Source organism: Orcinus orca, chromosome 7 (genome assembly GCF_937001465.1).
Source record: "Orcinus orca chromosome 7, mOrcOrc1.1, whole genome shotgun sequence".
In the NCBI taxonomy this organism is placed as follows: domain Eukaryota; kingdom Metazoa; phylum Chordata; class Mammalia; order Artiodactyla; family Delphinidae; genus Orcinus; species Orcinus orca.
The window spans coordinates 58,629,488-59,202,366 of record NC_064565.1 but is presented as its reverse complement, the minus strand read 5'-3'; the positions used below and the strand labels follow the sequence as shown (position 1 = coordinate 59,202,366).

General features: G+C 41.0%; 3 protein-coding genes, 2 long non-coding RNA genes, 1 other non-coding gene and 1 pseudogene across 20 annotated transcripts; 1 reads left to right on the top strand and 6 right to left on the bottom strand.

Annotated features, from left to right (window-relative positions):
- Nucleotides 1-9,907: 9,907 nt before the first annotated feature.
- Nucleotides 9,908-40,339, bottom strand: ERICH2 (glutamate rich 2). 10 transcript variants are annotated; one of them, XM_033423550.2, is made up of 10 exons: nt 40,031-40,338; nt 29,514-29,544; nt 29,257-29,305; nt 28,992-29,028; nt 26,758-26,838; nt 23,488-23,556; nt 20,588-20,775; nt 17,129-17,186; nt 10,753-10,824; nt 9,908-10,106 (listed from the first exon to the last, which is right to left on the bottom strand). In XM_033423550.2, exons 7-10 carry the CDS (start codon nt 20,768-20,770, stop codon nt 9,985-9,987), a joined length of 435 nt encoding a protein of 144 aa, XP_033279441.1. In that variant the 5' UTR covers nt 20,771-20,775; nt 23,488-23,556; nt 26,758-26,838; nt 28,992-29,028; nt 29,257-29,305; nt 29,514-29,544; nt 40,031-40,338; the 3' UTR covers nt 9,908-9,984. The 10 variants fall into 10 exon arrangements, with proteins under 10 accessions (XP_033279441.1, XP_033279446.1, XP_033279445.1 ...); XM_033423555.2 differs by lacking the exon at nt 23,488-23,556 and having other exon boundaries at nt 26,758-26,853; XM_033423554.2 differs by lacking the exon at nt 23,488-23,556.
- A 1,731-nt stretch (nt 40,340-42,070) lies between these two features.
- LOC125965001 (uncharacterized) lies at nt 42,071-55,656 on the bottom strand. The gene is made up of 3 exons (XR_007478418.1): nt 54,017-55,656; nt 43,184-43,268; nt 42,071-42,380 (listed from the first exon to the last, which is right to left on the bottom strand). It is a non-coding gene; the product is annotated as an uncharacterized LOC125965001 (long non-coding RNA).
- Nucleotides 55,657-56,184: 528 nt separating this feature from the next.
- On the bottom strand, nt 56,185-79,095 carry SP5 (Sp5 transcription factor). Of its 6 annotated transcripts, none has more exons than XR_007478403.1 (3): nt 77,633-78,208; nt 73,487-76,933; nt 56,185-58,188 (listed from the first exon to the last, which is right to left on the bottom strand). XR_007478403.1 is itself a non-coding variant. In XM_049712282.1 (3 exons), exons 2-3 carry the CDS (start codon nt 77,681-77,683, stop codon nt 75,788-75,790), a joined length of 1,197 nt encoding a protein of 398 aa, XP_049568239.1. In that variant the 5' UTR covers nt 77,684-78,036; nt 78,384-79,095; the 3' UTR covers nt 71,096-75,787. The 6 variants fall into 6 exon arrangements, 4 of the variants coding, with proteins under 4 accessions (XP_049568239.1, XP_049568238.1, XP_049568240.1 ...); XM_049712282.1 differs by lacking the exon at nt 56,185-58,188 and adding an exon at nt 78,384-79,095 and having other exon boundaries at nt 71,096-76,933; nt 77,633-78,036; XR_007478404.1 differs by lacking the exons at nt 73,487-76,933; nt 77,633-78,208 and adding an exon at nt 58,283-58,803.
- Nucleotides 79,096-134,679: 55,584 nt separating this feature from the next.
- MYO3B (myosin IIIB) lies at nt 134,680-541,806 on the bottom strand. The gene is made up of 35 exons (XM_004267283.2): nt 541,731-541,806; nt 517,417-517,600; nt 516,548-516,682; nt 505,321-505,425; nt 504,989-505,088; nt 502,370-502,446; nt 482,930-483,075; nt 413,141-413,206; nt 359,957-360,112; nt 348,323-348,419; nt 347,244-347,360; nt 346,646-346,750; nt 344,163-344,246; nt 342,918-343,120; nt 338,187-338,285; nt 337,751-337,865; nt 330,686-330,812; nt 329,675-329,885; nt 328,726-328,873; nt 327,190-327,343; nt 325,890-325,978; nt 324,000-324,129; nt 294,721-294,800; nt 287,407-287,484; nt 285,011-285,216; nt 262,664-262,775; nt 261,569-261,731; nt 260,157-260,237; nt 247,187-247,288; nt 242,835-242,937; nt 216,190-216,250; nt 215,161-215,260; nt 137,601-137,707; nt 137,180-137,226; nt 134,680-135,484 (listed from the first exon to the last, which is right to left on the bottom strand). Coding segments are annotated over exons 1-35 (4,029 nt in total). The 5' UTR covers nt 541,733-541,806; the 3' UTR covers nt 134,680-135,345.
- LOC117200521 (U6 spliceosomal RNA) lies at nt 214,700-214,806 on the bottom strand. Its single transcript, XR_004482115.1, has one exon. It is a non-coding gene; the product is annotated as a U6 spliceosomal RNA (small nuclear RNA).
- Nucleotides 216,903-223,134, top strand: LOC125965004 (uncharacterized). The gene is made up of 2 exons (XR_007478421.1): nt 216,903-216,980; nt 222,963-223,134. It is a non-coding gene; the product is annotated as an uncharacterized LOC125965004 (long non-coding RNA).
- Nucleotides 405,682-405,835, bottom strand: LOC105747875 (60S ribosomal protein L39-like; annotated as a pseudogene).
- Nucleotides 541,807-572,879: the final 31,073 nt, after the last annotated feature.

The window sequence follows — 572,879 nt, the reverse complement described above, 5'->3', positions numbered from 1 at the left end:
GTGTACTAACTGGTTAAGATTCTATGAAGATCAGCATTTCTGTCTCAGACATTTCTTTTCTGAACTTAATGACCTATTTATTTACTTATTAGTATTGATCCTCATCAGAAGCTTCCAGCACACCAAAAAGTGTACTAAGGCCTGCTAATATGCCTCACGTACAATAGGCAATTCGTGAATGTTGCGCTATATCCTCCCTTCCTTGTGTAAACTTTTCTGTTCCTAAGGTCAGTTTTACTTTAACTTTTTTTTTAGTCTTTTTTTAAATTGAAGTATAGTTGATTTATAATGTTGTGCCAGTCTCTGCTGTACAGCAAAGTGACTCCGTTATACACATGTATACATTCTTTTTTAATATTCTTTTCCATTATGGTTTTCCATTATGGTTTATCCCAGAAGATTAGTTATAGTTCACTGTGCTATACAGTAACACCTTGTTGTTTATCCTTTCTTTTTAAGTTTCTTTTTTTTTAAAAAAGTACATTTCTTCCTTTAAATTAATATATGATTGTTAAAGTCTGTGACTTTATAATGAACTAAAATGAAATAACCTCATCACTCATACACAACCATAGTGAACATTTTCATTAATTTTTCCCCCAGATTTCATCCTGCTCTATTAGAGGCTTAATTTAAAAGTTTTTAGTATTGAACAGTTATTTGTACACACATGTTCACAGCAACATTATTCTCAATAGCCAAAAGGTGGAAGCAATCTAACTGCCCATCAGTGGATGAATGGATACACAAAGTGAGATATACATACACAATGGAATATTATTTAGCCATAAGAAGGGATGAGGTATTGAAACATGCTAGGGCATAGATGAACCTTGAAGACATTATGCTGAGTAAAATACTCCAGTCACAAAAGGATAAATACTGGAGGATTCCACTTACTTGTGGTACCTAGGTCAAATTCATAGGCAGAAAGTAGAACAGTGGTTGCCAAGGACTGAGGGTAGAGGGAAATGGGAAGTTATTGTTTAATGGGTACGAAGTTTTGGTTTGAGAAAATGGAAGAAGTTCTTGAGGTGGATGGTGGTGATGATTTCACAATATGAATGTGCTAAGTGTTACTGAACTGTGTGCTTAAAAATGGTTAAATGGTAAATTGTATATTTTAACACAATAAAAAGCTTTTAGTTATAAAAGTGACACATGCCTATGATAAAAAAAATTAAAATGTATACATTGAAAAGTAAAGCTTTTCTTACCTACCTCCCCTCCTCACTTGCACAACCCAGAGATAAACATTCTAGCCAGTTTCATATTTCTACTTTTGACATACCTGCACTTGTAACTGGCATAAGGATCCGCCAATTCCTCTTCCTTGGCTTTGAGTGGCCATGACCCTTGGGGACCTGACGGTACCCTAAAGAGTCCAGTTAGGCTTACAGTCTTAGAGGATGTTATTGGTGTCATTATGCTTGCTACGCTGTGGCAGATACATACAGTAGGATGCTCTCAGCTGCAAAGTAATAGAAAATCAGAAACAAACTGGCTTAAACAGTAAGAAAATTTATTGTCTTACGTAGGATATTCAGAGGTAGGGCAGGCACTAAACCAGAGATGACTGTCAATAAAAATGTCATCAAGGACCAGTTTCTTCTTTTCTCTCCTCCGCTGTCCTTAGCATTGGCTTCAGCATAAAGCTTCCCATGGTTCTAAGATGCTGCAAGTACGCATGAGGGCTCTATGCTTTCTTGTCTCATGTTTTATTAGCTGAGACTGGCTGAGTTCTGTCCATGTCTAGTAATAACTAGTAGTAAAGGGATATTGGTCTAAGGGTACAAAGTTTCAATTATGTAAGGTGAATAAGCTCTGGAGATCTAAGGTACAGCATGGTAACGATAGTTAACATACTTATTGTATACACAAGCCTACCTCATTTTTATTGCATTTCACAGATACTGCGTTTTTTTTTACAAATTGGAGGTTTGTGGCAACCCTGGGTCAAGCAAGTCTATTGGGGCCATTTTTCCAATAGCATTTGCTCACTTTTGTCTCTGTGTCACATTTTGATAATTTTTGCATATTTCGAACTCCACCAGCTAAAAGATTATGACTTGCTGAAGGCTCAGATGATGGTTAGCATTTTTTAGCAATAAAGTATTTTAAATTAAGGTATGCATATTATTTTTTTAGACATAATGTTACTGCACATTTAATAGATTACAATATAGTGTAAACATAACTTTCATATGCACTGGGAAACCAAAAACTTCATGTGCCTCACTTTAATGTGATACTAGCTTTATTGTGGTGGTCTGGAACTGAACCCGAAATATCTCTGAGGTATGCCTGTACTTGAAATTTGCTAAGAGGATAGATCTTAAATCTTCTCAACACACAACCACAGGTCACTATGTAGAGGTGATGGATATGTTAATTCGCTTGATTGTGGTGGTCATTTCACAATGTATATGTGTATCAAGTTGTTCACCCTAAATATATATAAAAATATAATTTTTATGTCAATGACATTTCAAAGCTGTTACAAACAAACAAACTAGTAGCAAGTGGGATGGGAGTACCAAGATTAGCTTAGACTTATCACCTAGGTTGAAAAGGCTGGAGGGGGAATCGACCAGTGTCTGCTATAGGCTGTCTCCTGGTTCAGAAGGGTGCATTATGAACAAGGCTATGCAAGTCCATCTCATCTCCCAGTGCTTTACTTAACAAGCCTCTCCAACTTCTGCACACACACAGCCCCACCCCGCACTGTAACATACCCCAAGTCAGCTGGGTAGTTTATTAGGAAAGCCAATCAGAGAGACCTTTGTCCTCCTTAGCGTGGCCTTGGAGGCTACATCTTACTTGCCTCTTGTGAAGTCTCAATACTGCACAATATAGGACACTTGCCCAGAACTGCAAAACATTTCCAGTGGATCCAGGCTTTCCTTCACATCTGGCACATGAGCTCTGGTCAAGTGCTTCCCACCCACCTCTCCTGCTTGTCCAACATCAATATTCCAGGCAAAATACCAAAATTACATATACCTTGCATGTAATTAACCAAGGGTATAGTTAAAGGGAAAAAACACACTTCGATTAAAGAGAATGTAGGTTATCACCTTGCTTAATATACAGTTGACCCTTGAACATCATGGGGGTTAGTGGTGCTAATCCTCCGTGCCGTTGAAAATCTGAGTATAGCTTATAGTTGGCCCTCAGTAACCGCCGTTCGGCATCTGTGGTTTGGCATCCGTGAATTCAACCAACTGTGGACCGTATAGTACTGTAGTATTTACTACTGAGAAAAGTTCACGTATAGTGGGCCCGCACAGTTCAAATCTGCGTTGTTCAAGGGTCAACCATATAAAGAAATGAAGGGTAACTGAAGGCTATATGAGGAGCACAAAAGAGAGGCAATTCTGATTCCACGTTTGGACTGCTGGAGCGTGGTCCAGATGGAACCAACTGCCACTCACTGAGGTTATGTTATATACATTCTCTAAGGTATTAGATGGTCTTTACTTAATAAATCACTCCCCTTTCTTCAATCTGCTCCTCTCTACTGGAACCTTAGGGAGGGAAGTACAGTGAAGGGTAGGGCATTAGAGTAAAATGATCTGGATTTGGAATACCTTATGCTCTTCCTTTCTAACCCGGGCCCTGTGAACGGCTCTGAAAGAAGCGTGGTGAGAAGGACAAGGGCCGTTCTGCCAACAATAAGGTAGCGACCAGAGAATACACCATCTCCATTCACAAGCACATCCATGGAGTGGGTTTTGAGAAACACACCCCTTGGGCACTCATAGAGATTCGGAAATTTGCCACAGAGGAGATGCGAATTCCAGATATGCTCATTGACGCCAGGCTCAGCAAAGCTGTCTGGGCTGAAGGAATAAGGAATGTCCCATACTGTATCCATGTGTGACTGTCCAGAAAATGTAATGAGGATGAAGATTCACCAAACAAGCTCTATACATTGGTCACCTATGTATCTGTCACCACTTCCAAAAATCTACATTCAGTCGGTGTGGATGAGAACTGACCTGTGATTGACAAAGTTATAAAACCATCAAAAACAAATGACCTGGATTTGAATCTGCCAATTCCCAGGTTTATGATCTTTAGAAAGTTACTCTCAATCTTTCCTAGGTCTCAATTTCTTCACACATAAATGGGGGTAATAACATCTACCCCCATGCAGGTGTTATGAAGACTAAAAATATTAACATATGGAATTAACATATAACATTACCATACGGAATTAACATATGGTACAGTGCCTAACACATAATAGGCTATCAGTACATATGACTATCATCCTTCCTACCAAACATGCTCATCTTAAATATTTAAAAAATAATACTCCTTTTGCCTTATGTCCTCCACAACACTTAATCATTTTTCTTACCTTCAATGTCAAACTCCTTATTTTTGTTTTCCTCACTCCAATTCACTCAAACTCACTGAAATACGGCTCTCCTTCCTCCCCCAGCCAACTGACACTGCTCTCCCTAATGTCACCAACCACCTCTTTGTTGCCGTCCAATCACACTTTTTAGTTCTTACCTTACTTGTCCCCTCTATAACTTCTGGCCAAGTAGATCTTCCCAGATCTTGAAACTCTTTTCTGGATTTCTGTACTCAGAGGTCAGTTAGGATGCTTTTGGCAGCAGGTAAAAGAAACCTCAATCCAAACTGGTTTAAACAATAAGAAAGTTTATCTCACTTAACAGTAAGCTCAAATAGAGGGCTGGCTCCAGAGCAATGGATACCATGATTGAACATCACCAGGAACCTAGGTTCTTTTTGCTTTACTGTCCACAACATCCTAAGATTAGTTCCTCTCATGATCACAAAATGGCTGCCAACAGTAAGTAGCGCAGCATATGCTTCCTGGTTCCCAACCAGAGGAATGGAGGAACCTCTCCTCCCAATCATGAAATAAAGTCCTTGATCTGACTGGGCCAATGGAGGTCACATGTCCACTTTTGGAACCATAATAGTCACCAGAGAAATGCCATACACTGATTGGCTGAGGGTATCTTTTCTGAGTCCCATGCCTATGTGTGTGTGGAGTGAATATCTGAACAGAATCAGGAGTCTCTTAGCAAAGAAGCAGGGAGGGACGATGCTAAGCAGGCGACCAATGGTATCTACTATATTCGCTTTCCTGGTTTTCCTCTTGGCTATTCTTCTCAGTTTCTCTTTTGTGCATTTTTCTTTCCTGGACTACCACTTAAATGTTGTTTATCATTTAAGATAATTCTACTTTCAGTCCTCTTCTATTCAGACTACACTTTCTCTGTGGGCTACCAATGCCTTACCTTTATTACTATCTTGAATTAAAGAGATATCTCTGTTATGTGTTATCTCGCTGAGTCTAAGCTCCTAAGACTCCTAAATAAGGTGTATATCATCAGCCAAAGTGTCTCTTCCAAGCTCCATACCATAAATTCCAAAACAACTAACACACAATATTACCTATGGCCAGCAGAATAATCCCCCCACCTCCCAAAGATGTCTATGTCTTAATCCCCAGCACCCATAAATATGTTAGGTTATGTGGCAAGGGACAATTAGGGCTACAGATGTAATTAAGGTTGCTAATCAGCTGACATTAAGATAGGGAAGATTACCCTGGACTCTCCAGATGGACCCAAAGTAATTACAAGCCTTTAAGGTAGAAGAGGGAGGAAGGGTGTTGAGAATTTAGCTGAACTATTTCATAATATTGTTGCCTTGGCATTCATTTTGAGTGGCTAAGTGGCCTACAGGGGCCTTGAACTGACACTAGCCTCTCCCTCAAGTGCATGCCCAGATAACAGCCCATGTACTAGACAATAGCCTGCAGATTCACAAGTAAGTATAAATCCCAGATATGACTTTCCCAGTGCCCCTGGTGATAAATAGTCTCTCGTGCTTCCCAGCTCCTTCCCCTGTGCACCCCACTTAGATAAGACCTCCACAGAGGTTACCAAAACTCTGCTCTTTTTAGTTTGAATCCACCAATCTGGACTTAGCCTAGGAACCCCAAAAGCACTCAGTTGTAGACCCTAAGTAAGACATGTACCCAGGGTCCTGCTGCCCACTCTCTCCTGCACCTTGACACCCCCCACCCCGTGGCCCCTTTGACGTATGCCATGTACCTCCTCTAGGACCCATGAGTAATAAATTTCTCTATTTCACTTTCCCTTGTGGTCTACTTAACAAATGCTAATTTCACAAAAATCACAACAAGGGAGAGAGGGCTAGAGAGATGGCAATGTGAAAAGGCATCAGTCAGACAGTGCTGGTTTTGAACACGGAAGAATGGGGCCCTGAGCCAAGGAATGCAGGAGGGCTCTAGAAGCTGGAAAAAAAAGGCAAGGAAACATTCCCTCTAGCGCCTCCAGAAAGAATGGAGCCTTGCTGATACCTTGGTTTTCGCCAAGTGAGATCCATTTTGGATTTCTGACCTCCAGAACTGTAAGATAATCAATTTGTACTGTTTTAAGCCACTAAGTTGCTTTAATTTGTTACAGCATAGAAAACAATATACTTCCTATATTCAACCTGTGTAAGTGAACCACCATATTCTCCAGCAAATCTGCTTTTCTTTCTGTGCTCCTTTTTCAGGTGATATCACCACTATCATGCATCCAGTTACCCAGTTGGGAGTCATCCTTGACCTCTACCTCTCCCCACATTTAATTCATCACTAATTTCTGTCTGTTCTTTCTACCTCTAAAATAACATCTTTGTTCCACTGCATCTCTGCTACTACCTCTTTCAGGCTACAGTACTGAACTGCTAGAATTATGTAACAGCAGAGTTTTGTATTCCACTCCAGTCTGTTCTCTATACTTTCATATATTTAAAAATGGAGATCCATAGGAAGAAATACATTTCACATCAAGATCTAGGACACACACACACTCTGAATGAAAAGTTTCACAAAACCATAATTCCCATATACTCTTTTGCAATGTGTGCTATTTTCTATTCTATGTATTTAAATAAAAAAAAAAACTCAGCTATTGGTGACTCACTACAGTGATTTCATATCTGACCAATGGATCATGACCTGTAGTTTGAGAACATATTTTTCTACCTGGCTACTAGAATGCTCTTTCTAAAATACAATCATCATTTTCCTTAAAATCTCTCAATGGCCTCCCACTACTTTAAGGATAAAGTTCAAACTTTAACACAGCTTGTAAGATCCACCATTTCCCAGCCTCTTTATGAACACAGCTTCATCTGTCTCAGCTCTAACTGGTTCATTTTCATTTTGCGATCCAACCATACCTGTTTACTTTCTGGACTCAGAATGTATCTACTGATAGAATGCTCTTCCCCACATCCTCTTCTTGTAGCTAATTCCCCCTCATTCTACCTTCTCAGCTTAGACTCCACTTCCCTCTGAATGCTTTCCCTGGACACCTGGCCCAGGTTAGGTACCTAAGGGTGTATGCTCCCTTAGCACCCTGGACTTCCTATCACCCTGCATTTCAACTGTGCCAGTGTTCTTTAAGAGCAGGTATACTTGGTAGGCCTTCAGTAAATATTGATTGAATAAATGAAACTATTTTGGTGGGTTCCCATCTTAAGTCCATTGAGTGGACATTTTGTACATTTGCAAATAGTTGAATATTTGGATTCTTTCCCACCACTGTAACGTTCTGAAGAAGGCAAAGGTCTGGAACTGAACTGTCTATATAGATACTTGTTTGCTGATTCATTAAACAGTTTCTACAGTTTAGCTCCGTGTGAAGCAGCACAGAACACGGGTTCAAGATTCACTAGATCTCTCATACTGAAACATGACCTAGCATCTCGTAGTCTTAATTTCCTCATCTGAATTTCCACTACCCCAGTCAATATTTACCCTTGGATATGCCCAGCATCCCAAATTCAATTTGTGTAACTGATGGGGACAATATAATAGCTTGCTCATAGGACTGAGAAGCCAGTGAGTTAAATAATATAAAATACTTACATAAAACAATAAAAAATACTTTGCAGATTATGTTTAGCTATTAGATTTTATATTTAGCTACCACATACAGACACACATGCCTATGTCAGGTTACGCCAACACCCTAAATTACACTGATTAAGGAGTTCAAGTAGGGTACTTCCCTGGCAGTCCAGTGGTTAAGACCTCGTCTTCCAATGCAGGGGGTGCGGGTTTGATCCCTGGTCAAGGAGCTAAGATCCCACATGCCTCACGGCCAAAAAAACAAAACATAAAACAGAAGCAATATTGTAACAAATTCAATGAAGACTTTAAAAATGGTCCACATCAAATTAAAAAAACTTAAAAAAACAAAACCAAAAGGAGTGCAAGTAGGATGAAGAATACGGATAAAGGGTACATACCCATAAATATGGATTATCCCACATGATCCAACCTCACGAACACTTAGATGTAGCTATAATACGGTCTGTAATATCATGGTCTTTTATTCAGAGTTTTTCCCTCAGAACTTGCCTGTTCCTTTAAAAGAAAACTAAAGTTTCACTAGTGTAACTAATTTAGCCTGCAATATCAGTTTTAGAGTATTTAATGACCTTCTTATGGGGAGGGCTCCAAAATCAGGTAAGTGACATCAGCTTGACATACGATGGTTTTCCTATGGTAGGAAGGAATAACAAACACCCCACAAATGAAAAGAACAAGTGGTTCTTGCGGTCTCCATCAGCCAGCCCTTCAGTGCTATCTGACTATTTATGTAACTAGATGATTATACATACCTGTCTTCATTTCTTTCAGATACTCCTATAAAATGGTGTAGCCTAATTCCTCCCTCTGAATGTTAGCACGCTACAAAATGCCTAAAGAATGAATTATGCTTTAAGCATTTTGGATATGACATGATACTCTGCTGATATAAGAATATAAATTCAAACTGCCTAACCCCAAATTAGATTGGCACACTCAAAACAAATTACTTAGGAATATTTTTCTCATTTTTACATCAGTTACCTTACAACCTAATTTGAAGGTGGTGGAAATTCATCAAGGAATACAGAATCAGCAAAATAATGTAGATTGATACATAAATAGTATAATAAAGTCTTATAAATATTTTATGAAAGAATATAAACATTGTCATTAACTTTCATCTCATTCATTCACTTGGTATACACATCCCGTTATTTTCCAGGCACTTGTCCAGTTGCTAGGGATATAACAGTGAAAAGACAAAGTCCTGCTTATGGAGGTTACATTTTCTGACAAGAAGGGAGAAGATAAAAAGAATAAATTAGGGGAGGGATAAATTGGAAGTTTGGGATTGAAATATATATACACACTGCTATATTTAAAATAGATAACCAACAAGGATCTACTGTACAGCACAGGGAACTCTACTCAACATCCTGTAATAATATAAATGGGAAAAGAATTTGAAAAAGAATAGGTATATGTATAACTGAATCACTTTGCTTTACACCTGAAACTAACACAACATTGTAAATCAACTATACTCCAAAATAAAATAAAATAAAATAAAACCTTAATAAAAAAGAATAATTAAATAAGAACTTCAGGTACTGATATGTGCTATAAAGAACATGAAACAAATGATATAAAATGCCTAAAGTAGTGGACATGGGAGGGGCTTGGAGTATGGATTCTGGAGCCATAATGTCCGTATGCAAATCTAGGCTCTACCGATCAACAGGTATATGATACTGGGCAAATGACTCACCCTCTCTGGGCCTCAGTTTTCTCATCTGTTGAATGGGGATGATAATAGTGCTAACCTCATAGGTTTGTTGGATTCAACAAATTAATGTATATAGAACAGCACCTGGCACATAGTTAGTGCTATGTGTTTTCAATGATTACTTCCCTCTCTGAGTAGCTCACCTTGAGCTAAAATCTAAATATTAAGAAGTAGCTCAAACTAATATGGATAAATTAAAAGAACTCTGTACCAAATAAAGAACAGTTAGACTGAAATGCAGCTCTCTTCTTTATATTTCCATAGTATACAGTAATGAACATACATGAAGATTAAACTATAGCAGCAACTGTCATCACCCATCTTCACATTCATCAGAGCTTTCTTCACTTGGATCCTCACTGCTCTCCCCTTCACTCTCACCACTACTGTCCTCTTCACTCTCTTCATCATCTTCCTCCAGATTTTGAGCTTTCTCTGCCACAGAAAGGGAAAGACTTGCTTTAAATGTTTCTTAGTATTTCTACCCTCAAAAAATCACAATTCTCCTTGTTTTCCCCGCCACTAAGAAATACATATTTTTGGAATGTGAGAACTGAGCTGAAGTTTGCTAACTGCATGTAGGGTCAAAGCAGTAGTACAAAGAAGAACATATTCTTACTGGCATAAAGATGTTCGTGGATTTAAAATAAATTTAATACACTGGTCTATAAAAATATTTTTTACTACCGTCAACTTAATTCTTACTTAAATAGAATAAGAGTAAAGCGAGATTCAGGGTGATTTAGAGGGTACTGGCTTTGCTTGGAACTGTGGGATAATCCCTTTAGTGCCTGGCACAATTAGCAGGTTCTGTTCCCTCTGAGGACTCTGTCAGTGCCCAACACCTTGTGCCCAGGGAGCCTGCTTTGCTTGGGCAGTTCCACCCCACAGAGGAAAGGGAGTCATCTTGACCATCCACAGAGGACAAGCCGGTTTCACGAAACCATCCAAGACAACCATTTAGCCTTTTCTTAACCACTTCATGAGGATGTACTTTGCCAATCTCCTGGGGCAATGGATTTTTAAATAGTGACTGCTCATAGTTCTATGAGAAAGAAGTAATTTCAATTTTTAAATTTACCCATCAGCAGCATTTCTTCAATAAGTGAGGAAAACTCCTTGGCCTCAGGATTTTCTGGTTCATAGATTAGGACTGAAAATGGACAACAGAATGCATATTATTAGTGTTTGAAGTGTTTCAGCAAACAGCCTCTTCAGAATGAGACTGAAACTGTCAATGAGAGTAAGTGAAAATGCACAAAGCAAAACCACCAACAATTATACCATGGGTATATCTAAGCGCAAATAGAGAAAATGTTCTACTTATCTTAGGTGCTTTGTAAGGGAAATACTCCTCATTCTAGTTTCTACCTCCTGTCCAAAGAAGGAAATCTCTATCACTATGAGGCTTCCCTCATGGGCCTGTAGCCAAAGTGTTTCTTGACTATAAGCATTCCCCAAACAAGGTGCAACTCCCGCAAAACATGGAGACTTTATTAATGACACCCTAGTCATCACCTACTTAACAGCACCCTCACCTCTTCATCAGACCCATTGTTTTTAAGTGCTATTTATTCCTTTTTGCTGATCCTTTATGTGAATGTGTCATCTTTCCTTTGGACCATATCAATAGATTTCTTTTTAGGCCTGTTAGTATGTTACCAATGTCCTAGAGCCCAGAAAGATTTACACCTTTTGTTTCAGAGTTTTCTAGGCTAGTTTATTTATTTTTTCAGATCTTGCTCTACAGATCTCTCTCTCTGCCTTCTTCCTACCTGCCTTGAGGTGTATTCATAATTCTGCACCATCCATTTAAATGTTGTGACTCCTGCGTAATATCTTGATGGCCCCCAGGGGGCACTGAAACATCAAGCGTGCTATTTGCCTGGCTAACAGTGAGACAGAGAATTGTGGATGGTTCACTTAGGCCCCAATGGCTCAGAGGGCCTCACCCCATATGGCTTTCATCCTGACACACTAAACCAAGGTCTTTATTTCCCAATTCCTAATATATAACAATGTACCATCAATCTGGGTTAGCATGAATGTGCACCTGCTCAGAACATGCTTTTAAGGCTTCTAGGGGTATTTATACATCTTCTAAGGCTTCTGATAAAAGTGACTGTTTGTACATTTTAACTTAGACTAAAATAATTTAGCAGTCTAAATCTTTCTCTGAGGCTAAGCCTCTTTCTAGAGCAGAGTTTCTCCAACTTGCTCCTTGAGATACTAGTTTCTTAAGATGTTAATATGCATTTGGGAAACTAGGCTAATGAAGTTAATCAGGTAAAGCTTATAGTAAGGAGTAACTGCAGGATTTTACATAGCCATTAATATGCTCATAACTACTATGGATCTTACAGAGAGGAGAATGTGGTTTCCCCAATTTATTATCCCCATGGAATCCTTTTTTGGTGGAACACTTACTAAGAAATCTTGAACTAATATTCCTTGGAACACAGCTTAGAAAGTTTCATGTTGGAGTTAGGATTATTCCATGGGAGTGGAGCATGGCATCAGCTATTCTCAGCGTTTAACAAAAAATGCTGGCAATTGTCAGAGTGACGGAAAGGTATCTGCTTTGAAGCTTAGCCCTGCAATATCCATCCTAGGTGATAAATAAAAAACGCTTTGACAGGCTAGTAGGGTTTGTAAAAAGGCAAGAGAAGCCCTTAGCACATGCAGTTGATGTTCTGGGAGTTGTTTCCCAACCGGGGCCCATAAGCAGAGGCCGGTATGGACCCTGAAGAAAGACTGTCAGATGTGAACCCTGGCTCTGCCACTGTCTAGCTGGGTCACCTTGGTGAAAGCATTTAATGCCTCTGTACCTCAGTTCCCTTATCTGTAATAATACTATTGACCACATCAGGCTGTTCTGATGAATCAAACAGATAATATGGATAAAGATAAATACTTAGTTTAGTCCTTGGTGCATGGTAGGTGCTGAATAAATGTTGATTATTAGTTTTCCTGGAGTGGTTCTGGGCCTGGAGAAAGGCTTGGTTCCCTCCTAAGTGTGCAGTGGATGCCTCCTTCTGGCTGAAGGGCTGGGGCAGGGAGCTGGGGATTCTGCTGCCCACGGAGCTCTAAGGCCCTCAGACAGGAGGCTATGCTAGGGTACACAGACTGTTGGTCTTGTTCACTGTTGCAGCCCTAAGAGAGTACCTGACACAGAGGTGGAGCCTTCAAAACATTAAAAAAAAAAAAAAAAAAAAAAAGGAATAAATGAATATAGACAACTGAATAGGAAGCAGTCCTTTTATGCCTTGATAAAATTATACTCTAGGCTAATAAGAAAGGGTGATTTATTTTACTCAAAAATAAATAGAGGGCTTCCGTGGTGGCACAGTGGTTGAGAGTCCGCCTGCCGATGCAGGGGACACGGGTTCGTGCCCTGGTCCGGGAGGATCCCACATGCCACGGAACGGCTGGGCCCGTGAGCCATGGCTGCTGAGCCTGCGCGTCCAGAGCCTGTGCCCCGCAACGGGAGAGGCCACAACAGTGAGAGGCCCGCGTACCGCAATAAATAAATAAATAAATAAATAAATAGAAAACTTTATAGGAACTTTCTTTTCTGCAGATACATCTGTATTTGTGTTAGACCCATGATGATGAGAACCATTTTGGTTTTCAGGCCATTATTTTTAAACATTTACAATTATTATAATTGACAGAGTAAGCCTTCAAGGCTTAAAAGTTATTTTTGTAGAATCTCGGGCTGCCTGTGAGCAGAAGTGTTGGCACCCTGAGATGACTGGGCTGCAGGTAAAGAGACCAAGAAATGGGAAGACTGACAGAAAATCTCACAGTCAATCATGAGACTTGGGACTCTTGACTTGCAGTCTCATTTAAAAACCACTTTTCCAAGGCTTCACCAACAACTTTTTTAGAAGGCAGGATAAAAAGAAAAGAACCCATTTGCACCTGGGATGCAGGATGGGAAGCCCTGCAGCCAAGTGAAGATACAAATGATTATACGGTGATTGGTTATTCAAGAGAGTGGATTTGTAAAACATTTCTGCAGGGACAAAGATGCACTATTTCATATAAACTAGTTGCCTTAGATACAAATAAAAAATATATTAGTCAACTTATAGGAGCCATTTCAATCTGATTGATTCATAAAAGCATCTCTTTTCCAAGTCTCTGCCTACTTAACCAGAAATATAAGCTTATTAGTCAAATGAGGAAATGGAAATATAGCAAGAAATCATAGGCTCTCAAGCCAGACCTGGGATCTAATCCTAGCTTTACCACTGGGTAGCTGTGTGACTTTGGGTGAATTAGTTCTCCTTGCTAGCCTCACTTTGCTCATCTGTAAAATGAGGTTAATCATATCTGTCTCATTGAATTGCTGTAAGAATTAAACAATGTATGTTTAATGTTCCCATAGTAGGTGTTCAATATATACATATATAAATACATAAAAATGTAAATACACAATCTATGTTTACATGCATAACTTTATAAATATATACATAGAGAAAGGTGGAGTGTTTCATGGAAGAGCTAGAAGATGGGGGGAAAAAGAAAGAGACAAAAGAATATCTATGCTGGAGAGAACAGACTTGTGGTTGCCAAGCTGGGGGGATGAGGGAGGGACGGGTTGGGAGTTTGGGGTTAGTAGATGCAAACTATTATATATAGAGTGGATAAACAACAAGTGCCTACTGTATAGCATAGGGAACTATATTAAATATCCTGTGATAAACTATAATGGAAAAGAATATGAAAAAGAATGTATATATATATGTATGACTGAATCACTTTGCTGTATAGTAGAAATTAACACAACATTGTAAATCAACTATCCTTCAAAACAATTTTTAGAAAAAGAATATCTATGCTGTAGGAATTTACATATAATATTTTAGGGTCCATGCCAGATGAAAAAAATTTGTTTTGTCTGTTGCTCTGAACACAGAGAGGGACTTTGGGTAAGCCCTCAGCCAAGCGTTCCTATTTGCATCAAAGAACTAGCACTTCCTTCTCCCTGGAACAGTCTGTCTACAACTCTCTGTTCTTCCTTGAACTTGCCTGGCTTTGCAAAACCGGGGCCTCCCTAATTTTCACATCCTTGCCTGGCAATCTGCCTCAGGGGCAGCCAATCTTACTTTGCACACCCCTGCTCTCTACGCCCATTCTCGGGGCCTTTTTGCTCACATTTCCCATCAGCCTCTTCTTCCTCTTGGGAGCAGCTCTTTCCCATCTGGCTCCCTGGATCATGGTGCCTGCCTTAGGGCACTCCATAGCTTCTTTTCCTAGAGTTTAGTCCTTAGTTTTAGAGGCACCACTATTTGCCATGGACGGAAGAGAGTAAACAGCATTACTGGATGAGTCAGTAAGAGTGCAAACCACGTCTGATATCAACCCCAAAAGGGTTTAGAGCATGTGTGCTCTGAGTTCTGCTTTCTCTCCAGCTCCCAGCATAATGTCTGGTACAGAGTTAGTGCTCAATATTTATTGGTTGGAAGGAAGGGAGTGAGTTTTTAAAGGAATATAACCCCATTAAGATATATCAGTTTGAACTTTTTCATCCCCATTGACCTGGCCCTTAATGCACGTGCACTGGTATGTCAGGTCCATAAGCATTATACTGAGCACCTGCTGTTTACAGTTTGGGCTAACAGCCAAAACTTACTGACAGATGTGGTGATATCAGTGTCTATATTTTGTAAGCTTTAGCCAGAGGTTTTTCTAAAATGATTGATGAATATATAAATATAATATAATATGTAAATTTTCCTACAATTAGGCTCCACAAGAAAAACTCAAGAGAACTGGGAGCTAGAGCTACAAAATCACTCCCTTCTATACCAGCCACACAGAGAAGAAAAGTAGTTGAGGGAAAAGGAGGCTGGGGTTCCAGTTCTGGCTGTGTCACTTGCTCCCTGAGCAGGACTACACAGCTGCTTAACCTCTCTCTGCTTCAGTTTCACTATTTATAAAAACAGAGGATTGGACATGATTCTCTCTCTAAGGATTCTTTCTGATTGGAAATTCTGTTTGTGGGCCACCAGAAACAGTTTTGATTGAAATATTTTATTCGATGGCTCTAAAGGTCAAAAATGCTTAAAAGGATTAAACAAGGCAAATTATTTTGGATATAAAATAGGTAGTGTTAAAGCATTCAAAAAACCCATTTTAAAAATTAGCCAATGATTTAAGAAGTTCTGTATCCACAGTGGGGACTCTGTGAGGCAAGGGAGAGTAGACCCCATGTCCCTACACTACATTTTCACTAAAAGATTTTAACCATAAGACAGGTCTACAATAGTTAATATTTCAAGTCCATTATTAATAAAGTTTAATTGTAGAGTTGCCATTTTCTCCTTTAAAATAACTAAGACTAATGAAGTAAGAGAAAAAGGATAGGATAAATTAACTCAAAAACAGGTCAATAGAAGATATCCAAACTGAAGCATAGAAATAGAAAGAAATGGAAAAAACAGAGCTGAGTATAAGATACACGTGGGACACCATGAAAAAAAAGTCTAATTTATGTGTAATTGGAGACCCAGGAAGAGAAGAGAGAGAATATGGCAGAGGCAATCTTTGAAGGTTAATGGCCAAGAAATCCTCAAATAAATACAAAGAAAACCACCACCATTTTGAACGTCAAGTCAAACCACTAAAACCCAAAGACAGAAAAATAAGGTAGTTCATATCATTCCTCTACTCAAAAGTGTCCAGTGGTTTCCCACCTCACTCAGAGAAAAAGCCAAGGTCCTTAAGCTGCGAAAGGTTATGCAATCTGCACAACCCCTGTAAGCTGTAAGCTCTCCGACCTCATCTCCTATCATACTTTCCCTGGCTTATTCTCAACACATTTGCTATTAGTCCTGCCTGGAACACACTTCCTCCAGATGACAGGACTCACTTCCTCAACTTCTTCAGGTGTTTGCTCTAGTCTTCCAGTGAGGCCTTCCTAGACCATCCTACTTAAAACTGCTTTGCCTCCCTCCCAGCATTTTCTACTCCTTCTTCCCTGCTTTATTTTTCTCCATAGCACCTATCATCTGTGACACACTAGTTACAGATAAATTTATCTGTCTGAAACTAGATATAAATGTGGGATCATTATCTGTCCAGTGCCTAGAACAGTGCCTGGCACACGTAGGTACTCAAATATTTGTGGAATAATTGCCTGTTAAGTAAGGCTTTCTGCACTACACAACACTTCTTTGAATCTAAAGGCACAATGCTACCAACCTGTTATCATGAGGCTAAGGGTTTTGACTTATTTTTTAATGGTGTAATTAGTCTCTGTCATTTTATCCCACTCAAAGTTACTCTAGAAGTCTAAATTAGTCCTTATACCAATTTTTACTATCAAGGATTCACTGAGACACTATCAGAGAATTCATTAGATGTATGATAATCAGACCATCTTATATATTATGGAATGTATTTGGAAACAGAGAAGATTGGAAAAAGGAAAAGTATTTTGTACTTACTCTTCTGACATAATTTTTTTGCCAAATGGTAGTCTTGGCCCATTTCTGATCTCAGGAACTGGAAAACATTCAGAAATTCTTCAGCTACGTAGTTTCACAGAGAATTTAAATGTCAATTATAAACTCCCTAGAAAATATTCCATTAATGATTAACTATTTTGCTTTTAACTTTTACTTGTTTTTCCAGGGCTGAGTCTGTAATCAGTCAGTTAATGAGGACTATTTAAGGACTATTTAAGGCCACACAGAATAAGTATGATACCTCTGCTTTGCTGCAGCCACACAGTGTACACACTACTGAACAATTTGAGAATATGTAGGTTGATTCAACTGGCATAGACTCTGAAGACTTTAATCACCTTAATATCCCTTTGGTTCAGATACAGCTTTTATTTGTGAACTTAATCCATAATTACACGACAATACTTAGTAAAAAAATATAGATTTACAATTATGTATATTCAATATTTTCCAGTATTGATTGCCCTTATACCATCTAGTTTTGCTTTTACTATTTTTATTGTAGTTTTTTTACTACAAAGTAATATTTGTATGCATATTTGTATGTATATTTTTGTAGGTAGGAAATTTAAATGCTAAATAAACACATTCTGTCCCCAATTTAATAGCATTAAATAGCATTTTTACCATTTAGAGATGTTTATTTTTAACATCTCCATGAACATCATTTTAGTATTTTTTCCATAAATGAACACATATATATTTACAAAAACTAGGATTATTCAGTAACTTTTAAAAAATACACCACATTTCATGGTCATTTTCTCCCCATGGAATTAAATATTCTTGTTTATTTTTTTTACTTACTTAGGCTCCACAATTTACTGATCTTCTATTATTAGTTATTTAGACACCTTCCATTAAAAAAAGAAGCCTACACTCAGATAATTATTCTTGCTTGTGTGTCACATATTCTGAACCATTTGCAGGCATACTAGGTTTACGCTGCAAGAGATAGGGACATGAAGTAATATTAAAGAGTCTTTGGCTGGTATTGATCTGCATATGAGTATGAAGAAACTGAGGCTGGAGAAAGAATCACTAGAATGAGCAGATGGAATACTCACTGGACCTCACACAGGGCTGAGAAGAACTCATGTTCTCTCCAGCCAGAGTGGAAGGTCCTCTTAATACAGAGAGCACTGGGAAGAGTCCTCATAAGGGGACTTAAGGGGCCTTAGTAGTGTCCCTACACTGTAAAGGTTGCCCTGGATCTTCCCAACAAAGTTAAAAACCAAAACTCAAAAGGAGAAACCTATTTCCAAGTAACTCAACTGTCCCAGATCAAAGTCCAACAACAAAAGTTTGTATCCAAGAGCATAAAATTTACAACATGTAGGATTTGGTAAAAAATTACCAGGCATGCAAAGATGCAGGAAAATATGACCTATAAGCAGGAGAAAACTTAATCAATAGAAACTGACCTAGAGTTGACAGAGGTGATAGCATAGCAGAGAAACATGTTAAAATAGCCATTATAAATATATGCCATATGCTCAAAAGTAGAGAAAATCTGAACATGATGAGGTGAGAAATGATAGTTACAAAAATATTTAAAGAAAGCTTCTAGAGATGATAAACAGGATACCTAAAATGAATAATATATATGCATATATATGGGGCTAGGGAGGGAGAGGGAGAGAAGGAGGGAAATGGACTTAACAGCAGATTATAACTGCAAAGAAAAGATCATGAACTTGAACAAAGAGCATTAGAAGTTTCTAAAATAAAATACATAGAGGGACTTCCCTGGTGGTCCAGTGGTAAAGAATCTGCCTTCCAATGTAGGGGACATGGGTTCGATCCCTGGTTAGGGAACTATGATCCCACATAGTTGCTGTGGGACAACTAAGCCTGCACACCACAATTAGAGAGCCCATGTGCCACAACTAAGACCCAGTGTAGCCAAAAATAAATAATTTTTTAAATATATAGAAAAAAACATGAAAAAAAGGGAACATCAGTGATGATATTGGGTGATCTGACATATGTATAATTGTAGCCCAGATGAAGAGAGGGAGGGCAGAGATCAGAAAAAACATTTGAAGACTTAATAACTGAACATTTTCCAAACCTGGTGAAAACTATAAACTCATAGGTCCAAGAATCTCAATGAACAGAAGAAATAGGTCACATCAAGGCATATCATAATCAAATTGCCAAAACTAATACATATGAAAAAAATTTGAAAGATGGTAAAAAAGACATATACATGTAAATAAAAATAAGAATAACAGCAGACATCCTGTCTAAAGCTATGCAAAATGTGAGAGAATGGAGCAACCTTTCAAAGTACTGAAAGAAACATGGCCCCCCACCATAGAATCTCCAGCTATCAAATCCTTTAAAAATAAAGGTGAAATTAAGACTTTTCAGGCAAACAAAAGCTGAGAGAATTCATTTCCAGCAGAACTGCATTATAAGAAATAGTAAGGGAAGCTGTTCAGGTAAAAGGAAAATAATATCAGGTAGAAATTTGGATCTACACAGAGCTATGTAGAACTCCAGAAATGCCTTCCAAAAGAAGATATTTTCCATTAAGAAAATCTCTTTAAAAGATAGCTAACCATCTAAAACAAAAAGAACAATGTATTGTGGGGCTTATAACACATGTACAAGTAAAACACATGACAACAAAAATACAAAGGATGAGAAGGGAGAAATGAAAATGTACTGTTATGAAGTTCTTATGATATACATGAAGTTGTGTAATATTAATTAAAGGTAGACTGTGACACCACAACAAGTGAGGTACAACTGTTTTGTTCTCCATAGAATTATCCGTAAACGTTTATGTACAATTTTCGCATGTGACGTTTCAGGCTTCAATGCCTTTGCCAATGCTGTTTCCTATGCCAGGAACACCTCCTTGATATGTTTACCAGATGAATTCCTACACATCCCTCTTCAAGTTTCTAAGATTCCATTCATGTCTCTTCCTCTAAAAATCCTTCCTTTACCCATTTCTCCTGCTTCTTTTCTCAATTAGTCACTCAGTCCTCCCAGTTCCCAGAGAACTTTCCAAACACCTCTACTAGCACATATTTCCTTTTATTATAAATTGCATTATATACATAATATGTGCCTGTTAGTTCTCAAGGGTAAGGTCATGTCTTTCTTATTTATCTCTAAATATCCCAAGTAACTAGCATGGTACCCAGTAAGTAAAAAGTTTTCCTTAAAGTAGTCCTTGAAGAGTCTTATGCCCAAACTTCTCTTATTCCTGCTTCTGCCTTTACCAGAATACTTTGAGTCACTTCTAGAATCTTCACTCACCTCTACCCTGGTGAAAGTAGTAAGAAAGATGAGTAACGAGGTAAGCATCTGTGTGTGGGCAAGGATATTTTGACCATTTTTTTTAGTCTGCAAGACAATATACTATTCAGCTATTTTAATATTTTTAAGTTTCTTGAGTTATAACATATGAGTAAAACTTACTTCTGTCATTAACTCTAATGGGGCATGAGTATCCTTATTAGGGTTACTGTCTTCCTCATTATCTTCATCATTGGTATCATCCTCACCATCATCATCTGTTGATTCAGACAACTTGTCATCAGTATCCTCAGGGGAATATTCATTATTTTTCTCCTGCTCTGTAATGACTACATTTTTGCTCATTTCACCTAGAAAAGAATACATATAATTTAATCAATAAATATTGAAATGTATTCAAAAATTTAAAATGGTCACTCCTAAATTATAATGTAGCAAGTGTACATGTTTACTACATGTCCTCCTGTTCTGGATTTTTTTTCATGACTAAACAGCACTGCAATAAATTTACCTGATTTCCATTTCCAAAAAAGGTAATAAAACTGCTAAGTGAAACAGGAAAAAACCCAAACCGATAATCCTGAGCTGATGTTAGTGTTGTTTGGTGCTTGAAATTGTAATAAATGGAAAACGGTTTTGTTTATAAAGAATATAATAACTTCCAGAAAAAAAGAAATTAATGCTATTCTATCCACAGAAATACTTTTCTTAAATTTTTCTTATAGGAATGTAAATGCAAAATAAAGAGCTTGGAAAGTAAAAGTAAGACTATAGAGGTTGAAAAGTAATTCTTCTTAGGCAAGTAGTCACGCTTGGATACTTGAGAATAAAGTTCTCTCTCTCTGTATACACACACACACACACACACACACACACACACACACACAGATTAGGAAGAGATACATGTGAAGTGTTCCAGATATAACCAGAAGTTACATAACATTATTAATGATTTTTCTTAATGTCAAGTCACAGTACCTATGACCAAACATAGATGACTGAAAAATAAAAAAATAAGCACTACTCTGACTACCTATTCAGTGCCCAGCACTATGTTGAGCCCTAGGAACACAAAAATGAACAGTCATTGACCTCAGCGTGCTCACACTCTAACTGGGGAGTCAGAAACATAATGGATAATTATAAAAGAGTATGGCAGTAAGTGATAAAGATGTGTACTAGGTACATGGGAGACCAAAGGAGAGCCCCATCCTGGTCTGAGTGGATCAGTTTTTCCAAGGAGAGGGGACAGCATGAACCAGTGAAAAAAGAATGTGTGTGGAGCTACAAGCACTTTGTTGTTGCGTATGGGTCAAAATTGAGGCTGAAATGGTGACAGATGTAGCCAGAGGGGTACAAGCTGGATAATGGAGTCTTGTGGGCCTTGGAGTTAGAACTTTATCCTAAGAATGAAGGATTTAAAAGTAGGGAAACAAAGTAGTCATGAAAGATTTAAGTAGGGAAACAAGTATGATCAATTCTGAATTTCTGCAGGAATACCTGGATACCAGGGTGGAACGTGTATTTGAAGGCAGACAGAAAAAAAAAAAAAAAAAAGAGCAGGGAGAGAGGTGGTTAGAGGTGTCTTTAAAAAGTCCAGGTGAAAGAGATGGATGACAGGGCATTGTTAAAATAGGGATTGAGAGGAGGAGATATATTAGAGAAATATTTAAGAGGTAAAACCTCCATGGCACAAGCTATTGAAACATTTTCCAAATTTCAGTAATATACTATCTTCATCCATTTTGCCATATGAGAGTATCACCTATACTATTTACTTAATTTTTTTTAAATTTACTTTTTTAACTTAGAAATTTTGCCAGATCATAAATATTATCATCCACAAAACTGATGGAGGTACTAATAAAAGTAAGATATAATAATCACAGCAAATATTATACGCCATTACTCTTCTGAATACTACATATATTAACTCATTTAATTCTCTCACCATCTCAATGAGGTGTGTCCTATTTTTATCCCATTCATAGATGAAACTGAGAGACAGACAGGTTAAATAACTTGCCCAACTTCACACCACTAATTAAGGTAGATCTGGGAGTCATTTTGGCTCTGGAGTCCATATTCTTAACCAGGTCTTATATTATTTTTTTCTAATACACATTAAAATATACTACTATTAAAGTAATTTAAAAAAATTTACCCTCTGTTTCCTAAAATTATCTCTTTGGGAAACACTACTGAGTTTGCCCAGTTTTTTGGCTCTACAGATGAATTTCAGTTTCAACCTTAACTTGTGCTACATCATCCCCTTCTTGTAAGACTTTGAGTGTCTGGGAAGTCTTGAGGTGTCTTCTTTGATGGGAGTGTGGCCATGAGCTACTCTAAATAATGTAGAAACACTGGTGTTAGAAAGAAGAAAATGAGGAAATCTAGGAAAGGTTGAGAGAAGACAATGTTAAGAAAAAGCAGGCCAAAAAAAGAAAAAGCTGGGAAAACTCCTCACTCTAAGCAAAAGGTACTATCTATCCTCAAAAGGGATAACAAGTCCTTCCAAGAGTGGGATGCCTGGGCTATTCAGTCTATCTACCTGTTTCCTTTACAGTCTCCGTCGGCTCATAACCACTCTAATCTTCCAGTGTGTACCCAGCCTGTTCACCGACTCATCACACTGGTGTCATCAGGGATGGTCATAATAGGGAATTAAGAACTTTATGTGATGTCACAGGAACTCATTCAATTCACAAACACTGAGTATCATGAGAAAGGTTTCCTGATCCCTAGATCTAAGATAGTTCTCCCTCCTCCAGGTGCCATTTATTTATATATGGCTGTCTTATTTGTGTTTATTATTAGTGTTTAATAGTTGGCTATCTATGTGAACTCCATAAGGGCAAGGATCTTGGCCATTTGCTAACTATTATATCCACAGCTTCTAAACAAGTGCCTGGCACTCAGTAAACCATTGTTGAATAGGCGGAACTTGTTCATGCTTTCACAGGTATTTCAATTCATTCTAAAATTGAATACCCTATCATTATCATTTTATGTAATGTATACCCATGGATCCCACCTGACTGCATATCAGAATCATCCGGTACCTGAGTCTGAAAAATTACTGATTCCCACAACCCGCTCCAGACCTACGAGTTGTCAACATCCTAAAGGTCCTAGAGAAGGAGGGCTGAATTAGAAGCTACAGTTACTCAAATAAAACAAATATTATTACCTGTGCTTTCTTTTAAGAAGGAAGATGACCATATCTTAGACTGTAGATTTGTTTCTATATCTTTATTTTCAATAGTCTTTGGAGATACTCACTCTAAATTCTTTAAAGAAACTTTACTTTCAATATTTTTTGAAGAGACTTCCTTACTAAATGTTAAAGTAGATAGTGAAAAAACACTTTTCTAGGTCACAATTCTGTTTAAGGTTCTATATGGGTTCATACACACATTTAATATAAACACACAATATAATACACCAACAATAAATAGCTAAAATGCAATATCTTCTTTGTGGAAAAGCATTAAAAATAAGTTTTACTAATGATTAAAATTCTATTTCTATTGGGCATTTGCCATTGTGTAATGATTCTTAGAATCTTTTCAGAGTTAACATAGAGTATATAAGCAATCCATAACCTGAATGTTCCTGGCATATCATTGTGATATGATGGAATAAAACTATTTAAGGAATACTAGCCTTCAGGTTTTTTTTTTTCAAGTTTGTAAGTCAGTTCTTACCGTTGCTAAATGCTATGCTTGGGACTTCCCTGGTGGCACAGTGGTTAAGAATCCGCCTGCCAATGCAGGGAACAAGGGTTCGATCCCTCATCTGAAAAGATCCTACATGCTGTGGAGTAACTAAGCCCATGCACCACAACTACTGAGCCCGTGTGCCACAACTACTGAAGCCCGCGTGTCTAGAGCCCGTGCTCCGCAACGAGAAGCCACTGCAATGAGAAGCATGCGCACCACAACGAAGAGTAGACCCCCTTGTCACAATTAGAGAAAGCCCACATGCAGCAACGAAGACCCAACGTAGCCATAAATAAATAAATTTAAATTAAAAAAAATAAATGCTATGCTTATGGAGTCCAACACTAATATTAACCCCTGGTCATAATACAAAGTAGCCTGCTTTTTCATTAAATGGCTGAGATAAAAATGGGTTAATTTTCTCTTTTAGCCTTCAAGCCTGATACCTCTTGTCAACAGATAACACACTGAGACAGACGAGTCTTGTGTGGTGCACTCTGTTTACAAAGACAGGCACCCATGCTGGTGGAAAAATAACCCCAATTTCGTTTTTTGTATCTCCTTTAATGTGATTCTTTTAACATGTCTCCTTTACTGAGTTTAAAAAATTCAACTTTTAGTTTTCATGGAAAGATATAAAAAGATGTAAAGTGTTATTATTTTTTCCCCTAAGTTATAGTAGCTCTGTTTTATCCCTATCGAAATGTGAATCTAGAACATTAGTAGTAAAGTTAGTGATTTGTACAGTGCTTTAGCAAGTATGCTGAACAGCTTGTTATATTCTTAATACTACGGGAGGGAATGGAATCTTCACTTCCCCAGTATATGCTGCTAAAGCAAAACCCCACTCTGTTGATGAAAAATACAAAGCAAAGATGATTTACATTTCTACCTCTGCCCTCCTTGATTTTCTAATTGTGAAAGAGAGCATCCAAGAAGAAACCCTACACATGAAAAGTTGAGAAGTCACTTAAGTATCCAGTTTCTAGCATGGTTAGAGTCCTATTATGCCAAAGGTCACCACAAGTAATTACTAGAATTCATACGCTCTAATATCTAATCTAGATAAAAGGACGACTTCACTGCCTTTTCCCAGCCACGAATTACAGTATTTCATTGAATCTAAGATACCATTTTTTCTTCCTCTTTTTTTTTTAATATTGAACTATAGTTGATTTACAATGTTGTGTTAGTTTCAGGTGTACAGCAAAGTGATTCAGATACATATATATACACACACATATATATATGTATCTTTTTCAGATTCTTTTCCTTTATAGGTTATTATAAGATATTGAATATAGTTCCCTGTGCTATACAGTACGACCTTGTTGTTTATCTATTTTATATATAGTAGTGTGTATCTGTTAATTCCATATTCCTAATTTATCCCTCCCCACTTTTCCCCTTTGGTGACCATAAATTTGTTTTCTAGGTTTGTGAGTCTGTCTCTGTTTTGTAAATAAGTTTATTTGTATTATTTTTTAGATTCCACATATAAGTGATGTCATATAATATTTGTCTTTCTATGTCTGACTTACTTCACTTATTATGATAATCTCTAGGTCCATCCAAAGATATCACCTATTTATTATAAGACATTTGTCACCTATTTATTATAAGACATACTGACATATTATATTACACATTATAAGGCATATTATAAGACATTAAGAAAGAAAAAGTATTGTCAAGTAGAGATGTTAAAATATGTATGCTTCAGAATCTATGAAATATGGTACTTATATATTCACTAAGTTATATCACTAAAGAAGGGAATTTAGCTAGTCTAGTTCTGGATATTTGAATAATTTGAAATGCCTTTAATAATCTTAATGTCCTAACATGGAGGAAGCCAACATACTCAATGACCTGAAGATAAATAGGATATTACTATTTGAGAAGCAGTGAACATGCCATAAAAATACATATGAGAAGTGACCAAATCATCATTTTAACAGTAAAATGTGAATTCCTTTTCTGCTCACTTTCTGATATAAAGTCTATCTTGTATACAGTCTCAAAGAAGCAGAGGACCAAACTCCAACCTGCTCTTCAACTATCATCTGTTGACTTCATTTGAGAAAGTGACATTACTTATGATACCAATGCTTCTAACCATTTAACAAAAATAGATAACCAGCATACTCTAAAATATATTTTCTTTAAATACAATTACAATTGAGGAAAAATTCAAACTTTTACTTTGGAAGATGGGAAGTATTTACTTTAGTATCTACTAAGGTTAGAGAGTTAGTCAAGTTAGATATCCCACTGGAACATATTTACACCAGAGGGTGGATAACCTAGGTTTTAGAATTAATTAGTATGTTAAGCACACTAGGCATATTTATGAAATATCCCCAGATTTCTATTGGAATTAATAATTTTTTAAAGTTTATATTTTAAACTTTGTTTTAAAATGATTTACATTTATCAAACATGAGGGACTTCCCTGGCAGTCCAGTGGTTAAGACTCTGCACTTCCACTGCAGGGGACAAGGGTTCGATCCCTGGTCAGGGAGCTAAGATCCCTCATGCCGCGAGGTGTGGTCAAAACAAAAACCCAAAAAAACCAGGAGCCTAAAAACAAAATTAATTAAAACTTACTTTTCTGAGACTGTCTTCGCTACATTTAGAGAGACTTGTGTTGGTGAGGTATAAAGTTTGCTTGCCAATGTTGGTCTGCATCTAAAGAGGCATTTACTTAAAGTGTAAAAATGGGAGTAAAAAATAATGTGTCATACATTTTAGAAAAGATAAAATATACGATTATGGAATAACCGATAGATGCAATTTTTTCAAACTCCAAGAGTTGAGTGCTGTGGGTTTGCTTTACCCATTTTCCCCTCACATCTTTATGTGTACTTGAAAGCCTGACGAAAAACCAACAGATCAAAGGTCCAAGATCTATAACACTTTGTCCAGCATTAAAAACATACTTTACTTTTACTGCTGAAAACAGTTTGTTAATTAAGTGCCATTTTTTGGGTAGACAAAATCTTTGACAGAGAGGATCCATGAGGAAAAACGGAAATGAATTATTTGGGCTTTGTGTACAGAGAAGTTTGAAACTCCTGGTTTATAAAGTTCACACACTCCTTGTGGCTCTGATTAGAATGAAGAATCAATCAGCAGATTAAAGCAAAGAACTGGTGGGAAAAGAAAATTTCTAGTTTTCCCTAATCCAACCTGGATAGGACCTTTTGGGAAATTCCCCTTGCCTGTCAGACTATGGAGCCAGAAGCGGGGTGGAGAGTGGAATGTAAAGCTATACTGAGAAAATCCATCAACTCTGTAGGTCAGTCACACTGTTCCTCTAGTAAAGGTCCCCCATGATTTTCTGTTTTCCTACTTGATCTTTTTTTTTCCCAGGACTGGCTCTGTTTACCTTCACCTCTGGGTGGAGTACCTGAGGTAACAAAGCCATGCACCTGTGAAGCTTACTGGCTACCTACCTATCTCTCTGTCCCTCACTCCAAACAACAACCAAACCAAACCCAAACCTAAACTCTTCTCTGCAAGTGAAGGGAACATGATCATACTGCCCTTGCAAAAAGCAGTTTGATAAACAGATGCAATTATTAATGAGATCAAGAGAACAGGCCGTCACTCTGCTTTTCTATTTCGGCCCAGACTGCATTTGATTTACCCCTGGGTTTTAACTACCTCAGGATGTGGGTTACCCCTTGCTCCAGTTCCAACACTGCTTATCACAGCCTATGAACATTGGGGTTCATAGACATGATAGAATGTATTTTCACTAATGACTACTAACTCCCATTAGTATTACTGAAAGTTATATCCTATTTCCCTCAAAGACTACTAAAATTTTCTTAGATTTTTAATTTAAAGATATTCAACCATGTAATAGGATATATAATTACATCCAGATTAATATACTTAATGGGGCATTTAGTTTTTTCTGGTTGTCTATAACATTTAATCTGAAATAAGCACAGAGTCTGTCATTGATCTGTAATACATTACCTTCTCTTTAGTATAAAAATACATCTTTAATATATAATTTACAACAAAAGTCAAGGTGGACCCTAATTTTAATTTTTAGCTTTGACAGTATGAAAATTGAAATATATGTTGCATAAGGTATAATTTTTCCCAGCCAATAATATTCAGAATAATTCAAAATAGTATCAATTTGAATAGAATCCCACTAGAATGGCACCTGCCAATTTATCAATAATTGATCCCCATGAATGTGTTTTACAATCAACTTTCAAAGTGTAATTTTTCATGGAATAAATGAATTTTTTTTAAGGGGAGAGGAGATGATCGTATCAGGAAGGGCTCTGATGAATTATCAGAATCAGTGCCTTGAACAAAGCAGGTACTTAATATTTAGCTACCAAATTGAAACTGGACTATGATTCTTTTTTTAATATCAATCTCTTCAACTAGATAGGGTGATTATTTTCCTAATTTAGTAGTAATGGTTCTTCTCATAGTAAACAAAGAATCTGTTTGATTTTAAGGTAAGTATTCCTTTAAAATGATATTCTCAAAGAAGAGAGCAAGTATCAAAGTGAAACAGGAATGAGCGATGAAAGTTATATAAGTAAAATACAGAATACTTGCTGTTTAAGCATTTAAAAAGTAGGTTTGAATATTATCTATACCCCTACATTTTTATCAAAATTCAGTTTTCATTTTAAATGTCCTCTTATCTAAGTAACAATTGCTTTGACTGAAGCAAAAGCTAAGTGCTAATCCATGCATTTCTGGACTTTCAAATTTAATTGGGTGACAAATGATTGCATTATCTAGTTCTAATTGCTTAAAAGGCATGTGATAGATCAGATGCACAACCAGAGACATCTTCTTACTCTGACATTGCTCCATTTGGTTCAATCATCACTTTTTCTGAAAGAAAAGAAAAAAAATCAACCCAGTATTTTATCAGTAGTGATGTGCTTAATAGAAATTCCTGACTGGCAAATATTTAGGCATTGTTTGAGTGACAGACAGTATAATAAAGGATTTAATTGCTAAGTCTTTCAACCACACTCAACTATTCCTGTAGACTATCTTCTTAATATTTAGGACAAAAGGGTGGCCAAACATATTCTTTTTAAGTAATAAATCATTTACCCTTTGGATCAAACACTAGCAATTGGCCATTCTGTCCTTATTTTGGTGCCTAAAAGAGAAGCAGAAATAAAAACTAGCATTATCAGTATTATTTTAGTTTGAGGTATTTGAAGTAATTTATTCATAACCTTTATATGAACATTTCTATTATCTAGGCTAAAATGTAATTTTATACTAAAGCCAATTGTTCCAAAACTATATAAACTGATGGTAAAATAGAACTAAAGCGTTCTAAAAACTAGTTTATATACTATTACCTTTACAGCTTCTGTCTTGTCTAGATGATTCCTGCAAGAAACCAAAATATTTACTTCTTTAAACACTTGTATAAATTTAGAATATAAATAAAATAGAACGCAGAACTCGGTCTGTCAGCAGGGTAGTAAGCATGTATTTTGGTTTTGTTTTTAGTATCATTACTTTCATCCTAAGTGAAAAACATCATTCTTCTGGTTTATGAAATGAGATTTTAAAAAAGCCTAGAGAAATTAATGCTTCCCCTTTTCCCCGTTCACCTTGGAGTTTACGTAAAAAGAGCTATTGGAAAAAATTTTGCATGTTAGAAAAGTGATGTATTAAATTAGCCTCTAATTCTCTGTTACCTTTTTGGGTAACTTGGACCCTAGATCTGGATCCAAATACAATACAGCAGGTTGAGGTGCCCCTTTCCTACTGAGCTGACCCCCAGAAACCATAAGTTCAGTGTGGCGTATGTTTACAACACTGCTTTTCCCTCCCACTTTAACAAAGTAAAACAACACATAAACCAAACTACCTGCCACATTCTAGTTCATCCGTGTTATTAAAAACACCTTTACAGAGTATATATTAGCCAGAACTAGAAGTTTTTCCATGATATTTCAAGATAGTATTTTTAATAAAATATTATTTCAACAAATGCATTTAGAAATTAACCTTTTTCTCCAAAGATGCATTTAAAAATATAATTCTTACCTTATAAGTTCCCTTATGAGTTTATTAATACTTACAATGTTTTCTCTTTGAATGTGTCCCTTTTTAAAGTTAGTCTATATAGACTGATTTTCCTATAACTTAGCCCTTTATATACCTGGATAAATTTCATTCTAATTGTAAAGAGAAAAATCAACTTTTAAGGGTTTTTTTTTATGTATGAGAGATGCCACACTTAAATTTTTCATAAGCAATAATTCACTTGCCTCTCCTCCCCTAACACTTGTCCCCATATCACAAACCAGGCTTTAAAAATTATAAGTAGTAATACCTAGGGATTTCTGGAATATAAAATTCAGGACCAAAACTGTAGACAATAAAAGAGAAGCTTCATTTATTTGCATTAAGTTTTTCTCTTTTTAAATGTGTCTCCCTCACACTGATTTGCACTCTGGAATAAAGTAGTAGTGCACAAACTTTTGCCTTAGGCTTTGTTTTCTGGGGAACCCTGATCAAGCCAGACATTATATATGTATTAATTTGATTATCCCTCTGAGAAGCTCACAGAGAGCTAAAGTCCATCAGAAAAACAAGGCATCTTTTTGGGAAAAACAGTTGTAGAAGACCAAACTCTAGGATAAATAAAAGATTTTACTCCTGATTCTCTACAGCAGTGGAGCTCAGAAGCCGAAACAATGCAATAATGAACCAAATAAGATCTTAACAGAAGAAATCTAAGATGGCCTCTCCTGAGAGGTACTTACATACCACAGATGCCCACATTCTGTGGGTACCCGTATGTCTGGGTCTCCCCTTTATATTTAGAGATTTCCTTTCCGTTCTAGCTCTAGGGTCTTTATGGATTGCTACATTCTACCCTTTACCTGGATGAAACATCAGTGCATAAAATTCTCCTCCCATTTTTACCTAGTAAAGAAAAACCTAGGATGAGCAGATCCCAGCCCTTGATGGAAACCCAGTCTCTGCTAGGCCTAGCTTTAGCTTTATCATTACCTACCTCCTTTCATAATCTCCTTTCATAAAACTGAATTCTTTGGGAGGCAGTACGGAGTAATACTCAAGAGCTGGGGCTCTTCAGAAATAAACCCACACACCTAAGGTAAATTAATCTACGACAAAGGAGGCAAGAATATATTATGGAGAAAAGACAGTCTCTTCAGCAAGTGGTGTTGGGAAAGCTGGAGAGCTGCATGTAAATCAATGACACTAGAACCCTTCCTCACACCATATACAAAAAGAAACTCAAACTGGTTTAAAGACCTAAATTTAAGACATGACACCAAAAACTCCTGAAAGAGAACATAGGCAAAATATTCTCGGACATAAATCACAGCAGTGTTTTCTAAGGTCAGTCTCCCAAGGCAAAAGAAATAAAAGCAAAAATAAACAAATGGGACCTAATCAAACTTAAAAGCTTTTGCACAGCGAAGGAAATCATAAACAAAACAAAAAGACAACCTACAGAATGGGAGAAAATATTTGCAAACAATGCAACCAACAAGGGATTAATTTCCAAAATATACGACAGCTTGTACAACTCAATATTTAAAAAAACCAAACAACGTGGGAATTCCCTGGTGGTCCAGTGGTTAGGACTCTGCACTCTCACTGCCGAGGGCCTGGTTCAATCCCTGGTTGGGGAACTAAGATCCCCCAATCTGTGAGGCATGGCCCAAAAACAAAAACAAATAAACAACCCAATCCAAAAATAGGCAGAAGACCTAAATAGACATTTCTCCAAAGAAGACATACAGATGGCCAACGGGCACATGAAAAGATGCTCAGCATCGCTAATTATTAGAGAAATGCAAATCAAAACCACAATGAGGTATCACCTCACACTGGTCAGAATGGCTATCATGAAAAAATCTACAAATAATAAATGCTGGAGAGGGTGTAGAGAAAAGGGAACTCTCCTACACTGTTGGTGGGAATGTAAGTTGGTGCAGGCACTATGGAGAACAGTATGGAGGTTCCTTAAGAAAACTATAAATAGAACTACCATATGATCCAGCTAATCCCACTCCTGGGCATATACCCTGAGAAAACTCTAATTCAAAAAAGATACATGCACCTCAATGTTCATAGCAGCACTATTTACAACAGCCAAGACATGGAAACAGCCTAAATGTCCATCAACAGATGAATGGATAAAAAAGATGTGGTATATGTATATTTACATATAATATATATAACATAAATATATAATATTCCATCATATATATATGATGGGATACTATTACTCAGCCATAAAAAAGAATGAAATAATGCCATTTGAAGCAACATGGATGGACCTAGAGATAATCATACTAAGTCAGTCAGAGAAAGACAAACATCATATGATATCACTTATATGTGGAATCTAAAAACATGATATAAATGAACTCATTTACAAAACAGAAACAGACTCACAGATACAGAAAACAAATTTATGGTTATCAAAGGGGAAAGTAGGAAAAGGAATAAATTAGGAGTTTGGGATTAGCAGATACAAACTACTATATATAAAATAGAAAAACAATAAGATCCTACTCTAGAGCATAGGGAACTACATTCAATAACTTGTAATAAGCCATAATGGAAAAGAATATGAAAAAGAATACATATATGTATGTATGTGCATATACATATATATACACATATATATATATTTGAATCACTTTGCTGTACACCAGAAACTAACACAACATTGTAAATCAACTATATTTCAATTTAAAAAAAAAAGAAAAGATCTGTGCTCTTGAGTAAAGAACTCATCCCAGTTCTGCCACTTCCCATGTAAGCTTGGGTAAGTTAATTTCTGTAGGCCTCAGTCCCTCTGTCTGTAAATCAGGGATCACAATGGTGCCAACTTCATTGGATCATTATAAGGATTAAATAAGATGATCTGGGTAAAGAGTTTAGCACAGTGCCCGGCACATAGGAGGGACATGGTAGAAACAACTTGATGTTTTATCCAAACGAAAAACTGGGACGTTGCCCTATGGGGCTGATTAAGATTGCTTAGGGAAACAAAAAGGAGGCTTTACTGCAATTGAGACAAGCAAACTAGCTCTAAGGACCTTTAATTAATTAATTAATCACATAAGCCCTAAAGTAATGATACTTGCTTAGAAAGATCACTGACTCCAGGGAAAAAAGAGAGTAATTGAGAACACAGGTACAGTTAAAGCAGAGACTGATAATTGGTCAGAAATAGGTATGGCCATTGCACAACTATGTATTTTTCAAATGAGTATTAATAGCAAAAAAATCTCTCTGAAAGGAAATGTTTTCATAAAAGAAACTGATAATATTGGTTGACTGGGGAGGAAATAGAGATAGCTGCAGGACTGGGGTGGGAGGGAGTTTTTTTACTTTACATCCATTGTACCTCTTGAACTTCAAATAAAATAAATGTATTATCTATTTAAAAAATACGATGTAAAATTTGCAATATCGTTTGTATCCACCTCTTTGTTTATCCACCTCTTACAGGCATGTGAGCTGTTATGTTGGCCTTGTGCTACTTCAATTCTCTTCTCCACCCAGTGGTACCTGTTCAAATTGGAGTCATGGTTTCCAGAAAGAACAGTATGTAAGTGCACACCTTGTAGATTCATAACTACTGATTATGGTTAATGTTAACAACACAACATTCATTTAATCAGCACTTCGACTCCCTATCAAATACACCCTCTGCCTTTTGGAACATGGGCAGACTCTCCTGATGTCTTTCAACAATCCGGGTGGTAATAGGAACAACACAGTTAGCTAACTCCTAACTTTCATGTAGTATTCAATGTCTATTTAAAACAAACGTTTGATGAGCACCTAGTATGTATCAGATATGTCTGTGATAAGCTCTGGGGATACAAGAGAAGCTCAGAATTTTACAGGGGAAACAAAGTACTAACTTCCTATATATATGGGACAGACCAAGCTTCAAAGTAATATACTAAATGCTTCCCTCTAGGGGCTCCAATGTAATTTTCCATACTGCCCAAACAGGATCAGTCAAATCCCTTCTTTTTTTTTTTTCGGTACGCGGGCCTCTCACTGTTGTGGCCTCTCCCATTGCAGAGCACAGGCTCTGGATGCGCAGGCTCAGTGGCCATGGCTCACGGGCCTAGCCGCTCCACGGCATGTGGGATCTTCCAGGACCGGGGCACGAACCCCTGTCCCCTGCATCGGCAGGCGGACTCTCAACCACTGCGCCACCAGGGAAGTCCCTCAAATCCCTTCTTTTTTGAGCTCATGGACTGAAGATACCCAAGGAGAGTCAGAAGGCATTGGAGGCAGAATTGGAAACATAGAGGGAGAGAGTCCAGTCAACAGAACTGTCCCTGAACAACCTTCAAGTTCCAGAATCCAGTTCTGAGGCCTATTCTCTGGGTTTGCTATATTCCGCCACGTATTGTAATTTCTACAAATATCCCTAGAATAAGGTATTGTCTGCCTATAGCTCATCCCCCCTTATGTGGTTGACAGATCCATCCCCCTTGAACACAAGAGCAGTGCTGTCCTAGCACAGACCCATCATGGTAATTCATAAGCTAACACAGTGACTGAACCAAGGATTGAGCCTGTGATCCAAGCTAAGTTCACCACACCTTTTTCTGAGGCTTTTCTAAGTGGAACTGTCACAAAGGTAAGAGAATATGAGAGTAGAGCTTTCAACTGCTACGGTTCTAGGTTTCAGGAAGAAAGTGGCCTGAGTGAAACAGAATATACAGGAGAATCAGAGATGAGATGAAGAGATGAGGTAGAGAGAAGGACAGGGACGGAGGAGGGGTGGAGTGTGTGTGGGGGGCAGAGACAGACAGACACAGACACATTCCTGATGGTATTTGAGTTCCTGTTTCCAGATCAACCTCTGCCTTTACCATGGGCCAACTGATTTCTCTTTTTGCCCAAACAAGCTGGAGTTTTGTCATCTGAAACCAAGAGACCTTGACTAATACAGCTCCTACTCCTTGAAACCAAAAGAAGCTAACATACCTGCTGTCATGTAATAAGAGCTACAACACTGGAATTAACACAGACCATGGGAGCACAGAGTGAGAAGTGATCAGTTCTACCTGCAATGGGGCAACACTGAGTCAGGCTTCACAATGAAGGTGGCATTTATTTAACCAAGTCAAGATCAAGTCAGTAGATGGGAAGAGTACTCCTGCCATGTGTTAGAGAATGGCAGTAGAGATAGCCTCTCCTGGTGGTAAGTCGTTCCACCACTCTGTAGTTATCTGTCTACATATTGCTTATGTGCATCTCCTTGATAGATTCTTTTCCTTTACCTGCTTCTTGTATGTGGGATCAAATTTTAAAAGTTATTGCCATGTGCTAAATATTTTAACCAGTAGGCAATGGAAAGCAAACCAGGCTCTGAATAACAATCATATGATTAGATCTATCTTAGAAAAGAAATTCTGTGGAGGGTAAACCCAAGAGAGAATGGGAGTTGGAGAGACCAGTTAAGAGGCTATTACAACAGCCCAGAGCAGGGGTTGGCAAACTATCACCTATGGGCCAAATATGACTCTCTGCCTACCCTTATAAATGAAACTTATGGGAACACAGGCATGCTCATTTGTTTGTACATTGTCATGGGAACTTTCAAGCTACAGTGGCAGACTTGAAATGTTTCGACAAAGACTGTATGACCTGCAAAGCCTAAAATACTTATTATTTGGCCCTTTACAGAAAAAGTCTGTCAAACCCTAGTCTAGGGAAAAATGATGATGCACAAAGCCAGGAAGGTACACTTGGAACAAAAAGAGAGGTGAAACTGAGACTCAGTGGACATAGAAGGGAGAACAAAAGAGTTTGATGGTTCCAGCTTGGATGACCAGGATAAGGACCAGAAGAGGAGCACACTCTGGGGGATAATGAGTTTGTTTTCGGAAATTCTGAGTTGAAGGTGCCTGGAGGTCAACTGAAATCAAGTGTTCTATTGAAAAGAGAGTTAGAACTCAAGAGAAAAGACGATGTATGGGATAACTGTGAGAAAGTGGGGATGGATGGCACGACCTATGTAGAAGAAGAAAAGGCCAAGCATAGAATCCTGGTAGAGGAAAAGAATCCGTTAAGGAAATGCACATATACAATATGTGCATTTCCTTGCACAGAGAGGTGGAATGAATGCACCACCAGGCCAGAAGTTTCTGGAGAGCAGAAACTGGCTGTTACCCATGAGTGTGGGTGCTACACCACTTTAAAGGTACTCAGATATTCACTGATTGAATAAAACCATTGGAATGATATAAAGTAATTTAATTGGTTTTAGAATGCTCTTATAATTTTTAAAAAAGGCCCATAGAATTGGGGGGGATAATTCTAAGAAAAGAGCTATGGAAAAGCAGATATAGATTTATTTTAAGAAAAAAAGTACTGAAAGACTTACATAGAAAGATGGGTAGTATTAATCAGAAGATGAGTGTATTTAGATATTAGATAAGTATAAAAATGTACATGACAAATGATTTGAAAAGGAATAATTATGTGATTACATGTTTGAAAAATTCTGTGTATTATGTAAATAAAAATGTACTTCGGGGTTCAGGTCACAGCAGGGTGCGGGGTCATCATGGGCTCCTTTCTAAAAGAAAGGTCTTGCTTCTTAGCTTCTTAGCCGTGTGAGCCTGGACTCTTGGTTGCAAGTTACAGAAACCATGCTCAAGGTAGCTCAGGCACAAAACGGGATGCCCTGGCTCACAGAATCCATGAGTTGAATACCCAAGCTGCGTGGAAGTCAGGACACAGTGGCTACAGCTGTGTTCAAGGAGAGGGTGGGGCTTAGGTGGGGACAGGGCTTAGGTGGGGGCTTTCCCTTGTTCACCTCCGCTTCTCCCCACCTGGGTCTCATTCTTCTCTCTCATTGCAGACAGATTTTTCCATAAGTAATGCAAAACATGGCTCCCAGCAATTCTTAAGTTTTATGTGATAGGGTTCTAGCTTTTAAGGAAAAATTGCCTCTCTCAAAAACCAAAACCCCAGGGAAGAGGGGTTAGTTAGTTCAGCTAGTTTTTTTGGCTACAAAGAACAGATAAATTCAAGCCATTAAAAAAAAAACAAAAAACTCTAGTACCTAATCCACTCCATGTCACACAAACTGGTGCTCAATAAATATCTGTTAAATGAATGGAACAGGAAGGAAGGCAACAAGAAAGCAAAGGGAAAAGTACACATTAAACTAGAGTTTTGCTGTCCAACATGGTAGCCACACACCATGTGTGGCAATTGAGCACCTGAAACATGATTAGTTCAATTTGAGATATGCACACCAGATTACAAAGACTTGGTACCAAAAAAAGAATGTAAAACATCTCATATCCCTACTCTTCAGGTAAGTGTTCACTAACCAGCACCCAATAGGGCCAAATAGGTTTTATTTGGATTCTATAAAGCTTCAGAAAACTGATTTATAAAATGAGTTACCAATATTTAAAATTCAGATTTCACAAAATTCTCATTTTAGGTTTCTCTTATAACACTGAAAGATATATTGTTTCATCCCACATGTGCAATTATTTTATCCTTTTGTGCTATTTGTTTTTATAAGCTACTTTTTATTCTAATAGGCAAAGAATGATTTAATAAGTAGGCAGCTACATGCTCAGGCCCTGAAATTGTGGTGAGGAGAGACAGAGATGATTACGCACCATCCTCCATCCTAGAGGAGCTTAGTGGGGAAACATAATAGGACAGGCAGAGGGCAATATTTCATTGTATAGTCTCAAATGTGTATAAAATGGTTTCAGTGATCATCTATCAGTTACATTCATAATTAAAAATGACTATCTGTAAATTTTATATATTTCCTTTACAGCAGAATGTAGTGCAAGGAGCTCAGACTCTGGAGTCTGACTGCCTATGTTCAAATCCCAGCAAACTGTGTGATCTTGAGCAAGTTCCTTAATCCCTCTATGATTCACTTTCCTAAAGTGTAAAATGAGAATAAAAATACTGATAGGGACAGAGTGATTAAATAGGGACAGAGTGATTAAATAGTTAATCCCCCAGGGGACTGCAAGTAAAGAAAAAAGTATGCGAGACCCCTGTAAGTTAATGATCAGTCAAGAAGGCAGGTTTGCTTAACAACAAAACCATGCGACAGAAGCCTGAGACAAGCCCCAAGACAATAAAACAATAGTGGAATGAGACCCACATCCTGCCCAGTGACCTCAGTAAGTTAATGATTCTTAGGACACACTCTTCTGCGTGCATAAAAAACAAACATATAAGGAAAAGGTGACATTATACTGAAACTTGAGATGATTTACCATATTTTAGTATATGTTACCACCTTTTTGCTCATTTCCATTGCACCATGAGAGTCTCAGTTTGACCATGCAGGGATAAGAAAACCCCCCCGCCCAACATGGAGGAGGAACTGATGATGGAAGCATAATGTCTACTCAAGAATGAGGAAGAAGAGGGGCTCCCCCTTCCCCACTTTTCCTTTGATTACAAAACTGTAGCTCACTTAGTTCTGGGCACAGCACCCTCTCGCCTGCCCTCCTGTAAGCCTCATGGGCGTCCTGTTCTAATAAATCACTTCTTATCTACCACTTTGCCTCTCGCTAAATTCTTTCTTCATGGAGACAAAGCACCAGAGCTCCTTGGAGCCCCCCCAAACGCCACCTAGTGGTTTCAATACTACCTGCCTTACAGAGTTACTGTGAGGGTTAATATAAATAGCTAATAATAAATAACAGTAGCACCTATCTCCTACTACAATGATAATCACTCCAACTCTTCCTATTACTATTGTTATTATTACCTACAGCCTAGCAAGGACAGTGCGGAAGATGAACTCTGACTAAGGAAGTCCGTTCTAAGTGCATAATTGGGCCTGGCTTGGGCAATGAAGGGGGAGAAAACATTGAAGACTGAGCTCAAATGGTGGTGCTGAATGCGTGTGGTGGTGAGGTAGGAAGCTCTGGAATTCTGGAGTGGTGCAGTGGAATCCTACAAAGGTGTTGGATTCAGCTTGGGTAAACTCTTAACACTTAAAGAGCAGTGTGCTATTGTTTTCCTGAGATTTAAAAAAACAAAACTTCAACTAGAAAAAAAAAATTTAACAAGGTGGACTTGGTGATCATTGTACTTGGTTTTTAGGAGAATAAAACAAATCAAAAGACATTTTCAGTGTCTTTTTCAGATTTATTTTTAAAAAGCAACTTCCAGGGTCTCTTGGGGGTCATAACAGATTCCTCCAATTCACCTATGCCCTCTGGGAAGTCAGACGATAAATTTATAGTGATGCTATGTGTTAACTAAAATGCTATAGGGGCACTGTGTAGAGTAGTTTGAGTAGTCAAAAGACCCCAGGATCTTGATTTTAGAAATCTCAAGTCAATTTCGTTATCTCACAGAAGGCTGAGACTAGACCTTAGAAGTGATCCGCTGTCCAAGCCCCTCATTTTACAGAAGATAAAAACAAGGCCCGGGGAGGTTAAATGATTTGTTCAAATTCCACAGAAATTTTTTATGGCAAGTCGACTAGGGAGTAATGACGTGTTAACTACAGCCAGCTGAGTGCTCGCTCCTATTGGCCATTAAGAAGTTTCAAAAAAAAAAGTAAGAAAAGAAAAGGGGGGTGGTGGTGCCTGCGGACAGAGGGAAGTAGCCGGAAGCCCTTGGATGGAAGAACGTGGCTATTTTCATTGTTTTTTTTGGGGGGGGGTGGAGGAGTTGGCGCGTGCGACTCGGCAGCTCAGAGAATGGTGGTGTAGACACGTCTGTCAAAACTGCCCAGTTATCACACCCACCCAGACACAAATATCCCTTTCTCAGTGCCCGACTGTAGCCAGAGGAGGAAGCCAATTACGAGCTGCACCTCCGGCCGCGCGGAACCTACCTCCTCGCGCGCTGCCTCGGCTGCGTTGGGGCGCCAGAGCCTGAACCTGGAGTAGGCAGAGAAGTTTGCGAGCTCAGGCGCCGGGCTTGGGGGAGTCCGAGGTGAGGACTGGGTCAGGCTGCTCTCCTGGATGATGAGGGCGACCGTGGTCGAATAAGCGCCTGTTACTCGCCTGTGGCCCTCTCACGCCGACCAGCTTTGAAGGGTTGACACAGAAAGCTAGCCCAGCTCCTGGTCGGCTTGGTGTTGGGAGCTAGGAGCCATAGACGCCGCGTCGCCATGGAGACGAGACTGCGCGCGCCGGGAGACTAGGAAGCTGCGTAGGGGCGAGGGGGAAGGGGCGGGGCGAGCCTGGGGTAGGGTTGAGGGGGCGGGGCGGGGCGGGGCGGGGGCGGAGCATGATCCGGGAGTCTAGGAAGGTACGCCCCCAGTGACCCGTGGCCAGTAGAGGTCGGCGGTTGGGTTCCTACCGTGCAGAGAATTGACTGCATGCACCGTCGGACACACTCACTTGAGAGTCCGCATGTGCACCAGTTACTCTGAAAAGGGCAGAATGGAGGGGGATTGGAATTTCGTTGTCCATACCTGATCTTATTCATGGCGGGGAGACGGGAAAAGGCAGGGCGGATTCGTTGGTGTTTTAAACCTAACCTATGGAGTAAAAGATGTCTTGAGTTGGGAGAGAGGGTTGTCCGTGGATGTGGATGAACCCTGCAGGACTTGTTCCCCCAACCTTAGGTCGCTCTGAAAAGATTATGGGTTTCCTGGAGGGCTCTGGACGTGTTTCCCCACAGATCAGATTCAAATGATTAGAACCAGGGACCCTCCCCTCCCACTAGCGGGGGATATGAAATTGACATTGGCCAATGGAAGGTTTTACTGCTTAAATAAGTGGTTTGGTCACAGAAGAGGGTGGAGAGCATTTCTATTAGAAAATTCTAATTGTCCCTCAAGCTTGGCTTCTAGAAAGGAATTGGTTTTCTCCACTTTGGATGCAGGGAGTCACCAGGGTCGATTTGTTGCTAGGCACCGTGCTTTGAAGGAAGCCCACTTTCTGGAATCAAATCTGGATGCGAATTTCACTAAATAGCTATATGAGGTATAATCGCTCTTTAACCTCTTAGGTGCCCTCTGGGAATATGAACTTTGGTAGATGGTTGTCAGACTCAAATGACATAAAGTATATAAAGTTCTGACATATAGAGATGCTTAAAAAATGGTGAATTTTATAATTATATTTTAATAAAATGGAACCAGGTGGACCATTTCAGGAACCAAGGGTATACGGAGATTCTGTTATTTTAAAATTCTCCTGGGATTTCCCTGGTGGCACAGTGGTTAAAGAATCTGCCTGCCAGGGCAGGGGACACGGGTTTGATCCCTGGTCCGGCAACGGAGCAACTGGGCCCCTGCGCCAAAACTGCTGAGCCCGCACACCTACAGCCGGAGCTCCGCAACAAGAGAAGCCACCGCAATGAGAGGCCCGTGCACCGCAACAAAGAGTAGCCCCCTCTTGCGGCAACTAGAGAAAGCCTGAGCGCAGCAGCGAAGACCCAACGCAGCCAAAAATAAATAAATTAAAAAAAAATTCTCTTAATCATCTGTTCCCATTCACTCTAAATCTCCTTGGAGCCCTGGATGGTAGGAAAGAGGCAAAGGGAAAAAGCCAGAATGGAAGTTTCAGCATGGATGTTTTTTTAGAGCGCTCAGTGAAATCCTTGACAAATACATCCCTAGCTTGATAAGGACATAGCAAACTACTACCTCCTCTGTTATAGGAACACCCTTATATCTTAAGTTTGACTGAAGACTTTTTGTTCAATAAAGGCCAAGGAAAATTCATTATATTTCTTGATCAATACCTTTTAAAACATTCGTTTTGATGAATTTGCTTACTGTTGATAAATGGGTAATGTCTGACAATTCCCATTGTCCTGCTCCAAGGAAATGTAAGAAACCCCAAATCTAACTGATTAAACTTCCTCTTCACCCCTCTTTCCTGCAACAGAAGAGCTCAAGCCCATTTGTAGAATGTAGTGATTTCATTATTTATTTATTTATTTATTTTTGGCTGCATTGGGTCTTCGTTGCTGTGCGTGGGCTTTCTCTAGTTGCGGTGAGCAGGGTCTACTCTTCGTTGTGGTATGCGGGCTTCTCATTGCGGTGGCTTCTCTTGTTGCGGAGCATGGGCTCTAGAGCACAGGCTCAGTAGTTGTGGTGCACGGGCTTAGTTGCTCCGCGGCATGTGGGATCTTCCTGGACCAGGGCTCGAACCCGTGTCCCCTGCATTGGAAGGCGAATTCTTAACCACTGCGCCACCAGGGAAGCCCTCATTATTTATTTATTGTTCCTGAAAGAAGGGACAAAAATGGTTTAATGACCTTGGAGAATAAAAATATTTTCTCCACATGGAGAAGTGGTTAAAGAGATATGGTTTCCATTTTGGGCCAGGGTCTTCAAGTGCAAAGTGGGGATGATAAGACTACTTGCTCAGAACATGAACTGAGAGAAAATAAGCCCCTGACACAGAGCCTGGCACATGACAATTGATCAATAATGCTTAGCTATTATGATTACTTTTACTATAATATTATGTATGTGAATAAAAGTCTCTGCATCCAGGGTAGCTGTCAGGATTAAACATCATTAGGTAAAGTGCCTGGCCCAGGGCCTATTTAAACTCATGTTGGTTATTTTATTTCTCTCTGATGAAAAAACATTATTCTTTTGTTTTTTTAAAAATTTTGTATATACATGAGATGATGTTCACTAACTTATTGTGGTAATCATTTCATGATGTATGTAAGTCAAATCATTATGCTGTACACCTTAAACTTATACAGTGCTGTATGTCAGTTATATCTCAATAAAACTGGAAGATTAAAAAAAAATTATGAGAGAAGGGGAGATGTCCCTGCCCCTCAATATTCTGTGGTTAATGTCACCACTGGTGTATAATTTCTATCAGTTGTGGGCTTCTATGTCACTGTTCCTCAAACACTGAGTGACTTTGGCCACTTCTGGGGCCCTAGACCTTTGGATGCTTTGGAGCTTTACACCTGTAGGCAGAGGACTAAGCAATGTGGACATAAGTGGTGTATTTTATAGTGAATAAAAGGATGGCAAGCTTAAAAAAAGAAAGAATTTACCTACCTCTGTAACTTTTGTACAGAAGTTATTTTTGGTGTTATACTCAAACGTAGAGCACAACTTAGCTCTGGCTGGTGCATTCAGGCCGCTGAATAAATTACGAAAGTATGTATCTAGTGAGAGTTTATTCTAACAAAGTGAAGGGGAAGAGCCAAACACACTTATAAAAATGTTGAATCACCCCACGACAACTATCTTAAACTCACAATTTTTAATGGTTAATTTTTTTGTTTTGTTTTGTTTTTTTGTTTTTGCGGTACACGGGCCTCTCACTGTTGTGGCCTCTCCCTTTGCGGGGCACAGGCTCCGGACGCGCAGGCTCAGTGGTCATGGCTCACGGGCCTAGCTGTTCCGCGGCATGTGGGATCTTCCCAGACAGGGGCACGAACCCGTGTCCCCTGCATCGGCAGGCAGACTCTCAACCACTGCGCCACCAGGGAAGCCCAATGGTTAATTTTTTTTTATCACAGACCTAATTGTTAGCAGAGCATCATAAAAAATGTTTAACATTTAGTGTTTTTCTGATTATAAAAGTAGTACATGCTCATGACAGACAGCTTGCAAGATGAAGAGAAACAAAGAAAACAATAAAAACCACCTTAGTCAATAATTTTATTTTTCCTTCTAGTCTTTTTGTGTGCATGTGTATATTTACTTTATAAAACTTGTATTAGATAGCGTACACGTTGTTAGCATCCCTCTTTGCTTAACATTCTCTCCAATGTCTTAATACGTCCCCAATGTCTTTAATAAGTTTTCAAAAACATTTTTAGTGGCTATACATTATATAGTATGTATAAACCACAATTTATCCATAATTTATTCAACCAGTCTCCAATTCGGAAATTTCTGACTCCTCTCCGGTATTTCCTTCTTTCAAGAATATTTATTGAGTGCTTATTTTATATTAGACACTACGCTAGGCATAAGATTTAAGTGGTGAACAGTAACTATAAAAATAAGGTTTTGGGGCTTCCCTGGTGGCACAGTGGTTGAGAATCCGCCTGCCGTTGCAGGGGACACGGGTTCGTGCCCCGGTCCGGGAAGATCCCACATGCCGCGGAGCAGCTGGGCCAGAGCCTGTGCTCCGCAACGGGAGAGGCCACAACAGTCAGAGGCCCATGTACCGCAAAAAAAAAAAAAAAAAAAAAAGGTTTTGATGACATCTTTGTAAATAAATCTTTAATGGCATCTTTCATTCTTGGACTGAATTCCTAGGATTATGAAAACATAACTTCAAAAAGCAAGTTTCCAGCTTCAAAGGCAAACTTAAGGAATAAAATTCTGAACTGTAAAATATTAACTTTTTGGAAAATTACCAACAACAGAATTAATATTTATTTTGTGCAAAGTGTGAACTTACCCAGAAGATGCTTTCTCGTTAGTGTCTGTGAAACATCAAGGGTATTTGAAGTGTATTGACTTTGGCTTTTCCCTCTAATTCTTTGCAGGATTTGCAGGTTTTCTCAATAGTGTGAGATCGTTTGAAGTATATGTAAATTGCCCTGCTTCCTCCTCTCACAGTTAAAATGTTAACTATTTCCAGCTTTCCTCTTGTAAACATAAGGCTTTTCTACATTTCTTTCATTTACCTTCCTGTGTGAAACATTTTGTATCTTTACACTTTTTAACCTAAAGGCAGACTTCTTTTTTCTAAACCCAAGTTATAACATATACATTCTTATAAGACACTAGATTTAACATATTCTGTAGTTAATTTTGGCCAAGAAACATCATGTAAGTTAACCAATGCATTTAGGGAATTTCATAGTAGAGGTTATTAAAGGTAATAATCCCCCCCAAACACACACACACACACACACACACACACACACACACACACACATCCTACTATTCTTTGACGACTAAATGTTCATATATAAGGTTGAACCCTATGAAATTGCCATTTGTGAATGAAAAATGGTCAACCAACTTCATATGGTTCTGTCTATATAAATATTTCATTAACTAGTTTATAATTTTTCTGCTTTCTCCAAATAGTTAACTTCCTGATTACCATACTAAGGATACTAAGGATATCCTTTATTATTGTACAAGATTATGTTTGCTTTGACTTTCATAAATGTTGGAATCTAGTCAGGAGAGTACCATAAAATGTTTGTTAATTATTGCAGAGACAGTAGAGGGAGCCTGGAGCCAAAACGTTGTTATTTTAAGTCTTGTGTAAATGATAACTGTCTTCCAATTCTTGATGTGTGGATGAATTTAAATATTAGGATATATGTGAAATAGCAATCTTTTTCTTTTTTAAAGGTTAGTTGTACTTAATCATTTCAATAAGATGGGAAGGGGAAGGTTGGCCACCAGTTCAGGCTAGACCCCATCAGAGTTCACAGTGGAACCAACCTGAACCCCACTGTTCTCTGCTCTTCTCTGAGTCATGCTGAAGACAGCACGTGGCCACACTGACAAATTTGTGCTCCACAGATTTCCCTCTTTCAACCCATAAGGTGGATCACCCCATTTCCATGGGCATTATGTCCTGATTCTTCTTCGTCTTTTTTTTTTTTTTTTTCAGTTTAGCCACGCAGCGAGGCATGCGGAATCTTAGTTCCCAGGCCAGGGATGGAACCCGTGCCCGCTGCAGTGGAAACACGGAGAAACACGGAGTACTAACAACTGGACCGGCAGGGAAGTCCCTCCTGATTCTTCTTTATTCCATCAGAACTTCGAAATATGTTATTACCTCCAATTGTGTGTCTTAATTTAAGGTGATTGTAGTTTAGTTGATTGTTTCCTCCAGACATATAAGGAGGCACTTTGATCCTGTCTTCAACTCACATCCTTCTGGGAAGGTTTGTAATAAATGACCAATCCTTTCACAGAGTGGGAAACTTCATTAGCCTTAATTAACGACATTGTCTCTTGCTGACCTGTCCTTGACCATCTTTATCCTCAGTCCAATCTTTTGTTAATTCCACACCCTACCCTGCTGTTACAGAAAGGTCCCCAAGGCAGTTGGTGGTGACACCACTCTTCTTCACTGTGGGTAGTCTACAGAGGGCTCCAAGTCCCTGAGGTAACATGAGTCCCTAAATCTAGAGGTAAGATGAAGTCCCGCTCTACTGTAAAAACCTTACAGGAATCCACAGAATTTAGATAGAACCAATTTGCTGTGGCAGGGTTTCCTAACTGGTGTTAAGGGGAAATTCTTTCGATGTGTTAATAACAACCAGAGAAAAAAGTATTCTCCAGGAAAACAGTTTGTTTACCAGGGTGGGGATTTTTGTTTTTTTGGTTTGTTTTTATTTTTGTTTTCCTTAATGTAGGGAGTCTCAGAGGAAGACTTTGTCAGTCTAATATACTTTGTCAGTCTCTCAGAGGGAGATTTCAAATGTATAGCCTTTCTCAAATTTGTTTTACTAGGAAATTTCACTTCTTTTCTTAGCGTCATTTGGGAATTCTTAGAATACTAGATACTTCCTTTGTGATTTGGAAGATAGCTCCAAGTGAGAAAAATGCCCTGTCTCTCCCCAACTCAATCAGGAGTCAGCTAACCTAAAATTCTAATGGAAAAAGCAAACAAATCTGGGAATTTTATAAGAGGAAGGGTGATATTGTAAAAACTAAGTACAAGTAGAAGAATTGTTCATGAAAGCTGGAAAAGTGCATGTTGGAAAAAATATCCCGTTAGAGTGTAACCCTCTTTTTTTTTTAACTACTTCTTTCCTCTCAATTAATAAACAAGCTTAAGTCAAATAGCCTTAAAACAAACTAAAATAAATAAAAACCAAGACACTTGGCCCTTGGAAGTTCCCTATTTCCCTCTCCTCTCTGTGCGAGTCTCCTTACCCATCGGCGTCCATCTTCTAATTTTCAGTCACTGCCCAGCATTGCCGAAACTGCTCTGGTAAACAGTGCCAGCTTCAATGGGCGGGGACCTTCTGGTTCCTGCCTTACTGGAACAGAGGCTGCATTTGACACAGTTACTTCTCACTACTTTCTGAAACTCTAATCTTTTAGCTTTCATACACATCTTTCTCTCAGTTCTCCTAATTCATGGGCTTCTTTGTAGTGTTTCCTGCCAGTGTGGACCCTCTAAAAACCTTGGTGCGCCCCAAGATCCCACGCCACATCATCTCCCTGGGGATTCAGCCACACTAATGGCTCTATCACCTACGTGCTGACTAGCCTTAAACTTTCCACTGGGGGCTTCCCTGGTGGCACATTGGTTAAGAATCCGCCTGCCAATGCAGGGGACATGGGTTCGAACCCTGGTCCAGGAAGATCCCACATGCTGAGGAGCAACTAAGCCCGTGTGCACCACAACTACTGAGCCTGAGCTCTAGAGCCTCCGAGCCACAACTACTGAGCCTGCATGCCACAGCTACTGAAGCCCTTGCGCCTAGAACCCGTGCTCCGCAACAAGAGAAGCCACCACATGAGAAGCCCACGCACCGCAACGAAGAGTAGCCCCTGCTCGCTGCAACTAGAGAAAGTCTGCGCGCAGCAAGGAACACCCAACGCAGCCAAAAAAAAAAAAAAAAAAAAGAATCAACTCAAAGGCTACTTTAAATAAAAAACAAACAAAAACTTTCCACTGGGCTTCAGGCTCATATAATCTAACTATGTGCTGGACAGACGCACTTAAATATCCCATTGGCATCTCAAACTCTGTCTAAACCTGAACTTATTAATTTTCCCTCTGCCCTAAATGTCAGAGTCACCATGACATCCCTGTCATTAAATCCATCAGGAATTTTTCATTTCATCTTATTTGACCTTTCAGCCATATTTGACACTGTTAATACTCCCTTATTCACAAAACACCTCTTGGTTTCTGTGGGTCTATTCCTTGTTGCTGTGACACTATACCTTCCTGATTTTCATCCTATCTCTCTAGCTACCACTTTTTTTTCTTTGGGCCAGGTTTTGTTTCTCTACCTGAAATTTAAATATTAGAATTTCTTGACTCTCTCCTGGGCTCCTGCATCAGTGAGTGATCTATTGCTGCATAACCTCAAAATTTTGTGGCGTAAACCTAGCAGATATTTTATTTGTTCATGATTCTGTGGGTCAGCAAATTGGGTCTGGCTTGGCTGAGGGGTTCTGCTGCTCTTGCCTGTGGTCACTCAGGCAGCAAAAGTCATCTAATAGCAAATTGAGGCCTGGCTGATCGAACATGAACTTATGAACATGCGCGGTGGTTAGCGACGGCTGCTGGCTGAACCTCCCTCTCATTGTCACTTATGCTTAAGAAGGCTCATCTAGGCTTCTTAACGTGGCAGGCTCAAGGGCAAGAGTGGAAGCTGAAGGCATCTTGATATCTAGGGTCTGAGTCCCCCAACATTACTTTCCCTGTTTTCTGTTGGTCCAAGCAAGTCACAACACTGGTCCAGCTTTAAGAGATCTGGAGAAATAAAGTCTACCTCTTCATAGGATGCAAAATCATGTTGTAAAGAGTCATGCAAACCAGGATGAGAGGAATGTGTGGGCTTTTTTTTACACTATACTACAACCCCCTTCTTACTGTGCATTACAATCTTACTCTGTATTCATTTCCTAACAGAGCTCATACATTCATCTGGCTCATTACCCATGGATAACACCATCAACAACTCGCTAATATATGTGTCCTTCCAGACCTTACCTCTGAACGTGTATAGCATGTTCATCCTTAACCTCTTCACTTGGATATAACAATAATACTTCAAGCTCATTAGCTCTAAAAATATAGTAATGATCTTCCTCCAGAAATGTTGTCCTACTTCAGTGTTTACTATCTTAGTGAGTATAACCATCAGCAAGAAGCCTGGACAAATAACTCTTTTTTTTTTTTTTTTTTTTTTTGCGGTACGGGGGCCTCTCACTGTTGTGTCCTCTCCCGTTGCGGAGCACAGGCTCCGGACGCGCAGGCTCAGCGGCCATGGCTTACGGGCCCAGCTGCTCCGTGGCATGTGGGATCTTCCCGGACCAGGGCGCAAACCTGTGTCCCCTGCATGGGCAGGCGGACTGTCAACCACTGCGCCACCAGGGAAGCCCCAAATACCTCTTTTTTATTTCCCATTTCTAGTCCATAACTGAGTTAAGTCATGTCATCGTGAATAATTCTCCACGCCATGTGCTTTTCTCTATGTCTACTTCTACCACTTTAGACCAAACTACCAGCACCCCTTACTTGAATTACTGCAACATTCTCCTAAGGTCACTATAACTACTCTTATCTCCTCCACCAAATCCATTCTCCAAGAGCCGGAGTGATCTTTTAAAATGTGATTTGAGAACGTTTTGCTCAAGATGACAAACTACACACATATTTATCACCTCTTCCTGCCAACACCTTTATAAAGATCATATAAAAATAGAAAACGTCTAAATCCACAACAAAGAGAATGGGGGTAGACAGACTGGTCTTAGAGAGTATGATGAGGCAGGAGCTGAAGTCTATTGAAGAATGTACTAGATTCTGCTACAGAATCTAGTAGTGCATTGTGATTACATTTTCTTTCTTGAACAGTCTTTTTATTTTTGTCTTTCTTTCTGTTTTTTTTTCCTTTCTGTTGTTCATTGTCTGCCTGTATCATATCTTTAAATTCTCAAAACTACATGCTTGGTTAAATCCACATCCCTGGTTAAATCCAGTTCTCTACCTTCTTCCTCTCTGTATCAGCTCAACCGACTGTGGCTAATGGAAAACACATGACTAGTTTCACTTTAAATTCATTATGGTTAACCACAAGGGGGTGGTCAATGCTGCCCTACCATCATGCCACATGCCACATGTCCATCTGCTCTCCCTCTCCTGCACCAGTGGTCTTCAAACTGTGGTTGCTTTCAAGAAGAGAATAGTTAAGGGAATGGGCTCCTGGATGCTCAACATCTGTCTGGACTCTTTCCTAAAAAGTTTCTGCTTCTCCTCTCACATTACAAAATAAAGGCATACCTCTCAACCACCTTAAACCTCAGAGGTGGCCCCCATGCTGTACATGCCTCCTGGGCCAAGCCAAAGGGCAGTTATTTTTCATGATGGAGCAAGTTGTCATAAACATGTTGGATTGTCTGTCTTCCTCTGTTCTAAGTATATTTCAGTTAAAGGGAAACCAGCATTAGAAATAGGGTATTTTGGCCCACACTGATATGTTTTCAGTGTAATATATCATTGAGTGGAGTGGTGGAAGTGATGACAGGTTTTGTTGAAAGACCTAGTCTCCTCCACCCCTGGGACTATTGTCAAGATCCTAGAGCATTCTTGGGGGGAGTTCAGGAGAACAAAGAGGATTGGTGAAAAATACTGAATGCTAAAAATGGCTTTTAAGATGTATTTAGTATTGGCAAATCTTTTTAGCTATTCTTAGTATTCATCCTTAGGGCCATGCCATTAGCTAGAAAGAATTTGAACAGCAAATCAGTGTAAGTTAATAACACTGATTCTTTACAGTGTAACTGGAATGATTTCTGGGACTACTAATTTTTAGTAGATGCATTAGATAAAAGCTACAGATAAAACTTTTATGTGATTTCCTCCAGATTGGGTGTATATTATTAAATAATGTAGTTAGTACCTATTTTATTAAATCATATCGTGAAGTATTTATTTCAATTACAGTTAATCCTCATCTTCTAAAGTGTTAAATATTGTCTACCTCCTATTAAAATAATGGTTGCTAGATTCAAATTTTTTTTTTCCTAGCTGGCTATACATTTCAATTTTGTTAAACAAATAGAAAAATCTAATTATGATGTCTAATTAAATGAATGGAGTTGTTTCTAATTTTTATTTGAAATTTTAATTAAATTATTCTCAAAAACAGAATGTTAGAGATCAATATATGCACATAAATATAAATGCTATTATTTAAATAAACAATAACAAGATAGTTAGCAATGACAATTAGAAGTGATTAATAGTAGGAATAATTAAACAAATATATGTAGAAAAATATAACAATATTTTAATAGTTCTCCTTTGATATAGCAACTTATTTTATCTTTTAAAAATACTCTATATTGGATATTTAAATTTTGTAGGCTATGTTATTGTATATTCTTAAGATCTATAAACATATTTTAAAAGGAGAATATAAATACAAAGTACTAATTAAACAGATATTATCTGTATTTAATAAAAAATAACAATGACATGTTTTCTTCTGTTTCATGATGTAGTAGGTTATTTTATTTTTTTATTTGTTTATTTATTTTTATAAATTTATTTATTTATTTTTGGCTGTGTTGGGCCTTCGTTGCTGTGCACTGGCTTTTCTCTAGTTGTGGTGAGTGGGGGCTACTCTTCGTTGCGGTGCGCGGGCTTCTCATTGCGGGGGCTTCTCTTGTGGAGCACGGGCTCTAGGCGCGCGGGCTCCAGTAGTTGCGGCACATGGGCTTAGCTGCTCTGTGCCATGTGGTATCTTCCCAGACCAGGGCTCGAACCTGTGTCCCCTGCATTGGCAGGCAGATTCTTAACCACTGCATCACCGGGGAAGTCCTATAGTAGGTTATTCTTAATCTTTCTATTTTCTTTTCCAGTAATATTTCTATGAACTGCCTACCCCCTTTAAGACATCCATTTTTCCTTTTATGTAGTGGTAAAACTGAATACAGTCAAATGTAAATTTTTTTTGACTTGCAGCTCTGCTATTATCAAGTCCATATTATAGAAGTTTATAGACTGAATAGAACTTGCCAAGATTTACATTTGCACTCTCTGCTGAATCTGCAGACAGATAAACTCTAGCTTTTATTTGGACAAGATATCAACAATATTTTGTGTTTTCTACAGTTTTATTAAAATCTTCATAAAAATCAAGAAAATGATTTGAAACTCCATTTTCAAATTAAAATACCTAAGAGTGGGTACACATTTTTTTGTTGCTGTTATTTGACTCATTTCTATATATTGTAGAAAGCATGATCATAGGTAAGATTTGACAGAATGAGTTCTGCACCATAAGGGGCTGTACTGGATTGAACAGTGTCCCCCCAGAAGTCATGTCCACCTGGAACCTGTGAATGTGACCTTATTTGGAAATAGGGTCAAGTTAAAAGGAGGTCATACTGGAATAAGGTGGGCCCTCAATCCAATATGACTGGTGTTCTTGTAAGAAGGAAATTTGCACACGCGCGCACACACACACACACACACACACACACACACACACACACAGGGAACATGGCCACGGGGAGATGGGGGCAGAAACTGGAGTGATGAACCTAGAAGCCAAGGAGTCCCAAGGAGTGCCAGAGCCGCCAGAAACTAGGAGAGAGGCTCAAAACAGATTCTTCCCTAGAACCTCAGAGGCAGCATGGCCCTGCTAACAGCTTGATTTTGGACTTCTAGTCTCCAGAACTGTAAGGATTAATTTTTTGCTTGTTTGTTTTAAACCACCTGGTTTGCACTACATTGCTGTGGCAGCCCTAGCAACTTAATACAGAGGCCGATGTACCTGTTCTCAAATTTCCCCACAGGGCATTTTTAGTTCCAACCTGTGAATCAGTATATGGTACTCTACTCAGTTCCACAGTGCCACAAAGGGAGTGATACAATCATGCGTGTTGGTCGTGTGGTTAGCCCAAATTAATTCTGTGCTCACTATTTTCAACTGAACAGTGGTGTTTCTTTGGGAGACCACAAAACCGTTTGATTAATTTAGAGGTATTTCCCTGTCTAATCCCAGACTTGTGAAATTCATTCTCCGTATGTGTCTTCACAGTCTCCTCCTCTGCCATGTCCAATACAAAATTATTTTCTGCATATTGTACAGCACGCTCAGGTTCAGCTCTTTTCTTCCCTAATCCAGCTGTATGTGTCCTTCCTTCTATCATTAAAACACCCCAGTCTGGGACTTTCCTGGTCGTCCAGTGTTAAGACTCCACAGGGGCACTTCCACCACAGCGGCCCAGGTTCCACCCCTAGTCAGGAACAAGGATCCCAAAGGCTGCACGGAATGGGCAAAATTTAAAAAGCAAAAAGCAAAAACAAACAAAAAAACCCAATCCATTTAGGCTCCTGTTTCAGTGATATCTGGGTCATGCCTGTGATATCACAGTAGTTCCCATCTTCATGATCTGAACTTTCAGAAAACATTGTCACAATATTCACATTAAAAATTAACCTAGGAATAAAGACACAGACCTACTAGAGAATGGACTTGAGGATATGGGGAGGGGGAAGGGTAAGCTGTGACAAAGTGAGAGAGTGGCATGGACATATATACACTACCAAACGTAAAATAGATAGCTAATGGGGAGCAGCCACATAGCACAGGGAGATCAGCTCGGTGCTTTGTGACCACCTAGAGGGGTGAGATAAGGGAGGGTGGGAGGGAGGGAGACGCAAGAGGGAAGAGATATGGGAACATATGTATATGTATAACTGATTCACTTTGTAATAAAGCAGAAACTAACAACAACAAAGAAATTAACCTAGGGCTTCCCTGGTGGCGCAGTGGTTGCGAGTCCGCCTGCCGATGCAGGGGACACGGGTTCGTGCCCCGGTCCGGGAAGATCCCACATGCCGTGCAGCGGCTGGGCCCGTGAGCCATGGCCGCTGAGCCTGCGCGTCCAGAGCCTGTGCTCCGCAACGGGAGAGGCCGCAACAGTGAGAGGCCCGCGTACTGCAAAAAAAAAAATTAACCTAGCACTATCTCTGCAATAGGAGAGTGGCTCCATTTTGATGTTTGACAGCCAAGAGCTTTAGACCTTATCCCTTCATCTCCCCGACAGCCCTATGTCTGGGCAAGCTGCTAAGAAAGCCTGAGCGCTCTCTCCTTTGGTGCTGGCGGAGATTCAAGCCACACAAGTCCCTGCTCGTACTGGGAACCCTCACCCCCCCATCCCCTCACCACAATAAAATCCCCAAGCCAGTATGTCTCCTACCTCAGCTCTCTCAAGGCATTCTGGACCTGCTTGAGAGGCCTGCCCTGCCCTTCTCAGGGACCTCAGTGGTGTAAATATTCAATCTTTCCATAGCCTCTTGGTGTGTGCATCAGTAACAACATCCGGACCCAATTTCGGGGTGGGGATCTATCCTGATTATTCAAGGTGGCCTCTATAATCTTAATTCAAAGCACAACAGTTAATTCATAGGCCAGGTCAGACTTGGACTGTTAACGCCATGATCACACACACTTATGTTGCACACCTAACTCACATCACTGGAAGTGAGGCAACAATGGGTGACCCATTATTGTGAACTGCAAATCGTGGTTGCCAACATCAGTGGTGAGGCGAAAAATCAGTGAGTGATGGTAACGACTGGACAGATAGTTCATGCTGTATCCATTTGACACTAAAAACAGCCCTGCTTTCAGTCCTTATATTTTTGGCCACTGTACGGGTATTGTACTACCCCTACTCCTCAATTCTTCACCCATCACTGAAACCCAGAACTTTTCGCATCCTTGGGAGGGGCTTCCCAGGACACAAGACTTTCAGTGCTAAAACTGGGATTATTACAATGAGAGACCTTAAACAAGCACTGTTTGGTTAACCCCCATTGAATTCCTGACCAACAGAAACCATGAGACATGATAATTAATTCTTGTTTTTTTTAAGCCACTAAGTTTTGTGGTGATTTGTTATGCAGTAATAGAGAACTGAAACAGCAACTCAAACTGCCTAAGTTGGGTCCCTGATCTTTTCCCTTAAACCTGTTCTTCCCAGTCTTCCCTTCTACTTATATGACAGCTCCTTTCTTCCAGTTGCTCAGTTCAAAACCTTTATAGTCATTCTTGGCTCTATTTTTTCCCTCTCACATCCAACTATTCACTAATCATGTTGGTTCTACCTTCCAGATATATCCAGATTCTGACCACTTCTCCTATCCTTCACTGCTACAACCCTACTTCAAGCCACTGTCATCTCTTGCTTAGATTATTTCAGTTATCTCCTAACTAGTTTCCCTGCTTCCTCCCTTGCCCCCTTCAGCCTCTTTCCGACACAATATCCAGAGTGGTCCTGTTAAAATGTACATTAAATTGTGTCACTCTATTGTTCAAAATTCTCTCAAGGTTTCCCATCTCTCCTATAATAAAAGTCAAAGTCCTTGCTATGACTTACACAGTCCTGCACTCTCTGCTCCCCATTACTTCTTTCTTTGTTCCTCTCTAAGTCTCCCTCTTGGTCAGTCTGCTCCAGCCACATGAGCTTCCTTGCTCTTGTTCGAACACAGTAAGCACATTCATGTCTTAGGGCTATTGTACTTTCTGTCCCCTTTGCCTAGAATGCTGTTCCCTTTGCCTAGAATGCTGTTCCCTTTGCCTAGATGGTTGTTTGTTTTGCTGCCTTGTTTTCTGGAGGCTACATTCTCAGTGAGGCCTTCCCTGCTCAGAACACCTAAAATTGCAACCCCCAGCCTGAGTCTTCCTATTCTCCTTCCTTGCTTTACTTTCCTCGCAGTACTTTTCATTATCTGTCATACCATACATTCTATATATTTACCTTGTTAATTGTTTGTCTCCTCCACTGACATGAAAGTTCTGAGAGGGCAAGGATTTGTCTGTTTTGTTCATTGTGTTATCCCTAGAGCCTAGAGAACAGTGCCTGAGACACAGCAAACTCTCAGGAAACTTATTGTTCAAAGAACAGTCATCATAGTATATGCACCGTATATACTATACATAGTATATACATGCATTGATTTTCAAATATAGAATCAGCACTTAGGAAGATAACAGAAGACAATCGTGATTACAGAACAGAATGCAAGTGCTGTCAACCTTAAGGATGTTAAAGTATGATGCAGCGGTTTAGGGATGGAAGGAAGAGGAGAAGTACAGAGAAGGAAGGGATGCCAGTATCTCCATCCTGCAAAATATCAGAGCCAAGAGATACTCTCTCTGGTGGTTGCAAAAAGAAGTATAGTTATAAGCACAAAATCGAAAGTTAGAAGCATAACTAACAGAACTAAGAACAATGAGTTGACTACAGGAACATGGGAGAGAGATGCGAGTGGTGATCTTAAGTCACAGCTGTAAGGCAACAGATAATATTGGCAATATCTATCTTGGCCTGATTTCCCTAGAAAACAGAGCTTGAGGCAAAGCTTAAGGGCTTATGCTTTATTAGGAGGTACAACCCCAGTTCTGTGAGAGTTAGGGAGGAAGACAGGTGGAGAAGATCCGGCAGCAAGTACAAGGTGCTGAGTTACTGCACTGGCCACTGCTTCATAAAATGCCATGAATAACCAGAGCTGGTTCCTCAGCAGGTGACCACTCAGTCACAAAGGACCTCTTTGGACAGGCTGGATGGAAATATTGTGCCCAGAACAATCCATCAGAGGGAAAAAGGAAGAGAAAACATATCTCCCATCTGTCTCTGCCTTCTCTCTTCCACTGGTCAAAATTTGCTGCCCGGAGAGTTTACTCTCCCACGCATGCAAGTTGTGTCACTCGGACCCTGTAGTAGCCACTGGGGAAGTAGATCTGGGCATGTGGCCTGATGGCCTCCTGCAGTGGAAACAGAAACTCAGACTTAGTTGGTGACCATTGGGATGGCCTGGGTGGAGTGAGCTGGGAGACTGGGAGAAAGGTAAGGTTGAGGAAATCTGAGTAAGCACGTATGATATATCTGATATAATGACCAAATCTGATAAATCAAGAGACACAGATATAAGCATTTTTTGGAGATAAGAAGGAAACTATTAGAAGAATAAAACCAGAAGAGATTTAAAGTGGTTCCCTCTGGAGTGGAGAGCAGAATGTTGCTTATTATTATGATTAGCTCTCTGGACAATTTTTTTAATGCATGAATTACATTGTAAACATTATTTTTTAAAAGCTCACAAACTAGGTTTTATCATTCCCTCTTCCCAAATTCTTCAATGACGCCCCATTGCTTGTAGGATAGTTAAACATGTTGAACAAAGTATTTCCAAAGGAAACATTAGCTCTCAGATACTGCCAATTAATATTCTTGATATCTGTATCATCTAAATCTGTTCTATTATAAATGTACTATTCAAATGCCAGTGATTTTGTACTAACCCTGCCACAGGTACAGTATTTAAAGGAAAAATGTGCAATTGCCCATGCTGAGTTTTGGAAGTTTCAGTTTTGAACTAAAGTCCCTGACTCTCAGGGGCCTGCAGGCCTCTCCGGCTCACTGTAAACTATTCCCTCTTGCTTTCTGCTCAAGCCATATTGGTCACCTTTCTGTTTCGTGGACCCCCCCACTCTTCCACCTCAGGGCTTTTGCACCAGAATGCTCTCTTTACTACCCATGAGCCCCCTCCCCATCCCATCTCTCAACATACCAACTCCAGTCTTTATACTGAGCTTCAGGTTCCACATATCACCTACACGATATTTGCCAACTCAAGATGTAATGCTTACCATATTATTTTACCTTAAATTGATAGCTTTGTTAAACTTAAAAACTTTCACTTTACAAGGAAACTTTACCTGCCAACAGCAATGGAAAACAAATATCACCTGTCATAAATTGCAAAACTGTAAAATAAATACATAACAAGGACAATAATAATACTGGGTTGGCCAAAAGGTTCATTTGGGTTTTTCCATAAGATGTTATGAAAAACCCAAGTGAACTTTTTGGCCAATGCTATATCTCTCTGTATCACTAGTGGTCCATGTAACATGCTTTGCAACACCCTAGTTTAGTTACCTGACATTTTTCTCATTTTTCAGTTATAAGTTTAAATATTCTTTTTTTTTCCCCCCAGGGAAATCTCTCATTCCCTAACAGGACCAAGCTCCTGTGTTGTGCACTTACACAGCTCCTGGGCCATTGCTGTATAATGCTTATGAACTTAGAGCACCTGTGGTTATGTACTTGTGGAATTATTTTTAAATGTCTGCCTCTCCCACTGGGCTTAAACTTCATGAGAACAGGATGTGTGTTCATTTTGCTCATCTCACATCTCCTCCGTATATTTCCAATGTGGAACCCATTTGTTAACGCTTTAAAAAGACTCATGGAATGAATAAATGAATACCTGTATGAATGAGATTATCACCTGACATCAACCAACTTCCTTTGTTTTGTTTCCATGCCCACCAATCCATCTTCTGAGTGTCTTCAAATTCTTTCTGAAAGGAAGCAGAGTAAAAATAAGTAATGTAGGAGTGAAGGAGTAGAGGGATGCCAGGAAGAGGGTGGCCTGGAGTGGCAAATTAGAGTTACCAAAAATGGCTGCAACAGTATCTCCTATCCCATGTGTCCTTGTGCAGAGGGACTTTGTCACTCTCCCTTTAAGAGTTGAGCCTGGGGGCTTCCCTGGTGGCGCAGTAGTTGAGAGTCTGCCTGCCGATGCAGGAGACACGGGTTCGTGCCGCAGTCCGGGAGGATCCCACATGCCGCGGAGCGGCTGGGCCCGTGAGCCATGGCCGCTGAGCCTGTGCGTCCGGAGCCTGTGCTCCGCAACGGGAGAGGCCACAGCAGTGAGAGGTCCGCGAACCGCAAAAAAAAAAAAGAGTTGAGCCTGATTCCCTCCCCTTGAATCTAGGTCAGGCTGAGTGACTCACTTAACCAACACATGTGACTTCCAAGGCAGGTCAGAAAAGGCTTGTAGCTTCCACCTGTCTCTCTCAGAACACTCACTGCCTGGCTGCGCGTCTCAGGACACTCCCTCACAAAGCTCAGCCAATGGTTGTGAAGAGCTGAGAAGAGCCTAAGCCAATGGTTGCCATCCCCACCTGAGCCCAATCTTCAAGTCACCTCAGCTCAGGCATCAGGATGTGTGAATGAGGCAGCCTCCTGGTGGGTCCTTCCTCAGCCACTAAGTTTTCACAGCTGAGGCCCCAGATGTTGTGGATCAGAGACAAGCCATTCTTATTACCCCTGTCGGAATTCCTGACCCACAGAATCTGTGAGCATAATAAGATGACTGTCGTTTTATGCCACTAAGTTTTGGGGTGGTTTTTACACAACAATAGATAACGAGAATAGAGTTTGGTACCCGGACATGGGATTCTCCCATAACAAAACCCCAAACCATAACCCATTAGCTTTTGACTGGGAAGCAGGAAATGTGGAAATAAAGGAAGACCAACCAAATGAGAACAAGCAAAGGCTATCTATTCAAAACTTGCTATAGCAAGGGAGTCAGCCACCATCACTTGCGTTTTGGCAGACACTCAAAGGCAAGCAGAGGAGTGGGACAGTTTTACAGTGGAAAGAAGGGGAAGACTTCAAATATGCCCTGGTCGGAGGCTGTTGGCATGGGGATACTATAAGCAGACTGACTAGAAGTGGGAAATCCTATCTGATTGGTTAGAATGAATATTTGGCTTTCTCTGGTTGGTCCTAAGTTGGAAACGGGGACAAAAATTAGGGAAGCAGTTGGTTATTAATTAAGTCCTGGTCATTTGGGGCCAATTTTTACAGGAGCTATTGTTTTGTTTCCTAGATTGTTGCTAGAGATAGCTGTCTGATTTCCTAGTCTGTCTTATAGTAGGTTGGCTTTCTGGGCTGCTTACTGTAGATCATAGGTTAGTCTCCTAGGCTGGCTGCTGCAGACTGTGGGTGAGAGTTCCACTTTTATATATTATCTGGCCATCATCTGTTTGTATATTCAGTTTCTCAAGGTCAAATGGCGTTAGAAGTTAGCGAAACCTGGATGGACCTTGAGAAGACTGTCAGTGAAAGCTAGAGGGACAAAGAGGAAATTATTGTTGGAAGGTGGAAAAAAGATGACTTTGCTAAGTTGCAGCAAAATGTTTAGCAACACCATCACCTGTGGTAACATGAAAAATAGAAACTATACTAAGTGAACTAGTGGATTTGCCTAAGGAGGTTTCCTGACAGAAAGCTGAAAGGGTCAACTGGTTTCTTTTAGTTACTGATGACAAAATATGGCTATGTTCAATTTTGCAGTAACATTTAGAAGAAGTATAGCGAGCTCAAGTCAGTCTTTCCAATCCGCAAAGCATCCTCAAAGTAAGAAAGGCCCTCAGTGCAAAGGTTGAATCAAGGGTTTGATTAGGAAGACACGGTCTCAGAGTAAAGAGGAGGCCAACGATGTGACTTTAAATACTTTTTTTAAGACCTCAGAAAGATTTAAGATGGTGCCTCATGAACCATTTCAGACAGATAGATAATAGGCCTTTAAAGTATCTTAAGACTAGAAGACTCGTCTCTTTGGTTCACAAGTCTTCAGACTGCAAGGAACTTCAGTGAAGGGGCTGTGCCTGAGAAAGGCACTGAGAAACCTCATCAGCATTGGACCCGACTAGATACCAAGATCTTGGAATTTGAATTGATGCAGACTTTGAAGACTTTGGGGATGAGACTTTGGGGATCTCGAGGGAGGGATGAGGCAATGTATTCGGGAGCCATGTGAACCGTCATTACCAGAGTGCAGACTGGGGCAGATCATACTTTTCCAAAGATGGCAGCAATGATGGTTCTTTTGCAGCGTGAACTTGCTGATCTGGAGTCTACTTTGCCTTCCCTCGAATCTAGGCTAGCCTTGGTGATTTGCTTGTAACCAACAAAATATGGTAGAATTGTCACTAAGTGACTTCTAAAGCTAGGTCTGAGAAGGTCAAGTAGCTTCTGCCTGTTCTGGAAGGCTCACTATTGGGATGATCAATCTCAAGACATTCCTTCTGGGAACCCAGCTGCTATGTTTTGTGAAACCCAGGTCACATGGGGAGGCCACGAATAGGTGCTCCGGTGGACGGAGTACTCAGCTCAGACTTCACGTCATTGTAGCTCAGGGACCAGACATGTCAGTGAAGCATCCAGGTGATTCTAACTCCTAGGCATTCAAGTTACCTCCAACGGAGTCATTCTCAGAAGAGAGACCCAAGACTGTGAGACAAACTACCCCCACTGCGTCCTGGGTGAATTCCTGTCCCCCAAACTATGTGAGCATAATACAATGGTTGTTATTTTATGGCATTAAATGTCGAGGGGGTTCTACTTAGCAATGGATAAACCAGAATACCTGGCTATCTATACAAGCGTTCATAAGAATCATACCATGTTCAAGCAGGAAAGGACCTCAAGATATCATCCAGTCCTACTCCTTCCATTTTCAGATAAAGAAATTGACCCTCACAGAATTACAGGACTTGCCTAAAGTCATGCCATTAGTTAGTAGCAGACCAAGAGTCTGAACTCCTCTTCCATTGCAGTACAGATGAATCCATTATACAGTGCAGTCACCTATGAACTGGAACAGAAACAGCTACTCCTCACGAAAGTTCCACCTCTCTGGAGGGAAAAGGTCTTGACTTTGGGTAAACCTTTCAGCTGAAGCTCCCCATAGGGCCTGTCTAAGGAGTCAGCCCTCTGCCTGGGTCACATTACTAGCCTGGCCAACTTGTTTCTTCCTTTCTCAATCTTCCCTGGTCTCTTTCCCCCTCCTCCCCCTGGCTTCTCCCACTCCACTATTTTCTTCCATTTTCCTTTTTCAGCACTATGTATTGAAACCTTGTGTATCAATGAATGGTTATACTTGTAGTTCATGCGGTCCAGCCTCATACAGGAGTGGAAGGGATCATCAACCAGCTGGTTAGTGGTTATCAGAGGAGCTCAGAATATGGAACAGAAGGAGAACATCTCATCTACGAGACTCCTGAAGCATCTCATCTGTCACCAGGGGTGCTAAGGAATTACATCTGGAAACCCCTTAAGCTCCCTCCCATTAATAGAGGAGGAAACTGATCTCAGAGAAGTGAAGTGATTTGTCTGTGATCATACAAGTCTTGGTGCCTCTGTGTGGATCTCAGGACTAAAATCCCCCCAAATCAAAATGGGCAGTTGTATTTTTCCCCTTAAAGATCTTATCTGTGGCAGTTTAATATTAAAGTCACTGGTATTCAAAGAGTAGACTTTCAAATCACAAATTTAGACTTTATAGATAGAAATCACTTTATTTGTGATTTCAAATCACAAATTTAGACTTTATAGATAGCGGCTTTAAACTGTAGGTTTAATGGAGCACATGTATCTTCTCAAGAGTCGTACTTTAGATGGATACAAAGGGAGGAAAATATAAATGAGGACACACTTTATGGAGGAAAAGAAATAGGCCTTGTGAAGAAACTCCGATTTTTAAAGACTGAGCTGGGAAGGTATTTGGGGTTGTCTAAACTAAACCCAAGTGTAGAGGTTGGCAATTAACCCTGCTCCAATGAGGAGCTGGGACGTAAAATGAAATCATTAAGTTTAAACGTAGTAAAATTGTTGGTTTTGGCTCTATGTTTCTGTTTTTGCCTGTTTTCTAGAAAGTTTTCACATTTCTAGGAAGGAGAGAGGAGTAATTAAACAACACACAGATGGAAGGACTGGAGCACAAAGAGGTGAAATTATGTGATCAAGTCAAGCACTGGCCCATTTAAATCACAGCCCTGCTTTTGGATTATGAACCCTTTTAGAATGTAACTAAGTTTTGTATCCACTGTCCAGAAGAAAAAGTACATCAAGAACTTGGCAAGAAAGAAAAGAAAGAAAGAAAGAAAGAACTTGGCATACAATGCCCATTCATGGACTCCATGTCCATCAATCTCTCCACCAAATATACACACAAATGTAAATACAGACAACAGAATACCATAAAGCAGTTAAAACGATGAACTTCACCTTCTATGTTTTGAAATGGAAAAAGGAACATCACTGAAAGGGTTCAAGGAGTAGACCGTAGTTGTATATAAGTATCAATAGTATAATCCTGTTTATATAAAAGCAAATATTTATATTATCCATATAGCAATAGTAGCAGCCTTTTTTTTTTTACTGAGTGCTTATTCTAAGTTATTTAACCTATATTATCAAATTTAATCCCCTCCAACAACCCTATATATTAGCTACTATTTTTATACCCATTTTGTCAATGAGGAAACCGAGCCTTCGGGAGTTAAGTGGTTTGCCTGAAATCGTATAGCTAGGTATGGTACAGGCAGTTTACAAACCCAGGAGGAGACACACACATACACACACACTCAAGCTAGAAGCCACATGAGGTTAGGAACCATCTCCAGCATATTCAGCATCAAGGACAGGGCCGGGAACAGTGCAGGAGATCAATAAAGATGTGTTGGTTATTTATGAAGGGAAAGGATAAAGTGCCCCTTTTATTTTCTGCTTTATGTGTTTTTTATTTATTTGGATTTTTATGATGGGTATGTTGGTGGAACACTGTTAGTGTTCAACAGATACCCATGTGCATCTCTATATTTTCCATCCACCACGCATATAGGTGTGTTCACGGGACTCATTCTCACCAAAGGGTAGTAGGTGGAAATAATTTGTCTCCTTCAGTCTGAGGCAGTTATGAGACAAGGACTACTGGGGGCCATTCTTCAGGCTGGAGACCGTGAATTATCCAGCAATGTGGCTGAGACTCAGTTTCCCTGCGCGATCTTGTAGGGTAAATGAAGATGAATTTCAAGTTGTTGTTCTATTTTATGATTCCCTGAATTATCTTATTTGTTGGTTTATTTGTTTATTGTGTCTTTAATGCCCTACTAGAATGTCAGTCTCCTGAGAGCAAAAAACTGGTCTGTTCTGTTCACTGCTGTATCCCCAGGCTCATGTGACTGCCACATGAGAAATTCCCATAAATAGTGTAATAAATGAATCACTGAATGACTGAAGTCCTCTGGGTACCTGAGCATGGGCAAAGCTGGAAAGCAGTGATAGAGTTTTCCATAGCAGCATCCTAAGAGGATACCCTTTTGGGGGTGAGAACTCATTTTGAGGACTCCAGCAGACATAGCCTAGGAGGAGCTGGAAAGGTGACACATTGTGACATCTTTTAAAGCGATGTAATTCACAGCTGCCACAGGAAGACTCAGCAGGAGCACTGCTAATACCTGCCTCTGGAAGCACTGTGTGATCCACCAGTTAGGATACTGGTTTAGTTACTGTAACAGATAGCAGATAACAATGGCCTAAACAAGATGGTTTATTTCTCTCTTAGATAGAAGTCCAGCTGGTAGGCAGCCCAGGAAAGTTGGGCTACTCTGCTTCAAGTGATGGTCTGGGGACTCCTATTCCTTCTGTTTTATTTTTCCAAGATCTTCCAGAGTGTTGGCCTTATCTACATGATTGAACTGGATGCCCACCACAATATATGCATTCCAGCCTCAGAAAGGGGGGTAAAAAAGAAGGGGAGGGCATGCAACTTTCTTTTACGGATGTCACTCAGAAGTGGCATATATCACACAGGCTCACAGCCCACTGGTGGGAACTTAGTCATATGGCTATACCTAACTACAAGGGAGGCTGCCATATGTAGTCTCTAGATGGACAGCCATATGCCTCCCTAAAATTTGGGGATTACTATTACAATAAGGAAGAAAGGAAAGATGGATGCTGGGGGACAGTCTCTCACGAGTGAGGAAGCATCATAGCTGATGCTGAGAAACTCTTTGTCCAAACCTTTATGGTCTATATAACATGACTCCATTATTTTTATTGTTTTTGACAAGCTGTGTCACAAGGTGTGATACTCATCCTCTAAAATGGCCTCCCAAGATTCCCACCTCCTGGTATTCGAATCCTTGTGTAATCTTCTCTTGAGTAACCTTCTTCAAGTGAGTAGCATGTTGATAGGCTGTCACTTCTGTGAATAGATTACAAAAGATGTACTTCCATCTTTCTTTATTTAAAAAAAAAATTATTTTATTTATTTATTTTTGGCTACTTTGTTGCTGTATGCGGCTTTCTCTAGATGCAGCGAGCCAGGGCTACTTTTTGTTGTGGTGCACGGGCTTCTCATTGCGGTGGCTTCTCTTGTTGTGGAGAACGGGCTCTAGGCACACGGGCTCAGTAGCTGTGGCTCACGGGCTCTAGAGCACAGGCTCAGTGGTTGTGGCACACAGGCTTAGTTGCCCTGCGGCATGTGGGATCTTCCCGGACCAGGGCTCGAACCCGTGTCCCCTGCACTGGCAGGTGGATTCTTAACCACTGCGCCACCAGCTTCCATCTTTCTAGTAGACTTTATTGCCTTCCCAGTTTGCATGTTGATGAAGCAAGTGGCCATGTTGGAGAGACCCATATATCAAGAAACTGTGGGTGGTCTCCAGACTGCAGCCAACAAAGAACTGAGGTCCTCAGTCCAACAGCCCACAGAGAACCAAGTCCTGCCAACAACCACTTAAGTTTGGACAAATATCCTTCACTGGTCAAGCCTTCAGATGAGACCCCAGTCCTGGCCATCACCTTGATTGCAGCCTTATAAATGTCCCTAAGCAGAGGTTACAGCTAAGCTCTGCCTAGACTCCTGGTGCACAGAATCTGTGAGATAATAAACATATGCTGTTTTAAGCCTTTAAGTTTGTGGTATTTTTTATGCAACAAAAGATAACAAATACAGAGGAATCTTTGCTGAGACAGTTGCTAAGAGCTCTGGATCCAGACTTTCTTACAACTTTTTTACCTGTTCCTTCTGAAATATGGTCCTTCCACGTCCCCAGATCTATCTGATGGACAGATAGATCTGTCCATCACATGACACACACCCATACCATTATCAGCTCTTTTCCATCAGAGAGGTTCTCTTTTTCTCCTCAGCTCTGGCTTCTTCTACCCCCTGCCCTTCTGGTCTTTGCTTTTTTTTTTTTGCCTTTGAATGGTCACTTAACAATCTTCTAAATGAGTTTACATTTTGATAACATAGGAAGATTGTGGTGGGGGGATGTCTTTAAAAGCTGAAGCAATGAGACTTAGGCGTGCAAGGGAATGACTGTTAAGGCATTGGGAAGCTGAGATTGCCTCAGAGAAGGCAACAGGCCAAGGATACTGGGAAGTGTAGAGGGAGCCAGTTAGCAGCTTCCTAGGACCACCACCTTACCTCCACCCAAACAGCTAAGGGTAGAAAGGGATCCTGGTCTTGATCCCTGAGTCTTCTCCCGCTGTTCATGATCCTTAACTATCACTCCCTTTTCTAGGCTGCTGGGTTTCTACTGAGTGTACTTACTCTTTAATGTATCATAGATACATTAGATAATGGTTGTTTCATTTGATTAAGCATGCCCTCAGTTGTCTCCTCTGTTAAATGAGAAGGTCAAACTGGATGATTTTAAAGGTCTTCTCCAACTCCAACCTGTTAAATTCTATTTCTATGAATCCTGGTTGGGGAGATTTATCTGGTCATAGAGAGCTCCCTTGATCTTTCAGGGTTCTGGGGGAACTCCTTGGGGATATGCCATAGTCATCATCAACATAGATTTTTGTTGTTATCCACTAAGTGTCCTCCTAAAGTACCCCCAAATCAATGATGGATAGTTTAGATTTGGAGGCAGAGGTTCATTCACTGGAAAAAATTTTGGAGCTATTCTCATTGATGTTACAAGTTTCCCTGGTACTGGTAATTCCCAGCATCCTTCTATAATTGCAAAGGTCAGAAATAAAATGTTTTTCAAAGAAATGTTACAAAATCATGCTCTGGTTTGAGAAACAGCCCTGAGATGCACCTTGAGCAAGAAAGATTTGGTGGAGGAGAGGGTTGGGCTGAGGAGGACAGCAGTGAAACTAGAGGAATTGAAGACCCCGGGTTTAGATAAATATCTACAACTTCCTAAGTTTGGGCCTCTACGAAGAAGCCCTAGGACTCTGCACTTCCCTATCAGTAGTTTTAAAAGCCCTTTTTTTTTTTTTTTTTTTAGCAAAACAAAGGCTTGAAGCAACTGTGCTTGTGTTTTAGAAGTGCCATCCTTGTATTTCTGCAGCACTGAGTGTACATGTAGTTTTCACTCTTAGTGGTAGAGTTTATACATGCCCTAAGATAATTAGCTATTCATCATCCAATGACACTAAAAATCCAAACTGCTCAGTTAGCTGAGCACTCCTTTGAAGAAAACAGATGTTGTTAAAAGTCACTGTTCCACTTTCTTGGGAAAATTCCACTAACATAAAATATGATTGATGATTCAAAAATGTAAATCTTCTATGTGTATTAAATACTACTATAAAAGGACAGTTGTCTACATAATTTAGAAGATGCACAGAAGAATCACTCTGTAATTAAGACTATTGCTGTCTTCTCATCAGGAGTTAGAAGGTTCTCAATTGGGTCTCTTGACTGGGTGAGGGATTTCAGCCAAGTGACCTGTCCATTCTCTATGTCCCCAGAATAGCTTATGAGAAATGCGTTAGGCTTGAATTTGCTTATTTTCCATAGGTTAATCTTATGCATTATAAAAGGTACCATTTCCTAGACCAGTGGTTCTCAAACCTTAGTGTGCATCAGAATCACTTGCAGGGCTTATTAAAACACAGATTGCTGGGCCCCTTTCCAGAGTTTCTGATTTAGTAACTTGGAACTGGACCCAAGAATCTGCGTTTCTAACAAGTTCCCAAGTGATGCTAACGCTGCTGGTTTAGGGACCACACTGTCTTGAACTCTCAGCTCCATGTAAAAACCTAAAAGGATTCTGAAGGCTGCAGGTGGAGTCTGTGGACTGTTGTTTCTGAAGACAGAAATATTTATGGCATAAAATAGTTTAACATTGTTTTACCTGAAGTCATTTCTCTTTCCTTTTTGTTATAATAGGAATTTCGTTACTGGGTTTTTAGTTAGGCCTTGTCTTACCTTCATTTGTGTATATGTCTTAACTCCTTTATGACTGTGAGCTCTTTGCATTGTGTTCATCTTCCAATCCTCAATGTACCTTACATCTTGTAAACTCAAATAAATGTTTGGTGCCTTGAATTTAGTTATGTATACATGTTTTGAATTTGTTTTGCCTGAGTTTTCTGCATCTAATAATTATAAATAACAAATACTGAATTAAGTATGCAGCTCACGTATTAATTATATATATCAACTTGACTGACTTCGAGGGTACGGGGAAAGAATGGTTTCCTTAAACTTAGCTAGGCCACAGTTTGTAAATCTAAATGATTACACCTATATAACTACTGAAAAGTCACCTATACTTTTCCATCCTGTCATTGTACTGTGAAATTTCCATACATAAAAACAGGACTTGGTGATGTGCATCATGGTACAGCATTTACAAAGACTGACATCCCCAGAAGTGTTCTTTTCAAAAACCAATATTAAGATCATGTGACTACCTTCTGATATTACTTCTAGAGAGGCTGACTGATTTATCCCAAATTACTCTGCTGCTCTTTAATACCTTTAACTATTTAAGAATAAACTATATTTTCCCAAACTGGATTTCTGAAATCAGATGCCAGAATGCCAGGAATATCCATACAACTGTTGCATTTTTAGTAGCTTTAATAAAATGTATTTGGATTTTTTGATGTACAGATTTTAGATTTGAAGCATTTCAGCTTTGGAAGAGACCATAAAGATCCTCCAAGTCCAACTCAGTCAAGGGCTGCATCTCCCCTACAGCCTCTACTCATACTCAGCTTTGGTTTAAGGAAGACAAAAACAACCTGGGGTGAGGGAGGCACTTTCCCGGGGTCCATTCTAACTTTGAGAAAGTGATCAAGCCTTTTCCTTCAGCTCCTACCCAATGGCCCTATTTCCACCCCTTTAGGAACATCCTGTCTAAACAGGATCTTCCAAATGTCTGTTATTCCCCATGGTCATGTTATTCCCTCTGATCTGTTTCCCTTTTCACTACTTCTAGACCTCTGTGCTACAGAAGCAAGGGGGCAGCTTCCAGCTACTAGCTACTCAGGGCACACAGACTTGCTATTGACAAACCTGAATCATGATTGATGAAGGGAGTGCTTTCTCCTTAGAAAACTTTAGCAACTTTCTACTCCAAACCCAGTCTTGGTACAAAATCTGTTACCAAAATGACTTTCTTGGCAGTTGTCTGAGGTATGGAGAGATGACATGAACTTCACCAAGGATCAAACAGAGGAGAATAAAGGCTTTGAGAGAAAAAGAAACCTCCATCAAATATAATAACCTTAACAAGGAATAAAAATAGATAAATGCTTATAGGTCTTAGTTCACATTCCCTTCATTAAAACCTTAGCTCGATAAATAAAGGGCTATGTTTACAGATTTAGGTCATCTACTTCTTTTGTATGCTTTTTACTAATTAAAATCTATCCAACCTGGTATTACCTCACACCATAATTCTCTACCATATTTTACAATTTTACTCTCAATTGTCATGGAAATATTTTTTCCATGACAACTGAAAGTAAAATGATGTTCAGAAATCCACAGTAAACAGCAGTCATATAATGCGTAAATAAAACATGATTTGAATCTATAAATAGAACTCTAAATTGAACTCACTCACATGTAAAATTTAGACCAAGGAATATGTGTCTGTTAAACATACAACAGGTTTTAAATAATTGGAGTTTAGAATCCTGTCAAGTCCTGCATTATAGGGAGCAAAATAAAATAATGGGCATAGATACATCAAGAAAAGGAAGAGACACACACAACACAAAACGAGTTTCCATGCTAGAGATGAACACGAATATGTCGAAGACGTGGCATCCACAAGTAAAGAGACATACAGAATACAAGAATAAAACTTACAAAGACAGAAATAAGAGAAATAAGCTTTCATGGTACCTTACATAGAGTTTCAGGAAACTGTCACCAAACACTTTTCAAATTAAGACACATTTTCCCAACCATAAGCATAAATGAGGATTTAGCTTTGATACTTGCCTTGTGAATTGGATGAAATTAAGCTAAGGGCCAGATGTTTTTCATCCGTGTTTTAGATTATGCTAAACACAAAATCATTAGAAAGCATCCATGTGACTGAATGGCTTAACATTGTATTAACAAATCAGGTGATATCTAGACACTGCCTTAGACCTCAGAAAATTTTAGTGTATTTTTGATGTTAGGGTTTTGGCAACTAATGAAAAAAAATTAAATAGTTTTCCTATAAAACAAACTTCCATTTTATAATGGGCAAACCAAATCTTCATAATGCTGAAACAACTTTTTGAGAAGTGAAAGCTGCAGACTTTTATATACAGGCATCCCTGACTTATGATAGATTGACATAGAATTTTTTGATTTTATGATGGTGTGAAAGTGATACACACTCAGTAGAAACCAAACTTCAAATTTTGGTCTTTTCCTGGGCTAGCGATATGCTGTAGGGTATTCCTGTGATGCTGGACAGGGCAGCGAGCCACAGCTCCCAGAGAGCCACGCCACCACCAAGGTAAACAACCGAAACACAATCATCCTGTACCTATATAACCACTCTGTTGTTCACTTTCAGTATAATATTCAATAAATTACACGAGATAGTCAACACCTTATTATAAAATAGGTTTTGTGTTAGATTTTGCCCAACTGTAGGCTAATGTAAGTGCTCTGAGCATGTTTATGGTAGGCTAGGCCAAGCTATGATGCTCGGTAGGTGAGGCGTATAACGCATTTTCAACTTCGGTATTTTCAACTCACGATGAGTTAATTGGGAGGTAACCTCATCATTAGTCAAGGAAGATCTGTATCAAACTAGGAACTGATTTATTTCCCCTGAATTGAATTTTGGTATTAGGTAGACAACCAAAATATATTAGTTAATATAGTTTATTATGTGTTGTGCAGAAACTACTGCAGTTCACATGCATGGGGTGAATTACGAATTAAGTGTCAAATACCCCATTGAGGATTATGCTTCAACATAATCACTAAAGACATGGATGGAGAAGTATATAAAGTCTAGAAAGGGAAGTCATCAAAACGTCAGCATGAAAATGAATACTATATCAATCATCACATGCAAATCTTCAATTGGTAATAAACTATAACAGTAAAACAACTGTGAAACTATCAAAAAAAATTATGAAGGTCCATAGCTGTTTGATTACATCTTTGCTGAACAGTATCACTTACTCATTTTAGGAAGTAACATTATGTAAGTTATTTTACAATGTCCATAAATTAACTTGAAACATTGCTGATTCTTTAAAAACAATCAAGGGAGGAGGAACTGACACAAAGATCTTTATGCAAAAATGTGTCAAGTCTGAACACCAGAGAAAAATATACTGTTTACATATATATATATATACACACATATATATGTGTGTGTGTATATATATATATATATATATATATATATATACACATTTTTTTTTTTTAAATTTTTGGCTGCGTTGGGTCTTCGTTGCCATGCACAGGCTTTCTCTAGTTGCAGCGAGCGGGAGCTACTCTTCCTTTCGGTGTGCGGGCTTCTCACAGCGGTGGCTTCTCTTGTTGCAGAGCATAGGCTCCAAGCGCACGGGTTTCAGTAGTTGTGGCACATGGGCTCAGTAGTTGTGGCTCGCGGGCTCCAGAGCACAGGCTCAGCAGCTGTGGCACACGTGCCCAGTTGCTCCGCGGCATGTGGGATCCTCCTGGACCAGGGATTGAACCCGTGTCCTCTGCATTAACAGGCGGATTCCTAACCACTGCGCAACCAGGAAAGTCCCTGTTTATATATATTGAATGCCACATGAATCAGGTTACAATTATACTGGCCCAATACTGAAACCTGTCATTTTGGTGTATTAATCTAAATATATGTCTCATTACCAACATACATCTTTCTATCTAGATGTTTTCCTTATTTGTTCCTAGTTTATCAAACTATGTTGGCACATGTCCTCATGTCAAAGCTGCCCTTGGTTTCATACTCTTTTAAGTTCCCCTCTACCATGCAAACCAGAGGAAGGAAATGATATTTCATAGAACATTAGTATGACTTGTTTTGAGTGGCCCTCAATTTGGGACATTAGCAAAGCATAATCACATTTACTAGAAAACAAAGCTTGAGGTTTGAATCTGATTCCACAACAGATGATTTCCCAGTGAGATAATGTCAATTTACCACAACTTGTCATTATTTAATGTGGTTAGCTAACACAAGTAAAAGTGGTTTGCAATTTTAGAGCCCTAAACAACTTAGTAGGTGTTCACGTTAGTGTGAAGATATAGCTACCGCTAAAGGTTCTGTGAAAGTCTCACAGCAGAACCAAAACAGATGGGAAACACTGAAGATGCTGCTTTAAACTGAATATCTAAAACCCAATAGTATTAAAATAGAAATGGAGTGAAATTGGGGTGAAAAACTGCCTTTTCTACAAATACTGTTTCATGTAGGTTTCTGCCAGAAGCAATCTCATCAATGTTAATTTTTTAAATAGGCATGTGTTGTCTGATTGACTTAAGGGAAAATAAGTTAAAACAACATACACAACATAGTTATAAGATTTAAACTCTAACTGAAACTAGAAAAGACTTATTTAACACGATGGTGAATAATGTAGCTGTATTTTCTTTAACATAATTTACTTTCATTCATTACCAAAACTATTCCAAATTAGTGGTCAGCAAAGGACAAATTTGTACAATTTTCCCTTGAGAAAAGCAGAAAACTATACAGTGTTGTTAATAAGTTCAGAAACATATAATTCCAAATTACCTAAATTACTGATAACTCAATTTCTCTATGTTTCCAAGTTTTTGGTCAAATGGTTCATTTATCAATTGTGTTAAACAATGTAATCATATCACACTTACTTTAGAATTTTCTAAAATATGACACTTTGCATTATATTTGCATGCTACTAAAACAGTTGCTTAAAAACCAAAATGTCTATTGACATTTGAGGCCATCATTAACACAGTTTCTTCAATTGGTTTTTAACTCAATTGAATTTGGTTCTGGGGTTCTTAAGTAAAGCCTTGAATTCAGTTGGTGGATTAAACTTTCTTTTTTGATGATGGCAAAATTCCAAATAAAAAATAAATTTCAGTTTACATTTAAAAGTAATTTGCTTCTGAACTTCTTTTAATTTGAATGTCATTAAAATTAAATTAAATGTGCTTAATTTACATCATTTATGCATCTATTTCTTGGATACTGATTTATTTTATAATAATTTTTTAAAGTTATAAATGGATAATACCATAGTAGGTTGCAGTTTTATGAACCAAATAAAGCATGCAGCAGCAGTTCACATTTTAAAAGCTTACAGAATCTAATACATTTCTTCATTGTCAAACTTGTATTTCTGAGCATTTATTAGCTTATTTTTCAGTATAAACATGAAATGTTTTCCTACACTTGGATAATAATATCACATTATTGTGACTTCCTGGCTTCTATTTGGATAATGGCATAAATATTTTTTCTAAAGTAATTGGAACACAGATTTGCACTGACAATAAGGAACAGTCTTTAGTCTAGAGTCTATACTTTTACCAAACTTTTAAAATTTGCAGGTTCAATTACCTAAAAACTAAGAAAGTGATTTGTCATCAAATGACTTCATTCTGCTTTTTAAAATTATAAATATTGTATTTTTAGATAAATTCCATATATTTTATCTTTCTCTTAACCACCACAAAGTTATAGGAAAACTATCTTAAACACCTTATCTGTTTAGATACAAAATTTCATACATCTTACCTATTTTCTCTCTTAACAACAAAGTTAAAGTTATAAGGAAATTTTATCTTCCACACTTCACCTGTTTGGATGCTAAATGATCGTAGCTGTCAATAATAGCTAGTAGAGTCACTTCAAAATTGCCAGTTTTCTTTCTCTACCAAGGGCATTTTCTTTCACGTGAGAGAATCGTTTCAAATTTTCCAAAGAAAGCCCTTGGTCTTTTCACTCTCTAACAAGGACTCCTCTTTCCCTGTCATCTGCCAAAAAACCTTTTCTGGCTCTGAAGTCAATCCCAGGGCATGGTTCAGATGTGAGAGTTTCTGCAACTCTTCATAGAAATTATTCTCAACAATCTTGATGTTGATTAATATTACACATTTAAATGCATATTAATGTTACTGTGTAGCAACTGTCTTATTGCTATTGCTTGCAAAACTGTCACAGCCTTGAGAATTTAGCCAGCCCAAACTGCCCTTTCCAGGTAAAGAACCCTAAAGACTCACATTCCATTTTGTCATTCAATAGTTCCAAAATCTCTAATGAGAGTAACAGGTTCTAAGGCATAGTCCCACAATGATTTTAGTAGTTACCACCTTGTCCCAAGTTACAAAGTAAAAATGCTATTTCTTAGGAGTATAAAAGTAATTTTCATCTCAACTATGTTGCTGGTTGAGTTTTACTTAATACAGTAAGTCTCAAGCACAACCCTCCTGGTTTTTAAGAACTTACCCTTCAGTTTGACTTCAAACGAAAGGCAAGGTAACAGCAGTGTGTAAACTGTGAAATCCTATCAATTTATATACTTCTACTACCATGAAAAAATTATTCAGTTCGATTGAAATTTGGCATTAATGATGCCAGCCAGTTTAACATAGTAACAAAATTGAGAACAACTTCTTTTCTTTGCTAGTTCTAAATCAGAAGATTAAGGTTTTGGTTTCAGGTTAAAAACTCACATATTAGAAAACATCCAGGAGTCAGCCGAGTTGAAAAAACACTTGTGAACTTCACATTTAAAACTTCACATTTTAGAGACAGGTGAGAAACCTAGATATGAGTATTCCTGGCTCCTCCCTGAGAAAATCTTAGTCTACTGCAGTGATTGAAAAAATAAAGTCCCAAGACACAAAATGGAACTAAACTTCCAGGCCTAAACAGAAATCCCTAAGAGGCTATTGTGAAACAAGACTGGTAAGATTGCCACAGCAAGAGGATTAAGAAGAAAACAAGACAAGGTTGTGTATCATGACGGGGCTGAAATACAGGAGAGCCGCTTCTTTCCCAAGCAAAGACCAACCTGAACAAGGGCCCCTAGTTTCTCTGTAACTCTCCAAAATCTCATCTGTGAACAGATCCTCGAGATAGCAGTACCCCTACAGACAGCAGCATAGCCGGCTGCCAGGAGGAAGCGCAGCTCGCCTGTGACCTCTGAGAGTACCAACAAATGGAAAGCCACAGGCAATTCGCCAGATAAAAAGATCGTGTATTGTATGTGCAGCAGGTATCAACTTTTAAGAGAAGCCCGACAGTCTCTGGTCAAGTCCTAAGGCCGCGTGAGAAACTCAAGGTGGGACTGGAAAATCTTGCCCTAATCTCTTTACCACAAAACTGACCCTGCCCTCCTACTTTCTGCATCTTTGCACCCGACACACTTGCCCAGAACCTTCCAAACCAAAGAAGTCTCCGACAGAGGCAGCCTACAGGAGCCTTCAAATTCCCGGTGAAACCTGACAGCTTTGTAAAGCCTCCCGGAAGGAGAAAAGATCAAATGAGACCGGCTCAGCGGGGTCTTCCCGAGGTGACCCCGGAGTTAACGTATTTATTTTCACGCTGCAACTGCTGATTGCTTTACAGAGACATTTCATGCTGTAGCTCTGCATGGAGCTGAGGACAAAAGTAACATTTTAATTAATGTTATAATTATTATAATTATTCTTTAAGAAAGCTATTAAATAACCTGTACAAAGCCCGGCCCAGTCCTAGCAAAAAACACAGCACTATTTTAAATCTCTCAAGGTTCTTCCGCTTTGATTTCAGCAGCGTTTCCTATATACAAAGGTCAGCCCAGGGTAGTCCCCCCAAACTGTAGGTCTCTCAGATGGTGGGAATGGTTCAGAGCCTGAAACTGCTCTTTCGTGACACAGAGCTCTCAACCCTACCTCCCCTGCTCTTCCTGGGCACACGGTCCTTGTCCGCAGGCCGGCCAGGGAGCTGGAGACCTGGCATCGCTTTTGGGAGGCGGGCAAGCAGGAAGGGGCAAGTAAGTGCCTCAGTTGGGTCTCCTCTCGGCCGGCTGCCCACAGGCCACCGGAACCTCTCCGAAGAGGTGCTGGGTAGGGAGCCCGAGGCAGGAGAGGCATCGAGGCGCCCCCGGGTGGGCTTACAGGTCCCGCGGGTCCTCCCGCTTGACTCCGGCCTCTGCAACTTTGAGCTTCTTATTCTGGTGCGTCTTGACGTGCTTGGCGAGGTGGTCGCTGCGCATGAAGCGCTTGCCGCACTCGGGACAGGCGAAGCGCTTCTCGCCTGTGTGAGTCCTCAGGTGCCGCTGCAGCTCGTCCGAGCGCGTGAAGCTCTTGCCGCAGAAGAGCCAGTTGCACACGAAGGGCCGCTCGCCCGTGTGCCAGCGCAGGTGCGCCTTCAGGTGCGACGTCTTGCCGTACACCTTGCCGCAGCCTGGCACGTGGCACACGTGCTGCTTCTTCTTGCCCGGCTCTGCCTCCGGGGCGCCGCCCGCCGCCTGGCAGTTGGGGCAGCGGCAGCGACGGCACCTCCTGGCCGTGGCCGCCAGGGGGGCCTTGGTTTGCAGCAGCGCAGCGATCTGACTCTGGTATTGCGCGAAGTCCGACGGGCCCAACACCAGGCCCCGCTGCAGCGCGGCGGCGGCGGCGGCGGCCGCGGCGGCCGCTGAGGCCGGGAAGCGGGGCGCGTGGGGCCCCCCCGCACAGGCGCCGGAGAGGCTGCCCCCCGGAACCCCCGAGGTTCCCGGACCGGTGCCGGCCTGCGGGATACTCCACCACGGGAGGTCGTCGGGGGCCGAGTTGGGGGACAGCTGGCGGCACGTGGGCGGCGGAGGCGGCGGGGGCGGCGGCAGCAAGTTGGAGTAGCCGGGCGGCAGCGCGGCCTGGGCCGCGTAGGGCACGTAGGCGGGCGCGCAGCTGGCGGGCAGCGCCGCCATACTCGAGGGCAGCATCTTCACCGGTGAGAACTCGTAGGGGTACGAGGGGTCTGCAGGGGGTGTAAGCGGCAGCTCATGCGCCGCCCCGAAGGACGGCTGCAGGTGCGTTTTCTGCGGCGTCAGCCCCAGGCTGGGGTGCGGGGATGGCAGCGTGCCGGGCGAGTGCGCCGGCATGTCGGCGGTCCATGGGTGAAAGAGCCTGGAGGGCGAGCCCAGCGCGGGGTCGTAGGACACCTGCAGGAAGTCCGGGGGCGCCGTAGCGCCCGGCTGGCCAATCCGGCTACAGGTGGCGGCTAGCAGCGCCAGGGGCGAATGCTTGCCCAGGTCTGGGGAGGCGCTGGGGGTGCGGTCCTGCATAGGCGGCGGCACGGGAGGGCGGAGAACAGACAAAAGGTTAGCGCTCCAAGCGCGGTCTCCGGGCCGGCCCGCCACACCCACGCCGGCTATTATACCGCCGCCCCTCCCCCGTCCTGGGTGTCCCTCCTCCGCCACCGCACACCACGCACGCACCCACCAGTCCCGGGAAACTTTTGGTGCTTGCGCTACCTGGACGCGGAGCGCGGGAGCGCTTCCTGTGAAACTACTTGGTGCAAAGAGACGCCATCTAGCCTCAGAGGAAGGCAGGCACAAAGTGGGAGGGGAGAGAGATCCGACGGGCCACTCCCGGCTCCGCGGCCAGAAAGGGTCTGGAAACACCCACAGCCCGGATGCCCATCCGCCTTCCCTCCCATCTTTTAAGCTCTCATTTCCACGCTACTCCCGCGCTCCTCCTCCGCCCGCCCCAGGAGGGCCCAGCGGGGTGAGCTGGGACCAGTTCTCAGCCAGACGCGCACCTCCGAACAAGCCCTGGATACGCGCGTCCCTCCCCCAAAGGCCACACTCTTGACACCAGGGTTCAGTGGGAAGTTGGTGTGGGCACCCCTAGGTCTCACTCCATTGGTATCCACCGAGCGGGATTCCCTTTGAAATTCAGGGTGCACAGAATATCAGGAAAGATCCAGACATGACCCTTCCCACCTTTCCCTCGCCCCCTCCGAGCCCAGCCCTGACCTGGAGGAAGGCCTGCAGCGAGTCGTTCCGGAGGACGGCCACGGCGGCCATGGCTATGGCTTGCGGGCCGTTGGCTGAGGAGCAGGGCGCTGCTGAGGCATGGAGACCCGAAGGCGAGGACGAAGGGCCGCCTTAGCGTCCCTCCCGGGCGCCCTCTCTGCGCGCAGGGGCCCTCCCCGCCCGCGCCCCTCGCCGCAACCCGCTCGCTCGCCCCGCGAGCGGTCTGAGCGCTTCAGGCTCACCTCCAAGAATTTGATAAGGACTTTGCTGGGCCGCCAGCCAGTCAGAGGGAAGATTTATGGCTTTGAAGTTTGCCGCTACCCAATCATCAAAGAATAGCGGCTCTTTCAGAAGCGAAAGCAAATCCTTTGAATCCACAAAGCTCCTATGGTGTGTTTGTTGGTCTGGATAAAAGAACTGATTATTAGGGGGGATGGGAAGGGAGGAGATAAAGGCGGGACAATTAATGAAGTAATCACTATGTGGGAAATGTATATACACAAATAATTGGATTTTCCTGATCAAAGGGGGCCTTGCCGCCTGGAGACCCGCGCTTGGGTTGCTTGAGACACTCTATCCCCCTCTCCCGCCCCTCCCCCCGCTCCCTTGCAATTAAAGATTTGCGCCAAGGCAGCGCCCAAAGTGACAAAGTATCTTTGCTATCTCCAGAGAAATCTGCCTTCGGCTTCCAGGCGCGGGACTTGGAGACGGAGATGAGGGTAATTCTCTCCTCTCCGCCCCCGGTACTTACACACCCGGCACCCGGACAGCACAGGCACCGGCCCGAGCACGTCGTCAACCCGAGCACACCTTGGACCCGAGGGAATTCCTGGGGCTGAACGTGGCACGCCCTGCGCCCCGCCCGCCTCATGCTCCCCCTTCCTCCCCCAGCCCAGCCCCTGCGGAGCGGTGAGCAGCCCTGGGACCCGGGGCGGGGCCGGGCGGCCGCCCAGGGCGGCGGTGGGTGGCGCGCACGCTCCAGGGCCGCCCGCCCCTCTTGCGACGTTCCGGCTGGCGACCTGGAAGTTCTCGGGCCACAACTTTTGCAAATAGTGAGCCTGCGAAATACACCCGGGCTACGCTTACCCCCCAAGCTAAGCTTGGCGGGACACTCAGAGCAACTCGAGGGGGAAATGTTTGGTGTCTTGCTCTTCTCTCTCGGAGCAGGCAAGCTGACCGCTATTAAGCCCCACCGAAACCCACAGAGATGCTAGAAATCCCCACCCCGGCGCCAAGCCCGGCCAGGCAAGTGCGCACGCCTGCAAGCCGCACACACCTACAGGGAACTAACCGAAAAAAGTAAGGCGCGGTGGAGGAAGACCGTAGCTGTTCTTGTTGAGCAAACCACAGATAGTACGAGGGTGGCTCCCTAACCGGAAAGAAAAGTCAATAAAAACTGTTGTTCCCAGCACCTTTGTAAAGAAAAGAAATTTCTTCAGGCGCGGGCCGTGCTTCGCTGGGGTCAGGAAAACGCTCTCCAGAGTGTGGTCTCCCCAAACCCTCGCTGCCAGCCATGCCTGGCCCAGGAGGGACGGCAGGCCACCTGCCTTCCTCCGGCCCACGGCGCAAGACGCGTCCTGCAGGGGAGGTACGGACACCCAGATCTCCTCACCCGGGAGAGCAGGAGCGGCGTCTCAGTGTCCTCACCGCGCTGGAGGGCATTAGGGGCCGGGAATGGCCTCTGAGGCCTCCAGCCGGCGGCCACGCTCCGTGGAACGGCGCAGCAGAGTGGGCCGCCTGCGCTTGGCCAACCCCGCTCCACTTGCGGCGTCCGGGTACACCGCCTCCTCTCTGCGACGCGGCCGACCGGGCAGGGATCCTCTGAGACAACTCGCGCCCAGGCTTCCTGCGTATGGTCCTCCCGGGTACCGCACAGCAGCCGGGACTGACGTGGAGAGGTCGGATCAGGTGGTCCAACTCGCCGTGCGGTGCCAGCGGTTACCCCAACACCAAAAGGCTTCTGATTCGGAGTCCGGGCTGTGTATTGGTGCCCTCTGCACTCGCATTAGGGGTCAGGACACTATGCCACCAGGCCATTTCCCCACACCCAGGGCTGGCCAGCAAAATAGAAACATCTTGCTGAAGGCGAATGGGCCGAATGCAGCCCCAATACTATGCTTGAGCACTTCTCGAGTCCCGTCCTTGCACGCCCCTCTTCTCTGCAACAAGGTGTCACCCAGGAACGGTGAGCAGTGACTGCACAGCTTGGCCGACGCGGTCTGGCTCCTGAAGAGGAGGTCCGAGTGCTCTGGGAGCTAGGAATGAGAGGGGACTTAGTGTTTTGCTCCGGAGGCCCGGAAGACCTACACTTGTCCACACTGCGTCCAGAAAATCGATTACCCGCGAAGCCTGGGAGGGGAAGGAGCCCTTTCCTGCCTGCAAGTCAGAGGCCAGGAGTCCCATGGTGCACACACACACACACACACAGGCACCTGTCGGCACTGTCGAAGCGGGCCTGGTCCCTTAGTGAGTTTCCTCTCGGGCTCCTTTGGGTTCTTCGACCTCCACTGTCGGTGGTTGCAGGCCAGGCTGGGCCAAGCAGGCTAGGAGGCATTCTCGTTTGCCGAATCTGTTCACTATTTTAACAAAAAGGCAAGAGAAGCCAATTCACATCTCCATAGTTGTTATAGAAGAGAACTTTTTCTCCAAGATGCCCCGTTAGCCAATAAGCCACCATCAGTGGCCAGCAGGGAGAGAGTAGTGGGTTGGTGTTAAGAGCTCCAACTCTGAGAATCTGAAGGCCGATTTCTAGATGCCACTTTCTAGTTGATGACCTGGGCCAGCAACTTACACAACCGCTTTGTGCCTCGGTTTCCCAATTTGTAAAATGGGGGTTATAGCAATGCTCACCTTGTAGAGTCCTTGTAGGCTTAAAAGAGGTAAATACATTCAAAGTATTTAGGATTGTGCGGGTGCACGGTAGGCCCTCCCTTGACTGAAGTCCTGGCTCTGGGCCTCTCCTCCATTTGTGAACACCCGCCGGGATTCCAGCCCTCCCAGGCGCAAGCTGAAGTCTGGAGAGAGACTTTCACAAAGTGCTGTTTAGCCTCTCTCCCTTTGCACTCGGGGCTCCTGAAAAACTTATTCTTAATGAAGTACTGTTCGGAGCGTCCATTAAAAATGCAATGCCGGGAGATCAAAGTACAATATTTATTTTTGAAATTTGTTGCAATCACCAAGAGATACAGGTATTAAGGCCAAATGTCAGTTCCGTTACACAAAGCCCTGCGCCCGGGAAGAGCGTGTGGCTGCTCTGCCATAATGTAAAGAGACATCAAAGGCCAAGCGCTCTGCAAAAGTACGCAGCCGGGAGGAGGGAGTGAGCCCAGGAGGGCTGGGCGATCCCCAGACGGCGCGGGGGCTGCGGGGGCTTCGGGGGTGGGGTCAGTTCAAAGAGGTATCCGCTGGGGCGCGAGTTCGCAGGAGGGAAGATTTAATGGGCTTTTTTTGTTGGTGGGTGTGTTTGTGCACCGAGGACCCAGGAACTCCTCTGTGGTCCTCCAGCCCGAGGGCGGAGGCAGGGGGCGGGGGTGGGAAGCGGCGAATGGGGAGCAAACTTTAACCACGGCGAGGGGGGGCGGGGAGGCGGAATACCAGCCTCCCGGCGGCTGCTGGCGCAGTGGAGCCGTTCTCCTAGTAGCTCTCCGTGCAGCAGGGTTCCGAGGCTGAGAAGTTGGCCTCGCGGTTTCTTCGCGGGCAGGCAAGTGCTGACCAGGTGCTACCTGCGAGGAGAGGCGGGTAGGTGAACCCGCACAGGCATTAGCGTGATGGACTGACCTGGTGTGCGCGCTCCGGAATCTACTCCAGGAAAAAAAAAAGTGTTTACTGAGAGCTCTGGGGCTGCAACTTCGCGCCGAGCCTCGTACCTCGCCTCAGGCATTTTCTTGCAGCAACCAGGGACTCCTGCCCCTGGGGTCAATCCAACCGGTCTCCCATTTTCAGTTGATTTTTAAAAAATCTGTACATGATTTAGGTCATTTTGACAAATTCTTAATTCACCGGCTCTTTACAGCAAGGTGTTGCTTGACCTCCCAGTCTCGCCCCTTGTCTGCCAAAGCCTTAACCTTCCAAGATCGCGCATCCGCCTAGTTAATACAGTACCAGTCGTTGTTTTATTAAAGGTGCTGGGAGGGGAGGGGGCAGAATTTCCCTCGTGCTAGCAGAGCAGAGTCGCAGGAGGAGGCCGGTGCGTTTCTTCGGTCATCTACAACCAAGTATTCTTAGAGCAGTCACTCGGCAGCCTTTTGAAGGTATGCTAGAGCAGAAAGCTGCTATTGTTTTCAGCTCTCAACAGGGAAGAGATCAAACTTTGCCTCTTCAATTTGAAAGTTGTTTTTTTTTTTTTTTAAATAGTGGTGGGTGGGGGGGGGGGTGTTGCAATCGGACACACTCTTAACTGTGAGGGTTTGGAGCCATCTCACAGTTTAAACTGCAAACCAAATCACAGATGCCCTAATGCTTGCGCCTGAAACAGGGCCGGGATCGTTATTACAGCCGAGAGCATTTTGTAGCTGGGAATCTTTGGAAAACACTGGCTTGGCTTTGGAAAGTTTCAGTTAGAAACCTTGAGTTAACTTTAAGCTTACTCTTCAAATTTGGATCAGTATGTAATGGAGGAAGAAGTGGAATTCTAAATCTAGGAGGGATACTTTATCTCATCCAATTAGACTCCCCCACTTGACGGCAGAAGGAAACAATGTTCACATACATGTGTCATGCCTGTTCAGTGCTGTGAACTTCAGTAGCTATTCAATAGATGCTTATCGGTGTTGGGTGGTAGCGTAGAATTGGGTGTACCAGTGTTACCTGCATAGTGATTGGTGCTACGGAACACACAAATGCAGTAGGGACAGAGAGGAGAGCACTGGCAAAGGCTGGGGTAGTTAAGGGAGGTTTATCAGGGAGCTGGGGTTTGAAGAAGCCTTTAAGGACCTATGGAATTTTAATTGGGTTCATAGAAGGGAGGGGAAAGTACAGCAAGGAAGGAGAACTCCTCTTCAGGGAGGAGCTGAATAACCATGGAAGATGAAATTTTGCATCTTTGATTTGCTGGTATAAACTGGGTGGGGCTGTATTAGAAAATCAGAGAGAAGAGTTTGGCCGTGATGCTATATGTATTCAGTAGTAGGACTTTAGGCTCCTGAGCAGGTGAATTACATAAATTCATTTCTTAAATTTCCTTCTTTAGGAAGTTTGGCTTGCTGAGGGCTTGGAAGGATAAACATGGATGCAGATATCTCTGTGTGAGATGGTAAAGGCCTAATCTGGGAACTGGTGTGGTAGTGAAACAGTGACAGACATTTTAAAGGGAAAAACAACAAAACTTGATTAACAGGTTGGAATAAAAGATAAAACAAAGGGAATAATTAAAAAGATCCCTCTCTTGACAAATGGTGCGGGGACAACTGGATATCCACATGTAAAAGAATGATGTCAGACATTTTCCTTACAACATGCATAAAAATTAACTCTAAATGGATCATAGATCTAACTACAAGAGTTAAACTATAAAACTCATAGAAGAAAACATAGGAGTAAGGCCTTATGACCTTGGGTTAGGTAACGCCTTCTTAGATATACCGAAAGCACAAGTGGCAAAAGAAAAAATAGATTAATTGGACTTCATAAAAATTTAAAACTTTGTGCTTCAAAGGATACCATCAAAAAAGTGAAAACCCCCACAGAATGGGAGAAAATATTTGGAGATTATATATCTAATAAGAAACTTGTATCCATAATGTATAAAGAACTCTTGCAACTCAACAATTTTAACCCAATTTTTTAAAAAAAGCAAAGGATTTGAATAGACATTTCTCCAAAGTAGATATGCAAAAGGCAAATAAGCACATGAAAAGATGCTCAACATCATTAGCCATCACTGAAATACAAATAAAAACCAAATGAGGTCCTGGTTTACACCTACAACGATGGCTATGATGAAAAAGATAGTAAGTTTTGGCGAGGCGTGATAAAACTGAAACTCTCATGAACTGCTGGTAGGAATGTAAAATGGTGCAGCCACTTTGAAATACAATTTGGCAGTTCTCAAAATGTTAACCACATAGTTCTAATTCTACTCCTAAATATAGATCAAAGATAATTGAAAACATATGTCCACACAAAAACTTGTACGCATGTCATAGCAGCATTATTCGCAATAACCAAAAGGTAGAAGCAACCCAAATGTTCATCAACTGATGAATAGATACACAAAATGTGTTACATTTATACAATGGAATATTATTCAGCTGTAAAAATGTCTTAAGTACTGATACCTGTTACAATATGGATGAACTCTGAAAACATTATACTAAGTGGAAGAATCTAGTCACAAAAGATTACATATAGTATGTTTCCATTTATATGAAATGTCTAGAATAGACAAATCCAGAGACAGAAAGTAAATCAGTGGTTACCAGGCCCTGTGTGGAGGGGAGAATAGGAAATGATTGTTTGGGGACTTTGGTGGGGGTAAAATATTCTAAGATTTATTGTGGTGCTGGTTGTACAATTCTGTGACTATACTAACAACCACTGAATTGTGTACTTTAAATGGATGAATAGTGTGATGCCTGATTATATTTCAATAAAGTTAAAAATCAAAAGGAACTCAAAGTTTTAGCCTGTGAGGCAGCAAGAACGGTTCAATTGCTGACAAAGTGGGAGATTAAAGAAGACAGACAGATTGGAGTTAAGTGGAAGTCCTGAATTCAGTTTTGGGCCAAATTGAGTCTAAGATGTAGGCTGGATGTTCATGGGGAAATGCTTGCAGAAAGCTGGAAGTGTGGGGAGTGGGCAGTGCAAGCAAGCGATGGGGCTAGAGATAAGGACTTGTGAATTTGGGGGAAGTAGTAATGGTGGAATAAGTGAGCTCACTGAAGTGGGTGGAGGTCAAGCAGGTAGAGAAAAGCTACAGCAGAATTTGCAAGGAAACCCCAATTAGAAGATGAACAGAGGGAGAGGAACCATCAAAGCAGCCAAAGGATAAGGAGTCAAGAAAGGCCAGAGAAAACAAAAAAATGTCGAGGTGGGAGATGAGTAAGAACACTGGACATGACCAAGGGCATTGGAGGCGGGGTGAAGGGCTAGAGAAAGGGTAGGACGAAACAGAGAGTCTGTCTGATTTGGGAGGAAGCTTTGAGAATCCACTCTCAGAACTGAGGTGAGGACAGGAAGCGGATTAGTCTAAGCAGCAGCTGGATCAGATAGCAGGGTCAAGGCAAAAGCCTCATGTGTGTGTTTTAGGATGTGGTTAAAAGGAAATGTTAGAAAGAGGGGGCGGTTTTAGGTGGGGAGCCTAGAGACTGGGTGTTTGCAGTGGAGGTGTGAGGCCTTCCTTTGATGAACTGCAGAGAGAGGCAAGTGTAAACGGCAGGAGGGAACTTCTGATGGCGGGGCATGCCAAATGAAACTCAAGGGGGAAGCTCCTTATTTATTCATTTAAAAGTACAAGGTAGTAGCAACATGGCTGGACCTAGAGATTTTCATACTAAGTCAGACAGAAAAAGACAAATATCAATATAGCACTTATATGTGGAATCTAAAAAAAAATGATACAAATGAACTTACTTACAAAACAGAAACAGACTCACAGGCATAGAAAACAAAGTTATAGTTACCAAAGGGGAAAGGGGGCGGGGAGGGATAAATTAGGAGTTGGGATTAACAGATACACATTACTGTATATAAAATAGATAAACAAGGACCTAGTATATAGCACAAGGAACTACATTCACATCTTGTAATAACCTATAATAGAAAAGAATCTGAAAAAGAATATATATGTATGTATAATTGCTGTACACCTGAAACTAACACAATATTGTAAATCTTCAATTAAAAAAAAAGGTACAAGGTACAGTTTCAAGCTGAGAGTGAAGGCGGGGGTGGGGGGGGCGGGTCCCACATTAAAAGTGCAGCTGGAAACGGGTTACAGATCAGGCGATGCTTATACCTCCTTGTGCCAGGGCTTGTCCTGTGTGTTTTACTTGATTGCATTCAGGCCTCACACACTTAAGCCCTGCCTTCTAGTCCACTCTACCGGCATTTGGATTTCCTCAGACAAGAATGCAGCCCCTCTCCTTACCTTCCTTGTCTGGTAAGGAGAGGGGCAGTGCAAATGTCCTGCTCTGGGGGCTGTCATGTGGGGCAGGGGGAGAAGCCCTGGGGTGTTACCTGCCTCCCATGGGAGGGAGGTACCCACATAAACATGCTTTTTGGGGGGGGCATATAAAATTGCTTTCTCTGGGTTGTAGGCAAAAAAATTGCTTTCAACAGCACTACCATGGATATGAGTGATCTTTAGGTACAGACAAGGCCCGCTTACAAAAGACATATCCTAGAAAAGGTAGTACCAAGCTTCCTTTCTTAGTGGTGTTGGTGGTATAGTGGTGAGCTTAGCTGGCTTCCAAACTTCCTTTCTTAAGGATATCTTTTCCTATTTTAGTTTATCCATTAATATTCATGTTTTTAAATGACCCCGTGTTTGATTTGTGACAAGGATCACTTGATGCCAGAAGAAATAAAGGCACAGAGAAGTGTAAGGACTGAGGTCGTGGCAGGAGCCTGCAGAAGCTTAAGCTCATTCTGCAGCTCGTCTCCCATCTTTATTCCTCGGCACAGGGAGCCCAGTCTGCACTGAGTACAGAGGATGTGTGTGCAGCTGAGCTCAGGCACAGTTGGGGGGGTCCCGGAGATAAAGAAGATGTACCCTGCCCTTGGGTAGTCTGGAATCCAGTCCTGAGGACAAGAAAGCTCACAGGGGAGCCACAGTTTGGGTCACAGGACCACGGGGAGGTTACTGAGGGCAGGTGAAAGGACTGAGGCCCAAAGATGTGAGTGGCTTCCTGAGATCACACAACACAGTGGAAGAACTGAGTCGTGCCTACGTTATTTCTCCAGTGCCGATAGAAAACAGGACTATTGAAAGATTTTCCCTGACCTGTTACTCATTTGTGGGAGCATTTTTTCCCTTAAAAGAGGAGAAAGTGATAAATCTTTAAGCTACACAATAAATTTACACATAAATTTCTGGAAATGTGATCTGGAAATAGCAATAAGATGAAAACATACATTAATATAAAGGAAAATTACTTTGGATACAGGTCTAATAAAGATTCTGTCTGCATATCAAGAAATACAAATAAACTCTGTACCCTCCATTTTTAACCCTCTCAGTCCAGTCCCCCTGGATGGAGGGGGTTGTGGCCCAGAGGCTGGAAACAAGAGTGCTGATGAGGTGGTGGGTTTGCACCACGATCTCTCTGGTGTGCTGGTAGTGGTCTCTTGGTGGCCACGGCGTGTGCCCTGTCTGTGCACCAGGCACTTTCACTCACAGTGTGCTTATGTGACTGTGTCCTGTGGGTCACACTGTCATCACAGCAATACAAGGTCTCACCACATCTCTCACAACCCTATTTTATGGATGGGGGAATTGTTGCACAGAGGGTTTAAGTTATCTGCCCAAGATCCTGTTGCTGGAATTGGATCCAGGTAATGTTACTCCAGAGGGCAACCTTTGAACCCTCAGGATAGAGTGCCACCCTGAGCGAATGCAAGTCTTCCTATTATTAGAAAAACAATGTATGTGTCTATGGGTCTGCAGTGATGGTATTAAACAAGAAGCCTGGGTAATTTATTGGCCGCATTACAGGTTGTTTGTTATTTGCCTCATGGTTAAAATGTCAGACCTACATGAGACGTCTGCTCTCTGTTTTACCCAAGGAGAGAGACAAGTTGACCTCAAGGAGGATAGTATGGGTCTATGACCTTTTGTTTCATGGCTAGAGTACTCTTCTCTCCCCCTCACCCTCATCCCAAGCCACCAGGGGGCACACAGAATCAGCTATTTACCTTGGAAGGTTTAGGTCTCCAATTTTAAGGATATAAGAATGAGTCCGATAGCTTTAGGGGTCCAGCTGGGGACACACTAACACAAACATCAGGTCTCTGAATGTCCCCAATTCTGTTTAAAAGGTCAGCTCACCCATGGGCCTTTTGCTCTTGAGAAACAACACTCTTTCATGTGGGTTCTAGGATCATGGTTTGGTTTCAAGTAGGAACTGTTCTCTTTACCCTGGACCTTCCCCTGCAGAATCACTCAGACCTAGATGGTCCCTTTGGGGACTCTCACTGACCCTCCTCTCCATTTGCTGTCTTCTCTTGCTTTTGCCTTTTCATAGCTGCTCCCTGAAATCTTTCTCATTTATTATCTTTCTAAGATTCGCCTAGGTGGCCGCTGCACAAGGCTCTAAGACCTACAGCAGGATCCATACTTGTTTCTTGCTTACTGTATGGTCAGGGCTCAGTTAAGTGAGTCGAATTCACTGGACCTAGTTTAAGCATAAAGGGACTTATTCCAAGGTAGCCAGTGTCTTACAGATTGACAGGAGGGCTGAAAAAACAAAGTCTCAGCTGAGCTATTAGGGTGGACAAGGAAACCACTGCCTCTGCCAGGATCAGAAAGCTGTGGAATTAGAAAGCTGCCTGCCTACTGGGAAGCCACAGTAACACCTGCCCAGTTTCAGAATTATGCCACCTCTACTGTGGTCTGTACCTTGTCTCTTGACAACTGTGTATGTAGGGCTGTGACATTAGGACCTCTGTTACAACTGTCATAGAAAAAGCAAATGTACCAGAACTCTGCTTACTGGTAGAGACAGCAGAAACACAGTTCCTGCCTCACAATTGTTTACTTCTATCTTCCAAATTTGGTATGCTGCATCTGATTGGAATAATCTAAATCACAGATCTGGAACCCTAGCTGCAAGAGAGTCTGGAAAATATAGATTTTTTTTTTTTTTTTAACTTTCTGGCCTAGAAAGAGATTGGAGTAGCTACTAAGTGAACCAATTCAAATATTTGCTACATTTGCTGATTATGAGGTGGCTTCACTTTAATTCCTAGTCTACATTCCCAGGTTCTCACTTCTCCTTTAGGGAATTGCCCAGGGATTGATATTCTCTTCCATTTCATTATAAGCACTAATTTTGGTCCAGTCACTCTGGTCCCAGCTACAGTGGAGTTATGTCATTCAACCAATATTTGTTGAGTTCCTACCATGTGCACTCCCTTGACCATTTCCTAATCTCATGATTCCCGAATCCTTCTTCAGCTTTAACTTTGACCTTTCTCTAGAACTCCAGCCCTGAATTATTAACTGCCATTCTTGATATATCCTCAAGAATGTCCCGCCAGGGCTTCCCTGGTGGCGCAGTGGTTGAGAGTCCGCCTGCCGATGCAGGGGACACGGGTTCGTGCCCCAGTCCGGGAAGATCCCACATGCCACGGAGCGGCTGGGCCCGTGAGCCATGGCCGCTGGGCCTGTGTGTCCGGAGCCTGTGCTCCGCAACAGGAGAGGCCGCGGCAGTGAGAGGCCCGTGTACCACAAAAAAAAAAAAAGAATGTCCCGACAGATCTCCAAAATAAATATATCCCCAGGAAACAGCTCCTCTCCCCACTTTTCAAACCAACTCATCTTCCCAAGATTTCTGGTTGGTGATTTTTAAATTGAATCATGTCCAAACTCAACTGAGCTTCCTCCTTCTTTACTCTCCACTTCCATTACTGTAGTTGCATTTCCATGCTGTCATCTAATTCTTACTTCTTTCTTTTCCCACTTCCATTTTCCTGGTTGAAGCCTTCATTATCTTTCAACTCCCTTTTCATGGCCTTTGTGGCAGACCATACTTTCCAGAGATGATCCCAACAATATCTCTCATCCCACAACCTGACTGGCCTTAGTGACTCACTTATAACCAATAGGAGGCAGCAGAAGTGACTTCCAGGGCTAGGTCAATACAGTTCAAGTGGCTTTCACCTGGACTTCTTGGAGTGCTTGCTTTCCAGATGCTCCCCCTTGGAACATTCCCTCTTGGAACCCAGCATGAGAAGCCCAAGCTACATGAGAATCTGCCTAGAGGTGCTTTGGTCAACAGTCCCAGCTGAAGGAAGCCTTTGAGTCATCCCAGCCCAAGAGCCAACATGTCAGTGAAGAAGCCTGGGGGTGATTCCAGCCCCCAGATGTTTCAGTCATCCTAGCCGAGGTGCCAGACATCATGGAGCAGAGATGAGCCATCTTTTCTGTGCTCTGTCCAAATTCTTGACCCAGAAAGTCCATAAGTACAATGAAATGGCTGTGGTTTTATTCCACTAAGTGTAGGGTGGTTTGTTATACAGCCATAGGTAAACAGCCCTCAAATCCATATCGCACATTGTCTAATGATTACCTTGCTAAAACACCGAGCAGCTCATGTTTTTACCTTGCTCAAAAAACTGAAATGTCTCCCCACTGAATATGGAATTAATTGTATGTTTTCCGGGTTTGCGTCCAAGGTGCCCCATAGTTCTTAATCTTCCTACCTTAGATTCCACTTTCACTACCACCTTTCATTCCAGTCTTACCTGGCCGGGCCTGAAACGTTTTTACCTTGACGAACTTTCACAAGCATTGCTCTTTGCCTGGAATTTTCACTTTCTGTATGTATCAAACTCCTACCTATCCTTCTTAAGCCAGCTCAAATCTCACATCCCCTAAGACTATGCTGTCCAACATGGTAGCCAATAGCCACCCGTGGCTATTTACATGTAAAGTTAAATTGATTAAAGTGAAACTTCAGTTCCTCGGTCTTGCCACATTTCAGTGCTCAGCAGCTACATCCTTCTGAACGGCGCTACTCTAAGAAGCCTTCTTAGCCTTACCTTTTCCAATTAATCTCTCCTTCCCCACAGAACCTTAATCTGAAATTTTAGCAATTTTGATCTGAATGACATTTTGAAGGTCATATAATCCAATACCATAAAATTACAGATGTTTCTTGGCTTTCTACTCTTCTCGAGCATTGCTCTGTATATGGTAGGTGGGCTCAAACATTTCTTGAGTTGCAAGGAAGCAGCAGTGAACTTATCTGTACTAAGAGGTTTGGATTAAATGACCTCTTAGGACCTTTTCTAGTAAAATATTCAGCAAACAACATATCATATGTCTTTGACAATATGTAATCTCCCAGGAGAACTGTTTTTTCAAATCACAAATGATTTGGGAGGAGGGTCTCTTGGGAGGGGCATCTAGGTGTAGCCTTCTTTATTTCTCTCCAGCAGCTAACCATTCTAGGGATTTAATTATTTTGGAATGTGTGTGTGTGTTTTGTCTCAAAGGATGCCAATTTTCGCTCAGTCCTCATGACATCTTAGTCTACATGCCAACTCTACATCCCATCGAACAAGGAGGAATTTCCTTCACACAGTTTTCTCTGACAAAGGAGGCCATGGTACCAGCCAGTTACCAGATGGATGAAATTCTATTCAGTTAAAGAAAAGGTTTTTACCAGTCCCCAAGTTATTAAATTCATACAAATAAGACACATAAAACTAAGCTCTAAAATCATATACTATGTAATAGGACTACTTCATTGTGTGTGTGTGTGTGTGTGTGTGTGTGTGTGTAAGGGGGGGGAGAGAGAGAAATTTTAAGGTTAATCATCTAAATTTTCACTCATATAATAAAGCCTGATTATTAGGGATGTGGTAGATTCAGTGTGTTCAGGAACACAGCCTTCCACAAGCCCCATAAGAGAGAAGCTTTGACGATTTTATATATGACACTACGTGTTCGTGTTAGTAAGTATTGATTGTTATCATCTCCCTTCACTCATTATCACAGAGTAAAACTCCTATTAAACCTGGGGCATTTTTGAGGTTAATATTTACTTAATTTAAACATTCAGTTTTAACAATAAAACCTGGACTCTGTACCAGAAGCAGTTTTTCAGTTACTCAATAACATTACTTTTATCCGACAGTAATAAATGGGAATTTATTTACCTGTTTCTGGAATAGATGATGAAAATTAGCACATAGCTGCCTGTTGAATACCTCTGGGCTACTCTCCTAACTTAGCTGTCCCTTTAGAATAATTATGACTTCACCCATAATGACAATATTTTATGCTTGCTTAGGTAGGATGGGTTTTTAAGATGCAGAAAGCATTAATTTTTCTTGATAGTTTAGAGAGGTGCCCTCAGGTCTTAGCACGATTACGCAGCACTTGAGGGAGATGCCTTTGGGCCTCAGGCATCTCAGTGTGGCCCAGGGCAGGGAGGTAGCCCTCCCCCACTCCCATGTGCCTACTGAGGGGAGGGCAGCTTTGTCCTTCTGGATCAGGATGGCGCCTGGACTCCCATCCTAGCACCAGGGCAGGGTTTTAATAACTTTCCACATCATTTGCCCTAATGGTGGTATCACGCTTCAGGTATCAACAACTAAAGAATACGATGCCTTCAGTTTAAGTCTGAAAGGAAGAACTATATGCAATACCTGTGTAGTTTGTTCTCCATAAACCTAATTAACAATTGACAAAAATATATATAGCTCTGTTCTCTTGCCATAACATGAAGAGTTAACATCATTTTCTTCTAAAAGCGGTACAGGGAAACATGAAGTTCTTTAACCTTCTTATTGCGATTACAAGATAGTAAGAAGTCCAGCCCTCTGTGCATGCACACGGGCATAGCTGAGTGACCCTGGGCAAAGCTCTTGACCATTCTGGGCCTCATTTTCTTCACCTGTGTAATAAGGGACAATTTTTTATTTTTTGCTTCTGCTTTTCTTTCCAACACATAGTAATGTGTTTCCAACAGATAGTAATGACACTTATTTTTTTGGATATGTTAAATGTGAGGGTTTTAAAATAAACTTAAATTGGGCAAAAAATGCGTAACTAAAATTGACCATCTTAATCATTTTAAGTATACAGTTCAGTGGTGTTAAGTAGATTCACATTGTTGTGCAGCCAATCTTCAGAACGTTTTAATCTTGAAGAACTAAAACTCTATACCCATTAAACAACAACTCCCCATTTCCCCAGCCCTTGGCAACCATCATACTACTTTCTCTTTCTATGAGTTTGCCTACTCTAGTTATCTTATATAAGTGGAATCAAACAATATTTGTCTTTTTGTGACATAATATCCTCAAGTTTCATCCAGGTTGTTGCATGTGTCAGATTTCCTTCCTTTTTTAATCTGAAGCAATGACACTTTTTTTTTTTTAAAAAGTAACCTTGTTCCTAGGATCATAAAATTTTAGAGATAGGCCTTGAAATCCAATCTATTATTTTACTGATGTGGAAGCTGAGGCCCAGAGAAGTTAAGTGACTCATGCAGGGTCACCCAGCAGTTTCGTGTAGGAGTCTGGGCCAGAACTCTGGCTCTCAGGACTTCCAGCCCAAGTACTTTTTCTACTGTAGGGAATGAGGGGCTGCATTTCAGTACATTCTAAAAGAAGGGTTATGGGGTTTAAAATAGCATTAGGGGGCTTCCCTGGTGGCGCAGCAGTTGACAGTCCGCCTGCCGGTGCAGGGGACACGGGTTCGTGCCGCGGAGCGGCTGAGCCCGTGAGCCATGGCCGCTGAGCCTGCGCGTCCGGAGCCTGTGCTCCGCAACGGGAGAGGCCACAACAGTGAGAGGCCCACGTACCGCAAAAAATAAAAAAATAAAATAAAATAGCATTAGGTAGAAGGGAAAATAGCATCAGTTGTGCTGGAAAACAAGGTGTGCACCTGGGAATGTTGGGCAGAGCCAGGGGAAGACATTAGGGTCCGAGGAGGGGGTGGGAGAGGAGTAGGAGTAGGAAGACTGATGTGGGGAGAGGGCAGCGAACTGGGGGGAAGGGAGGGGTGGGGGGAGAGGGAAAGGAGGGAGAGGGGAGGGAAGGAGAAGAGCCAGATGGGAACTCAGTGATGATCTAAGACCCAGGCTTTGGAATAGGCTAGGGAATCCAACCTGCAAATATCTCTGCCCCAGAGCAGCCAAACCACATTGACTTCAGGCCCACTGCCTCCAATCAGCTAAGTTTAGTGAAAAATCATGGAGTGGTCTATTTTCCCCACAGCCACCTGTCCGTGGATGCTTCAAATACCTGAACATAGGACAAAGGCTTACAGTCTCTTAAACTGAAAATGCTTAGTTAGGGTAAGTTGACTGACACTCTGCCCACTAAACCAATCCCCTCAACAAGTGTAAGTGATTTTATCAGAAACTTTCTTGTTTGGGGCCAGAGAGTGAGCAGAACGGGTGGGTTGCTGGGATTGCTAAAAAGGTGGGTATTAATGCAGGAGACTGAAGGAAGGGGAAACCAGGAGTGGGGAGATCTGTGCATCTCTGCCTGTACTCGGCCTCAGTTGCCTGCGGTTGTCGTGGGCCTGGGCATTCGGAGGTAGATCTGCCTTGACCAGAACAATGACTATGGACCCAGAGGTTCACAGGATTTATGAAGATTTTACTTTTTCAACCCAGTTAATTCCTTTCACAAGGAAGCTCTGTCCCAGGTGATTCATAAAGAGCAGACCAGGCAACACGTACTCCATAATATCTATGTTTCCTAGATACCCAGAACGCATTCATGCACACCCTGGGAACTCTAATTGGATGTTCATTTATTTTGAGAGTCTTTGTTTTCCAAGAACTAATTCTTCAAAGACTTGCAGAAGAGAACAGAAGCCGCCACCTTTACAGTGGACACAATTTTCTTTCTCTCCCATGCTCCAACTCCTGGCTGGCTAGAAAGCTACCAGGCTCATTTCCATATCAAACAAAGGCAGGAAAATACTCCCCTGATCAACATAAAAAGACACATTACTGGAGATTGTCTAAGAACTTGTTTTTATGGCCAAAATTAGCAAATTATTCACAGTAATAGGTGAGTTGGATGACAATAGTGTTTAAGAGAACAAAGCCACTCATCAGGACTCCGACCCCAAATCCGCCCCACAGCCGGTCCCCAGCTGCCAGAACATCTCCGCGCACAGACAGCCAAGAGGCTATAAAAAAGAAAAAGAGGCAGCCAGGAAGTCTGCCACTTACCCAGATGCAGCTACCAGAAAATACATTCCAGGGCTCACTCCTGCAGCTGCTTAGAAGGCTCTGTGGGTGGCCACTGTGTTAACGTGGGAGCACACGTGGCTCCTATCTCACTAGGGGTCCCAGGGCAACCAGGGAACTTCAGACGCCCCATATCTGTTTCCTTTCTTGATCTGAAACTCTTTGGAGGTTTTGGAGACTTCCAGTGGAAACCTGAGCTGCCAGCTGCCAAGTATAAAGTGCTTGATTTCTTGACCTGCGCTTAATCAATACCAATTTAGTAACCCCTTGGAAAAGGTTAACGTCCGCCGGGTTGCAGGGTGGTGAAAACAGGCTTGGCACCTTTCTGTATGAGATCTGTCCCAGAGACAGTTTGTCACCTGGTAAATCAGTGTTGGCCATCTGGGACTCAGCGACCCTTCCTACGAGGTCGTGGTAAGAGATTAAATAGACAAGGCCTCGAAACTACCTGGGAGCTGAGGCCTCCAGAAAGCGAGGAAAGTCTTAAGGCAGGACTTGGGATCCAACTGTGGACACCTGGGCTAAGGCTTGCAGAGGCAAGAGCAAGGAGCTCAGCCAAAGAAGCAAATTGGGAATTGAATGCTGCTAATTGCTGATCATTCCCTCTGCTTTAGGCCATCCCTCCCTCAACTCATAACTCACGAGGATCTGTCTGGTATCCTCGCCTCTCAGGGACACATCCTCTGCCAGGTGACAGGAAGCGAATCTCATAAAATTCCTCTTACCTTCTTTTAGGACCTCTTGAAGATAATAGCTCAACTCAAAAGAGTGCCCCCAATCACAGGATTCCAGGCCCTGTCTCCGAGGTGTTCAACTCTGGCTGCAGGTGAGAATCATTTAGGGAAATTTTCATGATACTCAGGCCCCACCCGGACACATTAAATCAGAATCTGTGAGGCCCAGGCACTGGAATTTTAAAGAAAGGTTTTATTTCAAAAATAGGTACAGCTTCATAGGACATTGCAAAAACAGTGTAGAGATGCCCCGTGTATCCTTCATCCCATGATTACATAATACATAAAACCAGAAAACTGACACTGGTACAATGTGTGTGTATAGTTCTATGTCATTTTTTCACACGTCTAGGTTAGCGTGACCGCCACAACACTCAAGATACACAACTATTTCATCCTTGCAAGCCTCCTTCCTGCTACCCTTTACAGCCACACCTAGCTGCCACCCCTCGCCATCCTCAATGCCGGGGAACCACTGATCTCTTCTTCACCTCTCTAATTTTGTCATTTTGAGAATGTTACATAAATGGAATCATATAGTACTTGACTTTTTGAGATTGACTTTTTTCATTGGACATAATGCCCTTGCGTGCGAGCCGTTCAAGTTGCTGCACATATCAATAGTTTGTTCCTTTTTACTGCTGAGTACTGTTCCATTGTATGGCTATGACACAATTTACCCATTCACTTTTTGATTATTTCCAGTGTTTGATTATTACAAATAAGGCTGCTATAAACATTCATGTACAGGGTTTTGTGGGGATAAGTTTTCATTTCTTTGGAATACTTTTTTTTTTTTCCCGAAACTTCAGGTCATTCCAATAGAAAGCAGGGCTAAGAACTCTTAGACCAGGGGAAAGTGAAAAAGTAGCTACCACACGTCTCAAACATTTGCTACGTACTCTGTGTGACGCTGTGCTGTGAGGTAGGGGGTCTAGAAGAGTAATAAGAGCACAGGTGTTGGAGACAGACTGCCTGGGCTCAAATCCTGGCTCCACCACCTTGTAGCTTGACCTCTCCATGCCTCAGTATCTCATCTATGAAATGGGACAGCAACACCAACATCAGGGTACTGTTGTGAGCATGCAATGAATATTGCTATGGACTGCATGTCTGTGTACCCCCAAGTTCATATGTTGAAGCCCTAATGCCCAACGTGATGGTATTTGGAGGTGGGATCTTTAGGAGATAATTAGGTTTAGATGAGGTTGCGAGGGTGGAGCCCCATGATGGTCTCTGCTGTAAGACGGGACCAGAGAACCTGCTCTCCCCTTCTGTCTCTCTGTCACGTGAGGATGCAGCAAGACAGTATCCTTCTGCAAACCAGGAACACAGCTCTTCCCAGGAACAGAATCGGTCAGCACCTTGATCTTGGACTTGCCCAGCCTACAGAGCTGTGAAAAATGAATTTCTATTGTTTAAGCCACTTAGTCTATAGCAGCCCAAGCTATGACAAATACAATTCAAATATAATTCACGTAGAGGCTTAGGACACATTAATAGCTCAGTGAATGCTAGCACTTATTATTATTATAGTGGGACCTGAACTTAGGTCACGTCAGTTCCTGGCTTAAAACTCCTCAAGGACTATTAACGCCTCCCCTCAGATCCTACACGCAAGCCTTAGTGAACTTTGCAGCGATATCTTGCTGTGGACGTTTTACATGTGCTGCAAGCTGAGGTGAGAGCGGGTGGCACTTCCTCCTGAGAGCCCTCCCCCGGGGTCTGCCCCTCGCTGAGCTCCACAGCACGCCTGCTTATCTGTCTCTTATGACACTTGCTGCTGCATCTTGGAACTGCCTCCATCGTCTGTACACTGTGGGCTCCTTGGCGGCTCCTTGGCGTGCGTCCTGCTCACCAGTCAGTCTCCAGTGCCTGGCGTGGTGCCGGTCAGTAGGCTCCCATTAAATGTATGTTGAATGAGAGAACAAATGAATGAACCGAGGGTCCAGTTACTGTGTGTGGTGGGAAAGGACTTAGCCCCCAGTTAGCTCCCTAAGGAGGTCCTGCTCTCCTCCTTATTCAGGGTGGTCAAGGTCAGGGAAGCCTGGGCAGAAGGCAGAGCCTCAAGTTAGTTACTGACTCCTGTGCTGAGAGTTTCAGGGCTCTAACAGGTCATAGAGTGAGCCCTCAGAGTAAACATGACAGGCTGGAAGGATGCAGACAAGGGCACCAACACCAGCATCATGAAGACTGTCAGAGCAGGAAAAGCAGAACAAGCCAGGACTTAAAGTTAGAAGAGGCAAGTTCAAGCTATGTGACTTGGAGTAAATCAAATAACCTTTCAATGCCTGAGCTTATCTGTAAAATGAGGAAAATAATTGGTGTTATACCTTAGGCACTGATCCTGGAGCCAGACTGCCTGGGTGTGAATCCAGCTTTGCCACTTAATGCTTTGTGACCTTGGACACTTTACTTAACCTCTCTGTGCCTCATTTTCTCATCTGTACCAGGGGGATAATAATAGTACCTACCTTATAGGGTTATGATGATTAAAACAGTTCATAAATGTGAAGGGCTCAGAACAATGCACAAAATTAATGTTAATTAAAAATTTAAACATACATAAATAAATACAATGAGAATAAAGGATTGTTGTGAGATCAAATGAAAGGAAACCGAAGCCATGTTGCCTGTGATTCTGGCAAGGCTTCCTGAAAAAAGATTTTGTTTTCTATTTTGGTCTACATTCAAAATTCCACACTCTGATAAATATCCGGAAAGTAGTGAAGCTGTAGTGGGGAGCCGTTGGACACAACGGAACCTATCTGCTCAGGAGGGACCGGAAGTTGCTACCATCTGATGTCTGTCTTGCGACTGCATGAAAGGAGCTGGGGGTATAAGTCCAGCTCCTAGTGGACAGGTGTTTGAAACACAGAACCATCCTTATAATTGGCACCCTTGGTGAGTTCTCCACAGACGGGTGAGGATTAAGTCGAGGGGAGACCAAATTACTCTTCCACCTGGAGCTGGTGGCCCCAGCAGGCAAGGCTGAGGCTCAGTGACAGAGACTGGGCAACCAGAGTTAAATTCTTCGCTGTTGTGTTCTACACTCTGCTTTGCAGAGAAATCTCAAGTTTTGGCCCCCAGAGCAGTCAGTCCAACAACTTTCATAGACACTGTCCTATTCACATTATACTTCCATCTGGCCACAACTGTTTCAAAGAATTAGATGCATCTCTTTTATTATCAAAAGAATAATATAATTAATGCAAAGTTTTAGGCTTTGAATTCTGCTGTCAGAAATGAAGTAAAAAGAGCAGTGTCCTGGACATTGCCTTTTATTTAGAAGTTTTTATTTCAGTCAAAGAAAAGAGAATGCCAGGAAGGAAAGGAGTTTTGAAGTATCTGGTTCTCGTTTTCTGTTAGGAGTTCAGTTTTAGAGTACTGATTTTTACTGATATACAGAGATTTTCAGAACCTACGTGTATAGCCAAAATTAGCAACATAATAAGAAAAGATCTCCCTCTGAAATTTAAATAACATAAGCATGTATGAGATTATTGTATCTTTGGAAATCTCTCATACTACCAAGAAATTATTAGCCAATGTGATGAAATTGATGTTTCTCCTTGATCTCTCATCTGAACGTGTGACTGACACAGGATGAGCAGTATTCTAATTATTGGTGTTTTGCCTGCCCTGAGACAATGTCGTAAGGTCAGAGGATAATGGTGACATGAACATTGGAACCAGTCTTGAAGAATGAAGTATTTGTCAGTCGTGAGAAGACTGTGCTCAGCCAGCCTGACACAAGCAGTCCTGCCTTCTAGGAAAACATATCCCCGGGGAAGAGGGTAGTTGATGGAGCCGGTGTACCAGGCCATCTTAACTCCACACACTCTCCCTACAATAGCCCCTCTTTGGAGAGTGTGCCGCAGCTCAGACTCCTGGGCCCTACCCTCGGAGACTCTGATCAGTGAGCTTAGACTAGAGCTTGGGGCTCTGCAAGCACGGTGCTTGGCCTGCCACGGTTGTGATGAGCGTGGGTCTCGCCAGCACCTTGAGAAACGTGCTCACTGCTCCTCTGACCCACTGGCTTCATCCTCCCCAGTCATCTTAACTTGACCTTCTCAGAGTCTGCACAGTAGGTTTTCCTACTGACAATAAATTGGTATCCTGTTTGATAAACCTGTCTTCTACAAAATTAGGTGGACAGAGGTTTCACCGTGTCTAAAAGGCTAGGAGTTCAGCAGAGGTGCACTAGGGTGTGTGGCGCTGGGGGGCTGGGGCAGGAGGAGCTGGACCCTCCCTCTGTGCCTCATGGACTTCTGTGATTCCACAGGAAGGAAGTCAAGGGCTCTTGACTTAAAACATTCTGCAAATTATTGGGTTATATTTGTCAATCCTCCAGAGCCAGACCATCCCTTGATAAAGTGATTCAACTGAGCTGAGCTTGCAAAGATGAGGCTGTACCCCTTGATAAGTGGTGACCCCACAAAGCTGCAGGCCCCCATGAGGCTTGGTCTAAGTCATCTAGCTTTTCTCTCACAAAATTAATCCACTGTCTACTCTCACAGAGCCCCTCTTTCTGTATTTGTTGCAAATTCAAATGAAAACATAAAAATAAACGTCATTATCCATCATTTCATCCTCCTAGCATGTCTCTAGTCATCTTCATATCTATCACCTCCTGTGTTCCCATATATAATACATTGTTGAAACTATAATGTCCATCACATATACTTATCCTGCCAGTCTTGCTTAATATTTTACCATGTTTTCCCATCTTTCTCCATAATTAACACCATTTTAATTTTTAATAGTTGTGTAATAGTCCATTTTAATGATGTGTCATAAGTTTTAAATGATCTCAATAAAGAAATTTATAAGACCTTTCCTCTGGATGACTGATGGAGCATCCATCCCAAAAGCTTTTAACAGGAAACAGAACAGTTTAAAACAAGATTGGACAATGTTAAAAAGATTACACAGAAAAGCATTTTGCATTAGAGAATGAATTATTATTAGATTTTTTCAAGCATAAATAATACAAATTTCTAGTGAAGAAAAAAGAGCTAGTTACTTTCTTTCCTTAAACAATTCTTTCCTAAGAACAGTTATTAAATGTTCAATTCAGGACTTCCCTGCTGGCGCAGTGGTTTAGAGTCCGCCTGGCAATGCAGGGCACACGGGTTCGTGCCCCGGTCCGGGAAGATCCCACATGCCGTGCAGCGGCTGGGCCCGTGAGCCACGGCCGCTGAGTCTGCACATCCGGAGCCTGTGCTCCGCAATGGGAGAGGCCACAACAGTGAGAGGCCTGCTTACCACACACACAAAAAAATGTTCAATTCAGAAAGACAACCATTGACAACCGTCTAGGATATGTCTTTCTAATAATTTTCATGGCTACAGAGACCTATTTTAAAATAGAAAATAGTGTCGTTTTGCACTTTTTAAAAGTCAGGCTTCTTTTTCCATCTTTTTGAGCCATTTTAAAGACTATACTATATTATCCCATGGTATGGCTACACTATAATACACCTAATTAACACCTTAATATTGAATATTTAAATTGTTTCTAGTTCTTTTGTTATTATATACAATGCTGGGGAAAACAATGTTTTGCACGTATCTCAGACCATTCTCTCAGGATACATGCCTATGAGGAGTGAGGGTAAGCTGTCTTAAGGCTTTTGACATATACACTCAGGTTGCAGGCCAGGAAGTCCATGCTAATTTTTACTCTAACCAACAGAGCTTGAGAGTGCACATTGCCCAGTATTCTCACTAACACCGAGCACTTTAATCAAGGAAAAAAATTGCCATTCTGAAAGTAAAAGTAGTATTTTATTTGTAATCTGTTTTATTAGTAGAGTTTGCCCTCTTTTCCATAGGTATCAATTTGTATTCTTTTTTGTGAACTGCCTGTGCATGGCCGGTTTTCTTCATTTCTTTTTTGGGGTGTTTTTTGTTAATAGTTTGTGGGAGTTCATTATGGATCTTGAAAGCAAGACTACAACGTCTTGATTTCCATTGTATTCCTAGTGCATCATAACAGTCAATACGTATTCAATGAAAAAGTAGTAAGAATATTAGCCTTTATCATATATGCAACAGATGTTACTTCTAGCTTATATTTGAATGTTAATATTAAAAATATTATTGAAAATTACACACAACATAAAAATATTACCATTTTAACTATTTTTTAGAGTTTAGTGGCATTAAGTATATTCATATTGTTGTGCAATTATCATCATCATCCATCTCCAGAACTTTTTCATCTTCCCAAACTGACACTCTGTGCACATTAAACAGTAACTCCGCATTCTACCAGTGCAATTTAATTTATTGTATGGTGTCTTCGACGTGGACAGCCTTTAAATTTTTATGTAGTCAAATGCATTATTCTTTTTCCTTTAAGTTGCCTTTGATAATACGTTTAGAAAGGTCCCCCTTCCTAAAAACTATGGAAGCATTTGTATATATTTTCTCTTAGATTTTATAGTTTCTTTTTTTTTTCTTTCCTTCTTTTTCTACACTGAACTCTTTCTTTAATCTACCTAGAATTCTTTTTAAATAAAACACTAGTCAATAACTGTCGGGAGATAATTCTCCATGTGTCTCTTGTGTGGCTGCACGTCTTCTGAGCAGAGGCACTGACTGCCTTTGTTCTAAATTATGTTTTCAAGGATGTTTGCATACTGATCAGCCTGGGAAAATATGGACAGTGTCCCCTTAGGAGCAGAGAGTAGGTTGATAGGTTGTCCAATGTAATAAAGATAATGCCTCATTCAGGTCAGAGGTTAGGCAGGCTTACTGCCCATTACAAAAGAATAGAGTTCCTTAAGTTTGGGGTTCCTCTCTGTAATACACCCCACTGTATGTGCAAGTATCATCTGGCCCTCTTTGCATCGCCCTGTGGGAACTGGGGCTCAGGGAAGCAGTGCCAATGCTGATCCTCTGGCTATTGCTACTGCACTTTGTCTCTGACCCAGGAGTCTTGTGTCTTTTGCCAACATCCATGAAACTATGGCAGACTAACTTGTTAGTGTGCAAGTGAGTAAAAGTGTGAGAGCTTCACAGTTCTCGACAAAAACTGAAATTTCTTTTTTCCAAAAGTTTAATTAATTTTCCCAGCACCATTAATTGAATCATTTCTCCACTGATTTGAAATTTCAGCTTTATCATTAAGAAATACTTACATATAGTTGTGTTTATTTCGTGTTTTTCTTGTCTGCTGCATTTTTTAAATTTGTCCAATCTGGTGCCAGTAAAATTCTGTTATTTTTTGGAAATTTGACAGCATATTTTAAAATCCTCCTTTCTTCTTTATTTTCCTATTTCTTGTTTTCTTCTTTTTTTCCCTCCCTGTCACCTTCAGTTATTTTTCGTTTGTTTTTTATCGTTTTGTCCCAGATGAATGGTATCTATTTTGTTCACCATTCTATCTGGCACACAGCAAATATTTAATACATATCTTTTGAATGCTATTAATGAAACTGAGAACTATTTGTCAAGTATTTCATCCTTTTTGAATGTTTTTAATTATGTTAATTATAGCAATTAAACTGGAAATAATTTAATTTTTGTATGCACTTCTAATTTGTTAACTAATTTTTTAAACTGGTCCTTTAAGTGTTAAGAATTTAACTGTTACTGATTATACAATTTAGGAAAAGAATTTATCTTCTTAGAAAATGTCTACTAAAAACATAAAGAGTTCTTGCACTTTTTTTGAATTTCAGAGTTTCCTGGATATTTGGAGAATTCTGAAATTAATGACATTTCCTGACAATTCTAAGGAAACTTACGTCAATATTTATTTATTTATTACCTTTTAATGGGCTTTATTATTTCATCATTTCCAGCTTTTCATTAGAATAAAATTTTGCTTTTGTCTCTGCTAGGAATGTTACAGTTCAGTATCTCAGGAGAGATTTCTTAGAAAGAAAAATGATGTCAGAGCATTTATTTATGGGAGAGCATTAAGGAAGCAGCATAAATATGTGGGCTTAGTCCATGACAAGAACTGCTACTTGGGTGTCATGGCGATTATTCCTAGAGTTACTCCTTTTTCCGTGGGCTACCCTGCTGGTCGCTGCTGGGGCCATAGCCACTGCTGGTGATCTGCCCAGCAGCTGTGGAGGTGAGCTGGGCAGCCATGGCAGTGGGGGTCTAAGTCTAAGCAACCTCTGGATGCTTCCCTCGCCCATAGACAGGGATCCTAACTTTGTTAACCTAAAGACATTTAAAATGGCAACTAGTCCCAAATTTCGTGTTGTTCACCACTCCCATATCCCCTGTTGATTTGATGCTATTCAAAGAAAAATAAAAGTATAATACTCTCTAGAGAAACGGATGAATTTTTCAGCACTTGTAAAACCCATGAATGTCCTCATTCTTCTCTTGTATTCATGGGGAGCTACATTTCTACATTCTGGAAAAACTGGCAAATTGGTGTCAGTGTTTATATTGACTTTAGTACTTGTAAGTGACTTATAAGAAATAAAGGTAGTGAAATTTTGGAGGTAGGGGCTGGAATTAAATAATAAAATCTGCCTTCCAGTTATGAGATCAACCTAGTTTTCAGATGCAGTGTTAATGCTCCTGTTTCTATAAAGTAAATCTCCATTAAAACATTTTTTTTTGCCTACTTGTTTAGTCCCAATAATTTAGAAAAGCACTCTGTAATGTGTAAGGATGATGCATATAATTTCTGGATGATCACAGTTTAGTGAGGGCCTTATGATGTCTGTGTGAAACCAGTGACTGGAAAACAAAAATGATACAATGAAAAGCCAGAGGCTTTGCTAAGGATCTCTAGGAAGAACATGCAATTGCTTCTACCACTCGTCCTTGATGCTTTTCCATTGAAAGTGGAGGCCAAGTTCGTTCTCCCCCACATTTAATTGTCAAACTCATCTGCATCATTTAGACATGCTTTTTAGTTGGTGGAGGTCTTTATGGCATTTCTCTCACTCTTTATACAGTGAAGAACTTATGGGGTTATACAAGCTCTCAGAGTGCAGGAGTCTTTTGTATCTTGTTCACCTCAGGATCTCCAGCTCTTGGCACAATGCCTGGCCCATAGTAGGTGCTCATTAAAAATGTATTGACTGGGGCTTCCCTGGTGGCACAGTGGTTGAAAGTCCGCCTGCCGATGCAGGGGACACGGGTTCGTGCCCCGGTCCGGGAAGATCCCACGTGCCGCAGAGCGGCTGGGCCCGTGAGCCATGGCCGCTGAGCCTGTGTGTCCGGAGCCTGTGCTCCGCAACGGGAGAGGCCACAACAGTGAGAGGCCCGCGTACCGAAAAAAAAAAAAAAAAGTATTGACTGAATGGTGATCTGGCGTTACAGACTACAGAAAGTACCCTCTAGGTAAGAACTATAATTTATCTAGGGCATTTCACAAATCATGGTAATTGGGGAATTAGAAATGATATTCTGTTAATTTGGGTGGCTAGCTGGATAAGTGAACTTATTCTAGATGACTGAGCTAACTTGTTCCAGGTGGAATTATTCATTATTCCTTTCTCCATCACCTACCCCTGGCTAACTCTTTAGAAGCCATACATCACTAGTAGTCCTGCAAAGAGGCAAACTGGAAGCTAAGCAAAAGAGATTTACTAAATAAAATGAATGTTGCATATGCTTTGGGCATCTAAAAAGGTGTGTCTCGTTTCTCCTAATTTAATAAGAATTTATATTTTATTGTTGCAATTTATTTGAGACAAACACTCTAGGATCTATAACAGGCCTGTGGACAAAATAAAGCTTTGTCAAATGACAGTGCCTGTTGCTCAGCCAGGAATCATGGAAATTTGCAAAAAGAGTTGTGTTTGTGGCCAATCAGGGGAGACGCTTTATAAACAAACTCTCTCTCCCATAATTGAGAGTTGCTGTTTAGTGGGAAAAAAATGCCAATTTTACAAAATATATTAGGCAGGAAAGAAAATCTCTTAGGTTCTGTCCTGAAAATAACTTGACATGAACATTGTTCCCATTCCCTGTGGTCTGGAGCTGGTCTCTGTAATTTACCCGACATGATGGAGGATTCTATGCCATTTTAACTAATGATGTAAGTTGGAGGGTATTCACCCCTTTGTTCATTATGACAAAGTATTTACTGCCTATGAGTACTAACTTCTAATAAATGTTTAGTTTGCTTCTTTTTGCAATGCTGTGCATACTTGCCTTAAAGTGTTATTTGTCAATGAGCGTTAAACACAATAGCCAGGCAGCTCTTTTTGAAAGACCCCAAATAAAATCCCATATAAGGACCCAATCCTAGATAAAGATACCGATACAAAATACATTTTGCTGGTAGTTAGTCATCTAATTTGGCAGAGAGGAATTCGTTTTTGAACAAATTCCTTAAAAGATACAATGACAATAAGCTAGTTGATGAGATTTTTCCCCTTTAACTTTTCATAATGTTTCCAGGCTTTGCTACTTGGCAAAGACAATTTGGGACAGATTTCTTTATTTTCTCCTCTGGCCTAAAACAAAAAACCCCCACTTTCCAAACTGTTACCACCGAAGAGTTTATTAAATGGCTGAAAAAGACAGCTGGTCCCACCATCTGTTAAAATTTTTCAGGGGCCAAATAAAACAGGTTACACCTTTAGCCATGCCAAGTCTTGCAATACCCCCTTCCTCTCACAGCCTGGGGAGGGCTAATCTGAATTTCACGCTCTGATTTTGCTATTGCTAATGCCTGAGCTGCTTATGTGTGCTTCTCAGCGTTGCTTCTATTACCTCTCTTTTTTAGTTACCAAGCTATTCTCACATTTCAACCAAGCTTATTTGCAACCATTACCCTACACCTCTATAGTCTCTATAGTTACACCCAACAACTAGAAGAGAATCCACAGACACCTAATTTCTGACTTTTCAAGCAAAAGGGGAGAGCCAAAAGTATGTTTCTGTTGTTTTGCAACCATTTATAGCATTTCTATAAATGCTAATGGAGGTAATTCAGATTTTGGAACAAAGGCTTAGCTCATCACACATTGCAGGTGTGAGAGGGTTGAAACAAAAGAGATGCTAACCCTAATGGTATTTCTTGTCATTAACGATTCTTTGATGTTCACACTGGAGCCTCCCTTTTATCTTTTAGTTTTTCAGCCATCTTTGTTAACGCGCAGCTCAATTGAATCTTTTTTTTTCCCCTGGCCTTTAAAGACATCTGCAAAATGTTTATGCTAAGTTAGTTTCCACTGCATCTTTTAGTACCAAGGCAAAGTAAGATGAGATAAAGCTTGTGAGGTTATTATTAAAACATCAGTAAGTTTCTATCATTAAGCTGAAGGGGAAGATCAATAAAAAGGGAGCACTTAATGTTACTTTAATAAGGATGAGTTTCCTGTAACAGGACTTGGGATTAACTTTAGTATTACTGAAGTTGGCTTTACAATAAGGATGTTGCTGTGATGAGAGGAGTTTGACTTGCCTTTACCCAATTAAACACTTTGCAAATACTTTGAATGTACTTAATCTATTATTTCCTGTTTTATTGAAAGCTTTCATGATACGGCATATTTCAAGAATATTTGACTATGGCTTTTCCTTCCTTGTAGATCAGTCCCTGGCAGCCTGCCAAAGACCTTCTAAGGCAGGTTTGCCTCTGTCTGTCCTTCTGTCCATTTAGGATTGGGGGAGGGAGGAGGTGCAATGACAGGGAGTAGAAGTACAGCTTCAAGAAAAGTTTAACTCGCTTTGATGACAGCAAAGAGTAGGGAACAGTCAATGCTACATAATATACCCATAATATACTGTCCCAAGCTATTCAGCGGCAGGATCTGCAGCTAGACAGTGGGTGCTAAATAGAATCATATGTTTCATGCCAAGATTGTTTGACTGATCTTACTATTCATTTGTATATTTTGCATTGTTTTCAATAAAGCAGAAATGTTTATTAATTGCTTCTTAATTAATACAGCTTTTCCTTTAACTGCTGGAGGGGACAAAATGTTTAACTAGTTAACTGTTCAACCAGTATAAGTGCTGATCTGGACAGTTAATTTGTTTCCACTTGAGGACTCATTTTTGGCAAGTATTAATTTGCAGCCAGGTTAATACTACCGTTCATAGCTATAATAAATGTGGCAACTCCCTCAGCCTTTATATATAGTTCAGCCCCAAATGTCAAATGCTAGGGAGCAGATAATAAGAAAAGATAAAATACAAATTAATGTTAACAATGTATCTGTTTTATGATTTTCCTCTCATATTATTTAATAATTCTTAGCATTTATATGATGCTTTTCATCTTCAAAGCACTTTACAAATGTTAGCTAATTAATCACGAGGTAATGAGGCCTGGATAATAATGCTGCAGTAAATGTTCTCTAGCTCAGATTATAAAGTAAAAATGGAGATGTATGTATTCATACATTAAAAAAATAACATTAGGTGGTCTTAGAGATTTTTTTGAGTTCAATACTCAGGCAATTTATCTTCTATGTATAACTTACGTCTCTCTGTAAAAAATCTTGGGCAATTCAGATGCTCGTGAATTGTAAGGATTTTCCCACCTGGCAGGCGGTTGGCAAACTTTCTTTCATCTTAGCCTTGTCTGTCCTTATTCCTTGATCTCTCTCCTCTTACCCAATAACAGAGAAAGGTCTAAAGGGAAGGACATTCACTATTAGGAATTAGGGATAGACACCCATCTTGGTTTTCCCCAAATTTTTCATGTTCTTTCCCCAAATGTTTCCCATGTAGTTTTCAGTTTGTGGACTACATGGTAAAACACTTGTGCTATTTTACAGTGTTTAGTATAATGGCACTAGTGCAGGTATATTTCATTACTTTAGAATGGGTGTATATTTGTGCTGTGGACAGTCTGACTTTGTATAAGACCTAAATTATATAGCTTTTCAAAAGGAAAGCATACTTTATTCAATATAAAATATTACTGATATAAAATGGATTCCAGTAAGGAAAACTGTTACTAATAAAAGCACTGTAGTTCATAGCTGACTTACATTACAAACTAATAAACACACCGCTTTATAAGAACAGAGAATGAATTGCTGCACTCAGGCTCTGAGAACAGGTCTTATTTTCCTGAACCCTTAATTTGGAAAAGCCACTAACGTTAATAAGACTTCTTATTCATGAAGAAGATCTTGACAATTCAGAGGGAATTTTATTTGAACTACAGAAAGTCCTACATACTGTAAGTCAGGGAAAGTTAATTTAGTAAGCAGTTATCCTATATGTTAAAGGATTTCCCCTCTTCTTCCTATGAGTTATGGCAGGGAGCTATGTCTATACAGCCCACACAAACAACTGATAAATGGAGGTTTCAGTCTGGACCCTGTCCTCCTGAGACTTGGAGAACATGCTGATGCTATTTGGAAAAAGCCCAATGATGACTGGTGTGCCACAGACAATGTCCAGATGACGATAGAACTTTTTCACTTTTCAGTCTATTTCTGAAGTCCTGAAATCTAGCATCAGCCTGCATGCCTTCACAATAATAATAGATCACCAAAGAGAAGAATCAATTGCTTAGATACATTAAATCTGGTTCTATAAATGTCTTAGTGATATGGCCTCTTTACCAAAGTAGTACCTGCTGACAGAGTGCACATAAAATGTACCATTATCGTAGGACTGGTTTCCCCCAAAGAAATGAATTATACACTTAACTTGCCATGACATAACTTGGTCAACTGGAGCTTACAATACGATGATCAGGGAGAAGTGTTTCTATTATAAGTCATGACCTTGTCTCCAGCCTTTTATCCCTAAGGATACCCTTAGTGTGGTGTGTCATTACGATGGCTTCAGTCTTCAGATGGGGGTGGAGAGGTCAGGAAGGCCAAGAAACAAAATCAAGATTAATTTTTAACATCAGTGACACCTACTTCCCTCCGACTTCCTATTTGCAGGGGAAAAGAAGTGAATCCCAGTGAAAATGGGAACTGAACCAAGTGCTTTCATACTATTCCAATTAAATCTCTCAAACATTTCTTAACTAACTGATATTGCTTCTGTTGAGATGATCATTGCTACATATAACAAGAAACTAACCTGATCCAAGATGCATACATTTGTCTGCAGTTAGTTATTAAGGATATACTGCCAGAAATATACTGCTGAGGCCTTACAGAACTTCGGATTCTTGCAGTGTTTAATGAGAATTGTTTCCTGTTATATCTAGCTTGTATGTATAAATATTGGGGAAGAGATGTGAATTTGCTAGTAATTTTTAAAAAATTGCTAAGTCACCCAGACAGATTACACATATACAAACTAAAGATGTTTAGTTATAGAAGTAAGTAACTGGAAAGACCTAGTCTACTGAATATATGCTTCAGTGGTTTGATGGTTTTTGATGGCAGGATTCAAGAACACATCCAAATCTGGGAGTGAATGTAGGATGCTAGATTTCAGGACATAAAGTCTTGGGATTTCATGCTGGTTCAGGAAAAGCCAAGGAAGCCACTGATTGAGGGTCCTTGGAAACCCAGGCATCGGCCCCATGGAGAAGACCAGTGCCCTCACAGGACAGAGCAGGAAACTACAGTTTTGAAGGGATTCTTTCCCAGCTCCTTCCCTCTCTGGCCCCTTCGATCATGTTTTCTCCCCTTTTCTGAAGTTGCTTGGTGAGCCTTTAAGCATCCCATACTGTCCTCCTTCTTCCCATAGTCAACAATCAATAAGGCTCATATTCTATAGTCCAATTTATATATTAGAGTATTAATCACGCAACTTTAAAAAAAAGGGCAACAGAACCATTTTACTAAGTTTTTGGTCCAAGAATTTTTCACTAGGCTAAACCTATTTGATGTCCCCCAGAATGGTTGGAAAGTGGTTAGAAAAAAGTTTCCCCTCCATTTCTCTGAGTAACAGTCTAGAGCAGGGGTTGGCAAACTTTTTCTGTAAAGGGTAGATAGTAAATATTTTAGATTTTGTGGGCCATGAGGGTTTTGTCATGCTGACCTAACGCTACTGTTACGGTGTGAAAGCAGCAATGCACAACATGCAAATGAATGGGTGTGGCTGTACACCAATAAAACTATCTATAAATAGAGGCTATGGGCCACATACAGCCCATAGGCTATAGTATGTCAACCACTAGCCTTGAGAAATGCCATTTCCCTGCATGGCCACGGTTGGGAATAATTCTGCATATCAGTAGTTAAGAAAGTCCATATTATTTATTTTACTACCTGGATATTAAATACCAAATAGCTGAGGCAAAAGGCTGATGAGTTTTAGTCTTTGTTTTTTCAGTCTGAATGTTCTGTGAATGAAAGCAGAAGTGACTGTTAACCAAATATTGTGTGACATAGGAAGAGCATGCTATTTCTAACGAAAGCCTTTTGAAAATAAAGACAATGTGAATTTAGAGTTACATTTGTACAACGGTTGGACATTTGCCTGAGTTTTTTAGTTTAGGTTCTAACAGTCAGAACTACTGCCAATAGCTGTCTTTGCACAACATGCCCCAGACTTCTTACTGCCCGTCAGTCTCCAAAAAACTTGTTTTTCCTGGTTCCTTGTTTCAGCACCAACTCTCAGAAGTTAGCTCATCTGAGAAACTAATCACAACAGAAGTGTAGATTGTGACAATAGTTTAATGCACTCTTCTTTGGGATAAAAGATGGCTTAGGTGGTCTCCAAACAGAAGGCTCACCATCATTTTCCCCATTGGTTTGTTAATTTTCACCAAGAAATCAGGAATTTCTCTGCAAATCCCTGTGGAGGCTATTCCACACTGCCTCAAGACCTCCAGTAATTTCATATTTCATAAGCTAATAGTTGTCCGAAGGCTTCAAGTTTTTTCCCAACTCTGCCCCATTAAGCCCCACTGAACATTTCCACACCTTGGTTTCCTATGAAAATGCTACTAATGATGATGATAACATCTATCTAACAGGTTACTGTGAAGATTAAATGGAGTGTTAGGGCTTTGTAAAGCACAGGACTTGGCACATAATGGGTACTCAATACATGCCAGTTATATTATTCTCAGATAAAAATTATATGAAAGCATGAGCATATTTTATATTAAGCTGAGTTTTAGTTATCTGGCCCCAGGGAGATTGTCATTTAACTATCAGTTAATGGGCAGTGAAACGCAGGTTGCTTGGCTCCTGGAAAGAGCATGGTTTAGGACTCTGATACACCTAGATTTGCAGATAGCTCCTTCCTCCTAGCTCTCTGACCAGGGTCAGGTAAACGTAACCTTTCTGAGCTTTACGTTTATGCTTGTCACCTGCTTAACACAGCTGGTGTGAAGATTAGATAGGAGAATGCCAGTGAAATTGCATTAAATAAATGCATTAAATATTTAAATTTCAATAACGGCTTTAGATGTCCTCAGATTATATCTGTAAATGTCTGTTGAGTTCTTGCAAGGCATTATGTCTGGTATCAACATCTTACATTTTGGGAGAATTAAAGAAATATTTTTGGAAAGAAAAACATCTCTTTTCTAAGTAGGTTATTTGCTGTGTGTAGGAATGAGGCAGGTCCTAGATAGTATGACATCACTGGGAAGGCTGACAGTTTGGTACAGAAAGTACCAGAAAGTAGAATAAACTGACTTAGATTCTTGTCTCTACTGTTACTGACTCACTGTGTAACCCCTGAGCAAGTCACTGGACCTCTGCTCTGTCATCTGTAAAAAGAGTAGATTGGCCTAGGGATTTTCTAAGTCTTCTTACTGTTCCAAAATAGAACCTTTGTATATATAGGGCAGTGATATGTCATTTTTATGTCCACAGACCGGCAAGTGACATCCAACCATCCAATGTTGTCAAGGGAATGTTAATTAATAGAAATATTTTCTGTTTTTAACACTGTAGGGTGAGTGGCAGTCAAACTTCTATTGTTTTATTTTTGTTCCCCTCCTTTTGTTTTGAACTATACCTGGCCCAGTAAAACCACAAGCGTGTGTGAATGAAGAAGACATTCCTGTGTGACTTGAAAGACTAGCATTCTTGGCTTCCCTGGTGGCGCAATGGTTAAGAATCCGCCTGCCAATGCAGGGGACACGGATTCGACCCTGGTCCAGGAAGATCCCACATGCCGCGGAGCAACTAAGCCTGTGAGCCACAACTACTGAGCCTGCGCTCTAGCGCCCGAGAGCCACAACTACTGAAATCAGCATGCCTAGAGCCCGTGCTCCGCAACAAGAGAAGCCACTTCAATGAGAAACCTGCGCACTGCAACTAAGAGTAGCCCCCGCTCACTGCAACTAAAGAAAAGCCCGCATGCAGCAACAAAGACCCAACGCAGCCAAAAAAAAAAAAAAAGACTAGCATTCTTTGCTGCCATTGATCAAGGGGCTGGTTTGGAGAACAGTAAACATCAGAGGTTTACATAAGTGGGAAGCATTATACAAGTAAATAAATTAAGCATAGACTCTCCCCATGTATGGTTCATGTATGTCATGTGTAAATGCACAAAATCCTTCTCTATCTTTAACATAATTTGAGTACACTGAAAACCTGATTTGGCCGGGCACTTCAGTAAAAACAGCCAAACTGGTGTTTACACATAGACACAGTCTGAACTGATGACCAGGTCAGTCATTCAACCAGTTAGCCTGATCAATAACTAGTCTGACTTTATTGAGAGGTCCTCAATGGATCAAATGATCCTAACCACTCGGTATGATTAGACACAGTTCTATGAGCGAGACATGGATACAAATAAGAAAATATTTAAGAGGAAATATCTCAACATCCCTTTACATTTTCTACTTCACACAAATTTGACTTAGGAGGAAGACTAATGTAATTTAATAATAGCTATATAGAAAAGGGGCACCATATGTAATTTAAAAAAGAAGAAATCCCTAAACATTTATTTTAGGAAATAGTCTCTGAACTTTGAAATGTATATCTAAAATGATATCTATGATATAACAGTCTGTCTCTTGAAGGTTATGTTAACTGTCATCAGGGAGCTGGCAATAAATACCTTATGAAATCCCACAAAGCAACATTAGCAGTGTGAAAATACAACACACACAGCCCTGAACAAACTACCTTTCAATGATGGCTTTAATGTCCAGTGCAGTCCAGTTATTACAATGATTTTTTACTTTTGAACCTCATAAACATAAAAAGTTTAATCTCTCCTGTCTTCAGTCTAAACCTCGATCCTAATCCTTCTCTTCAGCCTCTGATTGTTTCCATCCTAAAAATCTGGACAATACTACAATCTCCTTGAATTACCTCTCCACCTTTTTCCTTCTTTTTCCTACTAAGTTTCTGGAGAAGTAGTCTGCAGCCACAGGAAACTAAAGTGACTGTCCCAAACATCCAGTTAATAAATTATAGGGAAGTTCCATTTCTTCTGCATGGGGTCATCTTTAATTTATCCCTCCCCATCCCTTCCTTTCCCACCCCCTACCACCCAATATGTAAATGACAGTTTTGCAAGAGGTATTGGTTTCATACCCGTTTCTATTACTCTTACTCAGGTCTTCATTGTCTTTTGCTGAACTACCATGTAAGTCTTCCAGCTGATCTCCTTGCCTCTCACTTCTCCTCTTCACTCTACTGCCAACAAGCTTTTGCCAAATCCTAGCTCTGTTCATGGCATTCCTCTGAAGAAAGTCCCCATTGGTTTCTTTTTTCCCAGGAGAGTACAGACTCCCTAGCACAGCATTCAAAGTCCTCCATAATCAATGTCTCCAGTTTTGCCTTTTATATATATTCTATGCTCTAATCAAGCCAGAACAGGACCTGAATTTTCCTGCTGCTTCAGATTGATGGAGCTCTTCTGGGACACTTTCGGTTGTTCAAGTTGCATAAGGGTGCTTGGGATGGGGAGGGAGGAGGTATTTTTTTCTAGTTCACACTAGGGGCTAGTAGCATCCCTTGAGTCTCACTTTATGGGATGCCAGTCTGTCCTACCTCTGCCCATCTCTGCTGTATCCACCATTCAAGATTCAGGATGAATACTGATTCCTTCATGAAGCATTCCTTTATGGTCCCTGCTCTGACCTTACTTACTCTGCCATTTCCTAGTAAATATTTATGCATATGTCACAACTTCCTTCCTATATTGTAAGCTCCTAGATCAGCGCAATGATAGCGTCTTAAAACGGTAATATCTGGCGGTTAGTCATGAGGTGTAGAACAAATCATTTATTTTTAATAATAGTTCAAATATTGAACTGTACACTTTAAAAGGGTGAATTGTACAGTATGTGAATTACATCTCAATAAAGCTGCTATAAAAATAAAAGTTCAAATACAAATATTTGTAAATGATTTAAAATCATTTAAATAATTTTAAGCAGGACAGGTTACAACATAGCAGATGAAGCATGCACACATTTTTATCTCCTATTTCTTGAGACCTCATTTAAATGGCAGTAAAGAAGAACAAAAAAGAATAAACTCAAAGTAATGATGAGAATGGAAGAGGGAATTATCAAGGGAAAAGATCTTAACATATTTCTGGAAGATGAAAAGTGGATAGAAGAAGGTATCTGCTTCCAGTCATAAAGGACTAAGTGATTCAAACTGCCTTTCTTTTGAGGCCAAATAGTAAGTTAGGACAAAATTTAAAATAAAACTGATAAGTCAGACAAAAGAAGACAAATACTGAAATATATCACTTATATATGGAATCTAAAAAATACAACAAACTAGTGAATACAACAAAAACAGAAGCAGACTCACAGATATAGAAAACAAACTAGTGGTTACCAGTGGGGAGAGGGAAGGGGCAATATAGGGATGGGGGAGTGGGAGGTACAAACTATTGGTTGTAAGATAGGCTCAAGGATATATTGTACAACACAGGGAATAGAGCCAATATTTTGTAATAACTGTAAATGGAATGTAACCTTTAAAAATTGTATAAGATTATTTTAAAAAATCAAAAAACTTAATAAAATAAAAATTAAAAAAAAATATACCTGACTGAAGGCACTCGAAAGCTAGCATGAGAGTGAATATATACTGAACCAAGGTCTAGGAGAGGACAGAAATTCCGAGAGGATACCTGAGCGCTAGGGGCAACTTTTCTTCTTCTGGACATTTGCCAATTCCAGAAGAGACAACTAAGGAGAAGCTGTTAGGCTGTGCAGTGCAGGGTCAAGCGGACAAAAGCTGGAGTCTTGAACACCTACCTCCACAACACACACACATACTCTGACTTGGGATTGCAAAGAGCTCCCCTCTAGCAGAGACGGAACCAGATGCAGACTGCTCTCACAGGGACTGCAGGTACGTTTCCAACCATCCCAGGCTCTGAAGTTGGAATAAAGTGGTCCTGATTTGTTCATGCCCCCCAGCAAATATTAGTTTTATGGAGGAAGACAATACTATCCTGGGCCTCAAATTACCTTTACAAATAATTTTGCAAATATAATTTCCAGCATGCAATAAATAATAACCAAGAGAGTAAGAAAACATGAATGAGAACCACATCATAGTAAAACTTCTGGAAACCACAGAGAGAGGAAAACTTAAAAGTGGTCACAGAAAAAGACAGATTACCTTCAAAGGAATAACAATTTGGCTTACAGCTGACCTTTCAACAGATACAATGAGGACCAGAAGATAAAGTGCTGCCTTTAAAGTTCCAAGAGAAAATAACTGCCAATATAGAATTCTACACTCATCAAAAATATCCTCCCAGAATTAAGGTGAAATGATGACATTTTCAGTTAAACAAAAACTTACAGCAGCAGACTCACATTGAAGGAAACACTCAAGAGTGCTATTTAGGCAGAAGGAAACAGATTCTAGAATAGAAGGTCAGAGATGTGGGAAGAAATGAAGAGAAATGAAAACAATAACAACATCCTGTGGGACATAAAATGTATATAAAATTGAGATACACCATAACAGTGGCAATATAATCAAGGAAGAATGTATATAATGTAGATAGATTGATAGATAGATAACTACAGATAGTGTTTTAAGGTCCTTGGATTCTTGAGTGATCTAAGAAGAGGGTATAAGTAGCACAGGTAATATTAGAGTTTGATAAGTCAAGGGTACACATTGTAATTTCTTGGGTAGCCACAAGAGAATGATAAAAGTGTGTGTATATACCTAGTAACATAGCCTCAAAATATATAAAGAAAAAATATACAAAAATAAAAGGAGAAATAGGCAAATTCATAATCATAGAGGGAGATTTTACAGACTTCTCTTAATAACTAACAGAAGAAGCAGTCAAAAAATCAGTAAGTATGGGGAAGATGACAATTATCAAACTTGAACTACTGTGCGTATATTGAAGGCTGTAGAATACACCTAATTTTAAAGCATATATGGAATATTTATAAAAGTTTTATCCAAAAAAATCATATGCTGGGCCATAAAGTCTCAACAAATCATACTGAATTAGTTCTCTGGCCATAACACAATTAAGCTAGGCTCAACAACAAAAAGAAGAGAAAATGCCTGTATGTTTAGTAATTAATAAATAAAATTCCAAAAATCTCATTAAAAAAGGCCGAAAAAAGGAATGAATGTTTGAAACATGTTTTGAGTCCAATAATAAAAAAAATACTTGTATGTTGCTGCTAATTTCATACTTAGAGGGAAATGATAGCTTAAATGAATGTATTAGACAGGAAGTCTTAAAATTCTAAGAAGTTAGGAAAAATAATGGCAAATTATATCAAAGAAAAGATAAAGTAAAGGAGTAAAAGTTAGTGAAATAGAAATCAAATAGGTAATAAAAAAGATGAACAAAATCAAAAGTTGTTTTCATTAAAAGACTAATGAAATTGACAAACCTGAAAAGACTAGTCAAGGAAAAAGAGAGAGAACACAAATTGTCACCATCACAAATGAAAAAGGGGACCTTACTACAGATTCTACAATATTAAAAATACCTTAAGGTATATTTTGAACAATACTAACCAAATTTGAAAATGTAGGAGAAATGGACAAATTCCTTGAAAAATGAAACTTACCAAAACTGACACAGGAAGAAATAGAAAATATGAATAGTCATGTTATTAAGGAAATTTAATCCATAATTAAAATTTTCCCCTTATAAAAAACTGCAGGCATGCACTTCCCTGGCGATCTAGTGGTTAAGACTCTGTGGATCCCTCAGTCTGGGAACTAAGATCCCACATGCCACGTGCTGTGGCCAAAAATTAAAAAAAAACAAAAACAAAAACAACAAAAAACTGCAGGCACAAATAGCTCCCTTAGTGAATTTAAAAAATTTTAAGAAGGAATTAATGTCATTCTTACACAAACTTTTCCTAAGAAAGACAAATTGGATATTATGAGAATAAAAGTTTTACATGCTAATTTTATCATGAGCATAGCTATAAAGATTTTTTAAAAATAACAAATCAAATGCAGCAATATGTAAAAGGATAATACAACATGATAGAGTTGTATATATTGTAAGAATGCAAGGTTTATTCACATTAGAAAACCAGTATAACTCACTAGTTAACAAAATAAAGGAGAAAAATCATAGGTTTCTCAAATCAACAGAAACACTCAGCCAACCCACAGGAGTTGTGAGAAATACGTGGTTGATTCCGGTGGTTTATAGTGCAGCAATAACTAACTGAAACAGGTAGTAAGTCAAGAAAAAACAAAGTATAAATATTGAAAAGGAAGAAAAAGTCTATAGTTATTTGCAGAGATTGTGTATGTAGAAAATCCAAAATTATCTACAGATACATTATTGGAATTAATGAGTAAATTTAGCAAAGTTGATGGATCTCAAGTGCAAAATATCAATTGCATTTCCATATAAGGACTATATCTTAGTCTGTTCAGTCTGCTATAACAGAATACCATAGACTGGGTGGCTTAAACAACAGAAATTTATCTCTTACAGTCCTGGAGGCTGGGAAATTCAAGATTAGGGTGCTGGCAGATACAGTGTCTGGTGAGAGCCTGCTTCCTGGTTGAGAGACAGCCATCTTTTCACTGTGTCCTTACAAGGCAGAAGAGGCAAGCAAGCTCTCTGGGGTATGTTTTACAAGGGCATTAATTCCATTCATGAGGGCTCCATCCTCATGACCTAATCACTTCTCAAAGGCACCACCACCAAATACCATCACACTGGGGCCTAGGTTTCAGCATATGAATTTTTTTTTGAAATTTCTTTTATTTTTAATACAGCAGGTTCTTATTAGTTATCTATTTTATACATATTAGTGTATATATGTCAATCCCAATCTCCCAATTCATCACACCACCCCACCACCCCGTTTTCCCCCCTTGGTGTCCATATGTTTGTTCTGTACATCTGTGTCTCTATTTCTGCCTTGCAGACCGGTACATCTGTACCATTTTTCTAGATTCCACATATATGCATTAATATATTTGTTTTTCTCTTTCTGACTTACTTCACTCTGTATGACAGTCTGTAGATCCATCCACGTCTCTACAAATGACCCAATTTTGTTCCTTTTTATGGCTGAGTAATATTCTATTGTATATATGTACCACATCTCCTTTATCCATTCGTCTGTCTATGGGCATCTAGGTTGCTTCCGTGACCTGGCTATTGTAAATAGTGCTGCAGTGAACATTGGGGTGCATGTGGCTTTTTGAATTATGGTTTTCTCTGGGTATATGCTGAGTAGTGGGATTACTGGCTCATACTGTAATTCTATTTTTAGTTTTTTAAGGAACCTCCATACTGTTCTGCATAGTGCCTGTATCAATTTACATTCCCAACAACAGTGCAAGAGGGTTTCCTTTTCGCCACACCCTCTCCAGCATTTGTTGTTTGTAGATTTTCTGATGATGCCCATTCTGATCAGTGGGAGGTGATACCTCATTGTAGTTTTGATTTGCATTTCTCTAATAATTAGTGATGTTGAGCACCTTTTCATGTGCCTCTTGGCCATCTGTATGTCTTCTTTGGAGAAATGTCTATTTAGGTCTTCTGCCCATTTTTGGATTGGGTTGTTTGTTTTTTTTAACAATGAGCTGCGTGAGCTGTTTATATATTTTGGAGAATAATCTTTTGTCTGTTGATTTGTTGGCAAATATTTTCTCTCATTCTGAGGGTTGTCTTTTCGTTTTATTTATAGTTTCCTTTGCTGTGCAAAAGCTTTTAAGTTTCATTAGGTCCCATTTGTTTATTTTCGTTTTTTTCCCATTACTCTAGGAGATGGGTCAAAAAAGATCTTGCTGTGATTTATGTTAAAGGGTGCTCTTCCTATGTTTTCCTCTAAGAGTTTTATAGTGTCCAGTCTTACATTTAGGTCTCTAATCCATTTTGAGTTTAATTTTGTGTATGGTGTTAGGGGGGGTTTTAATTTCATTCTTCTACATGTAGCTGTCCAGTTTTCCCAGCACCACTTATTGAAGAGATTGTCTTTTCTCCATTGTATATCCTTGCCTCCTTTGTTATAGATTAGTTGACCATAGGTGCATAGGTTTAGCTCTGGGCTTTCTATCCTGTTCCATTGATCTATATTTCTGTTTTTGTGCCAGTACCATATTGTCTTGATGACTGTGGCTTTGTAGTATAGTCTGAAGTCAGGGAGTCTGATTCCTCCAGCTCCGTTTTTTTCCCTCAAGACTGCTTTGGCTATTCAGGGTCTTTTGTGTCTCCATACAAATTTTAAGATTTTTTCTTCTAGTTCCGTAAAAAATGCCATTGGTAATTTTATAGGGATTGCACTGAATCTGTAGATTGCTTTGGGTAGTATAGTCATTTTCACAGTATTGATTCTTCCAATCTAAGAACATGGCATATCTCTCCATTTGTGTCATTTTGATTTTTTTCATCAGTGTCTTATAGTTTTCTGAGTACAGGTTTTTTACCTCCTTAGGTAGGTTTATTCCTAGGTATTTTATTCTTTTTGTTGCAATGGTGAATGGGATTGTTTCCTTAATTTCTCTTCTGATCTTTTGTTCTTAGTGTATAGGAATGAAAGATTTCTGTGCATTAATTTTGTATCCTGCAGCTTTACCAAATTCATTGATTAGCTCTAGTAGTTTTCTGGTGGCATCTTTAGGATTCTCTATGTATAGTATCATGTCATCTGCAAACAGTGACAGTTTTACTTCTTCTTTTCCAATTTGTATTACTTTTCTTTCTTTTTCTTCTCTGATTGCCATGGCTAGGACTTCCAAAACTGTTGAATAAGAGTGGCGAGAGTGGACATCCTTGTCTTGTTCCTGATCTGAGAGGAAATGTTTTCAGTTTTTTACCATTGAGAATGATGTTTGCTATGGGTTTGTCATATATGGCCTTTATTATGTTGAGGTAGGTTCCCTCTGTGCCCACTTTCTGGAGAGTTTTTATCACAAATGGGTGTTGAATTTTGTCAAAAGCTTTTTCTGCATCTATTTAGATGATCATATAGTTTTTAGTTTTCAATTTGTTAATATGGTGTATCACACTGATTGATTTACATATATTGAAGAATCCTTGCATCCCTGGGATAAATCCCACTTGGTCATGTGTATGATCCTTTTAATGTGTTGTTGGATTCTGTTTGCTACTATTTTGTTGAGGACTTTTGCATCTATATTCATCAGTGATATTGGTCTGTAATTTTATTTTTTTGTAGTATCTTTCTCTGGTTTTGGTATCAGGGTGATGGTGGCCTCATAGCATGAGTTTGGAAGTGTTCCTTCCTCTGCAATTTTTTGGAAGAGTTTCAGAGGGGTAGGTATTAACTCTCCTCTAAATGTTTGATGGAATTCACCTGTGAAGCCATCTGATCCTGGACTTTTGTTTCTTGGGATATTTTTAACCACTGTGTCAATTTCATTACTTGTGATTGGTCTGTTCATATTTTCTATTTCTTCCTGGTTTAGTCTTGGAAGCTTATATCTTTCTAAGAATTTGTGCATTTCTTCCAGGCTGTCCATTTTATTGGCATAGAGTTGCCTGTAGTAGTCTCTTAGGATGCTTTGTATTTCTGCAGTGTCCCTTGTAACTTCTCCTTTTTCATTTCTAATTTTATTGATTTGATTCCTCTCCCTCTTTTTCTTGATGAGTCTGGATAAAGATTTATCAATTTTGTTTATGTTCTCAAAGAACTAGCTTTTAGTTTTATTGATCTTTGCTATCGTTTCCTTCATTTCTTTTTCACTTATTTCTGTTCTGATCTTATGATTTCTTTTCTTCTACTAACTTTGGGTTTTGTTTGTTCTTTCTCTAGTTTCTTTAAGTGTAAGGTTAGATTGTTTATTTGAGATTTTTCTTGTTTCTTGAGGTGTGATAGGATTGCTATAAACTTCCCTCTTAGAACTGCTTTTGCTGCATCCCATAGGTTTTGGATCATTGTGTTTTCGTTGTCATTTGTCTCTAGGTATTTTTTAATTTCCTCTTTGATTTCTTCAGTGACCTCTTGGTTATTTAGTAACGTACTGTTTAGCCTCCATGTGTTTGTGTTTTTAACGTTTTTTTCCCTGTAGTTGATTTCTAATCTCATAGCACTGTGGTCGGAAAAGATGCTTGATATGATTTCAATTTTCTTAAATTTACTGAGCCTTGATTTGATGTGATCTATCCTGGAGAACGTTCCGTGTGCACTTGAGAAGAAAGTATAATCTGCTGTTTTTGGATGGAATGTCCTATAAATATCAATTAAATCTATCTGGTCTATTGTGTCATTTAAAGCTAGTGTTTCCATATTAATTTTCTGTCTGGATGATCTGTCCATTGGTGTAAGTGAGGTGTTAAAGTCCCCCACTATTATTGTGTTACTGTCAGTTTCCTGTTTTATAGCTGTTAGCAGTTGCCTTATGGATTGAGGTGCTCCTATGTTGGGTGCATATATATTTATAATTGTTATATCTTCTTCTTGGACTGATCCCTTGATCATTATGTAGTGTCCTTCCTTATCTCTTGTAACATTCTTTATTTTAAAGTCTATTTTATCTGATATGAGTACTGCTACTCCAGCTTTCTTTTGATTTCCATTTGCATGGAATATCTCTTTCCATCTCCTCCCTTTCAGTCTCTATGTGTCCCTAGGTCTGAAGGGGATTTCTTGTAGACAGCATATATATGGGTCTTGTTTTTGTTTCCATTCAGTGATCCTGTATCTTTTGGTTGGAGCATTTAATCCATTGACATTTAAGGTAATTATCGATATGTATGTTCCTATTACCATTTTCTTAATTGTTTTGGGTTTGTTTTTGTAGGTCCTTTTCTTCTCTTGTGTTTCCCACTTAGAGAAGTTCCTTTAGCATTTGTTGTAGAGCTGGTTTGGTGGTGCTGAATTCTCTTAGCTTTTGCTTGTCTGTAAAGCTTTCGATTTCTCCATCGAATATGAATGAGATCCTTGCCAGGTACAGTCATCTTGGTTGCAAGTTCTTCCCTTTCATCACTTTAAATATATCAGGCCACTCCCTTCTGGCTTGTAGAGTTTCTGCTGAGAAATCAGCTGTTAACCTATGGGAGTTCTTTGTATGTTATTTGTTGTTTTTCCCTTGTTGCTTTTAATAATTTGTCTTTAATTTTTATTGGTTTGATTACCATGTGTCTTGGTGTGCTTCTCTTTGGGTTTATCCTGCCTGGGACTCTCTGTGCTTCCTGGACTTGGGTGGCTATTTCCTTTCCCACGTTCGGGAAGTTTTCGACTATCATCTCTTCAAATATTTTCTTGGGTCCTTTCTCTCTCTCTTCTTCTGGGACCCCTATAATGCAAATGTTGGTGCGTTTAATGTTGTCCCAGAGGCCTCTTAGGCTGTCTTCATTTCTTTTCATTCTTTTTTCTTTATTCTGTTCCACAGCAGTGATTTCCACCATTCTGTCTTCCAGGTCACTTATCCATTCTTCTGCCTTAGTTATTCTGCTATTGATTCCTTCTAGTGTAGGTTTTTTTTTTTTTTTTTTTTGTGGTACATGGGCTTCTCACTTTTGTGGCCTCTCCCGTTGCAGAGCACAGGCTCCAGACGCACAGGCTTAGTGGCCATGGCTCATGGGCCTAGCCGCTCTGCGGCATGTGGGATCTTCCCAGACTGGGGCATGAAACTGTGTCCCCTGCATCGGCAGGTGGACTCTCAACCACTGCGCCACCAGGGAAGCCCCTCTAGTGTAGTTTTCATTTCAGTTATTGTATTGTTCATCTCTGTTTGTTTGTTCTTTAATTCTTCTAGGTGTTTGTTCTTTATTTCTTCTAGATCTTTGTTAAACATTTCTTGCATCTTCTCGATCTTTGCCTCCATTCTTTTTCTGAGGTCCTGGATCATCTTCATTATCATTACTCTGAATTCTTATTCTGGAAGGTTGCCTATCTCCATTTCATTTAGTTATGTTTCTGGGGTTTTATCTTGTTCCTTCATCTGGTACATAGTTCTCTGCCTTTTCATTTTGTCTATCTTTCTGTGAATGTGGTTTTCGTTCCACAGGCTACAGGACTGTAGCTCTTCTTGCTTCTGCTGTCTGCCCTCTGGTGCATGAGGCTATCTAAGAGGCTTGTGCAAGTTTCCTGATGGGAGGGACTGGTGGTGGGTAGAGTTGGCTGTTGCTCTGGTTGGCAGAGCTCAGTAAAACTTTAATCCTCTTGACTGCTGAAGGGTGGAGCTGAGTTCCCTCCCTGTTGGTTGTTTGGCCTGAGGTGACCCAGCACTGGAGGTTATGGGCTCTTTGGTAAGGCTAATGGTGGACTCAGGGAGGGTTCATGCCAAGGAGTAGTTCACAGAATTTCTGCTGCCAGTGTCCTTGTCCCCTCAGTGCGCCACAGCCACCTCCCACCTCTGTAGGAGATCCTCCAACACTAGCAGGTAGGTCTAGTTCAGTCTCCTGTGGGGTCACTGCTCCCCCCTGGGTCCTGATGCATACACTACTTTGTGTGTGCCTTCCAAGAGTGGAGTCTCTGTTTCCCCAGTGCTGTTGAAGTCCTGCAATCAAATATCGCTAGCCTTCAAAGTCTGATTCTCTGGGAATTCCCCCTCCCATTGCCAGACCCCAGGTTGGGAAGCCTGACGTGGGGCTCAGAACCTTCATTCCAGTGGGTGGACTTCTGTGGAATAATTGTTCTCCAGCATTTGAGTCACCCACCCAGTGGTTTTGGGATTTGATTTTATTCTGATTGCGCCCCTCCTTCTGTCTCATTGTGGCTTTTCCTTTGTCTTTGGATGTGGGGTGTCTTTTTTGGTGAGTTCCAGTGTCTTCCCGTAGACGACTGTTCAGCAGTTAGTTGTGATTCTGGTGCTCTTGCAAGAGGGAGTCAGCATACGAATTTTGTGGGGACATAGACATTTTGTCTATAGCAAGCAACTAATAGTTAGAAATTTTAAAAATAACATCAAATTATATATGGTACATAGGAATAAAACTAACAAAATATGTGTAAGATTTCTCACAGAAAATTATAAACCATTATTGAGAGAGGAGAAGAAATAACTAAATAAATAGAAGGATATACCATGTTCACAGATTAAAAAAATCCAATATTGTATTGTATCCATGATAATTCCTTCCAGATTGACTAATAGACTCAAGATGATTCCAAAGAAATCCCAACAGGTTTTTTTTTTTTTCCCTCTAGAAGTTGACTATTTAATTCTACAGTATGCAGAGGGCCCAAACTAATCACAGGTGTTTTGGAGAAGAGAAACAATGTTGGAAGATTTGCTCTGCTGTACACGAAGGCCTATTATAAAGGTATGGTATTTAAGGTAATGATAACAGATAGATCAATGGAACAGAATAGAGACTCTGGAAATAGGCCCATAAACACTTGATTTATGTAAATGGTAGTAGTTTAGAACAGTAGGAAAGGGATGGCCTTTTCATTAAATGGCGCTGAGACACTGAGTATCTATTATAGAAAACCTGAAAATTGACCCTTACTGCCCACCATTCACAAAGTCAATTCTGTGTGGGTTGAAGGTCTAAATGTGAGAGGCAAAACAATAACGCTTCCAGAAGGTAGTAAAGGCAAATATCTTTATGACCTTTGAGTACAAGTTTCTTAACAGGCTATAAAAAAGGACTAATCAAAAAGGAAAAGACTGGTAAGTTGTACTATGTTAAAATTATAAACTTTTTTTTTTTAAGCAAAAGTTAATTTAAGAGCAAGCCACCTAGTTAAGGAATTATTTGCAACACATGTAACTAACAATATATGATACATTTCTTCAAATTAAAAGACAAATTGTTAACCAGTTAAAAATGGACATGTAACAAAAGGAGATCTCTAAAATGGTCACTAAACACATACAAATGTGCTCAATATCATTATTAGTCAGCCACGTGTGAGCTATATTCACAGTGAGACTATATACCCATCAGAGTGCCTGTATGAAGAAGACTGATACTAGCAAGTGTTGGTGAGAATGCAGACCAATGGGAGCTCGCTTGTACCACTGGAGCGACTATAAATTGGTACATCACTTAGGAAAACAGTTTGGCATCATCTACTGAAGTGAAGGTATGTGTACCTTAGGACCCTGCAATTCTAATCCTAAGTATATAGCCAACAGAAATGCATGCAAATATATACTAAGACACATATACAACAATGTTGTAGTAGCAATTTGCAAAATAGCCCCATATTGGAAACAAGTCATATTTGTCTATCAAAAGCAGAATGGGTAAATCAATTATGGCATGTTCATATCCTGGAATACTACACAGCATGAAAATGAACTACATTTACATCCCACAACACAGATGAATCTCACAAATATAACACTGAATAAAAGGAACATGATCCCCCAAATTACATACTACATGATTCCACTTATATAAAGTTCCCCAAACCTACCTATAAGAGGTAAAACATAACTATAGTGTTTAGGGATACATGTAAGTGGTAAAACTATAAAGAAATCAAGGAAGTGTTCACCATAAAAATCATGAGAGTGCTTATCTATGAGAAGGCAGGTGGGGGAAGGAGCAACTGTAAGGGACATGAAGGAGGCAGTTGACAATGTTCTATTCTTGACTGTAGGAGTGGTTACATAGATACTCACTTTCTGATAACTTATTGAGCTGAGTCTTCTGATTTGTACACTTTTCTGTATTTGTATTATATTTAAAAATTAAGTTTAAAAAGTGGATGGAAGCATATGTGCAGATGAGCCAAAAGGGAGGAAGAAACAGCAGCTCAGAACATGAACACCAATGGTTGCAGTGAAGTTTTAAAAAATTGTTCTATTCTCATAATTATTTTTATTTTGTCCAGGGACCATTATTCTATTAGTCTTGACATTACCCTTCAGCCTGTTGGTTTTCTTCAGGTCAGCTATCCTCATAGAGATACTATCTAAAGTTAATGGCACAAAAAATAGGTGTTTAATTATATAATTCAAAGTTTAAAAGGTAATCGACAAAAATTTAAAAACAAAATTGTAAGCACTGGAAGAAATAAGACAGAGGGGTGAAGAAATTGAGATAAATGCACATCTTCCATAGGGGAGGAAAGTAGATATTGTCTAAAATGATGAATCAACAACAGAAGCAAATTATTCAGAGATATGATGGAAAGCATTAAAAGAATTAGAAATACTTTTAAAAAATGATTGCTTCTGCGAGAGGGACTAAGGAGCACAGAGAAGAAGACTGCTCTGAATGATTTGATTTTTGATTTGTTTTTGCCATGTTCATATTCCCTTGATAAATCTAGTAAGACATTTAAGAGATTCCATGTTGTATCATTCTAACCTACTGATTTAAGAACTGCTCTTTGAGTTTGTGGCATTATGACTTGTCAAAGAATAATATCTACAGTCTGTCTTCTCTGTGTTGTAGTTGATAATGAACACAATTTCTAAAGTATTTTTAGGAGGTATGGCATTACTGTGGCAATGACCAGTTATTATAGAGCTTCTGAATTATGATTTTATAATGGCTTTTATTTCCTTTTAAACTTTATAGATATATTTTAATTAGAAACAAGGCACACTTGTTTAATTAGAAACAATTGTACACTGACAAGTTGGAAGTTATGAACATTTATATTCAACAACTTGAGAAGCTAATATTATCAAATCAAACGTACATGAATTGATGAAAGTGAAATTCCCCAAACCACTCATATTACTAATAACTTTAAAAATCTATATATTCTAGATACTATATTTTAAACAATAAAATAAAATTCATTTGTGTTTCTCCTGCTCTACTTGCATACCTTATGAACATTACCTTTGGGGTGAAGATCTGGAAAAAAGATCAAGACTCATTTTTTATTTTTATTTTTGCGGTATGCGGGCCTCTCACTGTTGTGGCCTCTCCCGTGTGGAGCACAGGCTCCGGACGCGCAGGCTCAGCGGCCATGGCTCACGGGCCCAGCCGCTCCGTGGCATGTGGGATCTTCCCGGACCTGGGCACGAACCCGTGTCCCCTGCACTGGCAGGCGGACTCTCAACCACTGCGCCACCAGGGAAGCCCAAGACTCATTTTTTAAAAAGTAAAGTGTAACTACTGAATAATTAGCTCTATTTCTTTTTCTTGTAACATTAAAATTTCTGAGATCTTGAAATGCCTCATTTCACTACGTCTGTAAGATGCTTATTAGAACTCTCCCCTTGAAAGCTCTAGTAACAATTATTTTTCCTATTTCCTCAAGTTTATTTTTCTCAAAATCTGGGTACCCCCATGTGTACTATCTGCCAAATATTTTAAAGTAAGAAGATTTTTTTGGGGGGTGGGAGCTTTATTTATTTATTTTAAACATCTTTACTAGAGTATAATTGCTTTACAATGGTGTGTTAGCTTCTTCTGTTTAACAAAGTGAATCAGCTATACATATACATATATCCCCATATCTCCTCCCTCTTGCGTCTCCCTCCCACCCTCCCTATCCCACCACTCTAGGTGGTCACAAAGCACCAAGCTGATCTCCCTGTGCTATGCGGCTGCTTCCCACTAGCTATCTATTTTACCTTTGGTAGTGTATATATGTCCATGCCACTCTCTCACTTCGTCCCAGCTTACCTTTCCCCCTCCCCATGTCCTGAGGTCCATTCTCTACGTCTGTGTCTTTATTCCTGTCTGGCCCCTAGGTTCTTCAGTACCAATTTCTTTTTTTTTTTTTAGATTCTATATATACGTGTTAGCATATGGTATTTGTTTTTCTCTTTCTGACTTACTTCACCTGTTTGACAGACTCTAGATCCATCCACCTCACTACAAATAACTCAATTTCGTTTCTTTTTATGGCTGAGTAACATTCCATTGTATATATGTGCCACATCTTCTTTATCCATTCATCTGTTGATGGACACTTAGGTTGCTTCCATGTCCTGGCTATTGTAAATAGAGCTGCGGTGAACATTTTGGTACATGACTCTTTTTGAATTATGGTTTTCTCAGGGTATATGCCCAGTAGTGGGATTGCTGGGTCGGATGGTTGTTCTATTTTTAGTTTTCTGAGGAACCTCCATACTGCTCTCCATAGTGGCTGTATCAATTTACATTCCCACCAACAGTGCAAGAGGGTTCCCTTTTCTCCACACCTTCTCCAGCATTTACTGTTTGTAGATTTTTTGATAATGGCCATTCTGACTTGTGTGAGGTGATACCTCATTGTAGTTTTGATTAGCATTTCTCTAATTATTAGTGATGTTGAGCATCCTTTCATGAGTTTGTTGGCAATCTGTATATCTTCTTTGGAGAAAAGTCTATTTAGGTCTTCTGTCCATTTTTGGATTGGGTTGTTTGCTTTTTTGATACTTAGCTGCATGTATATTTTGGAGATTAATCCTTTCTCAGTTGCTTCATTTGCAAATATTTCCTCCTATTCTGAGGGTTGTCTTTTCGTCTTGTTTATGGTTTCCTTTGCTGTGCAAAAGCTTTTAAGCTTCATGAGTTCCCATTTGTTTATTTTTGGTTTTATTTCCATTTCTCTAGGAGGTGCGTCAAAAAGGATCTTGCTGTGATTTATGTCACAGAGTGTTCTGCCTATGTTTTCCTCTAAGAGTTTTATAGTGTCTGGCCTTACATTTAGGTCTTTAATCCACTTGGAGTTTATTTTTGTGTATGGTGTTAGGGAGTGTTCTAATTTCATTCTTTTACATGTAGTTGTTCAGTTTTCCCAGCAACACTTATTGAAGAGGCTGTCTTTTCTCCATTGTGTATTCTTGCCTCCTTTATCAAAGATAAGATGACCATATGTGCGTGGGTTTATCTCTGGGCTTTCTATCCTGATCTATATTTCTGTTTTTGTGCCAGTACCATACTGTCTTGATTACTGTAGCTTTGCAGTATAGTCTGAAGTCTGGGCGCCTGATTCCTCCAGCTCCGTTTTTCTTTCTTGAGATTGCTTTGGCTATTCGGAGTCTTTCATGTCTCCATACAAATTTTAAGATTTTTGTTCTGGTTCTGTAAAACATGCCACTGGTAATTTGCTAGGTATTGCACTGAATCTGTAGATTGCTTTGGGTAGTATAGTCATTTTCACAATATTGATTCTTCCAATCCAAGAACATGGTATATCTCTCCATCTGTTTGTATCATCCTTAATTTCTGTCTTCAGTGTCTTACAGTTTTCTACATAGAGGTCTTTTGTCCCCTTATGTAGGTTTATTCTTAGGTATTTTATTCTTTTTGTTGCAGTGGTAAATGGGAGTGTTTCTTTAATTTCTCTTCCAGATTTTTCATCATTAGTGTATAGGAATGCAAGAAATTTCTATGCATTAATTTTGTATCCTGCTACTTTACCAAATTCATTGATTAGCTCTAGTAGTTTTCTTGTAGCATCTTTAGGATTCTCTATGTATGATATCATGTCATCTGCAAGCAGTGACAGTTTTACTCCTTTTCTGATTTGGATTCCTTTTATTTCTTTTTCTTCTCTGATTGCTGTGGCTAAAACTTCCAAAACTGTTGAATAAAAGTGGTGAGAGTGGCAACCTTGTCTTGTTCCTGATCTTAGGTGAAATGGTTTCAGTTTTTCACCATTGAGAAGGATGTTGGCTGTGGGTTTGTCATATATGGCCTTTATCATTTTGAGGTAAGTTCTCTCTCTGCCCACTTTCTGGAGGGTTTTTATCATAAATGGGTGTTGAATTTTGTAGAAAGCTTTTTCTGCATCTATTGAGATGATCATATGGTTTTTCTCCTTCAGTCTGTTAATATGGTTATCATATTGATTGATTTGCATATATTGAAGAATCCTTGCATCCCTGGGATAAACCCCACTTGATCATGGTGTATGATCCTTTTAATGTGCTGTTGGATTCTGTTTGCTAGTATTTTGTTGAGGATTTTTGCATCTATGTTCATCAGTGATATTGGCCTGTAGTTTTCTTTCTTTGTGACATCTTTGTCTGGTTTTGGTATCAGGGTGATGGTGGCCTTGTAGAATGAGTTTGGGAGTGTTCCTCCCTCTGCTATATTTTGGAAGAGTTTGAGAAGGATAGGTGTTAGCTCTTCTCTAAATGTTTGATAGAATTCGCCTGTGAAGCCATCTGCTCCTGGGCTTTTGTTTGTTGGAAGATTTTTAATCACAGTTTCAATTTCAGTGCTTGTGATTGGTCTGTTTGTATTTTCTATTTATTCCTGGTTCAGTCTTGGAAGGTTGTGCTTTTCTAAGAATTTGTCCATTTCTTTCAGGTTGTCCATTTTATTGGCATAGAGTGGCTTGTAGTAATCTCTCATGATCCTTTGTATTTCTGCAGTGTCAGTTGTTACTTCTTTTTCATTTCTAATTCTATTGATTTGAGTCTTCTCCCTTTTTTTCTTGATGAGTCTGGCTAATGGTTTATCAATTTTGTTTATCTTCTCAAAGAACCAGCTTTTAGTTTTATTGATCTTTGCTATCGTTTCCTTCATTTCTTTTTCATTTATTTCTGATCTGATCTTTATAATTTCTTTCCTTCTGCTAACTTTGGGGTTTTTTTTTTGTTTTTCTTTCTCTAATTGCTTTAGGTGTAAGGTTAGGTTTTTTATTTGAGATGTTTCTTGTTTCTTGAGGTAGGATTGTATTGCTATAAACTTCCCTCTTAGAACTGTTTTTGCTGCATCCCATATGTTTTGGGTCGTTGTGTTTTCATTGTCATTTGCTTCTAGGAATTTTTTTATTTCCTTTTTGATTTCTTCAGTGATCTCTTGGTTATTTAGTAGTGTATTGTTTAGCCTCCATGTGTTTGTATTTTTTACAGATCTTTTCCTGTAATTGATATCTAGTCTCATAGCATTGTGGTAGTAAAAGATACTTGATATGATTTCTATTTTCTTAAATTTGCCAAGGCTTGATTTGTGACCCAAGATATGATCTATCCTGGAGAATGTTCCATAAGCACTTGAGAAGAAAGTGTAATCTGCTACTTCTGGAGGGAATGTCCTATAAATATCAATTAAGTCCATCTTGTTTAATGTATCATTTAAAGCTTATGTTTCCTTATTTATTTTCATTTTGGGTGATCTGTCTATTGGTGAAAGTGGGGTGTTAACGTCCCCTACTACTATTGTGTTACTGTCGATTTCCTGTTTTATGACTGTTAGCATTTGCCTTATGTATTGTGGTGCTCCTATGTTGGGTGCATAAATATTTACAATTGTTACATCTTTTTCTTGGATTGTCCCCTTGATCATTATGTAGTGTCCTTCTTTGTCTCTTTTAATAGTCTTTATTTTAAAATCTGTTTTGTCTGATATGAGAATTACTACTCCAGCTTTCTTTTGATATCCATTTACATGGAATATATTTTTCCATCTCCTCACTTTCAGTCTGTATGTGTCCCTAGTTCTGAAGTGGGTCTCTTGTAGACAGCATATATATGAGTTTTGTCTTTGTATCTATTCAGCCAGTATATGTCTTTTGGTTGGAGCATTTAATCCATTTACATTTAAGGTAGTTATCGAATGTATGTTCCTATTACCATTTTCTAAATTGTTTTGGATTTGTTATTGTAGGTCTTTTCTTTCTCTTGTGTTTCCTGCCTAGAGAAGTTCCTTTAGCATTTGTTGTAGAGCTGGTCTGGTGGTAGTGAATTCTCTTAGCTTTTGCTTGTTTGTAAAGGTTTTAATTTCTCTGTTGAATCTTAATGAGATCCTTGCTGGGTAAAGTAATCTTGGTTGTAGTTTTCTCCCTTTCATCACGTTAAATATGTCCTGCCACTCCCTTCTGGCTTGCAGAGTTTCTGCTGACAGATCAGCTGTTAACCTTATGGGGATTCCCTTGTATGTTAATTGCTGCTTTTCCCTTGCTGCTTTTAATATTGTTTCTTTGTGTTTAATTTTTGATAGTTTGATTAATATCTGTCTTGGTGTGTTTCTCCTTGGATTTATACTGTGTGGGACTCTGTACTTTCTGGACTTGATTGACTATTTTCTTACCCATATTAGGGAAGTTTTCAACTATAATCTCTTCAAATATCTTCTCAGTCCCTTTTTTTTTCTCTTCTTCTTCTGGGACCCCTATATTTCGAATGTTGGTGTGTATTTTGTTGTCCCAGAGGTCTCTGAGATTGTCCTCAATTCTTTTCATTCTTTTCTTTATTCTGCTCTGCAGTAGTTATTTCCACTATTTTATCTTCCAGGTCACTTATCTGTTCTTCTGCCTCAGTTATTCTGCTATTGATTCCTTCTAGAGAATTTTTAATTTCATTTATTGTGTTTTTCATCACTGTTTGTTTGCTCTTTAGGTCTTCTAGGTCCTTGTTAAACGTTTCTTGTATTTTCTCTATTCTATTTCCAAGATTTTGATCATCTTTATTGTCATTACTCTGAATTCTTTTTCAGGTAGATTGCCTATTTCCTCTTCATTTGTTTGGTCTGGTGGGTTTTTACCTTGCTCCTTCAACTGCTGTGTATTTCTCTGTCTTCTCATTTTGCTTAACTTACTGTGTTTGCAGTCCACTTTTCGCAGGTTGCAGGTTCGTAGTTTCCGTTGTTTTTGGTGTTTGCTCCCAGTGGGTAAAGTTGGTTTAGTGGGTTGTGTAGGCTTCCTGATGGAGGGGACTGGTGCCTGTGTTCTGGTGGATGATGGTGGATCTTGTATTTCTGGTGGGCAGGATTGTGTCTGGTGGTGTGTTTTGGGGTGTCTGTGAACTTATTATGATTTTATGCAGCCTCTCTGCTAATGGGTGGGGTTGTGTTCCTGTCTTGCTAGTTGTTTGGCATAGGGTGTCTAGCACTGTAGCTTGCTGGTCGTTGAGTGGAGGTGGGTCTTAGCATTGAGATGGAAATCCCTGGAAGAGCTTTCGCTGTTTGATATTATATGGAGCTGAGAGGTCTCTGGTGGACCAATGTCCTGAACTGGGCTCTCCCACCTCAGAGGCTCAGGCCTGACATCGGGCTAGAGCACCAAGACCATGTCAGCCACTCGGCTCAGAAGAAAAGGGAGAAAAAATAAAAGAAAGAAAGAAAGAAAAAATAAATAAATAAAGTTATTAAAATAGAAAAAAATTATTAAAAACAAAAACATTATAAAGTAATTTAAAAAAAGAGAGAAAGATCAACCAAACCAAAAAACAAATCCACCAATGATAACAAGTGCTAAAAACTATACAAAGAAAAAAAAAAAGGACATTCAGAACCCTAGGACAAATGGCAAAAGAAAAGCTATACAGACAAAATCACACAAAGAAGCATACACATACACACTCACAAAAAGAGAAAAAAGAAAAAATATATATATATATTTAAAAAAAAGGAAGAGAGCAACCAAATCAATAAACAAATCTACCAATGATAATAAGCTCTAAATACTAAACAAAGATAAACATAAAACCAAAACAAACTAGATGCAGAAAGCAAGCCCCAAGTCTACAGTTGCTCCCAAAGTCCACCTCCTCAATTTTGTGATGATTCTTTGTCTATTCAGGTGTTCCACAGATGCAGGGTACATCAAGTTGACTGTGGAGATTTAATCCACTGCTCCTGAGGCTGCTGGGAGAGATTTCCCTTTCTCTGCTTTGTTTGCACAGCTCCTGGGGTTCAGCTTTGGATTTGGCCCTGCCTCTGCATGTAGGTCACCTGAGGGTGCCTTTTGGGAAGTCTGAGGTCTTCTGCCAGCGTTCAGTATGTGTTCTGTAGGAGTTGTTCCACATGTAGATATAGTTTTGATGTATTTGTGGGGAGGAATTGATCTCCATGTCTTACTCCTCTGCCATCTTGAAGGCGCCCCGCGAGAAGGATGTTAAGAACATCTTTTCTAGAGAAAGGGTCTTGTTAGGTTTTCATATCACACAGCAATCTCTCACATATTGTTGTGCACAGAGTAGTTACTCAAAACACTTGTTGTATTGAATCACACTGAGTAATATAATATATGGTAAAACATCATTACAATAGGACTAGGCCAAACTTCATTGAAAAATCAGAGCTTATGGTGTAAGAAAAGTGATTAATAGTCTATCACATATAATTGAAAGTAACTTTCCTGTCAGATATGTTGTATAACTAAGTCTCTCCACTCACTCAAGGGTGGGCATTTACTGGATGTCCTCTCTGTGCAAGGCACCGTGCTAGGCTCTGTGCACAGAAAGGTGGACGAGACAAAATGCTTCCCTTGCAGCCACTCACAGCCTCATGGAGACAGCCAACCAGAGAATGGACAGTTACAAAACGATGTGACATGGACTCTGACAGGTCCAGATTTTCTTTCCATCTCTTTCCTTTCTTTTTACTGCCAAGTTGATGGGGGTGTCTTGGTAAGGTAGAATAAAGAGGCAAAGGCTTTATCAGGATAATAATTAGCAAGAGAGGGGTTCATTTGTCTTAAAGGAAGAACCTGAAAGATTCAGGCTCCCCTGAGCATGAAAAATTATCCTGGCCTCAGAGACCTTGAGTGTACTCCTCAAGGATGGGGGCACTCAGCAATGGAGCCCTGACCCTGGGGAGAGGCAGGATGGGGTAGAAAAGACCAGCAAAGGGGAAGGGGATGCAGTGTAGACGTGAGGAGGAAAGGGACTCCTGGATTTCCACAGGGGCGGATTCTGCATGGAATGACATGGTGGGAAAAATAAAGAAATACCATCAGTGTCCACACGTGAGACTGATACCCTCTTAGATGTTGGGGGCATGAATGATGGTTATTGCTGTAGTGGAGGTGTGCTCAGTGTCCCACAGGGACCCATGGGATGAGGAAAGGAGAGGTTGCCTAGGTCAGGCTACACAGCAGATGTGGGGAGGGTGACAGAGGTAGGAGAAAATGGTTTGAAATCTGAAAATTGTTCAGTAAGGCTCCAGAACAGACCACATGTCCATAGAAGCTGACCCCATTGCACGACTTTCTTATTAAATGACAATCAGTCAATTACCATGATTGTTCTTACCCTCAACAGACTTGGGGGGCAGGAAGTACAACTCAGTGCTGAGCAGAAGATGCTCCCTTTGAGGATGAAGAAAAAAAGAGAGGGTGGGCTGAGCTGTCTTCCTCGGGGATAGAGCCCACAGGTGACAGAGATTTGTAATAGTCATCTTCCCCATCAAGCACTTTGATTTGGCTGCAACAAAGGAAAGAGTTTCAGCAGAAAAAGAAAACAAGTGCAGCAGTCATCAATGGGGCAGCTTAAGTTGTGTGAATACTTGGAACAGGGTTGGGCCCCAACACTGAGTCGGGGGGGCAGCTTACGGTAGCTCAGGGTCCCCCAGCCCAGAGAACTGGTGTCTGATCCACAAAGCCTTTCACATCTAGGTCACACACTAATAATGGGCCCAATTTAGTGGTATCTGGAAATTGTAATCATATTGCAACTTAAATTATGTGAATTAACTTGTCTGGTTCCCTCTAGATGAGAAAGTTCCCTTCCTGATCTTTATTTCTCAGACTAGTACCAATTACCTACCTCACTCCTATTCTTTTTTTTTCTTTTACATCTGTACCTTTTTTTTTTTTAACATCTTTATTGGAGTATAATTGCTTTACAATGGTGTGTTAGTTTCTGCTTTATAACAAAGTGAATCAGTTATACATATACATACGTCCCCATATCTCTTCCCTCTTGCGTCTCCCTCCCTCCCACCCTCTCTATCCTACCCCTCTAGGTGCTCACAAAGCACCAAGCTGATCTCCCTGTGCTATGTGGCTGCTTCCCACTAGCTATCTATTTTACGTTTGGTAGTGTATATATGTCCATGTCATTCTCTTTGTCCCAGCTTACCCTTCGCCCTCCCTGTATCCTCAAGTCCATTCTCTAGTAGGTCTGCATCTTTACTCCCATCTTGCCCCTAGGCTCTTCATGAACATTTTTTTTTTTTTTAGATTCCATATATATGTGTTAGCATACGGTATTTGTTTTTCTCTTTCTGATTTACTTCACTCTGTATGACAGACTCTAGGTCCATCCACCTCACTACAAATAACTCAATTTCATTTCTTTTTATGGCTGAGTAATATTCCATTGTGTATATGTGCCACATCTTCTTTATCCATTCATCTGTTGATGGACACTTAGGTTGCTTCCATGTCCTGGCTATTGTAAATAGAGCTGCAGTGAACATTGGGGTACATGACTCTTTTTGAATTATGGTTTTCTCAGGGTATATGCCCAGTAGTGGGATTGCTGGGTTGTATGGTGGTTCTATTTTTAGCTTTTTAAGGAACCTCCATACTGTTCTCTATAGTGTCTGCATCAATTTACATTCCCACCAACAGTGCAAGAGGGTTGCCTTTTCTCCACACCCTCTCCAGCACTTATTGTTTGTAGATTTTTTGATGATGGCCATTCTGACCGGTCTCACTCCTATTCTTAATCGAGATGCTAACAAGCAAATCAGCCACAAACTCTGCAGTGTCCCTGGCTAACCATTGGGGGAAATTATCCTTTGTGTACCTTTAAGGCCCACAGGTAGGGGAACGTGGGGAAGCGGCCTATTTGCACTGCATGGAGTGCTCTGATTTGTGGGAGAGTTTTATACAGCCTGATACACGTCTCAAATTATGAGGACAGTACAATTTCCTGGGATAATTATGAAAAATAACACTTGCCTTTTGGTGGCAATTTCAGTCTTTTCAGACAGAATAGATTCAAGTTTTGTATACTTGCTACTGTGAAAAGTAGTTTCCAGTGTCAATAATAGTGGTGATATCCCCACTGCATATTTTTAGAAGCCTCTCTGGAAAGTTTTGCATTTTCTATAATATCACAAAGGACCCCTTCTGTTTACAGTTGCTTAGAACTAAGAAGACAGATATTTACCCAAGTTTTCTTGGCTTCCTCTTGCTCCCTTGATATTCTAGAGCTCCCTGTGGAGAGGGCCAAGAACACACAGTCAAAGGAAAGCAGCAAGTCGTTAATTTTTAATTCAAAGTGATTTTGTGTTGAATGCAAGCAGATGCTGATAATATCAGAAGTCACAGCATAATTTTTTTGATCAAAGGGCTCAAGTGAGCCTGATGAAGCATGCATCTTGCTCGTCTTTGATAAACCACATCAATTATTCACCGTGAAGGCAGACATCCTGACATGAAAGCAACAGATAAAGGGCCTAAGCACATGTTCAAGAGGAGAGTATAAGAGAGTGGGGGCGGGGCTGGAGGGGCTGGAACAGGTATTAATAACAGAATTATTAACTGGAAACAAAGCCAGTGAAACAGCTTTATGGCCACTTTGAACTCACATTTAACTGGTTATAGTACATGGTGTCCTCAGGACTACTCAACATTTTGGGCTGCTGACATCTTCGGTGAGGTGTTCGCTGCTTCTGTGCAAGACCGTTTTCTGAATCTGCAACAGGATAGCAAAACTTTACTGTAAAGCATCTGAGGTTTTGGAAAAACTGAGTGTAAAATCGCTCATCACATAAATGCACATAGCAGAAACTCTGTCCTGTTTTAACGGGCACGTTAGAGCTTTGCTAATATTAGGAGAAATATCATGCTAAACACACAAACACACACAGATTGCTAAGTGTAAACAAGGGCAGCTGTCGAGGACTTTGCCTACATCTTTCTTATCTGAGTCAGCAGTCAAGAGTGAAGGAAAGAAAATTGGTTTGTCCATGCTGGTGAAGTAGAGGTTGGTGGTCAGCCTTTGTAGAGTAGAGAATGCCCTCTTGGTGAGATAACTCAGTTAAGGCAATGAAGGCAATCTGGGGCAGTTTGCACCACATCCTACAGTGAGAGTTCAAAGACATCTGGAGCACACACACTCTTGGGTAGATGAGAAGCAAACCTTTTGGTGGGATACATTTTGGGGGGATACATTTTGGAGGGCAAATGGCTTGAGCTAGTATTTTCTGAAATGCTTTGAACAATACCACTGATCCATGCAGTCTCTGGAGGTAGTGTAAAGGAGAAGGGGAAAGGATGATTGCACGATTTCAGGGAGCAGCCTCTCCGTGTTAGCCCTGATTTTGGAACCCTGGACCAAGAGTGTACTAGAAATTAAGAAACCACAGGTCCAACAAAGTCATGATTTATTTCCCTTCCAAGCAGATGATTTTCATGAAATCTGCTGTCCTTTTGGCACTATATCTGAATCAGGATTCAGCAGTTCTAACTTCTTGCCAACACACACAAGCGTGCGCGCGTGCGCGTGCCTGCATGCACGCAAACACAGCCACCATAAAATATTGCTCATGAATGTCATGGTTTGGAGAAGACATATCACTTTCTTGGACCAAGGGTATACCATAAACTAATTATTTATAAAAAAGAGTTGGAGCTTTGTATTTGGAATCATAGCTTGATTTCATTAGAGATTCCTACTATACAAGGAAATTCTAGGGGAATTTTCTAAGTGAAGAATGACTCAGCAAGGACCACAATGAAGAGTGAATTATCAATTTCCTAAGTATGAAGCTTTGCGTCTTTTTTTTTTTTTTGAATTGGAACATATCTATGTTTGAACAAGACTGTTAGAACCATACAGGACTTTAGGAACCATCCATTCTAAATACCCATTTTTTCACAAAAGGAAAAAATGAATGACACACCCCAGTTCAAGTGGCAGAGCGGGGACCCAACCTTAGATCTCTTACCTCCTGTTCTGGCAGTTAAAAAAAAAACCTACAGCATATTGTCTTTCTTAATAAAAAAATTGTTTTAAAAAGTCAAATTTAGGGCTTCCCTGGTGGCGCAGTGGTTGAGAGTCCGCCTGCCCATGCAGGGGACACGGGTTCGTGCCCCGGTCCGGGAAGATCCCACATGCCGCGGAGCGGCTGGGCCCGTGAGCCACGGCCGCTGAGCCTGCGCGTCCGGAGCCTGTGCTCCGCAACGGGAGAGGCCACAACAGTGAGAGGCCCGCGTACGGCAAAAAAAAAAAAAAAAAAAAAAGTCAAATTTAAGTAAAAGTAAGCTCCATGAAAAAATATTAATTAGCATAGCCATATGATGGTGCTTGCAGAAGGTTCCAATAACCTTAACAGACATCCCTGTCCACATCTTCAGGAACTGTGCAGAGAACAGGATTCAAGCCTCTTGTACTGGCGTCATCCTCAGAGTACAAGGAATCCAGAATTGATAAGGGTACTTTCTGATAGTTCCAACATACCTACCTCCATACGCTTTATGAAGTTCATATTCTGTAATATGGTAGAACATAAGGTTGTGAGGTTCTTTTGTTATCTCCTCTGATTCATAGACTAATGAACAGAAACATCTAGAGTTAAGGTTGCCGGTGTGAGCATGCACTGGAGATCTGACATCTACTCCCTCTTAGACTTTCTACTATTACAGGAATTCCAAACTTGACAACTCAAAAGACTGATCTTAAATAGTTTTGGGGTTCAGCTGACGTTCAGCCCCATTCAGTCGGACTTTATGTAAAGTTTACAATTGATCAGAAGCTTTTATTTTATATTCTTAACTGGGAATGCTTACTATAAGACGTGGTTCTCAACTTTTGCTCTTGATGAACTTGCTGTTTCATAGGTGGGTGTTCTTTTCCTGATTCTTAGAAAGAATTCAGTTATTGGATTGAATTTTACCTATTTTAACATTTCCCATAAATTAAGACAAACTGTTGGTATCTGGTGGTATCTATACCATACTAGAATCTAATGTAAGCTGGTGTCTGATTTAGCATCAAAATTTTTTTTTTTTTGCGTTACGCGGGCCTCTCACTGTTGTGGCCTCTCCCGTTGCGGAGCACAGGCTCCGGACGCGCAGGCTCAGCGGCCATGGCTCACGGGCCCAGCCGCTCCGGGGCATGTGGGATCTTCTCGGACCGGGGCATGAACCCGCGTCCCCTGCATCGGCAGGCGGACTCTCAACCACTGCGCCACCAGGGAAGCCCTAGCATCAAATTTTAATTTTCATTACTTTAACTTTAACATCTCCATATTTCATGATGTTTTGCAAGAAGTGCCACAACTTCCAGGTGCTTTGCCATTGGAACAAATCTGAGTATCACTGATATATGATCGATCACAAGCAGCCAAATAAATAATTGGGAAATGAATCATTATTCAATTACTGCTGTTGGAACAACTGGATAGCAATATGCAAAAAATGTAACTTAAATATACACCTTATAAAACTTATTCTATATGTAAAGAACTTTGCTCAGTATTGTAGGGAAAACAACAAGGAAAAAGACAAGGTCCCTGCCTTCAGTCTAATAGAGGACCTTGAGTCTTAAGAGGTTAAGTGACTTGCCTAAGGCCATAGCTATTGCTGTTGGACTCAAATTAATTTTTTTTAATTCTAAATCTTTTACTTTTCTCAATATACTTCTTGATTCTCACCAGCCACAATAAATTCCAGATGAGCTATATAGTTAAACATTTTAAACATTCCCATAAAAACTTTAGAAGGAAATGAAATAGACTATATATCTTAAATGTGGAAGAAGATATTAGGGACAAGGATGGGTTCAATTATATTAAAGTGAAGTATTCTATATGATGGACAGTAACAAAACCTTAAGATGAAAGAAAGTGCAACAAAAGATAAAAACAAATTTAAAAATATAGACACAGAAGTCTATTATCCATAATGTGGAAAGGCTGAGGCAAGAGAAAGATGGAGAAATATTTATACATGTTGAAATGCAATTATGATATGAGATATTGAAAAACATTCAGCCACCTTGACAAAGAGCTTCAATTAAAGCAATTACTACTGTCTTTCTATTAATTAGGATAAATCAAAAAGTAAAAAGACAGTGTGAGAGAGGCCCCAGGTGCACAGATGAGTCCATAGGCTCCACTTCTCCTGAAGTTACCTGACAATAGATAACAAAAGCTAAGCAACTTGTTCCAAGGAACATGTCCCAACAAAGTAAACCAAAAGAGAAAAAAATACCATTTGTATGAAGATGGATATAATACTTTAACAGAAAAAAGCTAGAACAATACTTTCTTTAACAGAAAAAAGCTAGAAACATGATAAATATTTGATAATTGGGGACAAGTTAACTCTGAGATATAAATATGATGTCATACCATAAAGGCACCAATGAGGATAAATATGGGTATGATACTGATAGATGAAAATTCAAAGTTCAGAAAAAGAAGCAAATACAAAATAGCATATGGCACACTGATTAAATCTAAATATGTGTGCACTTTGAGAAGTTTGTCATGATTTTTTTCCCTTAAAGATTTAAAAATAAAAAACGAGGCATGTTGGACAAAAATTATGATTTCTTTCAATATATAAAGAAACTATAGGTAAGAAAGGCTAAATCTGTACGTGGCAGAGTGGAAGCTTAACCTCTGTCTTCTGGCTCTTGAGCCAGTTTGCTCATAGGAGATACAAAACAATAGGGTTACCTGGCACTTTCCTAGTTCATTTGACTAGTTTATGTAGATAAGCTGGGCAGTTCAAGTTTGAAGATATACATTAGAATATGAGTTATTACTTTGAAGACAATGATGTTCATATTCTGTAAGTAGCCAACTTCCATCTCACATAAATATTTGTTAAGCCAGGCCAAATTCTCCAGTTTGTAATACTCTGGGTGCTACCTACCTGTTGTGCTTTATAAAAGTATATCATATCATGGATACCAGCTTGAGCTTAACATAGGTTCTCTTTCCTTTCAGGAACCCCTGTACATTTCTTTTCCCCCTGCACTTTTTGATTTCATAGTTGAGACCTTGAATACACCCTTCTCTTCTGAGTTGTCACAGAGCTCTATAATAAACTGGAGAGGAATCTGTCAGAAAATGGAAGAAATATGGAGAGAGTTTCAAGAGCACCAGGAAATGCATACTCCTTATTCCCTAATTCCAGATCACTGTGTGGCGGCACAACTGGCCAAGTCCTTGGTGAGAGACAAATGGCTGAATTTAGTTGATAGCTTTGTTCCGTAACTTTAAACAACTGGTTTGGAAATTTAATATTTCAATTTTCTTTATTGAACATGCAGGTATATCCAAACTAGAGTTGCCAGATCAAATACAGGGTACCCAGTTAAATTTGAATTTCAGATAAACAACCAATACCTTCTGAGTGTAAGTATATATTCAGAACATACTTATATTAAAAAGTGATTGGTTGTTTATCTGAAGTTCAGATCTAGCCAGGTGTACTTTTTCACCCCTAAATCTGGCAACCCTAATTCAAACACAATTTTAGTTACAAATGAGGCTTTTTGTTCTCTCTCAGGGTCTCAGAGATGAAGAAGGAAATGACTTCCTTTACTCTATTTGACTTGCTGAGTTACAGCTATTTTGGCCACAAAGGCTCTTGCCTAACATTGTCCCCTAACACTTAGTTTCACTTTCCATCACCCATTACAGATGTGCCAGTTCTGGTAAATTTCCTAGCTGGGCTTGCAGCAGGGGAAGGACAACCACAGGGATGGCAGGATGGCACATGCAGCCCAAATATTCCCCGTCCTGGGTGGGACAGTATGGATTCCAGGTCCCTGAGGAGTGGACAGGCAGTGAGCAGGGTTCTTGGGAGGGGGCATACTGGGAGAGCCATAGTCTTTGCACCGTCCTTGAGGGCCTCTGCAGACAGGGATACTTTCTGAGCAGTATGACTGCTGATCTGATTGCCATTTTGTGGATGAGGCATTCCCAGCGTCACTTGCCAAGTAAAGCATCCCCCTGAGCCCTTGAGGCAAACACAGTGTTCAGCGTTCCAGATTTACAGATGGCAAATCCTGTACAGAGTTACGAGATACACCCTACTTAGGGTCATTTTCTTCACACTACAGTAGATGTTCAGCTTTTTAAAATACCAGTGCTCTGATCAGGACCTTGATAGATCTATCTATCGATCTCATATACATATACATATACATATATATATATATATAAACACATTTTATCTCCTTAGGTGGTTCTAATGTGCAGCCATGGCTGAGAGACAAGGTACTAGACCATCTTAAATCTTCCCTTCCCAATAACAACCACACTGGCAGAAAGTCTGCAATAATCTGCACTACCTTAAAAATGCAGTCTTTGGAAAATTATGGAATTATGAAATCTATGGAATTAGGGTTGCCAGATTTAGGGAAAAAAAAAAGGACACTGAGCTAGATTTGAATTTCAGATAAACAACCAGTGTGTTGTAAAGCATTTGCTCCTGATCTGCTGAGGCATGGGCTATGTCAGGGATGCTCAGAGCCTTGACAGGGAGTAGAAGGGGAGAAATTATGTCTGGTAGTTCAGAGATAATTCAATTTTAAGTTATGACATGGAGGATGATAACCTCTGTGGTTAGGCTCCTTGCTTTTATATCTAAGGGGTCTGAAGCCCAGGGAGCTTGGGGCCCTCTGCTGGTCTCCCCTCAGGGCCTAAGCCTTGGACTCAGGTCTTTTGATTCAAACCTCAAGGCCCAGGCCATGGCCTCTATGACAATGCTTTTTCTTTAAATGAGACGTTCTTATAAGTTTTCACCTTACCACATCTAACTTCGGGAGGGATGAAGGAATTCAGTAGGCTTTTGTAAAACACACACACACAACCAGAAAGAGAGATTTTCTCCTGGGGTGCATGTAATTCAGATCTTCCTTTCTAAGATGAAAGGAAAGCTACAAATTTTCCCAGTTGCCATGTTATGTCATGAACAATCTTCTTCAAAATTGCAAAATTGCTACAAAGAAAATATCCCTGAGTTAAATTAGTGCCTGTGGAAGATGGTGGAGTTATAAATTTTCTATATGGAATTCTCCCCTTATTAGTTAGGGAAGTGGTAATAACTTCTGCTAAAACGATTTCACAGCTCAGGTCCTGGCACACACTCAACAAACAATGAATGAATGAATGAATGAATGAATGGTTACTATTCATCATTCTTGTTAAGGTCTGTTGTATCTCTGTGGTCCACTCTTTATTTCTGTCAATTAGAATATCATTGCCAAGGACTTTCTTATCCTGGGACATCTCTGGGGAACCTTAGTCTACCAAGGAGGGCGATGAAATTGGCCTTTTAAAAACAAGGTTCATTAAGTATTTTTTTCTTAATATCCTTTCAATATTTTTTCTAGGAATATGTATTCACTTTTTTAGCCAGAAAAACCAAAATCAAAACTTAATCATTCATCTAATTTGTTACTACTTTTCCCCACACTTAACAATAAAGTCATAAATGTTTTCCCATGATTTAATCTACTTTAAAAATAGTATTATACTTCTAGAGTTACATTTTTTAAAGTAATGAATGAACATGATGTTCAAATAAGTTAAGCAGTGAAAAAAAAAAACCCCAATCCCATTCCCATAATAGTAGCAAATGATGGAACAAGTTTCTTATCTGTCTTCCAGTTTAGTCTAAATGGCATCATTTCTAATAGTTGCATGCTATTTCATTTTATGAATGAACCGTGATTAACTTATACAGTTTCCTGTTTTGGGCATGGAAGTTGTTTCCAATGTTTTTCTCTAATAAGCAATGCTGTGAGGAACATACTTACAGTTTGATCTTTGATAATTCACATTATTTTCTTAGGATAAATCCCTAGAAGTAGAATTACTGGCCGAAGACTATACATATTTTAAAAACTTAAAATTTTATTTCCAATTGCCTTCTAGGAAGTGGGTAGCAAAATATACTTCTACCACCTGTACCCGACATTACCTGTTTTTGAAGGCCTTCACCAGCATGGGTCAGCATCTTTAAGAAAAAGCCTGACAATTCAATAGGTGAAAAAATGGCACGTCATTTGTTCTGATTTGCATTTCATTGATTACTTGAGAGGGTAAGTGCCCTTCCTTTCCCCCTTCCCATGTTATTAGCCATTTGTGTTTCAGGATTCCTCTTGAGTTGGAAGCAGCAGCAAAGTTCAAAGGTCCTGGCTGGACCTAAAAAGGATGGAACTAGTTGCCTGTCTGGTGTGAAAGGATGAGAGGTCCCATTGGCTAGTAGGTGTAGAGATGCCCATTTTTCAAAATTACCATGTTGTGGGAAAGTATTTCTCAAACTTCTGCATTCATCTGCCACTTCAGTATTTTTTGCTATATTCGAGACACCTGTACTATTCTTTATTTAATATTTTAAAATCAGCCAATTTCTTTTTCTCTTAAATACATTTCTTTAAAAATGAAACTACTACTGTAAAGGGAAAACACGTGTCATTTGCCATAAATAGAAGTAAACCGTAAAGTAAATACAGTAAGAACAAAACAATATTCTCACAGCTGAGCTAGGTTCTGTTTCCCACAGAACATTCTGGGCTTCTTAAAGGTTTGTTGAAAAGACAGGTGAGTAAATGTGAGAGGAACGTAAGACATACTAACATCACTATGACTTTCTCCTTAACCTGAAGAATTTAAACTGAGGACTGTAAAAGGAGTAACTTTCTTCTACACAATTCAGTGTTATTTAAGGTCACATCCACACACCATGTAAAATCAACTTGCAGACCACCAGAGGTCCATGTCCCACACTTTGAGAAACATGAATGTTACAGAAGAAAAAAGAAGTCAGAAAAACCTGACTATGAATCCCATCTCTAGCACTTGTTAGAAGTCTGAACTCACTGATGATGATCACGCAAGTAAGGTTGTAGTGAGGATGACAGATAATGTATGGAAAGAGAAAGCATGGCACCCGAGGCAGAGCAGGTGCGCCTAAGGGGTTGTCGTGATTCTTGTTATATGAGAGTGATTCTCCGTCCTGGTTGTACATTAGTATCACCTGAAGGCCTTTTGAAAAACACTGACGCCTCAGCCTTATCCCTGGAGATCCTAATTCAGTTGGTTAGGGTTAGGTCTCTGGCATTTTTATTGTTTAAAAAATGACCCTCCCGGGCTTCCCTGGTGGCACAGTGGTTGGGAGTCCGCCTGCTGATGCAGGGGATACGGGTTCGTGCCCCGGTCTGGGAGGATCCCACATGCCGCGGAGCGGCTGGGCCCGTGAGCCATGGCCGCTGAGCCTGCGTGTCCGGAGCCTGTGCTCCGCAACGGGAGACGCCACAACAGTGAGAGGTCCGCGTACCGCAAAAAAAACAAAAAAACAAAAAAACCCTCCCCCTTTCAGATGATTTTAATTTGTAGCCAGGGTTGGAAAAACCAGATATTAACTCTTTCCTAAGAGCTTAGGTTGATTTTGCAGATTAGCTAGCTGCATCTTGAAAAGTTGGCCTAGGGTCAGAGAGGTTTTGAGATGGCAGAAGGAATTCTGGGAAGGGGAAGCATCTCCATTAGAGCTCCCGGCATCGTCAAGCATTTTCTTTGCACTGGAAGCTGCATCAAATGGCTTGAGCCCAAAGCAGACATTAATTTCCCTGGACACTGGGAAAATCATTTCTCTTATTCCAAGAGAACAGTTTTGCTGATCATGGAAACATGTCTGGTTTCCAGAGGTACGATGCTGCTAAGTGCTCTTCTCGAGGGTTCAGTATGAATGCATGACAAAGCTGAAAAGCCTTTTGGACCTAGTAAGACTCCTTTTAAAGCAAAACATAAAACTCAGGTGTCAGGAGATTTGAAACTAGACAAAAATGTTTAAAATGTGCAAGCTTAGAATCAGTTATACAGATTCTAATGGGTTGCTGTTGGTTTTCTTTTTGTTTTACTTTGCATAGTGGTCAGATTGTTTGTATCATGTCCCATCTCTCTGCTTTTAGGAGTTTTCTAACTGCTTATTTTGATGTCTCACAATATTCCTTTCCAGCCAGGTGTCTTCATGTGGGATGACTGACTTCCTCTGTACCCTCCCTGACAATGGCTCTTCTCTAACTTTGGTCCTGTGGGGGGGGGGGGGGGGGCAGGAATTAAGGCCAAAATGGCCACCCAAACTGTGCCCAGTGGGAAAACAGCATTAATTCAGCTTTTTCAAAAATGTCAACATAAAAAAAAAAAATCTAAGACCTGTATCTGATGCTTAGTGGACCCATGGCGCCAGGCAGCAGGCTGGGAGATATCATTTCTGGAGCTCCTAATGAGATGCAAATCACCTAGTGAACTCCTCGGGAGCTGGGAAACAATGTCCTAGGTAAAAGCAGATAAAAATGGAACAGAAGAATGTCTTTGAAGATTGGAACGACATTTTGAATGCTTGAGGATATGGGACACCAGATAGTGCTGGTTTTTACTATACTAATTGTGAATGGGTCTTTGATTCCTCGTGGCAGGGGATTCCGGGGTGTTCATCCCCAGCTCTGCCTGGCTCTCTAAATTGGGTACCTGGTTCCGGTACCTGCTGTTAGCGTGCAAAGGGCCGGTCAGCTGTAGCGACACCAGCACTGGACTTGGGGTCAGAAGGCCTGGGTGTAGTTCAAATTCTGGACCTTACTGGTATGTGACCTTGGGTGAATTGCTTAGCCCCCTGGGCTGCCATGTTTTATCTGTGAAACGGGGTTGGACTGATATAGTGATTTTTTCAAGAGGGTGGTGATGTGGGACATTACAGCTGTTCTTGCCTGGAGATTCTGAGCTGTTCTCCTAGGAGTCATGCTCCTTCCCAATGTGTGAGCAACTGTGTGCAGTGAAAGATGTACGTGATGGAGGTTTGTTGCATGAAACCAGTGTGAAAGCAGGTAAAGGGTGAGAACCATTAGTTGAGAGCCTCTTTAAGGTCCCTGCCAACTTTAAGATGCTGTGGCTGCAGATTTCCTGCCGCTTGGCCTCTTAGTACCTCATCTGCAAAATGGACATAAATGCTGTTGACCTTACTGGCTTGTTGGAATTTAAAGATGACCAAACAAAATGCATTCAGGGCTTCAGGGAGGAAAATTCTCCATAACTATACCAGAACTTTATTCTAACGCAATTCACTCATTTAAAAAGCAATGCTGCACCAGGTGGCCTTATCCGAACCCCTTTCTGGATCATTTGGTCACTGATGGACTAAAAGACCACATTTTAACCAGTTACTTAGTCTTTCCCCAGCTGTGAGCAAAAACTGCAATGTACCGGTTAATATCGTACAGCTGTACAAACACCCACCAAGGTTCATAAATTCTAAAATATTTTTACAGGTAGAGAGAGCAGTCGTTAGTATGGATGAGTTGGTTGGGGCGATTATACACACAAATGACTGGCAGGTGTGCGCGCACCTGTGGGCAACAGTAGAGAATGTGAATAACAGACGAAATGAAATCACAGGTATGACTTTTGTTTGCATTAAACTAATGAGATGCAAAAGTGAGATCAATGCAGTATTCGTGGTGAAAAAGTAGATCACTCTGGTGCTTTCAGTTTTAATCTCCAAAAAACCAATAAAATAGGAAGTGTCTGGGGGAAACAAAGTTAAATAGAAAATAATTACATTTGGGTTATTTTCCTATCTTGTGCTTCATGTTGGAAAAAAATTCCTTAGTTCACTGTAAATTAAATCTGGTTCAACTATCCAGTAAACATTTAAAGATTTATAAAAATAGTGAGACACAAAGCTCCCAGTTCTCTGCTCAGATCAAGAGTTTAGACTTTGGTTCTTTAGGGTCATATAGAATTATTTAATTTCTTTGCCTTGTTTTCTTACAATTTGATATGAGATTAATGAAAACCCTTTATGAAACCATACACAGAATAATGACCTCTCAAGCTCTCCACTTCCCTCTGTTCTCATTGAAGGTTATTTTGTCATGAGTAGGTCCGGAGAGATCTGAGTTTGAGTTTCTCCACTGGACTCAAGATCTTTCAACAAATTAATGTCATCAGCTTTCTTCCCTTTTAAATCCCCCTTCTCTGAGTCACCTGACCAGTATGTTGCAAAAAATACATTCCAGCATGTTGCAAAAAAACAAGCCAAGGGCTTCCCTGGTGGCGCAGTGGTTGAGAGTCCGCCTGCTGATGCAGGGGACACGGGTTTGTGCCCCAGTCCGGGAAGATCCCACATGTCGCGGAGCGGCTGGGCCCGTGAGCCACGGCCATTGAGCCTGCGCGTCCGGAGCCTGTGCTCCGCAACGGGAGAGGCCACAACAGTGAGAGGCCCACATACCGCAAAAAACAAACAAACAAAAAAAAAACAAGCCAAGCTTAACCAAAGTAAATACAGCTATTATCCGCATACCTGAAATGGGTATCTCCTGTGTTATACAGTGATTTAGGCCGAGACAAGGAAATTATCACCTTCACTCAGGTTTCTTTGTAGTGACTTTGTATACTGACACATACGATCTGCTCTGATCACTAAGTTCGACCAGACTAAAAGACAGTTCCAGTGCAATTTAATTTTAAGTTTCCAAACTAACATATTTCAGGGGATTCATATCAGTAGTCCTCAACTCTTGAACCCTACAGGAAATGCTCTTTCAGTGTTTGCTGGCTTAGTCAAATGAAATTTTAACGATCTGAAGCCTGGTAGCATTTATCTGACAACAGAGTGAAAATCATGTTAACAGGAGCTCTCCACTGGAGCAACCTTGGACATGCGTGATGGCGCCGGGAAACATGCCACCAGCTCTGGAAGGGCGGGAGTTCCTGGATGGCTTGGCACCTTCCCACTTCCAGCTCTCACTGCCTCTCACCCTGCGTGAGATGGGGACCCAGCAGGGAGGGGTTAAATGGGTTGAGGAGCCAGTCCAGCTGGGGGTCATTAGCAATCAAGAAGCAGCATTAAAAGGCAGCAGGAGACTAAGGGTCTCTGACAGGCTTGGCTCTGTGTACCATCTGGAAGGACAGAGGCTGTCAAAGCTGGATTTTTTAAAAAAAGGACTTCATGGAGACCCCTTTCTTGGAGATACAAACATGAACAGTGATGTCGTTTTCCAAGTGGGTCCTTCCTTTTTGAGAGTAGGTCCAGGTAGCCACATTTCCAGGTCAATCCCTGGCCATAATGGACCAGTCATTGGCACCTGAGGTGGGACCAGCCCAAGAAACTCTGACTAATGGTTTGCTAGTGGCTAGTGATCAGAACACCCATGCTGGATAATGAGGTACCAGCAATTGTGAAGCCTGAAGTGTGGGGCAGAGTTCATAGCAAATAACACATTTAACTGTAGTCTGTGCATTATAATCCAATCTGTGATGAAAAAGAGAAAACCTGACAGCTTTACTTAGGATATGCACAAGTTGATCATTCAAGCTGTAATTTTTGACACAATAAAAATTTAAAAACAAATCATGGCTCACTTCCTAAGGTCATTCTAAGGCAACCTGTACAAAGAGGTGGCAGATACAGGCAGTCACAGATGTCACAATTGCATCTACCTGTTCACTGACTCAGTTCACATTATTCATTAAGTTGCTTTTCTCTTCTTTTCAGACTTTTGGATCCCCCTCCCCCTTCACCTTATCTATAAATAAGAAAGAAAAAATGTTTAAAATACAGAATTTTATTTCTTTTGGTCATAGATTGTAGGCTTATAGAATAAAGAAGCCTCATAACATGATCTTTAAGATATATTACAATACTAATTTAGAACAAGCTGCTAATCTCTTTGTAAGAATCATTAATATTATAGTTGAATTTGCAGAGGAATTTGCATTCCAGCTCATTATTGTACGATTCTAACACTGGTCTTTGGTATACCTTTAAGTTCTGATAACAAAGCAGCCAGTGCAAGGAAGAGGACTCAGGGTTGTATTTGTTTTTTACATGGTGGATGTGCTCTTCTGGTATTGTTAAGAATGAATAGTAGCTAAAATTATCCTCACGGAGCTTTTGGCAAAGTTTACAGATGCCTGGGAAAGGGAAAAAGTGAAAAGGAAGATCTAAGACACTGTGGTCTCTCAGATTCAGGGTCACCAGAGTGGAGTGGAGGGCAGGTGACATTGCCTGCTGACCCAGGCAATAGACATCATTTGGAAAAGAAATCAAGGTGGTTAGCAGACCAGCAGAAACACAAGATTCTGAGAGTTGGGATTTGGATAATTTTTAGTAAACTTTGGACAAATTTACATCCATTAGTGGCTAGCCTGTCAGAAATCGTGGTGTTTTTATTTTATTTTATTTTTTTTTGGGTTTGCGGGCCTCTCACTGTTGTGGCCTCTCCCCTTGCGGAGCACAGGCTCCGGACGCGCAGGCTCAGAGGCCATGGCTCACGGGCCTAGCTGCTCCGCGGCATGTGGGATCCTCCCGGACCAGGGCATGAACCCATGTCCCCTGCATCGGCAGGCAGACTCTCAACCACTGCGCCACCAGGGAAGCCCAGAAATCGTGTTTTAATTAAAGGTCCAGTCACACAGAACAGAGCTTGTTTAAAAAGAGACATGCAAATACCCAGAGATAGAACATTGTGGATATAATGCATGGAGGAATCCTATCCTTAAAGTTCTGTATTTGGACTGGGCATATACCCTAAGAAAACCATAATTCAAAAAGAGTCATGTACCACAATGTTCACTGCAGCTCTATTTACAATAGCCAGGACATGGAAGCAACCTAAGTGTCCATTGACAGATGAATGGATAAAGAAGATGTAGCACATATATACAATGGAATATTACTCAGCCATAAAAAGAAACGAAATTGAGTTATTTGTAGTGAGGTGGATGGACCTAGAGACTGTCATACAGAGTGAAGTAAGTCAGAAAGAGAAAAACAAATACCATATGCTAACACATATATATGGAATCTAAAAAAAAAAAAAAAGGTTCTGAAGAACCTAGGGGCAGGACAGGAGTAAAGACGTAGACGTAGAGAATGGACTTGAGGACGCGGGGAGGGGAAAAGGTAAGCTGGGATGAAGTGAGAGAGTGGCATGGACATATATACACTACCAAATATAAAACAGCTACTAGGAAGCAGTCACATAGCACAGGGAGATCAGCTCAGTGCTTTGTGACCACCTAGAGGGCTGGGATAGGGAGGGTGGGAGGGAGATGCAAGAGGGAGGAGATATGGGGCTGTATGTATACATCTAGCTGATTCACTTTGTTATAAAGCAGAAACTAACACACCATTGTAAAGCAATTATACTCCAATAAAGATGTTAAAAATAAATAAATAATTTTTAAAAAAAAGAGAGGGCCAGGAAAGGAGGCTATAAAAATGTAAAAAAAAAAAAATAATAATGATAAAATAAAAATCTGTGATGCAAGAAAAAGAAAGTTCTGTAGTTCGGCTCATGCCGATTTTGACAGTTCTCATGGGAAGTTTTCTTAGGTAGGTGTGACTATCTATGTGAACATGACTTTTAAATAATGGAAACTGAGTACTGATTAGGGTTATGGGTTCCTGGGAATGGATATGAGAAGTTTCTTTTAAATAAATTGTTTGGTAAAAATATCCAACCTTGATGCAAACTTGCTGCCAATCTTATACTAAAACTTCACAAAAGATTTGTCTACTGATTACTACTGTTGTCTCTTTAGTGTGCCACCTTTTATTTATTTTATTGAATGCAACAGCAGAAGGCGTTTTGAGCTCTTATGCCTGTCCTCTCCCATCTCCAGGAATGGACTTCTCAGAGAGGAAATATTGAACTACTCCTGATTTCATTTCCAATCTGTAGAGTTCCCTTAGGCTCCACTGTGCCTGACGCTCCCATTTTGTGCAAATGGTGAAGTTTTGTTGCAATAAACATTATTCCAGGAGCTAGTTGTTGGACATTCCATTTTGTCAAATGACTCCGGCCCTTGCTATTTAAATGGATAAAGCAAAAAACCATAATCATTTAAGACATATGACTTGTTGATAGAATCTTTATTTAAACAAGTTTCCCCAATCATGGGTTAAATGTCCTGCTTCTAAGTGATGTTATGTAAGTTATTTTGAGGCACAGTGTTTTAGGTCAGCCAAATCTCTACTCCATGAGGATCTAGGTGATGCCTCATCTAATTGCCAACAGAGCTGACCTGCTAATTCTATCCATTCCAGAACATGGTTTGTTTGCAGTGCTGATGAATTTGCTATGCTGTTAGCTGGGGTTGATCTGTGAATCCTACATGAAGGTTAGTAAAGTCAAACTATGCTTATCCTGCCTCCCAAGCAGTAAAATAGACTCAGTGAATCTTTCTGACCTTCCAGATCTACAACTACTTGCTCCAGAGATTTTAGTCTCTTTTCTGTGATAGCATAGCTTTGAAGAGTATATTTCCGTCTTGTACTAGGTTCGCAATATATAAATTGCTCAATAATTAGAACTGGCATTTCACATCAAAATATGCAATTCAGATTCTATCTACTACCCAAATGCAAAATCCTCAAGAGGGCTGAGTTATGAAATTATTCAAACAGAGAAGTATTTTAAAAGTTCTCAACTGATAAAAAGTACTATACTCTGTTTCTTTCTCCTGGGTATGACTTAGTAATAGTAAGTATTAGGATATTTAATACAAATATGTTCCACGAACTAGAATAATACTTAAACATGTATAGGGAAATAAAAAGAAAGTGACTTTGAGAGAGCTACTATAGCTGTAAAAGGAACATCCATAGGTGCCTCAATTCTGCTATTCAAGACCCACAGGGAGTTTTTGTTCAGAACTTGATAGAAAACTACCGACAACCTGATGGAGGGTAGTCAATTTTGTCAACAGAGCTTAGACTTGTTGTGTAATCACAGAGATCTCTGCCTTGGCCTCCCCTTCTGAAAATAAGCTACATTCAGCAACTGAGCAGGATGAATATGATGGGAATAAAAGTTTCCAGGTGGATACTGGTTGTTTTGCCCTAATATCTCCTCCCCTCTGCTTTGGTAAAAGAGCTTCCTCTTTCCCGTGGGGAACACCTTCCAGGAATGTGGATGTGGCTGCCCTCCCCTCCTCTGCCTCTCCCCCAGACCAGGCTGAACACGCGGCCCAGGCCTGGCTGGTAGAGTCCCCCTTTCCCACCCATGGTGACTAGTTCAGGGGTGGACACACAAGCCACAGGGCTAGAGTTCCTCTAGGAGATCTGAGTGTGGACACTGGAGGAGAGAGAGCCCTTTGTCCTTTGGGATCTCAAGTTCTACGTAGTGGATACTGGCTCAGGGCTGGCAGTGGCCATTTTACCAACATTGAAAGTGGCAGCCCAAAAGGGGTAAGCAGTACTGAGAGAGAGAGGGAGAGACAGGGGCCTAATGACATTGTCTAAACCCTAACAAAGTGCATTATGGCCTAAGCTAGTATGAGATGGATTTCTGGTTCTTGGATCTAAATGAATTCTTGCATTGTCCTTACAGACGAGTAACTTACATAGTTATTGCCCTCCCTGCTAATCACCAGCATTGAGACTCCACACCTACACCTGGCATGGAGCCCACCAGGGTCCACTGTCAGCAACGCCTAAGTTTCTCAGATGGGTGTAGTCCATCACAGATTAGGTCATTAGGTCCTTCTGAGCCACTAAAAAGTTAATACATGGAGGTTCCTAAAAAATATCATGCTTGTTATTGAGCTGCAGCTCAATAACAAAAGAACAAACAACCCAATACAAAAATGGGCAGAAGACCTAAATAGACATTTCTCCAAAGAAGATATACAGAGTGCCAACAAACACATGAAAGAATGCTCAACATCATTAATCATTAGAGAAATGCAAATCAAAACTACAATGAGATATCATCTCACACCAGTCAGAATGTCCATCATCATAAAATCTAGAAACGATAAATGCTGGAGAGGGTGTGGAGAAAAGGGAACACTCTTGCACTGCTGGTGGGAATGTGAATTGGTACAGCCACTATGGAGAACAGTATGGAGGTTCCTTAAAAAACTACAAATAGAAGTACCATATGACCCAGCAATCCCACTACTGGGCATATACCCTGAGAAAACCATAATTCAAAAAGAGTCATGTACCCCAATGTTCATTGCAGCTCTATTTACAATAGCCCGGAGATGGAAACAACCTAAGTGTCCATCATTGGATGAATGGATAAAGAAGATGTGGCACATATATACAATGGAATATTACTCAGCCATAAAAAGAAACGAAATTGAGCTATTTGTAATGAGGTGGATAGACCTAGAGTCTGTCATACAGAGTGAAGTAAGTCAGAAAGAGAAAGACAAATACCGTATGCTAACACATATATACGGAATTTAAGAAAAAAAAATGTCATGAAGAACCTAGGGGTAAGACAGGAATAAAGACACAGACCTACTAGAGCATATGAGGATATGGGGAGGGGGAAGGGTGAGCTGTGACAAAGTGAGAGAGAGGCATGGACATATATACACTACCAAACGTAAGGTAGATAGCTAGTGGGAAGCAGCTGCATAGCACAGGGAGATCAGCTCGGTGCTTTGTGACCGCCTGGAGGGGTGGGAGGGAGGGAGACGCAAGAGGGAAGAGATATGGGAACATATGTATATGTATAAGTGATTCACTTTGTTATAAAGCAGAAACTAACACACCATTGTAAAGCAATTATACTCCAATAAAGATGTAAAAAAAATATATCATGCTTATTAAAAAAAATCATGCTTGTATGGGGGGTGTGTGTGTGTGTAGCATTTCGTGATTTTAATATTAGCTAGAAGTGAAACAAGATAAGTGTGCCAGTGTAATTTTTGAGACATCCATTTCTTATTAATGAAGTAAACAGAGGCATTTGTGAGGAAGCATGAGCAAGGAACTCAGCAAACACGTGGCCAATTTCCCACCTACATCAGACAAAACATGAAAGAGCAACTCTTAATTACAACCAAATATTAGCTCTGGCCCCTGGGAACTCATCATCCCATCTCAAGGTCTATATTTATGAAAATTTAAGCAATGTCTTAAAACATGTTAATTTGTTCTTTGTTTATTTCTTTCCCTGACAGATTAATTTATTCCAAGGGACTTTGGTTCTCAAGCCCTCATATATCGATCGGGTCCATGTACGACATAACTAACAGCCTGGGGAGGAGATTTTGGTGGAAAACAAAAGTCTTTCTTGTAGTTTTCCTTAGGTAATTAACTTTGTATTTGTGGGCCCTGGAATGCTTCCAGTTTTCTCTGGATTTGCATCCCTTGACTTTCAGATCAATGGTTAATTTCATGAGAGAGAGGCTGGGAGCATGGCGAGAGGGGGGAAGGGGGGAGAAAGGACTTCAGGCTCCAATGAGTCACTCAGAGCACATGGAGGCCATAAGAAAAGTTTTTTTTTTTTCCCCCCAAGAGCTTCTATGTAAAGAACATTTAGACGTTAATAAGAACCTGCAGTACTGGCGCTGGAGAAGGGAAGGTGAGGAGGCTGTGAGAAATGCTATTTATCATTTATGGACACTTCTCTCTGTGAGTTTTGCATCCCTCCATCTTATATGATCCCACTGGGAAGTCAAAGCAATGCTTACAAAGTGCCATCCTTTCAAAGTCTATTAATTGCTTATCAGTTATTTTGTAGTCCATGAACTGTACTGAGAAGGAACTTACACTCTATAAATTTTTATATCTTTTAGAAAGAAAAAGTACATAGCAAATAAGACATAGGATTAGCCCCACACCGTGTTCCATACCAACCTCATGCCTATAACTACAAGACTAACTTAGCAGAATAGAAAACCTCCAAAAATGCACCTGTTCCCAAAATTCAGGCAACTTCTTAAACATCCCTGGATTTTGTCTACAGGTTGTTTTAAAGGTACATGAGTTTTTAAAATTACATCAAAATCAGCAACCCCTAATGATATTATTTCCCCTTCACTAAACAAATCTTTCAAATCAGCAAGCAGAGAGATTTCTGTCACTCTTTGGAATTCCTGATTTCTATAAGCTTTGTGCCTTCTCCTAGAGCTTGTCATTAAATACAACAAACTTACATTATTATGTTTAAAATGCTAAATACAAGTCAGAACACTAAGGTAGATATTTTTACTATATAATATTGCTTTTACAAATGGGCTAAAGGGCATAAACCTAGTCCATTTTACAACTAGGACATATACTTGAAGTATAGGTACCTAGTATCAGGTGAAAGCAGTAATTGCTCAGGATTACTGTAATAGACTGTGTTACTTTTATACCAAATATTTCTATTGCCACCCCTAAAGTGCATCTCCCAGGAGAAAGACTCACATCCCCGCCCTGTTGAACTCAGGAGTGGTTGTGTGACTTTTTCAGGCCAGTGAGACACACAAAAGGATGTGTGTATTTCTAGGTAGACGCTAGAATGTGGTTCACCAAATCTCTGCTGCAACTACCAGCAATGATCTAGACAGAAACCACTACACCAGCCTGGGCCCTGGAGTGAAGATAACACACAGCAAAGGCACAGCCGAGCCATAGCGGCACAGTACGAGTGAGAAATGAGCCTTTGTGGTTGTGAACCACTAAGGTGTGGGAGTGTTTGTTTCTACAGCATAATCTAATCTATCCTGAAACAATAGCTTAAACCAGAGATAGACACTTTAATTAACTATTTATTAGCTGGCAGCTTATGAACTTGCCATTGGTAGTAACAAATGATCTAATGTGATTCAAATTATTATAATTGAGAAAAATTGGAATATAAATTTGTATTCATGAATGCTTTTCCTTCTGAGGTGTAACTGCTTATTAAGAGAAGAACATAATTATTACTTTTAGTTTCCTTTTATAAGGAACATCATAGCAGAGTTAGAAAATGGTGGCAATTTAAATACTCATTCCTAAAACCATAGCAGTATCAATGATCAACTGAGTGTCTTCCATGTGTCAGTTCCTAGGGATGCACTGGTAAGCAAGACAGGCATGATCCCTGCCTTCATGGGGATTTCATTCATTCTGGTGGTGGAGTTCAACTCTAAACAGGTAGATTATCGCAAAGGATCTTAAGTGCAAATAAGAAAACAAATAGGCTGTTTTAAGTCACAATTACATAGGAAAAGGGTGGTAGGAGATGATCCCTCTGAAAAGGTGACAGTTAAGATGAGGCCTAAAGAAGGACAAGAGCCAACCACGTGAAGAGAAGGTAAAAGTGGGGGTGGGGAGCATTCCAGGCTGAGCGAACAGCATATACAGACACCGTGTCTGTGTCCTCCAGGCAGATCAGATCTGACCAGGGTGGCTGGACTGTAGTGAGGAAAAGGACCATAACGTGAGATAAAGTTGGAGAAACAGGCTGTGGACAGATCATCCAGGGCTCTGATGGCCATGGAAGGAATTTGAATTTTAATTCAATGGGAAGCTACTGAAGGAGATGGGAAGAAAAAAGACATGAGACAGTTTATTTCTTTAACAAAGAGCATTTTCTCTGGCTGGAGTTCCATACGTGTGGAGGCACAAGTATGGAAGCAAGAAGACCAGTGAGGAAGCCACTGTAGGTCAGAGGTGATGGCTGTCTAGACCAGGTTGTAGTGGTGAAGAGGAAGAGATGGGGACAAAATCAAGATATATGTTGTAAGTCAAAACAAAAACAGAACTTGAAGGGCTGGATGTGGAAGGTGAGGAAAAGGGCATGACCAAGAATGACTTCCAGACTTCTGGCTTGGGTCCTTGAGTGCGTGCTATGCCATATACTGAAATAGGGAACACCCAGGGAAGACGGAGGTTTCTGAGGCTGTGGGGAAATCAAGGGTTCTGTTTTGGACACGTGACGCATGGGATGGCTGCGAAACATCTAAGCGGAGATGTCGAGTGGGAAGCATGTCTGCAATGCGGAGAAACAATCTGGGCTGGACATAGGAACTGAAGAGTCATCAACACATCAGTGGGGTTTCAGGTTTGGGGAATAAATGTAGATGGAGAAGAAAGAAGGTTTTTGGATGCCTGAGGAACCCCAGCATTTAGAGGTTTTAGTAGGAAGCAAAGAGTAGCCATGAGGTTGGGGCAAAGCCAGGAGGGTGCGTCTTCGCAGACACTAAGAAAAGGGAATGGTTTATGAAGGCTGAGAGAGGTGGAATAAGAAAAGGACAGAGAAGGTCCTCTGGACCCAGCAAACTGGAGGTGTCCAGCGACCCTGGAAGTGTGTTTCAGGAGAGTGATGAGCCCAAGGAGTTCTGTAGGGGAGGAAATACAGGCAATAGGTACAGTAAAAAATGTTTTAAAATTTGGGATTGACATAAACACACTACTATGTATAAAACAGATAACTAATAAGGACCTGCTGTATAGCACAGGGAACTCTACTCAATACTCTGTAATGACCTACATGGGAAAAGTATCTAAAAAAGAGTAGATAATATGTATATGTATAACTTTGATTCACTTTGATATGATTCACTTTGTTGTACACCTGAAACTAACACAACATTGTAAATCAACTATACTCTAATAAAATTTCTTTTTTAAAAAGTACATTTGCAAAATCTAAAACGGCAAAAAAAAAAATTGGCCAAGAAGTAGAAAAGTGAAGAAGGGTAAGGGAGGAGAGCCCAGAATTAACAGTATTTATTTTAAAAAGACTATGAAAAATCCTGGAAATGATTGAGTTTACCTGGAAGCTACCAGATTGTTTTCTTCCATCAGCAAAAATGTAGGCTTGAGAACTAGCTAACCAGTTAGAACCCTGCACATCTGCATGATGTGGCCAGTTTCTGAAACACTCTGTTCCGCAAGCATCGTCTCCTGTTCCACTTTCTTTTCCTATATTTATGGAAAATGCTGACCTAGCTGGTTTCTGTATCTCTTGGTACAGTTCACTTCCCTCTTAGCTTTAGGGTTATTAAACGAGAGTAAAATTTCATTATACATTTTAGTAAAAACAATGTTTAATTAATATTTTTAATTGAAAAATGTACGCATTTTAGGTATAGGAAAAAGACAAATAGCACAAAAGATTACAGAATGAATAAGAAGTCCTCCCCAGACCCCCAGTCCTTGCTCCAGAGGAAACCACTGGCATTACCGTATTGTGTGACATAGTCTATGCAGATACAATTCTAAAGCTATAGCTCCTATTGTTAGAGCAAAACCCAAACCCCCAAAGCCCCTGAGGTGTGGGCATATTTCTACACTCTGTGCCTTGCTTTCCTCATATTCCAATATAATATGGAGGCTGTTCCATAGGAATACATATGGATACAACTCATTCTTTTTTGTGGTTTCCTAGTATTACATTTTTATGGTTGTGCCATCATTTAATAAGTTTTCTGTTGATGAAGATGTAGGTTTTTATTAGCATCTTAAAACCATAAGATAAAGAATGTTTTTAAGTGATTACATAAGACCGTTGCCCAACAATACACAAAACTTTTGCCCAACGTTAATTAAACAGTTGTTATTCCCAATCCCAAAGAAGGTTAGACTGGGAATAACTGATATTTTTATAGTTTGTGATAAGAAAGATGGCTGGTATTTTGGTGACTTTTTCATTTATGACATCTGGGGATAACAGCAACCCCAGCCTTTAGGAATAATAAGCATAAGTCATAGGAATGATAAGGAAAAGAACAAATATGGAAAGTTTTAAGACATTTAGAAAAACAATCCTTTAGAATAAAGAAATAGTATATGGGCTATCAAATGGCTTATATAACAAGTATGTGGTGTTTTTTTTTTCTTTTCTTGGCTAATATGCTACAAGATTTTTTCAAAATGGCGAAGTTTTCTAAAGATGCTTTCTTTCAAACTTTATATTACATGGACAATTAGTATTTTCAATTTCAAACAATAATACTGCTTTTGCAGGGGGAGGGATAGATTGGGAGTTTGGGATTGACATGTACACTGTACTATATTTAAAATAGATAACCAGCAAGGACCTGTTGTACAGCACAGGGAACTCTGCTCAATATTCTGTAATAACCTAAATGGGAAAAGAATTTGAGAAAGAATAGATACATGTATATGTGTAATTGAATCACTTTGCTGTACACCTGAAATTCATACAACATTGTTAATCAACTATACTCCAATATAAAATAAAAATTTTAAAAAGAAAGAAAAAATTTTATACTGCTTATGTTTCAGTTAAATCTTGTTAGATGTTTTAGAAGAGTGTACCTAATAAACAAGAAGAAAAAAAGAAAAAAAGATACTGCTTTTATTTGGGGGAGATTTTTCATGGGCCTAATAAATGTATTATGGAAGCCAAGTGCTGACATGCCTTCCCCTAGTATCATCATTAATTAGGAAGGTGTGTTTCAGGGGTTAGGGGGGTGGAGATCTGTTTGGAAACACATAAAATAAAGTTTGGTTGTGAAGGTTTGGAAGTCAGTCTTAAAGATTTTGCCTTTTATCCTGTGAGTTGTGGAGAAACCTGAGGTTTCTGATCAGGAACATGACACAGTACAGTTGTCCCTCAGTGTCTGCTGGGGGATTGGTTCCAGGAAACCCCGTGGACACCAGAGTCCGTGGATGCTCAAGTCCCTGGTATAAAATGGCGTAGTACTGTTGCCTCTCCGTATCTGTGGGTTCCACACCCACAGATTCAATCAACCTGCAGATTCTGAGGGGAGGGCCGATTGTGAGTGGCAGTGGCACGTAGAATGAATTAGAGGAGGGGCAAAAGGGAGAATCAGAAAGAACACCGCAGGAGTCCACGCTGAGGTGAGGAAAACCTAGGCTAGGGTGAGAACAGCAGAAACAAAAAGTGAAAAGGACCTAAGAGTGAATCTTAACCCTTTTTCTCTGTCCCAACACCCTTGCGAAGTGAGACAGATCCCATTAATTAACAGCGATTCACTCTGCATTCAAAATTTTGTTATGAATGCAGGAGAAAGCCCAATTAAAAGGCTAAACCATTAAAGTGTGTCACAACAAATCATTAAAATGAATATAAACAAGGAAGTGAGTGTCTTCAGAGTGTTTTGTTGCTTACATTGAATGGGCTGCTTTTGCCTTCTTTGGTGCCTTCCATGAGCCATCATTGCTATAAGGTAGCGAGCGAGGCAAGACCTCCAAGAATGGAAGATATAGTCAGCAATGATGGTTGATTCACGAACTTAATCATCTGTGCTGGGTAAATTCTAGATAGCTGAAGAATAAACATTTTAAGGATATTTATATTAAATCTAAATGTTAAAAAAGTTTTAAAAATGATAAAAGATATGGGTGAATATATAATTAGGGGGTGGGAAAAATCTCTGGAAGCAGGAGACCAAAGACAGACACTCTAAAATATTGAGCTGACTACGTTAAAATGAGAAAGAAAAAAAAAACCTTTTGACAGTAAAGGTGCAAACAAAAACAGCAAAATAAATAAATAAATGGCAAACAAGAAAGTGTAAAAATATCTGTAACATCTATATTGAACAACAGATCACTGTGCCTAATGTATAAAGGGCTATTACAAATCTTTGAGAGGAAGAGATTTCCTACTCAGCGCTCTCTCTCTTCATAGAATATAGCAGACTGGACACACCTGAAATGCCTCTCCTTTGATAGAAAGACAGCCATAGTTACCCAGAGTATGGCCAAATGGATGCTCCCAGGGTTAACAGAATTATATACCTTAGTTTGATACAGCCCTTTCAGCTGTAAGGAAATAGAGGATGACTAAGAACATGACACGGGTGTGGGGAAGAAGGTCTTGTAGAGTGAAATGAAGACAGGATGTGTGGAAACACTAAAGAAGATAGCAGAGAAGTACTAAATCTATTTTTCAAGCAACACAATACTGAGAAGAATGTAAAAGCATCTAAAACAGAGAACCCAGCCTGCAGTAGGCACTTTATTCAAAGTGTACTGAATTTAAGCAAAGGCATGACATAACTAGAGGCAAAGAGGCAGAGATGAAGTAGGTCCTACCTTTAACAATAATTACAATAATAGCTAATTATATGATTATGGCTTACTAGGTACCAGATGCTTAGCTTAGCTCTGATATGGGTGATTTCATTTAATTCTCATAACAACCCCTGTAAGATTGGTACTATTACCCCTATTTAACAGATTTGGAAACTGAGACTCAGGAAACTGAAATGCTTTGCTCAGGTTCACATGACTAGAAAATGGCCAGGTGATAAAATTTTGACTCCAGAGCCCATGTTCTTACCACTACACTCTACTTCCTCATTGGCCATCTCTCATTAGCAGGGAGACCACATGTGGTCTGAATGGACCCAGGTCCTCAGCCTGTAGCCACAAACATGGTTCTTGGTAGAAGGGCTGTAGTTCTGAATTTCCACACAGGATGGCTGGATTCTCCAAGTGCCATGAAGCATCAGGCTAGGCTAGGAGACTGAGAGACTAAAAAATGGAAAAGCTGCCACAAAAGAAATGGTCTTTCTGGGCCTTCTACTTTCCAGTGACCAAACTGCACTCTGTTTATTCAGATGGAGGCAGACCCTGGTGCCAAGCACTGTACATTGAAAGGGAATTCGTTTGTGAGGTCCTTTGATGTCACATGCATCCCAGGAACACCCAGCTCAAACAGGGAGAGCTGCTTCATGTTTATGCCTCTAAATAAAACCATTTGAGTACACAGACCAAAGACCTGGTCCGGGAGCACTGCGTTTTCTCCAATAGGGTGATTCATTACTAATGTCTTCATTTTGGACACTGCAGTTGAATGTGAAGCCATATGCTTTAAATTAAAAGCACACTAAGCAAATCACAAGTTTCTCAAGATGGTGCTTAAAGTCTGTTTTGGCATCTGTTAGTTGCCAAAAGACCCATATGATCCTGTAATTAAACAACAAATATTTTCTGCAAAATCAATCACTTTAGCTGTCCCCAAATGCTATGATTACGTTTAAATGCTATGTTGAGAAACAAGTTGCACAACTAGATCTTTTTTAGAATTGTTTGTTCCCTACTCCAATACTGTTCTGATCTTTCTCTTAGCCATTTTATTCCAATTCATTATATTAGAATGCAAAGCTTTTTAGTTACCTGAGCAATAAACAGCAGAGCCCCAGAGCCGGAAACATTGGCAGCAGAACCACCACTAATAGATACTGTTATATCTACGTGGTCAGAAGATTCCTTCACCATGTGGTTGGTACCAGAATCAGCTATGGGTCTTGACTGCAGTCATCAGAAACCAACTGAGGTCATCTTAAGTAAAAAAGGGAATTCACTGGAAGGAAGTCAGGGACTCACAGAACTGATGGGGAGGTAGCCAACCCAGCCTGGACAACAGGTTGGATCCAGAGGCAGTCTGGAAAGCCAGGGAGTGGAAAGAAGCAAGGCCACTGCTATGCTGATGCTTCCACCTCCTCCCCACGTCTTTGCCTGGTTGGCTTAAGAGTCTGGGGGGCACCAGTTGGGCAGGGCCTCTTTTAAGGGCTGACCTGTAGTAGAAGTGGAGGTCGCCTGTACTTCCCACCTAGAGGGTGAGGAAATTCCCCCAGGAAGATGGGGTTGCTAAGAGCAAGGCAAGGTCAATGCTAGGCAGCCAAAGATTCTGGTACCACACTCCTAAAATGGAGACCATTTCCATTTTCAGGCCACGTTTTCCGACCTAAGCAGGAAAATGTGTGGATAGAAAACCAACTCTATGAGGGTCACAGAAGAGGTAAAGGTAGGATGCAGCACCTAATGAGCAGGCACTAGCAAGGGAAAGAGACTCCTTCCTGAAGGAATCGAGGCTTATTTCACAGGCTTGTGGCTGGTGAATGTGTGTTTAGAACAATGGCTTCTTAGGCCCACTTCAGCTGGGAGGTTGCCTTCTACAAAATGCATCGTTTCTTATCGCCTTAAAGGGCCTTCTCCGCCCTGGAGGCAGTGAGGTGGGCGGGATAGTGGTAGTTGAGGGGCAGAGGCGGGGAAAAAAGAACAGAAGAAGAGATGCTTATTTAAAATGGGTCGTTCTTCCGCCTGTGAATGTTATGGGTAAGAGAAAACATATAATCAGAATTAAGGAATTTCATGGCCAAATTAAGCCCAATTAGGAATGTGTGGTAATGCTTAGGTATGTGTAACAGCTAGAAACAGTGTTCTGCACGATTTACGTTGTACTCTGAGGCCCAGCTGAACTTAGGTAAAAGCAAGCTCGGATGAGGAGAGGCAGAGGGAGCCCCTGGGGCTGGGACCAGTCAACAGAGGGACCACCTAGGAGGTGAGACGTGAGGGGCTAAAGGGCCAGCTTTCTTTCAGGCCTGGTACCAGAAATGACAGCTTTTTTTGGGGAGAGGGGTTAAGGTAGGGATGCCCCTCAGAATGGTTGTGATGGGGCTTCTTATTTTCAGTATTCGAAAAAACCCGGCCAGCATCAAAGACAGGCTAATTAGAACTTCACATTTCTTTCCTTTTGGCCTGAAATGAACTCACTCAATGTAGTGCTGTTGACTTTATCATGCTGGTGGGTTAAGCCCTAATGGCAAACATTCCCATAATTAATAAAGTGAGGAAGTTAATTTTACTTAATAAACTGTGTGCTTGGAAGAAGATATAAATTTCAAAATAGGCACAAGAGAGAATAATAGAAGGTGTTAAAAGTGACAAGAAATGTTGGGAACACCTGGATTTGGGCATTTTGACTACAAAGGTCCCCACTAAAATGCAACCAGATTTAGGAAGAGTGGATTCATTAGGAATAGCGACTAGAAGCTTCATTCATTCATTAGACTAGCTGAGAAAGGGGGAAGAAGTGGTTGGGGTTAAGAGTAAGAAGGGAGGCCAATGAAGGCCCAGATGGTATGTCCTTTGGAGCTGGGAGACGCCCGAACGCCCTTAGAGCCCTTGGAGAGTAACAGTAAATGAGGAGAAGTGGGCCGTGTGGGGAGGAGGGGCAGGGCAGAGGTATAGGGCCAACAATGGCTTCTACCTCGTCATTCAGTCTTGCCTGTCTAAAGACTGGCAGCTCATCTCCCTGGTGGCCACGAGCTTCCCATCCCACCATCTGGCCATCTTCAGTCAAGGTGGTGGTGCAAGAACTACCGCCATTTTTTTGACCACCTCCTACACGCGAGGGGCTGGGCTGCCCAATTGGCATATATTATCTTTTCTCCTCCCCCCCACCTCTGCAAAATGGTGGCTGTGGTTCCTATTATACAGATGAAACTTAGGTTCTAGGCGGGTTAGTGACTTGCCCGAGATCCCAAGGCTCGTGGATGTCGGAGCCCGCGTCCCTCTCTTGCACAGGTGCTCTGGAGACGCGGGCGTGACCCTGGCCTTAGGGCGCCACACAACCCTCACGGCTGAGTCAGGTGCGGCCAGTGAAGCTTTAATGATCACCTTCTGTGCCTGGTACTGGGCTGCCTTCAGCAAGGGAGAGAGAAAAGTGACAGATGAAGGCGTGTAAGTGTAGCTGGGCACTGAAGGTGTGCGCTGGGCGAGAGCGCACAGGGAGGCGCGGGGGGCCGCGAGCGACAGAGCAAAGCGTGGGGAGCCCTGCGGGGAGGAAGCAGGGGCTGGAACACGGGGGGACTGCGGTGGTGAATGAGGGGCCGGGCTTGGGGCACAGTTTACCTCGACACATCCGCCGCTGGGTGGGCGTCGGGGGCTGCTCGGGACCGGCCGCCCTCAGGGAGATGATTCTGTAGCACAAAGGTAGCCATTTTGCTGTTTACTCCCGTGGTAAAATTCCCATTTGCTATTAGATAATGTGTTAAATGTCTGTTAGCTCAGGTGACAGGAGCCAGTTCAAACCTGTTCTCCTAGCACAGGAAACACAGGCTTACTGGACAGAACAGTCTGGGAGGAAGAGCTGGCTTCAGGTGTTCCAGGGGCTCACATCATGTAACCTGGAATTTCTCTCTCCTGCGGTCTCCTGTATGCCCACCGTCCTCCATTCCTTCTGTCCCTAAGCCCTGCTCCTCCCTAGGCATCGACCATGCTCCCTTTTACTTCATACAGCCTCTCTCCACCTGGTGGAGGTGGGAGAGTGACGGTGCTGGAGGATGTGATTTGGGGGAGGGAAGCAGCCATACATAAAACCTCAGGTGGGCCTAACTTGAGGCATTTCTCCCACTCTGTACCAATCACAGCAGCCGGGGGCGGGGCAATCAGGGATTCTGATAGACCAGGCCCGGGTCTCATTCCCAGAGGTTTGACCAGGAGTTGGCATAATTTGAGCGTCTCATCAGAACCGCAGGAAGTGTGTGTGTGTGGGGAGCAATTTCCCAAAGGAAGGCAGGTGACATGATCAGAAGTGGAGGAGAAGGAATGCTGACAACACTAATGAATATCACAGTGTACAAAATCAGAGCTCCATGAAATAATATGGACTCTCTATGAAAAACGGGCAGACGTCTCATGACATAGGAAAATCTTACAGATGCTCCTGACTAATGACTACCAGGGTGCACATCAGAGAGAATTGGAAACAAAACAGTGGAAAGCCAAGGCTGCATCGTGTTCAAGTATATGGAGCTCATTTATTTTAAGATGTGCAGTTCTCTTTTAATTATTTATGATACCTCACAGCATACTGTAAGTGGATCCCAGTATGTTTTGTGAGAATAATGACGTCGTAGGAGTAACAGACCTCACTCGGGTCTCTGTTCTCCAGCTTTTGCTAAGAACTGAGAGAGAGGCAGTGGAAGTTGATATTCAGATCTGTTTATCTGCTTGACGATGTATCTTTTCTGTGCTGATGTGTGCCAGGGGCCGTGGGCTTTGGAGTCAGTGGACTTAGGGAAACTGTGAACCTCAGTAAGCTACGCTGGGTCACTGAACCTCAGTTTTCTCCTTTGTAAAACGGAGGTGGTAAGACTCTCATTAAAAGTGGTGAGGAATTCGTTCATTACTATGTTCAAACAGTGATGTTTATTGAGCATCTAGCATGGCTGTGTGATGGGCACCAAGGATACAGCACTAAACAGCACGGACAGGATCCCTGCCATCAGTGAAGGAGACCAATGAAAGGATATGACATTCAAAAGACACCTGGCACAGAGCCTGGTACACAGTAAGTGCTCAGTAAGTGTGAATTGTCTTCCCTTTTCCTGCCAATCCACTCACTCATCCTGTCTTAATCTAAAAATGGTAGCAAATCTCTTAATTTCTCTGAGCCTCAATTTTCTCATGGGGTTAATTGAAGGGTTTGGAGAGATTTTCTGATGTTTCATCTTGCTTTAAAATTCTGTGAATCTTTGGCTCTCTTTCCTCTTCACCCAGGGCACAGAAAATGGGTTTATTAAAGGGAATGTCACTGGGGACTATCACTTGAATCCTGTCTTTAAAGGGCAGTTTTATTATTGTTGCCAACCTGGCCCCTAGACCATCAACCTGACCCCAATGTAAAGCTTGCAGAGATACTTCTACCCCACCCCATCTAAAACAGCCTCAGCAAGCAACTCTATCAACATAAAGGTGCCTATAAGAGTGATTTTACAATACCCATAAGAGGCAATGTGGTTATGATAAGGGCTTTCATTCAGATAGATTTGGCTGGAATCTCAGCAATTGAATGGGATTTTCGGACAAACGATTTAACCTCTTCATGCCTCATTTTCCATATGTGTAAATGGGAAGGAAAAAAACTGCTTCAACAGGGATATTGTGAGGATTGAACAAGATAATGTATGGGGGGTTGCCTGGTGTGGAGTGTATTAGTAAATGGAATATACTACCTTGACTTGAGAAGTGACTGCATGTTAATTGCAAAATGGTAGCTGTAAGGAACTCCTGCTGGAAAGTAAAGCACCTGGAGCTAGTTCTAGATTTGTATTATCAGGTTAATGTGTTTTAAGTGAGTTTAGGACATAACATTATTCTTTTAGCAGAAGGCTGGGGGAAGAGACATTAAGAAGGTTAACTAGGAAGTGTGATGCTCACCTATGAAACAAGAGGGTTGGACTAGGTGACCTTGAATATCCTTATAAATTCTAAAGTTCTAGGATTCCAGGCTTTGCTAAAAGTCTGTGAGGGAATTTGAGAAAAAGGAAAAAATATCTTTCATTCTACTCTACCTCACTCTCTCTTCCCACACTGGACCTGCTGACTGATGACTGTTAGCTGTCCTATGTTACCACCAACCTCTGTTGTCATTAACCTCACGTTTTCATAGAAAGCCCGTTTTGTCCAGTGAAATGTGAAAAGGTGCGGTTTACAACCCCATCATATCTTTGATTTTTAATACTTGATCTCAGCGAAAGTGGTTTGAACTCACTTAGCAAGATCATGAGAAACAATAGAGGCCCTATGTACCTTTAACACAGAGGCAAGAGTTCTAGGCCTCCTAGGAATGAGGTTAGTGTTTGTGAAGGTCTAAAACTGCAGGCACATATTGACACTGTACAAGCTCTTAAATCCACAGGAATCCGCTAGTGCTCAAAGGAGAGCAATCAGAAACCTAAATTAGTAATTGTGTCAATAGATTTTGCTAAGGAAAGAAAAAAATTAGCATGCCTCAGGCTATTGGAAAAAAAATTCCAAGCAGGGAGAAGAGGTAGTAAAATATCCAAAGGCCCAGCTTGATGATGTTCATTTTTAAATGTTGAGAGCAAGTGTGGTATTATGACCTTTTTCTTCTATCAGCCCCTTGTGGCAGGGCTCTGTGGCCTCTGAATATTGGGCCATAATCAATTTAATTTACTCAAGGATCCCGCAACAGAATCAAAAGTGTGAGGGATGGCGAGTGTGAAGAGAGTGGTTCAGCCGAGTGTTTTTCCCAGGAGCACCCTAGAGGCCCTGATGGAGAGAAGCCATTTGAATACTCCAGCCCCCATCCCAGGAGATTCTAAATTTGGTATCAAAGTGTAGCACCGCCCCTCCCACCCTTCCTTCCTGGGTTTAACAGAGAGCAGTGGACCATTTTTTTCCCTCCAAATTCAGCTAGATTTTCTTAGCTCAGTTCTATGTCTTGTCCTTCACAGAGATAAATATGCAGATGAGGAAAGATCTTTCAGGTAACTGGATTTTGTAGATTTAGAGAGATTTGAGGCAAACAAAACAAAACAAAAAGAAAAAACAAACAAAAAACTATTTAGTGCATGACTTCTGATAATGGAAAGGAAGATGTTTGAAAAAAAAAGTTTGAAGACAGTAGTCTTAGCTGGTGCGAGGAGAGGAGCATTTGGTTCCTGGTCTGCTCAGTGCCTGGCTCACTCATTACAGGTGGATTAAGAATAAAATATGTTAATATAGGGGCGGGGCCATAATGAGGAATTTCATTAGAGGTAAAACCAAAATATGGAAGAGTAATTCCATTTGTTTTCAAACAACTTAGGGTGCCAACTCTTATTCTCAAAGGAGAAAAGTTAGGATAGAACTTTTGAGGAAAAAACCCTATTTGAACCTTTGTCCTTTCATTCATAGGAAGCATTCACTCTCCTGTGCCTTTTGGTTGTTTTTAGAGAAAGTAACTGTACCAATAATTCTGTACTGGAAAGTAATTTCCTATATATATATATATAAACATATATGTATTTGTATATATGTATACTTATATATTTATGTATATATTATTTATATGTATATATAATATCTATAATGGAAATAATATATAATATATACATATGTGTATATGTATAGAGTGTGTCTATATATATAGGTATATATATAACAAACACTTTTGTCTCTGAGATCACTATAATTTGGACAGTGGTTGTGATAAAGGATATTAACTACAGGAAGTAAAACAAGTTTGAGGCATATTTTGACCAAGCTAATACAGACGTAAATCCTCTATGGTTTTGTGTTTGGGAATAGTTGTTTTCTTTCCTTTACCTGTGTTCGTGTCATTTCAGCAAAACAAAAACCCATGTCATGCACTGTTGCACAGGCAGGTGTGAAAAGTTATCTAAGCCTTTTCTGCTACAGTTGGTTGACTTTTCTTTATCGCAAAATGCCCCTCCCGAAAAGTGCTGAAATTCTTACTTTGTTGGCACTGGGCAGAGTTGGCAAAGCTGAAAACTAACATACCCATTTATTAAAAAAAATCTGAATTGACTTCCAAAGCTTTTACTTAAGCGTTGTTTATACAAACTGTTAAATATTTGGATAATCAGCTGTCAAAGTAGCAGTTCCTGGAAGAATTATTTTCTATGACGCTGCCAAAGTATCTGATTTTGACATCAAAATTAATTTCACAAAATTTTAGATTTAGTTTAAATCAAATTTAGACTTGATTCGGAGCCATCAATAATTAAATTTTATGAGCACACAGCAGAATCTCTGGTGCCTGGCAAAGTCTTCAGGGCCACTGAAACCGAAACTTCCACCATGTGACCTTTATTCAGGGGCAGCTCTACTTTTAAATTAAGAACTTTTCATCTCACAGAAAATGAAAAACAATGAGCAATTTCTTTGGGTCACGTATCTCTGTTGCCAGAAAAATAAAAGACATCGAATTTTTCAGTAACATATATAACAGGCACCATTTTTGCTTTTATGTAAAGTATCAATTCCACATGTAATTGCTGAAGATTTTCTAAATTAAGAACCCATGTGGTGAGCGGGTGCACACAAAAAGATAATCAGAAAAATCTCGGCATTAAAATATAGCCTGCAAGTAAAAACACATAAATCACTTTGGTGAGTCCCAGCCTGCTGTGAAAATGATGGCTCTCAGCCTCGTATTTCTGTTGAGTCTAGTACAAGGAACCAAAAATCCACTGGGCCTGTGAACTTTAGGTCACAAGGTAAAGGCAACTAAAACAAATAGCTACAGAGCACAAGTCAAAGACCAAACCCAAAGCAGCACGGAGATCTACTACTGGCTTATAATAGAGTCTGAGCTAGAAGGAGACCTGCATTCTAGTTTCTACTTTTCATTCCTCTGCTTAGTAAATTCACTTCACCAAGGGCGCTGCTTTCCCAAATAAGGATAATAAAACCTCTCCCTGTACCAACACTGTGTGACTTCTTGAAGTGATTTCCAACTCCAAGAGCTGTGACTTTGCTTATTTCCTTATTCAGTTGCTTGTTTAGAGACTGTTGCTAGTGAAGTCACAGGTGTAGGTTTTCTGATCACCTGGGTCTGTTCCGCTGTCCACAAATGGTGCCCCTGATGCCGGCTGGTCATCTCACAAATGTCACTGGGGGGCAAACCCGAGAGCACGCCTGTGCCCCAGGTGACCCTGTGTCCACTCCTGGAAAACCACGAAATGGTTTGCAAAAGTGGGGACGGCTCTGCAAGAGCTCAAGGCCCTACAGTGCAGTGGGGGGAGGGGCGGGAGGTAGGGAAGGTGAGCAGACCTCACAACTGTGCTGCTTCTTGCTGGTCCAGAGGAGCTTTTGGAGGTGAGTGAGGTATAAGAACTGATTGTTTTTTGGCCCCCCCTTAAAAGAAAGACATACTCAAGTGACTCCTGAAACTTTTCTTGGCTCAGAACACAAAGAATCACTAGGAGTAACACATTATTCGTCTGCGATGCATTATTCAGGCTAGTAGAAACATTTGCAACCTGAGGACATGCTGGAATTTATGTTTGAGACTTATTTATCAGGTTTCCTCTCTCTGCATGTCCCTGGAGCTGTAATTTTCAGCCTTGACTGCACATTAGAGTCATCTGAGGAACTTGAAAATAATCTTGATGGCCAGATCACACCCCGGAACAATTATATCAGAATCTCTGGAGGTGGGACCCAGGCAGCTCGATGTTTTTTAAAGCTCCCCTGGTGATTCCAATGGGGAATCACTTGGTCCCCTGGTGATTCTCAGCCAAGGTTGAGAAGTGCTGTATTAGAGGAATGACAGTTGCATGGACCCCGACTCAGGAACTGAGAAGGGTGGAAATGCTGTCAGTTATGCTGACTTGTTAAAAGCGTCCCAGATTTCTAGGGTAGCTACTTAGTGTCTGCTGAAAAGTTATTTCAGTTTTCCTCTTAAGGGTCAGAATCAAAGGCAGACAGCCTAAAAATAACTCATCAGCAGCTTGTTTGGCTGATGAAAATTGTGGAAGCTCTAAGTTGCTTTTTAACTTTAGCTTATTGCCTTCTTCCTTTGAAATACTTCAAGTATTAAGAATCACCTTACAGATCAATAAAAGGTCTTGTTCACCGTGTTAACAAGTGTGGGGCTTCCCTGGTGGCGCAGTGGTTGAGAGTCCACCTGCCGATGCAGGGGACAGGGGTGCGTGCCCCGGTCCGGGAAGATCCCACATGCCGCGGAGCGGCTGGGCCCATGAGCCATGGCCGCTGGGCCTGCACATCTGGAGCCTCTGCTCCGCAGTGGGAGAGGCCACAACAGTGAGAGGCCCACGTACCGCAAAAAAAAAAGACAAAACAAAAAACACAAGTGTGAAAGGTCCAAAACAACACCCTATGAGTATTCCCTAGTACTGACATAACTCTCTACCTAAAATTCAAGAAACACTTAAAGGGGAAAAAAAACCCCAGCAAAGGTTCTTGAAGAGAACTGTATTTCCTTAAAGGAATGACGAGTGATACATTTTCCACATTAATTTATATACACCCTTCATCTCCACAGGCTCAATTCATAAAAGTTATGCATAAATCATAGGAGAGATCATCAAATCAACCAGTTCACAGTGCTGACTAATTGGTAAATAAATACTTCATGAAAATGGTGAGGGGTCTACAGATTCTGTTTTTCTTTTAAAAACAAAACAAAACAAACAGAAAAAAGCTTTAGTTGTAGCTTTGGTAGAGATGACCACACCTCATCTACTTCGATTTTATAATACCTCCAAGTTTGTTGGAGGGAATTGTACAACAAAGATAGAGCCCCACAGGGTGACCACAGTCCTGGATGAAGAGTTTATAATCAAATGAAAAATTCAGATTTGTTTAATTAGCCAGATGCCTGGTAGCATGTACACAAGACATCCTAAATCTGGATGTTACCACATTTTCGTTTTGGTCTAGTTGTTTGTCACTGTGTGAACATAACTACAGACAGAGAAAAAGAAAACAAGACAGGCATAGGAGAGGATGAAAATAGATCTTTGCCAGGATAGACTAAAAACCAAAGAGACACTTTGTAAATTAGCTTGCTTTCTGAGGTTTAATTTTTTTTTATAAGGTTACTGCTATATGTGAAAATAACATCTTCAGAGAGAAAGACTTTTTTTCCCCTCACCGTGAGACCTGAGTCTGAGGTCAGGCTGTACTGCTTGCCCACTGTGTGACCTTCGGCAAGATACTAAATCTCTTTCCCCATCAGGGAAGAATAATGGTACCCACTTATAAAGACGTTGCCTTATTTAAGATATCGTGTGAAAAACATCTGAACCTGGTGTAGGCACAGGGGAAAATGCTCATGAAATATTTATTATTGTTGTTACTATGGGTGGACAAGCCTAGTACCCATCTTGATTTTTCTCACAGAAACTCAATTCTTACAGAAATGGATCCCTCAGAGCAAAGACCTAGATTCAGATGTAAATACAGATCAATGACTCTATATAAAATAAATGAAAATTTAGAAAAGTGATGCCTCCATCCTTGACCTGTCATCCCTGTTTCTCATGGAGACCTTGGATGTGGCCAAGGGAATGGTGAAAGCAAATTTAGAAGGGATACAATGTTCCTAGCAGCCAGTGGAGAAGGCTCAGCGAGAAAGGACCCGGCTGCTCACCGAGGGCCTCTGTCCACGGGGAAGCTGAGCTCTCCTCCATAGGGTCAGGATGCAGAGAAGACCAGAGGTGGAAGGAGACTTGGTCCCCGCTCTCAAGAATCTGTCAATCTGGTAGGGGAGACCAGAGTTAACTATACACACAAATATGCTCAAATGCTGAAATTCAAGCCCATTGAGTTCCATTAGGACCTGGGGGTGGTTTCTGCAGTGTGGTAGCAGTCCAGGGGCAGCGGGAGTGACAGGACTGGCCAGAGGGCCCGGGGCATGGTTGGGCCCCCAGTGCTCTGGCCAGGGCTAGTTTTGCATCTGCGGAGAGGGGTTGTGTCTCTTTGCCAAGCTGCAACATTCACTCTTTGAAGTGAGCTGTTGCAGAAAAGGGTCTGTCAACCTCCAGAGAGTAAGCTCAGGAGGGCATTCTGTGGGAGAGTGAAAGAAAAAGTCCCATTGTTCCTCTCCCCAGGGCCCCAAGAGATAAAAGCCACAAAGACAATTGTTTTTATTAATAAAAGGTGCAAATATTGAATGTCTGTTGCTGAGTACTTATTTCACTCTTCTGGGGGACCTTTAAGTCACAACTCCTGCTGGGATTTGTATTTTTTAAAGAAAAAGATGAGAGAGAAGTAGAGGAAGGAAAGGGGGGCAAAGAAGACAAAGGAGAATTGTGAGAAAAAGCAAGAAACTGTGAGAAACTGGAGAGTCCTCACTGGGTGCCATTTAGAGTGGGACTAGCCAGGGACGTGGTTACGCCAGCACGTCCCATACGCCAGCAATGGCCCCAGCAATTGGAGAATTGGTGATGAGGTCATCTTTCCTCAAAAACAGTGCTCTTCCCCCACGACTTGACTCCATCCCACACACATTTGCCCCAAAGCCTATATTGTTTCGTTTTCTTTCCTGAGTCTAAGAAATGAAGCAGCGGTTGTCCACCAAACTTCCTGTCTCCACCCTCAACCCTTCCCAAACTGCTTCTCTGAGTGACACAAAATCCCAGGAGCTCCGTTCCCTGCTTCCTGGGAATCTTCCAGACCTACTGGTGGTGTGTCTCTAGCCATCCCCAACTTCAATCTGCTTACAGTCCTAGAACTTCTTTCTCACAAAGTTACGTTACATGAAAGAGCCTTTCCTTTGCCCCTGCAAAAGTTTTTTTTTTTTTTTCTTCCTGAAAAGTGGTTAGAAGGTAGTTTATAAATCAACAGGCTGCCTTACAATTGTTGGCCTGTCCAACTTTGAGGTATATCTTACATTAGATTAAGATAATTGTTGACTTTTGGGTTGTTTTCACTTGTTAATAATGACATGTACCTTTCAGCTCCTTTACACTACATAATTTTTAATAGCTTCATGAAAATTGCCACAAAAGATTCTTGCGTGAAAAGATAGCTCATTAACATACGCCGTCATCAAAACCATGTTATTATTGTACCTCAAGTAAATATTAGCTTTTGTAGTAAATCAGATAGAGGTTAAGTTGCCTAGCCGTAACTGTGAGGGTTCAGCAAGAGCCAAGTTTGCAGAGAAGGCTTCAGCCCATTAGAAGTCCAAATGAGAGGCTGGCACGGCTTTAGGGGTCCCTCCCAATAATCCGCACCTGCAGCCCTTCCACAGCTACCTCAGTAAACACACAGTCTCAGAAGAAGCCATGGTACTACAGTGTAAACACAGCTTCAAAGCCAGTCTTCTAGCAGCTCTCCAACCAGGTTGCGGTCCCTAATAGCTGCCCCTGTGGGGATTCTGGAGCCAGCACTGGCTATAGCTATCAGAGAAGCAGTGTTTGGAGTTTCCTATTTACTGAGGAGATGCATAGACAGAAGGAAATCCAAGTGACTTTTGTATTAAATCATTTAACAAACATTAATTAAAATCTGCCAGTGAGCAAGGAGCCCTATTAAGGTACATGGAAAATGTCCCTAGTATAACATCCTGAATCCTTAGCCTGTTGACAAGACCCGCCCCTTGCCTCCCTCTCCAAGCTTATGGTACGCTATGCACCAGGTGGACTGAACTTCCTCCAGTCCTTCAAGTTCTGTGAATGTTCCCTGCTTTCTTTTTTCTCCCAGCTTTTTCATCATTCCATCTGCCTGGAACACACTTCCCGCTATTTCGTATGAGACTAATTATTTCTCATCCTTTAAATCGAAGCTTAGTTGTAACTTTTCTAGGGTAGTCTTCTCTGATCCTTGGGACTAGGCTTTGTTAATTTTCTATTTGCTCCCATAGCCTCCTGAACTTCCCCTTTCAAATAATCCCTTTCATGTTTATCACTGCTTAAATGTCTTTCTTCCCATCTGTAAATTTCATGAGGGGAAAGCGCTCTGTCTTCTTTGTAACTATGTGCCAATAGCCTAAAACTTCATGCCTAGCACATAAGTTGCTTCATGTTTATTGAATTATTTAATTGAATATAATGTCCCCTGCCTACAAGGACTCCTATAACAAGAGAGGGGAAAAAAGTAGATAAATGCCAGAGCACATGTGTGTGTGCCTATTTAAGTATACAATTAAAACCTGGCAACAGCAACAATGAAGAAAAAAACTCCAAACCAAGACCTGCCAGTTTCTGGTTCTCCTAATACTGAGTAATATCACATGAGTTTCAATTCCTACCTATGATCATTGCTACTGTGTCAAATATTCAGCCACTGCCCATGAGAATGAGTAAAAGGAACTCAATCTTGGAGTACCAAATCTTGTTCCTCTACAGCGCAAGCCTAAAATATATATATATATATATTTTTTTTTTTTTTTTCCCCCCACCCCAGGAACACAGCATTCAGTCTTTACCTAACTTTCCCTGCATAGGCAAGTTGTCTGGAGTATTGTGACTAATAGTGAGGTGACAGCACAGGGGCTCTGGCAGACCAAAAGCACCACAGTAAAAGAGCACCCAAGAACTCTGTCAGTCAGTGTTCTGCATATAAACCTCTGCAAAATATTTACATAAGTCACTGACTCCACAGAACCGTGCTAAGCTCTGAGGAAAAACTACAAAACTGCAGCGAATGCTATAAAGCATTAGCAAGTAAAATTCAGTAGTGTGTAAAAAATTACATTATGGTCAAATAGAATTCCAGGATTTCAAGGATGCCTCAATATTTTTAAAGTCTTAGTAATGTGTAATACCAACACAGCATACTACCTAGAAATTAAAGAAGAACTTTAGTTCTGTGGTTCATCTAAGTAGATACAGAAATAGCTTTTGACAAAATATGCCCTTAAGTATTATCAAACTAGGAACAGAAGATAATATACTTAATCTCATTAAATTAATTTATTTAAAACAGTAAAAATCATACTTAGTGGTGAAACTTTAGAGGCATTCTCATTAACGTCAGGAAAGAGTCATACTCATTAGTTCTGCTAATATCCAGTATTGTACTGAAGCTTCTAGACAACATGATGAGGCATGAAAAAAAGAAGGGTATCACTGGAAACGAAGAGAGAATTTTTTTCTCATCTGTAGCGATGTTATAGGCTATATAGGAAGCCTGAGACAATCTGTAAACTATTGAAACTAATAAGTGTCCAGCAAGTTCATATTCAGAATCAACATATAAAAATCAACAGTGTTTCAGTCCCATTTATAATAGTAACAGAAAATATAAGTGTGGTAGCCGACCTCCAAGATGGCCCCCAATGGGCCCCCCATTCCTGCCTTCCAGGTATTCCTGTGTAATCAATAGGATACCACAGAAATAACAATGTGTGACTTCCAAGGTTGAGTTGTATAAGATATTGTGGCTTCAACCCTTCTCTCTTGGATCACTTGTGGTCACCACGTCATGAGGACACTAAAGCAGCCCTAAAGAGAGGCCCACATGGTGAAGAAGTGAAGCCTCTTGACAACAACCAGAAAGGAACTGCGGCTTCCTTCCAATAGCCATCTTGGAAGCAGATCCTCCTCCAGCCCTAGTCAAGCCTTCAGATGACTGCAGCCCTGGCTGATATCCTGACTTAAATTTCATGAAAAATCCTGAACCAGAATCATACAGTTAAACTTCTTCTGAATTTCTGACCCTCAGAAACAGGTAAATAAGCTGAGATAGTAAATGTTTGTTGTTCTAAGTAACTAAGTTTTGGGGTAATCAGGCAACAATAGATAAATAAGTTTAACAAAAATTTAAAAAATTAATCTAAGGAAAGATATGAAAGGCTTATAGAAAAAGTATTTTAAAAAACATTATTGAATGACATAAAAGACAAACTGAATAGATACAATATTCTTTACTTGAGGACAGAAATTCTTTCCAATTTAAACTATATATTCTGGACAAAATCCCAACCTACTTCCTATGCAACTTGATGAGCTAATCCTAAAATTTACATGGATGGTCAGAAGAGCAAGAATATTCAAAAACAATTTGAAGAATAACACCAGGTGTGTGGAGGGGGATAAGCCTTGTCTACCAGCTATCAAAATTTATTACAAAGCTGTTATAATTAAGATGGTATGGTATTGGCACAAGAATAGACAAATAAACCAATGGAACAGAATACAAAGCCCAGAAACCGACTTGGAACCTTGATCGATGTGATAGGCAGAATAATGCCCAACCCCACCCACCCACCAAAAGATGCACACATTCCAGTTCTCAGAATTTGTGAATATGTTAGGTTACAATAGTAAAGGGGAATTAAGGGTACAGATGGAATTACAGTTGCTAATCAGCTGACCTGACTTTAGAATAGTGAGATTATCCTGGATTATCTGGGTGAGCACAATGTAATCACGAAAGTCTTTTAAAGTGGAAGTGGGAAGCAGAAGAGTCAGTGTCAGACAAATGGCACTGTGAGAAGGACGTGGCCTGGCATTGCTGATTTTTAAGATGGAGGAATGGGGTCGTGAGCCACAGAATGCAGAAGCCATGTAGAAGTTGGAAAGGCAAGGAAATGAATTCTCCCCTAGAACCTCTAGAAGGAATGAAGCTCTGCCTACACCTTGATTTCAGCCCAGCAGGACCCATTTTGGACTTCTGACCTCAAGAATTGTAAGATAATAAATTTGTGTTGTTTTAAGCTACCAAATTAGTGGTAATTTGTTACAGGAGCCATAGGAAATGAATATAATCTATGTTACAAGTCAGTAGGGAAAGAACATACTATTCCACCAATGGAGCGGGACCAACTGGTTATCCATATAGAAGAAAAGAAAATTAGTTCCCTCTCTCATGTTATATACAAAAATAAATTTGAGGTGGAGTGAGTACCTACATGTGAAAAGCAAAATAGTAAAACTTTTAAGAGACATAAAGTTTAATATTTTTATGAGCTTGGAGAGGAAAGATTTCTTAAACAAGGCACAAAAAGCACAAGCTATAAAGAAGAAATTAGTAAAACTATGTTAAAATTAAAATCATCTGCTCAGTAAAAGATACTATACATAAATACAGAAAACAAGACACAGACTAGGAGAATATATTTGCAGTGCATCTAAGGCACAAAAAATATCCATAATATAGAAATAATTCTTCCAAATCAATGAAAGAAAGACAACCCAATAGAAAAATAAATGAAGGGCATGAATATGCAGTTCATAAAAAAGAAATTCAGATACCCATTAACATATGAGAAAGTGCTTATCTTTATTATTAGCCAGAGACAAGCAAAGAAAGCCATACATCACTGTGTTTCTGACTGGAAAGTTGTTTTTCAAAATTTGAAAATTCTTAGGGTTGGTGAGGACATGGAGAAAAGGAAGGCTAACAGTCTTCTGGTATGAGTGCAAATTTGTACCTTATTTTTGGAGAGAAATTTGGCAGTATTCTGAACAGTAGATGTGCATCTTGTGTGACCCAGTAATTCCTATTTAGGAAGGGATACACCCTTGTACTTTTATATAAGAAGACATGCACAAGAACATCCATCGCAGCATCATTTGGAACACTGAAAACTCATGAACAACCTAAATGCCAATGAAAAACAAAATAGATGCTGTGCTGTTTCCATGAAATTAACAAAATACGTGTATCAACATGGATAAATATTGAAAACATTTTAAGAAAAAAATAAGCTTTCAGAGTGATAAATATATTCTGCATTTGTAAAGTTTAAAAAATATACTATTTATGCTTTTGTATATAGAAGCTTGTATAGGACCTGAAGCTTATATAGTTTGGGGGGGGCCTCATTAAGAAAAATTTTAAATATCAAATAGAATATAAAATTATGTACAAAATTGAATATTAATTTTGAATAAGAAAAACACAACAAATCATAAATTTTTAAAAGCTGACAAATACCATGAATAATAAAATCCAGAAAAACAATGTAATATTAACTATTCAGCACACCTCTATAATACAATCTTTTCTTATATTTGTTAGCTTCATTCTCTTTGACTTCAATTTTGTAATAAATTTCTCTACAGAGAGTGTTAAAAGACAATTCCATCCTTTTTCTAGTAAGGCTGATCAACAAATATAAGAAAAAAAGGATCCTTTAGAAAAGATTCTTTAAGCATCACAACTCTGTAACTTCTGTCCTTCTTGCACAGAATGGCTATTTGACCCTTCTGGGCAGGGCTCCCCAGGCAGCCTGGAGCATGGCCCCTGGGCAAGGAGCAGATTCTTCTCACAGGTTGAGGGGAATCAGAGGTGCAGGGAGATCTACCAGGGGCAGAAAATCTCTGGCAGCTGGGAGCTGGAAGGGTAGAGAGGTCATCCTGGCAGCCCCAGGGCCCCCACTCCAGGCCCAGAGAGGTCCCCCCATCCTTGGGTGGTGCTCCAGACTTCTACCTTGACAACTTCTGGGTCTTGGAGGAAGGGGTGGGAGTGGCTGCTCCTGAGCCTAAAATTCTTTAGTTTCAGGGTAAATTGGCTTCTGCCTTTTTTTTTTTTTTTTTTGCGGTACGCGGGCCTCTCCTGTTACGGAGCACAGGCTCTGGACGCGCAGGCTCAGTGGCCATGGCTCACGGCCCTGGCCACTACGCAGCATGTGGGATCTTCCCGGACCAGGGCATGAACCCGTGTCCCCTGCATCGGCAGGCGGACTCTCAACCACTGCGCCACCAGGGAAGACCAGGCTTCTGGCTATTTTTTTCAACCCTCTTAGGGTCCCTGGCTGGGTCTGAAAATTAGACTGACAAAGACAGATTAACAGGAGAAAAACAAATTTACTTAATATAAATTTTACATGACACGGGAGCCTTCATAAGGAAATGAAGACCCAAAGAAATGGTTAAACTTGAGTGTTTTTATGCTAGGTTTGCTGAAGAGTAGAAAGATGTGCTAGGACAAAGGTGAGCTAAGGGTAGTAAACTGGGGGAAACTTAGCAAGGTGTGTTTGATCAGATTCCTCTCTGTGTCCCTTCTCTTGGGAGACAAGGATGCTCCTTTCCTCTAGGCATAGGGAGGACACCTCTTATATGAGAGTTTCACAATGTGCTTTAGGGGAAGGGCAGAAAGTCCTTCCTGCACACGCCATTTCTCAAATTCCTTCAGCTTGAAATATTCAATATGGTGTCATATTTTGGGGTAGTGTGTCCTGAGCCCAGTCACTACACATTTAACAAAAAGTTAATAACATGTTAAGGAAAGAAATGAAAATTCAGAATAGTGATTACCGTAGGGATGAGAGAGGAAGGATAGGATTGGGAAAGGTTAAGAGGGGTTTCAACAGTATTTCAAATTAAAAAAAAAACGATGCAAACAGGGTGGGATATTAAGACTTCTTATGGGGGTGTTTTAGTACTATTTTTCTTCTTTTCTGGGTGTTTGAAATATTTTATTACTTTATATATAGGTATATAAAAACCAAAGCACTGACAATTGGGGTTGTAACTGGCAGTGCCCACTCTGTGCTCAAATGACTTGAAAAGGTCTTGTCCAAAGGAAGAACTATTTACAAATTACGGATCTTTAAATTAAGTGATACTGATTCTCCAGTTCTCTGCTTGTCATAGTTTCTCATTTTATTACACAACCAAGAAGCATATTTTATTGCTTTTATACGAATAGTTGCTTCTATAGTGATAAGCTCTACAAACATGCTGAGTAATTAAATGCAATCCATAAACTTTTTGTTGGCCAGGATTTAGGGACTAATTAGAATATGAATTTCTTAAAAATAATAACTTGTTCCCCATACTATGTAGAATTTCTGTAACAAAGTCATTTCTCTAAGAAAGTGCAAAGCTCTTTGGAGCTACTGCTGAAGATCCAAGCCTTCAGTAAGCTTTCCAGGCCCTCCATGTAATGCCACCATCAGCTGGGGACAACACAATTCCTGGGGGGGTCTGTTCACTTAGACCATAATATCTACTCTTTTAAAGCGAGTTTCGCAAGGGAACAATGTGAATATTTTAGCAGTTAGTTCAGAGAAATGAGTGCAGATTGTGGATAATACAGCAAATATGTTACTAACCTAGGATATTTAATATATTTTAAACAAAGTATAAATTATGTAAAATGCAAATTTTTAACAGTAATTAAGAGTGTTCACTGTATTTACCTTAGGATGCTTTTGAAATCCTTTAACAGAAAATATTTATTAACTTTCCAATACCCTCTCACAGGGAACTACTTTTTTTTTTTCGGTACGCGGGCCTCTCACTGTTATGGCCTCTTCCGTTGCGGAGCACAGGCTCCGTACACGCAGGCTCAGCGGCCATGGCTCACGGGCCCAGCCGCTCTGGGGCATGTGGGATCTTCCCAGACCGGGGCACGAACCCGTGTCCCCTGCATTGGCAGGCGGACTCTCAACCACTGCGCCACCAGGGAAGCCTGGGGGAACTACTTTTGATATTATTTATTTAAAACAAAGTACTTCATAGCAGCTCAGGAGAGGGTGAACCTTCAAATATAGAACAGCTGTTCTGTTTTTAAAGTCCAGGCTAGCCCTTAAAATTGTGCTTTAGCAAAACAGATCTAATTAAAATTAAGCTGCTTGGTACCTTTTTGTCCACCCCCTGACTCTTCCCCTGAAACAAACAATGTTGGGTCACCAGATATTATAGCCCTGAGAGAGCACAGCAACCTTGTGTGCATGAGAACCCACTTTCTCTCAGGCTGACAGCTTGGCTGTGTCTGGGGGAGGGCACACATACCTCCTACCTCTTCCTAATGAACCCTTGAGAATACCCCAAACAGGTATTGTTTATGCAACCTTGTTTAGAGAGGGTTTGGGCATAATATTCAATTTATCTCAGAAGTATTAAATGGGAAATACACACACACACACACACACACACACACACACACACACACACACACACACACACACACACACACACACACACACACACACACACACACACACACACAGGCATTCTCACTTACCCTGCAGTTGTAGAACACTTTGCAGTTAGAGCAAAATCTTTCCTTTTCACATTTAATATCTGGAAATGCTTGAGGTTTGAGGAAAACATTTTCATTAAGTGTTTGATGTTGTGAAGGAGCTCCAGGCAGTGGAAGACTGCTTTGGTTCACATTTCAGTAGCTCCTCAGGATTTGGGAAGAGGAGCTAATGAAATATTTCCCTATTTAAAGTCACAGGAAAAGGAATCTTCTAAAATTTAAGATATTCCATTTTAAAGTGCGCAGTAAGGGCTTCCCTGGTGGCGCAGTGTTTGAGAGTCCGCCTGCCGATGCAGGGGACATGGGTTCGTGCCCCGGTCCGGGAAGATCCCACATGCCGCGGAGCGGCTGGGCCCGTGAGCCATGGCCGCTGAGCCTGCGCGTCCGGAGCCTGTGCTCCACAACGGGAGAGGCCACAACAGTGAGAGGCCCGCATACCGCAAAAAAAAAAAAAAAAAACTATGTATAAAGTGCGCAGTAATGTAAAACACTATCCGAAAGCCATGACACTCCGAAGGGAAATTTGAGGAATTCATATCCTAGTAATCTTCAACCCAATACTGGTAAATGGGGTGCTGAGTCATAGGTTACTAGAACTTATTCGTTAAGTCCAGACTGAAGAAACCTAGCCTTCATGTGTGAGCTAGCAACATTAAAGTGAAAACAAAAAAAAGTTTAGTCTTCTGACACACTCCAGTTAGCCCATATCTAGCTATCTATTTACCAATACATTCAACCAGCATTTATTGACTGCCTCTCAGGTTACAGATGTTATAAAAGGCCCTACTAGAACAAGTTGGAGACTTTGCCCTCCAGGAGATTAAAGTCTAAGGTAAAAATATTTTTCCAGGGAGTAATAAATCAGAGATAATGGGTCCATTCTAGAACTTTTATTACTTCCTAAATAATTAAAATAGTTTGATATAGAATTTTTGCTTCTTATCCCCACAACTTTCACTTCTCCTGATTTGAACGTCTTGGTACCCAAGAGAGGAATGCTTCCACCTGGGGATATAACAGTGGTTCCATGAATTGGAAGATGAGGCTGCCACTTGGCATTTGGGGCTCCTTATGCCACTGAACCAACAGGTTACAGAAAGGGATTACTGAATGGAATGATCCTGATTGTCAGGGAGTTGGGACCACACAATGGGGCAAAGAGGACGCTGTCTGGAACTCAGGACCTTCTTTGGCCCTCTCAGTACTTCCATGTCCAACAGTAAAAGTTAATGGCAAACTAAAGCAAGCAGAAGTATGCAGAACCAGTGAAGATTCAGACCCTTCAGGAATGAGGTAAAGATCCTCAACAAGCTGAGAGTCTCAGCAAGCTGGTCCTCTTCCTCTTGGCTGAGAGATCACAGGTTAAGGAAATTATAAGCATCAACTCTGGCTTTGTGACCATTTCCTTTATAGTAACAAGGACTATAGCAGCTCTGTGTATTTTCTTCTTGACTTTCTTATGCACGAGTGTGTATGCACAAGCACACTAATTTCTTTTCTTTTCTTCTCGCCCTCATACTATTACTATTACTCTCAGTTCCACACTCTCTGATGGTAGGGATGGGACCTGCCAAATCACTTCTCCTTTGCTATATGACTTCCTATTAGGCTCTGCCAACGGGGGGCGCTAGAGGGAGACTGTGAGGCAGGGGAAGGTGGGACTTGCTTCTTTCTGTTTGCTTCTTGTTCCAATGAGCATCACTGCAGCCACAAAGCTTCATCCTGGCAGCACTGTTGATTCCAGCAGTCACAGTTAGTTCCAATGTACAGTGTGCCCACACACCAGAACTAGCCTCACGGCATCCCCTCAGACACCAACACCAGCTGGACAGTGGCCCTTCTCAGAGGTCTGAACTTCAGCTCTGGGAGGGCCCTCATCCAAGCCTAATTTCTAACAATCACATCTTTTGGTCCTCAAACTTTAGGAGTGGCAGCTGCTTCCTCAAGTTATTATCTCCAGGATACTGCAGGGTCTCCCCTTTTGCCTTTTCAGTTCTCTAATATAGGTTACCAACTAAAGAGTTCAATTCTCTCAGTTAAAATATCTGGTGTGGTTTCTGTCTCCTGACTGGACCTTGAATGATAAAATGAACACTGTTACCTCTCCAATATCCTTTCTACCCCTTCTACAATGCCTAGCAGTTGTATTTGGGAGAGACTGATCCTGCCCCTGACCCAGGGACAGGCTCTAATTGGTCTAAGCCGGGGCAACTTCATTCCCTTCCTTAGAGTAATTGGTGCATAACAACCCAGGCCTCAGCCAATGAGCTCACAGCCACAGGGATTGGTTAGGGGAAGTCCAGTCAAACTGTGGGACATGGAGGCTCTATCTCCATGGGAACAGGGTTTTATTTAAATGTAAAGTTTACAACTGCTGTGGCCATTTTGCCATCTTAAGAGAAACCAAACCAAGAGTGAAGCTAAACCAGGCAGGATGGCAGAGTCAAGGGAATTGCAAAGAACAGAGCCTGAAGTCCTGAGCAAGTCATGCCTCACGTACTCAGGACACTTCAATTAAGTGAGCCAGTAAATCCTCTTCATTGTTTCAGCTAGTTTGAGTTAGGTGTGCAGTTACTTGCCAGCAAAAGCCTGACAACGAAGTCATCTTGTAATTAAACATATGTGTGACTATAAAGGACCATGTGGGCTTATATTATGATATAGTTTTATATACATGCATTAAGCACTCACAGGGTATATAACCCATGTGAGGCGAGTACAGTAAATATTGAAGAATGGTAAGTCCTTCACCTTTGTTTGGGTCCTTCAACTAGAGTTACCCTTTATAACCTGTCTTCCTTCTTCACCTTAAAAATAACAAAAACTTTATCTGAATAGGAAAAGTTTTCTTGAGTCTGTTTTTTTTGTGGTCATCAGGACATGGGAACCTGTTTATTTTTAAATTTTTGGTTGGTATTTCTAATATTCTGGGGATATGAATTCAGAGCCATTAGAACACATACAAGTTCAAATGAATCACAACCCAGAAACTACTTTAACTTCCAACAGCTTCGCTTTCAGCTCCTCATGCTAGCATGTTGATGGGCCAATTGGGAGGAAAGGACCGGGGGTAGCCTGCTCTTATTTCTAGAAACCTGAAATCTTGACGCTCTCTCAGGGCCTGCCTCTGCTCTCCTTTTTTTTTTTTTTTTTTGCGGTACGCGGGCCTCTCACTGTTGTGGCCTCTCCCGTTGTGGAGCACAGGCTCCGGACGCGCAGGCTCAGCGGCCATGGCTCACGGGCCCAGCCGCTCCGCGGCATGTGGGATCTTCCCGGACCGGGGCACGAACCCATGTCCCCTGCATCGGCAGGCAGACTCTCAACCACTGCGCCACCAGGGAAGCCCTCTCCTTTTTTTTTTTCTTTGGCTGTGCCACGTGGCATGAAGGATCTTACTTCCCTGCGACTGAACCCCTGCTGCCTGCAGTGGAAGCTTGGAGTCCTAACCACTGAACTGCCAGGGAATTCCCTGCTCTCCTTCTTAAACATTCTTAAACACTGTCAAAGCCTCAGCCTCTGGCCTTTGACTCTTTAGTAAAGAGCAAAGGCACCAGTAATAAAAATTGCCTCTCTGCCACTGATTGCCATGTATCTTGAGCACGTTGTTAAGTTTTGGGAGTCTTCACTTCCTTTTGTAAAATAAAGGGTTGTACTATTCATACATCTCTAAAGACTCCTCTAGCCATGCGATTCTAGGGGGCACTGGGTACGGCAGAAAGGGGTTCTCCATTCAAAACCTGCCCCTGCCACCTACCGTTTGTTAAACTTGGACAAATTCTTTCTTTTAAAAAATAATGCTTATTTTTTTCTTTCTATTATTAAAGTATAATATATGTACTACAGAAAATATATTGGGCTTCCCTGGTGGCACAGTGGTTGAGAGTCCACCTGCCGATGCAGGGGACACGGGTTCGTGTCTCGGTCTGGGAAGAAACCACATGCCACAGAGCAGCTGGGCCTGTGAGCCATGGCCGCTGAGCCTGCGCGTCCGGAGCCTGTGCTCCGCAATGGGAGAGGCCACAACAGTGAGAGGCCTGCGTACCACAAAAAAAAAAAAGAAAGAAAGAAAGAAAAAAAAGAAAATATAGAATATATAGGCAAGTATATTAAGGAAAAAAATAAGGATCTCTTATAATTCTGCTACCCAGAGGTAATCAGCTATTTTAGGGTGTTTCTTTCAGTGATGTAAATCGGGTTGGCACACTCACCCTCGGGCCCACTGCTATTTTTGTATGGCCTGTGACCAAAGAATGGTTTTTACATTTTAAATAGTTGAAAAAAAAATCAAAAGAGTAATAATATTTTGTGGCTTGTGAAAATTATATGAAATTTACATTTAGGTGTCCATAAATAAAGTTTTATTGGAATACAGTCATGTTGATTAGCTTATGTACTGTCTATGCTGCTTTTACCCTACAACGACAGATATTATGGCCCACCAAACTTAAAATGCTTACTCTCTGGTTCAACACAGAAAATATTTGCCAACCCTTGATATAGATAAAATATAAATATGTGGGTATATGTAAACATATATGAAAAATTACATTATATATCTTATATTCTACTTTTTTTCTCTTAACACTTAAATACGAACACTTGATGGTAACTGTAAATATTCTTTGTCAACAAGATTTAATAGCTTCCTAATATTACATCATTTAAGATGTTGTTGGACATTTGGTTTATTAATATTTTTCACTTATAATTGCCACAAATATCTTTTATTATTTCCTAAAATTAAGGGAGATGACTAGCATAAACTATATGAATAGTTATAGTCTAAAAATGTTGTTTACACATCCATTATTCTTAGTGAGTGAGAATGCTTATCTCTGTATCCTCCGAGTAACCATCATTAAAGGAGAGAGAGGGGAGAGGAAGGGAGAGGACGAAGGGGAGAGAGAGAGAGGGAGGGAGGAGGAGGTTAAGACTGAGGTTGAGATTAGGTCCAGGTTCGTTTGCCTCTATGAGCATATTTCCTCTTCAATGATATGCTGGTAAGAGTTCTAGGGCCTAAAACGTTTGCTTTGAGGGTCAAAAAAGATGTGAAAGCACTTCGTAAACTGTTAAAGCAAAATCACTGTCTCATAATTATTATCATGATTCTATGAAAGCTACATATATGAACCAACCAGTAGTTCACCCCGAGGGTGGAAAAGCAACTCACCATAACTGTCCTTTTTATGAAAGAATAGGGTCTTTACAAAGAGTATTTTATCCCTGTGTTACATTCTTAAAATTAGATCCATGTGTTTCTTTTAATTAGTATTTGATACAGTATTAATATTCTTATTTATCTTCTGCATGCCATATGGATTAAATTCTCATTACCTTTGATCTTAATACTTTTAAAATATGTAAATCAGAAGACACCCTCTTTAAAGCAGCGTTTGCATCCCTGTCTATTATTGCCTCAGGCAAAAGGAAAATATCTGCATTGCAAAAAATTCCCCAAATTGTGTTCAAATCCTGAAAGCCATATATTACACTGGTCAATCTCAATAGATTAAATAATGGCCAATTGGAAATGAAGCCAATTAGAACTAAATATTGCTTAAACCTGACGAAGGTTAATGAGAGCCCACCATGTGTGCACATCAAGATGGTCACATTTATTTCAGGGACAAACTAGTTAAGGCTTTGTGAGTTACTTAACTTCAGTAAACAGAACACAATAAAGCTTTTCTGATTAACAAAGATACGCATGCTACATTAACTGCTTCAGTGTTCTGGGTGAAAGTCCTTTTCTTCGTGTTGAGCTATAGCAAGTCATTTCCCTTTCTTGGTCCTTAGTTTCTTCCTCCGTAAAATGGGGTGATTAGGCTGGTGAATTGTAAGGCATATTCCAGCTCTAAGCACTAATAAGAAGTAATAGCAGGAGTGTTATCTAACACATTTTAAAGGAACTTTAAACTTTACCGGGACTATAGTTACTAAGTAACTCAAGAAGGACTGGAGAGGAAAAAGTGCAACTATCGTTGACTGATGGAAATTAATCTTAAACAAGACCATTTATATATCCTTTTTATGACTACACAGTCTTTTAGAAGGTCTTTTTCTTTTCTTTAAAAAAAATGTATTGTGAAACAAATATTGGCATTATCTTTTCACCTCTTAACTTGAAATGTTCTTCTAGCTTATGCTGGGATAGTCTTTCCTTCCCTTTAGAGCTTATTCAATTAATGGTATAAAATACTTTTAGGGGAATTTTGTGTCAATCAAAGGTCCATAACCTGCACACCACTAAATGTCACAAATTATTCTTGCTCATTTCATAAGGTTAATTGCCTTTTGTCAGCTATTCCTTTTACTTTGGAAGATAAAGTTTCCCAGACTTCTAATGGAGTTGAGAGCCCTCCTTGGTTTGCAGGAGGGCTTATGTTCTTAAGCCCAGATGTAGTTCTTTCTGGAAGAATGCAATCATGTGTTCATTTTGAATTAATTGCCAAATAGCCAGTCTCTAGTTTCTTGGAATTTAACTGACAAACACCCTACATCCTACTAGTTATTAGGTAATGCAGTTTGATTCTCAATTCAGTCAAACTTTGCTGATACAGCATAGTCTACATACATACGCTATCTCCTAGAAGCAGTCTAATCTCCAGAATAACAAGTGTCTTCTATAGAGAGTGGCTCTGCTTTAGAGTTTCCAATCTAGCTGTATATATCTATATGCCTTTTTTTGGGAGCCCTATTATTGACTAGTAACACATTGAGACCAACTTCAAGGTACATACAGCTGAATATCAAATATGGAAGACTGGAGTTTATATGACAAATTACTGAAGGAATAAGGAATATCTAGAGGAAAACCACTCGTGACACAGGTTCTTTCTCATAATAGATTGGCATGGAAAAATGAGAACCAAGGATAGATTCACAACACATATTACATTGTGTATTTGTTTCCCCAATTTAGCCAAATATGTTTATAGATATTTATCTTTGTCAAAATTATTTCAAGAAGCATAGGCCCAGTGGAGCATCTGCTATATTGCACCTGGGGGTGTCTTGCATAAGTGGGTGCCAACCTTGACCATGAGGGTGGGGCCTGTGCCGTTGGTGGGTGGAGGAAATGCCAACCTTTTACAGCCTCCTCCACTTTTCTACCAACTGATCACCAATGTTTCAATTGTGTATTGAAAGACTAACCCTTGTTTCCCACTTATTTCTTTAGCACTATTTCATCATAACCTTAGCAGCTGCCATTGAGACTCACTGCCTTATAAAGTTATTGAAAAGGCATCACTTTTCTACAGTGTGTTCAGGAAAAGTACAAAGCGCAGAAACAAAGGAATCTCATTCCAGGTTCCTCTCTCCACTACTCCTCACCATACATCAGTCACCAGGGCCTGTACCTTCCACTTTTAGCCTCCGAATGGGAAGCATTCCATCTATCTCACTGCTGCAATGCAGGCCCTCCTCAACTCTTGCCTGGACTACAGTGACTGCCTCTCTGTTAATCTCATCTCTAGCTTTGACCCCATCCTATCTATTCTCCACAAGGTAGCCAGAGATAATTTTCAAAATGAGCATGTCATTCCTCTGCTTAATATCTTCAGTGGTCTTCCATAACTTTCAGGAGATGGCACTCTTCAGTTCAGCACACAAGGCCCTTCCTGATCTGATACCTACTTACCTCTACAGCTCATTTCCTACTTATTCCTCAGAGCTCAGCCTATGCTCCAAAACAACAAACTCCATCTGTTAGCCCTGAAGAACCATCTCAGGCTCATCTTCTCTTGGAACCTTCCCTTACTCCTAAGTGCAAGCTGAATGACCTAACACTGGGCTCCCATGTCAGCCTGTACATAACAACATAATAACAATTATCCCACCTGACAGCAGGTATAGAATCATATTCATCTTTCTATTTCTGTGGCTTGTATCAAAACAAATGATAAATGAGTGTATATTCAAGAAATGAACCAATCTTTTAGTTGCTCTTGCTCAAAAACATCCACCAACATCTCCAATTCCTTTAGAAGTCACTCCTTGCTAGATGAAAGCCAGCTAGTCTGATAAATTAAATCTATCTAAGTGTTAACTATCTTGAGAAACATAAGGTTATGTAAACAGCAGGCTTTTAGGAGGTAATCCTCAGTCAGCAAGGGAGATGTTATTGGTGAGTCTTTCAGGATGATCAGATAGACTCATTTATTTCACAAAGATCGAGTCCCGACTGTGTTCCGAGCACCACATTAGGGAACAATGATAGCGAGAGGCTTAAGGAGAAGGCTGTGAGAACTTCAAATTCCTGCCTATCACTTACAGATGGGTTGCTGGGGTGCTGCTAATTTGCAGAATAAATGTTTATACTGATGTCTGCAATAATTGAGAAACTGTCCAGAGATCTGCAAAACCACAGTGAAAAACTGCAAATAAAGAATCTAAAAACTAGGCCAGAATAAAACACAAATGATTATTTTCTTAAGGACCAGTAATCAGAAGGGTCACTTGCTAAATAAAATCAGCCCTGCCAGCCATACAACAGTAATTAAGGAAAACCACCAAAAAGCTGGGTTAGGTGTCTGCTACAGACTAGAAGTCTGTATCCGTCTCCCCACCCCCACTCCCAAATTCATATGTTGAAATCCTAATCCCTAGTGTGATAGTATTTGGAGGTAGAGCCTTTGGGAGGTGATGAGGAGCCCTCAGTGGGATTCTGCCCTTATTTTATTTTATTTTTTTCGGTACGCGGGCCTCTCACTGTTGTGGCCTCTCCCGTTACGGAGCACAGGCTCCGGACGCGCAGGCCCAGCAGCCATGGCTCAGGGGCCCAGCTGCTCCGCGGCATGTGGGATCCTCCCGGACCGGGGCACGAACCTGTGTCCCCTGCATCGGCAGGCGGACTCTCAACCACTGCACCACCAGAGAAGCCCCTGCCCTTATTAAAGAGACCCGGGAGAGGTCCCTTACCACTTCTGCCATGTGAGGACACCCAAAAGATCCTTGTCTATGAACCAGGAAGAGGGCCCTCACCAGATACTGAATCTGCCAGCACAGTGATCATGGACTTCTCAGCCTCCAGAACTGCGAGAAATAAATGTTTGTTGTTAAAGCCACCTAGCCTGTGGTATTTTTGTTACAGCAGCTGTAACAGACTGAGACAGTGTGCAATGACACTGAGTTGAATAATCAGTATACTGTGGAAGATGACAGAGCACAGTGGTCCACAGCCCAGGCTTTCCAGTGAGAAGAACCCACGTAGAATCCTGGCTCCTGGCTGTGTAAGTGTGTGCTAGGCACCTAACCTTTGGGAGCAGCAGTCTCCTCATCTGTGAAATGGAGAGATTCTGTTACTTTGTTCACAAAGATCCAATATAAAAAAAGATTAATTTTATCCAGAGTAGCCTAAGAAAAGGAGCTAAATTAAAAAGGAAGACTGAAAACCAATTGGACTCCAACCCTTCAAACCAATTTTTTAAATGCAGGTTTTCTTTCCTTTAAACACCATTTTCATGCTCCTGTTACAGCAGCTGGGAGAAGCTGGTTTTCTCTCCAAACTGGAAAACTCTTTTTCTTCAGCCAAGAACTTGTGTATGAGATCTAAACCTGATTTCACAACGTCTGAAACAATAGTTCTGGCAGCTCAGTACATTACTCTTGGCTCTTCCCCCCGGATCATACCAGGGTCTGAGTCTCCTTAATCCTCTTCCAAATTAGGTAAATTAGGTTTAGTCGGATGAAGCATTTACCAAATACTCTCGTCTTCAAATAATCCACACCACCTTATAATGAGGACACTTAAAAAGAGCCAGATCCTGCAGAAAAAAAAATTAGCAAAATATCCTGAATTCTAGAATTTAGGGAATAAAAGAGCAAAATATTTCCATGACTCTCAGTTTTCTATGGACCACAATTCAAAACTTGAAGCTTGAGAAGATAACCCAGTTTGGTTTTAGACAGTCTCTCTATCAAGGTCCCAGGAAGAAAATGACTCCTCTGCTTATGGGTTACAATTCAAGTGCAGCTTCACAGCTTCCAGTGAAATATCCTGCAGAGGCTGTTGGTGATTAAGCATGCGTCTTCTTATATATCAGTTTTTACCTAAGACATCAACCATGTTAGTGTGAGGAGAAGAATGTATTACTTGAATATTGCTGGAAGTTGTATTTTTTGGTGGGGAAACACTGACTTTAGCTAACTTTCGGAAAGATGGGTGAAGAGCTATCAGGAAAAGCTAAATACAGACAAAAGGGAAGCTAAATACAGACAAGGGGAAACAAAACTGGCATGCTAATGTTCCCTGGAATAATATTCAGGTCCCAGCTAATGGGAAAGTACAGGTATGATGATAAAGTGACATTCACAATTTTATGAATTTCTAGTATGTTAAGTTTTGGTTTTTTTTCTCTCCTCCAACTGCCCTCACCACCAAGGTTGAAAGGGAAAAATGACAGACTGGATGTCTAAAAATATATGTGGATATTAAATACCAACTTATCTAATAGGATACATATGCCACTGACTTCATTTTTGTAAGCCTCGTCCCTGGCCATCCAACTTTTCAACGAAACAGTTGCCTTAACCCAAGATCCAGCTGAAACCACTGTTGAGAGTCACTGTAATCTCACTGACAAGCAAACGCATTTTAGGGACAAAATCCTGTAACTTTGCAAACGTGGGGAGGCAGATTATGGAATACAAACCTGGGAGCTGGATGTTTCAAAGAGCTATGGTTCTCATCTCTTTATTGAGAACAAAAAGATACAAAGGCATACAACAGCTAAACCAATGCCATCTGTTTGGAAATCGTATTTTAAACACAAACAAAATCAAACGCTCCATATGCCATCACTCCTGAACATTTGCTAGAACGTTTCTGAGTATTTATTGTTAGAGTGTCAGTGTGGTCAAGTGAAGAAAGAAAAAAAGCCCGACGGGAAGTCCCCTGGACTCCCTCCAGGCCCGTTATCACCACGCATGTCATGTGTCCTTTTAGGGGACGCTGAACTCTTTCTGCCTGTTTATTCACTCATAAAATAATTTTACATGTCCCTTCTTTTAGACTTCAGGAGTTTTGCAAAGCAGGTTTTTAGCCTCCGCCAGGTCATGACACACATAGAAAAAGGGTACTATTCGTGTGGCACAACCCGGCGAGCCAGGCCAACAGAGGCACTCCGGTTGCCCAGTTTGGCCTGACTGCTTTGATACATTGGCACAAGCATAACTCCCCAACGACCCACCAGTGCACTGCAGCACATCACGAAGACCTATTGGAAAATGTATTTGCTTCTAGGTGATGTTAACACTATCACTTCTTTAAAAAGTTCCTAAACGGAATATGAAATTTTTATTTGAAAGCACATAAAAATGTGCATGACTCTTCATCACCCCACTCCTTAATCTCATCGAGCTTTCCGCAGTTTGGGTCTGTGTTAAGACTACTTAAGGCTCTACAAACACTTGTAGTTATTTCTGTTCCCCATAAGAAGCAGTAAAAGGTGTGGCTTTCCTCGCGGTGACATTCACTTTGTGAGTCTGGCTGAGGGTTGTTTTTTTTTCCATTGGACTTTCTGCCTGGAGGCATCTCAGCATCCTGAGATGAGCCACACAGCACGTCATTCCTTTCCAACTTTAGCCAAAGGACCCAAACAAAACATCTTACGCTGATCAGAAGTGAAGCTCAGTGATTTTCTTCTTTGCGGCTCTGATTCGATCTGTACCCTGTTAACTTTCTTAAACATTTCATTATGTGACTTTTTATATGAGCAAAGGAATGTCATACTTTCAGGTCCAAAGACAGCTTCAAACATTTCTATAAGTCCTTTTCTTTGAATCTCCTGCAATCTTCACTAGCATCACCTAAAATCTCTCAGTAGGGGAGAAATTTAACATTTTCAGTTGAGAAACTTAAAGAAATTTACAAAGATCTTATTGAAATTCTTATTGATTTCATTAACACTCATCTAGTTATCATTTTAATATTAGAATGACAGTTTCAGTAGAATATATTTTAATTATTATTACAAATATATAATAATAAGCTTAAAACTAAACATCAAGTTTATAACTGAAATCATTCCTTCTTCTTCCTGCATTGCATCATTTTATCTTTCCTCTTAGAAGGAATCTGTGGAAAGACAAGACAACACCCTCCTCATGACAATAAATGCAGTTCAAATTGTTTTAACTGAAGGTTGCTTGCAAAAATTCTATAACCGGTTTCCCACAGGCCACCGGGCTGAGTGTCTCATTTAAAAATACGACAATATTAAAGATTAGATGGTTGACAAACACCCGTGCTAAAGTTCTAAAGCTTTGAGTCTGTGACTCGGGCAGAGAAGGCTGCACTTCTTCATCAGGTCACTGCCCTCCTCTCAAACCTGGACTCAATCATGCCGAGATGTGAGGACCGCATGCACTCTACTAATCTTTCTGACTTACAGGAGGTACCAATAAGACAGCAGGATACTAATCAGAAACATTTGAGCTTCAGAATTATACTGAGAAGATTTACTTACTGAGAGTGAGACCCTCTTCAAAATGTCAACTCTATTCACACTTGGTGTATAATTTTTTAAAAACTGAGCTTTCTTTTGCCAGCCTCGTCTGATAACACCATAGATTTCAATACTTAGAATAAGTTTGGTGCAGATAACGTTAATAAATTAGTCAGGGGAAAATGCTGTGGAAAAAATTAGGATTTTCTTACCAGCCACTCATAACTTTCTCTGTAAAGTGGATAATAATATTTAGTTGCTGGGGTAAGCAGAACTTAGAAAAATTCAAATGATAGAGTTCTAGCCGTAATGCATATTCAAAATGAGACTAAAATGTAAGCTTTATTTTCTTTAATTGCCTATACAATTCACATGGTAAAAATTCTCAGGCATTACAATCAATAAAAAAATAATGCCACAGCCATTTTCTAAAACTCATTTTTCTTCTTAGACACCATGTTACATACCTAAGTTGAATTTTCTATCCAAAGTCTGTCTAACTGAGCGGCGTTACTTCATCCTTCCCTTTGTAACACAAACAGTTAAGAACAAGCCTCTTAACCTATTTTAGATGCTTTCTCACATTGAGTGATTTAAACATATTCTGTTGGGAATTGCTGAGAAAATAATGCAACTTGCAGAAGTTTCTAATTCGACATATTTTCATCATTAAAATCCAAGCTTATTTTAATGTGCTGTAACCTGCTGATATGAAGTTCAATATTTCAAGTTGTCTTCACTGATTACTGTAGCTAAATTCTTTTGCAACAAAGGTTGGGGGATTTTTCAGGTGTGTTATGGGAAAAGTGTTTGAGCAGAGGAGGAGAAAAGACTTGAAAGCAAGCTACACCTCCTTTCAGCAGGGCCTGAGACCATCTCTCCAGACTATGCAAATTTATCTAAAATGATTATGCTTGTCAATCAGATGACCCAGTTAATTTTTCTCTCACCCAAAGCACTGCATAAGCTAAATAAATCACAGAGCAACCTGATTTGGTCTACCTTGCCCCCTACAGACTTTTCCAAGGCTCACTACTAATCTCCTTCTCCGGTCTTGTTTGGAGACCACATTCATTTTCATAGCTAATTTGTACAAAAAAGACAAGAAAGGCAGACAAACAGAAAGAAATCTCATCCCTTAAAGTCTCCCACTGTTCTTGACAGATGGCTGTGCCCTATCTCCTAAGCTCTAGTCCCACAGCTACAAATGTTGACCAGAAATATTTAGAACACGAGACTAAAATGCAAGATACTCTTTGAGACAAAACCTATTTCCCCAAAAGTGTCTACCCATCTGAATTAACTTATCGTTTGGTAAACATTTATTAAGCACCTACTGTGTGCTAGATACCATGTCAAGCACTTCCCTGTTTGTTATCTACCAAAATTCACAGAGTGACCAAGAATGAACATCACTGGGTTCTTTTTATACTTCAATACAACTAGCCACAGAATAGTATATATTGCTTTCAATGTGCTTATCCAATTATGTACAGAGGATAAGTTTATGGAGCAGGTATTGCTGGGCCAAATGATATACTGGCAGATATGCCCTAAAAGAGGCTGTTGCCCTGCCACAAACTATACTATGAGTGCCCTTGCTTCCTCGTTTTCCTGACAGCCCAGGTATTATCTTTTTTTCATCATAGCCCATTTGATAAGTGAGAGAAATTTTCATTTCTCTTATTAAATTTTGAGGTTGAACATTTTTGCATATAGTCATAGGTCATTTGTATTTTTTCCTTTTATGAACGTCCCTTTAAAACTCTTGGTCAATTTCTTTCTGAAGGGGTGTTTGTTTGTTTGCCGAGCAGCAATGGAGTAGAGGGTATAAATCCTACTGTTAATACTAGGATGGGGGCTCCAGCCATTTCGGTTGGATATTAAAGGAAAGGGAGACCTAGAGAATTAAAATACTCAAGAAAAACTGCAGCAGAACCTTAGGCTAATGTGATAATAAAACCAATTCTCCTATGCTATCATAAATGCATTTATGTAATGTAATATAATTTTAATAGTTATATATTATTCCACAATATAGCGGTATCAAATTTATTTAGTTCTCTTAACTTTTTCTAGACTTTTTAAAAGGCAGATTATGAGTAAATTATTGGGATAAAGGATCTGACCATTTTTAAAAGTCCCTCAATATACACTGCAAAATATTTCTGCACAAAAATTGTTCCTTTATACTTCTACCAGCATGCTAACCAAGTGTGTCTTTTCCATTTCTCCCATTTCTAGACTCTGCCAGAAATAGTTTCATTTTGTTTGGACAAACTGTTTCAAAGACACACTTGAAAATCTGCCTTAGAATTTTATAGCCATCTCTTATAAGTGGCCTTTCTCTTTACTGCAGGCCTTGGTATTCCATGAAGAAAGATCGGAGGCTAAATCTGATCATTCAGGAGGGAATATTTGATTCATATGACTTGAAAATTCCCCAGATCAGAAACCAGCATGAAACTATGTCCTTTGAAACTATGTCCTTAGCATATGCACCTGAGATGATTGAATTGTCTTGGGTAGACAATATTAGTGTCTACTCAACACTCATTATTTCTTGCTTCTTTCCCAATAGAACACTTATATCATAGGGGCAACAACATGATCAACTTAAATGTTTTTTTTTAGGTTCTCCTGCAGATAAAGGAGGGCCATGAGATGTAAACAGAAGGCACTGCATAGGGCCTCTAGGAAAATCCTTTTAGTCCTTTCACAAAGAATGCAGCCACGATGGCTGGAGCTCCAGCAGCCATCTTGAGACCATGAAAAAAAAGCCAAGAGAATTGCAGAGGCGTGGCCTTGCCTGACATTCTTGATATCCTGAATCAATACCAAAAACTGCCTACCCTCTGGAGTTCTGGTGGCATGAGGAAAATGAACATTTATCTACTGAAGTCACTGTGTTCCAGTGTCTCTTATTTAAGCAGAGAACAATCCCTGACTAAGGCACTATTTTAAAAAATATATTCCAAAGAAGTATCTTTCATCTCTGTGAAAGAGAATGTGAATTTTTTATTAGGAACTGAAGTTATATTGGATCCTTTTAAATGGTGTAGCATTTCTTCCCAGTAGATCCATTCTCCCCCTATTTCTACCATGTTCTCTGACCCAAAAGCTGACCTATACGGAGGACTCTGGCTTCCCAGTGGCTTGGCCAATGAAGAGCCCTAGCAGGACATCAGAAGGAAGGAAGGAAGTGAGGAAAGAGAGATAAAACACTCTTATTTCACAGCTTCCTTCCTGTGTGGTTGTCTTGTATTGACTGTGTTCTTGACTGAAGGTCATCTCTCTTCTCAAGGCCCTTCTACTCACATGGATCTTTCCTTCTGGGTTCCAGATGCCATGACCTTTCCTTGTCTTTTAGGTGTATGTGCTAACAGCTCCAGTCTCATTAGCCCCCAGGGTACCATACTATCCTTACTATCCTTTATAGTTTCCTTATATCCTGCCCATAACCTTTTAAAATAATCCCTTTATTAAGCAATCCCCAATCTATCCTAATTTGAGTGTGCAATCTACTTCCTCCTGGGATTCTGTCTGATATATTTCTTGAACTTACTTACATAGAATCTTGTAAGTTTAGGGAATTCAGGCATGACTTGGTCCAACCTACTCATTTTTTAGTGATGGCTAACTGACTGCCTAAAACCAAGTCAAATACCTCATCTCTAGACATTCAGTCAAGTTTGTTTTGGTTATTTGGGGGTTTTATGAGGCTTTGTTATTGTTTTATCTGTATCTTGATTCTTCCTAAATTCTATCTAGTTATAATTCAGCCTTCAATGAAAGAAAAAAACCAAGCACGATTTTAAAACTCTTAAAATACAACATATGAGATTTCTGGGACCGTTAATACTTTTATAAAATTAGTGGCCTATGAAGTCGAAATAGGGTAACATCTAAGTTCAGACTGATATTAATGAGAAGCAGGAAGTAACTGCTTTCAAGGAGAGCAAAAATACTAATGTATGCTGTGCATAAAGTATCTGAGCATTTACAAGTGGCTCAGAAAATATTAGCCCCACTTTGCAGGGAATTCAAAGTAAAATGATTTTAACTCAATCTTTATGTTCCATCTTTCAGTCTAGAATTCTACTAAGAATTCTCCTTCTCTCTCTATTAAGTATGGAAAATTGAGCAATAGCTAAGTAATATATTTTTTTAAAGATTTTTTTTTGATATGGACCATTTTTAAAGTCTTTATTGAATTTGTTACAATACTGCTTCTGTTTCATGTTTTGTTTTTTTGGCCATGAGGCATGTGGGAGCTTACCTCCCTCACCAGGGATCGAACCTGCACCCCCTGCATTGGAAGGCAAAGTCTTAACCACTGGACTGCTAGGGAAGTCCCCTAAGTAATATTTTTTAATTAAATAAAGAGTTAAGGTGGGCTTCCCTGGTGGCGCAGTGGTTGAGAATCTGCCTGCTAATGCAGGGGACACGGGTTTGAGCCCTGGTCTGGGAGGATCCCACATGCCGCGGAGCAACTAGGCCCGTGAGCCACAACTACTGAGCCTGCGCATCTGGAGCCTGTGCTCCGCAACGAGAGGCCGCGACAGTGAGAGGCCCGCGCACCGCGATGAAGAGTGGCCCCACTTGCCACAACTAGAGAAAGCCCTCGCACAGAAATGAAGACCTAACACAGCAAAAATAAATAAATAAATTCCTAAACTCCTACCCCCAACATCTTAAAAAAAAAAAAGAAAAAAAAAGGAGTTAAGGTGATGGAGAAATAAACAGAGCTCAATGTTTTAGTCTTTTAGAGAATTCTGAGGTTTAAAAATTTTTTTTTTAAAGGGATCAGTTGTTTTGTTCTGTTTTATTTTAACGAAGAAGGAAAATACTATAGCAACCTACCTTGGCATTTTTGAGAACTACACCCCTATCTTTTTTGGATTGCATGCATGTCTTCTAGACCCAAGGCCTGAGATCCTGGCACAAAAATTTCCTAATGTGGCCATAGCTTTTAAGGGTTATTTGATGAATTATACTGTCAAAGGCCCCAAAGAGAAGTCTCACTGAGAAACCTATGACAATCTACAAATATCTGAAGAACTACCACGTGGAAAAGGAAGTAGCCTTTTTTTTTTTTATTGTTCTGTTACTGTGAAGCAAGAAGAAAAGCACTTCTATCAAGCTTTCTAACCATAAAATTGATAAGTCTTCAAAATTAGTCAGCTACTCTCACTGGTATAGAGATTATTAATGTGTGATGTAGACCCTTATGGAACCATGAAGATGTTCAGGAAGTCCTTGACATTATGCGCAAAATGGTGCAGTTGTGCATTTGTCCATTTTTCTGGGTTTAGGGGGCGTGGATTACATCAGCTTCTCAAAGGGGCTCAGGATATAAAAAAGTCTGCAAAAGAATGCATGAAATCAGCCTGCATGACCATTTGTCAGGAGTGCTAGAGAGAAGATAATCACTCTTAAGGTCAATATTTATAATTCAGTGGTTACAGATAATGTAAGCAAAACTTTTATGCAGTGTGTGTTCAATCCTCTAATCATTCAGCAATTATTTACAGGTTGTGCATCAAATAATTTGCTCAGCGTGGTGGGTTGGAGGGAGCATCTATTTTAACTCCCCCTTTATGGGGAGAGATAATGTGATGTACTTTTTTCCAGTGCTTTCCCACAGTGCTCCGTAGAAACTGCTACATGAAGTGGAGGCTCCATTAATAAGCTGAGTAAGGGGATGCAGTCTAGAACAAAGAATGGCAGCCCACACACATGAGAAGGGCCTGGACCCCAGACGGCAGCCCAAGTTGAAGATCAGAGGGCAGAGTGCAAGTGTGAGGCTGTGAGCTGGACTGCTCTGGGTGTGGATAAATATAGCAGTGAAGGGCAAACAGAACGGACACTTTGTAATTTGACCCTTGGAGATTTGGAGTGGATCCTTGGATGCTCTGTCCTCCACCCATACCCCAAACATTCAGACCCTGGGTAATGAGTTAGCATGCAAACTGTCCTTTTGGAGGACATCTCAGTTAAGAGCTGAAACAAGCTTAGAGCTCTTTGCACTTATCTGATTTCTGCACAAATGCAGAGTTTGGCATTTAAAGTTGGTGTGTGCCCACTGGGAGAGCCCAGCCATTGTGTGCTGGCATCAAAACTTCTCCTTTGAAATTAGGATAGTGTGTAAACTCATCCCTTAAGAGCTTTGTAGATCTCTTGCATTTGTTTCTGGGGCCTGTTTGAATTTGTTCTTTAAAAGAGGCTGCTTAGAGAAAATTCCTGGCACCAGTGTAATGAAAAGGGATATCATTAATTTCTTCCTTTAAAAAGGAAGTGCTCCTTTGGGACCACTGATCTTTGTGTATATTAGGTCAGACAAACCCAGCCTAATGTCTGGGTAGACTGGTTGTTCTAACTACCGACCGCCAAGCAGGCTTAACAGACCCTCTGCACAGCAGAGAAAGGAAATGGGGCTCTGAGTCGGTGGGAGCTCTAAATAGTCCTTATACCATTTAGGTGGATTACTGAAACATGACTCCTTCCCATTACACAAATTGCCACAGAAAATACCAACAAGTTAGTCCCACGCTTTTTAAATGTGGTGAAGTTCCAAGGTGATAAACTCTTAGGACTCATGGTGGCATCGAGAAAAAAACAAATGCAGTTTCTAGAAATCTTAGCACACTCCATAAGACTTGACAATTTGAATAGAAGGAAGGAAGGAGTTGTTAACTTGAAAATTAAGTGCTTTCAGAAGTGATTCTCATTTCAGGAGGGAGAAATGGCAGCGGCAGCAGCTAAACATTTATTAGGTGCTTTACATATGCCAGGCTCTATTCTCATGCATTAAGCCCATAATCTGGCGTCTTATTTTTGAAGGACAAAGTTCTGACCCAGAGTTCCCTCAAAGCTGCCAGAGTGTCTTCAACACACACACGTGCGCGCGTGCACGCACGCACACACACACACACATCCTAGGAACACAGATCACAGAGCAGGAAAGTTCAGTGTAATAAAAGGCTTAAGTACTAGCAAAGCAGTGGAAATATGGGCAAAATGTGGGAGTGGACAGGTTTGGGGTGGTGGGCAGAGCTCAGGAAGGCTTTGGTTTAGGATAGAGTACAGTGACTTGCAGGTGATCAGGAGATCGCTGTGGATTGTTCTGAGTTGGGAGAAAATCTGTGGACTCATTTAATATCAATTGTTTATCTTGAACTTCTCCCTCCTGTCATTATCCCAACTTCATATTCACAGTTTTATAAAAAATGTATCTGTTCCCTTTTTTAAATCACAAGTAATTTTAATCTAAATCCAGCAGCAGTCTGAGCTAAACAAAACACTTACACCTAATGCCAATAATCCCCCAGGCATGGCTTTATGTCCCTTATTTTGCTTTCCTGCCTTTGAGCCTAATCAGGATAGAGCCCATGACGTCCTAAACTCTGGCCAGGAACAAACAGTCAAATAACTTGAGTGTAATGTAGCAGACTTCAGAGTCTACAACTGAACATACAGCTAAGTGTTCAGCCCCTTAAGGTTTCTATTTTTCTCTGTTCCTCTGAAGAGCAAAGAGGAAAATACATTTAAGAGGCTAAAATGGCCATCCAAAGTACCATCAAGATTGATCTGGGGGCTTCCCTGGTGGCGCAGTGGTTGAGGGTCCGCCTGCCGATGCAGGGGACATGGGTTCGTGCCCCAGTCTGGGAGGATCCCACTTGCCGCGGAACGGCTGGGCCCGTGAGCCATGGCCGCTGAGCCTGCGCGTCCGGAGCCTGTGCTCCACAACGGGAGAGGCCACAAGAGCGAGAGGCCGGTGTACCGCAAAAAAAAAAAAGAATGATCTAGGCCCTAAGAGCTGGTCCAGAGGCATCACTTCCTTGATTTCTCCCTAGAACACAGCTTTGGGCTGGGTTCTAGCTCTGGGTTGACCAACTGGGACTCAGTTTTCTCATCTGTAAAATGAGACGGTTGAGCAAAAGGATCTCAACCAGATGCCCAGCGACACAAGAATGGATTCATAAAATGGGATACTGTACAGCATTGAAAACAAACACGTTAATCTTAAAATATTATGTTAAGAAAAAAAGAAGAAGTAAAAGCTAGAAACCAAAGAATATATACTGTGTGATTCCAGTTATACAAAGCTGAAAAGCAGGCCAAATGAAACTATGATATTTAGGATGCATACTTAGGGGGTGACCTCTAGGGAGGAGGAGGACAGTCAGCATCAGGAAAGGGTAGCAGAAGGCTCTGAGGTGCTGCAAGTTCTCTCTTCTGATCTCAGCTGTAATTGTGCAGGGACTTTAGAATAATTCATTATGCTGTCCATCTCTTTTTTAAACCTTTTTTTTTTTCTGTCAGCATGTTACATTTCAGAATTTAAAACTAGGTTAAAGACAAAACAACCACAATCTGATATCTCTCATGTGTGAGCTTTTCCTGGTGTGAAGAGGGAACAGGCAGAGGGCCAGAAACATCTTTCACTCTTTGCCTGGCTGGTTCTTGATTCCCCTTCAGTTCTCAGCTTTGGTGTCAGTCCACTGACCCTTCTCTGCTCCCATGAGACCACGAAGGTATTCCTGTCATAGAACAACTCCAGGGGTCACCAAGGCTCGATCTTACTAACACCCTGGCTGAAGGAGATTTGATTTTAGGTTTACTTATCCATTTCTCCCTAGGAATGTAAACCCACAGGGCAAGCCTGGATCTTGCTGCATTATATACCACCAGCACCCAATATAGCACCCACCACTTAATAACTGCTCAGTAAACATCAGCTGATTGAGTAACTGAATGAATGGGTAATAAAGGTACATTTCACTCTCTCCCAGCCCTCTTTGAACTTAAACCGACAATTTCTCTCTTGCTAAGTACAGTTTTTACTGGAAGCAGACAGCCCCAGAATCGTCCTGGTCATTCTAGGAGTTCTAGTTACTTAAAAGAGAGTCAAATAAAAATGAAAACAGAGAAAAATCTTACCATGGTTCTACAAACAGTTGTATAACCACAGTGTTTTCCCCCTCATTTAATTTTGGACTATGTTTCTCTTGCCTCCCTATAACACTTAGACTTGATTACATTTAATTTAGGGAACACACTCATGTCACGGTCCTCAAATATTCAATTACTGAACAACCAATCACCTTGTTCCTCTCAGGCTGTTTCCTTTTCTGGGAAAGGGAGTGGGTACTATACTAAGATGAGAGCCAGGTTTATTTAAAAACACTTTTCTCCCTGATTATATACATAAAAAATTCATTACTGCTCCACAAAACACACTGTTAAGAGAATGAAAAGACAAGCCCCAGACTGGGAGAAATATTTGCAAAACACGTATCTCACACAGGATCGGTATCCGAAATATGCAAAGAACTCTTAAACCCTCCAAATAAGAAAACGAACAACACAACTTAAAAACAGGCAAAAGATGTGAACAGACACTTCACCAAAGAAGTTATACAGATAGCAAATAAGCATATGAAAATATGCTCCACATCAGGGAAATACAAATTAAAACCACAATGAGGTACCACTGCACACCTATTAAAATGGCAAAAAGCCAGAACACTGACGACACCAAATGCTGGCGAGGATGAGGAACAACAGGAACTCTCGTTCATTGCTGGTGGGAATGCAAAATGGTGTAGTCATTTTGGAAGACAGTTGGGCAGTTTCTTATAAAACTAAACAGGTACTCATCATATTACCTAGCAATCACACATTTTGGTATTTACTCAAAGGAGTCGAAAACCTATGTCCACACAAAAAAGTTTATAACAGCTTTATTCATAATTGCCAAAACTTGGAAGCAACCAAGATGTCCTTCAGTAGGTGAACTGGTGAACAAATTGTGGTACGTCCATATAATAGATTATTTTCAGCAATTAAAAAGAAATAAACTATCAAACCATGTAAAGACATGGAGGAATCTAAAACGCATATTGCTAATGGAAAGAAGTCAATCTGAAAAGGCTATATACTGATGTATAATATGTGTGATTCCAACTTTATGACATTCTGGAAATGGCAAAACTATGAAGACAGTAAAAAAAAAAAAAAAGAAATCAGTGGTTGCCAGGAGCCTAAGGAAAAAGAGGAAGGGATGAACAGGTGGAGCACAGGGGATTGTTAGGCAAATAAAACTATTCTGTTTGACACCGCAATGATGGATACATGTCATTACATATTTGTCAAAACTCACAGACTGTACGACACAAAGAGTGAAACTTAATGTGAATTATGGACCTTGTTAATAATAATAGATCAATATTGGCTCATCATTGTGAACAAACAAGCCACACTAATGCAAGATATTAATAATAGGGGAAACTGGGGGGAGAGGGAGAGGTAAGGGAGTGTATGGGAACTCAATACTTTGCGCTCAGTTTTTCTAAAAACCCAAAACTATTAAAGAACAATATTAATTTAAAAAAAAACTCAAAAAATTTATTACTCCCAATCTTGGAAAACAAATAAAAGTAAAAAAGAAAAATCACTCCATGCCTACTACACAACTATGTTTCATTTTAAAGTTGAAAAGAATCCTTTAAAATGAAAGAAATGAGGCAGCCAAGGTTAACAGTCAATTTGTGCTGCTTCAAATACATCGAGTAAGAAAAGAATGTAAAAATAAAATTCCTCTCAGCACGTTTTACAGCCATGCCATCAACGTCCAATTCTGAAAGCCAAGCACCCTAACTTGACTCACACATGCCCCCACCCCTGCCCTGCGTTGTTTGGCAGCTACGCTCCTGACATCCTACGTCAATGCCAGAACCTAACTTGGCATCAGCAAAGAGGGCATCCTGACCTAATGCACTCAGGAAAGCACCTTAAAAGTTTCTGCTGAACCCTCCTCAGAAACGTTTGCAGTAACAATCTAAGCAGAAATAATGTCCCCAAACTATCCAACTTTGTAACAGGCTTTAATGAGCTGCAAGAATGAGAAAAGGCTGTCACAAGGCTGTCCCTGAGGTATGTGACCTTAAGAATTGTGGCTGACAAATGACCTCATGGCTTCTACCTACCAGCCCTCACAGTGGCAGCCACTTTCCCCTCCAGCCTCAACTCCTCCCGTGGAGTCCAAATCTCACTGACTCAGCTGGCTGAGGGGTGGATGCAGTGCTGACCTATGTGGACTGCATCCCTTCTTCCTTATCCTCCACACCCCCAAATTTCAGGGAAAATGCTTTGCCAAAAGGAATCTTTGCCTCTTGGTAGGTACCGTATACGGTTCCTGTAGAAAGCCACAATTTTGCACAGAAGCCTCAGCTGGCGTAAACGGCCATGACTGCAATTGACGACCCAAGCACTCTGCATTCTCCAAAATTACAAAATTAAGCAAGACACGGACAAGATCTAGTAAAATGAGGAAAGTCTTTTAAACAGAATAGGGAAGGTGTGTGATTAATATAAATGGGGCTATACGTGAGAAATTAAATTTGGGATCAGGAGAACTACAGTCTCTCCTCTTTCTCCTTCCATTCCTCTGCCCTCATGCCTTCAAGCCTCAAACCGTGCATTCCTTATGTTGGCCTTGCCTAAATTCTTTTGCAAAAAGCCAGGACACAAACACTATGGCAACGACATACGTATTAGAGGTACAAGCAAATATTCAGATCTGGTAGTGTTTTGAGCACTTTTGCCTTGCGGGAGGCTAGCAGAGGCAGTAGAGTTTATAAAATAGAAATATCTTTTAAAGGCAGTAATTTCTAATAATTTTAGAAATTGAGACACTTTTAAAAGTCTGGAACACTCCCCTCTTCCTCCTCTATAGCAAAGTTACAAGTAAATGAAACTTTGTTCTTGACAACTTCCTGAGAATTTAATGAGACCACTTGAGATAAATGTGGACACATATGTTACCAAACTTGCTTTGGAAAATAACAGCTGCAAAGACCCAGCCATTAGAATTGCATTTGTCTCTTAAGTGTCTTACTTCACTGCCAGGGCTGTGTTTGGCATACAGTAGGTGCTTGATAAGTGTCTGTTAAGTGAAAGAATAGAAAGCCATATATATAAAGTTCACTTTTTCTGATTCAATATAGTATCATAGAGATAGGGGATGTGGTTCTCAAAGGGCAGTTCCCCAAAGAGCAGCACCACATCACCTGGAAACATGATAGAAATACAAATCCCCCCTCTCCCATACCCCACCCAAAATCGGAAACTATGGAATGGGCCGGCAACTTGTGTTTTCACAAGTGCTCTAGGTGATACTGACATTTACTGAAGGTTGAGAATCACCGGCCTAAAAAAGATCCTTTAACAAAGAGGTGTATTTTTCTACCCTCCGCACTAAAGGTAAGAATTCTAGGCCTGTAATTCTTTTACCATCTCACTGAGAAAAGTCCTGAGACCGAGGCTTCATGATGAGGGTTGATGGTGAATTCCGTGGCACCCAGGCAAGAAGAAAAGAGGGATCAGCCGTATGGGAGCCAAAAAGAGCAGGGATTCGAAACACCAGAGATGACCCATATGTGAGGGCACAAGAGTGGCCTCTAAGCCTTGTGTGTGGCTTCCTGCCATGGCATTGGGCGCGGGACAGGGAGGCCCAGTAGCCTTGCCTCCATAGGGTCTGGCTTCCATGTGCTTTCCTGACAGGGATTATGTTGCCTTTGAGTCTCTGTTGTAGGAACACGCTCTCCCTGTCAAATGGGCGACATCTGAGCCCTTTATGATCACAGTGGCTGTGGTTTGGCAAGCTGCTTGTATCCCCTTCCAAACACAGGCAGCAGTGTGAGGTGATTCTGTAGCACAGATCCAAGGCTCAGTCTTGCCTGATACAGTGATCTAGTTAAAAAAATTAGTTCTCGGCCCAATCAAGTTCAACTTCCAGTTATTATTATAGGATGACCAACTTGTCCCAGTTTGCCTGGAACAGTTCCGAAAATCTACATCTTGGAAAACCTTCGGTCCTGGGAAAACTGAGATGTTTGGCCACCCTAAGGATTAAGAGTTCCAAGGATAAAATACAGACCAAGTTTGCTTTCTGATAGCTGAACTTCTGCCAAGATCAACAAAATTTAGTGATGAGCAGTGAGGAAGGTATAGGCAAATAACAAAGTAGATGGCATTAGAGAAGTAAGTGGGTAAAAGAAAGGGTGTGTGATTTGCTCAGCAAATCTGAAGAAAGATCTGAAACCAGATCACTAAAGCCCCAAATTAGACGCTCTGGCAGGGGCAGGGGGCTCCACCACACCCTGACACTGCACGCTGCCACTGTGACCCCCTTGGGAGGCTGGTACAATACCACCTGCTCCCCAGCTCCCTAAAAATGTACTAGGCGCCATCTTTAAAAAGCCATGTAGTTAAAGTTACTCTTAGCAAATGCAATGACTTTTTGACCTTCAAAAAAAATACAAATAATTTATACTACCTGTAGACGGGAAGATAACCAAGGGCAGGACTACCTCATGTAGGTGAGGTATCACAGGAAACCCAGGGGCAGGCAATGACGGTCCTTGAACAAGCAGGTCACAAACTTAAACTAAACTTGTGTATGTCACACTAAGAAAATACAGGGAAAGCACCTAGCATGTGCCCAAAGTCAATACTTACTACATCTGTGGCAGTTCCCTTTCTTTCATTCATTGGGATCTCCTCACATCTCCCACTCAGATCCCTTTTTCTAATTGATAAAATGCAGAAAAAAAAAATGCTTAAAACCTGTTTTTTTTTAGGCCACAACCAAGGAGAAAAAGAGAGAAGGTGGAAGGAAAGTATGTTACAAAAAATGAGCACATTAACAATAGCAGGAAACACCAGCTTAGTGTTGAGAGAGAAGAGAGTTAAAATAATTAGGCACATTAAGTAAAAATCATAATGGCTGAGGATCATTTAATGCACGGGTAGGTGGTCCCATTTCACAATGGTCTCCAAGGATCTCTGCGTTACAGCCAGTGTGACAACTGTTGTTAATAATCATGTCCCGAGACACTGAGAATAAGGAGAACTGTCCAGTACACTTAATATGAAAACGAGTTGTAGGTTTTAGAAAGTTTCAGCTGCCTGGAAATTGTAACTTACATAGAATATCTCATACATTGATAGTGTCTGTAGTCTATCCTCAACACAGTCGCTCCCAATTCACTGAGTTTATACCCTTGCTACTCAAAATGTGGACAGTGTCAGCAACACCTGGAAGCTCCTTAGCACTGAGGAATCTCAGGAGCCACCCAGACCTGCTGAATCAGAACCTTCATTTTAATCAGATCCCCAGGGTGTCTGTTAGGACCTGCATCAGTTGGCTTCTCACCCCCTATGATACTCTTCCTTGCTCTCAGCTCCAATCACCGGGGCTCCCTTCCACTCTTCACATTTTCCACGCACGCTCTCTCCTCAGGGCATCTGCCTCGGCTGTTTCCTTTACCTGTAATGCTCTTCTCTTAGATATCCACATGGTTAATTAGCTCACCACCTTCAAGGCTTCTCAGTGCAGCCCACCCTGACCACCCTATTAAAAGTAAACCGTCCTCCACACTTTGGCCACGCCCAACCTCTCTTGCTGTATTTTCTCCCCTATAATACTTTGCCTTTCTAACATCCCATACAACTGACTCACGGATTATGCTTATTGTTTATTGTCCCTCTGCTAAAATGTAGCATCATGAGGACAGGACTTTTTGACCGTGTCGTTCCCTGATGTATCACACATGCCCGGAACAGTGCTACTGAAGTGTGGTCTGCAGGCTGACTCTTGCTACTAGTCCCAACTATCAATAGATCACTAAAGAAATTTAGAGTAATTTAAGTTAGAGCAAGAAATTTTGAAAAGTTTAGATCAATTTGATACGGACACCACACCTACATGTGTGATTATTTACCTAGTAATTCATTTTTACTATATTTCACAAAAGTATCAGACTGTGCATATTGGAAATTAAAACACCCAACCCAAAACGGGTCTTTTAAAACTGTTTTGAGAGGCACTGGCCCAGGAAAGTTCCTGGCACTTAGTAAGTGTTAATAAATGTTTGCTGAATAAATAAATAGAAGAACAGATGGTTAAAGAATAAATTTTTGGGCTTCCCTGGTGGCGCAGTGGTTAAGAATCTGCCTGCCAATGCAGGGAACAAGGGTTCAAGCCCTGGTCCGGGAAGATCCCACATGCCGCGGAGCAGCTAAGCCCGTGCACCACAACTACTGAGCCTGCACTCTAGTGCCTGCGAATCACTACTACTGAAGCCTGCAAGCCTAGAAGCCTGTCCTCTACAAGAGAAGCCACCGCAATGAGAAGCCCACGCACCGCAACAAAGAGTAGCCCCCGCTCGCCGCGACTAGAGAAAGCCCGCGCGCAGCAAGGAAGACCCAACGCAGCCAAAAATAAATAAATAAAATAAATAAATAAATTTTAAAAAAGAGAAAATTTTTACATAGTAAAGCCAGATCAGGTCTGTATATATGCCTGTGAGTACAATTAAATAATTTCTGCTTGGATCAGTGGCAAAGTGATTTGTACTATGAACTTCCTGGATATACTGTGCTTTCCTCTCTCGTGTGAGGAATGAGTCGATCTCAAATGGATCAGTTAAGGACCTTCCTGAGATTCTCTGAGGGGCAGAAGACAGCTTTTGTCCAAGCCCCACATCTGCACTCTTTCGCCTGCCTGCTCTAAGCAGAGATGGCCTGATTAAGCAACTTTAGATTTACTCCCTGCCTCCCCCCACCCCCATATCCCCCAGACCCCTTTATGAAACAGTGAAGTTAGCACTCACGGCCAGATAGAAGGCAAAATCGTTGGATGTTGGTGTTTTCTTAAAACTGAAAAGGTCATAATATTCTCAGGCTTTCACAGAAACATGGATTGAAATAACGGGTCATTTAAGGCAAAGAATTAAATATAAAGGTACAACTGGCTAAAATGTCTCTTGCAGAATAAATATACTCTTAGTTTTGCAGCTTATCACCTTGAAAACATAAACAAAACTGGAAAACTTTTGTTGTTCAATCCATCTTTGTTGCCTTCTAAGGTCAGGAGGAAGCTGATTTATAAATGCTTTTTCCTGCCCAAGCCTTCCTTCCCTCTCGCCCTGCTCAGAACAACAACAGCAACAAAATGAAACGACTTGGATCTTTTTAACTTGTTCCACCGGTATGCTCTACCTATTTGGGGGTGCCTAAAAGATCTTTTATTTTGTTCCAGGATTATTAAAAATACGGTTTAAAACTTTCTCTGACTCATTTACTCAAGAGTTTCATTTCATTCTTTCTTCCACTATATTTCATCACAGCTTTGGATGCTCAAGAATTCAATTTGGGAACCTAGGCTAGGTTGCGAGGAGAGAATTCAGAAATGAAAAGATAGGACCCCAGAGAGTTTAAAATCTAGTAGATGCATAAAAATAACTGTAGGGCTTCCCTGGTGGCGCAGTGGTTGAGAGTCTGCCTGCTGATGCAGGGGACGCGGGTTCATGCCCCGGTCCGGGAAGATCCCACATGCCGCGGAGCGGCTGGGCCCGTGAGCCATGGCCGCTGAGCCTGCGCGTCCGGAGCCTGTGCTCCGCAACAGGAGAGGCCACAACAATGAGAGGCCCGCGTACCGCAAACAAACAAACAAACAAACAAACAAAAAACTGTAATACAAGGCAGAATGCAGTAAGTACTAAAGGAAAGTCAAAGGGCTCAGAGGAAGCCATTGTGGACTCTGAAGAACAGAGAGGACTCAGAATGAACAGTAAAGGAGGACAGGTGGGGCACAGGGAGCAGTATGAACAAAATCACAAAGGAGAGAAAGAACACACTGGGCATGCGTGGAGGATAGAGAGTAGTTTGGATATTCTGAAGCACAGAATAAGGGAGAGAGATCAGCAGACAATAGAGCTAGAAAGGAAGATTAGGACCAGAACAGAGACAGCCTTCTACGTCATGCCAAGAAGTCTAGAGATGATGCTGGAACAATGGGGAGCCACTGATGATTATAGTGGAAGAGAATGTTATGATCAGGGTATGCTTTAGAAAAGCTCCTCAGGTATCTATGCATGAGGGAAGTTGAAGGAGGAAAAGAATGGAAGCAGGAAGACCACTTAGGATACTGTTTACAAGAGTTTAAGGAGAAGTCATGGTAGTGGTGGCAGACCCAACAGAAAACCATCTAGATTGGAAGGAAGGAGCAACTGTGACAGGAAAGTGCATATGAACCATTTACAGCAAATCAGATGTGAAACTTATTAAAAAGTTTGACTTCTGGGGATACTTTTCTAAAGAGAGGGAAAGATGATTATAATCCAACAAGTCTCTTTAGTAGTTAATTAAAAATGCAATATATTTTTACTCCTCCTAAACTATACCACCAAAACTTAATGCCTTACAGTAAGAACTTTATTTCTCTACCCATTTTTTATACTTAATTTGCATTTATATAGTATCAATAGCAGTAAATACCACTGCAGCATCTGACACAATAATGTACCCTTTCTCTGAACCAGACAACATGCTGTGCCCTTTACTCCTATTAGCTTATTTAATCCTCAGTACAACCCTTTGGCTAGGAACTACCATTTCCCTATTTTACATGTGTACTTATTGAGGTAAGGAGTTGTTACATAGCTTTATTAACACTACACAAGAAAGCAGAGATTTGAATCCAGGCAGGTCTGACTCCAGAATCTGTGCCTTTGGCTACTCAACCATGCTTTAAAATTTTCTTTTTACTTGTATTTTAAAGTAGAATGCTAAAAGAGAACAAAGACCGGATGGGACACATGGAAAACAAATAGCAAGATGATAGATATAAACCAAAATACATCCACAATCTCATTAGATGTAAATGGTCTAAATATCCCAATTAAAAGGTAGAAATTGTCTGTCTGGATAGAGAAAAATGCCATCCAAATTCATGCATAATGGATTCTGTTCCACCCACGATGTTTTTCCTCGATTTTCTTTTTTGCACTACTCCTACCCATACCTCATGTGGCCTTATTCTTAAACACTATCTGGCTGTGGGGAAATTAGTCCATTGGACAGTTTTATCATTTTTGGCATATTCATTTAAAAGGTTCTGCTGTAATACATTAATCCTCTCTCATCTCTCTTGAAGAGTTTGCTTTGTATGAACTGAAGGTCCTAACACATTTATTACTCATTTCCCACTTCATATTGTACTACTTTGCCACTGAAAAACAGACTAAGAAGAAAATTTGAGAAACCTAAGAAACTACTGCATATTTCAGAAAAATAAATGAGGTCGACAGTAAGTGTAATATTAGTATTTTAAGTTGAAAAGATTTTTTCCTTTGGAATGAATCCACCTTGTGCTTAGTATTTCCTGGTTCATAAATATTTCTTATGATCATGCTTCTATTTTATCTTCCAGAAGTATTGATTATAGCCATACATATGGCCCCAAACTGACTTTTTACCATATTCTGTAGCGAATAATTTAGAAAAGGGGCCAAAAATTCTATTTTCCATAAAAGTGTGGCAAGATGTCTACATTCTTGCTGGAAGAACAGCCGTGTTGCCAAAAGGGCAGAACTTCTCTCTAAATCCATAGTCTTTACCAAGCCCTAGATTTTGACCCTGAACTGTCTGCTCCACTGAAAGCTGGTCAATTATTTATCTTTCCTTTAAGAAAATAAAGTTTTTTTAAACATATGGAATGCTTCACAAATTTGCGTGTCATCCTTGCGCAGGGGCCATGCTAATCTTCTCTATACTGTTCCAATTTTAGTATATGTGCTGCCTAAGCGAGCACTAGAAAATAAAGTTTTAAAGCAGTTTCCTAATTTGAGGTTCTTACAAGTAAAGGGAAAAGTATGGCCTTTGATATTCATTTTCTTCCTTCAAAAAAGTAAACTTCAGTGGCATAGGTGGGTGATAAACTGCTACTTTTAATGCAAGTTTTGTTTCCAGTCTTTATGGCTTCCCAAACCTGAACTTTCTGCTAACATTAGGTTATATTACTTACTTAGGTTATTACTTAGGTTATTACTTAGGTTATATTATATTACTATCTGCCTTCTACACAGTCCTGCCTAAACAACTCATTAAAAAGTACAAAAGCATGCAAATGGTAGAAACAGCTTGCAATGCAAAATGTTCTTCTTACCAGATTTTGCAGGGGCTCCCCTCGAGGGTCTCAGTCCTGGGCGATGTGGAGCAGCATGGCATGTCTGAGAAGACACAGCCTCAGTCCCAGAAACTGAGTGCTTCAGAAAGACCCAGTAAAAGAAACATTATTTTTATCCTCTGATGAGGCAGCCTTAGAACTTGGCTTCCATTTAACTAAGGGACCCTTAACCTCAATGGTACTAGGGAAAAATCTAAGTATATTGGGGTCATGTGGTTAGTTGCACGTGTCTTGCAGCAGAATTGAGTAGAGGTCCTCTCCTTGGGGCAATTACCTGCAAAGTCTCAACACCTTTTGCTTCATCCATTTATTTCTTCCTCTGAACAAGCCAACCTAGCCCCCTCTTAAATTAATTATAGTCCATATAGAAAACAGCTATGTGCTGATTTTCTCCTATACTAATTTTTATCCCTAAGAAAGAAAAAAGAAAACCTATAGGAAGGTATTAATCTACTTAACATTTCTAAGTATATCATCCAAAGGATTTTGTTTTTTAATCTTACATATGCTCAGCAGAGTTACTGGCAAAAACTGTACATTTTCTTCATTTCATCCTTTCAACATCAAATAGTAGGCAGTAAAAATTGGATCAGACTTCAAAGCCTGCTGTGGGCTCCAAGTCACAGAGAGACGCCTCCATTTCACATATTGAATTCGAGCAGGATATCAAAGTGCTACCAAAGAACCTCAGGTCCTTACTCAAAAAGAGGCTCTAACATCTGTAGAGAGTGGAGTGCACAGACAAATCACCTCAGGGAGCAGCTAGCATTTATTCTCAGCAGCAAATTCCCAGGCTTTTGATTCTCTCTTCACTGTACCTCCCTGTCTCTCTGCTGAACCAAAATTCTTTAGCAAGCTGGGCTTTTGTCTCAAAGCCTTCGAACTATCACTAACAGTTCATGTTTGGATGGCCTGACCAAGCCGCCATAGACAGGCACCACAACCATGGACTTGGATGAGTCTGTAATAAGGATACACAGTTACTTCAGAATCAAGATGTCCTTCTACCTTATTTGAATGTCCCGCGAAGACATCACACCCTTTTGAAGAACGCTGGGCTTGTGAATGCCTAAAAATAAAAATAATAATAATTTTTAGAAGGCCTGAAAATGATAATTAAAAAAAAAACTTAAAGAGGGTTGCTTTCCTCCAAAAATGGATCAGAAAATACTCTTTAATTAAGATTCCATTGTTTCCCATTCCAGTCCTTGGTTAGAAGGATATGGTCAACTTAAGGAAATGCATCCTACCAGGTGCTGCTCATACACCCACAGTCAGCCTGAGATGCTAAGACCCAAGAAACTGCCCCTTTTAAAGTTGTGTGATCCAATCTAGTTTACTATTGGCGTTCACAGACTTTACCAAGTAGCCAACCAAGTTGACGCGAGGGCTCTACTTCCCACCCAGCACATTAATCACGTTGTTAAATAATTCAAAATAGATCCTGTAGTCAAATAAGTTTGGGAAATGCTGAACTATACATAGTTTAAGAGGTTTCCTTACTGCAGAATGATCTTTCACAATCACAATATGAATTTATGGGTTTCTAAAGTAGGGTGTATGGGGGGAGAATTCAGTTTCCTAAACTACTGTGACCGAGAAATTTAAAAAGTGATAACCTATTAACATCTAGTAATGTTTCATGGAGCAAAGTTTGGAAAAATTAACTGTGCTGTGGCCCAATTTCCAGAAATTGGAACACACTGTATAAAAGTGTGATGGGGGCTTCCCTGGTGGCGCAGTGGTTGAGAGTCCGCGTGCCGATGCAGGGGACGCGGGTTCGTGCCCCGATCTGGGAAGTTCCCACATGCCGCAGAGTGGCTGGGCCCGTGAGCCATGGCCGCTGAGGCTGTGCATCCGGAGGCTGTGCTCCGCAACGGGAGAGGCCACAACAGTGAGAGGCCCGCGTACCGCAAAAAAAAAAAAAAAGTGTGATGATTATAACTCACTGTTCTATAAACAGACTCTTACAACTCCTCTCATATGGAACCCAGGAATGTGGAAAGCACTGACTAGGGGAAGGGAAGTCTGGATTCTAACTCCTGCCTCAAGATCCCTGATCTTCCTCTCTGGTCTCTCTGTCTCTGTCTCTCTTATACACACACATGCATGCATGCGCGCACGCACACACACACACACACACACACACACACATACACACTCACAATTGGGTAAATTTCTGTAGTATTCTGGGTTCTAGTTTTCCTCATCTATAAAATGAAGGGATTGAAATAAGTTATTCCTAAGGGCTCTTCTAGTTCCACATTTAAAATCTTATTCTTTATTTAAACTGACAATTTCATTTTTTGAATTTCTGTGAATGGTTCATTGGTATTACCTTCAAAATGCATCTATATAGATTATAAACAATATACCCATTTAAAAAATATCACATCAGTACCTGGGGAGAGGAGACTATGATGAACATAAATATATATTTATTTGTGTGTGTATAATTGTTTATCATATGTCTCCCACTATGAAATGTAAGTTCCAAGAAGGCGGGGACTAGGTCTGCTTTATTCTGTACTCTATATTAGCACCTAACCCTGTGCCTGGTACACTGTAAGTGCTCAATAAATATTTGACAACTTGAATGAATGAAAGGGCTAGTGGACCCCCAAAATATGTGCCATGAAGAATACCCTTTACATTAAAATTAAATTAAGTAGCATTTATATAGCCCTTCATATTTTAAAAAATGCTTTTATGTATCTAATAAGAATTTCACAACCATCTGAGCTAAGTGCTTTAACTGTCCCTATTATATAGCTGAATAAACTGTATTTCAGAGAGGGCAAGGGATCTGCCCAGGGATCATGGCACATACCTGGCAGAGCTAAGACACTGACCCCTGTTAGTTTGACTCCAAATCCTCTGCTCTTCCTCTGAACAATGACACCCCCCCTCTCCAATGCCCTTGGGTCTCTGTGCATTGGCCCAAGGAACTCATTCCTGCCAGCTTAGGCAGGTCTCAGTGGCAGTGGGACACCTATAGAACAGGTGGATTCAGTTCTTCTAGGAGTCCTGGTAGGCTCTGGAGAAAATCTAAGGAAGAGAGTTTAGCTGTTGAATTACCATGGGGTCTCCAATTTCTGCCTTTCCTGTACCTACAAGAAAATGAAACCTCTTAAGAACTCCTCTTGCTTGCATGGCTTTTCAGGTCCAAAGGTCAGTGCAGATACCCTCCAACAATACACTGGCAGTCGGCTCATGAGTTTGACTACCTTCTTATTCAAGCGTTTGGGAGAATCTAAGGCATCTCAATATAATTTTTACATGTGTTACATGGTTTTAAAGGGCGGAGGCAGGATGGGTAGTGTCCAAAGGCAAATAAATGAGAAAATACTTGACTAAACAAAGTTAGGCAGGTTTCTTTCCTAAGATGATTTCCAGAACCTTTAACTTAATAATATGCACAGTGAAACCTTAAGAGTGGGAGAGAACAGGCAGCATCCCCCAGACGTTATCCTAACAATGGAACCCTCCCCTGGAGCATGTCAGAGGCCCTGGTTCTTATAACATGCCTTAGAAAACACTAATCTGAGCAGCCCTTATTTGAAACAAGTTCCAATTTGCCTTTCAAAAAAGGGTTAAGTCAATTCTCTTCAAAAGTCTAACTGCCTCAACTCCTTTGCAGCAAATTTATCAGATATGTTGTCATTTGCCTCAGGGACTTGAGCCTGGCAACAAATGGATAATGCTTTTGCAAGCTGTCACCACCAAAATAAGGAAAAGCACAATGAGAAAATATCCAATGCTTATTGCCTGCACACATGCCACCAGGCCATGGGCAAAGCATGGATACATGGTTATCTCATCTAATACTTCCAACAACCATGTGGATTGGTTCTATTTTTATACCCGTTTTACAGGTGAGGAAATTAAGACTCAAGAAGCTAATGACTTGTTTCATGTCATAACTAGTAAATAGTGCAGCATAAAACCTGCCTACATAGAAAAGGAGACTCCAAGGGAAATTATTGATTCAGATATGAATTATCAGTTACTGATAAAACCTTAGACAAATGATTGATGGTGAATAGGACATTCATATGGTGCCAAAGTACCACCGTACAGATTCCTTCTATAGGTCACAAGGGGAGCAAGGGAACTGCATATGGGAGAAATCAGGTTACCATCTCAAACCAGTGCAAATCTTAGCACCACTAATGCCCAGACAATATTGTCTTGTGATGCGAGGCAATATGAAATATTTGACATCACCCAGGATATTTATATTTTTTCTTTTAGTCAAAACATTTAACTTTAATCTAATCAAAGCTTTAGATCTAACTTATAGTTTACCCCAAACACAAGGTATAGAGGGGAAAAGCTAGGACTGCAAAGAATCAAGCAGACAAATGTAGAAGGTGAGTTATTTTATGGAATAATTGGCTCATTCTCTTAACAAGTCAGTGCCATGAAAAAAGGGAGTATTGTATATTAATAGAGATTTAGGGAAATAACAAGTTGATGTAATGTCCTCGATTAGATCTTGGCTTGGACAAACAGGTGTAAAGGACAATTCTTAGAACAATTGGGAAATTCTGATTGGTATTAGATGATATTAAGGAATTATTCATTTTAAAGCATGATATTATTATTTTGAACCTGCAGGAGAAATTTTTTGAAATAACACTGTTCTCAGCCTCTGTAAGGAATCTGATGCTAAATGACAGAAGCAATACATTTGGTTATCAAAGGGTGGTGAATAGGAGGTAGTTGTCTCTCTAGAAACGATTCACTGCATATTTCTAGGGCTCCTGTAGCCTCTCAGAAGTCATGACTAAAGTCTTAAGCAGATTGCCTCCAGGGCTTGGCCACCCTGCTGCTTTACTGCAGTCACTGAATTGTGGGTTCTTGGGGAGACGAAAACTCTCCGTCACCACTGAAAACCCTTCTGCTGGGCCTCTGCCTGAAAAGCCCCCCAGACGAAAGTCACATTTAATTCCCTTTTCTTAACCCCCAATCCCAGTGCGACCGGATGAGAAGCAGGGGCAAGGCTGGCTCCTGAGCACACGGCTGCCAAGAATGCCCGAGCATCTCTCTTGTGCAGCAAAGATCCATGGGGCCAGCTGGCTTAGTCATGCTGGGCTGGCAGCACTAGGTGAAGTCACCTTGTTCCAAAACTGGGTCTCAGCTTTGCAGCCTCCTAAAGTCAGTCTGCCAGTTTGCTGAGGGGAAATGATGTTTTCGAGAGCTGAGTTGTACTAACCAAACTCAGAAGAGTCATATTTGAAAAGTAGAATGCCAGTGTGTGATTTTACAGTGAATACGATGATCTGGACTATACTTTCCCCCTCACTAGTTGGCTGATACACTCTGGAGACCAAATTACACATAAGAATGGAAACAAAGGAAGCAGGGTGCTCTTCCAGGATCTGACCAACCAGGCTGGTCTTGTAACTGGCCTTTTTCAAGTTTAGGGTTAGAATCAGTAACTTTTTTCTTGGACAGGAATAGAGACACGCTACCCTTTGACTCTCCATTTTCTAAACTTCATTTAAATTTCTTTGCACAGTTTTTATTAACTTTGATAAAATTTGCAAGATTGTGTGTTATCTTTTATCAATTATAATTTAGAATGGCTTCTAGACAAACTGAGAAATCCATTAGTCATCCACAAATGAAAGCCATTAGTCATTCACTTGCAAGCATAATCTAATTTCAAAACAGGATAGGTTGCAGCTTATTCACTGTGGATTGATTTTTCTTAGCTTCCCGCTGTGTCCAGATTTGGGAGTAGTTCTCATTGTAAACTCATGTCTTACTTGGTAGCCCTGGGAGAAAGGCTAATCAGCATAACCAAGCAAATTTGTTCCTGCCTCTTCAACAGCTCTGAAAAAAATCTTCTGTACATGGAGCTTTTAATACAAAGAGGTCATTTCTTTTTCCCAAGAATCAGCAGCCAATCCACCCTGCAAGAGGTATACTCAGACCAAGATATTTTAACACAGTAGGAGGCCCATGAATCTTGAGGGAGGCAGGTTTCAGACAAATAAGTCATACAACTTCCCTTCTGGAAGTTATTACCATGAAAGATAATAGAAAACATAAACACCTTTAGAAATGGTTTCAATAAGTTCAAGGTCTGAGGGTAAATTAAGACATTTAAGGGATGACATCAGAGAAGAGGACACTGACCTGTGTAAAAGATCCTGTGCTAACCTGAGTGCTAACAAGGTTTCTATATGAACTGGCCATAGGTTGAATTGGCAACTCAAGCATACTTACTTAGCTCTTATACGGAATCTGAATATTTTAAGGGTTGAGGGTATAACCGTGGAACAACACCCAGATCTGAATCTACCCACGCTGTCACTATGTATCAACTCTTTCCTGATTTATATCAGCTAGGTGTCATTGCATATTCTTCTTACTGCTTCTATTTATTTAAATAGCTTTGAAGGCACAGGAGATTGGAAGATAATGTTTTAAGAACACAGATTATTGTGTTAAGTTCGAAGGCACCCGAAGTGTATAAGTTAATGCATCTTTTATTACAAAAACTGAAAAGTTAGGATTTCTAGAATGCTTTGTTGTTTTCTATTCACCATCACCACCTAAGTATTTGTCAAGCACACACTAAATCTCCCCAGGGTTGTATTCATACTTCCGTGCTTTTACCTGCAATGTCATCTCCTGTCTTGCCCACCTGGCCACTGCATCCGTACCCTTTAGCTCAGGGGGTCGGCTGCTCTGAAGAGCCTTTCCTGTCCCATCCCCATCCTGGTCACCTCTTCCACTCGGGGCAGAGTTGGAGGCTCCTTGGTGTGTTCCCACAGTCTACTGAGCATAACCATACTGAAAACTTGGTTCTGTAACTGACTCATCTGGTACCACATCTTGACCAATTAAAAATGCAAATCATCTACCAAAGACAAGCGTCATCAAATTTTGATCAAGGGAGGGAAAGCAAAGAGCAAGTACCATAATTCACTTGGCTTTTGAGATATCACAGTTCTTCTTATTCCTGTGCTCATTGGTGTTATCTTTCCTTCTCTATTTTTTATTTGATGAAAATGCTCTAAACTCCCAAGAGGTCTGAATATTCACCAATCCCTAATCAATGAAAGTGTAGCAATATCTGACTTTCTCCCCAAAGTAAATGACTAAAAGAGCTGGTGGTAAAATGTTTCCCTTTTTTTTCCTCTGTCTGATTAAAGTTTTCTTCTGATTAAAAAATAATATATATTCACTGTTGTACTGTATAAAATACAAATATTCAAGGAGAAGAAAATAAAGTTCTGGGAGAATCTCTACACCCAGATATAATATCTTTCTGTATATGTTTTCAGATGCTTTTCTATGTATATAATATACATTTAAAAAATAATGGCTCATGATATATTTGTTTTAACTTAACTTTTGTATTATGAGCATCTTCCCATACATTTGTGTGGAATACAACATATGTAAGTGTGCACATATGTCATATTTATGGTTGTACAATATTACATTGGTTGATTATCATAAATGATTTAAGTAATCTCTTTTTTTGGATTTTTAAGTTGTTTCCAGTTTTATGATATTATAAATAATGGGTCATTAAAGATATGCGCATATAGTTATGAGTACCCAGCCAAATTTGACTAGGATAAATCTAAATTTAAGACTATTAGGTTAAAGGGTGAACAAATTTTCTGTTTTAAAGCTTTTGAATTGTATCATCAAATTCTCCCTTAAAAAGCAACAAAAATGGGGCTTCCCTGGTGGCGCAGTGGTTGAGAGTCCGCCTGCCGATGCAGGGGACACGGGTTCGTGCCCCGGTCCGGGAGGATCCCACATGCCGCGGAGCAGCTGGGCCCGTGAGCCATGGCCGCTGAGCCTGCGTGTCCGGAGCCTGTGCTCTGCAACGGGAGAGGCCACAACAGTGAGAGGCCCCCATATCGCAAAAAAAAAAAAAAAAAAAAAAAAAAAAAAAAAAAAACAAAAAGCAACAAAAATGAACACTCATGACCATAAAACTATGAAAGGACCCATTTGCCGTATCACTAACACTGGGTATTATCAGTCTTTTTAATCTTTGCTTACCTCTTTAGCCAAAAAAAAAAAAAGTGGTAACTCATGATTATTTTAATTGGCATTTCTTTATTTCTAAAGAGGGAAAACATTATTCCTGGGCTTTAATATATGGTATGAAGGAAATACAAAGAGTATAGGAGAAATGAAAGCAATAATCATGCAAAATAAGATCACCATCGCAGTAGGAAAAAAGGGAAACAAAGAGGAATGACGACAGCTTTTGTATTATTTTTTTCTCACTGGGTTTGGCTACTTGGTAACTTTTCTGTTTTGAGTGCAGAAACAGCATGTATCTGTTTCTGTATCTCACCCCAAGTCAGTGTCATTACTGAATGAGTTGAATGCAAGTTATACTGAAAGTTATGGATATTTCTTTGCTCTTGGACACAATTATTCTAAGTTTTAGAACATGGCTCAAGGAGAAATTCATCAAAAGGGCTCAAAAAGGCTGATAAATGTTTCATAATGCCATTGCTGTAAGTTAGCACTATTAGTTTATGTACTTATGCTAATTTCCCAAATCCCACTAAGCCCTTTAAATTTGATCATATTTGTTTGCCTCATTGTTTTTCCCCAACCATGAGCCCATACAGCCTTAATTTGCCACTTCTTGTATTCTCATTTCTTTTTTTTTTCTCCTTTGCTATTTTATTGCAGGCAGCTGTCACTGTGTAAAGTCTAAGGTAAGAGCCAAAGGCTTTTCTTCATTCTGCTGAGAATGCTTGCCTTATTGGAAAAAAAGGACACTCAATGGAGAGCCCTTCAAGTAACCTAAACTTAAAGTAACCCACAAAGCTTACTTCAGTTCTTTGCCAGCAACCAAGGGAGCCAAGAGAAAACCCGGCCTCAGGGCTGGGGATGCAATTAAGATGCAGTAGTAAGGAAGAGCACCGTGACCCAAAGGACTGCATGGCCATGGGCTGAGGGCCACAGCACAGCCAGAAGAGCTGACCATTCAATCCTCGCATCCACACTAGAAATGTAGATCCTACCAGGGTCTCCATTTCACAGCTGAAGCTTGGGCCGTTTGAGGAACCTGCCCAGGAGGTACCCAGATACACAGATACAAACCCAGATCCTGTGGACACAGAGCGTGTGCTCTCAGCCTCCAGTGCCATTTTGTTACTGGACTCTTCCAGATATTCACTCAATCATATTTAGGATCTTAATAAATGACACCGGGGGTGACAAACATTTAACTCTAGAAAACCTACCAGGAGGCAGATCAAGTTAAATCCAGAATAGGTCTGGAGGTAATCCTTAGCCCCTGACCTGCTGACCTTTTACTCACCTTATGTCTATGGACTAATATTAAGATTATACACATCTGTGCCACACTCAAGGCTCCAATTTGGTGGCAAGCCTTCTTGAGATTCTCTATGATTATAAGAACGGATATTACATTGTGCAATACAGGGTCCTCGACAGCCTCCCAGACATCACTCATTCATTCCACAAATAATTATTGAGCCCCTTTAATCTGTCTCCTACTGTTTTGGAGGATACAGCAGTGAACAGGAAATCTAAGATGCCTATGCTCATAAGAACCTACATTCTAGCAGGGAAGGTGTAGATAATAAATGAAAAAATAAGTAAATATGTTAGCATGTTCAACAGAAGTAAGGGCCAAAAAAGAAAATTAAAGCAGGGAAGGGGTATAGGAAGTGCTGGTGGCAGGCTCTGCCATTTTAGATGAAGTGGGTACGGTAGATGATATGTGAGTAAAGACCTTAGTAAATAAATGGGAATTGATGTCTTTGAATACGTTTTCAACTGAAAGCGCCTAACAGGTAAAAAACTTTATATGTTATGGCACATAGAGGTCAGAGGACTGATGTAAACACTTGGTAAAAGTTTAGCAACACACTTTATGATATATATATATATTCATGATATATACATACATATTCATGATATATTAGTTCCCAAGCACTTGGGCTAGTGTTGCCATATAAAATACAGGACACTCAGTTAAATGTGAATTCCAGGTACAAGGTGAATAGTTTTTTTAGCATAAAAATTTTCAAGTACTTCATGGAACATACTTATGCTAAAAAGAAATTTGTTGTTTATATAAAGTTCAAATTTCTGTGGGTATCCTGAATCTTCATTTGCCAAAAATGGCAACTCTAACTTGGGCAAATCAGCACCTCAGCTTCTGCATTGGCAAAATATGAATAAAAACTCTTGCCAGGGCTTCCCTGCTGGTGCAGTGGTTGAGAGTCTGCCTGCTAGTGCAGGGGACACGGGTTCGAGCCCTGGTCTGGGGGGAATCCCACATGCCACGGAGCGGCTGGGCCCGTGGGCCACAACTACTGAGCCTGCGCGTCTAGAGCCTGTGCTCCGCAACAAGAGAGGCCACGATAGTGGGGGGGGCCGCACACCGTGATGAAGGGTGGCCCCCGCTTGTCACAACTAGAGAAAGCCCTCGCACAGAAACGAAGACCCAACACAGCAAAAATAAATTAATTAATTAATAAACTGCTACCCCCAACATCTTCTTTAAAAAAAAAACCAAAAAGACTCTTGCCAAACTGGGGCAAAAAGACTAATTTGTCCTTTCTGGCAGAATAAAATGAAAATATAAGACAGGATTTTAAGAGGATTAAATCAAGAGGTATACATGGTCAGAATTTAGAAATAAAATGCACACTCAGCAAAGCGCTATACTTATTGCACTCTGAAAGACAAATCCCTGAACTTGGACACTTCAGGCTCGACAGGGTAGAGAAGGACAATGACAGGTATCTGGAGTGGCTTCCATTCTGTAACCTTTTCTCTCCTTTGGGCGGGGTCACAAGGTAACTTGTAGGTTGAGTTACAGTTTTAGCACTTTAAAGGATAGATTAGGCCAGGCATAGATTTGTGGAGGCAAAGGAAACTACATATATGTTACTACATATATTTTTCATGTTGTAAGCGGGGAAACTGAGGCCCAGAGGGGTGATAGGACTTGCCCAGGTGAGTGAGAGGAAGAGATGGGTCTAACATCCACGTTTCTTGGATGATGCTCTTGTCGCCAGTGCAGGCCCCAAAGATAATATTTAATCCAGTTTTCCCCCTTTAATTCTGAAAGCAGTGTTCATTTCGGGGAAAGAGAAGCAAGAAGCCCTGAAATGAAGTGCAGGATGAGCCTGGCACTAAGTGATGAGACCGGGGGCGTGACAGATGAGGGCGGGGGCGTGAGGGTAGAGGAGGAACACTTTAGGGAGTTTTGAAAAAATAAAGTGAAAAAGCCTGAACAAGATTGTGTGCAGCAGGTGCTGACCAGTCAGCGAGGTCACAGGGGAGAAGCTCGAGGACAGACCCTGAGCAGTGCCATGCTGATGTGGACAGACATGGAGGTGTGGATGGGGAGGGATCAGTTTCTAAAGAGAAAATGGCTGATGGACTGCGCTGTCTAAAGAAGGGAAGTAGCACTGTCTTACTTTTTTCATTTTAACATTTTATTTTGACCTAATTTCATTTTTATAGAAAAGATGCAAGAATAGTATAAGGAATTCTGTATCTTCCTCAGCAGGTTCTCCAAATATTAGCAATGTATACATTTGCTTTATCCTCTCTCTGTGTCTCTCTCTGTCTTTCTTGTTTTTTTGTGTGTTTTTTCGTTTTGTGGTACGCGGGCCTCTCACTGTTGTGGTCTCTCCCGTTGCGGAGCACAGGCTCCGGACGCACAGGCTCAGCGGCCATGGCTCACGGGCCCAGCTGCTCTGCGGCACGTGGGATCTTCCCGGACCAGGGCACGAACCCGTGTCCCCTGTATCGGCAGGTGGACTCTCAACCACTGCGCCACCAGGGAAGCCCTCTGTCTTTCTTTTGGTACATGTATACTGATATCCATACACACATACAAATACATAAAATTTTTTCTGAACCATTTGAGAGTCAGTTGCACCTGATACTCCTTTATCCCTAAATACTTCAATGTGTGTTTCTTAAAAGCAAGGGCATTCGCCTATATGACGATAGTGCAATGATCAAAGTCAGGAAATTAATGTTACTATAATGCTATTATCCAATGTATAGATTATATTCAGATTTTGCCTATTGTCTCAATGATGTCTTCTACAGAAAAAGAAAATTCTGGATCATACATTGCCTTCAGTTGTCGTGTTCCTTTAATCTCCTTTCACCTGGAACAGGTCCTCAGTCACCCTTTGCATCTGACTTTGAAGCCCACAGGTCAGTCAGTTTGGAAGAGGTCCCTTTGTTTGGTTTATCTGCTGTTTCCTCATAATTAAATCAGGTTATGCATATTTGGCAGGAAATCCACAGAAGTGATGTTGTGCTCTTCTCAGTGCGTCCTATCAGGAGGCACATGCTGTCAATTTGTCTGATTACTGGGGATGCTAACTTTCATCACTTGGTTAAGGTGGTGTCTGCCAGATTTCTTCCACTGACCTTTTGCAATTAATAAGCATCTTATGGAAATTTACTCTAAGACTATGCAAATAGCTTGTTACTCCCTAAGCTTTCACTACCAATTTTAGCATCCATTGAAGATTCCTGCCTGAAACAATGATTATTTTGGTAGCTGCCAAATGGTGATTTTATGCCTTCATCCTTCCTTTTACATTTATTATTTCACATCTTACTGCAAGGAAAAGCTTACTCTGTTTTTTTCTTCCTTCCTCCCCCACTTCCCTTCCTTCCTCTCTCTCTCCCTTCCTTCCTTTCTTCTTTCCTTCATTTCCTCCTTCCATCAATGTGGATTCATGAATTCTTACTGCATTCAATATTCTATTCTTTTATTATCATTATTTATTTTGATACTGAAATTGTCCTCAGCTTGGCACTTGCTTAATTTTAAAGGGTTGGGATTAACAGACTTCAAAATGAGGACTTTGGAAAGGAATGTATAATACTAGAGATTACGTAAAGAAAGGTGAACGCCTCCGAAAGAACAATAGTAACTCTCCCTATTACTACTATTCATGAGTGCTTTTTGTGTGTCAGATGAAATGCCGTGTGCTTTGTATGTGTTCTCTCATTTAACTTTCATGACCTGGTGAGGTAGTCATTATGGCATTTTTATCTTCCATTTAAAGACGAGGAAACAGAGGCTCTGAGAAAATAAGTAAGTTCATCAAGATCTTACCCTCAGTCGTAGCAGGTCTAGTGGAGTCCAGGGCCCCTGCTCTCAACCACCAGGCAACCCTACAAATAGGTGTGGAAACCTTCAGGAAAGGAAAAGGTCTTAGAAGCAAGGCTGCACTGTTACTGAGGGTAGCTGGACATTTGTTCCAGGATCTATAGTCATCTGAACTTTATGCATTTTTACAAATGGGGCATTTGGAAACTGCCTACAAGTCTGTCATTAGTCTAAAAACTTCCCTAACCTGCACTGTGTAAAGTATCCAACCCCGCCTAAAATCCAAGGAGGAAAGAATAAATAAAGTGCTCATTTGTGCCAATGTCAGCTGACACAGTTCGAGAAAGACATGAGTTGGCCAAGTCACCCAGGGAGGCATTCCCATGGGTCAAGACAAGTGAAAGCCAAATTCAGGCAGAGAAGAGAAAACTAAGGGAACAGTAGAGCAAGGATTCTTAAGAAATTAAGTATCTATTCATCTATGGAGATCCCAGGTGAAGACAGTGCTGTGGAGCCCGCCCCCCCCCCCCCAGGCTAACATACTAGATCCTTCTTCCTGCAACAATACCAGAACCTCTATCACCACCACACCACCACTTTTATTATCACATTTCAGATTCTATGCGAATGAGCTTGGGTGAAAGAAATATGGTGCATGCTAGTGAAACTAATTCAAACAACCATCCTGCCCTAGAGGAAAAAGCACAACTGAACCTGAGAATAACACCCTTACCCTCCCAGGAGGAACAAACTAAAAATAAAAGACAACAAGGTGCTTCCTGCCAGTCAGTAAATCCAATAAGAAGATGCCTCAACCTGGCACTGGGCAGTTAACAGTCAGCCCGACTCCCTCCACCGGAGAACGGCCATGTGGTTCTCAGAGCTGACAGCTGCCAAGCAGAACCCCTCAGATTAACCCATAGGTGGTGTTGAACCACTTCCCATTAAGATATTTGCAAAGCAAACAAAAATGATAGCCCCATTCTGAGTGCTGGGAGCCAGCCAGGAGCGAGAGCTGTTCTTGTTGACACAAAGAGCTCTCCAGGGAGGGTCTGGGCCAGAGCGCGGAAGGCCACTCCTGCCTGTGTCTCCAGACCGTGTTGATCTTAGGCCATTAGAATCTTGGTATCAGGGACTGTTTATTATCTAATTTCCCAATCACAGCAGTTGCTAGAGCTCTGTTTCACCAGAGCTCTCTATTCCTCTCTGTCTCCCTGACCTACACCATTCAGATGAAAAGAAAAAACTCAACTCTCCTCCTGTTATGTCTACTCATCAAGGAGACAAGTCTGAGAAGTTACTAAGATGCACACAGAGAGTGTGGCATTACCACTGTCAACAGCTTCTGTGGCAAACACTCATTCAGGTTCCTTCTGAATTTAAAGCGACCGGAGCTAATGGGAAATATGCTGGCATATTTGTGTCCTACAGGTAGGAGCAAACTGCTGTTTAGTTCACAAAATATACTTGGAACTGAAACACTAATATTTTTTCCTTCTAACCCAGAGAAGAAAATGAAATAAAAGTTAAAGAGGCTATGGACATGTGCAAAGTTAATCTTCTTTCAACCTGAAGGATTATAGTCTCAGTTTCTTTAAGTGTTCATAATGAAGTGCTTTCGTACAGAATTCATTTTTTACGCAAATATTGTTTCCTGCAATATTTTCAACGTGAGCAAGTTTTCTTTTCTCAAGTTTCTTTCCTCTCAAAATAGCCTCAAAATGAAAAGGTATTTTTGTCAAAAATTCATTCTGAGCTTAAATAGAGCAAAGGTCTTGATGAAGATACAAGCACAGTAGATACCAGAGATGTGCTGAATTTCTAGAATTTCCTACACTCACAAAAAGAGTAATGTAGGAAGGGAACAAGGGATGGCAAAATGGTCAGAAGAATTTGTCCAATTTTGTCATTACTGGAAATTGTCCTTTAGATTGGAAAGCAGAACTTTAGAGATAGAGGTATTAATTCTATAAGGAGAGAGATGAAGGAAGAGAGAAAAAGAAACAAGGAAAGACAGAAGGAAAGGGAGAGAGCTAAAGAGAGGTTGAGATTACTTTAGAAAAAGCAGAGGCATTAGCATACTAAAAATCGACTTTTTATAAATAAGAGAACTGCTTGACATTTACAGTATAAAGTTAGAAAGCAGTTTTTTAGACTATATCATTCAGTTTTAGATGATGTTTCTCCAAATAAAAGTAAATGTTGCTGGACCCAAGTTCTCCGTAAATGTGCAAGTTTTCCAGAGAGAAAGTGAATCCAACCCTGCAGGTCAACTTCGTAGAGCTCAAGCCATCATTTGCTGATGTCATCATCATTTGCTGATAGCAAACGTGTTTAGGACAGAGTAACATAAGCACAAAAGTCTGTCCACAGGTGATCACGTTAAAGACCTTGGTGGAGTGGTATAGAAACCTCAGCTGTGTATGAGACATGTTGGACATACTGGAAACCCGTTCTGACAGACTGTCCAAATCGTTTCTGGACATGCTCCATCTTTGAGGCACCAGACACCAAATCAGTGCCTTGAAGTAGGGATCTCATGTAGGGGTGGAGGTCGCCAGAGAACCCAAGTCAAACATGCGTCCTAACATCATTTCTGCTTAAGTTCACTATGTGCCGATTCCTGGCAACTGACCTTTAAGTTAAGGAATTAACCATAGACAGCTACCTGCCAATAACTGAGCTTTTAAAGAAAATACATAATTAAACATCTTCCCAAACTTGGGGCAGGCTTATTTTTGACTTAGGAAAGCAGATCCATTACAGAAAAACTACACAGTATTAATAGCATCCCCCCCTTCACTTACTTTGTTAACACTGTTGGAGTTTTGAGAAAGCCAGCTTCCCACCTTATCAAAAATTAATTATTGTGTTCAAGTCAAACCCAAGATAAATAGGAAGCATTTCTTGAGGACAAAGTAATAAAATTTAGTTTTGGACCCAACTGAAATAAAAATGCAAGAGCACATATTCCTTCATCCGTTCATTAATTACTTTTATTTTATGCCTATAACGGCCAAAGATTCTAGATTCTAGATTTGGTGAGTCATACAGAAATATGTGACAGGTAGTTTAAGCCCTGGAGTTTACTATGTTGTGTAGAATATAGTAATAACAGCTAATATTTTTTGTGTACTTACTACATGCGAGATAGTTCTCTAAAATTTTACTATGGCTTATTCTCACAACCGCCGTATCAGGTAAATACCAGTGTTAGAAATATGCTTAACTTGCCCAATGTCATTTAGCTAGTTGGACACAGACCTGGGCCTAGAAGAGAAGAAATTTGGCTCCAGAGTCTACAGCCTAAACTGTTTTCTTTACCTGCATGGAGCCCCAGTACACATAGGGCAGGAATCAGACTCAGATGCTGATGGGGTCAGGCCATGAATTAAGCAGGCCAGTGGGTTGGTGTCAATGGAAAACAGCCTCTCTTCAGTTCTAAGAGACTGCTGCTAGATACACCAACTTTTCAGGAGCCGTCAGAAATCTGAATTGTTATATGAAATATTTCTATTTTTATATGTTGGAAACTAATTGAGAATTTCAAAACTATTGTTCAGGCCAAATTAAATGTCTGCAGACCATATTCTACCCAGTGACTGTGGGTGTGCGTCTCTTGGCTTACAGAATAAAGTCCAAAACATTCATGCAGCTTTTAAGGCTTCCCAAATCCTGGCTCCCATCTACCTTATTCCCTATAGTAGTTCTCCCTGCATCACACCACTTCCACCCCATCCTCAGTCGTTATCCCACCGGACATCTCATCCTCCCCAGAATGCCCCCCACCACGTACATCCTGCCTCGGGGCCAGGGCCCACTCTATTCTGCCACCTGGGCTGCTCTTCTTTTGGCACTAGTCTGCTTCAAGGCCCTGCAGGAGGTGCCACATGGGTGAGACCTTGAAGGATGGTTAAATATCAACAGGTGAAGAAAGAACTGGCAAGGGATTTCTATTTAGAAGGAACAGCATTAACAGATATACAGAAATAGGAAAACAAAAGATGTTGAAAACCACCAAACACCTCCAAATATTTTAAAAGGCCTCTGGCCCTTGGAATCTGGTCCTATAAAGAAAACTCTAATTTCTGACATTCTGGACATCCACGGTCCTTCTAAAAGAGTCCTTTGCATAAGGATCACTGATGATTTAAGGTTTATTCAAACAGTCCAGATAAATATTTATGTATAGCCATAAGCAAATCCACAAGGAAAAATGTAATTCAAAACAGATGTTTCGTTAAAGCTCCTTTCAGCTGGTGATAAGGTTTCCGGCTTCAAAAAGGTTTTGAAAATAAAGTGACCAATTAATATTTTAAACTCTAAGAAGGCTCTAACAATCAAGGAAGCTCTGAAAGTTATCATTTGATGGTGTTGCCAGTGAAACCTGGCCATATTGACAAGGGTGAGTCTTGGGCCCAAAGTCAATCTCAGATTTATCCCTGAGATAAGAGCCAGGAACACAGGAAAATAAAATTCGGCTCTCAGTTTAAAGCTGAGAGTAAGTATTGTTCTAAAGTGTTGGAATCCTCAATGTTTATTTTAGTCCACAGCTCTAGAGCTAAACCAGAGGGGTCTTGACTCTTTATATCAGGATAGCTTTACAGGAACCTTTTAAATACTACTATCGCTACTATTATTCCTACTACTTCTATCACCATGAACAACAACTTGCCATCATCTTTAATTGGGCATTTATTATGTCTAGAACTGTGCTAGTTCCTTTGCATAGATTATATCTAATCTTTTTTTAAGCTCTAATCTCAGATAACTGATTTTTAAAAATTTTTTTCTCATTTTTTAAAAAATTAAATGATATTGGAGTATATCTGCTTTCCAATGTTGTGTTAGTTTCTGCTTAAAGCAAAGTGAATCTGCTATACATATACATATATCCACTCTTTCTTAGATTCCCTTCCCATCTAGGTTACCACAGAGCACTGAGTAGAGCTTCCTGTGCTACACAGTAGGTTCTCATTAGTTACCTATTTCATATATACTAGTGTATATATGTCAATCCCAATCTCCCAATTCATCCCACCCCCACCTTTCCCCCCTTGGTAACCATAAGTTTGTTCTCTACATCTGTGACTTTATTTCTGCTTTGCAAATAAGTTCATCTGTACCATTTTTCTAGATTCCGCATATAAGTGATATTATATGATACTTGTCTTTCTCTGACTTACTTCACTCTGTATGATAATCTCTAGGTCCATCCATGTCACTGCAAATGGCATTATTTTGATCCTTTTCTTGGCTGAGTAATATTCCATTGTGCATATATACCACATCTTCTTCTTCTTCTTTTTTTTTAATACCACATCTTCTTTATCCATTCCTCTGCTGATGGACATTTAGGTTGCTTCCGTGTCCTGGCTATTGTAAATAGTGCTGCAATGAACTTTGGGGTGCATGTGTCTTTTTGAATTATGGTTTTCTCAGGGTATATGCCCAGTAGTGGGATTGCTGGGTCATATGGTAGTTCTGTTTTTAGTTTTTTACGGAACCTCCATACTGTTCTCCATAGTGGCTGTATCAATTTACATTCCCACCAACAGTGTAAGAGGGTTCCCTTTTCTCCACACCTTCTCTAGCATTTACTACTTGTAGATTTTTTGATGATGGCCATTCTGACTGGTGTCAGGTGATACCTCATTGTAGTTTTGATTTGCATTTCTCTAGTAATTAGTGATGTTCAGCATCTTTTCATGTGTTTTTTGGCCATATGTATGCCTTCTTTGGAGAAATGTCTATTTAGATCTTCCACCGATTTTTTGATTGGGTTGTTTGTTTTTTTGGTATTGAGCTGCATGAGCTGCTTGTATATTTTGGAGATTAATCCTTTGTCTGTTGTTTCATTTGCAAATATTTTCTCCCATTCTGAGGGTTGTCTTTTCATTTTGTTTATGGTTTCCCTTGCTGTGCAAAAGCTTTTAAGTTTCATGAGGTCCCATTTGTTTATTTTTATTTTCATTATTCTAGGTGGTGGATCAAAAAATATCACTGTGATTTATGTCAACGAGTGTTCTGCCTATGTTTTCCTCTAAGAGTTTTATAGTGTCTGGCTTTACATTTAGGTCTTTAATCCATTTTGAGTTTATTTTTGTGTATGGTGTTAGGGAGTGCTCTAATTTCATTCTTTTACATGTTGCTGTCCAGTTTTCCCAGCACCGCTTATTGAAGAGACTGTCTTTTTTTTTTTTTTAACATTTTTATTGGAGTATAATTGCTTTACATTGTTGTGTTAGTTTCTGCTGTATAACAAAGTGAATCAGCTATACGTATACTTATATCCCCATATCCCCTCCCTCTTGCATCTCCCTCCCACCCTCCCTATCCCATCCCTCTAGGTGGTCACAAAGCACCGAGCTGATCTCCCTGCGCTATGCGGCTGCTTCCCACTAGCTATTTTACATTTGGTAGTGTATATATGTCAATGCCACTCTCTCACTTCATCCCAGCTTACCCTTCCCCCTCCCCATGTCCTTAAGTCCACTCTCTACGTGTGCAGAAGAGATTGTCTTTTCTCCATTGTATATTCTTGCCTCCTTTGTCACAGATTAGGTGACCACAGGTGTGTGGGTTTATCTCTGAACTTTCTATCCTGTTCCACTGATCTATATTTCTGTTTTTGTGCCAGTACCATACTGTCTTGATTACTGTAGCTTTTTAGTATAGTCTGAAGTCAGGGAGCCTGATTCCTCCAGCTCCATTCTTCTTTCTCAAGGTTACTTTGGCTATTTGGGGTCTTTTGTGTTTCCAAACAGATTAAAAAAATTTTTGTTCTAATTCTGTGAAAAATGCCAGTGGTAATTCGATAGGGATTGCACTGAATCCGTAGATTGCTTTGGGTAGTACAGTCATTTTCACAATATTGATTCCTCCAATCCAAGAACATGGTATACCTCTCCTTCTGTTTGTGTCATCTTTAATTTCTTTCATCAATATCTCATAGTTTTCTGAGTACAGGTCTTTTGCTTCCTTAGGTAGGTTTATTCCTAGATATTTTATTCTTTCTGACGTGATGGTAAATGGGATTGTTTCCTTAATCTCTCTTTCTGATCTTTCATTGTTAGTGTATAGGAATGCAAGAGATTTCTGTGTATTAATTTTGTATCCTGCTACTTTACCAAATTCATTGATGAGCTCCAGTAGTTTTCTGGTAGCATCTTTAGGATTTTCTATGTATGGTATCATGTCATCTGCAAACAGTGACAGTTTTACGTCTTCTTTTCCAATTTGTATTCCTTTTATTTCTTTTTCTTCTCTGATAGCTGCGGCTAGGACTTCCAAAACTATGTTGAAGAAAAGTGGTGACAGTGGACATCCTTGTCTTGTTTCTGATCTTAGAGGAAATGCTTTCAGCTTGTCCCATTGAGTATGATGTTAGCTGTAGGTTTGTCATGTATGGCCTTTATTATGTTGAGGTAGGTTCCCTCTAAGCCCACTTTCTGGAGAGTTTTTTATCATAAATGGGTGTTGAATTCTGTCAAAAGCTTTTTCTGCATCTACTGAGATGATCATACTGTTTTTATTCTTCAATTTGTTAATGTGGTGTATCATATTGATTGATTTGCATATATTGAAGAATCCCTGCATCTCTGGGATAAATCCCACTTCATCAGGGTGTATGATCCTTTTAATGTGTTGTTGGATTCAGTTTGCTACTATTTTGTTCAGGAGTTTTGCATCTATGTTTGTCAGTGATATTGGCCTGTAATTTTCTTTTTTTGTGTGCTATCTTTTTCTGATTTTGGTATCAGGGTGATGGTGGCCTCATAGAATGAGCTTGGGAGTATTCCTCCCTCCGCAATTTTTTGGAAGCGTTTCAGAAGGGTAGGTGTTAGTTCTTCTCTAAATGTTTGATAGAACTCACCTGTGAAGCCATCTGGTTGGTCCTGGACGTTTGTTTGTTGGGAGTTTTTTAATCACACTTTCAATTTCATTACTTGTGATCGGTCTGTTCATATTTTCTATTTCTTCCCGGTTCAGTCTCGGAAGGTTGTACCTTTCTAGGAATTTGTCCATTTCTTCTAGGTTGTCCATTTTATTGGCGTGTAGGCTGCTTGCAGTAGTCTCTTATGAGACTACAAAGGATCTTATGATCCTTTGTATTTCTATGGTGTCCATTGTAACTTTTCCTTTTTCATTTCTAATTTTATTGATTTGAGTCCTCTCCCTTTTTTTCTTGATAAGTCTGGCTAAAGGTTTATCAATTTTGTTTATCTTCTCAAAGAACCAGCTTTTAGTTTCATTGATCTTTGCTATTGTCTTCTTTGCCTCTATTTCATTTATTTTTGCTCTGATCTTTATGATTTCTTTCCTTCTACTAAGTCTGGGTTTTGTTTATTCTTCTTTCTCTAGTTGTTTTAGGTGTAAGGTTAGGTCGTTTATTTGAGATTTTTCTTGTTTCTTGAGGTAAGATTATATCTAATCTTTACAATTGTTCCCTTTTCCAGCCTAGGATACTGCTGTCAGAAAGATGAAGGAACTTGCCCAAGTCTCATAGCTTGTAAACAGTTAAACTAAGATTCAAACCCAGGTCTGTCACCTGATTTTCTACCAGAAGAAGGTAACACATAGCATCATAGGCATCTCATGAAAGAAGGCCACCACCCCTACCTCCTCTTACACCTGCTGCCCTTTCCCCTCTGGTGCCATAGGGGGTCCTCTAATGCTTTAGTGCACTAACTTGGTCACAGGGGTGGGAAATTTGCTGGAGGGCACTAGCCCCCTGAGGGAGTGAAATGAAAGTGGCAGGAAAAATTAGCATGGGAATTGAAGGGTGGGAGAGGAAACCTCCTCCGGATACTGATATGGAAAGAAAGGTTTTGTTTTGTTGAATCTTCTTAGCACTGCCACGTATTTCTACAATGACCCACCACACAGTCTGTCAAGATATGTGGCAATCTGTATTTCACAGCCCACAGGAAAATCTGGCCCACAGTCGGCCCTAACAGGGAGGCTGTTTCTCTGGCTCATCAATTCTGAGGTCAGCCTGACTGGCTCCAAGCCCTGGGGCCGCAAGGATGACACACGGGAGAAATATGTGCTCATTTTCCCCTCTTGCGAGGTGCCAGCTCCCCTTGAGCTGCCTGAGTCACGAAGGTTCCGATCCCTCTGAGTCTGAATCCTCACTGAAGTGGCCCAGGATGAAGCAGCTTCTCTGGGGGTGTGTGAAAGCTGCTGGGTAAAAACATCTGCACCAGTAAGATCAATCTCCTGCCTCCCTCATAGGGGCTTCTTTTTACACAACAACAGGCTAGCTGTGCTAAAGAATGTCAAAGAAAAGCCTTGTGAGAGCTTTGCCATACGCAGGCCAAATTAAATTAGGGGCTAAGGGGCGTAATCCTCACTATTGTACTTATCAGCATTAAAATGGAGGATTACCATCAAGGGAACAAAGGCCCCCCAACATAAAAGACTACTTCCGTTCTGTCATTCACTGTACACAGTTATGGGCTCACACAGGAAGTGGAGCAGAGAAGCACCAGGCCAACCACTGACTTCGACTTGCAACGTGAGGCTTCCTTCTCCCCAGCCAAGTGAGCCCTGCCCCACCATGCACCCATGGGAACACCTTTCCTGTGAGGCCAGTGGCTTTCTCCCAAGACTTGGTGCTGGAATCTTCTCCACCAATCACAGGGTAAGAGTTTGATGCTGATCAGAGTTTACTCCTTAACTGGCTGTGATTTAAGATGGGTACATATATACAATGGGATACTACTCAGCCACGAAAAGGAACGAAATTGGGTCATTTGTAGAGACGTGGATGAACATAGAGACAGTCATACAGAGTGAAGTAAGTCAGAAAGAGAAAAACAAATATTGTATATTGACGCATATATGTGGAATCTAGAAAAACGTACAGATGAACTGGTTTGCAAGGTAGAAATAGAGACACAGATGTAGGGAACAAACGTATGGACACCAAGGGGGGAAAGTGGTGGGCAGGGGGTGGTGGTTGTGGTGGGATGAATTGGGAGATTGGGATTGACATGTATACACTAATATGTATAAAACAGATAACTAATAAGAACCTGCTGTATAAAAAATAAAGGAAAAAAAAAAGTTTTGCTGCGATGACAGTTATAGAGAACACAGAATAGAAAAAGCCCTGGGCTAGGCATTTGGAACCCTAGAGAGGCAGCAGAATGTACTGGTTTTAAGTGTGGGCCCTGGAGTTAGAACACCTGTGTTCAAATCTTTACTCTGTCACTTTACTGACTAGGTGACAATGGCAAGTTCCTTGTACTCTCTAAATGTCAGAAATTATACTGGGTAACATCTTACTGAAAAACCTGAACAAACTTTTTGGCCAATCCAATATAATATGCACTTCTCCCATAGGGTTGTTGTGAGGATTAAAAAGAATCATGCATGTGAAACACTTAGCATAGTGCCCAGGAAGTTGTTAGCAAATACCAAATATTAGTTGTTATTATTGTTGGAGACAGAAGATCCAGATTCAAACCCCAGACCTGCCATTTACCCTCTGTGACACTGGGTGACCCCCGTGCTAGCTGACTGGGGCAGGAGTAGGTAAATCTGATGCCTCCAACCCAGCACTCACCTCTGGTCCAGCATTTGGGAGCTACTTGATTAGCCTTCCCGATGTTCAGTTTACTCATCAAGAACACCACCCAAAAGACCCGTGTGTGAGTTAGGTGAGATAATTGTGGGAAAGACGTGCCATCGCCATAAATGTTGGGTGACCTCAACACGTCCCTGTCGTACCATCCTCACAGTATTTCTTGTCATGTCTGGGTCTTCCTTATAAACTCTTCCTCTGATTTTGCCTTCCCTCCATCATTCCCCAGTACTTATCTGCTTCTATCACTACCCCTTCAGGACTGTTCTGGAAAACTTTGCTGGCTGCTTCTCCAACCCCTTTATTCTTTGAGTACTTTCTCTTGCAGCTGAAAATGCTCACTTTCCCAGCCTCCCTTGCAGCTCCCCTGTGGAGCCACCTCTGCAAATTCTGGCTGATGAGATGGGATGGGAATGTCCTGGGGACTTCTGGGAAAGGTCTCCCTCCTAACAAGAGAGAGATTCCTGAGGAGAGGCCCCTTTACATCCATCTCTTCTTTCCTGATTTGGACAATGCTATGTGAACAAGTGATACTTAGCACACTGCTTCAGCCACCTTGTGCCCCAAAGTGGGGGTATCACTGACGTGCTGAGATAGCAGAGCAAACAGATGGAAGGAGCCTGTGTCCACATCCCTGAGTGGCCAACCCAGCACTGGAACTTCTCTCTTTGGACCTCTTATCCTGAGGGATCCTTGAATCTATTGAGTTCTGTTACTTGCCGCTGAGAGCATCACCATTGGCATGACCCAGTTCTCTTCTCATTATGCTCTGCCTGCCCCCCCCCGCCCCCCAAGATTTCCTTCCTTTCAATCCCTGACTTGATCCATCCACAGGGCATTGAGGTGACTATCAAACACGGCGGGAAAAATGAGCCCCAAGCCCCCTGGGGCAGGGATGTCCTGAAACACTATCTGATGCGTTATTCTGGATCCTGTTGTTGCCACCACCACTTAAAGATTGAGGAGGAAGAACATTTCTTTCATAAAAATCTGAATTCTGAAGAGTGGTCTTGGAAGTCAGCTTGACTAACTTATTGAGACCCACTGCATGTACTGGAAATAGGAAGAATGAAGACTCAGCCCTCACCCTTGAGAAGCTGACCTAGCACATGGTCAACCACAACACCAGGCAAAAACAGGAAGAGCCACAGAGAGTGATACACCAAAGTGTGATCTGAGGACACAGTCTGTGAACGTTACCACTCACAATGCCGTAAGGGCTAGTACCAGAATGCAAATCAATTCAATTCATTACCAAGTATCTTGTTTCATTTGGCTGAGATTACGTGTGTGTGTGTGTGTGTGTGTGTGTGTGTGTGTGTGTGTTTGGGGGGGGGGTTGGTGACAAAACTTTCTTGATGAAGAAAGCAGTGGATTGATTTACATTTGGACACAGCTCATTATTCTGTTGTGAACCAGCATGTTGGGTAGTACTGTCATAAATGAACTGTGACGGTTCAAGGAGTGTTAGAGAGAATTAAGGTCTCTGTGGAAGAAAGGGATATGATGATGTATCTTGATGAAATAGGTAAGAACTGAACAGAAAGGAGTGGGAAGAGAGAACAGAAGTAGGTACACTGGTAGGAACAATATGAAGTCTGACTCCAGGTAGCCAGAGGGTGCATATAGGGTTATACAGGAGGTAAGTCTGGAGGACAAATTGGAGCGAGACAGGGAGGGGCTTGCAATAGCAGACTGAGGAGTCTGAACCTCTTTTGGTCTAAAATGGGAAGCCATTAATGTTCTTTCAAAAGTCAGAGTAGCTTTAGGACAATTGATCAGGTGTCAGAAATGAGAGCTGGTCTGGAAAGAGGAGCGAGTGGAGAGAGAGACAGAGATAGACGTAGGCCTGGGCCAGGGAAGGATGATAAGAAAGTGACTGGAATGGGGTTAAGTGAGAGGTAGGGATCAAAAATGAGCACCAGGTTTGAAGACCAGGTCACAAGAGAACACTGACAGAAGTGGCAAGGTCAGGTGAGCCGGAGGCGGTGCTTGGTGGACTTTTCTATTGAGGCTCTGGTATGTGGATCAGGAGTCCATGGGCAACAGGAGGTGGGTGTAGGAGTGTGGAGCTCAGAACAGAGATCTGATAATCACACTCACTCATCTGAGAGTTGGCACCAGAATACACTAGTGAGAGAGGATATCACCCAGGGGAGAAGTAGAGAAAGAAGACAGTCAAGGATTTAGAGAACTGTATACATTTCAAGGTGGGTGGAAGAGAAGAAGGATAAAGATGGAGTACATCTTGGAGAAAGAAGGTGAGGACCGCGGTGCTGTAGAAACCCACGGAAGAGTCTGGTCCAAGGAAAGCACAGCACATGGCACTGAGAGCTGTAGAGAGTGATGAATATGAGGCTCCTGTGACTGGGAGCTGAGCTTCCCAAGGATTGTTTGAGGGATGTGGTGAGGGCACAGATCATATTTCAGGTTTAGGGAGGGAGGGGTTGGTGAGGGAATGAGGCAACGTCTGAGGAAGTCTGATGGTCAAATAAGAAGAAGGAGCGACAGGGCCAAGGGCAGGCTTTTTGTTAGAATGGGGAGAGGAATCAGCAAAAGGGGAAGAGGCAGCAGAAAGAGAAGATGTGGCAGGAGGGGCTAGGCTACCTGATGAGGGCAGGGCCTGGAGGGCAGGGACACCACAGAGGGGTGAGCCAGGGAGGGAACCTAAGGTCTTTTGAGATGGGAGCAAAGGAAGAAAGGACAGCTGAACAGAAGCAGCGATTCTAAGGTGGAAGGAAGGGAAGTGGATGTTGCTCACAGCACTGTCCTGATATTCTGAGTAAAGCCTGTCATCAGCTGAGGTTGACGGCAGTCAGGCTGGGGCTGGAGCCATTTCCCAAACTGGTTCACTGACGTGCCCAAGATCAAAGAACTGGAAAATGCTAGCTTTAGGACCAGAACCCAAGTTCTGCAAAGTTCAGTGGTCTTTCTGCTGCAATGGAAATTCTAAACTTTGTTATTCTAATATGAGATGTTAGGTCTATACTATTTCATCAAGTACCCTTAAATAAGCTATTCTGACTATTTAGGAAAGGACAATCTGCCCTCCATATGCATGGGTTTCGCGCACATCCAAGGTTGGTTGAATTTGCGGTTGGGAAACCCACGGATATGGAGGGCAGACTCTACCGTGACATTTTATATATAAGGGACTTGAGCATCTGCAAGTTTTGGTGTCCATGGGGGCTCCTGGAACCAATGCCCGCGGCTACCGAGAGACAACTTCAGTCTACTTTGAAAGCAGCTCGAGCAGTTTGAGACCACTAGTGAAGGACTGAGAATTTAATTTGTCAAGTTTCAAAAATATTAATAAGATGTCTCAAAAAATTAAGAATTATTTTTAAAAGTTACAAATCAAGGCCACCTCTTTTTCCAGGTGAAAATATGCGAAGAACTTTCTAATGGCCTGCTTATTTCTCCAAAATCTTGGAGTAAACTTGTAATAAAAATGATACACCCTTTTTGCATTAGCTTAAGCCCACAGTTTTGTTTAACCTCAGGCCTACTGCCTTTTTAGGCTAGACAATTCTTTGCTGTGGAGGCCTGTCCTATGTACTGTAGGATGTATAGCAGCAGCCCTGGCCTCTACCCACTAGATGCCCTTAGCACAAGCCCCTCTGCGAAAAGTTGTGACAACCAGACATGTCCCCAGAAGGAGAGGGGGAGAGGGGCAAAACTGCCCCCAGGTGAGAACCACTGCTTTAACCTAATGAGGCCAAGCACAGGTTTCACCATGAGGAGAACCCACAAGAGAGGGTTGTAGTCAGGTTGCCCTGTGGAACAAAGACTTTTGCCCACAGAGTAATGACCTCTGACATGGAAGAATCTGATGGGCAACACTTTTTGGCTCCACTCTCTCCAACTCACCAAAAGAACACAGTGTAAGAAATACTGTTGTTTCATTATCCACTGGAATGAAATCTTATGGATAAGACTCACCGATCTTTCTCAGCGATAGCTGGAGAGTTGCTTGAAGTCTCTGCATGGCCATTGCTGGGTTCTGCTTGTGGACTGCTTTTACGATTGACAGAGCCCCTCAGAACTGAGAGAAAGCAAATGAGTACTTAGAGACTAAGGATAAACTCAGAAGTAGGCAGGGATTACTCTCCGCCGCACCTCTCTCCCCGTCCTCGTGCTGCTCTCTGACTTTCTGCAGCCTTTGTCTAGGACACCTCATCAAAACTGACCTGTTCTGTGATTACAGGCCTTGCTCAGTACTCGGTCCCAGCCAGCAAATTGGATAAAATGACTCATCTATAGGAAAACAAGCTACCTCTCTTTGACAACAGATATAAAGAGTGGGCAGGTTGGAAGCCCCAAGGTGAGGCAGATGGTGAAGGCAGCAGCACGCAGTAGCTGGAATGGTGCAGAGCTAGACAGAGTTAGGAGACCAGCCTCCATTCCCGGCTGGGCTGGGCAGGGCTGCCCGCTGATGAGGACAGTGGTCGAGAAACACTGTCATAACATGGCTAGGATTACGGTAACTAGGGAATCATTCCAGGAGGAACTCAGTTCTGTATTGTGATTGAGGACAGCTTACTGGTGAGTTTCTCAAGAGTCGGGGGTCACAAATACACTTCCTCCTTCCTGTGACCATGGCAGCATGACTGACTAATCATGGCCCCTCTCTCTTGAACTTTCATTCGGCTTCAAGTTCCTTTCAAACACAACGTTTCACATCAGTGGTTCTCAAAGTATGGACCCCACATCATCACGGCTAATCGAGAACACATCTCATGAAGCATCAACATCGCCTAGAGACTTGTTAGAAATGCAAATTCTTGGGTCCCAGCCCTGACCTAAGTGAACCAGAAAGTCCAGGGGTGGAGACTGGCAATATGTGTTTTTAACAAGCCCTTGAGGTAGTCAGGATCCATGTTGAAGTTTGGGAGACAGTGCTCCAGATCAACAATTCTTAATCCTAGCTGTACATTAGAATCACCCAGGAAGATTTTAAATATGCCTGAACCCAACTCCCAGAGATTCTGAAATTGATCTGGTGTGGGGTTGGCATCATTTTTTAAAAGCTCTCTAGATAATTTTAAAGTGTGGCCAAGGCTGAGAACCATAGTTCCATGTAGTCACTACCAATCCTTCAGGGTTGTAAAGAGACTCTACACTTATTTGCTATCCTTATTTCAGATCATCTAGAAACATCCAAACCAAAATACAACCAATGAAGATAATCTGTAAATTTACCAATTGTGACATATTGTGGAAGGTGCATAAAATATAAAAGGTTGATGTTATAATGATGAAACATATAACACAACAAAAATGGAGTACAGAAAAAGAAATACGGAAATCAATTGTTTTTTGTGTTGTCTATTCTGGAAAGAGTATGCTCTGATTCTACATTATTGGTTTGGTTTCTTAGGCATATTTATCTCTTGTGTAGAAGAAATGTAATGCTTTTTCACTATCAGTGGTAGATAAGACCATCTATTGTTGTTATTACTATTGCTATAAACACCAAAGGGATAAAGAGAAAATTTTATATGGAACATTATTACATTTTTATTATTATACACACACACACAAACATTATGACCAAACAGTGAAACAACAATATTAAAAGAAGGGGGAAAAAAAGGAGAAATCAAGAAAAAGAGCCTTTTAGAATTTCATGAGCTGATCCCCACCCCTGCCCCCCCGCCCCCACCTTCTCTTGATAGATGAACTCCTCTGGTTAGAGGACCAGGCAGGTTTCCTCTCCCGGAGATTCTAAAACATTGTTTGGCCCAAGCTCACTTGTAATACTGTGCTAAGCAGCATAAAATCAAGAACTGACATAAAAAAAAAAAAGAGAAGCTCACTTCAGGGGCACAAATATCTGTTTTCTTATTAAGAAGGAAAATCGACACAACTCATTTTTAACCTTGTTCTCTGGCCCAGTTCAGCAGCACCAAGGGCTACCACTCACTGATCAAACCCTAGATGGTCTTGCCATGTGGGAAGTTGAGGGTGCTATTGTCTGCACCTATTTTGAGATCCTCAGTATGAAAAGGAGCAATTCGGAGAAGAAGAAGCACAAGCAAAGCTAGGAAAGACCATCAACCCCTTTTGGTTTGGGGCTCTCCTTAGGAAGGTGCCCTTTCCACTACCAGGAAGAGAGAAGGCAGTAACACCTTTATTTGGGGCTTAGCAAAATGCCCCCAGTTACTTTGCCTGGGTTTCCAGTAACAACCCATAGAGTTTCTATTCGTGTAATTAAAGGGAAAACTCATTCCTTGTTTCTTATTCACTTGTACTTCAGTCATCAAAATATTGATTTTTTAGAGTTATTTGAAGTTTAAAAACCAAACAGAAACTTACAGAATATTCTTATTAAAGCTTAGATGAAGTCTGCCCCTCCATCTCCCAGCTCTGCCAGAAGAGCAGGGATAAGGATTTGGGTCAGAGTAAAGAGATAAACTTAAATAAGAAGGAAGTAATCATTATGTTGTACACCTGACACAAACATAATGTTGTAGGTCAATTATACCTCAATTTTAAAAGTTTTTCTTTTAATGAATAAAAAATAAGAAGGAGGTTGTCAAACCATTGAGTTCAAAGCAAAATCCTAAATTGTCAAACATTGTTAAATATGTCTGGTGACAGTTGGAATCACCTGGCATCTCTCTGGCAAATTAATTGTTAAACAAGGAGACTGGAGAAATGGAGATATGGAGAAAAACAGTAGAGTAAAATAGGGTGATTCATGCTAAGTGAGTAGATCAGGTTAAAGGAATCAGACCAATGACATGGCTGAGAAAACTAAATGATGAACTTCAATAGTTCACAAAATATCAGACATGAGGTATGTGCAGGTGTGACCACAGAGGCTCCTCCAGACATGGGTCTCCTGTCTTCAGGGAAGCATCCTTAAGTATTCTGGTTAAGTGGAATAAAGAAATACTGGGAGGGACTTCTCTGGAGGAGTTGAATCCTTCCAAAATCAGGCTGAACTCTAGAGCCATTCATACTTCCCAGGAAAATTGAGCCAATTCTCCACTGGACCATTTTGAAATAAGATGAAAAAGCATTTGACCATCAGGAGGAAAAAAAAAAAAAAGAAAGAAAACAACATAGCAGGTGTTGCAAACTCAAAATGCCTTTGGGGTCACTCAGGTAACACGAATATGTGTAGTGTCAGGCAGAGGATGGGGAGTAGTGGGGTTTGTGGTGAGCCAGAGGACGTACACCCCATCTGAAGACATTCGGGTTCAATGTTTTTGTAAAAAAACAAAACAAAAACTCTGTGTCTGGCCACACAAAACATACCTGCGTGCTGATTGCAACAGGAAGACTCCTATTTCTGACTTCTGCTAGGGAGAAAGGGTCTAGACTGCAGGTCTGTAACAGCTAGACAACCTTTTATGAAAATGAAAAGTGTCTCACCGTCTCCACCTCCATGACTCCTCAAGTCCAAGAAACACTGCTGCTGCTGGGGCACTCCCTTTCCTTTTTTTCCCACACCCTAACCTCCTTGCCCCCAGGTAAAGCTCCAGTTGTGTATTTTCTTGAAACCTAGGCTGGGCAGCAGATTCCAAAGGAGCTGGAAGTGCCCAGAGCCTCGTTACTGGGCCTGGTGGAGAAACTAACTACAAACTCTACCGTGAAATCCAGGGCAACTCAGCTTCTCTTTCCATACAATGCTAGCATTAGCGTTAAAGGTTATATTTTTAAAAATCGTAGCTTCTTCTTCAAGCGGAAGTCCAGAGAACTTCAAACTGAAAAATGGGAGGATTCTAATATTTTTTAAATGTTTGAAAACCACTGATTTAGTCCAATTCTCTCATTTTACAATGATGATAATTAAGGGAAGGCTTAGACCAGATAGCCAAGTTTTAACTTCTTGTCCACAGTGTTCCTTCCCCCCATGAATGTTCTCAATATGTTCCAGTGTCAGGACCATAGAAAGACCTTCCTGAGAAGCTAAACTTTCAGAAGGTCTTAAGGTAAATCAGAGAGAAACATGTCAGCGTCTGCTCTAAGAGGATGGGTGGAAGGGAGACAGCTGGTACAGAGAGCTGCAACTAGACCAGTTTCCCCAGTGAACAGGTAACTGGGCACCCAGGACAGCTGTGGAGGGAGGGCTTGAGCTTATCTCTGTCTACTCTCTCCCCTTCTGTGAAATCACCTTGCAGAGTCCCCTGCAAGGCTGCCCCTGAATTTAATCAGCTGTCACCTGTAGGAAAAAAAGAATGCCCGACAGAGAGTCCATATCAGGTGATCATTTCCAGCTCTGGAATCTTCTCTGGAGTGTCCACAAATACAGGACACCCATCCCAAACCTCTAAGGACCTCACCTTTGTGGTCGCCGGGCTCACTGCAGTCTTGAACCTGGGCAGTTCCCCTGGCGCCCCCTGCAACGGTGGGGTGTAGATCACAGCTTTGGTCTGAAGGGCTCCCTGTGGAATGAAACAAAACAGAATCTTCTCTAGGTTATGCCCTACACCTAGACGAATTACCAAAGTGGGAGATACAGTGTGGCTAGGGAAACCCACACTTTTCTTATGGTTTGAGGCTCTGAGGTGATGAATCTCACCCATGTTTAGTGTTACTTTGAAGATTTAATACAGTGTGGTTGTGAAAGGGCACAACTATAGGGAACAGGAGAATTAGTAACTGTCTTGGCTGGACTCCCTACTAGCTTGGAGACATTGGGTAGGTTGGGTAACCTCTCTGTCTCACTGATTGCGTTAGTCAAATAGGGAGCTGGGAGACAAATAGAGGTCATGCGTGTACTAGGCCAGGGCTCCTGGTTTGACAACTGGATGGCTTTCCTGTTGCCTTTCAGTTTCCACCTGAGAGTAAAAAGAGAGACAGGTCTCCTACTTCCCTCCAAACATCTGCTCTAGGGCAGGCCTCTTTTGTCATGCAGTCCTGTTCACTGACCTTTGTGGTCAATTACTCTGCCATGGAAAAAACAGGCTACACACAATTCTTAGTCGAGGAATGTCACCACTGCAGCTTTTCATCATCCAGTTTAGCTTACTTCGCGTTGATGAACACCTAAATACTTCTCTACCAAGACAGCTGATGGCTTGGGTGTAAAGGTGCTAAAGGGATGTTCCCGGCTGTCCCATGTCTTCTTCCATGCTCCACGACCCTCAAGGTCACAATGGGTTGAAGATGTCCCAACATCTCAGACCACCTCAAGTATCTGGAGAGACCAGGTCCTTTCCAACTGGATCCCTTGGCTTTAGAAGAAACCATCCTGGCAGCGGGGCCTCCTCTCCACAGAGGAGACCGTCTTCGGGCTCTTCCCTTAGGCATCAACCTAACTCTGTCCCGTCTCCCTTCTCCCTGGCCTGTGATCTAGACCCTGTTTTCTCTCTCGTCTGCACCTCCTCCTAACTCTGGCTGTTTCCAGTTCTGCTGACAGTGCTTCTAGATATGCCATAATAGAATATTTGGGATCTCTGATCTTTCTCCTTTTTTATTTCCTCAGATGTGGTTTTTTTCATGCCGTCTCTCTCCCTCTTTCTGGATGGCTCTCCTGCTTCAAGCATTGCTCTCCCACCCAGCCATGTCTCTCCATTCCTTTAAGGAGGCCCAGTAAACATTCCCGTGTTAACTAATGCCGGCTAACTCAGACTATACTTAAGGAGGCACACACAGGCCCTACCCTCATGGAGCTTGCATTCTGACACAGAGAGTGAGAATAAAAAGAGATATCTACCTGGAACCTCAGCATGTGTGACCTTACTTGGAAATAGGGTCTGTGCAGATGTAATTAGTTTAAAACGAGGCCCTACTGGATTAAGGTGGGTCTTAAATCCAGCGATTAGTATCCTTATAAGGAGGACACGTGAAGACACAGAAAGACACAGGGAGAATGCATGTGACAACAGAAGCTGAGAGTGAAGTGATGGGCCTAACAAGCCAAGGGATGCCAAGGATTGCCAGGACCCAGAAGGAGCTAGGAGAGGGGTATGGAAAGGCTTCTCCCTCAGAGCCTCCAGTGGAAACCCATCTCAGTGACACCTTGATTCTGGGTTTCTAGTCTCCTGAACTGTGAGAGAATAAATTTCCATTGTTTTAAACTACAAAGTTTGTGGTAATTTGTAGCCCTAGGAAACTACAATAATATGAGAAGGGGGAGCTGATGGATGTTAAAGGTTTAACTAGAAGAAAGAGGAGAAAAAGATCAAGTACGTGCATTCAGCTTGAACTGGCTAGCAAGGCGGGGATGGGGTGGTGGGAGAAAAACTAGGAACAGGAGCTAGGCAAATGGCCATTATTTGTATTTAACAAACACAAATGTATGAATTATGATGTTCCATCCATTGTCCTAAGCCCTTTATAAAAATTAACTCATTTAATCCTCATAGGAACTGTAAAAGACAGAGACCACTATTATTCCCATTTTACAGCTGAGGAAACTGAGGCACAGGGAGGTTAAATCATTTTCCCAAGAAAGTCACACACAGCTAGAGAATGGCAGACTCAGGGTTCAAACCTAAGCAGTTTTGCCCTAAAGTCTGAATTCCTAAATATCACAGGGTACAGCCCATTTATTTAAACATTTAAAAATGATTAACCTCCACTGTCCTATTTTTTAATTTACAAATGGAAATAAAATTCAGACTATTTCATTCACATGCCTGGGCCTTTAAGGGTCCCACAGATTAGCCACTGCAGAAGGAGGCTCTGGCCTCGTGTTTGATGACCCACCCAGAGGACAGACTCAGGCATTATTTCCAGCAGGGACACTGGGTAGGTTTCCTGGTTGGTGATCTAGGCTGGGTAAGCTTTCCTGCCTTCACCACGGACCTGGCAAAGGTGCCCACTGTACCTGGCAGAGAGGGCACATAAAGATGAGGCACAGAAGCCCAGCCTTCCCCTCCTCACCACTGCGGGCCAATGGCGCGAGGACCCTGTGGTTTCTGGCTGGAGTGACGGCTGGTCAGCAGCCATCTTATCAGAATTTAAAGAGGCCAACTTGTTGGAGGTCCAACAGGCAAATGCCACCAAAAGCAGCACAAAGTCGAATTCTTAAAGAATAGAATCTCATTGACACTTTTTTTTCCCCACTACAGCTGCATCAGAAACCCTGGCCTCCATTTCCACCACACAAAACAAGTCTAGTAATTTTAGGCCTATGAGAGCATTTTCCACTTTGATTCTTCACTACTTAATTCCAGTTATTATTCCGGTCAAACTTTGACAGAGTTCAAAGAAAGTCTTGTCTGGGAACTGCTTTCTCTAACTTGGAGGCTAAGGAGGGAGGCTTTCCCTCACCCTAGAGGTCAGTTTCTTGCTTATCCTGGAGCATCACTGAGGAATTTCTTTTCCATTCCAGCTTCTAGGGACAGCCTCTCTCTTCTCTCCCAACTCCCAGCAGCCTCAGGTTGGATTCATTTCTTATAATTTATGCTCTGCCTGTTTCCAAAAAGGACTTGGGGGGGAGCGTCATAGATCATTTGCTCCTGTGGCTGTGTTAGTTGGCTCTATCTTAGTACTCCTCTCAAGCCTGTGGTAGGCGTGTTGGTCTTGGTTCTATCTGAGACCGTCCCCCTTTGTTAAAAAGTGTGTATTTTTAGAGCAGTTTTAGGTTCACAGCAAAATTGAGGGGAAAGTACAGAGATCTCCTCTAACCCTCTGCCCCCATACATACACAGTCTCGCCATCATCAACATCCCCCATCAAGTGTACATTTGTTACGATCGATGAACCTACACTGACACATCATAAGTTCCCATAATTACCCAAATTGCACAGTTTACATTACAGCTCGCTCCTGGTGCTGTACATTCTATGAGTTTGGACAGAAGTATAATGACATGTGTCCATCATTATGGTACCATACAGAGTATTTTCACTGCCCTAAAAATCCTCTGTGTTCCGCCTATTCATCCCTTCCCACAGCTCCTCACCCCCTGACAACTATTGGTCTTTTTACTGTCTCCATAGTTTTGCCTTTTCCAGAATGTCATACGGTTGGGATCATACAGTATGTATCATTTTCAGGTTGGCTTCTTTCACTTAGTAATATGCATTTAAGATTACTTCATGTCTTTTGTGGCTTGATAGCTCACTTTTTTTCAGTGCTGGAAACTATCCCGTTGTATGGATGTGCCACGGTTTATCCATTCGCCTACAGAAGGACATCTTGGTCGCTTCCAAGTTTTGGCACTTAAGAGTAAAGCTGCCTGAATCTGTGCAGGTTTCTGTGTGGACACAAGTTTTCAACTCCTTTGGGAAAACACCAAGAAGAACGATTACTGGATCATACAGTAAGAGCATGTTTAGTTTTACAAGAAACCGCCACACTCTCTTCCAAAGTGGCTGCACCATTTTGCATTCCCACCAGCAATGAGTGAGAGTTCCTATTGCACCACATTCTCATCAGCACTTGGTGCTGTTGGTGTTCCAGACTTTGGCTATTCTAACAGGTAAACAGTGGTATCTCACCAATGTTTTAATTTGTATTTCCCTGATGATGTATGATGTGGAGCATCAGACTGTCTTCCTCTCTTCTGAAGGGAAAAAAAGCCAACATTTTTATGTTGTTTTTGTGACCACCCCCAAAGCGTCCAGCAGAGTGTTCTTTATAGACAGGATGTTCAGAATGTTTGGGGGGAAGGACAGCAGATCGGGAGTCAGGCAGTCTGAATTGCGGGAGGTTTCTTAGCCACAGTCTGTAAAATGGGATAAAACCCCTAACCTACCTCTCAGGGTTACTATGATAATTACAGGAATAAGGTTAGTGGAACTCCTTTGCATGAATGTATGAATTGTAAATTGCCATGCAAAAAGTATAAGATGTTATAAAAATAAGGATTTCTATTGGTTAATCAAGAAGGAAACAACCCTTACCTCTAGGATCATTCTGGCTTCTTATAAAACAAAGTTATTTACTTTCCTCTAAATTTTTCTTAAAAAGACAAATTTCTGAAAGTTTATAGTAGCTTTATTCATAATCACAGGAACTGGAAACAAGTGTCCTTTAGCTGGTAAATGGACACAACTGTGGTACATCCACAGACCAGAATTCAGCTCAGCAATGAAAAAGAACAAACTACTGATAAATGTAACAACACTGATGACTCTCAAAAGCATTATGAGAAGTGAAAGAAGCCAGGCTCAAATATCTACATACTGTATGACTCCATTTATATGACATTTTGGAACATGTAAAATTACAGGGACAGGAAAACCATTAGTGGTCACCAGAAGCTGGGGGTGGGGAAGGGATGGACAACAGAAGGGGCACGAGAGAACTTTTGGAAACGTTCCTTTTCTTGATTGTGGAGGGGGTTACCTGACTATATGTGTTCACCCAATTTTATCAAACTGAGTTTTACTCTGTATAAATTATACCTCAATAAATCTGACTTGCAAAAAGTCACCAGAATTTTTAAAAAATAAAAGGATAAGTCCTCCTTATCCTCAAACTGGATTGTTCCTGGACAGCAGGATGCAATTGCTTCTAACCCACGAGGAGGAGAGTCTGGTGAGGAAAGCCTTGCTGTTGACGAGGGACCCTTCACAATCGTTTGCATCACTGACCATAGCTGGTTTTGACACTAAGCACTTGGCTCAAAGTCTATGAAATTAGCAGGCTCTGGTCGCTTGTACATCTCACCCGTCACAACTTTATTGATGAGAATGGCTACCAGCTGTCACCTCTGCCTCTGCCTCTGTGCTGGGTGATTCAGACTTCATGGCCACAGCAAATCAAGCCGTGATCCTGCAATGGCTCTTCATGTTGGGGTTTGAACTCTTGGCCAAATGGCTGTCGCTCAGTTGTTATGTTGCCAATCACCCGTCACTGTGGGTTAAATGTGACAGGCTCACCAACATCTTCCAACTCTTCAGACATCTGAAAGGCGACTTGCTTTCCACGCCAGCAAATCTGGGTGATATTTAACTCCTGGATTTTAGAATTTCTGACTTCTGGAAGGAGGTGAGGAGGAGACTTGTTATTTTACAGAACAAGTTGCAGAAGGGCCTCAAACCCCTGAGTGGGAAAAATGATGTCAGGAGCACACCACCTAAGTCGGAACAATTTTGAGGTCACTGAAAAATGTATCCACACAAATGAACCAAGCTCTCAGGGTGATGGAGAGTAGCTCTTGATAAAAACAAAACCACCTGAAATCTTTCACATGCTATTGTTGTATTTTAATTTTTCCCTGTCAGATAAGCAAGACATAAGTTAAGATTTGGAAAATTCTCTTTTATAAAGGCTTTATTGTAACTATTTGAGATTTGACAGGTACTATTTTTTTCTTCTCCAAAAGTGAGAGAAATAGTTTCATCTTTTTGAAGTTATAACATTATTATTCTAATCATAGAAGAGTATTTCACAGACAATTTTTTTCCCCCTCAAGTTAAGTTCATACTTAGGAAGGGGGAACAGAGAGGAAACTAACACTTACTGAATACCTGCCACGTGCCGGGTCCCATGCAGGATGCTCTGTGTATATCATCTGCTATCATCTTCACAACAGTCCTGAGAATTAGACCTTAACGAGCCTCACTTTATAGCTAAGGAAACTAAGGCTCAGAAGTTAAGTAATTGCCCCCAAACCATATGACAAATGGTGGTATAGCCAGGATTTGAAGTCAGTAGTTCTGACTCCAAAGTCCACATGCTTAGGATGGTATATAAAACTCTCCCCAAAGTTTTGACTGGTACTCTATGTCCATGTGCCATATCCAAGATGGAAACCATCTAGTAGAGCATGTTCTACTAGGAAGAGCATTGGGTAAAGACTCAGAAGAGGGCTCTGATACCAGTCATTAGGCTCACGTAACACATAAGGGGAGACAACTTATGTAGCCTCTCTGTGCTTCTGTTTCATCTATTTAGGGGGAAACAGAATCTGCCTTTGTACACACAGGAGTCTTTTGAGGAAAAAAGCCTGATAATTCTTGCCATAGCACAGTTAATTTTTCCCCTGAATGTTTCTTTACTGTAACTTGGATAGAGCCCAATAACTAATAAGGGTTAGAAAACGTGATACCACATTTTATGATTCTATGTGAAAAAACATGAAAAGACATAAAGGCAACTCGAGTGTGTTTTTGACACCATTATTAATCAATTATTACCGATCATAAAGTTGTTGCTTGACTCAATGTTGAGGTGGTAAGGATACCATTTTGGGCACTGCCTTTTTGCAGCCAGATTCTAGAGCTCTACATGAGGTCCATAAAGGAGGAAGCGATTCCAAACTGAAGAGGTTCTATCCATGGGCTTGCTCTGAAATTTAATCTGCCAACTGCTGCGCCAAAGTTTCATCTTGAGCATTTCCATGCCATGTCAGTATGATATCGGGCACAAGTGGACGTCAAACCCACTTCGGCTTTGCAGCTTCTTCTCTGTGCATTAGATGAATAGTACCCTGCCCTTTGGGTGTTTAATTCTAACATAGGCAATACTTTGATTCCATAGCAAAGGACATGCCTTTGCATCACAGGTTATTTCATGGCAAGAATTCTACTGCTTGTGCCCCTTGAGGTTTGGCAGATCCCATTTCTCAACAGAAACCTTGAAGCTACGGCCAGGCCTCCTCTCCGCTATAAACCACTTTCTTGAAGCCATGCTTCTGGGGCTCTCTGTATGTCCTGACCCTGCTCACAGACAAGGCACATTTCCCCAAAGTAAATCACAATGCTTGTCCCCCCAAACACTTTCCCCTCCAAAACGTTATGCCTGCGGTTGTCAGACACCAGCCACAGACCTTTATCTACAGAGAGTTAGAGAAAGCCAGACAGTGCAAGTGGACTCAGCAGGACCCTTGTGTAAGCCTGAAGGGCACCCTGCCTTTGGTTAAGCAGAGCTTTAGGAGACAGTGGAGCTAGTGTGAGTTGACAGTTCACCTCAAGCTCAGATGCTCCAGTTAATTCTTTCCCCTAGATGCTGCTTTACTGTTGTGTGGAAATGGCCTAAAACACCAGAAAAGGATAAGCAGCTGGCTCCTGCCAAGAAGAGTTCACAATCTGTCTTCTCTCACATTTTGAGGGGTTATATTTTTTTGTGCAAGATGACCAGGAATCTTTCTAAGAGATAGAAACGGAGTGAGTAAAGAAACATTGGAATAGAGGTAGAATGACAAATAGAGATGCATAAAGGAGTGACAAAGGGCAGCTTGTTTTCCTTCTGTCTGTTCAAAGTGGACTTTTCTCTCGATGGTACATTCATTCGCTTGACTCTCCTCTACTGTTTGGCTTGTGATCAACAACCTGCTTATGCACAGATTCGACAGACTGAAAAATACCTACCTAGTTATTTTCACCTTCAAGAAGCATGGGCCATTCTCAGTGTATATCCTCAGCTATATTTTATAATGATTTTGACTCTTTGGAGTTTTACACAACTCCCTTCCGTTGAACGTTGACATAATATAGAGGACTTGATTATACAAACAGCATCCATTTGGGGAGAGAATGCTTTTTAGCCCTCTGTACTGAAGATGGAAAATTTGAGGCCCCAAATGAAATCCTATTGCTCATCTTGGTAGTAGCTCCAACATAAAGGAGGTAATTAAACAGTAGTTGAAAAAGTGAATGAAAGAAAGAAATTTCTGAATTTAAAATATAGTTGTCCTGCGCACCTAGGGGTATTTCTGGAAATCTCGTTCTAGGAAATTATTGTAACCACCTAGTCATTGCCAACCCACCAACAATGCTAAAGGAACCAGCCTTTCAAAGTTAGAAAAGACCAGGAGGAGGCCTTACCCTGAGAGAGACTGAAAAGTTCAGGCAGTTTTAAACACTAAAAACTTGGTTCCAACGTGAGGTAGGGGTCGGGTTTCTGTAAGAAGTTAACCTGGAGGAGGGGCAGAGCCTGTCTGGATTCTCTGCTTGCTTTCCTCTCTGGAAGCTGCATTTAAAGCAACTCTCATTGGCTGGAGTCACATGATGCGCTGCCCAGAGGTTCCAGCTGCAGCTGGTTTAAAACGCCTGCTCACAGGCTCAAGGAAGAGGCCCCCTCAGCCTCCGCACGGTTGAGGCTGCCGCTCCAAAAAGCACTCCCCCCAAAGGGCATCAGAGGGACAAACGGCCATAGATTTTAGTGCTGTTATCTCCTGGAGGACCGAGGAGGGGAGTAAGTAGGAAGCTGACCAGAGGACAGAGAGAAAAAGAAAATGACAATTTCCACAGCACTGAAGCAATTAGATGAAAAAGTGCTATCAACCAATGGGTTCTTCCTGCTCCAGGGGTGGCTGCGGGGGACAGGCGGGAAGGGACGCTGGAAAAGCCAGCTCCTCCTGGAAACACTCTTTGCAGTTCCTTCCCAGCCTCTAGGGCTCCACTGTCACCTACTTGAGGCTTTTCCCCTGTGACATGGGGAGCCCAGCACTTCGCTCTCGCTTAAAAAAAGATTTTGAATTAGAGGGGCAATTTTTTTAAAATTGTGCTTTCAAAAACTTAAAAGACTGAGACACTGTAGATATTTTTTTAAATTCCCTGCAGGTTGTTTGTTTTGATAGTATTTACTGAGGAAGGTATGCAATTTTAGTTGACAAAATCTAGTTATATCCACTTTCTGAAACTTAAGAATTCATTTAAAAAATAATAGATTAGTTAGATGACTAATAAGGACCTACTGTATAGCACAGAGAACTCTACTCAATACTGTCGAATGACCTATATGGGAAAAGAATCTAAAAAAGAGTGGATATATGTTTATGTATAACCGATTCACTTTGCTGTACACCTGAAACTAACACAACATTGTAAATCAACTGTACTCCAATAAAAATTAAAAAAAACAAACACTAGAAACTCAAAAAAAAAAACAGATTAGTGATGGGATGACATACAACTATTAGTTTTTACTTAGAATACCCCATGTATCTGAACACTAATAGGTGCTCAATTATTCTTCTGATTAAAAAAGTACATTTTTTTAATTCTTTGGTGTTTAAAGCAGTGTGTTTTCCTATGGTAAGAGCCTATTATCAGCATTAATCAATAATAAAAACACAATAAAGCATGCCACTTCTCACCAAGGTGACATTCAAAGTGGTTTCCCTCCCCGCCAAAAAAAGAAACTGATAAAGGATACTTTTGCCCAGATCCCCAGCTAGCTCTCTCCCTGCGACCCCACATCTCACAAAGGCCCTTTATTGCCAGCATAATGTTCTGCGCAAAGGAAACGTGTGCGCATGTGCCAGGCGTGTTTTTCCGTTTGTTTTCTCTTCCAGCATTGCTCCCTGGCTGGTGAACAGTTTCGGGCCCACAGAGATCTCGAGACCACCAGCTCATGTATTTGAAAGGCATCTGTTTATTTTGAAAATGCAAATGTGGCCTACCTCAAAGACTGACAGGCAAGAAAAGACCCACGGAGCAAAGGGAGAGGTTTCCAATCTGGAGCCCTGTCCCTCCCTGTATCACACCCAGATCACTAGCTGTCAGAACCACTTAACAAGCTCCAGGAATCTGAGTGAAGGGCCCACAATTCAGATGAGAAGGCTCATCTCTCCCAAGACTAGCTAGGCGGATCGTTCCTCACCTGCTTCAAAGTACTGATGAGGTCACTTCCAAAAGGACCCTGGGCCTTTGAGATGGCGGCTCCTAGGCCGAGGACTGCCTGGAGGAGGGCCCGTAACAGGGACACCGGCCTCCTAACAACAGCAGCCCGGTCCTGGGGACGGATTCCTGGAGAAAGCCCGGGAAGGTTAATACCTCGACTTTGATCTCTGTCAAGGCATACCAGCAAGAATTAATTTACATTTCAGATGAAAAAGGTTGACAGCATGAAAAGGCATCTTGTTTCTGGTATGTGAATGTGCCGTAATAGATCGGGAATTCTGAAAGGAAGTTCTGAGGAAGCTAAAGGGATAAGCCACGCGGCTGCTTTTATTGGGAAGGAGATGAAAGGAAAACAAATTTCAATATGTGCTGCTCTGTAGCAACATGTAGGCCAAATGCTTCCTAAATTTCAAGGGCTGTTCTTTTAAAACTATATAACATAGCTCAGCAACACGATTAAAAAAAAAAAAAAAGACTATCGGCCAGAACTTGAAATATAAACAAACACATAGCACAGAATCTAAATTTCAAATGAAATGATTTGTTGAAAAAAATAATAAATTACAGAATAACCTTAGAAAATATCCAGAAACGGTTGCGTTATGATAACATCCCTAAGCCACTTCTGCAGGCTTCAAAAGTAAGAGCACCCCTATGTTTGGGGCTTGTTCTACTTGAAATGTCTTAGTGGCACGAAGAAGAGCTTGGAATGAGAGGATTATGCTTTGGGAAGAGCACACCCCGAAACGGAGACTTTGGAATGAGTTGCTTTGCTTTTTAGATCAACACATTGCCTTTGACTCTAAAGATAAGGAAAACATTCTCAAGTAAAAGTAAACTGCCCGTAAAATTGCAAATGTTGTTACCCTATCTAAGTATCTTTACCACTAACACTGAACCAGCGCCTCAGTTCCTGTCCATGGTGTTGGCTGAAGGGCAAAGTGACGCTGCCTGCTTTTGCTCTGGCTGCCACACTCTCCTGCCAAGAGGGCAAGGTGGCGTGAGTACCACCCTCAATGACTACATGCCCGCCTAAGCCCCTGCGGACTCAGAAGCTCCCGATGCCACTTGATAAGCAGGAACGATGGCTGCCAGGCTAAGAAGGGGGGTGCTTGCAAGGCTAAACGAAAAAAAGAAACAACAAGAGGGAGCTCGTTAAAGAAATGTGTTCTCTGTGGTCCCATGAAACAAAAGTACCCTCCCATGGCACCTATCCCATAGGTGCTGCAGTGAAGAGATGAAATCCTGACTGTCCTGATGTGATGAGGCTGCCCACTCGTCTGTTCTTATGCAGTGTTCACTTGGCAATAACAGAGTGCAAACAGGGAGCTCTCTAAAGACGATTTTCAGAGAGAGAAAATTTGATTACGATCCCACACACTTTATTTATGATCAGTGGCTCAACAATATATAAGCTCAAAGTTTGTATCTGGAAATGTATGTTGGGCTTTGGGCCAAACGGCAAGATCAGTCCAGCATCCTCTCTTAATGGCGGGGGCAGGGGTGGGGAGTAGTGTGTGTGTGTGTGTGTGTGTGTGTGTGTGTGTGTGTGTGTGTGTGTGTGTGTGTGTGTGTGTGTGTGTGTGTTGGGCAGTGGGGAGGTAGAGAAAAAAATGCACTTTGAGTTGTCCTTCTTAAGCTGCAACTAGAATTGCATCCTTCTTCCTGATGCTTTGAAGTTGTAGAGCTTAGAATTCCTAGGGGATGGTGTTAAAAGTTACACATTTGGATTTAAATGACACCCCTTCCTCCCAGATATTTTTGTTTTGAATGAAGTCGTCAGGTCTTTACCGGGCCAGAGAGTTCTGAGGAGTGTCCCTGGAGCCAGGCTCTGGGCAGGGACCTCCTCGAAAAGGTTGCAGCTGTTTTATTTAAATGTTTGCTTCATGCGTGGCAGTATCTGAAACCCTCTCCCTCTCCCTGCTGCTGAGTCCACTGGACTGGCCACTTCTCTCTCGTTCTGTCTCCGATTTCTTGTGCTCTAGGAGCTCCTGGTGTGCTCTGTGGGTGTTTCTTCCAGAGCCTCAATTAGTCACATGCAGCTCCAAATGACAGAGGGAGCCGGGCCTCGCAGCCACCGCGGGTACTGCCATTTGCAGAAGAGCAGAATGACCTGGGAGCCAGGCACCAGAGCTCGAGGTGCTCAGGCAGCCACAAGCTGAGCCACAGTGCCCTCACCCTGTAGGGCCCAAAGGACTGCCTTAGCCCCATACAGGTCTGGGTGTGGGAAACTCAGTTAGCCAGGAAAGTCCCTGAGCTGTTCCTATCTCTGTGATACCAAGAGACTGGTCAAGCATATAATCAGACAATTCCAAGGTTGGAAGACGTCTTTTAGACCTTTTTAGCCAATGCTCTTGTTCACAGACGAGGGATGGGTGACTCCAAGAGGGAAAGGGATTTGTTCAGTCGGCAGTATGCAAAGTGGAATCTATCCAAACTGCCTGTGAACGAATTCTCACTCTGTCACTGACTAGCTGTATGATCGTGGACAAGTTACTTCACTTCTCTGTGCCTCATTTTCCCTCTCTTGTATCCCATAAACTTTGGAATACAAGGGTACCTACTTGGAGCATCCTTAGCCAAGTATGGCATGCAGCCAATTCTCACAATTATCACATGGGGGTGTGTGTGTGCATCAGAACAAGCGCTAGAACTCTCCCTCACTAGAACTCTTGACTCCTATTCCAGTGCTCCTGAATTTAACATTTCAGCTTTTTGAAACTCATATGAACTTAATCACAGAATATTTCCAAGTGGACACTATGAAAATGATGTTTTAATTACCTGCTTGAATACGAACAGCAGACTCTCTCCTTCTGTTGCTTATTTTCTTAAATTTCCTCCGAGCATCATATCCTCTCCAGGCTAAAAATATAAAACCATGTGCTAGGAATGACATTAATTTAAGAATGTGCCAGAGAATTGATATAAGCTGTTTTCCCTCCAATCTATTACCCCTCTCCTCCTCCCTCCTACTTTCTCACTGAACAAAATAAGCAGAGCTACGTGAGTGATGGTGGGGAAGAGGGGCCTCTCTGTACTCTCAGCTTGGCCTCCGAGATGCTTCTTGATAAGGAGTTATTTTGGTTCAGGCAGTGAGTTTCCAGAACCCTCTGGATTCCACTTATGAATCACTTGGGACCCCTATCTAGGTGAGGTGGGTCCCTGTCATTCCAATCCATGGAGGAAGCTCTGTCTTCAGGACTTGGGGGGTGGGAGAGGACTGCAATAGCCCAAACCACTCCATATTTTTTATTGGGAGGAAGGAATAAACATGAAAGTTGAAGGAGAGAAAAATAAATAATAATGATTAGTAGCATCACAGTTACATTTGGTGAGGGAGGACTATGTGCAGAACTGTGCTCAGGGAGGGAATGCATGTGATAGGAAGGGAAAAGGCACGGGAAATGGATGCAGAAACGAAGAGAAAGGAAAAGGGAACCTGGGGGCAGGGGGCGGGGTGTTAAGTTCTTCAGACAGAGAACCAGGGCACTGAGCCGCTACCAGGAGCATGACCAGCTCTCCTTTTTGTTCTCGCCCTGAGCACCACAGCTCTCCAGTCGCTGAGTGAGGTCATGAAGTCCGGAGGGGACATTATGATGCTGGGTTATGAGAACACAAAGGAATTCATCTACTGTGTTCAAGACCTGGGGCTTTCACAACCACTCGAGATAGCACAGGAACTCAAATGCCGTTTGTAGCACAAATGACACACGTGTGTGTAAAGAGGCACTGACTGGGCTGGGCGTATGACAGAGCCTAGTGATTTGTTCCCTTGGTTTACAAGCTGTCTGGGGTAGAAAAGCCTCATGGACGTGGCAGTAGCAATTCTGATGTTGAAAACCTGGTAATGGACCTGAAGTGTATATGATGCGGTTAATCTGGGAGCTGAGGCACACGTCTGTGTGATTTGGGTATTACATCCATCCACTGCTACCGCCTCTATCTTGCCTCAGGTAGGGATGGCTTGTTTGCTTACCTGGAGGTTAGGGACCATGGCGGTCTTGCTCACGGCTATATCCCCAGGACCTAGCACAAGGTTTGGCCTGCAGTAGATACTCGATAAATATTTGCTGAAGCCAGGAAGAAAGGAAAGAAGAAGGAAGGAACGGAGGGAGAAGAAGGAACCACCGAGAAAAGCAATAGGAGAGTGGCCTCAAGTACTTAATGAAATGCCAAGATTCAGGACCGTTTACCTGACTGGATGGCAACGGCCCCCTTCTCTCTCTTCTCTCTGACTCTTTTGTATCTCCTGGCTCCAAGCCACCCCTTGACATAGGCCTGCAGCACAGCCACTCTGCCTATGACTTCCCGCAGTAGCAAATTTAACTGCTCAACATGGTAGTACTTGAGAAAAACCTGAAATGAGACATCAGTTTTAGCATTACGTGGGGGCTCCCAAACAGAAATTCACTCTGCTCCAACATATTCTTAATGTAAATATTAAAAGCATCATCTAAATAAAGTTTACAGTGACTTGATTTATGCTAACATTACTGACTTCTTGGAAGCAAATACAATTCCCTTTCTAAGGTTGAGCCTATGTGGGACTATTGATATAAACAGACGATGAAGTTAAGAGGGTTTTGGGAGATCCTAAATGTTCTCCAGGCCAGCCTCAGTTTTGCCATGAGTTCCATTTTCTCAACTTGATCTCTTTCTCCACAGCTCTCTGATGGAGGTGCTAACCAACAAAACTGACCCTCGGCCAACAGAAGTTCAGAGGGATTGGGGCCTGGATGACCCACAGTGATCTAATTATTTCTGCTGAGGGGCAGCAGTGTTGCCATCCACACTCAGGCGAAGGCTGGCTTTGTAGGGCAATTCAGAACGGACCATAAAAACCTGGGAGCCTGCAGGGACATGATGTTCCCCTGAATGAAAAGCTAGACATGATGAGACTACTAATCAGAGTGGGCAGGAAATATCACGAGTCTAAAAAAAATGCACAAAACTATAAAAGATACTCATTGTCATTCGTATAATTTGTGTATTTGCCTGCGGTGCTGGAATAAGCAGCATTGAAAAAGGGACATTTAAAAATGAGCTCAAAGATCTCATTCTAGAAATGCTAAATGGTTCTCACTACATGCAGAACAGGAGGCAAACTCTCCTCCTCTGGTCACTGAGGTCCTGGGACTCCTGACCCAAGACCGGCAAAAATCACTGTTAGCTTGGGGTCTTGTCTGCTAAGCTACACAATTTACAGAGCTATTCAAATCACTGATAAGAGACAAAGGTTCACAGCAGAGCAACTCGAGTGACAATCTAAACAACAAAGAAAGAACTACCTTTGTTTTTCCCAGCAGCCAGTGATCTAATCTGGACTTTTCCAAGATAGCGACACAGCTCTCTTTGCTAGCAAGAGGTGTTTGATGTGCTCTGAATGCCAAATAATAATACCTACAAAATAAAAGAGTGAAATAAAGCATTTTTAGTCACCATTTGATTCAGTATAGTAGAATTACTCTGGGCCCATTGACATATCTTGTTTTTTAATATCAAATATTTCTTGAGCGTCAATAATAGTGTACTAGGTAGTGGAATATATACAATTCACGCTTATTGGCTCTTACCTACTTTCATATTTTCTGCTATGTGTATTTTCCTTTTAATATTGCTTTGTAATTCATATTCAATACATACTTGGCATATTTTGCATGCAAAATCAAAGTATCTAATCCTTTAAAAAACTGAAATTTAGACAGCTCTCCTAGTAAAAGTCATCATTTTAAATGTTAGTATTACTATTATAAAAATAATTTGTCATCTCATTGTATAAAATTTGACTCTGCTTTGAAAATCCCATCTGAAGCAATATGTAGATAGCAAAAATGATCATAGCCTAACACGACTAATTTTGTCTGTTAAGCTACATGTCTCTCTCAAGGTAAAATGTTGGTGTGTTTTCTTGAGACAATCACCAAAACCACATTTGTCTTCCTAAATCACTCATTTTAATGAACTTCCATACTTCCAGATGAAAGAGTTTCTGGGTAGATTCAAAGAACACCACCAAAAGTGTTTGTCTCTCCTTTTCTTTCTTCTCCATATATATATATATATATATGTGTATGTGTGTGTGTGTGTGTGTGTGTGTGTGTGTGTGTATATATGTCCATATATATGTCTATGTCTATGTCTATGCATATATATGTATATAATGTTGAATACATCCTTTAGAAAACTTTACCTTAGTTTTTCTTTTAAAAACTTTTAAGGATCTTTCCTCTGCTCTTTGCTGCCATCTATAATTAAATTCTACTGCTTGGAAGTTTAAAAATAAACTTAATTTCCTTGTCAGAGGATTTTCCTGTCATTCCTCAGAAAGGGTGATCTGTTATTTTAGAATTGCTTTAAAATATAGAGTTGTTTTTACTTTTTAAGAAAATCACCAAAACATAAAATATGTCCTTTCCTCCTGCCAAATATTCCCACGTCTTTCTGTTTATGGAAAAATAAACACACCCGATTAACACTTGAGCCATTTAAATTTATCTTAGTGCTACAAGACTGTTTCACAAGTTAGGACTGAATGCTGAATTTGCTGAAAACATTTGCATTCAGAGATCCTGGGAATGATTCCAAGGCTCTGGGTCTCTGTTTCCACCTTTGAGGAGGAGGCGCAGTGCTCTCTCAGAAGCCCTGAATGGTGGCCAGGACCACGCTAGGTCATTTGGCCAAGCCCAGGAACCTGCTCGCAGCAGTTGTCTTCTGGAGCTAAGCCGGAGGAGGGACAGCCAGGAGTCAGGCTTAGGTCTGGGCAGTTCGTGGCATCAGCACAATTCTTCAGCCTAGTTTCTTCAGTCTAGTTTCTCCAGGACTGTAGTTTCAGTCATGGCTTCTTGGATTTGGATTTAACCAAAGCAAAAAGATTGTGTCCTAGAGTGCATGGGGTTGGTGGGAATAGATGGCAAATCTATAGGGGTGAATGTCTTGGGAAAGCTGAAGTATAGATAGCTTAAGATGTAAAAGTCAGTGGTAACACCAGGACTTCCTACTCTCTTTCCTTTAGGCCTGGCCATTTAGAACATGGGCTCCCTTGGCCCTAATCAGCCAGGCTTGCTCAGGATGACTGCTCAACACTACTGGTGATGAAGTATTTGGAGAGAATCTAACGAATGACCAGCACTGCGCAAGATATAAGAAGATTGCAAGATATGTTCTAGCTCTCCATTCAAGGATTTATACTTGTTTTTTGAGCAACCGTGGATGCTTCTTAGCAATTTCTAATTTCTAAATAAGCAGAATGTATCTTGAACTAACATAAATACTAGAAATTAACTTTGGTTTTTGACTCTTCAACCCAAATCTTTTAATTTATTATGGTGATAACATTCATATCTGGCTTAGTTCAGAAAGAGATGGATAACAGTTATTGCAAAGATGTGAAGGTTTCAGAAACTATTGGGGAAACATGTAAGTGATATGCTTACAGGAATCAGGTCAGAGAAAATACACTGTGTTTCCGCCACAGAGTAACGCTGTGTTCTAGCAGATACCATGGTGGGGGGTGTGGGGGGGGAGGAATTTGGCCGAGCTTCTGTGTGCTTCGATATAAGGGCAAAATTGAACGGCACCAAGATAAAAGATCTGCCAGCAAGGGGACATCTTTTGGAGAAGATCCATTCCACCCCCTTCTTGAAGCAGCTTGATGAGTTAAGCAAGCAGGAGATATGCAACAGCAAAATAATACATGTAAAGATTTGTCTTGAGAGTCTGGGCACTTGAGAGCATTGTAAAGACCAGTTCTGCTCTGAGCTGCCTCTGGTGGGTAGAATTCATCTCTCAGATTGGAGTTTGAGCCCTGAGTTAAGAATGAGAAAGTCTCTGTTTCTAACCGTAGGTAACTCACTTACCTCTCTGTACTTGAATTCTCATAGGTGGCAAAGGGAACCAAATAAGTGGTTCTTAACTCTTTTTTTTTGATATGGGGGCAAGACTCTGTGAAAATCTGGTAAAAGCTATACACATTCTTTCTTAGAAAGATGCTCTTGACACAACACATTGCATACAATGCCAAGGGGTCCACATAGCTCCTGTTGGCCCTCCAAGGACCTAAGAGCTCTTCTCTCCTTCAGAACTCTATGGCAAGTGTTAAATTTCCCAAGGCCTCATCTTTTTTTTAAGAATTATTTTTTTAAGTTATTATTATTTTGGCCATGCTGTGTGGCTTGTGGGATCTTAGTTCCCCAACCAGGGATTGAACCCAGGCCCACTGCAGTGAAAGCATGGAGTCCTAACCACTGGACTGCCAGGGAATTCCCACATTATTGTTTATTAATAAAACACATTTCTGTTCTTGATCTGGTGGTAGATGTGGGTAGTGTGTTCATTTTGTAATCATTCATTGACTGGGTAAGGCCTCATCTTATTAAATCACATAAGCTATTAAAATAGTAAATATCCAGTTGAAAAATATCTCTATTCAAAATGTTATTTAATTTTCTGCCTAAAATTTCTTGTTGTATGGAATGCAGACTTTTCAAGGAAAAGTTTTAAAATACAACAGGTAAAGCGGTTTGTAAAGTGCTAGTAAAATCAACAGGCAACTAGAGACACATCCTTCTTCACTTAAACGTTAGAATCATAAACTGGAAGGATCTGTATGATCCTAGGATATACTAGTTTTCTACTGCTACATAACAAATTTAATGGCCTAAAAAGTAGACATTTATCATCTCATAGTTTGTGAGGGTCAGGAATTTAGGAGCAGCTTATCTGGCAATTCTGGCTCAGGGTCTTTCATGAGATTACAGTCAAGATGTCGGCCAAGGGTGCAGTCATCTAAAGGCTTGACTAAGGCTGGAGGATCTATTTTCAAGATGGTGCAGCCACAAGGCTAAGGGTAGAAAGCCTTAGTTCCTTACTGGCTATTGTCAGGATGCCTCTCAGTTCCTTGGCACATGGGCCTCTCCAGAGGACTGTTTGAGTTATCTTCATAACATAGAACATGGCTTCCACCAGAACAAGGGATCCCAGAGAGAGAGCAAGAAGGAATTTGCGATGCCATTTATGACCGAGGCTTAGAAGTGATACATCATCACTTCTTCCATATTCTTCTATTCATTAGAAGCAAGTCACTAAGTCCAGACTGCATATAATGAGAGAGAATTTAAGTTCTACCTCTTAAAGGGAGGAGTATCAAGTGATATGTGGACATATCTTTAAACCACCACAAAGAATCTCTCTAGATCATCAAGTCTTACCAAAAAATGCACAATATAAAGATAAAATAAGTTAAAAGTAAAAGAAGAAGATATACCATGCTAACACCAGTCAAATTAAAACTGCACTGGCTATATTAATACCAAACAAAGTAGATTTCAGAGCAAAAATATATTACCAGGGATAAAGAAGTTTATTTCATAGTGATAAAGAGGTCAATTCATCAGAAGAACCTAAAAATTTGAAGCATTTTTGCACTTAAAAACAAAGCTTGAAAATATATGAACCTAAAAGTGTTAATACTGCAAAGAGAAATAAACAAATACACAATTACAGTCAGAGAATTCAATACACTCTTCCAATAATTGATAGAACAAGTAGGCAAAAAAAAAAAAAATCATCAAGGATATAGAAGGTATGAACAACCAACTTAACCTAATGGACATTTATAGAAAATTCCAGCCAACAATACCAGAATACATATTCTTTTCAATTACATATGAAACATTTACCGCAATAGGCCATATTCTGGGCCATAAAACATGACTTAATAAATTAAAAATATTCAAGTCATGCAAGGTATGTTGTCTGACCAGAGTGGAATTGGATTAGAAATTAACAAGAAGGTATCTGGAAAATTGCCAAATATTTATGAACAGACTTCTAAATAAGCCATATAACAAAGAAGAAATCAAAAGAGAAATTGAATTTGATCCAATGAAAATGAAAACACAACCTGTCAAAATCTGTGGGAGATTGCTAACTAAAGTAGTACTTAGAAATGTATACCATGAAACACCTATAATAGAAAAAAAGAATGGTCTCAAATACATGATCTCAACCTCCACCATAAATTGGGAAAAAAAGAGCAAATTAAACCCAAAGTAAGCAGAAGAGAGGAAATAATAAAGATCATAGTGAAAAATCATTGAAATAGAAAAGAGACAATGAATGAAATTAAAACCTGTTCTTTGAGAAGGTTAATAAAATTGATAAGCCTCTAGCCATACAGATCAGGAAAAGGAAAGGAAAGGGAAGGGAAGGGAAGGGAAGGGAAGGGAAGGGAAGGGAAGGGAAGGGAGGGGAAAGGAAGGGAAGAAAAGAAAACAAAGGTATGAGATTAGTGATATTCTATAGATTCTATGGATATTAGAAGTATAAGGGAATATTACAAACAACTTTATGCCATGTTAACAAGCTAGAAGAGAAAAAGCATATTATCTTAATAAATGAGGGAAAGGATTTGACAAAATCCAATATCCAACACTATTTTTTAAAAAACAAAAATTTTCAATAGGCTCATACTAAAAGGGGATTTCCTCAACCTGAAAAAATAAACTATCTATGACGAACCTACAGCTAACACCATATTCAATGGTGGAAGACTGAATGCTATCCCCCTATGCTATCCCCCTAAGCTTAGGAACAAGTCATGTAGGCGTACTATCACCACATCTATTCAACACTGAAGAGGTTCTAGCCAGCGCAAACAAGAAATAAAAAGCATCTATATAAGAATGGAATAAGTAGAATTGTCTTAATTTGAAGACGACACAATTTTCTGTGTAGAAAAGCCAATGAAATCTACAAAACAAAAAATACCCCTACCAGAACTAATAAGTGAATTTAGTAATATTATAGGTTAAAGATCAATATACAAAAATTACTGTATTTCTATATACTAGCAACAAACAATTGAAATTGAAAAAACAATATCATTTATAACATTTAAAAATATAAAATACATAGGGATAAATCTGACAATAAATACACAAGACCTGTGCACTGAAAATTATAAAACATTGGTTAAGAAAAATGAAAGAAGACCTAAATAGATGGAGAGAGATACTACGTTTCTGGGTCAGAAGAATTAACATTGTTAATATTTGAGTAAAGCAGGTTACCCTCCATAATGCAGTGAGCCTCAACCAAGCAGCTGAAAGCCTTAAGAGAAAAGTCTACGGTCCCTAAAAAGAAAGGAATTTTACCACCACACTGCCTTTGGACACAAGACTACAACATCAACTCCTGCTGGAATTTCCAGTCTCACAGCCTTCCCTGCAGATTTCTGACTTGCCAGCCTCCACAATCACATGAGCCAATTCCTTAAAATAAATCAATTTCTCTGAGAGCGAGAGAGAGCTAAAGAGAGAGAGAGAGAGAGAGAGAGAGATCTACATCTATACCTATATCTGTACATATAAATACATACACACACACATCTTATTGGTCCATTTCTCTGGAGAACTCTAATACAGTTCCAGTTCCCCTTTGCTGTTATTTAAGCACAGAGTAAAGACAGAGCCAACCCTGGTGATAAACTTCTTACAATGTCACTAATGGTAGAGGCAAGTCTTGTGCAAAACCATGAGTTGGTAGAAGGTTATTTTTTGATAACTTCCTTTCCTCTCTCTCACTTCTCCCTTTGTCACTGAACTTCCCAAGTTTCCCACAGATGTTGGGTTTGTGTACTGTACACTGGGGGTCCTGGACATCTAAATCCAGCTGTTCCTCCTCATGTTTTCACAAACAGATCTTCCCTGTCCTATGTCAAAACTCTCTGTGCCTGGGCATTGTTGCAGGGCCATCTGTGCAGGGGATTAGCTGGCTCATCTAATAAACATTTGGATCCTGAAGGGAATTTAGAGTCATCAATAAAAATTCTTACTTTGTTTAGAGGAGAAAGCCTGAGAGAAAGCCAGAGAGCCAGAGCAACTGGCTCAAGGTCACAAACTTAGTAAGAAGAGCTGAGACTTCCCCAGGTCTTCTAATCCCAAATTCAGGCCTCTTTACACTCATCAAACCTACGTCTACTCTTAGCTCTTAGTGTATACACCTGATGTATTGTATATACTGGGTAGTATCTTTGACTCTCTAACAGGTACCTTTGATCCTCCAGCAATTTCCAGCTAACTGGAGTGTCTACAGTGATCTGGAATATTGGGCTTTTGACTTAGGAGAAGTGTTGATTTCCTACATCTGAACGTCAGCTGTCAGGCCCTCCTTGACACATGTGTGAGAGATCCAAACAATACTCTACTTGCAATAGTGTTATCAGAAGGTGTTGGTGTTTCAATGGAAAACAACAGACATTGTCTTTAGGTACCCTCCAGGGTTATCAGATTCTAGCCCCATTCATCTTCTTTGAGCTATTTTGCAACTCTTTCTAAATTGTAGGTAACTGATAGATACATAAATTCTGTCCTTTCTGGTGATGATTTTAATTGACTTCCTCTCCACTGTGGAAAAATCAGTTTTGTCTCTATTCACAATTCATCTCAACATTCCTTTACTTCATATAAGCCTCTGCTAGTTTGACTTTTCCTTTGAACCAATTATTACATCTGCTTGGTTCCCTCATATCATGTGAATAAAATAAATTCCTTAAACACATTCATCTTTACATCTGTATGTAAATCATGATTTTACCTTCTTCTGAAAATTATCTTTAAACAAGAGAAAGAAAGAAATTGAAAAATTCAGGCTATGGAGGTTTGACCCAAAGGAGCACAAACATATGGGCAGGTGGAAGCAGGAACTCCTCACACTTAGATAGACCCGGTGCTACCAAGCAGTCTAAAAGTCTAGTGTGCTCAGAAATACTGTCACTCTTCTACTTATAACCTTTGAAGTGGAAATATTGGTTAGTGTCATATGTTCATGTCAGAGTTTACCAAAAAGTCAAGCTGTTTTCCAAAGTGATCACGCCAATTTATAGCCTCACTAGTGGAGTATGAGAGTCCTGCTTCTCTCTATCCATGGCAACCCTAGGAATTGTCAGACACACCGATTATGGCCAAAATAGGTGTAAAATGGTATTTAATTGTGGTTTTAATTTGCATTTCCTTAATTAGATGTGGTTGAACTTCCCTTTTGTTTTCAGCAAAGTCTTCTGACGATGACGTCCTCCGACAATGGACAATATATAGTACAATGAAGTTAATTCCTCTATTTTTTCCTAATGATTACCCATACTCCTGGAAGGGAAAAGGAAAAGAAGAGAGAGAGAACTAAGAGGTATTTATTTTAGGTAAAAATTGTATTAGCATTGGAGATGGCTTACATTTTTGTAATGCCTGACATTTTAAATTTGTGCCTCTTATCTTAGTTATTCTCCTCCTGCATTTTTATGTTGTTTGGGAAGGATCTGCCTCCTTTAAAGATGTTTTTGAAATCCCAACCTATAATGAATGAGCTCTGCTTTGATTCATCCCTCCAGTTTGAATTTTGCACTCAAACACATGCAAAACATCTATACCTCTAAATGGAGATGTGCACGGACCTAAGTCAATAGTGAGACTTTTAAAAAAAAGTTAATTATACATTTTTATTTTCCTTTTTTTTAAAAAAAAAAACAACCTTAAGCAAATAACTTCCTTTAGGATGGATCACTCATTCTGTACAGTTTTAGGGCTCTGATATAACCATGCTGTTCCCATTCATCACTTTCTAAATTAAATTGACTTTTCATTCCCACTCTGCTCATTTGTTTATTAAATAAAACTTCATTTAGGACCTATTAATGTGCCAGATACTGATGGAAGTGCTGGAAGACATGAGTGAGCAAGGCAGACAATTTCCCCACCCTCATAAAGCTTACATTCTAGTGGGGGAGACAAATGCTAAACAAGTACATAAAGGACATCATGTTGAGTAGGGACAAGTGCTATGAAGAATAACAAATCAGGGTAGAGGGGGTTAATGAGTATATTTGGGGGTGTATTTTGGCAGGCAGCCTTTAGCAGCTGGGATGGTGAGGGAACTCAAGCCACATTATCTGAGAACTGGTGAAGACATTGAGGGCATTAAACTTAAGAGACAAAAATTCTTAACAGGGTCTTGTACAGGAGGGGAAAGTTTTCTTTGACTCTCTTAGGGTCCTTCCCTGTCTGGGTCTGAGAATTAGACTTTCACAGACAGATTTACAGAAGAAAAGCACACAAATTTATTCAATATAAGTTTTATGTGACACAGGAGCCTTCATAAGGAAATGAAGACCCAAAGAAATGATTAAACTTGAGTGTTTTTATACTAGGTGTGATGAAGGGTAGAGAGCTGTGGAAATGTGAGATAAACAAGGAGTTTGAGCTAAGTATAGTAAACTGGGGGAAACTGAACAAGGCCTGTTTGTTCAGATTCCTCTCTGTGTTCCTTTGTCTTCAGAGATAAGGATGCTCCTTTCCTCTAGGTGTACGGAGGGCACCATTCACAAGATAGTTTCTTTTTTTTACAGGTACTCAAATATGTCTCAAATTTTAATAAGATCCTCCATACATACATTTACTTACTACTGAAAATTGAAATAGCACATCAAAAATTTTTATTACAATTCAAATTTTTGAAAACCAGAAAATTTAGTTAATACACTTTGCTCTAATTATGCTCTAGCCAAACTACCCAGTGTTTTCTTTACATTCCTTCCACACAAGTTAATTTGTTTCAAATTCTTGATATTGGATTTCATCTTACTGACTTCAGGCTGCTAAAACAGGCAATACTTGAGACCTATTAGTGCTTCTTTGTCTCAAATCAAGAAGTGGAACTAAAGTATATTCAAGTTATTCAAATGCAAACTATCAATATATAGATTCCTTATAAGTTACCTGGATCAAGATAGAAAAGAGATGCAAGAAAAAAACGCATCACAGAACTTATAGGTTATCAAAATATTGGTACACAGTCTCTCCTAGAGTAGCTTTCCCAAGCTGCTTCATAATGATCCTAAAATTATTAGCAAGAAAAAAACAGTACACGAATAAAATTTATGGCTCAATCAACTCTGTGTCATAATTATTCTCCGTGATAGTATCCTCAGAAGGATCTCTATGATACACGCAATAATGACAGCTACATCTAAATCTTTCCATGTTTGACTAAGTCTCAACTTCCTTCTGCCAAGATTCTCTTTGAGTCAGAGGAAATTGGTTGCCCTAGTGGTATTTAATAACTTGAATCATCCTTTCTATCCCTTCTTCCCAAGCAGTTAACAATGTCCTCACTCCTCTCCTCCTATAGAGTATGCCTTCACCAAGCCTCTGTCCACCCTGTTGAGGTGGATATTCTGGTAGAAGGGAAGGGAATTTGGTACTAGGGTTGAGAGTCAAGTTACGAAGGTTCTTTATTAACACTTCAGTGACAGGTTGAGAGGCAGCTGGAACTTCCTGGGAATTTTCTTCGATGGACATCTGAGGAGACTCCAGGGTTCAGGTTGGGTTAAAGTCTGATGAGTCCATTGGAAGTCTAGTCACAGCTTGAAGTTCCTTTGGGTTCCAGGGGAAGGTGATGCTTAATTAAGACTCTCAAACTGCTACAAAGTAACAAGGAAGAACTATAGATCCGGGAAAGAGTGAGAAAAATCCAAACTCGACTAACTGTGGTGAGAGAAAAATCTCACACAGGACAGTTTTATGGCCTGCTTCATGGAAGGTCAGAAAGTCCTTCCTACACACGTCATTTCTCAAATTCCTTCAGTTTGAAATATTCAATATGCCAAGGTGTCATATTTTGGGGTAGAATGTCCTGAACATAGTTAGTCTCTTAAACTGTCATGTGCAGACCACTTGCATCAGATCTACCTGGAGATTTCATAAAAGATGTGGATTCCTGGGTCACACTCCAGATACAGAATCAGAATCTCTGTGGTCAGGGCTCAAGAATCTATATTTTAACAAGCTCGTATGGTGATTTTGATGCACTGTAGAGTTTGAGAACCACTGACTGAGGGGAACATAATAGCTGACTGCCATCAAGTGGAGAAGGGAGCTGATTTGTTGTCTGAAGTCCAGAGGGTAGAACTGGGATGAATGTATAGGAGTTTCTGAAGGTTGGTCTTGCTCAAGGTTAGGAAGGACTTGGCTGTGATCAAACATCTGAAACATGGAATGAGCTGCCTCAGGAGCCAGGGAGTAAATTCTTAGACTCAGAGCTGTTCATTAGGAATCAGACTGACAAGGTCAAGCATGTTGCCAAAGAAATTCTAGTTTTAGCTAGGTAGTTGAATTGGATGACCCTTTAAGATTCCTTCCAACAAAGATGCCATGCTGACATGTCCCTTGGCCTAAATAATTACTTCTGTGATTTTAAAACTGATGTTTATCATTAACCCAGTTATTATTAACCCAATACTGTTACTATCACAAATCTTGGGTGATTGTTATTACATTTGGGTAAGTTGGAAGTCTCCTACAGCAGCATCACCTGGAAACTTGCACAGACACCTCCCTGCTGAATCAGAGACTCTGAGGGCAGGGCTCAGCAATCTGTGTTTGAACAGATTAGCCCCCCAGGATAGTCTCATGTGTGAGAAAGTTGAAAAACCACTGTCTTAGACAAACGGAATCCCGCAGAAGTGAAGTGACTTGTCTACAGTGATCCAGTCTATCTCAGGAAAGAAACTGGCTCCCATGTCTCTCTGTCATCCTTTTTCTTTGTTAGGTCCAAATGACTTTCTGGAGCACATCATTTTTCCTTGGAAAGGGCAACTGTTCAAAATCTACCCTCAAGAAATTCTCACACATGTTTAATATTTAGGATTGTTTATTGAGCCTTGCTGGTAAACAATTGGACACAATGTCAATATCCACCAGGAGAGGGATGGCTAAATAAATATCACAGGTTTCAATGAGGGAGTTAAAAGGAATCTGTTACAGCTATGGAACAACATGGATTTATCTCTAATACATATTGTTAAATAGGAAAGCAAGTTGCCAAATGGTATAAAATGTGTGATTCAAGCTGAAAATTTAGGGGGTTCCCTCTCTCTCTCTCTCTCTCTCTCTGTCTCTCTCTCTCTCTCCCTCTCCCTCCCCCCCGTGTGTGTGTGTCTGTATTCTGAAAGGATAAAACTACCCCAAAAATAATAGTGGATACTCTAGAGAGGGGCCATGATGGGGATGCTGGGAAATGGAATTAGGGATGCAGAAAGAAAGACTTTAGCCTAACATATAATATTTTAAAATTTTAGAGGAAATGGTATTCATACATTATTTTTGCAATTTGAAAATTAATTTCAAACATTAAGTAAAAATTGTTATGGTTTAATTATGATGGGCCCAAATCCTGGTCAAAGAATCTCGTATACTAGTTTGATTAATATCTCCTGCATCGAAGTAGAAATATCTCCAATCATGTGAAGAGTAGCAATCCTTTCCCTATTTTAAAATATTCCTTGAGGGACCCTATATCTGTATCAGTGACCACCCAGATTGTCTACTCAGACACCTGCAATACAGGACAATTATCTGAACAATTAAATCCATATAAATAATTTTCTCTTATGTAGATAATGGAGGGAACTGAGCTATTTTGGCTTGGATAATTTGATAATTACCACCAATTGCCCATTTCCCTTCAGTGTGTATAAAAATCCAGATTTAGTTTATTAACTTCTTTCTCATATTTACCATAGGGCCTTTTATTTTAATTTTTTTTTCCCTTCATGTTTGGCCTTTAATAAAGACAGAACAGCTGGCCACCATCTGCTACCAAAAAAAAAAAAAGTCATTATATCCGTTATATCCTTAAGAAGACTCTTCAAATTTGGACCTTCGGATAAAAAGTCACGTTGATCTATGCTATTAGATTGTGGAAGTCCTGAGACTGTAAATTCTAATTCCGTAGCGCTCACTACAGCACTTGGCACACACAATAGGTGCTTAATAAATGTTTCTGATGCTGTTGCTGCCTCCTCGTGTGCTCTAAATGGGAGACTTTCTAAAGAAGAAAAACAGAATTAGAGATTTGAGGCTGAGTTTATTCACAAATTAATTTGTAATAGAAAGTTAAGCTTTAAACTGATCGTTCTATTTCACAACTAGTAAAATTATGAATGTATTTTCTTCTGCCTGAATTCTACAGATTGATTTTGCAATGACTATTTGGATGTGTTCAACTGTGTCATTTATGTATTTTGAGGTTGGGCTATGAAATCAGATTGACTCTCATTTCACATCCTGACTGTACCACAGACTACCTGTGTGACTTTAACCAGTTTCCTCATTTGTAAAAGTGGAATAATTTTATCTATTTGGGGGTCTAGTACCAGTAGTAAGTGAGATGTATATGTAAAGCACTAACATGAAGCCTGCCTTAAGCAGATGGTCAATAAATGCTCCTCTCTCCTTTCTTCTCTTCCTTTCTTTGACAAAAATTTGTTTTTCTCTTCCCCAACCCAAACGTCTATGAAAAAGCAGCTAGCAATTTTTCCTCTGAGTCATCCCTAAACCATGGTTTTCAGGGTTGGGCAGATATGCACTGTAAAGTGAATAGAACATGCTAGAACAGGAATGACTACGGGGTCAACCGTGGGTCAGCTGATGGACTGGGCAGCGGTTTCTTAGAGCACCATATTGGAGGGAATTCCAGAGCCCCATCTGGGCTCTGGAGGAAATGTGCCTTGACTGAGGAGCCAGGTCTGCAGCTGGGGCTGGAGAGCAAAGTGGCGCCCATCTGCCATCTCTGTGCCAGGAGGTTTCCTCGCATACTCCTGCTCTTCCACCTTTTCTCTTCTTTGTCCGTGATCTTCTTCATTCTGTCTTCCTTCTGTTGCTTCATTGTTATTATCCAACATAAGCTAGTCCCACTGAAATTTGTTTAAGGAATCTCCAAGCAGGGACATAGAGTTTTACATCTACTGATTTTCATAGAATAAGCCAGGCAGCCAGTTCAAAAGTCCAGGGTGGCAGTCTTCTCAACTGCACTGATACTGTCTAACATCTTCATAGCATCTTTCTTCTTGTTTTCCTTTATTATTTCTTCACATACTGTTTCCATAGCATGGCCACTGTTCCCTGTGTTTCTTTACTACATGGATTCCTCCCTATAACTGAATTAGCTCATGAGGCTGCCCAGAGAGCAGACATTAAGGAAATTGGGAAAGACAGCCTGGGCTTATTACTGCTGCTACTCAGTATCTTTGGAGAGTAGTGTGATTGATATTACCTCTTGTATCCACTTTTCAAATCACCACTATAGATTTCAGTCTCAATTTGCAGAGCTATCAGCTACAAAAATGATTTTTCTGATACTTGAATAGATAAGAAACAGCTGTCAGCAGTTTGGGCTCTGTGAGAAAGGGAGGGTCTTCAAAGAATAAGTTTTGGGATTGTGAATCATCTATAGGCAAGTTGGGAGGGATCTTCAGGCCAGGCCAGGCCAAGTTGAACCCATACTGCACCCTAAGAATGGAGAGAGGTGGTCACAGAAATTCTCTTCAGTCCATAGTAAACTGGAGAGTTACTGATACTGTCACCTCCTTAGAGATGGGACCTTGGCAAAGCTACATCATCCCTCTGGCCTCAGCCTTCTCATCTGTGAAATGGGAAAGTTGGACCAGGCCATCTCTTAGAGTTTTTCAATGATATCTTAAAGGGTAGTTTTAGAATGTTTTTTGTTTACTGCACTAACCAAAGTTATAACAATGGTAATATAAGAGTTAAGGGAGAAAAGAAGTCATCCAAGGTCTCACCTATATAAAAGGCATCAATGCACACACAGTTGGGGAGCGGTGAGCAACTCATTCTCTCAAAACAACAACAACAAAAGGGTGGGAATGACAGTATACAAGAACAGCAGTTGTTAGAGATTCCTCCCAGAGAATGCCACCACTCAATTGCTGCCCCTAGAAGCTAAATGCAGAGACTGTTCACATAAGCATGCAATATATTTTACTCACGATGCTGAAGCTGTCCATTATCCTCCCTAAGTATTATCTCTTACATATCTCTCGCAACCTCGTAAATCAATTTGCAGGGAACTGAGGATTCTGTTCACTTAGCTGCAGATATAGTAACTTATCTAAATAGCACATTAAGATCTATTTTATGTCAGGCTCTCATCTGTGTGGTTATAGGTGAAAAGAAAAAACCTCAGGGATGTCCTGGGAGAGATAAGGCATGGCATCGCCATCCGAGCTGCTGGAGGATTTGTGTTTTCCTATTCACTGCTCACTACCCAGAGAAGAAAGTAGCAGCTTTATTTTTTGAAAATTGAAATTTGGATTTCAGTCTTTCTTGAGATGTCTGGATTCTTCTGTGATGCTGACTTTTCTCTCAACTCCTGTTCTGTGAGCCAGTACTAACCCTGGGGCTCTGTAAGAGAATATCAGGGACCCTGTCCTTATAGATAAAAGTTTTCACAGTGATAACTGATGACATTCAGTTCACTTTGCAAGAGCTAAAAGAATTTGTTGCAGGTTTAAAACTGCAAAAACATCTTTCCATGGCAATGGGATTAAAGGGTCCTCAATATCTTGCCTGCTTCCACTCAGGCACTTCTGCACTTTTAAATTCTTAAACTACAATCCTGAGGAAGAAGCTGGTAGCAAGGAGTAAGAAATGAGCGGGTTGTGAGGAACTGAAAGTATTTATTCAAGTTCATTCAGCCCCTTAGTCGTTCAAGTCACTCCTTCACTCAATTAATAAACATTAGATTTCTTTTCTGTGACAAGCATAATTAGTGCCTCTCCCATTACCATTCCCACTTCTTCCTAGCTAACTGAACACCAGTTTTTCTTTGGGTCACAATGCACCCAGCCCCAGACCCATTCCCCACTTTCTAAACCCCTCTCTGTAGCTAGGAATGGTCATGTGACTCAGTCCAGGCCAATGAGAGGTTATGTGAAATGGTTTCCGGGAAAATGTTTTCTTTCCTAATAAAAGCTGGGCAAATGTGGCTGACTTAGCTATTCATCCTACCCCTTCCCTTTCTTCCTGCCTTGAATGCAGACATAATGCCTGGAGAGGTAGCAGCTACATTGTAACCACGAGACTATAAGCTAACCCATACACACTAAAGATGGTAAAAAGAAATGAACGGAGGTCAGAAGATACACAGGCCCTTGATAACATCATTGAACAGCTAATATAACATTAAAAATAGCTTACCTCTCAATTTCTTTTTGTGAGAAACAAACAAACAAACAAATCTGTTTGGCAATGGTTCTCAGTTTGGGCAATTTTGCTCCCCAGGGGACATTTGCCAATATCTGGAGACAATATTTATTGTCACAATTTAGGGTGGGGGGGTGTTGCTATTCACATCTTAAAAGGTAGAAGCTAGGGATGCTGCTGTACATCTTACAAGGCACAGGGATAGCCTTCCACAACAAAGAAGTACCTGGTCCAAAATGTCAGCAGTGCTGAGACTGAGAAACTCTGGGTTAAGCCACTAAAAATATTTATTGTTTGTTATTCACAGTCAAATGCATTCCTAATTGATAGATTCCCTCATTTGAGAAATACTAAACATACACCATGGGCTAGACACCATACCATACAAGATGCTAGAGATACAAAAATAAGTAAGAAGTCAACGGTCAAAGTCCAAATATGAAAGACTTGAAAACAAAGGTCGACTTCGAAAATGTCTGGATGTCTAGAGTTGCTCCAGACAATCCACTGGCAAAAGCATGTGGATCTCAAAGGATTGCTCTAGAATCCAAGAAAGTCAATGGTCAACTCTGGAGATGTCCTCAGTGAGGAGTTTTATGGGTCTTCTCTATCAGAGTATAAATTGAGATAGAAAGAAGGCTTTGTTAAGGGAGTATTAAATCATGGCAAGAATTCTGCAGTATGAAAGGGAAGAAGCAGCCTTCTTGAGCAAAGTAATTACTGAAGACTATTCTTAGAGTACAAATAGAGGCCAGGTGAGAGACCCTGACAAAGAAAAGTGACATCCAACACAGTCCTAGAGAGGACAAGGCTATTATGACCCATACTGATAAAGAGAAAAGTGTCAAAAATGCAAGAAGATGAACTCAAACTGGGCCAGAATAGATTATAAGTTTTTTCTAATCCCTTGGTGAAGTAGAGCTGGAAACTGTTTTCAGAAACCTGCTGTATAGTAGAGCGGTGGTTCAAAAGACAAAGATCCCAAAAAACAAGAAGCCAACTATGCTTAGGTTAACTTAGTAAACTGTATATAGTTCTCATTCCAGAGTTAACACTGTTATTGTCAAGGGAACTTTTATTCTTCTTAGAAAATTCTAAATTAAAGATCTCCTCTAGCTACCCAGGTTGGGGTAGACCTTTTGGCACTGTTACAGTTGATTCCAGGGTATGTATTGGTCAGATAAGGGGTAATGAATGCCTATGGTTTTAGCCTATCCACCCTCTTCCTCTCCTTCCTTTAACAGAGTCCCTCAGACCATGGTTCACATGGGGCTGACTCCATGCCCTGGCACTTGACCAAAGACCCTGCCAATCATCCCCTTGGGCACAGTTACTGGTATAAGCACCGGCACATGACCCAGGCTGGGACAACCAGAGAGTTCCTTGCATGGGAACTCTCAGGAACTTGCTTGCTGCTGATGTTGCTAAGCCTTTAGGATGCTTCCTACAGGAGCTTCCAGGGACCGTCTCTGCCGACATGTGAGGAAGAACTGCCTAGCTGACAAGAAACTCCAAAGAGGGGAAGCAAAGCTGCTGAAAAGAAGACAGTGGTTTGGTAAAATGGCTTGATGTCCTGTATCCAGACATATCTTTGAACCTCCTAGTTATGTAAGCCAATATATCATCCCCTTTTAAATTTTGTTTCAATTCACTTCAGTTTCGGTCACTTGTTATTAAAAGATTCCTGACTAACACACCAAGTAAGCAGCCTGCTTTTAGAGGCTCTTGCCTTAATAGGGCATATGTTGTGTTATGTTAGGGAGTTCTAATCTAAAAGATTCCTTCTTTTCTGGAATGTGAGCTAAGAGGTGGGAAGATGAGAAAAGAGTCTAGAAAGGAGCCAGAGCAGAGAATCTCCCTTGTCCTGTGAAGTCTGTCTCTTCTAGAAAAAAAAAAACATCAGCGTTTATTGTAGAGAGAAGGAAGGAAAGTTTGTTTAAAAGTCACCTTTTTAATGTATCAAACTCTAATAATAGCATTTTCAAGCTGGGTAGAGACTTTTTATTAACTTATTATGGTTTCTTACCTTTACTTGATAGAGAGCTACTTATCACTTACCTGAAATCTTATGCTCTAACAATCTAGATTCTACTTTATAATGCAGATTAAACTTAACCTCAACAAAGCCAGCTCCATATTCTTGTCATGCACTTCAGAACTGCAAGGACCAAAGAGTCAGTCAGGAGATGGTAAAAGAAGATAGTGATGAAGGGGAAGGAGTAAAAGTTTGATTCAATTCAATAAATATTTATTAAACGCCTAATTTGTATCAGGGACAGTGCTGAACAGTGCTGGACAGGACAGATACAAAGTTGGCTGCAAAATATCCCTGCCTCCCAGGTGGTTAATGTCAAGGTAAGAGACCAGCAGCTAGTTTCTACCTCAATGTAGTCAGCGCTACTGATGAAGCTCATCAGAGGGGCTCCTAACTCAGCCTGGGAGAGTCAAGGAGGGTGTTGCAGGGAAGAAAATGCCTGTTCAAAGTCCTGAGGAATGAGCAGGGGTTAGCCAGGGTAAGTCGGCTGACTGAAAACTTGGAGAAGGGGGATTCAGGCACCAAAGCACGAGCACAACATGAGCTTTTGCTCAAAGCAGGGAAGCATGGAATGACGTGGGGTGTTCCTAGAACTCTTAAGTAGTCTGGTTTTTGCTGGAATGTGAGCTGAGAGGTGGGAAGACAAGAAAGAAGAGACTGGAAAGGTGGGCAGGATCCAGACAGGGAGACTCCCCATATCAGGCAGAGGGGTTGATGCTCACCCAGTGAGGTCTGGGATGGTCATTTCAATTAAGGATTTTAATCAAGGAAGCAACATGATTAGATAGGAATTTTAGGTAAATTGTACTCTGTGGCTCTTTGGAGAACAGAACAGGCATGAAGTCCATTTAGGAAGTTAAGTCAAGAGGGTGGACAAAAGAGAAGTCAGAATTGGGATAGAATTGGATAGAATTGAGAAGTCAGAAATAACTTATGACCAATTTATGGTCAATCGATTTTTAACAAGGATGCCAAGACAATTCAACAGGGGAAAGAATACTCTTTTCAACAAACAGCGCTAGGAAAAGCTTGATATCTATGAACAAATGAATTAAGTTGGACCTGTACTTCACACCATACATAAAGATAATTCAAAATGGACCACTGATCTAAATATAAGACCTAAAACTATAAAAGTCTTAGAAGAAAACATAGGAATAAAGCTTCATGACCTTGGATTAAGCATGGTTTCTTAGATATGACACCAAAAGCATTACTGACAAAAGAAAACACAGAAAAATTAGGCTTCATCAAAATTTTAAACTTTCATTCATGAAAAGATACCATCATGAAATTGAAAAGACAACCCACAGAATAAAAGAGAACATTTGCAAATCATATATCTGATAATGGGCTAGTATCCAGAGTATATAAAAATCAATAATTAAATGGGTAAAGGATCTGAATAAACCTTTCTTCAAAGGAAATAATACAAACGACCAATAAGCACATAAAAAGCTGTTCAGATTAGATAGTGGTTATTGTTGCACAACTTGTGAATACACTAAAACCTTAGAACTGTGTACTTTAAAAGGGTGATTTTTATCATATATGAATTATATCTCAAGCTGTTGCTTTATTATTATTATTATTGTTATTATTATTAAAAAGCCTTGGGAGAAGGGATGGGGGATTAATAAAGCCTTGGGAGAAGGGATCGGGAAATTCCCAAGGGAAACTTTTTTTGTTTTTTTTTTTTCCGGTACGCAGGCCTCTCACTGTTGTGGCCTCTCCCGTTGCGGAGCACAGGCTCTGGATGCGCAGGCTCAGCGGCCATGGCTCGCGGGCCCAGCCGCTCCGTGGCATGTGGGATCTTCCCGGACCGGGGCACGAACCCATGTCCCCTGCATCGGCAGGCAGACTCTCAACCACTGCGCCACCAGGGAAGCCCCCAAGGGAAACTTTTTGAGAAGCTTTAGCAGGTAAAGTTGGCAGGACTTTTGATGGATTGTTTGAAGAAAGTGAGAAGACAGAGGTGACCCTAGATTTCTGGAGGAGAGGAAGTAGAGGAATAGAAGGGAGAAGGAGATGAAGGAGATACCAGGGCACACAGCTCTCATGCCATCATGAGAAGAAATGGAAGTTGCTGATGAAGGAGAAGAGGTAAGAGTTTCACTTTGTTCAACAGACACTGATTTAACAACTGTTATGAATCGGGTCCTGGGAATGCAGTTCTCCCTCCTGTGAGCTCAAGTGGGAGAGGTGGGCCTTTCTGGAGGACTCAGAGGCTAAGGCCCCGGAATCTGCATGTAATCTCTGAAAATCTTTAGGATGTGGGCTCTGTGTATTCCCGACTTCTTATCATGCAGATGATGAAACACCTTTTACAGAAATATTAGGTTACTTGCCAAATACTATATCCAAGAGGAGACGAGAACTCCGACCTCCTCACTAAATTATATTATTTACTACAAGAGTTTAATAAACAAACCATAAGACTTTGAACTGAATGTGCTGTGCTACCCTTGAGACATTGGCCAGAACACATCCCAATATGTGCAGTCATATGTGTTACCCCAGTATAGACCTTCTGCCAGACCACACTTCAGAGCCCAATGACCAGAAAGCCAGTAAGTGTTCATAGTCATTTTCTGTGATGTCTCAACAGCATGACTTCCAGGAGGTTTCAGCCAGCTGCCCAGCACTGTCAGGTGGCCTTTCTCATGCCTACCTGAGACTAGATAGATGAATGCTTCCAATCCACCTGGCCCCATTGATGAGAGGGTGTTGGAAGTAACCCTTTCTTTGAAGGCTCCATGAATGGAGAATAGGAAGGGCACATCTAAGTCATTTTGCCAGATTATTCAAGGATGATGGGGCAAAGAAATGTTTTAGGTTTGGCCATGTCTGCAGACTTGGGTGACTTGGGGAAGTTCTTCTGCATTTGGGAACCCGACAACATAATCCTCAAAACACAGCCTTTCAGGTGTGCACGTCAGGCTTCAGTACTGAGTGCCAGAAAATACAAAAAGGTAAAGAGTAACATTAAACAAGTCTTTATCTTTTATTTACCACCACCTGATAAGCCCTGCCTTTGATTGTTTCGTCTGCATATTTCCTGCTAAGAGTTTACAAAACAGCACTCCTGAACAGGAAGATAAGAGGTGCACCTATTTGTTGAATAACATCAAGGGGGGAAACTGTTAACTCATCCATTTTGTTGTTAAGTTGCTCAAAAGGATCAAAATACCAATTAACCTGCTGGCTCAGAATCTTTGATACCCTCAGATTTACTGACATTTTGAAACTCTTGTTCATACTTGCCTATTGGCTTTCTGATTACGAACAAAGAAGTGCCAATCTGTTTAGCATTTGACCTGTTTTCTTAAATATTTTTATGTATTCAACACTTAGTGGCTAAAAATACTTGACTAGTCACATTCATGAGCTAAAATAATCTTTTTTGTTTGTTTGTTCCACCTCCAAATTTAAGAGGGAAAAAGAGGCTCTAAGACACTTCGTTTTAAAAAGCCATTTTGTTCTTATTTTTAATTTAAAAGCTCTCATTGCAAGGAATTTTTTTTGCCCTTTTGTCTCCATGCAATTTAGTGGCATTGGGAAGACCTGATGAAGCGACCTGCCATATTAGGATCCATTCTTCCCTGAGGAAAAAATGGAAAAATGACCTTCGGCATTAGTTTCAGAATGGTGGTAAAAAGAAACAGATTTTATAATGAATATTAATTTTCCTCTCTGGATATCCTCAGACACTAGTGTTCCTCAGAGATGGTTTTTTGTTATTCTTGTTCCTTATTTCTTCACGGAAAGTTCTGTGAAAATCCTACCTGTAATCATATGCATGTGTAAGGCATACCTGTGGCAGCTGTTCAGAAGAGAGCAGCATTTCACTCTTAGGTAAAGGCAGTTTCTGGGTTTAGAAAGCTCTACAGCAATTTTTGCAATAAACATTTATGGAATGCAGTAGACCGAGGAGATTAAAAGTGTGGCTGCTATAGCCAGACTGCCTGGGTTCAAATTTTGGCTCAACCATTTACTAGCGTGGGATCTTGGTAAAATCACTTAATTTCCTTCTGTGCTTCAATTTCCTCAACTGTAAAATGGGGATAATAATAAAGCCTAGCTTACAGGGCGGCTGTATGGATCAAAGGAGATTATATATTTGGGACAATTCAGGTGCTATGTAGATGTTAGCTATCACATTATATCGTGCCAGATGCTGGGAGAGGCGTGGATGCCTGGGTGCATTTACATTTGCCAGAAGCTTGACCCATTTATGGAGGGATAATTTTGTCATAGCGATTAAATATCTGGAGATTTTGAAACCTAAGGATATATAACAGATAAATATCTATGGACATTTTTATTTTTCAAATGTGATCAGGAGGGAGCTTAACCTGTCCTCCAGATGACTGTATAATTTAGTTGGAGCACAGGAGAAACACAGCAATGAAGCAAGTAAATGCTAGCTGGTAACTAGCCAATTCCATGTTTGGAGGCAAGTGGGCAGGAGGAGTGATCCCAGGGGACAGAAGGGCCTTGGCAGAGCTGTGTTGAACATAATGTAGTTCCCAAGATACCAGACTGACCTTTTCACAAACTCTTCAAAGAGGATACGGTGGGAATAACCCTGCTGGCGGATGCTGACCGTCTCTAGGATGCCTGTGGAGCGGAGCTGGGCCCGCACTCTGTCTCGGGTGAACTTCAGTGCCTCTCGGTCATCGTTGGGCTTGATGCAGCGTACAAAGTGGGGCTGTCCCACCACCATTTTGGAGAGCAGATCCATCAGAGAATACTACCAGGGAGAAAAACACACATGAAATGAGGTTACCACAAACATAATAGATAATTACGACACAGGCCTGCTGGGCCTCCAGGGCAGTTTGTTGGCTCGTAAACAACTCATGGAACCTTTGAGGCTACACAAGAATCCAACAAAAAGAAATAACAATGTAAGTTCTGACAAGTACTTATCACTGCCCACAGATTCAAAAGTATTCTTTAAACATCACCTGGTGCCAGGCAAGATCCCATTTGGCAGAAACTCAGCCGCCTGAGAACTTGCTTAGGTTACCTCGTAACTCCACCACCAGAACTAGCTTGTCTCTGGTATGCCAAGGTGTTCATAAACTGTATCCATAATTTAAAGTATCCAGCTTTGGCTCCCTAACTCAGGGGTTAGAGCACTGGTCTCATAAAACGTCCAGCTTTCAGGAAGGGGTCAGTTGCTTCTTCAACCTAACAATCACCAGCAAGTCTAAGCAAACCTTACCAATGTCATGGTTAATAAGGCAGAGGAAAAACAAGAAAAATAAAGAGGGCAAAGAAAACAAGAAAATCAGCGGGAAAACAGATTATAATGAAGATGAACTAACATACAGTGAGTGTCTGGCAGGGGCGCTCGCAGAGAGAGAGCACACGGAAAAGCTGAGCGGTGGCTCACTGCTCCTCATGGGCATCCACTGTGGCAGCTCCTCTTTTGGACATGCCTTCAGGGGCAATTACAAGCCACGTATAAAATCAGTTTCATTATTTCATAATCCTTCCTCCTACTAATCCAATACACGGTTACCTAGCTTGGCAATGTGCCTTTTTTTTTAGCATTTGGGGACCAGTATTTTGAGGACACCCAACTGGTTGTTACGGATATATTTCTGAAAATTGTAAGCCAGAGGCTTCTTCTGCTGAAAGAGGGACTCTAGGATCTTGAGGATGCCTCACAGAGTCCATCAGAGCCTCCAAATCCCATGGGATACACACACACACACACACACACACACACACACACACACACACACACACACACGCTAGGACGATATAGTCAAGCCACTAAAGGGACATGATCAGGGTAGGTCTCAGATAAGAAATAAGTGGCAATTAGAAATGTCCAACCATGAGGGACGAAGCAGGGGCTGAAAACCCACCTGCTGGAGAAGGGATCACTGCACAGATGGAGTGCTGGACCCAAAGTCCTCTAGGCCCTTACAATCCATACCCCTGAGGCCAATTCCAGTCTGCCTCTAAAGCACAGCTGGATAAGTCAGACTTCTTAGCTTTACATCTTTCTTGAACCTGCTAGCTTTTGGTGGAACCTTCTTTGCATGGTGCTGGCTCCCAGGCCCACCCTTCAGCCTGCCTGGCAACTCCAGCTCATGATCCACTTGACTTACCATTCCTGCCAAACCCCTTCCTGTGGCCGACCCCAACTTACAACCTTATTTCGTCATCCCTGAGTTCAGTAGTTCCATCTCTGGCTTAACAGCATGTCCGTCGTGAAGCTGCCTGGACCTCAGCTCCCCACAGTCAATGATCTAAAAGGGGCCTCCAACCCCAATGCTTCATAATTTGAAGATAAACAAATCTGTTCAAATTAGTACAAATTGACAGTGTCTTATCTTTCCTATCTAATGTGCATTTGACAGAGTCCCTCTAGAGACGACGTTTTTACTCAAAGGAGTCATTTCACCAGATGAAACATGAGGAATTGTGGTAACAGAGATGGGAAATAACTGGGCTCAGGCAAATGGGTCTTGCAATGGGTCAATTCAATCTAGGAAAAGAAAGTCAAAGCTAAGACATAGCCTCTCATGAACTTGATAAACCACCTTCTGGAATTGTATTAACTACTTTACTTCTCAGTAAATATGCTGGAAAAGTGGCTGACTCCAGTAGTTTTAAGGCCAAGAAGCAGCTGAAATGCTAACAGAATCAGCACATTCAATGGACAGGGCTATGTGCCAGTGGCAGAGAGGGCCTTCTGTAGACACTTGAGGGCTCATCTGGTCTTTCTGAGATCAGAGAACACTGTCTTCAGAGGGGGGTTCCCTGTTATAATTTTCCTCTCCCTATACACCACCACCTTTCTTAACTGACTCTTGAGCTTTGCTCTTATTTCAGTGACTCTGTGGTATCTGGGCCTCTTGTGGGAAGGGTTGGCAAGTCCTTTCTGGAAACAGGCAGAATAGAGATCAAGAAGACTCCATACCCGGAAGTAAGAAGCCATGGTCTGCCCCTTCATGTTGGTGGTTTCTTCCGGATGCCGTATCACCTCCAGAGTGTCCGCCTGGAACACAGGCAGAGGTGAATGGTTTGAGGATATAGACAATTTATTTTCCCCAAATCTGAAAGGTAATTTGGTCAAATATCTGAGGGGGCCTTGATGTTTAGGACACAACTGTACAGACCATGGGGGAGGATTTTAAAGACATCTAAAAGAAAAACAGAATTCGCACTGTTCTACTCTCTCGACAATGACCGAACTCTGTGACATACTATATGGTCTCAGTACAAACCCCCAGCAGTGTTATTTCTGTATTTCTCCATGCTCTAATGGGCCACTATTAAGTTCTCCAATAATGTCACATGAGACCAAATTATTTCTTAAAAGAAAACTGGGCAAAACCCATGAGGCTGGGTGATTACAAAGCCCCGGACCCAAAGCCCCGGACCCAAAGCCCCGGTTGCACCACAGGGCATTAGGGGAGCCCTTTCGCCTTCCGGCCATCAGATACTAACCCTGCCACACCCCTCCTGCCGCCCACAGTTACCACGTGCTCACTGCGGCCCAGAGCTTGGGATACACCTGTTCCCAATCATCTGCCCCAACTACCTGGGCCGACTGGAAGGAATTTAGAATGAAAACAACTGTAGCAAACAGTTGTGGCACCCTGTGTCCCATCATTTTATCACAACAATAAAATTCCTGCTCCCGCACACACAAAGCTATTTGGTTTGCAGAGCACATGAGCGGCATTTCAGCACCAGCCTCCTCTGTGGCAGCCTCCCATCTGCTCGGAACAGGTGGCAAGGGTATGAAGCACAGACATTTGAACTGGAAGATGCTGCTGTCAGCACGTGTGTTCCACTCAGTGGATTGCTGTCCAGGCAGCCACCCCCCCATGGGGTGAGAATGTCTGCAGCCTTGTTCAACAACAGTGAGAAGTGGGTGCTAGAAGGGACGGGGCCATGGGGAGGTGGGTGAATAATGACGCTTACCTCGAGGGGCATTTAGGAGACTGTGTGCAAAATGGAAGAAAAGGCTTCAACTGGCTTGGATAAAGAAAACAGGTCTATTTAAGAAGGGGAATAAGTGTGGAGCTAAGTTTTCAAAAACTAGAAAAGCAACCTAAATAGTGAGCAGGAATATAAGGGTAACTCTGAGAGAAGTAATGTCGGGGGTCGGGGGGCAGGGGGCGGTCCGCGGTGCAGCTTGCATTCTCTAGGCTGCAGATTGGATCTGTTCCCAAAGCCATCATTTCATTTGGATGCAGCTGAAGCAATGGTACAACTGCCTGTAGGTCTGACTTTTTAATATTTTTAATGAGAAAGGAGGAAATGAAAGCTCTGTGTTGAGAAGGAAGGCTGCTCTCACAGAAAAAAGAGAAAAACACAAACACACCCACCCCACCTGCAGAGGTCCTATGGTGTTATCTGCAGGGACCCTATGGAAGGTTTCTTCCCCATCTCACCCCCACTTGGCGGATAGAGCTCAGCACTGGTGAGGTTTGGGGAAAGCTAGTTAGGACTGAAGGAAGAAAGATCTTGGCTAGGGTCTGCCTTCGGCCAAATTGTAAATTCTGAGAGTTTTCCTAAACATTCTTTCTCCCCACCTGACCTTCATGTGCACACAACTTCTGGGAATTTCTCACTATTTCTTTTATTCAGAGATCCTCCCTGAAGAACCACAGCTTGCTCTGAACCCTGCTTTTCCTCCTTCCTTTCCCTCCCTTTTCATTCAAATTAGCCAGAGAATGCCAGCCTCTCAAGCTGTAATTCACTGTGAAAGGGCAGCTGAAAAGTTCATCCATGTTTCTCCTACTAGTAGCATTTACCTGTTACCCTTCCTCAGAACATACAGTAGACCCTTGGCATTTGAGAATTTAACAGTTTAGTGATCAGAAAAATCTTTGATGTATGTTAATTCTGCTAAGACATAATTTAAAAAGTGTGATATGTATTGTTTTCAAGATCAGTACCCATCCCCTGCAGCAAATTGGAAAAATACAGAAGGAAGCACTAATTTGCAATCCAGGTTATAGGGCTGGTGTGCTCCTGTAGCTACCCAGCACGACTTCAGTTCTGTCCTTATACTCACATACAGAGTAACTCTTGTAAAGTAAGTAAAAACCTATTCTGTGTTACATGTAACTTGGAAATGTTAATGCTTGTCTACAGTTCATCACCTACATATTTAGTACTATATTTTAAAGAATAAATAATATACTATTGGGGTACCTTCTAATTTAAGAATTTGGAAAGGTCTTGGGTTGGTCAAGGGTCTCTTGCATATTTGCATAGTCATGAAGTTCTCCTGTGCATGGAGTGGATCCAAAAGAGGGAATTTCACTTCAGACAAGGGACATACCAGAAGTTGCCTCTCTTGACCTTTCAAAGTAGGAGACCTCTGTCTGCACTGGGCCTGCCATGACCTCCACAGAATTCAAAAAAACTCGAAAGAAAAAAAAAAAGAGATGAGAAGGTTGTTGTCTAACCTAAGAGCTTGTCTTTCTGAACTAATTTAGTTAATGGTAGCCTCATTTAATTTAAAAAAAAAAGTCTCTTAGAAACAATCCAGAAAGTAGGTTCTATTGAGGTCATCATCTAACAAATAGTTCTTTCCAAAGGTGGGGATTTCACAACAAAAAACCAGTCCTCTCCATAGCATCTTATAAGTTTTTACCTCAGATAGGAGGAAAAGAGACAGGAAAGGCTTCCTAGGCGCAGTGGGTATGTGCTACAGGGCACAGGGTTTGGAACTGGACACACCTGCTTCAAATTCTGGCTCCTCTGCTTAATAGCTGTATGGACTTGGACTTGTTAACTTCCCAAAGCCTGTGTTATTTAAAAACCACTGCCTTGAACACACACAAGAGGCCAGTCAGTTCCCCTTCCTTCATTACCATGTTGGATTCAGTCTTAGCTTAGTGATCAATACTAAGGATGCAGGGTTTTGTTCCATGGAATAAGGTGAGTACTAGCGCCCATGCAACACAGCAAGGACATCTTTTTATTTATTGGCAGAGAAAATACTTCCAATGAAAACAATTTCAAAATGATCAGTAGAACTGATATTCTGGATAAAAACATTGTCTTTCTAACCCAGTATACCCTTCTTCTACACCACCAATTGCTACAACAATATAAGCCAACTGGAGCTAAGCAAGCTTGTTTTTTGCCCACATGACAAATGTCCTACCCCATTCCTTGTGAGCAGTGCTGGTTAGCCTTCAAAGTAGTCATGAGTAAGCTTTACAAATTGTGGTACAGACCCCAAGCCCACAGGAAATGAGCAAGCTTCTGTATACATATGGACTACACACATGGAATTTTAGATGGTTATCAAAATGTGAGTAATAAAACATTTACTGTTCCCGATGTGAAATCACTATGCTAAACACTTTGCCTACACTATGTCAATGAATTCTCAAAAGGACCCTATGAGGTAAACACTATTATCACTCCTATTCTACATATAAAGAAGTTAAGGCTCAAAGACTTTAGGTAAATTTCCCAGAGTCCTGCAGCTAGTAACTGGCCATGCCTAGATCTGAACCCAGTTCTGATTCCAAAACCTACTCCTTAAACATTACATACTGCCTTTCTATGTGGTTTGTTACAACTAATAGAATTGGTCTGAAAGCATGGTATTATTAAAAAGATTTGCCTCATCTGTCAACTAAATTTACTTTAGGATAAAGACATAGACTCCAAAAAGTCTCACAAACCATCTAGATCTCAGCAATAAATGAAAAACTGAAGGATTTCTTTTCCCCCTTGGTCTCCGTAAGTACCTACTATCTGCATCCCAAAACCTCGGAAGTATTTATATTTAGGTTCTTGACAAGGCCTTTGGTCAAGAATTTTTACGGCTGTCAAGTGATCCATCCCTCTCTCAAGGAAACAGTCCCTACAGCATCACTTCCCTCAAAAGTCTCCACAGCACTGAATGAGGAAGCAAGGCTGGCCTTGACACCGGGCCAGTGTGAGGGTGCTGAATGTGGTGGAGGTCAGCTTTCTGCAAGGCCACCTCTGCTGTTTCACCTTGGAGAAGGCAGAGAGGAACTGATGGAGTTTTTTACTGCTGTTGTTACCCTTCATATTTTCTGATGCCTTAATTAGAACTTTCAGCTCATATTCTTTCCCAGGGACAATAAATCTCTAGTCATTTTCATCTCACCTGTATTTATTACAGTGATGTAAATATACGCCACACACTCGAGGGCACACTTCTCATGTAGGCAGGGCAGGGAGGGAGATAACAACGTGCTGATACCGAATGTGGAAGGCAGGGGGACAGGTCCTGGCAGAGTCCAGCAGTCAAAAAATCAAATTGAGGAAAGGAGGGGAATATGAGTTCACAGAGAATATCACACAGGAGTCTTTCATCTTTTTGAAAGGAACGTGTCACGATCCTTTTTAGAATCTGGTGGAAGCCAATGACTGCAAAAAAACACATATACAGTTGATCCTCATTATTTGTGGATGCTGTATTTGTGAATTGGCCTACTTGCTGAAATGTATTTGTAATCTCCAAATCAATCAGTGCTCACACGCTTTCACGGTCATTTGCAGACATGCAGAGCAGTGGAAACTTCGACATCTGATGTGCATGCTTCCAGCTGAGGTTGAACAAGGTGACACTCTGTCTTCTTGTTCCAGCTCTCATGCTGTAAACAAGTGTCTTTTTCAAGGTCTACTTAAGTGCCACGATTTTTGTGCCGCATTTTTGTGCTTTTGGCTGGTGATTTTACTGTTTAAAATAGCCCCTGGGGCTTCCCTGGTGGCGCAGTGGTTAAGAATCCGCCTGCCAATGCAGGGGACACGGGTTAGAGCCCTGGCCCAGGAAGATCCCACATGCCGTGGAGCAACTAAGCCCATGAGCCACAACTACTGAGCCTGTGCTCTAGAGCTCGCGTGCCACAACTACTGAGCCTGCGTGCCACAACTACTGAGCCTGCGTGCCACAACTACTGAAGCCCATGCGCCTAGAGCCCGTGCTCCACAATAAGAGAAGCCACCGCAATGAGAAGCCCATGCACCGCAACGAAGAGCAGTCCCCGCTCGCCACAACCAGAGAAAGCCCGCGCACAGCAACAAAGACCCAACTCAGCCAAAAATAAAACATAAATAAATTTATTAAAAATAAATAAATAAATATAAAATAGCCCCTAATCATAGTGCTGAAGTGCTGTCTAGTGTTCCTAAGTGGAAGGAGGCTGTCAAGTGCCTGTTGGAGAACATTTGTGTGTTAGATTAGCTTTGTTCAAGGCATGAGTTATAGTGCCGTTGGCCTTGAGTTCAATGATACAAATACTGTACTTGAAATATTGTTTTATACAAAGCAATACTACATATAATTAATTATTTATAAGAAGTATCTAGTTGACCTGAGCAACACAGGTTTGAACTGCATGGATGTACTTACACACATGTATTTTTCAATGGTAAATACAGTACTACTACACGATCCATAGTTGGTTGAATCTGCATCTGTGGAACCGTGGATACAGACAACCCTCTATAAAGTTATATGTGGGTTTTCGACTGTGTGGAGAGTTGGTGCCCCAGCCCCCATGTTGTTCAAGGGTCAATTGTATTAAATAAAGTATCTTTTAATAGAAACACACATAATACAAGATTATGTATTAATCAGTTGACGAAAGTGTTGTAACCAGAGGCTTGCAGGAACCTAACTGCGTATTTCCTCTAGGAGCAATGCTCAGAATTTGCTGATTCAGTGTTCACAGTAACTTTACAGAACATAAGTCTTGTGAATAATGAGAATCAACTGTATTTAACACAAACAACATTTTACATGTAATATCAAGAGGCTCTCATAACCACTGAAAACTTCTCTGTAAATCTCACTGAGGGGCCCATATAACTCATGTTAAATAGCCCTAACATCTTGCCACAAATTCACAAGGTTGAAAAGTAGAATATTCCACAAGATTGTACTAACAATGTGGGTGTAAAAATTATTGTTAACAAAGATGATCTGAATCCCTATTTATGTGCAGGTCTTTTATTCTCAGAGAGAGTAAATATAGATATGTACATCTCTATCAATTCGGGGGTAATAGTCAATGGCATTATGTGCAGCTGTATTGATCATTCTTTATTAAATGAATTATTTAATATTCAATGTAAACAAAAAGGTAAGAAAATTCAGAGATGTGACCTGTTTATTACCCCATCACCTTTAACATTATTGTTTCTTGGTGTTAGTATTAGTATATACAATGAGCATTAACCAGCCAGTCCTTGAGATTTGTGCTAAGCATTATCAGGAAGGATGGAAGAGTTTAAAATATTTTACAGTGGGATATTTAGGAACCCTTCTAACACCCCTTTTGCATGGACAAGTGCACCGCTTATTTTTCAGAGAGCAAAGCAGAGAAATAGGAAAGGGTATGGTTTACTTCCTCCCTGCTGACTCCTTTTGTTATCCTCCTCTGTAGGTTGGTGATAGCTTCAAGGAAAAGTGCTTTATCTCTTCCTAGATGGACTTTATTTTCAAGTGTCAACAGTTTTCAAGTGTCATTGTTCTGTATCTTAAGTGATATTTCTGAAAATCAGGTGAAGGGGTCTAGATATGCCACAGTGGCATAAGGATTATTTTGAACTGAAGACATGTAAGAATCAACAGTTGCAAGAAGAAGCTTTTTGGAACTCCCCTTATCTGCCTAAAAGCAAAGCCTCCCAAAAGAATTCAGCTGTCTCAAATCCCCTCCGAGAGGGGAGCTTTGCAATCAGAGAAGATTGACTCCTATCACCAGAGATGAGAAGTCAGCACTGGGATAAGAAATTACCTAAATAGACATTGTCATAAAACTGTTATACCTCCCATCTATTCTCCTAAAGGATCATTTATTTCTCCCAAAAGTCATTTGTTGTCCCAGAAACGTCCTTCTTCCTCTCTTCATCTCCTATTAAGATGGTATATAAGCCCCGAAATCTAACTGGCCCTTTGAATCACTTATTTGGTGAACTACTGTATGTATATGATTAAAGTATTTTTTTTTTCTCTTGCTAATATGTCAGTTTATTTCACATTCTCCCAAATACTGAACTTAAGAGGGTAGAGGAAAATTTTTTTTCCCTGACACAGGATTGCAAAGGATTCCATGGTGCTGTTTCAAATTTCCTAACCCCTGATTCCTAAATCCCTTCAATCTCTCTTCCAGACTGCCCAGGTAGTGGGCCAGATAAAGGAAACTAATGTTGCCCACCTAGGATAATCCCTAGGGTGGGAACATCTTGTCTTCCACAGTATTTTGAGTACAAACATACTACTTACCTTGGGTCTCCCAGCACTGAAATGAGGAGGCAAAGATCTTGAGGCTGCTGTTATCCTGGCTCTTGTCTGGGCCAAGTTACCTGAGCAAAAAAGACAAAGGAGTTAAGGCAAAGGAAACGTGAAACAATAGCATGATGAGTAATTTTTCTCTTTGTGCCCTTGTATTTTTCAGAATGTTCTAAATGATCTGCTCTGAATTTGAAAAATTTGGAAAAATTTGAATTTTGAAACTTCAATGATATAAATTGGAAGTAAATTATAAGTTATAAATAATTTGTAATATAATTTGAATATATATTAGTTTAATAAGCAAATAAGAAAGGACAAAAGGTCTCAAATTCACTTAAACTAGGACTAGAAAGAAATTACTACAACATAAAAGGGCCATATATGAAAAGCCCACAAATCATGTACTCAGCAGTGAAAAACTGAAAGTTTTTCTCTAAGATTAGGAACAAGGCAAGAATGTCCACTCTCACCACTTCTATTCAACATAGTACTGGCAGTCCTAGCTAGATCAGTTAGACGAGAAATTGAAATAAAAGCATCCAAATTGTAAAGGAAGAAGTAAAATTATCTCTGTTCATAGGTGACATTACCTTATATGTAGAAAACTCTAAAGATCACACACACACACACACACACACACACACACACACCCCGCCACACACACACACCCCTAACAGAACTAACAAATGAATTCAACAAAGTTGTAGGATATAAAATCAACAGATAAAAAAATCAGTTGCATTTCTATATACTAACAATGAAAATCTGAAAAGGAAGTTAAGAAAACAATTCCATTTACAACAGCATCAAAAAGAATAAAATACTTGGAAGTAAACTTAACCAAGGAGGCGAAAACTTGTATACTGAAAACTACAACAAAAGTAAAAGGAAAGCAATTCCATTGTGGGGGAGGAAAAAAATCTTTTTCCTCTACTCATCTTAGGTTCACTGGCTGAGGCCCTAAAAATTAGACTGACAGAAGACAGAGTAACAAGAGAAAAGCAATCAGAAGTTTATTAACGCATGTATCACACATATACACAGGAGTACTTAGTGATGAGTAACTCAAAGGGGTGGTTAGAACTTGGGCTTGCATAACATCTTAACAAAAGAATAATAAATTTATAAAGAAATGACAAGACAAAGGAAAAGAACTTTGAGTTTCTAGGAGCGGGAAATTGTGGGAAGGTAAATATATAGGGAAGCTAATGGAAGATAAGGGCTAATGCGTTATATAGATTCCTCTGGTGCTGTCTTTGAGTTGATAAGCATCTAGAGTTGTTTCTGGTGATTAATTTATGTGCTTTCTGGTAGAGAGGAGAGGGGGCATATTTTTACAAATTTATGCCCTGCTTTTGGGCAAATAGGGGGAAGCGAGAGAGCCTTTTCTTGTATCTACTTCTTCTCAATTGCCTTCAGCTTAAAATAATTTTAATGCCAAAGTGGCATATTTTGGGGTGGCATATTCTGTTACCCTTCACTGTGTTCATTGATTAGAAGACTTAATATTGTTAGAATGTCCATGCTACCCAAAGAGATCTACAGATTCAGTGCAATCCCCATCAAAATCTCAATGGCATTTCTGGAGAAATAGAAAAAACAATCCTAAAATTCATATAGAACCACAAAGGACTCCAAGACAATCTTGAGAAGGAAAGCAAAAGCTGAAGACCTTACATTTCCTGATTTCAAAATATATTATAAAGCTATAGTAATCAAAACAATATGGCAAAACAGTACTGACCTGAAGATAAACATACAGACCAATGGAACAGAATAGAGAGCCCAGAAATAGACCCATGCACATATGGTCAAACAATCTTTTACACAATGGGGAAAGGATTACACAATGGGGAAAGGATTATCTCTTCAACAAATGGTGTTGGGAATACTGGACATCTACATGCAAAAGAATGAAACTGAAACCCTACCTTACATCATACTGGAAAATCAACTCATACTGGATTAAAGACTTAAATGTAAGACCAGAAACTATAAAACTCCTAGAAAAAAAACATAGGGGGTAATCTTCCTAACACTGGTCTTGACAATTATTTCTCGGCTAGGACACCAAAAGCACAGGCAACAAAAGCAAAAACAGACAATTGGGACTGTATCAAACTAAAAGTTTCTGCAAAGCAAAGGATACCATCAACAGGACGGAAAAACAACCCAGAGATGGGAGAAAATATTTACAAACCATAGATTTGATAAGAGGCTAATTTCCAAAATATATAAAGAACTCCTACAACTCAACAGCAAAAAATAAAGTAAAATAAGCTGATAAAAAAATGGACAAAGAACTTGAATAGACATTTCTCCAAAGATGACATACAAATGGCCTGCAGGTATATGAAAAATGCTCAACTTCACTAACAGTCAGGGAAATGCAAATCAAAGCCACAATGAGATATCACCTCACACTTGTTAGGGTGGCCATTATAAATGAAGAGGAGCAAAATAAGCCCCTTTGACATACTGATTACTCTAAGCTGGTTATTTTTTTTTAAATGCAGACACATGTGAAGCTCTGAAAACTGAGCAGAAATTACCCTTTTGTAAGAAAAATTTACAAGGGGAATCTCCATATGTAAAGGTGTCTCCCTCTCTGTACCAGAAAGAGATGACTCTAAACCTCTAGGAACTCTTCTCAATGGAGAAGGCACCAACTTAAATTTGCATAACAACCTTACCCTTGTTTACTGTGCTTTTCCTAGTCAACTCCAATAACCAGCCTCCCCAACATCTTTTGTCTTTAGCTAGATATAATGTTTAAGTTGGTGGCTTGGGTCATTTCAGGGAGTTTAGTCAGTTTTCCCTGGATATCTCCCATGTATACAGGAGGTATACATGTTATTAAATTTCTGTTTGTTTTTCTCCCATTAAATCTGTCTTTTTATTACAGGGGTGTCTCAGCTAAGAACCTAGAAAGGTAGAGGGAAAATTATTTTCCCTCCCCCACATAAAAAACACCACCACCAGCAACAAAAAATAACAAGTGTTGGAGAGGATGTGGAGAAATTGGAACCCTTATGCACTCACTGTTGGTGGGAATGTAAAATGGTACAGCTGCTACGGAAAATAGTATGGAGGTTCTTCGAAAAATTAAAACTAGAACTGCCATATGATCCAGTAATCCCACCTCTGGGTACTTACCCAGAAGAACTGAAAGCAGAATCTTGAAGAGATATTTGCATTCCCATGTTCACTGCAGCATTATTCACAATAGCCAAGCAGTGGAAACAGCTAAATATCCGTCAAAGGGTGAGTGGATAGAGAAAATGTGGCATGTACATACAATGGAATATTTATTCAGCCTTAGAAAAAGAAGGAAATCATGCCGTGTGGGGCAACACGGAGGAACCAGGAGGACATTATGCAAAGTGAAATAAGCCAGTCACAGAAGGACAAATACTGTTAGATTCTTCTTATATGAGGTACCAGAAGCAGTCAAACTGATAAAAGCAAGGAGGAGAAGGTAGTTGCCAGGGGCTGGGGGGACAGGGAAATGGGGAGCTGTTGTTCAATGGGTACAAAGCTTCAGTCATACAAGACGAAAAATTTCTCGAGGTCTGCTGTACATCAGTGTGCGTACAGTAAACAATACCATACTGTATACTTAAAGGTCTCTTAAGAGGGTAGGTTTCACGTTATAAGTTTTTACCACAAACAGTCTCCAATTAGGGCTTACCAGTCACTGAAAGAGACAAATAAGGAAGAAAAAAAGATGCTGGGAGTTTTCCTGAAAGAGAAGGTGGGCAATAGAGAACACTACTGCCAGGATTTAAGGTACAGACTGATGAGCAGATCTGTCAGTATGGGTCCCTCAGCCTGAAGGGAGGAACCTGACCACCCCCATTGAAACAGCTGATGAAGAGAGAGTTAGTTAGGCAGGGGGGACAGGCTCTGAGTCATAGGGGCTGACCTTGAACAAGTTAATTAACATCTCAGAGCTTTGGTTTCTTTGTCTACAACATGAAGACAGTACTTACTACCTAATCCTCAGAGCTGTTTATGGGCACTGGATGAAATAATTCACGAAAAGCACTGTCAACAGCTGGTACAAGGTAAGTGCTCACTTTGTGTTACTAGCACCGATGATGATGATGACGATGATTTGCTTGAACAGTTCACATAGCTCTCAGAGCGTAGAAGGTAAGAGAAGAACAGAGAATCTCACTAATTGGCTACTGTGAATACTGGTTTGTTCAAAATATAAAGATGAGAAAAAAATGATAAGGCAACTCCATTTTGAACCTCCATGTCTTGGCCACTTTAATTCCTACCACGTCTTGCCTTTGAAGGGTCTGAACGGCCTGCTCAGACTCCCATCTCCCTTCCTCACCACCCACCCTTCATCTCTTCTCTCATCCCTAACCTCCCAAACCAAGAGATCTGTTTGCATTTTTACCTAAAATGTCATTTGATCCTGTAGCAAAATAAAAAGTTGTCAATGAAAGGAAATGCTGCAATTTGTGCATTTGCAAGACACTCAAGATTTCAAAGTTTTTAGCAAGTCTAGCACAAAGATGTCCAAATGTTTTCTCTGGCGATATCTTCAGAGGCTAAACTGTGATTAATAGCCCAGAAAGAACCCTTTGAAGCAGGATTGGTGACATCAAAGTCGTAATCCAGGGGTGGCAGGAGCTTTATAATGAGTGGGAAGCATTTTAACACATTTCAAAGGATTTACAGCATGAATAAACAATAGACCTCGGCAGATGTGCCACACACACCTTTCAGAAACATTACCTATAAGAAGTTTCCATTTTAATTTAAATGTAAATACAGTGTTCACACTTCTTTCAAATGTTAAGCACCCTCCTTGCTTCACCCCCCAGACAGCCTCTTTGGCTAAGGACGCCTCATTGCCCCAGAGCACCCTCCTGTGACTGCCTGACGTGTGTTGGGGAGCGAAAATGGAAGTCAGAGGCTTTGGATGGAATTTATATCCTACGTGGGAACTGGGTTAGGAAAGACTCTAAAAAGGAGCTTGCAATGATCCCACATAATTTCCCTGCTTCCAACTTAAAGGGAAAGAGACAAGTGGTCTGAAGACAGAGCTGAAACTTTTAAAAGATGGCAATTTCCTGCCTGCTTCAGAGGATTTTCAGCTCTTGGAAAGCACCCAGCACCCATGATTTCAGTTGCCTCTTAAGAATTGCCCAAGATGATGGGTTGCTGTTTTAAATAATCATGCTTGGAACTTGACTTCCCTCTGCTGCCCCCTCTGGGATTAAAAGGTTGGTTGCAGGGTTCTGGTGGTAACTGCTGGTGGGCATTTGTTTGGGAAATTTTCTGTAACACAAGAAATAGGCTAATAAACGACTGCAAAGCAACGCTGAAAAGTAAAAGGCTTGTGTCAAATGCTACTCAAAAGGAGCTGCAAAGAAAACATCCAATGCTTCAGCTATTCTGTTACCAGATTATCTGAGCAGACCTGAGAACTAGAATGTTGTACCCTACAGTAAGCTTGGATACTGAACACCAAAATCATACCTTCCTGTCTACATGAGAATGACCTTATGTTATTCCAGTCTCCATTAGCATGAATTTCTTCTTCCAGGAGTCTCCTGCCTAGATTGTTCATGGTTTGACTGTTCATTACAAGAACTGCCCGAAAGACCAAAGACCCATTAACTCTTTAATGGAAAATGTCCAAAGACAGTTTAAGCCCTATGATTCTATGAATCCCTTGTTTTAAATAAGCCTCACTTTGTTGTTTCCACCAATCATGGACTGGTTGTATTGTGTATGATCTTTACACAATCCTAATCATGCCCTCTCACTTAGAAAGACCCGCCTTAAATCAAACTTGATCTCTCAACAAATTCTGACCCTGCCTTTCCTTCTCCAAGACACTGCCAAAGCTTTGAGAGGTGGTGATCTCCCTTAATGCGGTGAGCAATGAACTCCACTTTGTCTAATCAACAGGCAGTGTGAGTAATGGTTAGGGAGTCACCTTGGGACAGACCTATGATGGGGTGATACTTGCAGTGAATGAAATGCTCTAATTTCAGTTAATAACACTGTACCCAATTAAAAGGCAAGGGGTTAAATTTAGTAGTTGTATAAAACATACTATAGTATTTTATATGTTTAAAAAAAACCACTTGGATACTGATCTATCCTAAATCTATATAACAAAGACTTGTTTTAGATTTGATACATTGAGGTAAATTAAAATAGTGACAAAAAATATGACACAGCTGTAGGAGGCCAAGAAAGAAAGTGTAATGTTAGGTTTTGTTCTACAGTTTTCACTTTCTCTCCTGGCATTTATCTATGGCTTTGAGTGTTAATATCAATAAATGGGCAGGGGGGAGGTGGAAGAGCTCCCAGCCCACTTAATTTCCCAAGAAAAGAACACGGATAAATTTTATATAGAGAGAAGGGGCTGTAGTTTTGTGGAGGGAAGAAATAAGAGATCAGCCTGTCCTCCAGGCTGTTCCAATGAAGAAAGATACGCACATAGAGCAAATGCTCTTTTCTGAATGCACAACCTAGCCTTTACCACGTATGTGGGAAATTCAATGTCCAAAAGAAACCTCTTCCTCTTTTCTGTATCTACTTTTAACTGATATTTGTCTGGAAATTTAAGGAATTTCTGTACCGTGAACACCTCTAGACTATTTGTTTGAAGGAAGCCAAACCAAGGTTTTCACTGATTTTTTTTTTCCATTTAGAATTGGAACTACAGCTTTAAAGATTTGTGGCCCAGAGATTTCAAAATTGTAAAGCTGAGGAAAAAATAACTCTTTTGCTCTTTAAACTTGAAAACTCATAAACAGGATGTCATACAGCAAACAACTGCACCAAATCATCAGAATGTGTCAAGGAGGCAATCAGGCTTCCCCTTCTTAACTCAGTCAACAGTGGAGCTGAGGCTCTCCCTGCATTTTATTGCCACATTGGTAGAAGTTGCCAGTTCAGCCTATCTTAGTAAAGATAGAGCTAGTTTTGAAAAGCCCTGGGTATGGCCTGCCTTCCCCTCATGTTTTGCTTGGAGTTTACTTGGAAATAACATGGCTGCCAAGTGACATGACACGTGTTCACAAAAGTGCTGGAGCCTAGACTGTTGATATCTATCCAAGAAGACTTAACCCATTGAGAAAAAAATGAAATCCACACATGCATATCTGCCAGCACCCACATATCACGGACACGTAAGGATTGCTTATTCCAGTCTCAGAGCGACATCCATACACAGCAGAGCAGTTTCTAGTCCAACCATGGCTAGTCCTGGACAAAACTATAATTTAGGCAAAGGATATATTCAAGGTCCCCCACACGGCTTTTCACATTCCTATTCCCACTTCCAAAGGTGCAACATGGCTTTAATGCTGTGTCTCTTCCCTACCCGCAGCAACTAATTCTCCCTATTTCCTTGCCCTACCCTGGAAATCTTCCCGGCAGACTTTCCCTGTCTATGTTCCAAACCTTCAGGTTACTCTTCTTCTCTGACAACTAATCCGGATCTAATTTCTTCATGGATGGATAAATGTATTACTTCACTCAGGTGAAATGTTTACATATGAAGGGGAGCAGAATTTGTCACCCCAAAATATACCTCTTTGATAGTATTATTATTTCAGGCTGATTACTTTTAAGAAACAGCTGTCACAGGAGAAACTCTGAAAACTGAGTAGAAATTACCCTTTTGTAAAAAATTTTTGGAGGGCAAAAACATGGAAAAGGAAGGCTTTATTAAGACATCATAAGCTACTGGTGGGACCATGGACAAAAGCTTAGCTAATTTTGCTCTTCCAGTGGCCTTTAGGTAGATACTCATCCAACTGTGTGGCCAAAGGTGAATGGTTTGGATACAAGCCACTAGAGGACTCATACCTGTTAGTTACTACAAGTGTTAATGGGGCCACAGTCTTGAGTAAAATCTCATCTGGGTCAGGTTGTTGCAACACAGGGAACTCACATTCCATAGTCCAAGACTAGAATCCTAAATAAAATGCCAAGGCAAGAGAGAATAAACTGATTACTACAGATAAAAAATCTCTCCCTAAAAGCTCTGCTCAACACACCTTATCTATTCATGGTGGGTCAGTTACAGATTTCCCTGTGTAAAGCGTAACATTATGTTTCCTTGTGTTTTCAGTTAAGACTGAGAAAGCCACACAGGGCTTCAGAAACAAGAGGCTGTTAACTTCACATTTTGCAGAATGATGATTGAGTGCTTGGAATTATAAGTGCTTCTTTAGTTCTCCCTCTTTAGCCTAGAAGCAATGAAAAGAACATGACTTAAAATTGAGAAACCTGAATTCTTATCCCAGGCCTGCCATTGACTTCAGATCACTTCTATGACTCACCTGTGCTACACATCAAATGAGAAGTTTGAGTAGATTAGTGGTCCTCCACTCATGTGCATTTTGCCATGGCATCCATGAAACAAACCCTCTGTGCTATGCAGCTGCATCTAGATCAATGTCAGGCAATGTGGTGTAAGAGGGGTGGACTCTTGAGAGAGGGAACTACAAGGAACAGTGTAATGTTGACCTTGTACCAAAAAAAGACTGCGTGACATCTGTGGCCAGGACACGTGAGAACTTTACCTAGGCTGTAGATTAGAGAGCTGGTCAGGGTAGTAAAAAATATTGTTTGAAAAGCAACATTAGGGAAAAAAATTGCAAAAGGCACATCTGATAATGGACTGTTACCCAAAATACACAAAGAACTCTTGAAATTCAACAGTTAGAAAACAAACAACCTGATTTTAAAATGGACCAAATACTTTAAGAGACACCTCACCAAAGAAGATACACAGATGGCAAATAACCACATGAAAAGATGCTCCACATTATATCATCAGGGAAATGCAAATTAAAATGAGATACCATTACACACCTATTAAAATAGCCAACATCCAGAACACTGACATCATCAAATGCTGCCAAGGATGTGGAGCAAGAGGAACTCTCATTCATTGCTGATGGGAGTGCAAAATGGTGCAGCCACTTTGGAAGACAGTTTGGTGGTTTCTTACAAAAATAAACATACTCTGACATATGATCCAGCCATCACGCTCCTTGGTATTTACCCAAAGGAGTTGAAAACATGTCTGCACAGAAATCCCTGTTGCCAGGTGAAGAGATAAATAAATTGAGTTACATCCAGACAATGGATTATTTAGTGCTAAAAAAATGAGCTATGAAATCATGAAAAGACATGGAAGAACCTTAAATGTATATTACTAAGTGAAAAAAGTCATCTGAAAGGCTACATACTGTATTATTCCAAGTGGAAAAGGCAAAACAATGGAGATAATAAAAAGATCATGGATCCAGGGAAGAGATGAATAGGCAAGGCACAGAAGATTTTAAGGAAAGTGAAAACACTCTGTATGACTCTATAATGATGAATATGTCATTATACCTTTGTCCAATCCCACAGAACGTACAACACCAAGAGTGAACCATAATGTAAACCATAATGGATTTGGAGTGATGATGATGTGTCAATGTAGATTCATCAACTGTAATAAATGTACCACTCTGGTGGGGGATGGTAATAATGGGGGAGGCTGTGCAAGTGTAGTGGCAAAGGGTATATGGGAAATCTCTGTACTTTCCTCTCGATTTTGCTGAGAACCTAAAACTGTTCTAAAACCTAGAGTCTTTTTTTTTTTTTTTTTAAATAAAAAAGCAACATCAAGCTGACCAACAAGCACATGAGTAAGAGTAATATCTGTGGATGCAAACTGGAGTAAAAAAGGTTGAATAGTGCTGGGCTTCCATTCAGGTCCGAAGGTCTAAGGCTGTGAAATACGTTTTAAGAGACTGCTGAGGTGGAGAAAATAAGAGAGAACAAAATAAAGAGGATAAAACTAAAATCTGCATGATGTGTTCTTTCTTCACAGTTTGGCAGGCAACGGAAGGGGGGAGGACGGTGATGACAATGTGGCTTAGATAAACGGAGGAAGCGTAAGTAATGATTTGATGGAGGCCTGGATATTTAATTTGCCAACGTTCTCTTCACAGCTGCTCACCATGAGCAGCTAACAATGGTTCGGTTTCTGTCATCTCTTTCTAGTTACTCCTCCTCCTTCCCTTGCTATTGTGACTGAAGTAAGCTTATTCAGATCTCTAATTTGTGTATCATTCTTCTTCCTTAGCACATGAGCGAGGGGGCAGAGGTATAGGTTTTTGCTCCCCACCAACAATGTTTTTAAGATTAAGTAATTCAAGGTGATAGGGACAGAGTAAAGGAACAAAGTAGGTGTTTAAATAGTTAATCCCACTAGCGGATTGTAAGTAGAGAGAAAAAGTATAGGAGACCCCTGTAAGTTAATGATCACTCAAGAAAGCAGGCTTGCTTAGCAACAACACCATGCAACAGAAGCATGAGACATACCCCCAAACAATATGGAGGAATGAGACCCACATCCTGCCCAGTGAGGTAAGTTAATGATTCCTAGGACATGCTCCTCTGCATGCACTAAAAACAAAATTATAGGGAAAGATGACGTTATACTAAAACCTGAAATGATCTACCATATTTTAGTATATATTAGTGACTTCTGGGCCATTTCCATAGCGCCATGACAGTCCCAGTTTGACCATGGAGGGACAAAATACTCCCCTGCCCGACGTGGAGGAAGAGCTGATGATGGAAGCCTGAAGTCTACTCAAGAATGAAAAAAAAAGGTGGTCTTTTCCCACTCCCCACTTTTCCTTTGATTATAAAACTGTAGCCCACTAAGTTCTTGGGGTGGCACTCCCTTGCCTGCCTGCTCGTATCTCTCACAAGTGTCCTATACTAATAAACTCCTTCCTTACCTGTCACTCTGCCTCTTGCTGACTTCTTTCTGCACCAACATCTTCATAATATGTATTCTCTTAGTAAAAAATTACGAATCTTTCAGTTTGCATATCAGCAAATATCAGTCATTTTGAAAAGCTGGGTACTAATATGAATGCAATCATCACTTATATAAACTTTCTGATTGAGATTCTGAAAGCATTCAAGGTTAACTTCTGATCTGTAGGTATCCAAGTATAATTTTCCCACTTACCAGTTCTTTTGCTTTCTTTCAAGGAATGACTATTTCATATCACCTAGCGCCTTTTTAAAGGACCTAGTCTGAACATTCAGGTGTATATCTTTGAGAAAAAATGAAAATGTAGCAGCGTAAGAATCCAGAAAAAAAGGACAGGCATACTGAGAAATGCAACACTCTATAGGAAGCAAAGCTTATAACATGCCTAACTGGCCAGCGTGACTCACATCTGAGCTACACTGCCACAGGTTTTCTTGGACACAAACACACCCACATATTTCTCTCTTTTCTCTCTTCTCTTCTTTCTCTCTCCCTCTCTCTCTCTCAGATTTGTTTGTTTTTACCAGTTCATAAAATGGCATTGACCAGAAAGATTCTTCTACTGAACCTGATATGTGTCATGGTGTTGAAGGATACAGTTAATGTAAATTTTATTTCGTAAGTACAGACATTGCTTTTTTGAGAACTTGGCTTTATAGAACTGTGGCATAGCATCCAGAATAACTCCTTGATTTCCAAATCTTCCTAAATTAAAGTCTTATCCTGAAGACTTGGGATGCAATTAATTACTGACTTTTCTTTTAAAGAACAGACCCTATTGAGAATAAAGGCCAACAAAAAAGATTCCTCTGATGAAGGAACTCTACAAGCATCACAATTCTGTGCTAATTCTAGAGGCTACAGTTTTTTAGTGCACTGAGCCCTTTTGAGTCCTTTTAAATCAATGAGCCCTTGTGTCTGAGCCCTTTTGAGTCCTTTTAAATCAATGCAAATATTTTACCTTCTATTGGTATTTATCTTTAGAAATGCTTTGTTTCCTTATATAGGTTACATGGTTTCTGAAGTCAGGCACTAAGAATTTCTATTCCCATTCATTAATTCAAAAAATATTTCTTTAGCACCTGCTAGAAGATTTGTGAAGTGCCCTACATATAGTAGATGCTGAAAAAAAAAAAGTTTATTGAAGATGCTCCAATGCACCAGAACAACATTTAAGATGATTTCTCCCCTTGCCTTCCTTTTTTAAAAAAATTTTATTGGAGTGTAGTTGACTTACAATGTTGTGTTAGTTTTAGGTGTACAGCAAAGTGAATCAGTTATATATATAGAGAGAATGGAGATATATATATATATATCTCCATTCTTTTTCTGATTCTTTTCCCATATAGGTTATCACAGAATATTGAGCAGAGTTCCCTGTGCTATACAGTAGGTCCTTACTAGTTATCTATTTTATATACAGTAGATCCTTGCCTTCTATGGATGGATCACATCTACCATCTCTTGGAAAACTTCAGTATCACAGATTCTTCTTTCAGTCATCCAAGAACACTATGGCTCATTATTCCAAAGAAATAGCAATTGACAGCGAACCACTCTACAGAGTTAGTGCATTCAATAGCACCATGGATGAGTAATAAGCCTGAATGAAATAGATTTAGGATTTAAATGTTTCTAGAGAACGCCTAGATGTTCCTGATGTGACACTGAAAGCTACCCATGAAGCTAATTAACACTGTGTCTGTGACTCCTCACTGGAGTCTAAGCTCCATTAGGGCAGGCACTAAGTCCATTCTACCTACCACTTTATAGCTAGTGTTTAGCATAATTAACCTAGCACATAGTAGGCACTCAATAAATATATGTGAATGAATGAGTGAAGGAATAAATTGTGTGGCATTAAATTTTATTTAACATGACATCCAATACCCTTCTAGGAGCAAGCCTCAGCTCACCTCACTTCCCTCCACGTACCCTGAACTTTTTGCTGGTCTCTGGCCATACCACTCTCCCTTCATATTTCAGAAACTTTGCTCAAGCTATTTGAGGCCTGGATTACAGAGGTGAAGTGGTTAAGATTGTGAGTTCTAGGGTCGAACCACCTGGGGTTTGTCTCAGCTCTGTCACTTACTTGTTAGGAGGGCTTGAATGAGTTACTTGCCTTCTAAGTATCTGGGTTTCATCATCCAGAAGGCTGGATGAATGTTTATTGAGTTTTGGGAATAAAGTGTTCCCGTTAAATTTATAGTTAACAGAGTTTCAGTGGCGAGTGGAGATGTAGATGTTGCTGGTCTAGGGGATTTGATTAGAGCCACGTGGAGCCCCTAGAGGTCCTAGTTGGCCACGGAGTTTTAGTTTAAGCTAAATCACTTGACTCAAGTTAGTGACCTTCTCTTCAGCATGTATTTTGAGATTTATAAAACGTTGTTAATTAGGGGTTTCGGTTAATCAGAGTTTTATAGACTATCCAATTTTCTATTGCCTAGAACTCATTAAATGTTGGGTTGGATGACTAGAAAAGAAAGTAAATAAACTGAAGATTTAAGGTTTGAGGGTGTATTTTATTCTTTCCCGTCTATATTCTTAAGGTACTATTTTTAAAACAAAGAAATCACAAACTCTCAAAAGAAAGAAAGAGATGAAGGAAGGAAGGAAGAAAGGAGGGAGGGAGGAGAACCCACAGTACTGTATAATATTATCTACTGTATTTTAACACAATTCATCAGAGATAAGGAAATACATGTAGAAATCCACTTATTTTGCCCTATATTTGTCCCTCTGCTCCAGATCAGCAAAGAGTTAACAATACTTAAATACTAACACTTATTGAATGTCTACAATGTAGTAGATACTATGCTAAGTGTATAGAATGAATTATTTAATACAACACTGTGAGCCATGTCCCCAGTTCACCAAGAAAGGAAATGGCGGCAAAGAGTATACAAGCCTATGGCCCGAGGTCAGATATCTGCTGTGCAGAGCACTGAGCAGTGATGTTGAGAGAGCCCATCAACTAGGATGGCCTAATTAAAGACTCTGTGGTTGTTTCAGGGTTTCTGGCCACATTCAAAGGAAACCACTGAGTAACTGAGGGAACTGCTGCCTGATCAAACTGATTGAACCCAACTGATTTTAGATGATGTCTGAATTTTTTAGTCATTTACATACCAAACCAGGTGAACGGCACACAGTTCCCATTGATTACCCAGCAATCACTGTCCTTGTGGCTAAGCCAAACCTAATCATCTGGAAAACAGTTGATCTGGGTTTTGTGTAACTAGAACTATCCTTGTGAAACGTAAAGAATGGAACCACTCTACTAAATGCAAACCTTAATAAAATCTTAGCGCTCCTCTCCCACTTCCAACTCTCCAGTAAAGTGACATTTTATTTAGTTTACTGACATCTCACATGTGCGAGCCAGTAAAGTTCACAATTGTTACTCCACACAGCTGTGGTTTACAGCTTCTCTTCGCACACAACACGCTGGCACCAGAGCAAAATGATTAACTTTTATATGCTTCTAACATATGGACCAGACTGTTAGAAGCTGGTCTTGTGTTCTAAAGAGAAAAATAGTTTTTATTAACATGACCCAAATTCCTGGGGAAAAAAGCATTAAGTGTGATCCATCTCTAAGTAGAGAGATTATAATTATGATGGCTTTGTTTCTAATTCACTTTATTTGAAGTGCCTGGAGTTACCTTTTAGTAAGGTGGGGAGCGGGGAGGATGGCCTGAAAGCCCCATGATAAAGAGATTTTGTAGTGGGATGAATTAATAAACCGTAAATGGCCTTGAGACTTTTCCTCAATATGAGCTATGAAATAAATGCAAAGAACCTTTCATCTTAAATGGGAACATATTTCTTCTCTATGAATAAGAAGGGTTCTGGTGAGAGAAGAAGAATTTGTTTTTCTTGCATTTCTGACCATTTGAAAAATCAAAGCTGCCATATTTGCTGTACTTGACAAGATCATTAAAGAAATAAAATAAAATGGCCCTCAATTGTACTGCTACTTAAAAATAAAACGTACGTTCACTGTCACGTTTAGGAGCTATGAAAGAAGTATTAAAATGTGTTGAGGAAAGATAGTGGATCTGATTCATAACAGATACTTTCCCAATATTAGAGCCGTTATTACAACTCATTAGTGAACGTTATTTTAGTTTTTGTCTTTCAAGGACACAGCAGCAACAGGGTCCCTAGAGCTAGGAAAGCATGAAGAACTTTTGGAAATGGATTTAAGATCCACACTGGAAGACTGCCCTGGAAAAGAAAGACTCAGGGAGAAAATTTTCTGATCAGCAATGCCTCAGTAAGTCCCACTTGACTCTTGACCCTCAAGATGCTTTTCGCAAAAAAGCATCTTACTGGTTTCAGAAGCCCTGTACAGGAGAGCCATCTCTTGGTATTTCTGCAGTAAAGATGCTTATGGAATTTCATACCTAGTATTCCCCATGCTTTTTGACCATAGAAATCTCTTCTTTACCTCACACTTCATCACATCCCACAAACCTAGAGTTTCATGAAACACACTTGGGAAAACACTGCTCTTGATACTGATGATATGGGACCTTTCTATCTCTGCAAAGAGAGCCAATGGAACTTTCCACAAGCCTGTGCTGGAACTCTGCAAATCCAGAACACCGACTTTTCTCACATACTGGGAAATAGGCTGAAGTCTGAATGCAGTAAAATATTATTTTATGAAGAAAGAAGAATTTATTTTCTTTGGAAGGACCAGCAAGAAGGGCTCTTTGGCATTTCTGCAATTCTCTTTGAGAGCAGGAATGAGGCACATCTGTGGCTAGGGCAGCGATTCTCTGTAGCCACCACGTTATTCAACGTGGTAGCTGTAGAACACATGAAATGTGGTTAGTCCAAACTAGATGTGCCGTAAGTAAAAAATACACACCAGATTTCAAAGACTTAGTTTAAAAAAAGAAAAAAGGTATGATATCTCAATAATTTTTATATTGATTACTTGTTGAATGATAATATTTTTGATATGTTGAGTAAAGATATATTAGTAAAAGTAATGTTGTCTGTGCTGTAGACTAAATGTTTGTGTTCCCCACCCCCTACAAATTCATATGCTAAATCTTAACCCCCAATGTGATGGTATTCGGAGGTAAGGCCTTTGGGAGTTAAGTGATTCATGAAGGCAGAGCCCTTATCAATGGGATTAGTGTCCTAATGAAAGAGACCCCTGAGAGCTCCCTCGGCCCTTCTGCCATCTGAGGACACAGTGAAAAGACAGCCAACTATGGACCAGGAAATGGTCCCTCACCAGGCATCAAATCTGTTGGTGCCTTGATCTTGAACTTCCCAGCCTCCAGAACGGTGAGAAATAAATTTCTGTTGTTTATTAGCCACGCAGTCTGTGGTATTGTGTTATAGCAGCCCAATGGTCTAAGACAACCTGCTTCTTTTTACTTTTGAAAATGTGATGAATAGAACATTTTATATTACAGTGGACAGCACGGTGCAATAGACCAATGAACAACAGAGAGCCAGTGACAGCTCTCAAACCACAGTAACTCCAGACTGAAAGTTTGGCGTAGGGATTACTAGAGGTTGGTCTGTTTGACCTTAAGCTTCCTTCTACTTGAGAGGTTCTTCTTCACGCAAAGCCCTCACTTTGCAGATGGGAAGCTAGTTCAGAAAATTGAATTAAACCCTTTGGGTGCAAAGTACCAATCCAGGTCGAACTCAGCCTGTCTCCTGACTTATAGCCCAGGGCTCTTTATTCCACCACAGTTGACTGGGTGGAAGAAACTGCAGGTAGACGTTTTAAAAGGAAAGAAACATTCAAGCTGCTTACATTTGAACCAAAAGACAAATAAGCAAAAAAAACCCCAGCACCTGGGGAATACAAACTCAAAACCTACAGGCATTCAGGGATTCGAAAAAACAAACCAAAACAAGAATTTCAAGAGATGAATGATCTCTTGCCTCACAACCACACCACACATACACTTTGTCCTCAACAAGCTAGCAAAGAAAATCAAAGATTCTTCTAGACAAGGGCTGAAAACCATTAACAAAGGGAGATGCGGGAAGGTGTGAAGTTTCTTCCTGGAAGGTCCAGCGGTTGCCAGGACCCTCTGCCTTCCCCTCCAGCTTGTCAAAGGGCAGAAGGGGACACTGCTCCCCATGGAACCTCACAGAGGCAGCAGAGGTCTCTTGGCTGGTCCTCCCAGTTGGCTGTGGCAGTAATAGAAGGGAGTGTGACCACACGGGCACCCAGAATCCCCAGGGTGCCCACGTTTCTGAGTAAGTACATGGATCTCGGGCTTCCCAACAAAGTACTTACAGCACGTGCGTGCGCTGTTTGCTTCTGGGAAAGCCCACCCTGTCCACTCCACCAAGAAGGGGGCCGGCAATCAAGCTCAAATGCTAGAGATGTAGCTGCGGTTCTATCTGAGCTGCTCTGGCATCTGAGTCCTAATAAGGCTTCATGCGTGTCTCCCCAGATTCAGAATATGGAGTTCTAGGTGGACCTCTGGATTTCACAACTTGTTGAAATAAATCTCTCATGCTGGGGGGCTCCCAGCCAGCACCATAAATAAGGATGACCCAAATACATTTCAAGTGCTCTCAAGACCACAAGGAAATTCCGTTCACAAAGTACACTCCCTGCCTGAAAAGACAGACTCTCCTGAGCACCTCGTATGTGCCAGGCGCCTCTCCAGGAGCTAGAAAGAGAATCTTACTGAATGGACAAAATCCTGTCCTCATGGAACTTACACCCCAGTGGCGCCAGGGATTTCACCCAACCCAGACCAAGAACTTCCTGGAGGAGGTGATGCTAGGGCTGAGTTTTGGAGGAAGAAAAAAGGATTAGGAGGCAGGGAAGGGGCAGGGTTGGAAGGTGTGGTGATGAGGGTGGGAGTGGGGGACAGAAGTAATCTCAGAGCAGAATTAACATGTTGTAATGGCATGGAACAGTGAAGTACTGTGAACAGTCGTGACTGTATTTTCTGTATATAAATGAAATAGAAGACGTGGTCCTTGTTCTCATGAAGCTTACAGTCTTCCCAAGTAGACAAGCTGGTTGCATGAGGCACAACTGCACAGCTGGGTAGCCCGAAGTACTGAATTGCACAGCTCTGATGGTAGGTTGTTGGACATGAGGCGCCCATGTGATTAACATTTGCTATTTTGCTCTGTTCCTGAGACAAGAATCTGACTCTCACCCACTCTGGGCTGGTGCTGGGAGGAATCCTCAGCTAGTGATGGAATCTGCCAGCCTCCCAGGGTCACACCTACAGAAAGCTTTGTGGTTCTCTGCTGTGCCTGGAGCATGAAATCAGCATAATGAGGCATCTCAGTTCACTGGGGATAAACAAGAAACGGTTCCACTTTTTCCTGTAACTTCCCCACCCCTGCTGACCCCTCACCTTTCTGTGAGGATGGCAGCTCCATTAACTATGTTTAAGCCCATTTCACAGATTTTCAGATATTTTCTGTTATTAAAGATTACTTTTGGTTTTGAAGATTCTTTCTTATTTATTTTTAACCTTTAATATCATCTCAAGTCAAAGCTCTTTTTCCCACTGTTCCTTTCCCTCCAGGCTGGATTGATACCATCATGGCCTGAAGCAGTCTTCTCTCTCACCCCTCTGCTCTGGGCTAGCTGCTCTGGCGTGTGTGCGAGGTGGAGGAAGGAAAAAGGCGAGGGCCGAGCTCTCTTTCTCAGACTGGGTGAGGCTGCAAACCCTCTCTGGCTGGACACAACAGTCCCTGGGCTTTATGGGGAAAGGCGGTGGCCCCATATGGCCCCCTGGTAAGGGGGCTCATATGGAACAGCTCCCTCAGCAATTAGGGATCTGTTAGGGGCTGAACTGTAGTCCCCCTTCCCTGACCATATTCATATGTTGAAGTCCTAATGCCCAGTACCTCAGAAGGTGACCATATTTGGAGATAGGACCTGGTCCTCTCTAGTTAGTCTTTAACACCCTGTTCAAGTTTTTCTTTCTTACTCTGAAGCTGTTCCCTTCAGGAGCCCATCATCGTTTATCCACTCTGCTTCCCTCCCTCTGCCCTGAGTCCTTTCCTCCCCATCCTGTTCACTTACTCATCCCACTTCCACCTCCCTCTCCTTTCCAGGGCTGCAGACCCTGGCGTAGAATGCCTCATTACACCAGGCTTTACATTTAATTTTTCTCTAGTCTCCTATTTAAAAAAAAAAAAAAATCTCTTCCAAGAAACGTTTCTTAGTTAAAAGAACTTTCTCCACATTGAACCATGATATTTCCATGACTTTTCCTTCTACTGATAGTTTTACTTGTATAGATACAGTGCTTATATTGCCCCATTTATTGATTTACATGCCTGTTGTGCATCCCTTAAACATTTTAGGATTTGGCTCTATTTATCTGTCACTGACTATTCTGACTGGGATTTTCTTTTATTCCTTCTAGAAGGCACCAGATCTAGAAGGATGATAAATACGTATTGGTTGTTGACTGAGATGCACTCCCAAATTAGAAGAAAGAGGGAGGTCTCTGTACAAGGAGGAACTGACTTGCCAGGCTCCCTGACAGAGTTGGCTCATTCGCGCCTCTCCCTTTCAGGAAGAGCAGAGCACTGTCCATGCCTGTGACCTGGAACTTTGTCACTTAGAGTCAGCTCATCTTGCCAGACTCGTGTGCTGAACTGCCAGCATGCAGGAGCAGCCATCAGTGGAAAATGAAAACTCTTAGAGATGGTTACAAAAAGGCACCCTCTTAAGAGCTTAATGCCGTTAATTTGGGGAGTTACAGAATCAGGACCAGACCACCCACAGCAAGGATTTCAGCAGTGAAGGTGTTACTGAGCTTTGCAGCTACAGGGTGGGGACTCGTCTTGCCTCCACTCCCCATCCAAATAAAAAGGGGAACCAACGGAAGTCAAGGCAGAGAAAATTTACTGTTGATTTTTACTGCAAATCAAATTCCAAGGGAGAAACCTGAGAGTCCTCAGACAGAAGAGGGCAACAGAGACAAAATTCATTTCCAGATTCTGAAGCAAAACTAGACTTTGAGGCTCAGAGAATATCCCCTCCGTGGTATTCTTGTTTTCTCTAGTTTCTCCCAAGTTCCTAACTCCTTTAAAACCCCACACTCCTATTTGGAAGTCAGAATTCATGATTCAAAGACAGAAATGGATTTTTCAAGTTCCTTTTGAAACCCCCTCTTCTCTTTCCTCCCCTGAGCCTTTTGAACTCTTCTCTAGTTTACTTGTAGCAAGTGGAACATTCCCCCAACAGGAAAATAGGCCATGAAACCTTCTTATAACATCTTTCCTTTTAATGTTTTTCTACCTCCACCATTCAGTTTGAAAAGTCCCAGCTGAAGGGTTGGAAAGCAGTGTTGCTGCCACATCCAATTTTCACATATAAAGTCTTCAGAGAATCTCCTATTAATAGGAAGGATCACAAAGAAAATTTTGACATGTCTGAAGTGGTCAAAGAGTGGTCGCAAAAGCAGAGAGGGGAACAGAGAGGATCCGTCCTGACTGCAGCTGCCTCCGTTTACCTGATGGTCACTGGGCATCTCAGAACGAGAACACACCCTTCAGGCAGAGATGTTTCCACCACGAGGTGCAGCTGGGCGCCCACAGAAACGGCTGCTGGGAAGGGAGCTGCAGCACCCTGGGAGAAGCTGACCACCCTGGACCCAAGAGCTCATGCTCCACGTTTTCCACCCTTTACAGTGTTTGGGGGTGCAGAACGTGAACAGGAAGGTGTGAACAGGAAACTTGAAAATGCCAACTGGATTACTCTCTCTGATTTTATATTACAGTTTTACACAAACATACTCAGAGGTTAATCCTCTTAACCTTGATAAGAGATTAAACCAAGGGCCAATACTTCTATTTGATATCCACCAACGAAGGGATTGTCACCCGCCCAGCAGTCCAGGAGAGGAGGCTGACTTTTTTCAAGGAATGTCAGCTGAAGGCTCTCTGACGGCTGTGTTTGAAAGCAAAGGAGAGCAGGAGTCTGGCTACCAGGACACTTGAACTTAACTGGACAGGACATCTTAGATAAAGAAATTTAAAGTTTTTCTTTGCATTTTATGATTCTTCTCTATCTTTCGGGGAAAAGAAGTATTATTGTGAAATAGATTGCATGTGTATAAAAGTGTACAAAATATAAATGTACAGCACAATGAATATTACAAAGCGAAGTCCATGCAGCCACCACCAAGACCAGGAGCTAAAGCACTGCCAACATCCCTTAGGGGCCTCTCCTCTCGAAATCGAGGAGCCCAACCCTGGACCTCTTTTTAAAGTTTGGGGTTAATAGCTTCCAAGTTTCCCAACTTTGACCTTTCTCCTTCCTCTCTGTAGTTCATCCCCTAAAAGAAATTTGTAAAGTAATTGTCCATAATATGTATGCTCACTGAACTAGTGCCCTGTTTAAGTATTTAAGGGTTTGAAGTAGGATAAATAAAAATTTAAAAAACCAAGAAAATAGTTTCTCATGCGCTGAAAATATTAGCATATTCTTTTCTAAAATGCTAGGATGTATGGGACCTTGCTGCCAGCCACAATGCTGAGATGGACAGCTACATCGCCCTTCCTAAAGGGTAAGTGCTGGAAACAAGTATTTGCATTATTAGCAAAAATAATACAACCTACTTCTGTCCAGGTTTTCCCACTTGCAAAGGCTGTAATACAGGGACTTCCCTGGTGGTGCAGCAGTTAGGAATCCGCCTGCCAATGCAAGGTTCACGGGTTTGAGCCCTGGTCTGGGAAGATCTCACATGCCGCAGACCAACTAAGCCCATGCACCACAACTACTGAGCCTGTGCTCTATAGCCCGTAAGCCACAACTACTGAAGCCTGCATGCCTAGAGCCCGTGCTCCGCAACAAAGAGAAGCCACCGCAATGAGAAGCCCGCGCACAGCAACGAAGAGTAGCCCCTGCTCACCACAACTAGGGAAAGCCCATGCACAGCAATGAAGACCCAACGCAGCCAAAAATAAATAAATTAATTAATAATAATAATTAAAAGGCTATAATATAATAAAACCAAAAAATATAGAATGTGGAGCTTTTAACCTTTAGAAGCTTAATTAATATTCTGACCTTCAACATAGGACACACAGTCTCTTTAAAACTGAAGTCTGAAAGCAAATATCATCATAAGGAGAGAAATTAGTGCCCAATTCTAGATGGAAAGTGATGGTAAAACAAAGTTCCAGTTGCACAAGTCTCTTAGATAGCCTCATCCACCAGAGGGCAGAGAGCAGAAGCAAGAAGAACTACAATCCTGCAGCCTGTGGAACAAAAACCACATTCACAGAAAGACAGACAAGATGAAAGGCAGAGGGCTATGTACAGATGAAGGAACAAGAAAAAACCCCAGAAAAACAACTAGACAAGATGAAAGGCAGAGGGCTATGTACCAGATGAAGGAACAAGAAAAAACCCCAGAAAAACAACTAAATGAAGTGGAGATAGGCAACCTTCCAAAAAAGGAATTCAGAATAATGATACTGAAGATGATCCAGGACCTTGGAAAAAGAATGGAGGCAAAGATCAAGAAGATGCAAGAAATATTTAACAAAGACCTGGAAGAATTAAAGAATGAACAAACAGAGATGAACAATACAATAACTGAAATGAAAACTACACTAGAAGGAATCAATAGCAGAATAACTGAGGCAGAAGAACGGATAAGTGACCTGGAAGACAGAATGGTGGAATTCACTGCTGCAGAACAGAATAAAGAAAAACAGAATGAAAAGAAATGAAGACAGCCTAAGAGACCTCTGGGACAACGTTAAACACAACAACTTTCGCATTATCGGGGTCTCAGAAGGAGAAGAGAGAGAGAAAGGACCAGACAAAATATTTGAAGGGATTATAGTCAAAAACCTCCCTAACATGGGAAAGGAAATAGCCACCCAAGTCCAGGAAGTGCACAGAGTCCCATACAGGATAAACCCAAAGAGAATCACGCCAAGACACATAGTAATCAAATTGGCAAAAATTAAAGACAAAGAAAAATTATTGAAAGCAGCAAGGGAAAAATGACAAAAAACATACAAGGGAACTCCCATAAGGTTAACAGCTGATTTTTCGGCAGAAACTCTACAAGCCAGAACGGAGTGGCATGATATACTTAAAGTGATGAAAGGGAAGAACCTACAACCAATATTACTCTACCCGGCAACGATCTCATTCAGATTCGACGGAGAAATCAAAAGCTTTACAGACAAGCAAAACCTAAGAGAATTCAGCACCACCAAAGCAGCTCTACAACAAATGCTAAAGGAACTTCTCTAAGTCAGAAACACAAGAGAAAAAAAGGACCTACAAAAACAAACCCAAAACAATTAAGAAAATGGTCACAGGAACATACATATCGATAATTACCTTAAACGTGAATGAATTAAATGCTCCAACCCAAAGGCACAGGTGTGCTGAATGGATACAAAAACAAGACCCTTATATATGCTGTCTGCAGGAAACCCACTTCAGACCTAGGGACACATACAGACTGAAAGTGAGGGGATGGAAAAAGATATTCCGTGCAAATGGAAATCAAAAGAAAGCTGGAGTAGCAATACTCATATCAGATAAAATAGACTTTAAAATAAAGAATGTTACAAGAGACAAGGAAGGACACTACATAATGATCAAGGGATCAATCCAAGAAGAAGATATAACAATTATAAATATATATGCACCCAACATAGGAGCACCTCAATACATAAGGCAACTGCTAACAGCTATAAAAAAGGAAATCGACAGTAACACAATAATAGTGGGGGGCTTTAACACCTCACTTACACCAATGGACAGATCATCCAAAATGAAAATAAATAAGGAAACAGAAGCTTTAAATGACACAATAGACCAGATAGATTTAATTGATATCTATAGGACATTCCATCCCAAAACAGCAGATTACAGTTTCTTCTCAAGTGCACATAGAACATTCTCCAGGACAGATCACATCTTGGGTCACAAATCAAACCTCAGTAAATATAAGAAAACTGAAATCATATCAAGCATCTTTTCTGACCACAACGCTATGAGATTAGAAATAAATTACAGGGAAAAATCATTAAAAACACAAACACATGGAGGCTAAACAATATGTTACTAAATAACCAAGAGATCATTGAAGAAATCGAAGAGGAAATCAAAAAATACCTAAAGACAAATGACAATGAAAACACGACAATCCAAAACCTATGGGATGCAGCAAAAGCAGTTCTAAGAGGGAAGTTTATAGCAATCCAATCCTACCTCAAGAAACAAGAAAAATCTCAAAACAACAATCTAACCTTCAACCTAAAGAAACTAGAAAAAGAAGAACAAACAAAACCCAAAGTTAGTAGAAGTAAAGAAATCATAAAGATCAGCGCAAAAACAAATGAAAAAGAAACAAAGAAAACAATAGCAAAGATCAATATAACTAAAAGCTGGTTCTTTGAGAAGGTAAACAAAATTGATTAACCATTAACCAGACTCATCAACAAAAAGAGGGAGAGGACTCAAATCAATAAAATTAGAAATGAAAAAGGAGAAATTACAACAGACACTGCAGAAATACAAAGCATCCTAAGACACTACTACAAGCAACTCTATGCCAATAAAATGGACAACCTGGAAGAAATAGACAAATACTTAGAAAGGTATAACCTTCCAAGACTGAACCAGGAAGAAATAGAAAAGATGAACAGACAAATCACAAGTAATGAAATTGAAACTGTGATTAAAAATCTTCCAACAATCAAAAGTCCCGGACCAGATGGCTTCACAGGTGAATTCTATCAAACATTTAGAGAAGAGCTAACACCCATCCTTCTCAAAGTCCTCCAGAAAATTGCAGAGGAAGGAACACTCCCAAACTCATTCTATAAGGCTACCATCACCCTGATACCAAAACCAGACAAAGATACTACAAAAAAAGAAAATTACAGACCAATATCATGGATGAATATAGATGCAAAAATCCTCAACAAAATACTAGCAAACAGAATCCAACAACACATTAGAAGGATCATACACCATGATCAGTGGGATTTATCCCAGGGATGCAATGATTCTTCAATATACACAAACCAATCAGTGTGATACACCATATTAACAAACTGAAGAACAAAAACCATATGATCATCTCAATAGATGCAGAAAAAGCTTTTGACAAAATTCAACACCCATTTATGATAAAAACTCTCCAGAAAGTGGGCATAGAGGGAACCTACCTCAACATAATAAAGGCCATATACAACAAACCCACAGCAAACATCATTCTCAATGGTGAAAAACTGAAAGCATGTCCTCTAAGATCAGGAACAAGAAAAGGATGTCCACTCTCGCCACTATTATTCAACATAGTTTTGGAAGCCCTAGCCACGGCAATCAGAGAAGAAAAAGAAATAAAAGGAATACAAATAGGAAAAGAAGACGTAAAACTGTCACTGTTTGCAGATGACATGATACTATACACAGAGAATCCTAAAGATGCCACCAGAAAACTAGCAGAGCTAATCAATGAATTTGGTAAAGTTGCAGCATACAAAATTAATGCACAGAAATCGCTTGCATCCCTATACTCTAATGATAAAAAATCTGAAAGAGAAATTAAGGAAACACTCCCATTTACCTTTGCAACAAAATGAATAAAATACCTAGGAATAAACCTACCTAGGGAGACAAAACACCTGTATGCAGAAAACTATAAGACACTGATGAAAGAAATTAAAGATGATACCAACAGATGGAGAGATATACCATGTTCTTGGATTGGAAGAATCAACATTGTGAAAATGACTATACTACCCAAAGCATTCTACAGATTCAATGCAATCCCTATCAAACTACCAATGGCATTTTTTACAGAACTAGGACAAAAAATCTTAAAATTTGTATGGAGACACAAAAGACCCCGAGTAGCCAAAGCAGTCTTGAAGGAAAAAAATGGATCTGGAGGAATCAGACGCCCTGACTTCAGACTACACTACAAAGCTACAGTCATCAAGACAATATGGTAGTGGCACAAAAACAGAAACATACATCAATGGAACAAGATAGAAAGCCCAGAGATAAACCCACGCACCTACGGTCAACTAATCTATGACAAAGGAGGCAAGGATATACAATGGAGAAAGGACAGTCTCTTCAATAAGTGGTGCTGGGGAAACTGGACAGCTACCTGTAAAAGAGTTAAATTAGAACACTTCCTAACATCATACACAAAAATAAACTCAAAATGGATTTGAGACCTAAATGTAAGGCCAGACACTATAAAACTCTTAGAGGAAAACATAGGAAGAACACTCTTTGACATAAATCACAGCAAGATCTTTTTTGATCCACCTCCTAGAGTAACGGAAATAAAACCAAAAATATACAAATGGGACCTAATGAAACTTAAAGCTTTTGCACAGCAAAGGAAACCATAAACAAGACGAAAAGACAACCCTCAGAATGGGAGAAAATATTTGCAAACAAATCAATGGACAAAGGATTAATCTCCAAAATATATAAACAACTCATGCAGCTCAATATTAAAGAAACAAACAACCCAATCCAAAAACGGGCAGAAGACCTAAATAGACATTTCTCCAAAGAAGACATACAGATGGCCAAGAAGCACATGAAAAGCTGCTCAACATCACTAATTATTAGAGAAACGCAAATCAAAACTACAAGTTATCACCTCACACCAGTTAGAATGGGCATCATCAGAAAATCTACAAACAACAAATGCTGGGGAGGGTGTGGAGAAAAGGGAACCCTCTTGCACTGTTGGTGGGAATGTAAACTGATACAGTCGCTATGGAGAACAGTATGGAGGTTCCTTAAAAACTACAAATAGAACTACCATACAACCCAGCAATCCCACTACTGGGCATACATCCTGAGAAAACCATAATTACAAATGACACATGCACCCCAATGTTCATTGCAGCACTATTTACAATAGCCAGGTCATGCAAGCAACCTAAATGTCCATCAACAGACGAATGGAAAAAGAAGATGTGGTACATATATACAATGGAATATTACTCAGCCATAAAAAGGAACGAAATTGGGTCATTTGTAGAGGTGGATGGATCTAGAGACTGTCATACAGAATGAAGTAAGTCAGAAAGAAAAAAACAAATATCATATATTAACACATGTATGTGGAACCTAGAAAAATGGTACAGATGAACCGGTTTGCAGGGTAGAAGTTGAGACACAAATGTAGAGAACAAACGTATGGACACAAAGGGGGGAAAGCCGCGGGGGTGGGGGTGGGGGTGGGTTGAATTGGGCGATTGTGATCGACATGTATACAGTGATGTGTATAAAACTGATGACTAATAAGAACCTGCTGTATAAAAAAATAAATAAAATTAAGTATTTAAAAAAAAAAAGTTCCAGTTGCTTTTAGGGCAAAGCCACATTATCTTTATCTGTATAATCCCCTTTACTGCCTATACAGTGCCTTATTATTAGCAGCTCTTCTATAAATGTTTGTTGATTGAAGGCATTTTTCCATGAATAATTTCAGAAAAAGAAAACAGAATTATGCTTACTAGTTTTGATGTGTATTCATGGCTTCTTAATTATACTCAAAAATATAGTGGAGAAGAGAAAGTTAAGGATCTCAAAAGAAATTATTATGCATAATATACAACTCAGGAATACAAGGAAGCATGTCCGGAAAACATGTTTGTTCTAGTCTTAGTTTTCACTTTTGTTTCCTCCAGGTCATGTGGGGTGCAGTTTTAAGGCAAATGCAGAAAGAGTTATAAGACTGGAGGAAAGTTCTTTCAGAGAAAAGCAAAAATAAGAAGGGGAGGCTACCTCTTTGTTCTTCCTCCCTGGCTTTTAGGTTATCAAGGGCAACAGCAGGCTGGCTGCAGAGCCTGACCTCTTGCACAGCGCCACCCAGTGGCCTAGACTGTGAACTTGTTTTTATTTTGCCAAAGGTTGAAAAATTAGAAATTCCGAAGTTGTGAACAGATTTGACAAGTCATTACTCATATTTATGGGAGGGTATAAATGCTAGCTAACAAGTCACTTGGATATATTTTATTTCAAAGAGGACATCTCCTATCAAAAATGGCCGTGTCTTTGCTTCTGCACAAGTTACCTAGTGAGTTGATACACCTGAGTGTCTGGTGAGGGAGCCACAGCTGTGCCCACAGCTGCCCACTCTCCCAGAAGTTGATAATGAATCAAATCCTGGCTGTGCCCAATGGAGGTCTGGAGAAGAAGCTGGAGGGCAGCCTTCTGATGGGCACTCTGCTATTTTCATTTAAAGGACCACGTTTGAAAAAAGTTAAGAACATGGTTTCAAAGTAAAGATGAAAAAAACGTTGTAGATTATGACTTTTTTCTTAAGCAAGCTTTTCATTCCTCTGCACGCTGGTAAAATTCAGGCCTGGCAACCACACTCTTTTAGCTTGCAGAGGCCCCATGCCAGACACACTGCCAATAATTTCACGAGGGATGTGGAAAGAAAAAGAAATTATGAACAATGATACAGAGGTTTCTCTGCCTCCTTTCTTAAAAGTATATCTGCAGCTGTTTCCAGGCATAGCCTCAAAAACATAAAGCCCTTGAGAGGAGAGCTATGGGAAGATTGAGTCTGCTGCCCAGCCAAAGGCAGAAGAATCCCAGAGAAATCAAAGGAGCTTGACCCAATTAGAATCTACTTGGTGAAACAGCAAAGACCAGGATGCTCCATTTTTTGGCTCTAGCTTCCTGCTCCTGCATGAGGACTGACCGAGCAACTACACAGAGGCTGACTGTAAGTAGACAAAGGCTGTGTATATAGGCCAGTGACAGACCTGTTCCAAGTAGGTTAGGAGAGCAGTGGGCTGGGGTCGATGACTAGGTGGGAAGTTGGACCAGCTGACCTCTGAGGACCCCATGACTGGATGACTTTGATTGGCCCCAGTCCCATTACTTGAAATAATACATAAATAGAAATAATCTTCCCAATAATTCTAGGAAAACTGAGATCATCCTAGAGTGTTTAGCATAAACTGATAATAACATCTGCTTTATTTATTTATTTTTTATTGGATGCACTGTGTGTCTTGCAGGATCTTAGTTCCCTGACCTGGGATCGACCCTGTGCCATCTGCAGTGGAAGTGTGGAGTCCTAACCACGGGACTGCCAGGGAATTCCCAAAATACGTTTTTATAAATGGAAGAATGAAGGAAGCAGGCAGGGAAAATGAGAAGTCTAAGAGGTGATGTTATAGAAAGTGTGTGTGTGTGTGTGTGTGTGTGTGTGTGTATGTGTGTGTGTACACATGTATATATAGGCTGATGCTGTGCAATTAGATGCAAAAGAAACAATCGCGTTCCTTTTCTTGAACTTAGCTGAATAGACTTTTATACCTGCTCAAAGTTCAAAATGTTAGTAGTGCAGCCCTGGCAGGATTTAGACACGAAATGGAAAACCCCAACAGAGCTTGTAAAAGCATCAGATTCCAGGGCTGTCAGGGAGGTTCCAGGTACCTGTTTTGGTCAAAGGGATTGAGAAGAGTTGCTGAAGAAGCTGGTTTTCCGATGTCCTCAGTACGACAACCACATCGGCAGGGAGAGTGTCTCTGTTTTTCTCAAGAACCCCAGAAGCATCATATAATACCTGCAACACGAATAGTAAAGCACAAGTGAGCCAATACCAACCCCATCACTGGCAACACGGGCACACTGTCTGAGGTCAGTAATTAATCAACCTCTGTATAGAATTCATCTTGACACAGCCATGCTTTTAAACCCAGACCACCATATAAGGGGGGAAAATTGTAATTTTTGAGAGGTCAGTTTATCTTAACCTCTTGTTCAATTATTCTTTGAAGAAGAGTCCTGTCAAAGATATATCACATCAGAATAATTGTATCGGGCACTCACAATATGGGAAGCACCCATCCTATGAGGTTAACACTGTTATTATCTCTATTTTACTGTGGGCAAACAGAGGCTTAGAGAGAGGCTGAATAATGTGCCATGGTCACACGTGTCACCAGCGGCGGGCAGGTATCCCAACCTGGGCAGTTTGGCTCCACGCTCACAACCACTGCACCCTCACTCTTCCCAAGGTTCTCGTGGCACCTGAGTGATGGCTCAGGGATTCTGAACAGTTCTCGGTTCTCAGGACAGAGGGGATCCAGGTCAGTGCAATTTTAAGGGATGTTCCAATGAAATAAGTGTTGAGTGACAAATGAATTCAGGAAAAGACACAGAGCCCAGAAGGAAAAGGATCCTATTTTTCCTTTAAAGTCAAGAAAGGACAAGAGGGAGAAAGAGGGAAGAAGAGGGGTGGGTAGGAAATAGGTGAAAAAGGACAGAGAGATGGGAAGAGAGGTGTGAGAAAAGGGACAGGAATGGAAGGCAGAAGAGCAGAGAAGAAGGGGGATGTGGGGATCAGGGTAGATGTCATACGCAGTCAGGCTTCAATGCTAAGGTAAATTAAGTTTTTAAGGGTGAAAACTGGATTGCAATTTCTAGCAAAGATCCAAAATAGATACCATGATGTATTATGTGGAGGGAAAAACCACCTCTTCACTTGTATTAGACTGCCTTTTAACCAACCTCCAGTCAGGCAAAATTAATTTCCATGCCATGATGTGAACGTGAAAAATAATTTCAGTAAGTCTCAAATCAACAAAATAATCAGAAATACCTTTTAGTGAGTTCCTATCCATTTTCTGGACCCAGGGCCTCAGCAGACCCTGCGAGAAGCAATTAGCCATAATTCACGCCGCTCCTTTGAGAGCAATGTGCGCAATGAATTGTTGGCTACAGGGGGAAAGAATTTCCTCAATCACTCACTAATTCGCTTCAGGAACTTGAAATTGAGACTCAGGCATAATGGGTGAAAAATGGAAATTTCAGTTAATGTTGTAAAAGCTTAACATCTGGATGATGGAGTTTTTTTTTTTTTCCTTTTCATCTAGACATTTTTGGTGCCCTGTGGACACACACTTGGGCTACGAAGTGCTAAAAATTGAGCCCCACTGTGATATTAACCCTCCTCCATTACCTACACATCTCCAAATGACTTTTTTTTTTTTTCCCTCCAAATGACTTTTGAATGTGAACATTCACCACTAAACGCTGCAAAAGCTGTAATATGTTTTCTCTATGGAGAGCTGCCACTTCTAGGCCAAACCTCAGGTGAGAAGCAGATGGCAGCTCTGTGGGCCACCCCAGCGAGAAAGTGCTTCTTTGCCAGAGGCTACTTTCTGTGAGCAACACCACTGAGAAAGTTTGGGAATTAGATTAGGTATTCAAGAAGAATTTAAAGGAGAAAGGAATCTGCAAGCAATTTCATGAGGGCCACAAACAGGGTACGGTTGACACTTACCCCTTGTCAAGTTCAGGTTTAATACTGACGTGTCTCACCTTTCCAGCAAAGTGCTGAATGCCAAAGCACAGCTCCATTCCTTTGGGCCTCCAGACGTATTTGCATCGGAGATTATCTTCAAATTTATCTGTGTGGATTTTCATGTTTAAAAGTTACAACGTGAACTATTTGGTCCTTCAGACAAAAGTGTGCTACTCGAACCATGATGACCCAGAATAAGGAATTTCAGAGTAGCCTGATATTATTCTTGTATGTTCAGTGATGGAGAAAGGTTCCCCCATGTGATGGGCATTTACAACTGAGTTCTCATTTACTTGTTTCATGTTGTCTTTAGTGTCAGGCTGTTCCCTACGGTATCATGCTCTGCTCTGAGAACTCCTAGGATGAACACTGATGCCACCAGGAGACCAGCTAATTAGCTTTAGAACTATGAAGATATTCCATGGAAGGCAAATAACCCTGGTTTATACTCCTCTTGTGACAATTTTATAAATAAAAGGAAGTCACTTGAGGGTGACAATCTCAACTCCTAGAAGTGAATCTCTCCCACAGATCAATTTTCCATCTGGGAAAAAGGCTTGAAACTTCGTGTTCCTCCCTCTACAAATAGTTTTGCTTTTGTTGTGACTGACGACCTACTACTCTGTGTGAGGAACTGTGCTAACTAGTGAAGGGATGCAAGGGTTGGGGCTTTGTTGCCCAAGGATCTCACAATGTAAGTGAGAGACAGGACCATGTGCAACGCTGAAGATTCACAAAGGAGGAGGAGTAGGTCAATAGGTACAGGGGTAAAGCACAGAGGGCCTTGAATGCCAGAAAGAGGTGTTTTACTGTCACTTCATAGATAATGGTAACCTAATGAAAAGGTAGCTTTAGGAAGACTAAATCAGCGGGGATGTCCAGGGTAGAGGGGGAGAATATGAGCCTGGAACCCAGGAGACCAGCAGGGGCTTCTGTACAAACTTGGACTAGAGATGGCTGGGCGTCCAGGTGGAGATACGAGAGAAGGACATGAGAAAGGAGGGGAATCAAGTACTGGTTATGGGAAATAAGGGAGCAGAAGGTGGAAAAAATGATATTGACATAGGGTAAAGGTATTTCCATTCGCAGAAATAGGAAAGTGAGCAAGGTCTGAGAGATGGTGACAGGTTTGCCCTCAAATTCTACCAGGACATGTTCTGAACATTCCAATTCATTAAAAGCAGGGTCTATATTTTCACAATCACCGGGTAGCCAAAATACACAGGAAAGATTCCTTAAACCACATTCATTTGATGACGTGAGCCCAGTAGCCAAGTTCTCTTCTGCACGTATATGCCTTTTACAAAAGGTACCTACCAACCAGGGTCTGGTCCGTTGCTTGGGGAAACCTACTTTCCTCATCCAGAAGTGCAAGCAGTCCCAGAGGCTTCTGGAGGAACATATCCAAGAGGGGGCGATTGTCCTCGTACTCCACGGGTGTCACGTCAAGGCCCTCATTCTGATACTCCATCTGGAAGGAAACGGATTGTGAATCTCTCCAGCCCAAAACTGGCCTAGGTACCACCAGTTTGCCTGCACTTTTTTGTGTCTGGCAACACTGAACAGGGTGTATTTTATTATGTGAGTAGGACAGGGCTCTTCTGCAGTAGGCAGGTGAAGGTGGCAAGAGAAGGGATGGCTCTCTGTCTCCCAAACACTGACCTGGGGACTCAGAATTGAGAAACTGCTGTAGAAAGGAAGGGAAGCTGAAAATTTTTTATTTTAGTGACAAGTAAGGTTTAAGCCAGGAAGAAAGCAGATTTCTATCTTCTGCAAAGGATTCTGCAAAGGAATCATCCCAGACTAAAAAACTAGAAAAACTCCAGATATCCCAGGAAGATAAACAGAAGGAAACTGGACTGAAATAAGGTCTAGTTTTGTACAAGTGAGTGGGGAGAAGAGTGCGATACGGATTTATCCAGTTCCAGTGATAAAACCAATACTGGTACTTTTAGTCCATGTCTTTGTGTTTATCTAATCATAGTAGTTTGTGTGTCCTTGCTCCTGTATTAAAACAAGGAGCTTGGTCAGAACGTTTAGTTTGTGCAACTACATAATCCCTCTTTATACAGGAGAGTCTTGGGGTTGAGGTACAGGATGTGGTGGAGGAGAAGGGCCCCTAGCCTTTGGGTCCACTAGCTTCACATCCTGTTTTATTTACCATTAAACAGGGGAAAGATTTCCATTTTGAGAAAACCAAGAACATCTCTTATTCCTCCCTGAAGATACCCAACCACTTCTTGTGGGGTCTGGTGTGCAAAAGAGGGGATGGGGATGGGCAGTTTGGGAGTTAAGAACAACAAGAACCTGTGTCCTGAGTTCAAGATCATCCTGAGTCATTTTGGACATGATCATAGATATTTTTAGTTAAATAAAGCAGAAGAGAATGTAGCATTCTGAGCAATGCACATGAATCAGTTTGGAAACAACATTTAAATAATTGGCTTGTCACCAGCTTCACTCAAGGGAGGAAATGTACCTTTCCACAGAAATCGAGACCTCTTTTTTTCCAGACTAAATTTAGACTGTTGAGTTATTTTGACAGGATTGCCTCACCAGTGGGGTTTTTTTTTTTTTTACACCTTTACTGGAGTATAATTGCTTTACAATGTTGTGTTAGTTTCTGCTGTATAACAAAGTGAATCAGCTATATGCACACGTATATCCCCATATCCCCTCCCTCTTGCGCCTCCCTCCCACCCCTCTAGGTGGTCACAAAGCACTGAGCTGAGTCACCAGTGGTTTTTCTTTGGAGTCTTTGGCTTGTTAACCTAACAGGGTTTCTGCTTCAAACTCTGAGCAGCCTGAGGCACCTTTCCCACCAGCTCTAGTGCCTTCAGAGTTCACTGTTACCTCCTCAAGAGCAAAAACGTGCTGATTGAAATAGTATTGGATTTGCTCATTGGCGATGTTTATGCAGAGCTGCTCAAATGAATTTCTCTGAAAGTTCTCGAATCCAAAAATATCCAAGATCCCCACGTTCATACCACCATCTGAAGTACTGCATGAGAGAGAAGAATAAAACCTTTCAGGGGAGGAAACAGCCATCTCAGGACAGTGAGAATATACGTGCCTGCATTTTGTCAACACATGTAGCCACTCAGGGAAATCGGCATCCTGCCACCTTCGGGGGAGAAACTGTCTGTGTGTTAAACCATAGGCTCCTTGAGTTTTTCAACAGTACTTCCAACTTCTTGTTTTAAAGCAGCAGAATCCTTTCAAACCTTCCTCAGACGCTCCATTTATAAAGAGATTAAAGAGGAACCACTCTGTTTGAAGGCGCTGGAGCTGCTGCTCATTTATTCTTCTACTTTCTCACACACAAAGCTTAGTTGGAAGAAGACTCTAGAGTTTGATGTTGTCAATTCTTCCACAATCTAGAAACCACTAATGCTCAGCGAAGAAAAAGCTGTAGTAGTAATAATACTGTGAGATACTGTGCTTTAAACACTTTTCATGAAATGTCTTAGTTGATTCTAAAAGCAACACTATGATGAGGATATTATACTCATTTTACAGATGAGAAAACTACAACCTAGAACATGCACTGATGAAGCTGTGAAGCTTGGATGCAAACCCAGTTTTCCCAGCTCCCAGCCAAGACTGTTCTCTTGAACACTGCACTGTAATGGCTCCGTCAATCATGAGCCTCTCGGGTATAAACACTGCACCTTTTAAAGGAGATGGCCTGAGATCTTCACTAAAGAAAACCCAAGAGAGAACCAAATGCTTCCTCTTGCAATCTCTAAGAGACACTGAATGACAACTCTCCCCAAGGCCTCTGCTCTCCGGGGGAACTTACCATAAGTTTTTGTCTGGCTGCAGGAGTGTATTGATGCGATTTACGATCCAGCTGAAAAGCCTCCCATACAGGGCTTTGGACATGGCATCTCGGACATCCAAGGCCCTGTCGACAGTGTTGGCGCGGATGATGGTCTCACCCCGGGCGACCACGCAGTGTGAGGTGAGGGCCTCCTGGAGCTCTTCAGGGCTGATACAGAGAACCGAGGCAGCTAGAAGAGAGGGTAAGGATGATGCCGGAGAATGCAGACATCCATCTATCCATCCACCCATCCATCCATTCATCTAGCCAGTATTTACTCAACACCAGCTACATGCCAGGCTCACCCTCAGCACTTCAGGGCCAAGGATAAACAAGCCGGGTCCTTAACCCCAAGAAGCACCCAGACTGATGCAATACCTCCCAAACTGTTCTGAAAACTCTTCACACATGTTAGATGAAGAAAATGCGGAAGGAGGTGGTCTTTGGCCAAATAAGTTGGAGCAGTTGCTGGAGAGTATAGTCTGCTCTTGGAGAATCACAAAGCACATTAGTATATTAAAGACCATAAAAAGTGCTACAGTTTAACACAAAAGGTGTTTATTTAAATCAGTTTTTTTCTAACTCAGGATTCTTATTCCTTGTGCCGCCATTATCACCTGCGGAACTTTAAAAATAAATAGGTGTCAACTCTGTCCCCTGCAGATGCTGATTCAGTGAATTTAGAGTGAGGTCCAACCTCTCGCATTTTTTTCAAAAATTTGTAGATGATTTTCAAAAGCAGCCGCTGGTGAGAATCACTGCCCAGGGTTACCCGGCATGGAATTCTTTTCTGAAGAACATCTATTTGCCACTTATGAAAAGAACACTGATGTTCTACAAGACAGCCTCTGGGAAATACTGGTTAGTGAAAACACCCAGAGCCAGTTGAACGACCAGCAACAAAACACCATGTTTCAGAGTCCTGAAAAACCCCCAAAGTGAAAGAAACGTGTACTTTAGCCACACAGTGCACAGGCGTCAAATAATTACCATTTTCCAAGGCTTCTGCGTTGGGCACCTCACTTTTATCAGTTTGATGTTGAGAGGAAATTGCTGCAAACTCAATGTTTCCAATATTCAAAATCCCAGCCAAAATTCTGTACACCGAGTGCACCTCCTGAAAAGGACATCAAGAACCATGTTTGGTCACTGCCAGTCAATTAGATCACTTGTGCTGTGGTGCAAACTGCTAGCTGTCCACCAACGTCCATCCTCCCCCTTCTCCTGGGCACACAAAAGATTTTCCAAGCCTCCCTTGCAGTTAGGCCACGTAACTAAATTCTTAAGGAAGGAGCAAGCAGAGCAACGCGGGCCATTTCCAGGCCTGCCTTACAGAATGGAGCCTGCTTCCTCCAGGCATTTTGTCCGTTATTGCTGGATGGAGCTCCCAGCAACCCAGCCTCAACCGCACCACTGATTAGGGTGCCTGAGACCGATGACCTGATGGAACAGTGATGTTGTACAACCTGAAACTCTTGCCTTGGAATGCTTACATTAGAGAGAACTGATCTTCTTTGTTCTTTCAGCCACTTTTAGCCTTTCACCCTAACTAATACCAGCTCCCAAATTCAGGTATGGTTCTTTCTTCAAAACAAGAGTGGATATGTTTCCTTAACCTCTTCCGAATACAGCTTTTATGAAACAGTTGGCAGGGCATTCACTGATGTTTCACTAGAACATTCGAAGTTGAATTATGGAGTATATAGTCATGAATGAGGTCAGAAAATCTTTTGAAAGACTCACTAGAAATTATCTGCGGTGTTTTAATATAATAATATTGGGTTGGCCAAAAAGTTCGTTCGGGTTTTTATGAACTTTCTGGCCAGCCCAATATATATTTGGTCTTCATACCCATTTCTGGCACAAGAGTTTCTAAAACTCCAGGAATTTTCTGAGTGATAGGGTTGAGAAGGGTGTTCTTTGTTATTCACGATAAGCCCCTTTCAACCACACTTGAGTCTGTGCTAATGAGGTGACTCTTGGAGGATAGGTGGGGGAAGGGCTGGTTGCCAGAGGCACCAACGGAGTGATTCAAGGGTTGGACCTTTTAGTGGAACCCCGCACCTCAGGGAGGGGATACTGGCTGGAGATGGAGTTAATCCTCAGTAGGCAATGGCTTGATCAGTCATGCGTATGTAATGGAGCCTCCACTAAAATCCCTAATTGACGAGGCTTGGAGCACTTCTGGGTTGGCAAACACAGGAAGGTGGTGAAAGGAGGTGGTGTCCCCTCTCCCAATACCTTGCCCTATGCTCTCTTCCATTTGTCTGTTCCTGAGTTGTATCCTTTCTAATAAACCAGTAATAGTAAGTAAACCGTTTTCCTGAGTTCTGTGAGTCCTTCTATCAAATTATTGAACCCGAGGAGGGGGAGGTCTTGGGAACTCCCAATTTACAGCCAGTCCATCAGAAATATGAGAACATGGGAATTGCAGCTGGTACCTGAAGTGGGGGCAGTTTTGTGGGACAAAGCCCCTAACTTGTGCGATCAGAAGCTAACTCCAGGTCAGACAGTGTCAGAATTGAATTGAATTGTAAGAGCATTGGTTGGTGTGGGGAAGAAAACTCCACACATTTGGTAAAAACAGAAGTGATGGGGGTAAAAAAAGTTCAGCTGCTCTAAGTCCTCTTTTATACTGAAAGTGGAATACATGAGTATCATTAATGGTAAAATAAATAAATAAATAAATAAAGTACAATTATTTATTTAAATATTTGCATTTCCTATAGGTGAGAAATGAAATATATAGCCAGGAAATTTCTGCATATTATGCTTATAGATAGAGAAAAGTACTTCCACAAAAAATACTCTGGCAGGGAACTTGATTTAGTACTATACATAGCAGCAAACTAATAGGAACTGTCATCAGACCATTGATAAAGCATTGTCTCCAAATCGAGCCTTCCTGCAAACAATGCTCAGTAAAGCCAAAAAGCTGAACACGGACTGTAACAGTGACATCTGCTGGATACATGACAATGCTACAAAGACAAATGAAAATTTTTTTTTTTTTTTTTGTGGTACACAGGCCTCTTACTGTTGTGGCCTCTCCCGTTGCGGAGCACAGGCTCCGGACGCACAGGCTCAGCAGCCATGGCTCACGGGCCTAGCCGCTCTGCGGCTTGTGGGATCTTCCCGGACCGGGGCACGAACCCGTGTCCCCTGCATCGGCAGGCCACTGTGCCACCAGGGAAGCCCACAAATGAGAATTTTAAACTGGGCTTCCACTATAGAAAAATACTGTTCTTCAAACTCCTAAATCAAAGGCAAGATGTCATGTTCCTGACTTCAAGAATCACAGTTTTAATCACACAACTTAAAAGTGGCTAAGGAGAACACCTACCAAACAGGTTTTCTGGGACTAGCATGGATTTAACATGACAGCACCTCATTACCTTGATCAATACAGTGTGAGGCTTACAGAATGCATCCAGCAACTCCCCACAGAAGCAGATCCCTGACAGTAAAACAGAGACTCCACAGCAGTGAGTTCTATATCTGTCATTTCTATACACAGTTATCTCAAGAGCTTATCTAGGGCTTCCCAGGTGGCACAGTGGTTAAGAATCCGCCTGCCAATGAAGGGGACACAGGTTTGGGCCCTGGTCTGGGAAGATCCCACATGCCGCGGAGCAACTAAGCCCATGCACCACAGCTACTGAGCCTGCACTCAGCCCGCGAGCCACAACAACTGAGCCTGCGTGCCTAGAGCGCGTGCTCCACAACAGGAGAAGCCACTGCAATGAGAAGGCCGCGCACAGCAACGAAGGGTAGCCCCGCGAACCGCAACTAGAGAAAGCCCGCACATAGCAACGAACACCCAACACAGCCAAAAATAAATAAATTAATTTTTAAAAATGCATTGAAAAAAGAGCTTATCTAAAACTCTCAATATACTTAGGGAAAAAGTATTTCTTCTAATTAAAACATACACACACACACACACACACACACACACACACACACACACACACACACACACACACACACACACACCCATGTATAACTATACAAGCTATGAAACCTCCCAAAATAAGGCTTCCAGGCATTTCACCACTGGGATGACCATCCCCAAAGGAAATGACAGTCAAAGACCACACCCTCACCTTTTGTGTCTTTGACAATATTCTTTTCAGCATAATGCTCAGATTTCCTCTTTCAAAGAGGAGAACTACCTATAACCTTCAGCAAAAATTCTGGGGTTCAAGCACTGTGCAAAAGACTGAAGTTAACAGCAGATTGGGTCTCCTTCCTTGGTTCAGAGAAGGGAACTCCAGAAGGGGTGACCAACGCTCATCACCTCATTACGGAGGTATCAGCCTTACAGTGGCCCCCTGCTCCATTTCCAGGTTATTCCACTTGACTCTTTAGTCCCATTCTTGGGCTAATTAGTTCTTCTTTTCTGGCCTAGGAACCTACATCCACTCCTGTGTTCAGGTCAAAACATTACTCATATAAGGGTAGAGTTCAATCAGTAGTATGTCCATCTGTGGGGTTATTCCTCCCTCCCTAATACTTAATCCAATGTCTCTTCTCTTCCCCGCATAGCCAGCCTGGGAAGGATTTTTCACCTTCCTTACCTTGCTCATTTTCTCTTGCCTCATCTCTAGCTGTGAAGCCTTTCCTGGTAACCCTGCCTTTCCTATAGAATCTTGCTAAGCTGCTCTCTTTTTATTTCTTACCGATTTCCAACTTTCTATATGATAAAATGGAATCACTTCACTCAAGACAGGAAAATGTATTAAGAAGTCTAACAACTCCTCCAATTAGGTTTCCCAATTCACTGTTGATGAGTGTGAATTCAGTTTCACCACCAATCAGCAAAAGTGGGGAAGCATTTCTCCTCCAAAGCCCCATGCAGGATGTATGGTCTTGGCTGCTTCTCTCTTTTTCTCAGAAGATACTTCTTTCACTGAGATAGGTATTCTCTCCATAGAGTTGAGGCTAAGTGGAAAGTTGAGAAGAATCCTGGTTTTCTCTGTTAGCCTGGAGCTGATTTAAGGAAATTACCTCTGGCTGGGTTCATGGGCATCTCATGGCAGTTGTGCCTCTGGTATCCCTAGGAATTTACTTGCCCTCTCAGTCTCTCTTTACCGTGCTTCTTTTTTAATGTCTTGAGTTTTTCACCAGTTTTGCCCAAAGCACTGCATTAGGCCCCGCTGAAGGGCCTTCTCCCTTACAGGCTCTATTCCAATGCCTTTACTCAGTTCCCTTTTCAGAGGCTCACAACATTTGTAACTTGCAAGTCAGTAGTTGGTTTAGAAAAAATTTTTTTGGCATGTCAATCATACATCAATAAAGGTTTTTTGTTTTTGAAGTCAATGGTAAGTCCTATTGTCTTTAAGACACTTGAAATCCTCAACACCCCCAATTAACATTTTAACATATAACCCTCAGTCTATCCTCAGCAGTACTCTCCCAATTCATAATCTGTTTTGAAGAAAAGGAAAAAAACTTTGCCCTAATCGCAAAGCCTTCTCCCTGACCTCTTCATCAAGTGATCTGCAGTAAATGTCCAATCTTGACCATCACAGATAACCTGCCAAAAATTCTTCATGTAGTATTAAACATAAACATAGTTAAAACTCAATTTATTCATATACCAGCAAGACAAGCACAATATTAAACAAAAACAGTATGGTTTAATCCAAAAATAAGAGTAGATGGAATAGGGAGGGTGGGAGGGAGATGCAAGAGGGAGGGGATATGGGGATATATGTATATGTATAGCTGATTCACTTTGTTATACAGCAGCAACTAACACAACATTGTAAAGCAATTATACTCCAATAAAGATGTTAAGGAAAAAACAAACAAACAAAAACCCAAACAAAGAGTAGAAAAGCACTGATCTTTATCATAGGGTTTTAAGTATAACCCCCCACCCCCATGAGGGACTTCATTGTTATTGGAAGATTCCTTCCACCCGTGACGTTTCTTTACAATAAACGTAGGGTCAAGGGTTCTTTCAGATACTTTTGGCTGGTGTCCCAGAACTTAATTCATGCTCCTGAGTCCAGGAGCTCTAAGGGTTTTGGAAAAACTGAAGGGCATCCGAATTAGTGACATTATAAGAAAGGATAGGGACCATCCATAATTTTTATTAAATTGACCAGCTCATTCAAGCTCTGTCTAGAAATGTCCCTCAGAAAAACTTAAGAGAAATTCTGTTACATCAGCTATTTAGCATCTACTGCCTGACTACAGTCAACTGAATCTTTCTGAATGTAGTCAGACTACTTTGAGTTTACAAACATAAAGCAAACTGAGTCGATTCAGCAAAATGGTTTGTCTACAGAGATATAGACAGAGATATAACCAAAGAATTAAGGATAAGAAAGATAAGATCTAGACTCTTCCTTCCATTTCCAGGGCTGCTAACTGACATAAATTGTGTTTATTTCCAGTATGAATTAACAGTGGACATGGTGAATACCTACACATATACATATAATTCCAGTCTGGTTATTCATTTAACAGTCCAGACCAGGCACAAATTTAAAATGTTTACCATCTTTTATGTTTCTTTATTTTCATATCTATTTATGCAGCCATTCATTCATTTCTACTAGACTTTTTTTCCCATAGGGGTTAGGGATGGCTTACTTCAAGGATACATACTTAACATTTTTAATTTTGTTATCTTAAAACAGCATCTGTTTTATTATTATTTGCAGCACATTTCTATCATTGGACAGGGCTGATATTATAGCCTTTCCTTTAGAGCTAGTACCAATCTCTCCACAGTATTCTGCAACCATGATTGTACTTATGGAATGCCAAATATTATTAACCCTATGACTGACTTCTCTACTGTTCCTATACCCTTTCAAGAAAGTATGTCGCTAAACACTTGGGCATGACCCAGGTGACTTTAAATGGCTCTACTGCATCTCCACTGAACTTCGACTTTTCTGGTGATGCACCTTTGATAACAACCAGCTCTATAAATTAATAACCATAAAGGTCCTTTAACAACGCTGGAACCTGTTTAGTTGCTCTCCTCTAAGGAGCCAAGGGAAATATATTTCTATTTGTATCTGACTCTTGGGATTTTCCACTGTCTGTCAGTTTAAAGTCTATGGGAGGCTGACAGAGAAAATGAACAGCTGGCTAGAAAGAAGAAAAGTATTTTTATGACTAAAATCAACCATGCTGGGGAGGAAAGGGCTGGCCAAACTCAATAGATTACAAAAGCAATCCTTTATCCAGAGTGGCTGTCCCAGGGTAACTCAAGTGTCTTGTAATCTAATCCCTGAAGATTTAAACACTTTCACTTACCTCCTAATCATTCACCTCCTTTGTTGGAAAAGCAAAAGAATCTGTATATTTTACAAAATTGATGGCAAGAAGCCCAGAAACTATGACATAAATGTACCACAGAGTAATATTTGAGCCTAGACTGATAAATATTTTCTGTCACCTCTGGCATATATTTAATAGAGACAGCCTGTATCTAGTATGATAAGGGTAGTACAGTACTTAGAGCTATGGCTAATAATGTGCAACTGTGTGCCATGGAGAAGGAAGTGACTGCAAGAAAGTTGAAAAGGTTTAAATTAATTTGTTTGGGGGCACAAGGAACTACTTGCATAAATATACTCCTGTGGCTTGGGGGTAACCTACATGTTCCTATACTCCTATTACACAATTCGCTCTAACGGCTGGACCAACCCCAACTCAGAAAAGGGCAGCATTGTTTAGGTGTTTGTTATCACAGCTGGCGTGAACTGATGACAGTGACAACAATTCACAGGCACGTGGCACTTACAAGGGTACTTATATTTTAATGTTCACCTCACATCTTATTAAAATGGAGATTCTGATTCTGCTGTTCTTAGTTGGATCTGAGAGTCTGCATTTCTAACAAGTCTTGCGTAATGACAATGTTTCTCATCCACGCATCACACTTTTGAGTAGCAAGACCTTATAACATGACCAGCGTGGCATTTGAAAAGCAAGTGTCCAGCCCCAAGTTAGAACATTCATATCTTCACTCACATTCACCCAAGAATATTAACACTTGAGTTTCTTCCTCCGCTGACAATCACTTACCTTGTCAGTGAACCCTATAATCCTGAAGCAATGCTGAATTGCTTCAAACTGTCTTCTGTAAGACTCCTTGGAAGTTATGTTGTGCATCACCCTTCCAGTTTCATCAGCTATGTACCTACAGAGAGTATGACCAAACAGAATGAGCACTGACTTGGAAATGGCACCCCAAATACCAGGGCATCATTGGGCTCCTTCTTTGCAAGGGCATTTCCTTACAGTGATAAAATAATGGTGCACATGCTGAGTAAAATGGTTGCAGTTGAGTTTTTGAACTTTCTAGAAAATGCAAAGGGAGATGTAGTTCCTGCCATTTCATGTGGGCATTTCAGCTAAAGGGACTGAGTGTCCAGTTAGGAGAACCGCACTATTTCCAAGTTTTGTCCATTGCTAATTGTATATTCATTAAAAATTAACAACTAAAACCCCCGACACTTACCTAGGAGGCTTTTCCTCAGGAAGTCTGAACTCAGAAAGTTTCTTTTGGTGATAAAGGCCAGCATAAATATAGTAAAATATGTGAAAATTTTTCTCTCCCCTGGAAAAAAATAAAAGGAAAGGGACATTACTAACAATATATTCTGGGCTTCCCCACTCCAAGTAATTTATATAGTTTCCTTTCTGTGCAAAATATTATTCTGTAGCAAATTTGCATTTACAGGCAATTAAATATGCTACTTCCCAATTATTCTACAGAATAGCAACAGTGATAGGATTAGTATAGTAATTGCCACAATGTCACACTATTAAACACACTTATGTTTACTATATGCAGAAGGAGGTTTTAGAGAATGGAACATTTATAGGTAACAGCTCAGGTTACATATGTTTAGAGATCTTTCCAGAACAAATGACTATGCGTCTGTGCCACTCGTCTTCTGTTTGTAGCCCATGTTGCTTCAGAGACAGTGATGTCCAGCTTAGAGAGATCAGCCAAACTCCCTACTTTACTGAAGCCCAAGACAGGAAGCAGCTAGCTAGGTGTACAGCAAGTTAGGGAGGGGAATTGGTTGCAGAAGAGAGGTGACTACTCTCTCAAACTTGTATTCTCTCAAATATGATTCAAAATGGCTTGCATCCGTCCCCTGGTCTCCTGCTATGCACCCTCTTTCAGGCCACCCTGGCCAGGGTTCTTTCGGATGGGTGCTGCTCTCAGTGTGGTCTGTGGATTGCTGTCAGCTATGATAAGACAAGGAACTAGAAAGTCTATGTCTAGACATTTTATAGTAAGTGATATTGCTATGACATCTAAGAGTATGATAATTTTTCTGATAATACATTTCAATTACATTTTACGAAAGTATTGGTTCACAGTAGATTGTGAACTACTATTGGGGTGGCCCAAAAGTTCGTTTGGATTTTTCCGTAACATCTTAAGGAAAAACCCAAACAAATTTTTGGGCCAACCCAATAATTTTTTTTTTTTTTTGCGGTACGCGGGCCTCTCACTGCTCTGGCCTCTCCCGTTGCGAAGCACAGGCTCCCGACGCGCAGGCTCAGCGGCCATGGCTCACGGGCCCAGCCGCTCCGCGGCATGTGGGATCTTCCTGGACCGGGGCACGAACCCGTGTCTCCTGCATCGGCAGGCGGACTCTCAACTACTGCGCCAACAGGGAAGCCCAACCCAATATTTTTTGAAAAAGCTAGTCTTTCAGCAAAGATAGTTTGAAAAGCCCTGCTCTACATCCCTTTCTCTCCTTTGGAGGAGGTCATTCTCTCCTGTTGATGCCCCAGAATTTTCTCAAATCCTCACCTTGGCCAACGTAGCTCTGTGGAAGAAACCTGTCTTCCTTCTACTCCTTGTCCCTATCTGTGACAAGGGCCCCACTCTTTTCTTCAGCATCTCCTGGATATCCTAGTCTTCCTCTGGTTGTTCATCCTGTCCAAGCTCTTCTGGTACATTCTTAGCTCTGCCCTGTGTTCTAGATGTCTCTACTTGCCATTTCTCACCCATTTGTTCACTCAACTAATAAGCTTATTGAGTGCCAAGGATGGCAGGCACTGCACTAGGTGCCAGGGATACAGGACTCAGAGGATTCACGCCCTCTGGAGCTTCCTTCTAGTGATGGAGTCAGATGAATCAACGGGGAAACTGGTGACGAGGGCTTTGAAAGAAACAAACAAGAGACTGAGATGAACAATGCTGTGGGGTGAGGGCCACTTGCGTCAAGTCAAGGGAAGGACTCTGGAAGGAAATGACACTAAAATCAAACTGTGAAGCATGAGAAGGGACTGGGAGGAGCTACAGAGAGAAGGGGGAGAGCATCCCCAAGAGAGGGAGCAGCGTATACAAAAAGGCTCTGAGCATGATATCCATGTAGAACAAAGGAAGGCTGGTGAGAAGCAGGTGGGCAGGGTCAGCCCACACAAGGCCTTGTCAGGCCATAATGAGGATTTTGTTGATTATGCAATTAGAATTCTTTGAAGTGTCTTAAACTGTAAGTGTGTGACTAGACTGTAAGAAGTTAAGATGGATGCAAGGAGACCAATTAGGAGGATCTGGTGAGACAGTGAGTGACTGGGACAGGGTAATGGCAGGGATGATGGAGAACAAGGGTAAGCTTAAAGATATGTTCTGGAAAAACAACTAAAAGACTGTCCAGATAGAATGAATGAGGGTGGTGAGGGAAAGGGACCTGGAGGTTGCTTCCCAGTTTTCTACCTTGAGTATCTGGTGACGGTGGCAACCATTCACTGAGACGGGAAGGCCTTTACAGGGCCTCATGAACTGGTATGCCCCGCATGAATGACAGTTGTTCTTCCGCCTCTGGTAGAAGTGCAGGCATTGGCTGACCCGTTGTGGTCCTACCTTCCTATAGATTTTTGCAGATACTTCCAGCGCTCAATTCTTCCAAGCTTTGCTTACTGACATCCATCTGGTTGCAGTAACAAACATCCCAAGATCTTAGTGGCTTAACTCAATAAAGTCTTAGCTTCTTGCTAAGAGTACTTGCTCAGAGTACTTGTCTACTGAGGGTCACGGTGCAGGGGGTGGGGGGGTTGCTCATCAGAGTCACTGGGCCCGAGCTGATGGAGCAGCCACCATCTTGCACTTTGCCAGCACTCTGGAGGGTCTTTCCATTAAATGCGCATTTGCCAGAACTAGTCCTATGACCATATCCAGCCACAGGGTTCCAAGAAGGAGAATCCTACTATGTGCTGGAGGAGGACAGGACCAGAAAGGTCAGACAAACAGAACTTGCACAGGTCCCATCTTCTCCTCATCCAATGTCTTCAGTCTACTTTATCCATTAGTGCTATCATATTGACTAAATTTAATAATAATAAGTTATGGTTTATTAGGTACCAATTATGTTTCAGATTCTATATTTGGTAAAAATCACATATCATCTCATTTAATTCTCATAACAGCCCTGTGAGGTTGGCTTTATCATGCCCTTTTTGCATATGAGGAAAGTAAGGTATAAGGATAGTTATATTAATAAGTGACATTGCTGTGACTGGAACCCTCCTCACATTTTCCTTATAAAAGACCACTTTACATTTGAACACAGAAAACTATAATTTCCATTCTCTCAGAGGTAGCTCCCTAAACTTTAAAATCACCCTAATTTGGGAAGAAAGAAGTAGGGACCTCATAAAAATTAATCGAGACACCACACGGAAGCTAAAATGACTGACTCTAGCCTTAGGTACATTTGTTTAATTTTCATGTCAGTCCCTATTTTGTGAGGAAACTGCAGGTATATGATAAAAGAAGATGCTGGGGCTCTGAACCTAAAACAAGTCCTGTGGGTTCTACCTGCACAGTATTTCTCAGATGCATCAGCTCCCCTGCATCCCCATCTTCACCGCTACCACCTCAGCGCAGGCTAACGTTCCCGCTCACATGGATTTGAAACCAGCCTCCTAGTGGTCTCAATGTCGTAACTGTACTTCTCGCATCTCCTCCAATCCATTTGCCCCACTGAAGCCAGAGCCATTATTTCATTATATCGAAATGCAAGTTGGTTTTCGAGACTCCCCTTCTTGAAAATGTCAAATGGCTTCCTATTATTGCCTTTAGAATCAGGTTCCTCAGCCTGGTTCCAAAGCCCTGCAGGACCTGCCTCAGTCTTGTCTTTGCTCCTCTCTCCCTCCTCCCCACTCCTGTCTCCATCTCATCTCATTGGCTCACTCTTAGTGATCCTCAGATTCAACGTCTCTTACACAGGGAGCCCTCTCTTCCTGGACTAGGTTACTGCCCTTTCTCCTGTTTTACCTTCACAGCACCTTACTTTGCTTCCTGGTACTTATCACACTTGGTCTGCATTTACAGTTTTTTGTGCTTAATGCCTGCGATTCCCCTGCCACCCCATCACCCCGACCCTGGCTGCCCACCCATCTTCCATCCCCTATCCACTCCAAGCCCCATGAACACTGGGACCTCGTCTATTTTGTTCACTCTTGCAACTCCAACAGAGAGCACAGCACTGGCACACAGCGGGAATTCAACAGATAATTACTGATTAATGCATGAAGGGAGCCAGGCCCCTGAGGAAGTCTGGTGTCCTGCAACAGTAATAACAGTGGCTAACTCTCTGATCACATATACCAACCCACGTACTTTTTGAAGTCATTTTATATAAACAAACTCACTGATCTTCACAATAAACCCATGAGGTAGGCTCTAGTAGCATCTCCATTTCGCAGAGGAGGCACAGAGAGGATAGGGGACATACCCAGGGTCACATAGTCAAGGTCAGAGCCAGCACTTGAACCAGGGGCAGTCCATGCTATTGGACTATTGCTATACTGCTCTTCTTAAAACAAAAGTTTTTTTCCTCTCTCAATCTAGGGAAAAAATGAACATGTGGAATATTCTCAGTGCTTTTTTTTTGATAGACAAGCTCAATTTTAAGGGACCTAATGATTTTTAAAAGTAACTGCATATTGTTAAATTCTACCTGGTATAACAAACTCAGGAAGAACGGGTATACCTATCCCAGTGTAATCCCACCCAGCCCTTTCTACTCTGCTTGTAAACATCTTTTAGGTTAGAAGTCACCACTTATCCTCTGCTTAAATAATCCCTTGCTCTTGGGGAGGCTGGGGGTGGGGATGGGGGGCAAGGATGCTAAGAACAAGGGTGAATGGAGCCATGAAAATTCCCAAAGCCGCCCAGTCTGTATTGCAGCGCAAAGCCAGAGCGAGAAAATAGTGCACCTACGCTGCCTGTTTTATAACTCTGGATTTTTCAAGGAGATATTCAGAGATTCTTGCCCCCATCACAGCTCCAGTTGGTGTAAACATCATTTCCAGATATTTTCCAAAACGGCTGGAATTGTCATTGATGGCAGTGCATGCATTTCCAAAGGCTTCCACCAGAGAGTTGACTTGCAGAATTTTCTCTCTCAAGGTCTGATTATTTGCCTGTGCCAAACAAGAACAGTCAGGAGGAGCCTCCAGAAACATTACTTCAATAGAGCTGCCACGCAAGGTCCACCCACACCACCCAGTCCACAGATTTCACATTTATCCTCTGGGGGAAAAACTCCATTTGGGGAAATTAGCATCAATCACCAGCATTGTTTTCTCCGATGAGCATTTCCCCAGATGTATAAGCATCAGATGAGGCTAGATTAGGTCATTAGTTTTTACAACCAACTACACTTCTCTTAAAATTCTTGACAGATAAAATGCCTGAAGAGCTTAGAAAGAATTTTTTTTTGGTGGTACGCGGGCCTCTCACTGTTGTGGCCTCTCCCGTTGCGGAGCACAGGCTCCGGACGTGCAGGCTCCGCGGCCATGGCTCACAGGCCCAGCCGCTCTGCGGCACGTGGGATCTTCCTGGACCGGGACACGAACCTGTGTCCCCTGCATCGGCAGGCGGACCCCCAACCACTGCGCCACCAGGGAAGCCCAGAAAGAATTTTAAATAGAGAGATACCATCACTTTTCTCAGTTATTCACTATAATATTCAATAAACCTCATCTGTAAAAAATACTCTTAAATTTGTTCCTAGTCTCCTAATACACTAATTCTGAGTATAAGCAACTGCTAGGGTATCTTTAAAGCTAACCCTTTGATGTCCATTTCCCCAAGCTGAGAATTTCCATTTCCCTCAACTTTTGTTCAGAGAGCTCTATTTCCGACCCTTTAATCTCCTTAGTGGCGCTCCCTGCTCCTGCTCCTAATGTTTAACCACTTTTACTACTTAATGGCTGAATGTTTGTATTACACTGAAAACATGAAAACTTAATTGCCAATAATCTAGTAAATTGGTGCTGCCATTATTTTCTTCACTATGTGAAAGGTGGAGGACATGCTGACATCTTAAGAGGCCTAGCGATCAGGAGGTGAACATAACAAAGATGGAATGTTTCTATGTAACCCCTAATAAAACCCAGTATTTCCATTATTTAGAAAATACGCAGTCCTCTAACCACGATACAGAAAGCAGGTCGTCAATACCTTTCCCAAGAAAGTCAAATGCTGAACTATCAGGTGGGCGCTTTCCGTCTTCCCAGAGCCACTTTCTCCACTGATGACAATGCACTAACAGAGAAAATGAAGTGTTGGTGAAGAATTCAAAGCACAGTAGACACCCTGTGTGTTCAGCTATGGTTTTCATATAACATCTACCACTGTATACCTTAAATCTTCACTGAGCAATATATCTTAGGAATCTTTCCATTTCAGTACACCGAGAGCTTCCTCAACCTTTTCAGTAGTTTGTCACTCCCTTATACAGATGTACCATAGTCTATTTAACCCATCCCATATTGATGGATACTTGAGATTTTCCCGATGTCATTACAAACAATACTGCAATGAATAACCTGATACGTAGGTCATTATATTTATATGCAGGTTCATTTGTAGAATAAATTCCCAGAAATGGGGTTGTTGGACCAAAAGGTAAACACATTTATAAGTTTGATAGATAATACCAAATTGCTTTCCTAAGGACTGTATCAGTATATGAAAGTGTCAGTTCTCCTGCACCCTCACCAAATGGCTATGTTGGATTTTTGCCAGTCTGATAGGCAAAACATTATACCTCGGTACAGTTTTAATTTGCACTTCTTTTATTATGAGTGAGATTGGGCATCCTTTCGTAAGTTTAAGGTCATTCATATTTTCCTTTTTTTGTGACCAGTCCATATTTTGCCTTTTTTTAAATATATATTATTGGTCTTTTACCATTTGTTTCTAGGAGCTCTTTATGTATATATAAAGGAGATTAGTGGGTGTGGTATAATAAAAAAACATATATTTGGTCTTTGTCTCTGGTTCCTGGCACTGAGCTCCTAAAACCCTTGGAATGTCCTGAATGACGGGAGTGATGAGAGCATCCTTTGTTATTCACAAACAAGTCCCTTTCAACCAACCCTAACTGCTCACCAAGTGGTTCAAGGTGGAGCCCAAGACAGCTTCAGGATGGGGGCTGGTTAATAAAAGACCAAACACATGATTTAGAGGGTGGGAAATTTCACCCCCGCTACCCCAGCTTCTGGGGAGGAGAGAAGGGCCAGAGATTGACTGAGTCATAAAAACTCTTGAACAAGATTCTGAGAGCTTCCGGTGTGAATATGTCGCAGGCCTGGGAGGATAACGCGTGGAAGCTTTACACCACTTTCCTCCCTGTATCTTGTCCTATGCATCTCTTCCATTTGTCTGCTCCTGAGTTGTAACCTTTATAAAAACCCAGTAAACCTAAGTAAAGTGTTTTCCTGAGTTCTGTGAGTCGTTCTAGTGAACTATCAAACCTGTGGGGGGCTGTGGGAATCCCTGAATTTGCAGTCAGCCAGGAGGAAGTGTAGGTAGCCTGGGTACCCCATTCACAGCTGGTGTCTGAAGTAGGGGCAGTGTGGGGACTGAGCCCTGAGCCTGTGAGGTCTGTGCTAAACATGGATAGTTCATATCAGAATTGAATGGAACTGAATTGTTAGACAGCCAGTTGGTGTCAGGGAATTGGAGAACTGGCTGGTGTTGGTAAAGACACACATTTAGTGTCAGAGAAAAAGATAACACAGTGGGGTAACTTTTTAACTTGAGAAACACATATATCGCTCTTCATTTCCTTCCTTTCTATGAATTCTACGGACATTCCACAAGTCTCTGGGAAAGGTAAGAATGTGGAGAAGCCAAGTTTCTAACACACAGTGAATCCAGGTACTCCATTTCGTAACTGGCACTATTATAATTTCAATCAGCTCCTCAGCAAATCCAAAGCTGGGACTTCACAGGTCTCAGGAAATATACACATTGTGCTGCTCTCATAAAATTTCCCACCACATTAGATTGTTTCTATTTCAAACAGAATAAAGACAGAAGGGAAAACACACATATTGAAAGTAAAGGAAGGGCCAAAGGTTGGATATGCCACCACTGTGAATCAGAGGTCCAGAAAGTTAAAACGTATGGGTGAGTTTGTGTTTAACTAGCACTGAGTTTAAGATTTGTTCAGTCTTTACCCAATTCATCACAATTTCTCAGCAGCTAAACAGTGTGGTGCAGAAGCACTAACAACCTGTGTGCAGTATTTCATACAAAAAGGACAGGACCATGAAATTTCTGAGACCTTCACTGGAAAGAACTTCATGTCCGTCATTCTCCATCCCATTTTTATGACAGTCATTGCCACGTCATCAGGTTTGTGTTAGCTCTGTGTTCTTATATTCATATTAGGATTATCCTTATTACATTTTCCCAGGGGAAGTGAGTGCCCTTGACAAGGACGTTTCACATTCCTTGAAAAGGGTTTTCACGTTTTCCTGCTACTCTGGCTTTATCACTGTTCCTGTTCCCCTGAGCTACTATTTTACTGCCTATTTCCTTGAGTCAGCACCAGCAACCAGAATGGAAAGTTTTTAGGGAGACTTAAGAGCTGCATTGGAGGACAGAACACATCCTACTGTGGGACTCGGTGGGGAAGGGCAGTAAGTTCTTACCTGGTCTTTGTTGAAAGTAACCATGCATTGGTAAGCAGCATCTGCTGATGCAAATATGTGGGGGGGATTTGAGGCACGTTTCACTCCATGATAAAGTCTGGAAAACTGAAAAACGTTAACTTAAAGAACCCTTCTAATGTCCCAGTACCTTTTTGCCCACAAAACCAAGGCTTCGTCACTTATTAGGAGAATTGTGGCATCAGGGAGGCTGTAGAGCTGACTTCAAATCCCAAGTCTTCACTTACTGGCTTCCCAAGCTTGTGGAAGGGCATTAACGTCACTATGCTAAGTGTCCTCATCTGCCAAACAGGCTTAATAATATTACCTGTCACACAGGTTCGTGAGAGATAAACAAGGTAACCCAGTGCCTGGTATGTGGTAAGCACTAAATAAATGTTAGCTGTTTTGTTACATATTAACTTAAAAAGTTACCCCCAAAATGTAACAATTCCATCTGTGTTGTATTATTATCTTCAGTTTGGGGTATGTACACCCCTAGGATGACATAATTTTATTCTCATTTTTTCTCCCTTTTCATTTTCCCTTGAGATTTCACATTTCCTATTAAGGAGCACCATGATCATAAAGGATCCCTTACCTGTGGAGAGTATATGTTTAGATTCTGGAAGGGGTTTAAGGCAATTAAGATGTCTCCAACATATGTATAAATCAGTAAGTCCACATAACGCTTCTGCAACTGATGAATAATTGTATCCTAAGAAAAGGATAAATAGTACTGAGAGTAAACGCTATTTCCAGTCAAGGGAGTGATCCTAAAAATAACAACAAATGTATTCTTACGAGAATATTTTTCTCTAAAACACTAAAATAGCCCATTTAAGTCATACCCTATTGATTAGGATCCTAATGATCCTAAATGCAGATATTTGCCTTGAAAAAGAAAAAATTAGGAATATGCTAAAAGAATTCGGCCCACTTAGGACTTGCTAAGAGACTCTGACATATGCAACAAAGATTTTGTCTGTTATTATGAAAAACATGTCTCACCCAACCAAAATGTTCTATTTAGAATTTGATTTAATAGGTCATTACTATTAATAAAGTACAGACAAATTGTAACTTCATTTCTCAAAGCATTACACTTAAAATTTATGTGGTGGGAATGCAGAATTGAACACTTTTATATCACACTTTAGTGATTCATGCATTGCAGTTAAGGGTCCCCAGAGTTAGAATCAGCAGAAGCAGCTCCAGTGCAATTAACAGCTCTATTAAACATGCATATTTTAAATGGGGATTATCACAGTTTCCAAATTTAGAATTCAAGCTATATTAGCTTCACTATTTCCCTAAATGAAGCTCCTCTTTATGAAGAGCAAACAACTATCTTAATTTAAGGGTTAAGTTGCACTTTTCTATAAACAGAAAATAATTTCAGCTGATCTAATACATCATTTAAGCCTACAATATAAAGGCCTTTACAGGAAAAATCCAAACCCTTTTCTTGTCATCATTCAGGACATTTGGGGGACTATAAATGCACACAACACCGGATCATAGTCACAGCAACCAAATGTTCCTGAGCTTCACCCCAAGGCTATACAAACAATTAAAGTTTCAAGTGACCTTAGGAGAATATGATCTACAACAGAAAGGTCACACCACTCATGTGAAACAAATGTCATTGGTGAAAATTGTCTATTAAATATTTAGTACCTCATCCAGAACCTCGAGATTGACCAAATCATCCTCAAGGCAGTATTTTTCAGCATCTCCCACATGGTAGGGTCTTCTGGTATGCATCCTTTCATGCCTAGAAAATACAGCAAAAAGTAGGCAACAAGAACAACTCAGCCACAGTCTTACCACGCAACGTGTTCAGAGACTTCAGAGAAGGGACAGGAAGAGCGACTCCAGTCCAGGTCCCCAGTTCTCTCCCCATCACTTCAGGGCCCCCCGGGGGGAAGGGGAGCTCCAGAGCTCAAGCCTTCCGCTGCCATGAGGAGCACAGCCAAGTGGGCCCATCTAACACTTATATCTGCTTTTCTTACGTGCCAACCACAGCACTTCCTTGCATTATTTTCTGTTCAGTGTCAGGCATGTAATTCTCACTAGGGTACTTCCCTTGAGGTCCCCTCCTGCTGTCCACCAGCACCACCCCACACTTCTTGAGAAATTTTTGAAACTACAGAAAACTTCAGAGAATAATATAGCAGATACCAACGAATCAATAAATGCTTACATTTTATCTTGTTTATTCTAAATCCCTTTGGGACCCATGTTCCATCCCACTCCCCTTTCCTGAGTGACCACTATTTCGTGGGTATCCTTCCAATTTAAAAATATTGGTCATACACATATATGTACCCATAATACACAGATTTGGTATGTTAAATTATAAAAATGATATCATACTGGTGGTTTCATTTTGCAAATTTACTTTTTTTCCATTCAACATCATGATTCCCCACCCCCTCCTTCTCCCATCTCTCTCTCTTTCCATATATATGTATATGGACCTGTGATGATACTGGGCATAAAAGGTGACAGGGATAGACACACAGACATACATACATAGAGAGAAAGACAGGGAACAAGGGAGAGAGAGAGAGAATGAGAGTGAGTGAGCAAGTGACTGTCACTTTAATCACTGGGTAATATTACATCATATAAATATGTACCAATTTCTTTATTGGTCTTGATCAACATTTAGGCTGATTCCAACTTTTTGCTACCAAAAACAAAGCAGCACTCAAGTATCTTTATGTGCATCTCCTTGTGTACATATGTGAGATTTTCTCTTGGGAGTGTACTCACCAGGCATTAAAAAAACTTCCTGCCTATTAAATTAAAAGTTACTTCCTAATCCCTATTATTGATAGATTTGTAGAAGGAGTATTTTAAGCATGGTATTAGTCATCTCCAGTGCTAGAACCAATTTTGCTGCTAATTCATATAAAAGTCCAAAGTAGATGAAACTTAATTTTACTTAATAAAGTCAAATTTATAACCTAAGCATTTTAAAATTATTATTAGACAGAACAGTTTATTCATCTGTATTCTAACATATTAGTGATGTCAAAGAAAAATCATATCTGTTTGAAAAACAGCTTTTCTTAAAAACTCAGAGCTGCTTCTATCTAGCCACTTTGCCAAATAAAACAGCAGGAGGGTACACATTTCTGGCCAAATCCTCTTCACATAAAACCCAAGCATTTTTTTCCTTTGAAGTTCACCATAAAACAAAATATTGCAACATATTTTTAATAAATTAAATTCTCATCATATTAAATTCAGCTAGTTTATCTCCTTCCTAAATTTATATCTTGCAATCATATGAAATAGTCTATGTTAGAGTTTATTTCAAGCATCTTTTGACAAAGAAAGTCAGGAATTTTTTAAAAATCCACAGCTCTGGTTCGGGTCAAGATGAAGTAAGCACTCTCCATTCTGTCTCTCCATTGAATGCAACTAAATACCTTGGACAGAATGCATGGTACTCTGAGAAGTATATGGTAACAGGCTGATCGGGGGAATCAGATTTCAAAATATCACTGAGTCAAAGGTGAGTTTCCTGAGATTTTTTTTTTTCTTCCAGTAACTCCTGACCTGGACTTGAAGTCAGCCTGAACTGCATATAGGGATGTCAAGTTGCACGCTGGATGACATTTTTACAGCCAACTAAAAGTGGAAGCATTGACAAACCTCACTTGCAATATCACAAATAAACTCTACTAGAAAGTCGTGACTATAACTGTGAACATGTACAATGCAATACCACCAGGATCGAAACTGTTATCTTCTGAACCCTGAAGAGCTTATCTGTATATCTATCTCACAGATTTAACCTCCAGGAATCATGCAGATGCTGTCTGCAAATCTGAGCTTGCAAGGTATTTCCACTCTGATACAGACCACTTCATCTTCTCACTCAGGGAAAAAAATATATATTCCAGCCCTATCTCAGTATTCCCCAACTAGTGTTCTTCTGAAACTGCTACCTGCTTCATTTTCCTGCTTTGGCTATAGTGTTTGGAGAGAATGAAGAGAAAAAAATTATTTATACCAATTTTTATCTTTTTTAATTTACATTATCCTAGAGTACATATATTTATTAAAAGTGTTACACTGTTTTATATTTGTCTATTTTTAGTTGAAATTAATCAAAAGAAATTTGGTTTAAATTTTTTTACAGTTTTCTTGAGTTAAATAATTTGTTGTCACCAGTAACCATCAACTTAAATTTCCTTTAAATTCACATGCTCCACCTAGTGCCTTACTTGAGAATAGCATGTATTATCAATTCTTGCTGAAGAATTCCTTGTTTAATGTGAAAATTACAGATTTCCAACTAAAAACTTCGAATTGAGTATTCCAAAGCTTAGAGGAATGGAGAGATAGGTAAATGGTTGGATAAAGCAAAAGGCATTCTATTAAATTAAGAGTATATGGTAAGGTATTATAGTTTTGATGATTTAGAAGATATTTTCAAATCCCAACAAAGTCTATACTGCTTTTTGCTAGATTTTCTATTTGTTTTCATGAAGCCCTAAGTATGTTGTCTGCCAAGCCTGGTTTCCCAGACAAATAGAGTTTTGGGGTTAAAGCTTAGAGAGGATGAGACTCAAAGCCCTGGCTTAGGCTGGTTCTTAGAGTTTGGGTTTGGTGTGGTGTGGGGCAGGTAGTGGTGAGAAGGGTTGACCTAAGGATCCCGGGATCAGGAAAAGGGGAAACTGGTGTCTGAGTCCCCAGTTCAAGTAAGGTGGGAATGAGGGCAATTCTGAAACATCAGGTCTAAGGCAATGGGTGGAGAATAAGAACTGGATCTTAAGAGTCGGTGAGACAGAGCCAGAGGTGGAGACTGGGAGCTCCCCTAAAACAACAGTGGGCACAGATGAGATAGAGGATTGGGGATTTGGGGGATGTCTTAGGTCCAGCCCATGAGGGGGGAATGAAGCTGTAGAAGGTACCAGGTTTGTTCAGACACTGGGGGAATAAAGTCCTAAAGTGCTGTTGGCTTCACTATAATCTAATCTCTACACCTGCATTATGGTTAAAACCATTTCTGGGAGTTCTCTTTGATATCTCATCACTGGGCCTGCAGACTTCTTTGTTTGAGCTACTGGCCCTATGAATAATATTGACAAAATATTATATATTTTGTCCAAAAGTGATTCCTTAATCCCTTAGCCTGCTCCTGTCTGTCAACTTTGCCTGTGGAAGCAGTAACATCCACGTAGGTAGGTCCACACAGGGCTGCAGGAGCTTCACGTAGGTATGGCAGGAGGCATTCTTCCCTTCATGCCCAACTATGTTGAAGAACAAAGCATAGAAGGAAGGCCTCTAAATTATAATTCAAGGGTAGGAAGGAAACAAAATCTTTATTTTGTAAGAACAGCCGGTTCTTGTTAGTAGCCCATTTTATACACATCAGTGTATACATGTCAATCCCAATCGCCCAATTCATCATACCACCACCCCACTCCCTGCCGCTTTCTCCCCTTGGTGTCCATACGTTTGTTCTCTACATCTGCATCTCTATTTCTGCCTTGCAAACCGGTTCATCTGTACCATATTTCTAGGTTCCACATATATGTGTTAATATACGATATTTAAAACAAAATCTTTTAGTCTAAAAATGACAGGGGATGTGCTAGTGAGAGGTGAAACTCTGCACTGAAAAATGCCTGATGGTCTTTTAGACGGTCGTCCTATGGCAGGAGGACCATTGGGAAGGCCACCTCTACCTCCACTCCTCTACACTCAGGATCAGAGCCCTTCCCTCCATCCAAGAGTGGAACCAAGAGTGGAACCGGAAGGAGTGGAAAATGACTAACACTCCCACCAGATCCCAGATAAGTAAGTAAAACCTGTTGGGGGCGGAGAAAAAAGGAGTAAAGAAAAGGAGTAAGGGAGAGGGTCCAGGCTCAAAGGTGGTGGTCCTTACGAGTCTAAGACAAAGGCTTCTGCGGCCACGTACAAAGCTCAGGAACAAGTTGACAATTTGGATAGATTAGAGGAACCATTCCCTTATCACCACATTCAATGGATCTCATATGGTAAGGAAAATGTTACTCAAAATTGGGGATAGAGTACTATTACTCCAACAAAGGTAGTGATGTTGAATATTTCTTCCAAATCATTATTTCCATTTCAGTGTACCTCTTGATAACAGAGTGGATGAAAGAGAACTTTACTGTAATCACATAATCATGGACCTAGCATGAAGAAAATAACGGCAAACCATCTAGGTGTAACACCATCCTACTGAGATCCAAATATGAGTAAAGTTACCACCTAGATAACTTTAACTACATGAGCTCGATCTTGATCTGAAATTTAAGCTTATAGTTATCAAACAAACATTATAATACATAGATTAAAAATACAAGAATTATTTGGGTGGAAATCTCTATAGTATCTCCCTGTTTTTTCATCCAAGCATTGTTTTTGACCAGAATTTCAATAGATCAGCATCTTATCAATTATATTAAGTGTATTTGATATAGCTATCTTCTCTAGGCAGCAAGAATCAGTGACACCAGCAGAAAATTAAATATTAATTCACTCATTCAGTTATAGATAGAGATAGATAGCAGATTACATCAGGGTATAGATTTATTTCTTGTCTGTTAGGAAAACAGGAAAATCCGTAACCTGCTATGTGGCAAGAGTCTTCAGCATTTGATGAAGTAATCATTCAAAAGTCATTCATTTGCACAGGATTCCAAGAACCCAACAGTGTATGTAATGTGATGTATGTGTATATATGTGTGTGGGGGGTGCATGTTTGCAGGTAAAAGAGGAAGCGAGAGCAAGACTTACTAGGGAAAGCTCAGCAGTGAAGCAGTGACAAACCTGTTTTAAGGGCCACTGCTGCTGGTTGAAAAGAAATCAGAAAAGCTGAGGTCATTGTTTTAATCAGCCTCAGGCAAACTGCAAGGGTAGAATCAAAATCCATTAAACAGAGCAGGAAACAACCAGCAACTTAATTGTTCTACCAAGTAATACTTGGTAGTAGACCCTTGGCATTTGAGGGTTTAATATTTGTGGTTTCAGCTAGTCCCAAACCACCCACAGGGGAACAAACAACGTGCTGGGTTTTGCAATTTTCCTGAGGCTAGAAGTTGAGTCCATGATGGGAGGTTGGAAGGTGGGAGTAGGCCGGGTCACAGCACAGCCAACCTGCGCTTTCCCTGCCTCTACTCTAATTGCAGACAGAGGTTTTGCTCTTTACCCACTAACCCTTGTGAAGTGATTTTTTAAAAAGCATGTTTTCATGTCGACGTCTCTAACTCTGATAGTGACATGATATACCAGATAATATTGATGAATTCAGGGATTTGCAAAGGTAATTTGGGGAAAAATTCCTTTTGAAAGTCAAAGAAATGGGAGCTGATGTAAAGGAAATGACCACATTGTTTAACAGCATCCCTGACAGGTTAAGTAAAAATGTAGCCCTAAACTATTGTTCACCGAATATTAGGGCTATGTGACTTCCTCTGAGAGAGTCAGCCTTGGATGCATAACCTCTCTACTGTTTCTGAGTCAAACATATGCTATAGAAAAATTATAAATTACTGGAAAAACTTAAATTCCGATGGTTTCACTCATTCAATCAGCATCAGGAAATGGTATCAAACCTCAAATAGTACAATGTCACTTCTCCATAGGCGCCTCATATACATAATGTGCAATGGGAATGGATCACAGTCTGGCTGTCCCAAAAAACTGCACCATTCAGAAGAGCTAGAACACTTACACCAGGAGAGGAGCCGTAGGGCCTCACCACTCAAGCTCTTCTTTATACTGTGAATGAAAAATATTGGCTGCCTTATCAGTGAACAGAGGATGTGCAGCCATCAAGCCATCACATTACAGCATCTCCAAAGATGAGTCCTGAGGGAACTGAGGATGGAAACAGGATGCCTGATGCCCACCATTTAGCAGTCAACTGCCGCAGCCATCCCCCGACGGTGCACCGTGAGGAGACTCAGGACGTGAGAGCACAGGATACTGGCCCCAGATAGCTGAGGTACATATCAAAGGAATGATTCCAGGGAGCCCAGACTCTTGCATCTTCCCATAGACAGAAAAGAGCTAAATTCCTTAACTTGAGATATCTGGTTTTCTTTAAGTAACAATCAACCACCTGGTCTTTGCTGCAAAAAAACTCCTACATATCCTGGCTCCCCGCCTTGCATCTTCAGAGCAGTCTCCCAGAGTTATGAGATGCTGTGTCCCAGGCTTAAGTCCTCAGTTTTGTCCACCGAATAAAACGTAACTCTCAACTTTTAGGTTGTGCATTTTTTTTTCAGTCAACAATACACAGTACAGTTTCTGCTCTATTGTGAATGAGCTCCCCATGATTCCTAGCCTTATTCCTGAATACGTGTCTATTTCCTCATCATAACAGGAATGGACCATTTCCCCATAATGTTCCTGCCTCATTCCACCTTCCATCCACTCGTGGTGAGGGGGTGGGGAAAAGAGTGTCCTCCTTGCTCGCCTCTGCCTTTTTCCATCCATTGTTCTCCCTAACCAATCTCTACCTTTAAAAAGTTCGTATCACCCTCTCGTACCATCTTCTCCAGCACTTGACCCCCATTTTCCTTTCTCTCTACTCCTTCCCCTAATTCCAGTCTGTGGTTTTCCCATACCCTACCAATCACTTTGTTAATTCTTCTCACGTTCTAATTTCAAGATTCCTCTTTGTCAATTCTTTAAAAACTTTTCTTTCTCCTCCACTGAAGTTGTTCACAAGTTCAGCTATGACTAATTCCCAATAATCTCTCAAAAGTTCCCGAGGACTCAGTTCTACAATCTCTTTTCTCACCATCCTCTCACTGAATCTGCTTTTTGTCTTCATTGTAACTGCCAGTCCCCTGACCCAGACCCACATTCAAAGCCAATAAGCCACTCTGGCTTCACTTTCTTCCAAATCTCCGAAAAGACCTCAAGGATACTCTCCTACTCAGATTCTCTTGCCCCCGTGTCCACCCATCAATGTCCATCCAAGCCAGTCTCCAGCCTGAGGAAGACCACAGTATCTGCTTTCTCTACTCCTACTCCTGTGGCTAAGAATTGGTAGAGATGATAGATGGAAAAGATGATGGTGTTGATGGTACAATTTTTCAGAGGTTCTAATGCCAAATGCTCTCCTGAATGCTCTACATGCATAATCTTAAACACAGATTAACTCCACTACAGTGTAATGCTATTCAGTTAAGTTCCACCTGGGTTTTCTGTGCTATTGAGCAATCGTTATGTCCACCTTTAATGAACCCTTTATCATATTCCTCATAGCGGCTATTTCAAAGATTTAACACTTCCCTGGAGTCCACAGCTCACTCCCAACTTTGAGACCATGTTGCTTACTTTTTTTTGGAAAGCTAAAGGCCATTCAACATGAGTTTCCTCATAGTATCTCCTCTGCCTCTTGCCCCCACCCCTCAAATTTTCTGGATATCCTCATCTAACCTTTCTGTGTCTTTCCCAACCTAGAGGTTCTTTCTAAGTTCAATCTTCCTCTTAGGTGCTTGATCTCCCTCCCTCTTGCTTCCTCTGTTACCTTCTCTCTATTTTCAATGTTTCCCTCTATAGATCCTCCCCTTCACCTATCCAAGTTCTTCTCCATCCTTTAAGAACCTGCATTCTTCTCTGCAACCCCCTGAAAATATCAACTTCTTTCGCCCCTGGAGAAAGTACTAAAGAGGACAGAACATTCCCTGCCTTTACAAGAACAGTAAAACAGTAAAAACACAGTAAAAAAATCTCCCCCTGTAGGCTGTAGTTCTCATTTCTCTGCATTAGCTCTCAAAACTAAACAAGTCTCTGCAGCTGGGGGTCCCAGGACTGTTTGGACCATTGAAGAACACTTCTTTGGGCAGAAAGCTGGAAGCTTTGTGTAATATCTGGAAGTACATGGCATTGCATAGGCTATGCATGGCATTTGATAGGATATGAAGAGGAAGCAAAGTAAGTCTTTTTACTGGTCTCTGTCTCTGAGTGTCTTGCAATTTCTGTTTGGTTACAGTATGAACCAGGGTAGGGAGGCAGCCAATTCAGGTAGACCCTGTGACGCTTCTCTCTTTCCCTAATCTCTCTCATCCAATTCACCACTAAGTCTTTGACAATACCATTACCTTAATACCTTCTGTTATTTACAATTGCCACAATCTGCTCTCACTAGCCTCCCTAGCTCCAGCCTTGCCCAGCTCCATTTCATTCTCCACACTGCAATCAGAACAATCTTCCTAAAGCACATCTCTGCTTGAAATCCTTCTGTGGCTCCCAAGTGTCTAAGGAACAAATCCAAGCTCCTTAGCCCATCATGCCCTGGCCCCTTCCTGCCTTGTTTCTCCCTCCCCACGTCCCATGCCAAGCTCCAGCAATGCCAACTAATTGTTCACCAAATCCCCTAAGCTGTCTCCAGCCTCTGTGCCTTTACCCTTGGCTCATTCTTTCCTCCACGTGGAATAACCCCCCCTTCCCCAACTATCTTCTATTCGTTCTTCAGGACAGTTCAAGGATCACCTTCCCACCAGTTTCCAGGGTCTACCCTTCCCAGGTACTCTGGGAGGTACTCCGGGCAACCCTCTATCCAGGTACTTTTCATGCTGAGCTCTTCTCATCTGATTCTTGTCTGTTTCACACACTGGACTATTAGCTCTTTATCAGGAACTGTATCTGATTTCCTCTGTTCGGCAGAGGGCTTGACACATACACACATATAAATATTTCTGAATGAATAAATGAATAAATTAGATTTTAAATAAGAGACAGAAATTTATATTTTTAACATTTAGTATCTCAGTACTGTTTATTTTCATGATGTTGTTTGGTAATAGAGATGAATTTGCACAGATTAAGGCCGAAACAAACGGAGGACTGAATTAAACAGACCACAACATATACAACTTCTACAACTACTGCTACCATTGACTGAGGTTTAACTCTGTTATCAACATTAAGTTTTTTTGTTTTTTGTTTTTTGTTTTTGCGGTACGCGGGCCTCTCACTGTTGTGGCCTCTCCCGTTGCGGAGCACAGGCTCCAGATGCGCAGGCTCAGCGGCCATGGCTCACGGGCCCAGCCACTCCACGGCATGTGGGATCTTCCCGGACCGGGGCACAAACCCGTGTCCCCTGCATCAGCAGGCAGACTCTCAACCACTGCGCTACCAGGGAAGCCCAACATTAAGTATTTTTTAATGTATTGAGTCAACCCTCAAAATAATCTCCATCTTATAGATGAAGAAATTTTGGAACAGAAAAATTTAATAACTTGTCCATAAGTGGTTGAGCTGGGATTCAAACCTGGCAGAGTCAGGGTTTTTTTAACCACTGCATTGTACCACTTGCTGTGTGACCATAATTGTGCAGAAAAATGTAAATTGGGTATTCGCCTCACTCATCTATGCGCTCACTTCAATAATTCTTTGTTTTTTCCACCTTAACTTGGAAACTCACTTTATAAATATACTGAATTACCAGCATCAAATGATATTTGAGAATTTTTCCGGATGGGCTTAAAAAAAACACCCATGTAGCCAACTCCCTGCCACTTGCTAAGAGGAAGTAATAGTGTAGGACAGGTGGTAAGATGTGTTAATTTCATGCAGCGTGTTTCCTTTAGAATTTTCCTTTCTCCTAAAGAAGTGGCTGGTTAAAGTTTTGATACCTATTTGTGAGGTTGTATTTTTTAGTGACTTTTTCAAAGAAACACAAACTTCTGAGTGAAACTGAAGATTACAAAGACCCTGAGAGAAGGGTCTTTGACCCTATGAGGCCTTCGACATCAAAGGAGTTAACAAAGATAAAGAGAAATTAGAGAGGGGGGTGAGAGAGCCTGGAGTCCTGGCTTTCTATGGTAAAGAGAGAAAAGTGTTTAAAAAGAGGACACACATCTGGACAGGCAAATTCAGGCAAAAGTGAAAAGCTGAATAACTTTGCAACTAAGTTTCAGAAATTGTTCTGCAGCAAATCAGAAGAAACAAGAAGATACCTGATTCAACGGAGAGCATTTAAATTCTGAGTTTGTTTTTTTTGCTTGGTTTGTACTTTATTTCATCTTCATTTTTGGTGGCAGTGCTGTGTGTGTGTGTGTGTGTGTGTGTGTGTGTGTGTGTGTGTGTGTGTGTGTGGTAGAGGGGTGGTGGCTGGTGGATAGGAACAAAAGCATTGGAAGAAAAGAAGATTTCAGTTCCCTGGGGTTTAAACACAAATTCTACTGCTTCAAAAGGCACCAAGTTACAAGAATTTCTCTGCGTTTCTCTACCCCACGGGCAAGCCATAGAAAGAGAAATTGCAGTGGAAAAGGGAAAAGAGTGGGAAATAATTTGTTTTGAGCTATCAAAAAGGGAACCTGGGTTGGGGGTGGGGGGATCGGCAAGATATAGTCACCTTGAAACTATGCCTCTAGCTCCTAGAGTTCTGATGCTTTTTGATTTGTAAACAGTTTTCTGCAGAATACGTGAATATTTCCAGAACTTGTGACTTGTGATATTTTAGTTTCTTCACCTCCAGTCCTTTGAATGTTCTTTTAGTAATAATGGATTAGAGCTTATCTGCATCCTGGCCAGTTTTGTAAAACCAAATAATTGCTTAGCTGCGGAAGCAGCTTTATTTGCATGTAGTTTTTTTTTAAAGAGAAATTCTGCCACCCTCTGGACAGAAACCAAAGATCTATTTCTTAGAGACCACCACAGAATACTGTTTTAAGCAACTGCCCTTGAAAATAAACATTTATTTTTTTAATCTACCCTATAAAAATAGGAGAGGGGGGAAATCACAGTTGCTTTAGATAGCATAGATGATATCTGGGGGAAAAATCATTTAAAAATACTAAATTGCCTCTAAGGAATTTTTAACTAAAGAAAATGGGCTCAGAGCACTTTAGAGAAAAAGGCTCCAGTGTTTAACTTGTAATCTTTCCAAAACCACCTTATATTTATACTCTCTAGCCTGCAATAGCCAAGTAAAGATTTCTCACACAATCTCAGCCATGGCTGCTTTCATCCAGTTTTCTTTATTGGTGGAATTTTTAAAAATCTACATGTATATTAAATATAAATATATATGCATTGGTTTTTAACTAGAACATGAGGGTGGAGTGAGATTTCAGCCACAGTTGAGAGAAATTAGCCATAAGAGCACAAATGGGCAGCTTGTTTCTGAAGCTCTCCTGCTCTCATCCACCGGGCATGGAGTATTTAATGTCATGTAAATGAAACTTAAAAATGCACAGATGTGATTACCAGTAATAATGCTGGGCAAATCAAAACACATGACATGCTGTTTTTTTCATAAATAACCAGAGAGAGGAAGCAGGAAGACGCCGAGGACCATACCTGGTTTTAACAACAGGATTTAGATGCTTCTGGTCTTGAAGGACCTTGGCCAGCTGTTTTTGCAGAAACAAAACCTTCCCGTGGACTCCCTTAATAAATGGGTGGTCGAGGAGATGTGTGACGGAAGGCCGCTTTTCAAAATCCTTAATAAGACACCTGTTCACAAAAATCAACAAACAACTGAAGTACAATCTTAGAAACCTGGCTCCCCTGTAAATATGGGAGAGAGGAGGAGAAAAAGCTCATTTATAAAACCTGATCACTAACCTTAACATAGCTCTTTCTTTATTCATAGTTACCAGAACAGAAAAAAACATTCTCTACTAGTTGAATTGATCAAAACATCAGAAATCTATTTTAGTTTGCTTTAAATATATATTGAAAACACAATCAATTTAATTTGAAATATTCAAAACACTGAAAAATAGACTGGCCAGACTGAATTTTCTGTCTGAATTTTCATTACAGAAAAATGTTTACAATGGAGCCAAGTTGATTAGTCTATATACTTTATTTTAGAAGTATATGAAATGTCCACTATTTGGTGGTGGGGAAAATGCATTTAGGAGTTTGCAAGGATAGAAACGAATCATAAAGAAACTTTCACAGAGAAAATTCAACCCCTTGATTTCTAATATCTTCTGAAGAAGCAGAAAAACCTCAGAACAGGAAGTGACTACAATATAGTTCAGATGAATTGGAATGGAATTATTCAAACAGGGAACAAAAAGTCCATACAAAATGGTAAAAATTGGGTTGCATTTAAACTCCTCTGTGGTTAATTGGTTAAAACCACACCGGTATAACCACTTTCTGTTTCAGGTTCAATGCCCTTTTCAAAGAAAACAATGATTCAGTACATTTTGCTGTGTGATGTACATTATTAAAGATGATTTTGACACAGGAAATCTCTAGTGAAATTGAATCTGATGAATACCCCTCCAATTACCATTGCATTTCCATTCTGAGTAGCTGCCCTTGACGGGAGGAAGAAATTTCAACATCCGCCCTTTTAAGTTATCAGCTTTTATTTAGCTCACGTTGGAAGGCTTAGGATAAATACTAGATGCCATTCTGCCCACTCCATGAAATAAATGTTTCCAGTTTTCCCAATAGTGACATGCCAGCAACATGTAAAACACAACATATTTAAAATGATGAAATGCACTGACAAATGGTAAAATGTTCAGCCTCACCCTGAGCATCCTTTCAAAACATGTAAGCAGAGTTCCTAGAACAATCCTCAACTGTTGGTTTTACAAAAAGGCCTTAATCTTTGCATTTCAAACCACTTTCGCATCCCTCGACTTCTAGTCCTGAAAGATATTCAGTAAATTTCCCAATCATCCCATTTTAGAATTGATTCAGGGATTTCCTATCTATTGGAACTGGAGCTTTCAGCTAGAAAAGCCAAAAGAACCTAGATTATCTCCATTCTGCTGCCTGCACGACTATAAATACCACCTCTGTCTCGCTATGGGGAGAAAGCAATCATTTGACTTTTATGGGTCCAGGGGCCTTTTGTATAATCTATTATATTTCCTACTAAAAATAAAAAAATCAGTGCACATCCTTTAAAAAAATACTCCGTTCATGTTTCTACATCAGATGTTCCCTAGATTCCATGTATATTAATCCCTATATAATTATGTGACTACCAAAGGAAAATAAATGCTAACGTTTCCCTAAGCACCTGGAAAAAAGGAACCTCTTGATAGTTTATATGGTCAGTAATACAGGCGTATGCCTCATCCTCCTAGCTTGAGAGATGGTGTATAAAAACTCCCCAAATAAAGTCTGTGTCCTCTGAGAATTCCTACTGAAGATGCACATGGTGGCTTTGCACATACCCCCACCCCCCGAGAGGGCATGGGTAGGACGGGAGACCGGGAACTGCTGGGACCCCCAGCTAAGCCTGTCCAGGGATCTGGTGCAGGTCACATTACATCTGTCTCTCATCACCAAATAGACATACTTCCCGTACCCAAGTATATCCCCAAACACAGGGAGACCGATTTCTTAATCGGTTTCCCCACCTTTTTTTTTTTTTTTTTTGCTTTCTGGGCAAGTCTCAACTGCTTGTTGACTAGTGCCAAAACTTCAGATGAGTAAACTCAAGGGGGCTGAAAGTGGGAGGTGTAACAATTAATAGGAAATTCAGAGCAGGTGAATGGGAAAGTGAGCAGGCGCTGCCTCTTCCTTCTCCCTCAGGATAGGTGCCTTGGAACAGTACTTCCGGTAATTAAAGCTCCTTAGATACGGTTTGAGAGAAGCCAGGAAACCCACACTCCAGCCTTATGAAAATAGGTGTTTGCTAGATTCTGGGGGTGCAATTAAAGGTGCTATATCTTGTTTCATAATTTTAGCATCCAGTGGGAGAGCAAGGTTGCAAACAAGGTTGCAAGATCATTTGGTATTTTGGAAGGGATCTCTCTCTAGATCACAGAGGGAGTAAGAGAAATGAGGACTAAATAATGAAGTGAGATAATCAGACAAGGGAGAAACAACAATGAATCTGTTGTCCCCTGGAGATCCAAAAAATAAAGATGGTAGGTGTTCTACTCTCTGAAGGAATGATCAAGAGGATTTATTTGTTAGTTCTCTCAGTAAGGCCCAAGTGGGCTGAATGTCATACCAGCGGATCAGCAAAACTGAAACCGAGTGTATATGGGAAGAATGCTAAGCAGAGCTGTGACATATCCAACTGCATTGGCGGATTTTTAGGAGAAGGGCAGGAAGACCTTGAGGGTAGAGCCTTATTCTAAAACACTTGCATACTTTTTTTCTCATGGGGAGCAAAGAGCCAGAATGAAATGGACTTATTATTTTACTAATAAATAGAGGAAAGTTCTATGTTAGGAGCAGATACGGCGAAAGTCAAGCATTACTAGATACCAGGTCATTGGAATCACATCATTTCATTTGTTCAGCAAACATTTATTGCACAGCTGGAATTAGTCAAAATAGATGAATTCATAAAAAATTATGACAATTTTCCTCAAAGATCGACAATCTTATTATAAAGATGGAAGGACAAGAGAAACACAGGAAACAGCAGAAGCCAGTGTTTGCTTTTATATTTAGAATAAGAAATAGTCACACGAAAGCATAAGGTTTTGGAGCTAGGGGACCAAGATTTTCTATTCTAACCCTTCTTTTACGAGGTGAGGAAGTTGAGGTCAAGTCCTGATAGTGATGAGGTCAATTCCCTGGCTCCCATGAGAGAACCCTCCTACTCTGCAATGTGTTGTTAAAATGGCACAGGTACAACGTGCAAAACAATACTAGGCAGCAGTGGGTGCGGGGCAGCCAGAGAAGGCTTAATGGAAAGAGTGAGGATTGAGCTGAGTTTGGAGGGAATTTTTGGAACTAAATTGAACTCAGTATGTGGAGAAGATGTAGAAGGCATTTCAAGGTTGGGAAACTGGATCAGCAATGAAAGAAGCCAGCCTAGGCAAGCTGTGTAGCCGGGAACTCAGGAGGTCACCAGAACGTTGACCTTCACCTCCTAAGCTGCCTTCTTTGAACATCTAAGAACAATTCTTTGCTTTAGTCCTTTTACCAACTTTAACTAGGGCATATTCTTTATTGCTTAAGATGTTGCAGTTTTGTGTCCCAAACTCATACTGTTATGTTTTCAGCTTGCCACTTCTGTCTTATTCTCCTTTCAGGCAGGGATTTAGTGGATTAAGATAGAATTGACAGCCGGGATCGGTAAGAACTCCTGACAGCCTCCATGTCCTTTTATAAGCATGATTAAATCCTCTAACTTGATTTGGAGAACAAACATGGAAAATTAAGGAAGTTATAATATGCTTATTCATTTTCAGATTGCTTATTAAACCAGGAATTGCAAATTCCAGATGCAGAATATTTTCCCCCAGCAGGGGATTGAGCCGTTTTTACAAGAAAATGCATAAAACGTTGACCTCTGCATGGGAAAATGGGGGCCAGCCAGTGTGAGGTAAGTTGGGTGAAACACTAGACACATGAGACATTCCACTGAAAAATGAAACTAGTCTTCTGGTCAGAAAGGTTTGGGAAACATTGCTGATTCTCTAAACCAAGTAAATCTGGAGTTTCATAGTGCGTGTGAGCATATTAAATGTTCTTAGAAGTATGGAAGTAAAGAAAACAGCTTAATTTTGTTTAAATCCATGTTTCCAAACTTACTTGGCCACAGATCCTTTTTTGTATCACCAGAACCAGGGCCCTGCAAATGACATCCTTGGAAGCTCTGTTGTGAGAAATCAGTACTAGGCTCTTGAAATTGGCGGCTGAGTCTTTATCTCAGCTGATTGAGGGGAGACACTCAGAGCCCCTAATTGTCACCAGCATGCTTGAGACACCTGTAGGCTGCAGTTTCTGCAGAAGACTGTCTCGAATTAGGGAAATACATTCACCAAGCTCAGTTCTTCCCAGAATCTTTTACTCTGGAAAAAAGAAATTGAACAAGGACTAAATTTAGGGAATGTTGCTTTTTTCCCAAAATCATAAGTAATTCTTTCAGTCCTAGACTTTTTAAAAGTCATTTTTAAAAATCTGGATTTAGGTGTGGTTATCTCTGTGCTAAGATACAAAACAAAAGAATAAAAAAATTAAAACTACCATGAGATGTATTACCTGGATTTACAAGGCCATGGAAGGTGGTTTGAATATGACAGAAAAGTCCACGAGAAGAAAAAGGAAGCAAATTTCAGCCCTGAAGGAAATTTAATCCATTACCTAATTTGAAATTCTAGTACCTTCCATCATGCATTCTTGGCTGAAGATTAATTCTCAGAATTCATTAGTGTCACCACATTAAACACAGGTTGTTGCAGCCATTTACTGGGATCTCCCAGCCTGGCCTCTGCCAGAAACAGGCAAAAAGGAGGCATTTCTTTTTTTAAATTTATTTATTTATTTTTGGCTGCGTTGGGTCTTCATTGCTGCGCATGGGCTTTCTCTATGTGTGGCAAGCGGGGGCTACTCTGTTGCGGTGCGTGGGCTTCTCACTGCAGTGGCTTCTCCTGTTGCGAAGCATGGACTCTGGGCGCATGGGCTCAGTAGTTGTGGCTTGTGGGCTCTAGAGCGCAGGCTCAGTAGTTGTGGCCCACGGGCTTAGCTGCTCTGTGGCATGCGGGATCTTCCTGGACCAGGGCTCGAACCCGTGTCCCCTGCATTGGCAGGCGGATTCTTAACCACTGCGCCACCAGGGAAGTCCAGGACGCATTTCTTAACAAGACACAAGGTCGGGCTCCTGCGTTGGGCTCTGGAGCTGGCAGTGCTTGTGCTCCTTCCGTTTGCTCCCAAAGGATCATGCTGTCGAGACACGGCTGCCTTGCCACTGTAAACTGCCGTTTCATAACCAAAGAATCAGACGCCTGCAAGGGGGAGCTGTTTATCAAGAGTCCCGAACGGATGCTTACTGATGACTAAACTACACTTGATAAAGAGAAGCTGATCACGTCAAAAACTAAAAATACTGGTGAACTTGGTGAGAAAAGCAGGAGGTGAGCAATCTTATTCCACACATTGGGGCAAAACTAGATGAAAACTTGAAACTTATGTCTCTTCTCATTTCTTTTTCAATATTCTGTCTTTTATACTTACTGCTGTTTTCTTTGGGTTTGCTGCTTAGATTGTTAAGTGTTTCCATTGGCACCAAATATCTAAACGTTTCTGATTTGAGCAAGCATTTCCCTGCCCTGTGATGCACTGCATCTGCAGTTCCTATCATCAGCAGACAGAAGCCTGAGTGACAAAGAGGCCTCTTCATCAAGAGAAGAAATCCTGCAGAGGGTACACTAATTACAGGTTAACTATCAGAGCCCATGGTGCTCTGTCTTGGAAGGAAATTTCCATTTTGGAAGACAGGACTATGACAAAAGCAGGCATTTTCTCAAGATGACTAATGCCTCAAAAGAAGGCAGGCTGAGAAACTTGACATTGCATATGTTATTTCGGCAAAACCAAACCTTCCCGTTTGGTGGAATACTTAACTCCATTTCAGTTTTCATGAAGTTTGCAAATATTGCACATGGTGGCGTTTTAAAGTCTCACTGGTGAGAACTGAAACTGTACACTAACTTCACACGTAGTGTGGGGAAGTGGGGTCCTAACCTGAAACAGAGAAGTGAGGACCAGAAGCATATCAATCAGAGAAAAAGTCAGGATTCACTGAAAGAAAAAAGTCCTCAGAGGGTAGGATGGAGGGTTTTAGAACAGGAAGCTCAGTTCTTTTTATGAGGTGGGTAATGGGAGCAGATTCTGTGTGGCAAAGTGGGAGGGAGGCTACAGGGCAGCAGGACCACAGGGCAGCTGGCATCTTGCCTGAGGTCACTAGGGTGAGGAGAAGGCAGGTGCAGGGTTAGAAAGATCAGCAAGTCAGCCCTACCTTTAGACAAAGCCATCAGCACTGAAGGTCCAGAGTGAGCTCAAGGGAACACAGGAAGGAAACCGAAGTGGAAGAACATGGCATTTCCAGAAGCATGAGGCTGGGGAGAGAAAAGAGCCAACTTCTATCACCCAGAAAAGACTCTCAGAAGGTGAAGAAGACGACTGGAGGAAAAGTGTAGGGTGGTCTCAAGCTGAAAGATAAACTCTAAGAACAGGTAGGACAGAATCTCCCTCCAGAGTTAAGGAATGTGCACCATGGTAGCTGGAGAGAGTCTCAGTGCAAAAAGAGGGTCCAGGACTGGAGGGCAGTCCTAGGGCAGAGAGCCACCACACGTAACTCAGAATGACCCAGGGTCGTGGCCTGCATGACACCTGCGAACACAACTACCTCTTCATGTTACCTTTATGTCTTTGATCCCGTGATCAATAGTAAATAATTAGAAAAGTCCAGACTAACTCATTGTATTCTTAGGGAAGGAGATATGGTAACAGAAATTCTAGATCCTCAAGCGTGGCTTGTCTGGCGGACAACCTCTGGGCCATGGCCAGGAGGGGCCGAGGGAAGAAGAGTTTACTATACCAAGGAAAAAGGAGTAAAAATGCCAAGCAAGGAGGCAAAGTGAGGAGAAGGGTCAAGAGGAACCAGGCCGGAACTTAGGAACAAGACAAGATGGGGCTCAGGGGACACAGAAGCTGTTCAAGGAGAAGCCAGTGGAGGGCATGGTGGCAGAGGTGCAGTCTTATTATTGTTGTACTGCCACTTCCCTCTTCGGTTTCAGCTGTGCTTTCCAAGTTGCAAAGACTGGGGATGAGCACACCTCCACTGGACATGCTGTAGCCAAGAAAGATCCTTCTGTCCATGTCTTAGGACTAAGGCTGTCTTAAGGGCTGTAACTAGTGGCCCCAAGTCACCACCTTCTCACTCCTCTTTGTTTTCGTTGTTTCTTTCTTCCTTATTTGGGAAAAGTATCAATACTTTGCAATTAAACATGTTTCTCCAGGCCACTCTAGCCATGCGGTTCAGTCAGGGTGCTGAAAAAAAATGAGCCATCACTTCATTGCACAGCCCCAGCAACTAGTTTACTGGACAATTAAATCTGCGTTCAAATCCCACCCTCTGGTTCAAAGAGCGGGGAAGGCACGGCCCCTGGGAGATGGGAATACTGTGATGGCTCCATCTCTCAGGCTGCAGTGCTACCGCTTCCCAAGGATCTGGGTATTGGCTGTTGCTGCCTTTTGGGGCTTCTGCACAGGGCTGAGGTTGGCCACAGGTCAGCCCTAGACTCGGCCAGGAAACCAGAGGTGGGCCCTGTCTTCTGTTACAGGTCTTGGCTTCAGGTGGAAATTAAGGAAATATTTGCTTGAAGCAGCCCAGGTAAGATGAGGAGCAGAGGGAAGTGATGGCTGAACTCAGAAGGAAATGGGTATATAAAATGTGGGTGAGTCAGGGCAAAATAACCTAAATGTTGGCAAGTCCAGTTTTTGTTTTTGTTTTTTTTGCAGTACGCGGGCCTCTCACTGTTGTGGCCTCTCCCGTTGCGGAGCACAGGCTCCGGACACACAGGCTCAGCAGCCATGGCTCACTGGCGCAGCTGCTCTGCGGCATGTGGGATCTTCCCGGACCGGGTCACGAACCCGTGTCCCCTGCATCGGCAGGCGGACTCTCAACCACTGCGCCACCAGGGAAGCCCCAGTTTTTAAAGATATTAATCTTTATGTTAATTATTAATTGATACAATATAGATTCATGTAACATATATAATGTATATAGTATTTAAATTATTATTAATCTCAAATATTTAAAACAGTCTGACTTACTTAAAAACAGTATACTTAATCACTATTATTCACCCAAGCATGACACACGTACTCACTCATTTTAAAAAATGTTTGGTGCCTATCATTGGGGCAGTAATATATAAAGGTTAAAAGTCAGGGGTTAGGGTCAAACCTAACTCTACTTCTTATAGGTATGTGATGATATGCAAGTTAATTTAATTCTCTGGGTCACAGTTTCTTCTTCTATAAAATGGTAATAATGTCACTGTCTGCAGTAAATGAGATAATCCATGTACAGTATCTGGTACATAGTAAGCACTCAATAAATGACAGTTATATGGGCCAACCACTGTACTAGATGGTGGGGTTCCAGTCAGTGCATTGGAGGAAGACAGCCATAGCATACCCAATTCCAAGCAGCATGAGTGCTATAAAAAGAAATGTTAATGTGCAAAGGGTCCTTGAGCCAGACTTGAATAACAGTGTGCCCATTAATTAGATACTTTTTCTCAATATGATTCCCACGACTCAGTATAAAATTACTATTTGATAGAGGTCCTGATCAGAAGTTTCAAAGTTCAGGGAGAATGGGGACTTCTAGGGTCTGACAACTTAGCAAAAGCAAAGAACTTTGGCATTTTCAAGTTCAGGCCTCTGGGCACTCCTGTTTTTGAATGTCTGGCTAATTTCTTTGATTCAAAAATCAGTTTCCATTTTGACAGACAGTTATGGTCTGCTTCTTAGTCCAGGCTTAAGTGCCAGGGAATATATGAATTCTAATCTTTCCCTTAATCCTACTTGCCATGCTGTCCAGAATTAAATCCACAATTCTCACTTGTATGCATTTTTTTCCCTACAAGGGGAAGCAATGGACAGTACCCAGCTAGTACCCAGTACCCTATGAGAAATGAACAACCAGTTCCATAGTGCATGACCATTACATGCTCAGGACTACTCCAGGACTGGGGTAGGGGATAGGAGAGTACAAAACAAACAAAAGATATATGCCTCCATAAAAAATTTATCTTCTGGGATAATACCAAACTTACACAAATGAAATATTTATAGACCCAGCTGGGATTCAATGCACTGATTCATTCAAACACTTACTAGGTATTTACTGTGAATGGCACTGCATCAAGTGCTTGGAAGAAAAGATGCCTGGAGTGAGATGCTGGCTTTCACGGAATTTAGAAACAAGTAGTAGAATAGATATAGACATAAATAAAAATAATTCAAGGCTAAAAAGTGTAAGCACTAGAGTGGCTCAGATGAAGTAAACAATCATAGTTAGAAGAACAAGTGTTTCACATGAGAGATGACACTTGGGTCTTAAAGGATGAAAGGGATATTGACAGAAGTACAGGGGAGGAGCATTCTAAGCAGTGAGTACAGTAGGAATGGAAGCCCATTGGTAAAATGCATAGCTCATATGGGGAACACAGTGAAAGAGAATAATACAATTGTAATAGATGGGGTGAAAATGTGACCACAAACATCTTACTCAGAACCTAGAAGGCATGCCAGTGAGTTTGGGTTTTCTTTCTTAGTCACAGTGAAGTGGCGTTTTTGAGCAGGGAGATAACACAATTAGATTGTTACTCTAAAAAATGAACTGGGATCAGTCAGTCTCCTGGATCTCTGCCTGCAGGGTCTCTTGGAAACAAGAGTAAGCTGTGTGGCTGACAGGGTCTTGGTGCTCCGGCCAGGTATCAGGCCTAGGCCTTTGGGGTGGGAGAGCCAAGTCCAGAATATTTGACCACCAGAGACCTCCCGGCCAAGCAATATCAATGGGTGAGAACTCTCCTAGAGATCTGTGTCTCTGCTGGGTGGACCCAGCTCCACCCAATGTCCAGCAAGCCCCAGGGCTAGATGTCCCATGCCAAACAACTAGCAAGACAGGAACACAACCCCATCCACTAGCAGAGAGGCTGCCTAAAATCATACTAAGTTCACAGACACCCCAAAACACACCACTGGACGTGGCCCTGCCCACCAGAAAGACAAGATCCACCCACCCACCAGAACACAGGCACCAGTCCCCTCCACCAGGAAGCCTACACAACCCACTGAACTAACCTCACCCACTAGGGACAGATACCAAAAACAACAGGAACTATGAACTTGCAGACTGAAAAAAGGAGATCCCAAACACAGTAAGTTAAACAAAATGAGAAGACAGAGAAATATGCAGCAGATGAAGAAGCAAGGTAAAAACCCACCAGACCAAACAAATGAAGAGGAAATAGGCAGTCTACCTGAAAAAGAATTCAGAATAATGAGAGTAAAGATGATCCACAATCTTGCAAATAGAATGGAGAAAATACAAGAAACGTTTAACAAGGAACTAGAAGGACTAAAGAGCAAACAAACAATGATGAACAACACAATAAATGAAATTAAAAATTCTCTAGAAGGAATCAATAGCAGAATAACTGAGGCAAAAGAACACACAAGTGACCTGGAAGATAAAATAATGGAAATAACTACTGCAGAGCAGAATAAAGAAAAAAGAATGAAAAGAATTGAGGACAGTCTCAGATACCTCTGGGACAACATTAAAAACACAAACATTCGAATTATAGGGGTCCCAGAAGAAAAAGACAAAAAGAAAGGGTCTGAGAAAATATATGAAGAGATTAGAGTTGAAAACTTCCCTAACATGGGAAAGGAAATAGTCAATCAAGTCCAGGAAGCACAGAGAATCCCATAAAGGATAAATCCAAGGAGAAACACGCCAAGACACATACTAATCAAACTATCAAAAATTAAAAACAAAGAAACAATATTAAAAGCAGCAAGGGAAAGCCAACAAATAACATACAGGGGAATCCCTATAAGATTAACAGCTGATCTTTCAGCAGAAACTCTGCAAGCCAGAAGGGAGCAGCAGGACATATTTAAAGTGAAGAAAGGGAAAAATCTACAACCAAGATTACTCTACCCAGCATGGATCTCATTCAGACTTGATGGAGAAATCAAAATCTTTACAGACAAACAAAAGCTAAGAAAATTCAGCACCACCAAACCAGCTTTAAAACAAATGCTAAAGGAACTTCTCTAGGCAGGAAACACAAGAGAAGGAAAAGACCTAAAATAACAAACCCAAAACAATTAAGAAAATGGTAATAGGCACATACATATCGATAACTACCTTAAATGTAAATGGATTAAATGCTCTAACCAAAAGACACAGACTGGCTGAATGGATACAAAAACAATACCCATATATATGCTGTCTACAAGAGACCAACTTCAGACCTAGGGACACATACAGAAAGTGAAAGTGAGTCGATGGAAAAAGATATTCCATGCAAATGGAAATCAAAAGAAAGCTGGAGGAGTAATTCTCATATCAGACAAAATAGACTTTAAAATAAAGACTATTACAAGAAACAAAGAAGGACACTACATAAGGATCAAGGGATCGATCCAACAAGAAGATATAACAATTGTAAATATTTATGCACCCAACATAGGAGCACCTCAATACATAAGGCAAATGCTAACAGCCATAAAAGGGGAAATTGACAGTAACACAATCATAGTAGGGGACTTTAACACCCCACTGTCACCAATGGACAGATCATCCAAAATGAAAATAAATAAGGAAACACAACCTTTAAATGACACATCAGACAAGATGGACTTAATTAATATTTATAGGACATTCCATCCAAAAACAACAGAAAACACTTTCTTCTCAAGTGCTCATGGAACATTCTCCAAGATAGATTATATCCTGGGTCACAACTCAAGCCTTGGTAAATTTAAGAAAATTGAAATCGTATCAAGTATCTTTTCCAACAACAATGTTATGAGACTAGATATTAAATACAGGAAAAAAACTGTAAAAAATAAAAACACATGAAGGCTAAACAATACACTACTAAATAACCAAGAGATCACTGAAGAAATCAAAGAGGAAATCAAAAAATACCTAGAAACAAATGACAATGAAAGCACAATGACCCAAAACCTAAGGGATGCAGCAAAAGCAGTTCTAAGTGGGAAGTTTACAGCAATACAATCCTACCTCAAGGAACAAGAAAAATCTCAAATAAACAATCTAACCTTCAACCTAAAGAAACTAGAAAAAGAAGAACAAACAAAACCCAAAGTTAGTAGAAGTAAAGAAATCATAAAGATCAGAGCAAAAACAAAGAAAAAGAAACAAAGGAAACAATAGCAAAGATCAATAAAACTAAAAGCTGGTTCTTTGAGAAGATAAACAAAATTGATAAACCATCAGCCAGACTAATCAAGAAAAAAGGGGAGAAGACTCAAATCAACAGAATTAGAAATGAAAAAGGAAAAGTAATAACTGACACTGCAAAAATACAAAAGATCATGAGAGATTACTACAAGCAACTCTATGCCAATAAAATGGACAACCTGGAAGAAATGGACAAATTCGTAGAAAGGTATAATCTTCCATGACTGAACCAGGAAGAAACAGAAAATATGAACAGACCAATCACAAGCACTGAAATTGAAACTGTGATTAAAAATCTTCCAACAAACAAAAGTCCAGGACCAGATGGCTTCACAGGCGAATTCTATCACACATTTAGAGAAGAGCTAACACCTATCCTTCTCAAACTCTTCCAAAATATAGCAAGGGAGGAACACTCCTAAACTCATTCTATGAGGCCACCAGCGCCCTGATACCAAAACCAGACAAAGATGTCACAAAAAAAGTAAACTACAGGCCAATATCACTGATGAACATAGATGCAAAAAGTCTCAACAAAATACTAGCAAAAAGAATCCAACAGCACATTAAAAGGATCATACACCATGATCAAGCGGTGTTTATCCCAGGAATACAAGGATTCTTCAATATATACAAATCAATCAATGTGATACACCATATTAACAAACTGAAGGAGAAAAACCATATGATCATCTCAATAGATGCAGAAAAAGTTTTTGACAAAATTCTACACCCATTTATGATAAAAACTCTCCAGAAAGTGGGCATAGAGGGAACCTACCTCAAAATAATAAAGGCCATATATGACAAACCCACAGCCACATCATTCTCAATGGTGAAAAACTGAAACCATTTCCTCTAAGATCAGGAACAAGACAAGGTTGCCACTCTCACCAATATTACTCAACATAGTTTTGGAAGTTTTAGCCACAGCAATCAGAGAAGAAAAAGAAATAAAAGGAATCCCAATTGGAAAAGAAGAAGTAAAGCTGTCACTGTTTGCAGATGACATGATGTTTTACATAGAGAATCCTAAAGATGCTACCAGAAAACTACTAGAGATAATCAATGAATTTGGTAAAGTATCAGGATACAAAATTAATGCACAGAAATCTCTGGCATTCCTATACACTAATGATGAAAAATCTGAAAGAGAAATTAAGGAAACACTCCCATTTACCATTGCAACAAAACGAATAAAATACCTAGGAATAAACCTACCTAAGGAGACAAAAGTCCTGTATGCAGAAAACTATAAGACACCGATGAAGGAAATTAAAGACGATACAAACAGATGGAGAGATATACCATGTTCTTGGATTGGAAGAATCAACATTGTGAAAATGACTCTACTACCCAAAGCAATCTACAGATTCAATGCAATCCCTATCAAACTACCAATGGCATTTTTCACAGAACTAGAACAAAAAACTGCACAATTTGTATGTAAACACAAAACACCCCGAATGCCCAAAGCAATCCTGGGAAAGGAAAACAGAGCTGAAGGAATCAGGCTCTCTGACCTCAGACTATACTACAAAGCTACAGTAATCAAGACAGTATGGTACTCCCACAAACACAGAAATATAGACCAATGGAACAGGATAGAAAGCCTAGAGATAAACCCACACACATATGGTCACCGTACCTTTGATAAATGAGGCAAGAATATACAATAGAGAAAAGACAGCCTCTTCAATAAGTGGTGCTGGGAAAACTGGACATCTACAGGCATAAGAATGAAATTAGAACACTTTCTAATACCATACACAAAAATAAGCTCAAAATGGATTAAAGACCTAAATGTAAGGCCAGACACTATCAAACTCTTAGAGGAAAACATAGGCAGAATACTCTATGACATAAATCACAGCAAGATCCTTTTTGACCCACCTCCTAGAGAAATGGAAATAAAAACGAAAATAAACAAATGGGACCTAATGAAACTTAAAATCTTTTGCACAGCAAAGGAAACCATAAACAAGACGAAAAGCCAACCCTAAGAATGGGAGAAAGTATTTGCAAACCAAGCAACTGACAAAGGATTAATCTCCAAAATATACAAGCAGCTCATGCAGCTGAATATCAAAAAAACAAAGAACCAAATCCAAAAATGGGCAGAAGACCTAAATAGACATTTCTCCAAAGAAGATATACAGATTGCCAACAAACACATGAAAGGATGCTCAACATCACTAATCATTAGAGAAATGCAAATCAAAATCACAATGAGGTATCACTTCACACCGGTCAGAATGGCCATCATCAAAAAATCTACAAACAATAAATGCTGGAGAGGGTGTGGAGAAAAAGGAACTGTCTTGCACTGTTGGTGGGAATGTAAATTGATACAGCCACTATGGAGGAGAGTATGAAGGGTCCTTAAAAAACTAAAAACAGAACTATCATATGACCCAGCAATCCCACTACTGGACCTATACTCTGAGAAAACCATAATTCAAAAAGACACATGCACCCAAATGTTCACTGCAGCACTATTTACAATAGCCAGGACATGGAAACAACCTAAGTGTCCATCGACAGATGAATGGATAAAGAAGATGTGGCACATATATACAATGGAATATTAGCCATAAAAAGAAACAAAATTGAGTTATTTGTAGTGAGGTGGATGGACCTAGAGTCTGTCATACAGAGTGAAGTAAGTCAGAAAGAGAAAAACACCATGGGCTTCCCTGGTGGCGCAGTGGTTGAGAGTCCGCCTGCCGATGCAGGGGACACGGGTTCGTGCCCTGGTCCATGAAGATCCCACATGCCGTGGAGCAGCTAGGCCCGTGAGCCATGGCCGCTGAGCCTGAGTGTCCAGAGCCTGTGCTCCGCAACGGGAGAGGCCACAACAGTGAGAGGCCTGTGTACTGCAAAAAAACAAAACAAAAAAAACCAAATACTGTATGCTAACACATGTATATGGAATCTAAAAAAAAAATGGTTCTGAAGAACCTAGGGGCAGGACAGGAATAAAGATGCAGATGTAGAGAGTGGACTTGAGGACACAGGGAGGGGGAAGGGTAAGCTGGGATGAAGGGAGAGAGTAGCACTGACATATATACACTACCAAATGTAAAACAGATAGCTAGTGGGAAGCAGCTGCATAGCACAGGGAGATCAACTCGGTGCTTTGTGCCACCTAGAGGGGTGGGATAGGGAGGGTGGGAGGGTGGGCAAGAGGGAGGGGATATGGGAACATATGTATACATGTAGCTGATTCACTTTGTTACACAGCAGAAACTAACACACCATTGTTAAGCAATTATACTCCAAAAAAGATGTTAAAAAAAATCAACTGGCACCATATTAGACAGTAAGTTGGAGGGAAGTAGGCACAGAGAGGATCCATTTTGGAAGTATACAGTCTGAATTAAGAAAATGGGAAGGGGAAAATGATGGCTGTAGCTGTGGAACTTGAAGACAAATCAAGAATATATAAAGAAAAAAGAAGGGACCACCAGTGGACTCTTGGGCCAACTTAAATTTAAGGATGTACCTGTAGCTAAATCTTTGTGAACTATCTACTTTTTTACCTTCAGTATCCAACTACAATCTCTCTTGATGGAAACCAAAGGCCTTTAAGTTACCAATTCAATGGTCTCTTCTCATTCTACTCAACCTCTCTGTTCACTGACGGTCATTGTTGACCTGCCCCAGAAATATTCTCTTTCCTTTTCTGTAGTGATGCTACATCTTTTAGTTATTCTATTACTTCTCTGACCACTCTTGCTCATTTATTTTCACTACCAGCTAGAGTAAGATGACAAGATAGAGGAGACTGGGTCTGCAAAAACAAGGAAGAGTGGAAGTAGAACAACAGCCTTTATGCCCACAGGCTTGGAACTTGCCACTGAACAACCACAAGCTTTGCCTGATGGATCAAATGACCCAAACTAAATAATACAGAGAGAATTTGCATTCTATAGAGACGGCTATCCCTACTCTTGGAGACTCACAATCCCAAACAAGTCTGCAGATCCTGCAGAAAAGAAGTGGATTTAACTAGAGTGTGCATGTCTAGCACAAAGTGAAAATTAAAAGTGTAAGAAAAGCAGCAAAAACTACTTCAGAAAATTTACAGTTGATTGCTGCAAATGACTTTTTTTTTTTGCAGTACGTGGGCCTCTCACTGTTGTGGCCTTTCCCATTGCGGAGCACAGGCTCCGGACACGCAGGCTCAGTGGCCATGGCTCACGGGCCTAGCCGCTCCACGGCATGTGGGATCTTCCCGGACCGGGGCACGAACCCATGTCCCCTGCATCGGCAGGCGGACTCTCAACCACTGCGCCACCAGGGAAGCCCGCAGATGACTTTTATAACAGCTTTAATGAGATATAATTAACATACTATATAGTTCACTCATTTAAAGTATGCAATTCAAAGTTTTAGCATATTCATACAGTTTAACTACCATTACCATAATCAATTTTTAGAACATTTTCATCACCCCCAAAAGGAACTCTGTATCCTTTAGCAATCACTCCCAACTTCCCTTCAACCTCCTCAGTCCCAGGAGACTACCAATCTACTTTCTGTTTCTATGGATTTGCCTAATCTGGACGTTTCATATAATATATGTGGTCTTTTGTGACTGGATTCATTCACTTAGCAAAATATTTTCAAAGTTCATCCATGTTGTAGAATATATCAATACTTCATTCCTTTGTATTGTTAAATAATGCTCCATTGTATGGATATACCACATCTTGTTTATCCATTCATCATTGGGTTGTTTCTACTTTTTGGCTATTATGAATAATGCTTCTATGAACATTTGTGTGCAAGTTTTTATGTGGACATATGTTTCTCCTGGGTGTATATACCTAGGAGTGGAATTGCTGGATCATATGATAACTTTATGTTTAACCTTTTGAGGAACTACAAGACTATTTTTCGAAGTCTGCATCATTTTAAATTCCTACCATCAGATGCAATTGATTTTTAATACTTCATCTTGTTCTAGAAATAATTTAAGGCATCTCACAACAACATGTGCTTAAATAAATAAAGGTATGTATAATAAGGCAAGATAAAAATAATTAAAAGCAGAAGAGACAAGTGAAACAATAGGGAAATTAGGGAACACAAATAGGAATTAGAATACCAAATAAACTACTTTGTTAGAGGTGGCCACAAATTTGGCTCAGCTCTCAAGCAGCCAATGTGAAAGGGAAAATGCAGTCTGTTCTCTATTTCTTAAAATTCATTACATAAAAATAGACCAGCTGCTTGAAGAATGATGATGATGATGATGTATGTGTTGACTGGTAAGGAGACTAGAGATACATGTCCTTCCTGAGTTTTCACAGAAATGACTTCATATACTGTAATAAATATTATTTCCCTCCAGTTAACATGGCCATGGGTTTCATAGGGTTGTTTCTTATAACACCCTTTAATCCCAACTGAGATCTTCTTTCAAAGAACCATCTAGCAAAAAAATTCTCCCTGGGTGGCCAATTCAAGGAAACACAGAGCTCTCTGATCTTAATCCGGGACTATATATCTACCAGCAACTTGGTGAATTTTTGTACAGTTAAGTCCCTTGATTCCTGAATGCAGTGCCCAGATGCTGGCATCCATCAAGGAAAAGAAAGGCAGGGTGCCAAGCTACCATGTGCTGTTCATTGCAAAGAATGGAAAGAAGATAGCTTTAAAAGTTTAGTCCATGAATTAAAAGCAACTCAAAAAGCGGGAGGGGAGGTTGGGAGAGGGTGGGAAGAGGACTGGAGCATCATGTAAGTGGGCAGGGAAACAACAGGACAGTCACATTTGCCTCTTAAATGATGACAATAATGGTTCCAAATAAAATTTCAGGCCATAGTATATAATGAAGGTGGAGGAAAGAGGAAAGATAATGGCTTAGTTCAATAGTCTTGCTGGCATTGTGTCTGTCCACATTCAGTGCCCTGCCTTAACGTGTGTTCTTTTGGTAAATATTTAAATTGACTAAACACTTCTCTGGCTGATTGCCAATTATATGAGTATTATTAATGGTGTGAGATCAAATTGGGGAAAATAAACTAAGCCAGGTTTTCATTAACAACCTAACCACTACTGAAAAACCTGGAGAAAATACTGTCAGATAATAAGTAGTTGTAAATGTCTTATGCAAATCAGGATTTTGCACAGCTATTGGCTGCCTTGGTTCATGTTTCTGAGGACACAAACCACTACCATGCCTGTCACCTGCCATCCCTCTGCCCAGTTTCTGACAAAAAAACCTTCCAAGGGCGATGAATCACAAGGCCAAAATGATTACTTCTCTTGCTCTGTGGAGAGACAGTTCTTCCTGAGGAAGTGGCCACCCAAGGAAGCCAGTTAATGTTGCGCCTCTGTGGTTTTAGACCAAGAAATGAATGCTTCACCCCCTCCCGCCCACAGCAAGGACACCAATATGAAGCCTTCTTTAAGCACCAAATTTCCGTAAGACAAAATATTTTTCATTTTTAGGCAAGGGAGACCAACTGCCAGAGAGAACCTGGGGAATCCTCAAAGCCCCTCCATGAACATGAAGGAGGAGAACAGCTCCATCTATTACATCAAAGCCTCATTAGAGACCCTAATCCTTTTGGAAAGGAACTCTCAGGCAGCCAAGCCTTTAATTTGATGAATAATGGGCCCTCTGATTAAGCCTTGCAAAGCAAAGCATAGGCGCATAGACGCTGCAGGGAACAAATATTCCTGGGGGTTGAGAAAGAAAGTGGGGGTGAGTGGATAGCTCCTACTCCCACTGTTAGTGAACTAACTCTGTGCATAGATTTCTAAATGGTTAGCTTTCTGTTTTCCTTTTTCATTTTCCCTATTCTCTCTCTCTCCAGGGAACATGCCACTTCCCTGTTTTGGTACTGTGGTGTGTCCTGAGCTTCAAGCCATTGTAATTCAGTGACATGCACAGACAGGTGATGTGGAATGACCGTGTCGCTAAATATACTCATAGAAGCAAATCAGTGACATGAAAGGCTATTTCAGGACCATTTACCCACCCACCCTGCTCTAGGACAAACTACTTGTGCTTAAAAAAAAAAAAAAAAAAAAAAGAGTAAAAAGAGTAGGAACCCATGACTGGGGGGAAGAGAGAAGTGAAAGGAAGAGAGGGAGTTATAGCTCAAGCATTTCTCTGATCTGTTCTAATTCAACAAAAGATGTCTAGCATTTAAAAAGCTGTTGATCCTCTTTGTAGGATCCTATTACTGGCGGTAGGCAACTGTATACTATGTTGCCAAGGACAGGTAACAGGTTAGATAGGTCATGGGTTTCACATTAGTGTGCATTAATAAATCACATACATATTAGACTTCTGGCTCTTTTTATCAGATAATGAGACGAATGATTGAACGTATGACACAGTGGTCAATTATCATCTGGATGACATAAATTCTATTCTGCCGAGGACATTTATCTCTGTATTGATCTGGCTTTTCTAGCAAGGATCATAAATTATTAGCCTTCCATAACCATATGATAAATACTCTAATAACAGAATGCCACCAACTCCTGGTTTCCCAATAAATTTCCATATGGTTTCAGTTAGAGAAGTAAAATGCATAGAATCTGGGGTTTTTTAATTTTTATTTTATTGTCAAAATTATATATAGTATGAAGACCGTGGAGAAAAGCCTGTCTATCCCAAACAAACAGCAGTATGCTGGAGCCAGCAAATACAAGCTCCCTACATATTACTGTTACATTTCCAAGAGTTTTGTGAACGGATTGATGTTACTTTGGTAGCTTGAAATTGGCCATGATAGGAGTATTTACCTCACAGAAATCAGTATAAACAATACAAATCAGCCCCCCATCCCCACCCAGTCAGTTGTTAAACATCACTGCTTATAGAGTAGAGATCCTGGGAAAAACTGACTGTCTGATAATTCAATAATTCATATGCACAGAAATCTCTTTTTACCACCTTTTCCCGCTAATTCTTTTTTCTCATTTCCTTTCTTCTGTTGGATTAATAAAGTTTTCTATAAATCCTTTTTTCCTTCTGTTGGTTTAGAAACTAGACATTATTTTTCTATACTTTATTAGTAATTACCATACCTGTTTAAGATATTTGCTTCACTATAAGTTTTCCAGTAGTTCTATCCTCGTTTTCAGCCCAAGAATCTATGCATGCCATAACCATGCAGTAAACACTGCCCCCCTATTTTTGATTCTTTAGTTTTTACACGTTTTATCCCAAATAGTTTTCCTTCTTATAGTTAATAGTTACTTATTTCACTCCTTCAGATTGTTCCATGAACTTAATTTCATTTCAAATGTATTTATGCTTCATTTGTTGTTTTGGTGGGTTGTTTTGCTTAGCCTTAGATTTCTTCATGTGTTTTGAAATATCAGTTGGCAGGCTCACTGTGAGGAGGAGAAGGATTCTGTTTTCCTTTTCACTTCCACTGTGTCCACCCTCCTAGTCTAATAATTTTAGGGCTGTGTCTTCTTAGCTCTCTGAGTCTCTAGCCCAGAGCCAGGTTTTAAAATGGCATTTTGTGCACCTGTTCCATAGTCCTATTAGGTATATGGAACAGCCCATCCCTGTGGCAGAAGGCCCAGCTGCTTATATATCCTTCTACCACCTGGAGTCAGAAGCTGGCTAAAAGCCATAGTGCCAGGTGACGGCCAGCACTACCTCAAGTGACGGAGAACAACATGGAAGAAACTGCCATAGTCAGAACACAGGATCATATGACCCCTCCCCTATCCCATTCTTTTCCCAGCCTCTTTTTATCAGCCCTGGAGAACCACCCCAGACACTGCTTCAAGCCAGAGTCCAACTGAATTGCTTAAAGTCCTCTTAATCCTTTTATTCACAGGAGCCAAACTCCCAGCCACCACTGCTTGCTTCTGATCCCAGCAGACTATGACTTCAGCCCGGCTGAGCACCTTTTGGTTTTGTCCCATTCTGATCTGTCACAATATTTAGATTCCTTCCTTCCCTCCATAGTGGTATGTTTTTGGCCTTTTCTTTTTACATGTGGCCTGTCGTTGTGTGTTTGGAAAAGTGTAAACTTGAAAAGCCCCCTTGACAGAAAATCTCTTACATCTAAAGGCAAAAAATCCTTAAACATCAAATTTATGGAGTAATTTCTTCTTCTTAACACTATCCTAAATTATTTTTTTAGTAACACCTATAGATGTGACAAATGTATTAAGCTATTAACATATGTGGCCAAGATGAACACCTATGAGACGTGCTCCTGCTTTTATTTTATAGGGAGGAAGCAAAGTTTAGGTCACAGGCCACAAACTCCCCCACACTTTCATTTTCATCCATCACACATGTGTATTCCCCTAAGCAGCCTTGGCGAGGCAATGTATACACTAGAAGGAAATTTCCGAAATCTATGGGATGCAGCAAAAGCAATTCTAGTGGGAAGAGGGAATTTTATAGCAATACAGGCCTACCTCAAGAAACAAGAAAAATCTTGAATAAAAAACCTAACAAACCATCTAATGAAATTAGAAAAATAAGAACAAGCAAAGCCCCAAGTCAGCAGAAGGAAAGAATAATAAAGATCAGAGAGTAAATAAATAAAATAGATACCAAAAAACAATAGAAAAGATCAATGAAACCAATAGCTGGTTTTATGAAAAGATAAACAAAATCAATAAACCTTTGGCCAGACTCATTGAGGAAAAAAAGAGAGAGGACTCAAAAACAAAAAAGAAATGAAAGATGAAAAATAACTAATATCATAGAGATACAAAAAAAAATCGTAAGTGAATACTACAAACAGTTATATGCCGACACATTGAACAACCTAGAAGAAATGGACAAATTTCTAGAAACATAAAATTTTCCAAGACTGAATCAGAAAGAAATTGATAATCTGAACAGACTGAACACTAGTAGTGAAATTGAATTTGTAATTTAAAAAATCCCAGCAAAGTCCAGAACCAAATAGTTTCAAAGGGGAATTCTACCAAAAATATAAAGAACAGCTAATACCTATACTTCTCAAACAATTCCCCAAAATTGAAGGAGATGGAACACCCCCCAAATTCATTCTATGAGGCCACCATTACCCTGATACCAAAACCAGACAAAGATACTACAAAAAAGAAAATTATAGGCCAATATCTCTGATCAAAAATCCTCGACAAAATCTTAGCAAATCAAAATCAACAATATATAAAAAGAACCCTGGACTATGATCAAGTGATTTATTCCAGGGATGCAAGGGTGGTTCAATATTCATAAATCAATTAATGGGATACACCACATGAACAGAAGGATGGATAAAAATCACATGATCATCTCAACAGACACAGAAAAAGCATTTGACAAAACTCAACATCCAGGACTTCCCTGGTGGTGCAACAGTTAAGAATCTGCCTGCCAATGCAGGGGACATGGGCTTGAGCCCTGGTCCAGGAAGATCCCACATGCTGCGGAGCAACTAAGCCCGTGCACCACAACTACTGAGCCTGCGCTCTACAGCCCACGAGCGACAACTACTGAAGCCTGTGTGCCTAGAGTCCATGATCCGCAACAAGAGAAGCCACTGCAATGAGAAGCCCATGAACCACAACGAAGGGTAGCCCCCACTCGCCACAACTAGAGAAAGCCTGCAGCAACAAAGACCCAATGCAGCCAAAAATAAATAAATAAACAAATCTATAAAAAACAAAAAACCTCAACATCCATTCATGATAAAAACCCTCATCAAAGTTGGTATAGAAGGAACATATGTCAACATAATAAAGGCCATTTATAACAAACCCACAGCTAACATTATACTCAATGGTGAAAAGCTGAAAGCCATTCCTCTAAACTCAGGAATAAGACAAGGATGCCCATTCTAGCCACCATTATTTAACACAGTATTGGAAGTCCTAGCCACAACAATCAGACAAAAATAAATAAATAAAAGGCATCCAAATTGGAAGGTAAGAAGCAGAACTGTCACTAATTGCAGATGACATGATACTACATATAGAAAAATCCTAAAAATGAAATTAGTCCTCTACTACTAATGAACTATTAGAAAGAGAAAGCAAGAAAACAGTCTCACTTAAAATCACATCAGAAAGAATAAAATATCCCCTAATAAAATTAACCAAGGAGGTGAAAGACCTGTACTCCGAAAACCATAAAACACTGATGAAGGAAACCGAAAATGATACAAAGAAATGGAAAGACATCCCATGTTCTTGGGTTGGAGAATTAATATTGTTAAAATGTCCATACTACCCAAAGCAGTCTACAGATTTAATGCAACCCCTATCAAAATACCCATGGCATTTTTCACAGAACTAGAACAAATAATCCTAAAATTTATATGGAATTCCCAAAGACCCTGTATTGCCAAAGTAATCTTGAGAAAAACTAACAAAGCTGGAGGCATCACCCTCCCTGACTTCAGACTATATTACAAAGTTATAGTAATCAAAACAGCATGGTACTGGCACAAAAACAGACTCATAGATCAACAGAGCAGAATAGAGAGGCCAGAAATAAGCCCACACATATATGGTCAACTAATCTATTTCAAAGGAGGCAAGAATATACAATGGAGAAGACAGTCTTGTCAATAAGTGGTGCTGTGAAAACTGGACAGCTACAAGTAAAATAATGAAATTAGAACATTTTCTCACACCATATACAAAAATAAACTCAAACTGGATTAAAGACCTAAATGTAAGACTAGAAACCATAAGACTCCTAGAAGAGAACAAAGGCAGAACACTCTTTGACATAAACTGTAGCATTATTATTTTGGATCTGCCTCCTAAGGCAAAAGAAACAGAAGCAAAAATAAAGAAATGGGACCTAATTAAAGTTAAAAGCTTTTGCACAGGGCTTCCCTGGTGGCACAGTGGTTGAGAGTCCGCCTGCCGATGCAGGGGATGTGGGTTCGTGCCCCGGTCCGGGAGGATCCCGCATGCCGTGGAGCGGCTGGGCCCGTGAGCCATGGCCGCTGGGCCTGCACATCCAGAGCCTGTGCTCTGCAATGGGAGAGGCCACAGCAGTGAGAGGCCCACGTACCACAAAAAAAAAAAAAAAAGCTTTTGCACAGTTAAGGAAATCATCAACAAAATGAAAAGACAACCTATGGAATGGTAGAAAATGTTTGCAAATGATATGACCAATAAGGGATTAATATTCAAAATATATAAATAGCTCATATAACTCAATTTTTTAAAAGGCCCCAAAGAAAAAATGGGCAGAAGACTTGAATAGACAGTTTTCCAAAGAGGATCCACAGATGGCCAACAGGCACAAAAAAAGATGTTCAACATCGCTAATCATCAGAGAAATGCAAATCAATACCACAATGCGATATCACCTCACACCTGTCAAAATGGCTATCATCAAAAAGTCTACAAACAACAAATGGTGAAGATGTAAAGGAAACTCTAGTACACTATTGGTGGGAATGTAAATTGGTGTAGCCACCATGGAAAACAGTATGGTAACTCCTCAAAAACCTAAAAATAGGACCACCATTTGATATGACCAAGCAATTCCACTCCTGAGTATATATCTGAAGAAAATGAAAACACTAATTTAAAAAGATAGATGCATTCCAAAATTCAGAACAGCATAATTTATAATAGCCAAGATATGGAAGCAACCTACATGTTCATCAACTGATTATGGATAAAGAAGATGTGGGGGCTTCCCTGGTGGCACAGTGGTTGAGAGTCCGCCTGCTGATGCAGGGGACACGGGTTCGTGCCCTGGTCCGGGAAGAGCCCACATGCCACGGAGCGGCTGGGCCTGTGAGCCATGGCCACTGAGACTGCACGTCCAGAGCCTGTGCTCCGCAATGGGAGAGGCCACAACAGTGAGAGGCCTGCGTACCGGAAAAAAAAAAAAAAAAAAGATGTGTTATATATAGATATACAATGGAATATTACTAAGCCATAAACAAAGAATTAAATTCTGCTATTTGCAACAATGTGGATGGACCTAGAGGGTATTATGCTTAGTGAAATAAGACAGAGAAAGAAAAATACTCTATATTATCACTTACATGTGGAATCTAATAAATAAAACAAATGAACACATATAACAAAAGAGAAACAGACTCACAGATATAGAGAACAAAATAGTGATTACCAGTGGGAAGAGGAAAGGGGGCAGTGGCAAAATAGGGGTGTGGAATTGAGAGATACAATCTACTCTGTATAAAATAACCAACAAGGTCCTATTGTACAGTACAGGGAAATATAGCCATTATCTTGTAATAACTTTAAATGCAGTATAATCTATAAAAAATTGAATCACTATGTTGTACACCTGAAACTAATATAATATTGTAAATCAACTATACTTCAATTTTAAAAAAAGCCGGGGGGGAATTGCCAGCTCTGTAGAATGTCGTGTCACTGACTGTGGTCCGGAAACATCATGAGCTATGAGAACATAGCTTTTTCTCTTAATCCTGGGTTCAGAAATGGCTCCTCTTCAACCTTTCCCTGGACTTCTGAACCAGGTGATAAAGTATATGATGGGGGGAAATAATAGAAGTGGACTGGGGTCAGGGGAAAGAAGATGGGAGAAATAGAGAGGAATGGGCAGAGGTTATTGGAGAGGAATAACCACTAAGAGTGCCGGGGAGAGGATTTGTTTTGATGTCATTTCCATATATCCAAAGCAACCAAAAAAAGAATCGACAGCTAACCATGTAGCTGTCATCATTCACTTTTAACAATCCTATCACGTTTCTGACAGTTGCAATTTTATTTTTGCTTTGAGAAAGTGTATGTGTTTTGGGGGGATACATTTGACCACCTTTCCACCCCTCATACTCTTCCTTAATATTATGTTTGTGTCTAGAAGAGCTTGTCTACAGATCATGAGTCATAACATCCAACTTCTAACCAGGTGCATCATACGCTGTGTATAATTTTGAAGATATCACCTCCTCTCTAGGATCCTTGGTTCTTCAAAAGGAATTGGTGCTTACTGAGCTCCTGCAATGTGCCAGAAATTGTGCCAGATATTGGGGATACAAAGCAGAAAAGACATTCTCTGCTCCCAAGGTACTCAAAGTTTGAGTGGGGAGATAGATGCACAAACAAATAATTTCAGAATGGCTTGACCTGCTTCTCTCCCCTCCTTATTTGAAGGTCTGTAAAAGGCACCATGCTGACATGAAAGCATAAGGGAAAGGGACCTAATTCACCTTTAGGAAGTTAGGGGATGCCCCACTTATTCGACTTTGCTAGAATGTGCAGGGAGTATGGAGGAGAGAATGCTATTGCATAGACATATAGAGTCTACCTTGAATGACCTTGTGTGTTGAAGAGTTCTGATGTATCCTTTCAGCAATGGGGAGCCACAGCATGATTGTGAGGAGGGCATGACTTGAACAGTTTGAGGTTTCAGAAAGATCGTGCTGATCATGATCTTTTCAGAAAGACCTTATGTAGGATGGTTTGCAATGACTGTAGTTGTAGAACCAAGGAGAATAACATAAAAGCTGTTGCCCTAGTTACAACACAGAGCTGAGTCCTGTAGGATGGAATATCTAGGCACCCAAAAGAAGCCAGATAGCAAAACTATGACCCTAAGTTGGGAGCAAATAGGGGAAACCACTTACCCTAGGCTATAGTCAGTGTTCCCACTTCTAGAGCCTCTGGGTTCTTTGGGACATCCGGGGGACAGAAGACCATGTCCAAACATTCCTACTTTATATGGGTACAGGGGAAGAAAAAGGGTGAATGCCTGGTATTTCAACAGTCTGGTCATCCTTGGCATTATGCACGGACTGATGGGGGGAACTGGAGGAGGTATCTGAGCAGCTAGACATGGGTCCTCTTCATATCTCCAAGTGGAGGAAGGTGGTGGGGTGGCTGCTGACATTCTGCCTCAAAAACATACATACAGTATCATTCAGCCATAAAAAGCAATGACATACTGATATACACTACAACGGGAAAACTTCAAAAACATGCTAAGTGATAGCAGACAAACATAAAAGGTCACCTATTATATGATTCCATTTATATGCAATATCCGGACTAGGTAAATCCATAAAGAAAGAAGAGGCAGAAAGCAGGTTAGTGTCTGCCAGGGGCTGGAGGAGAGGTGGAAACAGAGTAACTGCTTAATGGGTATAGAGCTTCCTTTGGAATGATTAAAATGTTTTGGAACTAGATAGAAGTGGTGGTTGCACAACGCTGTGGATGCCACTGAATTGTTCACTTTAAAATGGTTAATATTATGTTATGTGAATTTCACCTCAATTAAACACACACACACTCACGCACTGCAGCGTCATGAGCCTCAGAACAGATATTGGACTATGATGCCGACCTGGGTTTGACTCTTAGCTCTGCCAGTTTCTAGCAGGTCCAGCTATGAGAGCTCAGGCTGGTCACTTAACTCCTAAGATGCTCAGCTTCCCATTTGAGTAGTAACCTGCCTCATATGGCAGCAGTGAGGAGTCACTGAAACAACACATGTGAAGTCCATTTCACTGTGACACATGACAAGCTTTAAATAAATCCTTAAGATTAATGTCTGTACTCTTCACACACACAACCCCAAATTTATTCAACTACTTTTAACTCTCAAGTACGTTTTAGGATACACCTGATTTAGTTGAGCGTAAGCCTTCTTTGCTTTCCTTGGTGGAATAAGTTTTGCCAAGAACAGAGATTTTCACAAAGCAGAGAATATGGTCATAATTAAAAAGAAATGTGGGCGGAGATCACCTTCCTCCCCACTGATACATCAGAAATACATCTACACGTGAAACAACTCCTACAGAACACCTACTGAACGCTGGCAGAAGACCTCAGACCTCCCAAAAGGCAAGAAACTCCCCACGTAACTGGGTACGGCAAAACAAAAAAGAAAAATCAGAGACAAAAGGATAGGGACGGGGCCTGCACCAGTGGGAGGGAGCCGTGAAGGAGGAAAAGTTTCCACACACTAGGAAGCCGCTTCGTGGGTGGAGACTGCGGGTGGCGGAGGGGGGAAGCTTCGGAGCCGCGGAGGAGAGCACAGCAACAGGGGTGCGGAGGGCAAAGCGGAGAAATTCCCGCACAGAGAATCGGTGCCGACCGGCACTCACTAGCCTGAGAGGCTTGTCTGCTCACCCGCCGGGGCGGGCAGGGCTGGGAGCTGAGGCTCAGGCTTCAGTTGGAGCGCCATGAGAAGACTGGTGGTGTGAACACAGCCTGAAGGAGTTAGTGCACCAGGGCTAGCCGGGAGGGAGTCTGGAGAAAAGTCTGGACCTGCCGAAGAGGCAAGAGACTTTTTCTTCCCTCTTTATTTCCTGGCGCGCAAGGAGAGGGGATTAAGAGCGCCGCTTAAAGGAGCTCCAGAGACGGGCGCGAGGCGCGGCTAACAGCGCAGACCCCAGAGACGGGCAGGAGACGCTAAGGCTGCTGCTGCCACCACCAGGAGGCCTGTGTGAGAGCACAGGTCACTATCCACGCCCCCCTTCCGGGGAGCCTGTGGAGCCTGCCACTGCCAAGGTCCCGGGAGCCAGGGACAACTCACCCAGGAGAACGCATGGCGCGTCTAAGGCTGGTGCAACGTCCTACCGGGCTCTGCCGCCGCAGGCTCGCCCGGCATCGTGCCCCTCCCTCACCCGGCCTGAGTGAGCCAGAGCCCCCAAATCAGCGGATCCTTTAACCCCGTCCTGTCTGAGCGAAGAACAGACGCCCTCCGACGACCTACACACAGAGGCAGGGCCAAATCCAAAACTGAGCCCCAGGAGCTGTGCGAATAAAGAAGAGAAAGGGAAATCTCTCCCAGAAGCCTCAGGAGCAGCGGATTAAATCTCTGCAGTCAACTTGATGTACCCTGCATCTGTGGAATACCTGAATAGACAACGAATCATCCCAAATTGAGGAGGTGGACTTTGAGAGCAAGATTTATTACTTTTTCCCCTTTTCCTCTTTTTGTGAGTGTGTATGTGTATGCTTCTGTGTGAGATTTTGTCTGTATAGCTTTGCTTTCACCATTTGTCCTAGGGTTCTATCCATCTGGTTTTTTTTGTATTTTTTTTACTTAAAAATTTTTTTTTCTTAATAATTCCTTTTTATTTTAATAACTTTATTTTCTTTTACCATATTTTATTTTCTTTTATCCTCTTTCTTTCTACTTTTTCTCCCTTTTATTCTGAGCCGTGTGGATGAAAGGCTCTTGGTGCTGCAGCCAGGAGTCAGTGCTGTGCCTCTGAGGTGGGAGAGCCAACTTCAGGACACTGGTCCACAAGAGACCTCCCAGCTCTACATAATATCAAATGGCGAAAATCTCCCAGAGATCTCCATCTCAACACCAATACCCAGCTTCACTCAACGACCAGCAAGCAACAGTGCTGGACACCCTATGCCAAACAACTAGCAAGACAGGAACACAACCCCACCCATTAGCAGAGAGGCTGCCTAAAATCATAAAAAATCCACAGACATACGAAAACACACCACCAGACGTGGACCTGCCCACCAGAAAGACAAGATCCAGCCTCATCCACCAGAACACAGGCACTAGTCCCCTCAACCAGGAAGCCTACACAACCCACTGAACCAACTTTAGCCACTGAGGACAGACACCGAAAACGACGGAACTACGAACCTGCAGCCTGCAAAAAGGAGACCCCAAACACAGTAAGATAAGCAAAATGAGAAGACACAAAAACACACAGCAAATGAAGGAGCAAGATAAAAACCCACCAAACCTAACTAATGAAGAGGAAATAGGCACTTTATCTGAAAAAGAATTCAGAATAATGATAGTAAAGATGATCCAAAATCTTGGAAATGGAATAGAGAAAATGCAAGAAACATTTAACAAGGACCTAGAAGAACTAAAGATGAAACAAGCAACGATGAACAACACAATAAATGAAATTTAAAATACTCCAGAAGGGATCAATAGCAGAATAACTGAGGCAGAAGAATGGATAAGTGACCTGGAAGATAGTGGAAATAACTACTGCAGAGAAGAATAAAGAAAAAAGAATGAAAAGTATTGAGGACAGTCTCAGAGACCTCTGGGACAACATTAAATGCACCAACATTCGAATTATAGGGGTTCCAGAAGAAGAAGAGAAAAAGAAAGGGACTGAGAAAATATTTGAAGAGATTATAGTTGAAAACTTCCCTCATATGGGAAAGGAAATAGTTAATCAAGTCCAGGAAGCACAGAGAGTCCCATACAGGATAAATCCAAAGAGAAACACGCGAAGACACATATTAATCAAACTGTCAAAAATTAAATACAAAGAAAACATATTAAAAGCAGCAAGGGAAAAACAACAAATAACACATAAGGGAATCCCCATAAGGTTAACAGCTGATCTTTCAGCAGAAACCCTGCAAGCCAGAAGGGACTGGCAGGACATATTTAAAGCGATGAAAGAGAAAAACCTACAACCAAGATTACTCTACCCAGCAAGGATCTCATTCAGATTTGATGGAGAAATTAAAACCTTTACAAACAAGCAAAAGCTGAGAGTTCAGCACCACCAAACCAGCTTTATAACAAATGCTAAAGGATCTTCTCTAGTCAAGAAACACAAGAGAAGGAAAAGACCTACAATAACAAACCCAAACCAATTAAGAAAATGGGAATAGGAACATACGTATCAATAATTACCTTAAATGTAAATGGATTAAATGCTCCCACCAAAAGACACAGACTGGCTGAATGGAGACAAAAACAACACCCATATATATGCTGTCTATAAGAAACCCACTTCAGACCTAGAGACACATACAGACTGAAAGGGAGGGGATGGAAAAAGATATTCCATGCAAATGGAAACCAAAAGAAAGCTGGAGTAGCAATTCTCATATCAAACAAAATAGACTTTAAAATAAAGACTATTAGAAGAAACAAAGAAGGACACTAAATAATGATCAAGGGATCGATCCAACAAGAAGATATAACAATTGTAAATACTTACGCACCCAACATAGAAGCACCTCAATACATAAGGCAAATACTAACAGCCACAAAAGGGGAAATCGACAGTAACACATTCATAGTAGGGGACTTTAACACCCCACTGTCGCCAATGGACAGATCATCCAAAATGAAAATAAATAAGGAAACACAACCTTTAAATGATACATTAAACAAGATGGACTTAATTGATATTTATAGGACATTCCATCCAAAAAAACAGAATACACATTTTTCTCAAGTGCTCATGGAACATTCTCCAGGATAGATTATATCTTGGGTCACAAATCAAGCCTTGGTAAAATTAAGAAAACTGAAATTGTATCAAGTATCTTTTCCGACCACAACACTATGAGACTAGATATCAATTACAGGAAAAGATCTGTAAAAAATACAAACACGTGGAGGCTAAACAATACAGTACTTAATAACGAAGTGATCACTGAAGAAATCACAGAGGAAATCAAAAAATAACTAGAAACAAATGACAATGGAGACACGACGACCCAAAACCTATGGGATGCAGCAAAAGCAGTTCTAAGAGGGAAGTTTAGAGCAATAAAATCCTACCTTAAGAAACAGGAAACATCTCGAATAAACAACCTAATCTTGCACCTATAGCAATTAGAGAAAGAAGAACAAAAAAACCCCAAAGTTAGCAGAAGGAAAGAAATCATAAAGATCAGATCAGAAATAAATGAAAAAGACATGAAGGAAACGATAACAAAGATCAATAAAACTAAAAGCTGGTTCTTTGAGAAGATAAACAAAATTGATAAGCCATTAGCCAGACGCATCAAGAAAAAAAGGGAGAAGACTCAAATCAATAGAATTAGAAATGAAAAAGGAGAAGTAACAACTGACACTGCAGAAATACAAAAGATCATGAGAGATTACTACAAGCAACTCTATACCAATAAAATGGACAACCTGGAAGAAATGGACAAATTCTTAGAAATGCACAACCTGCCAAGACTGAATCAGGAAGAAATAGAAAATATGAACAGACCAATCACAAGCACTGAAATTGAAACTGTGATTAAAAATCTTCCAACAAACAAAAGCCCAGGTCCAGATGGCTTCACAGGTGAATTCTATCAAACATTTAGAGAAGAGCTAACACCTGTCCTTCTCAAACTCTTCCAAAATATAGCAGAGTGAGGAACACTCCCAAACTCATTCTATGAGGCCACCATCACCCTGATACCAAAACCAGACAAGTATGTCACAAAGAAAGAAAACTACAGGCCAATATCACTGATGAACATAGATGCAAAAATTCTCAACAAAATACTAGCAAACAGAATCCAACAGCACATTTAGAGGATCATACGCCATGATCAAGTGGGGTTTATTCCAGGAATGCAAGGATTCTTCAATATATGCAAATCAATCAATGTGATACACCATATTAACAAACTGAAGGAGAAAAATCATATGGTTATCTCAATAGATGTGGAGAAAGCTTTTGACAAAATTCAACACCCATTTCAGATAAAAACCCTCCAGAAAGTAGGCATAGAGGGAACTTTCCTCAACATAATAAAGGCCATATATGACATATCCACAGACAACATAGTCCTCAATGGTGAAAAACTGAAAGCATTTCCACTAAGATCAGGAACAAGACAAGGTTGCCCACTCTCACCACTCTTATTCAACATAGTTTTGGAAGTTTTCGCCACAGCAATCAGAGAAGAAAAGGAAATACAAGGAATCCAAATCAGAAAAGAAGAAGTAAAGCTGTCACTGTTTGCAGATGACATGATACTATACATAGAGAAGCCTAAAGATGCTACCAGAAAACTACTAGAGCTAATCAATGAATTTGGTAAAGTAGCAGGATACAAAATTAATGCACAGAAATCTCTGGCATTCCTATACACTAATGATGAAAAATCTGAAAGTGAAATCAAGAAAACACTCCCATTTACCACTGCAACAAAACGAATAAAATATCTAGGAATAAACCTACCTAAGGAGACAATAGACCTGTATGCAGAAAATTAGAAGACACTGATGAAAGAAATTAAAGATGATACAAATAGATGGAGAGATATACCATGTTCTTGGATTGGAAGAATCAACATTGTGAAAATGACTCTACTACCCAAAGCAATCTACAGATTCAATGCAATCCCTATCAAACTACCACTGGCATTTTTCACAGAACTAGAACAAAAAATTTCACAATTTGTATGGAAACACAAAAGACCCCAAATAGCCAAAGCAATCTTGAGAACGAAAAACGGAGCTGGAGGAATCAGGCTCTCTGACCTCAGACTATACTACAAAGCTACAGTAATGAAGACAGTATGGTACTGGCACAAAAACAGAAATATAGATCAATGGAACAGGATAGAAAGCCCAGAGATAAACCCACACACATATGGTCACCTTATCTTTGATAAAGGAGGCAGGAATGTACAGTGGAGAAAGGACAGCCTCTTCAATAAGTGGTGCAGGGAAAACTGGACAGGTACATGTGAAAGTATGAAATTAGAACACTCCCTAACAACATACACAAAAATAAGCTCAAAATGGATTAAAGACCTAAACGTAAAGCCAGAAACTATCAAACTCTTAGAGGAAAACATAGGCAGAATACTCTATGACATAAATCACAGCAAGATCCTTTTTAACCCACCTCCTAGAGAAATGGAAATAAAAACAAAAACAAATGGGACCTAGTGAACTTCAAAGCTTTTGCACAGCAAAGGAAACCATAAACAAGACCAAAAGACAACCCTCAGAATGGGAGAAAATATTTGCAAATGAAGCAACTGACAAAGGATTATTCTCCAAAATTTACAAGAAGCTTATGCAGCTCAATAACAAAAAAACAAAAAACCCAATCCAAAAATGGGCAGAAGACCTAAATAGACATTTCTCCAAAGAAGATATACAGAGTGCCAACAAACACATGAAAAAATGCTCAACATCATTAATCATTAGAGAAATACAAATCAAAACTACAATGAGATATCATCTCATACCGGTCAGAATGGCCATCATCAAAAAATCTAGAAACAATAAATGCTGGAGATGGTGTGGAGAAAAGGGAACACTCTTGCACTGCTGGTGGGAATGTGAATTGGTACAGCCGCTATAGAGAACAGTATGGAGGTTCCTTAAAAAACTACAAATAGAACTACCATATGACCCAGCAATCCCCTACTGGGCATATACCCTGAGAAAACCATAATTCAAAAATAGTCATGTACTAAAATGTTCATTGCAGCTCTATTTACAATAGCCAGGAGATGGAAACAACCTAAGTGTCCATCATCGGATGAATGGATAAAGAAGATGTGGCACATATATACAATGGAATATTACTCAGCCATAAAAAGAAACGAAATTGAGTTATTTGTAGTGAGGTGGATGGACCTAGAGTCTGCCATACAGAGTGAAGTAAGTCAGAAAGAGAAAGCCAAATACCGTATGCTAACACATATATATGGAATCTAAGGGAAAAAAAATGTCACGAAGAACCTCGGGGTAAGACAGGAATAAAGACAGAGACCTACTAGAGAATGGACTTGAGGATATGGGGAGGGGGAAGGGTAAGCTGTGACAAAGTGAGAGAGTGGCGTGGACATATATACACTACCAAATGTAAAATAGATAGCTAGTGGGAAGCAGCCACATAGCACAGGGAGATCAGCTCGGTGCTTTGTGACCACCTACAGGGGTGGGATAGGGAGGGTGGGAGGGAGGGAGATGCAAGAGGGAAGAGATATGGGAACATATGTATATGTATAACTGATTCACTTTGTTATAAAGCAGAAACTAACACACCATTGTAAAAAAAAAAGAATACAATTACTTTTAATTAAAAAAAAATTAAAAAAAATAAAATGAATTCCTGGCTTCAAGGAGCTCACAGTCTGTCTAGTGGCAGAGGTAGAGGCATAAATAAGTAATGATAATGCAGTGTGACGAATGAAACAATGAGAGGAGTGAGGCAGCCGGGAGGGTGTGTTTGCAGTGCCTCTTCCCTGACCAGGGGAATTGGTGGGGTAACTGGGAGAGCATATTCCAGGCAAAGAAAAGGACATGAACAATGGTACAGAGAAACAGAGTACGGTGTGTACAGGTAGAGCATAAAGTTCAAGATGGGGATCAGAGCAAGCTGAGGCTGGACACGTGGACAGGAGCCAGACCAGGGAGAGATAATTTGAGCCTGATTCCTGACCAGCCCTTATTTCTCTGTTTAAATAAGATCCTTACCTTTAGTCATCAAAGCACTCATCACTCATTTAATAGAATTACTAGGTCCACCCTAGATCATATTGACCCAAACTGCACTGAAGAGAAGTTCCATGCTTCACGAGACCACAGGTATCTCTGAACCAGCTAATCTACAAAGGCTGCAACAATACAGTTTCCCTACCAGCCTTTTGGTCCCAGCCATGGACGAGCAGACAGAAGTGACAGCTCCCGTCTGGATCTATGTGCCTCCAAGTGAGTGTAATTCAGTGCTGGAGCCAAAGCCGATGACATGCATTAGTTATTACTGTAAGACAGCAATTTGGTGATAAAATACAATATTGTCACCTTCAATATGTACTAAAAGTGATTTACCAGAGCTCATAGGGAACAACTTAGACGACTATCTGATTACAATACACGGGATAAATCACCCTCATCTGAGGGTTAAATTACCCCATCTGACAACTCTAGATCAATTTGACAGTTAAAATCAGGGTCCCCATCTTCCCTCCCCAACTTACAGAGTTTGTCCTGGTTCACGGGTGAAAAATCAGAACAGCAGATAGACCCTCTCCTTTTTCCTTCCATAGCAATTTCCCATCCTTCATGCAGGGTCCAACTGAAGCTCTGTTAAGTCATCTCTAAAAGAACTAATGCACTCACAGGGTATCAGCCTTCATGGTAAATATCTGTAGCTCAAAGGCAGCACTCTGTCAGAGAGTAAGGTCTAAAATGAATGTTTCCACAAGAGATAGTCTTCAAATATGGCTGCTGTGATGGTTAGTTTTATGTGTCAACTGGGCTAAGGGATGCCCCGATAGCTGGTGAAATGTCATTTCTGGGTGTGTCTATGACGGTGTTTCCAGAAGAGATTAACATTTGATTCAGTAGACTGAGTTAAGAAAACCCACTGTGGGTGGGCCTCATCCAATCCACTGAGGGCCCGGATACAACAAAAAGGGCAAACACACTCTCTCTGCTTGAGCTGAGACCTCCGTCGTCTCCTGCCCTTCGTCTAGGGCTTTCAGGCTTAGATCAGGACTTACACCATCAGCCCTACCCCACCTCATCCCCAATTCTCAGGGCTTCAGACTCAGACTGAATTACACCACCAGCTTTCCTGGTTCTCCAGCTTGTATATATTCTTATTGGTTCTATTTCTCTGGAGAACCCTGACTAATAGAGCTGCCAACAATTCCTTCTCTTCCAACACACACGTCTCTCTGCCCAATAAGACTTGGAGTCTGATTTTCCTCCCCCGCCTTGAATCTGGAGTGGCCATGTATTTGCTTTATCTATAGAAGTGACAGTCTGCTAACTCTGGGCTTAACGTTTAAAAAGGCAGGGTGCTTCAGTTTGGGGACTCTTGGAGTCCAGCTGCCATATAAGAAGCTTGAGCTGGACTACTGATGATAAGAAGCATGTGAATGAAGACCATAGGCCTTCCTGAACATCCCTTCTTAGAGCTCAGCTAAGCTCCCAGCTAAATGCAACCACATGACAGACCAGGCTGACATGATGTGCAACATGACTGGGTGGTTCACCCAGTCAACCCATAAAACCATGCTAAATAATAAATCACTGTTGTTTCAAGCCAAAAAAAAAAAAAAAAAAAAAAGAAAAGAAATGTGAACTCTAACTCTGTATCTGTACTCTATAAGCTACAGTTACCCCAGTTCAGGCTCACAGCAAATATCACTAAGTGATCATAATCCTCTATCCTGGAGGTGGCCTCAGAATCCTTCTAACACAGCATTCTAGGAAGGTGATCAGGTGATCAGTGGTGGGATGCAAGATGACACCAATCTGCCAGCTCTTTCTACTGTAATTGCTTCCTCTCAGAGAAGTACATGTGACCGTGAAATCTTAGTGCAGCTAAGTGTATTTGGTTCTTGAAGTCCTCAATAAAGGCCAGCAAATCACTGATAATTACAAAAGTATCCCTCTTTTACTATTGGGCAGTAGGCTTAGGAGGAGGAATTTAACATAAACCCTTAACATTTGAGACATATTAAAAAAACAGAAACAAAAATAAAACATGGAAAGGGAAGAAAGGAAGGAAGGAAAGAAAGAAAAGGAAGAATGAAAATACACTATGGCTTTATGGTGTAATACTAATACTTGAGGTTGTGATGAAACTGTATGTATTAAAGGATTTTACATTTATCCTCGCTGGCAGACATTGCTAACCCACAGCTTAGGGATCAGAGGCCTGGAGAGATCAAATGACTTAAGGTCATGTCACCACCAAGTCATGGGCTACATTAGTTTCCTAGGGCTACTGTAACTAAGCACCACAAACTGATATTTATTCTCTCACAGCTCTGGAGACTGGAAGTCTGAGATCAAGACTTAAGATGAGTAGAGCCATGTTCCCTCTGAAGGTGCTAGAGAAGGATCTATTCAGGCCTCTTTCCTACCTTCTAGTAGTTCCTTGGCTTGTGGTGGCATAACTCCAATCTTCACATGATGTTCTCTCTGGGTGTGTTTGTATCCAAATTTCGTCTTTTTATAAAGACACCAGTTATACTGGATTAGGGGTCCACGCTACTGCAGCATGATCTCATCTTAACTAATTATAGGTGCAATGGCCCTATTTCTAAATAAGGTCACATTCTGAGATACTGAGGCTTGGGACGTCAACATACGAAGTTTTAGGGGTACGATTCAACCCATATCATGGGGTGATCAAGGCCAGACTTTCTGTACATGTGTGAGGAGCACTGCTTGAGCATAAGGGTTTAAGTTTTGGGCCTCCCTTAAAGGCAAGAATTCTCACTATTCACTAAAATATAGCCTTTTAAATAAAATTTTTCTTTCAAAAAAACATCCAATAGTCCTTCACATCAAAAATCAATTATGGGATTTTTTCCCCACTCATAAACCTGGTATGATAGCTATATCATACACCTGATGACCTTAGGAAGTTCCAAATTAAAATACTGAGAGGTCACCAGAAGCCACACACATACCCAAAAGGAGATGAAAGACCAAGAGAATCTATAATGATTTATTATATTTGAAAACACTGTTATAAATCTTGAATACACTTAAAAAAAAGAGTCCCTCCCATCAGGAAGCTTGCACAAGCCTCTTAGATAGCCTCATCCACCAGAGGGGCAGACAGCAGAAGCAAGAAGAACTACAATTCTCCAGCCTGTGGAAGAAAAACCACATTCACAGAAAGAGAGACAAAATGAAAAGGCAGAGGACTATGTATCAGATGAAGGAACAAGATAAAACCCCAGAAGAACAAATAAATGAAGTGGAGAAACCTTCCAGAAAAAGAATTCAGAATAATGATAGTGAAGATGATCCAGGACCTCGGAAAAAGAATGGAGGCAAAGATCGAGAAGACGTAAGAAATGTTTAACAAAGACATAGAAGAATTAAAGAACAAACACCTAGAAGAATTAAAGAACAAACAAACAGAGATAAACATTACAATAACTGAAATGAAAACTACACTAGAAGGAATCAATAGCAGAATAACTGAGGCAGAAGAACGGATAAGTGATCTGGAAGACAGAATGGTGGAATGCACTGCCGTGGAACAGAATAAAGAAAAAAGAATGAAAAGAAATGAAGACAGCCTAAGAGACCTCTAGGACAATATTAAATGCACCAACATTCGCATTATAGGGGTCCCAGAAGGGGAAGAGAGAGAGAAAGGACCAGAGGAAATATTTGAAGAGATTATAGTCAAAAACTTCCCTAACATGGGAAAGGAAATAGCCACCTAAACCCAGGAAGCGCAGAGAGTCCCAGGCAGGATAAACCCATGAAGAAACACACTGAGACACACAGCAATCAACTTGACAAAAATTACAAAGAAAAATTATTGAAAGCAACAAGGGAAAAATGACACATAACATACAAGGGAACTCCCAGAAGGTTAACAGCTGATTTCTCAGCAGAAACTCTACAGGCCAGAAGAGAGTGGCACAATATATTTAAAGTGATTAAAGGGAAGAATCTACAACCAAGATTGCTCTACCCGGCAAGGATCTCATTCAGATTCGACGGAGAAATCAAAAGTTTTACAGACAAGCAAAAGCTAAGAGAATTCAGCACCACCAAACCAGCTCTACGACAAATGTTAAAGGAACTTCTCTAACTGGGAAACACAAGAGAAGAAAAGGACCTACAAAAACAAACCCATAACAATTAAGACAATGGTGATAGGAACATACATATTGATAATTACCTTAAACGTGAATGGATTAAATGCTCCAACCAAAAGACACTGGCTCACTGAATGGATACAAAAACAAGACCCATATATATGTTGTCTACAAGAGACCCACTTCAGACCCAGGGACACATACAGACTGAAAGTGAGGGCATGGAAAAAGATATTCCATGCAAATGGAAACCAAAAGAAAGCTGGAGTAGCAATACTCATATCAGATAAAATAGACTTTAAAATAAAGACTGTTATGAGAGACAAGGAAGGACACTACATAATGATCAAGGGATCAATCTAAGATGATATAACAATTATAAATATGTATGTACCCAACATAGGAGCACCTCAATACATAAGGCAACTGCTAACAGCTATAAAAGAGGAAATCGACATTAACACAACAATATTGGGGGACTTTAACACTTCACTTACACCAATGGACAGATCATCAGACAGAAAATTAATAAGGAAACACAAGCTTTAAATGACACAATAGACCAGATAGATTTAATTGATATTTATAGGACATTCCATCCAAAGACAGCAGATTACACTTTCTTCTCAAGTGCACAGAAAACATTCTCCAGGATAGATCACATCTAGGGTCACAAAAAAGCCTCCGTAAATTAAAGAAAACTGAAATCATTTCAAGCATCTTTTCCGACCACAATGCTATGAGATTAGAAATCAATTACAGGGGGAAAAACCATAAAAAAACACAAACACATGGAGGCTAAACAATATGTTACTAAATAACCAAGATATCACTGAAGAAACCACGGAGGAAATCAAAAAATACCTAGAGACAAATGACAACGAAAACACGACAATCCAAAACCTATGGGATGCAGCAAAAGCAGTTCTAAGAGGGAAGTTTATAGCAATACAATCCTACCTCAAGAAACAAGAAAAATCTGAAATAAACAATCTAAACTTACACCTAAAGAAATTAGAGAAAGAAGAACAAACAAAACCCAAAGTTAGTAGAAGAAAAGAAATCATAAAGATCAGAGCAAAAATAAATGAAATAGAAACAAAGAAAACAGTAGCAAAGATCAATAAAACTAAAAACTGGTTCTTTGAGAAGATAAACAAAATTGATAAAACTTTAGCCAGATTCATCAGGAAAAAGAGGGAGAGGACTCAAATCAATAAAATTAGAAATGAAAAAGGAGAACTTACAATGAACACCACAGAAATACAAAGCATCATAAGAGACTACTACAAGCAACTCTATGCCAATAAAATGGACAACCTGGAGGAAATGGACAAACTCTTAGAAAGGTATAACCTTCCAAGACTGAACCAGGAAGAAACAGAAAATATGAACAGACCAATCACAAGTAATGAAATTGAAACTGTGATTAAAAATCTTCCAACAAACAAAAGTCCAGGACCAGATGGCTTCACAGGTGAATTCTATCAAACATTTAGCGAAGAGCTAACACCCATCCTTCTCAAACTCTTCCAAAAAACTGCAGAGGAAGGAACACTCCCAAACTCATTCTACGAAGCCACCATCACCCTGATACCAAAACCAGACAGAGATACTACAATAAAGAAAATTACAGGGCTTCCCTGGTGGCTCAGTGGTTGAGAGTCTGCCTGCCGATGCAGGGGATGCGGGTTCGTGCCCCGGTCCAGGAAGATTCCACGTGCCGCAGAGCGGCTGGGCCCATGAGCCATGGCCGCTGAGCCTGCGCGTCCGGAGCCTGTGCTCCGCAACGGGAGAGGCCACAACAGTGAGAGGCCCGCGTACCGCAAAAAAAAAAAAAAGAAAGTTACAGACCAATATCACTGATGAATATAGATCCAAAAATCATCAACAAAATACTAGCAAACCGAATCCAACAACACATTAAAAGGTTCATACACCATGATCTACTGGGATTCATCCCAGGGATGCAAGCATTCTTCAATATACGCAAATCAATCCACGTGATATACCATATTAACAAATTGAAGAATAAAAACCATATGATCATCTCAATAGATGCAGAAAAATCTTTTGACAAAATTCAACACCCATTTATGATAAAAACTCTCCAGAAAGTGGGCATAGAGGGAACGTACCTCAACATAATAAATGCCATATATGACAAACCCACAGCCAACATCGTTCTCAATGGTGAAAAACTGAAACCATTTCCTCTAAGATCAAGAACAAGACAAGGTTACCCACTCTCACTGCTATTATTCAACATAGTTTTGGAAGTTTTAGTCACAGCAATCAGAGAAGAAAAAGAAATTAAAGGAATACAAACTGGAAAAGAAGAAGTAAAACTGTCACTGTTTGCAGATGATATGATACTGTACATAGAGAATCCTAGAGATGCCACCAGAAAACTACTAGAGCTAATCAATGAATTTGGTAAAGTAGCAGGATACAAAATTAATGCACAGAAATCACTTGCATTCCTATACACTAACAACGAAAGATCAGAAAGAGAAATTAAGGAAACACTCCCATTCACCACTGTAACAAAAAGAATAAAATACCTAGAAATAAACCTACCTAAGGAGGTAAAAGACCTTTATTCAGAAAACTATACGACACTGATGAAAGAAACCAAAGATAACACAAACAGATGGAGAGATATACCATGTTCCTGGATTGGAAGAATCAATACTGTGAAAATGACTGTACTACCCAAAGCAATCTACAGATTCAATGCAATCCCTATCAAACTACAAGTTTTTACAGAACTAGGACAAAAAATCTTAAAATTTTTATGGAGACAGAAAAGACTCCAAAGAGCCAAAGTGGTCTTGAGGGAAAAAAAAGGAGCTGGATGAATCAGACTCCCTGACTTCAGACTATACTACAAAGCTACAGTCATCAAGACAATATGGTACTGGCACAAAAACAGAAATATAGATCAATGGAACAGGATAGAAAGACCAGAGATAAACCCATATACCTATGGTCAACTAATCTATGACAAAGGAGGCAAGGATATACAATGGAGGAAAGACAGTCTCTTTAATAAGTGGTGCTGGGAAACCTGGACAGCTACATGTAAAAGAATGAAATTAGAACACTCCCTAACACCATACACACAAAAAAATTCAAAATGTTTTAGAGACCTAAATGTAAGACCGGACACTATAAAACTCTTAGAGGAAAATATAGGAAGAACACTCTTTGACATAAATCACAGCAAGATCTTTTTTGACCCACCTCCTAGAGTAATGGAAATAAAAACAAAAATATACAAATGGGACCTAATGAAACGTAAAGGTTTTTAACAGCAAAGGAAACTACAAACAAGATGAAAATACAACCCTCAGAATGGGAGAAAATATTTGCAAACAAATCAATGGACAAAGATTAATCTCCAAAATACATAAACAGCTCATGCAGCTCAATATTAAAAAAACAAACAACCCAATAAAAAAATGGGCAGAAGACCTAAATAGACATTTCTCCAAAGAAGGCATACAGATGGCCAAGAAGCACATGAAAAGCTGCTCAAGATCACTAATTATTAGAGAAACGCGAATCAAAACTACCCTGAGTTATCAACTCACACCAGTTAGAATGGGCATCATCAGAAAATCTACAAACAACAAATGCTGGAGAGGGTGTGAAGAAAAGGGAACCCTCTTGTACTGTTGGTGGAAATATAAATTGATACAGCCACTATGGAGAACAGTATGGAGATTCCTTAAAAAACTAAAAATAGAATTACCATATGATCCAGCAATCCCACTACTGGGCATATATCCAGAGAAAACCATAATTCAAAAGACACATGCACCCCATTGTTCAATGCAGCACTATTTACAATAGCCAGGTCATGGAAGCAACCTAAATACCCATCAACAGACGAATGGATAAAGAAGATGTGGTACATATATATGATGGAATATTACTCAGCCATAAAAAGGAATGGAATTGGGTCATTTGTAGAGACGTGGTCGGATCTAGAGACTGTCATACAGAGTGAAGTAAGTCAGAAAGAGAAAAACAAATATCATATGTTAACACATATATGTGGAATGTAGAAAAACGGCACAGATGAACAGGTTTGCAAGGCAGAAAAAGAGACACAGATGTAGAGAACAAACCTATGGACACCAAGTGGGGGAAAGTGGCGGGGGTGTGTGTGGTGGGATGAATTGGGAGATTGGGATTAATATATATACACTAATATGTATAAAATAGATAACTATTAAGAACCTGCTGTATAAAAAATAAAATTCAAAAATTTAAAAATTCAAAAAAAAAAAGCACCCTTTTCCTCCTTAGTGCCAAAGGGTGATGTCTGTTATTTTTAACCCTGCCAGAAATTATCAGTGGGTTGGAAGAATGTAGTACTATGACATGAGCCTTCATTTACATTTTTAATTAAAATTCTTACTGACTCTGAGCCAGATGTGCTTTGTCACCAGAGCCTGTGGAAGCTCCACAGTGGAAACTACAGTGGCCTGGGAATGGAGGAGCAGGCAGGAATCTGGGGCTTAGCATCAAATCAAAAGAACATCACAGCCCTTGGGAGAAGACCAGGAGGCGTGTGAACCTGGCCACTCCATGCTCATACCTTGTCCTTAATTTCCTCATCTCTCTCAGGCAACAGGTCAGCCTTGGTGGGGGATCATGACTGCCTTTCCTCAAGATCCACCTCTGTTTTGACTCATCACCCCATAGAACCCCCTGGCTCTGCTTCCTGACTCCCTCATCTCTTGACGTCAGCACTATTCTAAGTTACAATATTCATCATGATCACTCATATTTGCTGAGCTCTCAGTCTGTATCTCACTTAATTCTTACAACACTCTATAAAGGAGCATGATTCCAGACTGCTACCTGTCTACAGACTCTCCACTTGCCGTAGGGATAGGGCTCTGGTACTGACCTGGGCCTGCAGCTGCCCTGTCCAAAGACTGCATTTCTCAGCTTCTTTTGTAGCTAGGTGTGGCCACGTGACAAACTGCAGCTAACAATATACTGTATGAAACTGCCAGAAAGTCTTCTTAGAGAAAGGAAACTTTCATTTTCCTCTCCTTCCATCTGCCCATAAATGTTGGAGCTACAGCAGCCATCTTGGCCCATGAGGTGCCCTTGGGAATGGAAACAACACTTAATGGGGCAGCACAAGGGCAGGAGTCTGGGTGGTTGCCACATACCCTGCCAGACCAGCAGTACATGCATGGTTTGACTCCCAGCTTACTTCATGTGAGAGGAAATAAAAATCTATCCTGTTTAAGCCACTGTTATTTGGGATTTTCTATCACAGCAGACCTGATCTTAATTCCAAGTGGTTAAGAATTAGTACTTCCATTTTACAGACTGAGGCTCAGAGAGGTTAAATAACTTGTTCAAGGTGAAAAATGTCGGTGGCAGTGGTAGAATACAACCTGACTTCAGATCCTGTGCTCTTAATCTCCCCAACATGTGTTCTCTGAAAAGACCTTTTCCCATGCTGAAGACAGTGGAGTCATGGTTAACTCGTCCCTCTCTGTAGCACCTGTCTCCTCCCATAGTTAGCTGCCATGCTCTGTGGGTTCTGCTGCCCGGGGTCTTGGCAGCCATCTCCTGCCCCAGTGCTCCCTCCTTACCAAGAAAGGTGTGGCCAGCAGACAGCAGAGACAGAGGCCTCAGCCTAGACAAGATTTGCGCTGGGATGCGGGGAGAGCCAGGGCTGTCTGCACTTCTGTTTGACTCCTGCTGGGGGTGGTCTCTAGGCTGAGCTTGAGGGGCTCTGCTGTTGCCCTTGAGAAGGGAGCCGAGGAGTGTGTGTGTGTGTGTGTGTGTCCGTGTCCTGAGCTGTGAAAGTCAGTGAGCTGAAATCTAAATAAAGAGAAGCTGGACAGGAGATTGAAATATTCCAGAGGTGTTGACACTTTCAGGAGGTCATTGACACTTTCTTTTCTTTCCAAACAAAAGGTGTCACACTTTAATACTGAACCTACTAGTGCAAAGGCAAAGAAACAAAGAGAAAAATAATAGCCTCCTGACAAATGTCCAACTGTCCAGATAGTGGTGATGTTTTCAGCTTGATGGGGTAAGACGTTGGTGGCCTTAGCATCACCGCGTGTGCCATCTCATGTGTGATTCCTTACAGACCCAGCTTGGTTCTTCTCCAATATCTCCTCTTAGAGTTACACCTGACTTTAAAACCAGTTTTTCCATGTGAATCCACTAGGGAATGGAATGGGACGATTCTGCCTTTGTTTCTTGGCCAAGAACTGCTTGATCCTGAAAGTCTTGTGAGAAGAACAGAGTCAACCGCATACCCCACGATGGCAGGGAAAGGGAGGGAGCCAGTGACACTTTCAAAAAAAGGAGTTTCAGGATAGTGGTATGGCCAAATGCAAAGGATGATAAAAATAACAGCTACTGTTGGCTGAGCGTGAATATATATGAAGCAAGTCTTCTAGTGTTCAAATCCCAGCTCCAGTCCTTAATAGCTGTGGTCTTGGGACTCTTGGACTCTTTCAACCTCAATTTCTGTAAAGTGGGGATATTAGAACTACCTCATAGGACTGTGAGGATTAAGCCAATTGTGTGACGTGCAGAGAACAGAGCCTGGCACGAGTAAGAGTTACATATGTTAGTTATTATTTTCTGCCAGGTTCTACATACACATTATATAATTTAATCCTTATAGTAACCCTCTGAGATGGGTATTCTCAGCCCCAATTTGACAATTGAAAAGCAAAGGTCAGAGAGGTTAAATACTTCCCCCCAGGTTACAGAGCTATTAAGTGACACAGCTGGATCGCACACACTGCTCTTCCACAGCTGCCTCTTCTTGATGATAAGCCAGGCAGCACACGGGGAGGGGCTGAGGGGGAACAGGCTGTGGATGGATGTGTGAGCCACACCCCCATCTCCCCACCCCCAGCCCACACACACCAGGTGCGTGGACATACAGACAGCGCAGAGCTCACCACCACTTGTTTATTTCAACTGCAGATTCTTTTTGATTTACATTATGAAATTCAAGTAAGATTTTTTTTAAAAGAAGAAAGAAAGAAAAGCCATTATGGAATAAATGGTACAAACAGTACATTCTAACCTTATCTAAAAGTCACCTAACATCAAAAAATCTACCAACAATAAATGGTGGAGAAGGTGTAAAGGGAACCCTCCAACACTGTTGATGGGAATGTAAATTGGTACAGCCACTATGGAGAACAGTAAGGAGGTTCCTTAAAAAACTAAAAATAGAGCCACTATATGACCCAGCAATCCCACTCCTGGGCATATATCTGGAGAAAACCATAATTTGAAAGGATGCATGCACCCCGATGTTCACTGCAGCACTATTTACAATAGCCAGGACATGGAAGCAACCTAAATGTCCATCAACAAAGGAATGGATAAAGAAGATGTGGTACAAATATACAATGGAATATTACTCAGCCATAAAAAGGAACAAAATAATGCCATTTGCAGCAGCATGGATGGACCTAGAGATTGTCATACAGAGTGAGGTAAGAAAGAGAAAGACAAATATCATATAATATCGCTTATATGTGGAATTTAGAAAAATGGTGCAGATGAACTTATCTGCAAAGCAGAAATAGAGTCACAGATGTAGAAAATAAACTTGTGGTTACCAAAGGGGGAAGGGGGGAATGGGATGAACTGGGAGATTGGGATTGACATATATACACTACCTTATATAAAATGGATAACTAATGAGAACCTACTGTATAGCACAGGAAACTCTACTCAGTGCTCTGTGGTGACCTAAATGGGAAGGGAATCTGAAAAAAGAGGGGATATATATATATATATATATATATATATATATATATATATATATATATATATATATATATATAACTAACTCACTTTGCTGTATAGCAGAAGCTAACACAACATTGTAAAGCAACTACACTCCAATAAAAATTAATAAAAATAAAAGTCACCTAACATAATGTGCCTCAAGGACTAATATGAAATCTATGACATATGCTACAGACCTGGTTTCTTACAAGATGTAAACTCAGCATTTGGTGCGAAATAAACAGAATATGCTGGCTAGAGTCTGGAGCACCTATTTATTATGCATTTTGCTTATTTTGGATGAAGCTAAACCTGTCATTGCCACGGTTCCCAGGACAACATATTCCAGGTATGTGTGGATACTGTACCGTGTTTCAAACCTCAAGCCATACTGAGTCACTTCTTGGTTTATACCATGAGAGAAGCAGATTTTATCAGCTGAGTTTGTAAGTGGAGTACAAGTGAGATCAAATCAGGCCCTCGGTGTCTTTAGATGATCTATTAGGTAATCTAAATTAGATGCTCTTCAGGGAGATATAACCTTGAAACACACAGCTTTATTTGTTCTCCTCATAAAGGGAAAAAAATCCCAATTTTTCAAAATGAGAAAGAAGTTGGGTTGCATTTATAAGTATATTGATCAATGTATGTTTAGAGGTGAGAGGAGAATTGGGGTTTTTTTAAATTAGAATTTTTTTTTAGCTTCTCCATGAGTTTTTATTAATTCACCAATTCCCTATAGCTCAAGAGATGCTAATTAATTCAAGAAACCGTAATAGCTAATCATTGGCTAAATAAATCTAAAATGGAGAGAGTCTGTCACTGGAGATACCACTGCTCATTTTAATTAAAATTACCAATTTGTGAAGTAACGTAAATAAAGGTTACTGTATCCTTCTACTCAGGAAGTATTAACACTGTGCATGGCCACCTGAGAATCCATGAGGACTTAAAAAGCCAAGAATACTTGTAGAATCTTATCAATTTCTGAGTTAGAATATTTATCATTCCAAGCGTGTTGTTCATTGACATTATAAACCTATGTGGAATTACGCTGCCTTGAAACACAAAACGGAGAATGGCAAAGGACTGAGAATTGTTGCCTTGAAGGGAATACACTCAATGTCAAGGAATCAACCACCCCAAAATGATTACTTTTAAACATTCAGGCCTACAGGAAAGCAGATGTTCCAGGTCTGAGTTTCAATTTTTAAGGGATAAATTTATGCAAATGCCCATTTGTTTTAGTACTTTAGTAGCTAGGGTGATCTCACCTTGTTAACATTCAGTGCAACTGCTTATAGCCATTCTAATGTCATTTGCAGGGATAGGAAAGGTCGCCTCAACATTTCATGACTAAATGGCAGGGCTCGACCATGATGCTCACCCTAGGAAGTAGACACACCTGCACACTTAGCTGCTCAAGCCAGCTAACCCTGGAAAGCAGTGCGTGCGTGGGCAACCATATAGTTCAAGTCATCACTGAGCCCAAAGCTGAGCAGCCATAGTGCTCTTGATGGATTTGCCCTTGACGAAGAGAAATCCATCTTTATTGTCTCACTAGTCAGCTCAAGAGCCATTGATGAAGTCCTAAATCTAATTCTTAATAAAACCCCAAACGTTTTAGAGGCAAAATGAAAAAGCATAGTTCACAGATACCTTTTGGCCAAAGGTTGGGAAACTATTTTTGTTTTTTAGTCCAAAGACCTGAAATTAGTTTGAACTGAAAAAAGAAGTGACATCCTTTAGGACCAAGGTGAAGCTGCCGAAGGAAAATTGTTATCTTATCAAAAGGCTACTTCTGAACGGAGCCTCCTGACGGATACAGAAGTCTGGCTGGGACTTGAACCAGATAAACTTGTTATGCAAATAGCTTTAGCCAAAGGGGAAAGGGCTGATAATGAAATTGCCACAAAGCCAACCACACATTACAGAGGTGACAAAAAACATCAAGCAGCGACCTACCATATGCATAAAAAGCAGTGCAGAATTTACGTGAGCATCATGTTTAATTTATCAAAACTAAGCTGTCAGGAGTCATGCTTTGACAAATGCATAACTAACACATATAAATGAGTCAATTATCACTAACGACCACAGGTTCAAAACCAAACAGGCTGATGTTTCCTTTCTCTTTTTTTAACCCTCAAAATAGGTTTACTAATAGGATTTCGGACCTTAAAATCTCTCCTCCTGTCTCTAAATAAAGAAGGCTGGAAACACGTCTAAAAAACACTAAGCCATAGCCTGGTACTTACATCCTGCCTCTGCTCTCACCCATGCACTTATTTCTCTTCTCTCTCTCTCTCTCTCTCTCTCTCACACACACACACACACACACACACACACACACACAGACACACAGACACACACAGACACACACAGTTCCCTGTCTACACAGCTGTGATCACTGGCCTGCAGCCTGGTCAATCCCTTCAGACCCCTTCAGCAACAATGAGAAGCCATAAGGTCCTCTGGTGAGTGGTGACCATCATGGACCAAGAAAGACTGAAATTACTGAATTGACTCTGCTATGGTTCAGCAGTCACGTGGGGATAGGGTATTAAAGGTTTTAAAGCTGTTAAAATGTTTCTTGTCCTGTTTATTCTTTAGAAAGAACCAGTTTAGTTTACTCTAATACAATGCACTGTGGCCCCAGTGCATGTTTCTTGTCCTGTTTATTCTTTAGAAAGAACCAGTTTACTCTAATACAATGCACTTTGGCCCCAGTGCATTGTGGGAATTGAGGAAATTTTCTGGATAATTCAGGCTAAAAAACTTTTCCTAAATTACCAGATAATCATCTTCCCACCTCAGTCCCAGCAATAATGAAAATTTTATAATCTGGAGGTCTTAATCCTTCATCCTTTTTCCCTTTCCCGCCCAATACGAGCAAGGAGAGTATAAAAATAAGCCAAGGCTCTCTCTTTAAACAGACATTTCTAACCCAGTGAGTGTCTTTGTTTACATTTAATTAGAGATTTGAATAAACAGAATGAAATAGAAAATTAAAATTACATTTGGTAGTCTGGCTCCTTTATGAAACCAAAGGGCATTATTTGGGAATAGTGGGTAGTTTTCTACCTAAAAACATAAAATATAATAATTAGTTCCTAATCTTGATAGTTACATTCCTAAAAATCTTGTAAAAGGAAAACTCATGATTGAAGAATCTCAGATGTTATGGGGAAAACAGGACTGGGGGGCTGAGGTCAGGAAAGAATCCATGAACACCTAAAATATACAATATTTTCACTAATAAAACCAATAAGGACAAGTCATTAAATAAATAGAAGACGGATGACATTTTTCCATATCTTAAATTAGTAATAAAGCACACAATCACTTAATTTCTATTTACCTTCCTTGGTCATTAGAACCTCTTCAGACACTCTACTCTGTAGTTTCAACAAGATGCTTTTGCTTTGCCCCTGATGTATGCATACTAAAGGCATTGTTTTCTATGTTGAGTCCTCCATTCTAGTATCAACACTTTTCTAAGTCTAAAGCAACTCGAAATGAGTGCATTTGGAATTCTCAGAGTTGGGGAAGACATAAGCAGATTTAATTGGCATATAACAGGATTTGCCATATAACAGGATTTGCCATATAACAGGATTTGCCATAAAGAAAAATCAACAGTAGAGAGGGATTTCTATCTATACTGTATTTAACCCTGAAAGTCCCAACCCTATCATCAATTATGTACCTTTATTCCCAAATCTGTCCAAGCAATACTGTGCTCAGTTTAAGAACACAAACATACTCTTGAAGAAGTATACAGAACCCAAACTTTGGTGAGTGGGTCAAGTCACATTTTAGAGGCATCACTAGAGCTCGGTATAGGAAAGTGTATCTGTGAATATGTAATGTGGTTTTCCAGGCCAGCAGCTTAGAGAAGGTCAGTCAAGGGCATCTGTGTGCAGCAATGGAATGAAAAGGAAAACTCCTTGGCTCCAGCCTTTGCCAGCAAAATCACTGGAACCCTAGCCCCTGGATTTCTTTCCCTGAAAGAAACACATTTCAGATCAGCCACCAGGATGTCTTTAGCTCTCCAGGGCCTTCCACCTCCTCCTTTGGCTTCCAAATATCAGGAAGTGGCTCTTCCTCTGCTCCTATGGGAGCATCATCCCTCCTGCTGTTATCTGTTGTCCCTCTCAACATTGCCCACTGTCACCACCATTGACTTGGGGCTGCTTCTGTATTCTGCAGAAACATCAGAGTGGGGACTGAAGGGACAAGGAAATGTCCTCCATCCCTGGCCTTGAACTTCATGGTCACATTCTGACACAGCCTTGCTAGTAGAATTCTTGGAGTTCTTTACCCTTCCTCTCTCCTGAGGAAGATGGCAAAAAGCTAGAGGGATTGACTGGACAATCAAACAATTTCAGGGACCTTGAACTATGTTGCATTGAAATGAAAATGAAACACAAGTATGTTTTGGAATTCAGAATTTTATCAAATTTTAGAAAAGTAAACCCGTGCATTTACTGTATTTTATGTAACATCCCCAGCAGGATCTGGGGCAGCACACTGTAATCAAACACATTAATATATCTGCAGCAATTCACATGAATATTCACACTGAGTAGGATAAATAATGGCTATAAATAGCCTCAATTCAGTTTAGGTCATGTGTTGCCACCAAATCAGTTCACGTAAGGTCAGGGCTTGCAGCTAAATGACTCAAGTACAAAAAAACTTCCATTTTTCAGAGGTCTTTGGATTTTCAAATTGTGAACAAGGGATTGTATTGTGTTTAAGGAAGGCGATCAAGAGACCCAGTCTACTCCACTGCTCTGCATCTTGGTGGAAGTTAAGTATGCACATAGGTATAATTTAGAGAAATTTGTGTTGACCCTTCCCTACTTCCTGTTTATCAGCTATTTTGGTCACTTCTTTTCTCCTCCCATGACCTCTGAACCCCGTGTTTGATACAGTAGACACTGAGAGCACCTCTTCCCAGCTCCTAGCTGGGATATGGCTTGTAACAGCCTTGTCTAGATTCCTGCCCCTGCAGTTCACCAGGCCCCTTGCTTGGGGTCATATAGCCCCCTCCAACATACTGAGCATCTTCCCCAGAGTCAGGACCAGTGTGGTTCTCTGCCAGGGGACAGGCCAAAAGCTCATGTTCCCAGCACTCAGTCACCACCCTGTTGGTGCTGCTGTTGATTCTGTTACTGTCTTAGTCCCATGCAATACTGCCTAGCTCCTGGTAACAGAGCTCCCACCAGGAGCATCGCCCATCAGCTGGGTTTTCATCTTGTTCTCCACACTCTGAGCCCTGGCTGGGGCTCCTCACCTTGGAGCCTCAGGCCTGAGATCTTACTTTGGCCCCTCAATCATCTTGGGAACTGGAGCCCTGCTCCCAAAGCACAGATCCTAAAGCAAAGCCCAATTTCCAAGCTGCAAAACCTCTACTGAAGGCTGCCACCTTCTGTCCCCTCTCTGGCCCAGGAGTGGATGTCAGATTTTTAGATGCAGTCTCCTCCCTTATTAAACAAGACCCACTGGCAATATTTGCCCCAGGACAGAGCAGAGTCAGATGAATGTGACACATATGATCAGAAGAACTGATTATAACCAAGAGTCAAATGGAACTCCTTATTTCTCAAATCCTGCAGGGGCATCTTCTATCATTTACTGGAACAAATTTTGTGTCATAATGTGCTAGAAGGCGTAACAACTTCTAGCGCCAAGTCAATTCCACACCTTGGACTTCTCCAATCACTGTCCAAGGACTTGCTGGATGAGCAATTTTCAGTGGAAGAAATACTCACTGTGAAATGAAGTGGTTGAATTCCTCACACCATTTTTCCGGATGAAGTAAAGTTGGTGGAGGATTTCTGAAAAATAAAAGCAATATTTTTCTTACAAAGAAAGGGTTCCGTTAAAAGCAAAATATCAACTTGCCTTTACTGATATTGTTCTAAATAGCTCTGATAAAATCTATTCTTGGGGCTTCCCTGGTGGTGCAGTGGTTGAGAGTCGCCTGCCGACGCAGGGGACACGGGTTCGTGCCCCGGTCCGGGAAGATCCCACATGCCGCGGAGCGGCTGGGCCCGTGAGCCATGGCCGCTGAGCCTGCGCGTCCGGAGCCTGTGCTCCGCGACGGGAGAGGCCACAACAGTGAGAGGCCCGCGTACCACAAAAAAAAAAAAATCTATTCTTATTTCTTCCTGGGTGAGAGTCATTCACCAGCGGTAAATTATAAAGTGCCAGCCCCTACTCATTTAGTGGCTCATTTCCATTGACTGAAGGCCAATCATGTCCACGGCTTTCTGCAGGACCTCTGAGGGTTACACAGATCAACAACATTCCTCAAGGAGCAGACACTGTAGTGAAGGGTGAGGCAAGCACACAGCCACTATAACTGAGAGCTAAGTATTATTAGCGCCATAAGAAAGCTATAAACCGAGTGCTAGGGGCTTGAGAGAAACAGACTTTTAATTTTACAGGATTTTCAGATCATTATACTACCATTTGAATTAATTATGTGATGCAATTAAAGTATACTTATAAATTCACTGGTCACATTTTTAACTCTTTCCTATATGTCAACCTCTGCAATAGGTACTGGAGAAAGCAAAACCACTAAGACAAGTTTCAGACCCCAAGAAGATCCTCGGTAGCAAGGAGGACATACACCTAATACAACTAAGTACTGGCAGTCCAAGAGAACTAGAGAACTGTGGAAAGACTCTGGTAACCAGACCATTTCCTGGTGGGAAGGTAGGAAAAGGAAAAAGTAAGAACCCTGCATTTGGCTGAATATTTACCCAAAGAGAATCAATTTTAAAACAGAAGGGACATTACCTTTAATTGATAAGAATTTTTTCTTTCTAGCTATTAATGGAAATAGGGGTTTGTGAGCAAGTCAAGTTCAACAAATGAAGAAAGTTACATTTCTGCACACCTGAATTATGGCTGTAAATCTTAAACCCATTAAAAATCTTAAACACCTTTGTATATATAACCCTTCACTTGGGTTCTAACTGCTTTCTAAAGCCATAGATTGCTCAGCCTCCATAGGCAGAGGAAGCAGCAAGAATGACCAGAAATTTAAAAAATGTATCAGATAATGTGATTGTAATTTGCCTCTTCAATACCATTCCATTTTTCATTTCTTCTAGTACAATTTTTATTCTGGCACAATGCTGCCATATATATTTTCCTGAGTTCCCTGCATCTAGATTTGGCCATGTGACTGCGTTCTGGCCAAATGATATATTACTAAAATTGTTCTGTGGTGTTCCAGAAAGTCTTCTTAAAAGATGGGAGACATGCCATTTTTTTCTTCCCCCTATTTGCTTTCTGGAGCATGGATGTGATGGCTGGAGCCTCAGCAGCCATTTTAGACATGAAATGAAAATGAGAGCTATGAGCTGAGTATGGCAAAGAAGGTAGATAGGAAACTGGATTCATGATGACATTGTAAAGCTGCCATGCCAGCTCTAGACTGCTTCTCCCTAGTCTTCCTTAACAGGAAAGAGAAATAAACTTCCATCTTCTTTAAGCCACTGTTATATGCAATTAATCCTAATTGAGCTGATCCTATTTCAGACCTATTACATGATTAGAACACAATTTGATAAGTATATCACAACTACAAAGGTAAGTGGAAGCATAATAAAGGGGCAACTTACCCAATCTGGGGAGTTCCAGAAGACTTTAAAAAGAAAGTGAACTTGAGCTGGCCCCTGAAGATTGGTTGGATTTTTCAAGACAGAGGAGAGGGAAGCCATTTCAGGCTTAGGAAACAAGATGTACCAAGTCACAGAAGTGTAAAAAAGTCTGGTAGGTTCAAAGAACATGAGTAATTTTTTGAGGCTAGACTATATGATTCTTTCAGGTCTGGAGAGACAGTAGAAGGGAAGGATGAGGTGGGAAGGAAGAATGATGAGAGGAAATATATGGTTTCCCCATTCTGCATAAGAATTTAATCATCCTTCAGATCTTCTGATTCAAAGACCCAAAGGAAAATTATCTGTGTACCCACCTAGAAAGAGTAACAGTTGAAAGTTGCCCTTCAGTTATTTTGGAGACTGCCTCTATCTCATTCATTTCATTCAACAATATTTGCCTTTATCTTTCCCTGGCTTTCTTTAAATAATAAAAGTACCATCACATAACTTCTGCTTTAACACCAGCATGGCTGACCTGTTCTTACTGGCTCCAGCTGTTTGAGATTGTACATGCACATGTCCTCCCAGTTCACCCCTGTGGACATCTCTCAGTGAGCAGCTTACCCGACATCATCTCTACAGCCCTCTCCAGAGCTCGAACTTCCCTTGCTCTGCTCAGGTTTCCTGCTCATTCTGCTCTCATGGAGGTCAGTTCCACAGAGAAGAGGTGCTCAAGCAATCTACTGTCTAACACACTTCTTCCACCCCCAAAACCGTTAACTGTTTTTGCGTGTGGATGAAGAAGTTACTTGTAGACAAAGTAACAGACTTTATTAAACCCTAGTAAGCTTGACCTTGGCCAGCCGAGCATGGAGGGATAACCCTCTACTTTAATTAGAGAAATGACCTGGCAAGGGTCCACCGGAGGAATGGATGGAAGTGTCAATACTTGTGTAGAGAACACTGTCCACTGTCCCTTCCCTGTTTTCAGTCTGTCCCTCAGCAGGAACCATGGGCAGGGGCTACTGTTTATGTGTTGGCCTGAACCTCTGTAGTAGAACACAGAGGAAAACAGCAGATCGCCACCCACCCAGGCCACCACCAATCCATGGTGGCCTCACATGAACCCCACACAAGGAAACACTTTCTCTGAAGCTTGGCATCATAGGAATTTGGTTTTAGAGAAGCTCATTTCAACTTGTAGATGCCCCGCCTTTCCTGGAGTCCATCCATCATACTTAGGTTCAGTAAATTGAGGTCTTGTGAAAGATTACTATCTGAGTATAATGGAAACTAAAAGGAATTTGAAGGCTTTACAGTACTTTGTTTGCATTGGCAATATAAACTCTAGTTCTCCTGCCATCCAGGAAGAGCACCAAATAATAACAATTGCACCTTTTTGGCTCCTCTCAACACTACAGATGCAAACTGCAACCTTGCCCAAAAGGGTCTCTCCCTGAAAGGAGAGATGCTTCATATTCAGTGTGATAGAAGAGTCAGTGAATAGCTGAGATAGGCAGGTCTCACTCAGGTACGTGTACGGATGCTGAGAGCAGGATGTATGAATGGTGAGTCCTGAAAGGTCCACGAACCTGAATAACAAGCGCTCATTTGGATAATGTTTATAAACAGATAATGTTTATAAACATACCAAGGCAATGTAGAAAAGAGATTTAGTCAGTAAAGGAGAATGACTATATTCGATTTGAGGTTTGCCTGCCTGGATTTTATTCCTGTGTTTTGACCCTAAATTCAATTTCTACAAAATGATCCCCTGCACACAGACAGGATTACGGCTACATGAGGCTAGCAGCAAGGGGCGATGCCCATTTTTGACATCATAATCCTGGGTCCAGCAAATACGATGGAGATAAAGTTAACCTTCTTCCCCCAAAGCCTCTGTGGAACAAAATGATTTGCTGAACAGTTAAACTGAATTCATTTTAATTTCTGAAATAGAGAAGTAGCTGACTGGATGAAGGGGGGTACCTGACCTCAGGACAACCAATCCAAGTTTAATCTGGTAACCTATGCCAAGGCATGACCCCAAATGATAAGCTGGGTCAATTCGATTCTCTTTAGAAGGTTTTCCTTTTTTCTCACCTTGAACTGAGAAACAAAACAAACAAACAAAAAACCAGGAGAATGAGGCACTGAATGGGACTAATGGGAGCTGAAGCTGAAAGATCCATGACGAGAGGCCATGGAGTACACTGTACAAACTGGTTTTAGGAAGCAGATACTAGGAACAGGCAGGAAACCAGGGAACGAGAAGAAAGCAGGCCAAGTAGAGGAGAAAGGAAGAAATGAGCCGCAAGGAACACAGACCCCATGATGGGAGACGATGTAGGTTTTTCTTCAGTTTCTTTTGTGAGTGCTTCTCCCTCTGGTGCACCTACAATATTATCGGCCCCAGCATTCTGTTCTTAGCTCTATTCTCCTCCCGTTCTACACGTTCACTGAGGGCTCACTATACGTCATCAGCTTCCTAATCTATATCTCCTGCCTCAATTTTCCCTCTGCCTTTTGGCTGGTGCATCCAGCTACTTATTAGAAGTTCCATTTTGATTTCCCAGGGGCACCTTAAAGTCAGCATGTTCAAAACCAAACTCATCATTTTCCCCTAAATCTGCATTCTACCTGGTTGTTGAAGTCAGAAACTTGAGTTCCCCCCTCTCCATTGACCTCACATCCAACTTGAAAAGGCAGAATAAGGGTTCCCCTTATTAAAGAAGTCCACATTCTAATGCCCAGAGCCTATGAACATGCTACCTTCCACGGTAAAAGGGATATTGCTGATGTGATTAAGGTTAAGGACCTGGAGATGGAAGATTACCTTGGATTACCTGGATGGACTCAATTTAATCTCAAGTCCTTTAAAGCAGAAAAGAGAGGCAGAAAGAAAGAAGAGGCAGGACAGATTCAAAGTGTGAAAGGTGCTCTACTCGCCACTGTTGGCTTTGAAGATGGGGGAAGGGAGCCATGAGCCGAGGAATGCTGGTGGCCTCTGATGGGCCTCAGCTAATACCCAGCAAGGAAATAAGGACCTCAATTCTACAAATGCAAGAAACTGAATTCTGCTAATGACCCGAATGAACAAGGAAATCAGTTCTCCCCTAGAGCTTCCACAAAGGGGTACAGCCCTGCTGACACCCAGATTTTAGCCCAGTGAGATCCATGTCAGATTTCTAAGCTACAGAACTGGAAGACAATAAATTTGTGCTGTTTTAAGATGTTAAATTTGTTAGAAAAGCAATAGAAAACTAATACATCAATCAAGCACCAACACCTATCAGTTCTACTTCCTAAATTCCTTTCTTATCACCCCATCCCCTCCTTCACAGCCGAGTTCAGTCCCATCATCTCCATCAGCCTACTCCAGTAGCCTCCTTATTTTTCTCTTTCCCTCTATCCTCATCTCCCTCTAATCCATCTTGCACTTGGCAGCTAGAATTTCTTTATAACATACAAATCTGACCTTGTTATTTTCTTGCTCAAAATTCTTCAGTAGATCTACACTGCCAGCATGATAAAATGTCAACTATTTTGCATGATATACAGATGGCCTTGCCTGCCTATCTACCCAATCCCATCTCAAACCACCTGCCTATGCTCACGCAATGCTGCAGTACTGCACTGTGCAGAACTTGCAGCTCCTAAAGCAAGTCCTGTTCTTTCATGCCTTGGGGTCTTTGCACATGCTATGCCTTCAGTTTTAGAATGCTCTCCCCAATTTGTCAACCTAGCAGGCTCTTACTCATGCTTCATGTGTATCTTTAGTACCCAGCACAGCAGCACTCAGTAAATTTTTGCTGAATGAATGACTACATGAATGAATGCACACAAACACACATATACTGTAAGTAAACCAAGAAATGATGCCAGGACAAAATATGACCTTGGTCCCCAAAGTAGCATAAAATTAGACAAATATGGAACAGCTCCTTTGAATGTGAGCAACTTCACAGCAAGCAGGGTTTGAGGAACAAAGGAGTCCACTTAGGTAGTAACTTGAGTTGGATTTGACAATATAAGCCTCATCTCTCATCATTTGGGCTACCTTTGTAGCCTAAATGTCACCAGGTCCCTGAACATACTTGACTAAAGTGAGCAAATCAATCATGATTTAAACTGCATTATAGACACTATCTAATGTCAGGACCACTATATACATGCATGGGGGTTGGAGACAGAAGAGGATCAATACTAATAATTATCCCATGTTGAGTGGTATTACAGTATACCAAGCTCCATGCGAAGTGCTTCACATGTAGGACAACAGAACATCACAACAATCATATTCCTATTGCAATAACAATAGGAATTATTATTCCGGTTTCACAGGTGGGGAAAATGCAGCTTAAAAGAAGGAATTTGCTTAAAAACATCCAACTAAAAAGTGGAAGGGTCAGGTTTCAAGGAGGTATTTCTGTCTCCAATGTCTACCACACTGTTCTCTGTATTTCATCTAATGAAGAATCCATTACTCTGGAAGGTGAATGAAGAGAACATACATGCAAAAAATGACAGAAAAACAATTAGCAGGCAATACCTCTAAGAAGGTGCAAAATAAAGTCCTCTAATATTGAAGTACACTCAACAAGGAGACGCTGAGTAAAAGATTTATCAATGGGACTGAGTTAATTAAGAAAGACTTCCTGGAAGTTGTCAATTTTGAGGCAGGTCCTAAACAGGATACATCAACCAGTTGGTGAGAGGGGGAGGGTGTTAGGAAAGGAGAAGGAGAATATAGGGAGGAAGATACAAAGACTGAAGTATAATAGTTAATAAATATTAACATACAGTTAAATAAACACAGGAGTGTGTTCAAAAGCTATTCTATGTCTTTACTCATAAAAGCAATAAAGCAAGACATTTGAGCACAATGAACTATTCTGAGAGTGTTAAACACTGCAACAACACAGCTGCCATTCTGACAACTGTGAGATTCATTAATGAGGGTGAGTGGTTAGATCCGTGCCTACGTCTCATCCTTCAGTATCACCACCTAGCCCCAGCCAACGCTGCTTTTTGCCCTAAGTCACATCTTCCCTGTTCAAAATTAATTATTTCAAAATTTTTGTATTTATTTGTAATACATGACTCCATCTTAATTTTTAAAAATTCCCCAATTCAGGGACATAGAAAGCAAAGAGCAAAACACCTCTTCGTTACCACCCCTAATCACAGTCTCCTCCCTGTATCAGTATGGCTTGTATTCTCTGACATTTTGTTTTTGCATTTTAAAATATTTGTTATAAATATAATATATATATAAATATATAATATTTTTGCTGTGCTATAAATTATAATACAATAAACACAATATAAATTTTATATTAGTATTTATAATATATTTATAGTTGGAGACAGTAGAAATAGGATTATATGCTACATGTAAGTGTCCTGGTACCTATTTTTTCCATTCAGTAACATGGCTTAAAGATCATCCCATGCCAGTTTCATACCCAAATAGTTTTCCATAATGTGTGCAAACTATAGCTTAGCCATTCACCCACTGATGGATATTCAGGCTGTTTCTAGTTGTTTTTCACTGTTAGAAAGAAGGCTGAAATGGTTTACACGTGTCATAAGTGATTTCTAACTTTTAAAATGTTTTTTAGGTGGCGGACACCTCCTGTCAGTGAACATTTAGGATCCTGCCATGTAACTCAAATGAAGAGACAGCAGGTGCTGATTGCCTCATTTTCTCGAGGTGACCCAGTGAGCAGTTGTGGAGCAGAGGAGAAAGCAACCACCCAAAGGGCTTGTAGGGTTGTGAAGAGCACCCCTGGGTCACCACCCCCTAGACCACGCTGTGAATGAGAACTCTGAGTTATTCAACTCCACCAGGGTCAGAGCAAGAACCCTGCTGCTGGGGTCCCCTCTGCCCCTTGCAGGCACCTGCTCCCTGGTTCAGACAGTGGGTACCTCTGGGTAATTATCTTGACACATGGGACACAGACCAAGATTTATTCAAAATATACATATAATTCTGCTGAAGAGGAATCATTTGAAAAAAATTAAATAGCTGAAGATATTTCTTTAACATCAGAAAAGAGATGATATGAAAATGACACAGAAATCAGAAACACAATGCTATGCACTGCACCCTCAGTAAACATGAAAGGCAGGTCCAGGCTAGAATGGATCCCCATGCAGAGTGCTAACTCCACAGTGAAGGCAGCTCTATCAGGGGCAGTCTTCTGAAGCAGGGAAAAGGAGGAAAGAAAAGGTTTGCAAGGACAATGCTAGATGGGAACATGTCTGGAAAGAAGCAAATGTAGGAAAGGAAAAACTCCTTCACCCTTCAAGTTCTCAACTGGGGCCTCTGTAGCAAAGGACAGACAACAAGAGAAAAGCATACAAATTTCTTTAATATAAGTTTTACATGCATGGGAGCCCTCATAAGGAAATGAAGGCCCGAAGAAACAGTTAAACCTGAGTATGTTGAAGAGTGGAGAGTCCTGGAAAGACGTGATGGAACAAAGAATATGAGTAAGTGTGGTGAACTGGGGAAACATAGCAAGGCCTATTCATGCAGGTCCTTTCTGTGTCCACTGTCTTGGTCTTTGGAGGTAAGGATGCTCCTTCCCTCCGGGTGTAGGGAGGAAGAGGGTCTTATGACTTGCTTCTGGGGAAGGTCAGAAAGCCCTTCCTGCACACATGATTTCTCAAATTCCTTCAGTTTGAAATATTCAATATGCCAAGGTCCCATATTCAGGGGTAGCGTGTCCTGAACCGTGTCACAAAAACAAAATGAGCCTAAGTCACATCTCAGCCTTAGATAACCACCGTCTAAGAAAGGAGAGGTTTTATGATTAATACCTATGATAATTTATTCTACAATAACTGAAGAAGTTATTAAAAGCGGTGAGGAGAAAAGCAAAGATTTGTACTTAAACTTCAAGCTTGTTGATTCCTTTTTTTTCTGATTCTTAATAACCTAATTTGATCCTGTCCCTTAAATAACACCGTTTGCAATGTTAAGCTGTAATCACTAAAATGTAAAGTTACCACATCAAATCACATGGCTCATAATAAACCCATTTTTAACCATTTACCATCAGTAAGTGACAAGATGTTCATTTCCTCCGGCTTTTCAGCCCAACAAGGATCTGTTTCCAAGATCATCTCAGAATCCCAAGGTTACATTATGTTCCCCACGTCAGGCCTGTGCTTGAGATAGGACGTGTCATGGAGCTTTATTAACCCTTGGCCACTACACTAACATTTCAAATGTTTACAAAAGGCATGAATTGCATTTTCTAATTCTCTCTAAAGCACATTGGGGTACCCTTCCCTTCTCTGTACTCTCACTATGTAAACACACAGGACACACAGGCAACTCAGCCATGCATGCAGAGTGCGAGAGAAAGTCAAGGACAATAGAAACTGCTGTATCAAGTGGTGTGTGGCTCACTGTCTGAGCCAATGTGGTCATTTGCTGACATCCATTCTTCAATTTCCTCCTTCAACAAGAACTCAGCAACGCCATCAAATCCAACTGTTAGTGTCCAATGTGTCAGGGAAGTAGACCTTGCCCAAGGTCTGGCTAATGACCCTTTTCCTCTGTGGTCCTTTATGCACAGAGTGCAAGCCAAAAGTCTATTTTTTTTCACACACAGTTTTAAATGTATGATTTATTAATTCATGATTTTAAAGAGATGTGTTTCAAATAGATGACGTTTTCTAAATGCTTTTCCTATCCTCAAATTCTGGACTGTTTCTGTGGGTTCTGTGGGATTGTACTCATTGAAGGTGATCACTAAGGTGTGTCAAAGCATTTTGTAGATACAGAATCACTCCCCAATTCGGTTAGCATTTTAAGAAAAAACAGCTTTATATGTGGTGGGGTGAAAGTCACGGTGATAAGACAGTGGGCCAGGGAACAGGCAAAGCTAAAGAGCATGGGTTAGACACGCTATGCTTTCCTGGAGTATCCATTTTTCTGGTGATAAGTTATTTAAAGTTGTTTCATATAAAAATCATTGGGGAGTAGGTGAGGGAGAGACAATAAAAAGTAGGACTTCTCCCTGCCTGGGTTCTGAACTAATTGAGGAACAAGAAAAAGTAATCAGCAGATTGAGTCCAAAATGACACCTTTATTACTGATAGAGCTGATCTCAGAGAATGTGGCTTTTACCTGCAGGAAGTAGGCTTTCTAAGACTGAAAGACAGAGTAGGCAGACTTATCCAGCTGGTCTTGGGGCCAGGGCTGGGTCCCTCACTCAAGGGCAGAGCCTTGGCCACTGAGCTGAGTGCAGGCTGAGAACAATCCCCCAGGGCAGGCTGACTCTCAAAAGAAAGGAGAAGGGAAAGAGCTGGGATCTGCACGTCCACTGCCTTCCCAAATTCACCATTTGCATACATCACTTCTGATCCTCTAGGCTCTATCAGTTTGGGTCCAATCAGAAGACAGGAAAAACACCCATAATTTGAATAGGGAAAATTTAATATAAAGAATTATTAACTAGTAATAGGGGATTAGATACTAAGGAGTGAAGAGAACTCTAACAAGTACACGAAGAGCAGATATGGGAGCAGCTACCATGTCTAGATGAGACAGATTATCTGAGGAAGAAACTAATTTGGAAGAGCCCCTGCCCCCAAACTCAAGGCTGAGACTCAGACCTCATTGGAAAAGATGTGACTATGGCCCATGGTGGGTGAAGTTCTCAAGGTAAAACAAGCCAGGGCTGGCAAACAGGAAACCAGCTGCCTGGTGCCTGAGACTCATAGGAAGCTGCCCAGTGGGTACTGGTAAAACTTGCTGGAGGGTGAGCACCACTGGGTGTCCCAAATGCCACTGATTAGCCAAAGGCCACAGAAACAAGAAGGAAAAGGCTCCCTGAAACCAGGAAGTGGGCCCTTTCCTCTGGCAGTGGCCTTCCAGTGCCCTCTACTGACAAAGCTTAACTTCTGCCATATGGCAAACGAGAAATGTTTAGGAGTCCACTCCGGTGTCACAAAGCAGGGGAAAGAAGGGTAGATTTGGAGCTGAAAGGCACTAGATTAATGACTGGCACAGGAAAGAAGTGAATGAGAAAACAGAGAGAGGCTAGGAGTCTTACAGAGAGAGGTTAGGAGTCTTACAATGTTCTTTTTTTTTTTTTTAAGATGAAACACCAGATTTTAAGAAATTTCTATTTCAGGGTAGGGGAGGGAAGGATTGGGAGTTTGAGATTAGCAGATGCAAACTAGTATATATAGGATGGATAAACAACAAGGTCCTACTGTATAGCACAGGGAACTATATTCAATATTCAGTGATAAGCCATAATGGAATATAATATGAAAAAGAATACATATCTATAACTGAATTGCTTTGCTATACAGCAGAAATTATCAATAACACAGCACTGTAAATCAACTATACTTCAATAAAATATTTTTTAAAAAAGAAATTTCTATTTCAGGCTTGCAATAGGTAACTTCCAACCATGATCAACTGAATGAGTCCAGTCTCCTTTGCCTTAGGAGCACTTGCTGGATATATTTTAGAGGTAATGAAGAAATAATGGAAAACTTCTTCTTCCCCCACTTAAAAAATCTGTTTTGTCATGGTGCATCAAATTTCCTCATTAAGACTCATTGCTTTCTATCCCAGAAGCTCCTTATTGAAATAGGAATGTTCTGGGAAGCATCCTATCGTAAACCTTTATTGGCCAAAACTTTACTTGGGATAAAAGGCAGACAAGAATAAAAACTTAGAAAAAGGGACCCAGAACAAGGACCAGTGAGGGGACAGGACTACAAATACAAGCTTAATCTCTCTGTGATTTTCCATTTCCAGGATTCCAACTTTGTGTGAGCTGAAAGAGTGAAGAGTCAGGTGGCATGACACCTCTTTTTACTCTTTCCTGTCTCTGCCTCTAAGATTTCTCTCAACACAGAAAAGGAAACAGTGAAACTCAGTGTGGTTCAAAATACTTATTCCAGGATCATGGACACAAAGGGGAACTCGTTTTTCTTCTGGGCCCCCTTTCCCACCAACACAGTCACAGGAGTGCTCGGTACAGAATAGGCTGAGGGGAGCTGATAATGGTGCTTCCTCCTATTCTCTCAAGCCCATTCTGGAACCCAAGACTTTCCCTTAAGCTGGACCATTTTCTTCTGTACCATCTAATATTATTTCTGGGGTCTGAGTCCTTAATTTCTTGAGAGCTTATTATGTATAATAAGCACTGTTATAAGAATTCACTCATTTAATCCTCGCATAAACTCTCTGAAGCAGGTTATACAACTCCCTATTTTAGAGATAAAGAAACCAAGGCTTAGAGCAGTTCAGAAGCTGGTAATGGTGTGGTCAGGCTTCCGGTGCAGGCAGCCTGATCCCGAAGAACACAATTGCAACCAATGCGTCATCCTGCTTCCCCACCTGGGAATTCCTCTTGGTTAATTAGACACCACAGTATCTTTAGATTCTGCCAGAGCAATTTATGTCCTTTTAATAGGAGAATAAGGGTCGGATTTAATAAGCCAGTTGTCTTTCTGACATCCCTCAACTTAAACACAGTACTCTTCAGATAACCAAGACATTAGCAAGCAAATCCAAAGAACATTTTGTTCGGGATGCAAAATGATCAGTAATAGGGAGTATGAGCTGAGAATGTTTTCATCTGTTGAGTTTTATGCATCCTCTGTCATTCAGCTCCTTCTAAAGTCACAGCTGGTAAAACCAAATGGGTCATTTTACCACAATCAGACTAACGTCACAGTTCAAGAAGCACCATTTGTCCTCTAAGGCAAAGCCATGCACCTAATTACAACACACTGTTAATAAATTTATAATAGACAAACAGAAATTGACTGCTACGGATTTATTTTTCCCCAGCAAAGCAAAACCATTTAAAGGGCATTTTGCACAGCTATTTCTTCTTTTATGTTTCAGTAAAGTTAGCAATATATCCTAGACAGGAAAAAGCAGAGCAGACCTCAGATGAACAGATTGTATCATCAGATCCTACCACATTGTCTCTAATGGGGGAAATTAGCAGCTGAACATCAACACCTGTCACCATGAGCAGACCCTGGCACACACACCAGGTAGGAAGACTGTGCAGCTCCTTAGAGCAATCTGAGCCTAGGCCACCAGAGCCAGCACGCATGCCAATGCTCACAGAAGCAGGCTCCATTTAAAATCAAGTGGATATATTAAATGCCAGGGGAGATGCAGCTGCAGTTCCTAAGGAAGACTGGGTGTTTTTAAGTGTGAGCTCTAAAGATGTTTTATGGAGATTGTGCTAACTGCCAGTGGAACCACACAGACTTAGGCAGAGAGACTCGCCCCAGGAGAAACCACTGAACATTCATCCCCTTGCAAGGGCAAAAGGTACCACCAGAGCAGCAACCCCCTCTCACACCTGGGTGGCTTGAGTCATGTCTGCAGTGGGCAGATAGGGCCAATTGTTTCACCAACCTCAAGATCAATTGCAGTCATTGAAACTGAATGAATTATGTTGCAAGTCCTGGCAAAGCCCAAGTGAACAAGCCCACATTTATTTATCTGACATCATAAGCATGTCTTTTCTTTACATGGGCTTTGACCATTTTCCTACCTGGTTGCTTAGCAACCTTTTGAACGAACAGAAATATGGGAGAGGGAGGCTAGAGACATACCAATGAATGAATTTGTATTTATTTCACAGATTCCTTTTCAAAAATCAATCTGTTGTCCCTCCTAGGGTGGGGGTGGGTGGGGGAGGAGGGGGTGTGTTATATTATCATAATGCTGCTACTCTTATAGCAGGAACATACAATGCCAGCAAGTATATTTATACAAGCATACTCAGCAAACAGAGGGCGGGGGAGGTATCACTGGTTACTGCACGTTAAGAATATTAAGAACAAATACATCAACATCAAGTCAAAAGAAACATATTGAGTAAACACAATGCCCATTTCACTGTTCTCTCTCAGGAAGGTCTCAGACCATGCCTGAGGAAAACCTGTAATCTCTCTCATTTCCTCCTGGTTGTGAGTGGCTGGTGAACAACACAGCATTCTCATCTGCCTGGTATCCGTTCTTTTGCTAAATAATATTTCCCTACAAAAAGTACCCATTCCATTCAGATGCTCAAGTTTATTTGCAAAGAATTGAGCAAAGTAGCCTCCCATGATTCTTTTAATTTCCTCAGCGTCTGTGGTTACTTTCCTCTTTTTTTAAAAATTTTGTATGTTAAAACTTTATTTTTTCATGATTAGTTAACAATTCATCCATTTTATTATTTTTATCCAAAAAGAGCTTATGGGGGCTTCCCTGGTGGTGCAGTGGTTGAGAGTCCGCCTGCCAATGCAGGGGACACGGGTTCGTGTCCTGGTCTGGGAAGATCCCACATGCCGTGGAGCAGCTGGGCCCGTGAGCCATGGCCGCTGGGCCTGCACATCCAGAGCCTATGCTCTGCAATGGGAGAGGCCACAGCAGTGAAAGTCCCGCGTACCGCAAAAGAAAACAAAAAGAGCTTATGATTTATAATATTGGTTCTATTGTTCCCTATATTTTTGCTTCATTAATTTCCACTTCTATTTTATTAAATTCCTTCTTGTACTTTACTTGGGTTTAAAATTTTTTTTTTAATTTCTTGTGTTGGAAGCTTAATGCATTTACTTTCATTCTTTCTTGATTATTAATATAAGTATTTACAGCTATGAATTTGCCTCTAATTCCTGCTTTAACTATTTCCTATTAATTCTGATATGTAGTGCTTTGATAATTATTACCTTCTACACATTCTTCAACTTTCATTTAGATTTTCTTTTAAGCCTAAGTTGTTAAAGATGATTTTGTTTTTTTCATACCCAGATGGCAGGTAATTTTTGTTTTCTGTGTTTGTTTATTTCTAGTTGTTTGCACTGTGGACAGTGAACGTTGTCTGTACTGTTTATACTTTTGGAATTTGAGAATGCCTCTGTAGTCTTTGTAATAGGCACAACTTAAGTATATATATTTTTATATATCATATATATGATATTTTATATATATTTAAACATATATATAAAACCTTGTCTCTCAAGAATAGAGAATGCCCCTCTTTTCAAGCACTCCTGAAACATTCATAAAAACTTATAGTATTGCTTACTTTTTTTAATGTATTACAACTGTCATGGAATGAAAGAGGTTCAATAAATAACTTCTGCAATTAGTATATAACTCCTTGTACTTTCTGCTTTATGAATGTGATACCATAAATAGATATACATCTTATATCTTCATTAAAAAATAGCACCTATTAAAAAGTGCCCTTCTTGGACTAATTTAATGTTCTTGGTCCTGAATTCAATATTGTCTCATATTAAGAACACAGTGTTATAATTATTGCTTTACAAAATCATGTATCTTTTAGAGAAATTAAGAGAGAAACTGAAAAAAATATACTTAAAGAAGTTTTCATATTAACACACATATTTACCATTTCCTGTCTCTCTATTTCTTTCTGTGGACTTCAGTTACCATCTGTTATCATTTCCTTTCAGTATGAAAGACATCCTTTAGTATTTCTTATAAGGCAGGTCAGTTAACAACAAATTTTCTCAGTCTTTGTTTATCTGGGGCTGCCTTTATTTTCATTTTTGAAAGACAGTTTTGCTGGATATAAAATTTTTATCAGTATTCCCCAGCACTTTGAATATGTCATCCCACTGCCTTCTGACTACCATTCTTCAGGTGCTAAATCAGCCATTAATCATATTGCTGTTCCTCTGCACATTATCAGCTGTTTTTCCCCTGCTGATTTCAATATTTTCTCTTTATCTTTGTCTTTCAACAAACTCATGCCTGTAGGTGGTAGCTGTCATCAGGCTCCAACCCACACTAACAATTCAGAATCACATCACTCCACCTATTAAACGATGAGCATTGTTTCTGCAATAAAGCACCCACTGTTCTACCTTTCCCACCCACTATACTGGACCCCTTGTATATGACTATTATTTATTTGAGCGCAAGTTTGTCCAAACTCCTTGAAACAATGGAATTTGGTCTAGGGTCACCCATCCCATGGGATACAGCCCAATAAACACATCAGCAGCCCAGGTTCCAGTTCTTCCCAGTCCCAGCCCACTTCATCCTATTGGCTCATGGCCTTGAACATCTCCTTCACCATGAGTCACCACTTCCCAGTCCTGTTTCTGCACTGACTGCAAAGTATCTATGGCTATAATATTTGGCTAAATCAGTATGTCAGTGGAATGATTTAGAAAGCAGCATTCTGAGAATTTCTAGTTAACTACTAATGTGGTATTAATACAAACCCAGGTGAAATAAACAGATCAGATTTTCTAGTCCATTTGGCCAGTCTAGGTAAAGTCTAAGCAAAGATGAAGACAAACTGTCCAGTGTTCACTCTCCACTCTCCAAACTTGTATGCAACTCATAAGTTTCTCAATGAATGTGACCCTCATAAGTTTTCCAATGACAACTAATGGCACGTTACACTTCACAAAGTACCTTCATGAATGTATTTCATTCAATCATCACAAAAACCCTGTGATCTAGGAAAAGTCACATGATTACTCCCATTACACAGATGAGGAAACAAACTTAGAGAGCATAAAGTTACTAAGCTATTTGAGTGCAGAACTGAGGTTACAAACTAATTTTTCTTGCTTTCAAATCACTGAGTTTTTCAGAGCATGTTCCATGAATCAGTAGTCCCATGAGAAATGCTGTGGTCAAAAAGTTCAGGAATGGGCTTCCCTGGTGGCGCAGTGGTTGAGAGTCCGCCTGCCGATGCAGGGGACACGGGTTCGTGCTCCGGTCCGGGAGGATCCCACATGCCGCAGAGTGGCTGGGCCCGTGAGCCATGGCCGCTGAGCCTGCGCGTCCGGAGCCTGTGCTCCGCAACGGGAGAGGCCACAAGAGTGAGAGGCCCGCGTACCGCAAAAAAAAAAAAGTTCAGGAAAATGTGAAGATTCTGCCATGATAAAGTCTCTGGGAAACCCTGAAGTAAAGAAATCTAGTTAACTTTGTTTCCTGCAGTGTTTCTCACACTTACCTGACCATACAACCCCTTTTCTCCTAATAACTGTAAACATGTCATAGAACTTTGGGAAACACTGTCCTACACCAAGCTGCCTTACAGGAAAGCCAGGAAAGGCCAGATTGAGTGAGGCTAGGGTATACTTGGAGGAGCATGCTCCTCTGAGCAACTTCCCCCCTTTCACCAAACATTTCCTCCATCAAACATGATCCCTCTCAAGTAGAAAGGGACTCTGGTGATGGGGTAAAATGGACTATTAGAATGAGGGCAAGGAACAAATCAAAATGTACAGATATACTTACTATAATATTGGGAAACTTTCTAAAGTGGCCCTAACTCAGTGTTTGTCACAATGGAGTTTATAGTAGCACTTGTGCATCAGAATCATCTAGGGAATCTAGTGACCATGAATATTCCCAGACAACACTCAAACCTGATGAAACAGAATCTCTGGGAATAGGACCCAGGAATCTGCATTTTAACAAGCTTATGAGGTGATTTTGCCATGATTAGAATCTGAGAAGCATAGCCTTAGGTAGTCAACAACAGATGTGAGATATTTTTCCAATTAAATCAAAGTCACAAACCAAAGTGAAAATGATCTGAGATGCATCCAGTAGGGGACTATTTGGTTCCATGGTAAATAACCACATCTCAATAAGACCAGCCTTCCTGGGGAAGACTATTCCATGGTCTATCAGATGTCTTCATTAGGGAACTTCCCTGCTATTCCATCTAAGTAGCTTTCCTTAATTTGATCCTATTACTCCCATGTTTTATACAATGCTGAGTAGAGCAGTTACACTTAATAAAAAAAAATGCTATATAAATGCCACTCCAGGCTCATTTTTCCACCCAATTACTCTCAAATGGCCACATCTCTCTACAAAGTGAGGGTCGACCTAACTGTCCAAGGCAAGATTCTGTAAGTCTCAAATCTTGATTTGGATCAGTAGTGCCATCTTCAGAGTCAACTGTGCAACCATCAATGGCCCCATTCTTGCAAACAGATGGCATCCTCACAGCTTCTCGGCCACATTACAAAAACTGGGACTCAGAGGGCTGTTCAAGATGGAGGCACTTAAGGAAACTGAAATGTGACCATAACTACTGACTCAGTTATAAATGCTGTGATTTCCTGGCTTTGGGGAAAGGACCACAAACAGGATAACATCAGTATCATGACAATCAAATGGAATGAGCCAAAGCAGCAGGAGAGGTTTGGATCGCACATCAGGAAATACCTGCTGACTATCTAGATTATTAGGAATGGCAATAAGCTTCCAAGATAGGTGGTATGGTATCCTCAAGGTCAATAAAAATAGAAACACAACCTTCCAAGAAGATTTCCTGCCCAGGCATAGGTGGGTAAACAAGACGACCTTTTCAGATTAGAATAAAGACTTTAACAAGTATTCAGAAGATGCATTTAGAGAAGGTTGTTCTGAGGAACAACAACAAAAAAAAGCTCTTTGGAAGAGTAAATGATTCATTTGGAGATCATTTGAAAAATTTCAAACAGATTTTCCTGGGAATACCTTGGTTTCAGAGTAACTGGGAAAGACTTCAGGAGATTGATACACTTAAATAAATAATTAACTGTCTAAATCTGATACACCCCATCATCTATACATACACACACACATACTATATACATATGTATAAACATGTGCATGTATAGTTGGAGTTTTAAAGGTTGTAACACTAGGAATTTTCAGTTTGGAATACTTGGCAAGTTATTCCACCTAAATTGCAGTAACAATCAATAGTAATCCTGCCTACAAAATAATAATAATAATGCTTTGGAATCATCTCTGAAATAGCCCAGACATCTGTCATTTTGAGGTCACATTTGTGTTGATCTGCCTAGATCCTGGGAGATAAAGAATGTGATCTTTCCAGGTATTTGTCAGGCCCACAGTTCCAGTCACAGAAAGAAGCTACGGCTGGGAGAACCTACAAAATGTGGGCTCTTCAGTTGGACTGCCTGGGTTCAAATCCCAGTTCCACTGCTTACTGTCTGCATGAGCCTGGACAATTTCTCAACCCCTGAAGCCTCGGTTTTATCATATGTAAAGTGAGATAGCAATGATACATACAGTATTGGGATCAGATGAGATCAGTAAAAATGATTCACATGAAACATTAAATGCAGTATCAAGAGCCAAGTAAACATTCAATAGGTGATGTTAAAATTGACCTTACTGTTAAGAACTATAAGTAAATCATGAGTCTCTTCACTCTAACTAATTCTCCAGATAATCCCTGACATTGTATGATAAATTTATGAGGAATCATTCTGCAAAATAAAGCAGACTTCCGGGAATTATAAGATAAATGCTTCTTTTATTTCCTGAAACTTCAGTCTTTTCAAAAGCAAAGGGCTGAGGAATTATGTGCTGCTTATGAATCTTGGGAACCAAAAAGCAATAGAATAAAAGAGTAAGAACAATAAGGTACGTATGATCTGAAGCAAAATTTGTCCTAAATTTGTCCAGTCAGGGCCTTAACCACCCAATACAAATTCCATACAGTTTATGAACTCCTGTAAGGAATGGCTGATGCTATATGAAATATATGGCTATTGGTAGACCAGCCTCGAGGAACATAAGTGGGGACAAAATTGAATAATCTTGAGTAATACAGCTTTAGTGTATTCTTTTATGTATTCTAACACCAGAGATTCACCCCCAGCACAAGATGCTTTTCTTCCAACACTTCCCATTCTAGGACTTCCTATCTCTGCCAACTATCTCTGCCAACTAACCCAAATCTTACTCTTCCATTAGGACTTGCATTTCCCCATAGCCATCCCAAGACATTTAGCTTAAAATACATTGTTCCTTATGTGAACATTCACTCATTCATTCACTCAAATACTGCTTAATTAAGTGCTTGCAAACAAAATATAAAACTCTGTACTCAGAGCTGAATATTGATGTATTTTTGTGTATATATTCCTCCCTTTTAAGCTATATTTTCTGTCCTTAACAAGTTAAAGATCCAATGAAAGATCATAAGACACAGCAGCACAACCAAGGGAATTTAGGGAAGGGAGAGAATGCAATGACTGGGATGAGCCAGTAAATGGCACCCTAGCCTGTCTGCAAAGAGACGTCACTAGACAGGGTTAAAGTAGGGAGAGGAAGCACACTTCATAGGGAGGAATGCAACTTCAGCTTTCCCCTCCGAATCTAACTCTTTGTGCTGAGTTCATGACAATTTTGGTTGGATGAATACATGATTTAATGAAATAGAGCCTATTTAACCTTCACCAGGAAAATGGGCACATCAGGTACCAGCTCAAGGTTATTGAGGCCTTCTGCGATTAAGTGCTTGGCAGAACCTAGCCACAGTACCAATTCTAAACTGCACATTAAATAAGCATAATAAAGATGAGAGCAGGGAGGGGAATGGCCAGCAGGATGTTATTTTTCTGGAAATGGCATGTGAGTTGGGGAAGGGAGGGCAAAGGGGGGAGGCAGTAGGGAGGGAGCACAGCCCCCTCCTTCCCCTCTTATCTGTCAGGCTTCCCCTCTTATCTGTCAAAACCCAAATGGACCCTTGTTTTCTTTCCTAGGCCAGTATGAACGGCAGTAATTATCCACGCGGGGCTCTGCGTGAGTCACGAGGCAGTGCTGGCTCCCATCTCCTTGCAATTTTGAGCAGTGTGTGTGTGTGTGTGTGTGTGTGTGTGTTCATCCACTACTATTGAGGGGTGGAAAATAGATTACAATTACATTCCAGCTGGCTTTTGAAGACTTGATAGACAGCTGGAGAGAAATCTTCCCTGCAGCTGCCGGAATGAGAGGGTGACCAAGAGGTGGGTGTGGAGAGAGGAAGAGAGGCCTTGTCCAGAGAGGAGGAAAGAATACAACATGGATTCAGTACATTCCCAGAGGAGTATCTTTAAAAGATCAGGGTTACTAATATTAAAAACGAATCTGGGGTCTAGGTGGCTGGTTGCATATCTGTGGGAAGTAAGTCCCTTTCAGGAACATTTTGAGTGTTAATTTCCAAAGATGTTCTCACTGGATCATATAGCAGCAAGATCAGACTTGGACAAGGCTGGCCCTGAGGATAAGTGCAGCCCACAGCTCTCAGTCAAAGGACTCAGCTGGACATTTCTCCCTCTGCATCTGGAATCACTTTTCTAGGTTACAACTGATATGTTTCTCCAAGAGATTAGATGAGATGATTTTTATATTCCCTTCCACTCCACCCCAAGTCTTTTTGTGTGTGTGTGTGTGTTTGGGGGTGGAGGCAGAGGAACTCTCATTTATTTCCTGAGCTCTAAATCTTGCCCTTAGGCCATACGTGTTATCTACCATCCCGGGTAACCCCAACCACTCCCCTGAGAGGGAAAGGTCACAGCCCTCATTTTACAGGGGAGGAAAGTGAAGTTCAGCGAGGTGAAACAACCAGCACAAGGATGTTCAGTGTCAGGGTGAGCAGCCCCGTCAGGGCCACTTCAAACTGAGTCTCCCACCCACAGGGCAATGCTGAGCCTTCATCTGGTCACAGCAGTCACAGTGCTCTGTGGCTCTCTGAAACATCATCTCCCAGGCCATCAGAACCTATTACTGAACTTATTACCCCATTATTGAGGAATTGTTGGCCAGAGTGTGGGACACAGGAACAGGCAGTACAGACAAGAAGGGAACAAGAAAGGCCCCATGCCCTGGGTCTGGCTCTGGGAGAAGAGCTTATGTGTGGGGATGGAAAGACAAGGACAGGAACTGTAGGAGGAGTACAGGGGACAGTCACAAGTAGGGCAGGTCTCTGGAAAGAATGGCAAAGCTGAGCTGCAAAGACAAACTCAACCTACATCCCAGCTTGCCTTAGACCAGCCCTGACTCTGGGTTGTGTGTGCAGTCCCACACACATCCATCCTAGACCACACCAACAATTCTGTCTCTACAGCCTGAAGAACTTTCATAGTGAGTGCCCACTATGACCTTATTCTCACAACATCATTGCAAGGGAGGCCTTTTGAATATATGAAGACCATAGGTATATCTTTAGATGGAGCTTGTTCAATGAGTCAGACAGCCTCAAACAAACCTGGGTCTCCAGAAATCAAGGTATAAGAATTGTCATACATTCCTCAGACTACAGGAGACCTTGTAAGTCTTCCTTAATCTGCTTGGAGTATCTCTTAAGAGAATTATACCTTAGCCTCCTACTCATAAAAATAAATAAGAAAATCATTTAAAAATATATATATATCCTGCTTTGGAGCAGCTGGCCCACAGGTGACCTTTTTCCTGACACACCGGAGTGTGTGCAAGTTGCACGTTATAGGCGAAATGAGCAGGTGTGAGGTTTCATTTAGAGCCTGACCAAGAACTATTTATTCTCATTTTGTTTCCAGCTTCCTTTGGATAAGAACAGATAGCTCTGGAACACTAAAAACTGTGGTTAAGGGGGAAGGAGGGAAAAGACAAATACCTCTTCACTTGCTAATGGTCACCCTCCAGGCTAAACGCAATATGTCTACGGTATTTTACCCCATCATTCCTGTGACTGAAATGGCATGTCAAAGCAAGGAGGCAGATCCAATTGGGCATCAAGGATGCAGAAGCACAGTAGAGATTTTATTTTTAATTTATAAAATATTATGCAATATTTTGTTTCTGTTATAATTTTAAAACTACAAATTTGGGAAGCAAGAACGTCAATTAATGGGAACAGTGGAGGGGGCAATGCTAATATGTTTATTTGTCTTTCTAAAAATAGACACCCAGTTGTCTAGGTCCTGCAATTCCATAGTGGTTAAGAAAATAAACACCATTACATCACAAATTAAATATAGATAGCACCTTCACGTATAGTTTACATACATTTGCAGATATGTGGGTATAAAATCCCCACACCATATAAGGCACTGGGGAACTTGCCAGCTTTAAATATAACTAGAATTCAGACAATAATAGTAGGTAAACATGGCCCCCAAATTGCAGGTAGGCATGATTTCCCTGGCTAACAGATGGCAGTGATCTCAACAGGCCTCTAAACTACAGGGAAGGTGGTTAGCACAGTGGTCTACATGGACCACATGGAGCTGCCAAGTAAAATATTCAGAAAAGTCTCCCGTATGCTTAGCTAATTGCCAATACACATTTCCTCTCCTTCCCACTAGCCTTCCATGCAGGGTTTGCTTTGATGGCATTTTGTCTATTGGTTTAGATCAAAATTAGATCACGATTTAAAAACTGGTTTACTGGGCTTCCCTGGTGGCGCAGTGGTTGAGAGTCTGCCTGCCGATACAGGGGACATGGGTTCGTGCCCCGGTTAGGGAAGATCCCACATGCCGCGGAGCGGGCTCGCTGAGCCTATGCTCTGCAATGGGAGAGGCCACAACAGTGAGAGGCCCACGTACTGCAAAAAGAAAAAAAAAAAAAAAAAACTGGTTTACTAACCACCAGAAGCAATTCCTTTGTCACTGGGGTTGGAACCCTTCCCTAGATGTGAGACAACATTTACCCACATTTGGTCAGGGATTTCTTTGTTCAGTAATATACTAAACAGGCATAGTAAGCTCCTAATGAAGGCAAGGGGTCATTAAATATCAGAGGTGCCATCCTTGCACTCTAACTGCTTACAGATTAATCACAGATAAGTAAATGGACCACTACAAAATGCTGTCTGGGTGTCCCAGCTGGATGGGCCAGAGAAGGATGCTGTGCCGACTTTTTGGCTCCCTGCTATCATTTCATCCTATCCCAGACCGTGTTCAGAGGTAATTAGTATCATGAAATCACAGCAAACTCTACTCCCCAGAAACATCTGTGACAGTGAAAAGAATGAACACCTGAAGAAATGTGCATCTTAGGATACTTACTATGTAAGTGATGGAAAGGATGGAGAAGAAGGTATGCAAAGGAATGAGACAGCCTTAGGTACAAGTAAAGATAATCCTGTGCCAAAACAATATTGGAAAATAAGAGCATAGTTAGAGGACTCACACTTCCAGACTTCAAAACTTACTTCAAAGCAATGGTAATCAAAACAGTGTGGTACTGGCATAAGGACAGATATATAGACAAAAGAAATAGAATTGAGAATCCAGAAATAAACCCAAATATCTATGGCTGATTGATTTTCAACAAGGATGCCAAGAACATTTAATGGGGAAATAACAGTCTCTTCAACAAGTGATGCTGGGACAACTGGATATCCACATGCAAAATTATTGACCCAGACCTCACACCAAATATAAAAATTAACTCAAATGAATGCACAATCTAAATTTAACAGCTAAAACCAGAGAACTCTTAGAACAGAACAAAGGAGTAAATATTCATGACCTTAGATTTGGCAATGGATTCTTAGATATGATACTACAAGCACAAGCAACAAAAGGAAAAAAAAGATGAATTGTGCTTCATAGGACACCATCAAAAAAGTAAAAACACAACCCACAGAATGGGAAGAAATATTTCCAAATCATATATCAGATAAAGACCTAGTATCCAGAATGCATTTTTAAAAAAAACTCTTACTACTCAGCAATAAAAAGATAAACAGTTAACTTAAAAAATGGGCAAAGAACTTGAATAGCCATTTTCCCAAAGAAAATTTACAAATGGCCAACAACCACATGAAAATATGTTCAACATCATTAGTCATTTGGAAAATGCAAGTCAAAAGCACAATTAGGTACCACTTCAGACCCACTAGAATGGCTATATTTTTAAAATGGAAAATAACAAGTGTTAGAGGGGATGTGGAGAAATTGGAATCTATAGGCATACCTCATTTTATTGCATTTTACTGCAGATACTGTTTTTTTTTTTTTACAAATTGAAGGTTTGTGGCAACTCTGTGCTTTTCCAACGACATTTGCTCACTCCGTGTCTCTGTGTCACATTTTGGTAATTTTTGCAATATTTCAAGCTTTTTCATTATTACTCCGCTTGTTATGGTGATCTGTGATCAGTGATCTTTGATGTTACTACTGTAATTGTGTTCAGGCATCATGAACTGCACCCACATAAGATGATGAAGTTAATCCGTAAATGCTGTGCATGTTCTGACTGCTCCACCAACCATTCTCTCCCTCTCCTTGAGCCCCCCTATTCCCTGAGACATGACAATATTGAGATTAGGCCAATTAACAACCCTATAATGGCCTCTATGTGTTCAAGTTAAAGGAAGAGCTGCACATCTCTCACTCTAAATCAAAAGTTAGAAATGATTAAGCTTAGTGAGGAAGGCATGTGGAAAGCTGAGATAGGCCAAAGGCTAGGCCTCTTGTGCCAAACAGTTTGCCAGGTTGTGAATGCAAAGGAAAAGTTCTTGAATGAATTTAGAAGTGCTACTGCAGTGAACACACGAATGATAAGAAATCGCAACAGCCCTATTGCTGAAATGGAGAAAGTCTGAGTGGTCTGAATAAAAGATCAAACCAGCCACAACATTCCCTTAAGCCAAAGCCTGAGCCAGAGCAAGGCCTTAAGTCTTTTTAATTCTGTGAAAGCTGAGAGAGGTGAGGAAGCTGCAGAAGGAAAGTTTGAAGCTAGCAGAGGCTGGTTCATAAGGTTTAAGGAAAGAAGCCATCTCTGTAACACAGAGGTACAGGGTGAAGCAGCAAGTGCTGATGTAGTAGTTGTAGCAAGTTATCCAGAAGATCCAGCTAAGATAATTAATGAAGGTGGCAACATCAAACAACAGATTTTCAACGTAAACAAAAACAGCCTTCTATTGGAAGAAGATGCCATTTAGGACTTTCATAGCTAGAAAAGACTTTCATGGCTAGATGTGGCCTCTGACTATATTTGAATTCGTGGTCCCTTCTAAAAGAACAAGCTTGTTGGGGTGGCTTTTGGTGTTGTCTTTCTTGAAGGCTGGGGAAGGGAGAAGTGTGATAGCCTAATTGGGAAAAGTCTGTAGGAATGTGAGAAGGGGTCATTAACCATAATACAGAACTAAGATGGTATTTTTAATACATCAAGGAATAAAAGGATTCTTGAGAGACGATGAGAAATGAAATCAACATGAGTGTCTGAACCCAGCCCCTTGGACACTGAAGCCCAGAGACCGACATATACCCAGAGTATGCCCAGCACTAAAGATTCTGTCTGTGATCAAGGAGAAGGAAGCATGACCCCTACACAAGTCAAGACTGTTGTGGGAGCAGTGATTTCTGCACATCCACTGATGTAAATATTGGTGGGAGAGAGAGATCTATTCCCACCAGGCCCAGGGAGGTGCCTTTGTGCAGACACAGAGAAGGGAGGTGTCCATGTCTTACCCTCAGCAACATGGCTACAAAAATAATTACAGGAGGCAATGATTTCTTTGACTTTTGCTTTCAGGTTTCTGAATGCCAGAAAGGCCTCCACAGGGCACCGCGTACAGCAATTACAGCATCCCCTTGCAATGTTGCTGGAATAGAACATTCACATTTTCTCAGAAACTGAGAATAGTCTATTATCACTGTATGTTCTGAGACAATGGGGTTCAACAGGGCAAACAAAAGACTGGAAATAGGAGGCCAGTACATTTAAATCATTGCCCTAGCCATTCACTCAAAAAATATTTATCGAGTACTCATTGTGAGCCAGAGCAGGCACATAAAAGAATGACTTCCCATTTTCAGTTGAGACAAACCATTCCCTCCACCTGTGACACAGTGTCTTGCCCTCACACTTCAAGGCCGTGTGGGGGGATGGGAAGCCTAAATTAATGGGATTTGACAGCTTTAGAGTCATACATGCCACTGACATGCAATGAATTCTCTATCATATTGATAATAGGAAGAAAGGTACATTGGGAAGAAAACTGACTCGCTGAACAGATCATTTTAATTTTCTCACATTAAAGGCATAATTCACCACCTGTTTCTGAGCACCCTATTCTGTAGTGAAAGTACATATGCCTTTTCAAGTCACTGGTCAACAGAAAAGCAGAGAATGTTGTGATCAACCTAAAATAAAAGACCTGGTAAATCACAGGGATTTTGAAATGGAAGAAAGATTATATCACCTGTGAATGAATGAGTGTAAAAGAAATGTTTTCCCCATTTCCATTTGCCTGAGAACACACAGAGCTACTTGCAAAAACAATAAACGTAATAATTAAAAAACAGTTTTTTTAATAGATTATTCAAATGTACAAAATGTACGTGGGTACCTAATGACTCTTCATGTACTAAGATGACATCACAGACCCAACTAGAGAAGAACCTGGGTTTGCTTTCCCCCAAATGGCCATCTGTCCATGCTGTCACTTGGCATCCAGACATGTAATGGCAGATGGGCTAATGTGGGGTCAGAAATGCAGAAGTCCTCCCATCTCACATGAGGACCACATCCCTGGCCTTGGGGTCATGAATGCAGTGCTCCAGCCAACTGAACTCTACTTGAAAAGGACACTTTGAAAATCACAAGCCAAACTAATGGCCAGTATTTCCAAGGTTAGACTGTTTGAGTTTGAACTTCCCCACCACACACACACACACACACACACACACACTGTGTATGTACACCCATGGAGTTCATAAAATAATGAAGAAAGGCTTCACATGGTTCTGACTTGGAAGTTCTAAATGCTGTGGAAGCATGCCCAAAATAAGTCATTAGAAATGGCCATATGCAAATGTTTTGTGACACTCTTCCCACTGAGAGGTGGGGTCTATGCCCCTATTAATAAGTGGGATCCATGCCCTCACCCCTTGAATCTGGGCCAGCTCTGTGACTACTTTGATCAACAGACTCTTGCAAAAGTGACGTAGTGCCAGTTTGGGAAACCAGACCTTAAAAGAATGGCAGCCTTCACCTCCCGTCTCTTGAAACACTTGCTCGTAGAGCCTTGAACAGCCATGTAGATAACTACCCTGCTGCAGAGACCACATGCATAAGGAGAGGGGTTCAACTGAGCCCAGGCTTCCAGACATCCCCACCAAGGCACAAGGCATGCAAGTGAAGCCATCTTGGACCCTGCAGACTGGACCAGTTACCAGCAGAATACCACTAGGTAACCCCAGGTTATGTCATGTGAAATAAAAGAATCACTCAACTGAACTCTGCCCAAATTCCTAACCTCAAAATCACGAAATGTAATAAAATGTTTGTTGTTTTAACCCACGAAGGTTTGGGGTAATTTGTTATGCAACAATAAATATGTGGAACAAAAGCTTACAGGATCTCAGGGCTGGGACTACTTGAGTGATGGGCAAGGGGAAAGTGTCCTAGGAAGGTATTAATTAGCAGACAGAGGGAAGTCTATATCTCTTTCCCCCCATTATTACTAAAGCCTTGATATAATGCTTGGTGACAAGGTTAGGAAACGAGAAGTACAAGGGTTGGACCAGGACTAAATAATCTTCAGTTCTAGTCTGAAGGAAATTGCCTCTGACATTATCATTGCCACATTCTACTGTGAATAGCCTCTGGAAGAGTAAATGTGGGAAAATAGCCAGAAATATATTGGGAAAAAAGTGAGGATTCACCCTGCCAGCTAAAAAAATGTACCGTAAAGTAATTAAAACAGTATGGTACTGTTTTAAACACAGAACAGAATAGAAAGGTCAGAAACAGACCCATGTATATGTGATATTTCAGTGTGGGATAAATAGACATTTCACTGGAAAAGGATGAACTATCCTTAACAATGGTAGAGAATGGAGGATATGTCCTATGGTATTAGGACAATAGGTTATTCACATTTTAATAAATCTAATTACATCCTTACTTGAATTAATCATAAAATAAGTTCCAGACGGACTAAAAATCTAAATAACAAACATCCAAAATATTCATCTCTAAGGGAAAAGTTAAATACATTATAAAACTTCTGTACCACAGAACACAACACAGCCATTTTAAAGAATAGGTTGATCTATATAAGACCTGACAAGGAAAGATATCTTTGATGAAACTGTTAAGTGAAAAAAATAAAAGTTAGTAAAATACAAATGGTATGATCATATTTTGGTGAAAAAACAAATTTACCAAAGTGTGTGTGTGTATAAATATATATTAGTATGTGCACAAGAAAAAACTAAGGGTGCACAAACACATAAATACATACATACATACACAAGAAAATAGAAAATGTCTGAGATTATATAAACCAAGCTGTAGTCAGGAGCTACCTCTAATAGAGAGATTTACAGTACTTAGTATCTCACAATCTTTTTATAACAAGGACCTAATCATAGTCCTTTTATAATAGAAAAACCAATCAAACAATAAAGTGATCAAAAAGGTTTAGTATTGGGTCAAACTATCTGCTTTTTGTAATTGCATCGTGACACCAAAGCTGCCTTCATCCTTGCCTCATAGTCAATACCTCTACATTTTAACTCTTTCTCCTAAAAAATGCTCAACATCTGAGAGATTAGCATCTAAGAGTTGTTTTTGCAAGGACCCATTCTCTAAAGCAGTGATCTCATTGAGGGAGAGTGAACAATTTAAAACGAAACACGCTTCATGCTCTCCAGATAATACCCTTTCCCCTACCCCTGCCATGGGCTTTTACTAGGATGAACTTCACAACTACGGAAAGTCCCTCCTTTTAGTAGCAGTATATGTTACACCTCTCAGGAGTTTGGAGGCAGGAAGAAGTTTGGGAACCACTGCTCTAAGAACTAGTTAAGTTAGTCCCTTTGAAATCCCATGTTGAAACTGGGGCTGTTCCCACTATGGGAAGTACTACTGATAGAGATTACACAGTCCCAAACACAGCTAGCTCATTTAAATTGTGGAAAACAGATAACTAATTCTGTTTTTATTTAAAATAAGTACTTCCATCCCATATAATTTTTCTTTCCATTTAAAACTCTTCATAATCATGTTAACTAACATTCATATATTAACTCTAAGAGAAAATACCAGTTGGAGTAAGAGTTAAAGAAATACAAGACCACATACAAAGTAAGAATTCTATTCACACAATTTCAGCTTCAACTGTTATTACTCATTGAGCCTATTCCTTTTTTAAAATCAGAAGTCTTGATCTCATTCTCTATGGCAGCGTTGTGGGTTAGAGGAATTTTCAGAGCTGCTGAAGGACACATCCAGCTTGGTGGGAAGACTTGCTGATGCCTGCTCCCACACTTGAGTCTTGCTTCAGGGCTTCAGAGAAGTATCCAAAGCTCACAAACACCTACCTATTTAGAATTTCCCAGTAAGGCTTTAATTTGCCTCCTGCTGCTGGCTCTAATTATCTAGCCAGCCCCTAAGAGGGAAAATTCAGGCTCCTGCTTCCACTCAGCCTAAGTGGCAGTTCTGTGTTGCTTGTTTCCTATAGGCTTTCTCCTCTTTTGTGTGTCACAGACCCTGACACACAAAAAGGCCCTGAAATACCGGGCTGGTGTGTCCCCACCATCACCTGCCGCGTGACTCTGCACCACACAATCAGGAAACGATTGCTCATGATAACTATCATCTGTTATAGCAAGTAGACTATTGAAGATTAGTCATGAAACCACCCAGCAACTCCCAACCGCTGTTTTGTTTCTTGATGGAAGCCGGGATTCCGGCGAAGGGCATTCTCTTTAAAGGATTCTGCCTCTTTCCCCTTCTGATCATTTTAAGCTTAAATTGAATTTAGCAGAACAGTTTGAACGCAGAAAAATTTCTTAGTAACATTCCACCTTAATTGGACTGTGTTTTGTACCCAGAAGTATACAAAAATAGGATAATCTATAACCATTATCAATTCAGTTTGAGGGACTATGATTCCCTCAAACTTCAGATAAATCACTTGATGTATAAAGTAACCTAAAATATCAACATCCCCAAATTCGACACCCTAATATGTTATTAGGACTAAGTAATTTATTCAAGTCTAGGATATCTTCATTAGTCAACTAGGATGCTTTTTCCTAAGTCTTCATTCCCCAAAATAAAACCTGGTTGAGCAGTTGGTGTAGATAATTAAGGGGCCTGTGGTCTTTCCAGTTCAGCTGAGGAAGGGATCACCACACACTGACAAGAAGATTGCTTTAACATTCAGGGAAATTACTCTCATTGCCATCCAGTTGATTCCAGCTCCCCTGTCTGATGAAGCATCTTTCCTAGGCTGAGATGTCTTCTCCACAGGCCGCCTGCACAGATGTAGCCTGCAAGAGTCTGGTGCCTGCATGCCAGCACCCACCACGGTACATCAACTAGCTGAAGAAACCCTCTCTTTGTAATTCAGCACCTCTTCTCCAGATTCATTTTGAATCTCCAAGAGATGTCACATGTGGAAATCTGGTTCATCTTCACTCTTAGCTAGTTTTGAGATGGAGGACTATAAAAACAAAAACAAACCCTAACTCTTAAGTCTTACCAAATAAGTCATTTAAGATGTAAGGTGCTGAATCTCAAAAGGCAGAAGAATACCCTGATGTCTACCTCACTTTTGTTTTATGAGCACTAGTTGAAGTTGGTTGCAGATTAGATGTGCCAAGATGAAAAGCCAGCAAGAATTGGTTTCAATCTTGTCATTCTTATTGTTTCCTATACAGTGCTTGACCCTCTACTTTTTAAAACCCGAAGGTGAATAGAAGAGGAGAAATAGGTATTCTCACATCTGTAGCACTAAGTCCCTTATTCTGCCACTCTGGCCCAGCCACCAAGTGCCCTTATTACCAACCTCCCAGGGACACCAGCACCTACTTCATTACTACTCCCCAGAGGGACATGGTTAGCGGGCAGAGGTTGGCATAAGATATGCCATATGGTAAGGATTTAGAAAATGACATATCCTTAGATTGAGGGTTGGAAATGAGTCTTCTCTTGTGGCCCTAAGCCACCTAGTATGGTAGGAAGTAAGGGAGGTGCTTCCATGCAGATTATGACTCCATTCTTTTAATATAGGCCATGCCCATATCGGTCGTGTAGCTGACAAGGCACACTATCAAGAACGTTGTCTATCCGAGTGTCAGGGGAAAGAGAACATGTAACTCGCTTTTCAAAGGCTTCCACCCAGAAATGTCATGTGTTACCTCCACTCACATTTCCTTGGCCAAAGCAACTCACATGGTCAGATGCAATTTCAAAGGCATAGGTGAATGCAATCTGACCCTGTGCCCAGACAAAGGGAACTGGGATACTGACCAGCTCTATGCACTCCATACTTCAGAGGGGGTTGAATCAGATGAAACAAGATATGAAAGTGCTTTAAAAAACTGCAAACGCAACACAACAGTGAGTCCCCTTATTAGTGCATGCCATACCACTGAGAGTATTCAAGACTTTTGCCACACCGAGATTTTATAATCTCATCCTAACAAGGCAAGCACAAATGTTTTTTGATATTCAGGAGATACTTCCTAGGCTTTTAGATCTCATCAAAGACCCTAGATAATTCTTCCTGTGATCTAGGGATGTATCTTTTTTCCTTACTAGCCTCTCCCACACTAAAAAGCTTTTTACCCTTATTTCTGGAATCCCAGAATTGAGCTCATTTCCATCTATACTCAATGTCCTGGGAACAAAGGAAAAGAAATGGAAGCTAAACTGCTTGGTTGCAAATTCTGGCCCTAATACTTGCTAGCTATGAAATCTTAGCTAACCTTTCTGAGCCTCAGTTTCCTTCTCTAAAAAGTAGGCATAGGGGCTTCCCTGGTGGTGCAGTGGTTGAGAGTCCGCCTGCCGATGCAGGGGACGCGGGTTCGTGCCCCGGTCCGGGAGGATCCCACATGCCGCGGAGCGGCTGGGCCCGTGAGCCATGGCCGCTGGGCCTGCGTGCCCGGAGCCTGTGCTCCGCAACGGGAGAGGCCACGGCAGTGAGAGGCCCGCGTACCGCAAAAAAAAAAAAAAAAAAAAAAAAAAAAAAGTGGGCATATTAATAGCACCTACTCTGCAAGGGTTTTGAAGGATTAAATGTACATAATAATATGTAAAGTGCTCAGCTCAGTGCCTGGCTTACCATAAGCATTCAGTGAATATTTTCCGTTTCTTTTTTCTTTTTTTTTTAAAGAAAAAAGAAACTTACTGGAAAGTTATTTTAAGGGTCACGGTAGCACTGAAGGTAACTGTTATGTCAGGCAAGCCATTGGCAATGTCCAGGGAACAAGGATGGTCCTAGAAAATGGGACGTGAGCCTGCCTCAGTGGATTCATTCATTTAATAAGCTAATCATTCAGGCATTTATTTCCCATTCTCTCTATTTCAGGCACTGTGCTAGGCCTATAGCTCCAGAGATAATTAAGACACTATCCTTCCTTCCATGAGTTCATAATCTAGTAGGGAAAGCAGATACATAAATGTACTGTCCCAGAGCATAAGAAACATTGTAAGAGATATAAATCCTAAGTAGAGATAGAGACAGCTCCTAGTCACCAACCATCCTGAACTCCCATGGCAGGTTATCTTGCTTGAGATTTTCTCCTAGAGTTCTAGTCCTTTGGTGTAAGGATTTGCCTCTCTTGTTAAAAAGAAAATAGTCCTGAGGAAAGAACCATATTATTCTCACTTCCTCCCATCTAAGACCAACCGTACCAGGGGTATGATCTGGCTGGTCTCTGGGGAGGGCCGTATCCTCAAGTTCCTTCCCCATTCCCGTCACAGGACCCAATATTTCCCTGTCTGAGATTCACTCATTTGGATTACTCTTTAGCCACCTGGGACCTGATCTGGAAATAAAACAAATTACCCCTGGAATGATTCTAATTCTCTGGAAGAAAATTCACAGAGAACAAGCCCTGAAATATATATGGCATATATTTATATCAACACATTTACAAATACACACATTTATAAGCCTTCATCAAAATTCTATCAACTCTCCAAATAGTATTTTTAGGACATGATTATCATAATTATTATTTGCTCACCTAATCATTTTTCCTTCATATATCTGTGTCTGTGGTCTCATGATGGCACCTGTGAAAGGCTAGATTTCCTTGCTAAAAGTACGCTCACAAGCTATTCCTATTGTATTGCTGCTGTGTTAATCATGAACAGCGATTAAATATCCTGCAAGCAATTGTAACATTCGTCGAACTGATAATGGCAAGAAACAAAGTGGAGCCTTTCAGTGTTTTACCAAATGTGCTAATTCCTTATTACGCTATATCGTTCTGGAGACTATTTCTATACACAAACCAAGCTGAAATGCGCTCTTTGCTACAAAAATAAAAGAACAAGTTTAAGCTGCTTGCCACCCTGGGGATAATCACAATCACATTAAAATGCAGCTCAATGGCTCATCTTTTGTCTTTCCCCTCTATCAGTCAGTAAATTAATTCCTTTATAGACATCAATATTCTATTTTTGTAAAAAGTGCCTTTTTTCAATTACTTCCTGAGAAAAGCAGAATTACTATGGCAATCTCTGAATTTTGCACTCTGCAGCTTTAGACTACCACTGTTTTATAAATGGAAAGCTATAATTTAGCTCAATTCCTTTTGCAAGGTGTAAGGAGAACAACCACACGTTCTTAACCGTCTGTTGCATCAATGCGGGAGAGGGAATGGGGAATGAATATTTTCCTAAGGTGAATTTTTATATCCCAGCACCCAGTGAGGGCCTCAGTCATGAAGGATGCCAATACGTTTGTTGAAGATGAAGTAGTTGTGTATTCCCCCCGGGACTGCCTCCTATTAATAATACTATTCAACATGCGAAGGAGACCAATTGGTGCAAAGGTTTTGCACTACTTTGGGCTATGAAGAGTGGTCTCATGGCCCATGAAGACCCTGATACCTCCCCATTACAGCCCCCTGCTCAGTTCTGTAACCTCCTTTTAATCCTACACAATGCTATCCTTCAGCTTCCCAATACCTGGATAACAAGAATCTTCTATAATAGGTCTGCTTTAATGTGTAGACATCTAAATAATTCATACTGGAAAGCCCATTCAAACACCCTTCTTATTGTATACCATGTGGGTACAGATGTACCATTAGCCACCAGTGGTTACACAGATGGATAAGTAACATCTTAGCAACTTATATTTCCACTTCAATTTCCACATGGACTGTCCTTTACAGATCTCTTCTGCTTTAGACCAACTTCTTCTTTTTGCCACTCCTTACTCTTTCAGCTACTCCTTAGACTGGAAGGACAAAAGAGGTACTCAACCCACACACAATCCAGTGCTCTGCTCCTCAGAGTAGGAGCTTAGAAATGGGAAAAGGGTCAAAATTCTACATGGAAAGATAGCGTCTGCCTCCCACAAGGAAAGACCTCCCACCTTTGGAGGGCCTATAACAAGTCTTCTTAACCTGGGGCCATGGATGAGCTTCTGAGCATGCACAATCTCTCAAACTAATAGGCAACATTTTATACATTTTCTAGGCAGAAGGTTACATGATTTTCAGCAGGCTCCTATGAGCTCAGGACCCCCGAAATGGGTGAAGCCCATTGGCTTAGCAGAGGTGGGCTTCAGATAGAGACTTGGAGCAGACGGCCAGCATTCTTTGGAATAACGTCTTCAACATACTGAGAAAAAAGAGCTCTCAACATGGCATTCTATTCCCAGCTAAGTTATTTTTCAAAAATGAAGATGTCTTATGATAAAGATAAATACAAGCCACAGACTTAGAGAAGATATTTACAATACATAAAACAATAAAGAACTAGTATCCATAATCTATAAGACGTTCCCATAAATTAATAAAGACAAAAAAAACACGCTGAAATGCAAGTTGCTAATACCTGTTTAAATTGAAGATGTGCATATCCAATAACATAGCTGTTCTACTTCTAGGTATGTCCTCCAGAGAAATCCTCACTGTACATGTACACAAGAAGACAATTACAATATCGTTTGTAGTAACAACGTAGACACCCATCAATAAGAATGTGGATAAAGTATGATGTATTTGAATAATGGAATACTCTGCAGCAGGTAAAATGAACAAATTAGATCTACATGCATCAGCATGGATAAACCTCAAAAACATAATGTTTAGCAAGCTACAAATGAATATGTATAGTATGAGACAGTTTATGTAACATTTTAAAAGAATCAAACAATGTACTATTTTATTAATATATGCATATGCAATAAAAGTTTGCAAAAATTCATGGGAAAGATACACACCAATTTTAGTGTGATGGTCACCTATAGGAAAGGAGAGAGAGGAATGAGATAGGTAGAGGTCCTTTACCTCTATTTATTACACTTTATTCATTTAAGGAAAAGGAATTCAAGCAGATGTAGGAGATTCACAAGTGTCATATTATTTTCTAAGTTGTTCTGTATGTTTTAAATATTTAACACAATAATGAAATCAAAATTTAAGGGACTTCCCTGGTGATGCAGTGGTTAAGAATCCGCCTGCCAATGCAGGGGACACGGGTTGGAGCCCTGGTCCGCGAAGATCCCACATGCCACAGAGCAACTAAGCCCATGCGCCACAACTACTGAGCCTGCACTCTAGAGCCTACGAGCCACAACTGCTGAGCCCACATGCCACAACTACTGAAATCCACACGCTTAGAGCCCATGCTCCGCAACAAGAGAAGCCACCACAATAAGAAGCCTGCACACCGCAACAAAGAGTAGCCCCCGCTCACCACACCTAGAGAAAGCCCACGTGCAGCAACAAAGACCCAACAAGCCAAAAATAAATAAACAAACAAAAAAATAAATAAATTTTTAAAAATTAAAAAGCCTAGGCCACTCTCTTTCGGGAATAAATCATGTTACCATAAACACCTTTCCCAAAGTTTCCTTTCTCTTTCTTCTTCTCCCCATCATTCACCAAAATTCTGTGAAGGCCTCAGAAAAATTCCCTGTTCTGCCTGCCTCTCTCCCTCCCTGCTCCACACTCCCTCTGGACACCCCCACTGGACTCGAATACTTCTCTGTTATCATAACTACCACACTGACACATATTGGGCTGAACCACAAGAGACTGCTGCTGTTTGTAGGTCAAAAACATTTAAATATTGGGAATGTCATACAGTTCCACCAATAATTATACTTACATATCTGCCTTTCGTAACTAGACTCTGGGTCCCTTGAATGTTCGTGTTAGATTCACTGCTTTGTGTGGGAATGGCACATAGAGGGTGCTCGGTGGACATTCAAATTGAACAGATCCCAGAAGGACAGGCATTTCCTCTCTGCCTCTCCTTCAGTCCTTTCCCCTAGATTTAAGAAGATAGATGAATGGTATGAACACTCTTCCCCTGTATATCAGCAAGGAGCTGTGGAGTGGTCATTGCTGTGGTCTTTGTTTCATGGAGTTCTCTACTTATGGAAGGAACTAAAAACAGAATATGTGAGTGAAGAATTCACAAGAACTGCTCAGATGCAGGACAAAAGGGATTCTTGGGAAACTGAAGAGTCAGTTTATTGTAGCAATAGTGCATAAAGATGCACATCTATGCATTTTTCATTCATTCTTTCACTTACTTATTTGCTCAGCATCAGTATTCAACTTATCCAAACTTATCAGGAATGACCCAATAATCTGAACATAATGTGCCACTTTAACTGCCATTTTCAACTAGAGGCACCACTGCCCACCTCCAGCCTTCTGACATCTGCACAGAGAACTGACCAGAGTCTTCTAACCCAGGAATAGGCAATTATGATTGCTGTTAGTGGTAACAATGCCGTTAGTTTCAGGAATGAGCCCGTTTGTGCCTGCTCTACAAAGGACCAAAGGATGGTCCACTTGTCCCCTTTCTTCTGCTTCTGTAAAAGGGTGTGTCCCATAACTGCTGTTTAAAGCAGAAGATACTCTAACAGGGAAGAACATCATAAAATTTAAACACCATAATGAATTCTTTTTAGTATTTAGGATATATGGACTCTTATTTAATAGCTTCTAAAGCATTCAGCTGTTGCCAAAAATAGATGTGTGCTAGTTGAATTCCAAAGAGCTGTTTTATAAGGGAAATAGAATGAATCGTAGAAGGGATCCTGCGTATAATCCTTTCCTACATCCTTGCTGTATATAGGATTTTAAAATTCTTACAATTTCAAGCCCTGCTCTGGTTACCTTGGTGATAAATTGGGGATAAAAATTACACATAATTGCTGCTGATGTCACCACTGCCATATTGTTTCCAAGGCTACAGATTGTCTCCAAATAATTGTAATGCTTTGTGCATTGGAAGACCACTATGTAGGTAAAAGCTTAGTACTGAAGTTATTCTTTCTAAATCTATCTAATAAACCATCCATGGCCTCTCAGGGCCTTTGGATAATTGTGGAGATAAATAGGCATTGAAAATGCCTCTATCTTAAGCTATTCCAGGAACACAAACATAATTTGAAAAATCTAACATATAGAAAAGTTAGTTTCTTTTATGATATATCAGAACATTTCCATCTCAAATACATTTTCTCTAAATGCTAGCCGGGAAAGCAAATTGCAGAAGAGTGTGTGTGTGTGTGTGTGTGTGTGTGTGTGTGTATTCTGCACGAAAAATACTGACAAATGTGCAGCAAACTGTTGACAGTGCTACTCTCTGAGGGGTAGGATTAAGGCAGGCTTTCATTCTCCATAAGACATATATTTGTGTAATGTCTGAATTTTTTCAGTCAGCATATATTACTTTTGTAATCAGATAAAACAGTACAGTTAAAACAAAATTCCTACTTCCCAGCAGAGCTATCCTTAAATTACCAGCCTAGAAGAAATAGTTTCCTAAGGTGCATGAATAGATGAAGCCATTTATAAAGGACGCCCTTCCCTTTCACCGGCTTTCATCTGTAAAAGCAGTGCTCAGTGAGTTCTTTGTGCAATCACACTCAGCCACAGTACAGTTACCCTATAAGTTACATTAGGCACAAAGCAAGAATCTCTTTGAAAACCAGCAACTGATGTATATTGATTTAGTAACTATTATTATTTTTTTTTTTTTGCATCAGCCATAGATGTTGACTGCCCAAGAGGTCACCACAAAGCAGTATGGTCAATGAAAAACACCATTAAATTTTAGCTTCTTGGGAAATCCTATTTAAAGCACGATATGCTTGAAAAACAGTCTGGTAATGATGTGATTAACCCTAACAATCATTAGAATAGAGTATGTGTGCTTCCAAAGCCCTCAAACCTACTGCTAAGCCTGGGCTTCTAGGTACACCCAGAGTCCCGCATTTCAGACGCTTACTTGGCCAACAGCAGAGAGAGCAGGAGCCTTCTGACCCGGGGCTGCAAGAGCCTGTGCCGCTTGATGACACTGGGCTTCAGCAGTGACCTGTCAGCAGGACATTTTCCACAAGAGCAAACAGAGCTGATGCTCACTGTATCTTAGCCGCCCCTGCCTGGCTGAGCAGCAGGTTTTGCATACTAACAATTTACCTTTGGAGCCCATTTACCACATAATGCATAAAATGGCCCATATCTGGGGGGAAGGGAGGGGGCTCACAGAACAGTCCTCATCTTTTAGACTAAAATATACAGAAACCAGAAACAGAATTATGATCCAAATAAATAAATAAATTATAAAGCAAAAACAGCCCCTTTGTATCAGAGTCCTGACTCTTTTTCCGCTGGTGAAATTTACGCTGGAAATTGCTGCTACAAAAGAGACTGGAGATCAAAGAATTATGTTTACAAGACAGGTAATTGGCTATACTGGCCAGGCATGATTTTACCCACCTGTGAAGAACTGAATACTAACTACTCCCACTTGCCTTTTTGATGGTCATCACTTTAGGCTCCAGCAATGATTTGATGATCTATTCCTGTGCTTCCTGTAATTGGCCAGGCACGTGACTACGCCCATATTCACAACCTAATGACAGCTGCAAACTGTACGATTAAGACGGCAGGACTGTTTAAGCTACAGGGTTTGCAGACTACATAAAATGTTTCCTCATTTTACCAAAGTGGACTCTGGAAGCTCTTAGATAAACATAAGCATATGAGTTCTACTCTAGAAAGCTTTTTAGGGTATCATGAGACCAGAATTAATATAGCTTGGGTTTTATGAATAAGTAGTCTATCAGTAACAGAGGACCCATTCATGTCGGTCCAAGGTTCTCTATGTTACCCATTTATTTGCCATTTCAACGGGCTGTACTAGAAACAGTTCATTTAGGTCTTGAACCAACATTAGTTTCCATACCACCCACTCCTGACTTCAGTGAAAGTCTCCTTCTATGACAGCAGGTATAGATGGGAAACCCATTCCAACTTTTTGTATCACTTCATTTGTCTAGAGTGACAATCACTGTTCTAGGAATAATATTTACAAGTGATCTATGAATAATCCCTTCCAGGAGATGACACTGGCTAGCACAGAAAAGCATGGAACGGCACCTCCAAGGTCCTCACTCATTGCAGCTTGGATTTAGTAAAGATTACAAAATCCTGCTGTTAAAAAAACATAAATGATGGAGAGTATTTAAAGGCCATGATCACTAACTATATACAGAATCACTCAGAGGTGCTTATTTTTGTTTTATTTTTCCCTGTGTGAACAAAATATAAGCACTATTATTTAAGATGAAAATTTCTACCTTTACACCCACAGAATGCCCACTGGTTTAACCCATTCATTGTGTGTTTTGTTTTCTGCACAGATTTTACTGGTTTTATGGCACTATGCATTTTCTGCAAAGCATGAAACAATTCCTTAAGAAACATGCCTCAGAAGTCAAAACAAAAGGTAGGAAAACCATTCCTGCCCTGACAATGAGCCTTCCTTACAAGCACCAAAGACTTATTTTTAAAATAAGCTAGTACTTAACTAATGTATGTGTTATATGGCATAAACATGAAAAGTTCAAGAAGCCCTAGCTCCATGCCTTTCTAAAGTAAAATAAAATTAATGCAACAACACAGTATTTAGGACATAGCACACATGAAATAAGTCACAGTAACAGTAATGATTCAATTAAATCAAGTTCCAAAGCAAAGATGTAGGAAGGGGATGGAAATACCTGATAATTTTGGATGAAATGGGATTGGCAGTAATCTAAGACATTTGCAAATCTCAGTATCTCATTTCATAGACCCTATTCAAGACATCAGGAAGTCCTAAAATAAGAAAACCTGTTTACTACATCTGATAAGGGGTTAATATCCAAAATACATAAAGAACTCAAACAACTCAATAGCTAAAAACATTTTTTGCTGCCAATTTAAAAAACGAGCAGACGATCTGAATAGACATTTTTCCAAAGAAGATACAGAGATAGCTAACAGGTACATGAAAAGATGCTCAACATCACTAATTATCAAAGAAATGCAAATCAAAACCACCTGTCAGGGGACTTCCCTGGTGGCACAGTGGTTAAGAATCCGCCTGCCAACACAGGGGACACGGGTTCGTTCCCTGGTCCGGGAAGATCCCATATGCCGTGGAGCAGCTAAGCCCGTGCACCACACTTACTGAGCCTGCGTGCCACAACTACTGTGCACAACGAAGAGTAGCCCCCCCTCGCCGCAACTAGAGAAAGCCCGCGTGCAGCAACGAAGACTCAACGTGGCCAAAAATAAATAAAATAAATTTATACAAAAAAACCCCCACCTGTCAGAATGGCTATTATCAAAAAGACAAGAAATAACAAGTGTTAGCAAGGATGTGGAGGAAAGGGAACCCTATACACTGTTAGTGGAATGTAAGTTGGTGCAGCCACAATGGAAAACAGTATGGAGGTTGCTCAAAAACTTAAAAATAGAACTATCGTATGATCCACAAATCCCACTTCTGGAAATTTATCCAAAGAAAATGAAAACACTAACTTGAAAAGATATCCGGTTCCCATGTTCATCACAGCATCATTTACAATAGCCAAGATATGGGAACAACTTAAGTGTCCATGGACAAATGAATGGATAAAGAAAATGTGGTGTGTGTGTGTGTGTGTGTGTGTGTGTGTGTGTGTGTGTATGAAATATATATATATATACATATATATATATGCAATGGAATATTATTCAGCCATTAAAAAGAATGAAATCTTGCCATTTGCAGCAATGTGAATAGACCCTAAGGGCATTATGCTAAGTGAAATGAGACAAAGACAGACAAAAAACACACGGTCTCACTTCTAAGTGGAATCCAAAACAAACACAAAAAACAAGCTCATAGATACAGAAACAGATTGGTGGTGATTGCCAGGGGCAGGAATTGGAAGGGGGTGGTTTGCCAAAGTGGGTGAAGGGAATCAAAAGGTACAAACTTCCAGTTATAAAATACATAAAGCATGGGGATGTAACGTACAGCATGGTGACTACAGTTAATAATACTGTATTGTATATTTGAAAGTTGCTAAGACAGTAAATCTTAAAAGTTCTCATCACAAGAAAAACAAATTTGTAACTATGTATGGAGATGGATGTTAACTAGATTCATGGCGGTGATCACTTCACAATACATACAATTATCAAATCATTATGTTGAACTCCTGAAACTAATACAATGTTGTATGTCATAATACCTCAATTAAAAAAACAGAAAAACTAAAACAAAAACAGAAGGGCCTGTTTACTTTGTTTAAACCAGAATTTCCCAAATGCATTTGACCCTAGCAAGCTTCATAAGCTGTAACTGTTGTTGTTTTCAGTTACCCTGTTTAAACATCCTATGAACCAGTGTTTAAGTCTGGGAGATGCTGGCTTAGGATAGTATAATCAATATTGCTTCAAGACCTTAAATCAAATAGTTAATAGGCAAAATGTTTAAATGAGGGTCCAGCAGAACCTAGAGCTCAGGAGAGTGGATGCATTTCTCTTCAAGCATAATCTTCTGTTTCTAACACTACTCAGAAGTAGAAAGTGGAGAACTAGTACCTTCTATTTTGGCAGCACTTTGAATAATGTCGAACATGCCAGAAAGCAAAATCATGTTCCAAATCCCTATTATCTGGAGACTAAGGGCAGAGGAAAAAAGGAAAAAGAGAATTGGATAAACTAAACATTAAAAATGTTTTGAGATTCTTTATTAGGAAATTAATATGTTACGGAAAAAATCTTAATTTACTTTGCTCTCTTTTTTTTTTTCTTTCTAATTGATTCATTCATTTAGGTCAAGTTTATTGAGTTATCATTTATGTTCAGCAAAACTCTCCCTTTTTTGGTGTACAACTGTGTGTGTTTTAACAAACATATACAGACATGTAATCACCACCAGAATCAAGATAGGGAACATTTCCATCACTCCAAACAGTTGCCTGGTGCTCCTTTGCAGTCAACCCCCCCACCCCCACCCAACTTCCCCTACACCTTTCAGTTTTGATTCTACACAATAATTTCCTAGATGCTCTGCGGCATCCTTAGTGCCTAATGTTAGTTCACTCATTCAAAATTTACTAATACCAGGATACAAAAGATACAAAGGGGAGAAGCCTTGTTATCTTCCCTCAGAAAGCTCCCAGAGATGGGCTGGTTAAAGCTCTCCTGTTTGCATTGAAGAAAAATCTGTTTCAAATAGCTTGAGCAAAGGGAGTTTTATTTAAGGCGATAGCATTCCAATAAACCTGAGAACACAAAATTACATTCAGACAGGTCCCAAGTGAACCAGGCTGGGTACAGGAAAGGTAAGAAATTTGGATCATACTCCTAAACCACGCTGTCTCACCGACTCCTAGTCAGCTCTGTTCTCTTTTCCTTCCTCTCTCTCCCTCTCTCCCCTCAGCTGGCTCTACTTATCCATCTTGCTATAGGTCCATTATGTCCATCCCAGCCCCAACTCTTTCCAGCTTTTCAGCTCATATACTGCTATAGACTGAATGTTTGTTTCCCCTCAAAATTCCTATGTTGAAACCTAGTCCCTAATGTGTTGGTATTTAGATGTGGGGTCTGTGGGAGATGATTACGTCGTGAGAGCAAAATTCTCATGAATGAGACTAGTGCCCTTTTGAAAGGGATTCCAGAGAGCTCCCTCGCCCCTTCGTCCATGCGGGGACACAGTGAGAAGACTGCTGTCCATGAATGAGGAAGTGGGCTCTCACCAGACACTGAATCTGCCAGCGCCTTGATCTTGGACTTTTCAGCCTCCAGCACTGTGAGAGAGAAATTTCTGCTGTTCATAAGCCAACCAGTCTATATTGATGTTATACCACCAGTTAGAAGACTCTCTATGTCTCAGTTAAAATTTCTAAGAGAGGAAATCTGATTGGCCCAGCACCACACTGTGGCTTCCACAGCCACCCTCCCCATTCAAAGTGGAGTCTCCAGGACTCTTACTATCACCTATGGCCCAGGAAATTGGGGGCATTTCAAGCTTGGGAATGTCTTACTCTGGAAATAAGGAAATTGTCACAAAAAGTATTTCTTAGACCAACATTACGTGATAAATACACGAGCCCAATCCTGCCTGACAGGTTTGAAGGAGGTTTCACAGAGGAGGTGAAATATGAGCTGGGTTTTAAAGGAGGGTCACCATGTAGTTAGTGGCAGGGCCCAAGGGGAATGTGGAAGATGTGGAATATGTGAGAAGAGGGCAATGAGCATTCCAGGCTAAGGATACAGTATGTGAAAAACACAGAGAACTAGGAAAGAGCATGTCTTCCTTAGGAAACTTGATATGAGTGGAGAGCAGGGTGCATTTGGGCAGTGTCAAGAAAAAGCAAGTTGGAACCAGAATATGAAGGGCCTTATAGGCTGTAGCAAGATATCTGGACTACATCCTGTGGGCAATCATGGGTCCTTCAGGGATTTGAGGCAAAAGGAAGATCCTAGGTTTATTAGGATAATATACAGCAAGGACCCAGGGTCCCAGAATTCTCAGATCCCTACATTTGCCTCTAGTTCCCAAGAGAGAAATGCAGAAGGACTGCTCCACGCTGCTCTGTTAATTATCAGCTGAGGTTTTGACCCTAAACACCTGGATGGTCATTGCATGAGACGGGTCAGACTTCAGGGATCTGAGAAAACCCCTTTTGCCTAGGCTCCAGGCAGCCCTCAGGCTTATACTAGAAGCACACTGAGCAGCCCCTATGGATCCTTCTTAGAGAGCCACTCTTGAATCTTGACCCTCTTGATCCTGTCTTAGATAGCGAATAAAGTTGATCTCCAGGAAAACACATACACACCACACAAGCTCATCTAAGAGAAAAGGAAGAAACATCAGTTACCCAATATTCCTTCTCATAATGGTTACCACCCCCGACACACATGCCCCCATCACTACCAAGGTCTTACTGCATCCATTGCCCGGGGCCACCCCTTGCAAATGAGTGGAGTAAAGGGGAGAAACGTGGGCTCCCTCTACAGTGTTGAGTGCTCCACTAGTGACTAGACAAGGTTGGCATTCCATTAAGAAAGCCGACAGTGACATGGAGAATGGATTGGAGAGGTTGACTTGAAGGTAGGGAGACCAGTTGGGAGGGGCTGCTCCAATGGCTCAGGTCAGGGTTCATGAGGGCCTGCACCAAGGCAGCAGAGGGCTTGGAAAGGAGTCAAGGAAGAATGGCCCACCCAGGTGTTTTCAAGCCTCAGGGAGCATGAGAACAGTCCACAGCGTTTGTTAAAACACACATCACTAGGCCAAACCTCCAGTTTCTGATTCAGTACGTCTGGGCTAGGGTCTGAGAATCTGCATTTCTAACACGCTCCCAAGTGATGCTGATGCTACTGGTTCAGGGACCAAGCTTTGAGAACCACTGGAAGAGAACCATTCCATGTGCCAAGTCAAAAATGAAGTACTCTCTTTTGTTCTCATTTAGAAAGATAAGTCACCTGTGCTAGAGGCATTAAAATAAAATGTAGAAAAATAACAGTCCCCTACCAGTCAGCTGGCATCTGCAAGGTTCCTAGACACAAAGAGCTATTCTCACCTTGTTGTGTACGGAAACCCAGGAACACACAGGCCACCCAAACTTACTAGTCCCCACCCCAAATTCTGAGACTACATTCAAAGCAACTTGAAAAGGCAAAAGCAATTATAAGGAAGGTTTCCAAATCCCATTGTAGGTAGTATCAGAATCAGTACGGGGCTTAAAGAAAGAACTCATTAAATTTGTTTTCTTTGTGGTAAAAATTCTCGTTATGACTCTTAGCAATTTCTGCAATTTCTTAGACTAGACAAGTAGCACTAATACCTTACTTTTCACAAGATAACATAGCTTAAGGAATTTCTGGTTTCACTGCATGTTAAAATGGTGCATTCCAGCCACTCAGCATTAGGCCATGTCATACTCCATCCACTGGGCCACGCTTGACACAAGCAGAAGCAGCAGATGGAGGAGGTTAAAAGTATCAAATACCAATGTATCAACTTTGCTAGGCCACCTCCCTTCATAATTTAGACACTTCTGTTGGAGATTTGAAAATATATTCTAGGCAGATGGACATGTTAACAGAATCATTTCATGGTTCAGTGTCCTCTCACTGTAATTTATTTCTATCTGTAGACACCGGAGGCCCCCCATTCAAGAGAATTATGAGCTACCTATACAATTCTATTTTGTTGAAAGGAAATGTGTGCATTATTGAAAAACAAAATGAAACTATTTAAGATTATGCCACTTTCCAATCAGAAGCTTTAGAGCTAAAACATGTTCACCACCTTTATATTCCCCCACCCATTTCTTTACCCCATTAACAAATACTAAAATAATACCCTGAGACGAACAGGGAGAGGTCCTTCTCATTTCTGAATTCTTGGACCTGGACTTGAGGTTACAAAAACTGGATGTGATTTCCAAATCTGCTACTTAGGAGCAATCTTTACGGGCTTCAGTTTCCATATCTAGAAAATAAGTATAACACTTCCTTCCAGAGTCTGAGAATTAAGGAGAGAATACATGTGGATACAGTGTGTAAAGGGTGAAGTGTTACACAACTCCATGGTTGTAGAACTGGTAGTAGTAGCAGGAATGGCAGTTGGAGTAAAACACTTTTCTTTCTCCTCTCTCACATTTACTATACAAATTCAACTAAAGAAAGGCTGATGAAATAAACGATGACGGTTACCAAGTGTCTAAGTTCATACAAAGGCTAGCCAGGAGGTGTAGCTCCCTTGGCGAGGACACCCTTCCCTCAGCTCACAGCTCCGACTCCTCACCCCTACAAAGTCCTACCCTAAGCTACCACCCCATCCCAACACCTTGCAACAACTGGAGGCGACCCAAAGTGGCGGCTCTACCCATGACTGCCAGGCTGTGGAGGGCTTTCACACAGGGCAGGGCCACAAGGACAGGAGCCCAAACTGTGCAAGTTAGTAGATAGCACAGGTTGAAACAGCACTGAGTTAAGAGCAAGAAGTAGAAACATCAAATCCAAAATCTGAGAGAACAGGCTCTGGGAGAAGTAAACAGGTGCCTCAGATCTAAGCGGCCTTGTGTCCAGAGTCTGAGCAAAATTCAAAATGGACACCTTGAATTCTGTGGCCCTGTCACCCATCAGTATCAGTCTTTCTCATCCAAACTCTAGTCCGGTTTCTCTCAAAACTACTGAACAGACTTATTAGTTCTCTGTTTCTTTTTATAATTTCTCTTTTTAACATAAGTAATACATAAATATATCCCCCATGTAAAAAATTGAAATAATACAGAAGCATAGAATCAAAGCAAAAGTGCTGCTTCTCCTCAGAGGGAAGCACTGTTAACAGTTTGCTATAGTATATCTTCTGAGCCTTTTTCCATGAGTTTATGTCCATTCAAATATGCAGAGATCTGTGGTAACTAGGACCGTACTGTACATAATGCTCTGCAACTTGGTTTTCTTCATTGAAAGCTGAGTTCTGGAACAGCTGTTCTCAGAGGGTAGACCCCATACCAGCAGCAGCATCATTATCACATGAGACTTGTTTACAAATGCAAATTCTTTCTGCCCTGCCCCCCACCAGACCTCCTGAATCAGAAATCTGGGGACAGGACCCAGCAATCTGTTTTAACAAGTCCTGCAGGTGATTCTAATGCACACTAAAGTTTGAAAACCTCTGTTTAAAATCTTTCCAGGTCAGGACATACAGATCTATATATTCTTTTTAATGGATGCATATCACTCCACAGAATGTATATATCATAGTTGTTTAGCCATTCCCCTACTTAAGAGAGTTTTTCCTAATACAAAAACTGCTGTGATGAACATTCTGGTACATTCACTTCAATGATCTTTTGTAGTATGTCTGTAGATGGATTTCTAAGAGAATTGCTGTGCCAAAGTGTATTTTTAATGAGATTTTGATACTGATAAACTGCCCTCCAAAAGGCTACCAATATTACCATCAACAATGGTAATGCCTGTTTCCCCACATTCTTATGACACTTGTTATTAGCAGTCTTTCCCTATTTAACAAATGTAATGAGTGAAAAAAAGTGGCACAGTAAAATCACATGTTACTTGTAGGAGAGTGGAGTGTAGGTTCTGAAGTGGTAAGGTAAAAAAAAAAAACACATACAGTCAAAATTACCTCTGAAGATCTCTTACGAATATGCTATTTTGGTGACATACATACTCGCTTCAAATATGGACAACTCAGTCAGCGTTTTTCCTAGGCTATCTCTGGAGCTCCAGATGAGATGTTTGGGGGCCTTGTCATATGAAAAGTCCACATCATTAAACACCAGGCCCACACTCTGTTGTGGAGGAATCTCTCACATTAAGAAGGCTTAATGAGATGTGCCACCACCTGAGCAAACAGCAGGTCCCCAGCTCTCATGTTACCTTCACCTGGGCAGAGCTGGGTTCAGGTAATCTTCACACCCTATGAAGCAACTCAAGTGTGTCCCATTATTTTATTTCACACTTCCTTGATGTCTCTGTATAGTGATTTGAACAGTTTGAGCATCATGTTTCGATGGTCATTTATATTTCTTCTGTAGAATGCCAATTTCTATCTTTTATCCTTTTTTCAACTGGACTATCTTTTTCTTACTTATTTGGAGGGGGTCCTTATATATTATGGATATTAATTTTTTATCTGTTACATATGTTACAAATATTTTCCTTCCATCTCAGTATTGCTCATTGGTACTCCTTTATACACACACATTTTTCACATGTTTCATATGTCTTTCTAACTAGATGACTGTAAGACTGAAGAATAATGAATGTGTCTTACATTTTAAAATTTATCTCCTCATCCCCTCTAGCCACCAAGGTTGTAGTAGAGTTACCGATAGGCAGAAATATTCATAAACTGAATGAGTTACCGTACAGAAAAGCAAAGTTTTAAGCATATAAACCCCATATTACTCGACATTCAATTTAATAATTTGCACAGTTTCTCCTAGGATTCCTTCTTTCAAACACTCTGTCCATTGGCCACTGTTTTACACTACTACCACCAGAAGAAACCTGTTAAGAACAATATAGGACTGTTATAGCTCTTATTGACCTTTAATTCCTGACTCCACAGATGAGAATCCATCATGAACTAAGAATTATGAACTCACTACAGATCCCTAGTTACTATGATGCTTTCATAGAATTTGGGACTTCCTTCTCTCACTTGCGTCAGTCCTTCCACTCCCCCATGAGACAGAGAAAAGGATAAGCTCACTTCTATATACAGAGAACTGACAAAAACTGTTAAGAAATAGGTGAGAGATGAGCCGTGGAAAAAGATTACTTCAGAATATTCTAAAACAAGTCATAATTTCTGGCAGATATCCTACAAAAATATAACTAGTTTAAAACCAACAATAAACCACCTTGATCAGTTACCTAGAAATCCATTTGTTTAACTCAGGGAGTGTACCAGGAAATGACATGGATTAAAGTTAGCTTAAAAATTAAAATTAGATGCTTTACTAACTTTAGATGTGTTTCATCTTATAGCCAGAGTGGGCATTTAATCTATTACTCTAGAAAATCCAAAAATTAATCTTGTATTAGGCCAAATCACCAGAGAGCTATACATATGAACTGCACTGTTTTATTAATTTTGACTGAATTTTTCTTTATAGTCATAATATCAATCTACATTGAAAAACCGTTGTTGGATTTACCATGAAGATGATAGTGAAAACATTGTTTACTACGTTACCTATCCTGAGCACTCTGCTTTTGTTTTTAATCTTCTGAACACTGTGAAAATCATGTAACTGATTTTATTTGGATTTTTGCCTTGACAGCTAGGAAGCTCAGAAACAAATGTGTGGTCCATGAGTGAATAAGGAAGTATGGTGTGCATTTTGTTTATCACCCTCCCCTTGGCTTAATCTTTTTCCTATGTTTGTTTTCTATCTATGCAAATTCCTTCCCTCATGTGTTTTCATCTCGTTGCATAGTCTGCATTTTCTTAAATGGCCTTAAATACTTTTTGGAATAAGCCAAGTGATGGAGAGATGGATACCTAACTAGAGAGAAGAGAGAAATCAAGGTGTAAGAGTGGAAGCTAAAAGTAAGCCCTCAGTAGGATCACAGATTTTCTTCAAGCAACAAACTCTGGCATTACCTGAGCTGTAATCCAACCAGGGAACTGAAGTCCTTTAACTCCCTGCCTGTCTCTCTACCTTGAAACCCCTGGTTTGGGCGTCTCTCTGACCTGACAGCTCCTTTACTTTGTGTACTGGCCCCTGACTTGCCTGACCTTGACTGCCTTCTGCTTGTGACTACCCACACCTTGGCATGGGGACCTGGGGCCCTGGCTGTGTTCCTAATAACTTTAATTTGCTGATTTTGGCCCCAGCCATGCTATAATTACTCCCAAATTCACATATGATGTAGGTTTTTATCACACTTACCTTCCAAGTTATACAGAAAAGTGCTTTCTTTTAGAATCTTTTTGGAATGCATGAAGCTTTTCAGAGTTTTAGAGTCTCCAGTGGTGTGATTTATAGGCAAAGAATTCATAGTACTCTGAAATTAAGGCCAAGACTTAAAAATCTAGAGGAGCTTCAAATTCTTTAAGTGTCTGTGTCCAACCAGAGGGAGACTTTGGAAGGTGAGAGGACAAGAGACCCCTCTATCAGGAGGCAAGAAAAGTTAGAGATGGAGTCCTGTTATGAAAGCAAATTTCAACAGCTTTCTGGCTCATAATCACAGCATTCTAAATATGAATCTGTAAAATCTTAAGAAACCTTTTTAAAACCTCTGCCCTCATCAATTATCTCCTTTCATATGTCATTTTCCACCTCTCCGCCTGCCCTTCTGTTTAACCTGATTTCCCCACATGACAGTCCCTTTCACTTTATTTCACCTTTCATTGCCAAGCTGTGCTCACTGCCCTCAAATCCACTTACAGCTTAACCTTTGCCACTGGCTTTTGCTAATCACCCTGCTTCTACTTTCTCCCAAAGTCAGGCAGTCATGAAAAGTTTCTTAAATGTCAAATCCAACAGACGTCCTCTTGCCAATTTTCATCGTACTTATCCTTTGAGTGTGTGTGACAGTAGTAATAATAGTAGCTACTATTTATTGAGCACCTACTACATGCCAGGGCACTTTGCCATATCATCTCTTTCCCTCACAGCACCCAATAACATTGATATTATCTCAGCCAGAAGAGTTCACATAACTTACCCAAAATCACACAACCAGCAATGGAAGAACCAGGATTCAAATTCAGGAATGTCTATGTGGTGGATTACAGATGGCTGCAAATTCTCTGCCAGTCCTCCCTCGGAGAGGTGGAGTCTATTTTCCTTGAATCTGGGCTGGCCCTGTGATTCGTTCTGACCAGTGGAATGTAGCAGAAGGGATGTGTGTAACTTCCATGCCAGGGCCTTATGAGAGCTGCAGCTCTGCTTTCATGCACTGGGAAGTTGGCCGCCACAAAGGGAGTTCAACAACCCTGAGACCACCATGCTGTGAGGAAGCCGGTGGACAGGGGAGGCCACGTGTAGGAGCCCAGGGCACGTAAGTGAAGACTTCTCAGAACTCCCGGCCCAGTCAACTACTAGCTGAATGTAGCAGCTCCAGCTGAGCCAATACTCCAGCTGATTCTCACTATGCGGAGCAGAAGAACCACCTACCCAAGCCTGAATTCCTGACCCACAGCATCATGATAAACCATCAACTGTTGCTCAAGTCACTAAGCATTTTGGCCATTTAGGGTTGTTTGTAATACAGCAATAAACAATCAAAGAAGTCTGATGCTAAAAGTCTATGCCACCTGGCCTCTCTAATTTTCACTGTCTCCTATTTTCCCGTGAACCCATTTCTCTTTCTCTGTTTTCAGACTTATTTGATGATACATCTACTCTCAGTTACCTCAGAAGTACTCTTTATTTTAAACAAATTTGAGCACACAGTATGCATACAATTGTGGTCCTAGGCGCTATGACAGATATAAAGATTCAGAAAGGTATAGTCCTAGCCCTCAAAGGCCCTTACATCCAATCAGAGAGATAATCAAACTACACAAATGACCCCAGATACACAAAGGAGTGAGTAAAGATGGATTTGAGAGTGAGAACTTGACATGGAAAAGCCCAGGTTCAGGGTTCTGACTGGAACCCTCAGATTTACAGACAGGCCTCAGTACACGACTGGGGTAAACACACCCACGGAAACCTGGGGATGGATCAGCCTTGATTTCTACCTGCCGACTGTGCCCCACAAGCATCAGCAAGTCCAGACACCTGTGCCCCTGCGACCCCTCCCCTTCCCCCGGCGGTGTGCTGTCTTGCTTGGGCCCTGGCACAGCCTCTGTATGCCCCCCTTGCCTCCTTGCTCGCACTTTCTCCAGTTCATCCTTACTCTGTCTCTAGAGGTATCTTGCTAAAACACAGGTGGAGTTTCTGTCACTGTTCTCCTAAAGGCTAATGGCTTCCAGTTCTCTGCAGTCCCAACAAACTGCTCCAGATGGCCGTCAAGACCCTCAGCACGGGGTTCTCCAAGTCACTTTCAAGTCCCAACTCTTATGCCCAAAACTCCAGTCCTGGACCCACTTTTGCACTTTTCCTCTGCTCGTGCTCTCACTTCGCTTCTGAAGTATCACCTCATCCATCCGTAATGGTTCAGCGCAGGTACAAATCCAGGCCTTCCTGGATCTCCTTGGTCAAAATCATTTCTCCTCTTACACCTCCACAGACTTGACACCTTCCCTCTGTCTGCCTTACGTGTGCTCTTCGTTACATGAGGGAGTTTCAAATAGATTGTGAACTCCTGAGGGCAGAAGCTCTGCCTGTCTGATCTCTGCATCTCCACAGGTTTGAGCAATCCTTCATACATTGTCGGTACTTACACATTTATATTCAATTGATGGTATCCTAAATATTTATATCTTTAACTTTAAACTCTGATTAAGCTTGCCCAATCTATTTTATTCTCAAACATTTGTATCCTCAACCCCAAAGATGCAGATTAACAACTGAGATTATCAAATCATCCTAGGTGGGACGTAACATTGCTAAATATAGAATCATGCCACAACCAGGCACATGTTTCTCTAGAACATATTTTTCATACTGCATACACTTCATAATGAAAGACTACATCATACACATAACAAAGACCACGGTCTTATGCATGCGTACTGGCAGCGCCCTACTAATAACACTCACAGATACAAATGACCACTGAAACTTAGAAAATGTATTCTTTATCTCCTCCTTCAGCTACCATCCCATTTTTCTGCTCCCTTTAGAGCAAACTTATCAAAAGAGTTGTCTCTAATCACTATCTCAACTTCCCCTCCCTTTTTGAAATGTTTTATTATGTAATATATCATGTATAATCTAAAGCTAGTGTAACTACCACCCAGCTCAAGAAACAGAATATTGCTATCACCTCAGACTCTACTCCAATTTGGTTTTTATCCCCATAGCTCCACTGAAATAGCTCTTGACAGAGTCACTAGTTTCCTCCATGTCATCAGATCCAATAGCCAATTCTCAATCTGTATCTTACTTGACTCATGAGCACTGATACATTTTGAGCATTCTCTCTCTCTCAACCCTTCCTTCTTTGGTTTCTGGAGTACCACCCTCTTTTAGTCCCCCTCTTGTCTCAGTGGCCACTACTTATCAAACTCCTTTCCTGGTTTCTCTTCATCTTTCCCATCTCTAAATGTTGGAGTCACCTTCAGGAACTTGTACCTTCTTTATCTACACCCACTGTCCAGGTAAAGTCTACTAGACCCATGACATTAAATGTCATGTATATTCTGATGACTCTCATCTGATGACATCAGACCAGATGTCTCCACGGAGCTCCAGACTCCTGTTTCTCACTGCCTGCTCAATAGCTCTACTCGGATGACCAATTTGCATTTCCAACTTAATGTCAGAAACAGAGCTCTTAATTCCTGCCCCACCCCCACCAAGTCAGCTCCTCCTACAACCATCTCCACCTTAGAAAACAGCCTGTTTCCAGTTTCTCCAGGCAACAACCTTGAGATCGCCTCACTTTTTCTCACGCCCTACATCTAATCCATCAGCAAGCCTATGAAATCCACCTTCAAATTATATCCATAATCCAGCTACTTCTCACCACCTCCACCTTGGTCCAAGGTGCCGTTCTCCCTTACCTGTGTTATAACAGGTAAGAGCCTCTTACCTCCCTTGTTTCTCTGCCTGTACTCCTACCCACCCCCCAACATTCCATTCTCCACGTACTATCCAGAAGATCGCTTTAAACAGAAGTCATTTCATGTCACTTCTCTACTCCAAACTCTAATGGCTTTTGATCTCTTTCATAAAAAATCCAAAACCGTTACAGTGGCCTACAAGGCCCTGCCTTTCTCTCATCATGCTCCAGTTTGGCTTCCTTGCTATCCTAAAACACGCCCACCTCCTTGCCATCTCAGGAACTTTGCCCTTACTTTTTCCCTAGGCATGGCTTGCTCCCTCACTCCTTTTAGACTCTCCCCTCTACCTTATCAGAGAGGCTTTTGCTCAGCACCTTGTATAATAGTAAATCCCACCCCAGCTGTCACCCTCTACTCCCCTTGTCCCACTTGATTTTCTTCAGTCAGGCACCTATCACCACTTAGCATATTACATATTTTGTCTGTTTATTATTTCTCTCCCCCACCCAAAATAAAAACTCCATGAGGACAGGAAATTAGTTTTGTTCACTGCTGTGCCTGACACAGTGCCTGATCACAGTGTACACTTGATGAATACTGATCAGATGATTGAATAAATTAATTCCGAGCAACAGTTTACAGTCCATTTGTAAGTAGGTCACTATTCACACACATGCTCCTAGTTTTAACTAGGAAACTTTTACATTTTGCCGAACTTACTTGTCAAATATTTTTTACCCTAGAGTCATTCTTCCCTGACTTGTAATTTTGTGCCAGATGCACTGATTTTTTTTCAATGCCTTTCCAGTTAGAGAGCTTAACATTACCAAGCCAATGAACTATTTCCCTGTTCATATACATATCTATTTACAGTTGGGTTTTTTTTTTTCCCCTCTTTTAATAGACACAGAAGTACCAAATGTGAACTTCTGGAAGGAAGTGAAGGGGGAGCAGAAGGAAGACCATGATCTCCAGAGAAGTACATCATCATCAAGGCAAAGACACAACACACTTTCCACCTGTTCCTTTAAAGTCACCGGCAGAATGGTGAGGCATGCCAAATGGAGGCGGGCCACCAAGGCAGAACCAACAACAAATCTAGTGATGAAGGGAAAAGGTCACTTTCTCCACATTCACCCCTCCTGGCCTTGAATTTGAACTGAGGAGTCAGAATGTGTGGGACTCAGCCATGTATCCCTCTTAATTAGCCACATCACCTAGAGAAACTCTCAGCCTCTGGGCTTCTTCCTCTGCTCATGATTGCACTGGATTACATCAGTGGTTTTAAGCGTTTTAGGGTCCTGAACCCCTTTCAGAGTTATGGACCACTGTATTAGTTTCCCAGGGCTGCCATGACAAAGTACTACAAACTGGAGGGCTTCTATTTTACCTCTGTCAAGACCGTATTTCCAAAGAAGGTCACATTCTGAGGTACTGAAGGTTAGGACTTCAATATAACTTTTGAGGAACACAATTCAACTCATGACAACCATCTTCCTAAAAATGGTCCATTCTGCATTCAATCTTGGGGAGTTTACAGACCACTTGAAGCTCACCCCCTGCTACATATCAGCTTCTATTAACTGTATGTTGTGGAGCAAACCTTAACTCTTTTGAGCCCTGAATCCTCAACTTTAAAATGACAAAAACCTTACCTATCAGAATTACAGTAGAGATTCAAAGAAATTACATTTAAGACAGTAAATGTGAATTGTGAAGGGACAAATGATTTTAGAACTATTTACAGTGGCTGAACTAGGGCCCAAAGCTACGTTTAGAAGAGTGTGGTCTCCAAATTTTTTGATTGTATATTTTATCAGTAAGAAATTTTTGAGTGTACCCTCTAATAACAATTTCCTTTCTTATCAATTGTGTACAAGTGTTACTAAATTTAAAAAATGAATAAGATGAAATAAATAATATATTTTTTAACATTACTCCAAAACATTCAGCAGTTAGACTGCAGAGATTTCAATGTGTCGTACTAATGACTTCTTGCACAATATATACTGAGGAAGAGCTTTATCATTAACAGTAGTGGATATAAATCCATAGTTCAGATAGTCTTCATGGTAATTTTGAATTTTAAAAGCTGATTTCTTGGCATAGCTGATTAGCTTATCATTGTTTTGAACCTCACGTGGCTGATGAAGAGCTGTCCTAGGAGGAGCAGTGTCATCATCTCAGCAAGTTTTTTCTGTTGCTCGGATGTGCTTCCATTAGGAGAATCAGAGACAATCTGAGGTTGCTTTGCAGAAATCTTTTAAAGCCACTTGTCCACTCTGTGAAGATCTATTTAGTTGACACTTGATGGCATTTGCCATACAACCACTTAATGAAGCACCCTTTAACCTCAGTGCTTTCTAGGACTCTACACTTGAACCTACAAGTGGGGCCTTCTCAGCCCCTTGGCTGTGGAGCTCCCTCGTGATTCATCTGCAGATCAAACCAGAAAGGACCATCCAACACATGGACTGAGTGAAGGCGCCAGGGTCAATCTTCATATTCAGTAATAGGAAAGCATAATTTGTTTCTTGGTTTTTAGATTTAAAATGCATAGGTATAGAAGACTTACTAGTTCCTCTCTGCACCGAGATGGGCTGTCCTGTATCCTCCCACCCTGCAGACCACTAGACAGTCAGTACCTCTCCTTTATTCAGCTTCAACCTCAACTGTAGGTTCACATGAATAAGAGCATCTATTGACTAACTCATGCAACCAAAAGGATTAAGTTTGGAGCAGGGGAAGTACGGAGGAGGGTGGAGGGGGTGGTGTAGGTTTGTTTCCTTTCTGTCTCCTTGGACTGATTAAAAGAATGATGATAAAAATAGAAGAACCTGTTATTCTAGAGGGATTTGATGCTACTCTGTCAAGAGAGGAAGACCAGGAGCTGACCAAAATGATGAGGCTCTGGGCACAAGTAGAGTTGCACAGGGACGCAAGTGACGGGGTCTAGCTCAGAGCCAGAGAGGCTACTTCCCTTCTTCTGGGTGGAACCAGTGCTTTGGCCTCCAAAGACCAGAGCCTTTGGGCGTAAGCAGAACCAGCAGCCCCACAGGCAGGGGTGTTGAGATGGCGTTTGAGAGGGCAATAGATGTGGGCAAAGAAGAGTCAGACATGAGAGAAATAAGAGGGCAGAGGTCACACGATGGTAGCTCAAAATGGCTGTGGCCACAAATGGAGCACACCTTTGAAGATTTCTAAGAATTCCTGGGCAGTATTCTGAGGGGTACTGTAGGCAGAATAATGGACCCCAAAGATGTCCGTGTCCTAACCCCCGGAATCTGTACGTTAGGTTACATTCTTAGGCCACATAGCAAAGGAGAATTAAGGTTGCAGATGGAATTACAGTTGCTAATTAACTGACCTTAAGATGGGAAGATTACCGTGTGGGCCCAATGTAATCACAAGAATTCTTAAATGGGGAAGAGGAAGGCAGAAGAGCCAGTGTCAGAGTGATACAATGTGGGAAAGCCTTGACCAGCCATTGCTGGCTCTGAAGATGGAGGAAGAGGCCAAGGAATGCAGGTAGGCTCTAGAAGCTGGAAAAGGCAAAAAATGGATTTCTCCCTGGAGCCTCCAGAAGGGACCTCAACCCTGATGACTCCTTGAGTTTAGTCAGATTCTAAAGACATCTGACTTCCAGAGCTGTAAGATAATACATTTGTGTTGTTTTAAGCCACTTACGTTTGTGATCATTTCTTATAGCAGCAGTAAGAAATTAATAGAGGGGATGTGCACCTCAGATCTTGCTATTATGGGGCTGCGCCTGAAGACATTAGAAAAATATATAAGTCAGTATTATCCTGCAGATGCTGAGTGACTTCCAGAAATGTCCAAATCAGGCAGATTCCCTGTGACTTGGTGGCCTAGAGGTAACTAACTTCAAACCTCTCCTCAGTCCTTCAAACACTAGGCTTCCCATCCCCTCACTCTTCCAGAAGGAAGGCGTATAGAAGGGGTGGACTGCAGGATAAGGGCAGCAGGAGAGGCCACACCCACTGAGACTGATAAGTAATACAGCATGCATGCTGGAGCTTCCAACCCAAGGGACAGGTGGCACAGAAAGAGGGGTAGGAGGGGACCAGGACTCCAGAGAGCAGAACCAGAATTCACACCAAGAATATGAGCCCAAAGTAAGCAGGAGCTGAGGGTTTGGATGCAGAGGAAGCGATAAGGTCACAGGGTCCAGGAGGAGACCCTCCCACACACACAGTACTCCTCACCGTTCCCTAAACTGGCCACAAGCTAGGTGTGGAGCTAAAGAACAAAACCTGGATGAAGCCTGGTGGAAGGCAACACCTGTATCCCAGAGCTAGGACCAGGCATGATGCTGGGATGCCCATCTGTCCTCTGTGCAGGTGGAGAGGCCCTTGGGACACGGAAAGCACATAATTCTGCTCCTTGGATTGTGCTCCACTGTGCTTGGCCCTGCCCAGGAGGACACGTGGGTCTTCTGGGACATCCTCACCTGCCTCACAATACCTGTCCCAGATACGTGATAGGCCACCACAGCTACTTCTCAATGCCCCAAGTTCTACTTCTACCATGCAGTTCCCTTTATTCTCAGATGGAGCCATTTCCTTTCATTCTGGTACTCCACTCCACAAGTCCAGAGTCTGGAAGGAACTCAGAGAAGAAATGCAGAGCTCCGTTCTCCATGCTGAGCACTGTGGAAGGGAGGGACTCTTCCCTGCCCAGGTAGGGCTGGATGGGGAAGGAAGTCTTGGCTCAGTGGCCCAGAGCAAGGGAGGGGAGGAACTCTCATGTACCCACTTCCTATCTGAGTCCTGCTAGGCATGGTATGTAAGAACCTTGATTCTACAGAAATACCCCCTGGGGGTTGATGGAGTAGAAGTCTAGCCAATGTAACCCTCCCCCACTACCCCCTCCCCCAGGACTCTTACAGGCCAAACATCTCACTCGTATCTCCAACCTTCTAGCCCTAATCATGACTTGGGCAGCTGTCCAGGAACAACAGGCTCCAAACAAGATAAAATTGCTGTATTCTTTTCCTTGGGCTGCTGTAACAAAGTATCACAAACTAGGTGCTTAAAACAACAGAAATTCATTCCCTCACAGCTCTGGAGGCCAGAAGTCCAAAATCAAAGTGTCATCAGGGCCAGGCTCCCTCTGAAGCCTCTAGGGAAAGCTCCTTCCTCATCTCTTCCAGCTTCTGGTGGCCCAGGTATTCCTTGGCTTGTGGCACTGTGGCCATCTTCCTGTATGTCTTTGTCTTCATATGTCTGTGTGTCTAGGTCCAAATCTCACTCTTCTTTTTTTTATTTTAATAATTTTTAAAAATATTTATATATTCATTCATTTATTTATTTTGACTGTCTTAGTTGCAGCATGTGAGATCTTCATTGTAGCATATGGGGTCTTTAGTTGTGGCATGCAGACTTCTTACTTGCGGCATGCATGAGGGATCTAGTTCCCCGACCAGGGATGGAACCTGGTCTTCCCCGCATTGGGAGCGCGGAGTCTTACCCACTGGACCACCAGGGAAGTCCCTAAATCTCCCTCTTTTTATAGGGACACCAGTCATATTGGATTAAGGACCCTCTCTGCTCCAGTATGACCTCATCTTAACCTAGCTAATTACATCTGCAATGACCTTATTTCCAAGTAAGGTCAAATTCTGAGGTCCTGTGGAATTAGGACTTCAACATATCTTTTCGTGGGAGACATACCACAATTCAACCCCAGACAATCACCACTGACTATTCTGCTGAAATGCTTTTTTTCTGCTTCTACATTCTTCATAATGTACAACACACTCCCATCCGTAACACCTCTAATTTCTCGACTCTCAACCAGGGGGTGGGGATGGGGAAGGCAGGAACCAGAACTTTCAGGGGAGACACTGTAGTTTGGAAATATAAATAAACAAACAACAGTCTAATAGTTGTTTCAGGGCAGGGTTTTTCTCAACCCTGGTTGTACTTCAGAATCGTCTGGGGGAACCTTAAAATACAAAACAATATGCATATTATTACAAATGTATATATTTGTAAAAATTAATTATATATTCATATAAATGCTGCGTTTGACTCCAGACCAATTACATTGGAATCTCTGGGGGTGGTGCCTAGGCGCTGGTATTTTTTAAAGCTCCCAGGAGATTGTAAGCTGCAGTGAAGATTAAGGACCTCTGTGCTGGGTGAGACCGGCTGCTTAGGGAATGGCTCCGGCCCTGCAGTTGGTGACTACTCACGTTTCCCTCTGTTGGTACCCATGAAGTGTAGGGAGGATGCTGAAGGAAACGGTTTACACAGGCCTTGTTATCTGAGTGCAGAACATTCTGCTTAAGGATGGTACCATTTTTGCCCCTTGAGAGGTGAAAGGATGGACTGGTGACAGAGCAGGAGCAGAACCAGAGCTGAGTGTCCGAATCCCAGTTTGAAATGCCAGCTTCAGGCCCGCTAGAGTTCTGTCAGGGTAAGACTCTCTGGCAGCAGCTTGAGTGTGGTGCCCAGAACGAAGCCATCATTCCAAAGGAGGTCTGGTTGGGATGGAGCCAGTGTGGGCTGGTGTTTGTTCTGACTTCCAAACGTGAACCGTGAAAGACTGTCTTACTGTTTGACCCCTACTGAACTTACAGCCACAATTAAACTCATTTTCTGCCCATGAATTCTCAAGCCATGGCTCTCTCAGCCTATACAGCTCACCAGAGTTTGCAAGCCTACTTGCTTGTTAGGGAATCCCATTGTTCTTGGCAGTAGAGGTCTTTGGGGGATTCCAAGTCTGCCATGCAGCATACCAGCTACCCTTATGTGACCAACAGGCTACTATGTCCTCCAACTCATTACACATTTTAAAACATTCAGCAGGCAGGACAGTCAGCAGAGCCCTGCCCAGGGCCTCCAGGACTTCCCTCCATGTTGACACCCACACCATTACCCAGTGCTCCTCAACACAGTCCTTCCTGGGCTATCTATGATCCATCAACATCACCACCACCATCCTCCAGCCTGTGTTTCTCCATCTTGGCCACAAAGACATCAAAATAGATTTTAACCTTAGGGCAATATTCCAAATATATTCTGTATAAAACAGTCCCCATTTGCTTTCATCTTGCAGTAACACCAAACAAGGACATTAGTCGAACATAGCTTATTTTTAGTGAACCCATGACAATTCCTAGTGATCACAGCTTTTCCTTCTAGGAATTCATAAGCTATTCAAAGAAAAGAAAGAATCTTAATAATTAGCCCAGCATAAAGTCAAGCTCACCAGATAGTAGTCTGCAGGTCCTGCCTTCTTCCCTTTTCTGAAGAATTAAAACACATTCTCCCTTTCCACTCCTCTAACACTGTTCCTGTCCTCCAGAATTCTTCCAAGATCACTGTCAGTGGGTCAGCAGTCTCATCTGCTCAGTCCCTGGAGTATCACTCCTCCCAGCCAAGAAATTTGAACTCATCTGGAGCAACGAAGTGCTCTCCTTACAATCCCCTCACCTGGCTTGGGTTTCAGTCTCCCTTTGCCAATGTTTATAGCCTTTGCAGGCTGAGCTGGAAAGAAATCATTCCCTCTGGAGGAGAAAGTGGTAGCAAAATGAAACCCAATCTTGACAGAGCTCTTACCATTGTCTTACCTGGGGACATGAAATTTCCAGAACCTGGGGGAAGGTTATACCTACCAAGAGGGCTGAAGGGACCCTGTAGAGGGAGGCAGCCAAGCCCCCATCACACAACTCACCCACCAAGCACAAAGCTGCCACAAAGATGGAACTGAGAGGAAAGGAAAAGCCCTGCAAGCCTCAGTTCTCAGAGGATGACAGTATCACTACTCATTGTAGACATAATGGGAATGGGGACCAAGGCCAGCTCTGCTCCCCAAGGGGCAGTCCCATTATCACATTCATGGGTATGTATGGGGACTGAGGGGGGCGGTCCACATCTCTTAGGAGTGTGTCTGTTAACAAAGGAGTTGTGACAATGGATATTCAAGGCAGATTCCTTCAGATAGACACAGTGGAAGTAGTAAGGATTTACTGAGAAATCAGTCTCCATTCTCAATTTCCCATATAATCATCAATCAGTCAATTAACTAAAACCCTCAAATGATTGATCTCACAGGTGGTTCTTTTGAATGGAAGGTGTCAATTCTTGAGCTACAAGGGAAAGTAAATTCCTTACAATATAAATACACTTTTGAGATTTTTTTCTTTGATAGCAGCCAGCAAAAATGGAATGCTTACTATATACTGTTCTGAGCAATTTACATTCATTAATTGCTCACAGCAACTCTATGAGGCTGATACCATTCATATCTCCATTTTACAGAGGAAGAAACTGAGGTGCAGAGACAAGTGATTTGGTCAAATTCATACAGCTTGAAAGTAGTAGAACTGGTATTTGAACCCATGCAGACTGACTACAGAACACTGAAGTAAATGAATTGTAAAAACAGCCCAGTTTTCTACCCCTTCCTGCATCTATGCTTGGAACCCTGTCACCAATGTGAGAAGTGCCCTGGCTAGCCTGCTAGATGATGAGAAGCCACACGTAGCAGAGCCAAGTCGTCCTAGACAAGGCCATCCTAGACCAGCCAGCACCCAGCCAAATCCCCAGCTGACCACAGCTGCACGAGGAAGCCCAGCCAAGATCCACCCGAGAACCCACAGACTCATGAGAAATAATAAATGATTGCTGTTTTAAGCAACTAAGTTTGGGGGTGGTCTGTTACCTGCCAGTAGATAAGTGACGCAAACCCCAATGCTTGACCACTATGCTATATTTTCTTTCCTAGGACGCTGGCTTCACCTGACTCCAGGATTCTCCAGGAATGGAGAGCTCCAGCTGTGATGAGCCTTCATCCAGACAACCACCTTACCACCCTTCATCCTTGTGCTGCCCTGCCCCACCACTATGCTAACCCATGAAGACAGTTTATAACTATTCTTCACCTTTACTCCCCGGTTTTCTTTGGAATCAAGAGGAAATGAGGGTGCCTCAAACCCTTTGGTACTATTTCGAGCTCTGTTTCCTTGCCTACCCTCTTTGCCCATCTCTCCACCATTTAGGAGCTAAATGGGAATTAGCCAAAGTGGTGCCAAAATAATGAAATCAGCGTCATGAGGGAGAAAGCGCAGATAGTGCTTGAAGTCAGCACCTCGCATTCACTGGCCTTTCCCTTCTCTCAAGGTGGGCCTCTTACTCCGGGGGGATGGGGACAAGCACTCCCTGGAGGCATGCTTCTGCTGTGCCACCTGATCCCTAGGTGAAACCCTGCAAAGCTGAACTTTCCCTGCCCATCAGGATTCAGGGGGGGGCAGCAAGCTACACCTCCACAGGAACTAACAGCCCCAGCTGCTCAACTCTAACTAAAAAAGAGTTCGGAAACATGTTCCACAGAGCAGAAGCCTTCTGGGGCGTTTCTGCCAGCTGCCTCCAGCTACTATGTTATGTTCTCAAGGAAATGGAGAGGATACCCCACGGGGAAGGAGGGTACCCCCAAGGCATCATGAGGGGGAGGGATTACAATCCACTAAAATGCGACTAGAAAAAACCCGAAGAAAGAAAAAGACTCATAAAAGACCATGGTTTTTCTACTGGAGTATTTCAAAACTTTTTTTGCTCTTAGGCACTCAATAAATGCTAACTGATGCTAATTCTTCTAGCTCTCTTGCTTTATCAGTGAAGCTGTGATTGTGAGGGTTTGTTGCTCAGGCCAATAGCTAAGTGACCTGGGTTGATGAAGAGAAACCAAAGTTCCCCCAGGGTAAACCCAGCCTTACTGTGCCATTAAACACCCACCCCCCCCCCCCCCTCACTCATTACACTCCAACAATAGTTTAGCTTTAATTTCTTTTCCTTATATTTCACAGCCATAAGGGAAAATGTCCTGTGACAATTCTGTAATACTAAGACAATTACTGGTGACTCAGGACTCCCTGCTGCCTCTGAATCTTCTCACAGCTGAGGAGCTGGCTTCCCACCCATGTAGGAACAATTTGCTTTGTGAATTGGGAAATTCAGAATAAAAGAAATCTTTACCCTTTAAAAATGATAGAAATTCAGATGAAATTAGATGAAAACTCAGCCCAGGGAGTCTGTTTCAGAACAAGAGTCAATTGCTGGCATTGAGACCCACAGAGACTCATACTTTCTGAGCCCTACCGTCCACAGCATCCAGGTAGCCCAAGAGTATCCTCCGTGATTTCTCCTCCTTTCTCCTTTTTCCTGGGTATCCGACTTCTGCCCATTTCACCTCTGCCAATGAATGGGGGAGGGGACAGTAAACTATGTTCCCCTTGAGAGAAAAAAAATCCCTGTCTTATTCACCTTGCAACTCAAGCACTCAGCCCAAGCCTGGCTTAGCATGAACAGAGTTAGAGATATCCTAGATTAGAGGGCACGCTCGTTCCCAAGTCCCCAGCAGACTGTGTTCCAAAGCACTTTTGTAAATGGGTAGTTTAGAGCTTGGAAAGCATTTTTTTACATAAGCATGAAGTTCTAGAGACAGGCTATGTCCTCAGACTCAATTATAAAACTCGAGTTGGCCATAAGAGTCTAGTAATGGACGAAAAGTGAGAACTTCATGTATTCCATTGCCTCCTCCTAAATAACCATTTAAAATAGCTTCTGTGAGAAAACGCATTCCAAATCAGGATGCCAGAAGCAGATTTCCATCTACTCCACAACCAAAGCAAGGTTTTCCTACTGAAAAAATAAGAGGAAGATGAAAGGGAGGAGATGCTGCCCCTACCAGAAACAGCCCTGATGTTCATGGCAGGTGCAGGTTTTGCAAGGAGGGTGGGATAGGACAGAAAGCACTGGATACCAACAATGATAACCTGAAATTCTTTAGTTCAAACACTGGTCTTAAGTGTTCTAAAACAGGAACTAAAAGGCAGATGCTTGAAGGGGAGTTTGGAGAAGGGAGGGATTTCCGGTTTGGGAGTCATAAATCAATGAGCCAAGGAGGGCCTGTGCTCACCTATGATGACTCTCAATTTCTGTTCTTCAGTTCCTTGACTGACACACTCACTGATGCTAATAAAATTCTAACTCTCAGGTTTACTGTGTCAGTTTGAAATTGGGAGCATGGAGAAGGAAGCTGGATTGTGAGCTTCTTAAAGGCCAGGATATCCTATGCATTTCTGTCTCTTTTTTTTTTTAAAGGAAAATTTTATTCAAGCCAAATATAACTCAGGGACAGCCTCTCAGAAAGCTCCGAGAACTGTTCCCCCCTATTCATTTCTTTATACTCCAGTCCCCTTGGTGCTGAATTCATAATTCATCAATAAATGAGTAAAATTTAAGGAAGGTCTTTAACTTTTCAGTGTAGTTGCAAAACATGAGGGCTTTGGAGTCAAACTTCACAGATTCAAATCATTTTCCTTCCATAGGTTCAGGACCAGCGACTTTCTCCCAGGGCTTCCAGTTTTCTCCTCTAGAAAAAAGGGTGGTGATAGCACTTACCTCAAGGGTCACTGTGGGAATGAATGCATTTGTATTTGTGAATCGCATAGCACTGTGCCTGCCACATAAGTCAGCACTCGATAAATCTAAGCTATTGTGTTCCCATCATCATGTAGCTACTTGTCCTATATTTTGCCCCCCAAATTAGTTTCTCAGGGAACGTGGTGAACATGAAAGTTGGTTGGTGCAGTGTGTTGAATTGTGGCCCCCTAAAGATATGTCCCCTTGGAACCTGAGAATGTGACATCATTTGGAATAAGGGTCTTTTGCAAATGTAATTAAGACAAGGATCTTGAGACGAAATCATCCTAAATTAGGATGAGACCTAAATCCAATGACGAGTGCCCTTACTGGTCAGACAGAAAAGAAGACACAGAGAGATAGGGAAGAAAGCCACGTGGAAACAGAGGCAGAGACTGGAGCTATGCTGCCACAAACCAAAGAGCACCAGAAGCCACCAGAATCTGGAAGGGGCAAGAAGCAGTCTCCTCTAGAGCCTTCAGAGGGAGCAGGGCTCTGCTGACATTTTGATTTTGGACGTCTGGCCTCTAGAACCGTGAGAGAATACATTTCTATTAAGACACCAGGTTTGTGGTCATTTGCGGTGGCAGCCCTAGGAAACTAACTCGCTGGGTAGTTTGGAACAACCTAAATTTGGTGAGGAAAACAAGCCAGAATATAAACTGGAATTACCACAAGTTCTTCTCCCAAATCGTGTACTACAGGGAAATTTCTCTTTACGAAGGAAAAATCACTGGCTTCAGGGACTGGAATGTTCAAGCCATTCTTTCCCATCCACTCCCAACCGAGGACATTTCTGCTGGGAATCTTGAAAACACTCTGTATTTTTCCACAGGAATGCGGTGGAAGCACTCAATGTGCAGTAAGACTCTGCACAGAGTCAGCAGCTATGTGGCCCCAAATAAATGCGCAGGTGACATGGCTCCCAGTCCTTGTCCAATAAACACACCCACGCTAGTCCCTGCTGTCTCCCTGACCCCATCTGTGGAGGTCCAAGAGGTCATTAGCCAAAGACTCCAAGCTAAGGAAAGATACCTGGTTGCCAAGAAATGTACATAATTGTATACTCCTAATTCTATGGGTTCTTGCAAATAATCTATGAAACAGATCTCCTTTTAAGTGAAAAATATATCCTGGTCATCTGCAGGATCCTTCTAAGCCTTTGGAATTTACAGTCCTCAGGAGAGAGTCCTGAGAGAGATGTTGTCGAACCCACTGATGCCTAGAGAAATGGTTTTCATTCATTTCCTCTCTTCTAACTCCTGGAGAGAAACAGCAGCAGACAGAGCAGTGACTGTCAGAGAGGGGTGACTTTTTTAGAGCAAAGGCGTTAGACAAGATGACACATGCTGACAGGCTCAGCAAACAGTGGCTGCTCTGCCAATCAGCAGACAATTTCTGTGCGTCTGCAATGTAGGAAAGATTGTCAGTCACGCAGTGTTTCAAAGACAGGTCACGACGACCCCGTGTGTCATCTTCTAATGCCAATCAGCAGACAATTTCTGTGTCTGCAATGTGGGAAAGATTGTGAGCCTCCGTGTTTCAAAGACAGGTCACTACGACCCCGTGTGTCATCTGCTAATGTGAAGGGCAAAAGAAAGGGCAAGGTGGGTGGAGGCAGAGAGGGGACAGCAGGAGACCCCTGTGCAGGCAAATCAGGCACATCCAGGCAGGTCTCGACTCCTATTTCATGACAAAGCCTGGGGAGCCCATGTGATCACCTGCTTCACTGACATCTGAGGCTCCCACCTCACATGTAACCAGCACTGCATTAATCCTTGTCCTTTAGAACTCGTGAAAGTCACTTCTTCCCTGACTGAGGAAAGGTCTTTTCCTTCCTTCCTTGGTAATTTACTCAATTTATTTCCAGTCAGGAGAGGGTTGTAGGGAAGAGGAGGAAGCCACACACAGTACTCTGGCCCCCAAGAGTGCTCTGCAGTGGACTTCATCGTTTAATTGACGAGAATTCCAGAAGACCGACAACACTCATAACCAAAAAAAATTCTGAAGCCTAATAGATTCAAAGGATTTTTGTCATTACCTGTCATTTACTCTTCTTCTATTACAAAAGGAAATGCTGATAGAATGAGAGAGCCCCATGAAACATACAGGTAGATAACCTAAGTGCCTGTTTAAAGTACGCAAATGTTAAATTTCTCCACTTTCCATCAAAGAGCTTTTCTGAGGAAAGGATACATTTTTACCACTCAAGATTAAGACAGAGTATACACATGTGCGTGAACACACATGAGACTGCACTTGGTCGATCTACAGCCCTTCATAAGAGAACTGCATGATTCTAATTAACAGGATACTTTTTAAGTAAATAACTTAGTGATTATAAAAAGCTATACAGTACATACAAATATGTTACATTTTTTTAAAAAAACCTCCATCCTTCCTGTCCAGAAATGTCCAGTTGGCCGTTAAGGTTGTGATAAAGGCAAAGTGTTGAGCACACGTAATCACACTGAGAGTCCTGCTAACCGACTAGTGTTGACGTTCCCTAGTTCAATCTGATTCATCTCTTGCACAGGAACCAAGAGATGGTAAAAGGGTCGGAGATTACACCAGAAGGAAAGAAAGCAAGCTTCAACCTACTTTGGGATAAGGATCCTTGTCACCCCAAGATCCTTTTCTAGCAATTGCTCTGTTCCTGAAGTTCGCCCTGTCCTGAGGCAAGCAGTAGGGGGCTTGGTTATTTGTGTTTCAGATCTGGAAGCTTCTCCCAAGATGGAAGAAGCGAGGGGAGTGAAAGTATAAAGGTTATTAGATATCAGAGGTTTGGCTGGGCACCACAAGCAAGCTAAGAGGAGTCACTGGAGATGAAGGGTCTGTTAAACACACACACATTTGCATGTACACACACACACATACACTTTCTAGGCTGCCTCATATTTATCACCCTATGAAATTTCTGAACAGTTGCTCTGTACACAAATGCACACTAAAAATTAAATAAATAAGACTCAGAGAAAAAACATATCCAGGTAGATGATCTCTTATCAAAAGTACACATCTTGCTAATCAGAAACCACATCTTAATTCTGATAACTGAGAAATTATGTGGCTACAGTAAATAAAGAGTAAACCATCTGTAAAAAATCAAAACACACAAATCATCCCAGATACCAGTTCTCATTTCCTGACATATTACTGTACACAATACTGTTTTGGGATCCTTCATTCTTACATTGCTTTGAACATTCATCAGACTATTAATTTTAAAAGCCAGGAGCTCTGTCCTAATCACCAGAACCTGTTTTTGTACTTTGGAAAAGGCGAAAAAACCAACTCTGACTTGGGTGGGAATCATTTTGGGAATAATGGTGGGTGGTTGTTCACATCCGGATTAAGTATAAAACGATAACATTATGATGATGAATGCCACAGAGCCTCATCTGCATATAAATAGACCTAATCAGAAATGCAAATTGCAATCAGGAGACATTTTTAAAGACTGTGATAGCTGTGTGATTGTGCAGATAAGGAAAGGTTAACACTTGTATTGTTAAAGCAGTTAAGTGGCTCCCAGCCGGCCCAGGGCCTTCCTTTGAAAGAGACATGTGGAAGATACAAATCTCCCAACCGGCAACGCTCCTGGATGCAGCTTTCCAGAGCTTCATTTTCTATAACTAGAGGCTTGAGCAGGCCAAACATCAGCCCTGTTCTGATGAAAGACAAACAACCAAACCTCTTGGACAAACCCTTAATGAATACAGACAATAGAAAATAAAATGGCATTTAAATACCCTTCAAATAGATCTCTTTCAGCACAATTGCCCATTGAGACAGAAATTAAAGGATGGGGAGAAAGTCACGACTGATGTAACATTTTTCTGATATTTTTTAGTGCTGGCATACATTTTATTTCATCCCTAAGTTTTTCAGCATACTGGAGAAAGAGTGAAACTAGAAAAAAAAAAAAAAAACCAGACATGATTATATAATTTAAAAAGAAAACACCAGTATTTAGACAGATTACTTAATCCAACACCACATTTTCAGTCTTCTCGTGCAAAGCGCAAAAAATGAACATGTCAAAAAAATTAGAGTACTGAAAATATGCAATTGTTATGACATAGTCCTATCACTTTTAGAATATGTTACATTTCAGGAACACCCTCTCCCCCACTTTCCTGCATCTGCCCCCACTTCCCCCCAAAAAAGAAATACATTTTACAATCAGGCTTTCACAGGTTTGGAGAGAAATTGTTTATGAACAATTTATTATCCTTAAAGAGCCTCTTTCACAAAGAACTAATTAGCCAAGAGCGCCATCTTGTGTCTTACCTTGGAATCTTAAAAAGCGTTTTCACAGGATGCATGTCAAAGAGGGGAGGGTCTCCATCCCCCAGTTCAATAGCTGTGATCCCCAAGGACCAGACGTCACAGCGAGCATCATAGGAAGAGTCATACTGCTGCTCACAAGCAATGACCTATCAGACAAAAGCAGGACACAACACATCAACCCCACCCACTGACACCACAGATGTCCTGAAAGGCCCTTGGCCGATCTTAGCCCCCTTCTCAGTTCCCTTGGCTATACCGATATTAAATTCCAGTAATAATAAGATGTCCATTTTCTAGGCCTTATTTGTGTGACTGATTTATCATCTGATATGTTCATTAACTTTTAAAAATGTATCAGTTCAGTTCAAGAAACATGCATTGAACCCTCTAGATACCAAGAACAGTGCAAGGGGAGGCACAAGGGTGAATACCTCACCACAGCCACCCTAATGTCCTTTAAGGAAAGGCTTTGTCTAGATCCTTCATCTCATTACCAGCTGCTGAATTCAACAGTGAGGAGCAACTGTTCTCAAAGATGCCTACCTCCTGCACAAAGTCCCTAAGAGCACAGCATTTGAGCAGAAAGCTGCTGGGAGACTGATGTGCTTAACTTAGAAGAGGAACCACTCCCTCCCGTTCCCCTTTTCCAAGAAAATCGGCCCCCTCCTCAAACCCCAACAACTGGTTTGTGTCTCAGCCCAGCTGCTGCTTCAGGTATTAGCTCTACTAGGTGCAAGAGAAGGGGAACCAGAAAACGCCCTTGGGCTTGTCATTGGTTTGGAAAGTATGGAACCTTGTGGGGAAATCTTTTTCTATCAACGTTTTGAGTCAGACAGGAAAAGTCCCACCACTTAGACTCTGGTGGCTATCACAGTGGGGTCAGGAGAAGGCAGGGGTGGGCCAGAGGCTGTGCAGGAACCAAATGCTCCTATTTGACCTTAAATCTGCTTCCTTGACCAAGGATGACCCATGGCTATGAGCAGGTGGGAGACTTTTATTAGAGTCTGATGATGTTATGTCCAACAGCCTATGAGGTAGATAGACAGCATCACTGGAGACCGCAGCAGGGCCAAAGTGATGGTCCTGCCTGCCCTCTTTGGCTGTCAGAAGGTCTTTGACTTTGAGTAAGATGGACCAACTGGCCATGGGGAGTAGAAGAGTGATGGATCTGGCTTATATATTAGCAGGCTACTGTGCTGAGGATACAATAATATGGAACATGAACAGAAGAAGCAAATCTAGTAAAGATGTTACTGCAGGACTCCAAACTAGAGACAGTGAGAAATAATCAGATTCTGATTATATAATTTTGAAGGTAGAGCCAACTGGATTTGCTGAATGGGACTTGTAAGGAAGAAGAGTTGAAGAAGAGTTCAGAGGTTTTAACCTGGGTGATTCCAAAATGAGAAGGGGAAGACAGTAGGAGAAGTAGGTTTGGGTTGAACAGCAGGAGCTCCATTGGGGACATACTAAGTCTGAGATGACTGTGAGACTTCCAAATGGAGACTACTTTTAGCTGGGTAAGACGCAGACTTCTGACCTAGAGAATAAACACACGTTGTTTGAAGCCACTAAATGTGTGATATTATGATGTCAGTGACAGAAAACTAATACACCTGCTCTCTGCCAGACCCAGTTCACTGGTCGCGTGATGCCAAGCAAACATACCCGCCATCTTGCCCAAGACTTGGTGTTCCTTCTCCTATAATTTCTGTCTACCCTTCTCTTCTGGTTTCTGAACTAAAGAACCTTTTTTCTATGTACCTGCATCCTTGGCCTGATCCCAGCCCAACCCTCTGAATAGACTATCCTGCCATAGAACACCCTTTTAACACACAAAAATCATACTTTTAACGCATCATTTTCAAATATGCATTTAAACTCAAGTTCAAATAATTCCGATTTGGGAAGCAGAGGCCATTACATTGCCCCCGAAGATCTCACTTTCATCACCTCCATCTGGTGAGAAACTACATTATTCTAAAAGATCTCCAGAGAAGGCTATTTACCACCTCCCTTCCAGAAATGACATTTCCAAATGTGTAAGACAAACATAATTTTAGACCTATCAATCAGCAAATAGTTCACCATTCTTATACATCCCTGTGAGAGAAAAAGAAATAAGACTCTATCCTTCCCCCAACAGGAGCTACGGCCAAGTGAAATTTAAAGTGAATCTATAATAAATCAAATGACAAACCATGACAACTAAAAATGTCCTAAGACAATATGTACTAGGATGTCCAATAAAGGATATGGGCTCCAAAAGCTTGGGATATTAGAGGGAGACCAATTCAGGCTAAGCAAGACAACAAAAAGTAAATAGTGCCCATAGTCCACAACTTCCAGAAAGAAATTCAAATCAACTTCTAGCTATCCTGGATGGGACACAGAAGGCAATTCCAAGAACCCGTCCAAATGTGGGAATGGAGACATCCTATCGATTTTCAAGTGCTGTCATAAAATATTCAAAACGTTTATCTGGTTTCCACTTCTCTTTACAGTCACACATTATCTTCAGCTTAGTCTGATTAATAGAAGAGTATCCGTTGGCCAAATTCTCTTCCCTAAACTCAGCTTGTAATGTGACAAAAGAATTATTTAAGCTTAGCCTTCTAGAGAAGTTTATAGAAAATGTCTCTAGTAAAATAACTCACAAATAATTATTGAGTACCCATGAGCCAGGCATGGTACTAGGTAGGTATATAACCATTCTGTCAGGTAGGTACTACTATCACCTTTTGTAGGTATGGAAACTGAGGCATAGCACAGTTAAATAGCTTCCCCAGTACCCATAGCTAGTCATGGTCAGGGACAGAATTTGAACGCAGGCAGAGGAGAGACAAGTGAACAGATTATCACAATGTGATAAAAGTACTCTAAGTAATAAAGGTTCTATTCAAGAAACAGTTGAATTATCAACATCTGTACACATATTTTGACCAAACTAATCACATTTTTGAGATTTTTGTCACCTAAACTCTATCTCTTCAGAGGGAGTCTCTCTTTCCATCTCTCTTTATTGGGTTACATGTGATGGGATTCAAAGAGGTACTCGAGAGGTTGCATCCCAACTGAAGGTCAACACATCCTAGAACTGGATTCCCTATCAATCCAACAACAAAATCTGCAACTATTTCTTTAGGAGAAAAAGTAATTTCATTCTCTTTAGCTCAGCATTCTCCTTGTCTCTAGGTAAAATAAAGCTGAGTTAAGAATGCTTAAATGGTCGATTGGTCTTGCCCCCAGGAGGAAGTGACCTCTCAAAGAGCTCTCTGAATCAGTTGTTACAATGCTCCACAAAGAAAAGGAGAGTGGCAATGTCAAGTAAGTGCACTGCCCTGGCACCAGGTTTCCCAGGTTCTGTAAGTCATATTACAGGGGTGGGGAGAGAGGAGTCTGAAATGGTATTGACACAGGCCCAGGACCCCAAACACCTTGTCCTCTTCTACTCCTCAACCTCACCTCTACTGCCCCCAGGAGGAGACATGCCTAAGGCAAGTGTATTCTCTCCTCTACCTCAAGCTTTTACTTCAGTCATAGGAGTATAAATGATGCTGGTGGTAGTGGAATGGGGAAGATGGAATAGGTGTGAGAGAGAGTTCAAGGGAAGACTTGCAGGACTTGGGAGGCTAGGAAAAGGGACACACCAAGGAAGACAAACATTATGACCCTGGGTGACCAGGAGAATGATGGTGCCATTTATAAAACAGGGAAGTCAGGAAGAAGAAGTCAGTTTCGTAGGCAGTATAACAAGTTCAAATTGGGTCTAAGCTCTACCTCTAACCAGGTACAGAAAAATCATGTGTGCTCTTGGAAACTCACTTCTTTTTTTTCACATGTAGATGCAATAAGAAAAACAAAATTCCATCAGGATCAGAAGCAGAATATACTAAAGGGTAACAATAACGCACTGATGTGTTATCAGTGACTTCACGGAGTTTTATATTATAGTAAATATATCCTACATTTCGTTCGGAAAACCCGAACGAACTTTCTGGCCAACCCAATATATCATGAACTTTAACAAACTGGTAAATTTATCTTAATCCAGCATTGTGAATAGAAAAACTGCTAATGAATGTCAATTTTACAAAGTAAGAATTCTCCAAAGTTGATTTTAAAGTCCCACTAGCATGTTCATATGAAGAGGATATGCCTTCTGGAATGTTCCAAAAGATGTGTATGTAGACTGTTACAAAATATTTAGTGCACCTGGCAAAGGCTAAGAGCACAGAATAAAATGAATCAAAATAAAGAGAGTTCTAGTGCAGGATTTGCTAATGGCCTATTGGCTCCAAGATTAAATTATTGTCTCACTGCTGAGTTTCAGGATGTATAAGTCCCTACATACTTCTGCATACTCACCTTTAACAATCTTCAACTCTTTGTGAGTGTTTATACTGTTTCTGAGTTTTAATGAGTAGTTTTATCTACTTGGTGTTAATCTATCATTAACCTCATCACTCCTTCTAGGTTTTAAAGGGGCCAGTCTTAGGATCTCATCAATGTGACCTCTGAAGTAAACAGAAGTAACCCAGGGTAAGGATTATGTCTTATCTTTCTTCCTCCCTCATTCACATCAATTTGTGGCACTCATCAGAGAAGCTTTGTTGAAAAATCTTTGGATTGGAATCAGAAAGTCTGAACTCCATTATTCACCAGCTGGGTCCCTTTGAGCAAGTCCCGTGAAAACTCTGAGCTGAGGGTTCTTTAGTTATAGTGACCCCACTTTCTAGATCTATAAGATGGCAAGGTGGGGATGAATCATCTCTACTATCCCTTCCAGCTCTAATATTCTATGACTTAATGATTTCCAAATAAGTGGCTTTCTTATCTCAAAAAGATATCTCAAACTGAGAGACTAACCTCTCCATGCAAATTACCTAGCAGTAGATCATTCTGGGGTGTGAACTGGGTGGCTGGAACCTTGAGGGGATTTTATTGCCAGTATTTTGCAGAAGGTCTTAATGTCTATGAAAAGGTGCTGGTTGCTGTGACAATGCCTCCATTAAGGAAAATGAGCTTCAGTGACAGATCAATTGTTTGGATACTGGTTAATGGAGCATGTCCACGTTCCTACCTTGAAATGCAAACTTATGGCTTTTCTGATATGTTTAGACTACACTGCTGCTTATTTTAGGAAGGGGAAAGACACTACTACTCGGATAACTAGCAATATCTGTGCACTAACAGCCTCAGTGCTCAATGCCAATTTTACCCAGAGGTGGGCTTGAGCCTTCCAAATGTTGGTCATTACCACCTTGGCTGCCCAAAACTTCTTTCTGGAGGGAACCAAGGACAAGAAATAAGTTTTCACTATAGTTTAGCTCTACTGGTCTTTGTAGCAAAGGCCAGCAGTCAGCTTTCCTTGTTAGGGCAGTTCTTCGTAAGCCTTCTTCAAGCTAACGGGTTCCAAAGTTGTAGATTCTAAATCTTCCCCAGTCACTCCCTCTTCCCCTCTCCTAAAGGAGTTTATAGGGTAAAACTGCACCCACAACTTGATAACGCAACCGCTTTGACACATGTCATCGCCTTATCCATCCCGGGCATGGTCCCCTGAGTTCTGTTGAGGAGGCTGGCCCTTTCCTCAGCCATGAGCTGGAGAAAAGTAACTGTGAAAAGCTCTGGGGCTGTGAAAAGACTTGCACCTCTGCATGGTGCAAGAAAATCCCAGAGCAAGCCATCTTCATTTTGGTAGCCACCCCCTCACTGGATAACTTTAGCAAATTATTTAATCTCCCTGTATCTCTTCTTCCTATGCAAATTAAACAATCCCTTCCTCATGGGTCTTACCTGAAGCACTGCTTAGGAAAATGCAGGTTACCCAGCTTTTTCTATGGCACCAAAATGTTAATAGTAGATATCATCAGGTCACTGATGTATGGGTAATATCCATTTTATTTATTTACTTCTTTAAAACTTTTTGCATTTTCTAAAATGTCTACAGGGAACATGGATTATTTCTATAACAAAAAGAACAAATTTTGTCTGTTTTTCTGTCTTGAAAATGTAAATAAGTATTAGAAAGTTTGCCTTTTCCTTCCTCAGGGGTATGTACTGGCTGTGGGGATTCTTCATCAGCAAGGTGACAGGTTAAAGGTGTTGTCTTGGTTGTAAAACCAGGGTCCCATGAATTTAAAAAGAATTAAAGAAATTCTCTTCTCAACCATATTCTTTTCCATTGTAAGCACCAGACTAGAGTTAGTACTTACACTTTCTCAGGCCACCACGATCCCATGAAATGCCCCATGATTACACTTTCATTTCAGCCTAGACCAAGAGTAGGGCTTACTGATAAAGTTCCCAAGATAGGGGGTGAGATCCACCCTCTACCTCTTGCAGAAAGACTTGGGCTATAAGAACCTTAGAGAACAGTTTCTCCTCATCTCAAAGTCTTCATTATCTATAAAGAACATCTGTATTAAACTGGATGTAAAGGGGACAAAAAACAGTCAATGTATGAACTCCTGCATTCAGAAAACCTAGATTTCTCCAACCTATTTAACTTAAACCATTTATCAAATGATATATCAAAGAGCTGCTGGGCTGAAATCTCTTTCAATAATGTGATTTTTAACCAATACTTTCAAGCAAATAATATTATAGTAGCACCATCCACCATAAGGAAAAATATGTTTTGCTCTTATAAAAAATGATTTACCAAACTTAAAAAACAATAGATGTTATTCAGACTATTTTATTTTTCCACTAATATTAAAATGTCATTAAAAATGCAATTAGGTTTGCTTTATATGATCTGATTTCTCATCTTACTAGAATTGATCATGTGATCCAAAATTATAACCAAAGGTCAAGATTAAAATTTCACTCAAGTACAGAGGCAAAATGCTGTTATCTCAAGAGCTAAATTTCAGCTCACAAAGAGGCAAAGCAAATAAACCTAAAGCTATTAATCTTTGGCTGACCTTGAGCCCCAAAATACAGTCAATAGACTGGCAAATAAGATAGGCTGAGAGGTAGGAAGGCAAATAGGATTCTTAATTTTGCTTACATAATTCACACAGCATAATTAATAAATGTTATTGATCATAAAGATTTCTAAAATGGAATTTCCCTGGAATTGTAAATTGCAGTTATAAATATTCCAGTGGCAAATATTATTCATCAGTTTTACATACAAACATCTTAAAGTGTTACAAGCTGAGATACTGAACAAGCACATGAAATCTCTTCCCTTGAATGAATATAACTTTGAGGGAGGATACATTTGAGATTTGAGTTTTTTTGCTAAGAGGATGTGGACTAGAAGAACTGAAATTTATGGGGGTTTTTATTTCTTCTTTTTTTTTTTTAGTTCATTCATAAAACTCAAGACTAGAACTGAATCTATACTTTGTATGCTAAGAAACTGCCAGAAATAATTTAAATTATACTGTTCTTATGAAATTCAGAAAGGTGTTATTAAAATATGATGTTCTACAAGTCTTTTCTCATGATTGTAACATTCAGCTTATGCCTTTAGAAAAATAAAACAAAGTTCAAATTAAAAACACTCAGGGCATCCCTGGCGCACTGGTTAAGAATCCGCCTGCCAATGCAGGGGACATGGATCCAATCCCTGGTCCGGGAAGATCCCACATGCCGCGGAGCAACTAAGCCCCTGCGCCACAACTACTGAGCCTGTGCTCTAGAGCCCGCGAGCCACAACTACTGAAGCCCGTGCGCCTAGAGCCCGTGCTCCACGACAAGAGAAGCCACAGCAATGAGAAGCCCGCGCACCGCAACTAGAGAAAGCCCGCGCGCAGCAACTAAGAGCCAACACAGCCAAAAATAAATAAAATTAATTAATTTAAAAAAATAAAAAGACACAGAACACACATACACAACACCACTTCCCACCATGGCTGGTGGAGGGCAGAGGGGGACTGTTCTGGGTTTGAGGCCAGCATACACATTGGTTTTTGCACTTAAATTCCCCAAAGCCCTGGGAACATATCACTTATACTTGACTATATGGTAAGCCCTTCTCTCAAACTCAGGACCAGTATCACAGAACTCCCCTGTGAAAGGTAAATCAGCGACCCCAAAGTTTTGTATGTGTCCTTAGTACTCAAAGGCTCCAAAGGAACACATTTGCTTAGAGACCCAGGATCATCCCACCACCCTCCCCAGCTCCAGCAGCTTCCCCACATCTGAGATGGATGCTGGAAGGGATCCTAGGATTCATTAAGTCAACCCCCCTATTTCACAGAGGAAGAAACTAAGGTGCTGGGGGAGAGCTGACCTGTCCAGAGTCACAGAGCTGGTTTGTGGCCAAACCAGGAGCAAACTCCATGGCTCCCGCATGAGGGAAGCATCTCCTGGGGATTATTATGGTACACAGAATGCTGAGCCATTGCCAAAGGGATGTCGTGCTCCATAAGCCACAGCCACACCATACTCTGAGCGTGTAAGCACACCCTCCATTTAAGCAGATGGAGTTCCTGCCGCCTCTCACTTCCCCTGTCCCCTCACTTTCCCTTCCGCTGCCCCTTTCCTTTGTCAGCTAGTGCGCCAATTCTACCAGAGTTCAGTTTAGGAAAGAATGAGTAGGAGTTCTATAATTCAGTTCATTTTACAGCTGTTAAGTCAGGTATTCTTACCCCAGGTGAGGAAACAGATTCGGATGGGCTAAGAAATTTCTCAAAGTCATACAGCTAGTAGGTAACAGAACTAAAGCATAAGCCCGTGACAAGAAACTAATGGGGGGGGGGGGTTCTCCTCCACAGTATATCTGAAAAACAGGAAGGGAAGCAAATCAAACAGAATATGTGAATGCTCCCGCACGGGCATGCCCCTTTATCTGGGTTCTGTCCTCTCCTAGGCTGATGTCACCAGGCAAACCAGAATGCCCTTGGGAATGTCACACATTCCTACCAAAGAGTGATTTCCTTTAACCGTTTAAAGAAGGTGTGGGGAAAAGCTGGGCCATAATAGAGCACCATAAATACAAGTCTGCACACCCCTACCTGCTCCTGCTTCATCTCCACCCCAAGGCTCCTCTGGGTCCCATTCCTAATGCTGACTGCGTGCCTCCCTTTTCTTTCCTCCAACAGCTCAAGGACCGTGGGACAGAGGAACCGATGCAGCGTTGGCCTAGCCGTGAACTCCCTTTCCCTTTCTTGGGGCTGAGCCCCTATACCCTGGGCGGGGCAGTGGAAGCACTGACCAGAGGGTAGCCACCAGGTGATGTGAGACTCAGAGCTCAGGAAGAGCAGAGGCGGGCTCTGACGTTTCTTCAGCAAACACTTCTGCCCCTGCAGGAACAGTTCTTCCTCTTTGGTGGATGAAGAAGGGGAAACAGCAGGTGTCTTGCCCTTCTCACCTCCACAGAGAGGGGTGGGAGGACAGCCTGGAAAGTTCCAAATGCTCACAGAGGCTATTACTTTGAAACATCTTACTTAGCACTGAGCAGAAGGCAGGATGGGGAAGGGGGGATATGAGGCCTCTGCTCTGGGCTCACGTGCTTCTGCACATCTGGGAGCTGAGGCCTCAGATGGGGTCCTATATTTAGAACCGCCAGGAAGAGGGTAACAACAAGTCACCGTCACCTCCAGGGCCAGCCCCCCACCTCCACACTGACAGATGACATATGACTCAACCCCACAGAGCTCCAGCTGAGAGGGGAGCTATCGCTGAAGCTGAGGGTACAGTCCGGGGCTGCACCAGTCACTCTGCCCTTGCCCTGGGCCCTTTACCCGCCGGAGCCCCAGGTGCCTGGGTTGTGCTCCAGGCCCCTTGAAGGCAGAAGCACTCTGGGAATGCAGGCAGGGTCAGCCCCAGAATGAGAAGGGAGGGAATCCCTACTTCTTGGAGACTGACACAGGAATCTGGAGGGAACCGGGGAACACAAATGGCTACAGAATCTCAGAGGTGAATGCCTTGGGGGAAGACGCACAGGTCTTTCAGCCAAGGATCCAAGGTTCTAAACCCCTCACTTGAACCTGCTGAGCAACCAAAGCCTACATTCCTCACAGTGAAGTGACTGGCAGATGGGATCCCAAGAATCCTCAGCCTTTTAGAACAGAGTCAGGTAACATCAGACCCTAAAGGTCTCGCCATTGCCATTGTCTCACCCTTATTGAGATCTTGGAGAGATCCCACCTTCCTCATCTGACTAATACCAGAGGCACGGAATGTGAGAGCTGGAAGAGGCTTTTCCCCCTGGAAACCATAAATGTTCTCTGAAACACAGAAGGGACCCAGGAGGCAGAGACTACCCAGGCCAGTCTCCTTCCAGCTGAGAACAGGATAGGGAGGGTTGGGCTCAGGCAATAGGCACCACCATTTTTAAAGCACTTACTATGCTGGGTACTGCAGCAAGCACTTTCAGTACATCGTTTCACTTTGTCCTCTGACGCTGTTGGTCAGTGATCAGGTGGGTAAGCAGGGTATCTATGATTTGCTCCCAGGTGTATCTGACTCCAAAGTTTGTACTCTTATCTCTTCTACCAAACGTGAAGCCATATTAAAATAACTGAACCACAATCGCTTGTTTAAAATGAGTGGCAGAGCTGTAACTATTTAAAATCCAAATCTCCTAAATTCTATTCTGAAGAACTTTGTTATTTTATTTTTCCAGATCCTTCCCTTGGGCATTAATTACATTGGTTTCTAGTGTCATGTTGAAATATTGCACTTTCCTCAACATATTAGGAAGTATAATTTTTATCTAAAATAATTTTTAATTTGGAAAAGAAAGACATTCATCTTATCTGGTACACTGGTGGTTGCAATTAAATGGTTTGCTCTAGTATAGTGGCTAAGAGGGAGGGTTTTGGAGCTAAATACCTGGGTTAAAATCCTGGTGGCCTCACCTAACAACCTGTCCAAGGACAAGAACAGTACTTTCTGTGACTTACTTCCTTTCTCTAAAACATTGGACTAGTAATAGCAGTAACTTTATGGGGTTATTGTAAGGATTACAGATGAATTAATTCATACAAAGCACTTAGTGCCTGGCACATAGTAAGCACTCAACAGATGCTATTAATTCTTATTAGGTACCAAACCCATTAGCTAGAGCTTAGGGAACAAAATGGTAATAATGACAACAATAATATTTCAGCTCTGTAGTGGTTTATGGCTTTCTCAGCCCCTCAACAAAAAATATCTATTTTGTCATTTCTATTCCTGGCAGTGCCAAAGGAAATAGCATTATTGTATCATTTAGCTAAGAACGGCATAATTGACGAAGGCAACAGTGGTTGCAAAAAGCCTGCGATATTTCTGCATTGGTGTAAGCCAGTTGTTATGGCAACCGTCCCCAGTCAACCCTTTGCCAGGGAGAGAGAGACCCATTTTTGGAGCCGTCACAGCACATCTGTTTCTCTACTCAGCTGATTAGCTCTTGTTTGCAACAATTAGCAGATGGAAGTAAAAATGAAAAAAAATTTTTTTTAAAGAAACAAATATTTATTTTATCCACAAGTCTGCTTTCTAATACAGAAACAGACCTTTGGCTATTTTCGGAAGATTCCAAGTAAACGGGATCCTTAATATATAGGCTGCTTCTCTCATTGGTGGGATGGCAAAGTTTAGTCAATCTATACATTACACGTGATAGGTCCTTCATGTATGTCTTTTAAAATGATGTGTCTCCACCACCACTCCATCTCTGCACGGCTTTGTTGTAGGAGCTGACTCAGCACACACTTTCCACACTGTACATCCCATATGAACACACTGAAGCAAAAGAATACAAGGCTGGTGGGCTAGGAAACCTGAATTCTGGGTCACGTCTGCTCTGAACTAGCATGAATAGTATCCTCTCCCTGCCTTAGTTTCTTCACCTGTAAAATGTAACTTGGATTCCCATGCTCTCTGAAAAGCCAAACAGCTCCAGTATTTACCAGATACGTGAATTTGGGCACAATACCTCCTACCCCTCTTTGAGCCTCATTTTCCTCAGTGGTAAAATGAAGAAAATAATATCTACTCTAGAGAGCTGTTGTGAGAATTAAATAAAATAATGTATTAAAAAAGCACCCGGGGCTTCCCTGGTGGCACACTGGTTAAGAATCCAATGCAGGGGACACGGGTTTGAGCCCTGGTCCAGGAAGATCCCACATGCCGCAGAGCAATTAAGCCCATGCGCCACAATTACTAAGCCTGTGCTCCAGAGCCCTCGAGCCACAACTACTGAAGCCCGCGCGCCTAGAGCCCGTGCTCCACAACGAGAAGCCACTGCGATGAGAAGCCTGTGCACCGCAACCAAGAGTAGCCCCCGCTCACCTCAACTAGAGAAAAGCCCGCGCGCAGCAACGCAGACCCAGTGCAGCCAAAAATAAATATATTAAATAAATAAATTAAAAAAAAAAGAAAACTAAATGACTTACTGGGCATATAGTATCTGACACATGTTAGGTACTTAGTTAAAAAAAAAAGAAAAACAGCACCCATCCCAGTCCCGGTGCATTAATGGGTGAGTCCTCAGTAAGTGAAAGTTTCCTTCCCACTGTATACCTGCTTAGTAGGTGGAATATGCAAACTATCTGACAATCAGCTGCACACGGCACTGAAGCTGGTCCTTGAGGTCCCCTTCTCGCCAGACATTACCCCCTGGAGTTGCTGGACCATTAGAAAATCTGGGTGTCACAAGGGAAGAGACAGGCACCTCTCGTGGTCAAGGAGCACTCAAGGGGTTCTGGATGGCAGCCACTTACCATCTAGAACAGAAGTATTTCAATATTTTAACAATCAGCGTGGTCACACCAGTGCATCCCAGCTAACTGTAAGGCGTTATTTTAACAGAGACTACAAATATTTGTGAAAGTTCTATGCAGATGTGGGATGTTATTACTCTATCCTTATAAGAAACTGGCTATCAGGAGAGAGGGAAGGAGAAAAGAGGCAATAAACATGGGTAAAGGGAGGACTGTGTTAACATACATATATGTCTGAGATACAAGCCAATGTCACAGGCAGGCAGGGAGACCAGAGGCTCGATGTCAACAGAAGGTTGAGGGAAGTGACCTGAGCCAAACATCTCAGGAGATAATCCAAAGATGCTTGGCCAGAGAGCAGGTAGGACAGCACAAAATTCTCAAGGTACTGAGGGCTCACGTGAGAAGGCCATTTGTTATGGTATGTCCAGAAGAACATATGGTACATTCTAGCACATCCAGAAAGAACTGTGTTTGCCTCAAACACCTTAGGCTGAGAGAGGTGCGTGTGTGTGTGTGTGTGTGTGTGTGTGTGTGTGTGTGTGTGTGTGTGTGTGTGTGTGTGTGCTCGCAGATAGGCAAAGCTGAGCTCTCCAACTAAGCTAGCGCCTGTAACATGTAGACCTGTAGGTTGCAAATGACTGACTGATTACCTTGGAAATCAGAATTATTTACTAGAGGAGCGATGTTAAGTATTTGGAGGGTTGTTATAGGTTGAATCGTGTCCTCCAAAAAAAAAAAAGATATGTTAAGGTGCTAGCCCCCAGGACCTCAGAATGTGAAATTATTTGGAAATAGGGTCGTTGCAGATGTAATTTGTTAAGGTGAGGTCATACTGAAGTAGGTGGGCCCCTAATCCAATATGACTGGTGTCCTTACAACATGATGGCCATGTGAAGACAGACAAACAGGGAGAACGCAATGTGATTACAAAGGCAGATATTGGCGATACGGAGCTGCTAGCCAAAGAACGCCAAAGACTGCCAGCAAATCACCAGAAGCTAGGAAGAGGCAAGGAATGATCCTAGAGGCTTCAAAGGGAGCATGCCCTGCTAACACCTTGCTTTTGGACTTCTAGCCTCCAGAACCGTGAGATAATAAATTTCTGTTGTTTTAAACCACCCAGTTTGAGCTACTTTGTATGGCAGCCCTAGGAAACTAGTATGGAGTGGCCACGGCTTTGATCCCAGGACAGGAGGAGAACCCACTTTAACTTCTTGGCTGGCCAAGGGCAGCTCCAAGGGAATAAAGGGGGTATCTGTTGGATTGTACCATGGGTGCTTTCACTGGTGGCTGCTAGAATACTGGAGCCCCTGCTGCCCCTCAGACACTCACAGACGATGTTGTCCTAACCGCCTCCAGGTCTGTCCCTAACAATGAAGCCATGCAACTTGCAGCAGTCACAGCCAGGGAAATCTAAGAACCTGGGTTTCTGATGGCTTTACTGAGCTGCTGAATCAACAAAGTCTGGAACCACCTACCTCTGTACTCACAGGAGAAACTTCATTTCCTATTGCTGAAGTCATTTTGCTCAGGGTAATCTTGTTAAATACAGTTTCTATGTTGAGCATCTTTCTTTCCCTCTTAAAATCATCTTCCTGAGTCATAGTATGCTACTGACGTACTCAGTTTGTAAAAAAACTGTACTGACCTTGACTTTTAGATTAACTCTTACTATGCCAGCCAATATTTCCCCAGTAGCATTGTTTCAAAGTACTATCACACTAAGCGCACCCCCTAAAATTTTTCTTCTCCTACACTGCTGAGTTGATACTGTTTTTACCCAGCATCTTTCAACTTTATGAGCGTCCACATGAGATGTCAAGAGGAAATAAGTGGAGAGTGTTGTGAATATGATAGTTCATGATGCAGCTTCAAGCTGCCCCGGTGAACTGCTGTTTGGACTGCGTGTCAAAGTTTGACGGTGGTCTGGTCACATTCCATTAGCTACCTGGTTAGAAGCATAGCCTATATGAATTAAATATTGTAGTTAGGCTGGTGAAATCAAAATGGAAATACAAATGGGAAAAGAATAATTTGGTTCAATTTCTCAAAAATAAAATAGGATCAAGGATCACTCTGCTGCGTTTTCAAAATAAAAGCACTGGTGGCATGCAATGGTTTTATTACACTGGCATTGGCATTGCACACATTGCTGTCATATTTAATCTAAATACCACTTATTCACACAAGCAGAAGTGAAAGCATATTAGGATCAATATACTATGCAGGCCACCATACGAAGACAATGTCCATTTGAACCACTACTGATTATACTTTCAAGGACTCGTCTTGACCCAAAGCCTGGCTCACGGAAGAGAGTATAAATGTTTGTTGAATGGAATGCTACTTAGCCATAAAAAATAATGAAATAACGCCATTTGCAGCAACATGGATGGACCTAGAGATTATCATACTAAGTAAAGTCAGTCAGACAGAGAAAGACAAATACCATATGATATCACTTATATATGGAATCTAAAATATGACACAAATGAACTTATCTCCGAAACAAAAACAGACTCACAGACATAGAGAACAGACTTGTGGTTGCCAAGGGGGAGAAGGGATGAGGGAGGGATGAACTGGGAGTTTGGGATTAGCAGATGCAAACTATTATATATAGAATGGATATACAACAAGGACATACTGTATAGCACAGAGAACTGTGTTCAGTATCCTGTGATAAACCATAATGGAAAGGAATGTGAAAAAGAATATATATATATATGTGTATATATATAACTGAATCACTGCTATATAGCAGAAATTAACACAACATTGTAAATCAGCTATACTTCAGTAAGATAAAAATTTGTTTTTTAAGTTTGTTGAATTGAACTGACAAATGGAAGATTATTCCTGTGGACACTCTTAAAAGACTCTTTGTTGGAAAGAGTAATTCTCCATTTGAAAAATAAAAATGTGAAGTTTGTGTAGGACTGAGTCTCAAGAACTGCAGCCTGGTCCCAAAGCATCTTGGATGCAAGCACATATCCTGAGAGAATCTCTGAGTCATACACAGAGCAACTGGGCACTTGCTCCTGAGAGGCACTGTCAAGGTCTCTGCCCCATCATCTGCCTACTGCTCAGTTTATCCACTACAGCAGGCAAGATGCAACACTGGCTTTTCCCTGATGAGAAGGGAACCAGTTTCAGGCAATCTGGGCAATGGAAGCTCACCATGGACCACTAAACTGCCCGTAAATAGAAACACTCCACATATTTTCTTCAACCCAGCTGAAACTGAAAAGTCACAAACACCTCATGAGAAATGTACAAAGCCAAGAGCAGGTTTGTCTTATTTGTATTTTGTGGTTCTGAGAACACCAACTTGCCGTGGACTGTAACGGGAACACCATCTTCTGAGTTATGCCACACTAAATATTAGTTGAGTGGCCTCAGTTATGCTTTCCTTTAATAATAAATTAATCAAAATCTACAGAGAAATTTGTGAATACCAATAGTTTTAAAGCCCTCCTCAAACTACCCTCCAAATTCATCTTCTCCTTTGACTTTTTTACCAATGTATTCATTCATCCAACAGATGCTTATTGAGCATCTAGCCTGTATCAAGCACTACACTGAGAGCTGGGCATCCCAAGTCCCTGCCAGAGTTCAGAGTCCAATTGGGAGACCTGCTTACCAACAACTATTGGGTTGACCAAAAAGTGCCTTTGGTTTTTAAGTAAAAACAAAAGACACATTTTTCATTTTCACCAAGAACTTTATTGAACAACGTATTCAATGCTTTATTCCACTACTTTCTGCCATTTTTCAGGCAAATTCATCATTCCATCTTCCCAAAACTTTTTATCTTTTTGAACAAAGAATTCTTCCAGGTGCCCTTTACAGTCTTCCAGGGAATTGAAATTTTTTCCATTAAGAGAATTTTGTAAAGACCAAAATAAATGGAAATCTGAAGGTACAATATCTGGTGAATATGGCGGATGAATCAAAACTTCCCAGCCAAGCTGTAATGGTTTTTGCCTGGTCATCAAAGAAACATGCGGTCTTGTGTTATGCTGATGGAAGATTATGAGTTTTCTCTTGACTAATTCTGGATGCTTTTCACTGAAGTGCTGCTTTCAGTTGGTCTAACTGAGAGCAGTACTTGTTGGAATTAATCATTTGGTTTTCCAGAAGGAGCTCATAATAGAGGACTCCCTTCCAATCCCACCATATACACAACATCACCTTCTTTAGATGAAGACCGGCCTTTGGTGTGGTTGGTGGTGGTTCATTTCACTTGCCCCATTCTATGTTATTGTACAGTATCCACTTTTCATCCTCTGTCACAATTTGTTTTAAAAATGGAATGTTTTCATTATGTTTAAGTAGAGAATCGCACACGGAAATACAGTCAAGAAGGGTTTTTTTTTTGCTTAACTTATGTGGAACCCAAATATCAAAGCGATGAACATAGCCAAGCTGGTGCAAATGATCTTCAGCGCTTGATCTGGATATTTTGAGTATGTCAGTTATCGCCTGTGTGGTATAACATTGGTTGTTCTCAATTAATGTCTCAATTTGATCGCTGTCAACTTCAACTGGTCTACCCGACTGTGGAGCATTGTCCAGTGAGAAATCTCCAGCACGAAACTTTGCAAACCACTCTTGACACATTCAATCAGTCACACATACACTGCACACATACACTGCACACATCTTTTTTTTGCATATCAGTTGCGTTTTTACCTTTCTTGAAATGATAAAGCATAATATGCCAAAAGTATTGCGTTTTTTCTTCCATCTTCAATATTAAAATGGCTACACAAAAATTCACCAATTTTGATAAGTTTTTTTAAAATGCACACTGGTATGACAGCTGTCACAATACAATCTAACAAAATTGTTTTGAATGAAGTTAAAGACAACTAAGTGTTACTAGAGCCATCTTAAGGAAAAAACCGAACGAACCTTTTGGCCAACCCAATACAATACAATGGTCATGGTTTGCTAATGGAGGGTGTAAAGGCTGCAGTGGAAACTCAGGGAAAAGAACCTCAGTTGGCCAAGGATGAGGGAAGGTTTCCTAGGGGAGTTGCATTTGCGCTGAGACTTGAAGATTGAGGAGGAATGTTCCAGAGTTCTGAGGGCCATCCCAGATGATGTAACAATATATGGAAAGGTTTAAAGGAATGACACATAAGGATAGATTTGGAGAATTACCTGTTGTTCACTTCTGTTGAGGCATTAAAAACAAGTAAATTGGGGAAAAGTAACCTGAAATGAGGCTGGACAGTACAGAAGCTGGAATATGAAAGGCTTTGTTCCCCATTCTAAGGAATCTTGACTTTGTCCTACAGTGTTTCTCAAAGTGGGGTTCATGAGGTCCCTATGAAAATTTTTATGTTCTTGCTTTTGTTTCAATGATGGTTTATTAATAATAATAAAATAGGAGAAGCTGCAATAAAAACATGTTCCAGATCATCTGGATGGCTAATTGACACACAATTTCAGTGCCCATATTTATGTTTATTATTAAGCTGGCACTAAGCCAACAGAGGCGTGCCAGTTAGAGGCCAAAGGATATGCTGTTTAAACAAAGAGATCACTTTCACTGAGTAAAGTGGTGGGAGAACTGGGTCACCACATGGTATGCGGCAGTAAGGTTGACAAAATAACTCAAAATAATCCATGCCATCATGCTCTGAAACATATTCACATTGCAAAGGACAACTGAGTTTCACAAAACAATGTCATTTGTCTCATTAAATTAAAGCTGTTTACTTGAACACTGCTGGCTTTGTAGTTTTTTCATAATACATTTTTTTCCCTTTTGGTTTTATAGCATTACAAATATAAATGACTAGATAAGTGTATGTCTAGTTTCATAGTTTTTAAAATCAATTTAAGATTTAAGTAAACACTGGAATCTGCAGGGATTTTCTTTTTCTCTAAAATGGGTCTGTCCATTATCCAATTATGAAAGAGAAGGCCATTGAGATAGAATAAATTTCAGCATATTGGCGTAAGCCAATTACTGTGTTAGGAGACCACCTTGGCAATCACACAGAGGAAGGAAAGCCCAGGGACAGAATGGAGATGGAAAGACCTCTAAGGAGATGATTGCTGAGTTCTCTTATTAAAAGAACCCATTTGCTTGATCCAAGAGAGCTGCTCTCAGGCCAGAGTGCTGTGGAATTAAAATGCTGACCTGACAAGCAAAGCTGTACAGTGCCTCTGTTTCAGGGTATGCGGTATCTAGCCCGAAGAGTCCCCAAACTTCTATATGTGTCATTTCATAGAGGATTCTGTGGTAACGCCAGTACTAAATTAGGGCGAAATCCCAGGTTTTACTACAGAGCCAAAAAAGTACACAAGAGAAGTTACTATGTATCTGGTAACAAAAAAGCAACCAGGACTATGGCATATAGTTCTGTAAGCCAGCTGGAGCTGAAATCTGTCTCTTCACCAAGCCATGTGTCACTGGGGCTGCATCTATCCAGGGAAGGTGACTTTTTCTAATTTACACAATGGCTGGATGAACTTGTCAAGCCAGGACCCTTGTAGAGGGCTGCATCTTCTGGAGGGGGCACCTTTTTCTAACTGCATGAAGGTATTCTGTGGGCCAGCTGTGACTTAATCCCGATTTTCTGAAATTAAGTTCTGGTTTGTCATCATTATCACTCACCAAACCAGAACCCTCACAGTTCAATGAGGATAAAGGATTTTCTTCTTCCTGAAAGTGAAGTGTGTGACCTTCCCATAAAAAGGCATAGTACCAAGGCTCTCAGCAAATACAAAGAAATCGTTGCCCTCTGCTTACCTCAGGGGCCATCCAGAATGGGGTGCCGACAGATGTGTTTCTCCGCAGACGTGTACTGGTGAGTTGAGCTGAGACGCCTATAAGAAAAGGGTGTCACAATTCAGCAGTGAGCAGAAGATGATGCTAGACCAGGGGCTGGCAAACTTCTTCCATAAAGGGTCAGACAGAAAATATCTTAGGCTTTGCGAGCCTAAGGCTCTGTCACAGCTACTCAACTCTGCCATTGTAATGGAAAAGCAGCATAGACAACACAGAAGCAAATGAGTGTAGCTGTGTTTCCACAAAAATTCATTTATGGATGCATAGTTTTCACGGTCATAAAATATTTTTCTTTTGATTTTTTCCCAACCATTTAAAAATGTAAAAACCATTCTTAGTTCACAGGCCGTACAAAAACAGGAGGCAGGTCAGATTCGGTTCACAGGCTGTAGTTTGCCAACCACTGTGTGGGAGCATATATCTATCTAAATCGAGCATTTCTACCATACTGCTGCAAAATTGGAATCAAAAGAAAACATCAAGAACTAGGATCAACCCAAAATACCTTCCTACTATATTTCCAAAATATTTCAGGTGATATCTTTCCTCATTTGATGGAGGAAGAAAATTGGCATGTATTATCTATAACAGAGCATCAGTGTAGAAGTAAAAAGTTTTCAGTGCCTTATCTTACCTAGAAGGCTGGAAATCTAACATGAAAAATACATTTGTCAAATGGAAAAAGAAATTGACTAATAATATTATTATCTAGGGCTCAATGTTGAGGACCTGAATTTTAATATAATTCCAATGTACTCTGTCATAGTCTTAAGCCAGCTCTCTTCTTTATGCCATAATGGATGTAAAAGTACACTGGATTAGGAGTCAGAAGACCTGTTTCCCATCTCAATTACGTCTTTTCCTAACTGTATGACCTCAGGCAGACAACCTCACTCTGAGCCTCAGTTTTCTTACCTTCAAATTGGGGATAATGCTACTCATCACACCTAACACAAAGAGTTCTTCTTAAATACCAAGTAAGAGAACAGCTGTGGGGGCTTCCCTGGTGGTGCAGTGGATAAGAATCCGCCTGCCAATACAGGGAACACGGGTTTGAGCCCTGGTCCGGGAAGATCCCACATGCCGCGGAGCAACTAAGCCCATGCGCCACAACTACTGAGCCTGCGCTCTAGAGCCCGTGAGCCACAACTACCGAGCCCGCGGGCCACAACTACCAAAGCCCACGCACCTAGAGCCCGTGCTCCAAAAGAGAAGCCACCGCAATGAGAAGCCCATGCACCGCAACGGAGAGTAGCCCCCGCTCGCTGCAACTAGAAAAAGCCTGCGCACAGCAACGAAGACCCAATGCAGCCAAAAATAAATAAAATAAGTAAATTTTTTAAAAAATGGAACAACTGTGAAAATGATTTATAAATTGTAAAGTATTTTACAAATATAAGGTATTCTTTTATACCAAGCAAAATCTAATGCAGCCCTTAAGAGAATAACAATGGTGGCCACTAATGCTGTTGATAAGAACTTAGAAATCTGAATATGCTCATCAGCAAAAAACAGACCTTTAAAAACACTCGGCATAGATTTGCCAAGGACCATGGGTTGTTTTTTCAGGGTAGTTGTTATGCTAACTGCTTGCATTCCTTATTCTTTATTAGGAAGCCAAAGAGGGCTCTTTAAACTCTATTTAAACCCTCTGCAATTTTTCTTTGCTTTTTAGTAAATAAACCAATATACTTAGCGTAATTTCATTTATTTTTGAGTAATTTCTTCTGAGCAAATGATTCACTGATACATTTTAACACTGAATTCTTTCTTACCAATAAAACAATGAATATTCAAAATCATCAATCTTTTCTCCTACTACACTGACAATGATAAAGAACATTTTAAAAAGTGCTTCTGTAAATGGTTTCTCATTATTTATAACAATCATGCTGAGGTACTAATTGTTGTTGAACCTGTTTAGAAGACTAAACCATTAGATAAACTTAAAAAGGAAAACCAAATGGTTTGTTGGTTTGTGACTATCAACACAGGAGTGTCACAAGCAGATATTTAATAGTTCTCTGGCCTTAGGTGATATTGCTCTGCGTTTCCTTTCACACTTCCATTTCCTGTTAATGTTTCTTGTTCAACCAGCCTCACGTGTAACAGCAACAATCACAATTGAAAGGGATGTTAGCTTTCAGACCCAAAGGACCATTTTACCTTCTGCTCACTGGGAATAAGTATGCCTAAGGCTAGAGAAAATCATTTGAAAGACCAAACTGCTTTCTCTTTTCATATGCAAAAAAGAATAGACAAAATGTAAATTATAGACAATTGCCCTGAGATGTGAAATCCTTCCCAGAAAACCAAAGTTTTTCCCTCGAATTCTTCTTTTGAAACACTTTTATATTCTCTTCAAAAAAATTGCTTCTAAAGCTGAAAATAGATTAACAAACAGCATCTCCTAGGGTGATCCATCTGGTGAACCACCCCCCATTCTCCAGCCTGTGTGTGACTGGAAAGGCCCTCAGCCTATGGCGTAGAAGACAGGCCCCAGTCTTCTGAGACTGCAATAAATTGTTGCCTTTGGCTAAACCGCACACATCAAGAAAACAAACGACAAGCAGTCATTACCAAAGTCAACGAGCTTAACTCCTCCTCCTGTTGTCAGAAGAATATTATTCCCCTTGACATCACGGTGGATGATTCGGTTATTGTGCAAATGCTGAAGGCCCTGCATGGTGTCCCACCGCCACCAAACAACAGGAAAGAGAAAAGGAAAATTTGCATGGTTATTTTTAAACAGTTACCCTACTATTAAAAATCTAATCAAAGTCCACATTTGGCTACACCTCCCTGTTATACACCTTGCATATTATAGGGCAGTTTCCCCTTGTTAATATGCAGTGGGGAGCCAACCAATGACAAATTGCCCCCTCTGCCCCCAGCTTGATGGACGTCCTTACCAAGAGGGCCCCATATAAGATGTATGAGATCACTGCTTCATCCAGCCGCTGGCCACACCTGAGTAGACCTTTGACAAGCTCAGCGACGGAGCCCCCATTACACAGCTGCAAGAAGAGGTGCCAGGGGAGAGAGACAGCAAGAGAACACAAACAAAAAGAAAAGAAAAGCACATTAAGAAGAAAAGCCCACTTATTACCGACTCAATGTAGTAAAATAAATTTGCAAATCACAAAACTCCAGGTCAGAACAATTAAACCTCACTTTTCCATTACACAATCAAATCTCACTCTGTGTGTGTGTGTGTGTGTGTGTGTGTGTTTATTCAAGGTGATGATTTATGAGTGAAAGTGCATGTCCAAAAATTTGATTTTTTAAATTGTTAAGTGAAATATAAAAGCACAAGACATTATTTAGAAATTAAAAAAAGAAAGCATATAAGGAATCATGGTGACTTATGGGATATTTTCATTTTACATGAATATCGTCTATTTTTTAAAAAACATGCATTTTGAAGGAAAGACTGAAAGAGGCAAGATGGATGCCCTTGACACTTAGGAGGGAATACATTTTATTTCAGTCTCCCTGTCTCCAGGGCTGGCACTGCAGGCAGCAGAAGCCCAACCAGCAGCTCCTTCTCGAGTTGCCACTGCACGTCAAGTTTATGGAGTGGAGCTGCATCATATGTGTATTTAACCTTTTCATATTCAACTGTAGGAGTTCAGCACCTTTATGCTCTTCTTTTTTTATTCCTGTAATTAAAAACACTGTAAAAGTATATCATATTTGCTCTTTTTATGTATTATACATTACTGAGATTTAAGAATGCGTAAACCAGGCATACTATTCTTTCACAGCAATTTAAGGGTTTTCAAGGGTGATTTTGACTAAGTGCAGAAGGAAATGTGCTGGTTTGGGTTTGCTACATGCCATCTTAAATCAAGGGTTCTTAACTTGTTTCAGCAGGGCTTGTAAATACCTTGAAACTGTAGGCAGCATGTTGTATATGCATCTTGCACTTTTCTGCTGAGAAAATTCAGAGCTTTTGTTGGATACTCAGAGCACTCCTTGTCCTTATACAGGTTATGACCCTACTTTAGAGACCTAGGTTTCCTCCTGGCACTTTGTCTACAATCTGGGAAAGAGTTAACTAGTGAACAGTTAACAGTTAACAGTTAACTGGGGGTCCTCTGGGTTGTGGCTGCTTGAGTCAACTGGCTTTTCATAAGCAAAGAAATGTGAGGAGCACAGATTAGCACCTTTGCTAAAAGAAGACACTCTTTATCAAGATAATAATACATTAGGATCTACTCGACTCTAATGAACATCTGCAAGATTTTAATAAATGGTGAGCAGATGTTTTTGTTTGATGTGTGTATCGTTCCCCAGTACATATGCAGCAGATACCTTGCACACACATTAACAATCAAGATAAACTGGAAATGAATCTGCCCATGTTTTTACCATTTAAGTTGCTCTTAAACAATAGTATTTGACTAAAAATATAATACAAAATTAGGAATCTTTACAACTAGGATAAAATTACTATCTGTCAGGAATGATTCAGGAAGAAGCCAACAACAGTGAAGTGCACTGAAGGCTATAATGGTCCCATGAGTCTGGGATTATATAAGTGTCCTTGGAATCCTCTCTCTACCAATGTCAGGAGTAACTTGTAACTCAACACTGATACCTCTCATGGCCCTAATGTTGAGTACCAGGATAACATCTTCCAAAGGATTCCACATTCTTTTTATTTCAACTATGTCTTTCATGACCCTGAAAGGGCACATAACATTCAATGTACAATCTAATACTCTCTTGAGCAGTGAATGCATTTTCGGTGTCATGATTTGTAAAATAATCTTAAAAGCTAAGCTTTCGACAAATATATAATAATTTTCTCAGGACTCCCCAAATTAGATTTATATTTCAAGTAACAAAAATTGGAGAACTGACCACAGAGTCAAATGATGATTATGAAAGAATGTAGGACATGACATGAGGGAAGTTCTCAACCCACAAAAAGAAAAGCTTTTCTGGGGCTGATGGCATAGAGCTTGGAGAGCTTGAGAGAATAAGATTAGGGTGAGGATGCTCTCTCTTGGGGGTGGTTGTGTAAGGAGATAATGCTAATGAAACCATTTCTTATGAACCTCTTTTTATATGGAAATCTAAGGGGAGACCTCCTCACAGGAGCCTCATGCCAAAAAAGGGGTGTTCACACTGAGTGGAATGGCAGTAGGGTATGGTGAGGTCCATCAAGGCTGGGATTCTAACAGTTCCCTACAGCCTGCTCATGACTTGCAGGAGATTCAGAACTTAATGCTCCATTTGGGTTCAGGGACAAGGCTACAGTTTGAATGAGAAGGAAAGACAGTGAGTTCAGACCTCACGATAAGAAGGAGTATCAGGGACCTGGGACATGGGGAGACACCAAAGGCAGACAGTAGAAGGACTTAGGGTCACCAGTTGGAGGTCCCTGATCTCACTGCCATGGCTTTACATGACCATTTGCTGTATCCAAATCCAGATATCACCCAGGAGAAGGAAAGATGAATGGGGAAAGAGAAAACCACTAAAAAACTAAGTCCTTATCCAAGCGACTAAGCTTTGAACTGGATTGTGAAAATGGGATACAAATTCCCAGAACTTGCCCCTTCCCAAAGAAGTCACTCTATGGACTAAGTTTAACAGGATAAGTTAAAATCAATTGTCTTCTCTAGGCAGGCTGGGGGCTCAAGAACAAAGTTGGGTTTAGTTATTAAAAAGAAAGTTACGTGCTGGGAAAACTGGACAGCTACATGTAAAAGAATGAAATTAGAACACTTCCTAACACCATACACAAAAATAAACTCAAAATGGATTAAAGACTTAAATATAAGGCCAGACACTATAAAACTCTTAGAGGAAAACACAGACAGAACACACTATGACATACATCACAGCAAGATCCTTTTTTGACTCATCTCCTAGAGAAATGAAAATAAACAAATGGGACCTAATGAAACTTAAAAGCTTTTGCACAGCAAAGGAAACCATAAACAAGACCAAAAGACAACCCTCAGAATGGGAGAAAATATTTGTAAACCAAGCAACTGACAAAGGATTAATCTCCAAAATATACAAGCAGCTCATGCAGCTCAATATCTAAAAAACAAACAACACAATCCAAAAATGGGCAGAAGACCTAAACAGACATTTCTCCAAAGAAGATATACAGATTGCCAACAAACATGTGAAAGTATGCTCAACATCACTAATCATTAGAGAAATGCAAATCAAAACTACAGTGAGGGGCTTCCCTGGTGGTGCAGTGGTTGCTGATGCAGGGGATGCGGGTTCGTGCCCCGGTCCGGGAGGATCCCACATGCCGTGGAGCGGCTCGCCCGTGAGCCATGGCCGCTGAGCCTGCGCGTCCGGAGCCTGTGCTCCACAGCGGGAGAGGCCACAACAGTGAGAGGCCCGCATACCGCAAAAAAAAAAAAACAAAAAAACTACACCGAGGTATCACCTCACACCAGTCAGAATGGCCATCATCAAAAAATCTACAAACAATAAATGCTAGAGAGGGTATGGAAAAAAGGGAACCCTCTTGCACTGTTGGTGGGAATGTAAATTGATACAGCCACTATGGAGAACAGTATGGAGGTTCCTTAAAAAACTAAAAATAGAACTACCATATGACCCAGCAATCCCACTACTGGGCATATACCCTGAGAAAACATAATTCAAAAAGTCATGTACTACAATGTTCATCGCAGCTCTATTCACAGTAGCCAGGACATGGAAGCAACCTAAGTGTCCATCGATAGATGAATGGATAAAGAAGATGAGTATACAATGGAATATTGCTCAGCCATAAAAAGAAACGAAATTAAGTTATTTGTAGTGAGGTGGATGGACCTAGAGTCTGTCATACAGAGTGAAGTAAGTCAGAAAGAGAAAAACAAATACCGTACGCTAACACATATATACGGAATCCAAAAAAAAAAAAATGGTCCTGATGAACCTAGGGGCAGGACAGGAATAAAGATGCAGACGTAGAGAATGGACTTGAGGACACGGGGAGGGGGAAGGGTAAGCTGGGACGAAGTGAGAGAGTGGCATGGACATATATACACTACCAAATGTAAAATAGATAGCTAGTGGGAAGCAGCTGCACAGCACAGGGAGATCAGCTCGGTGTTTTGTGACCACCTAGAGGGATAGGGAGGGTGGAAGGGAGACGCAAGAAGGAGGGGATATGGGGATATATATATATATACATATAGCTGATTCACTTCGTTATACAGCACAAACTAACACACCATTGTAAATCAATTATACTCCAATAAAGATGTTAAAAAAAAAAAGAAAGTTACCTCTTTGTTCTCAATAGCTTGTGACTGCCCAGTTTATTACCCATTACTCAATCATGAACACAGTGCCTGCCCTCAAAGAGCTCAGCACCAGAAATGGACACATGAGTAATAAGAGTGGCAGGTGGAGGAAAGGGTGTGCCCAAGGGGAGTGTGGGCACCGAAGAGAGAATGGCGACTTCTGTTGTGCTAGGGTGAAGAGGGAACAGTCTGGGAATCTTCCCAGAGGACGTAACACATACAATGAGCTTGAAGGACATAGGACCTTATGGCAGGTGAACAAGAAGAAGAGCATCCCTGGAAAGGGAACACCGTGTGCAAAGGAAGGGAGCACAGAAGAATGAGGGGGGAGGTAGTGTGTCTGTCTGCCTGTGCGTGTATGTGTGTATGTGTCTATGTCTGTGTGTCTTTGAATTCTACATACTCTGCCACTGTTGGGACAAAGAGACAGAATCCTAGAGCAGGTAGACAGGGAAAAAAGGGGGTAACAGGGAATGACAGGTGAGCTCTTCTAAGAAGTGTGGGCTTTATTACTATACACACGCATATTATGATACCATAATATACCATTAGATAGGAGTGGTAAGCTATTGACAGGTTTTAGGCAGGAGGTCTGTTCAGATTTCTAGAAAGATGACCTTGGTAGCAGATTGGAGGGTGGACAGAACAGGAAGACACAGGGAGCTGGACACCTGTTAGGAGGTGTTGAAGCAATCGAGGGAAGCAGGGTCAAAAAGTCAAGAGTCCTGAGGACAAAGAGTCAGGGACAGATATGGGGGACTTTTATGACATAGAATCGACAGGAATTTTGTACCAACTGGATAGAGAAAGTTAAGAAGAAACAGAGTCTAGGGATCTTGTGAGTATAAGAATAGCAATAAAGTTCTCTGATCCTCTAAAGCTAAAGGAGCAATAGACATGCAAGGCACTGTAACGCCTTCATCAGAACCACTTCTCAGCCTGGCTCCTGTCTCAGGGAGGCACATGCTTTACTGTACTGCAAGTACACTATTAAAATTCTACCCAGAGAACATTTAAATTAAGTGCTGGGTGATGATCCAAGCTAACTCAACCCTGGAATTTTCCCCTGAAACCTCATTTTAGTCTCTCTCCTGCCCTACTTTAAATCTGGCCATTTCTGCAACAAAAGCCTATTCAGTGGCATTTTATATAGGTAGCCAACTTATAAACTTTCTTCATAGCTCTAGAACCTACGGAGGGACTAAGAGCTGCCATTTTGTCAGCAGGATCAAAACTCAGCTGTGGATTTAAGAACAAAAAAAGGATCAGACTCGGTTGGTGCCTTTTGTTCACTAAATGTCAGAGTTTAAGAACTGTCTGACTTGTGGTTCAAAGAAACATATAAATAAACTGCTCAGGGCACCTTTACAGGAAGAGGTCCTGTGAAGCTGATTAGCCCACCAGCAAGGTTTTAAAGGGCAGCCTGTGGGTTACAGGGAAAGGACTTTGGGTACCTGGATATAAAAAAGGAAAGCAAAAAAAAAAAAGGAAAGCAGGTACGTACTGACAATTGTCTAATCAGAGTAAACAGTGAGATGGACTGAACATTTTAAAAGCATGACAAGGAACTATATTTAAATACATCAAATAAAATAATCCCCTTAGAGTTGTAAGAAGGCAGCCAAGCCTCCTACCCCACCCCTGAGGGTTGGCACCTGCAGCCTTTTATTCCTGCCCACCCTGCCAGCCATCAGACTCAAATACAGAGGTAGGTCTCCATCCCTGCATTCCTCCCGATGCCCTCAGCATTCAGGAAATGTGGCAGCTGGATGCATCTAGAATTTAACGAGCATTTTACTCCAAACCAAGAAAAATAGAAAAATCATTTACATTCCACATCTATTTTCTAAAACATCGTTGAATATTGATTCAATCACAGTATGTGCATTTGCTATGACGGCCATAATTTCAAGCAACAAAATGTTCCTTGCTCAATAAGCCATCAACTTACCTCCATGTTATTAACGAATGGCCCATGCAACACAATCACCAGACCTTTATTCTAGTCAAAACTGCAACTTTCAAGTAGGTTCTATACTGGCATGTTGATTTGCCCTAGTCAGATGGCAGAATTAAGAGGAATTTCCTTTCAGTGCTCTTTTGTTTGGTTGACTTTATCTTTCAAGGGTGTTAGGGTCTACAGAGGGCATAAAGCAAAAGTCAAGGATCGTCAAAATTACTCTGGAAGATGCCTTAGGGGGCACCGTGTTGGACACTGCCCACCTCTCAGGAAGGCCAAGCAACATAGTTTTCCTCCACAGTGTTGGGAGAGATTGTGTTTATTTTACTGATACCAGATAAAGTCATTGGCCTGCACCTAGAAGAATGAAGACGATGTCACTTGAAACTCTGGAGCTCCAGTCAGGGGGGTTGGGGGGAAAATGCTCACACTATGAGAGGCAGGAGGGCCCCAAGACTCCCGCCTCCCATTTCAGCCTCTCTCCAGGGCACATGCACAGACCGGTGGTTGGGCAGAATTGCTCCCACACCTCAGCTCTTCACGTTCTCTTGCTTTTGCTGAACGCAGAGAGCGCATAAATATCGGATGCACCTCGGTTACATTTCACAGTTCTTCCCTTCTCCACTCCCAACTGTTCTGTACTTTCCTCCTGACCCCCAACACTCCAGTGACTCTCATTCTAGAACCTAGCCAGAACCTGCCATCTGAGTCAGTGTTCAGTGCTCCAGGGCTTTCTAACCATCTCTGGCCAATCAAAACATGCCAGAGCTACATTCCAGGCCATCAGTGTCCTGCTAGGACCCTGACTTGTTAACGTGATAAACTTGACTCATGCCACAATATCAATGGGTGAAAATGGTTTTAAGTGCTAACTTGCAACGATATTGGGGCCCAGACTGGACTTTCTAGGGCCTTATATAAATGCAAAAACTGAACAGAGATATCTTTTTTCCCCCCTTCTGGCTTAGATACTGAACTTACACAAAGACCTCTGAGAGGAAAAAACAGGTTAAAAAATAATTCTTTTATCTGGTTTTAAAATATAAGGAGGTTTTTTTGTTTTTGTTTTTTTTACTTTACATTCTCATTTACTAACACTCTAAACTCTAAACCATTTCTTTTAAGTTGAATGTGATTCAGGCTGAAATAGTATTTATGGGCTGAAGGTTTTATACTGAAAGGAAAAGAGAAAATGTACTTCATGTCTTAGCACATACTAGGTATTTTTTCTGAAATATGGTGCTTTTTTTTATATGATGTTTTTAAAAATTTTATTTATTTATTTATCTCTGGCTGCACTGTGTCCTCATTGCTGTGCATGGGCTTTCTCTAGTTGCGGTGAGTGGGGGCTACTCTTGGTTGTGGTACGCGGGCTTCTCATTGCAGTGGCTTCTCTTGTTGTGGAGTACAGGCTCTAGGCGTGTGGGCTTCAGTAGTTGTGGCTCACAGGCTCAGTAGTTGTGGCTCGCAGGCTCAGTAGTTGTGGTGCACGGGCTTAGTTGCTCCATGGCATGTGGGATCTTCCCGGACCAGGGATTGGACCCGTGTCCCCTGCATTGGCAGGCAGATTCTTAACCACTGTGCCACCAGGGAAGCCTCTGGTGCTTTTTCTTAAAAGTTTAATTTCTTATCATGTTTCATTTAGGTGAGACATAATAGAACTTACAGATTTTCCAAATTTAATATTAATTTAGAATAAAACTTATTCACAAATTTTCCAAAACATTATTATGTATGAGTGTTTTCTGTCCATATTTTTCTCCTATAGTAGGTGTCTGTTATGCAAGAAGGCTTTGGTTTGCTTTCTGCTAACAATTAGTAATTAATTTCTGAAATGACATTTTTATTTGCTTTTGTTTTCAGAGTTGTGGTGATTTAAGAGGGTTATTAATAACATTTTTCTATCCTCAAGAATTGCTCTGTGGAATAGCTTCTCCCTGGTCCTTTCACCACATTCAGGCAAGAAAAGAGCAAAGGCAACATAAATTTAATCTCAATATACAGGATGAGGGGAGCAATATTAAACAGATAATAATTTTATTGTACAAGTCTCCTAAAGCACTCCTAAAAAAGTTGCAGACGGAGCAACATGGTCAAGGTGCTGTGTGGACTGTCATTGTCTTCCAGCTGTGTGTCTGTGTCTGTGTCTGTGTCTCTGTGTGTGTGCTAATTCTGTGCTAAAGCAGTTCCTGTGTAATCAGGAACTGCTGCCATTTTAACCAGAGATTCCAAGTCTGTATTCCCCGGACCCGGCAGACAGCAACAGCACAGGATGGGAGAAAAGTGCTGAAGTGTTGTCCTCCTCCAGTTCTGCCATATAACTCGTATGGGACCATCGGCATGTCACTCCTTCTTTGAGTCTCTGTTCCTCAGCTGAACACTAGGAGAGTGACAGAAGGAAGGCCGAGGTCCCTGTCAGTTCTAGGAGCCCAGGAATCCCTGTGTCTATAAGCATACTGGAGGTACTGGACATATCTACCCCAGCTGCCTGGCATGGATGGCCCATTCCTGGACAGAAAAGATTGAGGACATCTGGTTCCCCAGGCCAGCAACTTTGGCATGGGCCAACACAACCTGCAAAGGGCATAATATCAGCATATTGTATTGCTGAGGTATGAATAATTCAGTGTGCCAGGGCAACCTCATTATCTGTACTTAGTCACCCTGAAAAAGCAAGAGACAGTCGCAGGGGGGCATTTGCACAAGGCCCGGTTCATAGTTCTGGGCTCTTTCTCATCTTTCAAGGCCATGTGTGGCCCTTTCTGGTTGCCTTGGCTGTGCCTGAGGGACTAACATTTGGTCACTCCTCATCAGTAAGAGCAATTATTCTCCAGGTGGTGGCAGGTCTGAGCAGCCCACCTACTCTCCTGGTAAAATGGAGGGAGGGAAGGTCCCATTTCAGGCCCTGGAAAATCCCTGGAAGTTCAGTTTTCTATATCCGAATGCAGAGTCTTTGAGTCGGTGGTAAAGTGAAAAGAAACTAAAACTTCTCGGTCACTGTACTTACATTATTAAATTATAATGAAGTTTAAAACACTGAGATCTTACAGAACTTAAGAAGAATACAATCAGGGCTTCCCTGGTGGCGCAGTGGATAAGAATCTGCCTACCATTGCAGAGGACACAGGTTCAATCCCTGGTCTGGGAAGATCCCACATGCCGCAGAGCAACTAAGCCCGTGTGCCACAACTACTGAGCCCACGTGCCACAACTACTGAAGTCCACGTACTTAGAGCCTGTGCTCCACAAGAGAAGTCACCATAATGAGAAGCCCGCACACCGCAACAAAGAGTAGCCCCCACTCTCCACAGCTAGAGAAAGCCTGCGTGTAGCAATGAAGACCCAACGCAGCCAAAAATAAATAATTTTTTTAAAAATTTTAAAAAATACAATCAGAGACCCTAGAAACAATACTTTCCATATCTCATGAAAATGAGCATTAAAAAATTAATGTTATTCTAGAGCTTCATTGGCAGGATAAAATCTATAACATTCCCAGGGAGGGAGTGGGGAATAATAAAACCCAAAAGGTGATACTATGAGAATATGTTATGTGACTTAACCAGCCAACTAAACAGACAAAGATGATTTCTGAAAACCAAAACCCCTTACATCTTTATATTCTGAAGAAGGCAATTGATGTGACAGAAATGTTCCCTGCAGATTATTCCATTTGAATACAAGTGAATTCCCCATACATTGTTGCCATGGCAGCCAGTATATATTGCCTCATGGCCAGGCCCTCCCAGAGCCAGGTGGAAGGTTTTCGACAAGAGACCCCAGACAGTGAATTGAGGTCTGATTTCTCCTTTGTTGCTTCTCTCTTAAAGCTTTCACACATGTCCCCGTGCTCATGGATCACACATGTGACCTCAGGCATGGAGGCTGGTTCAGAGGGGCAGAGTCCAGGACAGATCAGGGTGGACCTATACCCACCCTGAGGCAATACAATAGACCTGTCCTAATATACTAATTTCATATGTTGTCATTGTGTCTTTGCCATGTTAGTTCCACGGAGGAATTGTATTTGTGGGGAAGGGACTCTTTTGCATCCAGTTACACACATTCATTCCCATTAAGAAGGCAGAAAAAAGGCAAGACTACACTGGATATAGTGGTGCTCCCTTCAGATTCTCTCTTCAAAGCAGACGCTGCCAGGAATATCAGCTGCTCCCTGCTCCCAAGTCCCAGTGGCACCTCTCACCAGGAATAGTGCCCAACTACAGGGAACTGCCTCCTCCAAGGCCACACCCCCTCCCAGGGTGGCATGCACCAAGTGATTGGCTCTTGTAGAGATAAAATCCAGGATAACCTTACAAGAGGATCCCAGGTCTTCTTCTCCCTGAGGATGGGCTGAGACCTCTGCAACCACATTGATGTTTAATGTCTCCCTTGCCCAATCCCACCTTCCTTGCACATCTAGCTCCTGTAAGAACTCTCCAATAAACATTCCATACACAATTCTCAGAGTCCGTTTTCAGGAAACCCAACCTAAGATGAGGATAAATGAACATGAATGCGCTGATTCAAACTTGGCAACCAAGTAAACCTTGGGTTAACAATTTTTGAAAATGAGTTGCATCAATTGGAACATGTTTTCTGTGAAATTTTCCCAGCCTAGGGTAGAAAATAACCTTTTCCAACCGTGTTCCTGTATTCATTGAATTAGAAGAAGATTATTAAAACTTACAAGCAGAGAAACGTGCACATTTTCAGCACACAGCCTACCCATAAGAACGTGGAGAACACCACATCTGGTAAGGTACCTGTGCCATGCAGGAGAGACTGCCTCCCCAGATGTGCATCTTACACTATTTAGGCAACAATGAGTCTGCTCACCTCTGGTGCTCTGTTTGAATTGCTGGTTACCCAATGGGAGCCTCTTACCTCCAGGACCAGCCACAGCTGTCCTCCCACACCGTGATCTGCTTTGTAAAACATCCCATAAAACTTTACAACGTTGGGGTGATTCGGAAGAAACTGCAAAATGTTGTATTCTGCCTCAATCTCCTCATCCATATCCTACACAAGGTAAAAAGTGCATGGCTGGATTCAGTATAATGTGCGAGGAAGGGTACAGGAATGATATCACGATCAAGTAACCATTTAATAAAGCGTATGTAGTCTGTGTTTTTAATGTAATCATTACCATATCTTGAAAATACCTAACAATGGACAATCAGATACCAACTAAAGCCTTCTGTTATATCAATAAATGTCTTCATTATATATTCTTAATAATAATATTATAAATATCTTTTTTAAAATTTAAAAATGTCTGAATTTTCAAAGCAATTAAGGAGAAGTAGCTCAAAGGGACCCAACCAGGATAGGACACTTACAACTCCACTGTGGTAAACAGTGCACAGCATTACAGGCTCAGTATTCAGTGCTCTGAAATAGGATGCCAGGCTAAGATGACTGAATACCACAAGTCTGGGTCACTTTGTAACTTACAGAGAGATAAGCCTCTGTATAAACCTAACAAATCACTCTTTCCAAGAGAATAACATTTGAAGAGTCCAGGGGACCAAAATCAAAACAATAGTAAAATGGACAAAAGAGAAAATCAAGGGAAATTTTAACTCCAAATGGAGTCCCTTCATTCAGATAGGCTAAGGAGTCATAACTCATTTTGAGATTTCATGCCAGGTTTCATTATCCCTAGAAAATCATCCCCAGAACAAAGAAAGAAGTTGAAAGCTCAGTGTGTATGAAACACTATATTGTGGTTATAATTTATAACTGTTACTTACACTGATTGGATCTAGAATTTTTACTGCAGCCAGGCTCCCATCTCTCTTGTTAGTTACTTTGTAGACCTTGCCATAGGTGCCTTTACCTATGGTCTCTACAATTTCCCAGGTATCTGTGGGATCTGGAAGCGATTCAAGTCCAAGCATTGTGGCGCTGTAATGAAACAATCCATACAGATGTTTCCTAGTGGGAAGAAAAGTTTGTTATGTGCAACAGATCACAGGATTAGTGGCACTGGGCTTTTGAAACAAGAATATTTTTATTTCTTCAGAATCCAATGGCACATTAAAAGGATCACACACCATGATCAAGTGGGGTTTATCCCAGGAATGCAAGGATTCTTCAACATATGCAAAACAATCAATGTGATACACCATATTAACAAACTGAAGGAGAAAAACCATATTATCATCTCAATAAAGGCAGAAAAAGCTTTCAACAAAATTCAACACCCATTTATGATAAAAACCCTACAGAAAGTAGGCATAGAGGGAACTTACCTCAACATAATAAAGGCCATATATGACAAACCCACAGCAAACATCATTCTCAATGGTGAAAAACTGAAACCATTTTCTCTAAGATCAGGAACAAGACAAGGCGGTTGTCCACCCTAACCACTATTATTGAACATAGATTTGGAAGTTTTAGCCACAGCAATCAGAGAAGAAAACAGAAATAAAATGAATCCAAATCAGAAAAGAAGAAGTAAAGCTGTCACTGTTTGCAGATGACATGATACTATACATAGAGAATCCTAAAGAGGCTACCAGAAAACTACTAGAGCTAATCAATGAATTTGGTAAAGTAGCAGGATACAAAATTAATGCACAGAAATCTCTTGCATTCCTATATGCTAATGATGACAAATCTGAAAAAGAAATTAAGGAAACACTCCCATTTACCACAGCAACAAAAAGAATAAAATACCTAGGAATAAACCTACCTAAGGAGAAAAAAGACGTGTATGCAGAAAACTAAAAGACACTGATGAAAGAAATTAAAGATGATACAAACAGATGAAGAGATATACCACATTCTTGGATTGGAAGAATCAACATTGTGAAAATGACTATACTACCCAAAGCAATCTACAGATTCAATGCAATCCCTCTCAAACTACCAATGGCATTTTTCACAGAACTAGAACAAAAAATTTTACAATTTGTATGGAAACACAAAACACCCCACATAGTCAAAGAAATCTTGAGAAAGAAAAACGGAGCTGGAGGAATCAGGCTCCCTGACTTCAGACTATACTACAAAGCTACAGTAATCAAGACAGTATGGTACTGGCACAGAAACAGAAATATAGATCAATGGAACAGGATACAAAGCCCAGAGATAAACCCATACACATATGGTCACCTTATTTTTGATATAGGAGGCAAGAATATACAATGGAGAAAAGACAGCCTCTTCAATAAGTGGTGCTGGGAAAACTGGACAGCAACATGTAAAATAATGAAATTAGAACACTCCTTAACACCATACACAAAAATAAACTCAAAATGGATTAAAGACCTAACTGTAAGGCCAGACACCATAAAACTCTTAGAGGAAAACATAGGCAGAACACCCTATGACATAAATCACAGCAAGATCCTTTTTGACCCACCTCCTAGAGAAATGGAAATAAAAACAAAAATAAACAAATGGGACCTAATGAAACTTCAAAGCTTTTGCACAGCAAAGGAAACCATAAACAAGACCAAAAGACAACCCTCAGAATGGGAGAAAATATTTGCAAACCAAGCAACTGACAAAAGATTAATCTCCAAAATTTAAAAGCAGCTCATGCAGCTCAATATCTAAAAAATAAACAACACAATCCAAAAATGGGCAGAAGACCTAAATAGTCATTTCTCCAAAGAAGATACAGATTGCCAACAAACACATAAAAGGATGCTCAACATCACTAATCATTAGAGAAATGCAAATCAAACCTACAATGAGGTATTACCTCACACTGGTCAGAATGGCCATCATCACAAAATCTACAAACAATAAATGCTGGAGAGGGTGTGGAGAAAAGGGAACCCTCTTGCACTGTTGGTGGGAATGTAAATTGATACAGCCACTATGGAGAACAGTATGGAGGTTCCTTAAAATACTAAAAATAGAACTACCATATAACCCAGCAATCCCACTACTGGGCATATACCCTGAGAAAACCATAATTCAAAAAGAGTCATGTACCAAAATGTTCATCGCAGCTCTATTTACAATAGCCAGGACATGGAAGCAACCTAAGTGTCCATCAACAGATGAATGGATAAAGAAGATGTGGCACATATATACAATGGAATATTACTCAGCCATAAAAAGAAACGAAATTGAGTTATTTGTAGTGAGGTGGATGGACCTAGGATCTGTCATACAGAGTGAAGTAAGTGAGAAAGAGAAAAAAAGTACCACATGCTAACACATATATATGGAATCTAAAAAAAAAAAAAAAAAAGGTTCTGAAGAAACTAGGGGCAAGACAGGAATAAAGACACAGATGTAGAGAATGGGCTTGAGGACACAGAGAGCAGGAAGGGTAAGCTGGGACGAAGTGAGAGAGTGGCATGGACATACATACACTACCAAATGTAAAATAGAGAGCTAGTGGAAAGCAGCTGCACAGCACAGGGAGATCAGCTTGGTGCTTTTTGACCACATAGAAGGGTGGGATAGGGAAGGTGGGAGGGAGACGCAAGAGGGAAGAGATATGGGGATATATGTATACGTATAGCTGAGTCACTTTGTTATAAAGCAGAAACTAACATACCATTTTAAAGCAATCATACTCCAATAAAGATGTTTAAAATGAAAGAGTATTTTTATTTCTTAACCAGCAACCTTGTGGTACTTTTCTCTCTCTCTCTCTCTTTTTTTTTTTTTAATTTCCCCCTTCTTTTTTTAAGTAGATTTTTTTTAATGAGGGATATGAAGCCTCCTTAAGGAATGGGGGTAGAAGATGGAGGGGTGGGCAACATGACTCTGAAACATCTTGAAAAACACAGTTCTAAAAAGGGAAATTATATCCACACAGCAGGAGGGAGTAAAAGGGCCAAAGAACATGTCCACTCATGACCAGACAATTGTCGTTCTAAGTTGCGGACTGGTGGCAGCTGCTGCAGGGAAAATAGCTGAAAGTCAGGGGTCTGAGACTATGTACCCAGGTTATAGTAACCTTGACCAGACCTCTCTGATGGTCACTAGAAACTAGTGTCTATGTGCAAAGTCTGGGCTGTTAAGAAGGAGGATCTGGTGCCTGTACCAGGCACTGAAACCATGTACAAACCCTTGTGTCCCTGTCCTTTGAAGCAGAAGGCTTATGTTTAGTCTTCCAGGCCTCCCTTGAGTCTCAAAAGACTGGCTCAAGAGTTAATGATTAGGAAATGTGAAGATGTAGAAACAAAGAACAGCTGTTGGGCCAGGAAATTGGTAACAATTTAGACTATAAATCCACCACATAGCAGAATCACCAAACTCCTAGTTCCCTGAAAGGTATGGACAAAGGCCTGACACACATTCTTAAGCTGTTTTTACAGGAAGCAGAGCCCCACCAGATGAAAACTGCTGACCACAAGAACACAGACCCTGGACCGGTTGAAACCAGAGGTTGGTATGCTTGAAACTTCACCTTGATGCCAACCAATCCGAGAACTGTGCACGAGCTGATCACGCACCCTGCAGCTCCCTCCCTCACACTGCCTTTAAAACCCCTTCCCTGAAAGCCATCAGGGATTTTGGGTCTTTTGAGCATGAACTGCCCATTCTCCTTGCTTGGCGCCCTGCAATAAATGCTGTACTTTCCTTCACCACAACCAGTGTCTGTAGATGGCTTTGCCGTGCCCGGGTGATCAGACCCAAGTTTGGTTTGGTAACAGCATCAGTCAGTGCACAGTATCCATTGCCATCCAGGTCTTGGGTCCTGCAAGGATTAGCCAAGCCCAGATCCCATCCATACAGCAACAGCCTACTGTGGGAACCACACTGAATGGTTAACCAGAAGCTGCAAACTCACTCTGCCTTAGCAGTACTATACTGAATAAGGACATGGCCCTGTGGAATTTAAGTACCAGCAGCAAGCTTGGCAGGCAAACAAAGTCACCCGAGACTGATCCCACGAAAAAGTCCCTTCAAGTGTAGTTACTCCAAGGCTAGAAGAGGGGTCCCAACCCTAGGCTGCTTCTAACCCCAAGGGAGGGACCATCAGCTCCAACACAAACAGCCATAGCATCCAATCCCCATGCTGTGGCTTGGTGTCCACCCAAGGTGAGCACTTCTGCCTCATGCAGGGCAATCCAATTTGCACTTCTAATTCTAATTATCTTCTAAACTGCATTCTCTCAAGACACAGCCTTTTGACTTGGAACAAAAATCCATTATTTAATCCTTACCCTTTCTGATGGGGGCATTTCAAAGATATTGAAAACCATTATCAAAACAAAACAAAACAAAATCCCAATAGCTGTTGTGTTGATACTGGAAAGGAATCTGTCTTTCCAGAGTTCACCTGGCAGGCATACCGTGCTCTAAAGGGGTCTCCAACCAGCACCTCAAGACCAGGCCAGGCTCACACTGAGTTGAGACAATGACCCTAAAAGGTCGGCTGGTCAAATGACTCCTGCCTTTCATCTGCTGGTTTCAAGATTCTAACTAACTCTAACCTTTCCTCCCGGCCAGTGTTTCACAAAATCCATCTTTCTCAGCAAATGCCCCACAATTCTTGCCATATGTGTACATTACCTGTGCTATTAGTTACTAAATACATTTAAATTATTTGCTTTTTCATATAAATAAATGTCTTTTTAAAAAAATATTTTGGGCATGCCGTGCAGCATGCAGGATCTTAGTTCCCCAACCAGGGATCAAACCCGTGCCCCTTGCAGTGGAATTGTGGAGTCTTAACCACTGGACTGCCAGGGAAGTCTCATAAATGTCTTTTAAAGGCACTTTATATCTCTACCCTAAATCATTTGCCATATATCAAAATTAACAGCAAAAAGATGATTATGCTAAAAACAACAATTGTTCAAGTCCAGCCAGATACTGCTGCCCTCTGTTCTTTTGCAAAAAGGGAGATCATGGAGTGATGGGGTAGAATTAAAGCCTAGTACAAACTTTTCCCTTAACGTCATCAGAAGACGTGAAAAAGAATTAGCAAGGGAACAATTTTGTCACTATGTGATTCAGTGTCCTTTATTGCAAGATCACCAAAACCTCTGAACACCTTGAGAACTGCTCTAGGCCCTGCTTCTACAGGAGCAAAAAGCAGGACCAGCAGGGGGTGCTGGTCAAGGCCAGACAAGTGGGGGTGGGGAGGGTACTGGGATGTCCTTCCTGGAGAGAAGAATCTGGCCCATCAGCCTAGATGGGATTACATTACACTTACCAGGACAGTCCCTGTTTCCCCACTTGCATCTGGGCTCAGCGCCATGACACAGAGGCGCTAAGTCAGACTGCCTTCATGATCCAGGCCCTGCCCTGACCAGCCTGGAGACCTGCCCATCTCTCTGGGCCTCAGTTTCTTCATCGGCACGGTGGGGCTGCTGCTGCCACCCACTTCACAGAGTTGCTATGAGGCTAAGGGGATGAAGATAAAATAAAGTGAGCACAGTGAGTGCCTGGCCAGTGTCACCTGCCATCACTAAGGCACGGCACCAAGTTCTGCTTTGGAATAGGCAAGGCTTAACACAGTTTCTTGCTCTGTTTTATTTTACCCTTAGCCACAAACAAAATGAGAACCATATTTGTTCTGCTCCAATCAGTTATTAGTTTCAAACAACTGGCTGGAATTCGGTGTGTGCAAGTGAAATTAAATCATACCATGTGGCAGCAGGAGAGGACCCTGGAGGCCATTGAATCAAGTGGTTTTTCTAATGATTTGGGGTCACGAGACCCTTTTGTTACATTCAATCTCACTTAGAAGGCTGATGGATAAGCTGAGAGAAGCAGGGCCACTCTGGCTGAGAGAGGCTAGGGAAGCAAGTGCCTGCCCTGTGCCTTCCGCGGCAGACCAGCAGGGTGAACAACCACCCTGGTTTGCCTGGGCTGCTCAGTTCAGCACAGCAATTCCCATGTCCTGGGAAACCTCAGAACTAGGCAAACCGGGATAGTTTGTCGCCCCAGTCTCTGGGATCTCCTCTGAGCACTATTAGAAAATCACTGGTTAAGTACCCTCTACCACCACCACCTCACCCCCTGCTCTGGGCTAAACTGTATCTCACCCCCCCCACCCCAAATTCATATGATGAAGTGTCTTGACCTCCAGTATCTCAGAATGTGACTGTATTTGGAGACGGGGCCTTTAAAAAGAGGTAATTAAGGTAAAATAAAGTTATGGGGCAGAGGGGTAGGGCAGGAGTTAACCCAAATCACCAGTGTCCTTAAAAGAAGAGAAGAGGGCACAGTCATGCACAGAGGGGAGACCATGTGAAGATAGAGGGAAGGTGGTCATCCACAAGCCAAGGAGAGAGACCTCAGAAGGAACCGACCTTGCTGACACCTTGATCTTGGACTTCTAGCCTCCAGAACTGTGAGGAAGTAAATTTCTGTTGTTTAAGCTACCCAGTCTGTGGTACTTTGTTATGGCAGTCCTAGCAAACTAATAGACTTTTAACTTACAGATGAAGAAACTGAAGCCCAGATTGGTAACAGGACTGTTTAGGGGAAGTACAGGAATGGGAATCCAGGCCTCCCTAGGCCCAAGACCTTTGTTCCACAGAACAGAATGAAGGGAGTCATCTGATTAGCAATGGTTCTGACCAACTGCACCAAATAATGGAAAAGTTCCGTGGGGGAAGTACCCTCCCACATGGAGGCCAAATGCCTCATGGACCTAATGGACAGCACTCTCTGCTCCCTGCAAAACAAGAAAAACTCACCAGAGGGATTCCTCTACAGTTGGCACCAGTAATGGGTAAGCAGGAGGCACACTCGTCAGGTCCCACTGCCACACCCATCATGTCCATCCGGACACTCGCAGACAAGGTTAAATAAAGGTGCAACAGAACAGGTGCACATTAATAGGGCTGCCAGTCTTCTCTCTTTAAAATCAACACCCGACTCTATAAACTCTCTGATGATTAACAGCCAGCCCGAACAGTGGATGCTTATATAGCCCTATAAAGATGCTGATAATTGCTCGTGGAGGTGGCCCTTCAGACAGCCGAAAAGCCGCTCCTGGCCAGAATGTTAACCTCAGGGTAGACTGTGCTTCTGCCCATGTCTGTGTTTGGGGCCTCATGGAACTAGCTAGCGGTGACCAAAGAAGGGCCAGGAGCAGTCTGGAGTGAGAGGGATGAACCTGGGACCTCAGCACTCTACAGAACCCTCAGAAGTCCCCTCAGAGGTACCTGGGCTTCCTGCAGGTTTTTTTTATATATATATAAAAAACAATCACTTTGCTGCACACCAGAAACTAACACATTGTAAACCAACCATACTTGAACAGAAAGAAAAAAAGAGACTTTATTCTTGTGGTAACAGAGTCCCTTGGAAGTTAAGAACAATAGTCTTTTTCTTGTTTTGTTTTGTTTTGTTTTTAGAAGGCAAACTCCTAGAGGCAGAGGCCGTGTCTCTTTGCAGCAGTTGGGAAAGCAGGCTGTCAATAAGATTCTTTCTGTTGATAAGTACAAATGGACTAAAAATGACCTCTGTTTGCAACTAACAGCAAGGACAGGTCTTGCTCCATCACAGAACACCTCAGCTCCAGATCCCTTTACCGCAAGAGAGGGGCACCTTGCCCAGGTTACACTTCACACTGCAGTGAGGAGCTTCCCATATGGCTGTAAACTAATAGCACACCTGCTACTTTATCTTATCAGGACTGAATGTCTAAAGACTTCCTTAGGAGTTCTGGTTTCAATTATCAGCAAAGGATACACTTTTTAAAATAAGTCAAAATATTCCATGCTTACGTTTTATCAAACATTACACTATAGAGATTTAAATTCCATACACTTCTAGCATCACAAAAAGAAAGTCAGGCATTATACATTGGTCAAAAAAAAATTAAACCTGAATCTAATCAAGCATCTAGATTACCAATCTACAGGAATAACACAGGTCAGGGCAACATGCTAGGCAACACCATAGGTGTACAATAAGCAAAATCCAGACTCTAAGTAAGAAACTCTCCAGACAAATGACCCAACTTCTTCAAAAACTAAATGGCAAATAAAAATAAATAAACTGAAAGGGATAACCTCAGGATTAAAATTAAGATACATACCAAACATGAAATAAAGGGTGGATTCACAAAAACAAGCTAAAGAAATAACAGTTATGAGATCGTTAGAACACCAACTAGTTATCTGATGGTATTAAAGAAACATTGTTAATTATGTTTTCGTTGTGATAAATGTGATTGTGTTTTTAGTCCTTATCTTTTAGCAATACATCCTGAAATATTTACAGGTGTAATAATATGCTGTCTGGAAAAATATGAGTGGAAAAAATAAGGGGCATTCATGACGCAAGATTGACCATGGGGGAATATTACTGAACCTAAGTACATGAGGGTTCATGGTAATGTTGTTTACTTTCGTATGTTTTTCAATTCCTTATTTTAGAAATTATAAGAAGTTTTAAAAATTCTGTGTAATTAACATATGTCAGTGTACATTCTAGTATTCATACACGTGGTCAGCCCCACCTCCCCCTGAACTGTCTCCCCACTACCACCCTGGATGATATTCTAAAAAGTCTCTGGACAGCTTCATGTAAAAAATGAAATTAGAACAGTCTCTAACACCACACACAAAAATAAACTCAAAATGGATTAAAGACCTAAATGTAAGACCAGATCCTATAAAACTCCTAGAAGAAAACATAGGCAGAACACCCTTTGACATAAATTGCAGCAATATCTTTTTGGATCCATCTCCTAGAGTAATGGAAATAAAAACAAAAATAAACAAAGGGGACCTAAAACCTCTTGCACAGCAAAGGAAACCATAAACAAAACGAAAAGACAACCTAGAGAATGGGAGAAAATATTTGCAAATGATGCAACCGACAAGGGATTAATCTCAAAAATATACAAATAGCTCATACAGCTCAGTATCAAAAAAACAAACAACCCAATCAAAAAATGGGCAGAAGATCTAAATAGACATTTCTCCGAAGAAGACATACAGGTGGCCAAACGGCACATGAAAAGATGCTCAACATCACTACTTCTTAGAGAAATGCAAATCAAAACTACAATGAGGTATCACCTCACACTGGTCAGAATAGCCATCATCAAAATGTCTACAAATAAGAAATGCTGGAGAGGGTGTGGAGGAAAAGGAACCCTCCTACAGTGTTGGTGGGAATGTATCACCAACATTCCCAACCAATGTACCAATGTAAATTGGTACAGCCACTATGGAGAACAGTATGGAGGTTTCTTAAAAAACTAAAAATAGAGCTACCATATGATCCAGCAATCCCATTCCTGGGCATATATCCGGAGAAAACCATAATTCAAAAGGATACATGCACTCCAATGTTCATTGCAGCACTATTTACAATAGCCAAGACATGGAAGCAACCTAAATGTCCATTGACAGATGAATGGATAAAGAAGATGTGGTATATTTATACAATGGAATATCACTCGGCCATAAAAGGGAATGAAATAATGCCATCTGCAGCAACATGGATGCAACTAGGGATTATCATACTAAGTGAAGTAAGCCAGACAGAGAAAGACAAATATTATATGATATTGCTTACACGTGTAATCTAAAAGAAAAAATGATAAAAATGAACTTATACACAAAACAGAAACAGACCCACATAGAAAACAAACTTATGGTTACAAAAGGGGGAAAAGGGGGGGTATAAATTAGGATTTGGGGATTAACATATACACACTACTATATATAAAACAGATAACCAACAAGGACCTACTATATAGCACAGGGAACTATACTCAATATTTTGTAATAACCTATAAGGGAAAAGAATCTAAAACAAACAGATGTATATGTTTGTATAACTGAGTCACTTTGCTGTACACCTGAAACTAATACAACATTGTAAATGAATCTTACTTCAATAAAAATAAGTTAATTAATTTTAAAAAGTCTCAAAGTTTCATGTGGGCTAGAACTTTACTCATGTAAGAAATAGTAAACCACTAATATAAGACCAACAGAAAAACACCCTGGCATTTCATTCTAAAGCACCCACACTCATATTGTCAGAAAGTCACCTTCCCAGTTCACCTCTAGGTGACTGAGGCACAGTCAGTCCCCCTCGGTGGCTAATGTCCCAGCCCAAGCTGCCGCTAAATGCAGAACTGTAGTTAGGAGAAACTAATGAACCGCTGAATGGCACAGGAAAATCAATAGGCAGAAGGCAAGTCACCTTCTTCTGCCCGTCCAACTCCTGTTCTTTTTTCCTGAAGGAGGAAGAGAGAAACATCAATATACAGACACCGAAATGAACAAAAAGATCTGTGATCTTTTCATCTGGTCCCTGAAAAAGAAACTGCCCAATGGCATGAAGCTGAACCTGCCCAAGGCTAAATGCAGAGTCACATACCCACTAAGTAGCTAGGTGGGCGGCCCCTAAGCAGCAGGTGAAAGGCCTAGAGGGAAAATGAAGGATAGTCCAAGGTGAGCCTTGGCTTCGGCAATAAAAGGAAGCCACGGAACAAATTTCACATGGTGCCCTTAAAACTGATATGTTTAGTGAAAAAGAAGGAAAAGAAAACTAATCCAAAGGAAAACGGTACCCCTAATAAACTCCCTGCTCATTCACCTGTGTCTTTTTAGAGGCCCTATGAGCTGATATACCACGAGGGGTCGAAAGTAAATAGATGAGCTCAGTTCTTCCAAGGTTGAAGTGGGCACTAAACATCCTCACTGTGAAGTGTGGCCATTTTTTCCATGTCCTACGGCTCTTCCCTTGTGCTTTGCCCATCACCTCTGTGGATTAATCAAAAACTAGACTTGGCGATTCCAAGGTGACTGTACCTCAACAATAGGTTACAGATTAGACCAACTTACCATAAAATTTATTACTTATGCATTTAGTAAGTAGTTATTAAATGCCAATTGTATGCAAGCCCTGGACTAGGATCTACAAGAAATATAAGGAAGAATAAGAAGCTCAGCTTTGCTTTTAAGGTTCTAAACTTGTTTAAGAAAGCTTTATAACTTTTGGGGTAAGATGGAAGAGTGAAGTCAGGTATCAAGTTTCCCTAAAACTAAGTGAATGAACATTGTTAACAGAAAAAATTGAGATCCAGCAAAGAAAACAAAACAAAATGTACAGCAGTAATCAAACAGAACAAGGGATACAATTTCATGCCACAATCTTTGAAAAGTATCGTTTGGGGAAAGTGAGAGATGGAAGATACCAGGAATGACTTCTCTTCTCAGCCCAGCTCTCTCTCTTCTCCCAGAAGTGTGGTGAGTTTGGGAGATGGTGATTGGACAAAATTCTGAAAAACCTCATTAACACTCCCTATTTAGAGAGAAGTAGAGACAGAGGGTGAATTAGCAGCAGAGAAGTGGGTCCAGGTTCATCACTTATATATGCAATAAGAATTTAGTAGGAACCTTTTGCCTACATTACTCAAACTAAGCTTTGTGGGTCATTAAAAGAAGTAAAAGAAATAATCAGGCTCTATTCTAAAACAAGTTACATTTCCAAAGATATGTAGGAAAAGATGCCTCCTGCCAAGTAGAATAATGCTAGCACAGCATTTTAAACAATATTTTGGAAAGAAAAGCAAAGTCAACATCCATCAAGCGTGACTGCCCCTAATGTCCAATACCTTGTACTTCAGAAGGCAAAATGAACAGTCCAGACAGACAGATGTTTCCTGGTAAAATTACTGAATATAAACGATAGATAGAATTTTTCAGGTACAGAGGAGACACACACACACACACACACACACACACACACACACAAATACGTACCCCAAAACAAAATGAAAAGCAAACAAAACAGAACAAAAACTCAGGCTTCTCTCCACATCAACACTCAATACTCAATAGAGGAAAATCTGTAATCCACCTGTAATGTATGTGTACAAAAGTCTGAGAGAGAAAAAAGTATGAACAAATATTTTTATATTTAGCCAAAGTGTTGTTCAAGTATAAAGACAACAGACATTTTCAGACATGCAAGAGCTCAGTGACTCCATGAGTCTTACTTAAAAAAAAAAAAAAAAAAAGACGAGTCCAAAACCCAGCAAACAAAGAGATAAATGTGGAGCTCTAGTAGAAAGTCTGATAGGGATATCGGAACCTATTTATATTTAGAAATGATGCAAAGCAGCAGTATGAAGTACATTTACGGAGAGACCTGTTATACATTTCAGTAATAAAAAATAATAATAAACCAAATTCAGGGGAGGGGGAAAGTTTCTCTACTTTCTAAAGATGATAAATCAAGAAACTGAGATTTAAATATACTATTTAAAATTATAAAATTAACCAAGTGAAATGACAATATTGACAAAAGTAAGGAGAAAGTCTATGTGTTAATTTTCTCACTCATGTCACTGAGTCAGTAAATAATTGATAAATTGATAAGTAAAGGTTAAAACCACTCTACAAAGTTATAAAAGGAATCTCTGAAAGACCAAAAAATAGACTATAAATCCTTGACATTATCATTAAAATGTACACTTACTCAGAAAGACACATATGTATACCATATGAAGAAAAGACAACCCATGAGGTAAGAGACAGGGGGAGCATTAAAGATAGAAAATATAATGTAAGTTAAGAAGCATTAAGAATGTAAACATTTATTATATCAATAAATATAGGATTCTTTAATGAGAACAAACCAAATCTATAAAGATCCACACTAAAATAAACTATCTAGGAGTCTTTATGACTCAGAAAGGTTAAAAGTAAAAGGAGGTCAAAGACAAGCCAGTCAGATGGTAACAACAACCAGAAAAATCACAGGATTAACATCAGAAAAGAGTAAATTCAAGGCAAAAACTATTAAAGAACAGAAAGTGTTATTAGTACATTCGGTAATAATAATTGAGCAATTACTATGCACCAGGTACTGTTCTACATGCTGTTAGAATACCAAAGTTTAAATCAGTAACGAGTGTTATAAATATTTCAGCACCAAAAATAAAGTGTTAAAATTTATAAAAGCATAAACCTCTATAAGAACTCAACAAAACACAATAAGAGTAACAGATATTGTCAGTCATGACAGAACAAGGAGACAAAATAATATGAAATATGAATCATACAATCAATATGGTTAACCCAGTAGATACATATCAAAGTGCATAATCTAACATAAGACTTCTTTTCAAGCACTAATGGGATATTTAATTTTAAAAAGAAAGAATACATTAGTCCACAAAGTAAAGTCTTGATGCATTCTAGGAAAGTGGGATTAGAACAATCTTCCCTGACCATACTAATTTATTTACTAAAACTAAATACTAATAATAAAAACAAGAAAAAGCCTAGCTACCTGAAAATTTTAAAGCTCTTTCAGATCTTGATGCAAAGGAAACAGATAAAACTGAAATTAGAGTATATAAAAAATAACAATATTAAAGATAGTATGTAGCAAAAAACTTTAGAAGTTGGGCTCAAGGTAAAACTTTACCAAGCAAATTATAATAAAAATGAATTTAAAAACCATTCTATTATAAAGATAGAGATGGATCAACAAAATTAACCTAAGGAAAGTATAAGAAAAAACAAAAGCAGAAACTAATGAATTACAAAACAGAAAAATAATAGAATACATAATTAAAGGTATAGTTCTCTGGGGAAAAACAAAATAAAACAGATAATAATAAACCAGTCTAGCCAAGAAAAGGAGATTGTTTCTAGTAGAAAACAAGATACAATCTCAAGGTCCATCATTATGGAGAGATTGTGTGATAAATCCTAATAATTACATAAAATGAAATACCATCTAGCCACATGTAACCACTTAAAAGAAAGAAGGTAAGTCTGGTTTCAACTAATATGGAAAGAATGCCAATATGTACAATTACAGTTTTTTTTAAAGTACTGAACAATGCGTAAAGGTAACTTTTGCACAAGTAAAAATAAACTCTACATTTATAGCCATTTTATGTATATGTTTATGTGTGTGTATCTCTCTCTATATGTGTCTTCCTACATTTTCCAGAAGGCTACAAACTCAAACTTTAGGGAAAGGTACCAGGAGTCAGAGAGGTTGGAAAAGAGAGAAATTAACATAATTTTTTAAAACTTTATACTTATCTATACTAGTCATATTTTGCTGGGACATACATTATTTTATTTTAAAAGATAATTTTTTTTTTTTTAACAAATAAGAGGTCTCTAGACAGGAGATTATTTTGGCCCAGATGCATGCTGAAATCATGTAAAAGCAAAAACCATGTGAGGCTGCAGAAGCCCATCTTGAGAAGAACAGGAAAGCAGAGAAGTAAAAAACCAAAGGACCATGCTTGACAGAGGACTGGTGAGTGGGTTCCCTATGAATCCTGTATCCAGGCCCTCTGAGGCCGGCTGAGCTTTGATGTCTGTCCTTAAACATCCATGAAATTTCCTATTGCATTCTTCTAAGAAGACCCCCTTCTCAAGAGCCAATCTGAGTTCCTCACAGGCTAGCTTTAGTTCCTAACAACCCCAAAGAAGCCTGGCCTGTACCACTGCTGAATACCCTGTGTTATTCCATAGTGGAGGTGCAGCCTTACCTTGCTGAAAATAAAGCAATCTGAAGCTCGTACCCCATGAACTCCTGCGGTCAGTCATGCCTAGCGAGTATGATTTAAATATGATTTAAATAGAAATATGATTTAAATATGATTTAAATAGAAACTTGTCCAGCAACATTTTACACTTGTAAGAATATTCATGATGAAGATATCCATTTTTTAGTATGTTACTCAGAATATTTTGCCTATATGTTACAGTATGTTCTATACGAATCACAAATCATAGAACAATGCTTTCAAAGCTAGAGAAAAGCTTTTAAAAAGAAATCAGAAGAGCGAACAGTGAGGAAAATTTGTATTAATTTAGTACAAATTTAGTATAAATTTAGTACAAATTTGTATTTGTACTAATTTCAGAGGAAATTAGTACAAATATTAAATATAATAAACATGCAGAGACACACAAAATAAGAAAACACGTAGTACATAAGCATGAACAAATTAGAGAATAATTCCAAACTAACATATAAGCAAGTACATGATATAACGGCCAAGGCTGGTAAGAAAGAGACTAGGCCCATTTGTAGGAATTGACTTCTTCACAAACGACCTATCTGCACATGGTTAGATAGAACCCACTCAAGGACAGCACAGATGTCATCTCTTCTGGAAGGCCTTTCCTACTTTTCCCAGTAGAGGTGCCCTTTCTTAATGGTCTCACTGTATTATGTACTCTTTTCTAGGAGTTATCCCATTGCCTGACATTTATTGTTCATATGTTGGTCTTCTCCACCAGTGACTCCTAGAGGAAGCCATGCCTTAATAATTTTCTCTGCCTCATCGGCAAATACCCAATGTATAATAAGTGCTCAGTAAATGTTTATTTAACATAGGATTAAAAATCAGAATTTTAAAAAGCAATGAGGTCTTCTCAATTTTAAAAACAGTTCTAGAGCTTCCCTGGTGGCGCAGTGGTTGAGAGTCCGCCTGCCGATGCAGGGGACATGGGTTCGTGCCCTGGTCCGGGAAGATCCCACATGCTGCGGAGCGGCTGGGCCTGTGAGCCATGGCCGCTGAGCCTGCGCGTCCAGAGCCTGTGCTCCGCAACAGGAGAGGCCACAACAGTGAGAGGCCCGCGTACCACAAAAAAAAGAACAACAAAAAAAAAACTGTTCTAGTTTCATAAAACACTAAAGAAAATACAGACAAATAAAAGAATAAAAATATTAATACTCATAAAATTCCACCATCCAAACATAACCACTCTTGATTGTAAATATCATTGCAGATACAAACACACACACACACTCATATACACTCACATAAAGATGAATGGCTTTGTTTGTTTGTTTGTTTCACAAGGCTGCCGATCTGGTTTCTAGCCCAATCTCCTTACGGAATTGCTATTTCAAAGGCTTCTATCAGTCATGAAATTCAAGACCCTTAATCCTCATCCTCACCCTCCAGGGCATCAGCCATTGCTCACTGCCTTTACCTTTCTAAAACACTCCCCTCCCTTTGTTTCCTTTACATCTTACTTTCCTGGTTCCAATTATGCCTCTCCATTCTCTCATTAATGTGGACATTTAAACTGAAGTCCTGCCTTCAGTCCTCCACTTGTCTCCCAAATGGCTCATCTACACTGAAGGTTTTAACCATCATGCCTTGGCACGTGGCGCCATCTTTCCAGCCGTATTTCGTTCGCTTCCTCTGGCCCCAGTCCAGGATTACTAACTGCTGGCCACACATCTCCACTTACATGCACCCCCTAATCCTCAGACATAGCACGTATAAAACTAAGACAACCACCTGTGGTTCCTCAAAGCCACTACTCAATGCGCAATGTCCATCAGGGGTCCCATCGTTTTCCTGGTAGCCCAAGCTACTGCCTCACTCTCACATTAGTCAGCCACTAAGCCATGTCCATTCTTTGCTCATTCCTGTGCCTCCATTTTCACCCCCGCTGCTGCCACCTCTATGCATCTCACAGGGGATGGCTACAAAAGCTTTCTTGTCTCCCTCCCTCTAGTCTCCTTCTATTACAACTCCTAATGGACCTCACAACCAGATACAACATCCAAAGCCATCAATTCACTCATGCCACAATCTCACTTAAACAAATAACCTCTGATGGCTCCCTATTGCTAAATTAAATAAAGACCAAATTCTTCAAATATTTAAGCAACCTAAATGCAGCTTCCATTCCTGTGTCAAAACTCCTTTCGTTTCCTTGTGTCAAGCTTATAATGAACTTCAACCTAACCCCTTGCCATTTCCTGAACCATCCTTGGACGTCCACACCTCTGTCATTTTGTCCAGGCGATTTCTACCCCCAGGAAGGCTCACTCCACCATATCCATTCATCAAGAATCCTGCCAGCCCTTCAAGAGCCAGCTCATGTTCCCTAACCCCTCCACAAATAGGCAGCACCTCCTCCTCTGAAACTCTATGGTGCTCATATATGAGGAGCTGTCCTGTGGTGTTGCTCTGTGGATAAACCTCAACACCCAAACAGGCCCTGGGCACCTTATAGACAGGGACTGTCTAATTCATATGAGTCCCCTCTGCACTTGCATCAGCTGTCACTCAACAAATATTTATGAAACCAAAGAACAGGATGAGTGCAGTTAAACAGAAAAGGGCTGAATCTTGGAGTCCCAAAGCAAAAACTTAAGCTGACCCTTGAAGAAAGTATATGCCTTGAATTAGTGGGGATTGCGGAAAAGACATTCAAGAAAAAAAAACTAATGGAGGCAGGTTGGGCATTTTCAACAAGAAAGCCCTTCACTGTGCAGGGCTGTCCTGCAAATATCAGGATCCTGCGCCCTGGCTCACTCTGTGCCAGCCCCCCTTGCACTGTGACAACCACAGACAGCCCCCGGCCCTGCTTCCAGGTGAGAAGGATTAATTGAAGGTGCTGCAGAGTGAGCTATGGGCACTGGAGAGGGAACTGCTGGACCCTGACAAGATTTGACTGGAGCGAAAGAATTACTTCCATTGAGGAGGTGAGAAGAACACCCAGTACCATCTATCTTTCAACGCCTCATGCTGCTGTGGAGGAAATAAAGCAACTGACAGCCACTCTTTTTCTTCTTTTTTCCAACAGCTTCACTCACACACACACTGAGAAGCAGTGAAAAATAAGGTGAAGACTGTGGCCTCCAGCCCTGGGTTCAAATCTCAGCTTTTACATTTACTAGCTTTGTTGGCAAGGGGAGAATTGCTTAACCGTCTGTGCCTCTGCTTCCTCGTCCATTAAACAGAAATAATGAGTACGCACCTTTCAGAGTTATGTGGTAGTCCCAGCCAACAGAAAGCACAAAACACACTGTTTATTATCACATCTGGGAAAAATCCACTCGTGAGAAAAGAGTGGAATATCACCACTACATATCCTTTTAGTAACCAGTAAAACCTCTTCTATCATAGAGAACATTTTCTGAGTAAATACTAGATGCTGGACACAATGCCAGGTGCCATAACTCCATGAGACAGTAACTATTACTATTTCCACTTTACAGATAGGAAAACTGAGTCATTGAAAGGTTAAGTAAGTTAAGCTGGGAGCCAGGATTTAAATCTTTTTGTTTACCCCACTATGACTCATTGATTCAACTAATATTTGATGAGCATCTACTAAGTGTTGGGCACTGTTCTAGGTGCTGAGGATACAGCAATGATCAAAAAAGGCTAAAACCATGCCTTAGTGAAGCTTACATTCTAGTAGGGGGAGAGAGAGAAACAACAAAATAAATAAATATAATAGATGATGGGTAGTGATCAACTGCTAGGAGACAATTAAGTAGGGAAGGTGAATAGAAAGAGTGGTGGTAGGTAGGGGAACTGCAATCCTAAAATGCATGGCCAGAGAAGTATCATTGAGCAGGATGCATTTGAGAAATGAGAGGAAAGAGGTGAAAGAGTAAAACTCTTAGCCAGGCGGTGGGGGTAGGAGCCATTCCAGATAGAGGGTATAGGAAGTGAAAAGGCCCTGAGGCAGGAGTTTTCCTGGCTTACCCAGGGAATAGCAAGAAGCCAGGGCAGCTTCAGTGGAATAAGCAAGGCAGAGAAGTAGGAGTTGGGGTCAGAGAGATATGGGGTGGGGAAAGAAGATCATATAGGTCTTCATCAGCCTTGTAAGGTAAGGACCTGGCTTTTACTTAGACAGATAGAAAGATGTTGGTGGGATTTGAGCGGGCAGGACATGATCTGACTTATGTTCTAACAAGTTACTCTGGTGGCTGCATGGCAGGTGGACTGAAGGAGATGTCACTTGGAGGTCCCTTAAGAACAGCCAAAGTTATTGGCAAGAACAAAGAAGCAACAGTGTCTTCCTCAATTCTAGCAGGTGTGATCACAATGGACTTTTTTTTTTTTCAGAGCCAAGTGCTTGGGAAGCCTCCTTCCACTCTATCTAAGATGTTTGTTGAATACATAGGGCATAGGGAACCCTCATCAACTATACTGTACTGGGACCCTTTCTAAAACAAACTGTCAGGACGCACCCACAGTAGCTGGCTGGAAATTGCTACATTCTCACTCATCACTCCTCAGTGTTTCCCTCACTTTGGGAGGTGAAGCTGAGTACAGAACTGGTTGTCCAGTCTTAGTACAAGGTAGGCATGCTATGATCGGAACATTTAGAACACAGTCAAGTGGTAGGACAAAGTCCAAAGAGAGCTAGGCTTAAGCTTAGCCAGATATTCCACAAAATGCATATTGACACCTACTCTGAGCAAGTCAATGAGAGACTCTAAAATAAATCAAATTCAGCCCTGACCTAAGGGGGCATACTGTTCAGTATGTGAAAGGATACGACTTGAACACAAGTCACTAGACAGCAATAAGTATACACTACACATGATACACTATATAGTATATTTACTTGAATAGAGTTATATAATTACTTATAGTTACTGGAATACTTGAATACAAGTAACTACACTGCAAAATAGAAAGTGACAAATGTCCCATAAGGAGGGAAACAGTCTATCCAGCCCAGAGGATCGAGGGGTGGCTTTGACTTGGCCTTAAAGAGGAAGCTGGAGCTAGAGACATGGAGATGGGCAGAAGGCATGCCGGGCAGAGGGAGCAGAGGGAGAGACTAGAAAATGGAGGACTCAGGATGGCAACAAAGGTTGGGAGAATTTCAGGAGACCCACAACATATTTATAATGAAGATTCTGGGCCCACTCCCAGCATTTCTGAGTTGATGGGTGGAGAAATCTGTATTTTTAGCAAGAACCCTCAAGTAATTCTAAAGCAGTTATTTCTCACTCAACTCCACCTCCACCTCCACTTTGAGAAATACCAGTAGACATGAGTTAAAACCACCCCATGTAGTTTTCCTTATTATTCTCTCTCATATAATCCTGTTTATTTCCTCTACAGCACTATTATAGATACTATTTATATATCCGTTTACTTACTATTGTTTCACTCCACAGGATATGAGCTCTATTAAGTCACCAACATAGAACAGATACTAAACACTGGCAGAATGTTGAATGGTAGAGCTGGATCTAAATCCTGGAGGCCTTGAAAACCCCACTAGTTGTGTAAACCTTATTCTAAAGGCAAGTCACTTAACCTCTCTGTGCCTCAGTTCCTTCTTCTGTAGAATATGGATAATAAGAATACCTTCTCTATGGGCTTGTTCTATGGATTAAGATAAACATGCAAATACATGTAAACTTCCTAGATCTATTCCTGGTTCACAGCAAGCTCTCAATAAATTATTATTATTATTAGCCAGTGGGAAGCTATGGACGTTTCCAAACCTAATAGTAACCTAATGGTCCGTTTAGGAAGATTCACCTGGTAGGAGCATGCAAAGATGGATGAAAGGAGGTGACTCTAATTCGGAAGATGAACCAGAAGGCTACTGTGGATTTGGGTTAGAATTATGAGGGCTTGTACTAAGGCAGAAGTCTCAGGAAGAGAGAGAGGGCTATCTGGGAGAAGATTAATAGTAGCAGAATCAACAAATTTGGGGTAAAACATAGGCTGTAGAATGAAAAGAAACAGAAGAATTAAAAAACAGCTAAAGTTTTGAGCCTGGAGAGCTAAGAGACAGTCGACCAAAATGGAGAGCCCCGGAGAAGGTGCGGTTCTGGGGAGAGACTCCGAGTCCTTTTGGGGACCTGCCGAGTTGAAGGATAAGCGACAAGAAGGTGGAACTGGAGCTCAGGAAAGAGGCTGCGCTGGAGAACTGACTGCAGAACAATCTGTAGAGAGACATGTTTACCTGTGACCCTGCTGTGGTTCCCAAGGCAGAGGTGGGTGTGGGGGAGAGGGGGCAAGGGCAGAATCTCACACAATCTGTCCACTGAGTGCGGGTGCAGGGCACGGAAGAGGAGCCACAGGAGGGGCCAACGGGGAGGTAGGGAGAGAACAGAGAGCTGAGTTTTGAGAAGTGGGGTTAATACTGGGGCTAAATGCCCCTGAGCAGAAAAGGAGGAGAAGGGTTAAGGAAAGGTCTAGAATTTTGTCTTCAAAAAGGAGGCTCCAGGTGAGAGTATGGCCAGGACTTGAACCACTCCATCTGGGAGCTAAAAGCAATTGTTCCTAAATGGCCTCCAGGTGGCGTGGTCAGCCCTGTCCACAGAACTGCATCTTGGGGGGCAGCTGGGCCCAGCACATGGTCACTCTGCCTGGAGAAGGGCTCTGAGCTGCAGGGACCCTGTGCTCACAGGGTGGCAGGGAAAGATAATGGGTATGAGCCAAACATTTTTTTTTAAAAGGATTACAGAAAAAATCAGACAAAAGTCATAGTTTCATGGGCTTGTAATAAAGCCATTGTCACTCAGGCCTCTAACATTTGCAAAATAGCTCCTGTAGATGAAAAAGTCTCAATTAGCTGCCTAAAAATACATTTCCAGGTAAAGATGGATGAAAGGAGGGGACTCTAATTTGTGAAAGTGAACATACTTTACAAAAATTATGAGTGAAAAAAAAAAGCATTAATAAACAGAACATGTTCTGTAAAATGCTTGCTTTTGCTTAGAGAAATAATGCCATTTTTCTATGGTGAAATCTTTTGCTCCGAGACAAAAAGTCACTGCTATGGACTAAATGTTTGTGTCCCCCCCAATTCAAATGCTGAAGCCCTAATCCCCAATGTGATGGTATTTGGAGGTGGGGCCTTTGAGAGGTGATTAGGTCATGGAGCCTTCAGGAATAGGCTTAGTGCCCTTATAAGAAGAGACGAAGAGAGATGATCACTCTCTCCCTGCCACGTGAAGACACAGCAAGAAGGTGTCAGTCTGCAAACCAAGAAGTGGGCTCTCAACAGAACCCAACAATGCTGGTACCCTAATTTTGGACTTCCCAGACTCCAGAAACTGTAAGAAATAAATTTCTGTTTTTAAGCCACCTAGTCTATGGTGTGCTGTTACAGCAGCCTGAACAGACCAAGGTAGTCACCAAGCTATATCAGAGAACAAAACAGAAAACTATCTCATTTCATCATCAAGGGCTATATGTGGATGGGAAGGAAATCTTACAAATTTACAAGATTTCTTATTCTAACAAGGTCTAAATTACTTCAAAATATAACTAGTTAATAAGCACTTTTTATGAACAATCAATAAGTCTGGTCAGCTCTACTCTAAAAATACATTCTTGAATCCAGATACCTGTCACCACCACCACCAGGGCCACCACAAGCCCCCGAGGAGCCTTTCGGGCATCTTAGAAAAAGGACCCCTCACCACCTCTGCCAGGCCCCTCCATGCAGCACTACATGCAGCCTGCCACCCCCTCCAGGGGTCCAAGCCACCCGGGTCCCCACCTGGACCACAGTCACGGCCTCCCTTCCTGTCTCGGGCTTCTGTTCTCGCTCCCCGTCCCCAATAGTCTGTTCCTCACTTAGCTACAAGCAAAATGTTTTTAAAGTTACACCAAATGCTACTGCGTTTAGAACAGGATCCCACCTCCTGCCACAGCCCACAAGGCCCTTCATCGCCTAGGGCGTTTTCCCTCTTTCACCTCCAACTCTCATTACTGGCGCATCGTCACCACCATCTCGCTGTCCCGCTGTCCCCTCGGCAAGCGGAGCTCACCCCGCCAGAGGCGGCAGCTGATGGGAAGCAGCCCCTACTCCACTCCCGCGGGGCAACGCGGCAACCTCCTTCCCATCACTCAACGGCTATGCTCACACGTCTCGTCCTCAGAGGAAGCTTCTGGAACCACCCGGTTTATTGCGGATCCCAAGGGGTGAGAGGTAGCGTGCCGGATGGGCTGGGGACCAGGGAAGAGTCACGCTCAGAGGAACGGAGGTCGGGGTTGGAATGGGTGCGAGAAGGAAGATCACTGCTGCCTTTTGTGGGGACCCCTGAGCGGCCCCGGGGGACCTCGTACAGAGCCCCGAGCAGCAGAAAAGAAAGTGAAAAATTGGTTCGTTTGCTTTTCAACCGTTGAGTCTTACCTGAGACCTCGGGTTGGGCAGAAGGTGACCCTGTTGGGCGACGGCACGGGGAATGGCCCAAGGGAATCCCCGGCGACGACCAAAGCGAGGAAGCAGGAAGAAGCCAGGTCCTAACCGGAAGTTCTCCCCTCTCCCGCGCCAGGCGGGGCTGCTGCTGCGCAGTGGCTGCTGAGCAGCGGAGCCAGGTGAATTCTAGAGCAGGAGGAAAAAGGCCTTTCTTCTCTTGGGTGGTGGAAAGTGCACTCAACCGGAAACCAGGAGCCCTGGTCTGGAGAGGCAAGCTCGTATTTTTGGAATCCTGCCAAGTGTCTTAAGTCTCTTCACCTCTTTGTGCCTCAGTTTCCTCTTCTGCAAAATGAGATGGTTGAACTAATCACTGTTTTCCGAAGTCTGCCCCAGGCACCGCTCACTGAACTTGCTCAAACCCAGAGCTTCTGACACCCGATCTCCAGGGGAGAGACCAGGAATGGATGTTTGACAGAGCTCCCTGGGCGAGACCAGTGATCTCTAGGTTTTTCTCTAAGTTCCCTTCCCTAGCGTTCTATGAATTTTAAACCTTAAACCTATACAAATACTCGGAGAAAAAAAGAATCATGGCATAATTGAATTTATCTACTATCGTTCAAATCGTCGTTCCCAAATCACAAAGCAGTCACGATGTTGCAGGCACTAAGGAACAATACACACCCACAGCCATGACAAATGATTAACTAAATGCTCAGATTTTTCACTTCCTCACCAATGTATGGGGAAATTTATCTTAGCTTTAGATGCCTTAAACCTGAGTGAAATACATTAAAAACAACTGCAAGTTACTGATGACTAATGCCCTTCAATTTGGCCTCAAGCTGAGAAATTCTGTGCAGAAATAAAGTGGTTTATAATCCCACAGGTCCATTCTATTATAAACTGCAGGTAGCAAATCAAGTGGCTATGAACTATCCTGTGTGTGTGTGTGTGTGTGTGTGTGTATGTGTGTGTGTGAGAGAGAGAGAGAGAGAGAAAAATCAATACTCAAGGAGGATATTTCTGCACTCCTTTAATGGGAATTTAACAGCCCAGAAAAAAGGCAGATGCTAGTCTTGAGGACCGAGGAATCTGGGTGGTGCCTGACAAGGGTCTGAGGCCAGAGTAACTGTCACCCCCCTCTCCTGCCCACCAGCCAGGGCAGCTGCGCCTGCCCTTTGCAGAAAAGCAATTGAAAGCAAGCACAGAAGAAAGCTGGAAGGAAAATAACTGCAACTCACATTGATGACCTATTTTCTGAATCAGGCTTATCTGAGATTGGATTGTCATTCTTCCAAACAACTGCCGAACACTTCAGGCCCAGGAAATGGCGTCTTTGAGGAAAGCATGGACCAGAATGTACAGCACATCGTCACCAGAGGACTTTCTTCCAACCCAGGTTCCAAGTGGTGTAGCTTCACAGGGCTATTGTGGGAGCGGCTGATAAATCTACCAAATCCTTGGGGGTGCTTCACTATTAGCCAAGATTAACGTGATGCTAATTGGTAGTGAACCTGATCTATTTAGTGTCTCCTACCAGCATAAGCAGCAGAATCAAAACCATCCTCCCAGGCTCCAAGTGCACATCCTGTAATATTTCCACTGTTGTATTCCTGCAACTTCAGGCTGCAATGCCCCTTCATTCCAGACATTGCATAATCAAGCTAATCATCTTTTCCTGAGTCAAGGGCTCAGTCAAGGCCTGCAGGCAGGTTCACTTTTCTGAGCTGCAGTTGCACCTGGGGGAAATGCCATGAGTTTCTGAATTCCTGAAGAAAGAAAAGTGACTGCTGAACAGCATTCAGCAGCATGCTCTGGGCTAAGAGGAGAGAGGGGGAGCTGGGAACAGGAAGGCAGGGCCTGCCTACCTGCCTGCAGCCAGCTTCTTTTCTGGCCAGCCCAGGTGACAGGCAGGCCCTTGTGATATAGCTGAAGACTGCAAAGCGGCAGGCAGCAAGAGCAAATAACCTTGGATTACCTAGATCCATAAATTGTGAGGAAGAGTCTCTTCAACCCAGGACGAAGACCCCAGGGGGAATGCTTCCCGCAGCAGATAAATGTAGGTACAGTTTTGAAGGAAAAAGTGAACAGGATTCATGTAGATGAGGCAGGAAGGAAATACAGGGCCAAGAAACAGCTCTCAGAGGATGCAGATGTAGGAGTGTAGTTTAGAGAATTCTCATATTATAGCTTGTAGAATCATAACATAGCTGGACTGAACTGATTGATCATCCCATCTATTCGCTGAATGACTAACTGGATGGATGGATGGATGAATGAACAGGATACAAAAAAGAACAGATTCCAGTAGAAGGGTCACAGGCATAATCAGGAGATGAGTCAGTATACAGAAATCAGTTGACAGCAGTTTTCCGGCAGCCTGGAGGGCTAAAATTTGAATCCAGAGGTGATAGGGAGCCACACCAGGTTCTTAAATAGTGGGGTGAAATTGGAAATTTTCTTTGAGAGAGATTCCTGGCAGTTTTCACAGGGAAGAGCAGAACAGGAAGGCCAGCAACATACAGTTTCAAAGGTCATTGACAGCCTGCCCAGGCACCAGCGAAGGAAGACCAGCTAAAACATCTTTACCAGGGATTTTCCCTGGGCCCTTCCAGACGACAGCACCCCAGTAACTTATCCTGCCTTCCTTCCCGTCCTCCCCACCCCCTACCGCAGCCCTGACAGTACTTGTTAGCTCAAAATGGACCGTCTGAAGGAAGGGACATGCTCCTGCAAATGGCTGAGAGCCTGATCGCCTCCAGTTGAGTGTTTTCATCTGAGAAAGGAGTTACAGCTCATTCCCCGTGTGAGGGCAGTAGCGGCAACCTGACAGCCATTTGCATAATTTCTCTTCTGTTAATAGGCTTCAAAATAACAATAGGCAAACTAGACAGAATCTATTCATTTTAAATGTGCTTGAGCTGCTAGCTTTCATGGAGCTAGCTATTAAAGCACCATAAGCATTTTAAATCCACAAATTACGTAGTGTATCATGTGTTCTCTCCAAGGAGACATCTGGGGAGATTTGTGTTACTATAATTATCAACAGATTTGATTCTGGGATTTTGATGGCCACTTGTTTTTGGAGGTACCGATAAGGCTGGAAGGTAGCTTGCTTAGAAAGTTCATCTAAGAGTGGGAGAAAAAAATAGTATCAAAAATAATATAATGGGGGGACTTCCCTGGTGGTCCAGTGGTTAAGTGCTTCCAATGCAGGGGGCACGGGTTTGATCCCTTCTGGGAACTAAGATCCCACATGCTGCGTGGCACGGCCGTATATATAGATAATGGTATCAAGATAACAATGATGTAATAATATGGTATCAGGAATAAGATACACACACATCATGTCAGCAATGACTCAAGAACCCAGAAGCAAAAGAATGTCATAGATGACTTTTGCAGGTGCTGACATCACTATACGGTCTGCAACGCTGCGACAGGGACTGTGCCTGCCTAGGCCACCATTATATATCCCAGGCTTAACATAGCGCCTGGTATGTAGCTATAATGTTGAAAGATGTGACCAACTGGATGAATGAATAAGTGAATGAAGAATGAATGTGATTTCTTTACATAATAAAGGCCATTAGGATATGTAAGAAATTTATGCATAAGATTTATTTTTCAAAATAGATGGAAACAGCAAAAAATTTCAACATACTCATTCATAAGCCTATGTGCCCACATGTTTGCACAACTGCACACACACATCTCAAGTGAAAACACCTTCAGAAGGTAAGGACATCAAAAAGAAGGGCTTTAGTTTTTAATTTTTTTATACAGCAGAAACATTTCAAAACTAGCAAAGCATTTTATAACATTTTGAAATGAATTACTGCCGGTTAACATTTTAGTCTCCCCCATGCATTTATGGAGTGCCAGGCACTGCATTTGGTGGCTGAAGAATTGCCAAGGAAGGAAAAAAAGAGCTAACTTTGGGGTTTCTTCCCCTGGATAATTTTTCCAAAGAATATGCTATTATGTTTTACTCTAAATAGTTGCATTTTTGGCAGGACCAAAATAACCCATTTTCTGCTCTATTTTAATATCCACATTTTCATTTCATGGGTTTTACCCCTCAATTCCAAATGACATTCTAAGTCAAATGAGAATCTAACCAAAGTCATCAGCTGCTACTTTTTTAAAAAGATAGATCTTAATGGTAAAAGGAGATAGGCTCTCTGGATATTAAGTCTGTCCTGAATGGAGCAGCCATTGAAACACAGGGCAAACAATGTGTTCAATTTGAGATTTTTTTAATTTGGGGGTCTGGAGTTCACCTGTTTTACCACACACACACACACACACACACACACACACACACACACCAGGTACACAGAGCTCACTTGTGTGTGTAAGGACATGAGAGAAAGAATGGCTGAAGAAAGAGGCAGACTGAGGACTGTGGTTTTGATGTGGGTCATGTTCCCAGGGGGCTGTTCCTACACTTTTATCCTCCTGTCTATGAATACATGGGGCTTCATCTACCCAGAGAAAAGGGGAACTTTTTCTGATGATCACAAAGGCACCGTCATTTACCAAGTTGTACAGCATTTTGTAATTCACACAAAAGCACTAGATGGGTTCTCTGTTTCTTACATCTTCCTTCATCCTGAATGCTATGGAATTTACTATGATGTTGCCATTCTACTGCCCCCATCATATTTTGGATAACACCATGTTGAAATCCTTTGGTATTCGTATTTTTAAATTAATCCTTCTAATACGCCCTCTAATCCAAGCATGGTTGGATCCAGTCTATCAGCACTCAGTGTGCCGTGGTGTGACGGGTCCTGGTGATGTAAAGCAGACCCCTTGTGCTCAGCAGTGTCACAGAAAAGGTGCTGTGGGAACCCAAGACAGAGCTAATTCAGCCCAGGCAGTGCTTCTCCAACTTGATTGCACATTGGAATCACCTGGGGAGATTTAAAAATACTAATTCCTGGATCCCACCCCTAGAGTTTCTGATTTAATTGGCCTAGAGTGTGGTTTTGAGCATCAGCAGTTTTCAAACGTCCCAGAGGAGTCTAATGTGCTGCATCGTTGAGAATCGTCGCTGCTGGGCAGCGGTCTCAAATTTTAGGGGGCATCAGAATCCCCTGGAGGGCTTGTAAAACACGAATTGCTGGGTCCCAAACCCAGAGTTTCAGACATTAGTTGCGAGGAAGAGCCCCGGGATGTGCACTTCTAACAAGGCCCCAGGTGATGTGGCTGCTGCTGACCAGGGACCACACTATTCTGGGAGATCAGGTCAGGAGGGGAGCTAAAGGGATGGGGAAGATGGGAGCGTTCCAGGCAGAACAAAGACCCAGAGAAGAGAGTGCCCAGGGGAACCACACATTCCAGGAACTGAAAAATTTGTTCTATGGCCAGCGTTTAAGAAGGAAGGAGAGGGTCACACAGGTCAAAGCTGAGAGGTAGGTGGGCACGCACCCTGTTCCTGACATCCCTGGTTTTGCCTAAGGAGAAAATGACTCCACGAGGCAAAAGAGTTTGTGCCCTTCATAGGGACTGGCCCCAGCAGTTGTACAATCAATAGCCCCCTTAAGTCTTAGGTTATTAAAAATCCAGGCTAGCTTGTCATTAAAAAGGATTAATACCCTACGCAGGTATAACATTCTATAGCTTTCAGGACACTTTTGCAAATGTTATCTCACTCAGTTCTTACAGGAATTCTGAAAGGCAAGAAGGGCTGGCACTCCTGTCTTCACTTTGCTGGCAAGGGACAAGGAATCAAATGATGGGACCAGGTCTCAAACACAAGCATTCAGCCTCCTGCTCTGGTGATCTTCTACAGTTCATTACCCTTCGACTTTAAATCCTACCCACAAATGGAAAAGTCCAGTCCCCTAGGAAAGTTGTCCTTCAAAGTGCTCAGAGAAAAAAAAGAGAAGTAAATCAGCTCTCCACAGAGATTAGGTAACACATATGCCAGCTTACAGAATTTGTACGTGTGTCACCACAGAATGTTCCGGAGGGCCTTGGACAACTATTTGACTCCAGAAATTCAGTCAGATATAAAGTTGATTTGAAAGAGAGCTAAGATGTTTGTCATCACATTCTAGAGGACTTTCTTAGGCACTGGTCCTGAAATTTCAGTAGCTGCCATAAGGGGGCTGTGATGCTTAAGTACTGTCTACTGTAAGCCAAAAAGCTGGGCTTTCCTAAACTATGGATAGCTGAGAGACTGTGTGAATCTAATGAGCAATTCAGGGGCTTCCTGTTTTATTGCTTTTGTGTGTGTCCAAATTAATACTCTTTTGAAAAGATTGACTCCTACTTTATCTTTTGCATCCTTTTTAAATTTAAGAATGTGTTATTTCCTTTTCTCTGGTTATAAAGTAGTACATGTTTGTAGGCAAGATATTGGAAAATACAGGAAAGGACATAAGTGAAAATAAAATCAGCCATAATCTTGCCCCCAACGTTATCAATGTTTTAGTATCCTTCTTTCAGACGTTTTTTAAAATGCATGTGTGTGTTTACAAAAGTTGACTATCTACTGTTTGGCATTTGATTTTTTTAAAAAAAATATCACACTAGTAGGGTTCTACGTCATTTAACTATAATTGTGATTCTTAAAAGGGAATATGCCCACTATCAGAGTATCAGAATCACCTGAGAAGGTTCTTTTCCAATCACAATTTTTTCCCAAGCTACATCCCAACCAATCCCACCCTCAGATTAAGACTTGCTGGTGGATAAATGCTGTTCAGATGCGGGAGAATATCACGTGCCTCTCATGTGAGAACCGCCAGTCTACATATGTTAGTGACCACTTCTCTTTCCACTACGTGGCTCCACCAAAACGTATACAACCAATCTCCTGTGAACATTCTGTTGTTTCCAATTTCCCCACATATAAGAACTATTACAACAAGATCTTCAAATTCTTGAGCGAATCCTTGTATACATACCTGTGATTTTAGGCTTAAGTCCTGGATGTAGAACTGCTGGATCAAAGGAGTTGAACATATTTCTAAGGTTTATGCAGAGCTTTGGGGGGGAAAGACATGGCACAGACTAGAGAATGATCAAAATAAACAGAAACATTTCAATATATTGAGAATTATTTCTCACACTGAATGGGTTGTTTTCAATCACTGGTTCTTCTAAGTAAAAGGCAACCGTAGACTTTCCTGTTTCTTACTTAGGTGTCAGAACCCTCTAGATTTCAAGCATGCACACAGCTCCAGGGAAGCTCTCAAATCTACCTCCTCTGTGACTTCAGAGATGCTTTGGCTTCTGAAGTCTTGACTACCTGCTTATGCCGTCTCAGGAAGACCCATTAATTAGCCTTCTTAATTCTCCTAAGTACCTCTGACAGTGTCTAGCTGCCTATCCAGGCTCTTCACTGGGAAACCTTCAGCTCCCTCCTTTCAAAGTCACAGTGGAAAGGCTAACTATGATGATATGCACGTCTGCACACGCACAGCCCGACACCTGTTATTTTTTTCAGTCGGGAAAGGTTGCCTTGGCAACCATCTACCTCACTGCCTCAGCGCCTCCTGCTCCGTAAGTCCCTGATATTAGCAAAGAACAAGACTCTTTCTCTGGAGATTTTACTGCTTCCCCCCCACCCCAGAGTATTTCTCCACGTGGGCAGGAACTGTGGCTGTCTTGTTTACCATCAATCGCTGATCTCCCAGTGCCTGGCAATAGTTCTCAAAATATGTCTGCTAAATGAATAGATCTGATTTAGCAACCTCCCTTTTGTATGTAAGACGTGAAATTCATAAGCACTTTGAATATTTAAAAACAAACTTGACAAAACAGTTTGCAAATAGCCACATGGTGGTTTCCTCACAAGAGTCATTAAGAATGAAAGTATCGTAGTTCCTCTAATTTGATCTGAACCAAATCAGCAACATATACCCATTAGAAGTAACTTGTAAGAACTGAATACATAGTAGATGTGCTATTTCCCCAACCAGATTACAAAGTGGGAACTGTTCTTACCATGACTGCTGAGTATGATGGGGGAAGTTGTACACTGCCCAAAGTCAGCCAGCCCAGGAGACAAGTGGGAGACAAAATCTAGCTCAGGCTCTGCTCGTCAACACACGTGCCCTGGCATGGGGCTTCATCGACCCAGAGAAAAGGAAAACTTTTTCTAACGATCACAAAGGCACCGTCACGTACCAAGTTGTACAGCATTTTGTAATTCACACAAAAGCACTAGATGGGTTCTCTGTTTCTTACATTTATTCATATTCCTCAACCGCATGTAGCAAAGTCCTTAAATATTGCAGGTGCTCCATCAATATATCAACTAGATTGAGTGAGTATGGTGTTAATTGATAATTCATAATTTTATTAAAACTATTCTGAAGGGAGAAAAAATCCCAGCAGAACAGTGATTCACTCATTTGGGATCAGATACCATTTTAGCAGTTGAAGAGAATTCAGAAAACATGTCCTCATTTAATAGGAAAAAAGAGGCTCAGAGAGTTGTCTCGATTACTGGACTCTTAGAATAGCACTCTTAGGAAAAGTCAGATATAAATTAAATTTTCCACTAATCTAGGCCCTAAAAAGCTCCTCCGGCAGGACCAACCCTCAGTTCCCAGCTAACCAAGTCTCATGATAAGTGAGCGGTCTTGCAATTCGATGGGGGGCTTTGAATTCCAACTGGATTGTTATATTGCACGAATTATTTCTCATAACATCAAGACATTCTCCTAACTTTCAAAATGAACTCTGATAGAAAAGAAATAAATCAAACTTTTATAAGATCTAATAGATGTCAGAATGTTCATTCCTTGACAGGAGTTCCAATTCTTTTTTTGAAAAAAAAGATTAATCATCAAAGCAATTTAGTATAAAATTGAAGTTCCTCATTTATATTATATTAAATTTATATTACTTGCCACTTCTATCAACTCTAAAGGGGTCATTTTCTATATTGAATTATTTATATTCTCTTGTAATCAGATATCTGATAAACTTTTAAACATTTATGCATCCACCTAATTTAAAGATAAGTGAACTAATACTGAAAATGAAATTCCGCCTGTCAGAACTCAGGGCACTACAGAATTTCTGCATGTCTGTCTATCTATCTACTTACCTGCATCCCTACACATATACCTGCATAGCATGTACCTGATCACTGTTAAATGAATGATGAATAAACGTAATAAATACTGTGACTTAAGATGGCAAGTCACATAATGTCCACAATAGTAGAGAAAGTAATATATTACCACATTATTTCAGCACTCCATGAATTTTTATGCAGCCTACCCTGTTTGTTATTGCCATTTCTATAGAAAACTCTTTAACAGTGTTGGATTTCTCCTATAGTACTAAGACTCTTATAATACAAGCATATTTTAATTTGGTATCAGCCATAAGAATTCCTAATCAAGATATGAGCTTTCAAAAGAGAATTAAATTTACTCCTTTAAAGTGTCAAAAGAAGATAAGGTATGTATTGCTTAACTGTTCTGCCTTTCTGTACTAGTTTCCTATCGCTGCTGTAAATTAACACAAACCTAGTAGCTTAAAATAACATAACCTTACAGTTCTGGAGGTCAGAAGTCTAAATATAGGTATTATTGGGCTAAATTTGACGTGATGGCAGGGCTACGTTCCTTCTGAAGGTTCTATGGTAGCAGAGGATCTGTTTCTTTGTCTTTTCCAGCTTCTAGAGGCCACCTGCAACCTTTGGCTTGTGGTCTCTTCTCCATCTTCAAAGCCAGCAGCATAGCATCTTCAAATCTCTCTTAGACTATGACCCCTGACTGGCCTGCCCCCTCTTTCTCTTATAAGGATTTTTGTATTTACATCAGGCCCACAGATAATCCAGGTAATATTCCTATCTCAAGATCCCTAATTTAATCAGTCTGCAAAGTCCCTTTGGCCATGCAAGGTAACATAGTCACAGGTTCTGGGGATTAGGACATGCACATTGGGGCGGGGGCATGGCGTGGCGCATTATTCTGGCTACCACCTGTTCTAAAACTGTGGCTGGCATTTAGCAGCGAGCAGTGCCCTGGGGAGGCAGCCTAGAAATAATGAATGAAACACATTTTGAGAGTGAAGGAGACGATTGTTTGAATCCTGGCTTTGGCCACTTACTAGCTATAGAGCCTTGGCCAATATATTCAAACCCTCTGAGCCTCAGTTTTTTTTCACTTGTAAAATGGGACCACAGTACCTACTTCATTTTGTTGTTATAAGGATTAAAGAGAAAACAAACATAAAGCATCTAGCTCCCAATCCACAGTGGGTGTTGAATAAATGTGAGTCAATTCTTCTCGCCTATACATTGAAAGGGCACAGCAGCATTAAAGCCAGTTACATGCTGATTTGTTTTCTACTGACATGAGGTTAATTACTATTAAATTCAGTGCAGAGAGGATTTCTCTGGCCCAGAAAGTTAAGGATGAACAGTCGATTGTGGGCTTTCTCTGTTAGCCAACACTGTTAAATACCAGCAGGGCTGCTTGAAAACCTGCTCTACTCAGTAGCTTAAATGTCAACCTGATTTAAGACAATGGAAAGGATTTCTCTTTATCTCCAATTCTCAGTTACCTCCTAGGAAAGATGCCTATAGCCAGGAGTCACCAAATCATGTTTTAAATCTGTAGAAAATGATACATTATGGAGGAGTTCATATTAGAGGGCATTTAAAAATGCCAAGTTTCTAAATAATTTTTATTATACTTTTAAAATTTAGAAGTCATATATGCACAATATATGTTGAGTTGACAAAACTGACCAAAGAAAAAAATGCAATAACTATTCCAATGTCATCAATTGGGATGTCACGGATAAAGCATTAGTTTTGGAGTTAGATGACTGTGATTATCAGGAGACCCATGTCCAAGTCCTGCCTATACCACTCCCTGCTGTGTGACCTCAACTGGTTCACATTACCTCTCTGGGCCTTATTTATAAACTCACAGGATTACTACAGGGATTAACTAAGATTTTAAATGTGAAACCACTACATGAGTATAGGATACTGTTATTCTTTATTCATCCAATAAACATTTATTTTATCTTTATACTGTGGTAGATACTAAAATGAAAAGAGAATGAAAAATGAGCAAGACTCTGTTGTCTACCCTCAAGGCTCTCTCAAGCTAAGGGGGAAAGGGACAGAAACATATTATTTTTATAAAATTTCTCCTTTAATGTTGTTATTTTTTAGCTGAAGTACAACCTACTTAGAGTGAAATGCTCAGATCTTACATGCACTATTCAGTCTAATTTTGTCAAGTACACATCAAGAGACAAAACATTTCCACCACCCCAGAATGTTCCCTTGTACCCATTTCCAGTCAATCCACACTCCTTTCTTAAGCAACAACTGATCAGCTTTCTATCATCATAGGTTAGTTTTGCCAGTTCCAAAATTTCATAAAAGTGGAATCATACAGTATTTACTTTTCTGTGTTAGGCTTCTTTCATTCAGCATATTTTTTTAATATTGACCCATGTTTTCACACTCATCGGTAGTTCTTTTGTGGTTCGTTGGTTGGTTGGTTGGTTGGTTGGTTGGTGTGCTTTGCTGAGTAGTATTCCTTTTCTGGATCAATCACATTCCCCATAGTCCAAGATGGAGTTGCTGACGCTTTGTTTTTGTTTGATATCTACCTTGTCTGTCTCGTTCCCTTTGTAATCTCATTGCTTAATATAGTGTCTGGCACATGAGAGGCACTCAGTAAAATTCTGGTAAATAAATGAAGGAATGAATGGTGATCTGGGCAAAAAGAGGAGCTGGAACTAAACAGCACCCAAACTGTTTTACCATCTTTGATCCTGCCATCAAGTAGCAACTACCCCTTCAACTCTCAAATCACTTTTCCCAACTATCTGAGCAAGAGTAGAGATACGAGAATCACCACTGTGGCTCTTTTCAAGTCACATAGGCCTACCGCACTGTCCCCCGCCACCCCCAGGTGACAAGCCAGGTGGTTCTCAACCCTGGCTGCACACTGAGCTTTTAAAAACACAAGACCTGGCTTTACCCTCAGCAATTCTCATTTAATTGGGCCACGGTGGGGCCCAGGCACCTGTCCACGATGGCTGATGTGATCAGCAACAACAGTAGTATCTTGATTATACAGAAATGATCTTATTCAAGTAGTTCATTAAGACTTGCACCATGTTTACTATTATTTACTATGCAGTTAGCAGGCCAGATGCTTAGAGCCAGGAGCTACCATTATATAGGAACAGATTAGAGAAAAATGAGCAGCATCGTGCATTTTATACTCTTAGCATAACCCAAAAGAGAGCACATAATTGGTGGCACATTAAAAATCCTGTACACTGGGTGTACTCTGATGCTTTCACAAAAATGTTCCTATAAAAGGGGTTTGTCTTCGAGGAATTAATGGAAAAGACTCTGACAAGTACAGGCTTCTAGTAACTGACTATACTGCTGAACTGAATGAATAAGCATTTTCAGAACTCTAATGGAAAACTGATGAATTCATGAAAGTGCTAACAAAAGATCAAGATGAAAAAATAAATTAATTACATGGGACTGAGTGAACTGATGAGGATGATTATAATTTTTGTGACTTTCTGTTTGAATAAAAAAAAAATCCCACAAGGACTTAGAGGCAAAAAATATACAAATCAATTTTCATTGCAAAGTAAAGGAGCTGTTACAGTGGAGGATTACTGGACTGAATGTCAATATTATGACATAGTCTGAGGGTGTTTCTTGTTTGGTAATTGCAATCATTGTTGCTTTTGTTGTGGTCATCCACTTACAATGCTTGGTGTCAGTTTATTTATCTCTTGTAAAAATAAAATACAGGGGCTTCCCTGGTGGCCCAGTGGTTGAGAGTCCACCTGCCAATATAGGGGACACGGGTTCGTGCCCTGGTCCGGGAGGATCCCACATGCCGCAGAGCGGCTGGGCCCGTGAGCCATGGCCGCTGAGCCTGCGCGTCCAGAGCCTGTGCTCCGCAACGGAAGAGGCCACAGCACTGAGAGCCCTGCGTACCGCAAAAAAAAAAGACTCCTGCAATCACTTCACCTCTCTGCTCTCAGTGTCCTCATGTGTAAAATGGGCAGTGTATTAAGATGCCAATTATAAATGACAGAAACATAACCTCAACTAGCTTTTTTCAAACTAGCTTTTTTTAAAACGTAAAAATGTTTCTTGGCTCACATTCCAGAAACATCCAGGGACTGACGGATTTCAGGCATCACTCAAAGGATTTAATCAGAGTTCTCTCCATCTTTCTAACAGGATCTCTCTACATGGAAAACCAGATGGCCACCAGCCACCCATGGTGTATAACTTATAGCCCCTCCAGCAGACTAATAGTTCCAAAGAAAGGTCCTAGGGAGGATTCTGATTGGTCTTGCTTGGGTCATGCATCCTTTATTATCCAATAAACCGGTAAACATAAGTAAGTGTTTCCCTAGGTTCTGTGAGCTGTTCTAGCAAGTGATCTAATCCAAGGAGGAAGTCACGGAATCTCTGATTCACGGCCAAGTCAGACAGAAATTGTGGGTAACCTGGGGATCTACTACTTGGGATTGGCAACTGAAGTGAGGCTGGGGGGCAGTCCTGTGGGGCTGGGCCCTTTAACTCTGGGGTCTGCACTAACTCTAGGCAGTTAGTGTCAGAATAGCTTGGTGTGGAAAACTCACACATCTGGCATCAGAAGTATTGTGAGTGTGGTAATAGTGCAAGAGGAAAGGAGAAACAGGGAGTTTTTCCAAGTCACTACCCCAAGTGAGGGATCTCCAATCAGCTGCACAGGGGGGACCTGTCCTAGGAAAAGCCCAGTGCAGTACCCCAGACAGTCATCTATGGCCTGCTTTCTCTTCTTTCTACCAATCCTATTTCCAAGACTGGGCGGAGTTTCTCTTTCACTTCTGAGAACTTGATCCAACACAGCCTTGTTCTGCATCTAAAATCCCATATCTTCACACTATCCTCTCAGAGACATACTCCCCTCCTGCCCCCTTAACTGAGATGGACCTGGAATTGGACTGGAATTTTCCATTGCCTTTTGGCCTGGGTGTTCTAACCTGTTGGCCACTGGCCTTTATCTGGGAAGGGGCCACTACTTCTGCCCCAGGGTTTTCCTTACCCGCTTAAGCTCACACTCATATTCCCTGTATGTCTTGTAGGCTATGTTAATCCCTTCCTGGAAAATATTCTTGGTAGAAAGATGAGTGGGGGTTCAGAGTTTCAAAGAAAGGAGAGCAGAGTTTCAAAGAAAGAGTGATCAGTTGTCTTAAAGGCCACCAGAAGACTGAGGACCAGGAAAAGCCATTTGACTTAGCTAGTGGGGGCTAAAGGTAGCTTTCAAAGATGCTAAGCAACTGAGGCAAAAGACACATTGCAGCAGTGAAAAACAGAGGAGCTGTAAACCACTTTTTCCCCCAAATTCATCAATGACAGGAAGGGAAAAATAGGATGAAGAGAAAGGGGGAGCCATATGGTCAACTGAAACTTTTTCTCAAGGTAGAAAAATACCTAGAGTTATTTTCCAGCAGAGAATAAAGAAATAGAATACGAAACCAAAGTCTAAGGTGCAATAAAATTTCCCTCTTGTTGATGAAATATTTCTATTTGTCATCAAGAATTAATTTCACTTTCCAAAGGCTTTATTGAGCCAGTAAAGTGTATATAAATATAGGTACTCTTTCACATGGATTTTTGGATTTTGAAAAGCTAATACCTGCAAATCCTTCTAAAATGACAAGCCTTGTAGGACTCTCTGACCCCTTTTGATTACATTCAATTGGCATGAAAAGTAGTAACTGAGGTATTAAGAATCAATTAACAGTGATCTGGCTGATTGTCATTACACCTTTAATTAGCAGTATTGGTTTCAGTATCACAGTGCAATGGTTAGTGGCTGTAAATAAATTGATTGCCCAGCCACCAGCTGACATTTTGAAAACCTCGATACATCATCACTTTTTTCTGCTACTAATTAAGATTTATATCTTCCACTGTATTAATATTGCAAATGCCTTTGTGATGAAGGTAGCATTTTTCCACTGCCTTTGTGTCCATGGGTCTCATGGTTACAGTGTAGACACTTTGGGACCACGGACTTGTAAACTCCACCCCAGGACTCAGTTCAAACTGGATCCTCTGCTGATTCATCCAACAGATATTTATAAAAGGACGACCACATGCAAATCACTGTGCTAAATGCTAGGGCAAGGGAGGAGGAGAGAAGGGAATACCAAGATAAATAAGGCACTCACCCTGAATTTAGGAAGTTCATTACTTCCGGAGGATACACACAGTGTAGGTACTCACTGTAATACAGTAGGATGCAAATTACAATAGGCTAGAAATAAAGTGAATAGGGGCATAGAAAATGGAGCTATTAGTTCTGATTTCCAACAAGTGACTTTTTAAAATGCCTATTGTCAAAAATATTCAAGGGCTTATAGAAAAGGGAAAGGGATTTTTATTGGTTAATTACATGGCCAGTCTGGACATTCGTGAAGAAGCAGCTCATCCATCTCCAGCCATAATTCCCCCTCCGCGGGGAACAGAGACCAGCACAGCCTGAGTGTGGCTCTGGCTTGGCTTTCCACTCTGGCCACAGTGTCAGTGCCCCTACCTTGCAGGGCATAACTTCTCACTTCCTCCCAAAGCAGCTCTGTGTCAACTGTTGCTGATTTAATTATACTTCTACTGCTATAATTAAATCACTATGTATAAGAATCACTTTGAAAGCATTTTTAAAAGCCCCTTTTCAGGCCCCACTTTAAGAGATATTATTGAAACTGATAGCCTAGGTTATTTTGATGCTAGAAGTCTCCAAACCAAATTTTGAGAAATATGGCCTAACCCAGCTTTCTAGCTTTACAACTGAGAAAACTGAAGCCAGAGAGGTAACTGCCCTAGGACCCAGGTAGTGTATAATAACAGCAAAGACTTATATAGCACTCGATACGAGCAGGTGTGCTGCCAGATGTTTTACACATGCACTACTAGTTCCTTTAATCCTCACTAAATATAGGTACCATTTCTTTTTACAGATGAAGAAACTGAGGCACAGAGAGGTGAACTAAATTGCCCGAGGCCACACAGTGAGAAAATAGCAAATCTAGCCTTCGAACCCAGACTATCTGTCTTCAGAGCCCACCATAGTCACTACCCCACCGGGCAAATGTGGGTCAGAACCCAGGCCGTCTGACTCCCAGGCCAGGGTCCCACACCACATTACCTTGAAAGCTGTGATTCTCAAGTAAGGACTTGTATGTTCTTCTGTTGGCCACTGAGAGCTCCGGTGGTTTTTCCTTCTGGGGAGAGCTGGCTTGTTTTGGAGATTTGCCCACATCACTTTTCTTCCTTTGCAACGTTCTACACTTCTCTTTGCTTAGAGTATCTTGAGGATCAGAGGAGCTCAACTTCAGAGCTACAAGCTTCGCTTTAACTGATACATTCTTTGGGCAATTAAACTGATGCATCCATTAGCAGTTCTGGTAGGGCCAGGAGGAAAAAGATATCGCATATCCATCGCTGAGTGTGTGCTGAATATGAGAACCCCCAAATTATACTTCCAACTTTGCCTCAACATTGAAATTTTCGTTTTTTTTTCTGTCTGAACTGACTGAGAGTCCAAACTTCTCATGGAAGAGTTTGGAAAAGAAGTTCCAGGTCATTAAGAAGAAAGTATAGGAAGTTGGGTTGACAGAAATAAGTTCCAAAGAACAAGGTCCTGACTACAGATTCCAGTGCACCCATCTGCACAAGAGAATAACCTTCATGAGACATTTCTCTTTATGACTCTGCTGTTTGGAATCTCTGGCAGGCTGTAACATCAATTAAGCAAAGCTTTTTATTCCTGAGTCCCTTCATTAAAAAAACAACACAAATTCTCCCTGGTCTCCTTAGTAAGCCTTTCCTTGCTGCTTTGTTGCTTGGTGCGATAGCTAAAGGTTCCCATTCCAGCTGGGTCTGCAGCTCTGACTCAACTGCTGACTACTTCCTGATATTCAGAAATCTCATCTCCAGGTCCCTGTTGTTTTCCTGTGTGAGGCTGATTGCTGGCTCTGGTTCCCAGGAGGCGCCTGGCTCAGCCAAAATGCCAGCTTCCTACCCCATGGCCTTGTTCTCAGAACCTCTATCCTTGGTCAGCAAACTGCTTCTCCACCAACCTTCTTCACCATGCTGGTCCTGCACGATGCGGTCATCATGGTAAGTCAGCCAGGGTGTGGTCCTGAAGCCAGGGCCATACAGTACAAGACGCAGAGCTCACTTTTGTTGGACTTATGCTTTCACCAGCTGCTGCCCTCTGGATTGTCAGAACTAACAAGTGCAATTGTGGGAATGGTGTTGCCTGGGATTTTACTGCTGGACCAGCCTACAGCAAGGAAAGCGGTGGTTATGCAATGTGGACTGGGATCTAAGTAGTCTTCATTGGTTTTGCCACATTCAAGGCTTTTGTAGATGCCCTTTATCAGGTGGAGCAAGTTCCCCTCTATTCCTAGTTTGTTGCAGCTTTTTAATCATGAATCAATGTTGAATTTTATTTTCAAATACTTTTTCTGCATCAGTTGATGTGATCACATACTTTTTCTTCTTTAGACTGTTAATAGGGTGAATTATGTTGATTGATTTTCGAACATTGAATGCCTCACGTTCCCAGGACAAACCCCACTTGGTTGTGATGTATTATTCTTTGTTTATGTGTTGGATTTGATGTGCTAATATTTTGTTGGGGATTTTTGTGTTGGTCATTGGTGTTCCATCAGGATTTTGGTCTGGAATATACTTTTTTGGTACTGCCTTAATCTAGTTTTGGTATCACTGCTGGCCTCATAAAATGAGTTGCGAAGTGTTTCTTCCTCTTCTATTTTCTGAAAGAGATAATGTTGGACTGATTTCTTCTTTAAATATTTGGTAGACTTAGCTAGTGAAACCATCTGGTTTTTGGAAGGCTTTTGATTATGAATTCAATTACTTTTGATAGTTATAAGACTATTCAAGTTATCCATTTCATCTTGGGTTAGTTTTGGTAGTTTTTGGTTTTTTGAAAAACTGGTCCATTTCATCTAAGCTGACATATTTATGTGCATAACAACTGAAGCATTATTTCTGCAGCCTCAAGGAAATGAATTCTGCCAAACAACCTGAGGAAGCTCTTCCCTAGTTGAGACTCTGATGAGGTCACAGACCCAGCTGCAGCCTGTTGATACCCTGAAGTAAAGTAGATAATCCAGCTAAGTCATGCCCAGACTTCTGACCTATGGAAACTGTGAGATAATAGATCTGTGCTGTCTTAAGCAAGTTTGCAGTAATCTGTTATGCAACAGAGAAAGCTAATACAATCTTCACCTGTATGACTATATTTGAAGTGAGTTCTTACAGACAGAATACAGGTGTGTTTAGATCATTTACATTTAATATACTTATTGATAAGTTTGTACTTAGGTCTACAATTTTATTGTTTTCTGTTTTATATTTCTCTGTAGTTCTTGTCTGTGTGTGTGTTTTAAAATTGATTTTGACAATCTCTGCCCTTGATTAATATTAGCTGGAGTTAGTTGCCTCTTCTCTGCCTTCTTTTGGGTTATTTGAACATTTTTTATTATTCCATTTAAATTTATTAATGTATTTTCTAACTTATATTTTTGTATAATTTTTTCAGTGGTTGCTCGAGTGATTACAACTAAACCAACATTCCACTTGAAATTATAAAACACAAGTTGACTATGAAACAAAACACTAAGTATGAATTAGTATTACCAAATGGAAAATGATGTAGTGGAATGGAATGAAATAAAAAGAGCCTGTGGCCCATTGTTCCAACTCAATCCAGAATGCAAGAGTGTCAAGATGTTCAAAAATAAATTTTCTTTTGCACTACCAAGTTGAAAAATATTGAAACCTTTCCTAGGTCATTTATCTCATGTATTTGTGTTCTTTGGCCAGATTTTATATAATTAAGAAATTGGGTTTTTTAATGTTTCTTTTCCCTTCCTCTATAGATCCCCATACCCTGGCTAGAGGTGGGGTTTGTGGGGCCTCTGGCACTGTTTTAAAAAGTGATCACAGGGCTTCCCTGGTGGCGCAGTGGTTGAGAGTCCGCCTGCCGATGCAAGGGACGCAGGTTCGTGCCCCTGTCCGGGAAGATCCCACATGCCGCGGAGCGGCTGGGCCCGTGAGCCATGGCCGCTGAGCCTGCACGTCCGGAGACTGTGTTCCGCAACAGGAGAGGCCACAACAGTGAGAGGCCCGCGTACCGCAAAAAAAAAAGAAAAAAAAAAGTGATAACAGTTCAGAAGTTGGATCCCAGCAAAGTATCTTTCATCACGGGTCAGTCCTTACTGTGTCTAGCAGACCAGACACACCTACCACTGGAAGTCAATGCTATGAGAAACGTTCAGGCTAAGATGGCAGTTCAAACTCTCAGTCTGGTGGGTATACTGGAGTAAGCCTGAACGAGCCCTGCAGCTCCACAAAGCCCCAAAGCAGATACTGGCCCATTCCCCATCATTTTGAGTTGCACCAGTACACCTCTCTGTTCATACTCTGTCCTTCACCTGAGTGAAGTAGGGTGGTAGCCATGAGTCCTGGCCAATTCTCCCCTCCCTACGATAATTGTGTCCAGCACCGTGCCAAGGATCTCTCAGTCCCTGGGCCCTTAGCATTGTCCTCAATGGTGAAGATGTTAGGATTTCTTGAGGCTCCAGCATAGAAGAGGTCCACACAGTCACCAGAACAGCAGAAGGTAGTGAGAGGTAACTGAGCAGAGAAGTGCCATGTGTGCAGCCAGAGGGAACTGTCCAGAGGTCTCGCCTTGGCCAGACACGGGCAGCACCTGGAGAGCACCATTTGGATCACTGCAAAGTCCTGTGATGGAGGCGACCTTAATTAAGTCCATTTAGATATACTTGAAAGGTGGGAGGGGGAAGGCACAGCTACACTTTCTCACTATTCTGTGAACCTCTGATGACCCTGAGCCCTAAATGCTTAGGGAGGTTCTGTTCCAGTTGCTCTTACCTTGTTTCTTCCTCATTCCTTCCCTTTGACTTTAATTCTCTTCCCCCTAGGTCCATGAACACCAAAGAGGACATGTATACAGTTGTGGTATATCATTCACAGAATCCAAGGGACAGAAATAATTACTTAGTACTGAAAAGATTAACACAAATGGGGAAGCATGATCCTTTATAGATAGTTTTGTCTGTGTATAAACGGGCAGGCATACACATGGTTGGCATCTTCTTTCCTCCCTCCCTTCCTTCCTTCCTTCCTCCTTCCTTCTCTCTTCCCTCCCTTCCTCCCCCCTCCCTCCTTTCTTTTCTTTTCTCCTTCCCACCTTCCTTCCTTTCCTCCTTCCTTCAATAAATATTAATCAAATATTCACTCCATACCTGGTTCTGTGTTAGGCACTGGGACACTTGTGGCCTAAGAATCATTCTGTAAGAGTTAAAAAACACTACTGCCCATTCTTTCTTTGCGTACTTATGTGATTGTAGCTGGGTACATGGTTAGAATGATTTTCCAGTCTCTATTACAGTTATGTGTGGCCATGGGTCCACATTATCCCCCATGGATAATGAGAAGCAATGTGTGACACTTATGACTAAAGCTTTTAAGAAGTAGATCTGTGACAACTAGGGCACCTACCGGGCACTGGTGGGGGACCACAGACACCTAAGGGGATAGGAGGAACCCCCAGTGACCAGCTTGCAGGATCGTGGTTCCCAGGCCGGAGGTCGGGCCTGAGCTCCTGTGGTCGGAGCTCCAAGTCCAAACCACTGGACTAACAGAGAACCTCAGACCGCAGGGAATATTAATCGGAGTGAGGCCTCCCGGGGGTCCTCATCTCAGCACCAAGACCTGGCTCTATCCAACTGCCTGCAAACTCCAGTGCTGGATGCCTCAGGCCAAACAACCAGCAAGACAAGAATACAGCCCCATCCATCCAAAAAAAAAAAAAAAAAAGATACGACAAAAACATGTTACAGATGAAGGAGCAAGGTAAAAACCTACAAGACCAAATAAATGAAGATGAAATAGGCAACCTACCTGAAAAAGAATTCAGAGTAATGATAGTAAAGATGATCCAAAATCTCAGAAACAGAATGGAGAAAATACAAGAAATATTTAACAAGGATCTAGTAGAACTAAAGAGCAAACAAACAGTGATGAACAACACAAAAACTGAAATTAAAAATACTCTAGAAGGAATCAATAGCAGAATAACTGAGGTAGAAGAACGAATAAGTGAGCTGGAAGATAAAATGGTGGAAATCACTGCCAGGGAGCAGAATAAAGAAAAGAGAATGAAAAGAATTGAGGACAGTCTCAGAGACCACTGGGAGAACATTAAATGCACCAACATTCAAATTACAGGGGTCCCAGAAGAAGAAGAGAAAAACAAAGGGTCTGAGAAAATATTTAAAGAGATTATAGTCAAAAACTTCCCTATCGTGGGAAAGGAAACAGTCAATCAAGTCCAGGAAGTGCAGAGAGTCCCCATACAGGATAAACCCAAAGAGAAACATGCCGAGACACATATTAATCAAACTATAAAAATTAAATACAAAGAAAAAATACTAACAGCAGCAAGGGAAAAGCAACAAATAGCATACAAGGGAACTCCCATAAGGTTAACAGCTGATCTCTCAGCAGAAACTCTGCAAGCCAGAAGGGAGTGGCAGGACATATTTAAAGTGATGAAAGGGAAAAACCTGCAACCAAAATTACTCTACCCAGCAAGGATCTCATTCAGATTCGATGGAGAAATTAAAACCTTTACAGACAAACAAAAGCTAAGAGAATTCAGCACCACCAAACCAACTTTAAAACAAATGCTAAAGGAACTTCTCTAGGCAGGAAACACAAGAGAAGGGAAAGACTTACAAAAACAAACCCAAAACAATTAAGAAAATAGTAATAGGAACATACATATTGATAATTACCTTAAATGTAAATGGATTAAATGCTCCAACAAAAAGACATAGGCTGGCTGAATCGATACAAAAATAAGACCCGTATATATGCTGTCTAAAAGAGACTCACTTCAGACCTAGGGACACATACAGACTGAAAGGGAGGGGATGGAAAAAGATATTCCATGCAAATGGAAATCAAAAGAAAGCTGGAGTAGCAATTCTCATATCAAACAAAATACACTTTAAAATAAAGACTATTACAAGAGACAAAGAAGGACACTACATAATGATGAAGGGATCAATCCAAGAAGAAGATATAACAATTGTAAATATTTATGCACCCAATATAGGAGCACCTCAATACATAAGGCAAATGCTAACAGCCATAAAAGGGGAAATAGACAGTAACACAATCATAGTAGGAGATGTTAACACCCCACTTTCACCATGGACAGATCATCCAAAATGAAAATAAATAAGGAAACACAAGCTTTAAATGACACATTAAACAAGATGGACTTAATTGCTATTTATAGGACATTCCATCCAAAAACAACAGAAAACACTTTCTTCTCAAGTGCTCATGGAACATTCTCCAGGATAGATCATATCTTGGGTCACAAATCAAGCCTTGGTAAATTTAAGAAAATTGAAATCATATCAACTATCTCTTCTGACCACAACACTGTAAGATTAGATATCAATTACAGGGAAAAAACTGTAAAAAATACAAACACATGGAGGCTAAACAACATGTTACTAAACAACCAAGAGATCACTGACGAAATCAAAGAGGAAATCAAAAAATACCTAGAATCAAATGACAATGAAAACACGATGACCCAAAACCTATGGGATGCAGCAAAAGCAGTTCTAACAGGGACGTTTATAGCAGTACAATCTTACCTCAAGAAACAAGACACATCTCAAGTAAACAACCTAACCTTACACCTAAAGCAATTAGAGAAAGAACAACAAAAAACCCCAAAAGTTAGCAGAAGGAAAGAAATCATAAAGATCAGATCAGAAATCAATGAAAAAGAAATAAAGGAAACAACAGCAAAGATCAATAAAACTAAAAGCTGGTTCTTTGAGAAGATAAACAAAATTGATAAACCATTAAACAGACTCATCAAGAAAAAAAGGGAGAAGACTCAAATCAATAGAATTAGCAATGAAAAAGGAGAAGTAACAACTGACACTGCAGACATACAAAGGATCATGAGAGACTACTACAAGCAACTCTATGCCAATAAAATGGACAACCTCGAAGAAATGGACACATTCTTAGAAAAGCACAACCTTCTGAGACTGAACCAGGAAGAAATAGAAAATACGAACAGACCAATCACAAGCACTGAAATTGAAACTGTGATTAAAAATCTTCCAACAAACAAAAGCCCAGGACCAGATGGCTTCACAGGTGAATTCTATCAAACATTTAGAGAAGAGCTAACACCTATCCTTCTCAAACTCTTCCAAAATTTAGCAGAGGGAGGAACAATCCTAAACTCATTCTACGAGGCCACCATCACCCTGATACCAAAACCAGACAAAGATGTCACAAAAAAAGAAAACTACAGGCCAATATCACTGATGAACATAGATGCAAAAATCCTCAACAAAATACTATCAAACAGAATCCAACAGCACATTAAAAGGATCATACACCATGATCAAGTGGGGTTTATCCCAGGGATGCAAGGATTCTTCAATATACACAAATCAATCAATGTGATACACCATATTAACAAATTGAAGGATGAAAACCATATGATAATAGCAATAGATGCAGGAAAATCTTTCAACAAAATTCCATATCCATTTATGATAAAAAGTCTCCAGAAAGTAGGCACAGAGGGAACCTACCTCAACATAATAAAAGCCATATATGACAAACCCACAGCAAACATCATTCTCAATGGTGAAAAACTGAAACAATTGCCACTAAGATCAGGAACAAGACAAGGTTGCCCACTCTCACCACTATTATTCAACATTGTTGTGGAAGTTTTAGCCACAGCAATTAGAGAAGGAAAAGAAATAAAAGTAACCCAAATCGGAAAAGAAGAAGTTAAGCTGTCACCGTTTGCAGATGACATGATACTATACATAGAAAATCCTAAAGATGCTACCAGAAAACTACTAGAGAAAATCAATGAATTTGGTAGAGTAACAGGATACAAAATTAATGTACAGAAATCTCTTGCATTCCTGTACACTAATGATGAAAAATCGGAAAGAGAAATTAAGGAAACACTCCCATTTACTATTGCAACAAAAAGAATAAAATACCGGGCTTCCCTGGTGGCGCAGTGGTTGAGAGTCCGCCTGCCGATGAAGGGGACACGGGTTCGTGCCCCGGTCTGGGAAGGTCCCACATGCCGCGGAGCGGCTGGGCCCGTGAGCCATGGCTGCTGAGCCTGCGCGTCCGGAGCCTGTGCTCCGCAGCAGGAGAGGCCACAGCAGTGAGGGGCCCGCGTACTGCAAAAAAAAAAAAAAAAAAAAAAAAAAGAATAAAATACCTAGGAATAAACCTACCTAAGGAGACAAAAAACCTGAACACAGAAAACTCTAAGGCACTGATGAAAGAAATTAACGATGATACAAACAGATGAAGAGATATACCATGCTCTTGGATTGGAAGAATCAACATTGTGAAAGTGACTATACTACCCAAAGCAATCTACAGATTCAATGCAATCCCTATCAAATTACCAATGGCATTTTTCACAGAACTAGAATAAAAAATTTCACAATTTGTATGGAAACACAAAAGACCCTGAATAGCCAAAGCAATCTTGAGAAAGAAAAATGGAGCTGGAGGAATCAGGCTCCTGGACTTCAGACTATATTACAAATCTACAGTAATCAAGAGAGTATGGTGCTGGCACAAAAACAGAAATATAGATCAATGGAACAGGATAGAAAGCCCAGAGATAAACCCATGCACATATGGTCACCTTATTTTTGATAAAGGAGGCAAGAGTATACAATGGAGAAAAGACAGCCTCTTCAATAAGTGGTGCTGGGAAAACTGGACAGCAACATGTAAAAGAATGAAATTAGAATACTTCCTAACACCATACACAAAAATAAACTCAAAATGGATTAAAGACCTAAATGTAGGGCCAGACACTATAAAACTCTTAGAGGAAGACATAGGCAGAACACTCTATGACACAAGTCACAGCAAGATTCTTTTTGACCCACCTCCTAGAGAAATGGAAATAAAAACAAAAATAAACAAATGAGACCTAATGAGACTTAAAAGCTTTTGCACAGCAAAGGAAACCATAAACAAGATGAAAAGACAACCCTCAGAATGGGAGAAAATATTTGCAAATGAAACAACAGACAAAGGATTAATCTCCAAAATATACAAGCAGCTCATGCAGCTCAGTATCCAAAAAACAAACAATCCAGTTAAAAAATGGGTGGAAGATCTAAATAGACATTCCTGTAAGGAAGACATACAGATGGTCAAGAGGCACGTGAAAAGATGCTCAAAATCACTAATCATTAGAGAAATACAAATCAAAACTACAATGATGTATCACCTCACACCAGTCAGAATGGCCACTATCAAAAAATCTAGAAACAGTAAATGCTGGAGAGGGTGTGGTGTAAAGGGAACCCTCCTGCACTGTCGGTGGGAATGTAAATTGATACAGCCATTATGGAATACAGTGTGGAGGTTCCTTAAAAACTAAAAATAGAACTACCATATGACCCAGAAATCCCACTACTGGACATATACCCAGAGAAAACCATAATTCAAAAAGAGAGATGTACCACAATGTTCGTTGCAGCACTATTTACCATAGCCAGGACATGGAAGCTACCTAAATGTCCATTGACAGATGAATGGATAAAGAAGATGTGGCACATATATACAATGGAATATTACTCAGCCATAAAAAGAAATGAAACTGAGTTATTTGTAGTGAGGTGGATGGATGTAAAGTCTGTCATACAGAGTGAAGTAAGTCAAAAAGAGAAAAACAAATACCATATGCTAACGCATATATATGGAATCCAGAAAAAAAAAAGAAAGAAATGGTACTGATGAACCTAGTTGCAGGGCAGGAATAAAAAGGTAGACATAGAGAATGGCATTGAGGACATGGGGTGGGAGGGGAAAACTGGGGTGAAGTGAGGGTAGCATCAACATATATATACTACCGAATGTAAAATAGTTGGCTGGTGGGAAGCAGCAGCATAGCACAGGGGATCTGTTCCATGTTTTGTGATGACCTAGAGGGGTGGGATAGGGAGGATGGGAGGGAGGCTCAAAAGGGAGGGGATATGGGGACATGTGTATGCATACGGCTGATATACTTTGTTGTGCAACAGAATCTAACACAGTATTGTGAAGAAATTATACTCCAATAAAGATCTGTTAAAATAAATAAAGTGAATCTCTTATAAATAGGAGGAAAAAAAACGAAGTAGATGTATCTGTTGGTGGGAATGTAAATTGGTGCAGCCACTATGTAGAACAGTAAGGAGGTTCCTTAAAAAACTAAAAGTAGAATTGCCATATGATCTGGCAATCTCACTCCTGGCATATATCTGGAGAAAACTGTAATTCAAAAAGATACATGCACCTCAATGTTCACAGCAGACATGGAAAACAACCTAAATGTCCATCAGCAGATGAATGGTTAAAGAAGATGTGGTATATATATGTATGTGTATGTGTGTATATACACACATACACAATGGAATACTACTCAGCTGCAAAAAAGAATGAAATAATGCTGTTTTCAGCAACATGGATGGACCTAGAGATTATCATACTAGGTGAAGTAAGTCAGAAAGAGAACGACAAATACCATATGATATCATTTATATGTGGAATCTAAAAAATGATACAAAGGAACTTACAAAACAGAAAAAGACTCACAAACATAGAAAACAAACTTATGGTTACCAAAGGGGAAAGTCGGGGGGGAGGAATAAATTAGGAGTTTGGGAGTAACAGGTACACACTGCTGTATATAAAATAGATAACAAAATAGACTTACTGTATAGCACAGGGAACTAGGGAACTATATTCAATATCCTGTAATAACTATAATGGAAAAGAATCTGAAAAATATATATATATGTAACTGAATCACTTTGCTGTACACCTGAAACTACTACAACACTGTAAATTAACTGTACTTCAATAAAATAATTTATTTACTTATTTATAAAAGAAGTAGATGTGTTTCCTCCATGCTCTTTCCTCTTCTACACATTGGGTACAGGCCAAAATGAGAGGGTGGCAAGGCCCCAAGAGGGAAAGGAAGTACATTGACGCTCCCGAATCCCCATGCAAAGGAGAGCCACTCATCGACCAGTGGTACATATGTACTTTCTATTATGTTTGTGCCATTACATGGCTTTTGGGGGTCTTTTTCTTAGCAGTTAGGCTACCCTAACACAGAAATTGGTATCTCAAAGTAGGGACCTGCTGTTTGAAAAATGTGCTTATGAGAATTGGCTTGTTTGTTTGGTACCAGATAGCAAAGAAACAGATAGAGCAGGTTGGAAAGCTAGAAATTCCTCTTATCCCATAGGCAAAATATTTGATAAAACTGTCCTCTGTGTTAACTTACAAGGTTAATCCAATACCTATAAGGTCTGTAGCTCTAGGGCAGGAGTTAGCAAACTAACACTCATGGGCCAAATTCAGCCTGCTGTCTGGTTGTGTAAATGTTTTATTGGAACACAGTCATGCCCATTCCTTCACATATTGTCTATAGTTGCTTTTGCACTATAACGGAAATGTTGAGTAGTTGCGAATCCTAAAATATATACTACTTGGCCCTCTAGGAAGAATTTGTCAACCCCTCATATCCTGGCGTTGATAGTGACAGTGATGGGACTTGGGTGATGATGGAGCTAAAGGATGGAAAGTGCCTGGGTCCCTGAATCACTATGTGAGGAGAGTCACCCCCACCCCACACCCTACAACCGGGACGTATACTGTTAAATGAATGAGCAATGAACTTCTGTATTTGAATCATTATGTGCTTTGGAAATATATTTGTTTCAGCAGTTTAGATTACCCTATCTGAGGCAGATTGATGGCAAAAATGGCTCCAAATCCTCACTCCTCCCTGGATCTCTTTTCTATATAACTTTGCAGTGCCTGCCCATCATGGGTGGGGTTTTCTGTCCCACCCCTTAATTCTGGGTTCAGCCATGGAATTTACTATGGTCATTGGATGTTAGCAAATACAGCACAATCAAATGCTTGAAAAAGCACTTGCACATTTTCACTTTCTCTCACTTGTTCCTCTGACTCTGCCATGAGAAGAAGCTCAGACTAGCCTGATAGAGGGTGAGACACACAGAATGGAGCTGGGTTGGCACACTTGTCTCAGCCAAGGTCAGCAGAGCCACCCCCAACTTATTAACTCATAAGCAAAAATAAGTGTTTATTGCTATAGGCCACCGAGATTTTTGTGGTTATTTGTTACACATCATTGTGGTAATGAAACTGAGCAGGGCCCTGTGGGGTCCTCCCGGGTACAAAAGCCCCTCCGCGTCCCCCATTTCTTGTTTGTATAAAAAAAGCTTTAGTCTCCTAGGCTTTCCCCAAATTCCAAACAGCAGACTCGAGCAGTTACTAAATTAGAGAAGTGATGGAATGCAGAAACAAAGGAAATCAGTCAATCAAGAAAAGTAATGATAGCTTTAAACAATAGTTCAGAGACAAAACTAAGTCACAGGACTCCTCAAGGGATATACATAACATCGGACATGCATCTTTGAGTTGTTCTGCAGAAACTAGACACCCCACCCTGGTGGAGGATGGTGACTACGTGATGACCATAAGCATATAGGCCCCAGACTGGCTGGAACCAGAAGGTTGGTGATTAAGATTCCCAAAACATCACCTTGTTACCTTACCACTAACCAATCAGAAGAATGTCCATGAGCTGATCACACACCCTGTGACCCTCACCTCTAATGCTGCCTTTAAAAACCCTTGCCCCAAAAGCCATCGGGGAGTTTGGGTCTTTTGAGCACTAGCTGTCTGTTCTCCTTGCTTGGTGCCCTGCAAATAAACACTGTACTTTCCTTCACAACAGCCCAATGTAAGTAGACTGGTGCGTCGGTTGAGCAGATCCTAGCTCAGTTCGGTAACAGTAATAAATAACTGGATATCTACTAATACATACATATGTGTGGTGTTCAGTCTTGTTTATAAGCTGAGGTCCTTATCCTATGTAAAACCTCTCCAAAATCTTATGAGACAGTTACCATGTTCTACTTTCCATATGAGAAAAAATATTCAAGAAGGTGAAGTGACTTGTCCAAGTTGCCCCAATGCCAGAGCTGGGGCTTTAGCTCTGATCTTTCCACTCCAGGGCCAGTGGTTTTTGTCACAGAGTCAAAGCAGCCTATCTAACATCCTCAAGCATCATGAATCCAGTGTACTTAGGAGCCAGGCAGGCCACACAAACAGCACAAGGGACCATTCTCATTGGCGGAGAGCTGTCAGGGAGGGGTGGAGATTGAAGGAATTGAAAACCACATGGTCCATCTAACAAGGCTGCCACAGTTCAACTCAGGCCAATTGCTGCCACACAGAAGCGGGGCCCAGGTCGCCACATGGCTTGGTTTTTCAAGAGAAGCCAGAAGCCTAAAATATTAAGTAAATCCTTCTATGTATGAACGTTAGCTCTCTTTTTTAAAGTACAGTGCAGGCCAAATAAAATACGTGTGCAGTGCTTGGCCCAAGAGCTGCCAGCATGTGGCTGTGGTCTTATGTTTACACAGCCTTTCACAGGTTAACAAGTAGTTTTACATCCATTATGTCATTTCTCCCTTACAAAGCCTTTATAACGACAAGAAAAATAGATATTATATGAACACTTTTAGAGATGTGGAAACTGAGGCTTGCAGAAAGTAAATAATTTGCCCAAGTTCACATAAACAATAAGTAAGAGTCAAGACTAGCGTCCACAGGCCTTCAGGTTTCTGTACCATTTTATTCCTCTTTCACATAAGACGCGCAGGATGATTGAAAGCTCTCCTGTGTCTGACGCACAAGGGACAGGCACGCAGAGGCTCCGTTATTTCAGGAAGGCATGGTCTTGTCAGGTCTCCAACACTCTGTGCTGTGGGCAGATCTTTGTTTAAATTAGGGAACTGATTATAGTCACTCCCCCAAAGTGTTTACTTTCTCTGACTATTTTCTTCTTTTTCTCTGTAAGTGAACCATATCTACTTATTTAATTTATAAAACTCTGCCTGTGCATCAAATAGCCTTAGACTATAAAAACAAAGAAAAGTCATAATTAAGGTATTATAGAGTTTTAAATGCTAGCAGAAATGATAAAAGACATAGGCATCAAATCAATAAATTCAGCATAAAATTACATTAAGAAATAATTTCCTTCCAGTATCCAATCAAGGTAGCTCAGCAGACTGCAAAGGTAATATCCTATGCAGCAAAGCATCTAATAAATAAATGGCCCTCCTCAAAACCACCATGTAATTTCTACACAGGAAGCAGTACTGTTTTTACTGATTTACTCTTTACCTGGTTTGTTTGGGTTTTTAAAAAAATTAGTTTATTTATTTTTGGCTGCGTTGGGTCTTCGTTGCTGCGCACAGGCTTTCTCTAGTTGCGGCGAGCAGGGACTCATTCTTCCTTGCAGTGCACAGGCTTCTCGTTGCGGTGGCTTCTCTTTGTTGCCCAGCACGGGCTCCAGGCGCATGGGCCCCAGGTGCATGGGCTTCAGTAGTTGTGGCATGTGGGCTCAGTAGTTGTGGCGCACGGGCTTAGTTGCTCTGAGGCATGTGGGATCTTCCTGGACCAGGGCTGGAACCCGTGTCCCCTGCATTGGCAGGTGGATTCTTAACCACTGTGCCACTAGGGAAGTCCCTCCTCTTTAACCAGTTTAACAATGTTTATATTTGAGAGGGAGGGAGAAGTGTAGGAGGCAGGGAAGATGAGATGTCTTTTCACAGTTCACAGCTGGCCAGGAGTGGCCACGAAGGCTTTAGAAAGTCAGGGCATTCCTGGAGTCATCTGGGTCTCTATTCTGAGGGCTCTGGTTTTTCAAATGGGCCTGAAAGTTTGAAGTGAAAGATAACGTAGGTACACGGAGACAGCAGCAGGGATGCACAAGGACAGCCATCCATACCGGGTAGGTATCCATCTTCAGGAGAAAGAGCATTCACAGACAGTTCTATTTCCACAAGTGCTAATGAGACCTTTGACACAACAGCTTATAAACTTACAGCAGTCCACAGATTGCCCAGAAAAGCAAACACAGTTTAGTCGAGCAGAAAATGTGTTTGAGAAATCCCCTTGTTGAAATTTCAGTCTTTTTGCTTATATTTTTGACATTGAAAAATATATTTGCTTTGGCCTAGCTCTGAAAAAAACAAAAAAACAAAAAAAAACAACCAACCCAAGGTCTTTTTATAGGAGCAAAATAAATAAAGATTCCTCTCTCATCCTGCCAAGCAAATAAAGTGACTACTCAATAAGCAGAAATTATACCTCAAGTCCTTAAATAATCATCCCCAATACAAGCTCTGTTAGCTACCACTGATTGCTTCTTTTTTCTAAGCAACTCACTCAGCAGAAAATACTTCCAAAACATCAGAGTGATAGAATTGAGTCCTGAGGAGACATGACAACTAGAGAAGTGAGCCGAGGAGAAAGACTAGGGGTGTGGGTTCTCCATCACGAGAGTCCCAGAGCGCTCTGCTTTAGACTTGAAGCTTTTGAAAAGATTCTTTTAGCAGAGCTTTAACCTCTCCCATCAAAGCTATAGCCGGGGTGAATCTCCCCTTTGAAGTAGGCAGCGTTTCCCAACTCGCTAAACGTTTGTAGTTTTCAGCCCAGATGCTTGTAGGCGGTTGCTTCCAGGGAGTTTGGGAGCTGCCTACAAGGGCACTTTGCTGAGCCAGGCAGTGCCTCGAGTCCCAGCTGGCTGAACACCCAGATAACGTGCAATGGGGAGACTGTAAGGTCAGCTTCCTCCCTCCACCAGCAGATTTGGCACCAGATAAATCCATTAATATTTCCCCTTGAAAGAATCAGGACTTGTCAAATGCAGAGAGGGTGGAGCTTCCCTCGCATCCCACAATTGTTGTTATAGATATCTTTAGCGAGCGACCAAATACCAGTATTTAGGATTCCCACAATGGACTTTCTTGGTTAAAATATATATGCCAGATTTATTTTTCCATACAGTCAACCCCTTCTGGGCTCTTGCCTATAATATTCTCTCTAATGAAAGATTACCGGGGTTTAAAATGAGAGTTTTATTAGAGCCTGCCTAAGTTATATCCAATCAGAGCATTTTAGTTCAAATCCATTGTCCTTTTTACTTAATGTCAAATAGACTGAATCTTAGATAAGCAGCATTTGAACACCAAACAGTTGCCTCCTCCAAAATCACCTTCTTTTCACTATAGATTCATCTCTAATTATTCACTCCACAAACACCTGTCAAAGGTCACTCTGGGAAAACTGCTGTGCCAGGCCTGGGGACGTGACAGTG

Bases quoted from the DNA above. Each gene is read 5' to 3' on its own strand.
- ERICH2 (XM_033423549.2), bottom strand. The intron at 17,187-20,587 runs GTAAGTTTTACT...AATGTTTTCCAG, and splicing joins CATTAGAGTTAATGACAGAA to TTCCTGAGATCAGAAATGGG. The intron at 10,825-17,128 runs GTAAGTACAAAA...GTCCATTTTCAG, and splicing joins AAAAAAATTATGTCAGAAGA to TCCTAATCTATGAACCAGAA.
- SP5 (XM_049712282.1), bottom strand. From the start codon at position 77,683: ATGGCCGCCGTGGCCGTCCTCCGGAACGACTCGCTGCAGGCCTTCCTC. The intron at 76,934-77,632 runs GTCAGGGCTGGG...CCGCCTATGCAG, and splicing joins CGCTGCAGGCCTTCCTCCAG to GACCGCACCCCCAGCGCCTC.
- MYO3B (XM_004267283.2), bottom strand. The intron at 328,874-329,674 runs GTAAGTTCCCCC...TCTCTCATGCAG, and splicing joins CAGCCAGACAAAAACTTATG to TACTTCAGATGGTGGTATGA. The intron at 324,130-325,889 runs GTGAGACACGTC...TTCGTGTTGCAG, and splicing joins TTCAGCACTTTGCTGGAAAG to GTATTATATGATGCTTCTGG.